The sequence below is a fragment of the Myotis daubentonii genome, chromosome 10 (assembly GCF_963259705.1).
Source record: "Myotis daubentonii chromosome 10, mMyoDau2.1, whole genome shotgun sequence".
NCBI lineage: Eukaryota > Metazoa > Chordata > Mammalia > Chiroptera > Vespertilionidae > Myotis > Myotis daubentonii.
In genome coordinates, this window is record NC_081849.1 from 25537651 (window position 1) to 26114366 (window position 576716).

The following is a 576716-nucleotide window of genomic DNA, read 5'->3' on the forward strand; positions in this document are numbered from 1 at the left end:
GAAGGGTCCAGGACAGGCTGTTCAATTATTTCCACAAGCCATTAGTCCCTCAAGTTCTGAAATTTCTGGCCCACACATGTATCTCCAAGACTGCCTTCTGCACTCAGAATGCACAACATCTCTGCTTGGCCACAAACATGTGACTTGGAGACTGGTCTCGGTGCCCTTGAAGGACAGCAAAGGGCAGCCTGCAGTCCTCGCCTCCCCTCTGGCCCAGGCTTCCCCGGACTGGGGCCAGCTCGCTTGCCTTGCCCTGAGAGGCTGCCAGGATGAGATTAGAAAATATGGCCAATGCGTTAGATGCCGAACCCGGTTCAGCTGCTGGTCCCCAGCTCTGAGCTCCTGGCAGAAACTGATGCATGGTTGTCTTTTCTGTCACTGGCTTTTTCCTCCTGTTTTATGGACTTGACTCTGGAGCTCAAAAGTCTCCAGAGACCTAACCTGAGGAAAGGAGCAAAGAGCAGCATCCAGTCATTACCAAGCAAAGTGACTCCCTCCGTGTGGGGCTAGGGCCCAGAGGTGCTCTAACGCAGTCTAAATGAGATTAACCTGGGCTGTGTGTGTGTGTGTGTGTGTGTGTGTGTGTGTGTGTGTGTGTAGGAGGGATGGTGAGAGAGAACAAAATGAGTTTCAGAGCAAAATATGCCTGGGATCCAATTCCCTGCCTGCGAGTGCTAACTCTGACCTTCTCCCCCTCAGAGCACACATGGGAGTGATGTCAGTCTAAATTCAGTCCCATGGGGGCAAGCTGGGCTTTGGGTGACGGCTGGGAGTTTTGCATATGCTTTAAGGATTTTATGCATTCCACAGTCACCTCATGGTTAGCCGTGCCGACGGAGGTGAGCAATAGCATGGGCAATCCAAAACCAATGCATGACCCTAATCATTGCCACCTGTTTTTGACTCTGCCATTGGCTCATTCTCCAGGGCTGATCTGCCTTCCTCATCGGGCTCTCCTTGGGCTAATGTTACAACGAACGTTTCTGTTCAGTGAAAAGTAAAATCAGCTTTTAAAATATTGTTGAATCCACTGCATGTGATGCAGAGACCCTAAAAATTTCAGGAGGGAAATAAAGACTAAAAGACAAAGAAGAAGGTGAGGAGGAGCCTCATCTTTGCCTTGAACTGATTTTTCTTGTAAAAGTAGTAAAGGAATAAAAAGTGGAATCAAACCTCAGTACTTAACTGATGCATGTTTTCTTCTCAGAGGAAAACTCCTTTTCTACATACAGCTGTAGAGTCCCTGACTGCAGCCTGATGCAGCTTCATTCATAAGGGTGGTGGTGATGGTGGTGGTGATAGTGATGTGATGGTGATGGTGATGTGATGGTGATGGTGGTGGTGATGGTGATGGTGATGTGATGGTGATGGTGGTGGTGATGTGATGGTGATGTGATGGTGATGTGATGGTGATGTGATGGTGATGTGATGGTGATGGTGATGTGATGGTGATGGTGATGTGATGGTGATGGTGATGTGATGGTGATGGTGATGTGATGGTGATGGTGGTGGTGATGTGATGGTGATGTGATGGTGATGTGATGGTGATGTGATGGTGATGTGATGTGATGGTGATGGTGATGTGATGGTGATGGTGATGTGATGGTGATGGTGATGTGATGGTGATGGAGATGTGATGGTGATGGTGGTGGTGATATGATGGTGATGTGATGGTGATGGTGGTGGTGATATGATGGTGGTGGTGATATGATGGTGATGTGATGGTGATGGTGATGTGATGGTGATGGAGATGTGATGGTGATGGAGATGTGATGGTGATGGTGGTGGTGATATGATGGTGATGTGATGGTGATGGTGATGTGATGTGATGGCGATGGCGATGGTGATGGTGATGGTGATGGTGGTGGTGATATGATGGTGATGTGATGGTGATGGTGATGGTGGTGGTGATGGTGATAGCTCTCACCTTTCCTTCATGGAATCTGCTGACTCTTTTTAGCTCTGGTACTTATTCCAAATCAGTATTTCTTGCCATCTATTAATTGTAATACTTAATTTGTTCAAACGGGTAACACTTGTACTAGTATGAAATTCAAAATGTGCAATCCAGTGGCAATTTGGTCTCTCACCATGTTTCCCTCCCTCCTCTCCAGACAAAGCCCCTGTCACCGCTGCAGCACCTTCTGGGTGACATTCAGGAGGCAGTCTCTTCTTGCTGCTCCTTGAGTCACCTGCTCACTTTGGTCTGAAGGAGCCCTTCTCACAGTCACTTGAGCACTGGCATTGTGGCTCATCCTGTGGTGCCTGAACAACAGTTTCAATGCCTGAGAAAAGTCACCCTCTTCTGTCTTCAAGCATCCCAGACACTGCTCCCCACTCCCCGCCAGCTGCCTCTCCATTCTTCCTCGCCTCAGTGTTCCCCAGTTCGTGTTCCAGGACTGCAGAGTCCTCTCGGGGTTTCTGCACCTCTGGTCTCACAGCCGTGTAGCATTTGACAATTTGGCCTCAGTCTCTCTGAAGAGCCTCGCTACTCCTGGACTCTGCTTCCTCTGTGCTAGCCATTCTCCTGCTCCCTCCCTGCACATTTTTCTCCTCTGCCTGCAGAGATGGCTTCCTGTCTCCATCTGGGGTCCAAGCACTTCCCCTTCCCTCTCCATCCTTCCCTCTCAGGTTTATTATACAGTCAGCTCTCAAGCCCATAACTCTGGACCCGACCCTTTCACTGAACTCCAGACTTTGTTTCCGGCTTGCCAGGCAATTCCCCCGCGATGTCCCCTGGTGAGCTGGGATCCAGGCTTGTGACTTTCCCTGCAGTCTCCTCCCTTAACCTCCAGTCCTTCTCAAAATAGTTCCATCAGTTTCCCAGTCACCCTCAACACCTCCAGACAGCTTCCTCATCCCTAAAACTTGTCAATTCTCCTTTCACATTTTCTGCCATAACCATCCTTTTATTTCAATTTATAGAGCTGCCATTTTGTGTCCAAACCTTTCAGCACCTGAATAATGTCATTAATCTCTGATTCCCCTTCAGCTCTCGATCTCTCTCCCCAATCCACCTGTCATATCATCTTCAGGATGACATCCCCAAATATGATTTTATCATGTCATTCTTCTAAAGAGTCCCCTCCCACCTTGTGTGTGTGTGTGTGTGTGTGTGTGTGTGTGTGTGTTGCTTATATAAACTGTTACAAAGCAGAAAAGATTCCATAGCTCCATACCTATCTTTGTTTTTGCTTTCAACTACTGACAGGAAATCTAATATATTCTTTTATTGAAAACTCTATTCCTGAAAGAAAACAATTTTTTTATCTTGACATCCAAGTCAACCTCAGATGGGTTCCAATTTACCTTTTCCAATGTATCTGCTATCTTCTTCTGGTTTTATTTTGGAGGCAGCTGAGTCAAACAGCTCTGGACTCATTCTGCCTAAGTTTGTGTCCTAGAATCTCCAAATACCTATTGTGTGACTTGTAGAGAAAAATTTAAAAAACTTTCCAAGCTCTAATTTGCACGCCTTTCATTAAACATGAGAATGATGCACCTAAATTATAAACGGTTCTGTGGATTAAATGAAACAATCTATGTGAAATGTCTTACAACTGCCTGGTACATAATACTGCCAAATAAACATTTTTGTTATCTCCACAAATACGAGCCTTCTATTAACAATAAACTGATCCACACACTGTCTCTTGAGTAATCCCTTGTGCATTCCTTCTTCTGAAAATCCTATCCATATTCCACTACTTCCATGAAACCTTTCCCCAATTCCAGTGGAACTATTCTGTACATACCATCATGGTGGGCACTTGTCATTGTATGTTTGTCAAAACTCAGAACTATATACAACACCAAGAGTGAATCTTGATGTAAATGAAACTAAGGACTTTAGTTAATAATACTGTATCAATAATTGGCTTATGAAGTGTAAGAAATGTACACACTAATATAAGAAGTTAATAATAGGGTGGGCAAGAGGGGGTGTATGGAAACTCTGTACCCTCAGTCACTTTTTGTGTAAACCTGAAAGTGCTCTAAAAAATAAACTCTATTAATTAAAAAAAATCTGACCAGTCTGCATGTACACGAACTCCTTCAAGGTTCATTTCTTTATCTTTAGTCTAAGGTTTGTCTGGCTTGAAGAGACACAAAGGAGATCCTATCTTCCATTACATTGTGAAATTTTCTACTTTATTTTAATGACAGAATCAGTGAGGCTAAGAACAAAGAGCATGAAATCAGAGAAGTCTGGGTCTACATCCTGGTTCCTCTTGTTACCCAGTCATCTCAGACTAGTTATGTACATTCTTTGAGCCTCTATATCCTCATCTGTGAAATGGGGATAATCATATCAATCTGTTAGGTTGTTGTGAGGATCAGAGTAAAAGACGATGCACTAAACCAGCAGCTGTCATTTCATTATTATATAGGTAAAAGCTTATTTATTCATTACCAAGAGATTTGTTTGAGGCACATGTTCTTTTTTAAAAAAATTTAAATAAATTTTATTGATTTCAGAGAGGAAGGGAGAGGGAGAGATAGATAGAAGCATCAATGATGAGAGAGAATCATTGATCAGCTGCCTTCTGTGTGTCCCCTACTGAGGATCAAGTCAACGACCTGGGCATGTGCCCTGACCAGGAATTGAACTGTGACCTCCTTATTCATAGGTCAATGCTCAACCACCGAGCCATACCAGCTGGGCGAGGCACACGTTTTTGATGAGGTTTTGTAAAAAGAAACAAAAGGTGATCACTTTCTTGACCAAAACCTGTGACCAGAATCAGAGAGATCAGACTACTTGGTGATGAGAACAGACACAAAGAATATTTCACCTTCAGCTATATTATTACTCACAACATGGAAGAAGCTCTGTACGTATTAGTTTAATCTGAAATACCCATAGCATGTTGTCTAATTCAGCAAAGACTTTCACTTAGGTCTTCATCTTGCAGACACAACACCTGGGACACATGGCCTCTAGGGTCACTGTGGTAGAGGTCAGGCCCAGAAGAGGAGTATACTACCTCCGTTCACACCCCATTGGCCAGAACTTGTTCACCTGACCTCAGCCTAATTGCAAGGGATCCTGGGAGGTAAGCCTTCCTGCTGTTTGGACAGGGAACAGCCTAGTCTCTGCAGAGCCATCTTAAAGGTTTGTGGGTTCAGAAATAATTCCTTCAATGCCATCCAATTCCGTGCTGGTGAAAATGAAACTAAGTGCTTTTGTTTGAAAGTAAAATATTGGTTATTTTAAACAGAGGTTGATTGAAAGACTGAGAAGAGAAAGGATGATCTCCCAGTAATTGAGAGAGAGAAGACCAGTTTCTTTTGTAATAAACCATTTGAAGTAGGGCTTCAACATTTTAATAATGACGAGGAAAACCACCTCATTCACACCGGCCAATCTCAACAGAAAACTATGGATAAAAATGTCAGAAATGAAACCTATCTCCACCCTCAAGTTAAAAGTAGAGAATGGTGTAACTTTGCAAAAGAACCAAGGCCCGGTGTCACTTTGAAATGTGGAACCATAGAGTAACTTCTCTCATTTACATGCCTGTACAGCACATTATACATGTAGATTCCTGGGGAGAATTTCACTAACACAACAGGATTGACAGATGACCAGATCAATTTTCATCTCCAGCCCACATGGTCCAAAGCAAATACATAAATCAACAAGAACACTGTGAGGAACAAAGTGGGCTGGAATCCTTGGGTTTTATTATCATTTTAATTACTGTTATTATGTGTTTGATTTAGCAAAGGTGGCCCAATTTAATTTGTAATATTTATGTTAATACTGTTTTGGTGCTCGATAACCATCTTGTAGCTCATTAGGTAATTTCCATAACAAATATCTATTATCAAACAAGCTTAATCACAGCTGGCTCATGGAGGGACAGAGATGACCAGAGGGAGCCTCACTGTCCCCCACCTTCTGTGCACACAGAGCCCACGGACGTGGCTGGATGCCCCAGCAGCCAAATGCAGTGCCATTCTCTCTCCTTGGGCACTGTGTCTTTATCACCTCCTCCCCTTACTGATACTAAAAGCAGAACATAGCTCCGCCACTTACCATAAACCTTTGAGCGTGGTGCCTGGCTTGTTGTAAATGTTTTAATATGTTCCCTCCCTCCTTCCTTATTGTGTCTTAGGTGAAAGGGCTCCCAGTGATCACCAAAGGGAGAAGACAGGAAAGGTTGCCCTCGCTGAGCAACCTTGTTCCATGGGCCAAGGCTCACCTGCACATGTTCCAGGATTTCCGTTACCCTCACAAGGAGCCTGAGAGAGGAAGTACATCTTCCTGGTATAAATGAAGATACAGAGGCTGAAAGAGTTTGAGTTCCTTGCCTAAGGCCTCACAGCAGGTAAGAGGTAGAGCTGGGATTAGGCCCCTGTCCACAGAGTTTCAGGTCCAGTGCTCCTTTTGCTACACTGCATCCCTTGAGAGGGGGAGGGGAACTGGATGAAAGCGGGTAAAGGGAACAGCCACACCCGCCCCTGTTGATACTGTGATTGCAGAGGGTGATGCATGCTGACACACAGCCTCCAGGAACCTGCTCATCTTTTGCACAAAACCTGGGCCCCTTGAGGGCCTCTGCCCCTCGGCTTGGAGTCCCATCTTCTCCTGCCTGGGAGCTCTGCGGGGAAGTGCGCTCGTTTGCTGGGAGTGGATGGAGCCATGCAGTGGTTGCATCAGAAGGAAGGCAGGGTGAGGGACCCCTCCTCTGGCTGCATGGCACCCCATCTCCTGTCCCTATGGGCTATACCCTGTGGAAAACGTGGGTTCCATCTTTCGGTGGGACAGGGAAGAGGGAGTGAAGGGCTCCGAAGGAGAGGGTTCTAGTGCGAGGAAGCCCTTTTTGTTCTCCATTATACTCCAGTCCTTGGCAGTGTTTGAGCTCCTGCTGCAGGAGCAGCCTTTTCTGAAGGACCTCTCACTCTAGACTTCTCGCTCGGTCTGTCCTTGCACCTGGTGCATTTTCCTCTCTGTCCTTCCTCTGTTTGTTAGAAGAGTGGGGTATATGGCATTGAGTTGAGCAACCCAGGAGGCTGGGAGACAGGAGGGGTTGGGCCTTTGCAGTCTTCTTTGTTTCCTCTGAAGTCTGTCTGGATTCTGTTGTTGAGTAACCCAAGTTCTGGGGGCTGTTAGGTGGCCACTTAGCTTTCACTCAGGTCAGGGCCCACAGACTGCACCCCTGAGCCCATCATCGCCAGAGCTCAGTAGCGTGTGTGCCTCACCCCAGGGAGCCTTCCCTATGCAGCAGCATGGAGTGGGGTGAGCTGCTGAGGTAGGAGGCAGGAGACCAGGGCACTCACCCATGTGTTAGTCACTTGATATTCACTTGCCTTCTCAGCCAACAGTCTCTTCATCTGAAGGTGCAGGGGTTGGCTAGGCTAGAGGACTCCCGAAGACCCTCCCAACCCCAAAATTCCTTGACTTTTGAACTTCTTCAAGACCTGCACCGTAACTTTTGCATTTATTGGATTTAGCCACGTGACTCTCCAAGGCTATCGCCGTGTTCTGGAAATGCAGCCTGCAGCACTTCTAAACACACATGGGCAAACGGGGACCCTATAAATTGCGATGGACATTTTAACTTGCATTGCCTTTGATTGACTTTGTTCCTTGAGTGAGGCCACTGCCCCCACTGTTGCCGCAGCCCTCGAACCTGTGTCTCTGTCCTTGTTGCCTGGTAAAAGGGTAGTCTCGCCACTTCCAGAGACCCCTGCCATCACTGATGTATCCACATCACCACACAGCCAGCTGCTGTTCACCAGCTAATCCGATCCAGTGTGATTTAATAGCCATCAAGCTCCTGCATGCAGAATTCTCTGGATTGGTCCCCAGAGTTATCACAGACTTGTACGTGGTGCCTGCCTTCAGCTGCCCCCAGGGCAGTGGCAACAGTAGTGTGTTGAAGGGACTGGGGCAAACTTACAGGTGACTCTAATTCCAGCTAGTCAGGACTCTCTTTTCTACCATTCTTAGGGGTCACACCCCCACTGGCTATGCTGGCTGTGCAAATGGGTTTGTTTGGGGACCGAGAGGATTACAGATGTGATGCCAGGACCCTCTGTCCAGAGAGTGGAGAAACCTGCTCATTGTCCTGGGGTTGGAGACACAACTCCTCTGCCTTTCCCACTGGTCACATGGAGGGAGGCTTCTGCCACGTGTATTGTATTGGGCAGAACCATGCACTGTGGCACATCTGTGTGCTGTGGGGGAACAGCTCAGGGGAAGTCCAGAGGCCATCAGACTCCTGGTTCTGCTGGCTCATCACCTTCATTAAATACTAACCCTTGGCGTAGGTGTCCTCATTGGTGTTTGGAGTGGTCAGAGGAGCTCATTTCTGCCTCTGCTGCTGTGGTTCCCTCAACTTCACCCCAGGAGCTCTCACCTTCACACGGAAGAGAAAGCCCGCCCGGCCTCCTGGGAACCCTTTGTCTGGGGTTCCCCCTGCTCCCGGGACAGCCTCCTTCCCTCCTCTTGGCGCTTGGCACTCGCTCACCTTCCCTCACACTGCATCCCAACAGCCCCTGTGTCCTCAGGGGATTGAAACCTATTTTCATACGAAGGAAAGCATCCGCCACACAATCCCATCACACCGGTAAAACCTAATTAACGTGATTTTGGAGAGGTTTTCACGACTGGATCCCCTTTTGCTTCATTAGAGTAACAGTGAGTTGACTTGCACAGGCACCGAGTCCCCCAATTAAATGCACCGCCAGGCCCCTTAGGAGCATCCTCCCGAGACGATGACTTTGGTGTGGATGGACCAATAGACACGTTCAGTGTAACTCAGACATGGTCTCACACTGAGAAATTACGTTATTTTGTAGCTTTTTATCGGGAAATTGTCTTGTGAACTGTTTCAGGCAGGGAAGCATGACGGGAAAATGGTACCTGCCAGGACCGTGAAGAATAGTGAGTGTGTATATGTGTGTCCATGCACGTGTGTGCATGTATGTGTGCATGTGTGTGTGCATATGTGTGTATGTGGGGGGTAGATAGGAGGTGGTTATTAGGGGTTCTGATGCCTGGAAGAAGGGAGGTTTGACATCAGGCCAGGCTTCTGGAAAGGCCCACGAGAAAATAGCCCTCCTCGCACCTTTTCTTTGGAGCTGGCCCCTCGGCAGCCCAAAGGGGTCCTGTGTTCTCAGCCACGGAGACTCAGCCTCCTGTGAGTGGCTCTTGGGAGGTCAGTGTCTCTGGAGACGTGATTGGCACTGTGTCACTGAGCGCAGAAACCTGGGACATGACAGTTCTTGCCCTTTAGGTTGGCAAGGAAGGCAAGGTGCTTTGAACTGCAGCTGCTGGGAGGGTGACACTCAGTGTCACCGCTGCCTCCGGGAATATTCAGGGAGCATGACAGCGGCAGAGAGACAAGTGGGCAGATGGAGCCGGTGACCAATCCAATGTCAACAGGCCCTTTTATGGCCAGGCCATGTGGATCCGGGGAAGGCAAGCCCACTGGGTCACTTGGGCCTGCACTCGCTGAGTGGATGCCCCAACCCTGGGTGGGCACAGCAGGGGCCAAGCCATTTCCCCAGGACTCTGCCCCTTGAGGAGTGTGGCTGTGCCACCTGGTGATCCGAACATGGGTGATTCTGGGCTCTTGTTGGAGTGGGACCACCTGGACAGCGAGGTGCCTGGCCCAAGGATGCGGGTCAGGAAGTCAGGAGGTGCCTCGTAAGAAGAACTGACTGGGGGCTCACGTTTGGGGACCTCTCTAGGCTCCCCCTGGACGTGGTACAGAGGTGGCCCGTAGAAAGGAGAGTCCTGGACTGGCCTGGGGAAGAGGAGGGTGTGAGGGGCAGAGGGAGCATAGGGAGTCCGCCTGAGCTTGGGACGTGGGCAAGGAAAGGTGGTGTCAGGGGTAACGGTGAGTCAGTGCCCCAGAAGCCTTCCCCTGCAGGGCTCCTCGCTCTGGAATGCCAGGACCGGCTCTTAGCTTGGGCATTGGCATTGGTCCCTTCATCCCCAGCTCAGATCCCATCTGAAACATTTGAGCCATCCAGCTGGTTTCTTAGCCTGGCCTCTGGTAGTAAGTCCCCGAGGGCAGCAGCCACGTGTGCCTGTTACACACCCAGAGCGTGGGGGCAGGTGCTGCGCATTCTGCTGGCGCCTTTCTTTTCCTTCCTGTTCAGCATCCAGGCCCCTGCTCTTTCCTGCCCCTGTTCAAAGGGGGCGGAGGGGCTAAGCTGGCGGGGGAAGGAGAAAGGGAGGAACCTCTGTCCCTGCGTGAGGTTATGTGCTCCAAGGACAGGTCCTTTCTGCTACGGCGCACAGCGTCTTTGCATACTGTTTGAATGAAGCATCCAAAGGAGAACAAGCCTCCAAATTGGGAATTTAGAGCCAGGAGGAGAGAGGAAAAGATGTTTCCCTGCTTCCCTCGGGCTGGCCCTTCCCTGCGGGTTCCGAGCCTCACAGCCACGTCCCGGGACCCTGGGGTTTCAGTCTGGTTCATGCTTCCAGGACACGTGGTCCTTGACTCTAATCACACCAGCCCATGGCGCTCCTCAGCTCGTCCCTGATGACCAGCTGGCCTCCAGTGACCTCCATTAGCCTTCTTATTAGGCCCAAACCAGAAACCCAGCCCGGGGACCCTCCCCTTTAGCAATCTCTGCGTCTGTGGCCGCAGCAAGGCAGGCCCGGGGTCTTCATATTAATGGACAGGAGGCTAATTTCAATTTGCCATGTGGGGGAGAGGAGACCCACCCATCCAGCTCTTCCTCTTCCTCCTCCCTTTCCTTGACCATGTGGCTAACATTTCCTCTTCTCCTGTCAGCTCTGCAGATTTCTGCTCTTAGTGTCCAGTCTTGCTCACCCCTGAGACACAGGTATAGGAGCTTCAAAAAAATCCTCACTTTACATCATCATCACCACCACCACTATCATCATCATCATCATCATCGCCATCATCACTTTATTCCCATGTGTGCCCCCCTGGGCTCGGCACCCAGCACAGGGCACAGTGGCAGTAGGGATGACGGATGGAAACCCCGCTGTGCAGCGGAGCCATGTGACCATCCAAGGCTGAGAGCCCTCTGCGTCCCATGCAGAGCGTCCTGCCCCGACACTGCCATCTGGATGCCTGCTCTCCCCTCTTTAATGCTGTCATCGAGGCTGGCTGATTAGTTTCCTCCACTCGGTTGCACCCCGACGATCTCTCGCTGCAAAAGCGCTCAGAGGACAGATTGCGCTGATGAGCGCATATCAGACTTGGGCCTGTTTACTTCCCTCCGCTTCCTATTTTGTGCTGGCGGGTGGTCTTACACCGCAGGCAGTGCAGACAGCCCCCTCCCGCGGCAGCTCCCTCCTGTAGAGAGCACGAGGAAAGAGACATTTCATCCCGGCGCAGATTCCGCAGAGCCCTCTCGGTTTAGTTCAGCTTCCAGCACAGAGAACCCGAGATGTGAGGCCCACAAGCCTTCGTGTCAGAGATGAGGCAAACGGGGGCCCAGGCTGGACTTACCTGAGGCCAGGTACTTTGTACGTCCGATTCCCAACCTTGAGCACAGGTGCAACCCAACAGTCCCTGGGCTATTTGGAAGATCCAAATGCTAAGGAAGCCTCCTGAAACATTTCCTACAAATTAGTGAAGGGCGTTAGAAACCCCCTGCAAGGCCCATTCAACCCAGAGAGAGCCTGTGTTCACCGGCCTCTCCTGTTCAGGATGGTTCCCCTGAACTACATCAGTCTGCAGGCGGCATCCATCCAGCATGAGGACTGATGACCCACAGAACCCTGGTCTTTAGCGGGGGGTGGGGGGGGTGGGGGGGGTGAATGGGGGGGATGGGGGGGTCAAGAAAACTCCCCACTTTCTAATTCCACACAAGGAAACATGCCCAGTATTCCTTACACTGAAGGGGGCTAGAGGTTAGTTTATTTTGAAAGTAAAATAGAATATGTTGCATGATTCCATTTATATGAAGTTCTAGAACGGACTAAGATAATTGATGGCAGAAAATAACCAGGATGATTGTTGCCTTGAGGGCTAGGAGTAATGGAATTGATGACAAAGGGGCATTAGAGAATTTTCTGGGGTGAAGGGGAAGTTCTATATGTTGATATGGACTGGGTTACAACAGATCATATTCATTTGTCAAAACTTAATAAATGTATACTTAAGATTTGTGCATTTCATTGTATATAAAGTCTACCTCAAAATAAAAGAAATCTGTAACAAACCTTGAAATCTAATTAATGGCATCTATGCTGAAGTGTTTGGGGAGATTTGTGCTGAAGTCTGCAATGCATCAAACAAAGATAAATTAGAGAAGTTATTCCATGGTTACATACACAAAATAAGATTTATAGTATCAGGTCTTATGTTTAAGTCTTTAATTCACTTTGAGTTAGTTTTTGTGAGTGGTGTAAAATAGGGTCCAATTTCATTTTTCTGCAAGTGGTTATCCAGTTTCCCACGGCCATTTGTTAAAGAGACAATCCCTTCTCCATTGAGTTTTCTTGCCTCTCTGTGCACTGTGGGTGGCTATGTAATTTGGTGCAACCACTATTAAAACAATATGGAAGTTCTTCAAAAATTAAAAATAGAACTATTATATGATTCAGCAATTCCACGTTGAGGTATATATCCAAGGAAATGAAAACAGGTTATTAAATAGATATCTCTCTTCTCATGTTCATTGCAGCATTATTTTTAATAGCCAAGATATGGGAACAGCTAAAGCATGCATCAACAAATGAATGGACAAGGAAGTTACACACACACACACACACACACACACACACACACACACACACACAATGCAATGTAATCTAGCCGTGAGAAAGAAGGAAATCCTACCATTTGTGACAACAGGCGTGGACCTCGAGGGCACAGTGCTAAGTGAAATAAGTCAGACAGAGGAAGACAAATACCTAGGATCTCACTTATATGTGAAATCTAAAAAAGCCAAACTTGTAAAAACAGAACGGTGGTTACCAGGGACTGGGAATTGGGGGAGTTGGGGGTATCTTATTTAAGGGTACAACTGGTAGATAAATAAGTCCCAGAGATCCAAGCACAGCATAGTGGTTATAGCAACAATACTGTGTGATAAGCTTTAAAGTTGCTAAGAGACTAGATCTTATTTGTTCTCACCACAAGAAAGAAATGACAATTATGTGACTTGATAGAGTGCTAATGCCACGTTGGCTATCATATCGCAACATCTAAATGTATCAAATCAACATGTTGTGCACCTTAAACTTACACACTGTTATATGTCAATGATATCTCAATAAAAATAAAGATAAGTGGTAAAATAAAAAGATAAGATGGGTTCATGGATGGCTAGATGGACAGAACTGTGATAATATAAGCCTAGTAAGATATTAATGGAAGAATTTAATTAGTGAGTTGTATGTATATTCACTGTAAAAATATGTCCCCTTGGCCTTCTGTATGACTTTTTTCATAAAATAATGTTGGGACAAAATAGGATGGGGAAATGTGAGGGAAAAGAGAAGTCCTTTTCTGACTTCTTCACTTTGTGTACCACAGCTGGAAAGGTGTTTTAATCCATCATTATCCCAGCTTCACTGGATTCATGATGGTCAGATGCCACAATTTTATGTTAGCATTTTAATGGAAGTACCAACAGTAGATTCTGAAGACAAAACTGCTGCTTCTTCATCTCATTAAGGATAAATGTATCTGCAGCCAAAATAAATCCCATGTGGCTCATTTGCTTCAACTTCCAAGTCAGAGAAATTAGGGAGATATGACAAAGCCAACACTGCAATTTGCTGGCCAATGGAGGCTCCGAAACAGGATGTTCCAGGTAGTGTTATGGGAGATCACTGAATCAAGATGAAAGAAAGGGAGGAAGGATGGAAGGAAGGAAGCAAGGGGGGAAGGGAGGAAGGGAGGAAGGGAGGGAGGAAGGAAGGGAGGGAGGAAGAAAGGGTCCCTCCTTACAAAGACGAGAAATTCATCTTTATCCCATCCTCCATAAATTGACTTTCCTAAGAAACTGGAAGCAGTGAGAGAATGTCAGTGCTCAACCAATTCAGATTCTTTCAAGGCCACTACTTTGTCCCTCTGGCTCAAAACTGACCCCCCCCCGCAAACCCCCATTTTCAGAGCAACTCCAGGAGCTAAGTAGCCAGGGAGAAGTTGTACTCTTTGCTCTTATTTTGAGTCTAGAACAACGTTTTTAATTTGAGATGCAGTTGAATATTGCACTGTAGGTTCAAAATGAATCTTGATACATAAGCCGGATACATCTTGTGAACCCTCGAGCTCAGTCCTCATGCAGAATTGCATTGAAAGATGTTGAAATAGACAGCAGACAAATGGCAATTAAAAAACTTGCATCTCCTGAAGCACATTACAGAGAATACAATCCCAGGCCCACAGCACCTCTTAAAGCTCTTCCTCTGCCCACTCTATCTCCCACCTCCCCAGATCCTACATGCTAATCCTCCTCCAATGCTCTTCAGTTATACTCCTTTTGACTTTTCTCACTCTCTCTGGCTTTCTCCCTTTTCCCCTAGTTTTAGTATATATATATATATATATATATATATATATATATATATATATATATATATATATATATATAGAGAGAGAGAGAGAGAGAGAGAGAGAGAGAGAGTATAATATGCTAATTGGCCCTAAAGATGTCCCAGTCAGGACCGTTCAACAGGCTGTGTGCGCACAGAAGCTGGTGGGCGGGGACAGGGGCTGGGATTTGCGCCACCGGGACATGAGGCTGCTGTCCCGGGCACCCCCTGCCCCCAGCAGAGGCGCTCACAGGCCAGCCACATCACCTGGCCTGGAGAGGGGCATCAGGATGGGGGCGGGGCCTCGGTGGAGAGCTCTCAGCACTCCTGCGCTAGGGTCTGAAGGCTCGGAGAGGAAGAGAGAGCAGATGGGCAGTTAGGGGGTTTAGGCTAGGAAGGGAGAGCAGACAGGCAGTTAGGGGGATCAGGCCAGGAGGGGGGTGCAAATAAGCCATTAGGGGGATCAGGCCAGGAGGGGAGAGCAGTTAGGGGGATCAGGCAGGCAGAAGAGCAGTTAGGGCTATCAGGCAGGCAGGCAGATGAGCACTTAGGAGCCAGTGGTTCTGGATTGTAAGAGGGGTCCCAGATTGGAGAGGGTGCAGGCCAAGCTGAGGGACCCCTCCCCCTGCACGAATTTCATGCACCGGGCCTCTAATATATATATAATTGACTGTTACAGATGTCCCCCATTACCCTTCCCCCCTTTGCCCCCTCCACCCAGCCCCTACCCACTCCCAGGCCTTCACCACACAATTGTCTGTGTCCAGGGGCTATGGATTTAAGCATATAGTTTCTTTGGTTTATCTCTTCCACCCTCTTCCCCCAAGATAGGTCGGTCTGTTCCATGCCTCCAGGCTTTTGGACTTATTTTGTTGGTCAATGTATTTTCTTCATTAGATTCCACAAAAAAAGTGAGATCCTGAGATATTTGTCTTTCTCTGACTGGTTTATTTCACTTAGTGTAATACTCTCCAGGTCCATCCTGGATGTCTCAAAGGGCAAGAGATCCTTCTTTTTAAAATGTTCCACAGCGTTTTTACTCTTTCATCTACTAATGGGCACGTGGGCTGTTTCCACATTATGCACATGATCCTCTCCTTTGTGCCCGAGCCCTCCTGCTTGTCCCTGCCTCCTGACTCTTTGTTTCTACCTGCCCATTCTCCTAATTCCATCAGAAGACCTGAGAATCTCGCTGGGAGCTTGGTCAGAGTTCGTGTGTGTACATGGGGTGGGATAGGGAGATAAACAGAGGCAGGTCTGGATGACCAGAGGGCTGAGGGCAAGAGAGAGATGATCAATTGAGATATCAGTACATTTTCTGCTCTACACAAACATTGCTTTTTCCAATACTTTGCATGTGCAAAACACTCATTTCTGTGGTACTCCTTCTCCCCAGCTCCTCTCTCTGCCTGCACTTGTTTTAAGGTTCGCGTATCCTAGAGTTTAGCTGGTCAGTTTCCAGGGACCTCTTTGTTCAGTGGCTGCCTGGGGCTGTGCCACCAGAACTCCTGAAGCCAAGGCAGAATGACCACCAGCTGTGGGCTCCTCTCCTCCTTTTGTTCAGAAACCCAAGTCAGGGGCACAGAAGTGGCCGTGGGAGAAAAGCATCTCTCTCCAGCAGCTGTGAGTGGGTCAGAATAAGAGTGAAAGTTACTGCAAAAAGGGGAGACTGGAGCTGCCTGCCTAGTAGTGAGCACGAGAAAAAGCCACTGATCCGAGGCTCAACATTCTTCTGATTGAGGCTAGCATTCCCTCCGGGGTCAGCATTCGGCCCCTTATAGCTGAGGACGGGAAAGGGGTAGGTGGTGGGCAATGGGCAAGGACTCCCCTTGTTCATTCTAGGAACCCAGCCATGAGTCTGAGCACCAGTTTTCAATCTTTCAGTGAGAAGACACGGCACCTTCAGCCTGGAGAGGACAAGGCACGGAGTGGGCACCATCGGAGTCCTGTGCGCGTGGTACTGGGTTCCTCGCTGGTGGTCCTCTTGGTGCCAGCCTCCAGTCACCCATGTGTGACGCAGGGCCATGTTTCTTTCCTCAGGGCAGAGGTGGCTTGTAGCTTTTGGCTGCGTCAGATAGCTTGGTGACAGAGAGGTCAAGGTCATGGCGGTGGCAAAAATCCCTCTGCCCCTGATCATGGCTAAATCAAGGTAACCCGAGTCTGTGTAGGGCAAAGCAACCTTATGTTTTGCATCAAGAAGATCATCCAAGCTGAGCAGACAGGCACTGGTGGGTTGGCAACGCCAAACCAGATGGCAAGCACCTTAGAAACTACGAACGCTTCGGGACCCACAGATGAGGCCAACTCAGATCCGGTCCATTGGCACGGTCCAGGGTTGCCACCGTTTGGGACCAGGTAGGTGAGAAAAGAGACGCGCTGACTGGGTGGGGCAGACTTGGGGTCCAATCAGAAAGGATTTCTCTTCCTCCAGAAAAAGAAGAGTTTTGAGAGAGCTTCACTGAGCAGAGGGAAGCAGAAAAGGTAAATTAGGAAGGGGAAGCTGGAAATGGCAGTAAAATCCAATTTATATGGTAATCTATGCTCCGCTAATGTGGGCACGAGCTTGGGCCGGGCCCTTTGATTTATGGGAGTTCAGAGCGCGTCCTGACAGCTCCACACCTGCCCTCCAAGGAGGCGCTGCTGTCTAGCGGGCGGCCGTGGGCAGGAGCATCGCAGGAGAGGGTCTGTGGCTGAGGGCTTCGGAGCAGAAAATCCCGGCTGCATGAGCAGGACAGGAAGTCGTGTCAAGCTGGGGAGAGGCTTGTGGGGTGCTGGGGCCTGGTTTCCATGAGTCAGCTCATCCCTGTCTCATCTTTTTTTGGGACGAGCATGGCCACTAAGAGGCCCCCCACCGCACCCCTGCCCGTGCTCTGGCCTCTCTGCTGAGTCTGTGAGTCCAGGGAGCTTGGCTGACAGTAGCTGGGTGCTCCATCCCCCAGGTCCTGGGGGTGTCCTCATTTAGGGCTTTAGGGCAGCAGAGCTCACCAGCACTACCCGAGTCTGTCCCCGCAGCCCAGGATCTCACGTGCCCATGGGAGGGCTGGGAGGGTGTGAACAAGGTTTCTTTCTCCGTCTATATCAGAGCCCTTTCATTCCAGTACCTTGTTTTCCAAACTGGGCTCTAGGGAAGCCCAGTGCCCTTTCAAGGTCCCTGCCTTGCCCTCTACCTCCCTGAGGTCAGGCCCAGGGCTGCAGCCTCCTGGCTCCCCTGCCAGGCCCAGACTCTCCCAGCCCATTTGTGGCTCAGCTGTCAGGAGCCCCCACCTGCCCCCTCTCTCCCGCCCTTTCCCCATCAGGTCCTTCCGTGCACCTCCAGGGAGGGGCTGTGCTGGGAGACCACGGAGGGGTGGGAGCAGCCAGCAGACAATGGTCTCGGAGCTTGGCGGAGCTTGGCTCTTCAATATTTATGAGCGCCGGCTCTAATGGAGGGAGGGGAGAACATTAGCAGCAATTTTCTTCTGTATTTTTTCCTGGAAGTGAGAGGGCACAAGAAGAAGAAAGGAGCAGCAATAACCGTTTATGCCACTTAGCGGAGGGCGAGTGAGAAGAAGGGGAGGGCTTGGGGGCATCAAACCACAAAGAGGGACTTGGAGGGGCATCCTCAGACACTCGCACCAGGCCTTTGTGATGCCCTCTCCTCCTGCCACCCCCTCCAGGATGGGGAGGTGCAGGGGCAGAATGGGCAAATGGGAGAGAGCAAGACTCCAGGCGGCATAATGGGGGCCAATGCAGGGAACCAGACGTCCTACTGCCTGGCCTACCCCAGCTGCTGACTCAGGACAGCTCTCGACGCCTCCAAAATGTCAAGGCAAGGGGACGTGGGTGGGCAGGGGACAGGTTCTCTGAGCTCTGGGGTGATTGCTGGTTTTCTCCGATGTGGCTCAATCACCTTCTTCTCTTCTATTTACAACTCATGCTCCCTCCACAGTACACCTCAGATCTCAGCTGCTGAGAAGCCTTTGCTATCTGCTCCATCCTGGAGTTCCTGTGGCAATGACACGCTCGCTGCCCATTTAGCAATTAATTAAGAACGGCCCTGTAGCATCTCTTTCTGCCATCATCAGAGCGTGGTTGAGTCATCTGTTTAACCCTCAGCTCCTAATGGTCTAGCTGGTTATTCTGGGAGCTCTGAAGGCCAACCCCAGGCCTCCATGGTCTAGGGCAGTGGTCGGCAAACTGCAGCTCGGCAACGGCTTTTTGGCCCCTTGAGTGTGGTTCTTCTACAAAATACCAACTTCTGTGCATGGGCCACAAAGTTTCAATCACACTGTACATGCACGCCCCCACATGGTATTTTGTGGAAGAGCCACACTCAAGGGGCCAAAGAGCCGCATGTGGCTCGCAAGCCGCGGTTTGCCGACCACGGGTCTAGGGCTGCACCTTGTGCAGGGACAGGGAAGATGGTGCATTTGGGGAGAAGGCACAGAAAATGCTGACCCCGTCTGTGGCTCAACTTCATCAAACTCTTCTCCCAGGGGGAGGCAGGGGGTCGCAGGCACACTTCCTCCACACTGAGTGGACCACTGGAAGTAGCACTGGGAGCAGGAATGCCTCCTGTGGCTGTCTCTACGGCACAGCCTTTGCTGGGAGTGTCCGGGGCTGCAGCAGGGGCAGGACTGGCCTGAATGAACCCATCTGCCCCGCACACCTCTCGCACCCTGTCCTTCACTCCCACACTCCACCGTGGTAAGGGCCAGGAGGGCTGCCTCTCCCAGAGGCCTTGTCCCCAAATGTCCCTTTGCTTTCACACGCCCAGGATTAGAAAGTTGGCTTCATTGTATAGCTCCCTTCCATCCTCCACTACTCCTTCAGACTGTTATCTTGGTTCCAGAAGGCAGAGTTAGCCTCTCAGTGCAATTGTGTGGGAAGAGATTCCAGTCTGCGCGATAATTATACTTAAAAGTAGAGAAGAAACTTTCAGATGAATCCAAGATTGCACAGTGTGCCGTGGTAAGCTCCCTGGTGCAGTGGTGAGAGGACTCCTCATGCAGGAGGAGGCCCAGGCCTGAGCCATGGGAGGACGGCTTCCATGCAGCCCCGGCCGAGGCCAGTGGGTCCCCGAGAACCAGCCGAGAGCTCGCAGGTCTGGATCCCGGCCTTGGGAGAAGGCTGTCACGCAGAGCAGTCTCCTCCTCCTTCCACTCCCGCTCTCTTGTCTTACTTCTCTCTTTTCCTAAGGCGCTGTCATTCTGTCCTGTGAGAAAACGCCCCAAGAAGCCCTGCCAGAACCCTGCTTCCAGGGCTTAGACACGTAGGGAGACAGGCTGCGGATGCTCACGCCATTGTTCCCAGAGTTCAAGCCTGTGTTTCCCAGAAACATCAAGCAGAGTAACTGCATCGCAAAGTCTGCCCGGACTACCCTGACAGGGAGAGAGGGACAGGGCCCTGCCCGCTGGGGAGGAGACTGGTAGCTGGGGACCATGAACGGGATGGAGGCCCTTCTGTGCCTCTTGGGTGTCTAGGTGCATAGGTCTTGCCTGTTAAGGACAACAAAGATTAATATCAGTTACATTACCCCAAAGTGTGGCACCTGTCAGGGACAGAGGGAGGTGCAGTCTCATCTCAGCTGGCTGGCTGGACATGGGGCTCGCCTCCTGCGCGCCCCCAGCCCCCCTCAGCCCTCCACTCCCTCATGACCTGGAGTCAGCTCATCACACTGTGCCTCCCAGACTCACACGCAGCAGAGTCATTCCTGCCTCAGGTGGATGTTCAGAGGTTGTATTTTCCTTTTGCTGAGAGGGCCTCTGCGTGCAAGCTGGCAACACCCTCCTGGTGAAAACATGAAAACCAACTGCAATAACAGAACGACCCCAAATTATCTGAGCAAGCTCCTAACAAAGACTATCTTCATGACCTTGGGGGCACGTAAGACATTTCTTACGCAGTGCACGGAAATACAAACCATGAAAGAGGAGAGCGCGACACTGATTACACTAAAGTAAGGCCTTTCGGTTTCCCATCGAAGTCAAATTTAGAAAATGAATAGATAACCCCTGGACTGGAGGAAGATAGTCACACATCAGATGAAGAATCTGATGTTTAAAGGGCAAAAGAGTCCTTTACCAAACAGGTACTTTACCAAAGAAGATACCCAGATGCCCAATGATCATATGAAAGGGTCCTCGACATCATGACTCGTCAGAGGAACGCAAGCTAAAACCACCTTGAGACACCGCCGTGCACCCAGCAGAGTGGCTCACTGGAAAAGTAGGATAAACCACGTCTTGGGAAGGTGTGCAGCGACCTGAGTCCCCAGCGTTTCTGATGGAAGTGTGCAATTTTCTCAATCACTTTGGAGAACGATCTGCCAGTGTCTACTAAAAACCCACACAGTGCCCACTCTGTGATCCAGCAGTTAGCTTATTAGAGATTCACCTGAAAGAAATAAAACACGTGTGCACAAGAAGAGCTGCCCACGCATGCTCACAGCAGCAGTGGAATACAACACAGCAGTGAGAAAGGACCAGTGGTACCAGGCCAAGCACGGATGAACCACAGACTTTGCACGGAGTGAAATCAGTCAGAAACGGAAGAGTATACACTTTGACCCCCTTTAGATGAAGTTTCATGTAAAACCAACCTATAGTGATAGAAGTAAGAATAGTAGTTACCTTGGGTGTGGGGGTGACTGTTCACTAGGAAGGAGCATGAGGAAACTTTCTGGGGAGACAGATGTGTTTTCTAGCTTGATCTGCTTGGTAGACAACTGTAAACATTCTTGGAGATGTCCTGTTAATATTAGTGCACTTTGCTATAAAAAAGCATGCCTTGATTTTTTTAAAAGGGGGAGGGGTAGAAAAATGATAAATGTCTACCTGGGCCATGCAAACAGTCGTCTCTGCTCTAGGAGAAGCGTGGAGAAAGGGGTGGGGTTATCTGGTGACTCGTAGGGCAGTGCAACAGTCAAATGCCCTCTGAGTGACCCTGTTTGTTACATCACATCCCAGGCTGGGGTCCAGGGTGCATGGAAAACCTCTCAGGGTGGGTGACCAAGTCCCAGATTCTTGGCTTTTGGGAAGCACTTCTGGGCATGGCAAGGACTCTGCAGCTGCCTCCCTCACACACATTTGCTCAGGTTCAAGGGCAGACATTTCCATGGGTTGTCAGTGTTCTCCAGGAAAGCCCCTCCTTCCACCCCGAGGTACAATCGAGTTGGACTGCGTCAGCAGGCTTGGTCAGAGATGCGTCTGGACTGGGACAGGTCCTAAGGGGTGTCCCCAACCGTCTTCTTGAGGTTCCAGGCCAGCCCTGTCCAGGTGTGGTCCGTGGCTGCAGCCTGACCGCACACGGTCTCTCTCACGATGCTACAGCATGGAAATCAATAGTAAACGTCCAGGGACCTAATGCTGTTAGGGGTACTCATGCCTGTTGGACGTGCCATTAGAAAGTTGGGGCTTGTATGTTATACATCTTTGTTTTTCTTCCACTTTTCTAATGTGTTTTCATTGCACTTTATAAAAACAATGGATGTGCCATGAATTAGGAATTTTTCCAAAGAGAAACTGGTCTTTCATCGCTGAGAGCTTGAGGCGCATTTCCTTAAATGTCCTCCAAGGACATATGGAAGAGCTCGGGTGGGTCTCTGATAAGTCAGGGGCGGCGGCTGTCTGCACTTGGCAATTTTTCGAAACACTGAGCAAAACAGCCTAATTGTAGTTTCCATAGTTACCAGCCACCACCGAGGAGAACAGGAGCAGATCTTAAAGGGAAAAGCCAAGCACAGGCAGAAGTCAGACGGGTGGGCAGGATGCTGGGCCCCGGAGGAGTCTGAGTCCCAGAGCGTGGCCTCTACTCTGCATCGCTGGAGCCAGGGACAGCGCCCTGGGGACCCAGTAACGGAACCACTGTGGCGGCTTCCTAGGAAGGACACCGAGGCAGACTGACCAGGGTCCGCGGCCCAGCTGGCAGGAAGAATCACCCTTCGGGTCCCACTCCCTGACCCGGCCCAGTGCCAGCTCCCAAAGAATCACGCTCTCTCTCCACCGTGCAACCCGCTGTCCACGGGCCTCCACCCAAAGCCACGCTGGACCTCAGGGAACGGGGGCAGGAAGGTTCTCCTACCAGCCCTGCTCCCCTTCCTGCTCAGGCCCCGGGTTAGGCCTGGAGGCAGGGCCGTCTCACTGCCATCGGCTGGGACCAGTGCTGCAGACCACCCAGCCGCCCCCATGTCCAAACATGTGCCCAGTTCTTCCTCCGTCCCTCACTCAACAACACTTCCAGGGCTCTGCTTGGGGCCAGACGCTATGCCAGAGGCTGAGGACACAGCAGAGCCCAGCCAGAGAGAGGCCTTGTCCCCACAAAGCTCACATTCCAATGGGAGAGACAGACAATGAAAGCGTAAACATAAGTGATAATGTCCGGTGATGGTACCCTCCATGGGCCTCAGGGGGGCATGCTGTTGGGCCAGGAGGGGCTGTGGTGACGGCGGGAACATTTACAGGCGGTCTTCAGCATTTGAAAAAAGGGCAAAAGCACAGCCACAGGGAGAGACCGGGTTTGGCAATGTGATTCACGGATCTGTAGCGAGCGCCACGCCAGCCAGGGCTCAGTAAATAACTTGTCCATCGGATGTGTGGAGCCAGGGAAGCCAATGCTTTGTACATCTCTCTTGACCCACATCTGGGCGCCCCTGAACTCCCAGAGAGTCCCTTCATACCCACTGGGTCTCAGGCGTGACTTGGGTTTCCACAGGCCATCTCAGGGCAGATGTGACCCTCCTTTTCCAAGGTGTGGAAGGGGTGAAGTCTGGCACCAGGAGCTTCCTGGGCCTCCAGCCGGCAGACGGCGCTGCTGCTCCTTAGCTCTGGGCGAGGCTGCTGGAAGCCAAGAGGACTGATGTTGCTTTAGGAAAATATTTGGATTCTGTGAAATAAGAAGCAGTCCCACCTCAGAATTATAGGCTCGTAAATCTCTCTGGGGGAAAAGGGCCAGGGGAATGGGGAGACTTGGGACATGAGTTTACGATCTCTCCAGAAGCCCTTGATGGAATTACAGCCTCATAACTCACCGGGCCTGCTCTTTCCTCCAGCTCTGCATCGGGGGCCCCCAGGAGGGCCAATCAGGGTGCCAGAGACGAGAGACTTGCTTGGCAGAGGTCTTAAGTGGGGCCTTTAGGGGAATACCAGCAGGGAGGTGGCAGTCAGGCTAGTTTATGGGTTGGGTGCTGGCAGCTGGGCCTCAGCATTAAGAATTCTGTGCCGTCTGTGTAAGTGAGCTCCGAGGAGCCGAGAGGGAGGCGGCCAGCCGGACTCCAGGAGGACCCCAAATCAGACGGAGGGGCTCTGTGGGGCTCCCTGGGGACATGGGGCAGGCATGCTCTGCAAGGGCACTGGTCTCTTTGGAGGAGGAGGTGTGGCACGATGGATGGTCCCTGTTGCTCCCTTGCCTGGGCCAGGTCTGCATGCGGCCCTTTTACAAAATGACCATCAGCCTCATTAGGCAACAAGCACACAGCTGGGCTTCAGAACTGGGACTGAGAGCAGACCATTTGCGGAGGGAGCTGGCACTGACGTTCCTCCAGCTGGGACGATGTGCCCGTGGGAGGAGGAGGGGATGGCTGCCAATGTGTGGCGGCCTCCATTACATCCAGGGTAAAATCAATCAATCATCAATCCATCAAGCCACAAGAAGCATGTTTTCAATGGCAAGTCAGTGGCTCATTGTTAAAAACAGCTACCTTTCTTGAGGTGTGCTTTCTATGCATCAGACTGATTACACTTCATTCTCACAATTTTCTCACAAATCATTTCGCAGATGAGAGGAGTGAGGCATAGAGATGTAAATCGACGTGTCTAAGGCTGCAGCCTACAGCTAAGGAGGATGTTGGAGATTTGAACCTGATTCCTCTGTCACTCTTTGCATCCCATCAGGAAGCCCGCCAGGGTCTCTTCCCTGTGAATGACAGTCCCTAAATGTTTTGGCTAAATTCCCATTCCAATTCTATTCTATTCCTGCTTGAGTTCACAAGTGCAACCCAGTGCCTTACTGTGCTCCTTTTCTCTGCAATGTCCTTTGCATTTCCAATGCTATGGTGATAATCAATCTATCAATGAGAGATAGGTAGGGAGAGAGAGAGAGAGAGAGAGAGAGAGAGAGAGAGAGAGGAGAGAAGTTGTTTAGCGTTCCTTGTAATATAGCACAATCAAGAATATAAGCTTTAGAATCAGAGAAACCTATGCTCACAGCTCTGTTACCTCCATCACTTACCATCTGTGGGACTGGAATTAATATTGCCTTGAGCCTCATTGTCCTCATCCATAAAATGGGTGTAGTAAAGACAACTACTGGGCAAAGCTGCTGGATCTTGAGAACTGAATGAGGTAATGTGTGTGATATAAATACATCAACTCACTTTATGAAATCCTCTCTCTGAGGAAGTCCTTTGTGGCCTGGGAGGTGACGCCCCTCTGCGTCAGGGCACTGAATCTGGTTACGGTCCTGCCCAGCACTTGTATTCTCTTCTTTATTTCCTCCAAGTATCTTATCAACACTATATTTTCTGAAGGGACCTAATGTCCCCCCCCCCCCGACTTTATTTTTATTGTTGACACGATTACAGATGTTCCTCATGCCCCTCCTTTGCCCACCTCCGCCCAGCCCACCCCACCACCACCCATTCTGGCCATCACCACACCATTGTCTGTGAAGGGACATAATGGTTTTAATTGACAGGCTACGGAGGACTAAAATCATTGAGAAAACCTTGTCTTCAGGATACGTTTGGTTTCCTTACATGATCGTGCTCGGCTACCTGATCTTGTGGTCCAGTGCTTTAGAGAAAATAATGAGCATATTTATCTTATTACTATGTATCCAGCGTTGAGTTCAGAAAAAAAAGTAATGTAAGACCTAGTCTATTACTGAATGGAGGAGACAGGACGTAAAAAAGCTGCCATTGTTAGGGAATACAATGATCACGTGCATATCGGCATTGCTTCTGTTCAGATAAAGTGCTGAGCAGTGCGTTACAGGCAATTAGAAGGTACAGCCGCTCAGAGGAAGGTGCACAGAAGAGAGAGGCAGGAGGTGCCGAAGGTTCAATAGCAACAGATCCCTCTGAGGAGTCATCTGTGAACCTGATGAGTCACAGAGCTGGTGGGCGCATCCAGTCTCGCGAACATGCCCGTCTAGGTGTTGCTGTGATGTTCTTTCCTCATCTCACATGTGTCACAACTTTCAAGGTGGAAGAAAAACTTGCTCTTCGTTGTGAATAATGGAAAGAAGGAGAAAAGGCAGCCACCATGGTTGGTGATGGAAATAATGGAGAAATGAAGAGGTGGAAGGAAATTGAGGGCTCTTACCTAGAAAACACTTTATGAAATGACTTTAATCTTGCTCTCAGAGAATCACTAAGGGTTTCATTTTTTAATTTTTATTGAATTTATTGGCGTGACATTGGTTAATACAATTATATAGGTTTCAGGTGTACAATTCTATAATACATCATCTGTTGTATTGTGTGTCCATCACCCCAAGTCAAGTCTCCTTCCATCACCACTTACCCCCCTGTACTCTCTTCTACCTCCTCTCACCCCCTTTCCCTCTGGTAACTGCCATACTGTTGTCTGTGTCTAGGAGTTTGTTTTCCTCTGCCTGATCCCTTCTTTTTTTTTTACCTAGCCCCTAATCATCCTCCCCTCTGACAGCTATTAGTCTGTTCTCTGCATCTACGAGTCTATTCTACTTTGTTTATTAGTTTATTTTGTTCATTAGATTTCACATATAAGTGAAATCATATGATATTTGTCTTTCTCTGACTGGCTTATTTCACTTAGCATAATACTCTCTGTATTGCCATCCATGCTATGGCAAAAAGTAAGATTTCCTTATTTTTTAATGGCCAAGTAGTATTCCATTGTGTAAATGTACCACATCTTTTTTTGTTGTTGTTGTTAATCCTCACTTGAGAATATTTTTCCATTGACTTTTAGAAAGAGTAGAAGGGAGTGGGAGAGACAGAATGAAAGAAACATTAAAGTGAGAGAGACCTTCAGTCCGCTAGGGGCTGACACTCTATTCACTGAGCCAAACCAGCTAGGGCACCACACAGCTTTTTTATCCATTCATTTACTGATGGGCACTTGGGCTGATCCCAAACCTTGGTGATTATAAATAACTAGAGGCCCGGTGCACAAAAATTTGTGCACTCAGGGGGAGGGGGTGTACCTCAGCCTGGCCTGTGCCCTCTCGCAATCTGGGACCCCTCGGGAGATAACAACCTGCTGGCTTAGGCCTGCTCCCGGGTGGCAGAGGGCAGGCCTAATCCCTAGGTGCAGCCCCTGGTCGGGCTCAGAGCAGGGCCGATTGGGGAATTGGGGCGCCGCCCCCTGTCATGCACAGAAGCAGGGCGGATTGGGAGGTTGCGATGCCACCCTCAGTCATGCTCAGGGTAGGGCCGATTGGGGGGTTGGGGCACCGCCCCCTGTCACACTCAAGGCAGGGTCGATGGGGAGGTTGCGGCGCCACCCCCTGTCACGCACAGAGCAGGGCCAATCAGGGGGTTGGGGCGCTGCCCCTGTCACGCACAGAGCAGGGCTGATCGGGGGTTGGGGAGTTCCCCCCTGTCATGCACAGAGCAGGGTCAATCAGGGGTTTGGGGAGCTCCCCCCTGTCATGCACAGAGCAGGGCGGATCAGGGGGTTGGGGCGCTGCCCTCTATCACCCACAGAGCAGGGCCAGTCAGGGGGTTGGGGCGCCGCCACTGTCACACTCAGGGCAGGGCGGATGGGGAGGTTATGGCTCTACCCCATCACACACAGAGCAAGGCCCGTGGGGTTGGGGGGTTGGGGCGGCGCACCCTGTCACACACAGAGCCACAGGGCGATCAGGAGGTTGGGGAGCTCCCCCCTATCAGGCACAGAGCAGGGCCAATCAGGGGATTGGGGCGCCTTCCCCTGTCAGGAACAGAGCAGGGCCAATAGGGAGGTTGTGGCCCTGCCCCCTGTCACACACAGAGCCACAGGGCGATCAGGGGGTTTGGACGCTGCCCCCTGTCATGCTGATCCTGGTGCCGGGAGACCTTGTGGCTCCGCTGATCCTGGTGCTGGGAGGCATATTACCCTTTTACTATATAGAATAGAGGCCTGGTGCATGGGTGGGGGCTGGCTGGTTTGCCCTGAAGGGTGTCCCGGATGAGGGTGGGGGGTCCCCACTGTGGTGCCTGGCCAGCCTGGATGAGGGGATGATGGCTGTTTGCAGCTGGTCACACACCCTTCAGGGTGGGGGTCCCCACTGGGGTGCCTGGCCAGTCTGGGTGAGGGGCTGAGGGCTGTTTTCAGGCTGGGACTGAAGCTCCCAACTGCTCCTTTTTTTCTTTTTTCTTTTTTTTTTTTATTCTGAGCCAGCTTTAGCTCTGAGGCTCCAGCTCTGAGGCCTCCGCTCCTGAAAGCAGGTATCTGGTTTGTTTAGGTTCTACAATCGAAACTCTGTATCAACTCCAGGTCTGAGATCCCCGCTAGCTGAAAGCTGGTTTCTGGGGTTTTGTTTAGCTTCTATTTTTGTAACTATGTTTCAAACTACCAACTCAGAGGCCTGCAGCGGCAGGCGGGGATACGTTGGAGTCTTCCATCACTGAAGCAAGCAAGCCTCATGTTAGTTTCAAGCTGCCTGGCTGCCGGCCGCCATCTTGGCTGACAGTTAATTTGCATATCGCCCTGATTAGCCAATGGGAAGGGTAACGGTCGTATGCCAATTACCATGTTTCTCTTTTATTAGATAGGATGCTGCAACAAACATAGAGGTGCATACAGGGATGGGCAAAAGTAGGTTTACAGCTGTGTGGACACGAAAAACAGAGTTTATTCTTGCATTATTATTTATTAATTATTGTATTATTTTCCATGTGAACAACAAATGTGAGCTACATTTCCCCTCCTCTGTATATTCTTTAAAATTAGTGTTTTGTGTTTCTTTAGCTACATTACCAGAAGTGAAATTCATGGGTCATAAGGCAGTTCCATTTTTAATTTTTTGTACTGTTTTCCACAGTGGCTGCACCAGTCTACACTCCCACCAATAGCTCACGAGGGTTCCCTTTTCTCCACATCCTCATCAACACTTGTTGTTTGTTGATTTATTAATGGTAGCCATTCTTCCAGGTGTGAGGTGATATCTCATTGTGGTTTTAATTTGCACTTTTCTAATGATAAGTGACACTGAGCATCTTTACACATGTCTACTGGCCACCTGTATGTCCTTGTAGGAGAAGTGTCTGTTCAGGTCCTTTGCCCATTTTTAAATTGGATTTTTTTTATGTTGAGGTGTATAAGTTATTTATAAGTTTTGGATATTAACCTCTCATAAGATGTATCATTAACAATTATGTTCTCCCACTCAGTGGGTTTTCTTTTCATATTGTTGATGGTTTCCTTTGCTGTGCAAAAACATTTTAGTTTGATGTAGTCCTGTTTGTATATTTGTTCTTTTGTTTCCCTTTCCCAAGGAGATATCTTGGCAAAAATATTGCTACAAGAGATGTCTGAGGTTTTGGTGCCTATGTTTTCTAGGATTGTTATGGTTTCAAGTCTAACATTTAAATCTTTAATCCATTTTGAGTTTATTCTTGTGTATGGTGTAACAAAATGGTCTCATTTCATTATTTTACATGTACCCATCCAATTTCCCCAACCATTTATAGACTATCTTTATCCCACTATATGTTTTTGCCTTCTTTGTCAAATATTAATTGATAATAAAGGCATGGGTTTATTTCTGGGCTCTCTGTTCTGTACCATAGATCCCTGTGTTTGTTTTTATGCTAGTACCATGCCTTTTTTATTACTATGGCTTTGTAGTATAGTTTGATATCAGGTAGCATGATTCTTCCATCTTTGTTCTTCTTTCTCAAGATTACTGTGACTATTTGGGGCATTTTGTGGTTCCATACAAATTTTGGGTATATTTGTTCTAGTTCTGTGAAATATACCATTAGTATCTTGATAGGCATTTCACTGAATCTATAGATTGCTTTGGGTAGTATGAACATTTTAATGATGTTAATTCTTCCTATCCATGAACATGATATTATGCTTCCACTTATTTGTATCTTCTTCAATTTCTTTCTTCAGTGTCTTATAATTTTCCAAGTACAGGTCTTTTAAACCTATTCCTAGGCATTTTATTATTTATTGATGCAATTGTAAAATAATTGTGTGTGTTTTTAGTTTTTTTTGTTTTGTTTTTAGTTTCCCTTTCTGATAGTTCATTATTGGTGTATAAAAATGGATATTTGTTTTGTATCCTGTTACTTTTCTAAATTCAGTTATCAGTTTTAGTAACCTTTTGGTGACATCTTTAGGTTTCTCTAGAGTATTATGTTATCTGCAAATAATGAATTTGGATGCCTTTTATTTCTTCTTGTCTGATTGCTTTGGCTAAGACTTCCAATATTATGTTGAATAAGAGTGGTGAGAGGGGACATCCCTGTCTTGATCTTGCTCTTAAGGAAAACACTTTTAGTTTTTGTCCATTGAGTTTGATGCTACCTGCAGATTTGTCATATTTGGCCTTTATTACATTAGTTACATTCCCTCTATTTCCACTTTGCTGAGAGTTTTTGTCATAAATGGGTTCTGGCTTTTATCAAATGCTTTTTCAACGTCTATTGCTGTGATCATGTGATTATTATCATTAGTTTTGTTTATTTGGTCTATCACATTTATCGATTTGTGGATATTGTACCAACACTGTATCCTTAGAATAAATCCCAATTACTAGATCGTGATGTATGATCTTGTCAATGAATTGCTAGGTTCAGTTTGCTAATATTCTGCTGAGATTTTAGCATCTATGTTCATCAGAAATATGGGCTTATTCTTTCTTTGCTGTGTCTTTATCTGGTTTTGGAATTAGGAAAGTCTAGGTTATGCTGCAGTACCAAAGAGCCCTCAGACCTCAGTGACCTAAAATGGCAAAAATTTCTTTTTCACTCATGTTACGCAACCATCAGGGTCATCTGATGCCTCTGTCTATGTCATCATTGTCCTCACTCTGTGGCCCCGGGAGGCGGAGCATTGCAGGTGGCTTACATCATAGTTCTTATATTTCATTGGCCCAAAGAAGGTGGCTTGGGTGCCTTCATTGAGGTGGGAAGCTGTAGTGCTCATACAGGGAGTGGAAACAGGTACTGTTGAATGATGACAGTCCCTATGCACAGGCCCAACCTCACACACCTGCTTTCAGCTTAGCAGATACTCCCAGCCGCCCTGCAGGCTCGGGCCAGTGTTCAAGGTGGGAGTTTTGTTAAAACAAAAGCAGGACAGGTTTAGAGAAGGTGATTGGTGCAGAGGTGACCTCCCTGCCTCCATTTTCCCTGCTGCCTCAGGAGCAACTCTCCCAAAGCAGGGAGAGGCTTTGACCTCAGTGCCTGCTCTCTTCACCTGCAAAAGAGAGCCACTAGCTGCCACTCAAGGAATTGTTTTCTAAAGATAAAATATGCATGGAGGGGGTGTGGCCTAATATGGGAAATAATGGGGGGGGTGCATGTTAGTCGCAGTGGAAAAATTAACCCCATAACCAACTTCATAGCTGATTGTTTCCTCCTAGTCCTGCTCCCTTTGCCCTCCCTCCACCTGCTTATGATTGACAGAGCACTCGCTCCGTGCTGGACACGTATGAAGCTGGACACAAATTCAACTGATATGGTCTCTGCCCTCAACAGTCTCACAGTCGAACAATAGCAAATACATATTTCAAAAGGTGTTAGGTATCTACTTTTTGGCAATGAGTAAATGAGGCATCAATTATAGACTTACCTGTGTCCCTCCCATAGTCAGCCCTAATTCCCAATGTCACTGAATTTGGAAATAGGGTCTTCAGGGAGTAATTAAGGTTAAGTGAGGTCAGAAGACTAGGGTCCTCATCTGCCAGGACTGGTGTCCTAATGAGAAGAGACAGCTGAGATCTCACACAGGCACAGAGGAGGGACCATGTGAGGACCGGAGGCAGGGAGACAGGGAGACAGGTCTCACCAGAGACTATCCTGTCATCTTGCCCTTGGACTCCCAGCCTTCAGAACATGGGAGAACACATGTGTGTAGTTCAAGCCACTCAGCTGGTATCCTGCTATGGCAGCCCAGGTGGCTAATATAGCCCGCATTCTAAGTGTGTTATTGAGGCCCCAGGTTCGATCTGCCGTTTTGTTTGTACAATATCACCCTTATGACTAATAATGATACCCCATGTATGTGTGACCCTGCATAGGTTTTTTTTTCCACTTTAGTTGTCTTAAGCTACTGTCCCCATAATCTCTTGGTTTCACCGGACAGCTAGAACTGTCTTCAGTTTATGAATAAGGAAAGACGATCACTGGGAAGTGAAGGGGTAGGTCATGGTGGCTGTGGCGATACAGCCTGAGACCACAGGTAAGGGAGTCTGAGGGTATGGCAGGGCCGTAACCACCTGCGGAATCCCAGTCTGAACTTTCACAATGAGGTCGCTGTCACCCGCAGCTGCCTCACGACGCAGGAGAGGGGGACCCATCTCCTGTTCATGAACCACACGTGCCTTGTGAGTCTGAACTATGGAAAGAAAACACAAAAAATGACTTTGTTGGTCTCAATCCATTCTGTGTGCTGGGTCAGGACCCCTAATTCCCGCTTCCCCTCGCAGGTGTCGTCTGTCCCCAGGTCTTCCCAAGGATGAAGGTGGTCTCTCATCACCCGCTGTGCTGGCGCGTCTTCCAGAGGCCGCGGAGTCCCAGTGCCTGTGCTGAGTGTGGCTCCTTCCTGGGTCGCCCCTCCTGTCGCAGAAGGGAGCTCCTGTGGAAGACGGGGTGTGCTGCGCGCAAGGCTAGGATTCAACTCCTGTGGACACTCACCACCTCACCTCCTGACCTTGCTCTCTGTGGCCCCAGAGGCCCATCGGAGTGAACACGCTCCACTTCCCTCAGGGGCTCTGCTTGGCAGGCTGGAGAAGCCCAAGGGTAGTGGTTGGGAGCCAGCAGGGAGACAGGGGAGGGGAGGACGTGCGGGAGGTTTTATCAGCAGTGGGTGTCCCCATGCACTGCCTTCCATCTCCCCACGCTCCTTTCCTACCACCCTTCTTCCTGTTTTCCCTTTTCTACTTTTCTATCTCTCCTTCCTTGGCCTGCTTTCTCCCTGATCCTTTTCTCTCCTGGCTTTCACTTTGCATAATGAGGACACTGGAATTTCATGGAGACACCCAGCTCAGCCTTCTCCATCCACTCGCCTGAGGCTCAGAGAGGCCAGTAACTGCCCAAGAGCAGCCGGCTGAGTGACAGCAGAGGTCGCAGCTCTCCTGGGCGCAGGCCTGGGCTGATGCTGCCCCTTCTGCATTTGCTTCCCTTTTCCCCGCCCGCACCATAGATGGAAGAGCCACAGATGGAAGCATGGGCAGGTAGAAGTGCTGTCTCCCTTCCTCCACCACCACCCATCCCATTCACTTTTTTCTCCCTCTCGTATTTCTACCCCAGAGACATAATTGGATTCAAGATCTCCACACTCTATCAAAATAGAGAAGGGGGACTGATGATGTCATTTACATCAGGTGTCGCTTGCCAAGAAGACTTAAAGCAGGGCTGGCAACCTGTGTCTCCCCAGAGTCAGCTCTCAGAAGGGCTGAATCTATCCTCTAATACAGTGGTTCTCAACCTTCTGGCCCTTTAAATACAGTTCCTCACATGACTCAACCATAAAATTATTTTCTTTGTTACTTCGTAACTGTAATGTTGCTACTGTGATGAATCGTCATGTAAATATCTGATATGCAGGATGGTCTTAGGCGAAGTGAAGTCTGCTGGCTGGGAACACACGGGCTCTCCCTGTCCTGAAGCACCATTGCTTCCCGACGCGTCTGCTGCATAAGTGATGACAGAGGCTTCAGTAGGAGGCTGCGCCTCCGATGGTTGAGTTTAGACAGCACCTAACTGGAGAGAGAAGGAGCCATATCTTTACAACCACCACCTTCTCCCCACCCCCTTCCAGCCAGTCACAAAAACAAATGTCCCAAATTCCAAACTGCATTTTTATTATTTTTTAATAAACTTTATTCTATATTACAAATAAGTTTTTTTTTTGTTCTGAACTGCAAAATAGGAATGCCTTATATTTACATACACAGGTATACAATTAATTATAACAAAGGTACAGGAGCTTGCCTTTACCAAGTTACAACTGGGCTCCAATTGAAATAGCATAGGTTTCCTTTTTAAAAACTTTTTTTAAAATCTTTTTTTTTTTTTTTAAATCTTACTAGGATACTCTTCTTTAAAAATCAAAACCAGAAGACCCTCATCCTCTAATAGATTCCACCCACCTATCTTTGAGGCTCATTATAACACTGTTGTCTAGAGATATGTTTTGCTTTGTTCTCAGGCTCAGTGTTCAAGGTGGGAGCTTTATGGAACCAGAAGTGGGGTGGGGCTGGAACGGGGTGCTTGGGGCAGGAGCGACCTGCCCTACCTCCTTCAGCGGCATCTCTCGGAGACTCAAAGGCTCCTGCCTGTTCCTTAAACCACCCATTCATCCTTTCCTGATCCTCCTCTTCCCTCTAGTGCTGGAGACTTAACTCTGGGTCATCTGACCAGGCAGACTCCTCTCCCCCTGCCTGGCTCACGGAGCCATTGTCTGTTGTAGTACCCTGGAGTTCCTGGTCACTATGGCAACCTGGCAGGACCCTGCTGGAAGAGAGAGGCTGGTCCCTATAAGCAAGGTGGGAGGAGGGCAGCTGCATCCAATCCTTTCTCCCCATCTCAGGGCCTGGGTTCTTGTTATCGGTCAGTGCCGCCGACCCATGACTCAGCCAGGACCTCCGGCCTCCAGGCCACCGTGCCCAGACAGGGAGTTTTGGAGGGGAGGGTTGTCCACTCTAAAACGCAAAGTCATTGGTTTCCAAATGGAAACAAGATTCTTTGAGGTAAACTAGCTTTTCTTTTTAAAGAACGGAAGGTTTGACGAGCCAACAAGCTGACGGGAACATTGGGGAAGGGAAGGAAAACACAGGAGACATGTACCGTCTTGGTCACGGGTCTGAATTGGGATGACCAGTCCTGCTTTGTAAAGCGGTCTCGGTTTCTTAGTGCCCTTTGCATTGATCTTAATATACCCTCTGTTCCGAATTCTACAAAATGTGCTTGAGTCGGAAGATCGAAGATACTAACAAAAGGAGTTCTAATGCCAGGGAAAGAGCCCCGTGGAAGATGAGCTGCGGAGACCTGCGTACTCTCCAAGAGCATGTGCCTTCCGGAGGAGGGGCCGGGCCCTCCATGACCAACCCCTCGCAGGGTCTCCCTGAAGTTGGGGGGAGCGGAGAAAAGGGCAGGATTCAGCGTCAGGGGCAGCGGAGCCAAAGCCGGACAGAGTGCAGGGGTGGAGGGGTGGGAATGTGGGGTCACGGGCCCAGGACACCTGACCCAGGCCCAGGCCCAGCTCCCTCTCTGCCGGTACAGATCGAAAGCTCTTTTTATCCATCAGGGTTTCGTTTTGTTTAGGTTTGCTTTGGAGTAGTCACTAGTCTACTCGAGGAATTTAACTGGACTCTAATTTACTTTTACAACCCCAAAGTCCTATATATTTTATGAAGTTGGATATTCTCCCTACTAAAAAATAATTTTATTGGGAAGCAAAGACTTTTAGTAAAAAAAAGAAAAAGGTCTCCCGTGAAGGTCTGAGCCTTTTCCTGCAGACATTCCTTTCCGCAGAGGGCCAGGCACCTAGCTTCTTGGGGGAGGCTTTGCCCACCTGCGGGCACCTGGAGGAGAGGTTCCCAGTGGGGCCACCTCTTCACCTTCCCCCGTGGCTCTCCTTTGCTGCACCCGTGGCGGTGATGCGGCGGGAGGCAGGGGGAAGGGGTGGCATTGCGGGCCCAGCCATCAGAGGGGCAGGGAAGCACCGAGCATCTGAGCAGCGCGGGCACCCTGGCCCTGGCATGGCCACAGCCCGGAGATGTCCTGGCACAGTTCTGTAACCACACGGGGCACCTAAAAAATAATTTTATTTTTAGCTCTCCTCACCCTCTTCGAACTGGCAGGTACAGTTTCACTTCTCCCTCCCCGCTAGTAATTTGGACTTTATATCCATACCTGTGCTCCCTCCTTAATGTCCGACACTTAAAATATATAGAGAAAAAATAAACAGCTTCAAAGCCTCCAATAAGCAGGTCACATCCAGTTTAAAGGAAATGGAGGAGCTGGGGCTCAGGGTCCTCTGTCACCTGTCCTGAGGGCTGAGAGGAGGGAGGAGGTCCTGGAGGTGGACTCTGGCCAGGAGGGAGCCCGGATCTGCCTGGGTGTGTGGGGGGTGGGGCTGGGGAGGGGTCTTCTCTGGGGACACAGTGGGGACTCTGGTACCTGGAGGCTATTTATTCACAGAAATGCTTCTCAGAGCGAGCTGGGACTCCCACGGCGGCCATGACTGGAAGGGCCAGGAGAAAATGCCATGGACCTCGGCCTGCAGAGCCCTCCCTGTGCCTCCCCTCCTCCATCCTGGGCTCTCCGGGAGGTGGGAATGTTTGTTCTTGATGAATAATGATTGACTAACCTTCCAGCTGAGCTTAAGTACTTGACTTTGCATCCTGTGAAGCCCAGAATGTGCGCCCCCCCGCCCCCAAAGTCCCTAGAAAGGAGACAGATGGGAAAAGGGCTTTCCTTTTAGGTCAAAGTAGCATCAGCAGGACCTGCCCCGGACCCAGAGTGGAGGTCATTCGGGCCTTGGTTGCTGGGGCTCTGAGGGGGTCTGGCTGGATGAGGGTGCTGACCCTCACACCACTTGGGAGGCAGCATGGGGAGGAAGATGGGCCTGAGGCAGTCAGAGGGCTGGGCTGTGAGGACGGAGTCGCCCATGAGGGGCTCAGTGGCTCTGGTACTTTAGTGGACACTGGCCTTGGGGCAGAGGCTACACGTGCAGGAGGGGCAGGAGGGACAGGAGGGACAAAGGGAGGCTCACTCAGAAGCCAGACATGCAGGGGGACATGAGCACGAGGACCTTGGCTTGGGAACGTGACTGGGGCGGGGGGGCGGGTTCTGGGACAGAACATGGACATTAACCCCCGGCTGGGAGGTGAGAGCTGGGCCTGAGGGGACAAGGTCAGAGACCTCACCGCTGGGCACAGTCCCAGACAGTCTGCCTCAAACTTTGGGATTGATTTAAAATCTCTCTCTCTCTCTCTCTCTCTCTCTCTCTCTCTCTCTCTCTCTCACACATCTCAGGCCTCACTCACCGGCCCGCATGCTCAGGGGGCGTGCCTACGGGCGTGCATGTCATTCTGGGGGCATGGATGCACCTTTGCCTGTGGGACACTCGTGTGGTCTCCAAATGTAAAACCACATTGAAAGCAGGAGGCAAGCCCTAGCTGGCTTGGCTCAGCGGATAGAGCGTCGGCCTGCATACTGAAGGGTCCCAGGTTCGATTCCAGCAAAGGGCACATGCCTAGGTTGTGGGCTTGATCCCCAGTGGGGGGCATGCAGGAGGCAGCCAATCAATGATTCTCATCATTGATGCTTCTAACTCTCTCTCCCTCTCCCTTCCTCTTTGAAATCAATAAAGAATTTTTTTTTTTTTTTTTTAAAGAAGAAGGCAAGAAAAAACATTTTCCTGAGGAAGTCACTGACACCATAGCCAACTTCACTCAATGGCACCATTTCTAGTTACCAGCAAATGCAGGGTCTCTCTTCACAAGGAGTGGACTTGTGCCCCCCACCCCCTAGAAATGATCCATCTGCAGCTTCTATGTACCCCTTTCTCTTATGTTCAGAACCCTACCAGCCCTCAGCTCATCTGGCCTCAGTTTAAAACCCTCACCTAAACTAGGCCAGTTATTTTGACTGTGTCCTCTCCTGGTAACATTTTGACCTTGGAGGTTTCCAGGGGAGGGAGGTGGGGGAGGGGTGTAAGGGGAGGGGAGGGTGGTCTTTTCTCCCCTGCTCTTTGCCCAGGACTCAAGGAATCATATAAAGGTCCCACCTTAAACAGAACCGTGACCCCGCTAGTGAACTGTGCCAGAGAGGAAAGGCGTGAGGGGACCTCCCTTCCCTAGGCCTGTGTGGGTGCGTGCGGCCCCCACGCCACCTCGGCAGCTCTCCGGCCTCCCGAGAGATGAGAATCCCAAGGGCAGTTTGGGGAAGATTTGGGGAAAGGACAGCTTCACCTTTGCTTTGAAGCCTAGCACACGTGCACCAAGAATCCGAAGGAAAGAAATGAAAAACAGACAAACAGCCAAAGGAAAGAATTTCGCCAGGCCGGGCCAGGCCAGATGGGTTGTGGCTCTGTGTGACTCTGCCCTGTCTCTCCATCCCTAAGGCCCCACGCAGCTACCAGGACTGCGGGCAGACAAAGCACCGGCAACAACCCTTCCACCAAGTCAAGTAAAACCTGCCTCGGAGAAACGAGGAGAGCGAGCAAGTCCGTCCCTTCTTCTCTCCCCTTCTTCCTGACATTTACGTTTCTCTGAGGTGTTCAAAGTTTCTCTTAAAACAAAAACGTGGGAAGAAAAGTCTGTACCGACAAAGGAACAATACCAATAATAATAACCCAGTAAAAAATAGAGGCTTCAGCAGAACCATGGTAACAGTCCTTGTTGTCTGCTTGTTCATTTTTTTCTCTATCTGTGCAAAACTTAAAAAACAAGTAAAAACACACTCATATGCACACACACACGCACACACTCACAATTGCCATTCAGCAAATCTGTGTTAAATATGTTTGTGTCTCTCTCCTCCCCCATCCTTGACATGTGCAAAAATATTTTAGCGGCCGAGCTGCCTCCTCAGCCCGCCTCCCACATGCTTCCCTCCTGGCCTGCCAGGGCGCCTGGCTTCTTGGGAGAAAAATCAAATGATTAGGGTAGAAATTCCATAATCCCATGCTTCTTCACCGGGCACTTCATTTGCCAAAACCTTTGGTTATTCCCCCCCTTGACATGCATCTTTCCCCATTCTCCTCTTCCCGTCTGTTAGGTTTCTTGTGTTTTGTCCACCATGTGTCCTCCCTGATGCCACGTGATGCCCTGCTCTGGGTCACCACTGGCTGGCCCCAGTCACGTCCAGGCCTCTGTCAGCCTGTGACCACCCTGATTTCCTATGGACAGGTGACCTCTCGTTGCACTCACCAGCACGCAGCATAGAAAGCAAGTGTTGAAATGTCCTGGAGCTGCAGGATGAACTGATGAGCAAGGGTAGAGAAGGAAAGAAACATTTCAAGATCCCCCTACACAGGACAAGAAATCCTGAGCTCTCTGCCTGCTGGGGTGCACACACGTACACACACATACACGTGCACACGCGTGAGCTCACACACATGCACACATATTCATATCCAAAGGGGTGAGCCTTCTTAAAAGCACAAGATGCTCCATAGACGCTGTTGGAAATGATGTGGTTCCTTCCCCTTTCCACGTGGGGCTCCTTTGGGTGGATGACAAGGAATGATGTCTGACGCTGCGGATGTGAAGGGAAGACTCGCACCACTGGACACCAGGGCTGCCAGGAGAGATTCTCACTGGTGGTGGGAGACTGGACCAGGTGGCCTCCAAGGTCCCTTCACGACTCCAGGTTTCCATGACTCTCATCAGAGCATCTCTCACCGTAGTCCATGCTCACCTAGGATGCATATCTACCTGGCTGGCTAAAATGATGTATCCATAGATGGAGGGACAGATGGAGAGACAGATGTCAGGGCTGAGGTCAGTTGTATGTTCCTCCTCCCATTTCTGGCCATGACCTTCAGCTTGACTTTTTGGTCCTCCCAGACCTGGCAAGCCAGGGGCTGAGCTTGGCTGGCATTTTGATTGGTCTCCATGAGGCTGTGTGTGGGTGCATTTCCTTCAGTGATGGCTGCTAAGAGATGAGGGAGGCAAGTGACTGAAGAGACAATTGAGATGCTGATGAAATAATACCCCAGGAGGTCTGGACAGTCCAGAGACAAAATTACCCATAAAGCAATGGCAGCGGATTCTGCAGGGTGACAGAGGCTAGGCTGTCTGCCCCAGCCTTCTAGAGAGTTGTCAGGAAGCGTGGTGGAGATGGAGCCATGGAGATGGCTGGAGGTAGAATCTCCTGGATGCACTCTGCATTCTATGTTGACCCTCAATGAGTGATGACCAAGGGGGATGGAGGTGCCTTCTCTAGATGAGGACCTGGCAATGGTACACCGGTGACTATGGTTGGGATTCACTTGCACTTGGAGGTGAATGGAAAACAAATTCTGCTTCCAGGGTAGATGAACTCTCCTCTTCTTGCCCTCCATATTACATTTCTGCCACTATAAGCCAGAGTAGAAGGTTAGGAGTATCCCCATGGTGGAATGTAACTGCTATTCTTTCTCTTGTCTGGCTTTCCACAGGCAGGGGAGGAAGGAGGCTTGGCAGGCAGGTCCCTATGGGCATTTGGAAGAACTCCAAGAAGACTAGAAGGGACAAGGAGGCCTCTGGATGCCAACCCAACAAGTGAGGGACAGCTCACAGAGCACCCCCCAACTCCTCAGCCCCTGCCCCCAACTCTGGTCATATGCAGGAGGTGTGGCCTTTTTTCTCACAGTTGCAAAGGGATCATACCACTGACTGACCCCTTGGGGATGGAAATGTGGGAAAGTAGAGCCACTTGATGTCTTCCCAGCGAAGATAATACTGAGCTCACTGTCTCTTCTCTAGGCCAAGGTTCGGACCGATGTGGGGCTCTCAGGAAGTGGAAGGTGAAGTAGCAGCATAGAAACGTCCTCTATCCATGGCTCCTCATCCATCTGTGGGCCCTGTTGCTGATGTGTGGGGTCAGCCGGGAAAGAGAGCCCCCTCTGGAATCTTCTGGTCCAGTCCCTCTCTTCAGGACTGGCCATCCTGGACTAGCTGAGGGTTGGCGGCTTGATTCAAGTGTATTAGCCAAGCAACTGAAAGAGAAGGGATCCAGGAAGGAGGGAGAGACAGAAAGAGGCATAGAGAGAAAGAGAGAGAGAGACAGTGTTGCACAGGGGATGCTGCTGACGCCAGTCGGAACTTGCACTTGGTAAAGATGATAATCTAGACTGAGGCACGGCTTGGTGTGTCCCTCCCTCCAGGGGGGGCCTAAAAGGACGGTTCTCAGCTGTCTAAGCTCATGAGGGTTATGACTTGTTCTAGTTTGTAGGCCAGTTTCTGCTTCCCACATTGGTCATCGTGGTCCAGAGGTCCGAGGATCTGTGGAAGGGGCGAGAACAGGGAGGTTACCATTTGTATGTATATGTTCTGTGTTCTTAGGGTGCACACAGACGGGGGGCATAGTCAGAGATGTGGGAAAACGTGTGCATGTGAAGCTGCACATGAAGCTGCTGGGTAGACAGACAGCCTAAGTAACAGGGATGGGGAGTGTGGAGGGCACTCGGATACACGTGCAATGTCTGGGCACCTGTTTGCCAATGAATACAGGATGTCAGCACACAGATCTGCACGTCTGAATAAACGGGCACATTTTACTGCCCACATAGGACAGCTGGCAGTGGGCAGAAGACACCTGGGCAAGGATGCTCCAGATACCTGCATGTTACCCCTCAGACAGCTCCAGACCCCAGCATCTCAGGGAATGTGATTTTGCAGACATTAAGAAATTCCCTGCCCAATAAAGGAAAACCTGAACTCATTGGCTTCACTTGGTCTATTAATAAACAGATACTACTAGGAGCTTAATATATCTTAAGCTTTATTGGTCATTAACACCCTAACGGATAATATCTGCCAAAACCTTTTCTGAGATCAGATGGTTGGTGGAGGAAAATGGCCGCGAGCGTTTGTGGCACGGGAAGAAAAGTGTTCGAATTTGACTCAGACTCAGGAGATGTGGGTTTGAATAAGGGGTCTGCCGGTTTCTAGCTGGGTGATCTGGGATGAAACAAACATGTAACCTCTCTGAACCCCATCTTTGTTACTCATTTCCTTGTCTGTACAATGTGGGAACTACTAGCTCCCTCTGGGCTGCTCCAGGGGAGAGGATGAAGTCAGGGAACACACATGAGCACTCATTGCAGGATGCCTGCTCCAGGAGGGGCGCACAGCACACAGGGGTGGAATCCACTGGCCTGGGGGCAGGGAGTGCAGGGAGCAGCTGGGGGGAGGGGAGGAGAGACGGGGGAGGCTCCCCGAGCTTTGGATTTCATGTATTTTTAACTGGGGAGAAAATAATAGAGTTGCCAACTTCTTACATAGCCAAGAATCACCAGTTACTGGCACCAACGTTTCGTAAGGGTGGGTGTCTTAAACCCAACAGCAGACAAGTGCATTGTAGACTAAGGAACTGCTCCTTCCGAGATGAGTCCGTTGCACTCACAGAGCACACACTCTACATCGTCCTTACTTCTGTCGTGTGGCCACAGACAGGTACCAACCTTGTCTTGGGCCAGCACTGGCCCGCAGGCTGGCGTCAGGTCCCTCCCTTCAGCTGCGCCTCGTGCTGCCCCTGCACTTGAAGTTTATAGCCTGGTTATGGAGGACACAGGCCCTGCACCCTGCTGGGGCTCCTGCCCCATCTGGGATTCCTAGACCCGCTCTGGGCGACGAGGCTGGGAGGAGGGGAGAAGCCAGGGCACAGAGAGGGTGGCCATCCTGCTGCTCAGACACAGGGAGCCTGGGCCTGAACTCCTGGTCTCAGTTGGCATGACCAAGAAAACTCCCATAAACACCTGTGCAACCAGAAAGAAGGTTGGTGTCTGCAGTGGCAGTGACCTCGGTAAGGTTTTCCAAGCAGGGAGCATAGCAAGTAAAAACAGATTCCATTCAACTCTGTTCTGCATCTATTCTATTCTCTACTGTGACACAGCATAGCATAGCATAGCATAGCATAGCATAGCATAGCATAGCATAGCATAGCATAGCATAGCATAGCATACTGTACCGCACCAGACCATGCCAGACCATGCCATACCATCTGGCCTGCCCATGGGGAAGGGGAATAGCTTGTTTAAAGAAAATTAGATCAAATAGAGAAATGGAAAAAAAATAAAGGGGAGGGAATGGCAGGGAGGAAATGGGAACAAAAGAGAGAAAAGGAAAGAAACAGCGACTTGATCTGTATATCTGAGAAGCACCAGGATTCATGCAGAAAGGACAGAATGGAATGTTTCTGGTGTCTTTGCAGGGCAGCCCAAGTCCTGGGGTAGGGTTTTCCCAGCAGAGGCAGGAGGTGCCTGGGTGGGGCTCTTGGCCCAGCAGCAGGGTGGGGCTCACCTCCTCGCTGTACTTGCTCACGTAGGAGAAGATCTCCGAGAGCGCGCTCATGGTGTTGAACTCATTCATGTGCATCCGGGACTGCTCGGCCAGGTATGCATTCATGTCCTGGTCGCTGATGGCCGGCATCTTCCCGATGTCTGAATAATACCTGCCAGGATGTGTGGGGAGGAAAGGGGTTGGAGTGGTGCACGTGGAGTGGAGGAGACAGGGACACCGCCATCACCGTCTGGGCCAGCGATGCCTGTGTGTGACCCCAGGGGACCACGGTGGGCGCTCTCCCATCTGGGCTGCTGGGTCTGCCCAGGAGAGCCCTCTGTAGCTCTGGATGTAAGAGGCACAGAGGCAGGGATGTAGGGAGTGGACAGACGCCATGAGAGGGTGCACAGGGGTAAGACCAGGAGAAAGGAGGGGCTGTTTTCTGCACTGGTTTTGCTCCCATTGAGGTCCAGTAAGTCTCTCATGTCCACCTGGCACCCCCTCCCATACACGTGAGAGGTCCCTCCACGGGCCCCACAGGCTCTTCCAAGCAGTTGCTCTGCCTTGATGTCCTCCCCTCCTGGGGTTAACCGGAAGGAGCTGGGGCTGCTTGGGGACTGAGGCTGGCAGAAGGCAATCAGTCACTGTCACTTGCAGCTGTGCACTGCTGTCAACTGGTTAATTAGATGCCAGCATTTACATTTTTAATTTCTGCAATTTGACATTTTATGCAGCAAACCCCAACTCTCCGCCAGAGGGGAGCTGTGCAGTTTCCTAATGAGCAACCGAAGGGCCCGCTGCCCCAAAGACAGCCCCGCCCACCCTCTCCCGGGCACCTTCTGCATGTGACGAGCCACATAACAGGGACCAGGTAGCTGCACAAGCAGGGGGATGAGGAGACAGAGTCCTGCACACCCAGAGGCATGCAGGACCTTTGGTGCTGGGAGGGCAAGCCCAAGCACCTACAATAGAGGGGGGTGGGGACAGTCGCCAGGGCAGGGACTGGGGGGGGGGGCAAGTGAGATCTCTGGGGACACAGTGTCAGGAGAGGCACCCACTCTCACCTGTGTAAGTGTGGGTGACAATGACAGGCCCTGGGACTTCCCAGGACCCATGGCTTGATCAGGTAAGAGTAGGGACATCTTTAGAGGCTCTGGAACAGTCTCACCTGGGCCCTAGCCCTGTATCTCTCCCACACCCTCACTGCATGGACCATGCACCCATCAGTCCTGGTCCCCGACCTCCACTGCTTCCCAGCGGTGTCCAGGATTGGGGTGATAGGCTGGCATCATGTTCAAGGGCCTGCCACGGAATGACAATTCCATTGGCCGCCAGGGCATCCCTGGGCTGGTGGGGCAGGATGGCCGCTGCTTTGAGCCACGGTCGCACTGTGATTGAGGACCTGTTGTTTGGTCTGGAAAATGAGGAAGGCAGTGGGAGGGAGATGAAATCTGTGCCCTCTGGCAAGGGACAGGCTGGTGGGGGAGTAACTCCATCCCTCTGGGACCCGCCACACAGACACAATCGCCAACTGCATGGTTGAACTGATTGCATTTTGGCAGGAGGTCTCGGCCTATGGCGTGCTGTCGAGATAGGCACCAGGACAAGCGCTTAATGAAATGGCCTTTTTCAGTGGAGCCCGGGGCTTAGGAGAGGCTGTCCTGCCCCATCTCACTGTATTTCCATCGGTCACAGGCTTATTTCAGGGCGGGATCCTCTGCTCCCTGGTCCCTCCTCATCTTCGCGAGTCTGGGCCTTAGCTCTGGGTCCTGTCTCATTCTGGCTCCTGTGCTTCGGTTCGCACCAGGGAGCCCGCTCCAGGCCAACAACCCACCCAGGACATCCTCAGATATTAAGGTTCTGGGCCACTTAATGCATCCCAGGTATAAAAGTTCCAGCTATTCATTGCTACTACTGCTGGGACACAGTAAGTGCCAATGTTCTAGTTCATAGCACAGACCCAGGGGACTCGGTGGCCCCCAGCCTGGCCCCTCCCAAGGAGATTTGTGTCCTTGTCCCCTCACGATTCCATGCTCACTGAGCAAAGCATGTTTGTCAGGTTGTGCTCTCAGGTCCTAATGGTAAGAAATGAACAAATGACCCGAGCTCCAGGCTAACACGGCCAGAGGTCCCTCCAGGCAGTTACACTCTGTCACCCTGGGCAGTCAGAGGGACTGGCCAAGATGGGAACTCAGGTCCCCCCGACAGGACGGGACAGGACTGTCAGCACAAGCAAAGACTCCTGCTGTGTCCGTTACCTGCCTGGGAACCTTCCACAGGTGGATGGATGGTTCTGTCAGGCTCTTTGCAAACAGCACGAGGGCTCCCCCTGCTGCCTTTCTTGTCCCTGGGGTAGGTGACCATGTCTCCATGGAGACAGCAGATGTCCACACTCTGTCCCTTTGCAATGGCTTGTAGCACACTGAAAGCCCAGTCCATGTCTCCCAAGGGAACATTTAGAAAGTGTGTCTGTGTGAGAAAGGGGGGGGGTGGCGGGGCAGGATTGAGAGTAGAGTGGGCAGAGGGCAGGTGTTCTGATCTTCTCATCTGAAGTCATGGGCCATGGCCCCACCTGGCCCCACCTAGCTCCACCTGGCCCCACCTGGCTCTACCTCACATACACCTCCAAGTCCGCACTGAGCAGCCCCCATGTCTCCTCTGTTGCTTGTGTGGAGGGCTCTGGATCGGACCAGTGCCTGTCTGGGGCCATATACTAGCCCACCAGTGGATCGACTACATGTCCTATTTCAGCAAGGTCTCAATCATAGCAACAAACAGCACAATGCCCTGGATGAATGTGGGGCTGGCAGAACTGTTGTCCCATTCTCATCCCTGGTGCTGCCTGGTGCTGAGTGGGCCCATCCTGCAGGGTTTGGCACCTCTGCCTTGCCGTCTCCCTACTGTCCAGCCTCACCTTCTTGACGGCACCCCTTGAACCTGATAATGACCCTGCCCTAGCATCTCTCTGCTGTGTGCACAATTGCCTCTTCCTTGGTCCTTGCTGTGCCGGTCCTTGTGCTGGGCTCTGCCGCTGAGCAGCCTTATTGATTGTGAAGAATGCAATTATGCTCCAGTAATGAACTTCAAAGAGTGTTCTTGTCAGCTGGCTGTGCAGTGAGGAAGGGCAAGGTCAGCCTGGGTCCCTGTACATGAACTTGCTCCTATGGGATTTCTGCCTGCACCTGAGTCCTTCTTCAGAGGAGATGGGTGTTTGAAAGTCCCCAGGATGGTCCTTGAGCTGGCCAGGCCCTGGCAGGTTGGCCAAAACCCACTGAGGAGGTCCAGGCCTCATCATTGGCCTTTGCCAGCTTTCTTCGCTGCATTTGCTCATACCCGGTGGATGTCTGCACCCTGTGGTCCCAATCAGTCCCTGGGGAGTTGTTCTAAAGGGAAGGGCCCCAGAGAGCTGGATCCTTCGCTGTTGGCCAGTCTGCAGGGTTTCACATTTATGGGATTCTACGGGATGGGCCTGGTGTGTAAGGGTGGGTGTCTCAGCTCTACTTTTGGGATCAAGAAGGTGATCTCCAAGCCCTGAACTCTAAGAGAAGAACTAAGTGTTGTCATTCCTTTAAACACCTCGAGGATAAAGATCAGATGTGAAAAACACTGGGGCCTGATGCTCTGATGTCCCTGGATACTTGCCTTTTAAGGTGGCTGCACACACGTCTCTCCCCTGTGAATCATTCACTGACCTCACTCCCCAAGTGCTTCTACTATGGCTTGTGGGTCTTGCCCAGTGCCTGTCCGTGTGTCCTTCAGCACAAGAGCCACAGGGAAGGATCAAGTCTAATCTCTCCCGAGTGCCCAATGCAGCCATGATGGATACCATAAATGTTTGACCCGGGGATTAATGAACAAGTTAATGAAATGCCTATACTTCACCTCCAGTATTGCTCCCAGGGTGAACTGTCACAGCTTTGCATTGTGAATGGATGGTTTCCTTAGGAGGCATATTTAAATATTTAAAATTCGTAACCTTTTCCATGCGGTGACACCTGTGATCGATGGCATTCCTGCGTGTGACACGCCCCTCGTCCACCCCGCAGTGGGCCAGCTGTGGGCCATTGAACTCATTCCCACAGGAAAGCCTGTGGTTGCAAGGGAGCGAGGCTGATGTGGCCGCGAGGACAACCTTGAAGCTCTTCCAATTTAACATGAGAGGAAATTACTACCGAACAGGAACATTTTCTGCTATTGGTGATGAAATGACAACTGATGGTGACCCACCAGGCGTGTGAGTTCTCTGTAAGATGAGTGTAGCAGCTGACTGCTGCTAGGAGCCAAGAGAGTCTTCTTTCTCTAGATGTGGCCACGGCAAAAGCCCCGATGCCTGGATGGAGGCAGCGGAGACTGGGAGTCTGCAGTGGGCCCCCAACCATCAGCACTGCAAGGCACTTGGAGGCAGAAATGGGGTGAAAGAATGCGACAGAAAACAGGTGGATGAACTTCCAGGAGATGCAAACCAGCAGAAATGTGATAGAATCAGCCAGGCTGTTCAGCCAACAGAGTGAAGAGGCCTCCTGAATCCATACGCTTTCTACCCTTTACGTACAGAGGGTGTCCAGGGAACCCCTGGTTCTTCATGGGATGGGACAGAGGCCTATCCAATGTGTGGAGGGTGTGGTGAGTTACAGAGCCTGAGTTCCATGCAGGCTGTCTGCGTGCTCACAGCAGCTGGGCAGGTGATTCAGAGGTGGGAGGACCACAGCCACAGAAGGAGGGCGTTCTACCACTGTTCTTCTGAACTGGGGGCTGCCAGTGCCCGTGGAAGGGTGAGTGGGAGACCAGGATTGCTGGGTCCTGAGTGGGTCCCTTTCAGGGAGCCAGACAAGCTCAGAGGCAGTCTCCCGGGAGCGAGAGTAGGAATGATCTGTTCATCACCAAGTTCAAGAAGCTTGGTCTCCAGGCCTGTCATATGGTTTCCTCACCCCTCCATCTTTGTACGCTCATCCCAGAATGAGAGGAGAAGGGATTTGGGACCTCAAGCAAGAGAAGAATGACTTCCTTGAGAGTGACAGTGGTTGCTAAGAAACTGGTGGGATAAGGAGTGGAAACCATCAAACCACTCCTAAAAACAACCAAATGAACCGGGTTACTCATGACCCATAGCAGCTGCATGGCACAAATCTCATTTAGCATCAAGTGAAAGGGAGCCATTAGCCTGGTGCATGCATTATTCTGATCTCTACCCAACAGGCCATGCTCCAGAGTGTCCTCTATGCAGATGTTTCACAAATGCTCCCAGCCCTTCACATCCCTGCTCCCTTCCTCCCTGCCAGTGGTCCTATCACAGAGACCTTGCAACAGTGCAGGGATAACCAAGAACCCAGCTGCTGCCTCTTTCTCTCTCTCTTTGCCAAAGAGCCGGCTGACCACAAAGGAGGGCCTGCGCCTGGCAGGTCTACTGTCAAAGAATGAGCCACTGTCTATACGTAGAGGGAGGTAAGAGCCTCTCCTGGTGACTCAGACACAATCAGATACAAGAACAAAAAAGTTAGCCAGGGCTGCATGCCCACCACATGCATGAACAGAATGGGGCAGGGAGGAGTTCAAAGAGCAGAGAGGAGAGGGAAAAGGAGTCATCCCTTTTAGGAGAACTGCTACTGACCTGGCCAGGACCCACCCCCCATGTCATTTCCTCTGCACAAGGGAGGCAATGCACAAGTATGATGTCTCAATGCCATGGTGAAGTGATACATTTTGTCTTTGGTCACCAAGTCAGGAACAATTTCTGGTCTCTTTTACTCTTTGAAAAGGCACCAAACCTGAGCTTTTTGCTCCTCTGAGAAAAGGAGAGAGGGACTCTAACGCAGGCCTGTCGTGTAGGCTGTGCAGGGTGTTCCCTGCGCAAACCACGCACCCTGGCCCGGGCCACTTGCCCCGGTAGGAAGGGCACCTCCCTTAATCCACACAGCACACCCTATTGGTTGGCAGAGGCACTGTCTAAAAGTATCATAAATAATAGGAAAGAGCTTTGGGAGTCAGCCGCGTTTGGGGATCACGTTTACGTCATCTTGAGCTGATTGCTTAGCATTCTGTATGTACATTTCTTCACCTTCATGGACACAAAATGAGGTTGTAAATCCTGACCCCATATTCCAGGGCTAGTGTCAAGATTAAGTAAGTAAAGCGTCATCTGGTTGCTTAGCTCAGGTGCTTGGCACAGGGAGCTGATGCAGCCCAGATAAACCATAAGTGTTCTTTACCGGGAGTGAGCTTTGCACCCAGACAACCCCGCTCCACAGCTTGCAGGTGGCCCTCAGTGGCAGGTGCACTGGCTGAGGCTGTGAGCAGATCGGGGCTGTGATGGCTGAGAATGCACTGCAAGGCCCAGGGCAGAAGGGCTCACGGTGAGAGAGTGCAGGGACTGGGACAGTGAGAAACTGTTTGGAGTAACAATGACATCCCATAGGATGCTGGCAGGACTGCCAGATGCACAGGGGCAGATGGCGAGAGGCCTCCAGCCTTTTTGTGGCAAGAAGCTATTCAGTCCTCGATTTATTTTTATTATTATTATTATTTTGTTTTGGGGGGGGTGGGATTCGAGCAAGGGATTATATTCCCTTCCTGGGCCTAAAAATATTTCAGCTACTAAGATCTGGGTTTTCCAGGCAGGGAAGCAGAGCGCCATGAAAATTCCTAGCCAAGTTCCTCAGTTCTTGTTCAGCCAACAATATGGGGTGCATGAGGGTGTGGGTGCTGCAACTGTGGGGTTTGGCTTTGTGAACAACCTGCTTGCAAGCCCTGCCCACTGTGGAGTGGGAGGAGAACCCCTAGACAGAGGAAGTTGCCAGCCATGGCGCCCAGCCCAGCACTCACCTCTCCACCCAGTTCTTGTAGCTGGGGATGTCCTTGGCGTAGAGCAGCTTGTTGGAGGGGGAGTCCTTGCCCAGCCGGTGCTCCGACGTGGAGCAGGAGTCCATGAAGGTCTGGGCCACCACGGAGAGGCAGGCGTCCGTGATGCTGTTCTTATGGATGTCAAATACAAACTGGGGGTTCTTGATCATGTTGACCCAAAAGCGCAGTGGCAGACTGTGTGGAGGCAAGAGGCAGACAGTCAGGGGAGAAGGGGTGCGGGCCCGTAGCTTGGCCGGAGAGCTCTCTGGAAAAAGAGAAGAGGCTGGGAACTGACATTCTTAAGGGCGGTCTCTATGCCACCAATCTACCTGCAGGGAAACTGAGGATCAGCAAGGCTAGCCATCCAGAGAGACGGTGTGGACGGGCACTGGGGAGGGAGTGATGCCAGGCGGGGCTGCAGGCTCAGCGTCCCTCACAGCACAGGCTTGGGGTTGGAGGAGCCGTGATGGGCGCTGTGCAGTGGGCTTTCTGACGCTCCATTCCAGTCTGTCCCCTTTGCCACATACAGGCGACCCTTAACAACAGCCTGGAATCTAGGCTTTGTATCTTATTCTCTGCCATCCACTGCAGGGCGTGGAAGAAGTCACACCCCTCTTCCCTGCCCAGAACATCAGCTGATTGCTACTTAGTGGAGATGCCAGGGGGAGCAGTTTAGGGGGAGCAGTTTAGGAGGAGCTAACGGGCTGCTCATCTCCAAGCTGGCCACTTAGAAAACAACACCTTCACTGCCCCTCATCCACCCCACTGTCCCCTCCCTCTCCTCTCTCTTTCTCCCAGTTGGCACCTACGGTACCCCAGGAACCGTGCTGGCAACGGGGGATGCGGTGTGAACAAGACACATCCTCTGCCCTCAAGAACCTGCATTCCGGTGGGTTCCTGGGGAAGTCAGACACGCCAGCAAGCACGTGCTCTGAGAAGTGTCCACGCTAGAACGGAAGGATGGGCGGGCCCACCGTGGGACTCAGGGAGGCGTGATCAGGGCCACCCAGAGGGACGTGTCTGGAAGTCTCCACGGAGGGGATGGCCCTTGATGGTTTGAGCTGTGAAGGTGCACAGGTGTTCCTTCGCCGGATGCGGCCTGGGAGAAGGTGTGGGGAAGTGCTGCAGGAGGGGCCTCAGCCAACCAAAGGCAAAGAGGAGAAAAACGGTGCCTGGTGGTCTGGTCACTGTCAGCCACTCTCTGTTGCTAGAAGGGTCTCATGGTCTCGGGAGAACCCTGCCCACCTGCCCCCGGGCTGTCCTCTGCTGGCTCTCGGATTCTGTGCCGCCATCTGCCACTGAGACGCAGGTCAGGGAGCAGGGGGCACCAAGCGAGGGATTGTGACTTCCCTCCCTCTACCCCACCTCTTCACCTCCTGCCACTTCCCTGATGTTTTACGGTTGTTTTGGTTGCTCTTCTCACCGTTGGTAATGGTTAGAACGTTCCTATGTGTTTGGCTTGCCTCTTAGAACTTAAACTCTTTGAATAACATTATTTCAATGCAGCGGGTACAACGTTTCTATAGATGTTGTATCTCCCAGCAGGCAGTACATACATACAACAAATGCTACGGACACAGCCAGGCCTCACATTCGAAACTGCCAGTCCATCAACAAGAATTTAAATTCCTACAAAGTACATTGCAGGGTGCAGGCAGGCAGCATTGAGTCTGACAGTGTTAAGTGGCACCCATTTCATCCTGGGGAATTCAGGTAGGACATATAGGGACAGCACAAAAAGTCATGACAGGGGTGGAAGTCGGGGGTCACAGGGGAGACCATGACAGCTGGGCTCAGAGCCCAGGTGAAGGCCTCCCGGCTGCCCAGCCAACACAGTCTCCTGTCCACATCTTTCTGTTTCCTGAAGTGCCACTGGAGGAGGACTCTGGGAGTCCATGTGTGCTGCTTGGCTGTTTCTCCCCAACACTCCCTCTCCTAAGCCAGTTGTGCTGACAGGCAAGTCAGACCAGGAAGCCAGGGCCCCACACGGAGTCTCCTGCCTAATGAAATATTAGCATATTATTAACATTAGCCGTGGCACTCATCTCTGGTTGATTGCAGTCACTCAGGCTAAATGAGCAGGAGGTTTATCTAAGAGAGAAGGTAGGGAATGTGGAGGGAGGCGGTGGGGAGAGTTGCCACTTTGTCCAGGAGTAAAGAATCAATCTCTTTTCAATCAGGGACAATTAACTCTAAGTCAATACGCAGAGCTCATAATTCCCAGGCTAACTGCTGCTTGCCTGGGTAGCAATGAGGAGGGTCAGGGCGTGGCGTTTGGTGAAGGACCCCGAACCTGGGACCGCACCCACCGCCCAGCTTTTCTCTGTGGGGACTGAGTTCTCTGGGAACCCAGCACCCAGGTCCTCGGAAGAGCTGGCTGGAAGGGGGGAACTGCCCCACCCAGGACATTGTGACATCCTGTGGTGGCTGACCCAGCAGGAAGTATGGGCTGAAACACAGTTCAGGTCTATTTCAGAAGACCTACTAATGTGCTGCAAGGGCATGTAGGGATGTTTTGAAGACACCAGCTCTCCCAGCCAGACCACGATGCCTGGACAGAGCATTTCCTGAGTTCTGAAGACGGCTGGCATTCACACAGTGACACGTGGGGACACTGGCCGAGAGGAGCAAATCTGGTGGGTGGGGACGGGTCCCTCAGAACAGCTCTGCCTACGATGGCTAAATACCTCCTCACCTAGAGGCAGGCAGGTTGGTTCATGGCCAGGCTCTGGCTGGTTGTCAGGGTCCCTGGCCGAGCCCTGTGCCACCGGAGACCAGACCAAGCGGGACTTTCAGCCTCTGCCCTATGTTGCTGCACTGCATGGGGAATCCACTCTCAGGGTCTCATTTCAGAAAGGCTGGGTGAAGCCTGTGATGGGCGATCTCTCACCGAGAATCCGTGTGGCCCAACCCTGCCTGATTCCTGTTCCCGTGGAGACTACACTATTCCTCAGGAATGGAAGTCAGGAGGCTAAGTGACATTTAGTACCACGGGCTGACTTCTGCCCTCCTCTGTGTTTTGGTTTGGGGCTCCGGGCAGAATGTCAGGGTGCCTGGCTGCGCCCTAGCGCCACGCCAGCCCAAGCAGGTGGCAGGTGCTGGCCAGCAGGCTCGTGCTGCTTTGGGAGAATGTTGTTCTGGAGAAGAACAACCTGGGACAGGAACCACTTAAAAGCTACAGGGAGGCACATCTGAACCCATAAGCCCGCTTTTTTTGCCTGTGGTGCGTAGAACTCTCAAGTAGAGACCATCATGGCCCTGTACCTTCATTAATATTTATCGAGTCCCTGCTCTGTGCAAGGCCCCAGACCCGGCGCTGAGTCCTGATGTCTGACCTTGCCGTCTCAACCTGGAACACGAACCGCTCACAAACCGAGGGGAAGATTGGTGCACGTTGAAGGAGAGAGAGACTAGAGAGGAGACACCCGAAGTGACAATTAGAGTCCTGATGTCTCAGGGCAGACAAAGTGGTGATGGGAAGGTCTCTGCCCCACAGGGAGTTTGGAAAAGGAGTTTGTGGGAAAGGCAGCCCACCGCTTCCTGAAGAGAACAGAAATACCCTTCAAAGCTTGCCGAAGAATCACTGCTGGGTACCGCCCTCTGCAACCCAGGTCCAAACAGCTGCCTACCTGTCTCTTACCTGCCTCTCAGCCCCCGGAGGGCAGGGGCCCTGGCTGATGGTCCCTGTACCCTCGGTGCCCAGCATAAATCCAGGCACACAGGAGGCGCCTGGTTGTGAGAGCCACCTGGCTGCGATATTTGGCAGGTTACATTTTGCTCACTTAGTTGGTTAAATAAATGTTTTTTAATTGACTGACTGCTAGGAAAGAAGGATGATTTGACTAGTCAGAAGTGAGCACAAAAACAGTAGGAGGGGTGGGGAGGCCCAGAGAGAGCCTGCACCGAGTCCCTGCTGGTGAAGGTGGCCGGCGACCACCATGGCCTGTGGCCGCCACCTTAGGCTCAGCCGCCCCCATCCCCACCTCCCCCCCCACCCCCCGGACTTGTCCTCTGCCCTCCCTTCGCTCACCAGTTGCTTTTCCAGGTGTGGCGGACGTGCGGGTCGTGGATGCCATGCTTATCCGCCTGCTCATCCAGGAAGTCGAACATGTACTTGATGGCCAAGGGCAGGGCGGAGCCGCGGTGCGCGGTGCTGAAGATGGTCTCAAAGAGGTCATCCACGAACTTCTGCAGCGTGCCCTGGGGAGGTGGCACGGGCTCACACAGGGCTCCCCCGGGAGCTCTCAGGGTGGCTTCTCGGCCTGCCCCCCGGGAGGCGGGGAGGACAGGGCAGAGCCGGGCCAGCTTGGGCGGAACGGGGGAAGCACATGCATTAAAGCTCCCCCACCCCCTTCCTCTGTCTCTAACCGCTTTCCATTTCCGCTGCACGTGGGGAATACGGACGCCACTGATGACTGGGCCTAACGAAGCCTTCCTCTGCCAAAACGCGCTTTGGTTGAACACCATTTGGCGTTGCTATTTGAGCACTTTTTGCAAATGCTAACGAGCAACTCCCGGGTCAGAGCAGACAAACACAATCTGCTGGTTTGGTTTGGGCATTACTCACTCCGGCGAACGATCAGCTACCCATTCAGCTCTGCACAGAGCAGGGCCCAGGCCAGCCTCCGGGCGAAAGACTAACGGCCGGCACAGACTGTCCCCAGAACCAGGCTCAGAACCGGTGCCTGGAAAGTCACTGATGGGCCCCACGTCCCATCACTACAGACTGTACGCCACCCAAAGAAGCGTCATTCTTTCAGAAGGGTGGCGGAAGAATGTGAATAGACGTGGCATGTGTGTGAGAACCGCACAGGGAAGGAAACATAACTTCGGGCGGCACGCCAACACTGATGTGTGGGTGGGGTTTGCCCGGAGCCCCGGGTGAGAAGGATTCTGAGGTTCTGTGCTGGGAAGGCGTGCTGTGCTGCCAGTGCCTGCCATGAGTAGAGGGGTCCTGGTGCAAATGCTGGGTCTTTCACAGCTCGGGCAGCTCAGGGGGCAGGCAGGGAAGGGGTGAAGACCCTTACTGTACTCACACATGCCCCGCCCCGTCTGAAGTCTAATACCTTAGTGGCCAGTAGTCGGGTGAGATAGATCTCGGACACCATCTTGCTCCCCCGGTCCCCCTCCTTCTGGTCCCCGTGCTCGTGGTTCTTCACCAGGTGCCACATCTTGACTCCACTCTCCAGGTCAGGGGTGATCATGGGCGTGCGTGAGCGGAGGCTGTCGGGACTGCCCGTGTACCGGATCATGTTCTCTGCCAACGCGATGGGCCACGCGTGTGAGGCCACTCAGCCTTCCTCACTCACAGCGCACCCGCCGCAGCCGAGGCCAACTACTACCCCGTCCTTCCTGCGGGTTTCTGCCTGTCCCCCTGCCTCGGCTTGGCCCATTCCCTGGAACTGGGGGCCTTTCCCGGCACCCCCGGGAAACCTGTGGCTACTTCACCCACTCCGCTCCGTTCCTCCTGCACTTGCATCTCGCCAGCCTGGAATTGTTCAACTTGTAAAAATATAAGCTTGTCCTCTTTTCCACTTCCCTGGTAAGAGTTCGCAAGTCATGTCTCAGGGTGCGTTCAGAGTGGCCAATTAAGTACCAGCGTAAGAGCAGGTAGCCTGTCTCCCTTAATGACTGGACCAGCCACGGAGCTGTCTCGCCAGCTGCTCACCTGCACGCTCCCCTCTGGCCTGGGCCACTTCTTCCCCCTTATTTGCTGAAATGCAAGTGTTGTGCAGAAGAGACGATGAAGGGCCTACTGTGTGTGGCACTATTCTATGTTCTATTGATTTTCCAGAATGATCCTGCCATTTTGGTAGTTTTTTCAAACCCCATTTTGCTGGTAAGAAAACCAGGTCGTGTGGTGGTCAGGCAGCTGGCCCCCAGGCACTCAGAAGGTGGCGGGACAGGGTGGCACCTGGGCTTCCAGGCCACATCCAGTGCTCCCCCCATCCCCCCACCTCAGAACCATAAACCTGGGCCTGTACCTTCCCTTAAACGCTTCATAACAGCGTGACCTTTACACAGTGTGCTGCCATGCCTCCGAGTTATAATTTGCTAATCTGCATAATAGGAGGAAATAATAATTATTTAATCCACTGGATTGTTATGAACTTGACGCACGATAATGAGTATCACACAGTGAAAGCGTCTTTCTGACTAAGATGCTGGCAAAGGTGAGAGTTCCTTCCTGCTCTAGGGGGTGAGTTCTGCTCCTGCACCCGAACCAGGAGCTCCTTCCCAGCCCGCTCTCCTCTCCTGTGGCAGCCTGCCTGACTCCCCCCAGCTCCTTCCCCCCTGCCTGACTCCCCCCAGCTACTTCCCCCCTGCCTGACTCCCCCCAGCTCCTTCCCCCCTGCCTGACTCCCCCCAGCTCCTTCCCCCCCGCCTGACTCCCCCCAGCTCCTTCCCCCCTGCCTGACTCCCCCCAGCTCCTTCCCCCCTGCCTGACTCCCCCCAGCTCCTTCCCCCCTGCCTGACTCCCCCCAGCTCCTTCCCCCCTGCCTGACTCCCCCCAGCTCCTTCCCCCCTGCCTGACTCCCCCCAGCTCCTTCCCCCCTGACTGACTCCCCCCAGCTCCTTGCCTACCTCACCAATCTGACTCCGCCCAGATCCTTGTCCCGGGGGTCCATGCCTTCCAGCAGCACTGCCAACATGACAACAGCTGCTCAGGGCACCGGACTCACCGTATTTGCTCGCCGAGGTCCTGGAGACAGTGGAGTTGTTCACTGCATTGTAGGCTGTCACCTGCTTGGACACTAGAGCCACCACAGAACCATCGGGCACCTGTGGGGAAGAGGCTCCTGAGGGCTGGGCACAGCTCTGCCTCCCCGGGGGATGGGGACACACCAGGATGAACTCAGGCTGCGCCAGAGAACTAGAGGACTTGGGAGGCTGTTGGCTTTCCTTTGATCAAAACAAGACAGATCTGGACACTGAACAGTGTTCTGTGTGGTGACTCACTCTTGGGGGGTCACTGGCAAGAGCTTCTCACTAGCACCCCCTCTCCCCTACAACACCCAGGCTTGCGGAGGGGTCCCACGTGGGGACTAGGAGATGTTTCTCTCAGGATCGCCCAGGCCCTGAGGGAAGCAGCCCATCAGTGCCTGTCCCCAAGGAGGTCAGGGTTTCCTGCTGGGGACCTCAGTTCTCCGGGGTCACTGGAAAACATGAGGTGCTGGGAGGAGGAATTAGGACTGGATGTCTAGCCTTGGGGACCTGCTATTCAAGGACTGAGAGGGCAGGAAACAGGGCCCTGCTGGCCAGCCCCTCCTCCCTTCCACAGTCCCCACACCTGGTAATGGGCCAGCGTGTTTAGTCTCTTCCAGTCGTTCTCGATTTTGGTGGTGATGTCTTCGTCCTGCAGGATCATCCGCACCCCGCTTCCTTGTCGCCACTCTGCGGAGGGAGCAGCGGCAGCTCAGAGCAGCCCTCGGGTCCCTCCCCTGGGGATCCAGAGGACCCTGTGTAGGCACCCACACAGCCTTATCGAGGGGCACCCTGAACAACAAATGCTGGCAGACACTCCCTGAGGACGGGGTGCAGACGCTCTCGGTGCAGAGGGGCCGAGTCCCAGTTCTGATTTTCATCCCTAAAACTATGTGACAGAACCAGGGATGCTGTCACCTGTCCTCCCTGCCCACCTGTTCTCTGGGAATGGCCACATCTGCAGGGAGCAGATGTTTAGTAAACCTTGGCTGAGTGAACGAGGCAGGTGGAAGCAGGTAAGAAAGCACGAAGCCAATGCAATGGCACTGTCATGCCACACGCTCGTTGGCTTGGAGCTACAGAGACCTGGGTTGCAGGTGCGGCACTGTTCACCCTGTTCCTGCGCCAGGGGTGTGTCCTGCCCTTGAAAGCTCGAAGGCGGGTCACCGTGGGCAGGGAGACTGGATGAATCAGAGCGGAGAGGCCAGCGGAGCCTGTTCTCATGCCAGAAACAGCCGCATCCCCAGAGCTGATGTGGATAACAGCATCTCGGGGATCTACCCAACACCTAATTAGTTGATGTTATAGGCACAGACTTACACCCCCACATTCTCCTCATGGGCCCCGACACCTACAACACATGGGCTGGCTGATGGATCCCACGTGGGCAACCAGGAGGCTGTTTCTCATCAACCACATCCCATCGCACACGTGGCACCCATCTCCTGGGGATGGAGACCGGAGACATGCCAGACACACAGGCTCTGGCGCATGTGCACGCACACAGCCACCCGCCCATGCATACACGCTCACACGCACACACCAGAAAGGAAAACAAGGAAAACAGCCTTTTAAAATCACTGCAACATGTGTTCCAGCCAGGAAGCCAGGAGTCTGGTTTCCAGGCAGCCACACTGCCCTCCACGCCTCCCAGATGCTGACACTTGGGAGCCGTGCGAGCCTGGGATTCACAGAGGGCAGTGAGGGCTGGAACGAGTTACCCAGTCCTCGCCTGACCCCGCCATGGATTTTCCTCTGGCCCACAGAGACACATTTCGGATCCCCTCCCTCCATTCCGCTCTGGTCAAGGCTGAGCTGTGGGCCCATGACCAGCCACATTGGTGGCACGGAGGGCGCCATTCCTTCCTGCCTTGTTCACCTGGTGTGGGCAGTGCTACAGATGGAAAAACAGGCCCAGAGAGGGGCTGCCTGCCCTCAGACAGAGCAGAGATGCTCCTGGCATCAAAGCCCCAGCCTCCTGCTCCTGGGCTCACCCGCTGCCTGGTGTAGCGCCTCAGGTGGTGTCCAACTGTCCCAGGAATGAGCACATAAGGACGCCACCTGTGTTCACCGGAGCGGGGCCCTCCTGGGCCTCCAGAGACCGCCCATCACTTAGTGCTGCTGCTGATCAGCTGGAACTGATCCTGGCGATTAGGGCCTCGGGGCAGGTAGGGGGCGAGCAACAGGAGAAATGCCCCAGGGAGGCACCTGGTCACCAGTGTTTTGCTTGCTGCTGTGCTGTTTTATTTGTGCGGGTTTTAAATTGCACGTGGCTCTGTGTGGATGTATGCATGCAGGTATTTTTGAGTGGCTGGGACAAAAGAAGAGGAATATTTCCCAGCTGGCTGGGCCGCTGACAGGCGGTTCACTCAGATCCTGGTGAAGCCCAGGACGACGACATGGTGTGCATTGTCCCAGTCACACAGTGGGGCCTGACAGACAAAGCCTCCTGGGTGTCCCTGCCAGCCTGGGGAGTGGTGCCAGGGCCATTAAGTCAGGGCTGCACGGGGTGGGGGACAGCACGGCAGATTGGGGCACAGAAGTCAGTGTTCTGCGTTTCTTGCATGGGGTCGTGAGGCAAAGCCGGGGATGAGGCTGAATGCTAAGCCCGCTGGCTGGGCCCAAGGGAGAAGGGGTCTCCTCCACTGATGGGCTGTGGGCCTTGCCGAGACCAAATGGGGCGGGACCAGCCGGAGCCAGCGTCTGGTTTAGCAGCTGCACTGGCACCCCTTCCGATGGAGCCGGGTACCTCAGTGCAATCTGGACAAGCCGCACAGCCTGAGGGACTAGCAGGGACAGCGGATTCTGGAGCCCCGGGTGGACTCCCCTGTTGCATAACCGCCCTGAGCTGAGCAGTGCACAGCGTCGGAGTGAGCCGCCTGTGTGGCTGTACCCGGCCGCCCTGGCTCTGGGTTGTGTCCACTATTATGTAAGCAAATGAAAGTCAGGCCGCCTCTCTGCCCCAAACTGAAAAGTAGGGCAGAGCGTGGCCATGTGCACCCCGAGCAGTTAAGGAGTGATGGCCTGTCCTTGGAACACAGAAATGATGCTGCTAGAGGCCACCCAGCAGGGCTGGCCCAGCACCTGGGGCAGAGCAAGTCCTGGATGCGTGTTTCTTAAAGGAATAGTGCCTGCGTGGGTGAACGGATGAGGGGGAAGAGTGTGTGAGTGTGTGATGGGGCCCTTTCCCAGGTAGGAAAAGAGGACCATGGCAGGCAGACAGTGAGCTAAGTCAGAGGTGAACAGAGAGCTACTCTGTTAGCAACCAGGGACCCAGGATGGTCTGAAGTCCTCAGAGTCACAAGAAGGCATGCCCATTCCAGAAATAAATTCTTCTAAATTATTGCCACTCATTCTTCTAATTGTGTGACTGGAGGTTAAAGAAACAGGTTGGGAAGACAGACCCGGGTCATCATCCCCAGCCGCTGCTCACTCTGCCAAGCAGTTGAGTTCCCTCCCAAGGACCCCGAGAGGGTTCCTCCTCTGGGTGGGGCACTGGACCAGGTCCTCGGGATACAAAGATAGATAAGCAGAGGCCCCAGACTCCGGCAGACGTGGCACAGCTCGGGCACTGCAGCATGGCACTGTGACTCCCACCATCACGAGTGTGGGGGGAGGGAGAGCTATAGCTGGCTGGAACCCTGGGCTGTGGCTGCGCCATGATGCTGGCAGGTAGCTGCGTCCACTCAGCTCCATACTCAGAGCTCTAGGAACCCAGGGGCACCACTGGCAGTGTAGCTTGGACACAGAACTTCCTTTTCAGCAAAGCCAAGTTGCGCTGGTGGGTGGACACAAGCTTTGCCCACTGGCTGAGGTTTGTGGGCAATGTTGTGTGGAGAACAATGAATCAAGACTCAGGTGATTGGAGGAAGAGCAGGGTCTGCAGGATCAGGGGTGGGGAGGTGGCCAGAGCTGAGTGCTGAAGGCTCAATAGCCTTTGCCTCACTTAGCATGGGGACAGCGGTTCAGATCCAAAGGTGCCATTTATGGGACACGTCTAGGGATCCGTGCATGTGGAGGCAGTGGAAGGAAGAGGCTGGCGAGGCACACACAAGAGAGGAAATGAGTTAGGAATGATCTGGCATACCATGCTAGGGTGCCTGGGATTGAACTGAGGGCCACAGAGACAGGGTGAAGGAGAAGAGGTGGGGAGCCTCGCCTAAGACAGCTGCCTTAGGGCCTGGGCTAAGGCAGTGGGGCGGGGAAGGAGTTGCAGGGGGTGTCCAGGAGATAGACCAGAGAGAATGCTTGGAGATTCGACAGGGAAGAGGAGCTGGGGCTCCATGGTGTGTCCCGGGTTTGTGAAAGGTGTCTAGGGAAAGAGAGGGGGCTGGTTCATCTGCAAGCCAACCCTGGAAGGAGACGCTGAACTGAGCACATCACTGGCCCAGCTCCGGGAGGGTCCCCCACCCACCAGCAGATGCTACCCCGAGAAGCAAACCCTCCCGGAGGTGCACACATGAACTCACTAGCTCCGACCCTCATGCCCTGTGCTTGCTGGCAGGAGCATGGTGGGTGTGTGTGCGCATACACACACACACACACACACAGATATAGGCACACACACATGGACACACAAGCACATACTTTCGTGCATGCACCTCATTTTACCCAGGCTGGGGACCCAGAAAGCTTTGCAGCAACCCTTCCTCCCCGTCCCCCCACCCCCACGCCCCCATCCCCCCAGCCAGTCCTGGTCCAGCCTTCCTACCACCATCCATCCTCAGACCCATCACAGGGAACTTTAGGAGGGCAGGCCTAGGAGGGCAAGGCAGGAGGGAGATGCCTACAGGCTGGTTAGAATTGGCGGAGTCAACCCTCATGATCCAGAGGGAGGAACTCCATAGCCAGATGCCTGTGTTCCACCCAGGCCACCCTCCTCACCTGGGGGCCACGAGAGCAGGTTCTCACCGGGAGCACCCGCCACCCTGCACAGAGCCCGCTCTCCCTCCAAAAGCAGGGTCCTGAGCAGAAATCTGGAGGAGACACGATCTCCTGCTGCACACCTGCTGGCAGGTGAGTCCAGGGAGCACGGCCAGAGCCTGAGACCCTCAACGCCTGGCCCTGGCCGCGCGGAAGCACAGGGGTGTGCATCACGGGAGAGCTGAGAGGGCCGTGACCTCAAACAAGGTCTGCAAACCTGCCCTGGGAGCGGAGGCTGTCCCATCTAAATAGGCTTTGTTAAAAAAAGTTTATTGTCTGAGCCAGTTCTAAAACATAAAATAATTGAACGATGACACGGGGTGCTTAAAAGAAGAAATTCCTAAATAGAACTGTGCCGTCAGCAGTTTGGGCTCCAGGTCTTTGCAAACTGAAAAGCGCCCGCACTGGCTAGGGTTGCTACGTGGTAAGTCCGGAGCTCAAGGAAGAAGGTTGTGCTACACCACTGGATTTAAGAGAGATGAGTTAGAGCTTAATGGATATTCTTGAATGTAGAACACAGAGGTCCGGTGTCACTTGGGCAGTGTGCTGGGTAAAAGAAGAATTTAAAAGGCAGGTGGTGGGCGGAGGAAGGAGGGAAGGTGACCCTGGTATTCACATGCATGGCACTAGGAGAAAATTGCTAGCCCCGACCTCCCTGGCAACTCCTGCCCTGCAGCCTGGTGCCCTGCTCCAGGCTCCAAACACAAAGGACAGACACTCACAATCCAATTTGTTACACTTCCACCTTGCAGGGAGAGAGGGAGGTGAACTAAAAAAGAAAAAAAAATCCCATTATCTTTATCTGTGCTTCCCATCAGGTGCAGCGGAAAATGCAAACTGGGGAGACAGCTGCTGTGAACTCTTTATATTTCACTCAGAAGATAGTGTATCTTTTTATTGCATACAGGAATTACTTATTTGAAAAAATATATCCTTTCAGCAGGACTTGAATGGCAAGACAGAGGGGGTGGCGGAGTCCCGGGGGCTATTGATAGAGCATTTGCATTAAACCTCAGGAATCTCTAGAGGTTAAGGCCCACGGAGGAGAAGGCGTGGGCTGGCATGAGTGTTCCCTCCACCTCCTTGGCCTGTGACCAGGGCCCAGGCACTGTGCCTCTCTGAGCTGCAGATTCTCCTCCTTCAAAATGGAAGCGAATGGTAACAATTATTTCCTCCAGGGAGGAGACAAAAGATTTCCAAGACTCAGAAAGAGGGCTGTCCTGCCTTCTGCTACATTGGTACCCCCATGCCGGACACAGAGGGTGCCCCAGGTAGCCTTTTATGATGCTATATGCTGGTTGAAGAGTTTAGCAGTGCAAAGGGGTACCTGTACCCGATCCCTGTGGGTGGGAAGGGACATACACCTGGTGAGAACAGCCTCAGGATAACGGAGGGGGCACCCTCGGCACTGTGCTTTGAGACCTCCCAGAGACCCATCTGTCCAGGACAGCCCCCATGCCCTGCCCTGTGATATCTTTCCTCCCCCCAATTCCAGCAGACTGAAGTGAAGGTGGGCCCCCGTATCCTTCACTCTGGCTCCCGTGATGGTTAATTTCAGTGTCAGCTCGGCTGGGCCGTGGCACCCAGCTGTGCGGTTAAACATTATTCTGGATTTCCTGTGAGGAAAATCATCATTTTTGAGATGGGATTAACATTTGGATTGGTGGACTCTGAGTAAAGTAATTGTCCTCCATAATGTGAGTGGACTCATTCAATTAGGCGAAGGCCGCAGGAGAACAAGAGATTGGCCTCCCCCCGAGCAAGAGGGAGCTCGGCCTTGAACTGCAACGCTGGCTCCTCCCAGGGTCTCCAGCCAGCTGGCCCACCTCGCAGATTCTGGACTTGCCAGCCTCCCTGCTGTAGACTGGATGTCTGTGACCCCAGAGTCCCATGTTGACATCCTAACCCCCAATGTAGTGATAGAGGGAGAGGGGCCTGTGGGAGGGGATTAGGTCATGAGGGTAAAGCTCTCATCAGTGGGACCTCAGAGGATCCCTTGCCCCTTCAGCCTTGTGAGGACCAGGGAGAAGGTGCCAACTTCCTGACCAGGCACCAAATCTGCCAGCTGCTGCTTATAAGCCACCCAGTCTGTGGGGTGTCATAGCAGCCCGAATGGACTCAGACTCCATAACCATGTGAGCCAATTCCTTAAAATCTATCTATCTATCTATCTATCTATCTATCTATCTATCTATCATCATCTATCTCTTTATCTATCTACCTATCTATACATTCCAATGCACGTCCTATCTATACACCTCTGTTTCTCTGGAGAATCCCAAGATAATTCCCCATCTGGGTTCCCAGTACCTGGGAAAGTTTGCTGAATGGGTGGGGGGAGGAGTGGGAGACCTCCAGTCTAAGGATCAAAGAATAAAAGCGTCAGGACTGAGGGGCTAGGCCAGGCCGGGAGCCACAGAGATGGGGGAGGGCAGGGGGAGGGTGTTAGGACTGGAGTTACTTGGGACAATTATCTGAGTAATTTAAAATGCCCTTGCTTCCTTCTGAGCTGGCCTGGGACAGGTGCTCTTGCCTTGCAGGGGGCTGATCTCAGGAGGGGAAGGCAGTCTTTGCCCAATGCCCTCAGCTATGGGAGGAGGAGGTCTGGGGAGAATGCAGATGGGGGACGCTTGGCTGCCTTGCCTCTGCCCAGCCCATGTGGCTGAGCCAGTCCCCTCCCTGCCTGCCTGCTATGCATTCCTTTGGCATAGATTACTTTTTTACAACAATCACACCTTACATTTGTAAATTGCTTTTAGCTTTCAAAGCACTTTCACCTACAGAATGGAAACCACTCTCCTTGCCTGCTCTCCCCCTGGGGGTCTGGAGGCTGAGTCTTTGTGCAGAAGAAGGATCTGGGTCTCTGAGGGGCCCAGCTTTCGTTATTACATGATGTGGCTGTGGCAGAAAGAGGGCCAGAGAGAGGGGGCAGCTCCAAATGCAGGATTTAACAGAAGAAAGGACTTTTTCTCAGAGGAGCACCCATCATGCGGCCGTGGCTAGCTTTCAGCATGACCATGACCTCCTTTCCAGGGGGGCTCTTCTTTGGCCCCCTCCCTTCATCTGTCCATGCTGTGGAGGCTTGTCCCCCAGGCTGGCCCTGGGTCCTCCCCCAGCACCTGCGACAGGAGGTGGCACTTTATTCTCTTGGTGCCTGAGGTGTGAGCACTGTCGTGAGCACTGGGACCCAGGAGGCCTGGCCCCCTATGAAGCAGGCAGCTTCCCCCTGCCTGAGCAGCCTCTAGCTGCAGAGGTGCAACCCTCAGGCAGGTCCTGGCTGCACGCAGGCTCGGGCTGCCCACACCCAAGGTGGCCGGCAGGAGGGCCCTGGCTGAGCTGGAGCGGCCACCTCCACTGCAGGTTTTTCCCACTGTGGCTGTGGGAAGCCGAGATCTTCCCATTAACCATCTGCTTTGCGGGGCCCGCACCCCCAGGCCTTTGAAGGAAGCAATTTTCTAAAGCTAACGGGGTGGGGAGGCGAAGTCCTGAGCAGCATCTACCAGCCATGAAGGGGTCTCTCCCCAGGAAACCAACTGGTGCAGAAGTGGTGGCCCCTGGATCTGCTTCCAGAGGGGCCCTGAGCTTGAGCCTTAACTGATGCCGAAGGACGCCGGCCCCATCCCTCCTGAGATCCAGCAGGTGTTTGAGCCACGACAGGATGGGATGCGTGTGTTCCTCCCCACCCACCTGCCCTGCGCTGGGAAGGGAGAAGCGTTTCCGTGCGGAAGCTGTCTCGGTGCGGCAGGTGGAGGCTGACACACACACCTGGCGCCCACCTGCGTGGGGAGGCCCCCATCCCCAAGTACCAGAGCACAGGGCTCTGTCAGCACCGCACGCAGGAGGGCCTCTGGGGTCCAGCACCACCTCACTGCTCCAAACTCACCCCCCAGCATGAAGTTCCCAGCAGCTCTGCGCTGGCCTCACTATGTCAGGATTACCCTCCCACCCAGGTTGCAGAGAGGGGCACTGAGAAGCCAAGGGTGGCCCCTGCCGTGGCTCCCACAGAAAAGCTAACGGAATGCTGGGTGCTACCTGAGAAACCCATCATGGAGCAGCCACTGAATTAATTGCTTGGGGATGGGGAACACAGGGTCCTCCTTGTCAGTGACCATTTTCTCTCCCACGGCTCCTGTAACAGGCCCCTTCACGTCATCCATCCATGGGATCCTCATTCCAACAGAGTCACCCGCATGTGGACCCAAATGTCCAATCTGACTCTAGGGACCAGTGCCCCAGGATACATGTGGACACACTCACCCCCTCCCCCCAACTCTTACATTTCCTTCCTTCCTTCCTTCCTTCCTTCCTTCCTTCCTTCCTTCCTCCCTCCCTCCCTCCCTCCCCTCCCCTCCCCTCCCCTCCCCTCCCCTCCCCTCCCCTCCCCTCCCCTCCCCTTCCCTTCCCTTCCCTTCCCTTCCCTTTCTTTCCCTTCCCTTCCTTCCTTCCTCCCTTCCTCCCTTCCTTCCTTCCTTCCTTCCTTCCTTCCTTCCTTCCTTCCTTCCTTCCTTCCTTCCTTCCTTCCTTCCTTCCTTCCCTCCAGAAACAACATTCACAGAGACACCTCCCAAGTGAAGGAGAGCACACGCTTGCCCAGTCTCTCTCCCCGGGCATCAGGGCTCTGGGCACCGGACCCGACACACCCTGCCAGGAGCCCAGCGAGAGGAGAGGGGTTCAGTGAAGCAGTAAGAATTGAGGCGAGTTAGCAGAACTTCCTGGTCCTGCGTCTTTAGGCACCAGCATTTGGGTGGGGCACTGCAGTGGGAAAGGGTGAGGATTTGCTGTGGGTTTTAGAAAATAGCGCAGATGCCCATGTGTCTCGGATGGCTTAGCTGACGCCAGCTTAGAGGCCAGACGGATGGATTAGCGGCCTCTGGAGGTCCTCCCAACCCTATGTTGCCACGGTTCCCCAGACACAGCACAGACACACAGAAGCCTTCCTGTCCGGGGCCAGGATCAACAAGCAGACACGCACCGTTGCCTCACTAGTATTATCCTCACACGCAGCCCTAGCAGCAGCCAACACTGACTGGGGCCGGCACTGCACTCAGAGGCTTTTCACGCATCCCAAGGCAGGTACTATTATCTCCACTTTATGGGCAAGAAGACGGAGGCACAGAAAGGTTAAGTAACTTGACCAAGGTCACACAGCTGGAACTCAGCAGCTCCAGGACTCCACGTCAGGTGTGTCTGATGCTGACCCAGGAGCCACACCGCCTCTCTCAGCACGGGTCTCTTTGGAGCCTGGGGCTCCCTGCTAGGATTTCCCAGGAAGAAAGCGTACTAAACAGGCAGGCAGTTCATAACTGGGTCTAAGTACAGCTGGCCCTACGTGGCGTGCCCTTGTTTATATAGGCTATGCGATCTATTCGTGGAACATTCAAATAAAATGTCACCCTGCTCCCCCGTAGGTGCCAGAGCTCATTTTTCTCTATTCTTTCCTCCTCCCTCCATCACTGACCCAGATCCCTCACACCTCAGGTAGTCAGCAAAAAGCACAGGCACGGAACAGAGGGAAGGGCAGAGCCTGGGGGCACAACAAAGGCAATGGCAAGACCTTGAACCACACAGACTCAGACTAAAACCTCCGCACTGCAGATAGGATACCTCCACGTCCACCCTCAGCTACTCAAAAGACCCCCCAGGCTGTCAGATGGCAGCAGACTGCAGCCCTTCTCTGCTTACTGCTCACTAAGTGGCCACGAAGGAGATACCCTGGGCCCCCAGGAGCTGTGCGTGCCTTCTCCCTGAACCCTGGCTCCACCATCGAGTAAGAGGTGCTTCCAACCACTCACAGGACAGCCCTGGGTGGGCCGCCACTCACCCAGGTCCATATCTGCAGCCTTGGGCCGGTGGGAGCAGGGCACGTTCTTAAAGATGGCATCCAGAATCTTCTCCTTGACCTGAGTGATGGTGTCACAGTTGAGGATCTTCACTGGGACCTCAGGGCTGTTGGCGTTGTCTGGGTTGACACAGCTCAGGACCTGGGGGAGGGGGAGAGAACCACATGGGGTGGGCAGCAGGAAGAGCTTGGAGGGTCCCTGCAGCATCCCGGGCCCCTGTCCTGACCAGCTCCCCCTCTGCGGGCTGGACCGGAGGGGGCTGGGGAGAGCCCGGCCCAACTGTGTCCCCACCAAGCCCTCTGTCCTTCTAGTCCTACGAGCAGCAGGAAGGCGCTGTGACTTCAGGGTCATTGCAGGAGTAGGGCTGCACACTGAACAATCTGATTTTTTTTTTCAGAGAGAACCATGTCCAAGTAGAAGGAGGCAGTGAGGGGAAATCTGCATGAGATTGGACACTAATGCATACATGCGTGCACTCTCCACACACACACACACACACACACACACACACACACACACACAACGTGCAGAGGTACCTTCTCAAGTGCACACCCAGACTCTCACCCACCGCTGACCGCCTCCCCCCCCTCCCCATCTGTGTGTGTCAGTCTGTCTTCCTTGTCCTCCCTCTCACACACACTCACACTAATGTGGATCTGGTGCCTTTCTCTCAAGTTTTCATAAGCTTTGGGTTTATGAGGGTTTGGGGCTCATAAAACATTTCAGGTTCAGGCCACCCGAGACCCCTGAAACCTTGTGTGAGGGAGAGAGGCTACCCTGGCTCAGGACCTCAACCTCTCCTTTTGGAACTAGTCAGAAAAGTGAAGGCTCTGCTTAAAGCACCAAACTGTATCTTTTCCTTTAAAAACTTCTGGGATGTTTCCAGAGGCCTTTCTTCCCTTGCTGTTTCCAGAGGCTCGCTCTGCATGGCTGAGGCTGTGGGGATCCTGGGGGACCACAGTGGAGCGGGCGCATGCTGTGGGGCACAGGGGCTGTCCAGTGGCCATGCCACTCTGGGCACCTGTACCCTCCCTCCAACCCTGCTGCCCGAGCCCCTGTGCTTCTCCTCTGAACTCTCACTGCACCCCCCACCCCAACCATTTCCCAATTGCACGTCTGGTTTGCAGACTCAGACAACGACCTTCCCCCCCTCACCCCCTCACCCCCTCACCCCCTCACCCCCTCACCCTCACTCCATGTGGTGGCAATCAGAACCCTGGCCCCTGGATGCCTGCCTTTCATTAGCAACCAGACTGCTATGAGCTCAAATAGGAACATGCTTATTCCATTAAGAAGAAGAAAAAAACCCTCCTAAATCTGTAAAACCAAAACTCTCATTCTCAAAATGTCCTAAACGGAGAACAATGGTGGAAGGAACTCTGAACCATGTGCCGCTCTGAGTGCCCTCGCCAGCCGCTCTGTCCTTTAAAAGCCTCTGGACCCTCCCTGCCCCCTCAGCGGCCAAGCACAGCCTGCTGCTCCGTGCCCTGGCCTCCCTGCTGTCCTGTGTTCCGGGCCTGCCCCGGGCAGCGATGCAGCCTGTTCTGGGCCTCCTCCGCCAAGAGACCAAGAGGAGAGGGCTCATGGGGGCCCTGGGAGAGCTCCATGGAGCTTAGGGCAGGCAGAGAAGCAGCAGTGGCCCCACTGAGGGACAGGATTCCCAGCCACCGGCCAAGCCACAGCTCCAGCCAGAAGTTTCCTTCCCACCACCACTCCCATGACCCTTGGCTAGTTTCTAAGGAAACTTCCTGGTGTGTTTTTCCTGCTGGGTGAGGGTTTTTGTTAAAATGCAGACTCTGATTCCGGAGGTCTAGGATGGGGCTTGCAATTCTGCATTGTAGCAGGCTCTTGGGTGAGCATCTAGCAGGCTACCAGGTGAGCATCTAGCAGGCTCCCAGGGGATGCAGATGGGCACTCCCAGCAGCAGGGCCCTAGTCTAAGTTCTAGTATCAATACAATTAATCACTCAGCACTGAAGAGGGGCAGCTGCTATAAAGCAATATGTCCTCAAGCCAGTCAGCAGCTGTCTCATTCTTTGTGGTTATCCCTTCTGCCAAGAACAAGGTCACCATCAGTTGGCCCAAAGCACCCTGGGCTCCCCCAGCCACTGCCGAATCCCACGACCTCCTATCTTTTTGTGACCCCTTGCTGCTGTCTAACACTTTCTTCCTTTCCGGTCCTCACCAGCCTTGGGGCTACTCCCACTTCTGTGCGTGGGAGTTTCCGTTCACTGGCCTAAAGGTGGGTATTAAGTCTCCCTGCAGCCAAATTTCTTCTCTGGGTAAAACAATTGTAATTTCTTCCCCCATTCCCCACAGAGCCTCTTCCCAGGGTTTCCACCTTCCTGGATGCTCTTCCCTGACCCCCTCCGACTTCCCCACGTGCTGTGTAAGCGAGCCTGAGCCAGCTGTGCTAACGATACCTTAACCTATGGAATAGAAGGACCCTGTGGTTTGGGCACAGGGCATTCTTACAGCTCATTGTGTTGGATGCAATATTGGGGAGCCACTGATGAGATGGGAAAGGAAGGGAGTGAAGGGGGAGAGATCCAGCAGAGATGTTTCAATAGTAGTTCCGGCTCATTAAGAAGTCTCTTCAAGTCTCTGTTTTTGGAAGGATTTTTCCCCTTTCCCATTTTAATAGGAGCCTCTAACGCTCTCCTCCAGAGCAGACCAGGCCTGCAGGAAGCAGGGGCCCTGGCCCCACACTACCTCTTTAAAGCTTAGCAACTGAGCCAATCCTGGCGAGTCTGTGGGATGCTGTTGGGCTTCCCAGGGCCTCTGAAGATGGAGTAACAGGTGCATCATGGTCACATCACTCTCAGACAGCAGGAATGGCTTCGTTCAGAGCAGCAGGGACAGTCCCCCCAGCTGGCCTCTGTGTCTGGGACTCTCCCTGGCTCGCCGACCCTCACGTCTGGCTCTGCCATGCCCAGCCTGGCCTGCCAGGTGCCCCATCCCCCCACAGTGCATGTTAAATCTTCTGTTCTCTGTCTTTCCTTCTTGGTCACCCCATGAGCATCACCCCCCAGCACTCAACATTTTTCTTATTTTCTCAGTCCCTTTCCACTTCCTGCCCCCTTCCCTACGGAAGGCCTGGTGGGAAGATCACAACTCTTTCCTAAAATGCCTGAGAGAGGGCTCCCTGGCCTGGAGGGAGCGGGCAGCCAGCGGTCAGGCTGGGTGGCAGCGAGGCAAGGTGGCAGGGAGCACTTGCCCCGGGCTCAGCGCCTCCCCCTCCTGTCCCATTCCATCCTCTGCACAATTTCGGGGCTGCATACTATTGTCATCTCTGCTTTAGTATCGTCTAGTATTATCCCCATTTTTTTTTCAGATACAGAAACACAGACTTGGAGAGATTGAGACTAAGATGAACCCAAACCACCCTGCTAGTCGGAAGCGGAGTCAGGGCTCCAAGCCGGGTCTGCCTGTTTCCAAGCCCCGGGCTCCTACAAGCTGAGCTTTGCTGTCTCCGAGGTCTCTGTCAGGAGGTGAGGTCTAACCTCCACGGAGGGCATCCCCACCTTCCCTGGACAACGCCTCCACCACTAGGCTCTCCTGGCCTCACGTTCCACAGCTCGGGGCACGTCGGATTTGACTTGAACCAGTGGGCACAGGTGGGCCTCAGAACCACGGGAAACTCTTCCCGGGTTCCGCTCCTTCGTGCCCCCACCTGCTCTCTGCATGGAGGTGTCCACTCTCCTCGCTGGGAGAATGGGTGAGAAAGAAAGCGTTCCTTCAGGGGGGTCAGTCAGACAGCAGTTGGCAGGGGCTCAGGACTCCACGGTTCAGGGCACTGGCCCGGGAGCCCACTAGACTTTGCTGGAGTGTTGCTCAGGTGTGTCTGAGCTACTGGTCCCCGATCCAGGTGCCCCGGAGTGGTGGCACAGAGGACATCTGGGGTGACCGGCACAGGGGGAGCAGCTGGCTGGCCCCTTGCAGTGAGCAAACCTGGAGAGGTGGCTTTTCAGCATTTCCCCCGTCCCCTCTGCTGGGCAGGGGCTGGGCAGACCAAAGCCCGCTGCCCCGGGCCCAGGGAAAGGCTGTGGGGCTGCTTACCAGGGTTTTGTAGTCGATCTGCTGGCGGATGAGCTTGTCCTCACTCAGGGAGTAGCGGGCCTCACCCGTGATGGCATCAATGGGCCCCTTCTCCATCTGCTGCTTGATGGCGCAGAAGAGCGAGAAGAGGGGCTCCCCGGCACACTCCTGGTGAGGAGAACAACCATGCTGGGCGGCCGCTGGACCACAGGTGAGCGGGGCCAGGCTCCCACGGCCCCTGCCTCTCCAGAGGGCTGCTGACTGCAACTCGGGTTCGCTTCTCTCCTCCTGCTCCCACCTGCTTTACTCTTGGGTTTTCCACTCCCGCCTTCAGAGGTACGGCTCCCTGGGCTCCTTTGCCCACACTGTCCTCTCCCATCTGCCCTGTCCCGCCGCCGTCCTGCAGCTCTTCTTCTCTTCCTGCCTCTCACCCCCTCTCTGGTCCTTTGCCCCATCCCCCTCCACCCGCTTTCTCTGCAGCCCCCTCTTCAGACCGAGGTCAGTCCTCAGTGCTGTGACCTCCTCAGCAAACAAGTCAGTAATTGGATATCGGGCAGCTCTTCCAAATCGCAGGCATGTCATCACTTATGTGCTGGCAAGGCAGCTGCTGTACCTGCCTGGGACCCTTCTCGGCCTCAGCCACTCTGGGGCTGGGAGAGGCAGGAGGGAGAGGAAGAGGGAAAGCAGGGAAGTGGGGGTGAATTGTTTTTAGCTGAATGGCTCCTGCAGGGACCTCTCAGAGGCTCATCTCCGCTCGCCCCGGAGAAAGCAGCCTGCGGGACCTGTCCCTTGAGCTGGGACTGGCTGCGAGGCTGTCTCCGACATGTCAGGAGCCCGTTCCCTCAGTGATGAGGGGAACTGTGTTTCTTTGGGGTACTAACAGCCAGGCCCCTGGGGGTATAGACTTGGGGGCCATGAGGGAAATGGGGCAGGCTGGGGAGGAGGCAGGTTGGTGCCCAGGCTGGTGGGGAAACGGGGGCAAGGCCAGAGATACCCCACAGCCAAGCGTACCTTGAGGAACTTGTAGAGCAGGAAGGTGAACCAATTGGTCAACATCTTCTCGGCCACTGACTCAGTCCTGTCACCCGCCACCGAGCAGGCCAGCAGGGGAAGACAAAGACAGAAGCAGCCAGTCAGACCCCAGGACTGGGGAGGCAGGGGAAGGAGTCTGCATGGGTCTTGCTGCTTAAGGTTTTTGGATCAAATCCTGAGATCCTAAAGAATACCGAGTCCACAGACTCCTAGATACCCCGTAGCGATACGACAAGCTCTGCCTGCGAGGCTGGGAGACACTGCTCTGGGCCCAGGCTCCTGGCGGGTTTTGGTGGGAACAGGTTAGCAGTGCTGGGCACTGTCTGGGATGATGAAAACATTCTCTCTGCTATCCAGTAGCCACCAGGCATATGCCTACAGGGCAGTTGAAATGCGGCCAGAGCATCTGAGGAGCTGAATTTGCATTTTATTTACCTTTAATTAATTTAGATTTTATAAGTCACATGTGGCTCGTAGGGATCACATTGGGCCTTAGAGAACTTTATAGTTCATTTGGGTGAGAAAAGAAAAACAAAAAACCTGGGAGTTTCTAATTTGGCAGACGATAGAAAGGAAGTTGGCAGGAGCAGGGGGTGCTGGCAAAAAGGCCAGATTGGACTGACCCTTTCACCTAAGCTGGACGCAGAGCTGTCAGCAGCTTGTGCCTCGCTCTTCCCAAGAGATGCCAGAATGGTCCCCTTTCAAAGGCTTCCATGCTCTTTGGAACTCCCTCTGGGAACCCTCCTGGTGTTTCATGTACAATGATAGAAAGTTCCTTCTTGAGTCTAACTTGCATCTTTCATGCCTCTACCCAAGTCCATTTATTCTTTTACGTTGGAAGTGAAGACACAGCAGCAGTGTTACTGGCCAAAGGCCACTTTTGGTTGCATCCACTTAGAGAAAACAGACTACACTCAACCTTGCACTAAGCGTGTGTGGCCAGCTCCAAAGAGAAACCAGCCCATCCAGGCATGGCTACATAGATTTGAAAGTCGCAAGGCACCTGAAGATACTAATAACTAAAATCCCAAGGCAGCTGGGCAGTTGTCGGCACACAATGAAGGTGAGAGGAGAAAAGAAGTAAGACTGTTGAAAGGAGTGGGGCAGCCAAGGGCAAGAAGAAGAAAGGCGGCGAAGGCAGGCAGAGCGGAGAGAGGGCATCTGAGAGAGAGAGAGCAGAAAACGAGAGCAGGAGACACAGGCATAGGGCAAGACCACGCCTGGAAATGTCCCCGGGAGCTCTGGCAGGCCTGGCCACGCCAGCATTATGCCGGTGGGGAGCTGCGTGGTGGAAGCAAAACAAAAATCCAAGTGATCCACTGTGCTGTTGCCAAAGCTATGTGGCTGCTCCTGCGTGTAGCAACCTTTGCAGCTGCCCAGGCCAAGGCCCACTGCATCCGAGAAAGCCTGGGATCAGCGCTCTGAAAGCCACATCTATGCACGGGACCAAGCAGGAGGTCCTGTCCTAGACCGAGAACAAGGACGGGAGGCAGCCGGTAAATGGTGGTCCAAGCGGAGGACCGGACGTGGGTCCTCTGTCTACTCTGTAGATTCTACGGGAAGGCAAAAGACACTGGAATAACAGCCTAACGGAGAAGAGGCCTTCGAGTGCATGGAAAGTGCCAATGGCAGCGTGGATAGAGTCAGAGGGTCTAACTCCTATAAGGTGGAAGCCACAGGACCTGGCTACCAATTCACATGTGACCACTGGGGTTTCAAGGGTCCAGGATGAGGCACCAGTCATGCAAGCAGTGGACCCCGGACTGTGCAGAGCCTAGAACAGGTGCCAGGAAATCCTTGCTGCGATGCATCAGGCAAGTTGCCGTTGAAGGGTTTTAATTCACACACGGGCTGGGCCACACTTCTCAAACGTTACTACGCATTCAGATCACCTCGGTGTCTCATTGGAATGCAGACTCTGCCCCACCGAGTGTGGGAAGGGACCCGGGATGCTGGCTGCATCTCCAATAGCTCTCTGGTGATATTTAATTTTATTTACTTTTAATTAATTTGGATTTAAATAGTCACGTGTGGCTCATACTGATCACAAGCAGATAGATAGCAGTGCAAGTGGCTTGGGGCTCAAACCTCCCATCTTGAGATGGTGGGGTGGGTTCCCAGAGCGGCCTTGGGGTATCTCTCCTAATTCAAGTTCTGATTTGGACAAAGCCAGGGGATGGAAAATGACCTCTAAAGATCCCACAAGAAAAGAATTCCAATAAAAAGGGGCAAAATCAGGGAAGCAAAAGGGCAGAGAGAGAATGATGGAGAGCAGATATAGGGGCAGATGAAACACAACCAGGTGAGCAGTTGGGCCGTGGCCAGTTTCATGAGGGGCAGGTTCTTTAAGGAAAGTGTGGGATGCACCCAGCCTTTGAGCAAGTAGGTCCCTGACCTTGGAGGACTTGGCTACTCCTTCCGGGAGCTCTGCCCTGGTCTCCTTGGCAGGCAAAGCCCAGGCCTGGTGGGTGGGGGTACGGACCCTCTGACCTGCGCCGCCCCGGCCACCCGCGGCCGCCTCTCACCTCCGAAGCAGCAGCTTGGGGTGGTTCTTGCTCTCCAGGTTCTTGTCGATGAGGTCGGCCAGCAGCTGCTTCAGCACGTCGGTGGCGTACTCCAGCTTGCTCTGCAGCACCGTCATGATGAGCGAGGCCACGTTGCCCCGGTCACGCATGGAGAAGCTGCGCTGAGACTCGAGCGTGCGGATGAAGGACAGCAGGAACACCTTGTTGTTGATGAGCTGGGCAAAGAGCTTCAGGCCTTTCTCCACGCGCTCCTGCCGGTAGCCCGGTACCTGCAGAGGAGGCCGGGTTCTGACTGCCACCTGTGAGGGCGAGGCTGGCAGGGCCCGGTCATGCCCCCACAGAATGGGCTGTGCACACTGCTGACCATCCCACCCCGCCACTTACCCTCTGCAGCCTGGCTAATGCTGCCACATCCCTATCTAGTGCCAGGCACTGTGCCAGGTAGCTACTTAGCCTCCGTCACAGCCCACGTGTGGGTCACTGTCTCTAGAGATGAACCAAGCAAAGCACAGAGAGAACATCACTGAATAATGGTGACACTGGGGTAGGAACCCGCATCTGCCCGTTCAGCGGCCTCAGCTCTTCCCTGATGGTGCTGTGGAGTTGAGGAGGCACCCCACACCACAGCTGCCCACCATCGCAGCCCTGGTGGGAACTCCGGGACATGGGCTGCTGTGGGTTGCACCCTGGCTGATGGTTCACAGGCCTGAGCCTTTGCTGACCTAATGCTGGCCCATCTCCAGACCCGCGGGTCCTACTGGCAGGCCAGTGGCCTCACAGCTAGGACTTTGGGTTCCACATGGGCTCTGACACCACCCCCTGGGCAAGCTCAGGCAAGTCCTTTACTTCTGCAGGGCGGGGGGGGGGGGGGGTAAGTTCATGAACCTGTAAGAATGGGAAGATTCAGCCCAACAGTCTCTCAGGCATTCCCTAACTCTAGCATCGATACCTAGCATCCTGAGACACTGCTTCATCCTGGGGAAGGGGAGGGAATAAGGTTTTATCTTCCTGCCTGCATCTTCTGTCCATTGGGAGACCCATGCAAAGGTTGAAGGGTGTACCATCCACTCAGCAAGCATGAGCCCGTGGCTGAACCAGCCAGGGAAGACGCCGCTGTGAGACGCACAAGGGTGGGCACAGCCAGATAACCGGCAGCAATAGCACAGCTCGAGGATGCACCTTGCAGATACTGGATGAAAAAAAGTCAGACCTCAAAGAGGGCAGACTGTATCATACCGTTTAGATAAAGATTTTTTAAAATAAATAAAATTAATCCATGGTGGCAGGAAAATGTTTTTTCTGGGTGTGGCTGTGATGGAAGAGGCACGAGGAATCCTTGGGGGAGGGGGGGGCGGATTCTGGCTGTGATCTGCATGGTGGCTGGACGGCTGTGCTCACTCAGGGGAACAGAGCCCTGTTCAGACCACGTGTACGTAGCTCTGTGTAAATACTCCCATTAGAACAAGATGTTTACTGAAACATAAGGCACAGCCTCTGCCCTGGAGGGGAAGCTGCCTGAGAGCACAGGGCAGGGCATCTCTCGAGGGCTGGGGTGCAGGAGGTGGGAGCTGGAGGCGCCATCCAGGCCACATTTTGAGGGCCATGTCTCACCCATGGCTCAGATGCCTCAGGTCTTTGGGAAGAATTGTCATGTATGTAGAATGACAGTGTGGCTCAGTTTCAGAGTCGGTCAGCTGGGGTCCACTCTGTTGCAGACATTTACCAGTTGTGGGGCCCCAAATAGAGCCAGTTTCTTCATCAACAAAGCTAAGGTGTCACAGCTAATGTGTCTATGGCTCTCACTCTATGCTGAGCATGGCATACTGATCCACTGACCCCACACCACACCCTATAAGAGTTGGACCGTATTGCCCTGGGCCCCATGAGGCTAAGGGACTTCCCTGAGATCCCCAGACAGAGAGGAGTGTCAGAGCCAGGCTGTGAACCGGGATGTGCGTCGGCGCCACATCCTGCCATCTCCTGGGAGCAGGGAAAGTCCTGAGGTGTGAAAAGCCTGCAGTGTCCGCCTGACACACAGTCGAGTGGCGGAGTGGCAGCAGTCTTATCCTGCTTTACCCTAGAGGTTTCAAACTGGGGCAGAGAGACAGGCACAGAAAGCCCCGGCTGCCCAAAGACCAAAAAGGTGGCAGAAGCGGAGCTGGAACATTCACACGGCTCATTGAGGGAGCCTCCTGGGTCTGGGCTCAGGGCAAGGTGCTGGCTGGAGGCAGAGACTAGTCTGAGCCAGGCCCTGCCTTTGGTCAGCCAGAAGCCCCCTTCCGTGGCGGAGCCCTGGGGGCCCACCCCTGATCCTGTGAGAAACACTCTCCTGAGGCCCAGGAGGCTGGCCAGCATCCGCCGCTCCCACCGGCCAGGCGGCTGGGAGCTCACGCGTGTTCCCAAGTCCATTGTCATGGCCCTTGCTGCGGTGCTGGTATGTGGAAGACCCTATGGGAAGGAAGTTCTCAGGAGAGATGGGAACTTGCCAGAGCTGGGGGGTGGGGAGGGGGGTGGTGCTGGCCAGGGCCCTCTGCAGTTCATCCTCTCCAACCCCTCATTCCCCACGGCCTCACCTGGCCTCCTGCCTGGCTCCCCCATCCCCCACTCATGGGCACTGACCAGGGAAGGACAGGGAGACATGGCCGCCTCACCTTGTCATCAGCCGGGGCCTATATGCACAGCGGGCAGATGTCTGTTTCCCATGGTCTCCCCCCGCTCTGTGACCGTCCCCTTGCACACCTGTGCACACACCTTACTCCTTTTGTCCATCAAACCCCTCAGAGCAGCATCTCCACAACGTGTCCTAATAATAATGGGGAATGCCATTGCTGGGTGCCCACCATGTGCCATGAGCAGTGTTGGCACCCGGAACAGCATGCACTTCTAATGATCTTGCAAGGCTGAGTGTACCCCTGCCAGCTTCTGCTAACGGCTTCTCACAGAAGCCAGTGCATTGTGCCAAGGCCAGTGGCTGCAGGTTATGCTGGGTTTCCAGCTATAAGTTTGTCAGTCTCCCAAGCCACTTCCATCCTCCCCATCTGGGGCCAGGTCTACCCTACTCTGGCTCATGACTGGACACCAGCTCCGAGTCCTCTCTGCGGCCTCCCGGGCAGGGCCTCCCAGTGGCTCAGGCTGGCCATGGAAGGCAGGGGGCCAAGGGCAGGTCGGCACTGGGGCACCTGGAGGGGAAGAAGGGCACACAGGGCTGAGCAGATGGCACTTCCGGCATGAGGACGTGCCCTGGACTTCTCACTGTGGCTGTACTGGCCTCTGGATGGCGTGGCTGGGCCCTGGGACCCGTGGAGAGCCAGTGTCTCAGTCAGCAGCCTGGGGTTTGGACTCACAGAGACTGGCTGGCCCACATGCAGGAAACCTCCGTTCCCTCTGGGCTCTATTCCCTCAGCTATAAAATGAGAATATGAGCGCACGTGTCATAATGTTTTATGGACATTAAGTAAGATAATGTATGTAAAGTGCCTGGCGCATGCGGGGCGCACTTAAATTTTATTACCTGCCCCTCCTACCTCCCTGGCTGCTCTCCCCTGATCCCTCTCCCTGGCTCCCCGGCTATCTAGCGCACTGCACCGAGTCCCTGTTTTACGACAGGGGAGATGGGAGTGAAGTGTCTCGATGAGGAGTATCCAGACAATTCCCCTTTGTAACGTTGCCACCCTGCCCCCTACCCAAATGCCACTCCGCAACAAGGCTTTCTTTATTCACCAGATGGTTCGATAATTTAGTTGAAGTCTGTGAGTATAAAACTGGGTAGTAAATTTTAATTGTAACCCAATAAGGTAGAGTTAGGAGGCAATGATAGGTTGAAAATGGTTACTGTTTGCTTTCTGTTTCTAAAGGATTGGTGTGTGACCAGTGCCTGGGCAGCCGCTTCCCCAAATGCCCGAATTCTACCCAGATGGTCCCAAAGGGACAGCCTGAAGCCAAAAGACACCGTCTTGTCCACACGCATCCACCACTCATGCCCAACCAGCAGGGCAGGTATGCCGGCGGCTGAAAAGCCTGGAAAACACTGCTTTACATTAGTCAGCGGCTTCCCTGGGAACGTTTCTATTCTCAGGAAGCCAAACAGGGAGAAACTACGCTGGTGGCAAAGAGGGGTTGGGAAGAAATAAGAAAATGACGATCCACACAAGACCTCTGGGTCTAGTGTAGGGAGCTGGGTCTCACATACCCCGGGCTAATGTGGACCAGTGGAAGTTAATTTCTGCCTGTAAGCAATTAATTCGTGAGTTTAGTGGAAATGGAAAAGTCGTATGTGCTGGATATATACCCAAAGATTGAAAGCAGGGTCTCAGAAAGATATCTGTGCACCGTGTTGCTAGGAGCATTATTTGTAACAGCCAAAAGGTGGAAGCAGACCGAGGGCCCATTGACAGAAGGTTGGATAAGCGAAATGTGGTCTATTCAATGGACTATGATTCCACCTTAAAAGGGAAAGAAATTTTGCCTCACACTACAACACAGGTGAACCCTGACAACGTTTTGCTAAGTGAATAAGCCAGTCACTAAAGGACAATTACTGTCTGGTTCCACTTGTATGAGGTGCCCAGAGTAGTGACATTCATAGACAGAGGTCAACAGCGGTGGCCGCTGAGGGAAATGGGGAGTGGTTGTCCAATGAGCACAGGGTTTCCTGGGGAAGATGCAAAGGTTCTGGAGCTGACGGTGGTGATGGTTGCACAACAGTGTGAATGTGCTTAGTGCCTCCACATTGGACACCTAAAAATGGTCGAAATTTTATGTTATGTTTATTTTACTACAATGAAAAAACAAAGCTGTGTAACCTGCTAGACTCGGAGCCCATGCCTAGCAATTAGCTATTTCGTGGGCTCCCACTCGGGGACATTGGTAAAGCTGGCTGCTCACTCCTTTGTGAGCTGAGGCTGGGATCAGAGAGTCTCCCCTCGTGAGAAAGGCAAGGGAACTCGAGAATATTTAGGCTTAAGGGGAAATGTTAAGAATCCAGACGAGGAGTAAGGCCATAGAAGGGCATGTGTGATTTATAACGGGCCCAGCCTCTCCATCCCTTTGCAGAATCCGGTAGACATTCCCTCCGGTCAGTACCTGGGAAAGTGCTCAACTCCCAAGTGATGGGCCTGTTTTATTTTATGGACAATATAAATCTCGGAACTAGTCTTATTTTCTGTTGCTGCTTCGGCCACAACCTCCCATCCATCCTAATAAGTATCCAGAGCCGTGAGGCATGACACTGATGGAGCACCTCGGGAGTCAGGTGTGCGGGCTTGCTGTCGGAGGGCCGGCTCAGACGTCTCACTGCCTGGACTCAAACCCCAGCCCGCTCGCTCCCAAAGTGCCCCGTGCCCTCAGTTTTGTCGCCTGTATTAGGAGCATGCCTACTTCAGAGGGCTCTTGGGTGGCTAAACGAATGCATGCAGGAAAAGTATTTAAAACTGGACCCGTCAGCAGTCAACTAGTAGTGATTGTTCCTTATGGTTATTATTTTGCCCTGGTTTCCTTGTTTATATTTTTCACTTTTCTCCGGTACTTATATTTATAATTTATCCCAAATCCCTTTCAGAACAAAGGGTAATATGAATATATGTATAAGCCAGATCCTATGCTAGACAGGAAGAGGGATAAAATGTTCAAACGATGGGGTCCCTGCCAGTACAAAAGAGAGTTAGGTTTTTATCGTTCACTTTCCGCTTCCCTTCCCAGTGCGTCACTTATCTTTCCACACAGATTTATTGAGCAGCAACTAAGTGGTGAAATCATCATATCATATCGCAGTTTCTTAAATAAGGGTCCATGAACTCCCAACATTTGTCTGCCAGATTTCTTATTTCTGTGAATATGTACAGTTTTTCTGAGGAGAGGGACTTGCATTCAATTCTAAAGGAATGCATGACCCCTAAGTCCCAAAGCCCTACTCCCATCTCTGCTCTGAGGTTTCCTGGCTCAGCCTCACTGCCTCCAGAGGGACCGGCGGGCGCCGACAACTGGGGGTCCTGGGCAACTTGCATCCCCTCCCTGACCTCAGCTTTCTCACCTCTGGATAGGCAGCTAGGCTTGAAGGTCATCAACACCTTTCTCTGTGCTGACACCGTGATGGGGAAGGCCTTGGGCATGGGTACGGCTTCTCACCTCGAGGTCCCGGAGGACAGGATGGTCTTCAATTCCCGGGAACAGCACCCGCATGGTGTAGGTTCTATAGTCCAGGAAGGGAATCCCGGCTCCATCCAGGTCGCTGGTCAACTCATGGATGTCTGTCTGCAGCTCAGCAAAGGCTGCCACAAGGAGAAGCCGGTGAGACTTCTGGGTGGGGCAGGCCCAAGAGTTACTCCCAACTCAGGACACTCAGAGCCCTCACTCAGGCCCCAGGGGACATGAGCAATGGGCCTCAGACGTGCAGGAAAAAGAAAAGGGGACGTTTTCATTTAAGTAGCTGAGGTGAGCTACACAGGCATGGAAGAAATGTGCAGCCCAAGGAAGCTTGTCTTGGGCCAAATTCCTTCCAAAGCATGGATGAGGGGCAGGCCATCCACAGATCTGTGCTGCTGCTGGGTCAGGAGCACCTCCCCATCTGAGGAAGAGGGCTTTGGTTTGCAAAATGTGCATGGGGCCCTAGCCAGTTTGGCTCAGTGGATAGAGTGCCGGCCTGTGGACCAAAGGGTCTTGGGTTCCATTCTGGTCAAGGGCATGTACCTCAGTTGCAGGCTCCTCCCTGGCTCAGGCCCTGGTTGGGGCTCGTGCAGGAGGCAACCAATCAATGTCTTTCTTTCACATCAATATTTCTCTCTGTTTTTCCCTCTCTCTTCCACTCCCCCTAAAAATCAATGGAAAAAGATCCTCATGTGATGATTAAAAAAATGTGCATGGGGCCAGGGACCATAGAAGCATGGTGGGTAGGGGAGAGGCGAGGAGGAATTTCTATTTCTGATTCTGTGTTTGATAGTCCTTTTAAGAGTTAAGGACAATTTCTTCTGAGTCCCAGTTCTGGGCCATGCAGGTCACTGGAACCATCAAACCATCAAATGAGGCCAGATGGGGCTCTGCCATCCTAAGATATTCCTTCTGTATAAATGCGCAGAGTGGGTTTCTGTCCTTCCTTCCACAAGTTGATGCTACTCATTGGTGAAGTATGAGCTGTGTGGGCACTGCTGTCTGTGGAGGCAGCTCAGGTCTCCAGATAGTCACGGAGCTGCAAGAGCCCTCTAGCCCAGGGCAAGGCCAGCACACAGGCTGAGGTTTTACACAGCCTCAAAGCTGTGACCGCACCCTGTCCTGGGCAGAGCCCATCTCCTGGGCCACCCTCTGCCACCTGAGGAAGTCAGAGGATGTATCCAGCCCTTCCCTGCTTTGCCTTTCTCCTTGGCACATGCATGCACACACATACATGCACACACAAATACACACGTGATCATGCATGCACACATGTGTGCACACTCCAGAATGGATTAACACATGCTAACAAAGAAGAACGGCCAGTGGATGTTGACTAAACAATATTTCTTTCTCTTTATACAAACACAAGAATAGGTGAAACTACTTGATGGACTCGAAAGAGATTCACAAGCCCTGCCCTGGAAAAGCAAGCCCTGTGTCCAGTGGGCTCTGGTGACCCCAGGAACACAACACGCTGCCCCAGGCCCTGGACCCCACTGCCTCCTGCCATGCTGACTGCAGGCCTGTGGAGCTTGAGGTTTGGGGCGTGAGGACACCAATGCTCCCTGTCTGACAGACAACGGGGATGCCACTGGGACCATGGAGAGGCTCCTGTGCTGCTCTCTTCCTGCACCTCTGCTCTGGTCACGTCGACACAGGGGGTCCTTGTCCAGCGAAGTGACTCTGAAGCAGAGCAACCCTAATGCATCCAAGCAAAACTGACAGCAATGTGTGTGCACATGTGGCTGTGAAGGGGAGTCAGTGAGCCTTTTTGGCAAGTATTGTCACCAAAGTCCCAATGAACACTCATGTATGTCCTTAGTGAAGAACATGCATGTGCACTTGTGGGAGTACATGGAAATGCACATATGAGCATGAGTGTGAGTGTGTGTGCTTGAGTGTATGGGTGAGAGTGCATGAGTGGTCATCTGAGTGCGTATGTCAGTGTGTGTGTGTTATATCAGAAGGTAAGGCCTGTGATGGGCCCAGGCCAAGCCTCTTCTGAGTGTGTGTGTAGGTGCTGGCTGTCCTGGATCACTGTCAGAAGTGTGTGTGCAGGTGATGTCCTAGCTCATTGTCAAGTCTTCAGGAAGTCACCTTCCTGGACCCAACCTGCCCTGCAAACATTCCAGAATCAGCCCTGGGCACCCCTGGAAAGTACTTCAGGCGAACCCTCCATGCTGCTCTAGTCCTCTCTCCCTGCCCACATGGGATGGCTCTCCCCTGAGCAGAGGCTAGGGCACCCCCGCAGATGCTCAGCTGGCCTCCCTGTCTGATGCCAATTCCTCCTCCTCTGGAACATTCTCAGAGAGGAACCTGGCTTCACCCTGCCCTCGGCGCCCCTCTCTGTTGGGTGCTCATCTGGTGAGGAGGAGAAGGAGGGAGCTGGCTTTTTATCAGTCTGCAGCTTCTCTTCAAGTCACCAAGTGCCTCCAACACTCAAAGCCTCACGCCTGCCACACATAAAAGAGATTCTAATCACTACTCCTAATTAGAGGAAAGAGTACATTGAGGAGAAAAAAATTAAGCAGCGTAAATATAATAAAAGGCAGTAATTAACAGTCCCACAAGGCGGGTGTGCGTTGACAGCAAAAGGATGTAGAGAAGGGATGGAGTGGACCCTCCTCCCATCAGAGAGCCCCAGGTAGAGGCCGCATTTACTCGGTGTATAAACCTACAGCAAGGAGCCACTCACCCCTCCTGGGTGACTCACAGAATGATATCCTAGGGGTGACAAGAGTCTGACTCCTTAATTTCCTTCTGAGATTTAGTGCAGCTGGATTCAGTTCATGGCGTGTGGGTAACTTTTTAAAATACAAGCTGTGAAACACTCTTCCTTCTAAGTCTCAGTTGAGCCCTGCAGCCCAACCTTCCTTCAGGAAGACAGCTGAAGCTTGCTGGAATGTGTTCCGTCAAGGCCCCCCGAGGGGGGAGCACAAAACCCACGGGCCAGGATTCTGGGCTGGAAACTGCTCTAGTGGGATTTGAAATGATCCCAGTTTGACTTGGGGAAAAGGCAGGGGCCATCTTGAGGAAGAGGGACAGGAGGCTTTAGCTTAGCTGGCCTTGCCCCGGTGGGACTGGCTAAGATATGGGATTGGTCCGGGCACAGGCTCATCGATCAGAATTCAAGTTCTGCAGGTGGACACCCAGCCCCCAGCACTGCCCACTGCTGCCCAGCCCACCGCTTATGTGAGTGCCACCCAAGTACACACGCACACACATGCATGCACATGCCCACCCAGCCTCCAGCGTGGAGCCGCAGCCACCTGGCCACTCAGTACCTTCTTTGCACTCCAGGGCCACGCGGGACTCCAGATTGTCCATTTGCATCTGCAGCCGCTTCAGTGTGAGGTCGCTTTCGCGGGACTTGCGTTTGTAGGCGATGAGCACGGCCACGATGAAGATGATGAGGAGGCCACCCGCCACGGCGATGCTGACGATGGCGGGCAAGCTGAGCGGGCTGTCCGGGGCGATGTACACCATCCCCGGAGAGTACTCCATGCCGCCGACGCGGGCCTGGGGCAGAGTGGGCGAGATGGAGCTGGGCATGGGGACAGAGCATCCTAGGGCCCAGCCCCGAGTCACCGGTGCACTGGTGACCAGGGTGGCATGAGGGAAATGGCTCTGGGGAGCAGCAGCATCTTTGGTTGTAAAAATAGCCGAGAGGGCATTTGGGGCTGGGTGAGGGGGTCTGCATAGCTAGCACGGGCACTCTAAGCGGGAAAATTCATTCTCTTATCCAGGAGACAACACGGGCATCTTCAAAGGAAACGGCACACAACTGGGATCTAAATGGTGTGACATGATGACATCAATGACTGGTTCCCGTCACTCATCCCATTGTAAGGACGGGTGACTGCGGCACAGACATGATATCAGGGACCTCCCCAGGCCAACAAGGGTCCTTTTCTGGAAGAGTCTCCTGCTCATAACGAGCGATTTAACGCATCATTTAAAGTGACCTGCATTGCTCTCATCGTGGCACCAGCCAGTATGGAAGGAATAACAGTACAGGAAAAAGAAGTCCGAAGAAAGACAGGGCGGGACTAGGGTGTGGGGAGGTTGGAGGAAAGTTGAAACCAGCCACGATCCCCTCCCAGGATGCCTCGGGGCCCAGGGTGGAGCTGGGCTGCTCACACCCCAGTCCCTATGCCCCGTCTACTTGGGACAGGCAGGGCCCGCAGCCTCACCATCACTTTGTGCCTGCCGATGAGGTTGGGCGACTCGCAGAGCAGCTGCACGTCGGACACCGTCACGGCACACGGCTTCTCCCCGACCAGCACGGTGTAGTTCAGCTTCACGTTGCCCCCAGCTACTGGGGGGATCAGGTTCTTGCCCTGGATGGAAAGGAAACCCAGTTCCCACCCCAGAGTCAGGGCCACAGCACTGCCGGCTGCCTGTCCTCCCGCCGGAGTTTCCCACCTGCCGGTGAGCTGGTGGAGTTAAGTCCACAGAAACCGTGGCCTGCACACTACCATCCCCCCTTTCTCAGTGGCACAGCAATAATCAAGGTGCTCTTTTCAGTTTATCCCAAATGCAGCCTCAGAATGCTTCTCAACCCAGAGCTGTCGTCAGTCACTACCAGTGGATTCAAATTGCCATAGCAGTTAAAATGAAAAGTCGCTATCCACGCTCCAAAGAAACCCTATGTTGTGGTTCTCAAAAGGCTGCACAGGAGGAATCACTCTGAACCTTTGACCTCCCAGCATCTGACAAAGCTCAGGAGTCCAATGGCCAGTATGGATCCGGCTGCCCTGACCAGGTCTCCATGGCCTGTAAGGGGGGTGAGCCACTCAGCACAAACTCAGAGAGAGTGTTCGCATACTCTGAGCTATAACACAGTCTGAGCGAAGGACTCCAGTCACAAAATTTGGCAGGAGCCTGAGGCTTCTGGCCTCTGTCTTGGGCAGCGGCCGCCTTTCTCCCCACCCCAACCCCCACCAGCCTCCGACCTCAGTCTACCTTCAGGATGATGGGGGTGCCAGGCTTGAGCTCCAGGATTCCCGAGGGACCAAAGGCCTCGAACACGGGATTGGGATAGTAGGTGAAATTGGTCTTGTTGAGGATGAGCAGGGACTGGACGTTGTCCAGGATGAAGCCGAACTCCTCGGGCCGCTCGGTCAGGTCCGACTGGTGGTCGGGCCCCAGAGCGAGGGCCGGAGCCTGGCAGGTCATCTCGGTGGCGTTCAGAACCTCACAGAGCTGTGGAGGAGCAGGCAGGGAGACTCAGCCACGCATCTGCACGCATTTTATCTGCACGCGTGCGGCCGCCCGCACCCACCGAGCCACCTGCAATGCTGCCATGCGGCAGGGGGTTGACACGGATAGTTATGCCTGAGTCAGAATCCTTTGCAGCCAGGAACACACAGCCTAGGCGCTCAGGGAATATGTTCTGCAGCTGGCACCTTGCTCCACGCTGCCCGTGGCGAGTATGGCAGTGACTAGGGCATCTCTAAGCTAAGGAGCAGAACTGGGGGTCAGAAGGCTGGAGGAAAATGCGTATAAAGCTCCATACACCCTAGAAGCCACTGGCCCTCCCTGCCTGCACCCCAAGGTGTGAAAATGCCCTCATCCTGCTCAGGGGCATCACACAAAATGGGTCATCAGTGTCCGGGGTGGGCCTCTCTGAGTCCTCGGGGAGCCCCACACCCTGTAGGGAGGTGACATGCTGGGTGGACAGCCCCCTTGACCCCTGCCAACCCCAGACTCACATTGATGTGCTCCTTCCCTCCGTGCTTGGCACGGATCTGGGGGTTCTGGATGAGGTTCAGGTGAGTCCCCCACACGGTGATGGGTGTGTTCCCACTGCCCGGGAAGAGAGAAGGAGGGTGTGAGCACAGGGACAGGAGCAGCAATGGCACTCAGACACGACGATGATATAGCCACTCTGGCTGCGCTTCGACATTAAAGACAACGGCAGCCAGTCGGCATGACAACGTTCATGGGGACAAGGCTGACGAGCTGGCTGCATAATAACGAGGAGGAGCTCTCGGCAGCCAAAGCAAAGACAGTGATGACCAGATGTCCGTGGCCATCCTGCGCTGAGCTCATTCGGAGCGCGGACACCCTGTGGAGGCCGGGTTTGCCACTCGGACCGAGGCCTCCGGCCTCCAGCCAGCTGCTCATCTGCAGCCCCTGCGGTCTCCTCCTCCAGCTTTCTCCAGTCTCAGAAAGTTCTTCACAGTGCCCTTGGCCTAGTGGACCAGACTGTCCCCACCAGACCCTCCAGGGCCTGAGCACAGCCTCCTTCCCAGGGCAACCATACCACCAATTTCCACTGTAGAGGCTGCAGCCGGGGAAGGCAGAGGCACAGACACTCAGGAGCCGCCTCTCAGAATGCAAAGGTGACATGCTCCGGACTCAGTCTCCCACACCTGGGTGTCCGCCGGAGGAGGAGGATGGGTGGTCAGGAGGTTCACTTTGTGCGGCTTTTCAAAGGCAGCCTGGGTGCCAGTGTCTTCCTTTGGGTGGCTAAGAAGCTGACATGGGGGAGGGAGGGGCTATCTTCTTTGGGGACAACTTACAGGAAAGGGAGGAATCACCTTTCCCACAACCAAGGGAGTATCTTCAAGAAGAATCCTACTACCTACAACGGTTGAGTAGTTATAAGCGTGGTGGGTACAGAACCCTGGACACCATTCATTTCTACCCTCTAGCCTCCGGCCCTCCTTTACTCTCCCAGTTTCTTCCTCCCTTTCTCTTGACTCCACCTGTCTCCCCAACACTCACTCACACACACGCCTGCACACACACACACACACACACACACACACACGTGTGCAGGAAAATTCCCATGAAACCCGGGGCAGTGTTTGAGCTTCTGATATCCAGCCATCTCCTGATCTTCTCAATTAACTCAAAACACATTCATCCAACGTCCCCCATCACTGCTCCTCAGTAGCCCAGGATGGAAGCAATGCAGAGGCAGGGAGTCTGCAGAGCCCACCGCAGCGTGGGCTTTAACTGCAGCCAAACCCTGGAGCCACTGGAACGTGCTCCACCCCCGTTGATGACAGCAGGAAGGATAGCACCTCTGTTTCTGCGACAGTGACAGGAGGAAGCACTGAATTAAACCAGGCTGAGAATTCCTTGGGGAGTTACAGAGTTTGTCTTAGGCACAGGGGGCTATGCCCACTTCCCCAACTCACCAGGCCCCAGGAGCAAACCCTGGAGTCGCTTTTTACAGGCTATGTCCCCTCTCCGTGCCTTATAGGCTTCATGGGCTTTAAGATCACGGCTAAAACTTATTAGGTTTGGTCCTTAGAGAGTAAACTGATGAGGACAACCAAGTCTCATATCAGAAATGCTGCCTTTCCTTGGGTGTAAGGCTGGAGGTGGCAAACTCTTTCCGTAAAGGGCCAGAGACTAAATACTGCCGGCTTCCCGGGCCATGTGGTCTGTCACAGTTCCTCAGCTCTGTTGTTGTGGTGAGAAAGCAGCTATAGACAAAACATATACAAATGAGCATGGCTGTGTTCCAATAAAACTTTATTTCAAAAGCAGATGGACAGCCAGATTTGGCTTCCATGCTGGAGTTTGCTAACTCCTGGTTTCAAGGATTGTTCTCTGGACTGAACTGGTCTCTGGCTCCTGCCTCAGCTTGTGGAGACCACATCTTCATGCCCGCCACTCCCCCCTGACCCACGGCAGACAGGGGGAGGGCCGAGGACCGAGGGCCAGGGAGGAAGAGGGAGCTGAGCCAGGCAGCATGCTGTGCATCTGCACCCCTTAATCCGCTCAGCTGCCATCAGAGGGAGGCTAAGTGACTCCTAGGGTCACTTGGCAGTAAGCAGTGGAGCTGGGCTGAGCTTACTCCTTCTGACCCAAGCCCTGTTCCATTCCCTACGTGGCCCCTGGTACAGCCATTTCCCCACTATCACCAGGGGCCTTGCTGTCGGGATGCCCTCTTGCAGAGCCTGGCAAAGCAGGCTCATGCTGCCTGCCTGAGGTTCCTTCCTGTGGTGCTAATCCCCACTCCAGGCACCACCAAGCCAAGACTGAAAGGGACCCAGGTCCTGGGGTTTCCAAAGTCCCAGGTGAGTCACGCAAGAGGTGGAGACCCTAGGAAATGATGCAACCGACCCAAGTCAGCTTGTGACTGGCTGAGCAAGAGATGGCACCGGAGGGTCTTTCTGTAGCACCATCATGCCTGGCTCCCTGGTCTAAGAAACATGTTCTGTGTGCTCCTGCGGAGCACGAGGAAAGCGTGGGGATCAAGACCGGGTCCCTGCCCTGGGGGAGTGAGTGTGCAGCAGAGGAAAGGACAAAACCAGCGGGCAACTAGAGGTCATGGGTGCTGAGACACAGGAGGCCGCAGAAGCAGAGGATGGACCTCCTCACCAAACCCTGGAGGTCGGGGTGTGCTTCCCTTCCAGAGCAGACCAAGAAGAAGCTGGGTCAGACCTTTCTCCTCCTCCCGCGCTCCTCGGCAGGACTTGAGTCACTGTCCATATTTGCCAGAAGCGAGGTTTAAGGAGTAGGACTGACACCTCCCCCTGACAGTCACTGTGAAATGGGAACATGGCCTCCAGGTGCACCACCCATCCTCAAATGAGAGGCCGTGGGCTCTTGCTGGTCAGAGCCAGGCCACCAGGTCCTGCATAGAGGTGCCCTCAGGGAAAGGAGGGAGCCAACTCCAGTTCATCAGTTCCCAAAGCAGGACTCGGTTTTCAGAACTCTCTTTGGCGTTTGAGAGTCGAGGAAGGAAAGCGAGGTTGGGCAGCGCCTACCTGACGATGCTCCACTCTGGCTCAATCCGCACGATGGTGGGGTCCTCCATGTACTGGAAGACCAGGTCCTGGTGGATCTTGGCCCTGTCCACCTGCACCGTCACTTCCATCGCCAGGACCTCCTCTGAGGATGTGGTGTTGCAGACGATGTAGGATGAAGAGCGCCTGGAGGGAGGGAAAACATGGAGCTGGGCTCCTGGGCTCCAGGAAGGGAGGTGGTCCTGGGTCAGGGCCCTCTCACCTCCAGACCCATTTGTCAGGCTCCTCAGAGGCAATGGTGAGCCCTGCCTCAGACATAAACCTCTGGGAACGACTGACAAAGACAGGCTCTCCTGAGCCCTCTTTCTGCCTAGGCCAGTGATGGCGAATCTATGACACGCGTGTCAGAGGTGACACGCGAACTCATTTTTTTGGTTGATTTTTCTTTGTTAAATGGCATTTAAATATAAATATCAAAAATGTAAATCTTTGTTTTACTATGGTTGCAAATATCAAAAAATTTCTATATGTGACACGGCACCAGAGTTAAGTTAGGGTTTTTTAAAATGCTGACATGCCGAGCTCAAAAGGTTCGCCATCACTGGCCTAGGCCTTGTCCTTGGGCCTTGCCTTTAGCCCGCCTGCCTAGCCCCACTCTTGGCGAGAATCCTGCTAAGTCACTTTAGCAAGAATCCCCCAGTCCTTGCTATCTATCTGATCAAATTTCTCATCCTTCACCCCTGAATCTGATCACCCCAGCCAGCCTTCAGCAAGAATCCTGTTATGTTGGTTTAGTAAGGATCACCCAACCCCTAATCTTTCCTCTTAGTAATTTTCCGCCTGCTGACCCTCCCCCTGCTGTTGGGTGTAAATGCCCAGCTGTCTCTGCTGTGTGGGGAGCTGAGCCCCATCTCTCTCCTCTGTTGCGACAGCTTCACACCTGCTGCAACAGCCCTCCGTGAACTGGTTTCACCAGGCCAACAAGTGTCACAGTGCGCTTTTCGTTAACATCACTCATCAAGGCCTGGCCAGGCCTGGCCGGGTCTGTCAGGGCCCTGAGCATAGCTCTGTCCTGGGAAAACCTCTCTCTGCAGAACCTCTCCCCTGCAGGGGGCCGGCCCCCTGCCACATCTCATAGAGTCCTTCACTAGACACACCTCCCGCCTCCCTGTCCCCCAGGCTGCTGGCTCATGAAAGGCAGGCCCTTCTGGGACTGGATGGTGGGACCAGGAGAGAGAAAGCCAGCTGCGTTTGGAGACACAGTGGAGCGAGCTGGGGTAGCTGCCCCTGCCAGCTCTCAGCAGTCCCCACTGGTTCTGCTGCAGCCTGTGAGAAGCTCGCCCCAGGGAAGGGACTCGAGATTCCAAATCGTGTCCTGTGGAACCCCAGGGTTCTGCCAGGGGGTGGTATGGGGCACCAAGGTGAAATGGTGGGCAACAGCACAGGGGCCTATCCAGGGGTAGGGTGGCTGGCAGGTCTCCAGACTGAGCCAAACATCCACAGCCAGGTGTGCCCAGAAAGCCCTGTCCCAAAGGGAGCGCCACTTTCCAGGGAGGTGGCGGCCGTGCCAGAGTTTAGCCTGAGGAAGCCTGCTGCCCGCTGCGCACCCCACAGTCTGCCCTGCGCTCACCTGTGGAAGAGGCACGGCTGCTTCCCGAACAGCACCACCACATTGCTGCCCGCGTTCAGGTTGGTGCCCGTGATGGTCACCTGGGTGCCTCCGGACCTGGGCCCCTGGCTGGGCTTCAGGTCTGAGAGAGTCAGCGTCTGTGTAGGAGAGGATCTGGGCTGAGACACAACTGGGACGGGCTGCGGAGGCTCTGCACAGGCCTGAGGCAGCTCCCACACCCGGGCCACCTTCTGGAATCCGTACGGAGAGCCTGCACAGTTTCTTTACACTTGTGTGGATAGGCAACGTCTGGCCCCTGGAGTTTGCATCTCTATATTAATAATAGTAATACTATTAATAATAGCTGCTATGTACTGATTTTTCTAAGTGGCAGGCTTTATAGTTTCATATCTATAAATAATTAAATATATTAAATACATATAAATAATTTGATCACTCAATCAATGCTACAAGATGTGTATTATTACCCATCTCACAGAAGAGATTCAGAGATGTTAGGGAGTTTCCAAGGTCCCACAGCTGAAAGGTGGCACAGCTGAGACATGTCTGATGATTCCAGAGCTCCAGTTCTCCACCCCTGCTCCGGTCTCCAAGCTCATTTGCTTTCAGAAGGTGATCTGCCCCTTCCACAGACCTCTCAGACTCAGCCCAAAGCGCCCAGGGCCTGAGCAATGGGATCTGAGGGCCCCAGGGAAAGGAGGGGTGTGTGTGGAGGGTGGGAGCGGGGGGGGGGGGGGGGGCAAAGACTGGTCAGTGATTGAGTCCAATTGGCAAGGGGGCTGGTGGCTGAGGATTTGGAGTTGCAGTGTGTTCTTTCATTAGCATTTTAATGGAAAAACTTTCTTCAGTCCCAGGTGAGAAGCCTGTATCTGCATTTAAATGAAGATTTCCTTCTCCCTGGGCCCCCACTCCCTGCCCTCTCAAAGAATTCTGCACCAAAACTTGAACCCACTCCACTCCCTCGGAGGAGATGGCAGGCGGCCTCCCCACAGACAGGCCTGGATCCATAACCAGAGAAGAGAAGCCTACAGCTCCGGGCCTGGAACGTGATGCCCAAGTCAAAGCTCAGGTCACACACGCAGGGACGCACGCTGACCGCTGCACTCCATGTCCGACCCAGCTCTCTGCTCACCAGTCCCTGCAGGTCCTGGGCCTGGCATCCCCACGGCATCCACCAAGCCCAGGAACACTTTATTTTGCCTCTGCCACTGGCTCAGCCGGAGAGCTGGGCAGGGGGGCAGTGACATGTGGGAAGAGTGTTCCTTTCTCTGTTCTGCCTAGATCATGCTGTTTGGCTCAGGACAAGTCACTTACCCTCTCTGATCACAGTATCAGGGAGCTGGGTCAAACAATGGTTATCTCAAAGGTGCCTGATGTTTTCTGGTTCCATAACTCTGTGTCACCTCTCACAAATGGTTTCTTTGTCCCCATTGTCTATAACAGGAGGTCCCACTGACTGTGACTGTGAGGGTTGGTGGATGCTTAGAGATATAATCAAAACCAGGGAAGTTAGGATAGATGGGATGAAGGGAGAAGAACAGGCTCCCTGGCAGTCTGTGGGTGGGGCGGGGGGGGGGGAGGGGGGACTTGGACAGGGTAGAAGTGAGTAACCCTGCTGGCTTTTGCAGGAAGGTGGGAGCAGGGAGAGAAAAGCACAGAGATGCAGATGCAGATGCCTTGTGTTTTAAAGTTGTGAGAAGCTCTTACTCATTCAAGACAGGCTCCACAGACATTTCACTGGTAGATAGACTTCCCCGGGAGTCAGTCCTACCTTACTTGCCACCTCTTCACTGGGCTCCCAAGTGGGAGGTCAGGGGAAGGGAAAAGCACTCTTTCCAGGGAGATCTCTAGAGACTGAACCTGTGACAAGGCCGCATGTATCACCAAGACTAGCCTGATTTGTGGAGGGAAACCGAGGGAGACCCGAACCTGAGCCCTGCCTTGGCCCTGGGAAGGGGCCTCCTGGCAGAATCCAGTCTCCAGAGGAGCTACGGGCTTCCTGTGGGGCCCAGGCTGTTCCACCTACAAGATGCTCTGCGGTGCCAGGGAGTATGAGGGCCATTCTGTCCCTTCCTAACTTCCTGGTGGGATTCATGGGCCCTCTGCCCCTCGTTCCCTCTCTGAACCCCAGAAGCTCTGTGGGGAGGCCCCAACTATTGGGCCCTTAAATACAAGGTAGGGTCTGGGGAGGAGACAGGTCCCTACACCATTCCTCCTCCTTGAAAGTCTTCCCCAGGGAACATGTAGCGCAGGGCAGTTCTTCAGAGACGCCCCTCAATAGAAAAGCGACACAAATGTTCAAGTCCCAGGGACCCAGTGGGCCAATGCGTTTACCTGCTGGCAGCAACTCTCCTCCCTCCTGACCGGCCTTCCTGCTCACCTCTCCTCCCCTCATCACCCCTCCTCTCCCCGTCCCTCTGCTCCCACCTTCTGGGGCATTTCCTTGTCATCCCTTATCTCAGGGACAGCCTCCCACTACTTAGGAGCCACACAGAAAACTGTTCTGCCTTATGCAGATGCTGCCTTTCCACGGGCTCTTTCCTAGGAGCCTCGTCTTAATATCCGTCATCCAGCCGCGTCCTGCTCCAGGTAGGAGCCATCAAGCAGGCAAGACTGACCCTCCCTGGGAGCAGAAGGGGCTCTGGAGTATCCACCGCAGAGATGTTATGAGAATTGAGCCCGGAAGCAGATATGAGCAGGCACATGGCGGCTACTCAATCAACACTAAGCCTAGGCCAGGGGTCCCCAGCCCAGCTGCAGCGAGTCTCCCGGGCAGCTGTGTGCCCAGCTGCAGGGTGTGATTTAACTTGGGGGCTCCAGAGCCTTTTGCTTAAAGTACCTCGGCAGCTGGCAAAGAAATCGACAGCCTGGGCTTCATCTGCAAAGACTGTCTGAGCTGCGAGAGGGGCAGGGCCCCAGCGGGCAACACTGAGGCCAGTGCAGGTGGACGCCAGGTCCCAGGGAGCAGGGCACCCGCCCAGGAGAGGGATGAGGACTGGGTCATGAGCAGGAGGAATGGGAGGCTGTGGCTTAGAGCCATGCAGGGGAGGAGACGGAGAAGGCAAGGGGGTCCAGCCGCACGAAGCCTGGAGCAGTTAGTGTTGGCTGGCCGGGCGGCCCGACCAAGGGACAGTGAGAGGCAGTGGGCACCTGGGCGCTTCATGAGGCGGGGCTGACGTACTGAAAACGGTACTCCGCCAGGGTGGGTGGAGTAGAAGGGGTTCAGACAGAGGCAAGGACTTAAGGAGGCCCTTGTGGTGGTGTGTGGAATGGGGAAGTGAGACTCCAGGACATGGTGATGGAGCGGAAGGAGAGGAAGTGGGTCACAGTCCACATTGTGGGCCTGGGTGACAGGCCTCAGGCAGAAATGGGCAAGTGGGGGTGACACCCTCTCTGAGGAGCTGATGCCTGGGTGGGCCATGGGAGGCGATGGCAGGACGTTCAGGGCAGTGGCCTTTGAGTGGTCACAGAGGTGGAGGCCTGGCTGGAGACAGGGCAGAGGCAGCCAAGGCCCAAAGGACGCAGCTGCTTAGTGAGGTAGCGCTGGTCCTGGCACCGGGAACCTCGTCACTCCAGGGGACCGCGGGGCGAGAACTGTGCTGGGCAGCCAAGCCAGTCCAGTGCTTGCTATGGCCGTGCAGCAGCGGCCTCCCTGCACCACGCTGCCAGCTCACTTCAGAGCCAGACCTCACGCCCAATGCTGGGGTGCCGGGCCATACCCCCCAATACCTGCTGAGGTTGTCTCTGCCTCCCTGTCTCAATCTCTCTCCCTTTCATTATCTCAACTCTGATGGAATAGCACATATTTCCATATATCATATATATATACTAGGGGCCCGGTGCACGAAATTCGTGCACTGGGTGTGTGGGGGGGGGAGTGTCCCTCAGCCCAGCCTGCCCCCTCTCACGTACTGGGAGCCCTCAGGCGTTGACCCCCATCACCCTCCAATCGCAGGATCGGCCCCTTGCCCAGGCCTGACGCCTCTGGCTGAGGCATCCGGCCCGGGTAGCGGGGACCCGCAGCTGCAGCGGCCCCGCGATCGTGGGCTTCGCTTTAGGCCCAGGCAAGGGACCCCTAGCTCCCGGGACTGCCAGCTTCGACCGTACCCAGCTCCCATCGCTGGCTCCACCCCTACTTCCTGCTATCACTGGCCAGGGCGGAAAAGGCACCTGATTCTCCGATCATGGCTGGGGGGCAGGGCAAAGGCGGCCCCAGGGCCGCCTTTGCCCTGCCCCGCAGCTCTTAGCTCCCCCCTGGGTTTCCGATCACTGTCAGTGGCAGGGGGCTTCTTCCTGCTTTCCCTTTCGCCTCCCTGCATTGTGCCTACATATGCAAATTAACCGCCATCTTGTTGGCAGTTAACTGCCAATCTTAGTTGGCAGTTAATTTGCATATAGCCCTGATTAGCCAATGAAAAGGGTATCGTCGTACGCCAATTACCATTTTTCTCTTTTATTAGTGTTGATATATAATATGCAACACATTTGTATACTTTCTATATGAACATATGTATATTTATCACTTGTCTCAAAGTGTGTTGGTTTTAACTTGAAATTCCCTCAAATCCTTTCAGAAGGCGGGGTTCAAACCTGAAACAAATGGGTGAAACTGCACCCCCACTAGATCATTACATGCGTGTACTTCTCCCTGAGCTTCCCTGTGTGCTTAGTGACAGCCGGCTGTTCACAACTGTACCTTGGGGTAGATGCTATTGTTATTCTGTTTTAGAAATGAAGACATCCAGGCACAGAAAGGTTAAGCAACCTGCCCAGGTTCACTCAGTAAGTGGCAAGGACAGTGCTCAAATCCCAGGAGTCCTGATGCAGGACCACACTCTCACCTTCCATGCCACACTGCCCCTCAGCAGGGGATTCTGGGGTGGGGCCAGAGCATCTTCCCTGGTGCTGCCTGGGTTTGCCCACAGAGGTCTAGACGGGCCAGTGATCATGGTAATGAGGTCTGTGGCCTGTGCTTGGCCAGACTCTGGTGGCCAGGACTCACCATGAAGCCATGAAGTAGTAGAGCTGAGAGGACCGGGCCATGAACTCGGGCCGACACACGGCCACACAGATTTCCACGAAGCCAGCGTGCTGGCTGGGCTTGGCCTCCCCCATCTCACACACGATCCTGCAGGGAGGAGAGGACAGACACCCTGAGTCACAGGACAGTCACAGGACTCCCAGCCGTGACTCCTGGCCCCATTCTCTGCAGTAGGATCTCGGGGATAAGCAGGGGAGGAGGTGAAAGACACCCCAGGTTCCTTCCTGCAGGGGCTCCTGCTGGGTCCTCAGGGATTGAGGAAACATGATCTTCAGGGGTCCCCTGGAGGCCCTCTGTAAAGTGAGGAGCCTAGGGGAGGGTTCTGACTCAACACTTAGTTCCTAATTCATGAATTATCCACTGAGTTATGAATTACTGTGAATTTTAGCCAAGTGGCTTAGTGGATAGAGCTGGCAGGACCAGGGAGGTACAGTGACTTAGCCAAGGACCCACAGCAAGCCAGACAGGAGCCATGGAGTAGACCTAAGGTTTTCAGGTCCTTGTAGGAACTCATGGCCTGCCTCACCAAGGGCTTTCTGCTCCCAGTCCCAGCCGGGGGCTTGGCAGGCCAACAGACATGCATGTTGCGGTTGGGGGGAGTCATACATTTTTCCCTTTTTATAAATTTTTATTGTTTTAATTGCAAAATTTGTTCATACCATTTGAGAATTTTGAGAATGAGATAGTACAGAAGTGTGGCAATAAAAAAGTAGTGTCCCTTTTTTCAGTCCTAACCTCTCTACAAGTTTAGTATGTATAGTCTCCCAAGCCTTTTACTAGACTTGTGTGTGTGTGTGTGTGTGTGTATATATATATATATAATTTCCATTTTACAAATGAGAAAACTGAGGCACAGCAAAGTTAGTCAACTTGTCCAACTATATATATTTGTACATATATACACACACACATACACACGTATGTATGTATATTTATGTTTGATATATGCACACACATAAACCAAAATGTTATATATACACATACAGCTATATACAAATATATATATGTGTGTGTGTGTATATATATAATGAAACATATACATGATTTAAAAAATAAAAGTGAGACCTAATTATCCACTGTTCTAACCTGTCTTTTGACTCAACAATACAGCATGGACTCCGTTCATGTCACTGTTCACACGACTCTGCCCTGGACAGCCTCACAGTGTTTTACACTGTGACTGTACCATCATCCAGTTCCCTGCTTACTAGTGAAGGTGCCCGTGTTTTCAAACATGCATGTGTGTTTCATACATGCGTGTGTGTTTTAATCTTGCATAGCCTTTCCTTTGACTTGTCTGAAGCCCTCTCTTCATTTTGCGAATGGATTGCCGTTCTGTAGGAACTGCTGAGCTGGGAGCATTAACTTTTGTCTGTAATAAGTTTTACATTCTCTTCTCCCCATTGGTCACCTCTGCTTTAATTTTGTTTATGGTGTCTTTTGCCACCCAAAAGCCTAAAGTTTAAACGTGGCTATGTGGTTCATTGCTTGTTCTTTCACTTTATAGCTCCTGGGTTCTGTGCTTCTTTTAGAAAGCACTTCTGGGTGAGAGTCCAGCAAAAATACACGCCCTTCTGTGAAGGTAACATAATCAATGCATGTTCAGTGTCAAAAATAGAAAGTACATAAAAGCACTTGCCGTACATACGCCCACCCCCCAACTGCCTCACCCAGGAATATTCACTGTCCACATGTCTGTGTACATGTTTCCAATTTGATTTTCTTTCATAAAATTAATTAGAAACTCTGCATTCTGCTTGGTAACCTGTGTTCTCCCTTAATAGACGTTGAGTGTACTCCTGGTCATGATTCTCCCACAGTATCAGACTTAATGGCTCTATAGTTGACTGTCTTATGCATATAAAAGAGTTTATTGAGTTGATTAATTTACTATTGTCAAACACACAAATGCCTCTAAATTTTTACTATTATAAATAAGGCTAAAATAAGCATTCATGCAAATAAATATTTGTGCATTCTGGTTATGAAGGGAAAGGTCCAGAAGTAATATGGCCAGGCTAAAGACTTTTGACTCACATTTCCAAACTGCTTTTCAGAAAGTTCATCCCAATCTACCCTCCTGACAAGAACGTAGGAATATGCTATTTGTCATGCTTCTCATCTGCTCTGGGCATTGGCTTTCAAACACTGTTCCTTGTTGTTTTATTTTGCATTTCATTGATTACTACCAATGTTAGACATTTTTATATGACTTTTGGATGCTCTTTGCTCATTTTTGTGATATTTGCCTTTTATTTGTAAAACCTCTTTTATTTTTATTTATAAAATCATCTCTTACCTGTAATAGGGTATAAACATATACCCAGTCTATCATTCACATTTTTATTCTGCTTACAATGGTTTTTGAGGCACAAGCTTTAAGTTTTATTACTCAAATCTTCTTATCTTTCCCTTTATAATTTTTCTTTTGCAGTTATACTTAGAACAGCTTTCTTTTCTTGAAATTAGATAAATTCTCACCTGTGTTTTCTTGTAATCCTTTCACAGTTTCATTTTTACACTTAACTTTTTAATCTGTCTGGAATTTATTTTAGATTATAAAGTGAAGTAAAGATCTGATTTTTTTCTCAGGGAGTTAACCAGCACCACTCACTGAATGATCTTTCCTTTCCTTGCAGATTTGAAATGTCACTTTTATTACATACTACATATTTATACATCAGGATTATTTTTCTGGGTGTTTATCTGATTCTACTGATCTAACTCGTACCATAATACTTCAATAGTGTGGCTTTAATATATTAAAAAAAAATTTAAATCCTCACCCGAGGATATTTTTTCCATTGATTTTTAGAGAGAGTGGAAAGAAGGGAGGGAGGAAGGGAGAGAGAGAGAGAGAGAGAGAGAGAGAGAGAGAGAGAGAGAGAGAGAGAAACACCCACATGAGAGAGACACATTGATTTGGTCTGAGGGCTGACATTCTAACCACTGAGCAAACCAACCAGGGCTTTTATAATATTTTTAATGTCAAGTTCCAAGTGGGGCATTTCAGAGTTCCCCAAATCTCACTATATGGTAGCAGCCAATTTTGTCCTAGCAAGAACTCAGAAAGTTGAAAGACTCACAAAATGATCTTCAGATAAATAAACGATGATGGACCAGGGAGGTGAGTGCTACCAAGTCTGGAACCTTCAATGATCTGATGTACTCTGAGCACCTTAGGAAGACCAGATGGAACTCAGGAGGAACTGAGGGTGGTGGTACTGATGGTTCCAGAACCACTGAATCTGGGCAGGACTCAGTAAGCAGAACCACAAAGGGCACTGACCTAGCTCAGGGAGGCCTTGCAAAGAGTCAGCAACTTATGTCCATGGGACAGGTGGCAAGGTTTCACTCTGGAGGGGCAGCAAAGATGGCATAAATAGATTCTATTGTGCTGGCAAGATTTCATGGTTGGGTTTGCTGGGCTGGAAAATTGTGTTTACTTATTTACAAGGCAATATGTGGCTTGCAAACCTCCTCTACCAGGTAGGTTAGAGGCCAGCTAGGTTGTTGAATGACCCTTTCAGTGGACCAGCAGATTTCACAAAGAGAAACTAACTATCCAAAGTACCCACAGGCCTGCCAGGGAGTGAGGAGTTTCATTTCCGTCTCCATACCGGGTAGCACAAGATTCCTGGTATGGACATGCATGGGGAGTTAGGGACAGCAGAGGGAGTTGGGGTAAGCAATTGAACTCATACTTCTCTTGCAGATTTTAACTTTGCTCTATCTCATTCCTACTCACCCCCACAGCCCAAGGAGGTAACCATCACTTCTCTCCCAGCCTTTCCCCTTTTCTACACTTCCCCCAATATGGCAGCTGGCTGGTCCAGGTGTGGGAGTCCCGCCCCAGCACCCTAGAATGTCAAGGGCATTCTCCTTTTACCTCCATAAGCTTTAAGACCCCTTCTTTTTGGCTTATCTTCCCTCCCCTCCACTACCTGTCTGTGTCTCAGGTCACGTCCACTTACTGTTCGGCAGGGATGTAGCCATCCACCAAGGGGCTGCACTCCACGCCGGCCACCTTGACGTAGGAGGCGATGTCCCGGAATTCCAGGCCCAGGTTCTCTCCTCGGATGGTGACCTTGGTGCCCCCCTCCCGGGGGCCCGTCACTGGGATTATCTGGAGGGAGGAAGCATGGTGATGTGGCAGGCACCAAGAGGAAGCCATCACCCCTTGCTGATGGGCCAAGGAATGGCTCTTCCCACCTCTGCCCGATTCCTGAGCTGTGTCCAAGTGCCCCAGGGCATCTGGATCTGGCACTGCCAGTGGCAGGAGCTCTGGCAGAGCAGTCCAGGTTTGGGTGTGGTTTCAGGAGCAGTGATCAAAGACCCTCATTCATTTTCCTATTTCATGGAAGATGGAGCCGAACGTGATCCGAAACATCACTGGGTAATTCATTGAAAATGGGGATTAAAGCATTTGGGCATTTGCTTGTGTTGGTTGCACTCTCAAGCTACATGAGTCACCCTCCTGCGAACCCGCAGCCTTCCACACTATGGGAACTAAGACCCTTCTCTAAGGTCTCTTTCCATAACCAGATATTCTCTCTTTCCTAATCCTTCTCTTGTCCCCTCCCCTCCCCCCAAATGAAATTTTAAGGCACCTTCTTTGTGTTCCTTTCATGGTAACATTTGTGCCTGATTCCCATCTTTCCATCCTCCACCCACTTCCTCTTCAGAGCCGGAGCCTCTGAGAGCAGGGACAGCATCTCCCTTCTCCTCTGGACTTTGCAGTAGCAGCATCGTTTCTTGGGTGTAATTGTACTGCAAACTCCAACTCCCAAGCGTCTTCCTGGAGTTACCAGAGCACTTGTCACAACCCCTTTACCTTCACTGTTTGACTTGGTTTCTAAGGGATATTTAATTAGACTTTCGCCTCTTACACTGGCCAAAATGTCCAGCTTTCCCTCCAAAGATGTCACCTTTGGTGTTAAAACCCATGATTGGAATGTTAAGTTCCAGCAACCAAGGGCCTGCTTTGAGGGAGGGGCTCCATCCAGTTCACATGGTCCAGTTGTGGCCTCCCGCAGTAGAAACCTTGCTGGCAGAGACATTCGTGCCAGCTTTTCTTGGCATTTGATAGACAGAGGAAGGCGCATTTCCCATTCCTGGGGCCTCGGAACATCAGCGCCTGGATCCTGGCCAATGTCAAGGGTATCACAATGGAAAAAAAGAGCTCAGATAGGCCACTTCTTAGTAGGTCCTGCTCTCTCCCCCTTTGAGGGCCCCAAGTGGGGGCTCCATCTGGGGGGACAGTGAAAGGTGGGAAAGGGAAAGGGTAACTAGGCTGGGGAGCACCCCCGGGTGGCAGCTTTGCCAGGGGGAGTTGTTCACCTACAAAAGTCAAGATACTTCCTGCTTCCTACACATGCAGGCGTGCATGTCTGTGAATGAGCGTGCACGTGAGTGTGAGGGTTTGCACATGCGTGTTCTCCTTGCATTGGAAACAATGGCTCTTTGGAGATGGAGACCCATCTCCGTGTGAGGGAGGTGGGAAGATACAGGGAAGGCAGGAAGAGGGAGTCCCTCTGCTTCCCAAATGCCTGCTCAGCCAGTCCTCAAAGTGCAGCTGGCACCTGGCAGCAGCTGCATGGCCTTCCAGCCCCGGCTTGTCATCCTGAGAAAGGAGTTTGATCTCCGGCCCGGCCCTTGGTTCCCTGGGTTCTGGGAGGGTCGATGCCAGGATGGAGCCAGTGAATAGCCTCCATCTCAGGAACATTTGCCATCTCCTCTCTGCAATTTTCTTGGTCTCAGGCCAAGAAGAAAGCCAGTCCCACCATTTTTGCCAGACACGCTGTTAGTCACACCTGCCAAGGTGGTTTCTTGTTAAGGGCTCTGGGTGGGGGGCACAGAGGGGTGGCTGGAATGTGGAGTGGGGAGGTGAAGACACAGGGCGACCTAAATGAACCCCAGGGGCAGTGACTCCCTGGGCTTAGCCATGGACAGCGATGATTTTAATGATGATGATGAACAGGAATGATGAGGAGGAAGATGGGAAGATCCCTGTAGGCTGGGCATACCATCCTTATAACTCCACTATGAGATAGATGGTCAACCAGACCCATTGCACAGGTGAGCCAGCTGAGGCACAGAGACAGTGATGAATTAGCCTTGAGCAACCCAGCAATGAGCCTACAGAGCCAAGACTCAAACCCTTGACCCCCACCCACACAGCCTCTGTCATGGATTCACTGCTTGGTGAGCCTGCTGCTGATGGAGTGTCATGGCTTTGTCACCAAGAGAGACACCTTGGGTTTTAACACCAAAGGTAACATCTTTGGAGGTGACATCTTTAGAGACAAAGGGAAGGTGGCGAGGACTTCGAGTTCTTTCTGACACAGCTTCCATGGAGACTCCAACTGGACAGTGGAGCCCCTCTCTGCTCTCGCCTTCCCTTGGCCAGGCATGGCCTCAGGCCCAGCCCCAGGCAGGACCCCTGGTCAGCGGCTTACCTCCGTGATTCGGGGGTTCGTGCACTTGCTGTTGGGGCCCGCCAGCTCCAGCCACTGGCTCTCGTGGATGGGGCAGTGCTGCCGCAGGGTGCACTGGCCCTGGACCTGGCACCAGCCGCACTCGAAGTCAGGGTCCGCCTTGAGGCACAGGCCGCAGCTCTCGCGCATGGCTCCGCACTTATAAAGGTGAACTGCAGGCAAAGGGCCAGAGTGGGCTGGGGTCAGGCTGGGAGGGTTGGGGAGTGTGGCAAGGAGTGCAGCCCCTCCCTTTGGTGATGGTTCTGGACTGGGAAGGCCAGTCTCCTTCCAGCCAGCCCTGCTCACCCCTCCTCTCCCAGGGGCCACCTGCCCATGCTGGGCCCGTGCCCAACAAGTCATAGAGCAGTGGGGATGGTGGAGAGGCTGTGGAGGGCGGGCTCAGGCCAGAGGATGGGGGACGAATGACACCTGCCCACGAGTGCAGAGTAGCTCTCCCCTTCACCCGCCACCCAGGCCACCTTGCACACCTCTGTTCTGAGCAGGGTTGTCGATGTTGAAGTGCCCGTTCCACACGACCATCAGCTCCACGGGCAGGTTGTTGATCTCCATCCCTTCGTAGGAATACTGCAAGCAGGTTGGGGAGGAAAGAAGAGAGCCGAGTCACAGGTTTCTAGAGGGGTTGAATGTTCAACTTGGGGCCCTGAGGAGCACACGGGGCTAGAAACTGGTCCTGATTGTGTGTGTGTGTGTGTGTGTGTGTGTGTGTGTGTGTGTGTGTAGCACATGCGTACAGGCATGCACATCTGTGGGTGGGCAGGGTGGGGAAGAACATGTCAGGGGACAGGGTGCAGGGCTTAGGAAGCCAGGGCAGGGGAGGGCCAGGCTGGGTGGGATACCCATGTGGAACGCAGGTCCACGGAGCAGCTTTGAGCGAGCTACTCATCCACCTTCCGCGGAGGCCTGTCCATCCTCTGGCCTTCCCCCAGGAAGTTTAACAGAGTCCCAGCCTTTGGGACTGTGGTGCTAAGAGGTGGGAGGAGTGCAGGGAGAGGTGCTGCCAGGGATGGAGGGTGGAGGGACAGTCCCCGGGCGTGCCAGCCCCCACCTGCCTTCTGAGAGCAGACACTTCTCAATCCCCAGAGGGGAGGCTGCGGAACTCAGAGCCTGCCCAGCAGCATTTCCAACCCTCCCTGGTGTTTCTCATCACCACACAGGCTGCCTCCACGGGGGCCATGGGGGCAGGGAGCTGAGCAACTTTCTGCGCAGGAGGAGCTGAGGTCTGGTGATTTGTTGGAAGGTCTGGTCCAGGGGACTTGTTTGACAGGCTCTTTTTTTAAAATATATATATATATATTTTTTATTGATTTCAGAAAGGAAGGGAGAAGGAGAGAGAGAGACACATCAATGATGAGAATCATTGATTGGATGCCTCCTACATGCCCCCTACTGAGGATCAAGCCCGCAACCCGGTCATATGCCCATGACTGGAATGGAACATGGGACCTTCAGTCTGTAGGCCAACGCTCTATCCACTGAGCCAAACCAGCTAGGGAGACAGGCTCTTTTAACTTAGAGTTAAAGTTTGGCTCTCTGGGCCATGGGGGTGTGGATGGTTACGACAGGCAGCCACCGCTCCCTCACGGAGCCAGCACAGCACCTTTACCAGCGAGGGGGCCACAGAACCTGTGGACACACCAGCTGGGGAGCCTGCCATCTGCGCCTCTGCTTCTGTAGGCAATTTGTAGAGACTTCTAAAGAAGTTAGGCTACTAACCTGAGAAATCACCCCAAATTCCTGAGTTCCAGAATGTGCTCCAATGTGAATGTGCCCAGCTGTCCTCATGCAGCAACATACAGCCTTCTCCAGGGTCTACCCGACGCTCCGAAATTTCTCACTAACTCCCTGGTGAGTATGCCCAGCCAGGAGCCACGGTCAGTGTTTCCTCACAGAGATGGTGGTTCACACCATCCACCCTCTCACAGCACCTCCCTGTGACCGAGGACACCTGGGCCGGGACCAGGGTCAGGGCTCAAGCCAGAGAACAAAGCCAAGCTCCCTGGCCCTGAAGAAACAACAGTGCGTTTTTTTTGATCAGCTCAGAATTCAGCTGCTGACTCATAAGCTCTTTGCCACACAGCTCAGTCATCAACTCCCCAGAGGTTTGTCTTTTGCGTCTGGGTCAGGCTGGGTGCTGAGTTTTCCCACAAAAGCTCTTCCACTCGGCTGGAGGTTCTCCTGGCCCACCTTCATCAGAATCATCTAGGGGCCACGGAAGGCAGGTCCCAGGGCCCCACCCAGACCTGCTGAGGGAGGCTGAGGAGATGGGAGCACTTTGGATAAGCAACTCTAGTGTTCCTGCTGGTGGAGAGATGTGGAGGGGGACAGAAGGAAAAACTCCCTTCCGGACCTCCCTTCTCATTTACCCCCCCAGTCAAGCTCCACGTCCCATCCTTCCCATCTCCCTCCTCCGTGGCCCTATGGGGGAGTGTGGTGAGGGTGGCCCAGGCTGTGGGCTAGAGGGCTCTGGCTCGGCCAGGCTCTGCCCAGGACTCCAAGAGGGAGTAACAGCTCATGGCCAGGGGCACGTTGGACAGAACCTCAGGCCCCTCTCAGGAAGGACCTGAAGTCCCTCACAGAACAAGGCAGGAAATTCTGCATGAGCCACGTGTGTGTCTGTGTTTACAACTGTGTCCATGTGGGAGAAGAGGTCAGCGCACAGAACTGTACTATCTGCCTGTTCATACACGTGTGCACACACACACACACGCGTTGCCATGATGTGGCTCTGCAGTGACCAGCTGTGGGCAAATTACCTACATCCCAGTGTCCCCATTTGTACAGTGGGCACAGTGGGACCGCACACAGTGTCTACCTCACAGCAACGCTGCGCGGGTATGAGACAGCCCTCCAGGGCCCGGAGCACAGGGCTGTCGAGTGGAATGAGCACTCTCAAGTATTACTGAGTATGGTATTTACACAATGTCACGGATGCTGTGCAAAATACATTTGTGTTCCCTGTGTTTATGTTTATGTGGAATAATAATAGCAGCTGTTTATTGAGTGTTTATGCACCAGACACTTGGTACATATGGAGGTGTATGCATACGAGGATGCTTGTATGTTCAGATGTACTTGTGTGTACACCCACATTTTTTTCCCAAAGAAAACTGAAAATACAAAAGACTTTAATGATCAAATATGCTGGGTGTTACTTTCTCTTTCTCTCCCCAGTTCCCGGGATCTTGATTATGAAATATTATAGAAATCACGAACCCTCCAACACTCCCTGGGTCTCTAGGGAAGCCACTCTCCTTCCTGGACACCCTCTCTCCCCCGGACCTGCACCCCACAGGGAGAGGGAGGCGGGCAGACAGCTGGGGAAGCCCAGACCACTGGCTCCCATCCTCTCTGCTCCCCACCTCTGTGCACTTAGCATTTATATAGCTCTCTGCAATCAGTGGGCAGTTCATCTGCACAAAGCTCAGAGCCGAGAGAAGAATATTTCAGGCTCCCAAGGGCCAAGAGGTTAAGTGTCGCAATCAAGTCTGGCTCTGCCAGTGGATGACCTTGATTGTGACCTTGGGAAAGTGTGAACTTCGTTTCTCTACCTCCTGAAGCAAAAAGGAAACCTCTGTGCAATTTGGACATGCTTTCCTCCAACCATTCTCTGGTTCTGAGTTCTGAGGTATTTTGCTGAAAAGCCAACAGCAAATCTGAACAACCTAAGAAGACCATGCATCTGTGCCCAGGACCCCAGAGGGCCCAGCAGACCAACTCCCGCCTGACACCTCTGAGGCCTGGATCTCTGGGGCAGCTTCCCCGGGGCAAGAGGCGGTTTTCTTTGTGGTCCGAAATCCCCAGCTGCCTTCCGCTGAGTCAGATGTGGGGCTCAGGCTCTCTCCCCCCAGGGGCTTGCTTATTTGGGGGAGAACCACTTGAGCCAAACCCTTGGGGCTAGTCTGCTTGGCCTCAGGATTCAGGAGGAAACAGGAGGTGTCTAAACACAACTCCAGCTGTGTTTCAGGAGGCAGCAAGGGCACAACACCTCCCCATTGGCCTCACCACCCCTGTTTAGCATGTGGTAAGTTGGGGCACCAAGAGAACACGGGAGGCCACTGTGGGTTTGTGGAATCTGGGCTGGGGCCTAGGACCTCGGCCAGCTCTGCAGCCAGCCCGCTGCCGCTGTGGCCCACTTATTCCAGAATGCCCCGTGTCCTCCCTCCAACTCTGTCTGTGAGCAGCCCTGTCCTCCCTGGGGCCCCCTGAGGGCTGCAGTGATTGGCCCAGGCCTGTCCCCAAATCGTGGGCTGGAAGCAACCTGCCTGCCCACCCAGCCCAGCATCACGCCCATGCCAGGCTTTCCTGTGTCTCTTTTCCCTTTCTGCTCTCTGAGACCTCTCTGTCACCCACCTCTGTCATCACAGACCAGGGGTTCTCTGTTAGAACCTCTCCCATCCTCTCCCATCCAGGGAGCTCACTGAGGCAATGGAACGTGACTTTCACACAACCCTCTCTGATGCAGACCAGTCTCTGCCCACAGGGTAACACCAAGGCTGGGGTATAAAGTGTTCAGTTGCTAATTTTAACTCAAACTTTGGTCAGGGGGTGTGCTAGGAGCCCAGCACTGCCATTCCTTATCACATTGGTACTGCCCACGGGGCCTGGGCCACTGCCCTAAGGAGACCCAGCCCCTATCTGTCAGGGCCGCTGGGCTTCCCTTAGGGACCTTGTTCCCAGGAGGCTCTGGTTTCACCCCCACATTCAGGGAGTTCCCTGGGACCCCCAGAGGGCTCATTCATGGAGTCAGGCCTTAGCTGGGGAAATGCTAAGGTTAATCTGAGCATAATCTGCTTCCAATTCTGGCAGAGCCGCTGGGAAATGTGCTAGTCCCCCAGGATGGACGGGGTTTTGACCCAGGGGCTTCTGGGACCAACTCAGGATGTCATCTGGGTTATGCTGGCCTATTGAACCTAGTTAGCAGAAGCTCGGGGGCCCAGCCTGTGACATCTGGGGAACTGAAGACTCATCAGAGGCCGCAGACTCTGCCCTCCCGCCTGACACCTCTGAGGCCTGGATCTCTGGGGCAGCTTCCCCGGGGCAAGAGGCGGTTTTCTTTGTGGTCCGAAATCCCCAGCTGCCTTCCGCTGAGTCAGATGTGGGGCTCAGGCTCTCTCCCCCCAGGGGCTTGCTTATTTGGGGGAGAACCACTTGAGCCAAACCCTTGGGGCTAGTCTGCTTGGCCTCAGGATTCAGGAGGAAATGGGAGGTGTCTAATATCCCCTTTGCTTGCAGGTTTAATCTGGGGCACTGCAGAAATCTGAAAGCCAGGCCGGCCGCCAGGGGAGCTGTGGTCTGGGGTTTCCGAGGTTGGGAAATCCGTGGTCAGTTCAGTCCTGTAACGCTGAGCCACCTTGGGCAAGCATGCGGGCCTCTCTGAGGGCCACTGGCCCTAAATGGCTTCCTGTAGGGAGAGTGGAGTGCTCCCCCAAAATGCTTTGCTTCGCATCAAATTCCAATCACACTCCCCATGGAAGGGATGAGGACGATGCATGCAGGCCGGGTGACACAGGAGGAGCTCCCGAATCCAAGCCCGGCCAGCCACGCACTAGCTGTAGCTGTCTGATATCCATGTCACTTACCCTCTAGGTGGGGAGGGGGCGGGGGGGGAGGTACTCCAAGGCACACGGAGCTGCAGCCCCTTCTAGGGCTGCCTGTGCATTTACTCTTGCAGTTATTAGGTTTAATTCTTAAAGAGGGTCCCCCAATTGTATAACTCTCAGCCCCACAAGCCTAGACCTGCCCCTGCTTCTGGGCCTCTAGTTGCTCTTTTGTACAGTGAAAATGTCACAAGTCTCCAAGTGTAATCCTTGTCTCTGAGCTTCTGGGTGCAGAGCCCTGATGGGGAGGCCCCGCTGGGGAGGAGGTGACGGCAGGAGTGATGCTGGGAGAGGGTTCAGTGTGTGGTGCTGAGGAATCAGGAGGTGGCTGAGCGTGGACCTGGTTTGGATTTCCTCAGGGGGTAGGATTTGTGCGGACGGGAGCAACACACCCTCCAGCAGCCCCTGTGGGTGCGTGTCTGTCTCAGAAGCCTCCTGTGCTGGGACACAGCCTCGGTGCCGGTGTGAAGGCAGTGGGGCCTGTGTGGCTCACACGAGGCACTTGGCTCAGCCCTGGCAGGAAGGCGGGGCCCAGGGTCCCCAGAGCTCCTCCACGGACATGCCAGTCGCTACCCATGAACAGTGCTCAGCAGCCCCATGGCTGGTCCAAATCGCCTCCCCTCAGCCCCTGTCTTGGGCAGAGCACGCTTCTGGCCACACAGGGCCACAGCTCTGGCAGGCACTGGTGACCTGGAGCCCAGCCCTCGCTGGGTGGTGGGCAGGGTGGGGAGAAGCTGAACAGTTTGGGGGGTGTCTGGGGAAGCCCTGCAGAGCTGAGCGGATCTGGCTCTGGACGAGACAAGGATGGGGGAGGAGGGTGGAGCCGCGGGCAGGGCTGGCACTCACAGAGGTGTTCTGGCACTGCACGCTGGAGCTGTTGAAGCGCAGGGCGGGCACCCTCTGCTCGCTGCCCTGGATGTTGAGGACACACTCGTACCCGCGCTGCCCGGACTGCGGCTGCGGCAGGTTCTTGGCCTTCAGCGTGATGGGCTTGATCACCTCCACGGGCACCAGGATCTTGTCCACTCGCAGCAGCTGGGGGCAGTCCTGGGGACAGAGAGCACGGCTCAGGCGGGAGCAGGAAGCCAAAGGTGCCAAAGGCTCCTATCTGGAGCCTCTCCAGACCTAACCCGCATGTTCGCCCCGTCCCTCCCTCCCACAAACACACCCAAAACGGTCCTGGGCACAAGTGCCCACCCCGGCCTCTGCAGGAGGGAAGGGGACTGAGAGATCCCGGTCCCGGAGCCACCATCTCGAGGCCACTTCTCCCCGAGGCTGTCCCTGCCCTCCAGGTTCCGTTTAAATGCCCTCCAGACTCTGACACCCCCGGAGGCCTCCTCAGGCACCCCTCCTATCCAGCAGACACAATGCGGCTGGCTGGGTGACCCTTTGCACGTTGGGCTGCCGAACCCTTGCTCAGTCTCAGGCTACCAAGGACCACGTGGGCAGATCAGAGTGAGGCAACGCCCTGGCTGCGGCTCTGGAACGGGAGCCTGGGCCAGAGCAGGAGGGGCCGGCAGAGCCTTCCATTCATGGGCTGAGCCTGGCATTTGGGATGTCCTGGAATGGGCCCCAAGACCCTGTAAATCCAGAACCTTCAGACATAACTCTGGGGTGCCCCGAGCCCAGGGAACACCCCTCAGAGCAGATACACGCTGACCAGATGCCAGCAATGGGCATGCTCAGCCTGGAGCCGAACTGGCCCCGAGGACCTTTGGGGATGGAGGCAGTGGATCGCTGGCCCGTGTCCCAGGGGCAGTCAGCTCTGCCCAGGGAGGGCTGGGAGAGAATGGGGTCCATAAAGCAAATGTGATGCTCTGCCCAGCTGAGAGGCGGAGGCTGGCTTGTTTCTGGGTTCTCAGAGCTGGGGGGAAGAAGTCAGTATTTCTGGCTGCATGGTATGGGCAAGAGTGAGGGTTTCTGTAAACACCAGCAAGGCTGGGCTCCCTGTGTCAGGCAAGTCCACCATTCCCTGATTCCTATTGCTGTGGCACTTTTGGGGCAAGTTGGCCATCAAAAGCGCGGCACACACATCTCAGCAGAGGCTGCTGGCCCCCACCCGGGCACCTTCCCCAGCAGAGAGGCAGAGGAGGCTGTGGGGGAGGACAGGCGGGAGGCCATCAGGCAACTTGGCAGCTGTCCTTCCTGGGTCTGAAAGCACATGTGAGCCCCTCTGTCACTGAAAGTTGGGGTGAGAAGACCTCAGGGCCTGCTGAGTGTCCGATGAGTTATGGAACCCTAAGCAGAGCCCATCCCCACTCTGAGACTCGATTTCCCTATCTGTCGACTGGAGGGAACCCAAGGACCCATTCAGCTCTAGCCAGTCCTGATGCCATGATTGGAGTGGTCTCAGCAGTCCTTCCTGATCACCCTGCAGCCTGGCTTCAGGGGACTGAGGCCCAGGGCCGTTAAACTGATTCCCCTCCCTGCCTCCAGGCTGCCCTCACCTTTATCCTGAAGAGCAGCTAGGAGAGGGGCAGACCCAGCAATCATTCTTGGGTGTGCGCCCAAAAGAGCTGAGAGTGGGGACTCTAACTGGCAACCCCATGCTCAGAGCAGCATTATCCACAATAGCCAAAAGGGGGGAGCAGCCCACCTGCCCATCAGTGGATGAGTGGGTGAACAAAATGTGATGTATAATATGATGGAATATTATTTCACCTTAAAAAGGAAGGGAATTTTAACACATGCTACAACATGGCTGAATCTTGAAAACATTATGCTAAGTGAAACAAGTCAGTCACAGTAGGACAAATACTACACAATTCCACCCATGTGAGCTCCCTAGAGTTCTTAAATTCACAGACACAGAAAGTAGAATGGTGGGTTCTGGGGCATGGGGAAATGGAGAGTTCTTGTTTAATAGGTACAGAGTTCAGTTGGGGAAGGTGAACAAGTTCTGGAGATGGATGGTGAATAACAATGTGAATGCGCCTAATGGCACTAAACTGCACCCTTAAAATTGGCTGAGATGGTAAATTTGTCATGTACATTTTACCACAATTAAAGAGAAGCAGCAGGGAGGCAGGCATTGGGGGGAGGGGGGCGGGCTGAACCAGCACCAGGCCCTGAGGCTTTGGAGTGAATGGGTCCCAGATACTTTGAGGCCCACATGTGGAGAGAGTCTTAGTAGCTCCATCCTGTGCCCCTGTCTCAACTGCCATCACCACCCGTCCCCCAGCCAGATGAGAGTGCAGGGCCTGGAAGACAGGAGCAAGTTTGTGAAAAGGATGAAGCTCAGGACTGAAACAGGGCTTGTTGGAGAATCAGGAGGGACAATCTCTTGAGCTGAGGGTCCAGGCCAGTCCTGACTCCCCTCTTCACTCTACTCCTGGGCAGCCCTCCTTCCCTAGAGCATGTGCGAGCCTGACCTTCCTCTTGCTCCATCCACATCTGCATGGGGGAGTCTTTGGCTGCATCTGGAGTCAGAGCAGGAGTGCTGGACTCGCACCTCCATGTCCCACAGCTAAATGTTGCTGCTCGTGAACGGTGTACTGAGGTTGTCTAGACCCTGACAGTCTTCAGAACCAACCTAATGGATCCCTCTACGTTGCAAAGGAGAAACCGAGGCAGGGAGAGGAAAAATAATGGCTCAGTGTCAGCAGATGTGCTGGCAGCTAACAAACTCAGATGCCGATCCACCCATCTTTCCTCCCCTTGATGAAAGAGGTCAGTTCCTACCAGTGGGCGGGAGCACCTCAGGATGGGGTGGTGGGCCAGCAAGGATCTCCCTGAGACCAGCAGGACTCGGGAGCTTGGAGGTGGCCTGGAACCTTGCCTGGGGGCGCACTGATTCTAGTCCAGGAGACAGGATGAAGCAGTAGCTCTCCCCCTGTGAGACTCTCACTGAGGCTTGTTATGAGTTCTCTAATGAGTCCTGATTGTCAGTGGCCCCATAAAGCCTTAGTTTGCATATAAAAAGGTTGGCAGCTCTGAGAGTAAGTTCATTAATAATAATTGGAGAGGCCCAGGGCTGGGCAGGGCCCATTTTCCTCTGGTGGCACTGCTGATTGACCCTGGAATCCCTCCTAATTGAAATGTAACATGGCAAGTTTTTCCTAGGCAACAGGCATGAAGGGACAGCTGCCCCTTCTACCCACTCCAGCTCCCTGATCCTGCCCTGCCTCATGCTGAGATCCCAGGACAGACCACCCCTAGGTCTAATGGGGGTTGGTTGGGGCTAGAGCTGGCTTGTCTTTGGAATTGATGGGGGTTGAGGTGACATGGAAGGGAAAGGTGACTTACAAATCGCTTATTTCTCCTGGAAATTTCAGAGAAACCCATGTTTCCCCACGTCTCCTGTCTGAAGCCCACTGTCCTGAGCTCAGGCCCACTGTCCTGAGCTCAGGTCAGCCACCCCTTGTCCTCACCTTGGAGCTTCCTTAACTAGAAAGAGCCGAGTTGGGGAATCGTGTACCTTTGAGGACAAATCTGTCTCCCTCCAGCTATTGTCAGAGTCAATCATCGCTGGCCTTAACGAGCAAGGGGATTAACCACTCCTCTTCCAAAGGGCATTGGGGGAGTCCGTGAACTGCCATATGTAAGTGGCTGGCACAGAGCGAGCGAGCAGTCAACAAGAATGTGTTCCTTCCTCATCTTTGCCCCTCAGTTCAGGCTGCACCTTGGCCCTCACCAACTCTCTTTTCCCACCGCATTTCCGAAGGCTCCATCTCCCCTGCTCCAGCCAGTGTGTTTCCCACACACACCCCATGCTCCTGCTACCCAGCTTATTCCGCCCTTCCTGGCTTCAGATCTGCAGTGGAGTGTGACCATTTCAACAGCTCCAAGGGCCCCAAACACAAGGGGGACAGGTAGGGAGGTCCCAGTTCTGTCCACTGCTCTCCTAACAGGAGATGACACCCTGAAGCTGCACGTTTTACATGCTCTGAGGCATACCTCCACCAGGCAACCATGTTTGGATTGCATGATTTTTATGGTCCCAGTTCTATTAATAACCCAATAGATGATCTAGGACAATCAGTTTTCCCATCTCTAAAATGGGGATAATGGTGCCTGCTGCATGTACTAGCTCCAAGTGTGGTTTTCAAAATACTGACCAGCTGAATGCATGCTGGAGGGGCTGGGGGCTTGTGGGGCAGGAGGGCCTCCTGGAAGTGGCTATTTACCTACCAGGAGGGAAGTATTTTAATATTATAGTAACTGGTATATTGCAACTGGTACCATGATACAGGCAGGTGTGACTCTGGTAGACAGAGTATGATGCTGTTATGATTCCAGTGAACATGGTTAACATGCTACAGGGGTATAAGGATTCAGTCCAGTGTGCATTCTGTCACCTCCACCCCCTGACACATATGTTCCCATGTGCCCTCTTGTTTCATAGCACAACACATATGATCCCCCCCCACCCCCCCGTGTTCATGATAAAGAAACTCAGGACATCAGTTACCTACTCCGTTCCCACAATGACAGTGAACAAAAGCACTTACACCTGTTCATCTGACTGTCGTCCCAGATGATAATCCAGTCCCCACCTGGAATTCCTCAAACATACTTCCCTTCTCTTTTCAAGAAAGATGTTTCTCTGAACTATCCTTTGAAAAGGCCAGCTCCCTCTCAGAGGGTGGGAAATACCTGCATTTAGCAAGATGATTTGGAGACAAATGCATGCGTGAGAACCAGATTCCCTCAGAGGCTGTTTTGCCTGTGGCTACGTTCTGCAGTTGTAAGAATGGACTGGGGTGGGGAGTGGCAGTGGCAGTGGCTTGAGGCACAAGGAAACCTTCAATGTCTTGGCTTGCAGGAGGCGGCTCTGGTGGGCTCCAGGTCACCTGCCTAGCCCCGTGCATATTGCGGTCTCCACTGCTAACTGAGAAGGAACACCAAGCCAAAGTACGAAAGCAAAAAGGATGCTTCCCAGTCTACCATGTCCAGCATGTCAATGGCTGCTTTACACGAGGTCTCATTGCATATTTAAATAATTGAACAAGGACATAAAGACTGCTGCTGAGCTGGGAGGGAAAAGGCTGCCTTCAGGGCTGGTGCTGCCTGTGGAGGGGATGGCAGGCTATGGATTTACAGCCCCCGGTGTGGTTACAAGATAGGGGCTCTAATTCTCCTAGTTGTTGTTAAAGCAGGATTGGGGGACTGTGGTGCTGTGGGGGTGGGGAGAGCTGGGCTGGGGCAGCATCTAGGGGCAGCTAAAGAATAAGCGATTTGTAGGTCACCTTTCCCTTCCATGTCACCTCAACCCCCATCAATTCCAAAGACAAGCCAGTTCTAGCCCCAACCAACCCCCAAAATTTACACTTCTCAGACACATGATGCCCAATACCAAAATGTAACGCACCATATATTCCCCAAGTTCATAACGCCATTAGCATGATCTACGATGGGCCGGTTTATGGAGAAAGCAAAGTAATAATACAGAAAGGAAATACCCATAACCTTAATGGGGGAGGGGCAGACAAGATTGATGGAAAGTGCAATTGTCTGGAGAAATGGCAACCCAGTAATGGAATACCTGGAGTGGGGGCTATGCGAGGATCAGAAGCAAGTTCTTTAGCTGGTTTGGCTGTGTTTTTCTCAAAAGAGGGTGAAGGGCATGGCAAAGTGGTTTTGTGCCTTTGGGTTGGGTCCCAGGAATGGCTCCTCTGCAAGGACTCCCCTGAGTCCTGCGGGGAGGTGAGTGCCTTTGACCGCCCTGAGCAAATGGGGCTCATCTCAGCACCAGGAGCGAGCCGTAGCCCAGGGCTTGGCATTGTTGCCTTGCCAGCTCTTCAGTCCTGGAGGGGACTAGCCCCTGGGTTCGGCAGATTTCATGATATCCGTTCTGGATAACGGATGTCCTCTCAGGGGCAGTGGGGTGGTCAGGAAGGTTGGGAGAGCCTTTCAAGCACAGCTTTGAAAATCAAATAGAATTCATTTAGCCTCTTCTGATCGTACAGCTGTTCTCTGGAGTAAACTCTGCTTGAACTTCAAGAAGAGAGGGGCTACGGGAAGCTCCTCTGAGCCCGGGCCCCGTGGGCCAGATGTGCTCTGCCTTTCTGGCAAAGACCATTCCAGCTGCAGCTCACTCTGCTTTTCAGTTTAGGCGAGAAATAACAGTAAGCGAGTCCACTGAGGACACATTTTTATCAGTGAATTTGCTTTTCCGTGGATGCTCACCTTTGCTTCCTACAGAACACTGCTATTAAGTGTGTGGGCCTGATGGGGTGTTCAGGTCAGCAGGTGGAGGGGCCTGGGAATGTCAAAGCCATTTGGGGACCAGTGACTCCTCCCATTAGGTCAGCGGTTCTCAACCTGTGGGTCGCGACCCCTTTGGTGGTCAAACGACCCTTTCACAGGGGTCACCTAAGACCATCCTGCATATCAGATATTTACATTATGATTCATAACAGTAGCAACATTACAGTTATGAAGTAGCAGTGAAAATAATTTTATGGTTGGGTCATAACATGAGGAACTGTATTTAAAGGGCCAGAAGGTTGAGAACCACTGCATTAGGTAGAGGGGAGGGCAGGGTCTGGTCATGGCTGCCCGGTGAAAGGCCATTCCATGGGCAGCAAGGAGTTTCAGCAGATACTGGGGAACAGGACTGAGAGCAGGAAGACCCTCTCATCCTCCTCAGTTCTCCTTCGCCTTCCTCTCCCTCCTCTCTTTGGTGCCCAGGATCTGGCGGCTGATCTAAAGACCCAGGGTGGTTATCACAATGCCATCATTAGTTGAAACACAATCATTCCTTTTCACTGGAATACAGTTACTATAAAGGACATATGTTACTGGTCATTCTACTTCTAATCATTGTAATTATGCTAGAATACATGCCATTAATATAATAACAACAATGATTGACCAATTGTCTGTTCCAGACCCATAACTTCACCTGAATGCACTCTTTGTTCAGAAAATAATAAAGGTAATTCAACATCCCCGGTGACAGTCAACAAAGCCTGTGTTGGAACTGGAAGATGCACAGACGAAAGCCTTCTGGGAGTTCAGGATGGGGCTGGGTAGATGAAAAGGCACCTGGCAGCATCCCCGAGGGCCAACAAAAGGACCCTGTCTGGATCCCCACACTCCAAACTTAAAAGGAAATGAACACCCAGGCACTGCCACAGGAACCACTGGACTTGGGTCTCACTTTCGTCCATGAGGGTAGTCTGCACCTGGAGGGCCTGGGGGCTGCAGGCGTGAGGCTGAGTGAGTCCCTGTTGGTAGCACTGGGAGATCTAAGCCTGCACTGGAATGCTCACCCAATAAGACCACTTTGTGGGCATGGATTTCTCTTAGATGCTTTCTAGCTAATTCCCATCTACTATTATAGATCCTGTGACCAGTGGCTCTTTGTCTAAATACAGATTTGCAGGTCTCTTATATACCTCTAAGCCTCCCACAATGACTTGCACGTGGGAAATGCTCGGGAGCTGGGTAGTGAAGGATGAATGGTGCTGCCCAGCAAGGTCTCAGAGTGCCACACTGTGCGCAAGCTCTCCCCCGGGCTGCGGAGAAGGGACACTCGTACCAGGCACTTCCACAGAATCACCTTTCAATGTGTGATTTTCTTTGTTAGCCCTTATTCTGGCTATGATTTCTTCCCAGAAAAAAAATATGGAAAACTAAACTGCAACATAAAAAAAAAATTCACCATATTTCCAAGCTTTCTTTTAAGCTTGAAGACAATAACCTCCTTCCACTGACCCAAAATGGCTAGACCAGTCAATAGTCTACAGGTATTTATTAACTTTTTTCCCTTTGGTGCATTCTCTAGGAAGATGCTGCTCCAATGACCATCATGAGGTGGTCAACGCGGGCTTCTCCTCTTATGTTCAAAATGGCCCCAGTATTGAGCTGGATAGAAGGTAGCCTGCAAGCCTGGACCAGAAGCACAGCCCTAAAATTTCCTTCTCTGAGCATAAATATCCAATAAAAAGAGGAGCCAAAGTCAATGTCATTCAATAATGTGTAAGGGAGGCATGGCCATTCTAAGTGTGCTGGAGCCTCCCGCTGCAGGGGCCTGCCAGGCTCACCATAAATGGCTCGTGTGAAATGGGAAGAGCTAAAGGTCGACCTGGTAGGTCACTCCATCTCCACCCCCCCCCCCCGCCATGGCCATGTGCCTCAGGCCTCTCCCTCTCCTGGGGGTCCTGGCACCAAGTCCTCTGAATCCCCAGCAGCCTTTGCCAGTCTCAAGTACATATGGGGCGGTGTGCCACCTGAATCCTTGAAGACTCATTCTTTTGTAGGGATCCTTGCATTGCCCTGGGAAACATGGTGGCTCTGTTTTATTCTCTCCTAGTTCTTCTTTCCTCTTTCTGAGCAGCAGATGCAAGTTCCTTTTATATATTTAAAAGAAACTTGGGACGAGAGCAGCAAATGAGAAAGAAAAAGCAGAGATTTGAAAACCTCCTTCAGAGTAATTAAATGATTAGGGGCCTTTGAAATCTGCCAGATAGCTCAAATGCCTCTGCTTTCATTTTCCTCCTGGGCCTCTCCACAGGGGAAACCTCTGCCAGGTACACCAGTCTGGAAGTAGAGAGAGGCGGAAACTCGTGTCTCTGCTCCCATCCAGTAACTTGCAGGTTTCTGACCAAAATAAGAGGTTGCTTCCTAGGCTCTCAGCGCCTGGTCCTGGTGGGTGAACCAACCCTTTGCTCCTGGCCCCACGCCCCAAGATAAAGGCCCAGGATCAAGGACACAACTCAGTTTTTTTTTTTATCAGAGTCTCATGCCAAGGGTGGGTCCGTTGGCTGTTAACCCATATCTGTCCTATTAGCTTTAGATCCATTTAGTCTTAGGTAAAGAAGAGCAGAAAATTGACACAAACATTCAATTCACACCCTGCTTAAAGCCAAGATGTACCCTCTTTCCTCCTTTTCTCTATAAAGGGACAACCTTTGCCTGGGTCTCTTTTCTGGATTAGGAATCCAGAGCAACCATTGCCAGCCACAGACAAACTCCATTGTATGTGGGGCGGGGGGGGGGGGGGGAGGGGATGGACGGGAGGGAGGGGCTTATGTCTGGGGGCTCCCACAACCCCTTCTTCTGTGTATCTATGCGTATTCTAAATCACAGCATCCTAAAGCAACCTCTCTGTTCAGAACCACGGGCCCAGTGGCAGGAGTCACACAAGCACCATCCATTCGAACAATAGCAGACTTTTGCAAAGTGTCTTTATACCTGTTATCTTTGAGGTCCTTGCTCACACACTTACATTCTAAGAAAGGTAACAGCAGAGGCACAGAGTATTTCTATTGCAGTGATGAACAGCTTTCAAGGATAAGAATAAGGATTAGGAGGGGAAAGAGACACAGCATCTTAGCCATGGAGCCCAACTCCAGCTCGTGATTCCCAAACTGGCCTGTGTGGCGGAAGCACAGAGTCCCTGCCCCACCCTGACGTTCTCCCACAGGTGGCTGGGAGACTTGGTAGTTCTAACAGCTTCGCAGGGGATGCTGGTGCCGCCGGTCTGGGGAACACAATTTGAGAACCACTGCTCTGGGTAAGGAGACCATCCTTTCATTCTCTTCTTTTCATTTTATTTCAAAATTTTTTTTTTAAAATCTCAGTTCTGCTCTGTGCAGTGCTCTGAGGAACTTGTGCACAATTTTGTTGTGTGCTTACAATCATTTCCAGGACACACACATACTCATCTCTCTGGACTTGTTCTAGAACTCACCTGGCTGGAGCGACCTGAATGCACCTTTTTCCAGAACTGAACCTTCAGACTGACCCCGAGCCCCCGGGTCCCAGCGCAGAGCTTTGCTTGTTACTGGTTTCCTAACATGGTCCCTTAAGACTAGGGGTTCTGGACAAGCGGGTGATCCTGTGGGTTTTGCCTTGGTTTTCTCTTCTTAAGGGAAGGCCTGCCTGTGTGTCCCCTGCTCACAGCAAGCAGCACTCTCCACTCTGGCTTCTGGGCCCTACCTCAGGCAGCTTCACTCGGCCTTCCTGGAAGGAGCAAGTCTTGGGGTCGTGGGTGCAGACGTGTCGGTATTTACACCAGTGGCAGCGGAATGGGCTCTCCACGCAAGACAGGCACCTGGGCACAGAAGAGGAAGAGGCACAAATCAGAGAACCTGGGTGAACCCAAAATAGAGGTCCTAAACTCTAGGGTCTAGGAAAACATTTTTAGTAGCAAGAGAACCCACCCTCACACACTGAGGAAGGGAAAATCTTACACAAACCCATCCCTTTTCTCTTCAAGTCCTCAGCCAGCCAAGCATCTCTGGCTTCCTCCCTCTCACCCACCCTGATGGAAGGAAGTTCTGAGGCTGTCCTCAGTGGAATGGAAACCCCACCTCTACCCTTCACCCCCAGGAAACAAAGGCAACTTTATAGAAGTTCCTTCCTGCTCAAAACCCCAACATGACTCCCTCTTCCAAAGGGTAAACCCCAAACGCCTTGCCTCCCTGGTGTCCAGGTCCATGACCCCACCCGTGCTGGGTGCTTCGGCCATGCCAGCTCTCTCTGTGCCATCCTTCCACCTGGAGTACCATTTCCCCTTCCTCCATGTGGCCACTCCTCCTCCTGTTTTGACCAATGGTCAGACTGGACCCTTACCCCACCAAGCCCTTTGTTTATGTCTCTGGGCAGTCCTGGCCTTGTGTTATATTTTGCTTATTCACTGTCCAGTCCATCCACTAGTCCACTAGGCATGACTGCTGGAGGGCAGGGATGGAGTCTTTGGGTCTTACTAATTTTTGGTTACCTGTCTAAAGAGCAACACATTGCTTTGCACATAGTACACGCTTTCACTCACATTGTGGACGGCATGGAAATTCACACATGATTTATTTACTACTCTGCTATCTTACAGGGGCAAAAGGGGAGTGAGGGATTAGGCTACCAAGCGGTGAAGCCATGGGAAGTCCTGAGGCAAGAGGCAGACAAAGAACCCGGTGTTGAAACACTTGTTTTTGGCTGGAAGGTCTGGCTGCCTCCTACTTAGGGCCCCAAAGAGAGCCACGCTCAGATTCAAAGGCTGCCATAATCAGATGGCTAAACCCTAAAATCCCACTTGTCCCCCAAATGTCTTTGGTTATGTGAAATAGCTTGTCCTATATGAAGAGGAAAATAGAACAGCATTTTAAAACAAGCAGGGTTTTCAAACTGTGCTCAATGGAACCCCAGGGGTTCCACAGAACTTCTTTGGGACTTTGTGAGGAAAGAGACATGTGGACTTCCTAAACAGAGGGCTTCAGGCCCCCGCCCTGCTCAACCACAGCAGCTCCTGCTTATATCTATTATGTTTATTGGGTTTCCACACCTAATTTTGGTTGGAGAAAGGTTTCTATGGTGAAAAAAAAATGACTTGTACCTTTTCCAACTCCATCATCTTAGAAAGGAAGTAATAATATAACAGCAAAACTTTGAGCAACTCCCAAAGAATGGGCCAGACAGGGTGCTGACTGCTCTCCTGGTTCCAGTTCTTCCAGCCACGGCAGCTGTTCTGTGGGCCAGGCAGGCTGAGGGGCAGGGCAGCAACCAGCACTGTCCCACCAGCAACTGCTCTCCAGGGACAGTGCCCTTGCCATGTCGGCGATTCCACATTTGAGTGACATCCCCAGAAGAACTACTACCCCCCATTCCAGAGGACACTGGGGCACAGAGTGGCTACATTTCTAGCTGGTCTGACTCCGAGCTCGAGCCTCTGCCCCCCACCTGCCCCTGGGAAGGGAGGCTTTACCCAACAGGGCAGAGCCGGGCCCCAGGCAGAGCCCCCAGCCTGAGTCCTGACCCAGCCTGAGGGCCCTGTGCAGAGCCGAGCAAAAAGTGACTCGTTGGACTACCCACCCTCCCAGACATGGGGCTTCGCTCCCTAATCAGACCCCTCCTCTCACCAGGCTTCAGGTGAGATGTGCCCCCTCCTCAACAGATGGGGGAAGTGTGTCAGGTGAGACAGATTTTTGCCAGAGAAGATGCATGGGCAAGGGGTTAGGAGCTCCCCGCCCAGCAGGGTCTCACTCTGCTCATTCTACTCTCTTTCCATGAACCCCGTGGGTACCAGAGGAGGGGCCTGTCAGCTTCTGGGGGTGAAGGAGGCCCTCCTTGCAGGGTCCCTAGATAGGAGCTCCTTGGGAATGGCGGTGGGTTCTTCTATCTCTGGATGAACCTTGACCCCAGGAACAGGGAGCTGAGTGAGGCTGGACACTTACGAATTGTGGACGCTGCAGTTGTAGAAGACAAAGCTGGTGCTGGCAAAGGTCATGCCTGTCTCCTTTGACTTGAGCTGCAACTGGACGACATGGTGGTCCCCTGTGGGGCAGAGCCAGCACAAGGTCAGGGGGAGGGCAAGGCCCTGCGTTGGGGTCACACCGACAGTTATGCACCCTGGGAAAGGGGAGCCTGCTGGACCTGAGGGGTGCTCCCTGCTCTAACTGTTCTGACTCAGCAGGCCCAGGCCCAGGACAACCCCAAGAGCAGCTACAGATGATGGTTCTGGTTTATTCCTCCTCCCACACTGTACCTCTGGCACACACTCTGCATTTGCTCTCTGTAATGTACACACACATACACACACTCACGCACACGCACACACATATACACAGACACACTCTAACAGGTATTTGAATGTGCATTCATTCACACACATGAGGTCCATGCCAGACTCATGAGTTACATACACATTGATTAGCCACCAGGAGAAATGTATCGCCTCTCACTAATGCTACCGCAAACCACGTAAAGGCTGTGTGTGTGTGTGTGTGTGTGTGTGTGTGTGTGTGTGCGCGCGCGCGCGCCTGTGCAGTTGCATCTCTGTGAAGAGAAATCCTGTCCCAATGCCCCTCCTCAGGTGGACTCAGGGCTCCACTCAGACAGGCAGCCCTGGGATCCTCAGCTGGCGCCAGGGAGGAGCTGGAGCCCATGTTTAATTCACAGCTCTGACCCCAGGCCCCCACTTCCAGCCTGGTCCTGTGCTTCCCCGAGAGCCTCATTAATCAATCAGCTCGGAACAAATGTGACAAGCCCAAATGGGAGGGCCAAGGTGGAATCAATCTGCCCAGCAGGGTCTGTCCCTCACCAGCGTTGGGCCTCTGTCCACCCCATCCCTCCCAATGCAGCTGGCCACGAACAGGCAGCTCTGGGAAGGTAGGGCAGGGTGGGGGTGCAGAGACCCAGCAGTGTGGGAAGTGGGCAGGGAGCCAGGTGCCCTCCCCCACCCCTTCCTCCACTGCCCCTCCAGGACAGCCCTCTCGTGTTCCAGTACAACCTTGAACTTGACCGAATTGCTGCCCTGACACCCACCTTCTGCAGCTGCTCTCACTGAGCATGAGCTTGACTCTTTGATGCTCACCTGGTTTCAATAGTCAATTCCAAGGGCAGTGAATGGCATCTCATCTCTCTCTTCCTGTAACATATCCACCAACCCACATCCCTTCCTCTGACCCTCCCTTGCTGAAGACTTCCTCAGCCCCTGCCTCCTGCTCCCTGCCCCCTGCCCCCTCCCATGTCTGTCCTGAGTTCTCAGCCAAGTGGGGGCGGGGGGGGGAAGCCATGACACCTAGCCTTGCCTCCAGGGACTGCTCACCATTCTCCGTGATTATCCGGGGCACCTCCTTGGCCGCCGGGGAGTAGCACTGTATCTGATTGCCTACCACCAGCCCATCCATCTCTGACAGGTCCTCAAACGTGCAGTTGACACCAGCTGACAGCTCCGGGACATTGTACGTCTCCAGGACCAGCTGTGAACAGCCCAGCAGAAGAAGAAGAGAGAGAAATGGGGAAAAGAAGGGCGTGGCATAAAGGAGGAAAGAGAGAGAGAGCCAGAGAGACCAGAGAGAAAGAAAAGAGACAAATGTAAGGCAATAGTGATAGAGAGAAGAGACCCAATTTATTACAAGACCATACAGAGAAGGTGGTGGGAGGTAAAGAGAGGGGGTAAAAGAAGCTTCATTACATGTGAATGGATCTGGCCCCAGGGATGCTTCCGGATTTGCATGGGATAAGAAAGATGGACAGACGGAGCTACCTCTGGTCAAGCTCCTCTTCCATCGTCCCAGAGTTTGGAAAAATGACAATGCCAACCACCAAGTGCCCAGTGCACTAATGCGGGAGCCATCATACCCCTGTCTCCCTCTGCATACACATCCTTCCCATCCCACAGACAAAGGTACTGTTCCCCTAACCCTCCCTCTCTCGGTCACCCTTTGGATCATGGTTGTAATCACAGTTCTCCTTGTCTTTCTGCCCATTATGCACAGAGCCTCTTCCCCAGGATCAGTATTTCTCTGCCTGCCCCCTCTTCCAGCCCCAGGGACAGCTTCTGTAATGTTTCGGTCCTGCTCTCAGACAGCATTGCTGGCCAGGTTGGGCCCAGGCCTCACGAGGGGCATTGGGCTGCGGGCCTTTCTGGTGGGGAGAGGGTTCTTCCCACATCCCTGGGTCCCGGTCTTACTGTTCTTACCAGGACATTGTACTGAGACACAGAGATGTTGCTGGGATGCACGGTCAGCCGGACACACTGCTTCATCTCAGAGGCAAACCTGTGGGGTTCTCGGGACCGCTCACAGCGCTCCTTCCGGGTGCACCTGCAGGAGAGACCAACGAGGGGCTCAGGAGAAGGTGCCTGGTCCAGGGGCTGACGTGGAGGCCAGTCATCACCAGTGGCTCCCCGGGCGCGTCCAAACTCAACATACCCAGGACTGACCCTTTTGCTTCCTTCCTCCAGCCTGTCCTCCCCATCATGCCCAAATTTGATAGAGATGGAAATTCTCATAACCAGTTGCCAAAAGCAAAGACTTGAGAGTCATCCTAACGTCCCCTCACCTCCTTCCCACTCACAGTCCCAAAGTCCCCCCTATTCCACCCCCCCACTCATCCTTGGCCTTGTCACTCTCCCCACTCTTTAGGCAAACCAGACTTGTCTGTCCACTATATAATATACTCTTTCAGACCTCCCTGTCTCTGTGCACGTCAGTTGGTCTGTCTGAGCAGCCCTCTCCCCGACTTCCCCCTGTCTAACATCTACCCACCCTTCCAGACACGGTTCAACTGTTGTGCACCTGCAACCCCCCACACCAGGCAAAGCTAAAGGCACTTTGGAGTGTCCTACCATCTAGATTTAAACTTTGTAGGTTACATGACAATGATTGGGCTGAGTGCAGCCCTCGCCTGCCAAGTGGGAGCTGCTCAAAGAGAGAAAAGGTGCCTGACTTCTTTTAGAATCCTCTGTATCCTCATGCCCAGCAGAGAGAGGTAAATGCCGGTGGGAGGGAGGGGGAGGGGAGGATCAAAGGAGCAGAGGGCACCAGTTCAAAGTGTGCTCTGGAGCCCAGCTGCTTTGGATCGGAATCCCAGCTCCACAGCCGGTGTGTGTGTTTGTGTGTGTTGGGGGGGGGGGGGGGGAGAGACCGCCACAGAGGGTCTGCTGCTATTGCTTAGTGTCCTGACTGTTCAAAGTGCACTGTGTCACAGCTGGACCCCATCCAGGGTGACCTGGATCTTACAATCTTAACTGATGGGACCTTGTGAATGATGCACATAGCAGTCATGGCCCTCCCCCAAATGCACTGGTCACATGGGGAAGGCGCTTTGGGCTCTCCGCTGGGGCAGGCCATCCTGCCTCCCAGTGGGAGTTCCCTGCAGGGCCGCATCAGGCTTCTGGGAACAGCATTTGACCCAAGCCAGGCCAGCCTTGTGGACGTGCGGCTTTGCTGAGTGGCCAGGATTTGGAAACTCTGGCCAACTGACCTTGCTATGGGGGGAGGGAAAGACGGTCCTCAGAGAGAACGGCAGGCCGGCATCCCGGGTGGCTGGTCTCCACAGTGAAAGAGAATAGACTCTGCAGAGGGAGGTGGATGTCGGGGCTATTGCAGGGCAGGAGGGCAGTGGACAAGGGGTTTAGTGGGAAATGAAACATCCAGGAATATAGAACCCAAGTGGGAAGGAGATATTGAGGAGAGAACATCTGCTTCCAAAAGCAGACAGGTGAGGTGTGGGGTAAAAGACGAGGACAGACAGGCACCTGGACACCTGAACTGCTCTCGGGGTGACTCTCAGGCACAGAGGAAAGCTTGGGTGTGAGGTGGGGGGGCTCTCCTCCAGCCTCGGACAGGGAGGAAGACATCTTGGTCTCAGTGAGAAGAAAGGCCTAACAGTGGAGAATCTGAGAGGTGAATTTAGCAAACAAAGGAGAAGTCACTGACTGGGGTGGACTAAAGAAAGAAGGAAAGACACAGGGACAAAAAGGATGGCTTAGAATAGGTGGGATGTGTACTGTGGGAGTAAAAACACAGTTCTAAATAATACAGTCCCGGTTAGAAGTCACCAGGTGCTTATTAGGCACCATGGTAAAGGGCTTTCAATCCATGTCACTTAAGTCCCTTAATGATGCTGTGAGGTAGGTAAGATTTTAGAAACACACCTTGTAGATAGAGAACCTGCAGAGAGGATGGTAAGTCACTTGTCCAAGGTCACCAGCTAATTGGAGGTCCTGTATGTGAACCCAGATGAACTGGAGTCTGCACTCTTTTTATGTTTGTTTGTTTTTTTAATCCTCACCTGAGGATATTTTTCCATTGATTTTTAGGGAGAGTGGAAAAGAGAGGGAAAGACAGAGAGAAACATCTACATGAGAGAAATACATCGATTGGTTGCCTCTTGCATAAGGCCCGATCAGGACCTGGGCCGGGGAGGAGCCTGCAACCAAGGTACTTGCCCTTGACTGGAATTGAACCCGGGACCTTTTGGTCTGTAGGCTGACGCTCTATCCATTGAGCATAACTGGCCAGGGCTGGAGTCTGCCCTCTTAACCACCATGCTTGACTTCCCCGGAGATGCTAGACTAAGAATTGATGGACAGAGCCCTTGCTGCACACTGAACCCACTTTCCCTGCCAGCTTGATGCTCCTTTCATGTGCTTTGGGCAATTGAAAGTTGCCCTTCAGCCTTCTTCTCCAGGCTGCTCGCTGTTTGCCTGCCACTAAGAAGCAGCACTTGGAATATTACTGGGACTTTTAGGTTCTCCAGAACCTTTCAGGACTTCCATCCCAAAAGCGAAAGGTCAGACATGAGCATGGTTGTCTCCATGGTACCCCCGGGCTGCTCTAGTGGACCCATGGCAACAAGGGCGTCTGCCTAAAAGTGTCGGAAGTTAATTTACCAGGCCAGCTTCTCAGGGAGGACTTCATTACCTCCAGCCATTAAGCTAATGTTATGGACTTTTCCAGGGTGTCTGCACTGACATCGCTATTAACAGTGTTATTACTCCCATTAGCGGCAGGCTAGGAGAGCTGGTACAGGCTTAAATTATTCACCGACTCCCCAACTTTGAAGTTCTTATTTCCAAGAGCAATCAGTAGGTCTGAAAAATGCCTTTGATTCAATTATGAAGAGAGGAAAAATAAGGCTGCTTTCAGGCCAAACAACACCTGGGCTGACCAAATAGAGCTCCAGACCTCTCTTTCAGAGGTACAAAGAAACCTGGCCGGGGGACCTCAAGACAAGTTCTACTGGCATGACTTGCGGCTCCCCAAGTTCACATGGCTGAATCCTGCCACGCTCCTGGGAGCCCCAAATGAATATTTATCATTTCCCCCAGATTTAGGTCTCTAGGGCAGCCACCTATAACTTACACTTTGCAACATCCCATCCTAACCTCTCGGTGCCTTGGTTTTATCATCTGTAAAATGGCGACAAAACAGTACCTACCTACGAGGGTTCTTGTAAGGCTTGAAAGATTAAGCAAGTACAGCATTGAGAACAGGGCATAGCTCATACATAAGGAGCCCACAATAAGTGTTAGTTAGTATTATTATCCCATCTCTTCTCTTTTTCTCATCCAACCCCACCAATCTTTTCCCAGACTTGGCCACGGGGCAAACCAAAGACAGAAAGACAGTGGATAGCTATAGCAGTTTCCTTCTTAATGAGGGAGAAGGAGCCCCAAAGCTCAGGAGGGAGGGAAGGGAGAGAGGGTGGGCTGGGCTGTAGATTTGCCTTCTTGCCAGCTGCCACAGGGTATCAGGAACTCAGCTCTCAGTGGAAAGACAAGTTTAGGTCAGTGCCAGGGATGCTTTGACATTTCTACTATCCCTTAGTGCCCATGATGGTGGAGGCTGTAAATGTCCAAGAGCACAGGCAATTGACCTTGGATGTGACAGGATAATGGGAAGGAGGGGATGGATTTCTTCTGAGGTCCATGGGGTCTGTCAGGGGAACGGCCTGCTGCTCTTCCAGGACCGATTTCTCATTAGCCAGGCGAGAGCGAGGACATGTGTAGAGGGTAACTCATGGTTCTTGGGGCCAGCTTAGATGTCACTTTCAACAGGACTCCCGAAATATTCCCTTCAGTTCCGCTGTGGGAGCACCCTGAAGGTCAGGGAAGATGCAGAGTAACCTATTTTCCAGGCGTGACAAAAATGTCATAAGGATGCAAAAAGTGCATGCTATCTATGACTTTGAGTTTTCAGATATTCATCCCTGCCACCACCATTGTCACCCCACCCCACACACAGACCCACAGATGACGTGCAAAAAGCAGGCCCCAAGAGGACACCGGGCCCCCAGAATTGGAGTCTGGCCCTGCCAACCTTCTCTTATCTCCCTTCCTCATTCCACTTTCTCTGCATAGTCTTTCCAGCCCCAGTTCAAAGGTGCGACAAGCCCTTGGGGACAATGGCCCTGGTCCCTCGGAGGAGCTATTATTCAAGTCAGTGGTTCCAATGAGATTATCCTCTCTAATGAAGCAGCTGCCTCCACCCTCCCCTAAGCCCGAACTTGCACTGCCGGGGAATTCCCAGCCAAGTGGAAAATTAGAAGGGCAAGGGACGGAGAAGGAAGAGGGTGAGGAGAGGGAAAGAAGTGGTGATTAAGTTCTCCAGAAATTGATTCCTAAATACAGTCATAGAGATATTAACTCCCAGTGCTGCCGACCAAGCAAGTGAATTTCAATTTGGAAACAGGGCTCTCTGTGAGTCCAGCCTGGGCCACCCCCTCACCCCATCCTCTGGCATGGGTCCACCAGTCTGGCTTACCAGAACCTGCTCCTTGCTTCTCCCCACAGGTGGCCCCTAAACCTTAGCATTTCATGTTGGTCAGGGCCTATGCAGAAAGTTGGCCATTGGTGAGTCGGTGTTTAGACTATGAGGTGTTTGAGCTTCATAGAAAAGTTAAGAGGACTTGGAACATTTACTCAAGTAGGAGATCCCAGGGCTCTTTGGTCATTGTCTCCACCTCTGGGAACCCTGATGAGGAAGGAGACCAGGTTTCCTAAGATCACCATCTTTGCTCTCCTCAGGAACTCCCACAGAAACAGGACGGGCATCTGCGCACTCAGAGGAGGCGGACCAGATAGTGAAGGGAACCTTTCTAGGCAGATGGGTGTATAGGAGGTTTCTTATATGAAGGGTGTGGACCAGGTGAGTCCCTTCAATGCCATGATTCTAGAATCCAGTGACTGATTACACGATTTCAACCTAACTATTTAGTTTGTTCCTGGATAAACCCCCAAACACGAAGACCACAATTAGATTATAATTTTCCCTCTGTCATCGGCTGCTGGCAAGTGACCTCACCACCCTTTACCTTCTCTAAAGATCCAAAGCCAGATCAGCAGATGCTGGGGTCACCTGCCTCCGGGGCCTCGTTTAATGGGTGAGGTCACTACAGCAGGAGGAGGGCACAGGCCCTCACAGGAACCAGCAGGTGCAGGAGGCCAGTGGAGGCCCAATAGAACTTATCTCTGCTTATGTAGCAACCAGGTAGCCCTGTCCCACCCCCATGGTGGACTCTGCCCTGGGTCCCAGGTTGAACAGAGTCGTGCCTTGGCTTCCTTTTAGCCACTCCTCAAATGAATGACCCATTGAACACAACCTCAGGCAGTAGTAACAGGGACCTGGAGAGGTTCTTTCTTTCTGAGAAGAGAAATTAGTTTCCAAAAGAGAAAGTGGAGTGGGGCTGCTTCTCTCTTTGTCAGTAGGTAGTGCTATTCAAACCTGTTTATTTCTACTAAGGATGAGGGGTGGTTAGGAGAGAAGAGGTAGAGAGAAGAGCAGGAGTGGAGGGACAGAGAGAGACAGAGGGCAGAGGAGCAGGAGAAAGCAAAGGCACATCATAGTTGATCCATTCTCTTCATAGTCCAGTTGGTAATAAGGAGGATGCTGTCTATTATTTGTGACGCATCCATAAACTCCTCTGACTGACTCTGATAAACTTTCACACTACACTGTATCCAACAGCCTGGAGCTCTCATGTGAGTTAAAGTCACCAGGTCCTCATGCTTCGTGCAGGGGACACTCTGCTCTGTGCAAGGTGGGCCACCCACTTGATGCCGTCCAGGATGGCATGACTGGGCAGGGAATGCGAATGCTGGCACATGACTGTGCGTATCTGCACTTGGAGCCTCATTGGTAGCCCAGCCCTTCAGGCTGTCCCCGGGGAGCCCAGTCTTTAGACTGGGAGGGACATTCAGAGCCTGCAACGATGGCAGGGCTTTCCTAGCTCCTTTGAGAAGACGGACTTTTGACTTACCATCATTGGCCATGAAAGCATGTGTTACATGTATATGGGGAGGAGGGGGAGCAGGCAGTGGTGAAGAGAGAAAAAGCAAGTTTCCTTAACCCATACTGTGTAGCTATTGAGTCACAGAGAGCAGAATCCTAATATACTAGCACCTAGTCTGGGACTCTCCTCTGGATCAGGGAAGAGTTTGCTGGGCAGGCCTGGATCCTAACAACCCCTCATGATTGTGTGGTCATTCTGCCAACAGCCTTGGAGAGGCCACTGACTTGGCAGGTTAGTGTTCAGTAGCCCTGGGACACCAGGCTCTGGGGTATGCTAAGAAGCAGCTGGGAAGGATTTGCATTTTAGAATCAGTTTGTACTTTATGAAGGGGACATTCAGCCATGGTTGTGGGATAAGCTGTTCTCCTTGCACTTCCCCAGGTGGCTGATGAGCAGCCACACGCAGGGCCACTGAAGATGGCCTAAGTGGCATGGCTGGCTGGAGTTGTCCAGGCAGAAGGCTTCATAGCTGTGAGTTTGTCCCAGACAGCCAGCCACAGCCCTTGGTTCTGGGGAGGACAGTGAGGGAGGAGGCCCTGGGATCTGACCCACAGGCTCTGCTTACACAGTCATTGAAGTCGGGGCTACCTACAGGCACTGTGATGGGCCTGCATGAACATTTTCTCCCTTAATTTTCATACCACGGCTGTACCATGGCTCTTTCATTGCCATTTTATAGTTGAGGAAACTGAACCCAGACTGGGTTTTTCCACAGACAGGTTCTTAGTTTTAACCCATCCTCTGCTCTGGGTAGCAGCACTTTTCATCCCCTCCCCTTTCCTTCTCCCACCTTCCCTTCCCCTCCCCTCCCTTCCCTTCTATTTCCTTCACTCCATGTTGGCAGAAACTACCCTATATAATAAAACCCCAATATGCAAATCGACTAAAGTATGGAACGACCGATCACTATAACATGCACTGACCACCAGGGGGCAGATGCTCAATGCAGAAGCTGCCCCATGGTGGTCAGTGGGCTCCCACAGGGGAAGCGCCACTCAGCCAGAAGCTGGGCTCACGCCTGGCGAGCACAGCAGCGGTGGCGGGAGCTTCTCCCACCTCCTTGGCAGCGCTAAGGACCCCTTGGGGGATCCCAGACTGCGAGAGGGTGCAGGCCAGGCTGAGGGACCCCTCCCCCCCCACCCAATGCACCCAATGCACAAATGTTGTGCACCAGGCTTCTTAGTATAAAGAATAAAAGGAATGAATCCTGAACAGGAACCTGTGCCAACCATCCAGGGAGGGCATTCTTCCAACAGAAGAAATCTGCAAAGAGGAAAGGTCACCAGGGGGCAAGGGAGAGACTTTATAAAAGCCGATCCTATCTTCCCCTGTTGATGTCTTGGGTTACATGAGCCTCCCAGGAGTGACGTTGAGGACCCTTCTTCAGAAAGGTAACGTCTGGGCCAATCGATGTGGCTGGGTCTGCCGTGGATCCCGTTACCTGCTGGTCTGAGATAGGCTTCTTGGCCTGGGCCTGGGAGGGGAAGATAAAGAGGGGCTGGGAACCGCCAAGCCTGGTGGTTGGAGGGAAGGTTCCAGGCCCAGGACAGGTGAAGGCAAGCTGAGCCGTTGGCTTTCCTTTACCTTCATCCAAGTCAGAACACGTAGGTTTAGGCCCAAGATCAATGCCCAGGGAATTAAGGCTCAAAATTCATGGACAAATAAATACCAACACTGTTGAAGCTATCATTGCCATTAGACACCAGTAAGCCGGAGGCACTGTGAGAACGGCCGCAGGGTGACCCTGTGTGCTGCCGGGGCTGGCAGGCCAGCTCTTGAAGACAATTGGGACAGAGTAACCGGAGGGAGGGTTTCAATTACACGAGCATTTCTTAAGCCTGTTTAGTCTGTAACCCACCTGTGCCCTTGTAGTACAAACAGCTCTTTCAGCCATGACAGCCACCTGCTAGCAGGGGCTCCGCCTTGAACTGTGCATGCTCTAGTGCTCGCCTCTATTCCTGTCACTGTCTTTCTGTCTCTGTCTCTCTCCCTCTCTTTCTCACTCCTCTTACACACACACACACACACACACACACACACACACACACACACACACCTTCTGTCTTTCCCTTCCCACAGAGTTCCCACCCTCCTATTCCTACAACCATGGGGAAAGCTGGCAAAAGTGGCAGCTGTCTTGTGACCTAAAGGAGCCCTCTTCTTTATGGTGCTCTGTGCCCTGGTTTTCCTGACAGGCATGTTCCCTGGGCTCTGCATCACTCAGCACAGGGTCTCGTCCATGACGTGGGCCTACCAAACGTGCTGATGCTAGTACAGACGGCAACCCTCTCCCCCATCCCGAGAGCCAGGGCAGAGGTGGTCTCACATAGTCCTGGTACAGAGGGGGCAGGGGCAGTGTGAGAGGCCTGTGGACAGGTCTGTGGTATGGCCACAGCACTCCCATGATGAGAAAACCCCTGCATTTTCACCACGCCCCCTTCCTAGCAAAGTGAGGTGTCCAGAGTAAGTGTCTGCAGGCTCTCTGGTCCTCCCGACCTCCTGCACCTGCTCTGCTGGCCGCAGCCTCTCTCCCCTCCTGCTCGGCCCATGTCCTCATGCACCTCTCCCACCCAGGACTGTCCAGTTGGCATCCATTTAAAATAAAAGACAGCATATCAGCAGAGGCAATGGCTTTGACCTAAACCTAAGAAGTAGGAAAGAAAGGCCCATTGGGAAGATAGGGAAGGAGCAGGAGAGAACATTCTGGAGGAAGGAAATACATATCTCTATGGGGTATGGATTACCTGAGTTTTTGCATCTGTCAAAACTTTTCAAATTGTGCACTTAGGACCCGTGCGTGGGTCACACTCTATAAATTTAAACATTATACCCTGATTGCAAGCATCCCAGAAGAGCCAGGGACCTACTCTTCCCCAGCCCTGAGGCCAGGGCTTCTCCTTGGCCATTCACTCTGCTAGGGAGGCCGGATGGATGTGCTGAGCACCACGGTGGGTGGGTGGCCTTGGCCTAGAGGTGCCGTGAGCTGCATCCTCCCAGGGGTGTGGGGCTTTAGCAGATATGTCAGCTCAGCCGCCACACCAGGGTCTTCACACAACCTGAGGCCCGAGGTCACAGAGAGCACCTAGGCCCGCAGGAGCTTTCACAAGATCCTTTATGACCTCCGTTGAGCCTCACACCACCGTCACTGTGAGACAGACGGTGCTTCCTCTCTATAAACTGTGTCTGACACAGTCGGTCCTCATCATCTGTGGATTCCGTACTTGTGAATTTGCCTACTTGCTAACATTTGTTATAATCCTCCTATCAATACTGCAGCCTTTTCAAGGTCACTCCCAAACATGAGCAGAGCAGAGGAAAATCTGAGTGGCCACCAGCAGACGCCCCCAGCAGAGGTTCAACAAAGCCACCCTGCTGCCCTCTTGTTTCAGCTCTCAGTATAAATGTCTTATTTTGTGGCCTATTTAGTGTCATGTTTTTCACATTTTTGTGCCTTTTCTTGGTGATTCTGCTATTTAAAATGGCCCCCAAGTATCATGGTGAAGTGCTGCCCAGTGGTCCTAAGTGGGAGAAGGCTGGGATGTGTCTTATGGAAAAAATAAACACTTCCATCAGGCCCAGACTATAATGCTGTTGGCTGTGACTTCAAGGTTAATGTATATTAAATAAGGTGTCTTTAAACAGAAACATACATAAAATATGGGTATGTACTGATGGGCTGACAAAAATGCTGGGACTGACCGGAGGCTCATAGGAACCTAGCTTTGTGTTTCTCCTAGGAGCGATGATGGTTCAGTATTCAGGGATTGGGTGTTCGAGGTGACTGTATAGAATACCAGGAGCCATGCGAATCGGCTATTCTTATCCAAAGCCCCATAGCATGTCTGCACAAAGCGAGGCTGCATTGCACTGATTTCTATGACAGTCCTCCCTCCAGAGTCCAGCACGACTTTCACAAAGTTGTTCCCACAGTGGCATTTGCAGGGAGAGGGGGGAGCACCCCTGCAGCAGCGCTGAGTAACAGGCATGGAAAAAGCACTGCCCAGCCTCCGCCTTCTGGGCGCCTGTGCTCCACAAGGGCTGTCCTGACGTACACCTGGATAAGGCATGCCGCCAGGTTAACGGAGGTGAGAGGAAGGCAGCAGGAGCATCTACCACCAGAGGAGGGCAGTCGGAGGCTGGGAGACTGCTGGGGAGGAAAGGATGCAATTAAAGCAGAGCCATCTGGACAAACAATGGGGGTCAACCAAGGTCATACGAGGCAGGGCCCCCAGGAGCTCTCAGTTCGTCCCCAACTGTGTCAAGATTCCTGTCCCACCCTCACCTTGCATGTCACACTCTCTACAGTTTCCAGTGTCCTTCCACCCGCATGATCTCATCAGATTCTCCTCAGACTCAGGGAGGTGGGCAGGTCAGGAATCATCATCACCAATCCACAGATGAGGAGCTGGGATGCTGCCCCAGGTGCTGCACAGCTGGGATGGGGGTGGGAGCAAGGGGATGGACTTTGGACTTGGTGGAAGATGCCCAAAGTTCCTGCCCATGGCTGTTTTCTTGAAGCCACGATGACAGCAGTCATGCTGGCTTCCCAGTGCAGGCTGATGGCCTCGTTCATGAACTGTCCCGACTTTGCCTTGTCCCCAGCCCACCTGTTTCCTATCACTTGACAGGAGGCAGGTATTATGTTAGTAAAGGGGAAGCTGAGGCCATGTAGAAAGTAGTTCCTGGTATCTCCTCCCCTCGTTCCTGTTTAAACTCAGGTCAGGGGATGGGAGGATGGACGGTGGGCAGCTCAGTGCCGTGTGGGGCTTGCCACGTCAACGGGCAGGATCAAAGCTGACACGGAGACCTGCTTTTGGGTCCCCTAGGCATAGGGCATCAGAGAGGGGCCAGCTCTTCTGATTGCCCTTGAACAGTGCCAGATGTGAGTGCCCGTGCCAGCAGCAGCTGAGCCAGCCTCGGCCAAGCAGAAGGCCAGCTGGCCTACGGTCCCGAGGAAGCAATGGGCCTGGAGCCCGGTCCCTTTCTGAGAGGCCTCACTGTGTGGGACAAAGAAAATGACCTCCCTTCTGCCTTAGGAAGTGTCATCTAGGCCAGCGGTCACCAACTTTTTGGACCTCACGGACCACCAGTGGGCCACCGGTTGGCGACCGCTGAGCTAGGCATTCTCTTGGGTTGTCAGAACTGATGTGAATTCTCAGTGCAATCCCTTCCATCCTCTGCCATGAGCCACTCTGGGCTCCACTGCTCCCGGTTACTGTAAACTCTGTGTACACTTCGGCACCAGGTTCCGATCGGCTCTGAGTTATGTGTATTCCAGTGCACGTCAGTTGTCTCCATTTTTCCCTGCCACACCACACCCGAGGGATTTCAGAGCTTCTCTTACTGGTAAAGTGCTCAAGGGCTCATTATGCCCAAGACTCACCCAGCGATGAGTGTGCCTGTGTCCTTGGAGAGGATGTGTTAGAATTTAGGGGGGTGTTTCCAACTTTCAAAGGAACTCCTGGGTGGGGGCAGGATCCTGTCCTGATATTCATAAAGTTGCAAATGGCTAAGTGCAACTAATGAAGCAGGAAGGCTAAAGTCCTTTTCCTTAGTTTATGGCACTTATGTCCAACTCACAGAGCATCAGGTTTCAAGTGCTGACTAGAAACCTGGGGTTCCAACGGCAACAGTTTGACTGGGACCCGACTCCATCAGAGTGGGGCCCACCTATCGTTGGCTTCTCCAGTCAGTGATGCCAAGGGCCTTTGGATCCCATAAGAAAGGCCTTCAATCTCCCCACATGTCTGGGTTGGCTGTCTGTCCCCTGCATCCCATACTCATTTCATGTACCAGGTTAGCCTTTGCCTCCACCGCATACCTTTGCCCTCTTCCCACTTTTACAGAATAAAATGGAATCAGCACTAAAGATGTACAAGGGCAGAGTGCCCGGCCTTGGGACAGGGCTTCACTGTGACCCCAGGCCCAGGTGCTCTGGCGGCCAGGTGAGTGCTGACGACAAAGGGAACCACACACTTGAGCTGAACCAGAAGAGCCTCAAGCACCAGAAGATTCAGGGGGTGGGTATCAAAGAATCTGCGAGGTGGATGTGAATCATTACATGGACAGGATGGATGCAGCGCATGACTGAATGGCCCCTGAGGAAAAGGCCCAATGCCTTTCCCCTGCCGTTTAGTCCTGGAATGTCAACCTAGAGTCAAGTCACAGTCAGAAATGTCCGCACCTCCATCCAGCCCTCCAGCTTCATTCCATAGCCTGACCCGTCACCATTCCCACACTGCCAGTTCTATAGGTCTTACGGGAATTTGGCAATTTAAAGTGAAATCAGAACAAAGGAAAGAAGATAAAATTCTCAAATGATACAAGGAACAAAGAATCAGCAAAGACAGGGAGAGAAGAGAGACGGAAAGGAAGGAGTGGTGACAGAGAAGATGAGGAAGAGATGAGCTGCGGGAGGGGGGCGGCGGGAGGAAGCTGCAGGCGGTACTCACGTGTTGTGGAGCACACACCAGCCGCAGTGGGGGTCACCCGAGCCAAGGCACTCACTGCAGCTCCGATACTGACCACACGACTCCACGGGCACTCTGGTGAGCTGGGACAGGACAACAAGCGAGAGAGTGGTCAAGGTTTTGCAGGACACTCAGTTGTTCCCCAGAAAGAGGCTGCAGTCTACCAGGTGTATCACCTAAAACAGTACAGGGGCATGAAGGGTCCAGAGCCCCAGAACCGAAAGGGACCTTGCGTGACCATATTTGAGCAGGTGGCCGTGTAAGTGCCCAAGGGAGATAGCCACCTGTTATTTTCTTAGAAATCTCTGGGAATCAACTGCATACAGGTCAGATTAAATTGTTATATAATATACTTATATAGTGTACATTTACATTTCCTCACCACCGAAACCCCAAAATATCTCTACAAACATCCAGTTCATCATATGTTTCTTATCAACGTCATGAACTCAAATGTTTATTCTTTCTCCAGTCTTGTATCTCTATTGCCACAAAGTATTTTGCCTTTTTCTCACACTCCTCCTTCATAATTTTTGTGGTTCCAGGGCTCTTGAACCCACCACCAAGACCTTCACTTTCTCCGTGCCTTTTTTTAAAAAGATTTTTACTGATTTCAGAGAGGAAGGGACAGGGAGAGAGAGAGATAGAAATAGCAATGATGAGAGAAAATCATTGATCGGCTGCCTCCTGCATGCCCCTACACTGAGGATAGAGCCCTCAACCTGGGCATGTGCCCTGATCAGGAATCGAACTGTGACCTCCTGGTTCATAGGTCTACGCTCAACCACTGAGCCACACCAGCTGGGCTCTCCATGCCTTTGAACAAGGTGCAATAAACTCGCTCTGTAGCTATTACCTGCCTACTCTCTTTTTCTCATAATGCTGGCCAACTGGCTCCGAGAGCTTTTCAGTTTTCACTCTGGTGCTTTTAAAGAGCAGCTGCTGCTCTTTCTCCTCTTACCCACACCTTTTCGTGATTAGAGGCTTCCTCTCCAACTCCAAAACTTTACATTCGCTTTCACCAGCCGCTCGTTACTGTAAACGTTCCAGGTGACACGGCTGCTGAGCCCAAACACCTCCATTGCCAGCGTGCTCCCCGGGATCTGCTTCCTTTCTTTGTCCTCCGATGTAGCTTTCCTGGAATCCCTTTGACACGACTCCTCAGGGCCCGATACATAGAAGGCACTTAATACCAATCCACAAGAGTAAATGGAATTTTATTTATTTATTTATTTTTATATATAGCCTTGGCCTTAATTCTCCATTTTGCCAGTTTCTTCTTTACAAAACTTTTTTTTTTTAAAAAAATCATCCTTTTCCATTTGGGATACGTTTTTATCACAATGATTTCTTGCCTAATCTTTTGGCTTAAACTAAGAGAATGTGATGTGGTCATCTTTTAAAATTTCTTTCCATGAGACAACAGGCCCTGAGCAGTATACCCCGCTGACCTGACTGCACCTCCGTGCATGCCGAGCAAATGCGGAGTCTGCGTTCTCCCTGCTGCCTTGCATAGAAGCATCTGCCTCCGCAAAATTATGTACCGCTTGGCAGGGGCGACTTGTAACTCTTGCACAGCGAACTGGCACCAGAGCCTGCCCAGGCTCGAAACTCCCTTTGGGATTTAATTAATAATGAATTCTAAATCCCACATGATCTCGTTTTCCTTTCTCCCCTAATTTTCCTTTTCCCTTTATATACCTTCTGTTTTGTTTTATTTCTCTCAAGTACACACTGAGCATTCTTAACGACCACACTGCGTTTTCACTTCTTCCAAGTTACCTTTTAGTTTCCTGTTTCCAGTTTTATTGCTTTGCCCTTGGCCTTGGGGGCCCTTTCTCCACATTCTCAGATGTCTTTTTTTGCACATTGGGGATTTTATCTTTCCTTTTATTACCACTTATGTGATCAGCATGAGCCATGCCTCGCCTCTACCTACAGACACCCTTGCCATTTGTGTAATTAATCCTGACAATCAGTTTCTTACAAATTACCCCGCTGACTCTACACACAGCCAGGAACTCACCCTCTTCCCGTTGCCCCCTTAATTTCTTCCCATACCTCTTGGAAAGGCATCTACGTGCTGGTCATAGAAGCAAATAAATAATGGTTCCCAGCCCAAAGTACCTGGACTCATAGGAATTTGTGAATGGTAATGAGGTCCACAAGCTATTTTCAATATTTCCAAAAGCCTAATGGAAATTGAATTGTTGCTGTTTTCTGTTTGTATGCAAACCCAATGATGTATGGGCTATATTAAGAATAGGAAATATATTATTACTTAATACAGTCACTTTGTTTAGTAGGCAAAAATCTTTCAAAACATGATGCCTGGAGGGGAAAAAGGTAATAAAAGGGGCCATAGATGGTGAAAGTTGGTAACATAAGTACATAATAATATTTTCATCTGTTCCAGCTGCTTGTCTAGCACTCCATTTTTTTGCCTGGTCTTAAAGAGAAAATCATGACTTGTTCAATCGAAAGCATTTTCTTGGTCTAAACTTAATTAATATCCTCCCCCGTTTCTCCCACGAACTTATTCTATAATTTGTCTTGGATGGCTGTGCCGTGGGGTTCCGGGGTGTGCGACACAAAGAGCCAGCTGCTTGGCCAACCTGACATTCTCATGCCTTTGCATTCAGCTTTCTAAAAATATCTTGCAACTGGTGTTTAATACTGTCAATATCTGAAATTGTAAAGTCCTTTCTCTCTGGATTTTGAGCAAGAGTGATTTTCGCTTGGTTGGAAAGAGTGCGAAAGCCTGCAGAGCTAGGTTCAAATTCTGGCTTCACCCTAGTCTGGCAATGAGATCCTGTTGTCTCTGAATCTCAATTTTTCTCATCTTTAAACATGGAGATAAAAATCCCCCCTTAATTCATAGAGTTTTGCGAAGCACAGGTCAGTGACCCAACAGGTATGAAGTTTTGTACCGGATCAAGCATGTTACAAGTGATTATTGCTGTTATCTGTGTCATGAATACCCATTCTGCATGACACTGCCACTTTACCTCTCTCCCACATCACAGAAGATTGCTCTGACAGTCTTCCTAGCCTCATGAATTCAGTCAGGAGTTGAGTAGGTATGGAAAAAGTTTTCTTCTTTTATATCTTGAACACATCATTTCTTCTTTGAACTGTGGTATCTGCCCCTACATTGTCCATTGCTTCATCTCTGGGATGGAACTCTGGGGTTATCCCCGCTTCCTGGACTAATTTAAGTGCTTTTATTGGCTACTGTAACAGTTAAGCATCATTCTTTGCTTTCCATCTAGGTGGACCCCTGTGCAGTTTCAATGAAACTTAACTTTCTTTAACCTTTACTTTTAGGATCTTTCTATGTTTTTGGCCATTTTTTATTACTCTGCTGAACTCTAGTGAGGTTTTTTTCATTTTTTTTAAAGCATGGATGCTAAAACTGGGGGAGCCAACAGAGTTCTGAAAGACCAAGTAGAAAGGTCACTATTATTTGAGAACTCGATGCCAGCCCCTCACCTTTCCTGGACTTTCCTGAAGAAGGCTAGGCCCAGGGAAATCTCCAAAGTCACGTTTTCATTGTTGCATTGTCTCACTCCCCACTTCACAGGCAATTCTGAAAACCAGCAGAAAACGTCCTGACACTTTTGAAAACTAGATTTTGTCCACCATCTATCTCGGTGCAGTTCTGTACCCTAATGGCTCTGGTTACTGGCCGTTGCTCCTAAGCTTCACAGGTGGCCAGGTGGCTCCCGAGCCATCTTTCTCTCTCCCCAGATACCTAGGTTCTCTACCCACACCGAACACCACGCAAAGCCTCCTCTTCTATCCCCCATCCCTGGCTCCTCTCCTGACCCTGGAACACAAACCACTCCAGATGCAGACACACACGATTAATTAAAACCACCCCACGCTGATTAAAGTCTTAAGCTACAATGCCAGGCATGCTAATTAACTGAGCGAGGGAATTCAAACCACAGGAAGAGGTGAGAAAAGAAAGTCATGGAGGGGGGCTTCTGCCTGGAGAGCGAATCAGATGGCCATGCGACTGAGCTATCCTCGTGATGGATGGTCTCAGAGACCACAAAAGACTGAGGTCTGCCCCCTGGCCATGGATCCAGGAGAAGAATTGACGAATGTGGCCGCAATAGCTGCTTCTAGGACAGGAGCCTCACCACCCCTCAGACCTTTCCTGTGGCCTACACTGTGCTGGGGAGAAGGAGGCTCCTGGGGCGGAAGGGTTAGGGGTCTGCATGTAGTCACCTCGACACTTTCTACTGGCTTTGTGCAAAAATGTATTAGATAGTATGGCACATCCTCAAAAAATTAAACATAGAATCACCATAGGACAATGGTTCTCAATCTTCTGGCCCTTTAAATACAGTTCCTCATGTTGTGACCCAACCATAAAATTATTTTCATTGCTATTTCATAACTGTAATGTTGCTACTGTTATGAATCGTAATGTAAATATCTGATATGTAGGATGGTCTTAGGCGACCCCTGTGAAAGCGTCATTAGACTGCCAAAGGGGTCGCGACCCACAGGTTGAGAACCGCTGCCATAGGATCTAGTAATTCCACCTCTCAGCTACACACCCAAAAGCATTGGAAGCAGGGACTTGAATAGATACTTGCACACCAGTGCTCACGGCAGCACAACAGCCAAAAGAGAAGCAACCCAAATGTCCACTGACAGGCGAATGGATAAGCACAATGTGGTAGATACATACAATGGAATATCTTCAGCCTTAAAAAGGAAGGACATTCTAACACAGGCTACAACATGGATAAACCTTGAGGACAGTGAGCTAAGTGAAATTAGGCTGTAACCAAAACACAAATATTGTATGATTCTACTTATATGAGGTATCTAGAGTAGTTAAATTCATGAAGATGGGAGGAATGGTTGCCAGGGGCTGGGGAAGGCAATGGGGTTAGTGTTTAATAGGCAGGGGGTTCAGTTGGGGAAGATGAAGAGTTCTGGAGACAACGGTGGTGATGGCTGCGGCACAGTGCGAACGCCACCGAGCACTGAAACATGGGTAAGATGGTAAATTTATGTTATGTAGGAATCTAAGAAGAAACTATCGGGTGGATGTGAGAACACCTATTCTCTGCTCAGCTTCCCGGGTCAAGAGGAGACGCTTTCTTTGGGTAGACTAATAAATTCATGTTTATGAAATATTCTGAGATCTTTGAGTGAAAAGATAGGCATCGTGATTCTTTTCCATTTAATCTCAAATGGACAAAAGGGTTCGGATGAATGTCTCTTATTGTGTATTGCTGTATAACCGGATCTGTCATTCTCAAGCGCTGAACCTCCATGTCCTGATTGGGAAAAATAATGTCACAGCCTTGTTCTATCCAGGACTGCTCCTCCCCTCCCACCCCTTCCAGGAGGCCCGGGGAGGAGGGGCTCAGAGTTCAGATCATGCCTGTGAGTCAGAGGGCCCCAGAGTTCGGCCAGTTTTCCTGTTACTGCGCATCCTCTGTGTTGTCATTTCTCATTCCCCAGTACGATCATGAAGCCCCTGCCTGCCCACCCCCTTCCCCACCTCTCTTTCCCCATCATTGCCTTTCTGGGAGTCACACTGATTTGCTTTATCCTTTTGCCACCAAGGTAAACTTCCTTAGTATAGCGTAGTTTCTTCTGGTTTTGAACTATTGTAAATAGAACCGTCACCTCTACCCCTCACCTGTCCAGCCCCATGACCAAGGCCATGAGTTTACAAAACAATGGCCTGGGATAGGAAGACAAGGAGAAACTGAGAATACAGCAAAGGGTCCACACAGGATTTTAACCCGGGGCCTGGGCCTTTGTATGCTTCTGCACTCTGATCAACGGGAACCCTTGGCCTGGAGGGCCTGGGGCCTGGGTGTGTCGGGGCAGCTGGAGGAATTTTCCCAGTTACCCTGAGCCCTGGACCCCACTGTCCAGTCCCTGCCCGGGTGCCATGATATTTTGAAAGATGCTTTCCTCTAGTCACAGGGTCCCACTCCGCCTGTGCCGTTAGCACTGCAAAGGGGGCCTGCTGCTCTGCTGATTACATTCAGAAATGCTCCAGAGACAGAACATACAGCTCCTGTGTGTACCTCTAATTTGTTTAAGCATTTGACATTCTGGTCAAAATGTGAGTTATTGCTCCATCTCTCCTCTTATAATTGGATGCTAATGCTACAGTGGCTACACTGAGTCTGCTGGTGGGAGTTAATTTAAATGTCCAAAGGCTTCTTAAGTACCCAATTTCCTTCAAAATTGTCAAAAAAGAAAAAAAAAAGAGACAAGACTACCCATTAAGAAACTCCATGACGCTGCTGGGGAGCTGTCTAGCTGTGCAGATGCCGCCCCGGTGCCACATCCCTCTCTGCTGTCCTATCTTCTGTCCCCGAGACAAGTCGAGTTGGGGAAAGCCATCCTTTCCCAGGATATGAACTCAGCAGTGCACGTGGATCTCGGTGTCATGGTCTCGTGGGCCCCGCAAGCCTCTCCTGGGCCTTTCTCTCATTTGATGGCCTCTGGTCACCGGTCCAGCCTTCATTTCGCTGACTTGGGGCTGCTTTCTCCCCAGGGGACTAACATGACAAATGACTTTGCAGAGCCCCTGTCTCCCCACGATGGCCTCTAAACCTCTCACTGCCCGGGCCTGGACCTGTGGTAGGTGAGCAGTGGCTCAGAACGCTGTGCTTGTTTCAAGTCACTCCCTGTGCCGGGAACACAATGATTCCCCTCCTCTTGGCTCAGAGGTGGCAGGTGTATTCGAACGTGCAGACTGGCAAGGGAGGCAGAGGCCAGGAGTCTGGTCCCAGGCGCCGGCAGATTGTAGTGCAACCCCAACTCTTCACTCCGTTAAAGTGGCCTCCTATATCCCAACCCACCACCCGCACCTGGCCTCCTGGTGCATGGAGAGGTGGCCTGCACTTCCCAGGCCCAGACCTTGGGCTTGGCCTCAGATCTTGCCTTGGTCCACAGAATGGCAGCAAGTACAAGGCTCAGGCTGGAGATATGTTTGTGCGGTTGGCCTTGTCCCCTTGTGCTTCCATCATCGCCATAAAAAGACGTCCCCCATGTAGCTGCTTCCTCTTTAGCTTGGCCCCAATGAACCCACATGGGGCAGGCCTGAGCCCAGCCCATAGCGAGCAGGTAAGCCCGGCTGGAGGAGTAGCTTGAAGCAGGACCTCACAGCCCAGCTTAGCCAGAATCAGCTGACATGCAATGACTCTCAGGTCCCTCAGTATGAGAATTCATGCTTCTTATTGTATGCTACTGAGTTTGAGGGTGGTTTGTTACACAGCTTTATTGTAGCAATAGCTAACCGATACAGGAGTGCTAGGCAGAAAGTCACACCGGGGTGCAAAGTCCTAGGAAAGGAAGAGGGAAAGACTAAATGGAGGAGGGGTAAAGGTGCAGTGTGGTAGCTTCTTTCTAACTTGAGTACCACATAGGTCCAGGTACACCTGGTTTCAAGGTGGGGAGATTGTTAAAAACTGGATCAAACATGATAGTTGACTCTTCCCAGCATCTCCCATGCTGACTAAGATCTCTTAATGCTGTGACGATGCATCTGCAGATCTCAGGGAGCCTCAGCCCCTGGGTAAAGTGCCGGAAAAGATTCTGGAAAGAGAACACAGTTTTGCAGACGTAAATAGCTGACTGGAAGCGCAGATGCTCACAGGACCCTCTGTACTGGCGTCCTGGCTGCCCAGACTGGAAATCATCTTATCTTCTTGGCAGGAATAAAAGCTCCTCCAGAATGGTTTGCCTTGAACTTTGCAATTCCTCCTGCTTGTTCCTGGCCATGGGGCAAATGCAGCAGGGGCCTCACTTGAGAACAGACTGGTGCACAGGGTCAAGGGCAGTGGCCTGGCTGTCACCATTGTCCACACATGCCTCTAGGATTCTGGGGTCAAAGTCATTGATACTCAGAACAGCAAGGGCAATAGTCCCAGAGCACGAGGTTTGGGGAGCTGGGGTCCTGAGTTCTAATCCATTCTGGGTGTCTGGGTGACTGTGAGAAAATCCTTTCCCCTCCTATGTCTCCACTGACTTATTTTCAGACAGGGGGACTCAGGCCTACTCTGCCTCAGAGAATTGGCCACAAAATACTACTAATACAAATGGCCTGGGAAGCTGTTTGCAAATGAAAAGTAGCAGATGTTGTGAAGGGCTGCAATTTGCTGCTATTAATAAGTATAAATGCCTAATAGGAAGCCAGTTTGCTCTGCAAACTCGGACAGCCAAGGAGCAAGCGTTGATGCCGGAATCATCAACATATGCTGCTTCTCATTAGCAAATGGCAGTAGCTGAGAGAGGAGCTCTCAGCATGCTGTCTGCAGAGCCTGGAGAAATCACCCCATCCTCGCTCCTCCCAGTGTGGGCTGCACCGCAATGGCACATGGTCCTTATTAGCCATGCCCCTCACCAAGCGAGAGAGCAACCCCTTTTCTATTGCACAGATGGAAAAGCCACAACCCAGAGAGGCTCCGCTTGCTCAAGGTCACACAGCAGGGTGGTGGCAAGGGTGGAAACTGAAATGAAGCTGGGGCTGCAGCCTGCCTCACAGACTCCCTGCAGGCAGCCCAGCGGGTTGAGAAACCTCTGGTCCCTGCACTGTAACCAGGTCTTTGGGTTGGAAATTTCATAGCGTTGCAGGCTGCTTACTGTAAACCAAGAAGGTCTGGCTGAGTTCGGGGCTGAGGGGTCTCTTCCTGTGGGTAAGGAGGCCCATCCCTGAGTAGGAGCCCTAAAGAGAGACTGACCGCAGGTCTCAGTGCAGCCCTCCTCCTCCAGGGAGACTTCCTGGCTCTTTCAAATGTGGCTGAGAAGAAAAAGAGAGTTTGGAATAGTTTTATCTCAGTCCAAGTGAGAAGCAGAGATTTGGGGTTGAATCCTAGGTCTGCCACTTCCTGGGTGACTGGGACAACTTAACCTCCCCCTTTTCCTAATCTGAGAATAATAGTAAGCACCTTGAAGGGCTATTTTGAAGATTGGTGGAAATAAAACCATGAGTGTGTTAGTGCAATGCCAATAACAATGCTTTGTCTTTTATTCCAGTATCGTTCTCAGATAAAATGCCCTCAGGAGGGAGAGCTGGTGTGAAGTCACCTCTCCTCATCCCACCACTCCTAGTACTCAGTTCAGGCATAGCAGGTGAACATTGATGAGCAAGGGAGTGAATGCTGGTGTGGAAGAATGAATGAATGAATGAATGAGGAATGAATGAATGAATGAATTTGGTTCCTGTTAATCTCTAACATATTCCGAGGACCTCATGGAGATAATGGATTTGGCAATCTTGGCTCTACCCTAAAACCTGTGATTATTGCCACAAGTTCGTCTTTAGGGTAAATGTGAATCTCTCTCCCTTCTCTGCGCTCTCATGCTCACATGCACATGATGGGCTTGCAGGCCTGACCTCCGGAACTGTGGCGTTGCAAGGTGAGTTTTCCAGGGCAAACTGATCAGTGCATTTGACAGAGGACACTGGCAGCCACAGCCACACCCTGCCCAGAGAGCCACCCACCAACATGCAGGCTAGAGGGTGCCTGGGATGGGAAAAGTGTTCTGGCACTCACAGAGTTAATGAGTGAAAAGGGACAGGAACCAATGTAGCTGCCAGTCCTCTTAGGTTTTAGGGAACCTTGGTCACTGCAGGGGTTTTTGTGCAAAGCCACATGGCCACCAACAATATTCTTCTGATACCCACTCCCTAGATACAGACTCCTGCTCTCTCTTGACCCAACCCTAGGGTCAGGGCTGGAGGAAGAGTTGGAGCCGCTGGGACCCACACCCCCTGGGACCCAGGCCCAGCAGGTGGGAAGGAGCCTTTGTCCTGGGGATCTAAGTGCCGCTGCTCCTTTCCAGCCATCTTTCACCAAGCTGTGCTGACAGGGACCTTGGCCCAACAGAACTGGGGCAGGGATCTGCTGGTGCTGAGTGTCCCCATCTCAGTCTGCTCAAGGCGGGCCTTTGTTCGGCAGCCAAAGAGAAGAGGGCGGGGAAGGACAGGGCTGGCACAGCGACACCTCAATCCAGGCCGGTAGCTGAGCCAAGCAAGTTCCGAGACATATGCAGGAACCCTCTGGCTCCCTGGCAGGACTATCTGTGGGAAGTGGCAGGGCAGGCCAGGTGGACCCTCACCCTCACCCAGCATCCAACCCTTCCTCCCACTTCCTCCTGTCAAGGGCACTGCTGGCTGGAGTCCCCGGAGTGGTTGTGTGCAAACGGTACACCGATGTGAATGAGTACATGGCAGCCTGAGGGTGTGTACCAGAGGTGTGAGCCTGGTGACAGGGCTGGTGTTTGCAGAAATCTATGGCCACGGGAGCATGTTTGCAAATAAACATGGCTTTCCTTGCACAGATCCCTGTCTGGGTAGGTGGCGCCTTTGGATCGCAGACAAGCATCTTCCTTCAAAAAGGAAACTGACCCTGGGAAAAATCATGGTGCTAAATGATGGAAACTGATATCCCTCAGCGGGGAGACTTTTAGGTCCCAGCAACCTAGGGCCCCTTCTCAGGAAGCCTGTGCTGCTGGCTTAGGAAGGAGGAGACACACACACCACTGCTGCCTAAAGAAGCCTAAATCCTCTTGTTCTGTCCTCACTCCTTGCTTTAAGACAGCCACCTACCTCTCCCAGACCTACATGAGCTCCCCTTTGTGGGGCCAGGGACCCAGTCTGCTCCTGGGAAGAGGAAGCGGGTCCTCTGATGGCTAAGTATCTTTGGACATAGGTCATCTTTGCCCACACAAACTAATAATGTGTCTTCCTCATTAAGAGATGCCGCCCTGGTGCTTCCCAGTAGTTCTTCAAATATTAAAGTACAACAGTTAAAATGAGAGCACTGCAAAAGGGTTTTTATGCTTTATGACTGTTGGTGGGGGGTTAGATTGGTACCACATTTTTTTTTGAGGAATAATCGGATAGTTATTACAAAACCTAAAATTATCCAGCAAGCTTCCTCCTGGAATCTTTGTTGCAGAAATCCCAGCACCTGGGGACAGGTGCACGGCTATGAACGTTCACTGTAGCTTTGTATGCGATAATGACTACTTGGAAATACCCTAAATGCCCATCTTTGGGGAACTGGTACAACTAATTGTGCTACGTCCATATTCTGACATAATGTGTGGTTGCATCATTGACATGGGAAGATAGTCATCATCCATCTTTGCATTAAAAAAAACAATTTTCAGAAAAGTACATTGACTCAATTTTTATTTTTAAAAGACAACTCTATAGCTATGTATTCATATACATTCAGACATATTTTCGTGTGAAGAACAACTTCTGGAGAGGCAATAAAACCACTAACAGTGGTCAGCTTCAAAGCGCTTGAATTTTTCTATAAAGAGGGTATGATTTAAAAAATTTTTGACTTGGGAATTAAAATAATTTTCAAAAGATGACTTAAAGTAATATTGAAAAGATGCATTAACTTTAGTTGTTTAAACCAAATTGGCTAGTCAGCCCCAACTTTAGTTTAGGGTCAAAGTGTTCATGTTTCATGATAACCATACGATTTCTAACATTTGGGAACTAGGAAGAGGGTCCATGGCTGATTGGTCTGTCCCTGTGGGTTGGCCCAAGGATGACCAGCACCTGGGAGCTGTGCCCTGGGCCACTGAGTGTTTTTTCCTTGCAAATTTAACTAGCGCATACCGGGGGCGGGTGGTGGACAGCAGGGGGTGGTACTTATTTGAGAAGGTAACTGATAGTTGAGTGACCTCACCTATCCACCTGGAAGCTTCTACAGGAAAAGCTCACCCCACCCAAAACAGACAGGATGCCCTGGGAAAAATCAGGGCATTTTAAGTGAGAAGTGAGGGCCAGGGGCGCCTCTGCTCCACGCCCCAGGGTTCAGACTCCATCGTGCAGTGGAGTTGGGTCCTCTCAGCTTCCCTGAGACCTGGCCCTCGCCTGGACCTGGCCTTCACTTGCTGAAAGATATTGGCAAGTGTCCTCTCTTCCCAGGCTGTCACTTTTCAGACATAAATGGATCTCTACTGTCCTTTCTACCTGGAAGTTTCCACCATAATTAATTATCTTAAGGCTGGAAAAGCCTCCAGAAATTTCATTCCAAGATCGTCCCCCATTGTATTCCCGTCTTGGTAACTTACTCTGTCTGAATAATAGGAAGGTTCAGGGCTGCCCCTTCCTTAGTTCTTGAAATCTTGAAAATGTTAGATGATACCAGACGGAAATGTACCTTGTTTCTAAGCAAGAAAATTGCCACAACTTGCGACCCTCAGCTATGACGCGGGCAGTGTTTGTTATCACCGCCTCTGTCTATCATTAACAGGAACAACTGTGAGGAAGGGGTGGCTGCACAGGTGCAGTGGCTGCACTGAGCTGGCCCGATGGGGTAGAAGGAGCACCGGCCTTTGAAGCCCGTCTTAGGTTCAAATCCTGGCTCAGCCACCTGTCAGATGTGTGACTTTGGGCCAGTTACTACTTAAGACTTTGAGCCTCAGTTGCCTCCTGGGCATGTGGGGATAATAAAGGTTTTACCTGCTGCCGGGTGACAGATCTGCTACATAGTCAGTGTCTGGCAATGTGCATTCTTGCTTTTCTCTAACTGGGACCACAGTACACGCAGGCACTCAGCTGTGCCTCAGGCTTCAGGTTTCCAGGTGGCAGAGCTGAGAAAGCAAGGCAGAGGCTCCCGCTCCCAACGGCCAGGAGCTGGCCCCACTGGATGTAGCCGTGGGCCGGTGGGTTCCCATTAGGAGGTTCTCTGTGGAGAGGTGCGTGCTGGTGGTGAGGCTGCGTCCTTTCCTCATTGTGTGCAGCTGGGCCATCTGAGCTGCATCAGGCTGAGGCTGGGAATAGATTTCCCCTCCGAAATGAGAAGCGGCTGCTCAGGGCTATATTTAGCTGAGGACTCAGTGAGGTCAGAAAGAATTGCCGGCCCGGAGTGGGATGGGAGGAGCACTCTGTTCCTGGCTAATGTGTGCCCATTCTCAGTGGATGGGTATGGTGTGGCCCAGGGGGAGGCCGGGAACCGCAGCCACCCTGTCTTTTTGTAACAGCGATGAACAGCCCCTATGTGAAACGTCGCTGCCTATATCAGACAAGCTCCCAGCTGGAGAACCTGGGAGAGGGCGCTGGGCGTGGAGAGCCCGCGGGGGTAGCGGGTCAGCGGGGAGCAGGCAGTGTAGCTGTTCAGATCTGGGCTTTGCGATCTGAGGGGTTGCCATTCAGATTCTAGCTCTGCCACTTAATAGCTTGGTCAGGCACTTAACATTTTCAAGCCTCCAAAAGGTTATGCAGATTAAATAATATAATACGTGTAAAACACTCAATGCGGTTCCCGGAGCATCTGCACCAAATAAATGGCAGCTATCATTAAGGTGATGACAGCCATGGCTCACTCGCCCTTCGGCTTGCGTCTCCTTCTGGAACAGATAAAGTTCCCCTAAATAAAAAGTTCAACTTTAAAGTTCAACTTTAAAGGTTTCCAGATGTGCCCTGTGATCTGTGATCGCTGAGAACTTCTGCCGCTGTTACCTTATCAGACACGCTGGGAGAGGAGTTGGAACTCCAGGGAACTTGCACGGGGACATCACGGGGTTGGGCTCTGCAGTCAGCCCTGAACTCTCCAACCAGTTTCCCGCTCCTCTCCCCTCTCTGGCTTGTCTAACAGCCTTTTCTCTGCTGTTGAAAAGCGGAGGGCAGGAAGAGGAGAAAAAAACAACAAAAACACCTGAATTATTGTTATTGCCCACAGAACCTGGGGAAGTTAGATGAAGCCAGGGAGCCATTCTAACGAGCAGATGAATGAGGTGGCGGTTATCTGTGCCCTTATAATCTATGCGGCTGGCTTCTCCCCTGACCTCGGAACAGGCATCATCCAAAGTGGGCTGTGGGGCTGGGAGAGAAATTGTGCTGGCTCCCGGCCAAGCACAAGAGGCCGTGCTGTGTGTCGGCATGTGGGTACATCAGCTGGCCCGGCACGTCTGGCAGGCCAGGGGCGGGCAGCAAGGCCCAGCATGGGGGCATTGGCACAGAGTCCGGCGGCCCCTGCTGTGACGGGGCCAGAGGAAGCAGCCTCCAGGCACCATGAAGCACAGGGCGTTTGCTGAGTTTGCAAACCTGCAGGATGCAAGACTGACGCAGCAGCAAGGAAACAGAATGTGACAATTCAGGGCAGGTAGCACGCCGTGAGCGGCATTCACTTAAAAGGCTGTTCTCCTCCATTAAGCCTACTTTGGGCTGCTGCTGTGAATGTAGCCAGATCAGAGTGTGCGGTGTGTGGGGGCCTGGCTTTGGGAGGAGGGCTCTCTTCATAAGCTCCCATGCCACCATGTGCTGAGTGCAGACCACCTCAGGGAACCTTGCAACTGCAGCAGAGAACCCGGGCAAATGCCGGAGAGGCGAGATGGGCAGAGGCGGAGTCTAGGCCAAAGGCTCCAAGCTACCTGAGTGTGGAAATCAACTGCAGAGCTTCTAGAAAGTGCTGGCGGCTAGGCAAAGTTCAGACCAACAAAATCAGAACTGCCAGAAGCTGGGCATCTGTTTTCTCAAAGCACTGTACTCCTGTCTTCATCCCCTACTGAATACCCTGGTGATGGGCAGGGGCTGTGACAACTGGCCCCGGCCGTAGGGAGCATGGGAGTTGGGTTCTAAGGATGCTGTATGTCTGTCCCCGGGTCTGAGAAATGCAGAAGGTTAGAGACTCCTGAGCACAGATGGGTGGAGTGGGAGCAACGAGAGCACTGGGTCGCGGTACTTGGCCTCACAATGTATAAAGCAAGTCCAAAGGCAGGATGCATGTGGCCTCCACAGCCTGAGGAGGCAGCGATGACAGTCTCCATTCTGCAGATGATGACACAGGTTCCAAGAGGTTTAATGACTTGCTCAAGGTCACGCAGCCTGTGAGTGGCAGAGCCGGGTCTCCATGCCCTCAGTGCACGCCCTGCGCCTGCTCTGTAGTTGGTGTGGCCTCCGTCTCCCTTGGGATCTCCTCTCACAGGGCCAAGTGGCCGTAACTCCTCCATGAGGAGCAGCAGCTGCCTGGACCAGCTCCAAACATCACGGAAATTGATGAAGGCAGAATTGGGTTGGAGAGTCCCGTTTAAATCCCTCTTTGAATTGCTCTTTGGCCAGCGTGTTTCCATGGAAGTTCTGTCTAACACATACATCCTGTGTCTCCAAATAAGGCTTCTCTCATCTGGGCCTGGCAAAACCGTCGCTCAGTGCAGTATGATGCCACCCTGGAGGGCGGGGAAGGGATGGCATGCCTGACGTTATGAGATTTTACCAATTATGGAATTGTTTCATGGGCTCCGGGGCTGGAGACTTCAGAGCTGACCTGAGTCCTGGGGCAGCTGCTCCCTGGAGCTCAGCATGAGTCCACATTATGTCCTGGAGCTCAGGGACACGGTCTGGGGACGGGGCGCAGCCTGAGCCCACAGGTTGGCTGACACATCAGAACCTGCACTCCACGCTGCTCACAGCACGCTGGGACCGGGTGTGTGGCTTGTTCTGACAGTCACTCAGTCACCCAGTCACCTGTCTGAGGCCATTTCCTGAGTGATCATCCCACTGGGCCGAGGAGTAACTCTGAACCGCAGACTGTAGATGGGGAGGCTCCATCCTGGCCTCTGTGCTGTCAGCTGGTCCAGTCAACTCAGCTTCCTAAACACAGGGCAGACCCAGCAAATCCACAGACACCTGGTGCTTCCCTGTCCGTGGCTCCTTCAAGGAATGAAGGGAATATGAACCAACACAGACCAGCATGCCACAGCCCTAAAGGGAGGGCTGGAGGCTGGGCTAAGGGTGGCAGAGGGAACATGAGGCATGGCTGACCACCCCTCAGTAGCCCCTCATTTGATCTTCCCTCCTCTTCTTCCCCCTTTTACTCTTTATGAGACATTGCTTGGCAGGATCACTCACTCATACCTCAGTCTGCATGAGCTGTCCCTGGCGGTGGCTGCTGGGAGCAGAGAGGGGGCAGGAGTGAGAGTCTTGTGTTCCCAGTGACCCCAGGAGCGAGGGACCCTGACTGACCACAACCTCTGCCTTTGGAACCAGCTTTTTCTCCTTTTCTTCCCACCCCCTCCTCCCCGTCCCCTGCGACTAGTCTCCAGGTGACCCTCACTTGTGCGTAAGTGTAGAAGTGAAGCTTAGAGTTTTTGTGACACTTGGAAAAGGCCACCGCACCCATGCAGGCCACAGTTCCGAGGAGACCCGGGGGGAGAAGAGAAAAGTAGCTAAGGAAGCGTGGCTTGGCTGCTCAAACCTAATGCAAAGAGCAGAGCACCCCATACTGGATGAGATCTTCAGGCTGCTTCGTCCAGCCTTTTGTTGGATATAAGCACTCATCTCAGCCATTTATGCAACGTGTTTGCCAGTGACACCCAATTCCAAGGGAAAACCATAAGAATTGTGCACATTGTTACATGTAATCAGAGGTGACATATGAAAGAGTTTTCTTTTTTTAAATATATTTTATTGATTTTTTATAGAGAGGAAGGGAGAGGGATAGAGAGTTAGAAACATCGATGAGAAAGAGACATTGATCAGCCGCCTCCTGCATGCCTCCCACTGGGGATGTGCCAGCAACCAAGGTACATGCCCTTGACCGGAATTGAACCTGGGACCCCTTAGTCTGCAGGCCGACGCTCTAGCCACTGAGCCAAACTGGTTAGGGCAGGTATGCAAGAGTTGGACGCAGCATTAAGCTGCTTACCTGTACTGGTGATCTAATTTGTTGCTTGTGTACCATGATAATCTGTTCCTAATTACAAAAGCAAAGGAGTGGGAGCATTCTTTACATCTCTTGGTTACTTAGCCCTCTAACGAGGCCCCTCCTCCATCCCTAGCAGACAGAACTGAGGCCTTCTGAGTGCAGGTGGGGGGCGGGACACCTGTGGGGTGAGGTGTGTTCTCCCAAGTTCTCTCTACCAGTCTGGATTCAGGTCTTCTCCCTCGGGGGGGGGGGGGGGGGGGCCGGGGGGGGCGTGGGTCCAGCTAGGCAGATAGAAACAAACTAGACCTGCACGTGGATGTTTCTAGCAGCTTTATTCATAACTGCCAACACTTGGAAGCAACCAAGATGTGCTTCTGTAGGTGAATTGATAAGTAAACTATGGTACATGAGACAATAGAACATTATTCCACGCTGAAAAGAAATGGGCGATCAAGTCATGAAAAGACATAAAGGAACCTTAAATGTATTTTACTAAGTAAAAGATGCCCATGTGAAAAGTCTACATATTCTATGATTCCAACCGTATGGCCTTCTGGAAAAGGCAAAACTATGGAGACAGTGAAAAGATCAGTGGTTGCCAGGGGTCGGGGCAAGGGAGGGATGAGTGTGTGGAGTACAGGGGATTTTTAGAGCTATGAGAACATTCTGTATGATACCATAATGGTGGTCACATGTCCTCATATATTGGCCTAATCCCCTAGAATGTATGACAAGACTGAACCCTAAATGATGGACTTTGGGTGATGGTGACGTGTCAATGTAGGTTCATCAACTATAATAAATAGATCCCTCTGGTTGGAGAGGTCAATAGTGACGTAGTCTGTGTTGGGGAGGGGAGAGCAGGGGAAATATGGGAAGCCTCTGCACGGTCTGCTTAATTTTGCTGTGAAATGAAAATTATTCAAAAAATAAAGTCTATTTAAAAAACACACACACTGAGCTAGGAAAAGAGGCAACAAACTATTCTTCTATCATTTTTCAGAGAATATGTCCCCAGTCATGTATCCTTCCTTGTTCTCTTATGCAGACAAACATGACATGCTCAAGGGGACACAGGTCGGGTCAGGGACCAGAACTGCCGCCACCAGAACCATGGGAAGCTGAAGCCCTGCACAGAGAGCCAGGGCTGGGGGAGGATTTGGACTTCTGAGACTGTGATGCTGTGATTGGCGGGACCACAAGGAAGATACGAAGTGGACTTCAACAAGGGACATGGAACTCACCTTCTGTCTGTCAACTGGGCCTTCCCTGGAGGGAGTGGTCCAGAGCAGCATGCGTGTGTGGTAATACCAGCAACATCAGCCAAGTCTTCTAGATTTGCCCATGCTTGTGTATTCCTGAATATGCAGACACACTGGTGCCATCTATAAACTATAAATGTGCTACTGCCAGGACCACAAGTTCCTGCCTGATCAGTTACACTGGGCTGGACACAGGGCGGCTCAGTGTCTCCACCATCCACTGCGGAGCCTGTCAGGCCTTTCAATGAACAGCCCAATGTAGCCTCCAGGCACTAGACTGTGAGAGGAGGGTCTAATGGGCACTATCCAGAGGACCCAAGCAGCTGCAGGTGGCCAAAAGCTGACCCTTAAGAAAACAGTCCAGATGGTGCCACGGAACACATCCTCTGGGTGGCAGCAGCCTGGCCCAGCACACAGCCCCTCGAGCAAGTGTCCTTGTGCAGTGTACTACCTGCACTACAGTCCACAGGTTCTGTGAGCGCACACACTCACGGTCCCAGGGACATAAGCGCATCTCAGGAGCCAGAAGACCCAGCTCTGCCTGACCTCCCATCTGAGGCTGGCCACGCAGTCAGCCTCCCAGGTGGCTGTTTCCTCACCTGTAAAATGAGAGGCCCCTCCTGCTTCGACAATTGCACACACATGGGAAATGGAGAGCACATTTCCTTTCCTTTCCCTAGCTTACCCCCCTTTCCCTCCTGAACTTGACCCAGTCCTTCCAGACCAGGCTAAAATTGAAAATCAATTTTAATTATAAAAATCCGTTTACTGAACCAATAAATCATCCTGGCCACGGCTCGGCTGTGGGGAGAAGGTTACACCTGGAGCGGGGCTAATAAGTCACTCTCTCCCTCTGCCTCACTGCACTGGGCTGCCCTGCCCCGGCTGCCATATTCATCTCTGTCGCTGGGCTGTGGGTTATCAACGCCCTGGGCGGATGGATGGGAGCCGAGATGCTCTGATACACATCGTGCCCGTTGTAACTTGATTTCCAGCCCAACCCTTGACAGGAAACCCTGGTGGGCTTCCCACCCCCTTCCCAGAGGTGGGGGATGATATATAATGAGGAGGGGGACTGTTCTTTGAGTTGCCGCCATGCCTGGGGTCTGAGTAAGCACAGCATTATCTGTATACCAGGTTCCCAGAGATGAGCCTCTAAAATTAACTAACTGATCAATGACTATTGCTGTTAGGATTATCCCTAATGTGCTCTAAGGAGAGGGGCACCGTCTGCTTCCCATGGCCATCCAGGGCATGAGCTCAACAACACACCTAGAGAAAGGGGAAGATTCTGCATGGAAGGGAGTCAAAGCATCAGGGGGCTGTTGGGCCCTAGAGGTCACTTGTCACCTGTGACCCCCAGCTAAGGGCAAGGGGTCCATACACCTTTGTTTGACACTGCAACTGGGAGCTAGGGCGGAGCTGGGGAGGGCAGCTAACAGACAGCCGCTGGCTCTTGGGAGGTGGGATGAGTCTCACTTCCTTCATCCAGCAGCTCATCTCAAGCCCCAGAGCTTCCTGCCAAGCCCGGCCGCGGAGATGTCGGTGCCTGCAGCCTTCACAGAAAGCTGGACATCCCACTGGAAATCTGGGCTTTCAGTCCTTGCCTCTCACACCTCTAGGCAGCAGAGATACAAAACAGGAAGTTTGCATGGAGGGCAGGCCGGTGTGGCTGGCCCGCTACCAGTGGAACAGGGGACACAAGCGGCTTTTGTAATTGGACTGCAGGACTGAGCAAGCCCAATGTGCTCCAGCCACCTAAATTCCCTGCCACCCTGGCACAGGGGCACAGGGAGTGGGTGTCCACTGCATTTTCAGCTGGCGAGGCCCGCAGCCACCCAGCACATCATCTATGTGCAGGCTGGGCTGCCCTAGTGACTACTTCCGAGCTATGTGCCTTTGGACAAGTTCCTTAATATCTCTGAGCCTCAGTTTCTTCCCTGTAAAATGGGGATCGAAGTCCCTGCCTTGTTTGTGATGAGAGCATTTCACACAAGAAGTCTCGTTTGGAATATTTTACTACTCCTCAGCATCTCTTCCTGAAGACATAAAGGGGACCACACTCAAGACATACCAAATTGGCCATCTACTTGCATTGACTTTGTGGGAGGGAAAATCAGAAGTGACACCCTAAGTGAGAATGTAGAATTGCTTATGGAGTCATGGCAGAGGCATCAGATTTAAATTTTTAAATCGGATTTGAGACTCACTGTGCCACACATCAGCTGTGTGACTTTTGAGAAGTCATTTAACCTTTCTCGTCTGTTACGTTAGATAATAATGGCAACTTCAAAGAGTGGCTGGGCAGGTTCAATGAGATATTGCGTGGAGAGGCACTTGGGAGATGGCAAGTACTAAACAGATCCTTGGTATCATTTCATTTGCTACCACTGTCCCATTAGCAAAGATAATTTAGAGTTCGCCTGTATCAAGCTTTCCAGGGAGCATAAATGATAGTAACTATTAACTTCTTGATTCAGTTCTTTCACTTCCTTCCATTAAGGCACCAGAAGAGAAATCATTTTTCTTTTTCCATCCACTCATCATCATTTTAGATATCCCGCTACACTGAGATACAAGACCGAGGAGGCAAGAACATTATAAAAAAAAGAAAGAAAGAAAATGAAAGAAGAAGCAGCTAAGCCCAGACATAGACTCCAAGCTGAAGAATAGGTTTAATGAAATTGAAAGCTCTGGTGCTTATGGCAATTGCTATTGAGGAATCCATATCACGACAGAACTGTGTCCCAGGGAGTTTGGTCTCTCTACTTTCTCTGCACCTGGTACTAAAATTGCTTCTATCTTTGGAAAGACACAGCCATAGAGCCCAGAGATGACTGTGGGGTGACTGTCCATTGTGGGGCTTGAATAGTGGCAAGAAGCAATTTGGTTCAAACCCGATCTTGTCCATGAATTTCCTGGACTTGGACCTCACTAATTTCTTCTGCAAAAGGACAACGTATGCCCTCTCTTAGGGTAGGTCTGGTTATCAGAGACACATAAAATAAGCAACACTCTCTGCTTCTGCTGTAGACAAGGGGGTTGAGTTTCTAATACCACCCAAATGCTGGCCCTACTGGGATCCCAGTGCCCCTGAGGGGCTGACACCTGCTCTTTGGGCACCTATTGGCTATAGGAAATACCTTGCCCGCCCCTGTTTCATGTCGCTAGAACAACCAGATCCCAGACATATATAAAACAGCAAGCTTTTAATCATGACTGAAAGAGCAATACATTGAGTGGGGGAAGCTGGAGGCAGGTTGGTATAGTAGAAAAAGCCCTGGAGAGACTTGAGTTTTGGGTCCCAACCAACCACTTACTAGGAACTTAACTCTGGAAGTTCTGGGTGTTGATTCTGAATTGTGGTTGGAATCAACGGAGTCCTGCCTGACGCAGCCTAGCCTTACTGGCACCAGTGTGTCTGCATATTCAGGAATACACAAGCATGGGCAAATCTAGAAGACTTGGCTGATGTTGCTGATATTACCACACACCATTCTTAAGCATCTGGATCAAATTAGATGGGTTGACTTCATACTTCTTAAAATAATAATTTGTTTAACAATTATCAAGCATTGTTGAGTCTCTATTTGAGGCTAAGTAATGTGCTATACTAGTCAGGTCAGATAAAAGAGCATCATAAAAGTTGTGATCCTGCCAGGCCACTTACAAGGACAAGACTATCCCGAGCAATCATCACACGCAGGCAGCCAAAGGGCCTGGGAAATCTACACCAAGTTTCATACCCTTGAGAGTGAAGAGCGGGTTACTCAGAGACGCACAGAAGTTCTAACTATTACATAGGAAGGGATGAGATAAGAAAAAGGAGAAAATTCATTACAAAATGAATGGTCTTGGAATGGTTCGAAGTCAAGAACACCTTGACTCCACATCGATGAGGGCTCAGCAGACCTCAAGTGTCATGACAAAGCCTTGCTCTCCCAAAGTTCCCTGGGCTGGAACCCAAACTGAATCCAGCTCCAGGGACAAAGAGATGGTTGGGGTATGTGTGTGTATGTGTGGGGGCTGACTTGTCAATTCCATCAGAGCCAATTATCACAACTATGTCCATTTTCCAAGCCTGCCAACCAGAGTCAAACACTGTGCATTTGAAATCTCCAACCTTTGAAATATTACCTGTTCCTGGAATCTTTTGATTAAACATTGTGCTAGGTAATGACTATTTTACTTCTTATTCTTTTCTAGCCCTTTCAAATTACTCATTGTTGTGTGACAGTAGAGCCCCATTTACTCTTATTAAATAAACAAGGCTACAAAACTCTTAATGAACTGAAACTCATCAAATGTTTGAAAGCAAATAGCAGTTTTAAGATTCTTTCCCTTTTCATGTATCTCTGTGTGAAACATCTCACTTTTCCATAACTAACAGGTTCAGACAGCCACAGCCGTGTGTTAGAAATCAGGTTTTGATTCTTAGCTCACCTGAAGCATCAGGAAGTAGGCTGCCCACACAGGTGCAAGAACTTTACTGCTTGGCTGGTTTCTCCAACCAGCAAGGTGCTATCCATCTTGCAAACACATTGGCTGTTTGGCTGCACCAAGGGATTCCTACCTTCCTTTGGAGGATGCCTTACGAACTTTGATGCATTTGAAAAGACATCAGTAGCGTGCAGTCTGTGGTTCTCAAGCAGACCAACTTCTCTTCAGGATAAACAGACTGGTATGCAAAGGGTTTGAACTTGTGTATGGGCCATGCTGCCTGTCAAGCAATTGTGAGCCAATGGGATGGGTATTCCGGAACCCAGGACCCCATATCCTCTGTATATTTTCTCCTTTTCCAATGCCATCCTCATCTGGAGCAGACAAGTACTGATGTTTCTACTGAGATCCTCAGCTTTGCAAAGGCTGGGAATTACTGAAATTATCACAGGGCTTGGGATCCAATGAATAGCAAAACAACCCAACTATGGAGCATCCAGAGGTAAACTCTATATTGATTCCTGCCCTACAAGTTGGAAAAATAATCAGATTATTGGGCGATGCTGCTCAAACTGCAGTCAACAGGTTACCTTGGGAAATGCTACTTGAGCATTTGGGTCCAGGTGTGTCTTTCTGGTGAAGGTGGAGGGATAATGAGCATAGCCCAAGGGAAGCACTTTCCTCTCTGGCCACCAACCACTCCCTAACCTTGGACAACCATGTGGTCTCACAGACAGATGTTTCTGGACACATCATGGTCTTTGAATGGTTCAAAGTCAAGAACACCTTGACTTCACATTGATGAATGTGGCAAAGGGCTGTGCCTGGCTCCCCAAGCCTTTACCCTAAGAGCAGCTCTGTTCTTGACTCACTGTGTCTCCCAGATGCTCACGAAATCTCCAAGATACATACCCCAAAGATCCTGGTGGAGGCTTTCCATTGGTTTAGCTGCTGTTAGGACTACCTGGCATAGTTAGGAACCACCTGGAAGCCCTTGGGAATACCACAATACACAGCATGCTGTTGTTTTATGATCAGATCTGCTCAATATTTAGTGTTCTCCCATTAAGTTGTTATAGGATATAGGGATCTTAGACCTCTAATCCACAGGATGGAGCAAATGGCTCCTGATATGTACTTAGAAATCAAATATACATGGTAGAACAAATAATGTGACACCTCACCCAAAAGAAGGCTGCTACAAAGCTTCACCATATCAGGCAAGGGAATGAACTTGTGAGGTTTCTGTCCATGTCTAAAGTCTGAATCCTGCCCATAGCCGAAGTCTGCTGCTGCCTACTTCTCAGCAGTATGCCTTTGGCTACCAAGAATTAACTCTATCTGACTCTAAAGCATAGACTACCACCCAGAACAAGAAGCTGGGCAACGGAGAATCCTGCCAGGACCAATATTGATTGGTTTGCTTGATTAGTTGGTTAACTGAATATCACTACTTTCTAATATAATTAAAACAAGATAAATACTAGGGCTTTGTCCCGTAAGCAAGTGCCATTAGTGATCATGGTGCACACCCTGATTAAAAATGCAATCGACTGGAAGGATAATTTATTAACTTTCTAGCCTCTAGTGCCACTCTGTGGTTTGTGGGGCCTTGAGATACAATGTGGCTGGCAAGGAACTCCCTCACCTTTCATGATATCCCCGGTCTCTTGGGAAAGGGATTTATTACACAAGGACATGTATGAGATGGTTTCTCCTTGCAGGTGGAGCTACTCTGTGCTTGCCACAAGCTCCTTTATAAAGTCCCAGGAAGGGATACCTATAGTGCCATGGGACCATTGTGACCATTCCCCCCTTTGCCTCACTTTCTTCAATCCCAGGTATAGTATTGGCTCCAAGCCTACAATCTGTAATCCTTTGTTTTATCCTCATCAGGTTCATCATGAGTTTGAAATATATTTGGATCATTGATCTGGTCATGAAATACTTAATGAAAAAGTACTTGAAACAAAGCAAGTGTGCCTAGTGGGAGAGGAATAGGATTTATTTACTTGTGGGGTTGAGGGGACCACTCCACAGGCTGCTAAAAGAAGTAGCTAATTGCTGCATGTTTCTTGCCTCATACACACATGAAGGTGCCAAGGAAGTACTCCACTCCCATTGGACAATTCAGACAGCAGGTGCCTCCTGGAGGGAGCAAGCTGCCAGGCTCAGTGGAGCACAGGTCTCCGCCCTCCTCTCCTGGGTGTCATCTGTTGCGTCCTCAGTCAAGTGAGGCATGTCAACTGCTGGCCTGGCTGGTGAACGTGTGGTGGTGGAATAGAGGTGCATCATATCACCCTCCCTGAGTCACCCATTGAAGTCTCAGCATGCCCAGTTATAGCAAAGGGAGTAACCCTTCATGGAGAGCTGAGGGGGTCTCGGGGAGATGCTGTTGGTAAAGCACTTGGCGTACCTCTTTCTGTTAGATAAATACAAGGTACTGTTATTTTATTGGTTTATGTTCTTAGTTTTCAGAATGTGTCTAGATGTTCTGACTGGTGGACAAACATTACAAATCAGAAAGAGCAATGCCTAAAGCAGAAGGGAACACCCCATCAGCTCTGCCTCAAACCTGGCCAGCGTTCTGATGACGGACTAGGTGTGTCTGGAAAGGCCAGTACGATCTAAAGGTGGAGGTCTGGTCCTACTGTAGAGATAACAAAAAGCTGACCCAGTGGTGTGGCTCTGACACTTTTTTTTCTGCCAAAAAGGCAGTTTGTTTCTGCCAACTGTTCCCCTTCCAAAAACATGGTCCCTTAGTTGTTTTTATTTATTTATTTATTTATTTATTTATTTTTTCTGAGAGTGGCTTCTTCTGTTGTCCTTTCCCTGAGATGCTGTCAGGTTTGGATGGACAGGGACACACGGCTGGGACATTTGATGTTTTTATGACTAGAGAGAGGAGAAAAGACTGAGGCAAATAGGGAGGGCTGCGGGGGGTTGCAGGAGCTGCCTGAGCACCTTGTGGGAAGTCATGGCTGAGCACCCCACCTTTAATGGGAATCACAAAGAAACGTGCTTGAGGGGTTGACAGTAATAATTGAGTTCACCAGCATGCTCAGAAACCCTTTGTGTTCACACTTGGGTTTTCTGAGGGCTGAACTCATCTTCCTAAATGTTTACTAGTATTTGGAGAGAAAATACTATGTGTAAAGAGTTATGTATATACAGAGAAACAAGGACATATCTCTACCTACAGTTTGGTTATTACTCTGCCATAACATAAATGCTTACTAATTCCCATACCATATATGGAGGGAGCTGCCACATGTGAATTTCTTTCATCAGTAATTGCTGTGCCTGTGACTCCTTATGTTACAGGTATCACAGGGATGGTTTACAAATAAGAACCCAGAGAGAGGGACAAATTCACAGATGCTACCTAAAAATGTCTAGAAATTATAGGCTGATTGAGGTCAGTGAGAAACAAGTTATTCAATACATCTCCTAGAGGCTAGATACAGACTTTTCCCCATGGTTCCAAAATTACTCGGCAGTTTCATTAGGGTGAAAGGCAGTGCTGCCTTGTAGGTGCAGAGAGTAGAGGCTGTCACTTAATATTTAGAGAGGGTGGCGTTTGATGGTCTGTTCCTGCTCATCAAAGAAGGTGCTCAGGTTTGTGGGATAGAGGAATTAAAGTAAAAAGGGATTTAACTGAAATATTTGACTGTGAATCTGGCTATGTCTGTATGGGCATTCAGGAAATCAGTGCTGCTGAGAAACCGGATAGCCAGGCAGGCATTTACAAAGATGGGGAGCTGTCCTCACGTTCTGGTGCTGAAACCTAGCACTACAGAATTTTATCATTTAAAGTGCCTCCACCACATGAACTAATGGTTTTTCCTGGCTCTGAGTAGAGTTACTTCTCAACCATCGATGGACAATGTTAAACTAAAGGAGTACTGGTCCAATCACTAGAGGATGGAATTTTAGGATTATAGGAAACTATTCTTTGAACCTTTTCAATGTGGCAGAAATAAGTAGTGCTCACTCATAGCTGGTTCTTTCCTTCTAGGCACATAGAAACCGGGTATTTGAGGTACAGGAAGGAAATAGGACTGTAGTTAAAAAGAGAAAAACAAAACTTGAGCTTGATTGAAAATGGAGGTACAAGAACCAGGAAGAAATAGAGGATAAAAAAATGTGGACAGAAACCCCCTGTATGTTTGAAGAGGGTAGGATTCAGAGCACAAGTGGAAGACACTTGTTACAAAGAGAGGGGACTTATGAGAGTTTGGAAAGGCTTTATTCCTCTATTATTTCTTATCTGAGTCCATGAACCATCATACAACTAATTTCTACTGGCTGAGAACTCAAGGAACCATCTTAAACGTCTTTATCTCCTTCAGCCTTCCCTACATGCTGTTATCTCTAACTCTATATAACCTCCTGAGCATCCCTTAAACCTATACCTTTGTATAGCCTTAAATCAGGTCCTTAACATCTGATGAAACTATTATAATCACCACTTTACCTTTTAGCAGCTGGGTGACCTGAGGCACATTAAAAACCTCTCAATTTCTCATCTGTAAAATGGAAATAAAAACTACTTCGTAGCAGTACTATAAAGATTAAATTAAATAAGTACCTGGCATAGTGACAGCAAACACTTCTTCTTTGCTCTCCATAACTCTGGATTTCTTTTGTTATCATTATTATTATGAGTTCACTATATTACCACCAGAGTGATCTGTTTGACACTCAAGTTTGCCACTGTCTCAACCCCGATCCCCACCAAAGAACTGCTAATGTTTATGAAGTACAATCCAAGTTTCTTTAGTATGGCACATAGGACGCAGTATGGTCTCATTCCTGCCTAACTTTTCAGCTTTCACCAATCATCGATCTTAATTTCTGTTCCAACAACATTAAACGTGTATAGCTTCCCTTAAAATATCATAATGTTTCAAAGTCTTCCTTGACTTTGCAAAGTTGTTCTTTCTGTCTAGAAGGCCCTTTTTTTACTGGTTCCCTCTGCAAACTCCTATTCATCCTTGAAACCTCCTTCTGGTTCTTCTTCATCACTCCCTTTTCCGTGCTACTTCTCTACAATGTAGTCATTTCTGCTGTCACATCCAACTTGTTGTACTGTTATTTATGTGTTTATATGATGACTTTCAATACATCATGAACTCCTTGAAGAAGGGCTGTGTTTTATTTAACTCTACAACTCTCTTGTCTAGGACAGTTTCTAGCACTGAGTGGAAACTCATCAAATGCTTGGCAAATGAATGATTGAATAAATGCATTTACCTGTGTGGAATGATTACAAAGTAATCAAGTTATATAAAAGGTAGGAGGGGGTAATATCATCTCTGCAGAGTCTAAATCCTCATGGAGCAGACAGCATCTGCTCTAAGTGATTTCTGTGTTCCTGGAGTTGTTGAAAAGAGACATTGGGACTTAAAACTAGGGGAAAATTCAATACACTAACCTTATACCTGACATTCTTTAATTCATGCCTTAGGTTTTTTAAACATAGGTGCATGAGCGCGTGTGCATGCACACACACACACACACACACACACACACGTGTCTTGTCACTTTGTGTCTAGAATCACAACATCTTAGGCTATTCCAGCCTTCAAAGTTGCACCCAGCTTTGCTGACTGAACTCACATGTGTAATTCTCATTTTATCCTCTTACCCGAGGCCTTGGTTCTGGGATATATAGAAAGCTCTACTGATGAGTAACAGAATGTACACTTAGTTTTCTGCTGGGGTATTTTCCTGCTGCCTGGTAACCCAGGTTTAGAGGCCAAGAGGAGTGGGAAGGCAGATGACTACATAGCATCAAGAAGCTGATGACTGTGGCTCTGACCAAGGACCTGGGACACCCTGGATGTGCTTCTTCTCCCCAGCCATGACTTGCCATGAGACTCTTGTATTTCCTTGTATATGAAATGGGCAGGATTCTATCACTCTAGATTACACCTAACCACAAAGGTCTAAAATATGAAGAGACAGGTTCAGGACCTTAGACCAGGGAGGGGCCTTTAGGCAGGACCGGGATACCAGGAGTCCCACCTGCAGAACCTCAAGCCACAGGAGTCCCTCATCTCCACCCCTACAGAGTGTGGGATGGGCTCTCTTTCTAATTAGGCCTGCCAAGCCAGGCTCTATGAAACTTTAGTAGCAGAGACTAAAATAAATTCAGGAAATGATTATCGTTAGAAAACAGAGTTTGTCTTTTATTCTCTGAAGAAGTGGTTGTTATATACGGTTAAAATATTTTAATTAACGAGTGATCATTTTTATGGAATCCAGTAGGCTGCCAAGGCATGTCCTCCATCTATAGATAAGTGTTCTGTGGTGGAGTTCTTCAGGTACTGATCCCACTGCTAAGGTTCCGGGAGGCTACTCCAGGGTCACAGAACCAATACTGTGTCCTCGGTGCATCTCATCAAGGGGCTCAGGATATTGGTATGTCTTCTTACTGATTGTTTTAACCTTGATCCCTTGGCTTAGGTGGTTTCTCCACTGTGAAATTACTATTTTTGCATTTGTAGTTAATAAATACTCTGGAGGAAATAGCTGGACTATGCAAATATCCTGTTTCTCCTCTAAATGTTACTAACTTTTGTATCCAATAGTGGATCTTCTCTGCAACGTATTATTGCAACATATTTTAAAGTATTTTCTGATTTCCTTCTACATTTTAAAATTTTGATTTTGTTTTTTTTTTTTTTTTTTAAAATATATTTTATTGATTTTTTACAGAGAGGAAGGGAGAGAGATAGAGAGTTAGAAACATCGATGAGAGAGAAACATCGATCAGCTGCCTCCTGCACATCTCCTACTGGGGATGTGCCCGCAACCCAGGTACATGCCCTTGACCGGAATCGAACCTGGGACCCCTCAGTCCGCAGGCTGACGCTCTATCCACTGAGCCAAACCGGTTTTGGCTGATTTTGTTTTTTTAATTTTTAAAACAACATTTCATTTTGAAATAATTGTAGATTCATGGGAAGCTGCACCGATAGTACAGAGAGGTCCCATGTACCCTTCACTCCATTTCCCCCAATGGTTACATCTTAAAAAATTGTTATATCAAAACCAGGAAATTGATGTTGTTGTAAAGTGTGTGTATAGTTCTGTTATTTTAACACACATATAGATTCATGCAAACACCACTACAATCAGGATACCGAACTATTTCATCACTGCCATATAACCCTACACTTGAACTTGGTGACTGTGTCTTCATTATACCTCAATTAAGCTGGCAAAACACAAAACACAATCCCTCTCCCGAAACTCTGCTGGGATAACACAAAGCAGTCAGTAACTATTAGCTTTCGTTATTGCTGTTTACTGATGGAGCATCTCTCTCTCTTGTACTTGAGGTGCTAGTGGACTAAGATGCCCAAGCAAAGGCCAGTCCAGGCAATAAGCAAAGGTTGGAAGGTGCCTCTCCTTTTTTTGCAGGATGCTCTGACTGTTACTATAATGGGTGAATCGGATAGAAAATTAGTCACCACCACCTGGGGCTAGCAATGCCCTCGCAGATTCCCGAATCTGTCCCCTGCACATCCCCTTTGCTCCTGACTTCTATCTTTACAGTGACACCCTTTTATTTGAATGTACCAACTGCATCCTGTTTCAAGGGCCCATGCACTTGCTGTCTCCTTCGTCTAGAATGGTCTCCTCACAGATATTCAAATAACTCAACCAGTTTGGAAATTGACTTCTATGCAGTTCTTCTATGGAGACTATCTGTAGAATATCTGGCCCACTCGCATGTCACCAATTCAGAAAGAGCTTCCTGGGCCACCTAGTCTGCACCCGCCTCACCCCATTCTTAGTTTCAGCTTCTCTCTATCATGTGACTCCGTTTTATTTCAGTGATAGCACTTATCACTGGAGGAAATCATCTTGCTTATTTATTTGCTGACTTGTTTATTGTCTGTCGCCACCCCCTCTAGAATGTCAGCTGCAAACATGTACGGGCATCATGTGCTTTGTCTACTGCTGTATCTTGCCTACTTGTCAAGTGACTGTGACCATGTAGCCCCTGATGAGTTTTCCTGCCACCTTCCTTGTCATTCTCTCTCCTCCTTTCTTCTCTTTTCTTGAACTCTCTTTATATCCCCTTCCCATTTCAACACACATCCACTAAGAAAGAAATGAAGTGTATACGATCACACTGGAGGAACCACAAGCAAATCCAGTGACTTTGCCTACTCCTTCCAGCCATTTCTGCAATGACTCCCTCCTTCCCAACCCTTTTCCTTGGTTCTCTGCCTGACCTTGAAGGGTGCTTGCAGGAGGGAAGCCTAGAAAGGAGGACTCTCATTAAATTGTTTCCAAGCTGTTTATTCATGAGCTACATCTAAACTGGTATAAAAGGTTTCCCAGGAAGTCTGCCAGCTTCTCACCATGCTCACTCTTGCCCTTCGCCCTCTTTCAATCTAGTTAGCCTTGTTATTATTATTTCTGTGGGACGGCATATATCTGTACCATTAATTCTATATATATATCTAGAGGGAAAGGGATTGAGAGGTAGGAAAGACTGATTATTTATCAAGTAAAAGACATTTCTCCTCCCTTTGGACAGCCAGGTGGATTTTCTGAACTCATTTCTGCCATGAAATGGGGCAGCCACTTCTGAAATGAGTCCTCTGTGCTGGGGTGGGTTCGCTTTTTATGGCCGGTGGGTAATAGCATTTTCTGATTTATGAATTGGCATCTGGAGGAGGTGCTGAGCCCCTGGATGGATTTATCACTGGAAGAACAGCCATATAAATAATCTTGTCACATAAAATTATTGTTCTCATTTTGACTTTTTAAAATTTCCTTCTGTGCGATGGTGGGATTTAGGAGATTTTAGAGGAAAAGCAGAAGAGGAATATGTTATTTGGCTTCTTTTCCCCGATATGACCAACATGTACAGATATCCTCCATAGAAGAATTGCACAGAAGTCAATTTCCAAACTGGTTGAGTTATTTTGGAGACCCTTGGACTTGGCTTAAAGCCAACGGCAAGGTCCTGGCCTGAGGTGTCGTGTAGGGAGTTGAATCTCATGAGTTTAGTTCAAACTCTGTAGGGATTTTTTTTTAATTGGTAAAGAGAAAGAAGGTCATTTCAGGTAGGTTTCTCCCATCTTCCCCAGATCAGTGTGAGAATTCATTTACATGCACCAAATGCATATTGAGCATCTTCACACTACAAATCGCCACATGGGTCCCCTTTGGCTGCAAAGACCAACAGTCCGGAGGGTTCGGGTGAGGATGACTCAGGGTAGAACACAGATTTGAAGCATGCACACAATTTCCTGGTGAGATGAGTTGCAGGGCATCCTGGACAGGGCAGAAGCAGAGGCCCAGGGGTGAGGACACACACCATGTGGCTGCACCAAAGACCAAAAACTATTGATTTATGCTTCATGTGTTTAAGATCCTTCTTGCCAATGAACTTGTAACCTCCCTGAGGGCAAGGATCTTGCCAGACTTCTTTTGTACCCATTCCTTTGTTCCCTGACCTTGAGGTTTAACACATAGTAGGTCAGGAGAAACAACACTATCCTATATAATAAAAGCCTAATATGCAAACTGTACCCTAGACCAGGAGTTCGACAGCTTGCTATGATGTGCACTGACCACCAGGAGCGGCATGGAACATGGCAGGCATCGGCGAAGCGAGGCTGGCAGGGGGCAGCAGTGGAGGCACTGCCAGCCCCAACGGGCCCCAATGAGCATGGGACCGTGCTAGGATGGTGGAGCAGGTAAGCGAGCGGCACCAGGCCAAGGCAGGTGCGAGCGGGGCCTGATTACCTTGCTGATCACCCCGCAGACAGTGACCAGTGGCCAGCTCTCAGGCATTGAGGGAGCCGGGCAGGGGCCCGATGACTCAGGTGAAGGGGGGTACACGGGGGGCTGGGGGCCCAGGTGCTGCCCAGGTCAGCTGGGACCTGCCCTTCCAAGCCAGATGCTTGCACTTTGATTGACAGCCAGGCCTAGGGACCGCACACATGCTCAGATTTCATGCACCGGGCCTCTAGTAGTCTATAAAAGGCCAGAGAGTTTATATGTTGGAGTTTGCAGAGGCCAGGTGACCTGTCTCAACTATGCAACTCTGCCATTGTAGTAAAAGCAGCCATAGATGATATGTAAATGAATGGGTATGGCAAGATTCCAATAAATCTTTATTTGCAAAAACAGGTTGACTACCAGGTTTGGATGGTAGTTTGCCAACTGCTCTAGCAGGTCAACAATATGTGCTTGTTGAATTAAGTTGAAAGGACACCATTTGATAACAATGGCATCTCACTTAAAAAAAAAAAAGTCAAATATAACCGGACAAAGTAAATAACTGTTAAGAGAGTTACTGTCTATGCAGAGGATTCCTGTGGCACTTATAACATACAATCTATCATGTAAGCATATTTTATAGAATGGGTCCCTTACATAAAAAGGAAACTGAATCTTTTCCAGTGTGTAAGATGTTGTACAGACACCATCCCTTTCTGTGGTACCAGCCCCTGGGGGTGGGGGGTGAGACAGGGGATCTCTCTCCTGGTTTGGAGAGGAGTGGTACCATTACTCTGGAGTGTTAACAAGACTGGATTCTTCTGGTGGGTGTGGCCTTGGGGAAGTGCCAGACCAGACTGTTGAGCTGTCTTTAACCAATGTGTCTAACCATGGGGACTTCTGCTCATTCCTCTCATTTATTTCTTTGTTTTCATGGCAGAATAAATTCCAAATTCCAGGGGTCAACTAAGAGCCTGCCAACAGCCCATGCACAACCAAAAAGAAAGCGTGGTGTCATCAGTCAATGCCAGCTAGTTAATAATGACCGGCCTCTTCGCTAATGGCCCGAGGCAGGGGTCTTCGGGCAGCAAAGGCTCTGGCAGAGAGACTGGTTTGCAAGAAGCATTTCTGCTGGCCACTTTCAAGGGCGTATCCACCCGTGCTCAGCTCTTTAAGAAGGCAGTAATTAGTTTCACTCCCTTCAGTGCACACAGTGAATGCACGAGGGCTTGGCATTTGAAGAGCCATTGAAGTCTGTTCTTCTCATCTTGATTTGCCTTAGGTTTATGCCCATAAAGAAGTATCAAGATTGCAAGGCAATTCTGGGGTTCATTCAGTTCCCACAGGGGGAAAAGAAACTTTCAAGTGTCAGGGCTCCAGGCAAGGAGAGGCCACTGCAAAAGAGAGCCAAGCATGACTCAGCTGGTGCTGTACCACATAGTATTTCTTGAAAACTGCAGGGGGTGAGCACAACCACTAAATAGGAGGCTCCAGAGAGCATGGATGTCTTGTGCATCTTTGTATGTTCCAAGCAGGGAGACCCACACATAGATTTGCAGGAATAAGGATTTCCAGTCCTATTTGTAAACTGGGGTCATCTAGGCAGTGCTTCCACTCTGGTGAGTGGAGGGATGCAATGTATGGGCCATTTACATGCTACCATTTTTAAAAATTCCCACCCAATGATATGTTTGTATTGATTTGAGAGAGAGAGAGAAACATTGGTCTGAGAGACAAACATAGATCGTTTGCCTCATGTATGCACCCTGACTGGAGATCACACACACAACCTAGGTATGTGCCCTGACTGGGAATCAAACCCACAACCTTTTGGAGTTCGGGAGGATGCTCCAACCAACTGAGCCACCCAGCCAGGGCATGTGCTACAATTTTTATTCTTTCTGCCCCTGGAGAAGCTGGAAAATGCCTAGAGGACAGTATTCCCCAGAACTTGGTCCCCTCTGGTCATGAGGAGACCTCCAACATCCCAGCGAGCTGTAAAAATATGTTTTCCATATGTGCCTTAACAAAAAAATTTGATAGGAAAGCACTGATCTGGTCCATTCATGAGAAAACTGACTCAGAAGTCCGGGTCTCACAAGTCAAGGCCTTGATTCCAGTGAGCCCTACTCTGTGACCAACCCTACCCACCACCCCACAGCTGTCACACTGAACTGTCCCAAGTAATTGTTGAAGCCAAGTTATTGAAATTGAGAAATCACTTGAATACGAACTAGTGGAGGGTCATATAATGTCATTAGAAATACTCGACATATGAGTTGGATGCTCAAAGCTAAAGTCAATTTCTTGCCAGTGTATGCAACACGGTATCCCTGAGACCAGTGGCTTTCATTTGACCATGACTCATGGCAAGAGGTGTGCTTTCCATTGCAACCCAGGCACACACACACACCGTCATGTATAGTTTCACAAATAGTACCTATCCTTACTGTGCTTGATGGACACTGTTCTATTCGACTTTATTCTTTGCCACTAAAAAAATTCTGGTCATGACCCTTTAAATTGATTTCGTGACCCTCTAAATTGATTTCTCAACCCACTAATATGTCATGACCGACAATTTGAAAAACACTGGCCTGACCCCATTCCAGCTCCCCCTCCTCCCCCAAGAATTGGGGAAATGGGATGTGAATGTGGAGAAGAATGAGATTGAGATAAACATAAGGAGGAAGGTGGGAGGAATGCCAAAAAACAGGATAAAGGGAAGAATGGGAATGAAAAGAAACAAAGGAGAAAAGATGGGAAATGGGAGACAGCCTTCCAAAAGGCTCACTCTGGACTGGCAGGTTTATGTCTGTGTGACTATTCGAAAGCTCCAGTCATTCTGGCCATTCTGACAGGAATCTTCCCTGTCAGCTTGAATGGCCATAATCATCAGGATGCTATCTTCTTGTCTGAGTGATAAGCGATTTCCTTATCTCTCAGCACCATTGCAAATTACTAGGGTTGCTCTCAGAGAAAAATTTCTGTCTGCTGCCCAGGGACCTGGGCCCCAAAAAGATTTAGAATGCATTGGGTAAATTCCCCAGAAATAAAGAAATTGACCACCCTGTCTCCTCCCACACCGATACCCCTGCACACAGTGGACTGCTGAGCTGGGTCTAAACAATAAACAACTGGGTACAAAAGAGATCGTTGTAGAAGGAAACAGGAAAGTCAAAGGCAGAGGTGGATATGAGATTACACATGAAGTAGCTGCAAATTAACATACTCCAATGGCCAGTAGGTCTCTAAAGAGTTTTGATTGCACACTCTGTAGTACATAAAATTTTTGAGCATGAACCTACAAAAAACACCTATAAATGTTTACAAATAATATATATTATTATTAATATACTTGCATTATCAAATATACATGAAATTAGGAATTAAAGAAGTGACATAAAATAGCATTATTTTATTTTATCTTACTAATGAATGATACAAAATGTTTTGCTGTGTGACTGATGTGTTAGGATTGGCTTCATTATTTTTGAAAATCTTTGTTTAGCATTTACTAATATGGGGTTCTGAGGTCTAAGGTTCAATTTATTTCAATACTTTGCTTTAATGGCTGTCTTAACGGGAAAAGACAGCTCACATAGGCACAGAGATGCAAAAAGCGCACTGCTGAGGAAACCAAGTTACTTTCTTCAGTCTCATGCACCAATTATGCAAAGATTGTGGTTGAAATTCAGCTAGTAGATTTCCATCTTCTCTGATGTCAATCAGCTATTCTTTCAACAAATCGAAAGGTACTAAATTTTTATATTTTTAAACAAATGGGTCAAAAGTCCCTGAAATTCTCCATTTGGAAGATTTTCAGGCAGGTAGAAAATTCTGTTTTCAAGTTTTTAAAAAATTTAGATGAGTTTTTAAAGTGTCACGCTTAGTCATATCAACAACAAAATCACAAAAAGATGCAAATATTTCCAAACATCCTTTTTTTTTCTTTCGAAAAGGGTCTCTCCATGCCATATTTTTTTTCTGAAAGTAGTTACTTTCTAACTCATTGTTAATGCACTGCCTTTATACTGAAGGGGCAGGAGAAGTAGGTAATTTTTCAAAGTTATCAGTAAAGTGGCATACTTTTGACAGCTGCTCATTAGAACTGAAAAGGCCAGAAAATGTGGAACATTGTGGTTCTTTTAAAGGGAAAAATGCTTAATTATGCTTCCCTAACCAGCCAACCCCTGTGCCACACAAAAAATTTTCATGGTCACTCCCATCTGATGGCAAGTGTTGTAAAGATTCTATTTAAAGGATTGCTTTCACAATATTGATAATACCTGTCATATGCAAATCACCAGTTTGTTGCACTTTACTGAAACTGAGCCAGGCAGTAAGAACCCTGTGTCCACCACTCAGAGATGTGGCCCTCCCATGCCCCTCTTTCCCGTCTGACACATGAATGGCTGACATAGCGACCAAGGCCAGGAAGCAGTATCCAGTATCAACTGTCTATTAAACATAGGTAAAGCTTAACTTTTTTAAGTAGAAAAAAATAGAAGTTCTAATAGTTTCTTCCCTTGCCCTATCTGATCATTCTTGGCATCTGCTTAAAGCAATACCCAGGTGAGACCCAGGAGGGAGACTTCGTTTCATGTCCTACTTCATGTGTGTATTGCTTGTGTCCTAAGATGCCCTCAGCTTAACGAGTGAGCATTTATCAGAAAGTTTTGTGCATTAAAGGTGGCGTCAGAGGATAAGGCCTCTTCTCTTACCCTGAGGGTAAGCAGGGTTAGTGGTGACCCTTGTCAAAGGCAGTGTCTCAAGGAAGCAACTTGGGCACAAACAGTTCACTGGAGCAGCTACGGGGCCCTCAGCTGCCTGGGAAGTGTGGCTGCTGGGGGCCACTTGGTCTGCTATCAGTTACTCTAAGTACCAGAAACCTGTCACTCTAAGGGCCTGATATGTCCTAGAGGAGATAGGAGTGAATTTATAAATGATGGAAGTAAAAATATTATAGGTGATCTTTTTAAATAAAATATAGATACCCTTCTAATAGCCCAGCATATTGAAAATAGTAAAGATGAAAGCTAAGACGTATTGAGCCCTCATTCTGCACCAGACACTTTTTAAGAATATTATATATGTTTTCCATTTTACTCACTGGACCACTCAGGCAATGGCACTAGCATACCCTTATTACTGTTGAGAAAATTGAAGGATCCAGAAGTTACATATCTTGCCCAAGGTCATATAGCTAGCAAGTCACAGAGCCAGGACTGGAAGCCAGGGCTGGTGGCTCCTCAACCACCTCCAGGTCACCCAGCAAGGAGCTGGATAGCTTTCTGCACCTGAATCCTTTCTGAGGAGGATATACCTATTTCCAACCTGTTTCTCCACTCCTTTGTGGCTTTGCACAACTTTCTTTAAGTAAATATATCCAGATAGTCTCCCCCTCAATCATCACACATTCCTTTGAAATGATCGCACCCTCTGAGTCAGTTTCAAATTCATGTCTCCATTGTCTATACATAATATTCGAAATGCACTTAAGAGACTCGGATGAGATGTAGTTCTGCCATTTGTAATTTCACCTTTTATACCTATACTAGGAGCCAAGCGCGCGATTCGAAAATCGCACGGCGCCTCCCACACTCAAGTCGCCGGTACGGCCCTGCCTCACTCCCCTGGCCCCGCAGCAGCCATGGCTGCTGCCAGTCCAGCCCTGCCTCCCTCTCCAGCCCTTGAAGCAGCCCCGGCCAGTGCTGATCAGACCCTCCCCCAGCGCAGGCACGGAGGCCCCTGCCACCCTGCCCCCGACACTGCACATGCAACCTCCTCCTGTCCAGTTACAGCATCCTGGTTAATTAGTATATTTCTCATATATATTGCATATAGGTATTACCTAGTCATTTGCATAATGGCACAAATTAACACAATTTTATTTACTTTTGAAAGTGTCTCATAGGTAGTCAACTGAGTACCCAATGTTTCCAGCCTCTCTTTCTGCAGAACTTAAGCACAAGTCCATCCTCAGGAATGTGAGCCACTTCCATTCAGATACTAGCCTCCAGGGGAGAGGGCAGGGCTGTGGGGGTCAGCTTCCATCGCCCACACCCACCCAGGTAAGAGGAGGTGGGAGCCAAGAAGGGGTTAACAGAATTGAGGATTGTCTTAGAAACATCCCTGGAGCTCCATCCTTTCAAGTTGACATCATTTTTTGCCTGAGCCCTAACTCTACCAGGATGCTGGGTTCCAGGGTTACCTCCACAGTGGACTGCTTTCTTCTCAGTGCCCTGCAAGCTGGAGTGTGTCCCCATCAACCCCACAGCGCTTCCTGACAGGCCTCCTTCTGCTTTTCTCTGCTCTGCACCACGTTTAGCCCTGTGCTGGGCACACAGTGGACACTTAATAGGCACACATGGGGGGAGGGGTGGGCTGAAAGGGGGCAGAGACCCAGCCCCTGTCCTGTTTGCCCAAGTGGTGGAGTCTCCTCGCGTGCTGTTAAGTGGAATATTGCAGGTGGTTGTCTTAAAAATGGCATTTCAAGCGCCCGGAAAGTATGGAGACGTTGGCACTGAGTGGGGAGTTGATCTGACTGCCAGGCAATTGCCGGAGACAGATGGAGACAGATGCTTAATGGGGTTCAGGATGAGAGAGCTACCAAGGCTGTTCCCTGATCACCTGCCCTTAGATTCCCTGCCTTTCTCCCATTCCACCCCCTCCCTCAGCTTCCCCTGCCCCACCTTTACACATTCCCTCTTCTTCTCTTGTTCTGGCAGAGAGAAGGGGAACAAGCCATTTCCCTTCTGCTGGGAAGTCCTGATACACGAGGAGCCAGAAGCTAAGTCAGCTGCCGGGTCTGTATCTGTGACAGACTCAAGCCTGTGGGCTGCACACAGGCGGACCAAAATCTGTCCCCCAGAGCTGAAGGAGAATTACCCCAGGGAGCCCAGCAGAGGCTTGGGAAGGAGGCCCCAGTCTCCAGGCCCTCCAGTCGCCCTGAGGGCGGTGCTAATAGGTGTGAAGGAGCACACAGCCTTAGTATTTTCTGAGGGGCTCCAAACACATGAGGGGTGCCAGGGAATCAGGGGGAGCCAGCACCCAGAGCTGAAATGGCCTTCAGCGTTTCCTGAGAGTATTAGCAAACATAATAATGATAAGGATAACTTTGAACTTGCTAAGAGCCCATACATGCCTTACCTATACTAACTTTAATCCTGAAAGTGCTGAGGGGGGTGAGGCATGAGTGGGAGGGGGGGACAATGCGGAGATGAGGACACATATGTAATACCTTCATCAATATAGAAAAAAATTATAAAAAAATAAAATTAAATAAAAGATACAACTGGTTTGTGCATAAAATAAAATAAAAAATAATAAAAAGCCCTGAAAGGTAGACTTTATCTGCCTTGCATTTCACAAATGAAGAAACTAAAATACAAACTGCTCGAGCAGCTCACCTCAGAGGCAGAGGTGGTGAGTAGAGGGCCCAGATGAAAAGACAAGTTCATGACTGTTCACGACTACCTGTGGTCTCCATCCTGCACACATTGGTGACCCCAGGCACCCCCACGGCTGTCTGAGAAATGTCGAGCCACTGCCATTTCTACCTCTCAGACAGGCTACTAAACTCCATCATGGGCAGATGTTAGACTTTCATGCCTATACGAGTGGGCACTAGAGGGGTCTGTAGGAACAGGATAGGCGGGGGTTGTCAGTAGGAACAGGATGGGGGACAGTGTCTGTAGGAACAAGATAGGAGGGGGATGTCTGTAGGAACAGCATGGGGGAGGGTGTCTGTAAGAACAGAATAGGGGTTGTCTGTAGGAACAGGATGGGGCATGCTTCTTTGCTTACTCTCTATGGGGTGGACTGGTTATATCTGGGGCTCTGTGTGCCCCAAGATGCTCTAGAATAGATGTTGTAAAGGGGCTGGAGCCAAGGAAGAACAAACCATGCAGCCTCCTTCATGAGCAGTGAGGGCAGCCTTGAGCCCTTACTGCCACCGCTGATGCACCCCATTCAGCCTGCCCCACCCCCAACAAGTCCTTTATTTTTCTTAGCTTGTTTTGGAGGCTGAGGAAAGGGGTACATAATCCCCTGCTGGGAAGACTTGGAGATAAAGGGAGACTCTTGCCCCACGAAGACCTCCATGTTCCTCACTGCAAGAGGGGCTGGAGAAGACATTGCAATAGGTGCTAAGCTGCATTCTAGCTCAGCCTTTCTCCCAACCTGCTGTGTGACTTCAGACAAGACATTGACTTCTCTGAGCTTCAGTCTGCTCATCAATCAGAGGGCAGAAAGGCCACAGAACAGAGTTGGGCCCGATAAGCCTTGGGGGCTTTTCCAGTTCTAGGGGTTTCAAGGTGCAATGGAGCATCCAGATCCTAGCACCCAAGTGTGGGAAACCGGAGCAGGAGGTCCCTCCAGTTCTGAGATGGGGATGGAGATGTCTGCCTTCATTGGGAGGGAAGGGAGAGATGGGGACACCTCCGTCATGATATACCAGAAACTTTGAGATCCACCTGAGTGGAATTGGGTGAAACACTGCAATAGCCTCTCTCTTTCTGTGAGTCTGAGGTGGCTCCATTCCCTGTCACTCACTCTCAGGCCTTTGCTTTGAGTTCCATCTCCCAGGAGCTATCAGAACAGCCAGGCTAGGGTGCCAGGAGCAAACATCCAAATGGGCTTGTCATAGTGTCAGCCATCCAAACACAAACTGGAATGTACAGCTCAGCCCCCTTCAGGGGCAGGCAGACAACAGAGAGACTGCCATGTCACCTCGGACACATCTCCAAGAGACGTGCCCAGGGACCCAGCGCCAGCAGAACCAGAATCATTCTTCCTGGGCCCATCACCTCCGGCTGCAGACACTGTCTCCAAAATTGCACCTTCCATGAGAACAATGTGGGCCAACCTCCGAGATGTCAGACTTCACACCAGCACCTCAGAATCCTCAGACCCCCCGAGAGGCAGGCTGGGATGGGGAGGATATGAGGCTGTCATACCCCTCAGCACACAGGGGACCCAGAACCATCCAGTCAGGAGTCTAAACCCCAACTGCATGAGCCTGCCCTGGACCACAGTACCACCCTCCCTTGAACTGAACTTCCCTCTGAAATTCAACATGGAAAAAATCACAGTCACAAAAGCATCCTCCCCCAATTCCCACCCACCTCTCAGGCTTCACCATCTTCTCAATTTCACAACCCCAACAAAGAGCCTAAAAAAACCACAAAGAACAGGCAAGGGGTAGGTACCCTCAAGTGGCCCCCATAGCTTCTCTGGGAAGCCTTCAGTGACCCCTCCACTTAAAATTGCAACCCTCCAGGATCCCACTGACCCCACTCCACTTCCTTGTTCCATAGCACTTGTCACCTGCTGATCGACTATGATCTTTCTAGTATGTTGACTGCTTCTTTGCCACTTCTTCTTGCTAAAATTACAGGCTCCTAAAGTCAGAGATATTTATCTGTTTCTTCATTTTTGTTTCCCCAATGCCTCTGGTAGCACTTGGCTCATAGTAGGTGCTTACTGAGTATTTGTTGAGTGAATAAATGAATCAGGCCTGGGTAATACATTATAAAGCCAGATGGCCCTCCCTCCTTCACTACTGGATTATGCTGGAAGTGAGACAGGGTATGCAGTGAATTGGCTGTAATTGATATGGGCTACAAGGACTATCAAGGAAATAGTCAGACATATTTGTGGTTTAGAGCCCAAAGATCAGCTCGATCCAACCTGGAGACTAATTTCACCTCGCAATACATTAGCTCATTGTAATACGTTAGCATTCTCAACAACACACCCCTGATGCCATGATTGGAAACAGAAAGCCCATGTAAGGACACAAATGGCCAACTATACTCTTCTGAGAAGTCTCCACTGCTTTCTCAGGAAGATCCTGAAAATTTCCCCCCTTATTGCATGCCCTACTCCTCGATTAAACGAGTCTCAATAGAAGAAGCAAATCCCACTAGGGAGGGGCTGCTCTGACTATAGAGTGGCCTTCTCTCCCTCCCACTCCGTCACTAATAAACTCTCTTTCACTTTAAACTCTATGCTGGCTCGTTTTTGAAGTCTTTCCTGTGTGAAGTCAAGAACCCACAGTGGGTCATGGACCTTCGGGTCCCTGGAACACCTGCATCAGAAAGAGCCAAGAAGATCTGCCCTGCCTTCTGACCAGCTGGTGGGCCCACCTCCAGGCCCACCTCCTCAGCCCCTGCAGGCATCTCTGTCCTGGATCACAGCTAGAACTTGAGTGCCACCAGGCACCTGGAAGCAACCCCCTGTCAATAAGAGTCAGTAAAACAAAGATCACCATGAAAGTCAGCTTTGGGCCAGACATGACTGAAAGTGTGTACCACAAGCAGACACATGTGCTCGGGCCTCTGGCTTTCAGGCAGGAGAGAGCTGGTATGTGGGATGGCAGAGGCTGAGCTGGACTGGGAATCTGCCACTTGCTCTGGGGCCTATCAAAGAAGAGCTTCCCTGTGTGTGAGGCAGTTTCTCTCCCAGGAAGGGGTGGTCACTCCAGGGCAGCTGAGGACAACCCCAGCTTGTCCACGTCAGCTCCCCGCTTATCTACTGGCTGACATTTCCTCTCACTCCCCTCCCATCGGGTTGGCAGGTTTTGATCGCAGTGTTTCAGTGCGTATACACATTCCTTTGGGAGTCCTAGAGCTGTAGTAAAGATTCACCATATACAAACACACAGACATGTGCAAAGCAAGAAAAGGGCTGATGGAGACGCACAGACAGTGACAGACACGCACACATACACACACATGCACCACACTCCATTCTCTACCTCTCTTCGTTACACGGTCCTTACTCCTTCCAGCCCTCTAATCACATGATTGGCTCCCCTGGCAACCAGCCCCCCATCTTTAGGGGCTTTCCAAAAATCACCTCATTCACACAAACTCAGTTGAGGTTGAGAAGAAGCTCCTTAAGAATAACAACACACCCATTTCACCTTTATGGCTCTGAAGGACAGGATACCAAGTATTATAACAAAAGATGTTCCCATTGCTTGTCATTTAAGAAATTCCAAAGGTTTTGGGAGCACTGTGCCAGAAATGGGGATAAAGACCAAATATATACTTCTTATATATCACAACATCACAGTTAGGTGTATTGTACTATATGACTAATGTCAGATCTATAATATTACTGTTTAAGGGATGGTTAAAGTAGATTATTTATGTTTAAATAGTCAGTTTATTTAAATAAAAATACAAAGCAAAAAATAGTTCAGGATAGGGCAAAAGTCATGGCAGTAATAAACAGACGACTGGAGTTTGGGATGGTTTCTTTATCTGAAGTGTAGTTTTTTAATTATGTAGGTTCAAACTTGGAAATTAAGAGAAGCAATAAATAATTTGTATCAGTCCCACTCTTTTCCAATTATGGTTCAATGAAGATACCGTGGATTCATTCGCTCATTTATTCATTCATCAGACATTTATCAAGGGCCTATTAGGTAAGGTTTAGGCAGACCAAGAGGATATAGGGCTGCCCTGTATAGTCTGCTAGGGGAGAAAAACAAGGAAGTCATCATCACAGTCCAGACTAGGAAGAGAGAGCATAGGGTTGTCTAACCACAGATCAGGAATCACTCATTGGAGAATGTGACAACTGGGTTAAGTTTTGAAGGACAAGGAAAAAATAGCCAAATGAGAAAGGGAAACACCTTCCAGGCAGAGCAGATATTGCTGAGCATCTACCCTTAGTCTGCAGACTCAGCTCCACAAGTGTCTGACCCGTTATGGCTGGCACCCACCCACAGCCAGAGGCTGGAATCAGTCCTGACTCCCTGGGCTTGCGGTTCCATCTCTAGTACCTTTACCAAGGTGCTCTTGCCCCGAGCTCTGCTTGGTATGTCCAGTCAGTAAAGTAGTCTGTGGGTTCTTGATCTGTTCTTCCTGGGACCAGATTTCTGCTCCCTGCCCACCTTGGCCTTGACCTGGATTTCTTCATTTCCTACCTGATAAATCACCCAGAATCTTGATGTTGCCACCTGCCTAACTCCCAACACGGCCAATGCCCAGACTCTCCTTTTGCAATATCATAAGAAGAAGAGCTTCCCCTTAGCAAGCCCATACTCTGTTCCAGGCGTGGTTCATGCTTATTACAAGCATTATATCATTTGATCTTTGGAATAAAACTATAGGATATTATTGTCACTTTCATGTGATAGTTGAGAATGCTGAGTCCTTAAGAGTTTAAGGAACTACCTGAGATCATGCTTAGTAAGTGGTGGAGCCAAGTTGCACACTCAGGTATCTGACACCAAGACCTGTGCACTTAACCATTATGCTGCCTTACCACTCCCTACAATGAATCTGAAAACCCACTGCATACCAGTGTTGGCCCAAGAGTTGAGGGCCTTGGGGCTATGATTTGGGTGGCAGGCAGCACTCCCTCTCTGAGAGGAGCAGCCCCAGAATGGATGAATGCCCTGGTCCTATCCATTCCTGCCTTCCTTCCTTCCCAATAGTCCAGAGCTCCCAGCATGCCTGACCACCCAGCCTGGATGGGTTCTAACCACTGACCACACTCTCAGGAAAGCAGAATGACCAAGGACAAGGAGCTCAAAATCCCAACTCAGTTATCAGAAGTGACGCCACATAGCTTATAGTTTCCATCTTTGGAAGACCTTCCTTGTTTTAAGTCCCAAGTTCAGAAATCCTGGCTTTCAGATCAGGCAAGAAATCCTGAAATATTCAATGCCTTATGGAGATCTTAGGCCTTTCCAAAGGATTCCTTCACCCAGGAAAGCTGCTTATCTCAGTGTCTAGGGACTTGGAGGTAGGCAGGAGTCGGGAGTGGGGGCCCCACTGGACAGCAGCAAGAAGTGAAAGCAAAGGAGCAGCCCCATACCCAGTCCTGACTCCTGGGGTAAAATGCTTCCCTCTCGGTACTATGTCAGGCCATGTCCAAGGCATGGCAGCCTCAACCCAGGCACCACAATGGGTCCCAGTGTGGCTGGATGGGGAGTCCCACACCAAGAGAAGATGTCATCGAGCTCTTGGGGCTGCTGTGGGCTGCCAAGGCATAATGCACAAGCCCTGTGGGTGGCATAATGTGGTATTTATCTCCCTCACTGTGCAGTGAGGGGACAGGAGGAACAATCCTGACTCTGTGAGCAAGGTCCTCTGGGGAGTTCAGGCCTCACTAATGAAGATGAATAAGAGGGGGGAATCTACCCTTCATGGCTGCTGCCTTTGCCACATACATATTCATGGGCTGACGGGACAGCTCCTAGGAATGACTCATCCCACACAGAGGTAACAGGGTCAGAGGTATGGCAGTGCCAATCCACACTTGGGGTGGGTGTGTCTTGTGGGCAGTGACTTAGGGCACTCCAGGAAATACTCTTAAATATATGGAATTTCCCAGGCGAAATTTGTTCCTTTGCCCGCTGTAGACATAGAGTCTCAGTATGACCTGAAGAACTTAGTTCTAGCTGAGTTCCAGAAGCAAGCCCAATACTGCTCCTTCTAACCAGTATCAACTAACAGTAATCCTTGCACCATATCATCCTGCCTGGCGTGGCCTTATGGAAGTTGCTGGAGGTCCCATGTGAGAGCTAAAGGCACACTCGGAGGCTGAGGACATGCCCTTATTTTCTGAATCTCCTTCCATCTGGTTCTTCCATGATGTTCCCTCAACTAGGATTTTTAGGAAACAAATCCTTGCCCACCATAGATGTCCAGAGTTTAGGAAGGTAACCTTGGTAGGAGAGTATACAGTGTGTAGGAAAACATGGACCAAAAACTAGGGCATCTGCACCTGGTGTCTTCAGAAAAGAGTCAATGTTGACCCAGAACTTATACACACCATCATTTTGAGGTTAGTAGGTTTGGTCTAGACTCGCAGATATTTTGATATTTGAAATGTTTTGTTCCCTGTTTCAGCGCACTCAGCCTCAGTCCTCAGGCAGCATAACCGAAAGAATACACACGGAGCCATACATCAAATCCCCTCCCTGCAACCAGCCTCCTGTAGCTTCCTGCTGAGCCACAGGCTAGTACTTAGCTGCAAGACAAATGTCTAACAGAGCTCAGAGAGCCTTACCTGCCTTTCTGACATGATGTAGAGCTGCTCGTGGTCCTTGGAGAAGGCCATATCCCGGAGCACAGGGCCCGGCTCCACCACCTGCACCGTCTCATACTGGAGGGCGTTGCCCCTGGGTCCATCCACCCGGATCTGTGGAGAGAGGGGAGGAGAGCAGAGGTGAGTTCAGATCCTGCCCTGCTCGTAGTGGAGCTTCAGCCCCGATACCCTCCGAGAGCCCGGGCAGAGGCAGTGAGCACTGTCTCCACAGTGCCCAGAGGCCAGGCCCAAAAGAGCAGGAGCGACACCGCTCACCACGGCCTCATGCTGGGAATGGCAAAAAGAGGGGACTGGGGGCCCACACCGCGCTTCACCAAGCACCGGAGTTCTTTTCTCTGGTTCCCTGTGGCTCAGGCAAGTTTTGGAGAAGAGGATGGTGCTGGCAGTGGGGAGCGGGTCTGGGATTGGGGAACAGTGGATACCTGAAGCTGCCTCAGAGCAGAGTGTCATTCTGTAACAGAAAGGCAATAAATAGTATTGGCCACATTTGCGAACAGAAAACATGTGGGTGAAACAACGTGAGCTGATTCTTAGACCTTGGTACCCAGCTATCCCTGTGGTGCCTTGGAGGGAACCAGGTGAGGGGCACCCAGAAGTTCTACACTGAGTGGGCTCGTTCTGGCCATTGAAACCAGTGGCTCATGTCTCAGATTTTGGTGTAGATGGAGGGTCCTGAAACCTCCTAGAGGTGCTATCTGTGTCCCCAGGGAAAGGGATGTGGACATTCCAGGAAAACGTGCTTCGGGCATGAGTCATCCTCAGTCTTCCGAGAACAAGAACACTTAGCAGATAGATTGTCCCTGGCCCATCCACAGGTCCTTCCTGGAACTGCTTGGACAATGTGGGGACAGCCAGGAAAGAGCTTTGCCCATACCCCCATGACGGAGGACAGGTCTAGAAAAGCTGGCTCCCACTCTAGAATCAGAATCATCACACGTCTGAGCTGATAGATTTGATAGGATCACTACCCAGTGCTGAGAGGGCCACCCACGTAAGTCAGGACTAAACACTGTCAACAATGTGAGAAGGATGAGGGGAGCACGAAGGGAAACAGGAGAGGCGAGAGCTAGGAGATCACCAAACTTGATTAGATACCATGTAAGGCTCTAAAAAAAAAAAAAAAAAACCACACAAACAAACAAACAAAAAAACACTAAAGAAAAAATTATATTCCAAATATCCCCACTACGTACTCTTATTTTTAATTTTCAGTATTTAATTTTTGACCTCTTATAAGATGAAGAACAGGAGAGCTATTCAGAGGAACTAAATTATAGCAGGGACACCACATTAATGCCAACTAACCCATCAAGTCACCTGAAAGGTGGCTGCCTTTCGTGTCTGTTGCATTCACTGAACTCTGACACCAGGGTACTTCGTGATTCACGTGTGTGATTTTAGGTTTGTCCCAGGCTCTGTTTGATTATTTGTTTTATTTTTAAGCCCTTCCTAGACAGCAGAGAGATGGTTTTTCATATAATTCCTTACTGACATAACCTGTCAATCTTATGACTTTAGTGCTGATTTGTCATGTCTTGCATGACCCCTCTGGCACCCATTCTACCCTCTCTCACCTTTGGGGTGGGATTGGACCCATTCCCTGCTTGCTGTGGGGGTCCTTGATGGTCATAAACAAGTCCATTTGATCTCACTCTCCTATCATAGTGATGGAGAGAAAGCAGGCCCAGCCAATCAGCATGTGCAATCAGAGCAAAGCGGGGACTGTGTTTCATGATGGGGTAAGAGAGGGTATCTCCTCACCCTCAACAGGGTCAGAGAAACAGGAGCCCAAAGAACTGCAGGCAGTGCTTTTGTGCTAAGGAGGGGAACTGGAACCAGGGAAGGCCAGGAGCAAAGATAGAAAAAAAAAATTTCCTGAGCCGCTGAATCAAAATAACCCCAAAGTCCTATGTCAAGACTCTCTTGTTACTCAAGATATTTCCTTATTGTTAAAGTAATAAAAAGGCTTTTTCAATATCCAAAATCCTAACTGACATACAGGTCATAGATGAGGAAAATGAGACCTAAACACCTGGCCTGGGCTGTAAAATCTGGGGAGAGAACTCTGCCTGTGAGAGCATGCTCCTCGCTGAGTTTCACAGGTCCTTCCCGGGTGCGACCTGAGGCAGGAAGCTGCAGTCACTGTCTCTGCTCTGTCCAATCCCAGTGGCTTTCGCCAGTCATTCCCGACAGTGATGCCCACATACTTGAGCTTGACAAATATTGACTCTAAAAGTGAAGAAATGCATTGATGAAGTTAAAACTCCTCTTTGCTGATTTCCCATTAAGCTCATTAAAAAACAACCACCAAAAACTAGTAAAGGAATTAAAGAGAGATCTGTTTAGCTCTGAAAATCAAAATGTCTCCAATTCCAATAACCCTCCTGCTGTTCCTGTGCCCACTCCCCCAGCCACCAGGCATCTACCTGGCCAGGTCCCGACTTAATCTGAATGAAATGGGAGCTCATGCAGCGCGAGCTGAGATTACCACCCAAGTCTGGCTGCACGGTGATGGCCTTGGCCCCCAGCCCAGCCAGGCTTCACCTCCAGCTGCGAGTCACCTCTGGAGCAGCATCAGGAGAGTGACAAGAGTGGCACTGAGCACCCTGGCTGGTCTCCAGTCCCCTCAGGTCGCTGGCAGGAGCAGGCTCCCCAAGGGAAGTTGGATTTCGTGCCTGAGCGATCGTCTTTATCATTTAGTTCCAACTCCCCTGCTCTTTAGGACGAGGTGATGTGCTGGATGTAGGTGGACATTCGAAGAAAAGCAGGGACAGAGGGATTGACTAGGGAGCGAGTCCTCACAGGCTGGCCTTCCCCAGGGGGACAGGATAGAGTTATAGTCGCTCTGCCACATTCTGTCTGTGTAGGAAATCAGTTATTGGAAGGATAGGTCTCCCTTTCCTCCCACCCCACCCCATACACTACTTATTTCAGAAAACCGAAAGAATCTCACACAAAATACAGGTAAAAAGCATTTGAAATGGGATTTGCTGAATGATGGACAATCGTAAAATTTAGGTAGGATGGGCCGGTTGCCAGTGGTTGGGCTCTTACAAAAACAACAGCAACAAGAGTGGTTAATACTCAGTAGTGCCAGGTACGATGCTAAGCATTCTACTCGCATTTACCTTCCCACTTAAATCTCATCATAATAACAGTAAGGTGATAACTTTGCATGATGACAGATGGTTATTAGACTTAGTGTGGTGAACACATCCTAAGTTATGTAAATGTAGAATCACTATATTGTACACCCGAATCTAATTTAATATTGTATACCAACTATACTTTAATTAAAAAAATCTCATAACTCCATGAGATAAACATTAATATAACCCCATTTACAGAAGAGGCACAGAGAGGGTTAATAACTTGTTCATGGTCACACAGTTATTTATCGCATGGCCTTGACCCATACCCAAGTCTGACTGATTCTAGCGTCCCGCCTTCTATGCATTTACATACTACACTATTGGTCAGATAAACCTGAATCCCTTCACGGATTAACAGTAGATAGTGTTAAATAAACATTGCCCTGGGGGTGCCGGAGGGACCTTGTCTGCTGCTGAGTTCTTCTGGGAGAGGATCATGCCTGTGAATGAAGAAGGGGCTGTTGTAAATTTTCAAAATTATGATCCCTTATATTCTGTTTTATACCTTTCAAAGCATTCCTAAATAACAGTGTTTCATCTGACGGCTGTAAAATTTTTATGATGTTGACTGCCGGCATAGTCCTTCTCATTTTACCGAGGAAGCAACCGAGACTGGGGCTGCTCTACGCCTTGCTCCAAATTCCAGGGTAAACCAATGGGCGTTCAGGACTGGAACCCAGGTCTCCTGATTCATAGCTCAGCACGTGCCTCTTAGCTATGTAGATTTTCCAAGAGCCTTTGACAAGGTTCCACATTTACAAGGTACTTAAAAATAATGAGTCTCCGTGGGACTTTGGGCAGTTTGGCCATAGAGAAAGGGCTGAGTTAGAGACAGAAAAGACACACTTCTGTGTGGAGAAGTGGGAACTGGGGGACTCCCCAAGCACTGGTGTTATGACTAGTCTTATTATCATTTCTTATAAGTGGTCTGGAGGAGGGAACGGGAAAATGTGCAGAATATTTTAAGCTCTTGGGGACAGCAAGAAGGCCAAGGCCAAGGATGGAGATGAACTGCCGCAGGAGCTGCACGGGGGTGCATAGACCCGGGACTGAGTCTCCTGGGGGCAGAGGCCATGCCTGCGCAGTCAGCACGGCAGCCCCGCTGCCTGGCACAGGACCCAAGACTTGGTTGGTGCTCATTAAGTAGTTACTGACAAGCATTGGTGAAGGTGTGGGGAAGAGGGAGTCCTCTCATACTATTGGTGAGAATATAATATGGTATGGCCACTACGAAAAACAGTATGGAGGTTCCTCAAAAATTTTTTAAAAGAGCTACTGTATGATCCAGCATTCCACTCTTTCGTATATATCCAAAGGAAGTGAAATCAATATTTCAAAGTGATACCTGTACTCTTATATCCATTGAAGCATTATTTACAAGAGCCAAGATATAGAAAAACCTAAATGTATGTCAATGGATAAAAAAGGTGATGTGTGTGTGTGTGTGTGTGTGTGTATAATTCAACTTTAAAATAGAAGAAAACTCTGCCATTTGCAACAGTAAGGATGAACCTGGAGAACACTGTGCTAACTGAAATCAGCCAGACACAGGAAGACAAATGCTGCAGAATCTCACTTAGATGTGGAATCTAAAATAATCAAACTCGAAGGCGGAGCCTGCCAATTAGTGGTGCCTCTGGAAGGCCTGAATCCTGAAGGCCCAGGTTTCACACAAATAAGGCCAAGAGGTAAATGCTACAAGGATGTTCATGGACCTCTACGCCCTCTTCCCAGGAGATCTGACTGGCTGATTGGGGTGTAGCCAGGAACTACCAGCCCAGCCCAAGGAAGCTCTGGGGAGCATGTGTATGTCCTCTGAGAACAGGGCTACCGACATGACATAGCTCCACCAACCACCAACCATGACAGTTTGGCAAATAAAATACATAGTGGATGAGATTGGACTCACTCAAAAGCTGCCTTAGAGAAAAAATCTCAAGTCACTAGGAAGATTGGGCTGAGTAAGGAAATGGGTGGTCCCAGCAGATCTGATAGACACAACATACTGGCAGGGGGAGGGAAAGTAATAGCATGAAGAGCAGGGTCAGGGGGCATTGTGGCCATCTTCACGCAGCACTGTCCTGCAGGACAAGTGTGACTGTGCTCTGGGGTCAGGTGGTGGTCCTTCATGCTTCCAATCGGGACAGTGGGACCTTCTGCTAGAAGAGCCTGGGCAACAGAAGCAAACACTGACCACAGATGTGGGCCACTATACAATACAAAAAAACAAAAACAAAAACAAAAAACCGGGTACAACTGTTTTTAATAATCTATTTCTATCTAATCCAGTGTCTGCAAATGTTAGCATTTTAACATGTACACAGCATAAGAAATTGACAATGCGATATCTTACATCCGTTTTCTCATACTAAATCTTTGAAACCTTAAGTATATGTTTTTCACACTCACAGCAAACCTCAATTTGGACCAGCCCTGCTTCAGGCACTGGACAGCCTCACATGGCCAGTGGCTACTGTGGTGGACAGTGAAGTTCTAGATTACTGGCTTGGTGACTATCATCCGAGGGGTGTTCGCAGCTGTTCTTAGTATTGTACAGAGGCCCACTCCTCTGCCCTGCCACAACACCCCGTGTCTCCTAGGACGTTCAGTTTAGAGCATAACACCCCATCGTCGGCACTTTTTTGGAGCTCGCTGGCTGTGAGCTCCCACTGGCTGTATAGTCACCATCAGTCCAAGGAAGCCATAATGCACAGTGTGTGGGCCGGGATCTGATCTAGGCTGTCACTCAGCAAGAACCCCCTGTACCCTGGATGATAGTCAAACATTAGGCAGCTGCTCTGGGAGGGGACCAGTCGGTCAGAAGAGTTGCTGCGGGATCAGGGTGGGGGTCTTTCTTAGAGGCTCCCAGCTGCACCAGGTAATACTGATGGTGTGAATGGGGGAGGGTGGGACTAGGTAGTGTGGGTTCTTGGGGCTGGGGGGACACAGCTAAGTGCCAGTCACAGGGAAGTGTTTCATTATTTAACACCTGGTGAGTTATTCACGATCGTCTAGATGTGGAAGCCGGCGAAGAACATTACCAGCTGTGGCTGAGTAAGTTGGGGAGGTCCGACACGCAGACTCCGACATGGTAAACAGTACTGTCCTGTGGGCTTGAAATTTGCTAGGACGGTGTGTTTTAAGTGTTTTCACAAGAAAAGAAATGGCAGCTGGGTGAGGTGTTAGATATGTTAATGAGCTTGATTGTGGCAATTATTTCACAGCGTCTATGTATATCAAAACATCCAGTCCTGCACCTTAAACATACACAACTGTAATTTGTCAACTGCACCTCAGTAAAGATAAGGCCACACCAGGACATACGACTGAGCATCAGTCCTGCCCATATCAGGGAGAACCTCCATCAAAGAGGTAAGCGAGCTTCACGCCATCCCCTCCATGTGGCCAACCAGGGACAGGCACACATGCCCGAGGGCACACACAGGCATCCTCCCTCCTGCCCTCCCCAGCACTGCGTCTCCAGCCTGGGAGCTTCCCAGGCAGCACAGCCCCGTCCCCACCCGCCCAGCAGCCAGCCCTGGCGCCCTGGCACGGTGAGTGCCTGCGCTGCCAGGCAGACTGCTATTAAAACATCAGCAGGGTGGCCTCCACAAAGGTCAGCCATCCGGGGAGCTCCTGGCAGCTGCGTGTTTGTTTATGGGAACATTATCTGGGCCAGGCTGTTTATTTACATCCATTGAAGGATTGAACAATAAATATCGTCTCCCAGTAGCAGGCAGATGCTTGCACTAGAGCGTTCTGGCTGCTGACTTGCTTGAAATAATTTCCCTAATGAGCAAACAGTGCTATTTATCTTTAAAGGTGCAGGCCACCCCCGGGTTCCTCCTCTCCTCGCCCCGCTCACCTCCTCCCCGAACTTCCTGGTCAAGGTCTGCACTGGCCAGGTTTCTGGGCTGGGCCCAGGTATAGGAGGTGATGACGGTGTCTCATCTAGCAATTGGGGAAAGCAGGCGACTAGAGGTGCAGGGTGGGAGAGATTAAACCTGGAGGCTATTGTCTTCTGGCGGCTCTGAATTCACCGAGACCCTCCAACCTCAAACCACCTGGTGGTGTGGGCGGCAGGAGGTTAGGCCTCTTTTAAAGAACCAGAGTTGGCAGGGTTTGTGGGGAGGCGCGCCCCACATTCGAGGGGTACCAGAGCCCAAGTTCGGCCCAAGTTCACTCAGGCAAATTTCTGAAGTGCTCAGAATGCCATGGGGCTCCTGTGCAGATACCTGCAAACCAACTCCTTTACAAGATGGGGATGGTGGAGTGGGGTGGGGGTGCAGACAAGAGGAGACAGGTGAGGTGCCCAAGGAGAAAGCGGGGGGGGGGTGAGTCCAGGCCCTGCTCCCCCTCTCAGAGCCTTGAGCACATACCTCCAACTCTCTCCTGTGTCCTGCTCGCTGTCCTGGCCTTGACCTGCCCCTTGCTGAGGCAGAGGACAGGTGAGGACCAGGCCTGCTTCTCTGCACACTAATGGGTCACAGTGTCTCTCAGGAGGGAAAAATAAAGCACCTTCGGGATCTTATCTGTGCGGTTCATTCAGTCGGCCTCAGCAGCGCGAAATGCCATAACCCTGGTCACCGTCGGTCAGCACCTTGCCACACAGGCTGATAAGCAGGTGAAGGGAGAGTGAGCACGCCAGAGTGCCAGCATCCACAGCCAGCAGGTGCTCCTTTGTTGAATGAATGAGTGAATGAACGAATGCCGAACGCCGAGCCTGAGCTGCCATCGTTGGAACAATTAGACGTACATGCGGCCACTCTGTCTCTGCCTCAACCGCTTGAACTCTCGAACTTCCCCTTCACAATTCTATGACGAAGTGATGGAGGACAGGTGATTCAATTCCTCTGGGATCAGGAGGAACCGGGAAGGGAGTGGCAGGCCAGCGGGAAGACTGTCACAAGTGTGGGTATGATGGCAACTTGCTGGTGTGGAGTGAAAACTCTCTAGGGAAAGGGGCCCCGGTATGGAAGTGTTGCCAGTTTGCAGGGCCATGGATGGGACGAGCTTCACGTTCCCCCCGACTCCCAGGGGCTCGAAATGTACATATTTCCTGCCCAGGGCAGCTCGCTCATGCCCCAGGCACTCACTGATTCAGACCCCAAGCACCTGGGAACAAAACTGCACCCATAATGTCACCTGAATTTCCCCCAGAGCTTTCCTTTCTAAAACCGTACCCACCCTCTCCTCTGGCATTTCCCATCTCCGATCCCTGCTCTGTTTTTCCTTTTCCCACATCCTCTGTCACCTTCTCAAACACCATGTAACTTATTTATTATGGTCATTGTTTACCTCCCTTGCTAGAAGGTAAACTCCGCAAGAGCAGAGATCTTTATCTCCTGTGTTCACTGATGTGCCCCACATGCTTGAACCACATAGTAGGTGCCGGATAAATAAATGAATGAATGAACGGAAATGCTCAAGCTACTCATGAACATTAATTCATCCTGATTTTACAGCGAAGGCACAGACAGTAGGGGATGCTCTAACTGGGAGATCAGCGCAGGAGAGGAGCTGGGACAGACACCCAGACACAATGGCCTTGGCGCCCTGTTTCACCATAGAGCGGACTCCACATGCCACAGCCCGCCTCCCTGCCCTGAGTCCCAGGGCTCAGCGTGTGGGCAGAGCCCCTGCTCTGTGTTCACGCTGCTGAAGCTGCCCCAGAACAGCACAACCAGGCATTTTGTTTCCATTTCCCGATTCCAGCCAGGAGAGAGAGGACGCGAAGAGTGTAAACACAAGGAATTAGACAGGCTCTGAGTGTGCAGAAATCCTGTGCCCTGTCAGCAAACACTGTCAGGACAGTGGGCTGCGCTGGGTCTCATCAGACTCCTCAAGCCGAATGACAGTCTCCCGGTTGCCACTAGGGCTTCCCTGCCATGTGCTGTCCAGACCAGATCAGAGAAACTGGGGACAGTGTCTTCCGTCCCTCTCCCACCTGCTTGAATGGTGACACAAAGACTAAAATACAATTTGAGGAAAGAAAGGTACTGAAGAGATAGAAAGGGAAGTCGATATGGTTTATATGAAGGAAGGAAGGGCCAGAAAAAGGTACAGGCCAGCCTATTTCAAACGCAAAGTGGTGCACCCCCCCGAAGAGACTTACTGGAGAGAATGCATGTGCAAGGTGTGGGTTTGAAACCTGGTGGGGCAGCCAGATTGCGGCCCTGGAGGCAGCGCTCATGTGAGCAGCCTCCACCCCAAGCCTCGATGGGCCATTTCCCATGCTCCTCTGGGCACGAAAGAGACTTCTCCCACTCCCAGAAAAGCAGGTGCCATGTGCTTTACACACATCAGCTCATCCCGGTGTTTGAGGGAACACACTCATTCATGTTACAAAAGACCAGAGTCCAGCTGGCTCCTGAGAGAGGGTGTGTGGGCAGCAGAGCAAAGGGTTAAGCAGATGGGGTGAGTCCCATCTCTGCCACTTAGGGATTGTGTGGCCTTAGAAGACCTTCCAAACTTTTCTGAGCTTCACTTTCCTCAGATGAGAAACAGAAATAACAATACTTCGTTGTTATTGGTATCATGGGAATATGATAATACCCCGAGCATTCTTAGCAGAGTGAGGGAGTAATAGTTAAGTTTCCATAAATGTGCCCAGTGATTTCCATGGAGGCAATTCAAATGAATCGATCCCTATGGTCTCTATCCAACTCCGATGAGCATGTGGCCTGAAGATTGGGCTCCCAGCACCTGACAAGGTCAGCTCAAGGCTGGAAAGAGACAAGAGGATCCCCAGCTCAGCTCTGGGCCATCTGAAATAGCCTAGAAAAGGCCATGCTGGACAGAGGGCAGGGAACAGCCTGGAAGGGTCTGTGCCACAGACACTCTACCAACCTGGACCCAGAGACCTGCATGTGGCTGCCCCGAAGCTGGGGAAACTGTCCAGGAAACCCCAAGTCTGGCTCAATTCGGGTGTAACTCAGAAAGCCAGCCACCGGAGGCAGAAAGAGGAATGCGGCTTCTCGCCTATGGTTTGGAGCCACAGCAGGGAAAGGGAGTACCACAGCCTGGCCTCGCGGAGAGGAGGGGTGTCTCTGAGGGCCCATCCAGGGCAGAAAGAAAAGCCAGGGCTGCATGACACTGAGGAGAAGCAGGATCCATTTCCACAAGACGAAGGAGTGGCCCTACATGGTACCAGGACAGCGTCTCAGACCTAGAACCAAGTCCCAGTTGTGCATGCCCCTGCCCTCCCCACATTCCCTGGGCTCCGTGTGCCCTCCTAGGAGATGGGGGGTATCTCCTCTTCTGTACCCCCACAACTGTTGGAGTCACGAATGGGTTAATGACAGAGGTGTGCCATGAGTGCCAGGAGCCGTGTGCATCAGCATTTCTCTCCTGCTGGAGTCTCGCCTCCCCTGGGGAGGCATCCGCATCTGCTGCGTGCAGCTGTACGGTAACAAGGAGAAAACCCCTGTCCAGCTGCTGCGCCCACAGAAACCAGAAGCAGAGCGAGGGCTGGAGAGGATGGACTCTGGCACGAGCTGTTACAGGATTCCAGGTGTCCTGACTGGTCGGGTCCTAACTCAAAGGATGGAAGCTTCCAGCACCGAGCCGGGCAGAGTACAGCCTCAGTAGTTACATGCTACCTGCACGAGGAAGGTAGGTCCTGTCTGCATTTTCTCCCAGGGCCAGAAGCTGCTTTCCCTCCCCCACTCCTGCACATCCCAGGTTTTAACGTCACCACGAGCTCCCACTCCTCCAGTTCCAAGTCCCAGCCTCCTTCCACCTGGGGATCAAGCCTGCCATCTCGGACCCATGTTCTCATCCTCACCCCATCATTTCCAACTTCAGACTGTCCATTGCATAGTGCCATCACCCCCTTGAGCAGGCATGCTCCCAGCCCCCCCACCCCTATCACCTCAGAACACCTCATCTTCCTCCCCTTCCCCCCAACAGCTACTGGACACCGACCACCCAAAGCAGCTGCACATATTCATCCCTCCACGTGGTCATGCCTGCCCGGCCCGTGTCCTTGAGGAGCAGAATGAGGGAGTCCTCTCTCAGGGTCCTTATCACACCATCTCCCTACCCTCTTCTCTTCCCTGCAGTTTTTTCTCTGCTTTCTTTCAGCCAACCCACACCCGCAGTCCCTCGCAGCCTGGCCAGGACACTCCTCTGAGGCTTCTCCATAACCCCTGCCCTCTCTGATCACCGCCTCCTGTGGCGCCACCTGCGGCTGCAGCAGAAGCCCTCACGGCTGGTGTGTGCTTCGGCCGGTGTGGACGGCTGCCCTTCTTGGCTCTCGGGGTTTGAGTGTGTTCGTTTCAGCCACGAGAGTGTCAGCACCTTGAAGACGGGTCTGCGGCAAAGTGCAGGAGCACAGGGTGGTGCAGCCGCCTAGCTGGCATTCTGATTCTCTCATGAATGCTTGCAAATTCAGGCAGAATTTGAAAGATGTATTCCATGTCCTCAGCTGAAATATGGGGCTGTCAGGCCCGTCAGGTGGGTTAGGAGAGGCTCTTACAGAAGTGCCTGGTATGTGGAAAGTCATACAGGCATGCGACTGTTGGTTGTGGCTAATCGATAAGGAGTTGTGCTCAGTTCGTGAGGATGCCGACAAAGACAGTGTGATGGTGGTGAGAATGTAGCAGAGCACAGCCTCCCTACCAAGGCCCCCAACAGCTTTGTGACCCCCAGAGTTGCTTAATAGCTGCTTAGTAAACGCACAAAGGAACACATGAGTTCCATCCAGAATGAAAAAAGATCAAAACGGTCCAACTTCCTAGGAGATTCTCCCAAGCTAATCTCTCTTTGTGTCCTGTTCTTAAAGGGCCACCAGCCCTCTTTCTAACACCAAGGGCCGCAGCTGCAGCGAGCCCTATGTGGTTCCCCCAGGTCAGACACTAGTCAGCGCTGCCCCATGGACCATTGCTCAGCCCCTAGGCACTGTTTGCAAATTTCTTAATAAATAAATAACCCAGGGAGCATCAGGCAAGTGTGTTTCACCTCAATATCTGCTCTCTCTGATGAGCTCTGCTCTGGGCCCTTCCCCTGCAGCTTCATCCAGCGGCTGGGTCACCAGCCCTTTTGTGGCACCATCCAAGGACAGCTGTGCCTGTGATGCTAAGAGCAGCCTGTGTTTACCTAGTGTAAAAAACACCCAAAAGTCAAGCACACGATTTATCCAACAGGGAAAAAAGTCCCCATGATGGACCATATGGTGCCCCTCTGGGAAAGCAGGGTGATCGGGGTAGTGCCCCCTGGCTTCTGGCTGGATGCCAGAGGTCAGTGCTATGCAGTGGACTTGCAAAGCCGAGACAGGCAGGGCTTCAGGTGTTGCTCGCTTGGGGTTTATAGCAGGATTTCAAAGTAGCCCCTGCTGCTGGGCTGTCTGGGGTGCTTCGGTGTGGTCCCAGGAGTAAGTATGGGATGCATGCAATGCTTTCTAAGACTAAGCTCAGCATCATTAGATGCTGGGAGTTTTCCCCACCACCTCCCAGTGTGGATTCAATGCTGCCCCGCGTGCTCCAATGGTATTTCCTGCAGGCTGTCCTATCCTTGCCAGTGTGCAGGGCCTGCCTTATTCATCTTCCCTAAGGTCACAGAGCCAGCGCGTGGAGCCCAGACTGGTGTTGAAGTTTTCTGGCTTCAAGCCCGTCCTCAGCAACAAGTGACATCAACGTCAGTGGTGTTCTCCACAGTGACCATGTTCATCAACAATTACTGGCGCTTCTTGGGCGCGTGCAGGTCAATCCATGCTATCTCACAGATCATACTTAACTCTCCCTCTTCCCGCAAGCATCTCCCGGCATCCACTGCTCACATTTTTTTTTTTTTTTTTTTACAGCAGCAGCTACTCTGAGAAAGAAACACTTGAAACTATTTCAAATGAGGACCCAGGAATTCATGAGGCCTGGGGTGAGGCATGTGAATGGTTTGCAGTCAGAGAGCCCCCTCCCTGAGACGCTGTGGGGAGCGGCTTCCCCAGCTGAGAATCTGGAGTGGAGAAGGGCGTCCCTGTCTGGGGATGACATCACCAGACAGAGCTCGGACGCACAGATGCAGAGAGTGAGGGGCCCCGGGGCCAGCAGCGGGTTTGGCTGTGATATTACAAAGGGTCTTTTGACCACTGTTCATCCCAGGCAAACCACAGAGACCTGGGTTTAAGCCGCCCCCGCCCTCAGCTGAGGGGCCTAAAGACACTCCTCAAATCAGCCTGGTGACCTTTGATCCCAGGGAGGGAGAGTCTGGAAAAGGTGGGAGGTGCCAAAGCTGAAGTGCCTTGAAGCAAAAAAAAAAAGATTTAGAAAAAAAATGAGTGCCCCCATGGAACACTCGTTCCGCCAGAAGCATGTGGAGTTAATTGCAGAAAAATGCATTTTAAAGTAAGATATTGGAAAACCATCCTCTCCGTCACCAGCCATAGTTATTACAATTATTTATACGGCATCGCCAAGGCCCGTGCGTTTCACAGCAATTAAGCTATTGATCTAGCAGCTCTGTGCACCGGGCAGAAGCCGCAGCCGCCACTCTCGCTCCCGTGGGAGCTGTCTCTCAGATGTGGAAACTGAGACCAAGGCAGAAGCAAACAAGAGCATGAGAATCCGTGGTTGGACTATTAATATTAAGAATCCATATGCTGATATAATATGCTAATGATATATTCACATAGTCATAGTAGTATGTTCATTTCTCCATTTACTCTGCCCCGATGTTATTTTCAGGGCTTCATGAGAAATTATATACTGTCGTGATGAAGTTAACGGGTTCCAGACCCATTAACATGGGCTCCAAACCTAGCTCTGCCATGAACCAGCTACTTGACCTCTGGGAAATGAGTCAACTTCTTCAACCCCTCGTGTCCTCATTCATAAAATGCAAAGGCTAACAGTGCCTAACAGGCTGATGTGAAGGATTAATATGTTGGTAGATGAAAAGCATTTATCATACCACCTAATCAGGGCTAAAGGAGAGTTTCCCGATCTTATCACAGGAGGTCTACAGAGGACATATCTCTCATAACTCATGTCCCCCGGTTACATCACTGGTAAGGAAGAGAGGCCAGTCTTGGTGTCCTGTGAGTCTCACACTGAGATCGCAGTAGAGAAAGTAACATTCATTCTGTCTTGATGGTGCTGAGGCAGGAGCTGGACCTGGACCTCCCCCTGCCTCTGGCCTCCTGGGTATGGGTGGCGATGGTGCTTGAACTCCAGCCTTCCCCTCTGCCTATCTGCTCCACCCAGGAACATACTCTCGTTTTCATTATTTTTCCTCAAGTCCAGAGTCAAGATTAAGTTCACAATGGTTACACAAAGTTTTCCTTCTGAAATGCATCTGAAGTATTGTTTAATATATTGTAAGGCTATGCTAAGAGATAAAATGTATTGCATTATGGGAGCCTGGGACCGTATGAAAATAATTCGCCTTTATAAGACTTTCTGCTACAAGAAGTTGCATGTTCCCAGAACATAATCCTTGATATTGGATGGTGTAGACAGGGAGACACTAGAAATAAAATGGCAGTAAGAACTGTGATGTTCATTTTGGCCTCCAGGCAGTGGGAATTGAGGAAAAGAATAGAGGCAGAAGGCGATGGTGCTTGAAGAATAAGTGGCCACTCGAGCTTGTCACACGTGGATGACCAAAGGAATGGCGGGATCTAGGAGCAAGTTAGGAGGGCAGCCTGGTGTGGATGAGAAGATGAAGACTGAGTCTGGGGATGTGAAGGCATGGCTAATTGACTGTGTCCAGTTGCCTTTGGAAATTCAGGACTGGTGTTTGGGTAGAAGGTCATTGCTAAGGACTTGTCTTTGGTCACTGTCACTATAGAGGTGGACTGTGAAATCCTGACACAGAAACAGTTCCCAGATCTAGAATTTAGACCACTGTGCCAGACTAACGCCCTCACCCTCTCTTAGGGTCAAATCTGGCACATGTCACAGATGCCAAAATATAGATTGGAAAATCAGTGGTGAAAGCGAGGGCCACAACATCACGTTTTTCCATTTCCCTTCACGTTGTCCCAAGCCACTGTGAGGGGCTCACTCAGTTGAGAAATGAGGACATTCTCCTATTTCCCAGCCCAGTTGCTTAAATAGGCTCCATGCCTTAACCTGAAAACTTACAAATAAATAGGCAGTCACTTTTAGGAACATGCGAAATACATGCCTATGCAGGAATCTTTTCTGCAGTCACCACCATCCTTGAATTCCAGCGTTTGAGGGACTGTACATTAAGCATCTTTTGAGATATCAATGTTCTGATGAAGAATGGAAAGCTAACCTTTAGCATGTGGTGAAATGAAAGATCTGGGCTGAAAAGGGTCCAGCAGATGAGTCTTGTCTCACTGGTTGAGCCTCCTGATCTCAGCAAAACGGCAAGTTTAGATGCTCTCTCAGGTCCCTGTTATTCAACAATACAGGCTGTGAATATTGTTAGCTCCAGTTCTTCCATTACGAGAGAGAATAGGGGTGCCCAGTGAGAGGTTCATGGGGAGGAAAACACATACCAGGATGGTTCGGGGTGGAGAAATAGGGAACATTTTTGAGGAACTAAAGATAAGTGTCATTTTGCACCACAATTTTCACAATTTTGCTTAGGGCTGGTTCAGGAATTTCTCTCCAAAGTCTATGTCATTTGAAAAATCTGACTTTATCTACCACTGCAAAAAAACAAATCTGCACTGATCTAAGACTCCAAACCCGGTGAAGGGCACTGAGCTTTGAGCATGTAGGTCAGCCCTCTCTCCTTACAGACCTTTCCCTTTGGTCTCCTTTGGTCGGCTTCATGCCAGTGCCCACCACCAGGGGTCGCTGGTTCCCTTCTGCTTTTTGGGACCTTCCAACATTTGCCCCAATCGCTGGAAGGGAAAAAGGAGGCAATGGCAGGGAGGAAGGGAAGGGTGGGGAAGCTGAGGGTTGGGAAATCTCAGGAAAGAAGAAGATTGAACAGGTCATTACTCTCCAGGCTCCAAGAGGTGGCCCACTGACTCTGGGGCCCAGATCAAAATGTTCCTACATCCCAGGTCTGTAGACTGGAGTCCATTGACCATTATTTCTTTCCTGTCCCTCAAGGTAGGCCAAGAAAAGCAGGTCTGAAACACCTCTTTGCTCCTCTTCAGCCATGTAGGGCTCTCTCATGTCAGCTTGTCGTGTTGCCCAGTGAGAGAGGCAAAAAGAAGCCAGCCACAGAATTGTCTCGCGTCACTTAATTTCCTCCTGGATTTCTAAGCAGGCAATTATTCCCTCAGCCTCCAATGGACTGCAAGCACTTTGGAGAGATTTATTGTTATTATTATTACAGGCACTGCATAAGTAAAGGTGTCAGGTAATTGAGAATAATCTTATCCTCCACCCTCCCAAGCATATTGTTTATCCAGTGGAACACTGTGTTCTTGCTCCACAGCTTCCCCTCCCCGAGTTTTTCATCTGACAATGAGGATGAACAGGTCAGAGGATCTGGGCGCAAGGGAGATATTTCTGTGACTGGGGCCTGGGAAACAGAGGACCAGAGCGGCTCTCACACTGGCCTGCCATGTGCCACTTGTGGGAGTCTCATTTCCTCCAGTTCACACCATTGATGAACATGACTTGAGCACCTACTGTGTGAAATCCCATTGCAAGAGGACTCAAAGGGAATCTTACAAAGGATTCGAAGGGAATTTGGCTGGTGCCCACCATCAAGGGTTTCTTGTCTAAAACAACAAAGATACAAAACACAACTTAGAAGGCAGTTTTGCATTTATGTTCCAATTTAATTCACAGCACGCATAGTAGGTGCACAAGAAACACTTGTGGATTTCATATGTGAGCTACAATTCTGATGAGATTAAGTTATTTTTATTCACCTTTTATGTGTAAATAAACTAAGACTCAGAGAGATTAAATGGCATGCCTAACGTCAATATAGCTAACAAATGATAGACTGAGAGTTTTCAATCAGATCTTCCGCCAACCTGCCCTGCCCCACACACCACGCTCCTCCTGAGTGAAGTACATAGAGATACCAGGCTGCGCGTGGCCATGGAAAGCCAAGAATCATTATGCTGAGGAGGGCTCTTGGCAGAATAGTGACACTATGAGCTGACTTTTAAAGGAGTAGTATTCAAACAGAAGGAGCTGCGAGGAAGAACACATCCTGGGACCAGTGGCAGGAGCAATGGCAGGGATGGAGGAGAGGCTGGCTGTGGCCAGGGCAGAGGGACATGGCGAGAGGGAGGCTGGAATGCTCTTCAAAGCACTGGGTTTTAATCTGCAGACAAAGGGAAGTGTAATCTTCTGATATAAGCTGACTTTTGTAAAAGAGAGAATCATCTTTACCCCGCTTTCCCAATGTGGAGAACCTGCTACAAGACCCATGAAGAGGAACATTTCCATCCCTTTCACGAAGGTGAGAATCTGCTTATTGTCTCCAACAACTAAGATACAAAACACTCTCCACCCCCGTGAGTGTGGCTGCTGACTTTGTGTTGGGAGGTGGATCATACTGATTCATCCACTCCTTTAAAAAAAAAATATATATATATATATATCAACACTAATAAAAGAGAAAAATGGTAATTGGCGTACGAGCTACCCTTTTCATTGGCTAATCAGGGCTATATGCAAATTAACTGCCAACTAAGATTGGCAGTTAACTGCCAACTAAGATTGGCAGTTAACTGCCAACTATGATTGGCAGTTAACTGCCAACAAGATGGCGGTTAATTTGCATATGTAGGCACAATGCAGGGAGGCGAAAGGGAAAGCGGGAAGAAGCCCCCTGCCACTGACAGTGATCGGAAACCCAGGGGGGAGCTAAGAGCTGGGGGGCAGGGCAAAGGCGGCCCTGGGGCCGCCTTTGCCCTGCCCCCCAGCCATGATCAGAGAATCAGGTGCCTTTGCCGCCCTGGCCAGTGATAGCAGGAAGTAGGGGTGGAGCCAGCGATGGGAGCTGGGCACGGTCGAAGCTGGCAGTCCCAGGAGCTAGGGGTCCCTTGCCTGGGCCTAAAGCGAAGCCCACTATCGTGGGGCCGCTGCAGCTGCGGGTCCCCGCTGCCCGGGCCGGACGCCTCAGCCAGAGGCATCCTGCAGGGGCAGGGGCAGAGCCCGTGCGATCACAGCGCCCCCCCGCTGCCACTGCAGGTCCCCGCTGCCCGGGCCGGACGCCTCAGCCAGAGGCGTCAGGCCTGGGCAAGGGGCCGATCCTGCAATTGGAGGGTGATGGGGGTCAACGCCTGAGGGCTCCCAGTATGTGAGAGGGGGCAGGCTGGGCTGAGGGACACTCCCCCCCCCCACACACACACCCAGTGCACGAATTTCGTGCACCGGGCCCCTAGTGTGTGTGTATATATATATATATATATATATATATATATATATATATATATATTTCAGAGAGGAAGGGAGAGGGAGAGAGAGATAGAAACATCCATGATGAGAGAGAATCATTGATTGGCTGTCTCCTGCACACCTCCTACTGGGGATTGAGCCCACAACCCAGGCATGTGCCCTTGACTGGATTCGAACCCAGGATCCTTCAGTCCACAGGCTGATGCTCTATCCACTGAGCCAAACCAGCCAGGGCTCATCCACTCCTTTTATAGCCAACTTCTTGTGTTTGGGTTAAGGCAGTGGTTGGCAAACTGTGGCTCAGCAAACTACGGCTCGCGAGCCACATGCGGCTCTTTGGCCCCTTGAGTGTGGCTCTTTCACAAAATACCGACTTCTGCGCATGGGCCAGGAAGTTTCAATCGCACTGTACATGCGCGCCCACACGTGGTATTTTGTGGAAGAGCCACACTCAAGGGGCCAAAGAGCCGCATGTGGCTCACGAGCCGCAGTTTGCCGACCACGGGGTTAAGGGAACAACACATTTCTTCACAACAAACTCTCTAACTAGATTTTTAAAAGCTTTGATATTCTTAATATAAATGGAATCGACCAATTTAGATTCATGGGAAATGGTGAACTTAGTAACAGCATTCTGTTTTAGCACTTCCCCGATGGGGTTGCTATGGGGTAGAGACCCCAAATTCTCACCAGCCCCCAGGCCAAGCTTTTAAACATAGATTTAACTTTGGTCTATAAAGCAGTTACTTCTCTAACCATAGCTTAGCACTTCAAACTTCAAAAAGGGTTTCGTGCCCACTATTTCAGTGCTAACTCACATCTGTGTGATGAGCCAGGTTAGTAAAGTGTCCTCAGGCACCAGCCCTTCAACAGATAAAGAATGAAAACCCACATATTACGACTAACCACATTCATGTCACCATTGTAGTTCCACCAGGTCTCTATGCTCCTGAGCCTACTGCCTTCACCATGCTGCCTTGGCGTTCACTTCCTGTTAACAATCCTGTAAGCTAGGGAGGGGATGTGACCTGGGCAGGCAGGGCCTTGTAAAGCAGAGGGAGATGAGTAAATAGAGAGCTATAACACTGCCTGTTGCTGGAGCTTAGTTATTGTATTTTGTGTTGTGTTGTGTTGTATTAGGTTGTATTGTGTTGTGTTGTGCTGTTTTGTGTTGTATGGGGTTGGATTGAGTTGGGTTGGGTTGGGTTGGGTTGGGTTGGGTTGGGTTGGGTTGGGTTGTGCTGTGTTATATTGTGTTGTGTTGTTTTGTGTTGGATTGCATCAGTAGAGCCAGATCCAAAGTTCGCCCTAACTGCGTAAGCTCTGTGGCATTCAGCGTCCATTTGCTTGTCCTTCCGACCCACAGTGGTTACACAATGACCGAGTCCTGTGCAGCAAAGGCGAAGTGGGACACCACAGCAAAGGATAACACTCACTGCCTAGATACCAGCTCCAGGGACACCCCCCCCCACACACACACACACACACACACTCCCTCCCTCAGCTGGCTCAGGTTACAGGCAGCTTCAGAAAGGGGCAGGGAAGAAAGCCAAGGGCAGGGGGTGGAAAACAAGAAAGCACCAGGCAGAGAGAAGGGGGTGGGCAGGTGGGCAGTTTGCAGGCCAGAGAGAATTCTCAGGGAGTGTGAGAATCCTGACTCCTGGGAACGCTGTGATCTGTTGATCTGTTTTCCCTGAGGACCTGAGGTAACCCGGTCAATGAAACCCAACCCTGAGTGGTTTTGACATAAGGTCATGGCCCCACATCAGGCAAGGTCATAAGTTCATTCTGCTCACAACAAGTGGGACTGCAGGTGGGTGGAGGGGGTGGGCAGGTGGGCAGGGGCAGCTCCAGGGGTTCTGGAGTCCTTCTTAGCCAGCCAGGTGACAGAGGAGCACATTCCTGCCTCCTGGGCACCAGAGAAGATCGGACTTAGGCCTAACGCCCTGGCAGGGTTCTGAAGGCAACGGCATCCATTTCCTCATGCCACAGCCCCCTCTGCTCACTAAAGGGGAAACTGAGGCAGAAAACACTGAACTTCAGACCAGCAGCCCACTTCAAGGGAAAGGTATATTAGCAGTCTCTGCCCAGGAGGGCCCCACTGAGGGAGGGTCAGTGCTCACAGCCTCTCTGCTCACACCCGCCTTCCTCCCCCCTTCCCTTGGGCCCAGCCAGGAAGCCCCAGATGCTTGCCTCCTACCGCCCCAACTCCCACTGCAGAACTAGTGTTTCCACCACTCTCACTGACTACCTCCTGCTTCTTTACTGGAAAACAGGAAGGAAGGAGGAAGAAGTCTTTTCCGAACCTCTGGTTATCATTGCAGTTTGCTTTTTCCTTCTTCTCCCCCACTCCAAGCCTCCCATCTCACCGGCCCCTGAATGGAGAAATCCAATACATCCGTGCTTGTGACCACAGGTGAGCCAACAGCTGCTGCTATGGTCTACTCTGGGCCAGAGGGGCCCTCCCTGGTGAGTGGTGTGTGCTTCCTCTCAGGCTGCTCTTAAACCAGAGTGAACTCTACATTGAATTCTGTACCTCCTCCAACAGCCGGTAGGTGGCAGAGCTGTGACAGGCTGGTGATTCCACTTGTGGCTCTTGGTCCTGCAATGCAGGTCAGGACCGGCCCAGCTGTGTGTCCACAGGCACCCCGAGGTGGCCCACATAGAGATCCAGGGCAAGACAATTTGGGGGAGAACTACCCCAGAAACTCTTCTGAAAGCCCCCTCCTCTCCCTGTCTCTTGTGTTTCTCTGTACTTCCCCTAATTTTATCTAGAAAAGAGAAGGCCCATTAACATGTATGAAGCCTTTGCAGCAATGGTTTCCAGACTTCATGGCATAAAGTCCACCTGCGGAGTTTGAGAAAATGCAGCTTCCTTGTCCTGTTCCCTCAGATTCTCACTCAGCCTGGCTGAGGTGGGGCCCCAGAGGTTGTATTTCGAATAAAGCACCAGCGTGAGTCCCATGCAGTGACCAGGGATCCTTAAATTGAGAAATACAACCACAGGTACTGTGATGAGGGCTTCTTCGTACTAAAATCTGTTCTCAGGCCTCACGTAATTTCTAATTCCCTCCACCTGTCTCCTATTCTTCAAAATATCGCCACTGCATTCCTCCACCATGAAGGTGCATCTCTGCATTCAGAGAGACCGCTCTTCTCTTCCCTCCACGATCATTTCCGGGTGCTCTAAGGTCACTGGACCTCTTGCTCCTTATGAAGGTTTTCTCAGTCTGTCTAGCAGTCATCCTAACCTTTGTTTCACTCTGTCTAAACACCTGAAAAGCCTAGCATCTTCCTCTGACTTCATGGTCAAGGGCTCAGCTGCAATGGTACAGGGCAGGCCACACCCCATCCTCCCCACTTCCAGGCCCTGCCTTCCCAGCCACCCAATTCGATCGTCCTGGCAAAGCTTTCCTCCTCTGGTGCCTCTGAGCCCGGCTCCACAGTCAAGCAACCCAAGGCTGAACCGGGGGTGAGCTTGGGAGAGGGCAACTTCCCTGAAAGTCAGCAGACGTCAGACCCACCCAATGTGGTCACGCTGGGTGTCCCTAAGGTATCACACTCCGAAGTGCCTATGGGTTAGTCTGCAGGGCTGCCCTAGCAAATGACCACAAATTGAGTGCTTAATACCACAGAGGTATTCTCCCAGACTTCTGGAGGTTCCAAGTCTGAGATCAAGGTGTTGGCAGGGCCATGCTCCCTCTGAAAGTTCAAGGGAAGAATCCTTCTTTGGTTGGTCCAGCCTCCTGTGGCTGCCGGCAATCCTCGGCACTCCCTGATTGTGGGAGCAGAGGTCCAGCCTCTGCCTCCATCTTCAGTGGCATTCTCCCTGTGTCTCTCCGCTCCTGTGTCCAAATCTCCCCCTCCTCTCTCTCACGAAGACGCCCGCCATTGGACTTACGGCCCAGCCCACTCCAGCGTGACCCGCAAGACATTCAAATAACTTGGTCACATCCTGCAAAGACAGCATTTCCAAATAAGGTCACATTCATGGGTCCTGGGGGTGAGGAATTCAGCATTTCTTTTGGGGCCATACACTTCAATGTACCACACTCCAGACTGAAAGTACTCCTCGCTCCCCTTGCCTTCTGATTGAAAGAAAGAGCAGGTTTAGGGGTTCAGTGCTTCCCCTCCCACTTCGTATGGAGAAAGGGATTTCTTTCAGTGGGCACAGTAGGAGAGGCCAGTTCACACACAGCCCCTTGTGACTTCTTGGATTAGAAGAGTTTAAAGCAAGTCAGCTTTTTGGCTTCCCTGCTTCTCAGCGTGTGGGCCCAGATCAGCAGTATCTGGGAACTGGTTAGAAATGCAAAATGTCCAGCCTCATTGCAGACCCACGGAATCAGAAACTCGAAGGGCCAGGCCAGCCATCTGTCCATAACAAGGCCTCCAGGCAATCGAGAGGCTCACTAAAGGGGAGAATGACAGCCCCAGCAGAAGGGCACGCGAAGGGGTCCCTACAGAGAGCAGCAATCAGCTACCCGACTCTATGGCTAGCTGCCCCAAATCTCCTTGTTTCTCTGTGTTCCCCTCTCGCTGTCTCTCCTCACCTGGCTGTCCCACCGCTGTCTCACACACACTTACGAGGCCCTCGCTTGCCTCCAGTTCTTTCTCTTGACAAAGAGGAGAGCTTGGCAGGGGTTGGTTAAGTTAGTTCTGATCACACACAAAATAAACTGTTATTTTCCTATCTGCCAAGCTGCTGAAGGCAAGGATGTCAAACCCAGGAACTGCGCGAACGTAAGATCTACAGCTACCCTAGAGTGTCTATGTCATAGGCAAGCTTTATTATTTTTTTTTAGGAAATCATGGTCCAATGCCCAGAGAGATACCAGTGACAACCTCTTGGATTGCTCAGTTCACGGGCTGTGACAGTCTCCGTCACATTGCCCCACCTGGGGAAAGAGCAACTCCTATCAACGGCAGACGGCGGATCACCTCTGACATCTGCTCTCCACATTCCGGACACCCTGGCAGGGCTCGCTCAAAGCAAAGCCCAGCCCCAGTGCTCACGCGCCATATGTGTTTGCTAAGTCGGCGTGCACTAGCAGACAGACCTGCAGGACGGCAGATCCACAGGCAGGGGGAAGCCCTGGGGACATGTGCTGGAGTTTGGTGAACGTTCAAGACAAGATTTTAAAGATGTTTGTGGGTTGGGGGTGGAGAGGTGCAGAAAGGGCTTTGGAGAGAGCCAAGGCGCGAGTCCTGGGGAGGCCTGTGTGCAGGTGACCAACCCAGCACTGTTACACGTCCTTGGAGAGACGGCCCAGCTGGGCATGGGGAGGCCAATGTGGGGAGCAGGGGATGTGAGAAGCCCTAGAGCTCCACTGCCAGGAGCCGGTGGCCACAAGCAGAGGCTGATATATTCGTCTCTCTATCTGACTGTGTTGATGTTTAAGCAGATTCTTACCCAGTTTCCGTGCCACTTTTCTAATCACCAAATTGGGCACCATGATAGTAGAATCACAGTCCAGGGGAAATGCAGTCACACCCAATGCAGTGAGGAAAGGGGTTTGTAAAAGAGGAGCACGCCAGAGAGATCAGGTCATCTTTGCATGCCCGCACTCTGGTCTGAGACACAATTTGCATTTCGTGTGGAAATCAGATAGACAAAGGCTTGAGTTCAAATTTCCTAAAAAGGCTGCCTTATTCATCTCCATTCTCTCAGCCGTGGGCAAACTACGGCCCGTGGGCCGGATCCGGCCCGTTTGAAATGAATAAAACTATTGAAAAAAAAAGACCGTACCCTTTTATGTAATGATGTTTACTTTGAATTTATATTAGTTCACACAAACACTCCATCCATGCTTTTGTTCCGGCCCTCCGGTCCAGTTTAAGAGCCCATTGTGGCCCTCGAGTCAAAAAGTTTGCCCACCCCTGTATATGGAGCCCTGGGATACAGGAGGCCCATTCTTTTTATCACACGGGAAGGTAGTGGCTGTGTGTCCTGGGCCACAGCACCCTCCCCAGCAAGCAATCTGATTTGATTTCAGCCTCTCTGGGCCATTCTCCAGGCTCACACATTCCCCAGGCCTGGCCATTTCAGAATTTCACTCTATCACTCTTGCTCATTTAGTTTGAAACACTCACCCATTCTTCTTAAGCACATCATATGCTACATGCATGTTGAAACTGTTGTGACTTATTTTGCTTTGGGGATCCCTGATCCACTCTTCAAATCAGCCAGAGACACCTAAGAAGAATGGGCTGTCACAAAACTGGGTTTGCAAGTCACCGTTCTGGGGTTCGACTTACTGTAAATAGGAATGTTGATGCATCACCTCTCGGGGGTCCCCTCTAGACAATGTAAGCCAAAGGGGCCTTCTGATGAGAAAGATAAGGGGGGGGTGGGGGTAATTTACATGGTGAATTCTCCTCTGGCCCCAGTGAAGAACACTGGGCGACATGGTGGAAATTCATGGAGGGAAGAGATCTGTGGAAGGAGCCTCATAACTCAGGTGGCCACTGAGCTGTGATCGTGCCAGTTCACCTTGTCCAGCTCGTCTTCCCTCCCACCCTTCTGATCTGGCTGTAAATCACCTGTATGTATACACCTCTGAGAGCCAGTAGATGATTCATGAAACCCAACAGACACATGCCATGGAGGGAACATGAAGCTGGAGGGTCGAGGAGTGGAGTGAGAGGAGGAAACCCCAATATTCTAACACTGTGGTTTGTACCCCCTCTGGGTGTACCTCCCCCGCTCCCTCAGCCCCAGCAACAACTCAGGAGCCTGAGGACCTGTCTTCTCCAAATGCCGGCTTCTTAGGGTCCGCCAGCTGCATTAAGTTGGCCAACAGAAGGCTCAGACTCTGACCCCAGCAGAAAAAAGCGAATAACCTCCTCCTCTCTCCTCTAGTTGCTTTCTTTCCCCCAGACAACCCTCTCACCTCTTCTGGCTTCTCTCCTGTCCCAACACTTCCCTCTCTTTCATCACCCCACCCCTAGATTGGGGAGTTGCCTTTGTTTACCTATGATGAAGAGGAAGAGGGGAGGTTGATGGTAGAAATAATTAATTTTTACTTGGTTCTTCTTCAGACAATGTGACAAAGGGGTGTGTTGACATGCCAGTAATAATCACCATGAGCTCATGTGGCCCATTTAGACTTTAGTTCCACAGAATGGATTGTACTGTGTCATCTCATCTAATCATCACAATGATCCGAGAAGTTAGGCATCAGTGTCCCCAAAGTTTTCAACACCGAACCCCCAACCCAGAGGCCAGAACTAGGATTCATCTGAAATCTCTCATGACAATTCTAGGCAGACCCTCCCTCCAAATCAGGTCCTGCTTTCCAGGGTGGCATTGCCCAGGGACTCCTCTGGGCCATGAGTAGATGTGCCCCTGCTCTGGCATGGACCATCTCAGACTATGACCACTCAGTCCACTCGGTTCTGCTAAAAACTCTGTGCCCAGGATTGAAACATGTGTGATCCCATGTACTGGTAAGTCATGTTGGGAAGACTGACGAGTTCTTTTTGGCCAGGTTAGTGTCTGGGTGCCTGTGGGAAAACTGTGTCCCCCTCTGCCTCAGCTCCCTCGTGTGGAAGTGAGGGCTTCATATCTCTGTGGTTCCTTCAAACATTAAGTCCTTTGATTCTACAAGAGGTGCAACTAATTCAGCCATAACTAATCACAAGGCACTGAGTGCCGGGGTCCAACCCCAGCAGGTCCAGGGGTCCCCAAAGGTGTGGACGGAGTCGGCGAAGAAGGAATGACACGGAGACAGCGTTCAGTTGATCAGCAGCCTAGCCAGGATCTCTAGCCCGGATCTCCAGCCAAGTTCTGGTCTGGATCTCCAGAGAGGTTCTGCTTCGGATCTCCAGCGAGGTTCTGTAGCCATGTTCCCTCGCTAGGTTCTCCAGCCAGGTTCTGTCCAGGCTCTCCAGTCAGGTTCAGTGTCCAGGTTCCAGTCAGGTTCTCCTGCCAATCTCTGTAGTCAGGTTCAGTCCAGGATCCCTTGCCATGTTCTCCCGCTAGGCTCTGTCTCTAGGCTCCGAGGCCAGTCCCTCTCCAGGATTCTCCGGCATGCTCTCTCCAGCGAAGTTCTTCTGTCTCTAGGCTCCGTGTAGGTTCTGTCTTCTTGATTCTGTTCTAAGTTCTGAGTGTTTCTGTCTTGTTACAACTGTATTTATACCAGTTGATTCAATCCTATCAATCTCTATTACAAAGGTTAGGGCGTTTCTTATCTCCATTCCAGGGAGAAAAGATTATGTAGTTTAAGCATGATTATTCGTAGTTAAAGGGATTAATTACCCGCCTGGCACTTAGTTGAGGGGTTTTATTCCCTCCCTAACTTCAGGGGAAAATCCCTACCTGGGGATTCAACCTTTCTCTGAGAGGTGACCTTGGTTAAAACACAGCGCCAAGAAGGTGAGTAAACATATTAAGAACCGTATGCCATATATGCCAGGTCCCTTGAAACAGCAAGGATGGACTGGCTCCCGGCAAATTCCCCCTTTTTTATTTTTTAAAAGCAAGCATTAAAAAGAAAAACCTGAAATGCTCTCTTGTATCCATTTTAAGAGTAGGATTGGCACTTTCTGCTATTACCTGAGTCCTGATCTATCACCCCAGGGAGAGCTTGCCAATCCTGCACTTTCCCGGGGTGGAAAGGCTGCAGTGGGGTTAAGGATAAGGCTCCTTGGGCCTACCTTCTCCCATGCCTCTACATTTACCTTTCTGGCACCTTTCCTTCCTCAGAAAAGCATGGACGTATTTCTTGTATAAAATGTTCTGTCTGACTGGGAGTAACCTTAATTCCTCTGCTAACAAGCATATATGTTAAAAGATCAATACGGAGTCTTTTTTCTTTAGACTCAGTATGGCACATCTTAATCTAAAGATCAATACAGAGTCTTCTTTCTTTGGACTCAGTATGGCACATCTTCTCAATCTAGGAATCAATACAGAGTCTTCTTTCTTTGGACTCAGTATGGCACATCTTCTCAATCTAAGTTCTGTACTATCCACCTTCTTACCCTACTTATCCTCTATAGGGGGGTCTGTAGCACCCTGGTGGAGTCCTATCCGTCCCGAGTGTGGGGTTCTCAATGGGGGGGGGCTTACCTAAGGGAATCCTGTTCCAGGGGTTCCCAAAGGTGTGGACGGAGTCGGCGAAGACTATCCACCCTCTTCCTACGGTGGAGTCCTATCCGTCCTGAGTGTGGGGGTTCTCAATGGGGGGGAGGGGCTTACCTAGGGGAATCCTGTTCCAGGGGTTCCCAAAGGTGTGGACAGAGTCGGCGAAGACTATCCACCTTCTTCCTACGGTGGAGTCCAATCCGTCCCCAGTGCGGGGCGCTTACTTAGGGGTCCCTGTTCGGGCGCCATATGCCGGGGTCCAGCCCCAGCAGGTCCAGGGGTCCCCAAAGGCGTGGACGGAGTCGGCGAAGAAGGAATGACACGGAGACAGCGTTCAGTTGATCAGCAGCCTAGCCAGGATCTCTAGCCCGGATCTCCAGCCAAGTTCTGGTCTGGATCTCCAGAGAGGTTCTGCTTCGGATCTCCAGCGAGGTTCTGTAGCCATGTTCCCTCGCTAGGTTCTCCAGCCAGGTTCTGTCCAGGCTCTCCAGTCAGGTTCAGTGTCCAGGTTCCAGTCAGGTTCTCCTGCCAATCTCTGTAGTCAGGTTCAGTCCAGGATCCCTTGCCATGTTCTCCCGCTAGGCTCTGTCTCTAGGCTCCGAGGCCAGTCCCTCTCCAGGATTCTCCGGCATGCTCTCTCCAGCGAAGTTCTTCTGTCTCTAGGCTCCGTGTAGGTTCTGTCTTCTTGATTCTGTTCTAAGTTCTGAGTGTTTCTGTCTTGTTACAACTGTATTTATACCAGTTGATTCAATCCTATCAATCTCTATTACAAAGGTTAGGGCGTTTCTTATCTCCATTCCAGGGAGAAAAGATTATGTAGTTTAAGCATGATTATTCGTAGTTAAAGGGATTAATTACCCGCCTGGCACTTAGTTGAGGGGTTTTATTCCCTCCCTAACTTCAGGGGAAAATCCCTACCTGGGGATTCAACCTTTCTCTGAGAGGTGACCTTGGTTAAAACACAGCGCCAAGAAGGTGAGTAAACATATTAAGAACCGTATGCCATATATGCCAGGTCCCTTGAAACAGCAAGGATGGACTGGCTCCCGGCAACTGAGGACTGAAGAGGAAGGAGCTGGGCTGTGCTGAGCCACGCAGGGACAATCAGAGACAGGAAAGTACTGGGTAACACGGGCCCTGCAGAAATTTATACCATCACAAAAACCAGGCTCCCGCCACAAAGGTAGTGAGAACTGAGGCCAAGGATGTGGACTAGTAAACCCCACACTGGGACTCTAAGATGCCCCTGAGAGGAGAGTGAAGGGAAGAATGGATGGACGGGAAGAGGAGGAGAAAGCAGAAAGGAGAGGAGGGAGAAGGGAAGAGGCAAATGTAAAAGATCGGCCAGGCTCCACACTCCTGTGAACATGTCCTAGCAGATTTGCATTTCCTGTTAACAGTCATTTCTGTTTTTGTTGATCCTGGCAGGGTTTCCATGTCAGGTAATCGCCGTTTTAGTTCATTCCCCTCCAATGACAGATTGTGGTAAGTGAAGTTGGTTGTTCATAACGCTACCATTTACCTAACAAATTTTGAGCTTGTAGTACAGCTTCATTAATATGTTTAATTTATCGTTACAATTCCTTCAGGTTAATGGTTTGAGAGTAGGCTGGAGTTTAATCTGAGCAGTTATTATAAAGTGCTTGTTTCTCGTTAAAATGTAAAATGGAGATACTCAAGATTTACTTGGGATAAACTGGCCAGAATAAATCTTTCTGCTTTGCGTTGGGAAAGGAATGCATGTGGGCTATTAAAAATGCTCAGAATTGGAGAGCCACTTCTGATAACTCTAAAGTAATTTTTCAGATTAAACTGTCTTTCCCCAGGCCTAATGGAAGAGATGCCTGAACTCAGAATTTATTCTGGAAGGATCTCTGGAGGCTGCAGGATGGTAGGGGCATCAGAAAATGAATGAGAGCTGAATTTTGCCCCAAAACATAGCACCGAAGATTCCTGAAAGGTGTCTGAGTGTTGGGTAATGGGGGACAGGAAACAGACACCAACTTATGAGTCTTTCTCGTGTCCTCAGGGAAAAGATTGAAATCGAGAACGCACGCCCTCCATAGAGAACAGGACACAGCCATCTCTTCTCCAGGTGGGGTTCTGGTGGGGTCCTCTGACAGGCAACCTGCCCCGAACACTGTTGTGGCAGCCCATACACCCGCCCCCACCCACCTTCACTTCCAGGGCCTGGCCAGCAGTGGATGCCACGGAGGCTGACTTCTCAGAGACACCACCCCTTCTTATTATCACTCCTACCCAGTCCCGCTCCTCTTCCACAGGCCTTGGTTTGAGTCACCTTGTGTGATGGTTAACTTTATGTGTTCACTTGACTGAGCCATGGGGTGCCCAGAGATTAGGTTAAGCATTATCTTGGATGTGTCTGTGAGGGTGTTCTAGATGAAATTAACATTTGAATCCGTAGACTGAGTAAAACAGATTGCCCTCCCTAAAGTGGGTGGGCCTCATGCAATCAGGTGAAGGCCTGGATAGAAGGAAAAGGCGGAGTAAGAGAGAATACTCTCTCTCTCTGCCCCACTGTCTCTGAGCTAGGGCATCAGTCCCTACCTTTAGACTTAGACTTGGGCTGAAACTAACCATGGGCTCTCCTGGGTCTCCAGCTTGCTCCCTGCAGACTGAACTTCTCAGCCTCCATAATTGTGTGAGCCAATTCCTTATAGTAAATCTGCCTGTCTATCTATCTATCTATCTATCTATCTATCTATCTATCTATCTATCTATCTACTTCTCTGGACAGGAGAACTAATAAACCTCTGAACCCAGACTGAAACCCTTGAATAATGGGTCCCAGGTATTTCTGTGACCTACATAATCTGGCCTGCTCTCTACACTCATCCACCCCCATTCTCTTTTGGCCCATTTCCCTCTTGTCCCTCTAGCCTCAGGACTGTTCTGTCCACTTAGGACAGTTTCCCAGAGAACCTTTCATGGCTGCTCCCTCACTTCTTACACTCCTCTTGCTCAGATGTCATCTCTCCTCAGAAAGGCCTTCTCTGATCTCCCACTTCTAATAACTCCCACCCTGATCTGTCTCCATTCCCTTGCCCAGTTTCATTTTTCTCTATAATGCAACCTGAGACTATAGCTGTGTATTTAGTGTCTGTGCACACCACTACTCCGTACAGTGCACTCCCTGTGGGTAGGAACCATGTCTGTCTCATTCTCCACTGTTCCTCCAGGGTCTGTGGAGAATTCAGCACAGAGTGGGCGCTCAGTAAGTTTTGTGGAAGGAATGGAATGTGAAAAAAATGGAAGAAAGAAGGAGGGAGGGAGGGAGGGATGGGAGCAGCCATGTAAGCCCAGGCCCTCAGCCCACCATCAACTTTCCAAGGATGGCCCCTGGCATCTATTCATGACTACAGCATCCACAGCTTGACATTCCTGGGGGGGAGGCTGCAATCTAGGGGTTAGAAGTGCCAAGATAGAGGTCAGTTGTGTAAATCGCAAATAATAATAATAATAATTATATATGTGTATATATATGTATAAGCTTTTACCGGAAGGTTATGATGATTAATGATCAAATTCTACTGGCCTCCTATTCCGACCCCTACCCCAAATCGAGGCCCTCTCTGTACAAATTTCACTGGTCACCCTGTGGCACACATGCAAGAACCCACACTGAGGGCTTGCTGTGCTCTAGCTCCCCAAGGCCCAGACGTGAGTGCTCTGTGCCAGCAAAGAACAATGGTACCTTGAAATGATTTGGTTATCAAATGAGACTAAATTTAAATCTTTTCAAAAAAAATTTTGGTATTAGTTAATAAATCTTTTAAAAATAATTATCAGAGCAGGTGGTTCATGTTGGTCTGCATATAAACAAAAGGCATGAAGCCAGTCCCTGATAGCAGAGAAATTTCCAGCAAGTCCTCTAGCTTATCCACCTGTTGGAGGAGGAGAAGGTCCCTGCTCTGTCTACTAGGCTCTATGAGCAGGGACACCAGCTGCGGCTGGGGACACAGGTGAGCTCACTTATCCATTTGGAAGGAAACCCACAGCCGGGCAAAGAGAACTTCTGGTCCCCACGCCAAGGAGGGGTGTGGGGGTAGATGTCTTCTCAAGGAGGCGTCTGCCCCTGCTAGTGGGGGTTGAGCTCTGCTTTCTCCTCTGCACTAGTGAGGGGTCACTGGGGTCGCGCAGGCGCTGGCTTCTCTTCCTCCTGACAGAGCCATAATTAGCAGGAGACAGAGCTTTCAAAGAGGAGTGTTTGGCTCCAGGCACATCCTCGTCAGCCTGTCAAGCAGACGCCTGTTCTCCGCGCACTATTTTGAGCCACCTTCTCAGCTGCATTTCTGATCCTCTTGGCCCATGTAACTCCCCTCCCCACCGAGCCTCCCTCATGACATGACTGGGGCTCCTAGGTTTGGGAGAGGGCTGGACAAAAGGGGCATTTTGTGCAGGATGCTTGAGGGCAGCAGCGTGGGAGTGGCGGCCTAACCCCACTCCACATCTCCCACCTCTGGCCCAGTGGGCTCTGCAGAAGAACCTGTGAGCATGGGGTCTTGACTCAGGGACAGATTATTACCAGAAGCCAAGAGGTTCAACAGAGTCCTGGCCTCTGAGAAAATAAAGGGTCCAAATTGCTTAGAGAGGATTGCTTGGCAGCCAAACCGAGATGCGGAAACAACAAGAGGGGGTGTGTTCTCCGCTTGGATCGGCCCTGCAGAGTCCCCAGGGTCTGGGGAAAGCCAGGCAGCACCCAGAAAGTCTGTGAAGCATCCAGGAGTCCCCAGCTTCCGGATCACCAGTTAGAGCAGTGGTTCTCAACCTTCTGGCCCTTTAAACACAGTTCCTCATGTTGTGACCCAACCATAAAATTATTTTCGTTGCTACTTCATAACTGTAATGTTGCTACTGTTATGAATCGTAATGTAAATATCTGATACGCAGGATGGTCTTAGGCAACCCCTGTGAAAGGGTCGTTCGGCCACCAGAGGGGTCGCAACCCACAGGTTGAGAACCGCTGAATTAAAGGATCACCCTGGAAAAGAACAGCTTCCTTCCGCTGCCCGAGGGAAGGTGTTCTCCAGAAACCTTAAAAGTCAGCTTGTAGGAGACGGCCATTATGTCCTCAGGGGAATGCCATGCACACTCTCCAGCGCTGGTTCTCCCTACCCCACCCGTGGCACACCCACCAACCAGAGCTCACTCAGGAGGCAGGTCCATAAAGAGCTGCTTACACTGCACTCCTGGCACCAGCTGGGCAAGCTGGGGGTACGAGAGTGGGCCTGAGGCTGGGGTGGGGGTGGGCTGAGGGTCAAGGGAGCAACTCATAGGGTGGGGCCCAGAGAGGGAGAGCAGGAGTCAAGGTTCCGGGTCCAGGCGTATCATTGGGCATCAGCCTCAAGCTTTCTGGGCTGACATGTGGGATAAACACAGCACTTTCATCCGCCCAGGCCTCCTGCTGCTGCAGCACCACTGTAGGACTGGGCCGTGTGCTCCTGCTTTCGGGGTAACAGAGCCCTCACCTCTGCCCCCGCTGAGGAGGAGGACTCCTGGTGACTGAGGCGGAGGGCACTCCCCTCAGCGGGGAGGGCTTTTCTGGGAGAGGGCGCCCCTCCTCTGGGGTGGTCTGTATAGGGACTCACCTTCTCTCCTGGGCCACCAGCCGCCCATTCTTAAGAGATGGTTGGCTCAGCGAGGGGAGTGGAGCACAGTCAGAACCAGGGCTCCCCGTGAACACGTGTCTGAAACCAGCTGTCAAGCTGCCGCGGGTAACAGCCATGAAAATTACTACCTGCATTGTTCCCTGGCGTGCTCATGGCAACCCGAACAGGTAGACCTTTGCAGATGAGGAGAGGGTACGTCTTTACTCAAGACCCAACCCCTGGCCTGAGACTGCTGGGTAAGATCAATTTCATTTGTCTAAGGCTGTGGTTCTCAAAGCGGGGTCCTGGGCCAGCAGCAGCGGCGTCACTCAGTTTGTTCACAGTGTAAATTTCAGGGCCCACTCCAGAGAGAATCAGAAACTCCAGGGCTGGCACCAGCAATGTGTATTGTAATAGACCCCCTTCCCTACCCCGCGCCCCCCCCCCATCCCCCTCCCCGCCCCCGTGATTCCGATGCATGCTCAACTTGGGAACTTCAGCTCAAAGGATACCTTATTGTCAGCCCATACATGATACTTCTAGGCAGAGTAGAACACCCAGCCTTCCCTCACTACAGGTAGAGTCTGTCCCTTGAATCCAGCTCCAGCGTCACCCTTTGAACTTCACCTAGTCCATGCAGCCCTCCTCCTCTTCCGGAAGGCCCTTCTCACCTGGGCCTCACTCTGCCTCTAGGCGCATTTTATGTCTTGGGTGCCTGTTTCCCTTTTCACAAGAAGATGGTGAGTGCCCCCTGTTTGCTCCCCCACAAGATCCTGCCCCAGGGTGCTCGGCCCCATGCCTGCCTGCCTGCCCTCACTACAGCCCCACACCAGCGGTCCAGTGACTGTCACACACTGCCCTGACAGAAACCAGAGAGAATCGATTAAGCACCAGCCTTAATTGTGGCAGTGTTTCCCGGGAGCCTGGAGCCAATTCCAGCTGCTTTTCCTTGTTTGCATCACGGGCCTCAGCTCCATCGGTTGTTTTTAATTACCAAAATAATAACAATTCAAAGCCCTTTGCACCAGCCATTCTCAAGGGACTGCAGGACACGGAGGGACAAGTGGCTTGGCTCCTGGCCTCTGGACGCACTCCGGAATTTTGGCAATGTAGACAGTGGTGGGATACTAGCCAGAAAGCAGGGTTCCCGAGTTCTAGTCCTGCTGCCTCTGAATCTTGACTTGGTGACTTTGACCCTGTCGCTCTGAGCCCTGTGATGAAGACTCTGTTTTCAAAATAGAGTGGATCCCGTCCTTCAACTCAGCAGATCTTTTCTGAGCTTATAGGAAGCCCGGTGCTATGCCGGGCATTGAGTTCACATAAGTATATGAGACATAACTCTTTGGGGAGGGTTCTTTGCATGGGGGATTGAGGGCTGGACTAAAACCTAGAGAGTGAAGGCAGGAGGAAGGGTAGCAGAGCACCCCCATCCCCTCCCCCCCCCCCGTCCGTCCGAGCTACTTCCTAAGGCAGGAGTGGGCATTCTGCAGATGGAAACGAGGGGGAACAGACTAGTTGAAGGAACAGCATGTGCAAAAACTAGAGGTGGCAAGGACCTGCAGTGTTTGGGTGACAGCGAGGCGTCCAGGGTGGCTGAGCAAAAGGTGCCCAAGAGGGTGGTGGAAAGAAAAAGAAGCAGGAGGGAGAGCCCTTCGCAGGGCTGGCCGCCTCCCATCAGGGCTCAATCGATTGTCTCACAGTGGAGAGGAACCATCAGAATGAAGCTTTCACGATTTTCCAGTAATCGCCACTCAGAGTGAAATATAACCCTCTCGCCAATGAATGATTCAGAGGAGACAGGAACAGAGGAAGGGCGGAAAAGCTCCTCAGGCCTTAAGAATAAACCCTGCCGCCTGCCCTGGGGCCGGGCGGAGGATTTCTCCACAGCGACCCGGAACACGTGAAAACAGAGATGTGGGTAAGCCAGGGGGCCCTACTGGGGACCCCTTCCAGGTCCAAGGTGCCCGTGTTTGGGTCTGAGGAGGCGAGGGGCCCGGTGGGAACTCTTAGGTGAATGACATGGGGGCTGGGGCTGGCTGAGCTCTGGGTCTGATCTGGGTGTGAGTTGGTTGGGCTCACAGGATGGACATGTCTGTACTCACAGCACCACTGACCCTGACAGTCATCCTGCAAAGCGACCTGGTGCACCAGGCCTCCTGACTCATCACAGAAGCAGCCAAGACACCTGTCGTACGGGGTTGCAGGGAGTGCTGAAGGTACAGTAAGACATTTTAAATAAATGGGAGGGGCAACCAGGGGCAGGGACAGAGCAAAGCCGCTCCTTTTACCGCGACCCCCAAGTCACCTTGGGCTTCGGAATTTCTGCCCGTCAGTCATTTCCCAAGGTTCAAGGCTCCACTGGTGTCAAGACAGAGTGGAGACTCGGGTGGGAAAGGGTGGGGGAGGAAGGACCATCCTGGCATTGGCAACAAGTCCTTGGCCATGTTAATGAGAAGCTTTGTTCTACATCACCTCACTGTATAATAAGAGCAGGAATTTATACAACCACAAATTAATAGCAAGGAAGAGCGATCGGGAGGCAGAGATGCAGTCCGAATGGGCTCGAATGAGAGCAGGAAGAAGATGGATATGGGGGCCTCGACTGCCCCAGTCCCTGAACCTCGCCAACAGGGCTGGCGGGGCAGAGGGGCCATAGCAACCGCCCCTCCCCATGCCTCGCCGTTGCCAAGGACAGAGTGCTTGCCTCTGCCAGGGTCATTGGGGCCTGCAGCCTCCCTCCCTGCTCGCTGTCCCTGCCCCTCCCTCTTAGAGTCACACCCCAGGAAGGTATGACATGCACTGCACTGCTGCTCGGGGACCCGGGCCACCTGTGGCTGAGTCCGGCACATGTCGCCCCCCAGCGAAGGGGAGAGCATTTCTCCCAGCTGCCTTTCCCTAGGTCCAGTGGCCATGGAGAGTTGTCAGGAGCAATTTTCTATTAGGGCCACGTGAATGGTGAATGGCTCACTCAGCCATTAAATCTAATCAAAGCAACGATAGAAGTAATAGCCTCAAGTTTACAGGACCTCTCCTCACAATCATGTGCTCATTGCTCTCAGGCTCTCCTTGCATGCCTCCCCACAGGGGTCTCAGAGCTCCAGCACCCCATCCTACCTGCCCTGGCACCATCGCTGGGGGCGGGGCCTGCAGAAGCAGGACAAGGAGCAGGGCCCCGGGAACCAGCGTGACAGTCAAGGATCCAGGAGAGTGACAGGGGCGCCTGGAGATGTGCATTCTACACCCTGTCAGCCCCAGAATTCCGGGAGACCTTGGGGAAGGCACTGGGCTTCGAGGCAGTACCTATAGCTTCTGTGTAAATACACTTAGATCATTTCTATTCCCTTCAAGCACTTACATTTATTGTATTAAGAGTAAATTATGGTCAATGAAGTGGACATTCCAAAAGCCTCCAGTGTCCCTGACTAGTCCTCTGCCTTCGTGCCCTGGGAAGGGAGTGGAAGAAAACCAGTGTGGCCCTAAGTGGTTTGGCTCGGTGGATAGAGTGTCGGCCTGCAGACTGAAGGGTCCCAGGTTCAATTCTGGTCAAGGGCATGTACCTTGGTTGCTGGCACATCCCTAGGAGGGGGTGTGCAGGAGGCAGCTGATGGATATTTCTCTCTCATCGATGTTTCTAGCTCTCTATTCTTCTCCCTTCCTCTCTGTAAAAAATCAATAAAATATATTATAAAAAAAGAAAAAGAAAACCAGTGTGTCCACCTGGCATGTAGAGAAGACATGACGACTATTACCCCCAGGCTAGGAATGGACGTTCCTGTCGCTGAAGCTGAAACTTCAGCTGATGCCAGCCTGTGACACAGCCTCTTCCATTTCCTTTCGGGGCGTGGTCTGCCATGAAACCGGAGGCCTCTTTCCTCCCACTGTCCTCTGTGACACCTGATCTTTACGGCTGGGTTTGGACATAAGAACATATCCGCTCCTGTCTTGTTTAACCGGAGTGGGGGCCTCGGCCGAGGGTGGCTGAGGAGCGGTCATTGGGGGGCTGGGGGGGGGGAGATGTGCACAGTTCTTATCTGAGGAGCTGGGGTTTTGAATTCCTCAGTTGGAGAAGGTAATTAAGGATTATTACGCAAAAGGTGGTGAGGTTTCTATAACCAAGTGAGAGAAATAGTGTCAACTGGACATCAAGGAAGGACTTGCTGGAAGTGAGGCGTGTCCAAGGCTGGACAACGGAGGTGAGGCACTTTCTCCAACTGAAATCTTCACACACCGAGTGGTTCTCATGGGTTCCAGGACCTGGGGGCAGGCGGGGGGGGGGGGGGGGATCGGAGCGAAGGGGGTGGGCCCACGCTGCCATAGCCTTTCTCTAGCTTTTCCTTGGAGACTTACAATCAGAAATGCGCTGCCACTCAGGACACGCAGCTCATAGACAACTGAAGGAAAAGTTCCATTTATGTGTGACATGCATTCTGATACTTTCCCTTTTTTAAAAATAAAATGCTAGTTACGACCCACTAAATTGCTTTCGTGACACATTAATGGGCCTCACGCCATAATTTTAAAAGTCATTGGATTCCATGATCTCAAAAGGACATTACCAGTTTCCAACTTTGTGGTTGGAAACCAGGAGGGGCAGATAGCCTCCTTGCCTACTTGTTCCGCCCCGCCCTCCCCCACTTGTTCCCCTGGGACAGCCTTCCCTGGGTGGGGGGTTGCGGGGAGGGGTCTCTAGCACCATCTTGTTACCAGGTTTCCCAGCCTGATGCTAATTAGACACGTGTGTGCGGAGCGATAATGGGCTCCCCCAGCTCCTCCCCATCCTGCACCTGCTCCCAGCCCAGAGCTGGTGCTCTCCTGGATTCTCAGCAAGGAGGAAGGACAGGGAAGCTGGGGAGGAGGGAGGGCAACACCAAGCAACTGCTGGGTAACCGAGCAAGGGTGAGTGCAGGAGGGGGGTGCAGGGTTATGGAAGGGGAAGCATCGGGGTCCCCCTGATGGTTCCTGATGTAACAGCTCCACGGTGAGAGCAGTGTGGCTGGAGCATCACCAGGCTGCCTAACTGTGCCTGGTTCTCAACTGCTATAGGGCCATGGCCACTGTGGGGTCTTCAAGGGGTGATTCTCGCAGAGGGTGGGACTGCCAAGTGGTGGGAGTCAGCTTGGGGGCTCTGGGAGAGAGGTGTCACCCCTCCAGTGAGAGAACCAGTACCGTGACCCCTTCCCAGGGGTCCTGGGGAGACATACCAGTGAGAGCTTCTAAGGCTTTGCCACCACCGCGCCTTCCTTGTCACACATGTACTGACAGCAGCACTTTGCAGGAGGGCCAGTTGTTGCCACGGCACAAACTCATTCCAACCTCAGCCCCTCTACCGTCCCTCTCACATCTACTTCAGAGAACATCCCTCTCCAGGGCCCTGTAGGACCAAATTCTTCCTTGTTTATTAGGTGCTTACTGAGAACAGCAGTGTTTGTATACATGTTTAGCTACTGTTTTTACCCTAATAAAATGCATTTAATAACTGTGATGATTTTATAACCTCTGTAACTTTTTATACTGTTTAGAATCTCTTTAATGGCGTTCTGGTGGCTCAGTAAAAAACATTAAAATGGCGAGGAGTTGAGAAGTAGAGAGCTGTGTTGTTGTTATTTTTGTTTGTTTTCTGCCCACAGAACAGTCTCAGTGATTGTCTTTAAGAAACACAAAAGGTAGATCTACTAAGACTTGTTTGTTGATGCTCTATGAGACCTTTGCTAATTTTAGATAGTGAACCTCAGATTCTGTGGCCTGATTGCAAACAACGAGAAAGTCAAGATTTACGGATCCCTCATTACATTAGGGCCAGAATCAGGTTTGGGCTTTGTGGGTTAAGCATGTCTAATGGGGGGGGGGTGTGAAGCCCTTCTCCATTCACGTGTATTGATAGATGTTGGATGAGAAGAGAAATGATCTTCCTGATATTCCTCAAACCTACCCTCAGAGACCCCACTGCCCCATGCCCGGGACATCAGTACTGAAAGGGACTATGACAGATGATTCTCATTAGAGTCTAATTTTCCAATTGTAAGGTAAACCAGATTACAAAGCACCTATGTAAAAAAAAATGCAGTACTGTCCATTGTTTTTGTTGTTCTATTTACCAGATCTTTTTATGAAACAATATATGAGCATTTATATTGATAGATTAATATTTGGGACAATTACTCTAAGGACTGTAGAGATTGGGACTGCTTCAAAATAATTTTTAAGACATTATATTCAGCATAGTTTTATTGGGAAGACCAACATGTTGCTTTTAAAGCTGTTGAAAATTCATCACCCTTGTCCCAAATCTATGGTTCAGTAACTGCAATACTTATTCCCTACGCGCAGTCTTCATGAACAGCAGCTCCGCCAGCACCCCTCCCAGTGTGACCATGAGCTTTATCAGAGGTGAGGGCCAGAGATAGATGGTGAGTATTTTGAGTCTGGAGGGAGAATACGAAATAGCATCCCCTTTTGTATAATCAGGGGGCTCAGTGATTGCTAATATCGTCCAAATCTAATTAGTCTATGAAGCTATGACTCAGAAGCCTGTGTTCTCCCGGAGGATGTCCAGTCCCTCCTCCTGCCCCCGTCTCCCCACTGCCCCACAGCACATGAGTTAATGCTCCTAAATGAGTCAGCCTTGTTCGGCTGTTTTCAAATGCTTTCATTCTGGGGCTTCCTGGGCCAAAATAGAAACTTTTTTTTTTTTTTTTTTTTGCTTTAAAGTGCAAGGCTAGCCTATATTAAATTGATGAGTTCTGACATTATCCATGAAACGAGTTTCAACTCAGGAAACAAAGATATCATTGTTGGTTCTTTCACCCAAACCATCAGAGAATGTCTGGTGTATCAGTGCACTCAAAGCTCTTCTAAGACAGGGCAGGGCAAAGAAGCTTCCAGAAAACAGGCTACCAAAGATGAGATGCTAAATCCATGGAGAAAGACAAGCTACCCCAGGCACCTACATTTGTAAGTCTTTGCCGTATCAATTCAGTCACCCTCTCTCAGGACTTTCCCCCACTCCAGGAGGGAAGCAGGGGCGGTGGTGTGTTCTACCCAGCACGTGCCACTTGGCAAGACCAGTTGGAGTTGCTGGGCTCCTGTCTGCTGAGAAGGAGGGAGCTTCTATGAGAGAGAGAAACAGCCTCCCAGCCCGGGAAGGAGTTGCCAGGCCTTGGAGGAATGATAGTGGGGCTGACATATTCTTTGTCATCTGTTTGCCCTACCATTGGTGGCAGGATCCAAGGACCCAGCTGAGAAGAATAACAAGGGAAGCCATGTTCTTATGGAAACAGCTTCTGCTCTCCAAGCATTCCAGGCCACACCGGCTCTGTTTCGGATGGGAGATGCAATTAGCTTCATTAGTGGTATAAATAAGAATGCTAATAGTTCTGCCTCATTCGGAATGACTGACGGCACATCTCCCAGGGAACTCGCTGGTGGTTTCAGTCATGTTCACACTCAAGGTGCCCAGCAGCTGACCCAGGCACCCCTAATTGTTGTCGATTTTCCAGAATAGTCTTTTCAAAGTTCTCAGATTGTATGTCCTGACTTGTGTGTGTGTGTGTGTGGGGGGGTGTCCAAAAATGATAGGCACTATCACTTGTATCCTGAATCCCTTCCTATTGGACACTCAGTCTGATCTTAAAACTCCAACTTCTCTGACTTCATCTCACCTCCAGAGATATTCGGGAACAGAAGCTGAAGAGGAAGGAGCACTTACTGAGCACCTACTATGTCCCAGGTGCTTCCTTCCCAGGAACCTCGGAGGGTGGACGTGACTCTCCCCCCACTGTACAGTGAAGGAAACTGAGGCAGAGATGAAGGAGCTCATAGCCAGCAAAGCCGGGAACAGAGCACAGAGCACAGACTGCAGAGCTGTCTTCACCAAATGTGTTGCTTTTCAGCAAAAGAGCTGAGCACCTGCTTATTTTCTCGTTGTTCACTGAACGTTCCTCTTGATTCTTTGACCAAAGGGTACACGGTGAGGGCAGCAGCCAAGCCTCTGCTGACTCATTAACTAAATCTTGTAGTTACAAAAGTTAAACGCCAATTAGAGCAGCCACTTTGCTTCGGTGTGGACTTTGTTTCTGACCACTGCTAGCTTCCTGCTCTTACTCACTCCCCTCACACCCAGGAAATAAGGGGCAAGGAGCCAACAAAAGCTGCCTCTCTCAACCCACTCTGCTGTTGTAATAACAAACCATAAAATTAACTAAATTTCACCACGGTGTAATGTGCAGCATAAAAGCGGTGGCGATGTGTCTGCAGGGCAAGGGAACATTCCATTGGAACCAGTTTCTCTTTATTGCACTGCCAACGGTTAACAATTTCTCTCCCATAAAGGCAGGGAGAACAGCCCGGGCAAAAATGGAACAGACATTTGTAAATGTACTGCAGATACCTGTACATATATGCACACCTGGGTGATGTGGAACTAAAGGCTGACATGGGCCAGGTGTGCATGTTCACACACACACACACACACACACACACACACACACACACACACACAGGTCCCCTGGCTGTGGAAGCACACAGAATTATGCACATGAATACCCAGATGCATGTGTAGAAATATACAGCTGACACAGTGCACACATACCTGTGATATACATATTCATACGAGTGCAAATAGACAGTCAACACACTTGTGCAAATAGACAGTCATATGCAAAGGGATGGGTTTCATTCTTTTTTTCAAAAAAATATTTCTATTGATTTCAGAGAGGAAAGGAGAGGAAGAAAGAGATAAAAACATCAATGAGAGTGAATCACTGATCTTTGAGGATGGAGCCTACAACCTGGGCATGTGCCCCGACTGGGAATCGAACCATAACCTCTGGGTTCATAGGTTGATGTTCAACCACTGAGCCACACCGGCGGGTCTCATTCTCTTTTTATATAAATGTCACCAGTAACCACCTTTTGGGATTCTGCAATCAACGGCACCCCAGGAGGAGCAAGTCAGACCACTGCTGAGTAACAAGGTTTAAGAGCTGGACCCCTCTCTTCCTGACACATTGCTGAGAAAAGACAGCCGATGTTGATGGCTTCAGTGGTTTTGGCAGGCTTGGCTGGATCCCAAATGACACCACCAGCGGGATCTGAGGCTGTGCTTATAACACATTTCCAGGCTGGGCAAAGGTGTCCTGCTCCCTAACAGGGCTGCTCTCGCCCTTTGGGAGAAAACGGGTGTGTGAGCACAGAAAGCCACTCAACAGCTAAATGAGTCTGTGGCTGAGAGAACCTGCCCTAGCAGAGTCCGCGGAGCCAGGCAGTTCTCCTGATTGTCTTCCCTGAGTCCTTCCTGGAGCACTTAAGTCCATTTCCTGCCCTGGTGAGAGAACAGCTGCTCATCACACTCTTGGTGTAAATACAGCGGGAATCTACGTATTCTCCTCCAAACGCGAGGTCTCTGAAATTCACCGACACGGTCATCCTCTGCCCGCCTCAGATCCCCAGCTGCATACTGTGGTGAGGGGAAGGCCTGCGGGTGGAAGGGCGCTGGAGCCTTGTAAAGAGCACCCGACTCCCAGTCAGGAGGCTGCTTCCACGCCGCCTCCGCCACCCCCAGGAACTTGGACAGACACACTTCTCTTGGCCTCTAAACGAGGCAGTGACACTTTGGCTAGTCAGTGAGGCCACCTAAACTCTAGGACCCCACGATGTTTTGAAATCAATTGGTGAAAAGCAAGTGCCAATCTCACTTTTATGGAAAACAGCATAAAAAAGAAGCAGAATACCTCTGATGCTATAAATGGTCAGAAGGAGTTCTCCCCACTGTCAGGGCAAATTTCTTAAAAATGCTGCTGGTGCAGGAATTGCTCAGATATTTACACAGTGAGTAACATCCTCCTCCTCCAAATAGCATGAGGATGTCCTACAGGCAGGCAGCCAGAGAGCCTTTGAGTCTAGCCATGGAATGCCCAATAATGCTCAGAATTCAACAAATAATTACTTAGTGGCCACATTGTAAATAATGGGGGATGGGGTGTGGTCTGGCTCTGGGGACACAACACTGAACAAGAACACGGGATCTGCCTTCAAGTATAATTATGGAGTCTGATGACCCCAACCGCCACTCCCCTCATCGGGCAATTAGCTCCCACCTTCTGGACAAGAAAATAGTCCTTTGCTTCTCTAAGACACATTTCTGAGCTCAAACAGCATCCTAAAGCGACACTTGACTGTGGGGCTGTCCACATGGCAAGTGAGGGAGGAAGGCTGGCTCACACCCTTGCTAGGGAGAGGACATGGACCACCCATCCCTGTTCTCCAGGCCAGTCCCCTTTCAGAAGATGTGATGGCGTAAGAGGGGGAACAGAGGCCACAGAGCTTTCCACGAGGAGACACGGCTTCTTCCAGATGCTGAGAAGCCGGGAAAGAGCAGGACCCCACGTGGACTCTGTTCTGGTTCAGGTGACTATTCAGCTGGTAAACACAGAGTGAGTGATGTCCTTGTCCTTTTGCAGGCCAGACAAACGGAGACCCAGTGAAAGGAAGTGATTAACACCTGGAATCGGAGAATGTTAGAGCTGGACCTAACGTCGGTGCTCCTGCTCACCCTGCACTTTGTCCGTGACAATTCTGAAGGCCAGATACGCGACTTTTCCTCCATTGCCCTATTCCCAATATGACATGCCAGTAAAAGACATGCAAAAATGTACCTCATGAAATGATCTCTCAACCTAACTTTAATACCAATTCTCAATCATATACTCCGCAGATCAATTTTCCATGTTTAACCCATGAAAAGATTTATTTTAATAAACCCACTGAGCTAGAGATTCCTTCCATTCTTCCTTTCACAAATATTTATTGTGTACATTCCATTTTGTGAAAAGTAGCAATTGTGAATGTATTTGCTTAAATATAAATAAGTAAACCTTAATAATATAACCCCCCCGGGTACAATAATTGGAATGGATTAGGCCTGAGTTTTCCATCATTTTAGGTTGGGACAAAACACTGAGACCGCCCTCCCTCCCCCTACTCTTGGTTAGATGCTCAATTACATATACTGTCTACATTCAGGATTTATTCTGATGAAACTATAGAAGATAGGATTTTTACTGGGAGCTTCCAAATGATTCTAGCCCAGGGGTGGGCAAACTTTTTGACTCGAGGGCCACAATGGGTTCTTAAACTGGACCGGAGGGCCGGAACAAAAGCATGGATGGAGTGTTTGTGTGAACTAATATAAATTCAAAGTAAACATCATTACATAAAAGGGTACGGTCTTTTTTTTTTTTTTTTTTTTTTTTAGTTTTATTCATTTCAAACGGGGCCCGCAGGCCGTAGTTTGCCCAATCTAGCCTCTAAATGAATCTTCCCTGGAAGGACCCAGCATAGACGCTGAACCTGATAATGAAGACTTTTTTTTTTTCACCAGACACTATAATGTACACACATCATATATGATGAATAATATGAACCTGGACTGGAAATACTCACTGAGCTTCCCTGCTTGGCTAAAGCAGGGAAATGATGATAGAGTGGAATTCTGGACCCTGCAGATTCCAGGGAAGTTTTCCACTCTCTAAGACTTGTCTGTGACGTCTACATTTGACCACACAGTGAGTCTGTGGCACAGCTAAGTTTGTGAACTCAGCGGGGCCCACTCAGAGTCCTTAGTGGCCTGGTTGAAGTTCAAGGGTTGAGTATCCAAGGAAAATCACACCACACACTTCTCTCACCCCTCTTCACCATATTTCTTACTCAAGTTAAAATTAGATTAAAAATGAACTCATGGATTTGTCAGAAGGGAAGTGAGGAGAAGGAGAGGCTATGATGAGGAACAAGTGTGAAAAGAGCAGTGGGCATTGTTCCTAGGCAACCAGCCTGGACCACCAAAGAGGGGTGGGGCCTCTGTGTCCTCTGTATGTAGATGAGGCTCAGATAGTCTGAGCATCAGTGGATGGGATCTCCAGGTTGTTCACCATCTGCCTCCCTGTCCCTGTCCCCACAACAGGTGAGCCATGAATTTGGTGTGCCCAAGCATAGCTCTGCTCAGTGGAGAGAAGCAGGAAAGAGGGGCTTAAAGAAGAATGCGAAGAAATAAGAGAGATGGGAAAACACAGAGAATCAAGAAATTGAAAATAATAAAGATCTCTCCATAGCATCATCCTCAAGACCAGCTTCCTGCCTAGGTTCTGCAGAACCCACAGCAGTTACGCAGACAGCAAGGTCCAGACTTGGAGGAAGTTGGAGAACTTAGCAAGACGCATGAGGACACGTCTGGCGAGGGGCAAGAAAGTGGGCTTCTGGGTGCCGTGTGTAAGTTGTTTTTGGAACACGCGGCACATTTTCTTAGCAGATTTGCTTCTTTTCCTGCACACCTTATTTTCCACATGTGGCACTTTGAAGAAAGACAGTTCATACTGGGGCGGGGGGGGGGGGGGAGGGGAGGAGAGACACTCAACCCAATGCTGAGACAATGACAGCTAACAGTTGGGAGGAGTCATGTCCTTTATCAGCACTGAATTGTAACTGAGCACAATTGGGTATTTATTTACTAGCTCTAGACAAGTTACTGGGATGGAAAGGAGACAATAGCAACATGAAGCTTTCTCCAATTAGGCCTTGGGCCCTGCAGCCTCTGACATTTCATATTTCATGTAATCTGAGGCACCAGTTGCACGGCACACTATAATTTTGTGTACTACTGAGAAAGGAAAAAATGATGGCAATTAACTATGACACATTGATTGTAAGATGCATTTAGTTGGGAGATGTTCAAATGGGAGTGAAAATGTGTCTTAGAATTGTTAAAATAAGTAAATTCTAAATCCCTTATGGTGGCATCCAAGCCCTTCACAGAATGGCTCCCCTATATTTCCAACCTCACATCCAGACCCCGCTCCATGGACGAGCACTCAACCAGACCCGATTCTCCTTGATGGCACACTCGCCCCTGCTTGGTTTGGGGCCAGGGCTGACACTGCTCCTTATTCCTGGAAGGAAGCCCGGAGGCTCCCATCTCCCCTCTCTGGCTGCACAAGTCCCCACACTCGGGTTCACCTTCATCAAGGCCCTTACCCTTCAAGCACAGTTCTGAGTATTTCAGGGATTGGTTCTCTTCCTAGGTGATGAGCTCCTTGAGGAAGATAAATCAACCACAGCTAACATGTAATGAGTATTCATGCCAGATAACGTACGTGTATACCACACACATTTCACATGCAAGTGGGTGCTATTGTTGTCTAATGAGGGAAATAAGATATAGACAGTAACTTTGCCAAATTCACACAGGCTATTGACTAAGAATATTATTTAATCAAAATGGGACTCAAGCCCAGGTCTGGGTGATGCTACTGAGCCATTTTTAATCATCCATGGCCGGAGCACCAGCATCATGCGAGGCATGAAGCGAACACTCAGTAAATGCGTGTGATGTGAATAAATCAATCCATCTTGGGTTTTTCCTTTAGCATCAATACAGCTTTGAAGAGACCCTCTAGTCTTCCTTTCTTACTATTCTCTTCCCCATCATACCAGAAAATTGACCCCTGCTGTTAGGGAATTTATGATTATAAATAAAACAAAGCCTTTAAGATATTACCGAAAACTAAAGAAAAAGGCAACTCCATACAAATAATAACATTCGATAAAGGTATGAATCATCATGCTGATAATAACAATAGAATTCATGAGCCATCATAATACGCTTAGAAAAATAAAGCTTCTGAGAACATCATGAGTAACAGACAGACTCATTTTGGCTATAACACAGCAGCTTCTGTGATTGTTGCTGCTGTTATTATAAACGAAGCTGGCTTTGGAGTATTATGCTATGGACAACTGAGAGTTTTAGTAAACCTGAAAGCACAGTCCAAAGCTAGAGCCCTGTTTCTCTGGCTCAGAGGTGTTTTGGGGTACAGATGTGAGGCCAGTGCTCCTGTTGGTCACATCACGGGGCCAGAGTGAGGTTGACAACTGACTTTTGCAAGTTGTCTTCAAGAGCCAGGAGCCTGGTGGAACCGGACTGAACCAATATGTGTTTTTCCTCAGAGGATGTTTATGAGAGGACCGAGGAGCTAGTATCTGGCAGAAGTCTCCTGGGCAAACGTAAGAGAAACAGTATTCCAAGTTCTATGCTGAAGATCCATTTGAAAGCATGAGATTACTTTCAGGTTTAGAAAAACATACTAGAAGAAGAAGAAAGCAAGCTACTTTGAAATGATAAAGAGTCGACAGGGTAAACTCTTTCGATGGGAAGTGCTTTGTTTTAAAAAATTTCATTATAGTACAATCCACATAGAAGTCGTGTCATCTAATTCTTTTTCTAAATGTACAGTTCAGCAGTGTTAAGTACATTCCCACTGTTGTGCAACCATTGGCACATCCATCCACAGAACTCTTCATCTTGCAAAACTGAAACTCTGCATCCATCGAAAAATAACTCCCTCTCCCTTCCCTTCCCAGCTTCTGGCAGCTCCCCTTCCAGTGTCTGTCTGGAAAGTCCTTTTCAAATGGCCCATTTCATAATCATTACTGCCTTGTCCTTTCAGGGAGCTTAGAATCCTGAAACTTTTGTCCTTGGAAAAGGGAAGAGACGTCCTCCCAGAGTCCTCTGGCTTAGAGAGAGCCACTGGTAAGAGGACAAGTGGGAAAGCGAGGTTTGCCTCAGAACCCGCAGTGGGTGGGTGAAGTGTGCAAGCACCACTTCTCGGCTAACAGGTTAGTTACATACACAGTTGTCACCCTCTGCCCTCACTCCCACCGGCCAGCTTGTGCCTTATCAGGATGCTACAAGTGCAGTGTGGCCTGGAGGCAGGAGAACACATCCCATGCCTCCTTGAAAGCACCTGTCCTTTCACCTGTGAGATAAGCCGCCTGGAATAACATATCTCAACAGCATGCGTCAAGGAGCTGAGGGTGCTTCAAGGCGCCAGTATTTCCCTTCGGCTCTGGTGGCGGTGGTCGTGTGCCACCTGGCGGAGCCTCCGTGTGCCCCATACAAATGACCATTTCCCGCGTGTGCCAAAAAGAGATAGAGGACTGTTCGGGTATGATCTTCTCATTTCACAAGACAGAGAGTTTAGAAGAACTCTGAGCTCTCTGGAGGGGGGTGGGGAGAGGGGGGAGAGGGGTAAGAGGAGACCCGTGCAATACAGGACCACCTTAGAGGCTCAGCTCCCATAGAGCTCAGACCACGGGCCTTGCCTACTTCATGCACTCAGAATCGTCAGCACTGGCCCCTGCAAATGAGGGCGAGCACCCAACCCCTCATCTTGTCTCTCAGTGCCCGTCTGTGGCTTTCTCCTTCCTCTACTCTTTATATTGCTCAGTTATCCACACAATTGGTTTTGTGCAGATTCCCAACAGATGTTCATGAAAACATTTTGTATTCCTACCTCTGTCTTCCAAGTGCTGTCATGTTACTTTCTATATATAATTTAAGTATGTGTCAACTTGAGAAGAATGGTAAGTTTCAGTGGAACTGGGGGATGATAACACTTCCAAAGCAGGCATCCTGCGTCTAAAATCACAGCAATACACACTATAGCAGGGACAACCCCTCCCTAAGAACAGAAATGAGGAGCACCATGGATTCCATGTGCCCTCTGGAGCATCTTACCTCAGCTTTATCACTGGAAATTTGTACATAATTAATATTCTCCCAACAGAATAGGTACCAGCAACTGCTAAATGTTGGTGAAATGAACAATGTATAAATGTGTGCATAGATATAGATCCAGATATATCTTTTATCTTTAAAATAACTCCTTTTGGGGATGGATGTAAGTGTGGAAGTAGGAAATCCCATTGATGAGCAGAGTGTTTAAATCAATTATTAACAAAACATAGGCATTAAACTCTAGACTTTAACACATTAAGACTGGTTACTTTGAATGACCAAGAGTTCTCAGAGCCCAAACAAATATATGGCATTGGTTAAATTTTCTGCGAAATCAACACTCTAAAACATCATCATTAACTTCATAAATGAACAATTCCAAAAAGTCATTTGGGTAATGGTGAACTATAATAACTTTTACATCCATGGTGCTTGTTATATGTAATTAACGTTAACATTTTGCTCTTGCTTATCTCTTGCGGGCAGGAAAGCTCAAATGACCCAGTACCTGGAACTCTCCTATAGAAAGACATGCTATATCTCATCAACAGTTAGAACAACTGCCTAGTTTGCTTATGAATAAATTAATGACTGAAGGAATGAATGAATCAAGAAGAACATCTGTGAGAACTCGTGGGGAAGGAAATGCTATAATCCATGCTTCTAACACACATGAGTGCAGGTCAGTCGGTTGCTCTGGGAACTCCACGGAGCTGTGCTCTCTAAATCTTCTGGGCCCTGCCAGCCAACCCCACTTGGGAACGGCCCTCCAATAACCATGACTACATTGTGCTCCTGGAAGGGCCCCAGGGCTCCAGTATCTCACCCCAAGAGTAACTCCTCTGGCAGCGCCAGAACAGGCCGGCCTTGCGAAAGAGCCCAGCTGGGCCAATAAATTGCACAGACAAAGATAAAGACACACATTTTCTCTGGGCTCAAAGGACTGCAGCACAGGCGCTCACATGGCCACCCCTTTCCTCCACTTTTTCTCCTCTCCCACTCTACCCCTTTCTCCTCTTTCCCCATCTGCTCCATGAGCCATAAGGCTCCTGTAATTCCTGGTCACTAGAGCTGTATATCATTCCAGAGCTGGTACAGCAGGCTGTTTGTTGGGATGACCTTGAAATGACCCTCTCTCTGGGTCTGAGTCTAGGCACTGGTTTAACCTTGTTCCCACGGCCAGCTGTGGGCTGATGAAAAGCGCTCAAGTTGAAGCCAGCCGTCCAGACACTGCTGCTTGCTACCTGCGTGACTTTGGGCAGGTTGTTTGATCTCGCTGAAGCTCGGGAAACAATGCTAACCTCATAGAATGGTTGGGAGCACCAAATGAGATCACTCGCAGCAGTTTTAATTAAACAATATTTCTATCATGCCTGTAAGGTTACAAAGTATCTTCACATCTTTGGATCACCTCGAGGGAGGCAGGGAGGCATTTTAATTCCATTTATTAGCAAAAAAAAATTAAAACCAGAATTCAGAAATATTTGGTGACTTAGTCAAGTTGGTGAGGGAGGAGGAGGATGAAAACCCAGGTAGCAGGTACCCCAGCCAGTACAGGCTCCACCCCTCTCTGTAAAGCAAGTCCCGTGAAGAGTTGTTGTGGAAAGCGGTTTCTGTGCATGCCAGGAAGGCCACAGAGCAATCCTGGAACCTAGCTTGTTTTCCCCGTTGGGCCCCTGGATTTCAATCTGTTTAATTTCGTGTACTCTCTGAAAGGACATGCCTTCCTTCATGTACCCTTTGTACCTCAGTCTCCCTCATCGGCCCACTTCCGTGGGAGCAGGTGCCTCTCGTCTACTGAAAATGTGAGGATTATGTAAGGCACTGGCTAAAGTCCTTTGAGATGCTTAGAAATCAATTCTGGATAAATTACACACACACACACACACACATGCGTGCACACACGCACAGATTTCTCTAGAAATGTGAGCCAGTCTAAGCCCCCGGAGGAAGTACCTTGCAGAGATTCAGGTAGGTATTATTGATGAGCCCTGTATTTGGGGCCTTGAATGAAAAAGTTAGGTGTTTGTTATGGTGATACCAAGAGGTGGTGAGATTTGAACAGCAGGAGGAAGATGACGTTACAAGAAGAGTCAGAGGAACAAGGAAACCAGCATCCCTCTGCTGACCTGGGAGAACACGATAAAATATAAACAACACGGACATTACCCGGATTCCATTGTTTCTCTTTTCTCTGATTGCCCCTTGGGATAATTAGCTAACACAACAAGCCAAATAAAAAACCTCTTTGCCAGCCCATTGCCCCTCCCTGGTGGATGATTTGGATTAGGTGGCATCAAAGCACTCAGAGAAGGAGGGAGAGAGGGCAAAGCCGGAGCTTTCTTTTCTAGCCCAGAAAGGTTGCTGGGAAGAGCTCAAGGGCTGATGTGGGGAGGGAAGCTGGGATGCGTCTCCATGACAACCATCCAGGCCCAAGGCCAGTTTCATCATCTGGAAACTAAGCCAGACATGAAGGGGGTAACTGCCAGGAAGTTCAGTTTCTCTTAAGCGTAGGCCTGTTTGTCCGTGTGTGTCTGCGGGTGAGTATATGTGATGGGAGGGGGGAAGGGGAACAAAAGAATCCAGAGAGGGACTAGGAAACTGACCAAATCAATGCCCGCTCAGTGAAGAGGTATTTCTGGAGAAAAGTATTTGCTGCTCCAAAAAGAGTCACCTCAGATGGACCCAGGAAGTTGGGTTGGTCACAGAAGGAGAGGCAGTGTGAGGGTCCAGTGTTGAGCCGGTCACCCAGGGTGACAGACAACGTACATTTGCAGAAGAGTCTACACACCACATCTGGGGTCTGGGAGGGAAGGCGGTGGCTGAGATCACACAGAGAGTGGCAGATCCTAGACCCCTTCCCAGACCCCAACTCTCAAGCCAGAGCTATCCTGGTCTCTGCAAGTGGCTTCACTTTATCCTTCTCCCCCTTTCCAGTCTTTCCAAACCCCCTGCGGCACTTCATTGTTACCAGATTTCCCCTGAAAAGCTCAGACACAGGTAGTTGGACACAATGACTTAGGCACCATCCGTCCGCAGTAGGGCTGCTCTGGGACAGATGTGTGAGCAAGGATCAAAGGGAAGGAGGTGGCAGTTTAATCTGCTGTGCAATTTTCCCTTCGGTTGGTGCTGGAGAAGTGATTCATGGGGGTGGGGAGGTAGGAGGTATCAGATATGCACCTGCCCATCTACCCGCCTGCACATCAGTCAACTGGAAAGTCGTGTTCAAACTCTGGCCCTGCCACTTACTAAATGTCTAACCCTGCCCAGAAAACCTCTGTGCTCAGTTTCCTAATCTTTAAGAGAGTGACATCATAGGCCTAAGATGCTGCTAGCAGCACACCTGCAGCCCTGAGGGAAGCCCCATCCAAGGACACAGCTGACAAATCCATGAATATCTGAGCTGACTGAGGGGTGAAGGAACGCCTGCCTCCCTTCTCATCCCAAACCTCTCCTCTCCTGCTCAGTTCCCCCACCTTTTCCACATCCTGAGGCATGCAGCAATGTCATGTTGGTAGCATATGTTGAGGTGAGAAGGCTAACCTCTATTTTTATAAAAACTACTGTTTGAAATTCTCTGCTATTAGATGATCCCTTATTCTGTGAGTCAACTCCTCTGTTATTTTTAGATGGCCCCTTACTCTGTAAATTAACTTTGCTTTCTAGCTACTTGAATAATAGGGAAGATAAACTTGGCTGTCTGACCTTGTCGGCTAGTCATCTGACGTAAGGTCTGGAAAAACCCTTATTTGGGAGACAAAGGGGGTGGAAAGATATAAATAAGGAAAGCTTCCTCCATGTTTTTGCTCAGAGATTTGGGATTTGGGAGACATCTCCCTCTGGGCCTGCTGGCAAATAAAGAGTGTAACTCCATTTCTCTGGGCACTGCTTGGTTTTTCTCTGGTCTTCTGTAAGCATCATTTCTTCTGTAACAGAGGTAGACTGGAGAGGTGGCTCAGAGGCAGGTAGATAGCGCCTGGAGCTCTGGGTGCCCAGGCCTCTCCGGATGGCTCCCAGGGCCACGGGATCAGTATCTAGGTGTGCCACAACCACCATGAGAGTGCAAAGCAAGCCCAGCCCAAAATATGGGGTGTGGGGTTGGAGGTGGGCTGGAGGAGCCCTCAACCCTTGGAGCCAGGGAAATTCTGGACACTTACTGGTTTAGAATTATCTGAACCAGACGCTGTGAGCTAAGGAATATGGGGTTACCCTGATGAGCTCAGGCTGATGGGAGCCCTGGGGTGTACCGTACTATGGTCACTGTACTATGGGAAGGAGGTGGAATGGTTGTGTGGAAGCTCCCATCATGCCCAAGCACAGACAGACCCGGCAGGATGACAACTGGGAGCAGCATCCCAGGTCAGAGACGATCCCTCTGTGGCCCTGAGGATATGCCTTGCCCACCACGCACTTGGGTTTGCACACCTGTAATGCAGGAGTAGCTAAGCCAAGTGCTCAATACCCAAAGATCTGGTAAGAACAATAATGGCCACAGTGAGACATCCTATTAAAAGACCAAACATTTGAACATTTGAGTTGTGTTTTTTTGAAAGATTTAAAAATAAAAGGTTATTTAGCTCTTTTCCTCCCCCTCTCTTAACAGCACCTTTCAACCCAGCAGCTGCCAAAGAAGTTATGAGCTGGGGTTATGTATAGAAACCACAGCACTCACTACCAAAGTAGAGAGGAGCAACTCCCCCACACCGTTTAGGGTGAGAAGACAGAGCAACTGGACCCAGCCAAAACAGGGGCTGGGTGTGTGTGGCTGGCGGGATGGGAGGGTGGGGTAGGGTGGAGAGGTCCCTACAACACTACGTGGGCGGCTAGGGGTCCCTCAGGGAGGGCTGCCCAGGGTGGGCACTGCCAGGAATCACAGCGCTTTTGTGATGGAAGGAACTGCCTCAGAGCATCTCATTCATGCTCCCAGATGCAGTTTATCATATTTGGGGAGGCCTTCAGGGACAGGAAATTTGATAAATTCCCATTCCAATGTTTCACGACCCTGACAGCGAAGGAGCTCTTCTTAATAACTAAGCCACAGGCTGCTTCCCACAGTTTAAATGCATTTTCCTTCTGATGTCCTTAGTGGATCTGGGCAACAGCTGGTCACCATCCTCCACATAATAACCCCTCTCAGATTGAAGATGGTTATTATGTCACTCCTCACCCCTGGCTTCTAGTTAAAGAAACTCCAATTTCTTTATCTTGGCATCAAACGCCCTTTTCCTTTGTCCCAACTCAATCCATCATCACCCTCCTTTTCTTTTTTAAATTATATTCTGTCTCTCAACCTTGCTGTAAAATTGGTGGAGCACATATAAATATCATTCCCATTGTAACAGCATAAAAATGGAGGTGCAAAGATCAGGATTGGGGGGAGGGGAGGAAATGTACTGTGTGTGGACCCCTTGAAAGCTGCTTGCTTCCCCTATGTTCTCTCAGTGGAGAAGGTATTTCACTCTGAAATTCACGTATCTACACAGTGAGATGCACATAAATTACGTTACCTGCTTAAGACTATCTGGGTAATAATCGCCATAGCAGAGGTTAGAGCACATGATTCACTGTTTATTAACTCACAGCCCAGTTTAGACCAAGAGTACATTCAATCCATTCAGGAAAATGCAAATGAAACCACAATGAGATACCAGTTGACACCTACTGGGATGGTTATAATAAAATGAAGACAATAGCCACTATTGGTGAGGATGAGGAGAAATTGGGACTGTCACACATTGCTAGTGAGAATGTAAATGATGCAGCCACTTTGGAAATCAGCCTGACAACTCCTCAGACGAATTAGCATCGATTTTACTAAATTATCCTGATTTCCACTTCTGGGTATATATCCAAGAGAAGTGCAAACATAGGTCCATGCAAAAACCTGTACACAAATGTTCATAGCAGAACTATTCATAAAAGCCCCAATGTGGAAACCACTCAAATGTTCATCAAATGAGGAATAGATAAGTAAAACGTGCTGTATTCATATAATGGAATATTATTCAGTGATAAAAATGGAGGAAGTACTGATATGTGCTACAACATGGATGAACCTTGAAAACACAGTGCTAAGTGAAAGAAGCCAGACACAAAGGACCATATAATGTATGCTTTCATTCATATGAATTCTAGACTAGGCAAATCTGTAGAGATGAACAGGAAATTATTGGTTTCCTAGGGCATGGGTTTTGGAGCAAGTGATGGCCAGCAGTTGTGGAGTTCCTTTTCAGAGTAATGAAAATGTGCCAAAACTGATTGTGCTAATAGCTGCCCAACTCTGTAATTATACTAAAATTAATTGAATTGTCCTCCTTAAATGGGTGAATTGTATGGAATATGAATTATATCTCAATACAACTATTTAAAAAAAGAGTTTACTAAATCCCTAAACTCTATTTTTTATTTTATTTATTTATTTATTTATTTATTTATTTATTTATTTATTTAAAATGTATTTTTATTGATTTCAGAGAGTAAGGGAGAGATAAAAACATCAATGATGAGAAAGAATCATTGATTGGCTGCCTCCTTCACGCCCCCTTCTGGGGATCAAGCCTGCAACCCAGGCATGCGCCCTGACTGGGAATTGAACCAGTGACCTTTTAGTGCATTGGACCACGCTCGATTACTGAGCCACACCAGCCAGGGCAAAAACTCTGCTTTTCAAATGTTTGGGAATTCCTTGCTCTCCCAAGAATTGAACCAAGAATCCATAAAACGGGGCTTTGCATCAATTTCTGAACTGTGTTCATGAGACCTGCCCATCATTATCCATCTCACATTCTCCAGTGGTGGATGTGTGAGCATGGCCATTGGCTCCACCGTCCTGGGAGGGAAGACACCAGGCCCAGGAAGAAGGGACTGATGAGGATCCTCTCATCCAAAGATGGACATCCAAGGCATAAGCCTGGAGGACTCCCACACCCATGTCCCCACTGCCAATGGAAGGCAGCAAAGCAAAACTCAGGCGCCTGTCCAGGCAGAAGTGAGTCAAGTAAAGGACCCAGGAGGTGGAGTCCCTGCCCCAGACCCGAACCACCTCCCTCAAGTAGCAGGAGCCAGGATCCTCTCGGCCAGAAGCTCTGAGGGGAAAGAAGTGCCCACCTGCCCCTCACTCTCACCTCGCTTTGCCACTGGACAGAGCTCCAGAGTAAAAGAAAGAGGAGGTAAAGAAAGAAGGGAAGAAAAGAGCATGCAGAGACCGGTTGGAAAATAGAAGGGGGCCAATTCCCTCTTATTAAGACTGTTATTAGGCTGTGAATCAAATTAAACCACAGGGCTTTCCACTTACAGAGTGCTATTTTAAGGCTTATTAGACTATATTAGGATTGGCATACATTTCCACTGACATAATATCGGTCTTTAATTGGATTTAAGGGTGAGGAGGCTGCTTTCAGCTGGAATAGGCCCTGCAAGGAGAAACTTGGTATTCTCCTCACAGCTTTCCCACTTCCCCTGTTGGCGGCCATCCGAGGGGCGCGCAGGCCTGTAACCCATTCAGATCCAGCACACAGCTGTTCCCCTCCTACCCCGCCTCCTCTTCCTCCTGTCTCTCCTGCTCCTTTGATCAACTACTGGGAGGCCCAGCAGCCCCTCTGGTGCATACGTGTGCCCAACACGGGCTGTTGGGTTTTGGTTCTCACAGCTGTGGGTGCCCCCCAGGCCGGGCAGCACACTTCAGGTGCTGTGAGTACAGTGCCAGGGAGAGAAGTGGCCTTGCCTTACTGATTCTAGGCAGCTGTGGACACCAGGCGGACCGACAGTGGGAGGTGTTGGGGTTCCTCATGGAGTGCTGATGAAGAGGGGATTTGGGGGCTGAAAGCAGTGCTGGCTTTGGCCTTCGAATCTCCTGCCCCAAATGCAACTGCTGGACTCTGGCAACTAACTCCCCCTGGCGGATCCTGGAGCGCCCCCCAGGGGCAGGTGGTAGAGTCTGATTGGGACAGATATGTGGGAGGCTTCCACACACTGGCCGGGGAGATGAACATCCACCCAGCAGGCAGTGGGTCCAGACACTCTGAACAAATGGGCTCTGCAGCAGGCCCCTCATTGTATGCTCTGCAGGCTCCGATGAGGAGTAGGCATATGATGTAGCAAGTGCCATGGTCAAGGCCATGGCTTCCGGAGTCAGGCAGACCCACCAGGCTGCGTGATCAACCCCTTCCTTCCACTCAGCCTCGTTCTGAGAATTAACTGAGGCAATGCAGGTGCATGATGAGTACAAGGCTTAATCACACTCGTGCCTTCTCCCCTTCCCTTTGCTTTAAAAATGTCAAATATTTCTACCAAAAGGCATCATAACAGCAACAGACCTCCCCAGACAAGTACTTTACAAAATAACGTTGGTAAGAGAGAGAACTTGGTAGAGAGACAAGTATGTATGAAATGCCACTTCCCAAAATATTGCTCAAACATGAAAAAAAAACCTCCCCAATTCCTTAAGATTTCCCACTAATATATGTGAACATCGCCTGCTCCCCTTGCCAAGACGATCTTGGCTTTCCTTCCATGTCTTCCATTTCAGCTCCTCTGCCGAGCCATGTGCTTGTTTATTTTTACTACACTTCTATGACGTTTCCGCTATAGCAATACGTTTGCATTATTAGTTTTACCAAATAACAGAACGTCTGGTAGCTGGCAGAGATTTATTGGCCTGCCTTGCGTGGCTCCATCCCAGAATACTTTTCATGATTACTTTCTAAGTTGTTTTTAGATCCATTCTTAAATATGTGTTTATGCTCTTATTAACTCACATTTGAGGGCTGATTGTTCTGGTATAAACTTAGCATCAGTAGGATGCTAATTGCTATTATCTTATCGTTATTTCTTAATCACAGGTTTGTGTACTTAATCCTATGCAATGGATGTATGCTGGGGAAGTTGCTTGTAAAGGTAGTATTTACAAACTGAATCTCTTTTTATATTCATTAGGAAGCTGTCTCCTACTAATACTTATTAATACACCTTAAAATATCTATCAGGGGAGTTCAGTGTCAGTGGGATATATTGAACTTCCTGAAACTGGAGGGAAACCTTCTTACAAAACAAAGAGAAACAAACATGATCTTATCTCTGCAATTAGCAGCTTCCTCTACTGTTCTTATTTGACTGAATAAGTCTATGACTGACTTGGCTCCATCTCTAAGAGGTAGAGAAAGCATGTACTCCCCATTGATCAAGGTGGGAAACTGAGGCAGAAGGGCAGGGAGCATCAGCTGGGCCCTGCAGTGGGGACCAGCCATCCTGTTCTCTGCAGGGATGGCCCTCTGAGTCTGCATTAACCAAGTCTGCTGTGCTTCTCGAGGGCTTTGCGCCTCCTGCACGCCTGTGCTCTTTCATGTCAGATCTGTTTCCCTCATGGCGCCTGAGCCTAAGGTTTTTTTTTTCCTCTTCTCTACCCCAACACATGTCCTCATTGCTCACTGACCCCCAGAGAGTTCCACATCAGTAAGAGTGGGGACCTCCTGGAATGTTCCCCAAGGGAACATCAAAGGAGCAACCATCCTGGTGGGATTGGATTAATGGCATCTGAATCATTAGAGCCAGAACTGTGCATGCCTGTGAGGATGTGGCGTGTGTGTGTGTGTGTGTGTGTGTGTGTGTGTGTGTGTGTGATCCTGCTCATGTGCACTGCTGAGCACTTACGTAGTAAGGGGTTTTAACCAGCAGTGAGCTCAAATCCACAAACATGCATTGTATCCTATGGACTCATGGTCCTCGCAATTAGGGCGAGAAGAGTTACTTGAAAGCCACTGGGGTCTAGAATCTTTCCAGGGCTTGGTTATCTGGGCTCTATGTTCACATTTCTACTGCTCTGCCACGATAGCCCTTCTTTTCCCATCAGGGAATAGAATATTCAGTTGGTGGAGAGTGGTAGGCTAGAGTCTTTAATAAAAATACCTTTGTATCAGAATGCATTGTCATCATCATCAGTTTAGCACTAACGGACAGGTTACTGACGTAGGGGCAGGCTGCTCAGTGCCTGGCTCCGTGGGCATGTTTGTTTGCACACGTATAAGTGTGTCCCTAATGCAGCCCTGCTCTGCAGATGGTTCTAAATTAATCTGGGCAAGGGAAGCTCTTGGAGAGAGATTCTTTTCCTTCAAAAAGGAAGATATTCTAGCTCCTCCCTCTGCTTAGCAACCGGCATGTGCAGATGGGGCAAAGTCAGAGAGGAGAGAACTGGTCTAACGTTTCACAAAGGCCTCCTGGAAGCAACTTGCTGACAGACCCAGGAAAACGTAGAGAAAGTGCCCAAGCTTTTTTCTCAGCAGTGGTATGGTTCTAGGGTGAATGAGTCTGAGTGGCTGTGAAATGATGATTGGTAAAAGATCAAGCAAATGCATGCCTCCCTCTACTGGACATATTTTGGGAGTTGTCCAGATTCAAGCACTTGTCCTTTGGGTAAACCCCCCTTTAAAGGAGGTCTGAGTGTGAGGCAGGACCCAATGCCCACATTTTGGAAACAGAAAGAGCCCTCTTATTTCCTTTGTCATTTAGGGCCATGGGCTGGTCAACAGAGTCTTGCTCCCAAGATTGTGGATCTCCAGCAGGCAATGTGCATGACTCGAAATTATGCAGATGACAGTGTGAATCACAGCAAGGACAGCACATCATGCAGACTGCTCTTGCTAAAAAATGGCTGTCATGATTCCCGCTGCCAGGGTGCCTCCATTCCTGCACTTTGTCCGTGCTTGATCCTTCAGCTCCCCATCAATCTGGGAGGCCCTGATAGCCTTCTCCATAAATTCTCTTTTTGAGTAAGATGACCCAAGTCAGTCTCTGTTAGTTGCAATGGAAGCATCCTAACTGATAAATCCCCAAGACAGCTGACATCAGATTTCATTAGCTGAAGGGGAGAGGCCCACTGGCTATGAGCAAGAAATACACCCAATGGCAATCTCCATTTCCCTATAATATCCAGACAAATAAGACCATCAAGTGCTCAGCACACTCTTTCATTCATTCAATTAACCTTTATCCAGCACTAACCACGCATCTGGCACTGTTCTAGGCACAAGGGATACAGCAACAAATAAGAGAAAATCTATGTTCTCATGTGGTTTATATCCTGATGGCAGAGAAGAAAAACAATCATAAAGAGGCATATAAATACCACCTCTGTCCGGTGTTTATAAGTGCTGTGAGGAAGAAACCCAGGAGAGGGGGGTAGACAAGTGCAGGAGAGGGGGTGGGGTTGCTTTATATAGTGGGGTTAAGGAAGGCTTCTATGATAGAGTGACTTTGGAGCTTGAAGGAAGGAAGGATATATGAGAGAAGATAATTCTAGGAAGAGGGAACCAAAGATGCAGACTCAGTAGTGGAATCTATGGGACATGTTGAAGAAATAGCCAGGAGGCCAAATGTGGCTGGAGACTACTGAACAAGGAAGAGAATGGTAGGAGGTGAGTTTGGAGAAAGAGCAGGAAGCCAGCAGTGAAGGACCTTGAGAGCCACTGTAAGAACCCTGGGTTTCACACTGATTAAGATGGGAAACCACTGGAAGATTTTGAGCACAGGAGTGACATGATCCCATTGATGTTTTAAAAGGTCTCTTCTGGCCCAGCCAGTGTGGCTCAGTGTTTGAGTGTGGACTTATGAACCAGGAGGTTGTAGTTCGATTCATGGTCAGGGCACATGCCTGGGCTGCGGGCTCAATCTCCAGTGTGGGGCATGCAGGAGGCAGCCGATCAATGGTTCTCTCTCATCATTGATGTTTCTATCTCTCTCTCCCTCTCCCTTTCTCTCTGAAGTCAATAAAAACATATTTTTTAAAAATTTTTTTAAAATAAAATAAAAGGTCTCCTCTGGTTGCTGTACTGAGAATGGAATCTGGGGTGGGAGAGGGGGAGAAGCAAGGGGACCAGTGAGGAGGTTATTGCAACAGTCCAGGCAAGAAACACCTGTGGCTTAGACGGAAGTGACAGCAGAAGAGATGGTGAGAAGTGGTCAGCATCTGCATGTATTTCAAAGACAGACCCAGTAGACTTTTGTAACACATTAAATGTAGAATGTGAGAGAAAGAGTGGAAAGAAGGACAGCTCCAAAGTATGGTCTAAGCAACAAGAATAGAATCGCCATTAACTTATAGGATTTTACAGAGGAATCAAGAGTTTGATGGTGGGCATATTAAGTCTGAAATCTTTATTAGACTGCCAAGTAGGAGATGTTGAGAAGGTATATGGCTATAGGAGTATGGAATTCAAGGAAACTATATGAGGTTGGAGATGTGATTTTGGAAATCACCAATGTCTAGATCAGGGGTCCTCAAACTTTTTAAACAGGGGGCCAGTTCACTGTCCCTCAGACCATTGGAGGGCCGGACTATAGTTTAAAAAAGAACTATTAACAAATTCCTATGCACACTGCACATATCTTATTTTGAAGTAATAAAACAAAATGGGAACAAATACAATATTTGCATTTGCATGTGGCCCGCGGGCTGTAGTTTGAGGACCCCTGGTCTAGATGGTGTTTGAAGACAAGGAACTAAATGAGACCCCCTAGGTAGTGGGTTAGAAAAAAGAAGAGGTCAAGGATAAGGAAAACTGGCATAGGGGTCTTAGAAGGAGCAACAAATGAAGTAGAGTGAGAGACCAGGAGAGGGAGAGGGAAGAAGAGAAAAAGAGAGAGGGGCAATGGGGAAGGGGAGAGAGGAGAGAAAGACAGACACACAGAAATAGACAGAGATCCTCTGAGGCCAAAGGAAACATATTTGAAGAAGAAGGGGATACGATCTCAGAAAAATAACTAGAAAAATAAGAGCAAACAAGCCCAAAGTTATCAGAGGGAAGGAAAAAATAAAGATTAGAGTAGAAATAAACAAAATAGAGAGTTAAAAAATAGATAAAAATAAAACCAAGAGTTGGTTTTTTAAAAAAATATCAACAAACTTGTCAAACCTTTAGCAAGACAAAGAAAAAAAGAGAGGAGACTCAAAGAAAATTAGAAGTGAAAGAGGAGAGATTACAACTGATGCCACATAAATAAAAAGGATTATGATACTACATTATAAACAATTATATGCTAACAAATTGGATAAAGAGAGGAAATGGATAAGTTCCTAGAAACATAAAACCTACCATGACTAAATCATGAAGAAACAGAAAATCTGAAGAGACCCATAACTAGTGAGGAGATTGAATCAATAATCAAAAACCTCTCAACAATGACAACCCATAGCAGATGGCTTCACTGGAGAATTCTACCAAACATTTAAAGAAGAATTAATGCCAATCCCCTCAAACCCTTCCAAAAAAAAATGAAGAGGATGAAACATTTCCAAACTCATGAGACCAGCTTTCCTCTGATACCAAAGCCAGAAAGACATTACAAGGAAACTAGGCCAATATCCCTGGATGACTATAGATGCAAAAATCCTCAACAAAATACTAGCAAACCAAATTCAACAGCATATTAAAAATATCATACACCATGAGCAAGCGGGATTTAAGCCCTGGGATGCAAGAATGATTCAACATACAAAAATCAAAATCACAAGAACAACGTATAAACATCTCATGATCATCTTAATAGATACAGAAAAAGTATTTGAAAAATTCAACACCCTATCATGATAAAAACACTCAATAAACTATGAACAGAAGGAAATTGCCTTGATATAATATGGGTCAATATACAACAAACTCATAGCTGACATCACATTCAACAGTAAAAAACTTAAAGTTTTTCTGCTAAGATTAGGAACAAGGCAAGGATGCCTACTCTAATAAGTTCCACTAAACACAGTACTAGAAGTGTTAGCTAGAGAAATTAGGCAAATAAATAAATAAAATAAAAGGCATCCAAATTAGAAAGAAAGAAGACTATCTGTTCACAGATGACTGACCTTATATGTAGAAAACCCTGAAAATTCCACAAAACATTGTTTAGAACTAACAAATTTAGCAAAGTTGCAGGATAAAAATCAACATATAAAAATAACTTGTGTTTTTTATACACTAAGAATGAACTACCTGAAAAGGAATTCAAGAAAACAATCCCACTTATAATGGCATGGAAAAGGATAAAATACCTAAGAATAAACATAACCAAGAAGGTGAAAGACTTGGAAACTACTAAAAAAGTGATGAAAGAAATTTAAAAAGACACAAGTAAATAGGAAGACATTAGTGCTCATGGATTGGAAGACTTAATATTGTTAAAATATCCATGCTACACAAAGTGATCTACAGATTCAGTGCAATCTGAATCGAAATCCCAATGGCATTTTTTTTGCAGAAGTAGAAAAAAAATCATAAAATTCACATGCAAACACAAAGGACCTTCAATAGCCAAAACAATCTTGAGAAAGAAGAACAAATCTGGAGGCATTATATTTTCTGATTTTTTTATATTACAAAAAATTACAGTAATCAAAACAGTATGGTACTGACATAAAGACAGACATACAGACCAATCAACAGAATAGACAGCCCAGAAATAACGTTTGCATATATAGTCAAATAAACTTCAACTAGGGGGCCAAGACAATTCAATGGGAAAAGGACAGTCTCTTCAACAAATGATGTTGGAAACAATGTATGTCCACATGCAAAAAATAAAATTGGGCTTATTTCTTACACCATAGCCAAAAATCAACTAAAAATGAATTAAAGACTTAAATGTAAGACCTGAAACTATAAAACTCCTAGAAGCAAACATATGGGAAAAGCTTCATAACATTAATCTTGGCAATAATTTCCTGGATATGACACCAAAGCACAGGAAACAAAAGCAAAAATAGACAAGTAGGACTACATAAAACTAAAAGCTTCTGTGCCGCAAAGGAAACAATCCACAGACTGAAAAGGTAATCTAAATTTTGATTTTAAAAAATACTTGCAAACCATATCTCTGATAAGATGCTAATATATAAGGAACTAATCCAAAATATATAAGGAACTCCTAGAACTCAATAACAAAACAAAAAAACAAAAAACCAACCTAAATAATTCCATTTAAAATGGGCAAAGTACATGACCAGACATTTCTTTAAGAAAGATGTACAAATGGCCAACAGGTATGTGAAAAAATGCTCAACATCACTAATCATCAGGGAAAGGCAAATCAAAATCACAGTGAGACAATCCCCCCATAGCTGTTAGGATGGCCATTATTAAAAACCAAAACGAACAGGTCCCTAACCCTCAAGAACCAGAACATAACCAGTGTTGGTGGGGAGATGCAGAAACTGGAACCCTTGTTGGTGAGAATGTAATATGGTGTAGCCACATGAAAAACAGAACGCAGGTCAAAAATTAAAACAGAGCTACTACATGCTTCTGTAATCCCTCTCCTGGGTGTTTATCTAAAAGAACTAAACACAATTTCTTAAGCGATATTTGCACACCTATGTTCATTGTAGCACTGCTTCACAATTTAGGTAAAAAAAACCCAAAAAACACTAAATGTCCACCAATGAATGAACAAATAAAGGAAATGTGGTCTAAATATACAGCTTTTTAAAAAGAAGGAAATCTTGTCATATGCTACAAGGGTGAACTTTAAGGATATTATACTGAGTGAAATAAAGCAATCAAAGGACAAATAATGCATGGATCCACTTACATGAGGCATCTAAAGTAGCTACACTCATAGAAGCAGGAAGTAGGATGGTGGTTGCCAAGGCTGGAGGAGGAGAGGGGAGGAGTAGCTGTTCCATGGGTATAAACTTTTCAGTCCTGCAAGAGAACCGAGTCCTAGAGACCTGCTGTACAACATGGTACATGGAATTACAATGCAGTGCCGTACATTTAGACATGTGTGAATAGAGTGGATATCATGCTATGCGTTTTTTACTACAATAATTTTTTAAAGAAGGAGGTAATCATTTAATTAAGTGGTAGAGTAGTTGCCAGGGAGACTAGGGTAAGGGCTGAGAAATGGCCACAGCACAGCAGAAGACATTGTTGTAGGACTTGAAGGGAAGAAGGAGGAGGAATTCAGGGCTAGGGAGAGTAAGAAGGGAGAGATTTTCAGATCCCTTTTACTAGTCAAGTGCACTAACAGAATCAGGATGTCCAGTTCTTAAAAGAACAGCGTAAGAAAGGGAAAACAGATCTTCTTAGATGACAGATGGGTGAGAAACCAGGGTTCCATTTTCCTTCCCAACTGTGCCTCCCATTGGCCTGTTTTCCTACCCCGGTGCTCAAGTGTGAACGCGGAAGCTCCGACGCTGCTGTTTGTATAAACGGCGAAGACAGGTTTGTAGCAATTTCATCAGCTGCATTAATAATGTCACCTATGCTTAATGATGCCAATTAGAACCATGGCAAACATCTCTGAGCAGCTTATAAACAGTGATATTAAAGATGAACTTCCTGCATTTGGTCAATGCTGTTTTTTAAGAAACAAGAGTAGAAAGGTTCATGTTTTAAATATCCCCGTATTCTCACTCCTATTTGGAACCTAGAACACCATATAAGGGCAAACCCTTGCAAGGGAGTAGCCCCATTCTTCCTTAGCATCCGTGGTTGTTTTGGTTGTTTCACAAGTCAAATCTAAGTCCACTGCTGTTGGCCACTGGGGCGGAAGTGCACCCCGCATGGGGGTCTTACAGAAGTAATCACAAGGACACAGCTGGATAATTAATCTGGCCCGGGAAATATTAGTTCCATATCTTCACCGAGCCCTGAGAAATCCAGAGGCAAGCAAAGGGGATATTCTAAAGGTCAAACGGAGCACCTACCAAAGCTCTAACCCAAACAAACAAATGGAGGCAGAATTGAATTACAGTAGAACTGTTTCTCTCTAGGCGACGCTCTCATAGGAGTGACGGTAACCAACCTGTTCTTCCTTCTAGCCCACGTTAAAGGGTCAAAAATGCTCCATGAGGGAGTCACGTTAGAAAATGAAGAAGACAGGGAAGGAAGGATTCCCAAGGGGAGGCTGTGAACCCACCCGTGTCAAGGGCTTTAACACTATAGCAGCATCCCTGCTCACGAGAGATGCGGTGTGCGAATGGGACAGACTGATAGCAGGGAAGGGATGTTTGCCAGTCAGAAGTCTCTTCCACACACAAAAGCCTGGAAACTGTACTTGTGTTCAGAGACGCTGCCACTTAAAAACAGCAGAACTCCCCAGCCCTTTTTAAGGCAGCTATAGGGAATGAGGATCTCTGCTGGGTACACAGAGGTGAAGAGAGGAGGCTGCTGGGTGAGCCAGCCCTGCTCAGCCAAGAGCACTGTGAGCGTGACTGTGCCCGCCTGAGTGCAGAGCTCTGTGCTCTGCATCTCCCTGCCCTCCCTCTCCCTCACATCCTTCTCACCTCTGCAATCCCCCTCAGTGAAGGGCTTCTTTCACCTTCTTCTGGTGCTCAGGAGTGTCTGAAAAGCTGCTGTTATCCAGGCAAAGGGAAGTAACCTCAAGCCTCTGGGTTGCCTGGCTCTTGGGGACACGAGTCAAACATTTTTGCCAACCATGCCTCCTGGAGTTGTGCAATAGGTTGGCCCTGGACCCATGTCCAGTTTGGAATCTTAAGATACCAAGACACCAAACTGCCTCTCCTCCCAGATGTTGTCTCTGACCCAGGTTGCCATGAAGAGGTGATTAAGAGGTAGAGCCTTGGACATTTCACCTCAGGCACGTGGCCGGTGCTGAATATTTCCATGAAAGAATGAAGGGCCTCACATCTCCCTCTTCATTCAATTCCTAGAAAGCTGGCCTCCTCCTCGCCTCCAACACAAACCTACTTTTCAGTCTAAGATTCCCGATGAGCAGACTCTTCAGGGGGAGTTTACTGCAGTGTTTGCAAATTGCTCTTGTGTTTTTATAGATTTCTGCATAGGCTCAGTGGTCTCAGAACTCTGCGGGCAGCTCTAATAAATAAATAACAGTGCTGGGTTGAGCCTGAGTTAAAGATTTTGTTATGCCAAAGTGAGAGAAAGGAATTACAGGGGAATCCATGCCAGAAGCCACTCCATTCAGAGGGAAGGACAATCATGTATATGTATATGTATATGTATATGTATATGTATATGTATATGTATATGTATATATGTATATATATATATATATATATATATATATATATATATATATATATATAATCCCCAGGCATAAGCATACCTCAATGGAGATGAAGATTTGTGAACAACATTCAAATTACACTGCCAATACTAACTTGTTTACTTTAGACTCCAAAACAAAGTCTTTCTGTGGCTGCATCTATGTGGCATCAAACATCTGGAAAGGAATTGAGAAGTTTATTTCATTATCCCCATATTTTGAAATATAGGAGTCCTTTTCTTTTTCCAATTCCAATTTAACCCAGATGCCTGTCATCTGTACAGAGTGTTTACGACTCAGGTTTCTCATCTGAAAACCAGGGGGCATTCAAGCTCCATTGTTTCAAGGATGCCCTTTATATTAACAAGTGATCTCGAGGCAGGACCCACACACACTGGGACGACACATCAGTATAACCTGGGAGCAGCAGGATCGCAAGGTGTAACAGCAACTGGCCAAATAATGCGGAGGAGCACGATGGTGTTTTATTAAATTCTCTGGAAGGGAAGTGCAGCAGCTTTAGGTCTGGCGACTGCAGAGGTTTCAGGCCATTGTTTATTCACCGTAGATTCATTAACACATACGTCCATTCAACAAATAGTAATTTCATACCTAAACTTTGGTAGGTGCTAGAGATAAACGGTGAAAACATACCGCCTGAACAGGCCTTTTTTTTTTTTAAGACATGGACAATGAGTAATTTTTACACATGGACAATGAGTTCTGCGTAATTGTGCATTAAATGTTTGCAGAACAATTGTGGCAAGTTCTGTGAAGAAAAGGTAAAAGGAGCTAAGACAAGGTGCATCAGGGGGCACTTTCTCACCAGCATGGTGAGGGTGGGGTTCCTCCAGGACAGAGCAGGAAGGCTAGGCCTTCAAGGGCACCGAGGAGGAGGACCCGACAAGCTAGCCCAACAAGGTAGGGCCTGGAGTAGCCAGGGTTTCAGAGGCCACATAAGCACCAGTTGGCTGTATCATGCATACAGTAAGCGTGCACTGAAGGGTTTAGGGTCATGAGGAAAAAACACTAGAATCAGGAGGCTTGGGCTCCAGACCTCGCTCTGCATCTTAACCAGCCAGGTGGCCCTGAGAAAGCCATTTGACCTCCCAGACTCAGTCTCCTTGGCTACAAAAGGATAATGTGAATAGATTCAAATTTGAGCTAGAAGGCACCAGGGAGGTCTTTTCTTTTGTTTTCTCTCTTCTTTTTTAGTCCAACTCCTTCCTAGATCAGAAGGGAAAAAAAAGCAAGGCTTCTAATACTGTCTACTCTATCTGCATCACGTGATTGTGCCATGCAAATACACTTCGTAAAATAAAGGATAATATAGACCTAAGGTATTATTATTGTTGTTTCTGATCTCCTCGGCGCTGGCCACAGGCTCACACATGTCAGTGTCCCTAAGTGTGAAGACAAGAGAGGGAAATGGAGCGAAGTCTGCACATGTATCTGCACGGGTGTGGCTGTGTGCACCTATAGCTTTACCTCGTCACCCTGACTAAGAGAAAGGAGGAAGGGAGACTGCAGTTCCATGGCATTATTTTCAGGGAGGGGGCAATCCTGGAACCAACCATACCCTCTTGGGAGCAGTGACCTAATCAAGATGTATACTTATCTGCCTTATAAACAGCAATGGGCCTCGGTGTGGCTTCAATTAATACATAGTTCTCAATGGCTATTGAGTTCTCATTTACCATGGAGTTCAGAGGCTGAAGGGTAATTACAATGTTTAACAAATATATTTCCTTTAGGGGCCTGATATTAAAAACACAACATCCCTTTCCTCATCCTACCAAATGACCTGGCTTTGAGGACCACTGCTACATACCCCAGAGTCACGAATGCCCCCTCCTCAGCTCACCTGCTGCCAGGTCAGCTGCTCAAGGTCTCCAAAAGCCAGAGAGAAATCTGGGTCAGGACCTCTAGGTGGGCCTGCCCCTCATCCATAAACAGAGGTGAAAGGTCCCGCTGTCCTTCAGGCCTTCCTAGTGAACTCTGAGAGGGCTTGAGAGAATATGCTCTGTCAATTATTTCTCCACCCCCTTCCCGACCCTCACGCCCCCCTCCCAACACCACTAGGTCCCAGGCATCCCTTTGAGACAGGTAAGACTGTGAAGACCAGGCCCTCCCTGAAAATGCGGATTGAAGATACGTACTTGCCAGATCTATGGGGCCAGAACACAATAAGGGTCCTGAATTTTCTTTTCTTTAGCAGCAGATTGGATACTCTTGACAGGCTTAGCAATGGCCTTTAGAACAAAATGATGCAACCCTCAACCAAAAATTAAAAAATATAAAAATGAGTTGATTTGGGAGGGAAAGCACAAACCACTGTAGAATTGTTACAGAGTGGCCAGTGCCTCTGTCCACACTGAAGCTTAGAATACGGCCCAGTGGTCTGTGGGGCAAGGTGGAGAGTGGCGTTGGCCTTAATCTTTGACTGGTTTTAGCATGCACAGTCCTGGAAACCCACCGTTGTCCAGCCCCTGCCCCTCTAAATCAGTCTACAGAGTACATATGGCTTGAGAAGGGGCCACACCTGCCATTGTCGCCTTTCATCCCTGGTGGCTGGCCCTGTTCTTAACCCTGCATAATTGCGCATTAAATGTTTGCAGAATGAATGCTAAATAGAGCAGAGAGAGAGTGAAATATACTGTATTACTGCAAGCTGCCTGGTAGCCTATTCCAAGTACTGACCTTAATGTGGATGGTCCTCAGTGACATCCCATTTCCCCAAGGAGTCAGCCAAAATGATCCCCACAGGGCAGGCTGCTGCTACACTCTGGATGGGAATTCCTAGGGAACCTTTCAAGGAAAACTGGGAGGAGCTGGGAGACACATAGGCATAAAGCAAAGATGACAACCATGGGGGCTGCTCACTGTCATCCAGCGACAGAAGCCAAACATGCCTGGTGTGAGCACTCACTGCTGTGACAACAGAAACCCACTTGGTGACCACTGTAGGTGCCGTGAGAGCTCATAGAAAATGATGGATGGGTTGATTTGTTCATTGGGCCTTTTATTTATTTTGCCCAGAGTGATGGATGAATTTAGTAGAGAGGGAAGGAAAGAAGGGACAATTGGGTTTGGAGAACAGTCTGTCAGCTGCAGAGTGGCTGAGCCAACATTCAGCTATTTGGTCAGAAAACAGAAAATTCTCTCCATTCCTCACTTACTCCTTTGTTGGGAGAATTCTTTTGCAACCCACATTAATAAAATACAATAGCAAAAAATGTGGAGAGTGGGGCCAAAGGAGGAAGAGTGAGTGAGGCAAGGAATTTGTTTAACGAAATCATTTATGTGCCCCCTTGAACAATTTGATTAAAGCCATAGGACCTAAATCAAAGCCACTGAAAGGGAAAATAAAAAGATGTCTGAGAACAATTTTGTTTGCTGGAATTTTCTTTCCTGTATTTTATTATGATGTGGGGGGGGGGGTAAAAAAAATTCTGTTTGGCCCTTTTTTGATCTTTCAAAGTAAAGAACATTAGAAAAGGAAAAAGAAGAGAAATTGACATCAATCGTGCTTCCTTTTTTTCTTCCCTTGCATCAATAACTCAACTGGATCTGAAGTGAGGTATGAACAGCTTTGAGCCCAGGTCACCCACAAATAAAAACCAGAAGCATGTAACAAGAGGGAGTTTAAAAGGCCACTAGGTCATCAAGGACCGTCTCTCAATCCCAGGCCTTCTCCCCTCCCCTGGTACCCACAGAAGGCATGTGACAATGAAGAGGTCTTGGCAGCATGATCAAGTCAGACCAAAATGGGAGGTGCAAGTGATTGAGTAGGCTTCAATTCATATGTTCCATCTTAAATGTTTTCTGCAGAGCCACCTGCAGGAAGGGGTACTCTCTACAAGGTAGGGCTGCTACACCAACTTGAAGAGGTTACCAAAGGCAGCAATCTTATAATAAAAGGCTAATATGCAAATTGACCAAACGTTGGAACAACCGGTCGCTATGACATGCACTGACCACCAGGGGGAAGATGCTCAATGCAGAGCTGCCCCCTGATGGTCAGTGCACTTCCACAGGGGGAGCGCCACTCAGCCAGAAGCCCTGAGCCAGGCTCATGGCTGGCGAGTATAGCAGCGGTGGTGGGAGCCTCTCCCACTTCCACAGCAGTGCTAAGCCGTCAGTTGGATCCCTCGAGGGCTTCCAGGCTGCACTTTGAGAGGGCGCAGGCCGGGCTGAGGGACCCCCCTCCCCCACCCCGCACCAGGCCTCTAGTTAAAAATAGTACTAATGGCTGGAAAAATCTATCTTTGTATGTAGACTTTGTAATTTGCATGTGTTCACATACGCTATTTCTTTTCTATTGTGGTAAATATATACAACACAAAATTGACCATTTTAACAAAATTTTAAGTATACAGTTCAGTGACACTAAGTACATCCACACTGCTGTGCAGCCATAACACCATCCATCTCCAGAACTTTTTCATCTTCCCCAATTGAAACTCTGTACCTATTAAAAAATAACTCCCCATTCCCCCTTCCCTCCAGCCCCTGGCAACCACCATTCTACTTTCTGTCTCTATGAACTTGGCTGCTCTAGGTACCTTACAACAGTGGAGTCATACAGCATTTGTGTTTGTCCGTCTGGCTTATTTCACTTAGCATAATATCATCATGATTCATTCATGTTGTGTCATGTGTCAGCATTTTCTTCATTTTTAAATGCTGTATAACATTCCATTGTTTGTATATACCATATTTTATGCATTCACCTGCTGATTGACATTGAATTGTTTACACATTTTGTCTATTATGACTAATGTTGCTGTGTACAAATATCTGTATGAGGTCCTGCTTTCAGTTCTTTGGGGTGTGTACCCAGAAGAGGAATTGCTAGATCTCCTGATGATTCTACTTTAATATTTTGAGGAACCGCCATGCTGTCACTATCTCTTTTTAAACTTCAGTTAGAGATGCCTGTTTGGAAGTCTTCATGGAGAAGCTGAAAGATCACAAAGAAATAAAGGTGGCTCCAACTCAAGTCGAAGTCGGCCAAGTACGGCCTGGGTCCAGCCAAGACTATGGGGCATCCCCCTCCCTTGCTGCTGCCCGGCTGCAGTTGACACCATCTCGGCCCCCAAAGCATCAGGACAGAGGAGCAGCATGTCGCGTCGTGTGCAGAGAGCATGTGGTTTCAGGGCCAGGACCAGAGACCTGGGATTCGAAAGAACATTCCACTCATCAGCATAACGTTTCCCTTGGTGGGGGGATGGCTCAGAGGCCCCCTGGAACACAGCCCCATCCATGGGAAGCGTGATGGGAGGGAAAAGTGGAAGGATGGGCAGCCATGGTGGGAGGAAGTCCTTAGCATTTTGGTGACGCATTTATGCACAGACCTTGTTTGGTGGAGCAAATAACAGATATGCAGCTTTCAAATAATGAGCTAAAAAAAAAATGCAGTGCCTTTCTTCGTTCCACAAGGTCCTGGCTGCTGATGCAACGAGAATACAAAGCTTTAGAGTGCTTGTCCTCTCTGTGACTGGACAGAGGCTTAATGCCAGCTCCTAGCCTATAGGAGGCCGAGCTTCCTGGACACATCGCCGCCCAGGACACCATGGCATCCGGGAATGGCCACCAGCTTGATGGGCTTTTTCTATCTCCATAAATTGTCTGGAAGACACTGGACTTAACAAGGCCCCCCGAGGGCATTGAGCCCACACTCCTGCCTACAGCAGACTGGCAAATCCATCCAAACCAGCAGGACTTTTTCTTACTACCCCATTTCCATTTCGTGGCCTTGCTCTGGGAATGTGGAGCATGAACACTTCTCTGCACTGTCTTCATAGGTTAACACTGTGGTTAAGCAGGTAGGCTCTGGGATCCGAGAAACACAGGCTGACTCCCACGGCTGACATTTACTAGCTTGTGAATTCAGAGAAATTACTATAATTACTACATTGCTTCATCCTCACCATCTTTAGAACTTGAAATAAACAAGAATGCCTGCCTTATCTCATTCAGTGATACAAGGTGCCTGGTGCATAAGAGCACATGTGAGCTATAGGGGTTACGTCTCTCCCAGCAGAGGGGTCCGTCCCTCTTGAGGAAGATGGCACCCTGTGGCGAATGTCTGACTGCCTGGATGCCCTTCCTAGCAGTGCTCCCAAGTGCTGGCGGTGGGCATTTGCAGGATGGCAATGGCTTGTCACCAAATTTGAAGGTCTAGGAATCAAACCAGCAGCTTCCTCTTATCAAAATATGCATCTGGCTCATTGAACTGCTCCATCAAGCTGAGAGAGGTCAGTAGTGAGGTAATTAAAAAACACGAGTTAATAATGGCCCCTTTGGATGCACGGGGGAAGGCCTCCTTCTGAGTGTTCCCATGCCTTGCTCCCCGTACCTTTACAGAGGCCCTTGCGGGGCTGATGGTGAGTGCTGGACTAGAAGCCAAGGAAACTGGACCCTAGACACACCTCTGTCTTAAGGAAGCCACACCCCCTTGGGTGTGTCCTCATCGCTTAAATAAACGTTAGCACAGATTCATTTCTAGAATTGTTGTAACCTAATGACGCCCTGCTTCTGGAGCAGTGACCGATGGGCAGGAACACCAGGGAAGGAAAGGGGGCCATTGACATGAGGCAAAGGGTGAAGGCAGCGCCAAGCCCAGGTCTCCTATTCCCTGGCCGTGGAGGAGGTGGGGATTCAGAGAGGGAGGACAGGTGTCAGTGAGGAGCTATTTCCTAGCCAGGTCCTCATAGAAACCTGGATCTCTCAGGCAACTGTTCAAACCCAGTTCCTCTGAGAACTTAAGAAATAAGTTCACAGAGCACATGGCAAAGAGGAAAGTTGGTGGGCCTGGCTCCTCTCCTTCATATACCCCAGCAAGGAGGTGGGCCCCTGTATCCTATTGCCCCTGGGAGCCTCTCCACCTCTCAGGGGGCCGGGCCACTCCTGAAGAAACAGTGAGAGGAGCAGAAGTTGTGACCCTGGCTCCATATGCCTGTCTGGTTACAGGGAGCTTCATGCTGAGAGAGCGGAAGAAATCTATAATCAGGGATGAACGTGGGGGGAATGGCCAGGCTGACCCCGTAAGCACGCTCACCTCGCTCACAGACCTAGACAGCATTGTTCAGTCCCTGAGGAAGGAAACCTCGGTTCTCTTCCCACTTCCAGGGCCCAGGGGCTCTGTCTTTCAGGATAACAGGCCCCGTGCCTTCTATGTCTCAGTTTTCCTACCTTAAGAAAAAGAGAGAAGGAAATCAGAAGCATCTCTTTCTCCAGCCAACTCTAAAGATAGGGGCTTTCCAGGAAATCAAGAATCGGGGTCTGGGAAGAAGATGAATGGCTAGTATTCCAGAAAAGGGAGTCCAACAAAGAGCCACTTATAACTGAAAAATTCATTGGAATAATAATCAAGACACCTTGACTAGACATGCTAGTGAGGGCTTTAAATAAGGCAAGAAAGAGAAATCTAAATTACCTAGGAATGAAACCCTGGCTAGCTGTGGCACTCTACCTGTGGCTACAGAGAAAGAGAGATGGGGGAACTCAATAACCCAGCTGGCTGTGTGCAGGGGATGGAAGTCTACAGGGAGTGGGGTGAGTGGCAAGTTTCTGGGTACCACACAGCCTCCACTGCCTAGGACCAGAGACTGCTAGAGAGGGTGGGCTGGTGGCTCTGCTACAGACAAGGAGGTGTTTCTGAACGACCCCCACACATGCCTGCCTAAGGTGTGAACCCTACTGCCCTCAAGAAGGACACACGTCCACATGGGCAGGGGACAAGGGGGCAGGGAAGGAAGGAGATACAGAAGGAAGAAGAAGAAAGATGGAGGTCTCAGGAAAAAATGATCCAGGGAGGAGGAACTGGCAAGAAAGTGGGGCCTGCTGGGGTTATATAGGGAGGGATGAAGATGGAGGAAAAGGGAAGAATAATGAGTTGGGGGAGGGGAGACAATAATGAGCCCCATCTGCAGGGAACATTGCAGATGACTCGGTCCAGAGGAGGAACCCCTCTGACTGGGACCCAGGACCACAAATGGAGGCAGCATGTCCATGGACAGTAAATGTCCACAGGAACCTGTAGAGAGAGGGAAGGAAGGGATGAGCACAGGGCATTAGCAGGCCCTGAACAGCCCCCAGAAGCCAGGCTTGTTAATGGAATTGACTTGAGTCCAGTCCTCAGGACAAACTCGCAGTGCAGGTTGTATAGGGTGTCCCAAAACTCATGCAAGATTTGAATTTGCGTAAGCATTAACAACAACAACAACAAAAATAAAAGCCTAACTTTATTTGGTTTATTGAATCAGATTCTAATATCTGTTGCCCTTTGATTTCAATTCCTTCAATTTGATAAGCATTACGAAGTACCAATTATGGCCCAGGAGCAGGGACAATGAAGACCAATGAAGACCATGGCTTTGTGTATGTGCCAGCAAAGCTGTGGAGGCTATTTACCTGATATGCTATTCCATACATAACCCTATACTGTATACTTTATGAATCAATAAAAAATTTACAATTTTTAATTATAAACCTGTGTTTTCTATCAAGATTACTTCTTGCGTGAATTTTGGGACATGCTATAGCATTAGGTGAGAAAGCTGAGGACCACAGACTGAAGAGCTGATCTGGACCCCAGCGGGGAGCAGGAGAACTGCCTTTCCTCTGGCCTGGGGCCAGAGCCTCCTCTCTTCCCACTGTGACACTTTTCTCTTGATGCTCCAGGCTCCACAGAAGACGGCGATCATAAAAGAGGAATAGCAAGGAGACTTCTATAATAACGCAGAAGACACGCACGCACAATCAGGAGGCTGGGCCAGAGAGGAGGACGTCTTGGAAATGGGCTGTACAACAGGGTGACTGAGCCAAAGTGAGCACTGCTAGCACAATCAATGGGGGTGGGGACCGGCCGCCTTCATCAAGAGCGAGGGCCAAGGAAACAAGGGAGGGAGTAAAATAGAAGCATGTTTGATGATTCTGTGCTAGTTAGTTGTGTTTGTTTTTTTTTAAGTTAGCATGCAAAAACTGATCAATTGTTAGGTCTGAGAGAAAAGAAAAGCAGCAGGAGATACAACGTTGTGAAAAAAGAACAGAGGGGAAGGGAGGTGGGGGGGGGGGGGGCGGCCAGGGGAGAAGTGGCCGCATCCACACAAGCCGGTTCCCTGCCATTCTCCCTCCTGCCAGCAGCTCTGGGCCTGTCAGGAGTCCAGAGGAGCAGCTGTGTGAGCCCAAGTCCAGCTGGCGGGGCACCCCACTAACCCGGGGACCAGAGGAGGAGCCAGGCCCTGAGCTCTCCTGTCACCCCTGCCCCTGTTCCAGGGTGGGTGCTCAGCAGCTCCCACCCTGTCACGTGGGCTCAGGTGTGGCTGTGCCCAGGTATGGATCATGCAGCCTCGCCAAGGACACCTCACTCTGCTCTGGGCACCGTGCCCACCCCAGCCAACAGTTGCAGACAGGGCCTAGGCTGAGGGGAGTTGACATGCGTGCATCTGCTGAGGAGCCCCACACAGCCTTGAAGGAGCACAGCCCAGGCCCCCAAACAGTACAGCTGCCAGAGTGACACCTGCACCGCCAGCCTCCAGCCACGTGGTGACATTGCATTCCCAGCACTGACCTTGGGCCAACATTCTGTCTGTAGAATGCGTCTGCATGCGCCTCACATTCCATTCTGAGAGTTTGCAGGGAGCTCTCAGCACCACCTGAGGGGGCTTTCCTGGCCCTCCTTTCTATCCTCCCCTCCCGCCCCCATGCCCTAATCAGATCATTCCATCTGCATCCCAGGCATCCCGCTCCTCATTTGGGTTACCTGCCTGGATCTTCCTGCCTGAGGAGCCTGGCTGCTCGGAGGGGCCCAGGGCCTCTCCCAGCCCTTTAGCGTGAGATGAGAGGGTCCCTAGTGCCTCTGCCACTTGACCAAGACAGCTCCTTTCAACTTCTGTCTTCCCCTCGGGCAAAATCAGCAGCCAAGACAGCACTAAGCTGTGTGGCCTAAGCCCTTCCTTTGATTCTCAGGCCCCCAGAGCCACCCAGGCGCCAGCAACCTGCTAAGATGCAGCACCAGACCCCTTGCTGATATCATACTCATGTTTTCCGCTTCTCAGCAAAACTGACAAGACGTGGCTTCCTGAAGCGGAGCTGAGCAGAGAGCTCTGGGCCTGGTGAGGATGGAGGAGCGCCCCTTTCTCAGCCACCGTGCCCAGGAGCCTTCCAGGGGGACAGGTCAGTCATCCCACTGGCTCTGCTAATGGAGAAGCCCTGGGTGGTGCAACACTGGCCAGAAAGAGCACCTACCCTGGTCTTGACAGAGAAAAATATTCCACCGTGGGCTCACCCGGGAAGCAAGCACCTCGTGTCTGCCCCGAAACCGTCGCTTCGAACAATGAGCTCATCAAAGACAGGAATGTTTATAGACTCTGTGGGGAAATGATCCTGACACCTCATCTGAGAGGTAGGTACGGAGAGGTGTATGTTGGAGGCGTGGCACCCAGCAGGAAAGCCCAGGAGTTGGATGCTGAAGTGTTAAGAGTCGACTTGGATGTCCTAACCCTGTGTGGGAACTAGAGTGCAGAAAACGCAGACGCATCCTGCACAAAGTGCGCTTCTGTGGGCGGATCCAGAGACTGCACATCACTCTGTATTCACAGACTCTGCCCAGCGAGGCTCCAGGGGAGCCAAGGCGGCCCCCTGGGAGCGGGGTTACTGCTGCAGCCAGGCCTCCAGGAGTCTCCATGCGCACGTGCGTAGCCTGCATGCAGCCTCTCGAATGCCCCGCCCCCTCCTGCCTTTTTCAGAATTCTTAACCTTTGCAAATAACTTTTATAAAACTGCCCATTTGTTTAAAAATTACCTGCATCTAATTAACAAAATTTGCCTTGCTTTGCCGTATTTCGCAGTGCCAACTCTCCTGGAGTGTGTGTGTGTGTGTGTGTGAGAGAGAGAGAGAGAGAGAGAGAGAGAGAGAGAGAGAGAGAGAGAGAGAAAGAGAGAGAGAGAGAGTGTAGCCTATTTCCATTCCTCTCCTATCACTAACATAAGAAAACATAAATAAATGCCTTCAGGTAGCAAGTTCACTCAGTGGAGCCGTTAGCAGATTCTTCACTTGGGTTCTGTCAACTCATTCTTAGACCTTTTCTCCCTGCCCTGCTCCAGCCACAAGTGCTATGACTGAGCCCGGGCACACTGTGTCCCAGGCACTGATGGCCCATTTTTACCCCGAGGGACCCTATGCCCCAGGCAGGTAGTGAGAGCTGGTGCCTGGTTTGTAGGCGCACCTGAATGGGTGCCGGCCACGCTGGTGGGTAGAGGACCAGGAGCGTGGAAAGGAAGTCCCAGGGGGAAAGAACAGGCGTTCGGATTAGGCTGCGAATGAATGTGCCCCTGGAGTTGGGGGTGGGGAGACAGGTTGGGAGAGAGAGAAAGGATGGTCCTTGCCTCTGTGTTATGTATACAGAAGGCACAAAGATGAGAGAAGAACAGGACATGGAAAGTTAAGACGAGGGCCACTTGAGTGGATGAGAAAATAGTTTACCCAAAACTGCCCCATGAGCCCCTTGGGGTTAGTCGTGTGAGCCTCAAAGGAAAAGTGGCCCCATCATGGTCAGCTGCCTGCTCTGTAACCTTTAGAGTCCTGCATCACTTCTGGTGGAAATTTCTCTTGCGGACCACAGATGGGAGAGCCTATTTCTGGACACGGCTGTGTGGAGGAAGCATGGGGAGCAGACAGTCCTCTTGGAGGATTTCATAAAGCCAAGGCACTGACAGGGTGATGGCAACACCAAAGTGGCAGTGACCCTGGGGGGAGCAGACCCCTCGTAGGGAGCCTCCAACTGGGGTCGGAGTGGAGGTGAGAGGTTGTCACAGCAGGTCTGAAATGAAAGAATCAACCAGGGACAGTGACACCCTTATCACAGCCTGTGATTAGGGCTTCCCTAGTCTGTCCCCCCTGACCCCTTCCCCCTCACACAAAGTCTGGGGCACACCCAGACGCTGAAGAGTGCTTGAGTCCCCATAAGTGCACAGAGAAGTGGCCCTGGGAAACTGGACTAGGAGGGCAAGTTTAACCTGGTGTGAAGACCTGCTACTGTGCATTCCAGAGCCAAAGACAACTTTTTTATGATCTCTGTCAGCACTCTCTTTAATTATGGTTGATCATTGCCTCTAGAGTGATGCCCATGTAATTGCTGCCCCAGCCTGGCTCTTACAGCTCACGGGATCCAGTGTGAACAGGCTCAGTGGAATGCGTTGGGAAAACTTACATCCACGTGACATGCCACATGGCACCACATTGGCGGCTACAGGGCCAGGTGTTGAGCAAAGGTATGTTTGCTGCCGGCAAAGAGCTTACAGTTTCCAAACCAAAAGAAAAGGAAATGAATGGTGGAGTCAGAGAAGCTAGCCTTGAGTGGTTCTGCTGTTTTGGTTTTTAAACTTTTCCAGAGCAAACTGCGTGGTATTCGGTCTCACCACACTGAACGCACACGTGGCGTGGTCTGTGCTCATTTCCTCAAGCTGTTTCTTCTTCAAGGAGGTGTGTTTGACACCTGTGTGGCTTTTCCGGTGGGATTTGTGGATGCTGGTCTCCTAAAATGGGTGAGAAAGGCTCATGGCAGACCCCTCCTCCAATGACCTGAGCTCAGCTACTCCATGCCTGACTTCGGAGGGACTAGAGCAGTGGTTCTCAACCTTCCTAATGCCACGACCCTTTAATACAGTTCCTCATGTTGTGATGACCCCCAATTTCATTGTTACAAATTGAACATAATTAAAGCATAGTGATTAATCACAAAAACAGTATGTAATTATATATGTGTTTTCCGATGGTCTTAGGCGACCCCTGTGAAAGGGTCGTTTGACCCCCAAAGGGGTCACTCAGGCTCTTCTCTGCCTTCAGCACCTCCCAGGTCGGGGGACATTACCCATCACCTCTCGTATCTGACAGACTGGAAACCAGCATGATGCACGGAAAGGATGAAGCTTTTACAATCAGACCACAAAGGCTCAAATCCCCAGAGCCTAGAACAGTGTCTGACACGCGGTCGCACTTGATAAATACCTGAGGAATGAACCTCTGGCTCTGCCACTGGCCAGCTGTATGATTTTGTGTAATTACGGTCTCGAAGCCTCAACTTGCTCACCTGTGAACAGGGAAGGTTGGAAGGCTTAAAGAAGATACTCTATGTAGCCAGCTTGGCGTGGGAGCAAGGAGGACCTAAAAAAAGGAGCATTTCTTAAACATCTACTCATGAAATCATAAACTACTCTAATGCGATGCCACTACAAAACACAAAACACTTATTGAGTACTTACCATTGCCAGGCACTTTCCTAAGGGCTGAGCATCCATTATGCCTTTAAATCTTCAAAATTCTATGTGGTTGGTAAATATTATTAATCCTCATCTCATATGGGCAAGAATTCTAAGGATTGAAAGTGGCCGGGGCCTGATGGGGCCAGACAGTGGAGGTAATGAGAAAGCCTATGGGGTGGGCGGACTGACCCTGGCTACCCGCCAGTCTTGGCTGGACTTCACTGCTGAGTTAATCCCTGGCCCCAGCAACAGGTGACCCAGCCACTGGCCAAGCTCAGACTAATGATGTCCTCCCTGAGACCTGCAGGAGAAGACCAGAGGAAGGGAGAGGAAGAGCCCCCCTTCCGCACACACTAGGACTCTCTGATTGGGCCCAGGCCGCCGAGTTCTAGAAGCACTCCGAGTGAGCTGCCGAGGCCACGGTGGCAGCTTTGGCCTGCTTGGGTCGCAAGAGACACAGATATTGCACACACCTTTCTGGCTTGTCTTATTTCCCCCCAGAAATCCAGACCACATTATTGCTCTGAAACTCAGGAGCCTTTTGAAGTCATTGTATTCAGACTATAAAACGCATACGCACGAAACCGCTGGCCTTCATTAGGGGGAGAAAAAGCTGTTGGATGATTTGGCTACTCGCTGCTTTCTGGCGTTTTCGCAGGGGTTTTAAATAACGAGGCACCCATGGAAATGAGGGGGTGGAGGAGGGGCCGTCCAGCGGCAACAAAAGAGAGAAATCTGGGAAAATGAAAAACTTTCATATGAGATAAGAAACCCTCACGGCTGTTATTGGGCTTTCTACTCCGTCAGGGAGGTCCCCTGGCTTTAATAAAATCTCATTTTCCCCTTAAACTCTTCCATGTGGCTGGGGCCCAGAGCTTAATGGGGATATAAGAGATGATTCCAACCTGAGGCTCAGGTGGCGGGCCCCCCTCACCCCCCTCCGGCCCAGCAGCTGGAACTGATTGCCGGTCCAGCAACACACCGCACATCAGAGAATAATCATGATCATTTGAAGCCGACCTGGGCCAGGCAAGGGTGGCAGCCTGGCTCCCGTGCGTTCCCGCTTTGAGGAAGAGAAGCTCGCCCTGGTCCTTATTAAGTCAGCGTGGACCCCAGGAGTGAGGGGCCCGTTCCAGCATGTGATTTATCACGGGCATCTGCATTGGAAAGTCTCCGAGCCTTTAATCTGCGCCTGATTCCTAAGGTCCCTCAGCATTGGCAAGGGTGTGCAGTGGGACCAGTGGACTGTGACGAGTTCATCTATTCGGGGGTCTCCCTCTCAGTACTGAGGGGCTCACCCATAGCCCCTAGGACCCCAAGGCAGACTCCTTTACAAGAGGAGCAGGATGTCCCAGGCGACGCTGCCTGGAGATGCCAGGCCTGAGCCAGCAGCGGCCGGAGGGGAGGCGAGCGTGAGCAGCTCATAATGGGAAGTCACTGGTGGGTAGCATTCTGCACCCGTCAGAAATCTGCAGGGGTGAACACGCCCAGAGTGGGCGACGGGACTGGTGTGGGTTCTGGGCTTTTCTTCCATTATTGCAGACGGAGTACCACTTGTTAAGCACCTGAACCCGAACCCCAACACAAACAGAGCCGCAATGACTAGTCAAAACTGTGTGAGGGGCTTGCACCAACAGAGAGCAATCATTTTCATCCAGGAGCTAGGTTAGCAATTCGAGCGGGCACACTTACTCTTAAATCCACAGAAAGGTTCCAACTTTCTCTAGGGAAGAAACACATGAGGGGGAGCGGGGAGACACCAAGGGTCAGTTATGGCCATTAACTGACAAGTTCATTTCCGCCCCGAGATGGGCTCTCTGCCTTTTCGTGGTATCAAGAGACACTCTGACAAACAGCGCGCTGAGGTGTGCGGGGGAGAGGACCCATCCCCGCCCTGGGTGTCCTGCGTGCCCTTTAGTGAGGCCTCTGGTACTGATGCCCCAGCCCCTGTGGAGGCCTGGGCAGGACTGACAGGAAGGCGCGGGGCGTGTCTGTGTAGCTCGGCTTTTCCAGGCACGTGTTGCCTGGTGCTAGCCATCCTCCCTGTCTGCTTGATCCTTGCCTCTGAGCCTTCTCCAGAGCTTCAAATCCCTCCCAGCTCCTCCCTGGCCCAGTCCGCGGAAGGATTTAGGACTCGTCACTAAACACAGAGATCTCCTTCTGAGTTCCCAAGTCTGTTTGTCCCCCTATAAAGTGGAGAATCTCCACAGGGTCAAGGAAAATTCCTGTGGATAGGATTCCCCAGCGCCCAACTCCATTCATCACAAACACTATGTGCACACTCAGTGTGTGATCCCGGGAACCCAGAGACACGTGTCAATACCCCTATAAAGAAAGACAGTCAAATAACCATAACAAATGCAAAGATGTGGGTGCATCTGTGCAAAGATAGAAATGTTGAGGGGCCCAGCAGTAACCCAGGAAACAGAGTGACTCCTTCTGGGGTGAGGAGGAAGGGAGGGACAAATCAGAGAAGGCTCCTAAGAGGAGGTGACTCCTGAGCTGAGAAGGAGTAGGGAGAATAGTCAAAAGGCTGAAAGAAATGCCGAAAACAGAAAAAGCAAAATGTGTTCAGTGAGGGGGGTGGGAAACAGCATGGCCTATTGGGGGACAAAACACACTTTAGAGTTGCTGGAGTGTAAGTCTGGAGTGTGGGAACCTTGCATGGAATTTAGAAAAGGGAAAAAAATGAACAGGAAACAAGGGGGCGGGGCAAGAAGTGATATTTTTCCTTCCAGTTCATGGGTTAGGAAAGGGTGGACCTTAGGGTTTGAGCTCTGGTTCTATGGTGTGTCCTCAGACAAATGCCAGAAACTTGCAGAGCGTCCGTGTCCTCATCTCTGAGATAGGAGTGGAACCCTGCTGTGCCTGCCTCAGTGTTGCTGTGAGGATGAGATTGAGGTCAGACTGTGGAGAGATACAGAAATGCAAAGGCATTAAGACTCATCACCACATATGCCGGCATTGGCCCAGGGATGGTTCAAAGTTTGCTGAAAAGTCCTTGGAGTTTTCAACCGACCGCGGTGTGGGGGATGGAGGAAGGCGGTCCACTCTCCGTGGCTCCAGGCAGGGGCCTGATGTGGGAGCTCTGGGTCCCCACACCCCCCCTTTCCACTCGACCCTGCTCTCCTCAAATGCCTTCCTTTAAAGGCTGTTGTTGTTTTTAAGGCCCTTCAAGCTCCGTGACTATAAACGATGGTGTTAGGTAAGGCGCTTTTGGCAAGAAGCAGCCATAAGGAAACGAAATTGCTGCTGTTAAGTCTCCACCAGTGAAGCAATTTGCTCGGTGATCACCATTTCTCAGGAGCCCCGATCCATCACGGCTGGGGCCGGAGAGCCTTCCTGCCTCCTAACGCCTCAGCCTACGGTGCAGGCAGCACCCACCGCCTCCGATCTCATCCAGCAGGCCTTACTGTGAGTTTGGTCTGGTTTGGGATCCGAAGAAATGGTCCCTGTGACTGTCCTAGAAAGGACACGGGCTGACTGTCACCGGCCCCCCCACCTGCACCTGCGTCCTTGTGCCTGCCTCTGTCGCTCCAGGTCAACCTTGGGCTCTTGGTGCAAAGCAGGGTTAATCGTCTCCCTGCCTTCAGTGGGAAGTGCCATAGGCAATGTTTGCTCGCTGAGAAGCTCATCTTGCTGCATTGCTCTCTCTTCATCAAACATAAATGTCAGCAAAAACTCCTCTCCCAGCCTCATGAATTTTGTAAAAAACAAAACACAGGGAAAAAATTCTACATAGTATTCCCCAGATGTCCTCTATGAGACAATGGAAGATCTCTCTCTCTCTCTCTCTCTCTCTCTCTCTCTCTCTCTCTCTCGGCCAGGAAAGGCTATTCGGGGAAAACTGGTGAATTTGAGATGCTTACGTTATAAAACAGCAGTCCAGCAGCTTTGTTTACTGGGACCCAGTTGGAAAAGGGCCAGGTCCAAAAATAAATAAGTTCTCTCCTCTTGTTATGATTTCCGTCCTAAAGATCACTTTTCCCAGCGGAATGCCCCCAGTTTCCTGGTTAGAGACCCTCCTAGAATGGCACCCACAGAATGTGTTTCTCTGCTAAGCAGAGCTTTTGGAGACACAGGCTGCTTCAAGCTCAAAACTTAAAAAAGGAAATGAGAGAGCTGGGTGATCATTCCTATGAAGGGAGAAAAACTGAGATGCAAGACAGGACTTCTTCCACCTGTGGTACCCACACATCTGGTTGGGGTGCCAGGGTGACCCGCAGGGGGGCCCCACTGTGTCCTTGTGGTATCCAGCACTCTCCCTCCTGGTGACCGTCGCGCCCCTCCCACCTCAGCACTTCGCTGCTTGGAGAAACCATCTGGTTTCCCCGGGCCCTGCAGTGGCCACCAGTTCAGAACCAGCAGAGGAGGGTCCGTCTCTCCTTGAAAATCACTTAGCTTCCCAGAGGCCTCTGTGAGCAGGCGGCCGGTACTGGTTAGAGTGAGAGAGACCTGCGCCAGGAGGGGAGCAGCTGAGATAGCTGGCATGGCCAGCACTGTGTCTAGCACCGTCCTGGAAGACAGGAGAGAAAAGGACCACACGCAGGCTTCAGGGCCACATGGAGGGATGCTGAGAGGGGGAGCCAAGACTGAGAGGGGCCCATTGGGCCTTTGGGGCAACCTGCCAACTTCTGCCAACACAGCCCTGCAGCCCTGAGGACTGGAAGAGAAGGCGGGAGCAACTCCTGGTGATTCCATCCTGGCTTCCCGTCCCCCCCACCACCCCAAGCTCCTGGTAGAACCATCCATTCTGTCACTAAAGTTCTCCAATTACCTTGCTTCTGCCAGCGCACCCAAGTTATTCTCGAGCCACGAGGCTACCTGCCAGGGGCACTAATTGTTCCGCTCAGCGTCTCACACTGAAGAAGTGGTTCCTCTCATGTGCCAGAGTGTTCTCAAGCCACGGAAATAGTCATCCTTCCCACTTAGCATTGGAGATGTGCTTCAGAGCCAAAAGGAGGAGAATTTAAGTCGGAGTTCCAGCTTCTTGCCACCTATGGCACCTGGCTGGCACACAGTGTGTTCTGGGTGATTATATTCCTTCAGTTATTTTTTCCATCGCCATTTATCCCCTCTATGCCCTCTTTCACTTTCACCTACCCCCTAACCTTTGCAATTACCACACTATTGTCCATGTCCATGAGTTCTCTCTCTTCTTTTCTTTTGTCTCAATCCTTCCACCCTCCACCTCCAATGCCCATCCCCCACCAGAGCTGTCTGCCTGCTCTCTATCTATGCCTCTATCTCTATTTTGCTTGGTAGTTCATTAAATTCCACATATGAGGAAACCTTTTACCCTTTGTGACAGCATGGATGGGCCTGGGGAACATTGTGCTAAGTGAAATAAGTCAGTCAGAGAAAGATGAGTGCCATATGATTTCACTCCGTGAGTTTTTGGGTTAATGTCAATCCTCTCTAATACGGAGCAGCCACTGGAGACTGGGGTGGTTTGAGGGGAGGCATGCCGAAAGGTGCACCGCGGGCTGTCCCTACTCCACTACAGTGACGTATTTCTGCAGATTTCACCCATCATTGACTACAAGAGGCCAGAGCAGTACCTTCGCAAGCTCCCCATTCTCTAGAAAATGACCACACATTCCGAGAAGCATCACGGACAGCAGCCAAGGTAAAGTAACGAACTTGAGCCAGTCATTTCCATTCTCTTAGTCTCAGCTCTCTCTTTGTAAAATGGGGCTTAAGGGGAGGGGGAGAATGATTTAGAATATTCAAACACCCCCCCCCACTCCCAATTTTCTTTGAGACACTGAACTTTAGAATTCCACTCCAGGTTTTTTCCACTCTGGCTGAAACTTACTCTCTACCTTACACCAAGATGGCAGCCAAGACAATTCTGAAATGGGTAGCTCTTGTTTAAAAGTTCTTAAATGGCCATTAGTTCTCTTGTTTGTAACAGATGTCCATAAAATGTGGTGCAGAAGTTCCCCATGGCTAGATGTTCATGTGAAGTCTGGACAGACACTCGGCTGGGTTGTTGTGTGAGGGCAAAGGTGGGTGTGTTGTGCAGGAGGGAGTATATAAGCATCGCAAAAGCAGTTAAATCAGGCAACTTTCCATCTCTCTTCTCACTCTGGGAGCCTCTGATGCAAAGGAGAGAGCTGGGACTGTTGAAGAGACCTGGCTTTTGCAAAATCACTGACAGAAGGAAGAAATGGAGGCAACATCTCAAGCTTCTAGAAGCATCTCTCTCTCCACAGCATCCGTGTCTGTCTTCTGGGTGTCACTGGACTTTGCCAATACCTCCTTGGAAGCCCTTGCTCTCTGTATCATGATCACGTACACACATCTTAGACCAGCCGTGGGCAAACTACGGCCCGCGGGCCAGATCCGGCCCATTTGAAATGAATAAAACTAAAAAAAAAAAAAAGACCGTACCCTTTTATGTAATGATGTTTACTTTGAATTTATATTAGTTCACACAAACACTCCATGCATGCTTTTGTTCCGGCCCTCCGGTCCAGTTTAAGAACCCATTGTGGCCCTCGAGTCAAAAAGTTTGCCCACCCCTGTCTTAGACTGTGGCTTCTCCAGAATAGAGGTTGTGCTCTACTCTTTGATGTGACCAGGTGACCAGAAGAAAGCCAAGAACATAATCAGCACTAACCCAGTGTTGAAGGAAAGAGTAAGTAAATAAATGGAGAAATGATCTTGCCCAAGGTCACAGACGGTCAGTGACAAAGTCAATATTAAAACCCAGGCTTCCTGAAACACAGGGTATAGCTCCTCATATTAATTCTGCAAATTTCACAAGAAATGCAAGATAGCACCGAGTAGAATGGCCTTCTTAATCTATACACTACACAAGGCCTTTGAAGTAGGAGGCAGTTATTTAATTCTTGCCTGACCTTTACCACTTGTGCACTTGATCTTGGAACCAGGCACTACCATCTCCCCTACACACACACACACACACACTGAGATAGGGCTCATCATATAATACAAAGGTGTTGACTTACCTATGGGTTGGGAATTGGCTGAGAGCTGCTGAAACTGGCCCATACGGGATTCCAGGAGAAGAAACAGCCCCACCCCCTGGGCCTTCTGGGAACCACAGACAACTTTTAATGAACTAAAATACCAAAGAAATAACCCTCCAGGCAGTTGTTATCTGTTGCCCAACTCCCCGCAGAGAGCAGCCTGTGGAATTTGCAGTGTTACCGGCAGGTCAGCGTAAAGGATGGTGCCAGGCACGTGGTAACACCCGGAGGCATATTTATCCAACACTTCTCCCAGAGGGCTTCGCTGCAACACTGCAGCCCTCTTGGCTCAACAGCCTGGGCCCTGGCAGGAGCGAGGCATGGAAAACAGATGGGTGGGTCTCAGGACCTGCCCAGAGACGTGGGGTGAGGCATGCAGGGAGCAGAGGAGGCGATGTGGCCCTGCAGCGGGAGCCTAAGCATGAAGAATTGCCAGCCTTGAAGATTTCATGGCCCTGATTTTAAGAAACCTGCCACCATGCTGAGAACCTGGGAAATAGACAGCAGTCATCTGCAGGGAGGCTGAGAAGGAGTTAGGACAGATGTAAGTTTCAGGAGAAGGCATGTGGGAGTGAGCGCTGATGGTTCTTGGCAAAATCAAGGTAGACAATGTTTTAGGGCAGCAGTTTTCAAACCTGTGAGCATCAGTATCACCTGGGCAACTTGCTAAAACCCCAATGGCTGGTCCCCGACTCCAGAGAACCCGACTCTGTAATCTGGGTCTGGAATGTGTGTATCTAGCAAATTCCCAGGTGATGCTGATGCCACTGGCCCAGCAGCCACTGCCTCGGGGGGAAATGGCATTAATATCAAATACAGTGAACTTGGTGGGGTACCAGGAAGGCCTTCCTATAACCAAGGTTAGGAAGAAGGCAGGAGATCAGGTTACCCAGGCCAGTGCGGAAGTCTCCTGAGCTGGATACTCACGTTTCCGCAGTGGATCTGAATCAGTGCTGCTTAGCTTCAGGGTAATTTTATCTGCCGTGGGTTATATTTATATTAAGTTTCAATATGAGATCAGAGAGAGTCTCCTAGGTTCCAAGCACTGTGATAGGCGTCGTTACACACAATAACACGTGCAACTGGGGGTTGGTTTTAATCCTTGTTATAGATGAGGAGACAAGCTCAGAGACCGCTGCAAAGTCTCTCAGCTGGCAAGAGGCAGAAACAGCATTCACACCTACATCTCCAGTCTCACTGTGTCTTCCATTATGTATGGGGGGGGGGGGGAAGGCTGCAGTGTGTGTGTGTGTGTGTGTGTGTGTTTTAAAAGGGTCATCTAGAATATGCTCCCATGGCCAAATAAGTTTGGAGCAAGTAAGTACAAAATACAAATGAAGTTTTCCTGCTAGACGTCTCAGGCATTTTAATATACTTAGGCGCACAACAAATCTCCAACAGGAGGCTAGATAGCATTTCCCAGTCTGACCAGAGAACCTTTCATATGAAAATAGGCATTTATGTTTCAAGTGGCATTACAGCTGTGTTGAACACAGTCTGGTAACGTCTGGCATCGATATTAATAAGGCAAAGGATTTACACCACTAGCCCCGATTCTTCTTCACACTCACACCTTTGGGGTGAAGGTGTAAATCCCAGCTGGTGTGAACCAAATCAGATGAGAACAGAGAACTTTCCACAATTGTGCACCGTTCTCCCAGAGCACTGGCCTCTAGTGGAGGGGACCCCGACATGGCCAGGTGGTCACGCCACTCTATGCCCCCCACTGCCCCCGTAGTCTGCGGCCCCTCCAGGGCAGGAGCCAGAGGGGCCTGGCTGCCACTTGGATCACCTCCCCTTGGAACCTCCCAAGGCTTCCTGGATGAGAGAGATTCCAACCAGGGCTACCAGTATTAGTTATTGCAGCTTCTCTCAATCAATTAGTCACACTTCTATTTGCTTGCTTGCTCTGAGGAAGAAAAAGCAAAATAAATCCCAGGGTGAGGAAATATGAGGGAGAAGGGGAAAGGAAGTCAGGGGTCTCTTTTCTGTACAGGATGTAAGGGTGGACCCCTAGGTGTGCTCTCTAAGGAGTCGCCTGCATTTGTCCTCTTGGACTGAGCAAATAGGTTGAAGTTCCCTTCATTCCCTGAAGCCCCAAGACATCCAAGAAGAGGAAGCAGGCAGAGAGTTAAGACCACAGCTGATCTCCGGGGACAGAACACGTCCCAGACTCTAGCAAGCGCCTTTCGCGGTTGTTTGTCTTGCTTCCCAGGCAATATTTGACCAGCTGAGCAGCGCAGCACAGAAGCGAGAACACGCTGCCGCTGGCTCCCGTCTGTTATGCAGCCTGCTCTGTGCCCAGTGAAGTGGGAGGGAGGAGGAGGGCTGCTCAAACTCACCTGGAGGGATCCCGGTGAGAACCAAACACAAGATCCCTGTGGCAGGGTCTCCCAAGCCTCCAGGATATATTCACCCTTAAGCATGCCTACTCCATTTTGGCAAAATAATCAAGATTTAAAAATTGCTATGTGTGACATTTTTGCAAATGGGAACTGCTGGAGCATCAGCTCATTAATGACAGAGAGTGTATCGGTGTGGCCTGCAATCATTGTTATTGCTTTTGGAATTATCTGCAATGATATGCTGTCCTATGTATTCAAAGACAATGCTACTAACACACCACCTAAGTGCTTATTTTCCATTGCACAATTATCACATATTGTCAGAGCTCTCAATATATTTGATAGAGTGTTTGCAGTACGTATGTGAATGTGCATATATGTGTGTATATTTATATACTACGTGTATACAGTGCAGTTATGCTCATGAACTGTTTTGTGTCTTAGTGGTATTTTGCCCCTAGATAAGAATGCAAGTTCTTTTGGGCTACAATTTTCCTTTGCACTTCTGTATCATCCTTAATTCAAAACAGGAAGCATTCTTCGTAGGAAGCCCTTCATTCTAGTTGGATTTGTCCCAGCAGTGGGCTGAGGGGGTTGGGGGGAGAGCCTCATGCTGACCCCTCTAGCCACACACCACCTCTCTGAGGCCCTCTCATGGCACGTGCGATGAGATGGCCCAGCCACCAAGCAAACCACTGAGCCACCCGGAACAGACCCATCCCCAGTGAGTTAATTGGCTGGCTGGCTGCAGACCTTTGGTTGAACACTGATATTTTGAATTCTCTCTGTTCTCAGACCTAGACGCTATCTTAAAACACTCTTTGGGATTATTTCTATTTAAGAATGTTTACTTTTCCATTATAAAAGCAATGCATTCTCCTTGGAAAAAAAAGTTTAGAAAAATGTAGATAAACAGAAAAAAACAAATCACATCTAGTGCCACTTTCCAAGCATAACTATTGTTAGCATTTTGGGTGGACGTCTTTCCAGTTTTCATTGCGTGCATTGTAAAGTTTCAATGGTATCATGCTTTTCCACTTAATGTTATCACACAAGAATCAGTTACAATACTGGCCTTCATAAAATACATTTCAAATGGCTACATGATATGCCAAATTTACCTACCCATCCCCCTATAAACGGGTAGTTAGATCTATTCCAATTTAGCGAAACAATGCTGAAATATGTATCTTAGTGATTAGCACCATTTTTTTAAATTTAGAGTTGTTTCCCATAAAAAAAATTATCGCTAGTTCAAAGGGCCTGAATCTTCTCAAGGCTCTTGCTAAATATTTACAAACTGTTTCCCAACAGTGTGTACCAGTTAGAATTCCCAGCAGCCAAGCTTCAACGCAAACAGTGCCAGTCTCACAGCGCACACGTGGGCTCATTTCTGAAGGGCTGTTTACAATGCTTCCCGACTCCTTCCAAGTCCCTGTTTACCTGTTAGTCCCTGTGCAGGCTCAGATGGCCTGTCACACGCCTCTAACCCCACATAGGGACAGTGTGGCCCAGAGCAGGTACCCCTTTCATGAAACCTCTAGTTTTGGAACTCACTTCCAGCCCCAACTTGGGAGCAGCCACCCAGACAGAGGTTCTCAAGAAGTCCCCTGCCCCATCACCTCCCACAAGCCAGGGACCCTTGGACCACCCATCACCGCACCACCGAGCATCCCACAGGAACCACTGGGGGCCAATATGAGGTTCTTAGCAAGAGGATGAATCTGCAGTATTTTCACTGCTATTCAAGTAATCAGATTACTACATCGGTCTCTAGCTTTGCATTTTGCCTGCATGCACTTTTACCACGTTTTATTTCCCAGTGAACTAGTAGAAATCATGGGAACCAAGTGTTCTCCCCTTTTCCCCCTCCTTCTGGCCTTCCTGATTGAGAATTATGGGATGGTGCTGGATACTGGTCATGCAGGAGATGCAGCCATGCCCAGTCCAGCCCAAATTTTAAGGAAAGGAGACTAAATGACACTGACTAGCTTTTCTCACGCTTCCCTCCTACTCCAGATGTGAGCAGAGCTTTTTAACACATATGATCAGCCTTAGCATGATCCGGCGCCTACTTTCTCTCTTACTACAGAGACTGGTATAGTTCTGAGCACTGAGTTAATTATTAATGCTACAGTAAGGCGGGCTTCACACACATACACACACACACACACACACACACACACACAGTGTCCAGGTGACTTTGATGGTAGAAGTGGAGAAATAAACATGAACTTGTCCTCTTATATCACGAAAGATGTAAGCAAGCTCTAGGACATAACTGTATTCCGGTGGGGGAGTCAGTTAGTTTTGCTGAAGCTCACAAGTGATGCACAGGGCAAGTTAGCTATCCCTGACCTCCAGCTGCAGGGGTGCCCACAGGGTGTCTGGGGCAGCAAAGAGAGACCGACTATCCAACCAAGCTAACTGGACAGATGCTCTCAGAAGTCTCCTTCCCCAGGGACTTGGGTGGCAGGAGATGAGCTCTAATGTCTGGCTGGGGTCACACTGAGAAGATGCTGACTCCTCTCTTTCCATTTCCCAACATCCAATGCAGACAACATGCTAAACAAACGCACACAGCTCTCCGGTGTTTCTCGGTTTATTTCAGCGAGAGAGCAGAGTAATTGCTGCCTTGGGCATTTACTTTGAGGAACCTGGGGCCCCATCTGTGGCTGGGGGTAGGGAAGAGGCTAGTACCAGGCAGCTAAACAAGGTGAATCCTTTTAGTGTCTTAACAGGCTTGGACCACGGTGCGGGAGATGTGGCCACACAGGCTTCTTCCTCTTCCCCTTCCTAGAGACAGGAGTATAGTTCACTTTCACAAAATATGCTAAGAGGCTCAATGGCAAGGGGACAGGGCTAATGAGGTCACAGTCATGGGTCCAAAGTGTGGATCAACCAAAGAGCTTTGCTTTGGTTCCCTGGCCCTGAACACCATCCCTGGCTACGGGCGCCTGTCTCAGGAAGGTGGGCATTTATCGTATACAGCAAGGGGGGCGACCAGGGGAGGTGAGCTGATCCCCATCCCTGGGAGAACAGCTCAAAAGTCCCACTGTGGGGCGTGGCTGCAGTGTTCGGACAGGTTCAAGCCTCGGACTAATGAAAGGACAGGGTTCACTCATTGCCACGTCCAAGTCCCAGCTGGAGGGCAGGGCCCTCCCAGCACAATCATAGCCAACGGCTGTGGTTGTGAGCTTGAACCTATGGTCCGAACACGTAGCCCCACATGCCTTGTGATAGAGTTCGGGTGCATGTAGTTGAGTGGGGATGAAATTCACGAGAATGCTGTAAACAACGTGATCACGCCCCTACTTTGCCTCGTGGCATCTGCTATAAAATACACTGCTTGTGGGCGCTGGTGCTGTCTCCTCATCAGGGAGCAGCGTCCCACCGAGACCAGCTTTCATTCTCTTGTCTGTCTTTTCTCAATCCTTTCACCGCCCCCACTCAGGGTCACAGAACCAGGCTGAGCTGGCATGGCACATAAGGCACCCTGGGGCTGAGTATGCCATGGCCGTGTTGGCTCTCCACATCCCACCTTATCAGGTCCCCTCTTTTATACAAAGGTGATCTCTCTCTCTCTCTCTCTCTCTCTCTCTCTCTCTCTCTCTCTCTCACACACACACACACACACACACACACACACACACACACACGTCTTCCTATAGCCAACCTAGCACCTCACTAACCAATTACACAAATTGAAAGTTAAGCAGCTTCAGGTCACCCCATGAATCACAGGCACCAATCAAAATCTACCCACTCAATTAAATCCAGCTTAGCTGAAATCATACCCTTTCGAACACCAAAGTGGCTGATTTCCAAGGGACGTACGAAGATCATTCAACACATGGTTACTCCATATCAACCCCTTTTCTCTGTGATCTTCAAGCCTAATTAACATTTAGTAAAGATGGTGAGGTGTTTCACAGATCCTCTCTAGCTGAGGGATTACCACATGCTTCAACTATATAAAAGCAACCCATGAAAAGGCACTGGTGGGGACTTGGGGGCCCATGAGCCTCCCAACATTGGACCAGGCACCAACGGTGTGGGATGGAAGAAAGAAGAAGGTGAGACGTGAACCGAGCCCTGCCCGCCCTGCCTCCCGGGGTCATCCCCAGAAGCCTTGTCCAGCATGCGTGACAGCCCGCAGTGGGCCAAGAACAACAGAGACCGCCTCTGCAGGGAGAAAGCCAGACTGTGTTTTCGTCTGTGACCACTCCTCCGGCAGTCTGGGCCCTGCCAAATGACCGCGGGTCAAGCATGGGCGGGCTCCAGCTGGCCCCGTTCCTGTTGTGACTGCACTCGGGTTCATTAACACCCAGCCCTCCCCTGTGGGCACGCAAGGCAGGAAGCCTTCCCACTGGCCTGTTTGCAGCTGGGCTTTTGCTTTCTCAGAAGTGAGGCAGGTGGTTGCCTCAGTAGAGTCAAATTCTGCTCAGGGACGAAGGGAGTGGGCTGCCCAGGCCTGCGCCCTCAGAGGCTCCCCAGCTGCCAATCTCTCTTCTTAGTTGGCATTTCCTGGCATGATCAGAGGCTAAGCTCCCCTGATACATTCAACCTTTGTGTGAAATACCCTGAATCCTGCCCGGGAAAGAAAACACTGCGCTGAGCCTGGAAAACAGGCCAGGTGAGCAAACGCGAGGACCTGGCTGGGGGGCCTCCGCAGGGACCGCATGCCACCAGGGTCAGTCCCCACAGCAGGACACTTTTTTGCATGAGCTGCAGCGTGTCAGGAGTCAGCTAATCCATTGCTTCTTACACTATCCGTGCTGAACAGCCATCCTGAAAAATTTCCAACACATTGTAAACAGATGCTTTTGTCATTTACCACCATAAACACAAATGACTAGAAAAATAAAATTAAAAAATGCAAAATGCAAATTCGTTCTGCAATGTTACAGCAATACTGATTGCTAAATAAACTTCTAAATGCTCACACTCAGTGTCTGCATCTATCCTGTTAGAGACCATTAGCAAACAGTCCACAGACCACATGTTGAGGAGCACTGGCCTAAACCTGTGCTACTCAAAGTGTGGTTCAAGGACCAAGCTCACCAGCATCACCTGCAGCATCAGCATCGTTAGAAGCTCAGGGCCTCCCCCCCCCCCCCCCCCAGAGCTATGGAATTGGAATCTGCATTTGCATATAATCTTCAGGTGATGTAAAATTAAATATTTGTGATCTATTAACAGGTGAACTTGGTCTGTCCCAGTGCACGTTTAAATCACAGAAGCATTGGAACAGACCAGGCTCGCACCTTAATGGATTACAAATGTTTTCTCCACATCTAGCCCATACCACGTCTTTGATCGCAGGGGATGTTTAATCCTGACTAAGTTGGAGAGTGGAAAGTGAGTGTAAAACTCGGTAGTGTCTTCAGGCTGAAGATTTCCTGGGTGTTGGGCAACCGGGCGAGGGTGGAGAAGAAAGGCCGAGAGGATGCAGAGCCCATCTGTGGCTGGATTACCAGGCCACCGGAGAACACTGCCCTGCTCGCTGGCTCTAAGGTGGGCCCAGGGGCCCAGAGAGTGTTACCAAGGACGAGAGGAGCCTGAGGATCTGATACTGGGAAACCTGGCGCTTCACCGGGTCAGGTAGGGAGTCCAAGGTCAGGATGTTGGAGGAGACAACCTGATTCCACAGTGGGGAGGAGGAGGGGGGAGTACTGGAGACAGCACCTGTTTATGTAGATCTTGTCTGCTTAGCTGCTTGACTGGCTGCAAGGAGTTTGATTCTTTCCCCAGGGCTCTGCGCCCTCCGCCGGAACCATGTTCCTAATCTGCTTGGCCATTACGGGCTCTCTGCGCCTGGCTCTGTCTCCAGCAGAGTGCCAGGGAGGCTGGCAGCCCAGGCGCTGCTTTCCGCACCCCCTTCTCCAGCCCAGCGTGTCTGTGCCTCTGTCTGGGGCTGCAGACCGGCTTCAATCAATTCCTGCTGAGGAGCAGCGTTAGTCCTTAATTAACACATTGAACCTGCATGTGAGGAGGACAGGAGTCACAGCCCCATTAGTCCGACATCCAGGGACGTCACGAGAGATTGGCACTGACTCACCGGAAACCCCATTTCAGTCCCTTTCTCCCTCTGTGTTTTAATCTCCGGAAACGATGCCTGTTGTAAGAAGGGAAATTCTTTTCTGGTGCAGCCATTCCTGGGCTCCCCTTTCTGATTGCTGTCCCCGCCCCCCTCTCCCCACTTTGCATCCTACCTGCACTGTTACTCTCACGTCAGTCTGAGCCTTACAGGGTCCTCTCCTCTCCCACCTAAAATCATCGATTCACAGAGTCGGGAGACCCTCAAAGCCGAGGTTCTAAGTGGCTGAGAGTCTTGCCCAAGGTTATCCAGCTTGTTTGTGCTGCTGCCCAAGATAATGAAGAGGAAATCAGTGATTTGTGAGTCAAGCACTCATATAATCCCAGTCCCCAGACACTCCACCACGGAGACAATGTTGTTACTCAATATTATGTCCTAACAGTCCACCCCAACTCTCAGTTTGGGTTCAGAAAAAAAAAATGGTCCCCTTGGTAATGTATTTCCTCTGGTCCTGACCATGTATTTCATCTACCCAACTACAGGGTCCAGCCACCCAACTCTTCGGAGAATAAGTCATGAGGAGTTTTGCCCTATTACTTCTCTAAGGGGTCTCAGAGGCCTCGGGGCCCTTGTTGGGGCCACACAGGCTTCCGGGGGGGGGGGGGGGAGCAGGACTGAGCTGACCTTGGGGTTGTGAATTCAGGACCCACTCAACCACTCAAGCCCGGGGCTTCTCAGGTCAGCTGCTTTTTCCTTCCAGTTCTGGGACATTCTAGGGAGGATCAGCCTTTAGTATTCTGTGATTCAAAGTGGGGCTTCTTTATGTCAAGGGCTAGACATGTGAGAGGAGCCTGGATCTCAGGAGCTGTGGCAAGCAGGTGATGCTGCCCCAGAGCCCTGGCAGGAGGTGACAGTGACCTCGAACAGGCCAGCGGCACAGACAGCCAGCACTAACTTTTCCTCTGGACAGAGTGAGCTCATGTGAGCCAAAGCATGATCTGTGCACTCTCACCCCCTTTCTCGTCAGCAGCACCCCACCAGCAGCGTTTCCTGAGAAATGCCCGCCCACACCCAGCATTTCACATGCTCGTGGGACTCCCTGAGAGTCCAGTTTACCCTTTGCTTCCTCACACAGGCGGGCATGAGACGGGCAAAGGCTTTCCCTTCCTCCTTCTGTGTTTTCATCTCCGAAAACGATGCCTATAGTAAAAAGGGGAAATCTTTCCTGGCAACTCAAAGGCCAATGAAAGAGGAGACCATGGAGTGGGGATGAGTCTGGAGAGGGAGCTTGAGCCATCTCTCCCAAGAGCCGCCAGTCTGAGGACGCTTCCCTTCTGCCCTGTCCTTCTCCATCTGAGCAGAGCAAAGGGAGACAGACCTTGTTTCTGCTGTCCTCCCACCCGTGGGTACCGTCCTGGGAAGGTGATTATGTCCCACTGGAGCACAGGGGAACACCAGAGGCAGAGCCCCATGCCCCACGCACAACGGACACAATAATTATTCACCACAGAAGCACGGGAATTCGTGAGAAGTGAAGGTGGGAAGGAAGAAAGGAGCCCACCAAGGGCGAAACAAAGCCAACTAGCTCTCAACTGTGAACCTGGTCTTCTTAGGCTGTAACTTGACTTCTGGTTCATCCTCTCAGACGCAGATGAAGATGTTTCTCCCAGCCTGTCCTCTGCCTCTTCCAGGGAAACCACTCCCTGGAGTTCCCAGGTCTCCAAGATCAGTCCTGATTCTCGAAGCTGGAAAGAGCCTCACCTGTCACCTGGGGAGCCAATGCCCAGAAGGCACAGGTGCCCAGAGGCCCTGGCAGCTCCTGTCTGGCCTCAGGGCCCTCCTGTGGCGAGGTGGGGAGCCAGGCACCGCCTATTGCCGCATTCCCTCTCGGCAGTTACTGTGGCAACAGCCAGCATTCAGCCTCCTCCAGACTGTCCTGAGGAGCCCTGCTGTGGAGGCTGCGTGCTCCTGCAAACCAGGGTTGTCCTGGTCACCGCACAGTTCCAGGTGCCTGGAACCAGGGTGTGGAAGCAGACACTGGCATCCTGCTGGGCCCCAGGCCGGTCAATAGACATGTGATCACTCCCAGGAAACCCTCCAGTCTCAGGACATGCCGGCCGTCTCACCTGCTGGCGGTCAGGCCCACGGAAGAACCTCTTCTTGGGTTAGCAGGGAGGCACTTCACAATGCCCTCTCCAGCCGTGCCCACCCCCCTCAGGCCACACTCTGGTCAGATAAAACTATAGCTGTTCCCCATCCAAGCTGTCCATTCACTCCTCCCTCTTGGCTCGTGCTGTTCTCTCCCTGTCCCCACTTTTTGTCTGGGAAGTTCGCCTTCTCCTCCAGGTCTAGCTCCATCTCCCCTTCTTCGTCAGCACCACTTCCCAACCCAGCCCAGCTTCCCAAGGAGACCCTCCCTTCCCCACCAGCTCCCCCAGCGGTTGGTGAACCCCTCTGTTGTAACCCTATAACAGGTAGTTTGTGTTGGACCCCCCACCACGATGCGATCCCCTCAAGGTCAGAGAAACCATTGCTTTCACCGTATTATCAGCCCAGCGCCCAAGGCTGCCTGGCGCTTAGTAGTCGATCGAATGGGTTCTAGCCTCAAGGGCCCACAGGTCAGAGTTGGTGCACTGGGCTCTGACCCAGATGTCAGACCAACATGTGGAGAGCAAGCAGTCCCACAGGTCAGTGCTGGACAGGGCTAGTTATGGCTGGAAGAAGCCCCAGTCAGCTCATCTCTCAGGTCCTAATTTTGTTAGCTAAACACTCATGCACTTATTCATTCATTCATCTGAGAAATATTTATTGAGCACCTGCCCTGTGCTGCTGTGCTAGGCACTGGGAATTCAGAGGCAAGCAAGACACAGCCCTGACCCTCTAGTAACCCCCAGACTAGGAGGAGAGATCCAAACGTGGACATGGAGGTGCTGTCCTGTCCACAGAAGAGGCACATGACTGCCCGTGGGAGCAGAGGAGCCTAGCGCCATGGGAGGTTTACAACTAGCTCAGCATGGATGGAACTAGGAGGGTGGGGGGTACCGGGACACTCACCCGTGCCAGCCTCAGTGTGTGGAGGGAAAGGCAGGGCTGGATTCGGAAGGAGGGTTAGAATCCTCAGCCAACTTATGGTGAGGCCCATTACAGATTCCGGGCACAGAGCTTTTGAGACACAGGCCACTAATTTACACCCATCCTCTTTTTTCCCCCTTCATGCTAACTGGCATCTCTGTCTGACCCTCCCCACTCCCCTGACAACCTGGGTGTCTGTCTGGCTAGCAGCCATCCAGAATGCATTTAGTTCCAAGCCCTGGCTGAGACCCAGGACGCATGGGGGGGATGGGGGAGAGTAGGGAGCAGTTTGTGGCTATGCAAAGCCTGCTCTTCCATTCAGCCCATGTGCTGGGAGAGGCTGGCTTCCCTCTGAAGTGATGCCCAGCTTGTAGGGCTGCCTCCATGCTACCCCCTTGAGACACCCAGGCCGCTTTCGGTGCAGATGGCACAAGCAGATGCCAATCCCTAGGAGGACCCTCCTCCCTAGCTAATGAGGAGAGCAGGTGAAGAGACCAGCGAAAGTGATTAGGGGTGAGAGGTGACACACACATAGACTCAGAGTTAGGAAACCTGGGTTCTAGTCCCAGCTCTGCCACTAATGAGCTGTGTGACATTCAACAAGTTGTTCCAACTCTCTGAGCCTGGGTGTCCCGGTTGTCGGAGTCGGAGAGCCTTGCTTTCAGGATGGTGTACAGGGCTTTGAAAGAAGAGAACCACATCCTCATTTCTGCTCCACCATTAAACTGCTGTGTGACATTGGGTGAATTCCCTCACCTCTCTGTGCTAAAGTTAGACATTATTTATAAGGCACGTTGCATGCAGCATGGAAGTAAGACTGAACTGGTATAAAGCAGGGCCACACTGAACCGAGGAAGTAATCATGAGGATCCATGAAGTGCTTTCCCCACTTCCCACTGCCCCTGCCCTGGGATTGTTCACCAGGAAGCAGCTGGTCCACCCACTGTGCTTTCAGTCCTCCTCTGAACTCCTGCCCTTCCTCCGCTCCTACAATCTCCCTCGGCTGAGCCAGAGTCCTCCCTGGCCATCTGTGGCTCAGAGCCGCCAGCCCAGTGAGCTACGGGTCCAGCTCTGGGAATTCTCAGCCTGCAGGGACCTGAGCCCACATCCCCTAAAATACAGCCCTGCCTTTCAGGGGGCTGGGGGCGGCTGCACAGTCGGCCAAGGTGAAACTGTGCCTATCTGCAGCCCCACAGCTAATGGGTAACAACCACAGCTACTGATAAGCAGCCACAAGGGCTATCGATCAGATAACCCAACTTTTCACTCCTGGAAATAGCAAAGGCAACACTCAGGCATTCAGGGCCAGGCTGGAGAGCAGGCCGCCACAGCAGCCCTCCAGCCTCTCAGCGAGTGCAGTTTGTCTGCCGCAAGACGCAGGGCAGTGGGCTCACAGGGGCTAGTGGCAGCACTGAGGACAGGACCAGGCTGGCTGGTGGCTGCCACGCAGAGAGGGGGGTGGAGGTGTAGGCGAGATGGATGGGAAATTTCTTCAGATTCGGAGGCCCTATGTGAAGAGGAAACAATAAAAGCCTTGGGAGAGAAGAACCCGGAGAGACGCTGAGAAATGTAGCAGTGAGCTATGGGCACGAAGTTATTTCCCAAGTACAGTGGGGCCTTGACTTATGAGTGTCCTGACTAACGAGTTTTTTGAGATATGAGCCGTCTCTCGGCCGATTTTTTGCTTTGAGTTCCAAGCTAAAATTTGGGTTATGAGCCAGCTTCAGATACCCCACCGCTAGTTGGCACAGCAAACATCACAGTGAACGCCACAACATCAGCCGAGTGTCTCACTCGTTCACTTTATGATTTGACATATGAGTAATTTGAGTTATGAGCTTCGTCACGGAACGAATTAAACTCGTAAGTCAAGCCCCCACTGTATTGCTGGCAGCCAGGCGCTTCCAAGCATAGAGCTCATATCTGGTTATGGGGCCCTGATGGGCAGCAACAGAGTGCTTTGTAATGTGGAGATCCCAGGAAATGAATGGGGATACCCCGGGGTTCCCTAGACATCCATGGCAGTTTCTAGAATAATAATAATAGCTAACGTTTATATAGCACTCACACATATTAACTCCAGTTTTCACAACAGCACTGTGAGGTAAACACTATTATTTCCCACCCTTTAGAGCAGTGGTTCTCACCTGTGGGTCGCGACCCCTTTGGTGGCAGAATGACCCTTTCACATGGGTCGCCTAAGACCATCCTGCATATCAGATATTTACATTACGATTCATAACAGTAGCAACATTACAGTTATGAAGTAGCAACGAAAATAATTTTATGGTTGGGTCACAACATGAGGAACTGTATTTAAAGGGCCAGAAGGTTGAGAACCACTGCTTTACAGATAAGAAAAGAAAGGCAACAATGGAGTCAAGTAACACACCCAAGGTCAAACAGGTGATTAGCAGCGGAACCAAACTGCACCCCAGTGTCCCCTTCCAAAGCCTGCTTGCTTCACCAGGATGCAGCCCAGCCTCTCCACCTCCACCGTCAACTGGGAGGCTGCCTTCCTCAGGGCAGGCCCTGCTTTTGTGGGAGGTGAACCTGACTGAAGACTCCCAGGCTAGCCTGGCCCACACCCACCTGGGTCCTGGGGGAAGCCAGCTTCAAGATCCAGTCCCATGCACCTGCCACTGACAGCTGGCCCCGGGGACGAGGGCTCCACAGGGACACCCAGCCTCAGTTTTAGGCTGAAACTCCCTTCCACAGCCCAGTCTTCCCCACATTTTTACAAACATTGCAAGATAAATGTGCAGGGACGGGCATGAATGGAGAGGGTTTTAAGAGACAGTGTTTAACATCAAAATCCCTCTGATGTGAGTAATTTGGATTCTGATGCATTTCTGGATTGTTTGTTGAATTATGCATCAGCCGCTTCTGGTGCCATAAAAAGCGCTACCTTCATGCGGCTGCTCTGAAATCTGCAGCAATGGAGGCAGTTGGGCTCACAGTTTGGATACCAAAATCTGTCTTTGATGAGCGTGAACCAGCAGAAAAAGGGAGAGGGGGGAGGGGAGAAGGAAGGGTGAGAGGGAGGGAGGGAAGGAGAGAGAGAGAGAAAGAAGAAATAGGAAGAACTGGGGGACTGGGGGTGAGGGGAGCTTCCCACACTCATGGAAGCTGTGCCAGGAGGGAGGGAGGATGCTCCAGACAGGTGAGCGGACCTGCATGTTCCTCATTATGGGAAAGACGAGGAAGAGACCACAGCATTCACCCTGGCAAAGGATGAAACAGCCCCCAGCCCCCAGATGCCCACTGCCCCGCCACCGAAATGTGCCGCTGTCCTCTGGGTGGGTGCTCCCTATAGGAGGGCCTTCCTGCTGTCATTATTCATTTTTCCTAAGTGTTTTCACATATGCTGCAGGCTGGTATTTTTATTTTTTAACAACAACTCATTATAGTATGCTGCTTTGGCTGAGGGCACAGAGCAGGGAGGTGATATATTTAACATCACATGGCTGCTTGCTTCGTAGCTGGGATGAAACTGGAATTCTTGACTCCCAGCCACCTTCTCTTCCATCAGTTTGGACCTCCCGTGTCACTGTGGAGGCAGCCAGCATCTGACACCCACCAGCCCAGCCTGGCCAAGTGCTGTGCCTGGCTACCTGGTCCAAAGCTGAGCTCTGCCTCTATGCAGGTGTGTCCTTGAGCAGGTTATTTAACCTTCCATGCCTCAGTTTCCTCATCTGCAAAATGGGCCTGATAACAGTTCTTACTTATTAAATGACATAATAGACATGAAGCCTTCAGCTCAATGCCAAGGCGATGGTAAGCAAGCAATCATATCACCTGCTGCTTTCATACTATTATTCTCCTGCAAAACTGTGTGGTTCAGAAGGCTGGCTCCCAGTGTCAGCCAGTGAAGACCCTGCTAAGTGTCCTGCCCTCCCTAGGGTACCGTGTCCTCACCAGGGCAGGTTCTGTTGAGTCTCCCAAACAAGGAAGCACATGCTGGGGTGGGGACAAGGGGGAGCTGGGCAGCCGCTGGGGTGTGCTGGAATCGGAGCTGCCACATGCTGGCCTGGCAGGAACCTCATCCCTGCATCGCTCCTTTTCAGAAAGCCCAGGAGCCACATCCACCTTCCTGGACTGGCCTAGTTTGGAGCCTGGACCCTAGGGACACAGGGATGCCCCCCAGCCCAATTATAAATCAATCTAGCAGCTCTCGCCAAGGCCATTGCCATAAATGGCTCTAAAAGCTCAGCCTCTTTCGGCCCACCAGGCTCAGGGCTCCAGGATTAATGAGCATCAGCTGCAGGCAGGCTGGTGGGGACAGATTTGAACCTAATGAGCAGGGTGGCCCAGCCCTAGCAGAAGCCAGGTGGGTGGGGCTGATGAGCAGGTGTCATTGTCATGCGGCCCCTTTGCTGACTGTCACTTTGAAAGGCAGGGCTGTTGTCATCAAGTGGCATCTCATTGCCCCACCCTGGGGTGCCACAGGAGACTCAAGAGACCATCCACAAGGAACAGATACTCTGGGGCCACGCCCTCTGCTCCTGTGCCAGGCTTTTCTCCGGGTCTCGAAGGTGTGGGGCTGGAGAAAGGTTCTTGGTGTGCCCCCCCTCCCCAAGCCACCGGTTGGTGCTGCATCTAAGTCCAGAAGTCTCTGCTAGAATGTTCCTCAGTCACGTCTCTGATGTAGTCAGAGTCCCCACATACATGGGCCTAGAGTTTGCCTGGAGTTCACACATCTGTAAAGATTTCAATGAGCACAAGTGTCCAGCACCATGCTGGCCACCGAAGGGACACAGCCCAGCCCCCGCTGGACTCGTATATCAGTCAAGGACACAGACCCTAGGGAGACTGATCAGAGGCATAAAATAGAACCACAACAACAGTGACCATTTATTGAGTACCTACTCTGTGCCTGGCTCTTTAAATATAGTAAATAAAAATAAAAGACACTGAGTAATAAAGGGTCAAATTATCTTAAGACAGTCAATTCAGGGGAAGCAAAAAAGGGCAAAGGTTACTTATACTGACTGAAGAGATCCAAGAAGGCTTCATAGGGGAGGCAGCGCCACGCTGGCCCGATGGGAGCTGTTCCAGAAGCAGGCACAGGCACACCCAGGCTCAGGGCGGAGCGAGGCCCCCAAAAGGCACACACTGGCACTGCAGAGGGCAGGGGCTTTGGGCCAGGGTGTTTGCTGGGCACCAGCCCCTGAAATGGTTGTTAGGGTAAAAGTTCAAGTTTGGGTTTTCTCCCTGATTAAAACTGCCTCCTCCGAACTGTGGCCTCACTGCTGCTTTTCCATTCAAAATGTGATTTTCAAGGTAAAATTTACACAGTGAAATGTACAGATCGTAAGTGTACACTCTGATGAGCTTTTAACAAATGTATTCACCTGTGTAACCAACACCCCAATCAAAACCTAGAACATTTCCATGCGACATGAAGAACAAGGAAGACGGCTTTTAAAATCTGATTGTTCCGCACTTAAACCTCCTGGGCATCTGTGAAATGGATAACATCAATGCCATCAACTTCCTGTCTTGCCCAGTTCCAGTCACCTCTCATCCCAGGAGGAAACACATAAATAAGTAAGATGAAGCCACATCTAGAGAAACAAAGGCCTGGCGAGCATCTATTTACTTGTCTCTGTGTCCCCGGAACCAAGCTCAGCATGCAGCACAGAGAGGAAGATTATATATGTGTTTTCTTTTACATCTTTTCACTTTTCAATTATTATTGACATTCAACATTATGTTATATTAGTTTCAGCTGTACAGTATAGCGGTAAGACGATTATGTAATTTACAAAATGATCACGTACATGTTTCTTGAATAAGGGAAAGAATGAATGTCCTCAGAATCAAGTCTCCCAGGAAGTAACGGGCTCCCCTCTTTCTAAGCTCCCATATGACACTGACGATTATCAACTTTTCTATCCCTAGCAGGATATAAAAGAGCATTTCCCTGTTACTTTCCAGCCTCAAAATCTACTGTGCTTTCTGCCAGCCCATCTCAGCCCTCAGATTCCAGGGTCTTGAGAAAAGCAAACTTGGGACCCAAGGATACCTACCTATCTTTCCCCTAAGCTATTCAGTAGACGACCTCTGAGATGAAATGTGACCCAGCCTGGGACACCCTCTCTCTTCCTTCCCAGCCCGCTCCCAGATGAGGGCCAGGCCACTCCTGAAAGCTTTCAGGCAAAAGGCGTCACAAGGCTTCCAGAAAAAAGAGAAGCTACAGGAAGGACCATCCATATGCATGTGGCCCGTTTCCTTCCTAGCCTAATTAGCACCGGGATGTGGCCAGAGCCAACTCCTTGCCAACACGGTTACCTTCCAAGTCCCAGGCCAGGCTCCCTGTGCACAGCCTGCTGCAGGCTGCGGGCTCATAAACAGCATAAGCCAGCATTCCGGGCAGAGCACTCCTCTCTTGCAGTATTGCACAAAGAGAAAAAAAATAATGCTGAACATTCTGTTCATGGAAGAAAAAATAGCAGCACAAAACTGTCACATTGTTTGGTCTATTTTCATTTTCATTCCTGAGCCCTGGAAATAGCTATCTGTGCAGGCAGGCCAGAGGAGGGCTCCAGCCACCTGACATGCCAGCCCAATGCGAGGTCTCCGGCTGAGGGAAAGGGGGAGAACTTTGGCTGGAGGAGGGTGAGTACAGCCGGGGGTGTCTCAGCGGGTTCGCGTGTCTATGGGACTGGCTGCACGTCTGGGGAAGAAACTCCAAGTAAGAAAGGAGATTGGGAACATCACTTGCTGGGCAGGTCAAATGCAAACTCAATGTTGCTCGCATGGTTCTCAACCTTGGTCACACTGAGATCACCTGGAGCTTTGGAAAATGATGCTGTCAAAAGGGAGATACACAAATCTATGCCTGTGATAAAATTCCATGGAGCTAAGTACATGCACACACATGCACACACACACACACGAGCACACAAAAAGCTGGTGAAATCTGAATGGGTGTTTGGTGGATTGTATCAGGGTCAACTGCCCGCGTGTGACATTGAACCACAGTTCTATAAAAACATTATCAGGGGAGAAATGGAGTGGAGGATATAAGGGACCTTGCTGTACAATTTCTCTCGGTGACATGCAAATCCACAATTATTTCAAATAGAAAGTTAAGAAATGGTGCTGCCGGGGTCAGATTCTATGATCTAGGGTGCAGCCTTGGCACTGGCGTTCCCAAACCGCTCCATGTAAACCCATGTGCGGCCAAGGCTGGGAACCCTCTTCCAGACGCAGAGGTGCTGGTAGAGTAAGTGAGACAAACACGTGAAATTGGGAAATAACCTGTACCAAATAGCTTCTGTACCAAAGGCTCAATGAATGCCCGTTGAACAAATACATGAGCTGCTAGAGTTACAGGCATTCAGAGAAAGGGCAAGGGGTAGTATGCGGGGAGCAGGATTAAACCAGGACTTGATGGAGGTGGAGCACTCAGACAGAGGAGTGGGGAAAGGACATTCCAGGCCAGAGAGACGGGCTTGGAGATGGTGCGGCCATCCTGGGAAGGAGAAGGGTTGAACTTGGTCACAGTTGAGGAGTAAGGGTGGATAAAATGGTCACTAATGAATTGTCCCTATCGCTGCCCTTGGGAAAGTGGATTTTTCAACCACCTGAACCAGCTTGTAAGTCCTTGCAAATTTCAAGAGTAATTGTCAATGAAAAGACAATTCTTCAGAAGACACCTGGCATCTCTCAGGGAGCCACAATGTGGAGAACTCGGAAAGGCTTCAGAAGATAGTGTGAATGGGTATAAAAGTGAGCCCTAACCGGTTTGGCTCAGTGGATAGAGTATCGGCCTGTGGATTGAAGGGTCCCAGGTTCGATTCCGGTCAAGGGCATCTACCATCTACCTCGGTTGCGGGAACATCCCCAGTAGGGGGTGTGCAGGAGGCAGCTGATCAATGTTTCTCTTTCATCGATGTTTCTAACCCTCTATCCCTCACCCTTCCTCTCTGTAAAAAATCAATAAAATACATTTTTTAAAAAGTGAACAGTTATCCTCATGCTCATAACCCCTTGCCTATTGGCACTTCAGCTGGTCTTAGATGATATCCCCAACCCAGCCAAGCACTAGAAAACACCGAAATGACCTGGGAAGGGCTAACATAGAAATCTCAGTGCGTACACACCAAAGCTAGTGTACGAAACTCGGAAAGTCCCTTGAGAACTCTCATTGAATCCCTCAATGTCTCTTTATTCTTATTTTACACACAGGTAAAATAATCTAGATTATCCATTTTCAAACTTACAGAAAATTAAAAAAGAAAACATTGAACAGGTGAGGCATCAGGCAGCACCAGCGACAGCAGTGACAAGTAAAAGGTGACAGACACCCCAACAGCAGGGGGAAGACAGGAATCTATATAAAGTAGCCGGCACTCAACTGAGAGAAGAAGGCCGGGGCTCCACTGTGAAGGCGGTAAAGGCTTATAAGGTGCTCCGGCCCAGGTTCTCCGAGCCCTGCAGAGCCTCTCCTTGCCTTTTCGGGGGCCTGTTCCGAATCTGCCCAGTTGCATGTACAATGGGGAGTGGCTGCTAGCCTTTCTGATTCCACAGAATGCCCTCTGCCCCAAACGCCAGTGCCCCTCCTGTAGCATGCTCTGTCCCTTGTAGCACCCACCACTGCCTACTGCCTGCCCGGCATGCAGGGCAAAGGGCAGGCTGCTCTCAAACGGCTCAGTCTGTTGAGTCAAGCGGACCAACAGGAAGGCCAGGAGAAGCGCCTCCCGCATCATGACTGCGGCACCATTGCTCTGCACCCAGTAGGTTTGGCTGTGGACTCCAGCTCCACTCGGTCAGAGCGCTGTCTGTCCTTGACCCCGTTGCTTCATTTCTTGGGCTGAGCACTCAAACCACTGACCCGCCATTCAGGTAGCTAGTGCCAAAGAGCTCGTTAATGAAACACACACCCCGTAGCTGACCCAGTGCACGCCGCCAACATGCAATAACCAGAAACCTCCTCCCTGCGAGCTGACCCTGAGCATCTCCTCCGCCAGCAGCACTGCCTTTGCTCTCTGTGTGGTCCAAAGCCAGAGAGGGCAGGCCTGCCCAGGATGAGGCCAGGCCGGCAGAGCAGCCTCCCCTCCATGCCCACCTCGCCAGGCTCAGAGTGGAGAAGAGAGAAGAGCGCTCTCTCCTGCTCAACAGCCCCCAGATCTTTGCCTTGAAGCTCAGAGGCCTGGACATGCATGCCCTCCATGTTCTCTCTCAGGGATGCAGGATCCTGTTTTCATCCGAAGGTGAAAGTTGAGAAGTCAGGCAGGGAAGAGAGGCTTTGGATGCCCCCGTGCAGGTGGGAGTAGATAAAAGCATTAGCCTAAAACCAGGCAGGCAGATCAGGGCAGGGGCCTCGGGACAGTCTCCAGCACTAATTGCTGCTAAAGATCGCTGGGCAGCCCAGGTGACACCTGGAAGTTTCTGTGGGTCCCCAGGCATAACACATAAATCATCTCCCTCTCACTTGTTACTGATCTGGCTTTCCTGCTGTGTCAGCTGCATTCTCACATCAGCCGGGGTTTAAATGGGGACTTCTGTCCCCGCCTAGTGTTTTTCCTTCTTTCTCTACAACCTTCTCCCCCACCCCTTCAGAAAGTGATGACAGAGGAATACAAACTCCAAAAGGTAAGCTTGCTGTTTCCCTCTGGGGAAGGGAGGGGGTTGCAGAGAGAGAAGGAAGAGGGTGTTTGGGCACCAGTGTGGGTGGGGCAGAGCCTGAGGGACCTGGGGGGAGAAGGTGGCCATCGGGACCCACCCACCCTGCAGACTTTTGGCTCCAGTGTCAAACTCTCCAGCAAACCCTTTTAGCTCCCAGGGCAGCAGTGAGCATGCAGCAGATATGCGGGCTTCCCTGCAGGCTGGACTCAGGGAGCCAGCGGGCGGGCGGGTCTAGCACTCAGCTAAGTGGCGTGAGGGCTCTGTAGCTGGCCAGTCATTCCCTGTGATGGGATGTGGGTCACCTCCCCTTGAAGAATTCACCTGGAGGCCCAACCCCAAGTAGCTTCGAACCCTATGTAACCCTCCAGCAGGCAGACCTGAGGTTGTACATGGGGGTCCCATCCTGCAAAAAACTCACCCTAAAATCCTTTGGAAGACTCTCTCCCTTGAGCTATGGGAGACTAGCCCCGGTGACTTCACTGCTCAACCCTGGGGGATGAGGCGCCAGCCCCCTTGGCCCTCAGCAGAGGAGGCGGCTGATGGAGAGCAGGGGCCTGCATTCACCTACTGTGTGTCTGCTGCACACCCGCGCTCACGGCCCAGCCAGGGCGGTGCCGGCAGGTGTCCTTGGATGAATGGGATGACAGAACCAGGACAGGGCACGGCCAGCGTGGCTGTGCTGCGGTTTCATCAGAGGTTGCTCAGGCCCCGTTATGCTGCCCTGGGCCGTGCACCAGGCCACAACAGGGCAGGTGTAGGGCAGTGGTTAGGAACGGGCTGCAAGCCAGGCAGCATGGTTGGGATCCTAAGGAGTGTGTGAATGAATTATTTAGCTCTCCTGTGCCTCGCTGTGTCTACTGCTAAAGCAGTGATAGCAAAAGCACCACCTCGTAGGGGTAAAGATTGAGAATGTTCATGTCCGTGCCTGAGTAGGTGCCTGGTATAGGCTATGATTACTATTCTGATTACCGCCACTGTTGTTGTTTTGTTATTACTCTCTATTATTATTCCATCTTGGCTGAGGCCAGAGGTATGGATGGGTGGAACGATGTGGCTACTGGGTCTGTGTTAGGGAGCAATGCAGAGGGAGAGCAGCTAGCGGCTGCCCTGTCACCCCAACACCACCCTCCGGCCACCCCGGTGCCGGCCTTGCTTGTTGGGATAGGACCTGACTCGGCCATTCTGTTCTGAGGGAACATCAGGGGATGGGTTGTTTCTAGGGACGATAAGAGGGGGCAGCTGGAGGTGAGTGAGTGTGTGTGTGTGTGTGTGTGTGTGTGTGTGTGTGTGTCGGGGGGGTATTACACACATTCCTCTCTGAGGGGTGTACATTTTCACCCCCAAACTCTCGAGAGCCATTTGCTAAAGTGCGAACTCTCTAGCCAGGATGAGGCCAGCACATGGGGGTGGGGGTGGGGGTGGGGGTGAGGGTGGGGGCTGGAACATGAGCTCTGCTGATTGAAAACCTGGGTTTCACACTGGCTACTGCGCTTGTTTGCCCATAACTTTACCACGTGTCAGGTTCTTTGCAAAGTGATGGGGCAGGACCAGGCTGTTTCTACAGCTCCTTCTAGTTACTAAGTTCTGGGCACACAGACCCCATTCCTGCCACATAGGACTCACCCTGAGGCTGAGCACTCACTGCTGCTTCTCTCTGCTTTTACTCCTCCTTGATTCCACTTCCTCAGTTTTGAAAACAGCCAGAGAAGCAGGGACAAGGGCAGTGGAGAGCTACCTGCCAGCCTCCGAAGGACCGGTGACAGGTATGTGTCCTCCCACAGGAGGAGGCATTAGTGTGGCAAGACTCCGGGGTCCGAGGTCCGAGCCACTCGGCAGCCAGGAGCCCGTGGGCTGAGTGGGCACATCCCAGGCCCCTCGGCCCAGCACTCGCACAGCCCCTGGGATTTGTCGCTGTCATGACACGTACGCATGAAGCATGGAACATACACGGAGAGCCTCTGATGCCTTCCCCGCAGACTCCCCATCCCACACAGAGCAGTTTTAGCTGCTCTGAGACCCACCCACGAGATCTTACTCACATCGCAAGCCTGGAGTCACACAGATCACTGAGGTGGGGGCTGGAATTCAGGTGATGTGTCCCCCAGCCCCCAGCATCCCACGAAAGCTCTCCACGAGTGGAAGTGAGAAGGGCACGTCCCCAGTCCTCCTGGGTTCACCCGCCTCACCTGTGCATTAGCAGAGAACACTGAGCATGTGCCAAGAGGAACAAGGCAGAGAGGGTGATGATCTTGAGGGGAAAACCTGAAAATGTTCCCTTTTCTAAAGATAAGAAAAACTAGCCCCAGTGAGATATCACTTCCATCAAGGCCAATTGCCCTGGCGTCCTCGTGATCCTTAGGGACCAGCGGTGGGCGGAAGGCTCTAGAAATACCACACTCACCGCCTGGACGGGTGGATCTAGAGAGGCAGATATTGACAAGCTCATTTGTTCTGTGTGGCCCCTGCCCGCCAGATCTCCTGGTGAGGAGCAGGAGCTCATTATCTCAGCTGCCTTCTCCCCGAGCCTGGCGGAAACAGCCTGACCCTTACGGGATGTCCGGGCCTGCTGCTGGGCCTCTGAATAGCAGGGCTGGGATGGACTGACACGGATCATCAGAGAAGCCAAACGAGCCACCCAGTGATTTTCATGGGAGGGTGCATGAGTCCCCTTTTCTACTGTGAGACGTGTAGTCCATTGATCCAGCGCCCTGGTGTCCTCCAGGGATAGAGATGCTTCTCACACACACACACACACACACACACACACACACACACACCCCTGGAGGCACACACACGAGCATGTGGACTGTGCAGGTCCCACATTCCAGCACACCCCCGCCCAGGGACCAATCTACTTTGTTTTCTCTTTATTCCTGGGGCTATATCGATACATCTCTCCTGGTCAGGGGATGGGGGTGCTATATTAATACATCTCTCCTGGTTGGGGGGCCAGCATCACTTTGAGGGGGTTGGTCCCAGCCAGCGGGCTACGTGGGGCCAATTCTTTGCTTTCTAGGGTAGATCCACGGCTTTATTGAATTTTCAAAAACGTTCACTGAGCTGTTTATCACATCACCTCCTCTGCTGCCTCACAGCCACACTTGAACTTAGAAAGCTGAGATTTTTCACATCACAAATGAGGACTGTCTACCACATTAGCAACGATTTAATAAGACCTCATAGCTTTCTAGTGGGAACATAAATTGAAACAATACTTTTGGAAAACAATTTAGTAATAGATAGCCAATCTTTTATCATGTTTATACCCTCTGACCTAGAAACACCACTTCTGGGACTCTAGCCAAAGGAAATCATCGGAAATACAGGGATTTAGAAAAGAAGAAAAGCACAACTTTTATGCACAAACATTTTTTATATTAGCATTATTCCTAATTTGAAAATATGAGAAAGAACTTAAATATAAAACAGTACAACAGTGGGTAAGTAAATCATGGCATGTTCACGTGATAGAATATTAGACACATGTTTAAAATTATGTTTATGAAGAGTTTACAACAAGTGGGGAAATTACTTGCATTACAAGGTTCTACTGAACAGGCCAGAAAAAAAGCCATAGATATATGATTTTATATGTATATGTATATAATCATATATGTATGTGACTTTCTCATATCCGTATTTTCATATGTGATATGTATATATTTAAATGTATATGCATATTTCATATATATATATAACCATATATATATGTATATGGTGTTCTTTCCAGCCTATTAGGTGAAAATGCACATAGGGTATCACTGTAACTAGGGAAAATAATTCAAAAAGAATTGAAAGGAAAGATGAACAATGACCGTGGGTAGCACTCTGGGTATGTATTTTCTCTTTTTACACATTTCTGTATTTTCCAAATGAAAATAATACTTTTCTTTCATTTTTTTTTAACTTGGAACAAAAAGGTACGTTATAGAGATGAAGCTCCAGTGCCCTCTCTGTAGGTGACTGTGGGGAAGTCCCCAGACCTTTCTGCTTGCCTGCCTCCCTCCCCACCCCTGCCCAACACCCCTCCCCCCACCCCCACCGCCACCTTGTCCTCATCTCTGTGTAAGGGTCGGATCACACGCTTTCTAAAGCCCATTCTGCTCTAACAGTCTTTGTCTCAAAATATCATCATCGCCCTGTGCTGGAGAATGGGATCTCAAACAGGGACCAAGAGGCGTAACCATCTCATGAGTAAAATACTATAATCATCCTAACAAGCGACTGGCTTGGAAGGGTCTCCTAGAAGACGCAGCTGTTCTTTTGCAGTCGGTGGGGAAACATGCTGACACGATGTCCTTGGGTTTGGACATCTGGAGCCAAACATCCCAATTGAGGGGGTTGCTGGCAGCTGGGCTGTGAAGCCAGGAGCAAGGCTGGGGGAGGTGGGTCCCCAGCACCGAGTCTTCATCCAGGATCCTGGCTGGAGCTGATCCCCCAGTGCCTGGGCCAGAGGCCACGACCCTCCCTGGGACAGCAGGATACATCTCATGCCCTACAACCTTCCCAGGGAGCTTTAGCCCCCAGGCACCTCCCCTTGACCAAACTCCAGAAATGTTTTATTTTGAGCACAAATGGTGTGATTGTCTCGTGTTTCTGAGTCCCATTTCCTCAGCGATGTTACCTGTCACCCCTTGAAGCCTGTCCCTCTCTTCCTAAGTTCACAGCACCTGGATGACTCATGAGGGAGAAGAAATGAGAAGCCACAGGCTGCACCAGCTTCCCACCTGGATGGCAGGTGCCCAGATCTCTCCAGTCTCTTCTAAGGAGGAACTCCACAATGGGATAACTATAGGTGATCATCTCTCTCCTCTCACCCTTGGCCATCCTCCCACAGTCCAGGGAAAACACAGCTTGCTCTTAGATGTGATATAGTCAGTGTGCACCAGGTAAGACGGATGTTAAAATAGTCAAATATTTCCACACTCGTTGGTAAGTAGCCACTGCCTTCCCAGGCCTCCCCCATTGCAATCCCAGCAGCCATCACTCTTCCCCTAGGGAAGCGGTTCTCAACCTATGGGTCGCGACCCCTTTGGGGGTCGAACGACCCTTTCACAGGGGTCGCCTAAGACCATGGGAAAACACATATATAATTACATATTGTTTTCAGTAGCAAAATTACAGTTATGAAGTAGCAACGAAAATACTTTTATGGTCGGGGGTCACCACAACATGAGGAACTGTATTAAAGGGTCGCGGCATTGGGAAGGTTGAGAACACTGGTCTAGGGCCTCTCACAAGAACCTGTCAAGAGTCCACACCTAAAGGGTTAATGCCCGGCCCACCCAGCAGGGGGCCTCCAGGATCATGGCCCAGCATCAGGCTTCCTGCCCTTAGTGATGAAATGTGTTAAGTCTGCTATCTCCTGCTCCCTCGTCCTGAATTGGGCCCATTGGGCTGAGAGAAGCTCAGACTGTAAATCCATGAGGGGAGAGTATATGCGATAACCAGGGTGGTTGAAGAGTAATAAGGACACGTTTTGGTTTGGATCAGCCAGCTCTCCCTACTGCATGGGGAAGGGGGGATGACAGGGCAGCAGCGATGCACAAACAGATGGGGAAAGGTGTGCTGTGTCCCTCTGCCTGGCGCCCCTGAGGTATTTGCAGGGCTCCCGTTTCATCCTCGGAGAGTGGGTTGCAAGTCCTGAGTGAGCCAACAGCTTTGTCACATACGCATCACAGTTCCATCCTTGGAGCTCTTCAAGCAGCTGCTGAGCAGTGAGCACATTTCCCAAACGCATCTTCAGAGGCCGAAGGAAGTGGCTCTGTTTAAGGCACCGGTTCTCAACCTGTGGGTCGCGACCCCCTTGGCGGTCGAACGACCCTTTCACAGGGGTCGCCTAAGACCATCCTGCATATCAGATATTTACATTATGATTCATAACAGTCGCAACATTACAGTTATGAAGTAGCCACGAAAATAATTTTATGGTTGGGTCACAACATGAGGAACTGTATTTAAAGGGCCAGAAGGTTGAGAACCACTGGTCTAAGGGGAGGAAGCACCACGCCAGTCACTCCATCCGCCACACACATGGCTGAGAACAGGCCCCCAGCCTAGAATCGTAGGATTGCCACCTCCATTCCAATCAGTGGAGAAGTGCTTCGGCAGCATTGCCTTTTCTTCACCATAAGTCTTTCCCTTTCTGACTGTCCATCCACCTGTCTGTCCATCCTTCATTGCAGGCTAGCATCCTTGCCAAACAGGGGCTCCACTGAGAGCCAAAACCCTCAGACCTGAGCCCCAGGAGATAGCAGCCCCGGAGCCGAAGCCCAGGCCCCAGCAGCATCGGGTAGAAAAAGTCCTGGCGCCCTGGCGGGTCTCCCAATTGCGTTTGCTGATGATCTGATCTGGCTGTCGTGGATAAAGGAACAGCGAGGGCTTTAATGCAAGGAAACGTTCAGGAGCAGAGAGAATGAAGAGGCGGGCTTGTGCGCACAGGCTTGCGCTGGCAGGCACTCTGACCTGACAGAGAAAGGGGACACTGAACTTCTAACGAAGGAGTTGCTCCACAGGTCCAAAGCCTCTCGCCTCGCCCGCCCCTCGCTGAGAGGACAGCCCAGCTCCCCTGGAGCCCAGCGATCCTCTGCACCAGCACGCTGCCCCGGGCTCTGGGAGGCAACTCCCACCCATCGGATTGTGCCTCGCCAGCCTTCATGGACCTCAGCCCTGAGATCCCTCATCAAAATCCAGTCCTGATGCTCATTTTAACAAGCCCATAACTGAGGAAGGACCTTTTATGGGCTTGGCTCCGGCCACCAAATCTGTCTCAAATGAAAACTGCTTTGAATTTACTGGCTCCAAAGGGCCCAAAGGTAAGAGGGGCTACTGCTGTCACTGTTATGATGGTGGTTCTTTTTGAAACCTGGGCCTTGTCAGTTCATCACAGGTTTTAGCTAAGCCCTGACTTCAAGCTTTGTGGCAATCTGAGCAAGAGTCACATGAGTCCAGACGCCCTGTTTATGGTCCTACCATCCTCCTTCACGCAGAGCAACAGGAGACACAAGCAAATGATGCGTCAAGGAGCAGAAAAGGAGACCCAGAAATTCTGGTATCCAACCCACTGCCCAGCATCCCTTGTTCAAATTTCATTCTTTACCTCCTTCACTTCTCATTTTCACACCACAGACCTCCCAGCTGCTCCTCTCTGATCATATATATTTTCATGCCTCGAGATGACAAATCCCACCGCTCACATCTCCGAGTGCCTTGACCACCCCAGCCATCTGCAATCTCTAGCCCCTCCCGACCTCTCCACACCCAACAAGTGGCCCCTTTCACAAGCTTTTATCCATAGGGAGTTTCCCCCAGCTCTCAGAGGTGCTCAGATCTTCCCCCACCTCACAACCCCAAGCAGAGCTTTCCCCACCTGCGCTCATGGCTCCTTGTCATCCTTTAACTCTCAGAGAGGATACGACCGCCTTCCAGTTGAAGCAGACCTCCCCCAACCTGATTATCTTCTATTTCAACACCTTATTTCTTTCAAAGCCCTTGTAACTACTGGTCATTATGTTATTGTTTTTTGTTTTGGGTCTTGTCTCCCCTTCTAGAGCCTGGCTCCATTTATGGAAGGAAAGAAGGAAGGAAGGAAGGAAGGAAGGAAGGAAGGAAGGAAGGAAGGAAGGAAGGAAGGAAGGAAGGAAGAAAAGGAGGGAGGGAGGGAGGGAGGGATTGAACAGATGGATGAAATTGCATGCCTACTGCGCACCAAACGCTCTTCCTATCTTCCTATACTGGCAGTACAACATTCAACAAGACAGATCCCCTCATGGAGCTTATCATCTAGCAGAGACCTTGCAGGAAACTGGAATTGCAGGTCTGTGCAAACATGAAGGGGCTTAGAGAGAGGCAGAAGGCAAAGACTGGCATCTCATGTGCTGAAAGCAAAGTCTGGTGTGAATATCACACAGAATCTATTAGTGTGACCAGCATAGAGGGCAATCGCTTTTTAATATAATAAGATCTTCCTTGGAGGCGATTATGAGGCCCTGATAAGGATCAGGTGACATGTTGAGGTTTTGCAGATGGATTAATTTCTGTTTACATCTGCCTGTGGCTCGGGGAGTTCTTGGTTTTCAGGGAGAAGGTGGGAGAGAGGTTCCTCTGCAGAAAGCATCTGGGACAGAATTCTTTCAGGTGTGATCTTAGAAGCCCACCACCTGCTGCTGATCTCAGGTGAGATGGGAAGAAAACTGGGAGGGACCTCCCTGTGGGGAGGACACCTGCTGAGACTTGGGTGGGGCTCTCTTCACCCTCCCTCCCAACCTCAGGGTGGCAACTATTGCTGACACAGAGGAACTAATGGCTCCAGGGAACAGAAGTCCAGGGTCTTTAGAGGCAAAGTCATCTGATAAATGAAAGAATTGCAGGGCTGATGGGTGGGGAGAGAAGGAGAGAGGGAAACAGCACAAGGAGGTATGTTTCTCTGGTCCCCAAGGCTGTTTCCAACAGTCACACTCTTGTTAGGAGATACTGTTCTTCCCTGACTCCCATGTAGAGAGGTAAACTGAGGCCTGAGCCAAGTGTAGGACAGACCGAACAGAGCCTGGCTCCTGGCTGACTGCACTATGACCCAGGGGCACACACAGCACACCCTTAGACTGCGACCTGGAGGATTCCCTGGAAAGCACTTCGGTCCCTCCCAGAGCATGAGGCTGCAGCCCACGGGTTTGCTGGCTGTGCTTTCCATCACGAGTGACTCAGGGTCATAGAGTGGGTGCCAAAGTCTCCCGGGTATCAAGGCATGAGCACAGAACCAGGACATCTCCAGTACTGGCACTATAAGCCTGGAAAGGGTCCATGGGGATGGTTTTCCCACCAGGGGGCAGGTATGGGGTGGAGGCCAGTGATTATTATGCCACCAAAGAGCTTTGCCTCTTCTCAAAGCTTTAACAGACTCACCTGTAAAGGAATCTCAACTAGAAGCCAAACAAATGGAAAATACACCAAAGCCATCTTTACAATGCAGTTACCACACATCTCTGGTTGCTTGAAGCTGTCCTGGTTTATGCGAGTGGTCTAGGTAACATATTAATAACTAGAGGCCTGATGCATGAAATTCGTGCAAGGGGCTCGGCCCCCACAGCCGGAGCCGCCACCTCTGCCTCGGCCCCCACCCGTTCTGTCCGGTCTAATTAGCATATTACACTTTTATTATTAAAGATGTCTCCGTTTACTTTCAAAACTCTTCTAGTTTGGACAATAAATTCTAGATTTTCTTGCTTGTAATCCACCTAGAAACCTTAATATATGGAATCCCTATAAAGATGATGCTATTTTGACTTACATACATTCACTCCCATTAACACATCTCACTCCCACCTCATATTGACCAACCACAAACAAAACTCTCATGACCCCATGCACAGAATATAATCATTAATCAGGCACACAAGGCAGGCACCTAGCCACAGCTATTTCTATTCTTACACTTCTGATCAGCCACCTGAACCTCCCAGTCACCACAATGTAGCTTTCTGCCTTCCAGTGTTCAGACCAACATACAACTGCACACACCTCATCATTTTGGAAAGCCCGGGGACAAGTGCACCCACTCAGACATCCATCCTAAGCCTTCAGGGATTTGAAATGCAAAGGCCCGGGTTGCTATAATGGCTGCAACCTTGTAAGGACATGAGTCCAAGTTCATTAAGAAGCTCCGTGCAGGTGAACCCTGTTGCCGTTGTGATTAATAATCATAATAGACAGTCAGCTGGAGGCCTTCCCAGCTGTGCCTCCCAGGGACCAGTTCTGGGATCCCCTCTCCATCCACCAGTGAGTAATGGTTTGGTTTATTGGAAGCTCTCTTTTCATTTTTTATGGCTTCAATTAAGTGATGGGGAGAATCCATCATGTAACCTTCTTGCTGCACTGCTAAAGACTTCCAGAGGGGAAAATATTCATCAAACCCCAAACCACCAGAGGAGAGGCTGTGGTAAACCAAGCAGGAGGCTCGGGTAGCACAGAGGTGACCAAGGTGGTAGGGAGAGAAGAAATATTCACACAAATGTTTCCTGCCTTGACAAGAGTCACACTATCTATAAAATAGCCGCTCAATTCACAACATCAGGCTGCTCTTCCCTCCTCACCTCATGTCCCCAGGAGGCATGCCACCAATGTCCTAGTCATGTGGTCTCCTGTAGTCCAACAGGTTCAAGGTGGCAACAAGAACAGAGACACCGGTGAGAGCGGTCCTCATCACGAAGGTGGCAGGATGCTCACCCAATGGGCAGTCCCTGGCATTACAATGTCCATGGAATCACGGTGCCCACCTGGAAAACTGCCCATACTTTTCATGAAACCCACAACCCCTTGTATGGATAAGAATGCAAAAGGACCCGCTTTCTCATTGTAACTACAAATTCTTCCCAACACCAATGACAGCAAATCCTCTCCCAGATCAGTTCATTAGACTCCACGGCCTCCTCTCCTTGGCCCAGCGGTGGCCCTTACCCTCTCCCTGACCTCTGCCCACGCAGCCCTGTTGGTAAGCAGAGCTGGCTCTTATTCTGCCCTTTAAATTATTCACACCCCAATCGTGGCCACTGGCATTAATTTTTCATTTGCTATTTAGACATCTGATTCCTGGGGCAGGATTGAGAAATGTCACTTGGGAGATCGAGTTGGCCAGAGGGAAGGTCCAAAGGGAGTTGGAGACTTGGAGAGCAACAGGGGCCTGCCTGGAATTAATGGGGTCATCACCCTGTTCCCCATCGCCCAGAGGAGAAGGAGCCAGAGGCAGCAGGCCCAGATGTGTCCGAAGGAATGAAATCGCAGGCCCGTCTGCTTTGTAAGAAGTGTGTGTGTGTGTGTGTGTGTGTGTGTGTGTGTGTGTGTGTGTGTGTGTGAGGGGGCTGACAGTCACTCAGCTCACATCAGGGTAGGTGTTCTTAAGAGGCTTGTATATGCTTTGGTGCAAAGCACAGAAGTATCAAGAGGACTGGTAGCTGGGCAGAGAAAATGGGAGTCAAATAAAAAGGACACCTTGAGCCCGGGGAGACAGTATTGCCTCCACATGCTAAGTAGTAATAACTTAAGGCTAGTCTTAGTGCTCAAGACTTCACTCGAATAGACAAGGAAGATGGAAATATACCTCCACTCCTTCTTCTCCAACCCCCCCCTTCTTCTCCTCCTTCTTCTCCCCCTCCTCCTCTCCCCTCTCCCCTCCTCCTTCTCCTCCTCCTCATTCTTAGATAACATTTACAAAGTGCCAGGCACTGTACTAAATGCTCTACATTCATTATCTCGGTTAATACAACAATTTTAGCAGGTAGGGCTATTAGTACTCTCATTTTACAGGGGACAAAACTGAAGCTTGCAAAGGTTAAGTCAGTTGCCCAAGGCCCCGCAACCAGTGAATGGTTATGGAAAAATTGGCTACGGATACCAAGCCCTTAACCATGATTTAAGAAGAAATAGACAAGCACAATAATGACCAAAGAGCGCTGGGAAAGGAAGAGGTTAGAGCTGCGTTGTCCAATAAGGTAGTTAAAATAAAATAAAATTTGAGATCCTGTCCCTCGTCACATTAGCCCCATTTCAAGCGCTCAATAGTCAATGCGGCTTGTGGCTGCCACAATGACCGGCGCCCATATGAATGTTGCCATGATCACTGAACGTTCTATTGGATCACTCTTAGTCAAAAGATAATGCAAAATGCTGGCAAAATGGGATTCTCTGACGGAAAAACAGCTGGAGGAAGGACTGCATCGACTTGTGAGCTGATCAGACCTAGAACGGAAAAGAAAAGGAGCAGCAAGGAAAGAAGACAGCGGAGAGCAGCAAAACCCAGATCAATCAGTTAGTGCCATTAATGAGTGAGACTTCACTCCAAGTCACAGGATTAGAAGGTCCAACCCCTTCCTATTACACATGAGGCCAGTAACCAATGGGGACGCCACTTGCCCCCGGTCATAGAGTCAGTTATGTCCAGGGCTCTTCTGCCCCACCCAGCTGTCTCCCTGAGTCCTTCCCATTGTGCTCATTTTGGATCCCTCTTGAGCTGTGTGCCCCGAGGCAATGACCACCATGATCTCACACTACTCTGACTCCTACCAGGTAAGTTTTGCTTGGGAGCAATAACTGTCACTGCCCTACTGCTGCCGCTTCCCTTCTTAGGACGGCACAAGGCTGTCCAAGGAGAAGCTGGACCTCTGTGAAGGAGCAGCCACTAAAAGGACAAATGGGAAGCTGGAGCCGGGGAAGCAGCCAAGTAGGACTCTGTTCCCACATCTGTCCCTAGGCATGGATTAGGGCACACTGTGGGGCAGTCAGTAAATACTTCTCAGGTAAACCGATGGATGTCAATAGATGGATGGTTGATTGCTTGGTTGGTTGGATGGCTGGTTTGTAGCTTAAACTGGCTGGCTGGCTGGCTGGATGAATGACACCTGTCTAAAAGCCCTTGGACCATTTTATGGACTGCTACCACATTCCCCCCCACACACCCCTACTGCTATTCATACAAGCACGGGTGCTTCTCCACAAACCACTAAAAGGGGAAAATATCTCAGAGTGTAAAACAAATTCAACTGCAATTCAGACCTAATAGTAAAGAGTGAGTGTATCCTACTAATTCTACCAGGACAGAGAAGAGCTTTAAGCTCCTAGGGAATGTTGCCAGATACCATTATGCCTGCACTAGAAATCCGCAGGCTCTCTCTTAGGCCAAGTTTATGATTACTCTCCAGAAACCCCTGCTTTCCTTCTGCCTTCAAAGATCATTACTATCTCATGTGGGAGGCCAATCCATCCTCCTGACATCTCACTCACTTGCCGACCAGGGCTGTGGGGGAGCCTTAAGGAATGAGTAATGCTTTAACTCACAAATACCTTGAGGGTAGAAATTTTATATCTGTTTCTTTTAAATCTGAATTCCCAATGTACAGAAAAATGCCTGGCATATAATAAACAACCAATACAATAAATGAATGAATAAATGAGAGGGAGAAAGGTGAATGAATCAACACTAAACCTGTTACACTGGCTCATACGCAGTCTGCTATTGCTTCATGCCTGGGAAGGCTGCTTGCATCCTGGTCCTTGGTCCCTGTTCTCTTCCCTACGGGGTCCCATGTCTACCTCCCTCAGTCCTGTGGTGACACTGGTTGCTCTGTAACTGCCTGATACTCATCCTCTAAAATCTATCTCTTTTTAGGGTTCATTTTGGTTTAATTGGACAAAATTCCCTTAACCCATTGATTATCATGTTTAAGATTTTTTTTTAGGTGATTTAGAATGAGAGGGTCTGGCACTGAGAGAATCTGAGAGATCTCCCACAGCCAAATTCCCCCGGCCACTCTGCCCTCTGGATGCCTGGTCCTCCAGGACTCCTCTGCAGCCCTGTAACCAGCACCATCTGCCTGCTGCTTTCGGTTATTTTCTTTTATTTAAGAAGGATTACGGTCCAGCTGTGGTGGCCTGGTGGATTGAGTGTGGTCCCACGAACCAAAAGGTCCTAGGTTCAATTCCCAGTTGGGGCATAGGCCTGGGTTGTGGGCTCGATCCCCAGTAGGGATGTGCAGGAGGCAGCCAATTAGTGAGTCTCTCTCATCATTGATGTTTCTCTCTCTCTCCTCCTCTCCCTTCCTCTCTGAAATCATTAAAAATATTTTTTAAAAAGGATTACGCCCTTTCTCCTGAAGTGACCTGACTCTAAGAAGGGTCCTCTTCACTGTCCATCAAGGTTCATCATCCTGCCCCCAAAGTTCTCCATCCCAGATGCCTACGCAGTCCCTTGGATTACTTTGGCATATGCACCTCAAATTCTTACAATCCCGATCTATCAATTGCTCCTGCTTTATAGGATGGTGCCATCTGTTTTCCACCATGAGGGGAGGTCAAAAGCCTCCTGGTGATCGTGCCTCCTTGGCCTTCCACGATGGACCAAGCCAGCTTACTGTTTCAGGCCTGGAATAGTCTGCTTCGAACAAACCATATCCATCGTAATGACCTTTGTTATCTGGTTGTTTGAGGCCTTTATGGAGGGTACCTATGATTAATGGCTTTGAGAATATGAAGCTTGGCTAAGCACTTGTTCACAGACTCACTGTTTGAAATTCAGACACACAGCACAGCTGGGGGAAAGGAAGAGGAAAGCAGGTAGTTCTGCTCTAATTCTGCCGCGAAGACCAAGGCAAATGCTCTCGTACAAATCAATGGTTTTCCTTCTATTGTATAAAGAAAAATTGGCAGTGATGAGCCAGGAGCGTTGCAGAGGGCAAGGAAAGAGAACAAAGAGTAAGAAAGGGAAGGAGGCGGGGAGGAAGTGAGGGAGAGGTTTGTAACGGTGTTTCCATCCCCTATAGAGGCTCCCCCTTTACTTCCCCCACGCCTGGATGTCTGTTCTTTTTTTAAAGGCTGGGGCCGGTGATTTGCTCCCATTGATCGCTAGTGATGCTTTTCAATTATATCCGTGACACTTTTGGCAATATGTTTGTAAACACAAAGCCTTCTCGGATCTTGCCTCATGTCACCTTGCACGAGAGCTGTCGCTCGCTTGTCGCTAGGTATCGACTATCAATCGAAGGGGTCAGAAAGGGAATTCCATGTCCTTGGCCTCAGGCCTTGCTTGGTTTTCTCTTTCTGCCCAAGTGTGAACATTCCTCACTCATTGCCCTCTGGGAAAACGGAAATCTCCCTCTCCAAGCAGGAGAAAATTGGCAGGAAACAGCCATACCTGGGGTCAGGCGTCAGCAATTGTTGGCAACAGTGTGCTCTTGGGGACAGAAATGTAGCAGAGAATTCTGCACCCACCAGCTTAGTTTGAGCCTGGGCTGCAGAAATAGACAACTGCACCCTCAAGCCAAGATATGCTGAGAGACATGCATGCAAATTTTATTCCAGTTCTCCGGTGGGTGAACAACCCTGAATTTCCTAGGTTCACCAAGACCGGTAGCTTTTCAACATTTTCAACCAAGACCCAAATAAGAGACATCACATCATGACTAAGTATACACACGCACATTTCATTGAAATAAGAGCTTCAGGAAAGAGGATCTTTGAGGAGGAAAATGCCTCTCAAGTGATGACTCTGATATTTTCTGTCCTTTCTATTTTTATTTTTTTTTTCATTTTTAATGCTGATCATGGTCCACTAAGTTGATTCATGACTGGCTCATGGTTTATGACCTACAGTTTGAAAAAGTACTGGACTAGACTGGGGTCAGTAAACTTTTCTGTCAAGTCCAAATAAGAAATATTTTCAGCTTTGCCGACCATAATACCCAACTCTGCTGTTCAGCAGTGCACACGGGTGTGGCTGTGTGCCAACAAAGCTTCACTGTGGACACTGCAATCAGACTTCATGTCATTTCCATGTGTCATGAAATAGTATTTGTCTTTTGATTTTTTAAAACTATTGCATAATGTTAAAACCATCCTTAGCCCCTGGGTTGGACAAAATCAGGGTGGTTCAGACTTGGCCATGAGCTGGAGCCCATACAATGTCAAACAAACTCTCTCCCAAAGGTTTGGCATCTAAGATAGGATGGGGTGTAGGGAGCTCCAACATCCCCTGTCACAGCCACCCATGAGTCAAGGTCAAACTCATGTTGATTTGTGCCTCTGTGTGAGTGTCTGAGGTCTAACATGTTTAATTAATAGGCCTGATTCCCCCACAATGGTTTCCTCAGAGATAGTATGTGTTTTCTGTGTCCTGGGTTTCTCACACTGTGTTGAAAGATCTCTGTACTTGTCTGTCTTCTCTGTGAAACTTAGATTCCAGAAGCTGCTGGTCTAGGGGAGGGGAGGGGGGCCTCTCCTCTTTCCAAACATTTCCTTGGCTCATGTGCACAATCTACTCCCCGCCCATGTGCAGGTGCTCCTCGGTACCTGCTCTCGGCCTCGGGCATCCACAGCCCCATCAGCTAACCTGACACCACCCCAGAGGACCCAGCCCAAACAAAGGCTCTTCACTTCCAAGTAGCTGAATGGGAACAAGAACACTCGCTTTTTTTAAAATATATATTTTATTGATTTTTTACAGAGAGGAAGGGAGAGGGATAGAGAGTTAGAAACATCGATGAGAGAGAAACATTGATCAGCTGCCTCCTGCACACCTCCCACTGGGGATATGCCCACAACCAAGGTACATGCCCTTGACCGGAATCGAACCTGGGACCCTTCAGTCCGCAGGCCGACGCTCTATCCACCGAGCCAAACTGGTTAGGGCAAGAACACTCACTTTTTAAAAAATTTTGGTAAAATAAATATAACATGAAATTTAGCATCTTAACCATTTTTTAAAATTTATGTTTATTGTTGAAAGTAATACAGATGTCCCCTTTTTCCACCTCCACCCTGCATCCCCCCCCCGCCCTCCCCGCCACAACCAGGTCTTCACTGCACTATTATCTGTGTCCATGGGTTATACATATATGCATACAAATGCAACCAATCTCCAGAACTCTTTTCATCTTGCAGAACTGAAACTCTATAACCATTAAACAACAACTCCCCATCCCTACCTCCTCCAAGGCCCTGGTAACCACCACTCTATTTCCTGTCTCAATGAATTCACTCTAGATATCATATAAGTGGAATCACACCGTATTTTCATAACTGGCTTATTTTACTTAGCATGATGTCCTCAAGGTTCATCCATGTGGTAGCAAGTGTCAGAATGTCCTCTCTTCTTAGAGTTGATTAAGAGAACACTACGATTTAAAGGCAAGCCCTCGATGTTTCTAGGAGGTAAAAGCCTAAATGGGCCTTTCCCTGTTTTAACCCAGGACAAAATGTAAGCAAACAGTTCACATTTCCCCCAAGCATGACTGCAGCTGGGCTTCACTGCATCTCCTTGTCGTTCTCTGTACTTAGGACATTCCCCAGTCCTGTTCTCCCTCTTCCACGCCCCCGGTGTGGTGTCAGGGAGAAGGAGCAGGCTCTGCTGAGGGCTGACATCCTGAATTTAAGTCTTAGCTGCTTCGTCAGTTTATTAGCTAGGGGCTTTGGTCAGAGCTCCATTTATAAAATGGAAATATCTATCTTATATATAACGACTGTTGTAAAAATGAAATGAAAGATGCAAGGTATCTAAAACAAAGATAGAACTTAGTGCTCAACATAATAATAATTGTTATTATTAGCACAATTAATGATTTCCAGGGTCACGGTCCGGGTCCTGATGTCTCAAATGAAACCTGGAGGTCCCCCCAGAGAACACCAGAACCTCTTTTTTTATTGTTGTTGTTAATCCTCACCTGAGGATATTTTTTCATTGATTTTTAGGGAGAGTAGAAGAGGGAGAGAAAGACAGAGAGAAACATCGAAGTGAGAGAAACACATCAATTGGTTGCCTCCTGCATGAGGCCTGACCAGGGCCCTGGCTGGAAAGGAGCCTGCATCCAAGTACGTGCCCTTGACAAGAATCGAACGCGCGACCCTTTGGTCCACAGGCTGATGCTATATCCATGGAGCCAAACAGGCTAGGGCCCAGAACCTCTTTTTGAGACACCAATTGAGCTACTACAAAAAGTACCATGGTCAGGGCCTGTGACTCAAATGTCAAATACACCACTGCTCTCCCGACCTGGGCAAGCTCTGCCCCTCAGCCCTCTCTGAGAAGCAGAACAAATAGTGCCCTAACACCTTCCCCACAATGAGGCAAAGCCTTCAAAGGGCTCTGAGCCTTCGTGGGGGAGTTGTTGTCAAATACACACCTACAGACAAACGTGAATACTTGGAGAACTAATGCAATCAGTCCTCACCATATGCTGACACTCACTGAGTGGCTGGGAAACAAGGATGAACTAGGACCCCAGTGCCCAGGGCCACGCACGGATGTGCACGTGTGTGATTCAAAGATTTTCATTTGCAACAATCTTTGGCCTTATCCAGATCAAACTGATAGCCTACCTCAGAGAGGAGGACAGGGAGAAAATTAACATATATTGGGGGATCACCCACAGTGACATTTAATCCTTCCACAGGTGGACATACATCAAAAAGCACAGAGAGGACACGTGATTTGCCCAAGGTCAAACAGCTGGTATATCATAAAGCTGAGATCAAAAACAGGTTTAGGTTTGTCTGCCTCCAAAATCTGCGAGTTTCCATGCTCCCAAGCAGCCATTCCAATAAGGACCCATCCTAATCGTCCATCAGAAACCCATTTGGAGGTGGATTCATGTTGGTTCTATCTAATGGCCTGGCTCTCGCTCCCTTTCTGTCTCCTTTATTGCTCAAGGTAATTAGCGATGTGCTTAGTCCAACGTGCAGTTGCCAATTACTGGCCACTGCGTTCACAAAGGGAAGGGAAGTAGCATTCATTGAGTGCTTTCCAAGAAACCAGCCCTGGTCCCGGAGCTCCTGGCCACACACGTGCTGAGTCCCCATAGTAACCCTGCAAAGTGGGTGTTATTACCCCATTGGACAGAGGATCCGAAAGGTTAAGAACTCTGCAAACCCCAGAAGATGGACGAATGAGGTGGCTAAGCACCTGGGGAACCCATCCTGTGGCCGGACGAGCCAGGCTTCCGAGAGGTGGGGAGCCTAAACTGGGTCAGGGAGTGGGTTCAGATTAAGAACATTTATCATCCTGCCCCTCCAGATCCTTGGGGTGGCTCAGAATTCATTGTGAGACTCCCCAGCCTCTTCCTGCGTGAACACTGGAATTATCCAAGAAGGGGTAGTAATAAGATCAAAGCTGCCCCACGAGGGCTCCACGCTCCCAGCACCCTCTGCATCTATCATCTCCTTTCTCTTTTATAACCATTCTATCCAACCTATATTTCCATTTTGCATAATATGCGCATTATTTCATTTTATTTTTCTCAACAGACCAAAGATGAAGGGGTGAAGGGATCCTCCCAAGCTTACCCAGCCAGGAAAAGTGGAGTCAGGACTGGAGCCCTGCTCCGCCCACGCCCACCCCTGCCAATCCGTCCCTTGCTGCAGACAGTGCAGGGGCACCCCTCCCATTGTACCGACAGGTAAATTGCAAGAGCAGGGAGGTGGCTGCAGAGATTCGGGGCTAGACTCCCAGTCACACTTCCATCTGATTTTCCTAGAGACAAGGATGGAGCCAAAGAGACGAGGTGAGCTGTGAGAAATCCCTGATAACACCTAATGCTGAAAAATAAAACTGCGCAATTTGTTGAACTGTTCATCACTCCCCCTTCTGTAATAGCACCAGCTTCTAAAGAATCCTACTCCTCCCTGAATGATCGATAACAAAATATCTGACAGTGACACGTCTCCCCTCCCGTTCTCCCTGCTGCAGAACGTGCTCTGCTCATCTCCGTCCTGTTCTCCATAATCGTGTTATTCGCATAGCAACGCCCGCCCGGGGATGGCAGCACTGGAGCCACCAGCTTCTGGGCTAAGGTGAAAACGTGACAGTGCTTCGGGGGAATATACCACTCACCCCAGACACCCCCATGCCAGGTGGGGCAACACCCCCCCCCCCCCCCCCCGAGAGCTGCACTGCCCCAGACCACCTCCCGAGCATGCAAGCCAGGGTCTGCCTGGGGCACCTCCTTCACTTCAGCTGTTCCAAGGAGAGCCGCCAAGCAATCAGAGGGAAGGCAGCCAGCCTCCTCTTCACCAGTGAACTCCCCAACCAAAGGGGAGGAGCCCTGACCCTCTCCTGGAGCTTCACTAGCCCCACACCTCGGAAATGCAAGGCGGTGGCATCACACACAGCTGCTGCTGGGCTGCTCAGGTTTTCTGGGGCTGCATTTTGCCCCGTCTCAGTTCGAAGAAACCCACTGCCAACTCCCAAGTCCCAAGACAGGCTGTGGTTGAAGGGGCTGAAGAAGGAGCTCAGCGGGGAAGTTGCTGACTGCCCAACTAGGCAGGATGGGGGCACCACCTCCCGAGGATGCCCAGTCAAACTGAGGTCTTTTTCCATCCCTCCACCCTGCCCTCCATGCCCCCATGGGCCCAATCCTGTGTGACTCCACCCTGCCCTCCATCCCCCCATAGGCCCAATCCTGTGTGACTCCACGCTGCCCTCCATCCCCCCATAGGCCCAATCCTGTGTGACTCCACCCTGCCCTCCATACCCCCATAGGCCCAATCCTGTGTGAGTCCACCCTGCCCTCCATCCCCCCATAGGCCCAATCCTGTGTGACTCCACGCTGCCCTCCATCCCCCCATAGGCCCAATCCTGTGTGACTCCACGCTGCCCTCCATCCCCCCATAGGCCCAATCCTGTGTGAGTCCACCCTGCCCTCCATCCCCCCATAGGCCCAATCCTGTGTGAGTCCACCCTGCCCTCCATCCCCCCATAGGCCCAATCCTGTGTGAGTCCACCCTGCCCTCCATCCCCCATAGGCCCAATCCTGTGTGAGTCCACTCTGCCCTCCATCCCCCATAGGCCCAATCCTGTGTGACTCCACCCTGCCCTCCATCCCCCATAGGCCCAATCCTGTGTGAGTCCACCCTGCCCTCCATCCCCCATAGGCCCAATCCTGTGTGAGTGCACCCTGCCCTCCATCCCCCCATAGGCCCAATCCTGTGTACCTGCTCCTTGCCCGGCAAATCAGCAGGTAGGTGGTACCCCAGGCTAGGGCGTCTTTGCCTGCGGAGTTCCTGCCCCAGGGTTCCTTGTGACCTGCCCCTGCTCCAGCGTGAGACTACACTACGGACTCTGCCCCCATTAGGTTCTGTGTGAAATTGACCATGGAAGAGAAAGCCACCCCCAAAAGGCATGTTGTGCCAGTGTGAGGTTGGGCACTTTCAGGTTCTGTGCTAGGACAGCATCCAGGCTGGGTGAGCCCTCCACACACTTTCCCCACCCACCCATCCTCCTTGGAAGCCGCTGAGAAGGTTTCTCTCAGGCCCACCCCAGGGCACACTGCACCCTTGTGGGGGACCCACTGCTGCCCATTCTACCCCAGCCACCCATCCAGACCTGCTGTGCCGCATCCCCTTCCGCATCCCCTTCCGAGGAAACTGTCTGGAACACAGAAAACCATTCTCCCGGCCCCCTCCTGGCTAAGTCCATAAAAGGGCCGGCGCCTGGCCCCTGTCCTTGGAGGCCCCCGACTGCTCGGGCTTGTCCATCTCTTCTATGTCTCCCTAGAGCCACGATAATAAAAGGGGAAAGTTTATTCTCCTCCTTCCAGAGTGCACACCAATTAGCATTTTCAAAATTACCATTGGAGAAATACACCTAATTAGCCACTTTAAAGGAAAGCTTTTTTTTGAAAAAAAGTCATAAATTTCTAACTGGCCACAGCTTGGAGACACTTTTAAAGCTAATTGTGTGTTTCTGCTACTAACAGGGGAATTGGTAAAAGTTAGAAATGGATTTTATGACCTTGGTGGGAAGGGGAGGGAAGCGGCTGGCTGACCTCGCTGGGCCAGTGAAGGGTTAATGTCTACTTACTGGAAGTGTGCGGCCTCTATCACTCCTCCCTGCTCCCCTCCCTCCATCCCCACCTCAAGTCCTGCCAGGCTCAGGAGTACCTGCCTTTAAGCTCAGTGAGAGGCAGGCCTGCAGGGGACACCCAGTGCAAGAAGGAGAGATGAAACAGGACAAAGTGAGAAGACAAAGCTAGAGAAGAAAGAGGCTCTGGAGGAAACAGAGTCAGGAGCCACCGCGGCCGGGGTCCAGAAGTCTGTTTCTCATTTGGGTTTCCCGTTAAAACGACGCCTGATGCCTCGGTGTGACTGGCGCGGGGCCCTGGGCTGCACATGTGGCTCACTCAGCCTGTTCCAAACGGGAGGCCCATGGGGCTTCTGCAGCCCTTCAGCTTCCTACAGGCTCACCCTCCTCCACGGCCTCTGCCTCCCTTGTCCCGAAACTAAGAAGACACTTTCCAAGGTGCAGGCACCAGGCTCTGAGGTACCCACTCGCCCCCTGTGATGCTCCCACAATGACACAGCAGGAGGGAGAGCTTCCAAATGGGAAGGTGGGCTCCCCCCTGAGGGGCACTCCTCCCCTGGCTGGGTTGCAGTGCAGAGGCTAAGGGGAGAGCAGAGAGGTAGTGTTGTCTTGCTGAGTCCCTGATCCCATGTGAGGTACACATGTGTGGCCACGGTCATGCTTGCCTTGCCCTACGTGTGGCCTCCTGGTGCATTGAGCAAGTAGATGCAGGTGTCTGAGTTTTAAAAATGGAAAAAGAGAGAACCAGAAATGGGAAGCCATTCGCTCCAGTAGATTTAGTACCAAATTTGTATGTCTGACTCAGTCCTTGTAAACATATTTTTCATTCATTTAAACTCGTGTTTCTGTATGTTGAAGGAGACTACTGGGAAATTACACACAGTTTGGAAACCTGCTCTGGAAAGCCCACAGCATGCATTCTCAATGGGGGCAACAGCGCCCCCAAAAGGGTGACACTTGGAAGGCAACAAATCTCAGATATTACAATGGTTTGTAACATTTCATAACATCCAATGCTCAGCCCTACCTGACAAATTCGCATACCTTTTGTTTCGGGAGAATTAAACTTTTTTTTTTCCCTAGAGGAAGAGGTGATAATGAAAAAAAGGTTGAGAAATGCTGGCTGAGGTCAGTGGCCCCAGGGTCACACTCCAGGGCCACACTGGCCAGGACTGGACCCACGCATGTTCATGGCCGTGGGATCGACCTCAGACGACTGAAGGAGAAATGGGGCAGAGAGCGGGCTCTGCACCGAAACCAATCAGCGAGCCCTGAGGCCCCAGGGCAGGCAATGAGCAGCTTTAAGGGGTAGGCGCTTCACACAGTCCTGGAGGCAGAAGCAGCCAGAGTGTGAGATGCTGCTATAGAGCTTCTTCCGACCCCTGACCCTAGACCTTAAGCCCTGAGAGAAATGGGGTACCAGGTGGATATGCCCCTGCTGAGGCAGGAACAGCATGTGGGGAGGAGAGGATTCAGGGCCTGAAAAACAGATGGTGAGCTGGGGTGCTCTGGGTGGATGACCTGGAGGACCAAGAGGAAGTGGCAAACGCTGGGTCCCCAGCATTCCACAGGCAGCCCTCATACTGAATCCAGGGGCTGGGAAAGGAGGAGAGAGATGCCCAGCAGAATGGACAGCCTGGGCTCTCCCTCTACATGCTCCAGTGACAGATCCTGAGACCCCCCTGCCCCCAACTCCACCCGCACCGGAAGCAACAGAGCTGAATCCTCCAAGCAAACCAGCCTTGCCTCAATGGGCAGCTCTGGGTCTGGCGGGAAGAGCTTGGGGGCAGACGTATTTGACTTCAAGCATGGGGTGAACATCCTTGTGAACTCAGAAAGTCAAGGTCCTCGAGGAAGGGCTCCGACTCCACTGTCTGTACCCAGTGCCTTCTCCAGTACGTCACACACTAGGTGTGTCATATATGCTGTGGCACTGAATTTCATACTTCTTTTTTTTTTATTGATTTTTTATGGAGAGGAAGGGAGAGGGATAGAGAGTTAGAAACATTGATGATAGAGAAACACTGATCAGCTGCCTCCTGCACACTCCCCACTGGGGATGTGCCCACAACCAAGGTACATGCCCTTGACCAGAATCGAACCAGGGACCCTTGAGTTCGCAGGCCGATGCTCTATCCACTGAGCCAAACCGGTTAGGGCGAATTTCATACTTCTTTCTCAAACGTTTCCTCCGAGGAAAATGGGAATGATAGTGTCCCCTACCTTGTGAAGGTTAATAATTCGTTAAGCAAAAGGCAAGGTGGGCCTCCCCACTACCCTCCACCCAGCCCCTCTAGTCTTCCCTTTCTAGGAAACTCAGTGTTTTTATTAGAAGCCATCTCATAACATTTCTGCAGAGTAGGTGAGAAGAGAAATGGGGGAGGGGAAGACATTGTCATCACAGACAGAGAAATTGAGGTGCATCTAAGGAGGACCTGAGGTGACAGAGATGACCCTGAGTGCTCCCCAAGGGCCTTGACCATACTGTCCTCTGCCTGGTCCAATGGGGGACAAAGAACTGTGCTGTCAGGGGACATATTCCTCTCAGCAGGGATGGGCCAAAAAACGCTTATTTGAGTCTCTTTCCTGGGGTTCTGGCCCAAGTAAGGTAGTCCCCTTGCTGCTTTCGCAAGGATACACTACCAGGGGCCGCAGTTCACCTGCTCAGGCCTGAGTCAGCAGGAAACCCCCTGTGCTCCCCACCACCACTTGCCCTCCCTGGCTTTCTGGGGGAGGGAGTGACAGATGGCTCAAATGTTGCAATTGTTTTTCTATCAGGAAAGCACAAACAATTCCATGCCAAGAGGGTACAGCCCTGCTCCCTGTTGCCACTGGCAGAATCCCCGGGGAGCCCTACCAACGTCACGGAGACAGCGGAGAAAGAAAACATAGCCAGGCCTATGGGGCCTGGGAGCAAGAGGGAGAGTTATTTATGAATGATTAAACCAGAGCTCCCAACACCCCAATGAGTGTTTCTTCTTACCACCCCACCTCTCAAACACAAGAGCTGTGAGGGGTGGCCCTCTTCATCCTCTCCCTGTGCCCACCCAGTGCAGACACAGCCTCCAGCAGACAGCCCGGCTCTGGCAGCCGCCGGGTCCTCATCTACCTCCCACTCCATTGCTTGCCTGCAATTGTTTCCAATCAGTTTAGGAAACAACTCCTAGAACAATTAGAAAGCATAACAAGGAAGAATTACATAATTATAGTCCGTCTAGATCTCAGGCGCTTTAAAAAAAATAAAAAAGGCTGAACTGAGTCCAAACACGATCAATGCGAGGAAAGAGATGGCATTCCTGGTGAAGAGTGAGTGTACAAGGGCCAGGAGCCCAGGGATGGGAGGAGGAAAGTAGCTCCTGTGTCCACTGCTCGCCAAGCCAGGGCCCTCACTGCTCTCCAGGCCAAAGTCTCAGAGGAAGAGTCAGAGAGGCCAAGAGCCATCCTAATGCAATGCAGACCATTCTGCAGGACAGGTAGACCAGAGAGCTGTGTCCACCTGGGAGGAGGATAAGGCCTTAGACTATGCAGCCCACACTGATGAGGAACCGAGACACGGAGAGGAAAAGGTCTTACCCCAAACCACACAGAACTCAGGACTCCAAACCCCCAGCTGGTGCTTTGACCCTTTGCGGGCCCCGTAACACAGGCCTTTGATCTCTGGGCCAGCAGCTAACTGGCCCTACACACTGGGAGAGCTGGCAAGTCCTTTATTCTAGACTGAAAAGGGTGGGTAGAGGAAGAACTTTGTCCTCTAGCACAGGGTTCCGAAGTTTATCCTGCAGAGGGCCAGAGAGTAAATATTTGGGCTTTGTGGCTATGTGGTCTCTGTTATAACTAGTCAAGGCTGCTGTTGTAGCAAGAAGGCAACCCCAGACAAGATGTAAACAAAAGAGCATGGCTGCGTTCCAGCAACATGTCATTTGTGGACACTAAAATTTGAATTTCATATCATTTTCACATGCCATGAAATATTACTCTCCTTTTGATATTTTTCCCAGCCATTAAAAAAACGTAAGAACCATTCTTGGCTTGTATAAAAGTGGGAGATGGGCCAGATGTGGCCTGTGGATTGTGGCCACTGACCCTGCTCCATCCAGCATGTTGAAGAGCTGCTGTGTTGCTCTGATTGCTCCAAACCCAGAGTGTAAACAGGATTGCATGGACTCACATGGAACTTGGAATGTCTGGGTGGTCTTTGCTGGGTCAAGTTGGCATGCTAGGCCAGGCTATCAGCAGCATGGGAAGCCCTCAGGAAAATCACCCTACAAGGCTTGCTCAAGTCATCCCCGCTATCTGTGAGCACCGGGCCCCCAGGAGCACCTGGGCAAGAAGAGGAGAGGTTTCCCCAGCCAGGCAAGCGACCCCTCCAGGGAAGAAAATGGAAGGGAGATTGTGCTTCAATGCGCCCTTCTCTACACAAGACAGAGGGTCCTCTATCATATAAGGTAATAAAGGACCAGCCTCCTGGCTTTATGTGCAGCACAACCCAACTTACCAACATGTCCTTCTACTGCCTCTCCTTCCAGCATTAGGAAGTACAAGTATCTTCATTCCTTTGAAACAAATGTATTATGTTGAACGCCTACTCTACAATTGGGCACAGGCTATCACACACATTCTGACACCAGGTCTCCACGGAGTTGGTAATTAGTACCTTGAGGGTTAGGACTTACTCCTCTTTCATCCCCAGCACCCAACTAGGGTAAATGAATTCGTGTGCAAGATGAAAATGATTAGAGGCATAAGAAAGACAGACCTTTCCTATGCAAGTTGAGAGGAGGGAGAATTGTGCCCAGCAGAGAAAAGTCAAGAAAGCTCCAATGATAGTGGAGGCAGTGGAGCTAATCTGGACAAGATGGGTGAGATTAGGGTATGTACAGTTGGGGCAGAGAGAGAGGAGAGAATAAATTCCAGCCAGAAGGAATAACAGCAAGGGCCTCAGGCATAATGGCGTCTGTAAGAACATGGGGAGTTTAGCTTGCTGACTCATGCGTGCTGCCAGAGGAATAACAATGAGTGCCATGAGCCTAGAATGAAGCTTTATGTAGATCAGGAGGACCCAGAATGTCAGGCAAAGGAGTTAAAGCTTGTGTAGGTGGTAGGAGGTGTGGAGACTTCTTAGCAGAGGTGGTTGAGTGGCAATGAGATCAGGAAAATTAATATGTCAGCAGAGTACCTGAGGACTGGAGTGAGCAAAGAATCCATTTAAAGAAACCTTGAACTAGGACAGAAGCAGACACATCTGGCCAGTTTACTGGAGGGGCAGAAGAGTGGCCTTAGATGATATAAGACTTATTAAGTGACTAGAGGCTTGGTGCACGAAATTCATGCATGGGAGGGGGGTCTTTCAGCCCAACCTGCACCCCCTCGCAATCCGGGACCCCTCAGGGGGATGACTGACTGCTGTTTAGGCCCGATCCCGGCAGTCGGACATCCCTCTCACAATCTGGGACCACTGGCTCCTAACCGCTCTGCCTGCCTGCTTGCACCTAACTACTCGCCTGCCTGCCTGATCATCCCTAACCACTCGCCTGTCTGCCTGATCATCCCTAACCACTCGCCTGCCTGCCTGATCACCCCTAACTGCCTCTGCCCCGGGCCTCTGCCTGCCATGGTGGCTGCCTCTGCCTCGGCCCCCACTGCCACTGCTTTGTCCGGAAGGTCGTTCAGCTGTCAGGTCTAATTAGCATATTATGCTTTTATTATTATAGATTGTGGTTATGAGTGTAGACCCTGGGGGTCAGATAAGCTGGACTCAAATCCAGCACCAGCACTTAGTACTGTAGATGGTCAATTCTATCAGGGACTCAGTTTCCCCACCTGTGAAATGAAGTAATAATCTCATAGGGTCATTGTGAAGTTTAGATGAGGTTATACATAGTTATACATTGTAAAGTTTAGATGAGGTTATAATGTTCAATAAACATTAGCTAATATTGTTACTTTTTACCAGAATAACTTAACCATACTAGGTAAATTCATAACTAGTAAAAATACTGTTTGCATGCTGTGATAAATACTACATGTTTCAATATATGACCAGCAGGAATATTATGTCCACGTCAGGAGTCACAATTGAGCCAGACAAGCTTCTTTGCGGCAGCAGAGAGGTAGGTAGCTGATAGCATTCTACAATCCCCACCTGCCTCCCTCCTTCCTCACCTCTAAACCCCGGATGGTGGGGCCCTTGCCACATCCTTGGGAAGCTGACATACACCCTCGCAGTCACTTCCCAGAGTCGGCTAGTGGCAGCCAGCAATCAGAACTGTAGAGCTCTACATGGGACCTTTGTCCAGAAAGTGAATATGCTCTACAGAAAACTCGCAGTCCCAACATTGTGGGAGGGAAAGAGGCAAGGAGGAAATCCTGACCCAGGAGCCAATTGCTTTCTTAGAACACAGGGTATCACAGGATTCAAGCCAAGGCCTCTGACAAGCAGGCACGTCCATACTCAAGATTGGTGACCAGCTACTCGATTGGCCTCTGACCCGCTGGAAAATGACCAGCATCAGGGCATAAAGAGCACAGGGCTTTGGATGTAGGCAGCCATGAGCTCCAATCTTGATGTCACTGTTCCCTGGCCATGAGACTCTGTAAACAAGGACAGCAGGTCAATGAGGGTACATGCAACAATGTGTGGTGAACACAGACTGTGTAGCCCAGCGCCTGGGACCTCTGGTGTAAAGGCAGAGGAGTCTGGACTTCCATGGTGTGACTGAGGTTTTATTCCACCATCTTAGATGAAGATGGGGCCCCTCTTTTCTTAGTCAATGCCTGCCTTGGACCTGGGGAGAGGAAGTGGATCTAACCAAACCCAGAACTCCCCACACTCCCCTCAGAGCCTCTGTGGTGGCTCTACCCCACCCACTCTCAGCTGGCCCCTGGTTCTCCTTCGGGGATTCTCCACATAGTCCAGTTTCTTCTCTTCCCTGGTCCAGTTGCCACCCACCCCACTCCCTACCACATCTGGATTTTCCATCTCTGCATCTGAAGGGGAAAACGTGACCTGAAGGAAGACTCACCAGCCACTCGGCATTCCCAAGGAAGCCCTCAGTCAGTCCTCTTTGCAACTCCCTTCAGACCCCATCTGACAATTGATCATGTCTCCCAAGAGCAGGAATGCCAGACAGAAGGAGTAGAAATGGGGATTTAATAAAAGAAGAAAAGAAATGTACTCTGTTCCCAGGAAACCCTCTCCACACTTCTGCATTTCCATCTGGTTGCTACTGGCAACCAGGCAATCATATTTTTCTAGTCCTAGATATAATCATCATAATCAATACAGGGTATTTATCCCACTCCTTGGTTTCAAGGAACTCAAAGCTTTTCACATCTATTATCCTGTCTTCACTCATACAGTGGCAATCCAGGGAGGGAATGTGTATGTTGGGATATGGGGTGGGGAAGGGCTGAAGTCCTGTATCTATTTAACAGATGGAAAAACTGAGGCAAGGAGTAAGTGAGGGAGGCTGTGAGGAATGGATCATGAGGAGAGAGTATTGCCTGTGGACAGTCCTCTCTACATACATTCTCTCAATTAATTCTCAACATGCTTGGGGAGTAGCCTCATTTCACTCCTCTTACAGATGAGGATTAAACGATTTGTCCAAAGTCACACAGCTAGAAATGGCATTGCTGCAATGCAAATTGGGTCTTTGGAGTTTGTTTCAGTGTTTTTCCCCCATAGTGTCTCTGCAAAGAACTATAACACACTCTTACAATCCCCATGTCTCTTCTATCAGTTGCTGTCATAGCATCATTGATGCAGATCATTCCATTAGTTGCTCTTATGTCTGTAATTTTTCTCTCGAGTTGTGCTTGATACCAGTACCAAATGGGCAACAGGGACAAAAATGACAAGATTGAAACATTTGACTGGGTTGGCAAAGTTAGGAGCTATATTTAATTTCCAGAATACTATGGATGTTCCCTCACCAGAGTAAAAATCTTGAAAAAAATAAATCAATCTTTTTGACTGTGAAAATCATTCATCACTTCCGACAACTCTGTGATGTTACCTGTGTTACTAAAGCAACTGTTTTGATGCCACCCTTCTACTATAGCAGCTGGAGTGATGCTTAGAAACATGCCTTGGGGGTCCGCGAAGTGGACATCCTGAACAGCTTCTGTCCTAAAGCCCAACAAAGGCTTTGGTCCCCACCTTGCTAGTTAGTGTTGGACACGCGACTGCCGGTGAAAGGACAACAAATAAAACACACCTGGAAGAGGAAACGTGACCACGGGCAGAACGGCTCTAACTAGGATGTTTTTCTGAGCTTCATGTGCAGAATTCATTTCCCTTTGGAGACAGCACGAACACCACTGAACAAGAGAGCTGTGGGCTGGCGTCAGAAGCTTCCTCTCTGTTCTCGGAACAGAGAATCATCTGGACACCACCCTGCCTTTTGCCATTTCCCTGACTCAGAGCGAGGCACATTTTACTGCTTGGAAGGAGAGGCCCCAAGACCTGGGTACCTACTGGGGACACCTCCGATGTCTTGAGAAATTATGGAGAGGACTCGGGCCATCCCTGCCTTACTACCGTCTCCTCTAGCATCTCCCTGAATCCTAGAACTACCATATTGGAAAGTTCCCTCCATAACCTCATTAAACTCAATTGAGTAGGCACGGGAGGAAAATCAGAAACAAATGCCCAATATGGCAGAGTCCAGGCTACGGATGCACAGAAGGAACAGATGAGAACGGAAATCTCTACAGATGATGACCACTGTCAACCAATCAACAAAGGCTTGTGAACACCTTCTAGTGTGCTTACTTGTAACTGCCCAACCTGGGCCTCTCCCCCGGCCACCTGCCCACCCCACACAACCTCGCCTGACCCCACAGACTGCCCACCTTGGGGCTCCCTCCCCTTCTGTCCCTGCATCTTCTTGGCTCCTGACATTTTCTCTCCTCTCCCCTGCTCCTTCCCCAGCTCTGTTGTTGGCATCAGCTCTGACTCTCAGCAATGGATTTCAATGCTCCCTTTTGGCCACAGTTTGCACCCAACCCCCAATGCCATGGTTTTCTGGCCACAGTGGGTATCCACATTGTCTGTCCCTGGACCCAGCCCATGTTATCCAGCTTGTTGGCATGGAGGGCAGGTGGGGGGGGGGGGCGGGGGGAGGGAGGGGGAACAGGCTGTAGGCACTGTGCAGTGTCTCTCCCAGAAATGCAGCAGAACTCAAACTAGAAGTTCAGATTTTCCAAGACATAGACTCATGTGGGGCCCTTGTCAATTCCCACTGTTCCGATTCCATCTGGCGTGGCTTCCCAACCCCAGTGACTCCTTTCCTTTGTGTAAGACCTGCTCTTTCCAAAGAGCTTGTCATCTGTTATCTCTTTTTAGCCTGATCCCATCCTTGGGACAAATGCTGTCAGATCAAAGGGCATGATCTCCATTTGGGGACACTGAGGCACATAGCCCATGAATGGTCAGAACAGCATGCTGTGCTTGGCTGGGGCGACCCTTGGTTATCTGAGAATGACCTTGACTAGTACAGGTGTAGGGGAGTGAGAGGATGAGTCTGTGCAGACAGAACATGTGAGCACACCTGCATTTCTTGCCCTGCAGGTGGTGAAAACCAAAGTCCCCCCTCTGACTTCTCACCTGGATGAGGAGCCCTAGTCTACCTCTCCCCCCATGCCCCCCACCCCGCTGCTCTTCTCTGGGGCTTCTACTAGGGAGCAGGTGAACTGAGCCCCAGCTTCCCAGCCCACCCACCCCTCCTCAGCCCCTCTCTGTGCATGAGGGGCACTGCTCAGGGCTGCAACTACTAGTATGCTTCTGGCCTGTGAACACACCAGCCTGAATCTTTGAGATTGGAGCAGGAAGTGCGCATGCCTTGCTTCAGGCTTCCTGGCCACGCAGGGCCATGTCCTCACTTAGAAGGGCAGCCGCATGGCAGAGACTGGCTGAGATCCGCAGTCCTCACTCAGTTGTGGGCCCACAAACTCCTGCCAAACGAGTAGCAATAGCCTCGGGGGGGAAACAGGGAAGGCAGGAAAATAACCAAGGTGGGGAGAGGGGAGAGATTCTGAAATCTGGACAACATCAAGAGCCGGTTTCCATGGCAACTGCTCCTTATTACAGTTGCTCAAACTGCAGCCTGTTCTAATCAGAGCTGTGGATGGAGCCTTCAGCCCAACTCCGTGTTGCCTGGGTCCTCCCCGGGCAGGAGGACCACTGACACCCCCCAATTACCTCACTCTCCTTATGAAGGGAAGAGAGGTCAGAGCTTAAAGGGTGATGTTTGTTCAGGAGGGAAAGGAAGGTGAGGGGTGCTGACAAGAGTGGAGAGTGGAAGGAAGACTCAGAGTCATGGCTGCAGCCTCACAGAAGTGCGGGAGTCGTCTGTGTATGTGTAAGGGGATGCTTAGCTTTGTGCTGATGAGCCTCTGAGCACCCAGGTGACATGTGACGGCTGCAGCCAGCATGCCGGTGGGACCACCTGCAGGCACATTGGCTGAGCCTGTACCCATCTCCCTTCCCTTTTCCAACACCTTGCAATGCTCTCTCTTTGCTCCTCTCTTGGAAAGCTCTAAGCTGGGAGGCAGAGGACAGGGTCAGTGCGCAGCAGAAAATAGGCACGGGCAGCTGCCAGCCATTGCTCCAAGGGCTGGGGGTGGAGAGAACAGTGCCCCGAGGTCCTCTAGAGTTATGCTGCAGTGAAGGGTTTATGGCTGAGGGGCTCTCCGCACAGACTCCAGACGCCTTAGCTCCCTGAAAATGATTGGTGACTTACAGGTTTTCCTGCAATCCACAGATGGGGCCTTAGAGGTGAACGACTTGTCAAAGTCACCCACAGGATCTGGTGTCAGCCTGGAGACTGTCCCCAGAAAACTGAACTCCCGTCCCTCTGCATGTTCAGAGCTGCCCCTCCCTCCTCCTGTGCCCATCTGGCAATCACCCAAACACGCTGCAAATCAGATGACATATGACACACCACACTCGGTCCTGCTCTGAAAGGAGCCCGTCTAGGGGGACGAGGGGTCTGGTTTATATTTTAAGCAGCTAGAGTGAAAAACGGGGGGCTGATGAGGTAAGGCCATGGCAATGAGCGCTGTGCAGATGTCCAGGATAATTACTTTGCCTGGCTACCCTGGAGCCGGGAGCAGGACACGGGGGAAGGTTCGCCCCATAGATTGTGAGCAATGGGGACAGAGCTGATGGCTTCAGGAATTTCAGCTCTCCACCTGCACCCAAACACAGAAGAAGGAGCCAGAGGGATGGAAAAATCGCAGTCAAAGCACAGCTACCGTCCCCCCACTTTCCAAAGCTCGGAAAGTCCCAGAGAAAAAGTCCCAGTCAAACCTCTCCTAAGTTTTCACATGGAAAATCGGGCCCCTGGATTTTAGCTGATGACCCAAGAGACAGTAGGAAACCTAAAATCAACCTAGGACAGAAGTCAGTAAAAAGGTCATTGGTTGATCTCTTACCCCCTCACCCCTTGCCTTCCCTCATAGGTTGTACAGTCTGTTCAATGCTTCTCTGTCTCTGGATCTGTTTTTGTTCATCAGTTTATGTTGTTCATTATATTCCACAAATGAGTGAGATCCTATGCTATTTATCTTTCTCTGACTGGCTTATTTTGCTTAGCATAATGCTCTCTAGCACAGACAGTAGGGGGGTGAGGGCTTGTGCTTGGGGAAGGGGGTGGCAGGGGAGAGGTCAATGGAGGGGAAGGGAATGGAGTATCATGTAATACTTTAAACAATAAAGAATTTTTTAAAATAAAAGGTCATTGAACAGGAGAGGCAGAGGAAGAGGCTAACGGATGTCTGCCACAAGCTAGGAATGACCTGTTAAAATCCCCGCCCACTCCCTCCAGCGGGGATGTGGTTCTGGGTGCTCACTTCACAGCCACCATTCCCCTCAGATGGAGACAGGTATTTGGGGGCTGGGACACTTGCACTGTTGGCCACCTGGACGCCACCACTGCAGGGATGTGTGGTGCCATCTGGCTTGGGTTTTGCCAGGCTTCCTGGCTGCAGTGTCCCTGGGTGCTCCATTTCACAAAAGTGTGGCTTGTTTAGCGATAGTGCCCATCCTGGCTTTGGACTCAACATTATAGATGCAGAAAGAATGTGCTTGGGTAATTTCCTTCCAGGCTCCCCCTTCCTTGGTTCCCTGGGTCCTCAGATGCAAAAGTCTACTAGGTGACCCCGTGGAGAAGAGAATCCAATTCAGGTGGCCCACCAACTAGCATCAGCTCTTTGTTTTGCTCTTATAAGAGACTCTCCAGAAGCACAATGGTCAGGACACAGAGCATAAAAGCCCAGGTCATTGCCAATAGCCAGAAAGCAGCTTGCTGCCTCTCCCTTCATGGTCCTGAGTCTAATCATTAAAGGGCCTGATGAAACTGACTCCCCAGGGACAGGAATTGGGCAGGGAGGGACATGAGCATAGTGTGTGCCTGTGTGCAGGCACATAGACATGCGTTCTGACCAATGAGACCGTAATAATTGGTGGCGTGTGGGTGTGCATGTGAGAGTTGGGGAGGAGGGTGTTCATGTAACTGTGTGCAATTAGATATTACAAATGGAAGAAGGGCTGCATCTGAGTCCAAAAAGCTGCCCGAATTATACCTTTGCACCCAAAAATCTGTGCCAAATTGATTCTCCAAGCTCCTCCTCTCTTCACTTTTCCCCATGCAGAGGACACAGAGACCCACACCACTCAGTGCTCACAATCTGAAAATATCAAAAAACTGAGAGGTGGTAACAGCGATGACATGGGCACACACACAGAGCCTCTCCTGTCGCCTGGTGTAGTGCCAGCAGGCGGGAGGGCCCGGGCTTAGAGAGGGCAGCCTGACTAACCACGTGGCTCACTCACAGCCGGTGGAAACCACGGTCCCACTGAGAAAGGGAGTCAAGATGAGGAGAAGGAGTGAAAAGTGGAGTTAGTAAGAGCCAAGAAGAAGCAAGGGTTCCATGGAGGGAGGGCTGTAGTGGTGGGAGCCACAGTGTGGCTGTCTCTGTGGGTGGATGACACTCATCCTCACAGAAGGAGTCAGTTCTGACCTGGGGGCCCTCCATGGGGGAGGCCATGGCTTGGAGAAGCTGGTCTTTGGTATACTCTCTGCAGGAAAGAAAGTCTCAGCAACAGTTACAGATAGGAAAGCATGTGTGTGGGTTTGTACACAACATGCCAAAGGCACCTGTATGTAACTTGACCTTGAAGGGAGACGGACTAGTTAAAACGTGACCACTCGGAGCTTTGATTTTCTCATCTGTGACATGTAGATGGTTTTAAGCAACTCTTTCAGAAGGTGACATGATCTATGGATAAAGCACTAGGCAGGCGCCTAGCATGCAGTAGGTGCTCAATAAATGTCCATTTGTTTTATTATGTCCCAGCCCCTTGTTATCTAAGGTCTGAAATGACATAGCAAAAGTAGGAGGGGCTGCATACATGACATTATTATTATTTGAAATACAGCTAGTGCTCACATCACCCAGCTAAACCTGGAACTGCTAACTTCGGAACCACATGAAGAATGTTAGCAGAGGGTGGTGATTCTAGCCTGATAACCTCAATGTCGGCCTCCTGCATATTGTAAAAGGTCACATAGTATAATGGCAAGGCAAGGGCTCTGACAGCGGGCTCTGGCAGTGGCCCTTTTCCCCCACCTGCTAGCTATTGGCCTGTCTTAGCCCAATGCCCAGCACCTATGAATAACTCAATGGATGTTTTTTTAAAAAATACAATTCCATATAGTTTTTTGGTCTAATGTGTTTTTTTTCCTCAATCTTCCTTATGACTGATGGTAAGAACATCAAAACAACAAGCTTTGTTCCAAATGAACTGGCCACTGCTGGATAGCAAGCAGAAAAACTTCAATAGGATAATGTCTACAGTTTAATATGCCATCATGCTCTGAAACAAGCGGACATATTAATTCTTCAACCAGCCCTGAGAGGCACTGGCATGCCCATTTTAAACCCTTTGTCCCAGGCAGCAAGCATTCCCCTTCATTATTACCACGCACAGTGTTCTTCCTATCGGCCAGAGCGTTACCGCCCCTGGTTCATTCAGCAGCCCTGGCATCACTCGTGAACAGCAGTTCTCATTTTATCTCTGGCCTGGGGGGAATTGAGAAGCAGAAAACTGTTTCTGCCGGATCCAGCTGCCCTGACACTTGAAGCTCCGCTGGCAGGTGCTGGAGCTTCAGACACGTGGCCCACAGATGTAACAGGCCCACCTCGCTCAGGCTCGGCAATCACGGAGGCCAGCCCTTCCCAGAGAAATCATCTCTGAGCCACTGACGATCCTCCAGGCCGTCTGCAGATAGGTGTCTCAGAATGTGTGACCGCCGTGCTTTAGAACATATGAATGTCATGCATTTAGTTATCCATGTTACACACACACACACACATATCTACACACATATATGCATACATACACATGCATATGCACAGACCCATGCATAGGCATATATCAATGCCTAACCACCATTCCTATTTACCTTAGGTGACACGTTTGCTAGGGATGTTTGTGGGAGAAGAAGGGGCATTTTCTGCTGCTTAAACAGTTTCTGGAACCTAAGCATTTGCAAAGCACTGGTTAAAGGGACAAGCCCTGAACTCAAAGGTGATCAACCCAAGTTCTGGGTAGTAATTCCTTCTGCTCTCTCCTGCCTTCCCCTAAAGTCACTAGCAGATGTTTTCACACAGTTACCTGTTTTCCTGAGGCCCTCCAGGCCCTGCTGACTGTGGTATTCCAGGGTGAGAAGCATCTGGTTCCTGACCCCAAAAAATGTCCTAACGCCAGTAGGCGGTGCTTTCTGAAGCTCGAGTGTTAAGATAATGCATTTCTGGCGAGCTAACCAGAAAACCTTACTCTGTGTGCGCGCGCGCGCACGTGTGTGTGTGTGTGTGTGTGTGTGTGTGTGTGTGTGTGTGTACGCATGTGTGGGGTTTGTGCATTGCTACCACAGAACACACGTTTATCTTTATGAAAGTCCGTGACATCCTCCCATGTCCCACGATGAAGCAACCATAAAAATTTTGAGCTTCAACCTGCAGGAAAATGCCAAGATCCCGTGTTTGAAAGGAAGCCCTGCTTTACTTTCCCCGCCGCCTCCCACAGACATATGCTGCACAGACAAACACCTGGAAGGTAGTTCGCAATTCTTTGAGGTTGCTGCCTTTCGCATGCAGCTGTCAAATCGCACCAGATCAACATGACATAGCAAATAACACTATGACACGCAACCGTCAACTTTGGAAAATACATTCTCCCCACCCCAAGCCCCGCCTGCCTTCTCCAGCACGCGCTGCTGCCTTCAAACTAACCACCCTGAAACTGCTTAAAAGGCCGTACGGGCCATCTACCCTGTGGCAGAAGGTAGCAATTCCACTGTCCAGAGGTAAGAGGTCCAACTGCATCAAAAAAACCGTCCACTCCTGGAACACAGGTTTAATACGACAACAATTCCTAGGGTGTGTGGTCATAATTCTTCCTGCTCCTTTCTCCCTTCCCCTAAAGCTGCTAGCAAATGTTTTTACAGTTTCCTTTTTTAAAGGCTCTCCAATGAACCTCTTAGAATAAATCAAATATTTCACCAGGATGGGTGATTATCAGGCACTTGTTTGTGGAAAGAGCCAACCATCCGGGAGACAGGGTCTAGCTGCTGCTGTGGGATTTTTGCCCGTAAGTAGCAAAATATTTTTAAAGATTGTATCTGACTGTCTTTGCAGCAATCCTGCTGGGCTTTGCAGGGTTTCACTTGGGCACCTGGTACACGAGGGAGTGAGAGCAGGGAAAGTTGATAAGCAGACGATACCTCTTTAGAGGCAGATGTGCTTTTTACTTTTCCAAAACATTCTGACAGCTGCTCTCACATTTTATTTCCTAAAGTCCACGGAAGGTAAGGAAGGTGAGCATCCCATTTTTATGTCTATTTCACACCTGGGGAAAATCTAAGACTTGGCGTATTAAAGGCTCCGCTTCCTCAGCTATATCTTGGGGAGAGTGGACCCAGGTTCCTTCCAGGCTAAACCACAATGTTACAGCCCAAGTTCACAGGGTGAGTTCTCACCAGGGATAGAGCTAGAACTCGGCTGGCTTCTGCCCCAGGGGCTGCGTCTCACCTGCATTGCAACGAAATGCAAATTCCAACAGTGATTTCTAAACTTGGCTTTGTTGCTGAACTTGCTATGGTATTTTGGACAAGCTGTTTCCTTTTATAGTATTTTGAAAGACTGAGCTGTAAGTGGGGCTGGGAGCTCCTCAGGCCACGGTTAATTCTTTCTAGGTTTGCACCACCCAGCACAGTGCTCAGAATAGAATGTGTTCTCTGTATGTGTTGTTCTCATTGAACCCAGGACAACAGCAGAATTCTCTCACCTCCCACGGACATCGCTGAGCTGGGAACACAGGATCAGGAGCCCAGGACACTGCCCGTGCTCCCAAGGCTGAGAACGGTGCGTGTCCGTGTGCTCCTTCCCCCAAGCGCCACCTTTTTAGGTAGTAAGGATGCTTTTGGAGTTTATTTACGCCATTTTACATTTCATATTCAACATATAAAGTATACATTATGAAACACAGATATCTATATCTATACATCTATATTCTATCAATAACAATATCTATATCTATATATATCCTGACTCTACCACATTTAGAAAAACCTATTCAGTCAAATAATGACCCTATTGCCTGCCTGCCAGTTGGGAAACCAAGGTCTCACAGAGAAGGATATGCCCAAGGCCAGCAAAGTCTGAGTGTCAGAGCAGCATGACCCCCAAGGTCGACCTGGCGGACGAGGCCAGAGGCTGGCCCGGGTAGGCTTTGAAGAGGTTCTTCAGGGCCAGGAGTACCAAGTGCCCGACCAAGTAGCATGTCACCTGTGCTCTCGGTGGAAACTGCATGCAAGTTACATTCCCAGTTTTGAGTCATGTTCGGCCTTAGTTGGGGGTAAAAGGAGGCCCCAAATCTTCCGATATTGGGGGGGTCTATCTACTCATCCTATCTGGGGAAGAGCTCCAGGCCCCAAATGGTCATACTTGGCTTTGGGGGCTGGCCTGGGAGATCCAAGGGCAAAGAGAGGACAAACCCGTATGTGGAGGGATAGAGAAAACGTGATCAGTCAGGAACAACGAGCTGGAAAGTAAGCGAGCATGTTAGTGTCACCAGCCTAGATTTCAGGGTCAGAGCCACGGAGGTCCCAGAGGACAGCAGCTGGGGAGCCTGCAGCTCGTGTGCGAAATTGACTGTGAGCAAGCAGAGAAAACCAGGGGGAAACCGGGAAAGATGGACATGAAGCACCCGCAGCACCCAGCGGATTTTCAGAAGCTGTAGCAGATGTCCCTTCCACCCTCTCTTCCTGGGAATGCCTGGAGATTTCTACTTTCCCAGAATGGGCAGCTTGCCCCACCACCTACGTTTTCTTTCTGGACTCCAAACTGCTGCTTCTCCACGGGAATCTTCCGTTCTTTTCCTTTTTTCTTTTAGATGCTGACTTTCATCCTCCCAAATGCTGTCACTCAGAGAAGTCCCCTTCTGCAAACTCATTTCCGGGATTTGGTAAGTACTTATTAAGCCCGCACTTTGCCCAGGCCCCAGGCAGGCCTGGAACACCGGCTAAGACACAAACAGCGCCAGGCCTCCTGGGGCTAACAATTTAGTGTGAAAGGCAGGTGGTCCACAAGGAACCAGGTGGCCCCAGAAGCACTGCCTCTACCTCCTGACCGCCTGTGTGGCTGCTTCTCGGCATCCCTTCGGTTACCTTGCCCAGACCTGACAGGCCTGAACGCAGGACTCACATTTGGGCCAGTGGTGCTAGCAGGGTGCTCTGGGTTGTCTGCAAACAGCGTCAGCTCTGACTGGCTGGGCCTGTGCTGTCCCAGGTGTGTGTCTGACCCCCAATCCAGGCGTCTCCATTAAGGAGACTGGCCAAAGGAGGCTGCAGTCCTGGGAACATTTCACAACCTCTGTGTCTCCCAGAGCCCAGCGCCCTCACGTTCCGTGGGACAGCAGGAAGTTTGGGCCACCTGAGAGATATCCCTCGGCCAGCGCTCGGGGCCTCTCTCTTTTTATGGCCATTTTCCTATAGCAAAACAAGTGCCATCAGCAGCAGCAGCTTTTCCACACCTCGTTCTCTTTTGGGGAGTCTGCCTGTCTCCTGGGCGGCTCTGGGTTGCGCTCTAAAGTCCAAGCCTTCAGAAGAGGCATCCCGCTGCCTGGAGGGAAAGGCAGCTGGGCAATTTCCTTCCCACAGCCCAGTGCTATTATTTCTTCCCTCTGAACAGGAAGAGAAACTGGCGGTTTCATGGCCGTGACTTCTATGCCCTTTCAGCCTGGATGTTTCTACCGTCAATTTCCAGCCACCAGTGGGCTCGTGGTCGGTCTCCCTGTGTGGGCTCCATCGATAGGAATCAAGGCTGCTGATGACGATGCCGCTGGTGAGCATGGCTGCGTCCCCCCTGGATTGCTCTGTGCGCGGCCTTCCTTTGGATACGTCCCCCTAATTAACCTTCTGTCTGTATCCTTTCTCTGGTACATGGAAAGGAAAATATTGCCATCGAAGGACTCCGCGGAGAAAATTTCCGAAGACCAACATGTGGCATCTCCAGGGCTCCCCTTCATTTTCTAAATTGGCACTTGTCTCAAATTAAACGTCTCTGGCATAGCTTCTCTTTAAACACGTGTGGTTCCATTCCAGGAAACACAATAACAGACTGACCCAATCGACAAGCAGAGAAGGACCTGTTGGATTCCTTCAATTTTTTTTTTAAATACATTTTTTGTTGATTTCAGAGAGGAAGGGAGAGGGAGAGAGAGATAGAAACATCATTGATGAGAGAAAATCATTGATTGGCTGCCTCCTGCACGCCCTACACTGGGGATCAAGCCTATAACCCGGGTACATGCCCTTACAGGGAATCAAATCATGATCTCCTGGTTCAAGGTCGATGCTCAATCATGGAGTCACACTGGCCAGACTGACTCCTTCAGTATTGTCCAGTGAATTAAAACAGGTGTCAACTGAGCCACACCCCCTCCGTGAACTCCAGGGGTTCCTTCTCTCCACGTGCCCTGCTTACAAACTGAGCCAGAGCTAAAACATTTAGGTAAACATCAGAGCATCATCTTGCTAAATTTCAGCCTTGGCTGATACCCTTTCCCAGAATCTGAAAGTTTTGTTTTGAAATTCTCTCCCACACATACTTGCCTCCTTCGAATTTGGAAATCAAACCAAACACCCTTTCAGCCTCTTAGCAATGTCTTTTTCTCAGGTGTTCTCAGGAACCAACTCCCTTCTTGACAAAGAGGACCATGTGAGCATCCTGAATGGCAGGTGACACCCGGGGAAGGGAAGTAGGTTCCGGGCACCCAAGCAGGTGGTGCACGTCTGAGTTAAGGTTTGTGTTGGTGAGAGTGGGAGGACTGTGGGGTTTGAGCGAGTCTGTCGATCACACACGTCCCCTGCCTTCCCCTCACTGAGGACTCTGCTGTCCAGCATCCTCAGAGCATCCATGTGAACCGTTTTTCCAGAAGCACAGAGGAGCCTGACAGTTGCCACTCCCGCTCCCACAGAGTGGAAACCAGCACCATTAAGGAACATTCCTTAAGTTTGGTTTCATTAACTTCCTGATCTGGTCACGAAACCACCTCACCACATCTACCCTTTGGCTTCTAGTTTAATCCCAAGCCTGCTACCTGCTCCTCCTTCTATATTATTTCTGAAGCAGAGCAGAAGAATTTTATCTGCGATAACACATCCCATACCGTCTTGATGTTCTCTCTCTGGTCTTCAGAGCCCTCTCCTCACGGCAGCTGAGTGAGCGTGCCTGCCAGGGTATCCACTCAGTCAGCCCTCACCAGCACCCCTGTGGGCCACATCCACAGAGCACACATCACAAACCCATAACACATCTAGCTGTCTGCTGCCACGGGAGATAGTAGCTATGAGACCTACCTCCATGGTGTGAATCAGCAATTATTGCAATACTAGAGGCCCAGTGCAAGAAATTCGTACACGGCTACGGTCCCTAGGGCCTGGCCTGCAATCAGGGCCATCTTCCACGGCTGTTGGCAGCTGACCCCGCGCCCCGCCACCACCCACCCCTGGCTCCCTGTTATTAACATCGGGCAATCAGAGACTGCCGGCTGGGGACAGGGACCAAGAGGTTGGCCATTCCTTCTGTACATGGGGTGTCCGGCGGGGCAGGGGCCTTGGCCTGGCACTGCCCATATCTGCTGCCACCCACCCCCAGGTCCCCGTTCCCCATTGGGCAGTCAGAGCCTGCCAGGGAAGGGACCAAGAGGTTGGCCAGCAGGCCCCGATCAGGCAATCTAGAAGTAGCTCCTACATTGAGCGTCTGCCCCCTAGTGGTCAGTACACATCATAGCGACAGGTTGTTCTATGTTTGGTTGATTTGCATATTACCCTTTTATTATATAGGATCTTATTCCATTTGGGCTGCTATAACAAAATATCACAGACTGAGTGACTTATAAACAAAAATGTATGTCCTGCCATTCTGGAGGCTGAGAAGTCTATGGTCAAGGCCCCAGCAGATTCACTGGGTGGTAAGAACCCACTGCCTGGTTCATAGATGCCTTTTCACTGTGTCCTCACCTGACAGAGAGCAAGAGGTTGCTCTGGGGTCTTTTGTTTAAGGACAGGAATTCCATTCATGAGGGCTCCACCCTCATGACCCAAGCACTCCCCAAAGGCCCCTCCTGCAAATACCATCACATTGGGAATTGGGTTTTCTGGAAAGAAAATAGCACTTTCTCACACCCAAAATGCTTTGAAAATATACCACTTTGTAAAAAGAGGGCAAATGTATGATTCACTAAATCTCACCTGTTCGAGTCCCTCACTTCACTCCAGAAGGAAAGAAAGAATGGACGATTAAAAGTTCTAGGACCTCCTCGGAGATTCTGCCAACCCCTTCCAGTGGGGTGGGGTGCTCTGGGTGGTGTGAAGGATGTCGGGAAGTTCTCCTTCCACTGGGAACGCTGCTGGGTCCCCCTGAGACTCTGCCTCCTGCTATGGTTGACATAGCCTCTCAGGCTCCCAAGGATAACGTGGTAAAATCAAGGCCAAGGCCACAATTAAAAGGCAAAAACTCACAGGTTCATTTGCCCAACCCTGAACACTAAGCGAATGTCTCCCTGATTGGTCCCACTCAGCTCTGACCTTGCTAACAAGAGCTCGCCAGCTCAGACAGAGGAAGAGAAGTCAGCGGCAGGGTGCCCAGGGTCCGGGCCAAGACGGACGGTGTGGTCATGGGTGCAACAGGTCAGACTGACTCCCCGTCTCCCTGAGCCATAAATGGACAGCATAACTCCTTACAGTTGTTCATGGTTTAATGAGACACGGCATGTAGCGCGCTCAGACCAGAGAGTACACTTCATTCTTGTCAGCAAAGGGGGAAGTAAAAACAACAAACATACCTTGAATTCAACCCCACAACAGCCTGGTAAGCTAGGCACTGTTACCATCACTTAACACGTGGAGAATCCAGACCCCGGCCTCTAACTACCTGCCCCACATGGCAGAGCTGGGAGATTTGAAAGCAGAATCAGAAAAGGGTGGGATTTGTTGATTCCATCTGAGGGGCTCAGAGAGAAAACCTGGAGAAGGCCTTAGAACAGCGGTTCTGAACCTGTGGGTCGTGACCCCTTTGGCGGTCAAACGACCCTTTCGCAGGGGTCGCCTAAGACCATCCTGAATATCAGATATTTACATGACGATTCATAACAGTAGCAACATTACAGTTATGAAGTAGCAACGAAAATAATTTTATGGTTGGGTCACAACATGAGGAACTGTATTAAAGGGCCAGAAGGTTGAGAACCACTGCCTTAAAATGTCCCGAATGGTGACAGCTGAGTCCAACTTCTCCTCCTCCCTTAGCCTTCTCTTCCTCCCTTAGCCCCAAGGGGAAAGGAAATGGACTTTATGCACCAGGCCCTATAATGGGTGTTTTGTATAAGAAAAGAAAATAATAGCTGTTTCTAAGGAGTAAGCATCAACTATCCAGGTTACATCATTTTATCCTCACAAAAAACCCTACCTGGTCCATATTCCTAATGGCTCCACTGTACAGAGAAGGAAAAGGAAAAGCAAGAAGCTGAGGTACTGGTCTGAGACCACATGAAAAATTAGGTGGCAGGTTTCGGATTCAGTCCAGGCTAGCTGGTCCCGGCGGCCTGGCCCTCGGCATGAGGCTGCAGTGGACACAGACACCTTTAAATTCCTCAGCAGGCCCCGTGCCTGGACTTTCCGTCCCTCCCTTCCTCTCTTCATCCGCCCACATCCATCACGTGCATTTTCATTAGGCATCGTTGCCTGGTGATCTGTTGATATGTTACATTAGAATTGCAAACAAATGCTCCCATTTGGCCCTCCTACCTCCCCACTTTCCTGTCCTCCTGGCGTCTGGAATTCAGCATTGATTTTTCTCGCCCTGCTCCACTGCCCGGCTGACATTTCTGGTTGATCTTCCCTTGGAGCGCTTCTGCTGGATTGCCAGCCTCCCAGTAGGGCCCAGGGTGGAAGAACGCATCACCAGGAGAAGCGACCCTGGGCCTCCTCCCCACTTACCCGCTTGCAGTGCCAGGACTCAGGGTCCCCTGGACTCGGTTCCCATTTTCTAGTTGCTGGGCGCACACTGCTCTCGATCCTGCAGGGCACTCAGCATGAGGACAGGTGGTGGGAACTGTAGGAATGGACCTTCCTGTGAAGTGGGACCAGTCCTTTGACCTTCCAAGGACTGATGTTTTCACCCAGACCGGGGTCATTTGACTTCTTGTGGGTGAGGAAGGGGATTACCTTGGAGCAAAATGGATTGGAACATAAGAGGAAAATGGGCTCAGTGAAAGGGGTGGAAAGATGACTGGGATACCATCTTATACCCAGAGGGGCCCTAATCCTTAACCCATTGGAATACTTGACATAATTAGAAGCTTTCTAAAAACGGATTTAATAATCCTCAGAGGTCAAATGAGCCAGTCTTCTGTCCAGGCCACAGAGCAAATGTCAAAAACACAGACCCTCTCTCAATGCTTCATTTCTAGCTCTGATAATTGTGTTGGATTATCAGGTATCATATAAGCTACATTTTCTTCCTTGAACTTCCCATTCCCAATGGATGCCCCCAGTGGGCGGAGCCACCATTTTGCCAATAAGACCGGGTGGTCAGTGATGACCAGCTGACAGGGCGGGCTCCAGGGTGTGCTGGAGCTGGCTGTTGACAGCTCGGATGGCTGACTGCTAAATTTTTAGGAATTTTTTAATCTGGTTAAACTTGAGCTCACCACGGTGGTAATACTGACAACACAGAAATTGGCACATATTATAAATCAGGGCTTTTTTTCCCCCTACAGAACTGGGGGTTTATTAAAGAGGTTGCCCAGTTGCATGGTCAGTTTAGGTAGAGGCAGAAAGCATAGAAAGGGTGGAGCAAGGTGGAAGAGATGAAAGACAACTCAAGAAATATGCACTCTTTAATCTCCTGGAAAGAGCCACCTCTAACAATCCTTTACCTCTCAAACCAGGCACCGCCTCATCCCCTCTGCATCTGTGTGCTCCTTCTTCCCCAAGGGACACAAATACGGGTCATGTCCTCAGACATAAAATGGGGAAAGTCGAAGAGGCAGGTGGGACTCTAGATTCTATCATTTCTCAGAAGCTAAGACCTGGCGATATGAGAACCAGCAAAGAGCTCTTGACCAGAGACTGAATTCTAGATGCACGTTTACACATAGCCCAGCCAAGTTTCTCTCCAGCTGTTCCTTGTCAAATGTTTGCTCTCCCCACTTAACTGATGAGGTCATCAGCAGAGACGGTGCCTCGACAGTGCTGAGTAAAGTACTGAAGACACTCAGCAGGCAGTTCAAAACTATTTGGTTAATTCATTGAATCGGTGGCAAACTACTGGCTTATTATCAGAGGTCAAGATTTTTAAATCCCCTTTGTCTAATGAGGTGAAAATTAGTGCCTGGCTAGACAGACAGACACTCAGTTTAGGCATAAGCTGGACCTTGTAACTTCTCTTGAGCTCATGGTATCTATGGTTCTATCTCATTATCATTTTCCCAGTCGACTTTTCCTTCTCCATCGTTGTCCAGGCTCTTGGCCTTAGAGCCATACGGTTTGAGAATGTGGTTCTTAGTAAGCTGGCTACCTGGTCCCGTCACAATGTTCAACGATGCACCTGGAATGCCCCCAAATAAGGGCCACACAAAGTTCAGGCTAAGACAACAAACTGGGTACTGCTGGGTCCATATTCAAAGTGGCTCAGAAGCTCAGAGGAGCCATCTCCCCCAAATCTCCTTCCTGATCAGGGATCTCCCCACAGCTGGTCCTCTGCAGGGAGACCAGCGCCCAGGGAGATGGGGGGACACATCTGGTCTCACAGTCCCAGCTCTGCTCCCACAGAGCGTGAGGAAATTTGTCCTTCTCTGGCTTCTGTCACACAGGACCACCTCTGCTTCTCCACCTTCCCTCACTGCTTTACCCAGAATAAGAAGCAAGGCTGCCTCAGTCCCGGATGAGCAATCAAGACTTCTGACCAGGATGCACTTGTAAGGGAAGACGCATCCTCCCCAATCTAATGGCTGACATCCAGGCTGCTCCCACCCAAAGCTTCCAGTGGGCACTCCCCCAGCGGAGGCAAGACCTCTCTGAGACGCTTCTCAAAGATTCTGGAAAATGCTCTCACCCATTGTTTTCATAGATGACTTTACAGAGTTCATACACCTCCAAAAGCTCAACTCGGGCCCCAGTTCAGTGACTCCAGATTAGGGAAACCGGATAAAAAGCCTTCTGTCACACTGTCCATTTCCTTCCTGGATACCAGCTCCTGTTTTTCATCTCGAATTCCTTCCCTCCTCGAGGAAGGAAGCGAACTGTTCCATGAGATCCGTCCATGTTACCGACCCATCCAGACTGTGTATGAGGTGAGGCTCACACAGCGAGTGACTAAGAGAGATGGGGTTGGAAATGGGAGGCTATGAGCTCTCTGGTGCTCATAGCAGCTACATAACACTGATCCGTAATGCAGCTCTTGTAGATCTTAGAAACAACCGTATCAAAACCCTGGCCTTATACTTTCTAGCTGTGAGTTCACACAGAGGTTCCAGAAGGGACAGGAGCGCTCCTCTGGGGAGCAGGTAGGTCTTCCCACAGACGGAGGCAGGACAAGTGAGCTGCTTGGTGTCTGTCCCGGGCTGACATCTGGAGGACTGATCCAGTAAATGGGTCTGACACACCAACCCCGCTGTTAATGGGGGAGCTCTAAGAGCCCATTAATTTTATTACTGTTCTATCAGCGGCAACTGATCATGTTCAATTCACCCCCCTCCCCAGCTCCTCCAATCACATGGCTGCTGAGGAGAGTTGCTCCCCCTGCAGGAAGAGTTGACTGGAGAGGCCTGAGAGGCCAGGAACTCCGCCCCTCCCCTCACTGTAGCACCCTCAGAGCCGGAGGAGCCATTTCATACTGCCACAGAGCCAATGGCCATGGGGGCAGCCATGGTGCCCCCATGAATTTGACTTGTAACCCCTGTGGCAGGGCCTCTCAGCCCTCTCCCTGAAATTCCAGAACAATCTCTGCATGTCTTTGAGTAAGGACTTTGTTCCACTCTGGCCTGGAGCCACTCTGGGCAAGCTGGAGGCTCAGGGTAAGTCCATTCCTAGACTCTTGTTTCACGGCTCAGGAAACCAGTCAGGGGCCAGATCTTTGAAAGCTCAACCATCCAAGGCTTAGAGGCCTCAGAAAATAGATGATGCAAGCCTGGAGAAAATGCCAAGGTCACATGCTCCGTGGTACCCACACACTCAAGGTACAGGTTATACAAACCCAAAGATCTCAACTGCTAACCCAGGATAGGCCCCTACTCACAAGCATGCTCCCTTTCCTTTTAAAGGGCAATTGACACCTACACCTACAGGAGACATGCAAGGATGAAAAGGGAGGTCAGGGGAGCCAGGCCAGACCCCCAGGACCAGGGTGCCCCCTCCAAAGCTGAGTCCTCCCCAGCGCTGGCCTGGAAGTCCTGCCCTGGTGAGAGTCTACCCCCAAGCCCTGTGGCTGAGGTCCTGCTTTGGGCTTCCTTTTCACTGTATCTGCCCTGAAGTTTCTGGGGTTACCACAGGGAGGGAGTGAGAGGCAGCAGCCACTGCCTTCCTGGTCAGCATCACCTCCACCAACAAGAACTGATGTGCTGAGTGGCTTAGGAGGTGTTAGGCGAGGAGAGTCTAAAAGGGCAGATAGCCCTGGCCGGTGTGCTCAGTGGTTAGAGTGTTGACCTAAGCCCGAAAGGGTCACAGGTTTGATTCCAGGTCAGGGGCACGTACCTGGGTTGTAGGTTCGATCCCCTACTTTGGTTGCCAGGGTGTGTGTGGGAAAGGCAGCCAGTCAACACATCAATTTTTTTTCTCTCTCTCTCTTTCTCTTCCCCTCCCTCCCTTCCTTCCACTGTCTCTAAAACAATCCATGGAAACAATCTTCTCTGGTGAGGACTGACTAACTAACTAACTAAATAAAAGCCAAAGGGAGCATAGCCCTCGGCCTGCAACCTAAAATTTTAAAATAATAAATAAATAAACAAACAAACAAACGGGCAGATAATTCTGGTCCTCAGAATTTCTTGGGGAAATTTGCCAACACATAAACATAAAAACAAGCATTAATCAGCACAGAAGCCTGCTCCCAAATCAAAAATTTAAAGCAGGTTCTCTTGCACTGAACTCCAGCAAGAAGAGGACTTTCATTTTTGTCGGACTCTTGTATTTTGTCATCAGCTGTGCCTGATATGTCCGGTGGGGGCAGGGTAGTGCAACAAGCAGTCAGGGACACATTCCTGCCTGTAGAGAGTTTGCTAGGAGGAGGAGGCCAGGGCTTGGCTCCTGGACTCAGCGGGACCCCAGAAGGGGAGGCCGTGCTGGGTGCTCTAAGAGAGAGCAAGCTCGTTTCCTCAGCTGCCTCGGTGGCCCAGAACGACTGGGCAGGCTCAGCACAGGCACAGAGCTGGGATGTGGGCTGTGCAAGGCTACCGTGGCAATGACCTTCTTAGAGATGAGAGCTGTTGAGCCTCCTTTTCTTAATCAAGAAAACTTCTGCTTCCCCCAGGCTCAGCCTGGGCATTCTTGCAAAGTGAGGCTCCATGCATCACGCACTGAAACATCCCATCGCCCTGCCTGCCCCTCCTTCCCCAGCGACCCCTTCCCCGTTCCACAGAGGCGTGCTGGAGGACACACAAACGACTCTTGGCCTTTTCTCTTGGACCGTCACAGCTTTATTTTTGTCTGGGGTCTGGCTTAGCTTTGGGAGTCAGAGTAAAGGCGAGAAGAAGTTTCCTCCCCTGCTTTGGCCCGGGGAACATGTCCAAAAGAACTCAAAGGCCGTTATCTGTCATCGTCCCTGCCAGCACGGCGCCCCGGCACCAGGCGTTGAGCAGAGAGGAACATCAGTCCTGCATCCAGAGATGAAAGAGGCAGGGCTAGAAGGCAAGGCTTTGCCTCCCACATCAGCCACATTCCAAGTCACTCAGGCCTTCTTGGCCCAGGAGGCTGCGGTGTGTGCATCTCCGCCTACACATGAGCAGGACTCCAAAGGCGAGGAAGGGAAGGAAGGAAGATGCTCTAACTCAGGAAAAGCAGTGGTGGCCATGTGGTGGGGGGAGTCCAAAACACACAGCACAGAGCAGGGTTCTTGTCTCACAACCCGCCCAGCAACAGTCATCAGAGGCTCACATGCCCTTGGTTGGCTGTGAGGGCCGTGCTCCAGCTCCCTGGAAGAGGACCTTCTGCCCACCCCTCCCCGCCTTTGTGGGGGAGACTCAAAGAAAGGCAGCGTTGGCATCTGCTCATGAGCAACTGTTCTGCTCCAATCCAAGCTTTCGGGCTCAAAAGGGGAAGTAGGGTGGGGAGGAGGATAGGAGCATCAGCCCAAGGGATCAGAGACTCAAGGATCAGCTGGAAGGCGGCTCGCATGGTGGTGGGGAGTGAAGGCTCTAATTACATTCCTCCATTGGCCCTGACCTTGGGTCACCACACACCAGCAATTATTTACTCTGGCAAAGTGATTAGGGAGTTGGGGCCGGGGAATTGATATGATGGGGTAGAGACACATGGGGGTAGAGACGATGAGGGTGGCGATGGAAGACACACCTTGTGCATCTGCCTCCTCCTAATTGGGCTTCAGTGAGGGAGCTCACAACAAGGCCTGCTCCTCCATCGCGGTGAGAGGTGTGGAGGCCCACATATGCAAAAGGGGAAGAAAAGCGAGAAGCAGAGAAGGATGAGGGCCAAAGAAATAGTTGCTCAGTAAGAGGTGAAAAGCATATGTAAATCAGGGAAACAATGAAGAAGTTTCAACACACCTGCCCTTCTCCAGGGAGGAGAGCAGAGAATCAGACAAGGCAGACAAGACCACAGGGAACACAGGACGGGCTGGGGTAAGGGCATATAGACCCTGAACAGACCCTAAACAAATGCTGTGTCCGTGCGCCCCCAGGGGTGGCCCCTGGGCCAGAGGCAGCAGCATTACCTGAGGCCTTTCTAGAAATGCAACCTCTCAGGACCCACCTGAGGTCTGTTGAATCAGAAACTCTGGGGTGCGGCCCAGCCATCTGTGTTTTGATTCTGATTCACACTCAAGTTTGAGAGCCACAGCTGTAGCGAAAAGAGACTCCAGTTTTTGCTTCCACCCTCTGCCCACAATAAGTTTTCCAAATTTTGTGTTCAAAGTTCCCCTTGAGGCTGGGCATTGCTGCCAATGAATATACAACTCTTTGGGCACAGAGATTCTGTCTTTGACCCCCATCAGCAGAAGTGGCATCTGAGTGTGGTTTACTCTGAAACAGCAGAGGTAGGTTTGCACCGAGCTGTCGGCAAGATCCCCGCTTGTCCTGGCTCCCTTGAGTGGACAGACAGCAGCTGTGTGCCGAGTAGCCCACTGGGTTCAGGGTGTCTGTCATCACCACACTTTCCTGTCTGCAGAAATGGGAGCAGCGTCAATGCTGCAATGGAAGTAAAGGAAGCAAGGAAGTTCTGAGCACCTGCTCCGAGCCGGGCACTGCCTGGGCATCTTGTGCACATCTCACCTCATCCTCACAGCAGTCCTTGTTGCAGATGAGAAAACGCTCCTAGAGGTGAAGTAATTTGGCCAAGGCCACTCAACTATCAAGTCTCATCCCAAAGTTCTTGTTCATGGAGCTCTGCAGTATATCTACTGAATGAAGTGCTCCTTAGAGAATTCCCCCTTATAAATAGTAAAAGGATCACCCCCAAATAAAATAACCCTCCGTTTTCTTTGCAGTTAGTTTGCAAACAACCAAACCACAAGCTGCCTCATCACCCATGTAGAAGAGGAAGCCGGGCTCTGTGAGAGGCATCCCCGGCTCCCACCCGAAGCCGCTGGGAATGGCCCTACAGAGGAGGCAGAGGGACCTGGCTATAGGCGGAACTGTTCCCTCTCAGGTTATATGTTGAAGTCCTAACCCCAGGACCCTGAAATGTGACCATATTTGCAGACAGGGTCTTTGAAAGGTGATTAAGTTAAAATAAGGTCATTAGGATGGGCCCTTATCCAATACGATTGGTGACCTTGTAAGAGGAAATGTGGACACAGACAGGGCAAAGGAAAGGCCCTGTGCAGACGCAGGGAGGAGAGAGGCCTCAGGTGGAACCAACGCTGCCAACACAAGCTTCCAGTCTGCAGAACTGGGACGATAAACTTCTGGTGTTTAAGCCACCCGGTCTATGGTACCTTGTTATGGTACTTTGTTATGTACTCCGTTCCCCCTGTGAACTGTCCACCTTCCCACATCTCTTGCAGCGCCCTGCTGGGGCTGGTTCTGGCCAGAAGGGCAGGTTCTGTGCCCTGGGCTGGAACTGGAGGCTGCAGAGATGCCACCTCCTGACCACAGAGGCCGCAGGACCTCAGGGAGACAGGCAGCTCTGACAGACACCACCGGTTGTCTGCCTTCGGGCCACCTGCCCGCCTGCCCACCTGCCTCCAGCCCCACCTGGGCTCTGTCTGCACACGCATGGCAGGTACCTGGAGCGGCAGTGTTTGCCTCCTTCCTGGCAGGTGCCCAAAGAGAGAGCAGGAAGCCCTGATGGCTGAGGAAGGGGAACTATAGAGCTGAGACAGCATGAGGATTCACAGAGAACAGCTTTACCTTCAGAACTGGAGGGGCCTCTGGCTCAGGAGGGTGCAGAGGAATGAGCGGGAGACAGAACAGCCGTGCAGCAAAGCAGACCAGGAAGAGAAGGGCGGAAGGGCCGGCTCACGGAAGAATGCGCCCATGTACACCACACACACAGCAGGGGGCTAGAGCGGGAGGGGCTGCTGACATTTATGCTTGGAGATGCAACAAATCTAAATGCATCTTCATGCATTTGGATGATGCTTCATGAAGGCAGGTTCTGTGGGTGACACGCCCTAGGGCACAGTCTACGTGCCTGTTGGGAGCTCCGCGGTATATCTACTGAATGAAAGTGCTCCTTAGAGAATTCCCCCATGGCATCCTCCACATATGCTCTTTCTGGGCTTCAACACTGTGCATGAAGCATGCAGCTGTGAAGAGTCCCACAATCACAGAAGCCTGCCAGGACAGTCACTGAGCCTGGGAAAGGGGAGGGAATGTGGCCAGAGATTCCACATCCAGCGTAGGGGTGGAATCCCATGAGCTGACTAAACACCTCCAACTCCCCAGCTCTGTCCTTCACTTCCTCTCCCCAGCTCAGGAGGCCAAGGAGGAATGTGGGGGCATGTGGAGTTGTTAGGGGAATGGACACAAGGCCAGCCTCTGCAGCCAACAGCATGGACAAGAGAGGGCTTCCCCCTCTCCCGTTCTGTCCCTGATGAGCCTGAAACCAGAGGGCAGCAGGGAGACAAAGCCCTTTGTCTCTGGTTAAAAGTCATTGAGGGTCCTGGTTTGCTTCTTCTCTGATCTCTTTGTAGGGCCCCGAGCTCTCTCTGAGCTCCTATCTCTACCAATTTCCTAGGAAGAAGCTGGAGGTACAAGCAAAGCCAAAACAACCAGAGGGGCTAATCAAGCGGGTCTGGACAGTGATGGGATTAAAGCCAGTGACAAATTTTATTAGGGAGCTCTAACCGTGCCCAGATAAGTGTGTGACGGGGAAGATAACAACTCAGCTGTGAGCTGGCTGGTCGCTGGGGAGTCCTTAACAGACTGAGCCCTGAGACGGGGCCAGGAAGAGAGGAGAGGAGGGGAGGATGGGCGGGAGTTGATGAATCAATCAGAGAGGCTGAGGATGGGGCTCCCTCTTCATTCACACCCCGGGACCACCCTCAGCTCCAGCTCCCCCTGGGAGGTCTTGGGTGGAACTGAAGTTGATCCATATGTTTCCACTGAGAAACACCATCTTACATGTCCCCCAACTCACCAATCTCCATTCATACTTCACTGGGTATATATTTCTTCAACCGCATCATTACCTTTTGGGTCATTTAAATTCATTCTGCCAACACTGGACCCTGTCTCCCATGCCACACAGACAGATGGAATCTAGAGCTTTTCTTCCGTGGGTAGTAAATTGGGTGCCTTGCACTTTTTGCTAACTTACTATTTTGAAGTATGCTGAGGTTTATAGAGCAGTTGCAAAAATAATATAGAGAGTTCTTATACATCTTTAACCTAGCTTCCCCTAATGTAAATATCTTGCACAACCATGGCATCACTCCTAAAATAAAATTTACTAAACTACAGTCTTATATCTGGATTTTACCAGTTTCCTACTAATGTCCCTGTTCTGTTCCAAGAACCAATCATTGCATTTAGGGTGTTTTGTATTTTGATTTTTTTTTCTTCCTATACATTTAAGTGTCTTTGTTACCACTGAAAGTAAATTAAATATGAAGAAACAAATATTGCCATCTATCTTTTAAATACACTTTTCTACCTCATCCATCGACCTTTACCCATGATGCACTGAGAATCACAGAGAGTACCAGAACTATTAGGCAACTTTGTGATGTAAGGCGATGATGCTTCATGAAGGCAGGTTCTGTGGATGACACGGTAAAAGGCTAGAGATGATGGTATCTCCCATGTGAGAAGCTAACTGATGGTTCCCAAACAGATCCAGCTCCCAGTTCCTGGAGCCTAAGAATATTACCTTCTATGGCAAAGCAGATTTTGCAGATGTGATTAAGGATCTTGAGAAGAGGGGACTGTCCTGGATTATCTGGGCGGATCCTAAGTGCACTTGCAAGTCCCCATAAGAGGGTGGCAATGCAGCTTTGACTACACGGAAGAGAAGGCGATGAGAAGACACAGCAGAGAGATTTAGAGATGCTACAGTGCTGGCCCTGCAGAGGGAGAAAGGGGCCATGAGCCAAAAATGCAGCTCCAGAAGCTGGAAAAGGCAAGGGCATGGACTCCCCTCTAGAGCCTGTGGAGGGACCACGGCCTTGCCCAGACCTTGGTTTGGAACCGTTTTGGACTTCTGACCTCCAGGACTGCAGGTGATTAAGTCTGTGTTGTTCTAAGCCACCAAATTTGTGGAAATTTGTTAGGGCAGCCCTAAGAAACGAATCCACCTGTCACCTAGAACAACGGGCACTGGTAAATACTTGTTGGCCTCATATTCCCAGGGTATATCTTCCTCCAAAACTCACCACAATGTGCTGCCTAAAAAGAAAAGCCTACCCCCTTTTTGCTGTTTGTGAAGGGAAATGTTAGCCAGCTTGCTACAACTAAAATGTCCTTTAGAAACATCTAGCCCACTTTGGCAGTTTCTACTAAAGCTGGTTACACTCAATGACCCTGGAATTTCACTCCTACGTGCATTTGCCATAGGATTGTATATATAAGGCCTCCAGAGGACAAACACAGAGTATTAAGAGCAACACTGTTCATAAAAGGCAAAAATTGGCAACCATTCAAATGTTCATCAACAATAAAACAGAAAAATAAATTTTAGTATAGTCACACAATACAGGGTGGGGCAAAAGTATTGTTCATATGGAAAATAATACAATAATTCATAAATAATAATACAAGAATAAATGGTGTGTCACCTACTCACCACTGTAAACCTACTTTTGCCCCACCCTATGCAACCACAGGAATGCACAAACTGCAACTACATGCAGTGATACCGACCAATCTCATAGCCAGAAAGTAAAACAACATGAATAAAACATGGGTGACCGGGGTGCTGCATGACTCCATTTCTGTGAAGTACAAACCGGAGAACCTAATCCAGCTGTGAGAACTCAGAGGGTGGCGGCCCTTGGGAGGGTGGAAGAAGGGACTCAGAGGGGAAATGGTAATGTTCTAGTTATTGGTTTGGGTACAGGTTACATGGAGAAGCTCAGCCTGGGAACACTGACCAAGGCATACACTTATATACACTTTCCTGTGTGCATATGACAGTTCAGTAAGAAGTCACCCACGATACTCAAGTTGGGAAATGATTCCTGTGCCAAGCCCACTTGGCCCCAACGCCGCCTGCAGCAGAGAGCTGGCCTGAATGCCGGGAGGGCCAAGGTCCGCCTGCTACCATCATTACATCCTGGCCACGTGCAAAGCCCTCATTTTCCCTTCAAGTCTACAATGTTGTGGAGACAGGAGCTGCAATTACAGCCCTGAAATATGCAGCTTAGTAAAGTGTAAACACATTCATCCACGCGGGTCCAGGTGAGGCCAAACCAGAGCACGCAGCCCAGCCGCACCTGCTCCTGCGGCCCAGCCCTGACGCCTTCTGACCCTTGGGGCTGCTCATCTGACAAAGACAGAACTCGGGAGACACGTGCCTCTGAGCAATTTTCTGGGATGGAACCCCTAATTTAAAAAGTGCATGAGAAACCACAGGGCAAGCACTTAAAGAAGTTCTTGTTTTTAACACCAATAAATTATTTTGGTTAGAAAAAGACTTTTTTTTTTTTTAGTTTAACCTCCTTGGCCATAATTGATCATTCAAGAGAAGCTGGGAGCAAAGGGAATGCAGCTGATGTGAAACCGAACGATATTTCCTTGCAGTACGGAGAGAAATGCCAGGAGCGAACTGGAGGGTAGTAAGTGGGCTAGAGTTTGAGTTTCTAAGACTCTTTCTGGTGCAGCACAGAAGGTGTTCTTGATGTCCCAGAGAAAAGATGGACGCGGATCTGACCCTAAGGTTTTATGTGGGCACATTCCTTTCAGGCATTTTAATTCATATTCCCACTCCCCAGACATTCAGGCTGCCAATCGGCATGTCAGAGAATCGAGGCTGTTTTAACACCAGCCCATGTGAGCAAAGACCACAGAGACCACAGGTAAACCTGGGGGTAGGGGGCCAGGTGAGGACTGATGTGAATTGGGAGGCTCCTCTGCCCTTACTATAAGGCAGTGGTTCTCAACCTTGGCTGCACATCAGATTCACCTGGGAATCTTTTTAAAATCCTGATTTCTGGGCCTCATCCTCCGGAAATTCTGTTTCATTGTTATGGGGTGGGGCCACAACATTAGTAACAAAGAAACAGAATTTCCGGAGGATGAGGCCCAGAAATCAGGATTTTAAAAAGATTCATTACTAATGTTGTGGCCCCACCCCATAACGGAGAAACAGAATTTCTGGAGGATGAGGCACAGAAATCAGGATTTTAAAAAGATTCCCAGGTCATTCTAATGTGCAGCCAAAGTTGAGAACCACTGCTATAAGGTATCCGATCCAAAGTGGAAATAATTTTTAAATTATCTGCTAATTTCAATGATCTGCATCAAATCTCCTTTCCAGAAGTGCGGAAAATTGGAGCGGCCTCAATTGCAAAAATGCCTGATTTTCAAATTCATGTTTGTACAAAGAAGTGCTCCCATACCTCTTGGTTACAACCACATTTACACACACACACACACACACACAAAACACAGTCATCCCGCTGGCCTGTGAGAACACATAGAAAAGGGTCCCCCTTTCATACAACATGTATGTCCTCTGAGAAGTGTGGCTTTTGGCAGATAGGCATTCTCACCTTCTGCTTCTGAAAGTCCAAGTGTGGGAATTACAAAATAGCCACCAATAGCAAGAAAACTTGAAGCCATGTACAATTCAGATGCAACATAAAAAGAATTTAAATCATAAATACTCCAAGCATTTTTTAAAAATAGCTACATGGAAAACACTTAGCTGCACAGCTAGCCCTCCCTTCCAGGGGTTCTATCGAGCTCTCAAATGACAGTCACAGCCTTCCCAGAGTGTCAGTGCCAAAGGACCCTGGGTGAGGTTTCACCAAGGTGGAAACTGGGTCAGGTCAGGACATCCGGAGGTGGGGCTGAGGACTGAGAAATGGCACGGGGGCTTCAGAGCAAGAAGCAGTGTTTAAACTCCAAGTGCTGTGTATGCTGTCACAGCCTCTCTGCCCCAGTTTCTCCTTCCTTTCTTTCCTGCATAAAGTTGTAAGACTGAATCCTACCCTCTGTTAATCTCACATATTACTCTCCATGAGGATAAATTTTGTTTCTCAGTGAAACACAGACACACACAGAGAGAGAAAGAGAGAGGGAAGTACTGAAAATCTAGAAACATTTCAGAACGAAGCCTACACCATTTTCCCATAGATCCACCATACCTCCCCATATAGCGCATTTGTAAGGCTGAACACACAGAAAAAATAGCAGAAAGGATATTAAAGGCCCACAAATAAAATAGTAACAATGAGGACTCACAAGACATATATTCCTATGAGATAGGTTTACTGTAAAGAAATAAAGAGAAACAAAATGTTTGCGGAAATTTCCTATTTGTTTTTCAGTGAGATTCAAGAGGACTTTTGTCTAAAAATCAAAGTGCATAGTATCTTGAACAAGGATCAGCAAACGTTCACTTTAAAAGAGCAGAGAGTAAATAATGATGGCTTTGAGGACCACAGGCTCTCTTCAGCAACCACTCTACTGGGCTTCCCACAGCAGTTGACGATAAAGGATGGACGGAACCAGATCCAGACTTCGGCCACAGTGAGTCCTCTCCATCTGATCGAGAAAGAGGACCCGGAATCAGGAAAGTCTAATGAATGGCAGATTAAAAACTTACTGAAAGTAGTAAGTGGCAAAAAAAAAAAATCACTTTCCAAAGCAGTGGTTCTCAACCTGTGGGTCGCCAACCTGTGGGTCGCGACTCCTTTGGGGGTCGAATGACCCTTTTACAGGGGTCGCCTAAGACCATCGCAAAACACATATATAATTACATATTGTTTTTGTGATTAATCACTATGCTTTAATTATGTTCAATTTGTAACAATGAAAACACATCCTGCATATCAGATATGTACATTACGATTCATAACAGTCGCAAAATTACAGTTATGAAGTAGCAACAAAAATAATTTTATGGTAGGGTCACCACAACATGAGGAACTGTATTAAAGGGTCGCGGCATTAGGAAGGTTGAGAACCACTGTTCTAAAGTATACAATTGTCTAACCTGAAACGGAAACAAACCAGTATTAAATGTAAACTGTAATTGAAAAATAAAAGAAAAGAAGAAGTAAAGATACACTTCAAAAGCTTCCCCAGAACTTGGATGGTAATGAGAAAAAACATATGAGACCTGGACAACAAAACCGGGGCTCCAACACGCGCATACAAGGAATCCTCCAAGGAGAGAACGGCACAGACAGAAACATGACTATCATAATAATAAGCCTTTTCTGAGGCTGCAGATTGAAAACGCATTATTTACATGCAATGCCTAAGAAATGAAATGAGCACGTATACACATCCTGATAAACCTCTTTGATATCTAGAGAAAGTTCTATAAACCTGCAGACAGCCAAAGGGAAAAGATAACCCACAAAGGAATCAGAATCCAATCAGCCTCGGGCCTCTCTCCTATATTCATTGCTCAGAGAAAATGGAGTAATTTCAACAACTTGGAGGGAAGAAAAAATACTCAACCATGTTGTCATTTACATGTGAGGTCAACAGAATGACACTCTCAGACATTCCAGGGCTTAAAAATTACATTACCAGCATTCCCTCCATGGAAAGGAAACTGTCTGAAAGATGAATGCTGATCTACCAAGAGACAGATCAGAATTAAGAACCCACAGGTGAAGAATTGCAATGTGACAGATCCGTGAGCAATGATGAGCTGTTACTGAGTATAATTTCAATTATAAAACAGTAGAGATGTCAAAAACAAAGTGTGAACAGAATAAATGAGTTTTAAAATTATCATGATGTAAAAATACTAAGTCCTGGGTCATATTAACAAATACTGGAAAACGGGGCAAGGGGAAGGACATAAAACCATTCTGTGTAATTCTTAACTTCAACATTTATGGGTTTAAACATGCTTCCAAAAATTTTAGGGTAACCACTATTACGTTAAAATAGATTAATACTTTCTACATCACCAGAGGGAGGAAAAGAAGAGAAACCCTGTTTATGAAGCAAAAATTAACAGGAGCTAAAAAAAAGGGGGGGGGGGGGCGAAAGTAAATTCATTAAAAAGAGAACCCGAAGCTTCAGGATAAAGGAGAAGAGTAAGGGCCTAAATACTACATTATGAAATACTAAGGCTGGCATTAAAAATCACATTTGCTATTTCATCACATATATATATATATATATATATATATATATATATATATATATATATATTACATTAATTCTACTTTGTATATATTTCAAGTACATGTTTATAGAAAAAAGGACACAGGAATCAATAACAATTTTCTGAAGGTGATTTTATTTTTATTTTCTTGTTTATTCTTTTCTATATTTTCTATAATATATAAAACCATTTTTAAAAAAGCATTATAAAAAAAATGGAAGTTGCAGGGTGCCATGAAATCAACCTGATTATCCTTCCCACTGCAGAGAAGGGGGCAGGGGGGATGTAGAAGATATTATGTGCCTTGGGCTGGGTTCAAGCAGTCAGCTGGAACCTGGATTTCCCATCTTGCCCTGCTTCCTGCATCTTCTTAGCCAGGGGTCCTCAAACTACGGCCCGCGGGCCACATGCAAATACAAATATTGTATTTGTTCCCGTTTTGTTTTTTTACTTCAAAATTAAGATATGTGCAGTGTGCATAGGAATTTGTTCATAGTTTTTTTTTTAAACTATAGTCTGGCCCTCCAACGGTCTGAGGGACAGTGAACTGGCCCTCTGTTTAAAAAGTTTGAGGCCCCCTGCTCTTAGCCCTCAGGATTCTTAGGATTCCTGAGAGAAAAATTCACCATAACAGCTTTCCTTTATAGAGTCCTTACCACGTGCTCTGGGCCATGGGCTTTAATTCTCACAACAGCCCAGAGAGGTCGATACTACCCATCCCATTTTACAGATGAAGCAACTGAGGCCAGAGAGGACGAGAAGCCTGCCGAGGTCACACAGCAGGGAAGAAAAGCTGTCAGGGTTTGAACAGCCTGTTTGTTGAATCCCCTTTCTTTTCTTTTTTTCTGGAAGTTTGGCAAAACTTGTCTGACTCCATTGCTATTGTTTTCTAATCTGTTCATTCTTCGCTCTGGCTCAGGAGGACACAACTGTGCGGGCCGCTATCTCTTACTTTCAGCTGGATGGTGAAGGCAAATGCCCCAGATTCTCTCACAAAGGCCCCGCAAGCCACGCCCCACGGGAGCTTCCTGGGCAGACACACTATCCCTCCAATCTAGTTTCAGTGGCTGAAACAGAACCAAATGCATCACAACTCCACCCACCCCCACATCCTTCCCTGAGAAACTAACCACAGAGTGGAGGCCAGCGGCCTGTCCCGTGTATGTCAGAGTTCCGGATGCTTCTCCCCACAGGCCCAGCACCAGCCAGAGAGACCTGTGCTGGCTGTCAGCCAGATGAATAAATCCCCGTCTCTCCCTAAAAGGTAGGGGAGGGGGGCAGCGCTTACCTCTGAATTGCAATGTTACTAGGACACAGTTTGCTGTAATAATACCAATTAACATTTCTCCCCCACTTGATAGTTTCTAGTACAGGATAAAAATAGCCATACACGTGGTGCTGAGCTGCAAAAAATAACAATGGGCTGTGCACTGGAAGATCCCGGCTCGAGCTCACTAGGAGGGAGAGCGAGGCAAGCCGGAATATTAGGGGAGATTCAGGAGGGCCTGCAGAGAACCCGCTAGAATTAAGGGCCTTTCTCCCCACCTGCTCCTCTTTCCACCTGAGCTGCCAGCTGTGTCGCCAGAAGGCACCTGGAAGAGTGAACGTGGCATTGGACTCGGAGCAGAGATTTGATTGTGGGGTTCCCCGCTGCCACTAACCAGCTGTGTGTCCTTGCTGGAGTCAGGTAACCTCTCTGTGCTGATTCCTCATCTGTAAAGGAAGATTCTATTCTCAGCACCTACTTCACGGGTAGGTGTGCCATTCAAGTGCGGTAATACATGCAAGGACTTTGCAAATCGTGATGTGTGATTCAAATGTGAGAGGAGGTCCCTAAGTATCTGGAGGCAGTGATGATGCGGTGACATTTGCCAACACAACCTTTATTGATTACCGAAAGGAAAATAGCCACGAGTCAGCCGCACCTTCTCAGCAAGTTGAAGATGCGCCGGTAGCACAGGTGTTCTACTCCACATGCTCAGTATACACCAGGGGCCAGCACCTATCTCAAATGAAAGTATCTTGTCCTAAAGACAAAGGTGGCCTGGCCAGAAGCCATTTGCTTCATAAACTCTGAGATACTTGGTAAAGAGAGAGGATGCCCAGTCACACTCAGAGGATTTCCTGAGGCTGGCTTCCCTTTAAGGACCGTCACTCAGGGCCAGGTGCAGTCCCGGGGCCAGGTGACAGCTGGTGGGAGGTGTAATGGTGGACAGTGGGAGGCCCCCTCTCTTTGCCTTCTCTTACACACACGCTTGCCCCCACTCCCCAGGCCTCACCCTAACAACACAGGACACACATGATTCGGGCTAGACCCCCTACAGGACGATTGTGTTGGCTGGGAGCTTCCAGTTGAGCTCTGTGGGGCTCCCTGGGGTGTCTAGGAGTCTTGGGGATCATTGGAGGACAGAGAGGGAAGCTCTGAAAACACTTCCCTCTTCACCTCCCCTACCCATCCATCCACTACAAACTGACCTGAGTTTTATCAGTTTTGCTAGACTTCCATGTAAGATTTTATTTAGATAAAAAATTTCTGCCAAAGCCGGTTTGGCTCAGTGGATAGAGCGTCGGCCTGAGGACTAAAGGGTCCCAGGTTCGATTCCGGTCAAGGGCATGTACCTGGGTTGCGGGCACATCCCCAGTAGGAGATGTGCAGGAGGCAGCTGATCGATGTTTCTCTCTCATCGACGTTTCTAACTCTCTATCTCTCTCCCTTCCTCTCTGTAAAAAATCAATAAAATATATTTTAAAAAAATTTCTCTGTCTAAAAACCTTCAAAATCAGAGGCTTGTCAGAATCATGCCTAAAGTCTGAAAGAAGAGGATTTGGTCCCCAGACTGAAGCGAAGTCACCTCTGAGCCTCTTCGCCCACCCAGATAATGACAATGTGTCCTTAGAGGAAAATGTAGACCAATAGTAGCACCATCTGAAATTTCTCCGGGTGTGTGGCTGCTGCACCTGTGGACAAGGAATTGTCCCATTCACTGAGAAAGCCCTTCCTCCTCTCTCATGGCCATGGGACTAGGGCCCTGGGACCAGGAGTGTCAGCTCAGGCTGCCTGAGCCCAAATGAGCAAAGTGCGATCACAGATTTGGGAGGGACATGGGCAGAAGGTTTGGGGGAAGGAAAGAAAGCAGAAACACCAAGAGGGGAGGAGAGGGGGCTGGAAGAGCACCCATAAGCCATCTGCTTACTCTGAAATACACACTTTTGGGAAAAGAGAAGGTTCAGGAAGCAGAGCTGCCAGTTTAGAACTAAAGGTCATCCTCTTCAAATAGTGTAGAGAGCACTTGGGTAAAAACAGTTGCTCACATGGGCCAGGGGACCTGGTCTCAACCTGGGAAACCCCGTGAGGTCAGTGAGTAAGGAACAGCTTGGCCCAGCTTCTCCCCCGGGGACATGGAGAAGCTTGAAGCCAGCAACCAGATAGGCAGGGCGGAGTCATCTATCACTGCACGGCTACCCTTAGAGCCAGGAGAATGCAAGCGAGAGAGCCTACATCAGCCCAAGGGACAAGGAAGAAGAAGGGGGTCACACCTGACATTTCTGGGAGGCTGCAGGCCTCCCACAGGCTTTGCAATGGCCACACTCTGCTCAGCCTGAGACAAGAAGGGGCTTGGGAGCCAGACTCTACAGTGGGATTCTGCCTCCATGGCCTTCATCAGGCCATCCTGGATCACCTAGTTAACCTCTCTCAGTCTTGGTTTCCTCCAGTTTCCTTGGCAATTGCAAGCATGTCTACTTGGTAGGGCAGTTCTGAGGATTGACTGAATGAATAGATGCACATCACCAGATCAGTGGCCACACTTAGCAAGCATGTGAGCCCCACTGGGGTCAGCCACACTGGCTGAGGAGCATGGGACAAGTGAGGCACCCAAGGTGCCGGGAAGATGCAATCAGCATCCAACAGCAAGCTTCTCCAGGTGTCACCCCCACTTCCATCTTTTCTTTCCCTGATCCCTCCATTTTTCTCCATTTAAATTCTGTAAACATTTTCTATGATCTCCCTTTGTGCTTTTTTCATAGATTACAGTGAAACTGTCAAGCCTATTATCAAAAAGTCTAAATAAGTATGACCATGGAGGCAGTTGCCCGTTCACGAATTCTTGGCTTTCTGAGCCGTTAGCAGGAGGCTCCTGTCGGGGACGTCACTTGTCTGGACCGTGTCTCAGCCTCTTGGAGTAACTTGCACTGTCACTACCCCTTCGCTAGCCATCATCATCGTCAGCAACTCCCCAAACAGCCCTGTCAGGTAAAACCACCCACTTCTTGTTTCACACATGCAAAAGCTGCAAGACAGGCTGAGAAGTTACTGGTGGAGAAGGGGGTTGGAATCCCATGGGCCCTGATTTTCCTGCCTGCCCACTCGTCTCCTGATTCCTCAAGTAACCAAACAAGAGAAGGAGCTCCCAGCCCCCTCGCAGGGGCCATCCCCACAGCTTGGCAGAATGGCTGGTCTTCGGGCCAAAAGAGCTGTGAGGCTCACTGGCCTGCAATGGGGAAGCCATAGGCCTGCATTATTTTTCCTGGGCTGAACCCGTCACACACTCCTGTGGCTGAGGCGACCCATTAGGCAAGAGCTCAGGGTTCTGCCTCAGGCCACCAGCCATCGTCGCTTGCTGTCCCGCGCTGCAAGGGACAGGGGAAAGACCTTGGCCTTGTTCCTGCAGCTTCGGCCAACTTGGCTCACTGGTCCTAGGCTCGAAAAACTGGTCCACTCATGGTCTGCTCTCTCCAAGGACACGTTTGCTTCACATTTTCTGGTCTTCAATAGGCAGTGGGGAAATTAACTCTTAGAGGGGGCAGAGGGGCGGCAAGGAAATTGTCCAAAATCCCAAAATGAAAAAGCAGTGAACCAGGGTCTCCTACTTTCCATCTCTTCCCAGGATGGCCCGAGAGAGCGTCCCTACAGGTGGCATGGGAGTGCATAGTTGGGGTCTCTAATACTTTCAATGATCTCGTCATTCAGGAAGCGGTGTCCAGTGGGGAAATGCGCCAGCCCTGGCTGACAGCGCCGCGGAGAAATACAGCTTCTTGCCAGTGGGATCCTTGCTAGCTCACTTTGGAATGCCAGCATCCCACCACGGCGTAGTGAAAACGTGCCAAATCCCTCAAAATTAATGAAACACCTGTCCCTCTAACGCCATCAGAGGTAATTACACGAGGCTCTCACAGGCTCATCCACACACTCACACAACAGACTGCAGCCGGCTCACTGGCTGATTCCCAGGTATCCGGGCAGTGCTCCCCCAGCTATCCTGGGGTGACCGGGCTGGAATATCCCCTCCTACTTCTTAATTCTCTGAAAAAAGCAGCAGAAAACTCTGGTCTGGTAACAAATGGGTATAAGATAAATGTGAAGTAATTATGACAAAGATAGAAAAACTTTATATTCAAACTATAATGCTCTACAAGACACACCTCCGATGTTGTCGAAAACTTGTAATTCAGATTTAGAAGAGTGTTTAAAAACTGTCCCCATTTATCACTTTGTAAATTAATGTTTATTCATGTACACCACACATATCTTACACTAATAATTTTTCCCAACAGTGTTACTGGTTTGCACACTCAATCCCAGTGACTCTGAAGGAAAAAAAAAAATTCTCATCTCAACAATCGAAGTGTCTGAGGTCAGACAGGGAAGTCCTGGCCTTCGAGTGAGAAGTGGAAGAGGCTCTCAAAAGCCGGAACAAAGCTCCCAGTGTCCCTCTCCATGCTGCCGCCCGGGACTTCTCTCCCTCTCCCTGCAGGAGGGAGAAGCAGGCGAGATGAGGAGAAAGGCAGAGGGCTGTTTTAGAATAAGTCATCCAACATGGCAAACAGGTCCTCTCAGCTTTTCCAGGAACAACCCCTCCCCCACACTCCATTTATGCTCACACTGTTGCACACACGTTTGAAGAGAAAAGGAATTACATAACACATCAGCTGTTCCTTTTCACAAGCCCGGTTGAGATCAATCCTGTAAGCACAGACGCCTGTGGGCACGTTCAGGGATTTCTCCAGGCAGTGAGAAGAAAGGCCCACTCTCTCCGAGGCTCAGAACACAGGCCAGGCAAGGCTTAGAAGTGTCCAGTGGAGGTGGGGGTGGGGATGGGGGTGGGGATGGGGGTGGAGGCGACCTAAGATGTTATTACCAAGTGTTTCTTCTCTGGAGCCTCAAACTCCCCTTGTGCCCCAGCCTCACTCTACACAAAGCTGGATATTTGGTAGGGATGCCAAATTGAGCTCTAAAATGCACACAGACAAAAAATAAATAAATAAAGTGTTTTACGGTAGCAAAGGGCCCAGCACCTAGTAGCTGCTCACTTTTTCTCATCTTCCATCCTCCCATCCCCTCCTGATGGAGCCCTGACTGATTGAGCAGTGATTTCCACCTTTGCAGAGAGCCAGCGTTTGCCTATGAGTAGGCAGGTGAACCCAACCTTATCACAGGAGGCTTTAGAAGTGGAAGCCTTCTCTAGCTGCGGTTAGCAGGTGAGCAGACTACAGAGGAAGGGTCAGAGAGAAGCAAGGTTGCTGGCTTTGAAAATGGAGAAAGGGGCCATGACCCAGGAATGTGGGCAGCCCCTGGAAACTAGAAAAGGCAAGGAAACAGACTCTCCCCTAGAACCTGCAGGAGATGGAACCCTTGATTTTAGCCCAGTGAGACCCGTGTGGGCATCTGGACCACAGAACTATCAGACAATACATTTGTGCTGTTGCTAAGTTTGCAGTGATCTGCTATAGCAGCAATAGGAAACCAATACACAGCTGACCCTGATGGGGTGTCTGTTGCCCCCTCCCTGCCTCCCTCCAGGGCTGACTTCTCTGCAGGTGCTCCTGGATGAGTCCTCTTGTCGCCTCACCTGTTGCTTCTCTGCAGCACCTGGCCCAGCCCCCTGCCAGGACAGCAGCAGCCTGTCCTCTCCTCCAGTTTCAAACGGCCCTGGTTCATTCACGGGACCCCCAAGTCTGTTTCCAGTTCCTGAGACCCTTCGAGTTCCAGGTTTGTCAGAACAACAGACCACAGATCATGGGAGTGTGATGAGGGCAGGGGCTCTTTCAGGCTCTGGTCCCCAACTTTGCTCATGTTACCAGAGGTGGGCTTGCAAAACCACTCCCATCAGTGCTTTCGATGCGAGACAACTGTCCACACATGAAAACAAAGAAGGAAGCGGGTGCCATTTCTCACCCAGTGTGGGCACACGCTCTAACCTGGTTCTTGTGCTGGCCCTTTAAGCCACCAGGATCAAGTTGAGGAAGGGGGGACAAAAGCAAATATTTAGAGCAGGGAACCTGGGAAGCTGAAAGGAGACAGGTGAGAACTATCAGAGGAGACAGAAGACCCTCTCGACAGATAGCAGTGGTGGTAGGAGCCAGGCACATTCGGGACTCACTCCCAGCCAACTACCTCCCAAGCCTGCCAGGGGCCCTGGAACCCAATTGTGGGCTGTCAGCAAAGACAAATTTAGTACCGATGATCTCATCTTGCAGAACAGCCCCAGGGCCTCAGAGCGCTCTGGGCAACATCATTTTGACAAGGTGGAAAGTGGACGTCACTGCTGGTCCCATATTGTAGGTGGAGGCACAGGGGTCCTCCTGTCAGCTCACCAGGTGCAGGTGACGGCCAGGCTGATGGGACCTTGGGCGTTGCCACCAGCTCTCCTGGGTCCCCGAGCCCCCAGGTATGGTGAGCAGGCACCTGAAGGCAAGTCTACAGACTCCAACAGGCTCAGTTTGAAATGCATGGCAAGCAGGAACCAACATTCTAATCAGGTCATGGTGCTCATGTCCCCTCGAACCCCTCCTGCTTATGCCAGGACATGACATGACTATTTCTAAATGTGTCAGCAGGCGGAAGGTGGGGGAGGGCGCAGCTCCCTGTTGTTTACTTCCAATAAGCCTGAAGCCCTGCAAAGGGGGTGGGGGTGATTTTCACTTGTCCCTTGAAGTGAGTCACTGGCAGAGAAGGTTGAGAATGTGTCACCAAGTGCAAACCCACATTCCTGCCACTGGCTCAAGCCCCCTCTCTGAGGCCCTGCAGTTGGTTTGCTGGCTTGTTTAGCTGGAGGCTTTTGCTGGTCAGGTCCCCTGTGGTTTTTCATGGTCAGATTCTTTATGCGTTGGAGCAAATAGGTCACAGTGGCTCCTCCAATGGTGCTTAGAAATCACAGGAGGGCAGTGGTGAGCGGGTCCTTGGCTGGGATGAGAACCCCTGGCTCCTGCTTTTGTAGCTCGAACCTTCCTGACGGAGGAAGGTTTAAAAATGCTAAGAAAATGGACTCGAGGCCTCTCAAATGGGAAGAAATACTTTTCCACATACCAAATAAGCATCGGTACTTCTAGAAAGTAGAACCTGCAGAAAAGAGAGGTCCATACCACACTGGGAAGGGTGACGGACAGTGATGGCGCATAAGTGTTGTCACATAAGGAAGGCCAGGCTCACATCCCAGCAGAGGGGTCAGCTCTGTCAGATTCTGTCACATTAGAGAAGATCAACTCCTGAGAACAAGGGCTGAAGTCTGGTCCCGTCCACCCTGGGAAGTGCCCAAGGGTGGAATGAGGGGCAGTCAGAGAAATAAATCAAAATGTACTGGGAATTGAGGGTGACCACCTTGGGTTGAAGAAAGAAAAGTTCTACAAAAGCCACTTAGAGCAGAACTGAGAGTATCTCTCTAAGTAAAGATGTTAGGAAAATCGGCAAAAAAGGAATTGCAATACAGGCTAGAACGAACACCAAGATGCAGGTGTTAGGGCTGCACAGCAGGACGTGGGGAGAGAGGCTGGGTCGGCCATGGGAGCAGAGAGTCCTTCGAGGGGTGGGACCCAGAGCACTGGGCCAATGTCCCGTCACACACGCACACATTCGTGCAGCTCAGGGGGGTTTGGAAAAGAAACACATGAGTTCACATTGTGAACCATTTATCCTGTAGAGGCAAAATGAGATTTTTTTTTCTGCTGTTCTTTTAATTAAATGTTAGCTCATAAATCAAAGACCTTGTTTCCAGGCTGCAGGAGGTGGCAGGAGAGAGCCCCAGCTTCTCAGAACTGAGTGCGCCCTGCCTCTGCCCCCTTCCGCACCCAGCTCATTCTCCTCAGCACCTCATGTGGTGGGACTACTTCAAGGATCTCGATGGGCTTCCTGAAGTTCTTCCAGAGAGATCTTGGGCGTGTCTGCACGCACACATGCACACGGTTAAACCCCACAAGGACTGGTTAGTACGTCTATTTGGAGCATCCAAGATGTCCCCTGGAGACCCCCACCTCTGGAGGCCTTCCAGCTCCCCGGCTGTGGTCATGTGGCTGTTTACATCCATGGAGTCTGAAGGAAATTCTTATGTGTTTACTGAGCACAGAAAGTCACATGATCCTCCCCATCTTCTTAATTTCTATTAGTGTTTCTCCTCCTAGGAAACCAAGGAATGCTCCACAGATGCGAAGCCCTTTCATAAGAGAGATGAAGTGAGCATGCATTCATATGCTTATTGCTGAAAAGGTGAAATATGTGTGAGTAAACAACTTGTCCAAAATCAGAGGTGCAGCCAGCAGCAAAGTCAAGATTTCCTGGCTGTTGGTTCCAACTAACTCTTCATGTAAATGCAGGTGTGGTTCTTAACAGTTTAGAGACACAGGCACCCAGGATAAGGACCTGGGCAGACACTTGGCTTGGAAGACTGCAGGGGTGCCTGGGTGTGGAGGAGGGAAGCAGCAGGTGGCATTCAATGGCTCCCCTTGCTCCTCACCTTCCTCTAGCTTAAGAGAATGGTTGCCATGACCACTGAGGAAGTATCTTGTTTTCCCACTTTCAAGCTGCTCCTCTCCTAAGCATCTTAAAGTGCTGTGTGCACCCACACTCACGTGCCTTCCTACTTTGGGGGAGAAATGGGGTCAAAGTAAGGGAGCCCCCTTTAAGAAAGGGAATAAAGAGAGAGTTTTATTTCAGCTCCCTATCCAGAGTCTACCCATGATGCCATGGGCCTCTCTCTCCCTATATCCCCTCACCCAACCCATCTACTCCGTCTGCTCCTGCCCTGGACAGAGAGAGTCCAGTCAAAAACAAAGGCCAAGGAAGGTGCAAAGGTCCCTTTTCCCCTGTCCCCAGACCCAAGTCCATCAAAACAAATGCAAAGCAGAGAGATTAAATTATCACTAAGCTAATTATGGGAATCACACTTAGGCTGGCTGCTGGGAAGCAAGGTCAGCAGGCAAGAGGCATTAAAATTAAAGGCAGATGCAAGAAGCACTTTAAAAAGCAACTGGGAGACTCATTACCCCCACACAGAGGAGAAAGGCACCGCTCTGGTGTTTGAGGCGCTGTCCATCTGGGCAATAGTCAGAGCATTTGACAGCTAAATAGCTCTACTCTGTCATCATCTGGAAGCCAAAGTGGGTGAGTCAGAGGTAAACTGATTAGATGGTGTGCTGCTCATCTCCCAGAGAGAACAAGAACAGGGAGGCTCAGTCCAAGAGGGCAGAGCATAGGAGGCACCAGCTCCAGGCTCGAGTGCAAAGAGAAGGGCCTGGCTCCCCAGTGTGCGAGCAAGGGTGTGCGTGGGTGTGCGTGGGCGTGAGGTGCGTACGTCTGTGTATGAGCTGAGCGTGTATGCACGTGTTGGAGGAGCACACAGTCATTCATGTGTATGTGCAGGTCTTATCTATCTGATAATAGAAGGTGAAGAGCTTGGAAAGGATTAGAAGGCCCCTTCTAGCTTATTTCCTATAGGGCAACTCCTTATGAGCGATCTAAGATTTCCAAGGCCCTCAAAATCGCTGCAGCCATAAAAAATTCATATCATTTTGCACGGTTATGGATGCTCAATGATTCCTCCTGTGTTATCAATATGATGGGAGTTTAAGACATTTGGGCCTAAAAACTGGTAGTCTACAAAAGGAGTTTGAGGGTTAAAAATCAGTGTTTTTCAAGCCAATCATCATGATCACACTGTCCCTTAAGTCATTAAATCTATAAAGAAATTGTGGAGCCAGAGCTGCCTCCGGACTTACAATCATCCTGGGTAAATTGGCCAAGATGATGTTTATGATTGGGTTATCATAAATTAAGAATACAATGCTACATAATGGCAGGAAGTAAAAGGCAAGAGCTGAGAGGGTAAATGTGGAGAGAGTAGGTACAGGACTGAGAGCACAGCCAAGAAGCTTGGGTAAGGAGATAGGTGTTTAGGAAAAAGAAGAAGTTTAGGTAGACTGGTGGGGATAGAGGCTAAAAAAGACCCAGGGCTCATAAGGAGATGGTCCCATCAGGTCCCTGCTCCAGAGGGCTTACAGAGCAGTTATGGGTTATGCCTAAGTAGAAGCAGCCATTTTCCAAATGAGTAAAGACAGGGACCCTAGATGACCTGCAACAGGAAAAATAATCAGGAACCACTACACACAGATGGGAGAGAGCATTCTAGTGAGAACCTCAAAGACAAAGAAACACCCCAAGTGTGTCCCGGGAGGCAGGTCCATGGTAAGTAGAAAAGCACAGCTTGTCTGTTTCCCCGAAAACCTCCCACCCTCCCGTGGAGGGAGGCTGGTGATGCAAGAACTGCCACGTCGGTGGGAATGCCATTGTTTCTCTCGTGGGACCCTCTTTCCAGTGATTATTTAGCCAGGGCCCTGGAAGATTCAAAATCTACAAGACCATGGCGGAAGGCTGAGCTGGAGAACCTGTGTCCTCAGTGTGGCTGGGCCATCTACATGCAGAGCTACATGAACAGGAGCCAGGTGACCACGCCCTTGCACAGCTGTGGAGCTAAGATTTACCCACAGCCTCCAGCAGAGTCCCTGAAATTATCATATAAGTGAGTCAAAGGGCAGACCTTAGATCAAATCCTGTGACCTCTGGTGAGTTACTCAATCCCTTTCCTTGTGTGTAAAATGGAGGTGGCAGTGTATACCCTGAAAGGCAATGTGAGGATAACATGAGATAATCAATGTACGGAGCACACATAAAACACCTAGAACAGCGCCTGCTCCCTTCCAGGTGCTGAAAGCACAGAGTTTCCTTCCCATCTTCTCTCTCCTGCCATCTCCACTTCCCAGGAAAAGGACCCCTTCCTGAAGAGCAAGGTGGTTCCCAACAGAGGCCCAAGTCAGGGGCATGGGTTCCCCATGGTCATGCAGAACTCTCATCAGTCATTGACTTCAAACAAGTCATAAGCCAGCCTTTCCCTAAGATGAACAGAGCACCTGCCGTTCAGTGCTCGTGGGCCTCCTGCTGAGGAGAGTTCCTCACCTGCAGGCCCTGCGGGGAAGGCACACCTTCCTATTTATCCTCTGGGTTCTCTGACCTGCCTGCACAGTCACAACCTCAGGGACCTGGAAGACGGGATTCAGTGCTGGGCCACTTTTGTCCCTGAGAAGGCTGTGCCCCTTCCCACACCACTGAAGTCAACTTGACGTTTCAGAGCATTGGCTCAGGTGCCCTCGACGGCCCATAAACAAAGCCCTCATGTACAAAGCCCTCATGTAGCGGGCAGCCTCTACCATGACCTTCAAGACCCATGCCTCCTGGTCCTCACAACCTAGTGGAAGCCCTTCCCTCCGAGTGTGGGCTGGCCCACTGGCTGTGTCCTAACAAATAGAATAGAGCAAAAGTGACGGGGTGTCACTTCTTTATTTTTGTTTTTGGCCCTGCTATTATTGGTTTATTGTTGGATTGTATACATTACCATAGGATGTGGAATAAAAGCAGCTCTAAATGATTTGTGAAGTATTTATTTGCCTCTGATTGTAGGTGGGAGTTTAGAATGTGGGTGTGGGAGATGAGCACACAGGGCTACAATAGAGTAAAATCCCATGATCGGGGTGTCACTTCTGAAGTCAGGTTTCAAAAAGACTGTGGCTTTCCTCTCGCACGCCCTCTCTCATTGTCTGCCTCTCTCTGCTGCTGTGTTGTGTGAGTGGCTGTCATGGGGAGACCCATGTAGCAAGGGACTAATGTCTCCGTGAGGGCCTGAGGTTCACCAACAGCCTCATGGATGACATTGGGAGTGGATTCTCCCCGCTTCTAGCCTTGAGCCCATAGATGACTGAATTCCCAAGGGACACCTTGACTGTAGTCAGTGAGCAAGCCAGAGCCAGAGGACCCAGCTAAGCCATGCCGGGATTCCTGACCCAAGAATCTATGACATTCTCCATGTTTGGGTTAATTTTTTACACAGCAATCCATAACTCATACACCTGTGTCCCCTGGGCTGCAATAGAAAGTATGGAGTGAATGTGGAAGACTTGAGAGAGGTGTTTTAGAAGTCACTGTGAATCCCTCTATGAGAGGCCAAAGCTACCAGAAAAAAACAGCATGATACCCCCAAGAGACAAGTGGCATGGCCACATCCACAGGAAGTCACTGGAGAACAAGTAGACCCCTAATGGGAGTTTCAACTGGTCGGCTCTGAGTCGGTCCAGCTGCCACTGCCTTCCCCATCAAAGTGGCTGCGGAGGAAGCCTCCGTGATTTAAGGGCATGACGACCTCCCTGGTCCTGTCCTCACTGAGAGCCTCTGCTGATATCAATGACAGTTCTGTTTTCCTGTGATCCAGATCCGACCAGAATGAGCCAGCAGTGGGGGGACCATCGACAGCTGGGGGCCACTTCCTCTTCTTGCCTCTGCCTCCTCCCTCTTCCTCTGGTACATCATGTCTTTCATCCTTTCCCATCTTTGTTGTCTTGGTTACATGGCCAGACTCCTGATATGCTGCTAGTTTTCATTTTAATGATATGTTCTTGTAACGCACAATATTTTACTTCAATTGCATGTGTCACTGGATAAATTCCTCCGGCGTGTCTGGCATTTCAGCATCAGCTGACTGAGTGCATTCTATGGTCTGGGGTGTTTCTGAAGCACTTTCTTCAATGTTAATGTCTTTGTATTTTAATTTATTATTCAGATCATTCTACACAAATGCGTATATATATATATATATATATATATATACACACACACAGATATGCACATGATTCAAAAAAGTGGCTGACATGTATCAGTAAATCTTGATTTGGCAAAGCTCATTTAAAACAATCTCCTTAAATCATGTGCACTCGCAGTGATAATTTAGAAAATAGACTGAAGTGATGTTTTCTGGGGATCGCAAAGTGTGTTTCAAGAGGGCCCAGGAGGAGAATTAGTCTGTGCTCCAGCGACACTTTCAGCAGCGTTGAGAGGGACGCCTCCATGCCTGCTCAGGTCAGCTCGCAGTGACCACTTGTCCCCCCAAGAGACAGGCAGGGACAGTGGGTAACCCAACAGCATAGCAGTCAAAACAGTGCCAATGGGGATACTCTGACATAAAAAGGACGGTTGAGTGAGGCCTTCATATTGTCCAAGAATGTAAGATCTGCCCAAGAGGACATGCACCAGCTTAGCTGTTCTCCACATCTACCCACAGATAATCGTGCACAAAAAGGCTTAAAACCCAGCAGAGGAAACCAAAAGAAGGCAGAGGAGGACCATGAGAAGTGGGCAGGTCGACATCAGGCTGCTCTGCCGGCCAGTCCTGGCTCCCCAGGCTTGCAGGAATGATGACAGGACAGCCATGGCTGTCCCTGCTGAGATGTGAGATCAGAGGAAGAAGGACAGCACCCCTGGAACATCTATGGTGCCCTCTGTCCCTAGCACCTCAACCTCAGCCTCCCCCTCACTGAATCCACAGGTTAAGGTCTACACAGGCTTCATACTTGCAAAACCAGGGGTGGGAAATGCAAAAACGACATGGCAAAAATGACCAAACAAAAGTGCTATTGTGGTCTTTTCCCACAGTGAAAACTGTCCAACATGGAGTCGCCCATATTCTGTTGTTTTCTTCTTGGTGTTGAACCACACCCAGACGGGCTGGCACTCTGGCTGGAAGAACTCACAGCAACAGAGCTAATTGACCAACGCCTGCACCAAGCACACTGGCCTCTGCTCTAGTCCCAGGCTCCCCGGCAGCTGGAGTCCAGCACTGTCTCTCCATGTGGTTGTGCGACCCTCCAGCCATGTGGAACTCTTTCTGCGGCAGGAATTTCTTTTCAGTTAAAATTCATTCACATTTCCAGGTGAATATTCAGGAAAAGTTTCAGATACATTAAGGAAGTTGCAAAGCAGGGGTTGCCCATCTCAGATCTAACATTGCTCTGTGACTCAAGCATCACACACACACACACACACACATATACTCCATTCCTGAGAACATATGGTCAAAATGACACAGGCCCAGGTGGGTGTCCCCTCCCCCACTCCACTTCTGTGCTTGGCCTATGGAACACAGGCAAATCAATTTCAAAGCAACCTCAAGAAAAAATAAATTAGGATGATTAAACTAATCTGTAAGACAATTCCCAATAGGAATGGCTTTCTTTTAGTTATCCTCTCCTCTGGACTCTCCATGCTGACACACACCCAATTTCTACCGAGAGAGGCTGGTATGCTGTGGTTTGCACACACACACACACACACACACACACACACACACACTGTACATATACTACCAGAAGCCGATAGCAGGGCCAGCCCAACTTCCGCTTAACCAACATCCACAGTGTGCTCAGCCCCTTGGCTGTGAACAGTTTACCTTGCAAAACACCCCGGGAAGATGCAGTCACAAAATGAAAGGAGCAATCACACCTCAAGTGGAAGTTTATGATGCTTTGGTTCACCGTGAACATTAGTCTCTCCCACTAATGTCAGGCAGTAATTTACTGCCGAACAGCAGCCATAAAATATGATCACTTAGTGGTAGGAACGCAAAAAGCAGAGAAAAAGGAAGGGGTGGGTTCCGGCCGAGATACTTAAGCAAAGAGATCCTGTCCTTCAGAGGTGACACAGACCTCACCACCCCAACTTGGGTCAAAGGTTTCCAGATTTATCCAGACAACCTAAAGCACATTGGGATGGTGTTTGCCTTAAGATTTTTAACCTGTCATTGGCATTTTAACAGTCTGTTGGTTATTTCCAAGTTCCCGGGCACCTCCTGATGACTGTAGCATTCATATGCCATGTTTCTTAACAGCACATGCCTTTAACACACACCATGGGAAAGGCTGCCAATAACAGCAGTAACACACACACATCAGAAAACATAAAAGACATCCAAATTGGCACTCTCCTCACCTCCTTTCCCCTTGCCTTATGTGATGTGTGCACTAAAGGAGTGAAATTATGGTCATTGGAGGCAAGGTTGCAAATGATGGGGACCCACAGCTTTCAAACAACACAGAAAGTCAGTAATTTTGAGGACAGCGCGTGGCTAGCTAGCTCCTGGACCCCGGAAACCCACAGCAAACTCCCTACCTCTCAGCAAACCCCCAAGTGACCTTCGCCCACCCTCCCTACCTTGAGTCCCTTGTCATATTGCAAAGAACTCTGCAAGGCCCTTGTACACACAGGAGATTATTACGGGGCTCAGAGAAGCCAGCTCTGTAATCACAGCTACAGTATGATTTCCATTCTTCTCACTTTCGGCAGCTCACAAACCTTCCTGCAGAATCCCGCAGCCCCACGGCTTTCCGTGGCTGGGCCTCTGCCCAGAGGTGACTGTGGTCCCGATAACCTCTGGGAAAAGCAAGGCAGAACGATTATGAGGAAAGGGGAGTGGTGCGCAGCGAGCAAGGGTGGTGGGAAATTCTATTGTTTAGGAAAAGTAAATAAACTGGCCAGTTTTGCTTTTTATTATTTCAAACAACAGGCTCGGCGGGCCAGCCTTCCTTTCCCAACTCGGCCTTGTCCCCGTGGGCGGGCTGCTGAGTCGGCAGCAGCAGGAGCTGGGCTCCAGCAAAACTGTTAGAGTGGCTGCCCCTCTGAGCCCTTGCAGCAGAAAGGCTGGCTGTTCTGATGGCCAGGGCTCCCCAGGAGGGCTGCTGGCTCATCACCCCCCACCTGCCCCCCATGAACCTCTGCTCTTACCTCTCAAATGTTTATGCTTCACCAGTCCCACCACTGCTCTGGAAATTAAATGTAATATCCCAGGTGGCTGAAACGGAACTGTTCTTATACAAACCCCTCCCCAAATAAAAAATGGGAAATGCCAGCCCACAGTTTATAAAGCCTGCTGGTCAGGTGTCGCCTGTCATTGCTGGTCTGGCTGACATCTGGGGACACATCAAGGCCAGGCTCTCCCACAGCCTGCCCCCTGAGGGTGGTCTCTGTGCACTTTGCTCCCCCAGGTTCCGGGGGTGTCCTCAGCACAAGGTCATGAAGATGTGCTCCACACTGACATCCCCACCAGGATACAGGCTCCCACAAGAGAGAGCCAGCCCCCATCAGCCCCAGCCCCCACTCTGACCTACATGACACACCTGCAAGCTGGCTATGCTGGGTTTATGATGCAGCCATGGCCAGAAATCATGCCCGCTCCCCATCCCCCCCCCCCGCCACCCTACCCTAAGGGAATAGAACTGCCTGTTCTGTTATGTGCACTGAACTCTCAACGTTTATTTCACTGACACTATATTCCAAGCTGCTCAGACAATAGCAAAAATAATCCTTCTACAGGGTCTGCTTGATCTTGCCAGCAAGTCAGTGATCCTCTGGCACCTGGTAGGAACTTTGGGGTATGGGAATCTTTGAGTGTCTTAGAGTAAGTTACTTCTCCATCACACTGAGATTGGGCTCAGTAGAGAAAAGAGCTACAGCACCCCAAATTGCTTTGCTTCTTTATTCTCAATACCGCTTACTCAGCCATTGAGAGGCAAAGCAGGCCAAATGTATGAATTCACCGTTTAAACGTAAATTCACTTTTCCAGCAAACCGAACTCATTGAGTCATGGTACAGAATGCAGTCGTTGGAGCAGCCAAAGGAAATGTCCTCAAAGTCCAGTGGTCTGAAGGTCGTGCACGCACCTTCTTGGTTTATTCAGAGGCTGAGTAGACACAATTCCAGGAAGTTTGGGGATCTGCCTTCCTAGACCACTGAAAGCTGGAAGCCCCAGGTGGAGGAGGAGGAAAGGCACTGGAGTCGACCAGGACTCCTGACAGCGGGCGGAAGTGAGGAGTGACAGCTCAGAGTGGAGGGAAAACCCAGAAGGCTGCAACGGACACAGGAGTTGGGCAGCGACAACACACCTACGCCTTGCAGCATCGTCTCTGAGCGTCCATGGAATTCAGCTCAATACATGAGTAATCAACAACCAAAAGGCCAATGCAGCAAGAAAACATTCATTTGTGTTTAATATGCTCTTCGCAGAAAGGCAGGGAACTACAAAATATAATTCTTAAAGCTATATAGACGATGGTTAAATTATCTGTTAATTTGACATTTGCTATGTGCTAGCTCTTGAGGGGCAATGTGAGATGCGTGAGGCTTTGCCTGCATCCTCCTTGCAGCGCACATAGTGTTTCACCAAAACTGTTTTCCCTTCAAGATATGACCCAATAACTACTGTACACTCATCCCCCAGCTCACACACACCCTGCTCCCCGCCTCTCACCTCCGCACTCTCACAGCCCAGACCCACTGCCTGTTCCACAGGGCTGTACCATTTAAAGAAAGAAATAATTGCTGAAAAGGGCTGTGACACAGTAGGATGGAAGAGTGGCACAGCCTTCTAGATGTGCAGAGAACGTCTCCCCTTGACCATCTTGAGAGAATGCCCGGAAATACAGCAACAAGAAGGTAGGGATCAAGGCTCCCTCAGATCAGGCAGTGCTGGCTTTCTCAGTCTGAATCACACATTGTCCAGCGAATCCCAACGGAAATCAAAATAAGACCAGCAGGAGCTCCACATGGTGTCACCAATATTTCCCTGGGACAAGACTGAAGTCCGATTATCAGCCAACACAAAACAGGACCTCCTGCCTACAGTCTTAGAAAGCCTTGTAGTCCAAGCAAGGAGGGCACCCTAGGGAGCCAGCTCCAACTCACTGAGGTAAGAAGCCTGAGCAGAGCTGGATGAGGGACTAGTCCTGGATGGGCAGGTGCCCCAACTCTGCTGATGGGCCAGCCTCAGCAGGTGCTCCTGAAGCCAGCTGGTCTCTGAAGAATGAGGAGGAAAGCTCGTGTCCCCAGATCACACCATTCTACTCCACCGTAAGCAATTGCAAGGTGCACCACAATATCCTACATTTCCTTGCCCCACAATTTGGCTCTTAGCCCCAATAGCAATTGCAATAGGTCCGGCACTTTCCTCCATTTCCCTGAATGGATTCCAGATGGAAATGTAAGCCAGAAGGGCTGAAGCAAGAGGAGCATGTACCTCCCTTACCTCTGGGCACCTTCCCAACCAACCAGGCCTACTATGCTCTTGTCTTAGGCACAAACCCAAGTTAAAGAGAGCACACACACCCGTTCGGATGGCCTAGTGAGGCTGGATGGGAAGAGGTGAATGCATACTCCCCCAGTGTGATTGATTCCCACAACAACTGTAGTACAAAAGCAGAGAAGAGACGAGGTGATCATGCATAACCTCAACAGCAACATATCTCCTAACTCCAACCTGCACCGCTCACCCACCAGGCCCAAGGTGGCAAAAGAGCATGAGATAACATCTGCCCCAGCGGGGACAGACTGTCTTCACAATAACTGAAATGAGTGCACCTTGTTCCTACCTTTTTCAGCTTGCCACTTTTGGTGCCCACGAAGGCCAGGGAGTGGTTCTTGTAGACATATGCGATGACAGAAGTCATACGGTCCCTGTCCTCTGTGAAGACAGGGGTGCCACGGACCATCTCGGACACGCCCAGGGGTGCATTCATATCCAGGCCACAGAAGTTATCATCAATAGTTAAGAGCTGAGAAAAAATAAAAAATAATAAATAGTTAAGAGCTGAAAATTAAAAAGGAGAAAAATTAGGAAGGAACGTCGGGGCAATTTGCAGAGGTATTGAGTCAGGGAACTATAGAGCTAGAAGAATCCAAAGCTATGGTATAAATCCCTAATTTTTACATGAAACACTCAGTCCGGAGAAACTAGATGACATGTCAGTAGTTATCTAAGTAGGGTTCAGGACAATGGCAAAAAAAACCCAAAAAACCAAAAACAAAAACACACACAAATTCTTAGAGTCTCTTTTCACCACACTCCCATGGTCTCTCCACCCCACCTGCAATCACTCCAGGCGCCATCTCAGTAGCTTAGGTTGCCTTTTGCCACCATCACATCAGAAAGCACTGGGCCAGCACCCATGAGCATGGGCTCCAGACGGCTGGGCTCAGGCATCAGAAGGATGTGGTCTCCACTTCGACACACCTGCTGTTAAAGGGTCCCCACAGCTGAGGACTCACAAGTATAGAATGGAGAATTAGGAACATCAATACATGGATGGCAAGGCTATGACAAAGACATGTACAGACCGTAGGTTCAGGAAAGGGGAAATGGGAGGAATGGAAGTTTGTGAATGAACTCAACAAGCCACTGTAGAGCCTCACGCTGCCCAATCTCAGGCTCCCCGTTTCTTTCAGAGCCCTGGCCTTGTCATCGCTACACCAGCATTTCCCAAAGTATCTTCAGTGGAACCCAAACCCCCAAAATGTTCTATCACAAAAGGGTTCCTTGGGCACATAATTTTGAGAAACAGTACATTCTAACACCATGTCAGGCATTCACAATGATTAGTTACAGGAAAAGTATGAAGTATTTTTAAGAAGAAATATGTTTGATATTCTCTAATCCTTTCCCGAACATTTTATTCCCTAAACCATGTTAGACTGGAACACCCATTAGCATTCCTCAAAGAGAATATTCCCTGGATATCCCATGGCACACACTGACCCAACTCTTGCTCCTGACTCCAGGGCAATTTCAGGACTCAGGGAACCAACAGGAAGGCTCCAGGCTGGTTTCCTTCCCAGTGTTTCAGCTGCATTCCCCCTGTTTTATTCCAGGCCTCCAGGTCCCCATGCAAGCAGAGGGTCCCAGCTGGGATCGGACTTACTGGAGAGTGTGAGGACTGACTACGGCTGGTGAGGAGGCCCCTGTGCCCCAGCAAGCAGCTTTGGTTTGGCATAGACTCCCCTGGGCGCTAGGAGCCTACGCTGGATTTTCCCCTTTTTGGGGAGAACTGTGTGGTCTTAGAAGAGTTTTTCCATATTCTGTTCTTTTCTTTTCCGCTCTATAAAGACAGAAGAAACAACCCCTGCTTTTTGATGGGCCTCCATAAAGCCTACAGAGCTCATGCCTGTAAACGTTTTTGGACTTTTCAGAAAAAGAAATAAAATAAAATACAAGGTGTCACTATTTTAAAGGCCTCAGTCCAGCCAAAGGAGAGGCATCTGGAGAACTGGGGAGCAGGCTCTTGCCAGGAGCTGTGACCGTGGCCAACTCTGAGCTGTTCAGGGCTGCGGGGCCCTCGGCTCCCTCCCAGAAGAAGGGGGACAGGCATTGTTCATCTTGGGGAAGACAACGGGCTGCATCTCAATCCTCTCTCTGCCATCTCCCCTTCTTCTTATCGTGGTGGTGGTTGGGGTGACAGTCAAACCAGGGAGGGTGAGTCTGGGCTGGCCTGGCAGGCTCTGTGCACTGAAGGCTGAGGGTGTGCTAGGAACCCTCATGGCCTTGTGTGCTCCTGTTCTTGAAGAAGACTCATCCCGCCAAAACCGGTTTGGCTCAGTGGATAGAGCGTCAGCCTGCGGACTGAAAGGTCCCAGGTTCGATTCCGGTCAAGGGCATGTACCTGGGTTGCGGGCACATCCGCAGTAGGAGATGTGCAGGAGGCGGCTGATCGATGTTTCTCTCTCATCGATGTTTCTAACTCTCTATCTCTCTCCCTTCCTCTCTGTAAAAAATCAATAAAATATATTTTAAAAAAAAAAGAAGACTCATCCCCAACTTTCTCAAGCCTAAACTGGGCAGCAGGGACCTCTGGCATCAGCAAATGTGCCTTGCCCATCAGGACCCATCTTCTAAATAGATGAAGCTGGATAACTAGTTGCCCTGCACAGGGGGAAACCGAGTCAGGGAGCAAAGCAGCCCATGTTTCCCAGTCTCCCACCACCCTTGGCACAAACATGTACCTCACTGGCCCAGGATTACATTTCTGAGTGGTTGGTTACTGAAAACCATTCTTCCCCCTGGCTGGGCAGGACACAATCAAATAAATAAACAACCACCTACAAGGAGACAGAATGCATTTGAGCACCTGCATCATTGAATCATTGGCTGCTCAGAGGCAGGAAGTCAGGGACCTGTGAGCTCCTGCTGCGGTGGCACCGGGCATGGCAAGGGGCTGGGAGAGGGATGTTTTCACCAGAAGGAAGTGAGGACAGCTCAGCCAGTCAGCCTGGCAGCCCGGGCTCTGCCGTCTTCAGTTCCTAACACCTCCCTTCGAGGCCCGCCAGGAGCCAGGCCTCAGTCTCCTCACCGATAGCAGACAGTCATCTCCTCCCAACTGCCTACCTCCAGTGTCATCACCCGGTTCTAAAGACTGCAGCTGGGGCTCCTAATGTGGGGATTGCATTCCAGGGACAATGGTGGCTTTCTCCCCAGGCTCCCCTATGCCAGGCAATAAAAAGGTGATTGGGGCCTTTGACAGGTGCGGCCCAGATCTGCATGGCTGCTGAGGTCCCTCAGCTGTGGCATGAGGTGATCTTACTGTTTCCTCAAAGCTGTGGCAGTGGGGAGGGAGTTTTAGAACTGAAGTAGTGGAAAGCACATAGGTCTCGGGTTCCACAGCAGCTCAGCAGCTTCTCAACTAGCCAGCTTGGCGTAGGCCTCTCCTGTTCTCTGATTCTCATTTCCCTTGCCTATAAAATTGCAAGACAGGACTATTGTGAGGTCTAGGTGAGATAACAGGTGTGAAGGCACCTGATAAACAGGAAAGCATGTCATCAATGCAAGCTGGTATTTCACATTAATTTTTTCAATGGAAATCCTGCCTGGAACAGGAGTCTCATGGCAGCTGGAAATGGTCCTCGTGTGCCTCCTGACTAGAGCATGGCTCTCCATGGACACAACCCGCCAGGTCTGAGCTACAGCTGCAGGAAAATGACAGCGCCGGGAGGAGAAGGCAGAGGGTCCCATGGGCCCACAAACTCAAGGAGGCCAAGGTATAGGGAGCAGAGGCCAGGACATGTGGGCCCTAGAAGGGAAGGCTAATTGGAGAAAGCTTCCACAGGTGAGGGCTGGCATGGATTCCTGAGCACCCTGGGCAAGCAGGGAGGATAGTGTCTGCTCCAGCCCTGGCTGAGCTCTCCCCTGGGCCCCATTAACAGCAAGATTAGAGCAGCGGCTAGAGGAGCCAGGAAGGGACTCACCTCGGCTATAATCAGGAGCCCAGCCTCGCCTGCAGGCCCACATCACACTCGTCCCTCCCACCACACCACAAATAGCCATGAGTGAGCTGTGGCCACTGTTATAATGACGGTTTATTAGAGAGCAACTCCATTCTTACAAAGGAAAGAAACAGGGTCTGTTTCGTGGGAATATATGTGGTACCTACTTGGGCAACCCTGTGAAGAGATATTGAAGTCTTAGGGCCACACCCTTCAGGGTCCCTCTACCCCAATCAGGAGGATACCAAATCTGCTTTCCACAAATATCCTCATGGGATACATGGGTCATAAATTAAGACTGGTGACCCACTGAATTCCAGGGTCCATGTGCACAAGGACGGTACCATGTTTTATGTATCTTTGTACCCTTGGCTTAGTTGCAAGTTCATAGTAGGTTAAAACATATGTGTTAAATGAATGGATGGATAGATGACTAAATAAAAGCCTGACTTTCACAATGGCTAACACTTTGTAATTAGAACCAAAATGCTTAGGTTTGAATCCCAGTTCTACCACTTACTGCTGTGTGACCTTGGGCAACTTATTTAAGCTCTCTGTGCCTCAGTTTCTCATGGGTAGAATGGGATAGTAATACCAGTATATACTGCTGTGAGGAGTAAATGGTTTAGTACATGTAGGACAATGTCTGGCATTTCATAAGGGCTATGGGAGTGTTCACACTTACTACTGTTTGTCATCGACAATTCAGACAACCTTGGTGAGTTGGCATCTGGGGAAATTCATTACATCTACCTCAGAGAGGTGTTATCAAGATGAAATAGCAAAGGTGGAACTTCCTACAGATCTATCAGATCAATGAGGTTGAAGGGAAGAGCAGAGGAATGGTCTAAAATCCAGAAGATTTAGCACTATTCATTAGAAATGAAAATTCTTGGGCCCCACTCAGACCTACTGGATCAGAAACACTGGGGTGGGGCTCAGAGATCTGCATCTTAACACCCTCCCAAGTGATTCTGCTGCACGCTAACATTGGAGAAGCTCTGGTCTGGTTCACCATGGAGGTGAACTGAGGTCATGAATGACAGGTGACAAGCATTCCCTCTCTGGAGTAGGACCCACTGGACCAGGATGTGGAGAGGCCCATGGCGGCTTCCCCCAGGGCATCCTTGAGGGGTAGGAGTGGAGGTGGCATGAGAGCCAGAACTGGCACTCCGAATTACAATCTAACAGCTCACCGTGCTTCCCTTGCACACAGCAGCAAAGGTTACTGTGCAATTACGTGTCGCCACATACAAATGACAGAGCAGTTACGGTTACTTTACCAATTACAGGGAAATTGCTCCCACTCTGCAGAGACTGGCACTCTGAAAAGCTCTATCATCTCCATGGAAAGGGGATTTTAAATGCTGTCAGTATCCTTTCTCCGGTAGTGGCCCATGCTCCAGGATGGAGCTACAAAGCAGCCACCTGAGAACCCCAGAAGTATCTGGTGGTCTCTGCAAAGACTCTTGGGGAAGGGCTGAAGAAGGGGGTAGACCCGGGGGACCACAGGGACATCTCCTCTGGAGCCCTCTGAATCATCTCCTAACCCTATGCCCCCCGCCCCCTGACTCACGCATAAAAACCACCATCACCCTGACACCATGCCACTGCATCCTGAAGGCCAAAGGTGATGAGGAGGCATGCACCTGACCCTGAAATCACCCCTCACCCCAGCTAGCATGGCCTCTGGGCTGGTTCCTGATGACCCCTCCCCTGCCAAGTGGAGCTGTTTTAGCCCAACCTTGGTTGTCCCACCTTTGCAGAAACCCACAGTGAGTCCTTATTACGGAAAGGTCATAAATAGGCCAGAGCTCAGTGGTCCAAACGCAGTGCTAATGAGTTAGGGGTCACCAGGTCCAGCCCCCTGTGGACCAATTAGCTCAGTTCTCGGACACAGTCTCTTCCACATCCACAGGCTGCCCCTCATACCCCAGGCATCACTATTTACAAATATCCCAAACTAATCCACAGGAGACCAACCGGGTGAGCCAGCAGGTATAGACCACGCAGCTGACTCTTCCAACCGAGAGGCAGCTGCCGGCTGCTCTGGGCCAGCAGCAGCAGTCTCTGAGCCCAGAACAGAAAATTTAAAGTTGGACCTGGTCCTCCCATTGCTCATGGGCAGCTCCTGGTCCAGCAGAGAGGAGTCCTTCCATCAGGGAGCAAGCCAGCACTCCTGCCCTCCCTGAAGGCAAAAGTAGCATCCAGCCCCATGCACAGGAGTCCTGAGCACCCCATAGCCACCCCCAAAGCTGGAAGGCCAGACCATTAGACAGGGGAAGAAGGCCTCAGAGATTAGCTCAAGCTCAGCCACTGTGGGGCCTTCCGTTAGGCCTTGTCCATCAAACTTTTGGTCTATTATGCTATTGGAACTCCTGTTTCTATTAGGGGTAACGAAGGCACTAAATGAAGTCAACACTATTTACTGTTCCTCTCTCATTAATTTGTTTAAAAACAATTAGGACAGACCTACTAAGCACTAACCATTAGGTGAGGATCCAAAAATACAGAGATGAAATATTTTAGTTTCTCCTTTTTCCTAGTCTGGGAGACAGACCTGGGCCAAGATCAGACACACATCAATAACAGACCCGGTGCTGGGTGTACAGAGGGCAGCCCCCCACCACCCCGCCTGGGGAGCAGCAGGGCTCTGTGGGCGCACTTCTGAGCTCTCTTCCCAGTATAGTACATGGCCACTCTCTCACACATTGTGTTATTTCCCAGAAGGAAAATGACTCAGGATCTTAACCCAACAGTCCATTTACAGAAGAGGAAATTGAGGCCTAGAGAGTGAAATGATGTCCCCCTCACCTGCCTGGGAGCTATCAAGTTGTGAGAAAATAGGTACCAGAACCCCAAATTTCCAGTCCAGAAGGAAAAACTGATCTTATGAAGTAGATTCCACTGGGGTTGCAAGAGGGTGGCCCCAAAGAAACCTATTCCAGCATCAGGGAAACCCATTCTCAGGATCAGAGACTGCACAGAAGAGTCAGGCCTCCACTTCTTCCCCTGCCATCCAGGGGGAGTGCTTGACCTCCGTGACCTCTGGAAGGAACTAACTCTCCCCTGCGAGGAGGCCCTCGGGGGCAATCGTGAGAGCTGGCCTGCCTCCCTCCCTTCCTGGGCCCATCTGCCCCAAGGGAAGGTGAGAGATGAAGCTTTGGAAAGAAATACAAGTTAGGAGAAAAAAGAGGAGGGAAGCCCACAAGGCACCTGTGAGGCACCTGCTGACCTGGACAAGAGAAGGTCTTTAGATTCTTCATGCTCAGCAGCCCTCAATTTCTTCCCATTAATTAATTACACTTCACACACACAGGAGCTGACCATCGCAGACCTCCGCTGGAAATGGGAAATCAGTGGGATTTCGCTCTAAACCAAGATACGGATCAGATCAGCGGTGGTAGCCATGTCTGTACACTGACTCCAGTTGTAAGCTCTGCAGAACAGGGAGATAGTGATCACCCACTTATTGGGGCCATATCTCAAACATGACTGTTGACCCCTAGGTGCTCATGAATGCAGGAGGGCTGATGCCCACAGATGGCTCTCCAGGGGAAGAGGTCAGCAGGGAGAAGCCTCAGAGAGGCAGCAACATCTTGGGGAGGAGGCTCTCATCAAAAAGCCTCTTACTTCATAAAATAGTCCCATGTGCATGAGTGCTAGTTTCTGTAGCAAAGAAAGAAATAAAATAAAACTATATGGTCCCCTAATGGCTTTACTGCTCTGCATAAACCTCCTTTTCCCTTTTATGAACCCCCATCCTCCCCAAAGGTCTGCCATGGCCCACGCTGATCCCACAGGTTGAACTCTCCTGAGAGCCGGGGCGGCCCTGTGACAGGTGCCGGTTGGCCCTGCACCGGGCTGTGAGCACAGCCACGAACGTGGAACACAGGAATGAGGCCTCCCCCACTTTGTTACTAACACATTATCTCAGGAGGATTCTACATTGCGTCTTTTTCAATGAGATTGTAGGTAAATAAATGTGTACAGAGAAAGAGAGGGGAAGCCAGCAAAGCACAGCCTCAATAGCCTAGACACACACTTCCGGAAGGGCTTCATGAAAAGTGTCTCAGGGACGGAAAACAATCCAACAAATTACACCAACGTTCCCAAGAGCACGTGCCTGGTTTCTAAGCATCACAAATATGGCTGATACCTACATACAGAAGGTCATGGTGCTTTAAGAGCTTCGTGTGTGCGTGTGTGTGTGTGTGTGTGTGTGTGTGTGTGTGTATTCTGAGGCAAACAGCCATTGAAGGAATGCATTTAACTACCCATTGAACCATGGAAGTGGTTTGCTAAAAGCAACCCTATTTACATACTCATTTTGGTAATTCTATGTGTTTTGAAACTGTTTGTGGCCCAATCCCAACAGATACCTAAGTGGCCTTTCACTCATCACAATAACAACCAATCCTTCTAACAGGAAACGAATGCCATAAGTTGAGCTGTTTACCCAGGGGAGGGGCATTCACCAAGCACACTCTCTTCAGGCCTGTCTGTGACCAACAGTGAGCTAAGGCAATTCCCCCCACCCCCCCAACCTCCCGCCCCGCTTCCCCGCCCCAGGAGCTGCTGAGCAGAGCAGTCACAAAGCAGCTCCAACTCAGGATCCCAGGGTTGATCCCATGGCCTTCTCGTCCTCATCAGCTCAGCTGCTGAGAGCCCCATATTCCCCCCTCTAATGAGCAGAGCAGGCCAAGACACCATGACCAGTGCAGTAGGCTGGCCAAGCAAGAGCATCGGGACCCAACTCCACTAGCCCAGTTCTGCAGATGGCCACCACGCTGGAACTAGTCCAGTGGCCAAGCCTGGACCATGGGCACTACCAGGGAAGGCACTGGGAAGAGCACCAAGTAAAACCCACTTAGGTGCTGCCCTTCTCCTTTGGTACGTGTCCCCAGTGGCCATCTGTCAAGGGCAAAGAAATCCCACACGGCCCATCAGCCCCACGTTCCCACTCCCCTCCCAGTCTCCAGCAGACAACCTCGGCCGCCACTAGGACTGTAATTGGAGTGGGGCATGCCACGATGATTGAGTTTGTGTGTTTTCTGGCAGGCGCTGGAAAGCACTGGCCCACTCGCCAGGCTGAATTATGGGGTAGGTCATTCCCTTGTTAGTGCGAATAAATTTTATTAGCCCCACTCTCGTCGCTGAGCATCTTCCCCTCTTGCTCCTCAGGCCCGTGTGTGAGTCTGGATAATGCTGCCTGCATGTGGGATAAATCAGCCGAACAAATCCCATTATATTTTGGAACACTGACAGAGACGCAGTAATGACACCCAGACCAGGGGAAGATGTGGCCGTTCTTCTCTCCCGCTGATCCCATTTCTTATGTGTGGACAGCACGTAGGGCCCATCCATTAGGGGGGAAATGTACATTGAGCATCTGAAGGGATAACTCCCTTCATTGTCTTTTTTCCCTCTCCACTAACTTTGTTAATGAAAAGTAGCAAGTGCCCTGTGCCCATGTCTGGTCATTCCCTTCTGTCTTGCAAAAATGAAGGGATACTAACGGCAACAGCAGGGAGAGTTTGGCCTGAAATGTGTCCTCTCCTTCAAATGCCTCCACTTGGCATCCACCACATGGAGGCAAATGGGCACATTCCAGGCCTGAGACACTGAGCATAACATCTGGGTGAGGCACAGCGCAAATATCTCTAAATCACAGTGGAGAAAAGATATAAGCATGAAATCACAACAATATTATTAAGTCCCTTTCTATCCCATGCTGTGCTTATTATAACCAAAGGAGAATATACAGACGGTGCTACGAAGCTGTTTAAGGGTCCTGCAAATAGAAGGTGCTCGGTGTCTATCATTATTTATGAATGTCTATGTATTCCTCTTTCCATAGGAGTCCCGGCACACTTTATTAAAGGGGATAGTATTGTATCACCTCCTTCTTGAAAATGACATGTGTAATTCAAAGCAAAGGGGAAGCTGCTCCCAGTCTAGTGGCATCTCAGGGGCTGGGACTGGCTCAGACCCAAGGTCCAACCTCTCAGACCAGGATCCAGGCCAAGACGCCACCCTGTGAGGATGGCTGGAATTGAAGGAAAGGTCCAGAAATGCAATTCTGGACTGTTGCTGATTGAATGAGAGGCTCAACTGCCAATTTGGGGAGAGATCGCACACTGTGTGGGGTGTTTGCACGTGCATGGGTGCAAGTGGGAGAGAGATCTCCTGTATTAGCTGCTGCGTGTGATGTGGAGGTGCGAGGGAGACTGGATCACAGACAGAGAGAGCTAGAGGGAGCCTACGAGATGAGAGGGCACAGAGTATGAGTGTAATGAGACAGTGAAACACAGCAGACAGACAGAAAGGAGAGGGTAGACAGACCCCATGAGAAACTGAGTCGGTATCCAGGCAGACAGGATGTCTGTACACACACGAGTGTTTTGTAGGTGTGCACACTTCCATGTCAGGGTTAATGAAGTAGATGTCTCGGCATTAGGACACAGCACTGCACGGCCCCACACCCTGACACGTCACTCAGTAAACCCCACACTGAGGTCTCTTGGCAGTTCTCTGTGTTAGCATTCTGCATATGGGATTCCTGGGTCTTGACACTCTCCCTGATGACCCGATGGGCTCCAGGGTGGCATCATGGGAGGACACCTCCAGCTGAGGAGGCCAACCTCAAGCCCCTTCCTCTTATTCGGCCCAGGATACCACCCAGGCTGCAGCCACCATCCTGTACCCCAAGGCACCATGCATACTTGCCTGGCATGTGACTTTCACTGCAAATCCTGATGGCCAAACAGGGAGGTGGGTGTGCTTTTCGCCTGAATACCTAGGACAGAAACCATCTCAGGGGAGAGGGGAAAGACTTGATTCTCTAAAGCGTCAGGCTGTGATAAGGTAGCCCCCAAATGCTAAACTGCAAGTCAGGAGTACAGGGGTCAGTGGGCTGTGAGGGGTAAGTGCTTGGGCTGATGTGAAAGGAGTTTGGTGGCTTGGTGATGTGTGCTCTCATAGGGACCTGAGCATGAAATAGGGCATGCATGTTTAGTGTGCCACAGTGTGTGTGTGTGTGTGTGTGCGCGCGCGCGCGTGTGTGTGTATGTGTGTGTGTGCGCGTGCGAGCATAGAAATGTAGTGGACATAGAAAGGACTGGGGCAGCAGGAGGGGGAGTTCCTGGTCTGTGACAGGACTGTGGCTGAGCAGAAAGAGAAACCTTGCTCAGAGCCATAAACAACAGGATACACCCATCTACTCAGAGCTGCCCTTCCTGCTGACAGGGAAAGAAAACACCCAAGCAGACTGGCAGAGACCAGCACCCGGAGCCTGGGGTGACTGCCTGCCCATTCCGGATGCTCACTCTCGTGGAGTTTCAGGATCCCAGGCGCCAGACGAACCTGAGTGACCGACCAGGCTGGGACGGGGGGCCAGACTGAGTCCAGGGGGATGACCTTGTCCCCTCCCAGGGCCACTGTGCCTGAGAAACAATAAATATAAGTGTCGGAGTGACAGCACCCATGAATGGGGTTCTTCTCCTTCACTGCTCCTCACTGTTGGGCATGAACTGGAGCTTGGGGATCAGCATAAAGAGCTCAGCTCCCGTGCCTCTGTGCACCTGGTGGGACTGGCTGGGCTGGCAGGCAACCTCCAAAGTCAGATAGGCACTGGGTCTCACAGTGGTTTCCCACCGGTAAGAAGGTGAGAGGCTTTTCTAGTTCTTGCAGTGTGGGGAGTCCCATAGGCACTTAATGCTCTAGTGCTCAGGGTTGCAAATGTCCTGCGATGCCCAGGCAGTGAACTGTCCACCCGGGGTGCCACCAGCCACCACTGGGAAACACCGGTGGGAAAAGCGGCCGGCTGAGAATTAGGATGGACAGCAGGTTCTCGTCTACTGGTCACATGACCGTGAGTGAAGGACGTGACTTCTCTGTTGCTCCATTTCCTCACCCGGAGAGGAAGGCTGCCGTTTCTACCATCCCGAGCACTGCTGAGAGGACTAAGGAGGTGATGAGCCCCTTTGTAAATGTCAAGCGCCATGCACACCCCTGCAGTGGGATTATCAGGCTGCCACTCTCTGCTCCCACTTACGGGGCTTGGCAGTCGTGAGGCGAAGATTCTGGGTAAGAGTTTCTGCCCCCAAAGACCTACATTTCCGGTTAGAAGGTCACTCTAAGTCAGCCGTGGGCAAACTACGGCCCGCGGGCCGGATCCGGCCCGTTTGAAATGAATAAAACTATTGAAAAAAAAGACCGTACCCTTTTATGTAATGATGTTTACTTTGAATTTATATGAGTTCACACAAACACTCCATCCATGCTTTTGTTCTGGCCCTCCGGTCCAGTTTAAGAACCCATTGTGGCCCTCGAGTCAAAAAGTTTGCCCACCCCTGCTCTAAGTGCAAGTCTTGAGGGGAAGATTAAGAAGCTGGTTTCTGCATCATCCAGCCTCATCTGCATGACAGTCACTCACTCCCAGGACCACAGTCATTGTTCCCACCACATAGACCATGACAACCTGCGTGGGTGCATCTCAGTCTTGGACTCTTGGGCTCCTAGAGATCAATATCATTTCATTATTCCTGGCATCCACCAGGTATGAGTACATGGCCAAAGGCCTAATAAATGCTTCATCCCCTCATGCATTCACCCATCCATTGGAGACTGAGGCTGGTTTTCTGTGAGGTTATCCCAGAAGGCTGGAAAAAGGTTGAGGAGGAACAGATAGCCATGCCTGGGGGACACTGGGATGTCCAGCCACGTGGCCCATGTGGTAAGCAATAACCTTGGCCCAGCCTGGCTGCCAACTCCAGGTCAGGGATGTCAGAGCTCCCAAGAAAGCTCTGGGAGCTGTCACCTTGGCCTGTTTGGGGTCCTGGCACATGACAGAAGCTATGGGCTATGTATGGGCTCCTCACCCCAAAGGTCCCCCACAGGACCAAGAAACACGGGACTGCTTCCCCAGCCTCTACACCCAACGCCCATTCAGGGATTTGCTTTGGCAGCAGGCATTGACAGTCAAAGTGACAGTCCCAGGAGGAGGCCCCGCCCTTAACTCTGAGGTGGGCTCAGCCAGCCTTCCTGATTCACCTGAAATAAAAACAGGGAACTCTCTGGGAACCTGCAGAACGAGGCTCCAGCCTCACAGTCCAAGGCTTCTCCCTCGCCTGGTCCCCAGGCTGTGGCCCACCACACAGCTCCAAGAATGCCCCATAGCATGGCAGGCCAAGCCACACAGGTATTCTCTCCCAGCTCCACCCATCATTCCTCAACATAATCAAAGGGCAGCGGAGACCTAGTGAGGGGTTGAGGGGCCCCGGGGCTTACACTGCTCCCTGCTCTGAGTTTTGGAGGCATGATTTCAGGGAAGGAGTGTGGGTCCCAGGAAATGGGAGGGATCAGAAGAGCCTGAAGGACATCCCAGGGAACTCTAACAACAGGAGCGGGAGAGGGGGGGAGTGAACCACTAATCACACCCCCTTTGCAAGCTCTGAGTTGTGACTATGATAAAACCCATAGGAGACCCTGACCCTGCAAAACACAAGTCCTAAAAGCCAACCTCGGGGGCCATCCTTCTACAGCTGACCCGCCACCGGAGGAGGCCATCTGAGATGGGTTCCATTTTGCAAGCCTCGAGGGAATCTTGGACTGGGAGACAAAGAAACTCCAGGGTCCACCTGATCCATCCCTGCCTCCAGGAAGGAGGGGAAAAGAGGAGGAACCTAACAGCTGCAGGGATGGGTGAAGGAAAGGCTGTGTTTGCCAACAGTGTGCCAACAAGGGTACCTCAGTGGGACGCTGGGGAGCCTGGCCTGGCTGGTGGCACGTGAAACATGTGTGGTCTCAGCTGAGGCCAAATGAATTGCAGCTGAGCACTCCAGAGCACAGTAACCTGAGGATCGGCCGAATCAAAAGAAACTGATACCGCGCGTTAAAAGCCGGCGTGACCTTTCAGACTGGCTGGGGAGACAGCCCGGCCCTGTGCGCAGTTTCTGGCCTCCTCCTTTCTGCTCTCGGCCCTGAACTTGCCTCTCACTTGAAAGGGCTAATTAAAGCCAAAGAAAAATCAAAAGCCTGTTATCTGGCTCCACTACTCCAGTCTTGGCATTAGCCTGTCTTACAAAGCTGTTTCCCTCTGTTCTCTCCAAGGCCACCACGGTGTGGGGACCTGCAGCTCTGCAGACATCCATGATGAACTTGACTTTTTATGTTGTGGCAAGGAGCAAGGGTGGGGCACACTCCTGCCCGTGGGCAGCCAGGCTGAGCCCTACAGCTGGTTTTACTCCCCAAAAGACAGTTTAAGCAAGTTCTTTACAAATGAACGTCTACAGAAAAAATAGCCACCCCCCCGACCTCAAAAGAACTAGTTTAGTAAGCACACGCAGCATAAACGTACCATTTTCTAACCTAGGGCACGTGTGTGTATGCTCATGAGGGTATTTATTGTATATGTGCACACACGTGTTTGTACATATGTATCCATATGGATATGTGCAAATGTGATGCTAAGAGAGGAAAGAGGATTATCCTCAAGGGTCGGCCATTCCCCCGCAAGATGTCTGACCTTGGACAATTCATTCACTCGGTTGGGCTGTGGAATGAAAGTTTAGACTACAGGATCTCTAAGATCCGTGTCCATGCCAACATTCTAATGCATCTCCCGGGAGCTATGTTTGAGTGTGTAATAAACTTATACACAGCCCAGCATCTGGACTGTCATTCACTGCCTTCATTTGGGAGCAGTCCATGGCCCCCCAGGTTCATAAGCCTGTTTTACAGACTCTCCTGAGTGGGTTAGCTACTGCCCCAAACCAGAGACTCCCAAGGATATGTCACCTGCTAGGGCTCAGCAGATACAGAAGGGTCCCCTCGATTCTCTGGCCTGGCCATGACTGTCAATTGTTGCTGCCTTCTTTGGCCCATAGAACCTCTCCCATTTCCTTTGTGACACTAGGGGTGTCCTGGATTTCAGGGCCTCCAAGGAGGAATGGCATCTTTTAGTTTCAGCCCAGGCACCTGGAAAACTCACCACTGGAAAGCAGTCTAAGCCAAAATGTTAGGGCACCAAAGGCCAAATTTTGCCGAGTTCTTCCTTTCGCCTCCCTCTCCTCTACCCACCCCAAATCCCAGTGACTAGAGACACATGCTGGGTGGAGTGGGTGCTGTGCCCTCTGAGATCAGCTTGGCAAGTGGTATGAAGGGGAACTTAACTTTTAAATAAACCCAAATGCATTTCCTAATACGGAATTCCACCGCAGTTTGACTAGACGTCAGGATCACATTGATGCAAACGCACACTTCCACCTGATGGGTGAACTTTCCTTTCCTCATTAAGATTACAGGATAGGTTTTCTCCAACTAGGTTCATAACTTTTTAATGGGACCATAAAGAAAAATGGGAAGGAGAGTGATACGGGGCACAGGTGATGTCAATAGCTGAGCCATCCAACTCAGTTGAAGAATGATTTAGAAAAACATTGGACCATTGGAAAGGTGAACAGAAGTCCAGCCACAGAAAGACAGATGCTTTTCATGTTGGGTCACAAGTGGATGAGGCTGTGTCACCAGTTTCCCCTGTGATCACCCAGCAAGGCAGCAGCCTGAAGTCCGGTCTGTCCCTCAGGCCCTCAGGCCCCAGGATGGCCTACTACACCAACTCTCCCTTCCCCCTTCCTCCAGTTCCCCCAGCACAACTGTCACTCAGAGCTCTTCCTGGCTGCCCCCTGACTTTGTAGTGAGTCTCTTGTGGAGCTGTGGGCACTAAAGATGCTTAACAAATACAGTTTTCTCAGCAAGTCCTGCCTTCCCCTTTATGTTCGCTGGACTCTCACCCTACTCTGCTCTCATTGTTCATTTTCTAAAGATGTGTCAGGGGCTGAGACCATAGCACCCCTGAAATTCCCCATCCATCCCAAATGCAGAATGACTGACACCATTGCTCCCAGTAATGGTTTTATTTGCAGTTCCCAGGAAAGTGATCCACTGGCATGGTTGGTAAGAAACTGGGCACACACCTTGTCCTACAGTACATGATAACTGGCCTTCAACCATGCCTGCTGCATGTGACATATAAGTAACATAATCCCTGCCTATCCTTAGCACTCCCTCCAATAACCAGTAGAGAAAAGTGCCCTGATAGGAAATCTACATTTTCACTCCAGCTCTGACTTTTATAAGCTCAGTTGCATAGTCACAGCAGGTTTGAGCTGGTGAGGATCTGAGTCCAGTGAGACCCAGAGATGGGATATACTTGTCCCATCTGCAAAATGGCCTGGACGATTCATACCCTCCAAGGCCATAGGCTAGGGTCCTCCCTCCACACCGCATCATCCCAGCCCCCAGGCCCTCCCTTGACTCACCGCGCTGCTGCAGGGGATGTCCTTCACCTTGAGCCAGGCCAGGTCCAGCGTGCCCTCGCCCCGGTAGCAGGACTGAAGCCTCTCCTTAATGCGGTCATTGATCTGCTTCAAGATGAAGATGCAAAGGGCCGACTCATCCAGGGATTTCATCTTCCTCTTCTGGCCCTTGGAGAAGACAGTGAAGAGGAGGTCGTCCTCTGGACGGACTCCGAGGGTCTGGGCGAGCACGGCGCCGGCTTTGGACAGGTAGGCAGCCTGAAGCAAGCGGTACTCCACGCCGCTGCGCTCACAGCCGATGGGCACCTCCACGTAGGAGTTGAAGGCGGTGTCCTCCTTGCAGAGCCTCACGAGCTTGGATGTATAAACCTGCTCCTTTGTGGTGGAGCCCGGGGGAGACACCATCTCAGGCTGAAGGGTCAAAAAGTAGACAAAGTTGCCACTGCTGAAGCCATAGACGTAGTAGATGTCGAAGTCCGGGATGACGGTGAAGGTGTCCGAAGGGATCTTAATCATCGAGGCCACAAACTCATCGTGGAAGACATACGCGAACATGCCGTCCGCTTCTGAGTTCTTAGTCAACTTCCGGCTGGAGATGGTGGGGAAATACTCTGGCTTCCCGTCCACTGCCGTGGCGATGAAGAGCTTGTCGTCCAGGTTGCTGTAGGAGACGATCACGCCAAAGACAGAGCCGCTCTCGTTGACGCCCGACAGGTAATGCTCCTTCTTGTGGAACGGCTCCCCCAGCTTGAAGAGGTCCTCCAGCCGCAGGAGCTTACAGATGCCTTGATACAGGCTCCCGCACGCAATCAGCCTGTTCTCCTTGTAGTCGATCAGGAGCATCTTGTTCACATTGTTGGTGGTGGTCAGCGGCTCATTGCACGTCTGGACGATGCGGGGCGGGTAACAATTGGGGTTGTCCTCGTCCGGCCCTGTCTGGTGGGTCACCAAGACCTTCAGGTCGCTGGAGAGCTTATAGATCCGGTTGACGGCCCCCAAGTAAATGTGCCCTGTCCTCCTGTCCACCACCAGGTGGTTGAAGCCCTCCGCTGGCTCCCCGCGAAATGTCACAAAAGACCGCTTCTGGGATGGCGGGGGTGGCTGCCGGGGCAGCAGAGTGGAGGAGCCCATCCCCACCATCAGGAGATGGGACAGCAGGCAAGTCCAGCTCCAGGGCATGGCTCTCATTTCAGACACGGGTCCTCGTGACACAGTAGCACTGGCGAAGCGTCCTCCTGGGCGGGCCAGGACTCAGGAGTGGAGGGTCCCTGTGAAGAAAAGGAAAGGTGTGATGCTGGATGACAATGACAGCGACTCAGCTTCTCCCATAGCTTGCCAGGGGGATCCCCAACGTACTCTGCTCACACCGAAACAGAGAACTGTACTGAGAGAAGCTAGAGGCCAAGGGACATGGTTACCATGGCTGTGGGACAGCCAGACCTGGTGACAACAGCCACAGGAGGGCATTTCAGTAACAATAATAGTAAAAATAATAGTGATGCTAACAATGACAATAGTGATGAAAATGATGAACGGCCATTGACTGCCGAGTGCCTGACTGTACCATAACTGTCCAGCACAGCGGTTCTCAACCCTCCTAATTCCACGACCCTTTAATACAGTTCCTCATGTTGTGGTGACCCCCAACCATAAATTATTTTCGTTGCTACTTCATAACTGTAATTTTGCGACTGTTATGAATTGTAATGTAAATATCTGATATGCAGGATGTATTTTCATTGTTACAAATGGAACATAATTAAAGCATAGTGATTAATCACAAAAACAATATGTAATTATATATGTGTTTTCCGATGGTCTTAGGCGACCCCTGTGAAAGGGTCGTTCGACCCCCAAAGGGGTCGCTGGACCCACTGGTCCAGCACCTTCCAGAGACAAATCTTAATCTGAAACTGCAAGTTAACAACTCTCAGTGCTGGGATCTTCCATCTGCCCCTCCAGACCCTCTCTCCACACTTCTCTGCACCGGAGGCTGATCTGCATGGAGGTCCACCCGCGGGCTCCTTGCCCTTGGGCCTGGCGAGGTGCCACCAGCAGGGAGCATGGGCAGAAGGCTGGAGGGAGGGGGAGAGGACAGGGAGCAGAGGTGGGCTGCATGCACTGGCTGGGACCCTTGTCCACAGGTCACACACAGTGCCCTGGTCAGCCTCTCCACCCAGACTCTCTATCTCCAGGTTCGGAGAACCACCTGCTGCCCACCCCTGTTTGGTCCTATAGGGGCCTCACAATTTCCACCCCTACCACTGTCCTGCCTCTTAAGAGCCACACTTTTGCCAAGAGCCCCGGTATTAATCTTTGTTCGAGCGAGTGAGTTTGCATGTACTGTTGCTTGCCAGGACCCTGACTCGGAGACCTCTGAGGTTAGTGGTATTGTTATTCCCACTTTATAGCTTGGGAAAGTTCTGTAACTGGCGAAGCTAAAAGTGGTAGAGGTCGATTCAAACCCGGCTGTACAAGTCCATGGCAGATTCTCATCTTCACAAGCAAACCATCTCAGGTTAGTCAGACACAGATGGGGATGTACCCTGCTTCCTGTTTGTACACAGCACAATAGTTCAAACAACACTGTCCATTGCCACCTGGCCCTCCAGGTCTGCACCTACTGCAGGGGAAGTTGCTCCTGCTTCCCCCTCCTCCTCCCCCCCCCCCCCCCACATACAACCTGCTGGATGGACGGTACATAAGCCCAAATAAAAAGCCCTTCTCACTGCGGCAGTAGCCAGGTCCGCTGGATACACTGCCCGGCTCTGAGCCTCAATGTCCTTTTAATGAGGCAAACCTTGGCCGCCTCCCACAGCGGGCCCTCCTCTGAAAGGTTCTCATGAAAGGGAGTAAACAAATGCTTTAAGAAGTGGTCAGAAGGGATATAAATAAGTAACTCCCCATTGGACAAGACAGCGGTCCATCCTACTGGTCTCGCTGATGCCTACCCGAGATGCTTTCTGCATGTGAGCCCAGAGGACAGCCTCATATTCCTCACAGTTGGAGAGAAATCAGGGCAGGAACGGCCTACATCGTATTTGGGAGGTGTCTCAGTTTGTGGAATTTGTGTTGTTCACACCCAAACATCTCAAAAACAGGTCACAGGAAGAGGTTAACTGTTGAGCAACTGAAACCCCTCCAGCAAAGAAAGAGCATGAGGTTAGATGGAAACTGAGAGAAGCAAAAAGAAGGCAGACTTGACATTGTTAGTTCAAATCCCAATGAAAACACAGGTCTTCCAAGGAAGTATCAGAGGAGGACTCTGGCAGACGGTGTACCCCACAACTGACAGCAGTCCTGCATGCCAAGGGCCTTCATTCATCCCTCTACGCGGAAAATGCTTGCTCAGGGCACCCGTGAGACATGCCAGACACCAGGGAACCCAAGGACGGCTGAGGTGGACCGGGCACCCACCGCAGGAACCAGAGTTACTCAGATGGTAAAGAGCTAAGTGGCAGAACACAGAGCGCTTTGGCAGTTTGCATGAAGAAAGTGACTTCTAATGTGGGGTGGGGGAGCATGAGAAGGCTGTAGGAGGCCTTGGGGGGCGTGGCATTGGGGCTGAGCCATGAACTTGGAGAGGACATGCAGAGCTGGAAGGGAAAGGCCGCCCTGGAAAGGGGCCATCATAGCCTATCAAACAGGATGTACACCAGGAAGGGTCTGTCTGGAGAACCCGGTTCCTGAGAATCAGAGAGAAACAGGGCTGGAAAGAGAGAGCCACGAGCTTTGTTGGGAATCCCTGCAAGGCTGAGGCTGAAGTGCATGTTATTAAGTAAAGACACTTCAAGGAAAGAGCAAAGGCCCCCAAAAAGGAGACTCCACACTCCTCTCCATTTAGACTCTGCAGAAAGAACTGAGTTTGGAGCTGAGAGCTGTGGGCTCCCTGAGGGCAGGGAGGGCCTCCCTTGCTCACTAGTGTGCCCATAGCCCCCCCCCCCCCCCATCAGAAGCTGGCACACAGTGGAAGGTCGAGGACTGGCAGAAAGAGAGGCTGGAAGCAAGGAAGAATGTCACTACCTGTGGACCATTTGCCACACCCCAGGCCCCATGCTGGCACATGGACTACCTTACCTCCTCTAGCATCACAGCTCTTCGCTGGGGTCAATGCTATTTTACCTGCTTCTCAGGTGAGGAACCTTTAGCTCTGCAAAGGCATGTGACTCACAAGTGACAGAGTTTGCATTCAAACCCAGGTTTGTATCACTGCATCTTTCTAGCAACATGCAATTCCAGAGCCCTGCATATGGAGTACTTGGAAGCCCGTTTTATTTCAGATAAATCCCCAAACACAGAAATCAGGACATCAGCCAGGAGTACCTCCCTGGCGGCTCTGTGGGTGAAAAGCAAGCCCCTGGGGCAGAACCTGGCAGGTAACACCCATCAGGTGGCCCTGCTGTTTACCTCTAAAAGCCTCAGTGACTGGAAAGCACCTGGCATACATAAGTGCTGAATAAATGATCATTATTGTTGATGAGAGTTAAATAAGAGTAAAGGGATAAGGATTATGATACCGACATGGTGCCTATGTACCATCTCAATTAGAGTTCTCAGGGGTCTGGATGGTTCATCTCAAATTGCTGCACAAATCCAAGCATCAGAGAAAAATCTAGATTTTTTTATCTGAAAGAGATATTCCAGTTTAATGATCCCCAATCCCTGATATTAGAGACAAGGAAGTTGAGATCCAGAGAAACGAATGACTTACCAGAGGTCGCATAGTGAGTTCAAGGTGGGGTGGGCTTAAGCTCAAGTCCCTGGACTCCCCATCCAGTGCTCCTCCCACTACCCACGGCCTCTCTCCTGACTTTATCTGAACCCACTTCGGCATCTGCTCCCTGGCCTTTGGAGGAGCCAGCCCTTTGGGTGCCATCTGCTCTGCTGGCTGGCAGCTCTCAGGACATCACTGCCGACAACCAAATTACAGCAGTTCCAGGAGCCCTCATTCCCGAGCTGGAGCAGGTGAAGGTCAGGGCTCAACACCAACCCTCAGGAGAGGACTTTCGTAGTCCCTATATCAGAAACTGCCAAGCACCCTAGAAAGTGTGCCTTCTGCGCCCCTCCTTACTGTACACACTCACAGACCCACAAGCCAATCAGCAATTCTCTGGTTGGTGAGAGGCGAGACGGGGAAGCCTGTAATTATGAATTTACTGAGCAGAAAGGTGCCAGGGCTCATTCTCCATCTTCTATTAGGCACTGAAATGAGACACAGTTATGCATCTCAAACACTTACCGCCCTCATCTGATGCCGAAATCACTGCGCCTGAGAGGGTGGGGGACCCGCAGAAAACAATAACGTGAGATAGGAATAAGCAGCCGCTCATTTTATACACCACGAAAGGGACTGATTAGGAAACAAACAGCAGAGGAATGGAAGAGAAGGAAATAGGCCAGGATGTGGGCTCCAGCCTGCCTCACTGGAGTCCCCACTGGGGATGACCCAGCCTGCGAGTTGTCCTCCTGCCCCAGCTCCAGGCCCCCTAGCAGAGCGGCCAGGCGCAGGCCCTAGCTGCCTGAGGCTCCTCTCTCTCACCAAAGCTGGGGCTTCCAGGGTGGTTTCCACTCCAGGACACCAATCCTCCTCAGTGGTGACCCACCCTAGGAAACCCTCAACCCTGCCCACCAGCTCTCTCTCCAGCTCCCAATTAGCTGGTTTTCAAACAAAGTCTTCGAGGTAGCATTGAGCCCAACCCTGGTTCTTAAAGACAAGCAATGGGACCGAGTCATCTCCAGATTGCCCCCAAAGGACTCACCGAATCAGGGAGCGTGGGAAAGTGGTGAGAAAGCAGCGGAGCTCAGTGGCTGTGAATCAAACCCAAACACACTCCAATTTTCCCTTCTTTGAAATCAGATTTTAATTCTGCATGATCTCAGGGAAGACGGACTCATTTTTAGAAGCTGATCATCATTTTGATTAAAGAAATTGGAGCTGTCTTTGTTTTCTGTGGCAGGTTTTGAAGAGCTCAAACTAATTTTCATGAAATAGCACCATCCTCTTGGATCCCTGATGGTAGAGAAGAAAGTGATGACAGAGTATTTTAAACTGGCAATTACCTCACAGAATTACTTTGGAGTTTACAAGGTGTTTTCATAGACATTACGGTGTTCTGATTTTATTGTTCGCGGCAGGTGTAGGCTGAAGAGGTATTCCTCAATATACTTGCTTTACAGATAAGGAAACTGAGGCATGAGCAGGCACAAGTCCTGGCTGAGGTCACACATAATCATGTGGGGGCTTTGGAAGCTCTCCAAGTCTCCCTTACTTTTCCAAAGTGCTTTCTCTGACCCGCTGGACAGAGTGCTAACCCTCAGGACATTGACTATGGAGCAATAGATCGCTGGGAAAGCATATTCTAAGATGTTTCAAAAAACCATCTCTACAACCCATGACAAATCCAGAAACCAACTGGGTGGCCACACATGCTTTTTAAATGAAATAAAATAGAAGAGAAAAATGAGAGCATGTCCTTGAAGATAAGCACAAGTTAGTGAGACTTTTGTCTCAGCCATCCGTGTATATGTACATACTGAGTGTGACATAAATGTATTTCACTCTGTGAGTCATTGTGTTGTTTAATTTTATGTGTCAACTTGGCTGAGCCATGGTGTCCAGATATGTGGTCAAACATTATTCTGAATGTCTCTGTGAGAATGTTTTGAATGAGACTAACATTTAAACTGGTGGGCATTGGTGAAGCAGACTCTGCCCTGTAATGCAAGTGAGTGGCATCAAGTCAGTTGAAGATTGAACAGAACAAAGTCCGGCCTCCCCTGAGCAAGAGGGGATTCTGCCTACAGACGGCCTTGGACTTGAACTACAACCTGAGCTCTCCTCTGAGTGTCCAGTCCACCGGCCCACCCTGCAGACTTTGGACTTGAAGCCTCCCTAATTGCATGACCCAATTCTTTAAAATCTCTCCCCCCACCCCCACCCCACCGTGTGTGTGTGTGTGTGTGTGTGTGTGTGTGTGTGTGTGAGATTTCTGCTTCTCTGAAGAAACCTGACTAATACAGTTATGATAAAAAAAATAATTTAAAAGACATTGTTAGAGATAGTGGACATCTTTTGTTTTTTTGCTACCATACATTTATCCATCCCTTCACACTCTCTCAGCCCAAAAGCTGTATTAACTCTACCCTTTCTCCATATGTGTACACCTGACCTGGGCCCACACCAATCAGGACAGAGCAGGAGTCGGGCTGGCACACTAATTGGTTCAGGCATAGGTCCCTGGACAAATCAGAATCTCTGTGAGGCAACAAGACTTCAGATGGGAATGCTAAGGAATAGTCCCAGCTCTTCCATTGGATGAAAAATACAGGCCCCATCTTGTAACCATGGGAGTGGGAGGTGGGGACAGGAGCCTGAAAAGAATGAAGCCAGCATACCTAGGAGCACAGGGCTGAGCCAGAGGACAGAGCTCACTGGGTCCCAGTCCCGGTGACGTCATATAGATGTCTAGATCATGTGCACTGAAGCCAGCTCTATGCTTATACTTTCCAGTGACATGAGCCAAATTTCCCCCATTGCATAAGCCCACGTGGATTCGGTTTTCTGACACCTGTTAATGAAAGAATCCTAACCCATAAAAATCCAGCCATCTAGCCAAAAGAGTAGTGTCTCTCACCACGCCCTCGCTAATAGATTATTGTTTCACAGGAAGAAGTAAGCAGGCCAAAGAGATCTCCAAGTCCCACTGCTCACAGAGATAAATTAGAATTTTGCAAATAGTGAGGCTTTATTCCAGGTGAGCTTTCAGTGTGTGTTTTGGGTGTGTCTACTACCTTTCATAACCAAACACAATGTTCCCCTGTCTGCCCAGAATTTGCCTTGAGCGCTGTGCTGGCAGGTCTCCTGGGATGCTCTCCATCTGTTCATGCCTCTGTGTCTTCTGCACAGGTGGCTTAACACCGCCCCCCCAGCCCCCTCATCTAGGGACTCATCCTTCAAATGCGGACGGACTCTGACCCTGGCAGAGGTCTAGGATGGCCCTACTATGTGTTAGTGAAGGAACCAGTGCCCACCAGAGTCTCACATTTTACAAACTTGGTTGCATTTGCACATTAATGCTGTCCCATAAGCTCCTGGAGGTCAGAAATTATGTATTTTTGACCACTATTCTCTCCATTCCCAAGCCAGAGCCCGATACACAGGAAGTATGTGATAAATGTTTGGGAACATATAAATAAATGGATGAATAAATCTATAAAGAAATGAACAATGAGTGAATGAATGATGAATGACTACTCCACAGTTGAGTATATGAGATGGCAGCTGGGATCACCTAGCTGAAGTACAAATTAAATCTTGGTTCTGGGCCATCTAGCTCAAACCAGGACCAAACTGCAATGCTAGCTTTACCCTGCTCTAATCCAGGCCTTATAAGTACTTCAAATATTCAATTTTGTCCGTGTAAAGCAGGGGTCCTCAAACTTTTTAAACAGGGGGCCAGTTCACTGTCCCTCAGACCGTTGAAGGGCTGGACTATAGTTTAAAAAAAAAACTAGTCGGCTGCTAAGCAACAGGCAGCGGCGGCAAAAACACCTGGTGGGCCGGTTAAATGTTTTCGGCGGGCCGCATGTGGCCTGTGGGCCGTAGTTTGAGGACCCCTGGTGTAAAGCATATCTGCAAATGCTTCACAGAAACAACATATTTCATACATGATTTACAATGACAGCAGTGGTCCACCAGCTGGAATTTCATAACGAGTCACCTTGAATCCACAAATAAGACTTCAGGAACCAGCACCCAACCAGCACAGGAAATCAGTGCAGGCCTGTTGAGGAGAAGGAGCTGGGCCTGAAGACAAAATTGCATCGAGGGAAACTTGGGCAATGCAGAGGACAGTTGCTACAAGTCAGCATGCATTCATTCATTCCACCAATTTCTGAGGTGGGTGCAAAGGGTACAGACATGCCAACTCAGAGAAGAGTTCCCTGCCCTCCAGGGACTGAGGGTCTGATCAAGGGCCCTCCACTGTGCCCACTGAGGTCATCTCTAGTCACCAAAAGCTCTGCAGAGTTCCACCTGCCAGCCCCTCCTAGAGACCAGGAACCTCGTCACTTCCCTTGTCTCCCCCACAGTGCCGCACTATAGGTAATTTCATCTCGCACAGGTGAGGCCCAGGGACAGGAAGCTCCGTATCCATCAAAAATGTGTGCATCCTCATCCATGCAGCCGTAGGTGTGACGTTGTCTGTAAGAGCTGGCCACTAGCTACAGTCTACATGTCCACACCATCCAGGTGTGACCATGTGAATAGTGAGAGAGCATCACAGTGACACTTCCACACCAAAACAGGTACGAACCTGGGTGTGTCTTCTCTACAGGTCCTTTCACCTGCTGGGTGCAGAGGATTCTGCAGCCCTGTGGGGTGGTGAGGCCTCAAGACAGAAGGGCCCACCCACCAACCAGGGACATCCACATCAGGCAAGAAGGAAGCCATTACTGGGACAAGGCTCTGAACCAGTAGATTTGTGTGTGACAGACAGTAGTCGGCACCACCCTAACTAGCATAGGCAGAAGCGCAGCCAGCATGCTGCTGTTCAGAGCCAGGACATGGTCCTGACGCTGGGTGCCTGGGGGCTGGGTCCCGGTACATCAGGCTCCCCAGAGGGAAAATCCCCATTAGGTATCAACAGCCCCCTCCTTGTTCCCGAAGCCAGACTGAAGGTCACCAAATGCAAAGAGGTGGGAGACAACCATGCTGAGATCTACTGGGCAGAGAAACCGTCATATTCCTCAGTGACCCTTCCCAAGGTTCAGACCTAGAGAGGCACTACATGTGTGCATCTGAGGATGGTGGGGGGTGACAGAGCACAGGCCACATTTCTGTTTCATCCAAGAGACACTAGGCATTCGTTGATCTAAATTAGCAAAATGGACCAGTGTCTTTTTTAGACGTACTCCAATGTGTAATTTGTAAATTTAGAATATCATTAAATAACCAGTATTTTTTCCTGTCTGCTTTTCTCATTTTAAACTCTTGTTTTCTAGCAGTAGGACCCATGAATTATCTTTTTATTTCTTTTTCAGGAGAACGATACTTACCTGTAGCATCTACAGTCCAGTTGTGCGACTGGCAGCAGTTTGAAGCCCATGATGGGCATGCAGCCCTGCCAGTTGCTTCACCTGCCACCTGACTTCCTGTCACTGTCTCAGAAACGAGTGCCACATCCATAAGAGGAAAAGTGTCTAAGGATGTGGGTGTCATAGCACAACCCATCATGACCACTAGTGGGGGAAACCAAGTCACAGCAACCGTCCTCCCCAGAGGAGGTCACAGTGCTGTCTCTGGACAATCTCACATGCAGGTGGGGGACTCAGGGGGTCAGCGTGGCCATCACCCAGCAGAAAACCAGAATGCAACCACAGCTGGGGCACCGTCTGCTCACTGTGCCTTTGCTTCTACTACTGTCTTTTGAGCACAAGAACAGTGATACTGGTGGTTGGGGGTAGGGCTGGCAAAGGGCCTAAAGGATGGGGAAGAGGGAGCCATGGGGGGCCAGACTGAGAGTCTGGGCACCACCAGGCAACCAGCCTGGTCCCTGGGAAACTCAGCACCAAGCTCAGCTACTCAGAGCTCTTAATCCTCACTTCCCAGTTTATTAACCGGGGCTGGGGAAATGTTATTACCATGGACAGAGCCTTTGGAAGCAGCCTGCAGGAGGGTGAGTCTGTGAGTAGCCCCATTCAGAGATTAGGCCTTCACTGGACCCCTGAGGTCCCCTCTGTGGTGTCCCCTCCCCCAGGCCTCCCTGTCCCTGGCCTTGAGGGCCACCCCCCAGGGTGCAGAACCACCTTTCCCTCGCCAAGTCTGCCGTTCCCAGCAGAGCTGAGCCTAGGCCTCAGCGAGCCCAGGCAGCCCACGATGGAACTCTATTATTACACCACGGCGGCCCTTTATATTCCAGGCGCTGAGCTCTGGGTAGGGGAGTCGCTAAGCAATGACTCTCTTCACTCCAAGTCTGGCTGTGAGGCTTTAAAAACACAGCACTCTCAATAGCAGCCTGGGCTGGGAGGACAGAATCATAAACTTCTTTCCAGCGTCTCACTTAAAGAAACAGGCCAGCTCTGAATTTGGGGTCAGACGCTCCCGCTAGACTTGGCATCAGTATGGTCACTCTCTCCCACCCCAGCCCTTGGCCCAGCCCATGAGGAGTGTCCTGTCCAGGAGGAGCAGCTGGCTGCCAGGCTTCGAAGGAGCCCCACTGGCTTCTGGGTGTGCAGACATGGAGGGACAGCACCGAATGGGGCAAAGGGAGCATTTGCCATTACTTTTGGTGCCCTAAGACCAAAGGGACAGCGAAGCACTTGGTCCAGCACCCACTGGGGCAGGCATGGCTCCATGCAGCCCCAGCACATGCAGGAGGCCTGGGGTGAAGTGCACTGAATAGAGGCCCCGCAGCTCTCCCAGACACCAGCTCCCACACTCCCCCATGTTGGCCTGGCATTAGTCACATGGGCATCACCCAAATAAATCCTCTCTCTCAGAAAAGTCCTCTCCTCTCCTTTCACGGTCAGAGGAGGAGGTGGGGAGGTCTTAGCTCACACCTATTGACGTGTCAACTGAAGGCATCCGTAAAAGCCTCCCCTCTCTGAGTCACTGTGGTGAGGACACTACAGGTATCAGGGATGATTACCTAAGGCCATAGTCCTAGTAAGAAGCTGCCCTTCTTTCTTCAGTTTCCCCATCTGTAAAATAGTGTTACTAAACATAGGGTGAGGAGGGAGGAGAGATGACTGAGTTTGTTTTGGGTTAAGTCTAGGAGACATGAGAGTACAGTGCTCCAGGCTCCACGGAACACAGGCCATCACTGATGTGGGGAGGGCTCCCCGGTGGCTTTGGCGGCAGAACCATGGAACGGTGATGACTCTGACCCCTTGGGGTGGTATTTACTGGAAAACAAAGGACTGGTGTTGAGGTTTCTCTTGAGACTCTGCATCTTTGCTTAAATTGGCTTCTTAGTGGCCTACAGCTATAGGTGCATTGGGAGAGCCGCCCTCAGAGAACATGGTGCTCATGTGGTGTGTGGGCTCAGTCACACTCCTGGCCCCACCTTCTCTCTCCCAATAAGGACAGCACAGCTGGCATGGGGCACACTTTGTCTGCTCGGGTGGTGGCCCATTTCACTGAGCCAGATCCTGGTAAGTTCCGGAGGTGTCTTTGCTTCTTCCAGCCTCTGGGGACCTCTACAAGTGACAGGTGACTGAAGAGTCAGCAAGAGGTGTCCACGCCCTGAAGCTTCCTCACCCACAAAAGGGCTTCACTTGCACCCCGTGATAAGGTGTTCTGGCCCATTTCATTTCCTATCCTCAGCAAAAGAAGAAATGGAAAGCCCCTTCCTTAGACTGGTGTGAAATCTCTAACAAGACTTTTCTAACTGAAAAAAATAAAAAAGGCAATAGGGTTGGAAATGATGCTAAATGCAGGGTGTTGGGGGAACCCAGCTGAGGGCCCACTGCTCTCAGATCCTGGACCTCGGTAGCTCTCTCAGTTACCCCTCTGCTGGAAATGCCTCCCCGGCTCCACCCCTACCACTGCTGTCCCCCTCAGGGTTGACCTGCTTCTCAAAGCCCAGCCACCCACCTCCCAACCCATGGAGCCTTCAAGCAAAGAAGGCAGTAACCCCAGCATACATGAGGTAGCAGGCGATTTGGGGCACATTTGGGCCAAATGGCAGCACTTCTGCTACCGAATGTCCAGTAGGAGGCTCTCTGCCCCGCCCTCTCCTTTTCCTCCATCGCCTCCCTTCCCTTCTCAATTTCAGGGCAAATCAGGAAGTAAACAGTTTCTGCCCTGCTGCTCTATATTCATGTAATTAATGCTATTTAATTCCATGATGAGCCGAAGTCCATAAAATACAAAACATATTTCAGTTGCATGCCGCATATCTTGGCAGCAATCTCCCCTGCAGCCGGAAGCCGAAAAGAGCGCTATATTCACTCCTTAAAAGAAAAAAATGCTCATAATGATGAAAACAAAGTTTTGGGGGCCAGGCACTCCTACCTGGAAATATGCAAGGAGGGAGCAGAATAGGGGGTTCTCTATCTCAAAGTTTGGAAATAATCTCCCATCACCATGACAACACAGAATTTTTAAAATACTCAGTCGCGATCACTAACGTTAGTATAATATGTCATTCCTCCTAAGGAGGTTGTTCTTGGCCCTCCTTATTCCCATGTGGGCCCCCAGTAGTGGGGACCTGTGACACCAAGTCATACTGCCTCTCCCACCTGCTGGGCAAACAAAAATGAGTCCAATGACGCAGGAGATAGGCAGTTTCTGGTAATGATTCTTACATTCCCATCTCCCAACTCCTTTGCCCCTGCCCACGCACTCCTTAGACTTCACCCTACTCCTGCATTTATGCCAACAACACACAAAGCAAGGAGCAGGAAACCATTTCACAAGTGAGGCACAGATTGAAGACCCTCAGATGCCATTCTCCAAGGCGCCCATTACTGTCCAGCAGCAACACAGCGTGGTCCTCAGTGAGTCAACCTCAGCCCCCAGCATCGATGCCAGGCCATCTTACCAGCACTCTGGATGGGATTGACTTCCCTGCAACCGGAAGCCGAATAGAGAGCTATATTCACTCCTTAAAAGAAAAAAAATGCTCATAATGATGAAAACTAAGTTTTGGGGGCCAGGCACTACTACCTAGAAATATGCAAGGAGGGAGCACAATATGAGGTTCTTTATCTCAAAGTCTGGAAATAATCTCTGTCCCACAGTACCCCTATGCCTTGGATGTGCCTCTTTCTCTCTGGGTGACAAGAATATAGAGGCAGGCATGTTACTGGAGGGCCCAGGGCAAGGCCAGGCAGAGAGAGAATTCACGTTAGATGCTAACACCCCCTTTCAGGACCTGCTCAGAAGCTGTGTCACTGAGGGCACAAGAAGGTAAGTGATAGATCCAAGGTGTAAGAGACCATCAAATCCACTGCAAACCTGAAGGTTTTTAACTAGACTGGGAAGTTCTCATACATCATCACTCACCGGACAGAAACCCAGAGTATTCCATGCAGATAGAAAGACATCTGCTAGCTCTAGCCACCTCCTCCTCTTCACAGCCTGAAATTCCACCATCAGCACCACCCCTCATTTGGGTGTAAACCTTGCCTTCTACAAACTCCTTGATATGCAATAAACACTCATGACTCCAAAAATACTTATCCATTGGTATCCAACCCATGATTATTGCCACCCAGATGGGGCCACTGAGACTCAGAGCATTTCATGAACTTGCCCAAAGCTATGTTCTTCATATGTCTACCACCCAGGTCTTCTGGAAAATCCAATACTTCCCTTGTAAATACTTCCTGAAAAGCCACCCATCAGAGTCACCACTGAAGAATGTGTATCCAATGTGGGAGGGAGAAGTCTAGAAGGCCCAATGACCAAGGCACAGTTGTTAACTACAAGGAGAGCAAGGCATCCCAGCCTATTAGAATGTAAAAACTAAACCATTTTGAACTCTGATCACCTGATAAGCCTTGATAACTTGCATGTGATAGAAAGGTCCCTTGCCTTCATCCCAAGGAGGTGGCACAAGTGGACAAGTTCTGGGGGGCCAAGGGATGGTTGGTACAAAGAACCAAGAAATAAGCAGGGAAGATGACCCAAGCCCATCCGTGCATTTGTTCAACAACACTTATTCAGCTCCTACTAACATGCCAGGAACCCATGTTGTGAGGAAACACAATGAATAACGTCTTTGATGTTAGAACTTACATTTAATGGGGGGAAGACAGACAATAAACAAGAAAAGTAGTGGCTTACAGTGTTGAGATCTTTCAAAGAGAAGGCACAGTCTTTTGATACAGCGTACCTGTGGGGACAGGGTGTTCCCAGCTGAAGTGGCCAGTGGAGGTCTCCCTGAGGTGATGCTTTTGGGGGGAATAAATGACCGGGAGGAGCCAGTCAAGCAAAAATTTGGGAAAAGAGCACCCTAGGCCAAAGGAAAAGTGAGTGCAAAACACCTGAGGAGGGAGCAGACTCGGCAAGGAAAAGGCAGAAGGCTGAGGAGCTGGAGGAAATTGAGTGAGCAGGGAAGTGTGAGCAATGAGTTCATAGAGGAAGGCAGGGGACAGATGGAGGGCATTTAAAACCCTGGGAAGGAACTTTAACTTCTTTCCAAATGGCATAGGAAGCCACAAAAAGGAGTGTGTGTTTTTGTTTGTTTTTGTTATTGTTGTTGTTTTATTTCAGAGAGAGGAAGGGAGAGAGTGGGGGGGGGGGTTTGAAACATCAGTAATGAGAGAAAATCATTGATCAGCTGCCTCCTGCATGCCCCCTACTAGGGATCGAGACCGCAACCTGGGCATGTGCCCTGACTGGAATCGAATCATGACCTCCTGGTGCATGAGTCGACATTCAACTGCTGAGTCTCACCACCTGGCCACAAAAAGGTATTAAGCAAGGGGGTGACATGGTCAGTCTGGCTGCTGGGTGGAGAAAGGTTACTGGGTGGAACAGGAGATCTGCAGGAGGTCAGTGAAGGGTGCTGGTGACCTGGATCAGATACCAGTAGTAAAAACAGAGAAGACATTGCTCCACAGGGCTTTCTGCTGACAATGGAAATGAGGAGCACAAGAGGGTAATTCGTAGTCCCTCCTCACTTTTGGCTGGAGGCCCTGGGTGGATAGTTATGCCATCGCACCAACATGGGGAAGACTGGGGAGGAGCCGGGCAGGGGAGCGAAGAAGTCAAGAGTTCCATTTGAGAGACCAAGGACAAGGTTGTCGGCAGAGCCAGCCACACGCAGATTGGCCCTAAAGGGAACCATGGAGGGAAGTGGTTTACAGAGGACCCAGCTGTGCGGTCTGCATAGAGCATCTCATTTAAATGCTCCCAAGAGGGTCCAACGCTATCCTTATTTTCTAGATGAGAAACTGATCCCAGCAACTAATCTGAAATGAGGCTAGGATCCGAGCCTCAGCCTGCAGAAAGCTCGGGGGCCATCGGGGCCTCTGCTGTGACAGTTCCTTCCTCGATGCACAGGTTGCACCAGGGAGCGAGGCTAGAAGAAGATGATGCCAACGAAAAGGTTTTACTTAGGGACCTCGCATGTTACACTTATTTTTGTGTGGGGGGGAAAGAGGAGCTATCGTATCAAAACTTCAATTTTACTAAAGGGAAATTGCAAATGCTTATGAAAGACAGGCTGAGCTGTAAACTTCCTAAGTTTCCAACCAAAATTAATAATATTAAAGGAGGGAACATGGCAGGGGGCTCAGCATTCGTCACATACTAACACAGAGCCTCTCTCACTCGGCTCTGAAGAGCAGCCTGGGCACCCAGTTGCTCAGACTCCGCAGGCCAGAGTCTGAAAGAAATTGGATTGAGACCAAAAGAACTCAGACGAAAGACAAGGTCTTTTTTTGTTACTTTTTTTAAAAAATTGTGGTAAAATGTACATAACATAGAATTTACCATTTTAACAACTTGTAAGTGTACAGCTCGTTAGCATTAAGTACATTCACTATGTTGTACAGCCATCACCGCCACCCATCTCCAGAACCTTTTCACCTTCCCAACCGAAACTCTGTGTCCATTAAACAATAACTCCCCAAACATCTCTCCCCCTGCCCCTGGCAACCACCATTCTACTCTCTGTCCCTATCAATCTGACCACTGTACTGTAGGAACCCCACATCAACGGAATCACACAGAACCTGTGCTTGTGTGTCTGGCTTATTTCACTTAGCATGTCTTCAAGGTTCACCCGTGCTATAGCATGTGAAGTAAGACCATTTTTAATAAAGAAATAGATTATCACCCCCGAAAGAAACTTCTGGGTTTTAAACCCTTGCTCACAGGTGCCATTTCATGCACACTGGTGAGAATGCGAAGAAATGACAAAATGGGGTGATGTGGACCAATGACTGTCGAAGTATACTGAGTGAAAGCACACCCCCTTAACCCTCCAGCATCTCCAGGTTCACACAGTTAGAATAACATGCCCCTGAGAAGAACTTTAATCCCTTCCAGAGCTCTGCCCTAAAGGGTTCCTTATTAAGCAAGTTTGGGAACCACCAAGTCTCCCTCCTCCAGAGCCACGAGGTACATTAGGTTATTAAAGGTCCTGAGAGGTTGTTTATGAGATGCCTTATTAACCAGGGCTTCTCAGCTGTGTCTGACTAAGGTGCCTTTTTATTGCTTATTGCTTAACGCCAATGACTATCCCCAGCACACACTTTGGGAGTTGTTGGTAGGCTGGCTTCCATTCCTCACAACGCTCTTGCATCTATGTTCTCACTGTTTCTTTTTAAATTCTATCAAGTAGATGGAGAGATTTAAGGTAATTTTGCTTTACCTATTGAAAGAAAGCTTCCAAGATTTAGGTCTAGAAGGAAAGTCTCTAGGTGAGGAGCAGCAGCTAGTGGCTGGGACTCTGACCCCCTGGAGTCCCCCTTTCTGCTAAAGGCCCACTCATGTAATACATGGTGTCCACCATCTGTATGGCCCACAGGACATCGCCTCTCAACCTCCTGGCAGAAGCCTGCACGCCTGTTACAACTCCCTTCTCCTGGCTCCTCTTAGCACAGTTGAAAGAGGGTGCAATTTTCTCTATGATTTTCTGAAATCCGACAGCAAAACAGAATAAATATAGGGAAAGGAAACACATAAAATAAGTCTATCTGAGCAAAGTATGGGTTTCTGTTTCATCCGTTCCTAGCTCATTCCCAGGCTCAAAGTCCTCACCATCCTCACATGCAAAGAGTGGTTCCACTTAAAGGCATCTTGCCCAAGTACATCTCTGCCTCCCTACCTATAACACAGGTGTTGCTGGTGCCCTACGGGGGCTGCTGTTTTATTTGGGGATAATAACTCTTCTTCCATGGCCTGTGGGGCAAGTCTATGCTGATGAAGGGGTGAATATTCATGGTGTCAGAGGTGGCACCCCAAACAGGTCCCTAGGGCTAATGACACACCTCACAGGTAGCAGTGGGGGCTCCCATCACTCTCTGGACCTCAGTCTTCATGCCTGAACACTAAGGGGTCCAGAGGATCTAGCCAGGAATCAAAACTGAGCATTCTGCATAGTGGCACAATAGGAGTTAAACCGGGACTTCATACTGATGAAGCCAAATAAACCATAACTTGGAAGCCACATTGACTTGTGATAGTAACTCTCTATTTATTTCCCTTCTAGTACTCCCAGGCTCCCAGCAAAGTCCCGTGGAAATGTCCAGCCTTTTCTCAGCTGTGTTATTAAGACATTAATGGACAGTTGTAAATCCAGACTTGGGCTGAGAGTACACGGAAGATGCAGCCCATCCTTGGGAACCAGCGTGGCTGAAGCCATGGTAACTGGCAGGAGACATCCGGGGCTCTGGGCGAGAGCCGAGGCTGCAGGACTCGGGGCCCCTCCTCAAGAGGAGGCTTTTCCTCCCCTGCCACGTCAGGGCGAGGCCAGAGTTCCCTGACTGAGAAAATCAGCCGCCACCTCCCAGGAGCCATTCTCCCAAATGTCTCCCCAGCTTCCAGACGCTTCAGGCAGAAATTCTCATCACCCTTTAGCAGAGTAGGAAATTGAGACTCAGAGGGGTTAAAAAAAAGGCTTTTCCCAAAGCCAGAAGGATTGTTCTGGGAAAGAGGTGATCGGATCTATAGCAAGTTAGGACAATATGATGTGGGGAAGTGTCAAACGGCACAGAAAAATGAATTGAAAAGAAACGAAGCAATCTCTAAGTGAACAGATGAGCAAGGCTCAGTCAGCAGTGAAAAATCAATGAGGCGCAATGCTCAGCCTGTGAAGATCAATGAGGCAACCGACCAATGACCTGTATTCCCTCCTGAATCAACACCAACCACACCACACCAAGCCCTCATTCCACCTGCAGCGAATTGCCCGGGTCCGGATTCCGCCTCCTCCCAAGGTGCTCTCCTGCCCTGAGCTGTGCAGGGGCGTCCAGCAGCCCTGGGAGGCGGCTGATGGAGTCTGCACACAGAGGCTACGGGAAGGAGCCCTGGCACAAGGAGATAAGGTGACCTTCTGAGAGTTAATTTAGCAACGATCAAGACATCCGCACGGAGGCACCGGTTATCTGCCGAAGCCACCTTAGGGGGCACGGTGTTCCCACCGCTGAGAGAGCCCACTCAGGGTGACAGAGTTTCTCCCTCCAGATGAGAATGTAACTCAAGAAGGCTGTAATCTAAGTAGCCTGAAGGAAGAGGTGTTAACCAGCGCGGGGTGGTCGGCCTGGAGTACAGAGCAAATCAGTGAGAACGACTGAATCGCATAGCAGCCAGGGGCGAGTGTGAAAGCGATGGTGGCTGCTGGGTGAGAATGTGGGTGACGGGGAACGTTCTCAGAGGAGGGCCAGCAGACTGGCATCGGGCTTCTCCATGGCTCGGCTGACAGGGTTCTCAAAACACCAGCCTCCTTCCGATCCCATGCTCCCCCAGTGAGGCCGCCAACCCTCCACTCATTCTTCCTTGCTGGTGTGCCCCAACCTTATTCAGCAGTTTACCCTCCATACGGGGCCCCACCTCAGGAGGGGTTCCATCATGATTGGAATAAGCCGGTGATTCTGAGCCCTGGTGGTTAATTGCAACTGGATTAAACCAGTCATGGCGGTTTCCTCCCCTTGCCAGTGATAAGTTTCAGAACTGCCCTGGGACTCAAACCTGGCCAGCTGGACCAAATGGGAGGCCTGCTGAGGACTTCGGGGGAAGAAACACCCTCTTCCTTACATGTCCGCCATTCCTTGTGCCATCACTGGCGAAGACTTCTCCTTTCTCCTGGCCATGAGGGGGAACATCAGCTAAGCTGCCAAGGCTGAGCAGGGAGGAGAAGGCGCCTGGGGCAGGATGATGCTGTTGAGTCACTGAAGGACCCAGTCCTGCAGCCACCAACCTGTGGTCCTCTCATGTGAGATGATCATTGACTTTCGATTCACACTGTTCTTGGGTTCTGTGACCAGCACCTGATAGCATCTCACTGAGTCCGCTTACAGATGTGCTCCTGGACACCTTCAGGGTACAGATTGCTCTCTAGATACCTTCAGGTTACAGATGTGCTCTTGTAACCTTGATACCATGATACCATGAAGGCCAAGGAGGGGTCTGGGAGAGTAACCACCATTCTTTCATTAACTGGATAGGAACAGGCTCCAGGACAATGAGTAAGGTGTCATTTTACTTTACACAGGCCCCAGGTTCCCACCCACAGAAGTTCTCATTCAAAGGATATGGAATAGACATCAGTATCCTTTAAAAAGCAATAATTATTCAAAGCAACTCCTAGAGAAGTAAAGTGAGTTAGTCCTGAGAGTCGGGACTAACCCTGGTCCATAGTAACCCCACCCCAGGAGATCCTACCTTGGAAACCATTGGCTGCCGCCTGCTGCATGCTGGTGTCACCTTGTTCAACAGCAACAAAAGGGAGTAATGGAAACACAAGCAACTTTCCAGTCCGCTCTCTGCCTTACATCTATCTGCTCAAGTCCCTTATTCACTCCATACATTTGTGTGCCTGTCTTTAAAAAAGCTATATTTTTCTTATCTATCTCCTGATGTTTTTGAGAGAATAAACTGAAATCAATATGAAAACTACAAAGTGATACATAAACCATGGGACTCTGGAAGAGAAGGCTGTGCTGGAAATCATTGCATCTTACTGTGCATCAGAGTCACCAGGGGAGCTTTTTAAAAAGCGCAGACCTCAGGATCCCGCCCACAGAAAGTTCTCTTTCGAAGGATGTGCGATAGACATTAGTATCCTTTAAAAAGCAATAATTACTCAAAACTAATTATAAAATAATTAGCAAAATGTTGCTTTTTAAAAAAAAAGCAATAATCACTGACTCCCCAAGAGGTTATTCTAATATGCAGGCAGAGGGGGATGCGCACGGCTGAGAGCCGAACCCTGCCATGTGTGGGTGAGAAAGCAAACCAGGGAGGTGGGAGGCAGAACGAAATCAGCACCCACTGACCACAGAGTCAGAGCACCCAGAGTCTGGTCTTCTGATTCCTAGCCTGGTCTCCTCCCATGATGCTTAGTGTCAACCACAGAGTATAGAGAGTTATTAGTAACAGACTAATATAGAGAGAGGAAGGAAGAATTGCAAAAGGTTGCGAGGAAGCTTTAGGGCTGATGGGTGTGTTCATTATCCTAATTATGATGGTTTTACAGGTATTTACATATGTCAAAACTCATTAAATTGTATATGTACTTTAAATATGCAGTTTTCTGTATATCAATTATACCTCAATAAAACTAATTTTTAAAATAGACTGAAAAATACAACCTATAAAATGGGAGAAAATATTTTCAAATCATAAATCCAATAAAGGTCTAATATTCAAAATATATAAAGAAGTCCTACAACTCAACAACAAACAGACTAACAACCCAGTTAAAAAGGGGATATCTGTAATACTTTCAAAAATAAATATAATTTTTTTAATGGGCAAATGACTTAATGAAACATTTTTTTCAAAGAAGATATACAAATAACCAATAACCACATGAAAAGATGTCACGAAGGAAATGGAAATTAGAGCCACAAAGAGATACCAGTTCACACCTACTAGGATGGCTATAATCAGATAAAAAGTAACAAGGGTTGTCGAGGATGTGTAGAAATTTGCACACTCAAATATTGCTGGTGAGAATGTAAAATGGTGCAGCTGCTGTGGAAACAGGTGGGTGGTTCCTCAAAGATCTAAACATAGAATTACCATACAATCTTGCAACTGCACTCCTAGGTATATACCCAAAAGAACTGAAACAGAGATTCAAACAGATATTGCCAGCATTCATTTTAGCAAATATTCAAGAGCCAAAAAGTGATTATCCACAGAGGAATGGATAACAAAATATGGTACAGCCATGCAATAGAATATTATTCAGTGATAAAAAGGAATGAAGTTTTGATATATGTTACAATTATGGATGAACCTTTAAAACATGCTAAATGAAAGAAGACAGATACAAAAAAACAAATATTGTATGATTCCACTTATATGAAATGTCTAGAAAAGGCAACTTCAGAGAGACAGAAAGTAGATGAGAGGTTACCAGGACCTAGTGGGAGGGAGGATGGGGGTTTTGCTTATGGGACAGGAGAAGATGACAAAGTTCTGCAGGTGGATGGTGGTGATGCACAACATTGAATATAATGAATGCCACTGAGTTGTACACTTGGAATGATAAACTTTGTTTTACATATTTTACCACAATAAAAAATCTTTGTAAAATAGAACCACTGCAGTCTTCTGCCATCAACTTTCACAATGACCTTCTCTATTCGTAAAGCATGTTACAAACTCATTAACAAGAAGAATGTTGATTGAGGTGTAATGCGCTATGTACTCGACATGAATTACCTCATTTATTTTTCATATCAGCCTATAAGGTAGATACTATTATGATCCTCCTTGTACAGATGAGGGAAGTGAGTCACAGAGAGAGCTAGGACCTGCCCCAGGCCACAAAGCTAGTGTATAACAAAGCAGGGGTTCTCACCTGGGAGCTTGCTAGAACTGCAAGTTCTTGGGCCCCACCCAGGACCTACAGAACCTGTGTGTAAACAAGGCCTCCAGGGAACTGGGAAGACACTGAGATTTCAGAACCGCTGTAACAGTCCAGTAGAGAGTTCAGATAAGAGCCTGAGCACTTATGTGTGATGATGAGCAGCAGTGATTTTCAAACCTGACCCTGCACCACAGAATCGCCTGGAGAGCCCACCCCAGGTTCCTGATTCAGTGGGTCCGGGGCAGGGCTCAGGAATGTGCATTCCTAGCCAGTTCCCAGGTGACACTGGTGCTGCTGGCCTGGGGAACCACGCTTTGAGAACCACTGATGTACAGACTCTCATATTTCTTAAAAACATCTCATTTTTCCCACTGGCTTAAGCAGCATTATCCCCAACTTGCAGGTACAGAAATTCAATATCAGAGATCACACACACATCCTTGAACCACAAAGGGAGTTACTGATGGACCCAGAACCTGTGCTGGTGCTTTTTTCACTACAGCACAACATCTGTACCCGGTGACCTCGATGTCTCCATACACCAACTCTGCACTCACCTACCACCTCCCTCAAAGTCAATATATGTCTTAAGACAGAAAGATGTTCTATTCATTCCAATAAACTGGGGTCAGAGTAATCTAAAAAATAACGGGTATTCATGTCAAAAAAAAAATCCAGTAAGGAGACAGAAAAAGGATGAAGCAGAAATAACTAGAGTCACAAATACGTGGATGGAGTTGGAAAGAGTTGGAATATGGACCACTTTTCCCTCGCTCTTATGAAATCAGTTGCCTCTTATCAAAATGAAAGGGCATTATCTCTTGAAAGGAAATTTTCTCACCTGCGTTGCCCAGAGCAGAAAGACTCCACTGCATTATCTCTCACCTGTTCAGCTACAGTCACCTCTTAATGCTCCACACATCTCCTGATTCTCCTCCTTCCAAGCCAGTTGTCTGCTCTGATCATGACACTCTGCTACTCAAGTCTCTTTAGTGACTCCCTATTGCCTACAGAATGAAGGACAGACTGAGCCTTACATTCAGACTCCGCCATCTGGCTTTCATCATTTCCTCTCAAGTAGAACTGCTCTCCATTGCCCATACATGTCCTGTCCTACCCTGCTTTTATGCCCTCACCAAGGTGTTCCTTTTGCTTGAGAGTCCCTTCCTCTCCCTCCTCCTTCATTCCTTAACTCTACACTTACAAATTTGACCTTGAACAAATTATTTATTCCCTTTAGGCCTCAGTTTCCTCAACCATAACATAGGGATGAGAGCAGGACCTGCCTTCTAAGTTGTGGTGAGAAATAAATGAGGCGCTCCGTGTTAAGTGGCTACCACCATCACAAACACCTCCTCTCCTCCAAACCAAAGGACTCTCTCTCCTCCCCTGGACTTCCAGAGCAAGGTGTGCAAACATCAGAGCTCCACTTCCCACTTTGCCTTTGCTATGGGGTTTATAACTGCGGCCACTTTGCTGCTAAATAAGTCTGACTGAGGTGAAGGTATGCTTCTTACTAATAGTCCAATGCACAGTACTGAGCACAGTGTAAGTGCCCAACAGGAGCTGGAAAAAGAAACGATCAGGTTCATATAACCTTAAATGGACCCTAGAGCATTGTTTGCAGTGCTTTCAGCCTCCACCAAAGGTAGCCAAAGCCTTGGGCAGGACATAAATTCAGGAATTAGGTGGGTGCAAGGCCTCCAATGTACCTTCACTTGCCCTGTGAAGCAACCACTGAGCTTTGGAGAAGAGTCTCCAGATACTCCCTGTTCAAAGAGTTCCCCCAAGTCCACAGAGGCCTCAGCCAAGTTTTCCATCCCAAAAGCATCTTCTAACAATTCAAAGATCCCTTGCACATTAGGTGTCCCATGTGCTTACTTAAAACAAAAAATCTTGGTTCCACAAGGAAATAATTTTCTTTTTCTCATTTTATACTTCCGGGCCTCTGTTCTCCTTTTGCTCTGCTAGTCTACGAAACTGCAGCCGCCCTGCCCACCTCAGGGAGTTGTGATTCAGTGCAGTCCGGAGGGCTTCTTCCGAACACAGGCTGCAGGCCCAGCATGCTCCTCACTCCCTTCCCCACCTGCCATCAGTACCTCTCCTTTCCCGCAAGGCTGCCTGCCTGGGTGCCATCACCCCATACAAACCTATCTCCTTAAACAAGACCAAGTTAACCCCTCATCTGGGGGCTCCAGAACTCTGGTTTAGGCCCACTGCCTGCAGAACCAGACCCGTATGAGGTTGTTCTAAAGGACAGAGTAAGGGGTTTTTGTTTGTCTTTTGGCAACTCACCAGGACACGGAAGCAATGAGACTCAGACATTCCTTTGATGGGGGAGGGAGATGCTGAAGGAACAAAATGGCCATTCTGTGATGACACCCATGCCCACCCTACCTGGAGGAAAAGGCCAGTAAGGGCGAAGAGGAGAGGGGAGCAGGACCTCATATTGAAATAGAAACCTGGTCAGCACAAACAAAGAAAGGACACAATACTTCTCTCTGTTTCTTGTCTGGAACAGGGATGCCCAGTGAGATCCACCAGCAATTCTGTCTCTTCCCAGACCCTAATCCAGGGCTCCCCAGGTAACCTGCCACAGGACCACCTGTCCTACTAACTCCAGCATGAGCCCTGCTCCTTGCTCTAGGAGTCCCAGTCAAGCAGGAGCACTCATCTTCCAGAGAGAGAAGCATGGCCTGGGGCTCCTCCCGTCCCCGCCCTCATACCCTAGTGCCTACATACTTCCACCTGGTGCAGAGGTGAGAGCCTGGCCTCAGGGACATGCCCGTGGACACACAGCAGCGTGTACATGAGTACAGATGCAGCGGCGGGGGGGGGGGGGGGGGCATGGAGAGAGCAAAGGGAGAAGAATTGAGTCTCCAGGGTGTGGATAGCCAGAAGTCAGCAGGTGAGGAAAATGCTGGCTTGACTGGCACAGAGGCTTTAACTTTAGTGCTCTCCAAAATAAGGAGTTATGGGGGGACAATATCAGAACTTCCACTTAAATATAATTTTATCTTGAAAGATAACAGCTCTGCCAGCATTGGGTATACAGAACTGGCACACCCATGGGTTAGTAGGTCAATGGGGTACAGCAGGTGTCTGGAAGACAGAGGAGGGCTCCCATGTTGCCGAGGGGCTGATGTGGTCCCCTCACACCTTAGTTTTCCATCAGTATTTGCAAGATACTGTCACATGTCTGTGCCAATTAAGGGGGTTTATGATTTACTGCATTATTTTGTTTTAACAATCCAGTGTTTTAAAAAGTGGGCAAGTGCCTTTAACAGATTCCTGTAAGAAGAGTATAGATAGAAAATAATATAAATAATGTAAAAAGCACTAGTCATTGATTTTTTTAAAGTGAAAATATAATCCTTCTGCTCTTAGCAAACTCTTCATCCTCCACTTTATAAGCACAGGACCAAAGAACCAGACCAGAAATCACTCCCTTCTCAAACAAAAACTTCAAAATGATTAGGAAGACTAACACTTGGATGCTATTCACCATCATTAATGATGAACTTCCCACAAGTGCTGATTTCCCGTGAGATATTGCCTAATGGAGGCAAACACATGCCCAAAACATTGCAGACCATTCCCCCACCTGGCCGAGGGCTGCCCTGGGCTGGCCGGGGCCGGGAGGAACTATGGTCTGGCTGGTGGGCATCAGCAGGAGAACAAGGGGTGAGGTCACACTCTCACGAATGTCAAAATCCAATTCTTGGTAAAGACCATCTCAGGGCTGAGACCAGCCAGCGGGCACGTTTCACAGCGATTGTGAGTGCCGAACTTGGAGAAGACCTCGCATCTGTCTTGTGACCTTGGACAAGCTCTCTCCATCTTGGCCCCTGCTGTGTAAAATGCACATGCTGCATGGGGCTTTATTGAGGACTCAGTGAGCTAACAGTGCCAATGTTTGGATCAGTGCAGGGCTCGGGCAGCTGTGACATCAGTGTTAGCCACTTTTATTGCCATCGTTCTTGTGTCACATTGCTCTCCCCGGTAAGCCCCGCCTTTCCTCTTTTTGTTCCCTAGGAGAGGTGAATCCTTATCGTTTCATCCCAATCCTGTCTGCTGGTCCAGGCCTGGGGAGCAGTTGCAGATTTCAGAGGGAAGGACTAAGCTGCCCTCTGCTCTGACCATACCCTCTGCACACACCTCAACAAGTGGAACCTGGTGTGATGGAGCAGAAAGGAGAAGCTTTCTGGAAAAGGCCTCTTTAGGGCGCCCCCACCCCCATCCTGCCTCTCCCCAGCACAGCCAGCCTTCTCCTCATAGTAAGCCTGCTCGATATAGGCTGCTCCACCGGGGCTCCAGACACCTGGAGACTAATTAGGCAGCCAGACTGTGGGCAAGTCAGCCCAGAGGACCCAACCAAGAGGCAGCTGCAGAGAGAGGCTGGAAGGCTGGAACCCAGAGCCAGCCCAAGGAGGAGAAGGCTTATAGTGATGGCTGACTTGGACTAGTCCAAGGTCCTAAATCCGAGAGGTCAGGGGAGAAAGAGATCCTCATGAGAAGAGTGTTTCATAAAAGAGGAGTATTTGTTGAGCATGAACTGCTGAGCTCCCACTCTGAGCCTCAGACTCCTCTTTCTGCAAGGGAGGGTTCCAAAGGTGACCTGACTCTGGGTCATGAGGCTGATGAGAAGGAAGGAAGGAAACAGGCAGCTGGAGAGGACCAGGAAGTCCGGAAGGGCAGGGAATGGGTGAGCAGACCTTGGGGGTGCCACCTGGAGGGGAGAGTGCATTTTCTGGATTATTCCAGGGGGCCGAAAGCGGGCCTGTAAATAGAGGTCATAGGCAGAGATTTCAATCCTCAACACGAGAGCTCTGATGGTAATTATTAATCCAGTGATAAGACTGAGTGGTCCTTTTTGGCCAGAAATGATCAAGCCAGCCTTTTTGAAAGAATCTTAACCCTTTAAGTCCACTCATTGCTCTGAATGAGGTCATTTTCAGCACCCGAAGTACTATTTCAAAAACGTCACGCTCCTTTTTAAGGGCTTTAGCTGGGATTCCCTTTCGCTGGGACAGACACCCTGAAACAGGACTGCAGGGAATCCCAGGATGAGGGTCATGTGCCTCAGCAGAGGGCAGGGGCCTCCACTCCAACACCATCTATAGCTCGTGCTGCACAGGAAAAGGGGGCGGGGGGAGGCACAGACAGAAAGAGAGTCATGAGGCCAAAGGCCCCAGAGAGAGAGGTGTCAAATCCACAATGACAGGAAAGAATGGGAGCTGGAAAAATAAAGAGAGTCTTTATCTGGATCAAGCCCTTCAAGCCAGTAGCTTCTGCTGTCAATTTCATGGGGAATTGCATGGGCAGTGGGGGCTGCGACTCACATGCTCGGCCTGGACACCAGCCCTGAATCGTTTATCAAACCAGCAGAGGGGAAAATCCCCCAGCACAGAAGCCATCCTCGGTGGGAGGCAGAACATCGTCGATCCCACCCTGACCTGGACCGGCATGCATTTCAATTCCTTCTAGAAAAGACGTCACATAGTTGTGTCCTCTCTTGGCTTCCCCTCCTGTAGCTCTCCCAGGGTGGCCACCCACACGGAGAAGGAGACAGCTGCACGAGGCTTGCACACACCACGTGGCAGCAGGAGCCGAGGCCGCACCACTGCCTTTGCTCCAGGAGCCATCCACACAGCAGCCCCACAAGAGAAGAGAGGGGTCCTGCTGCTCCCAAAGGCAGACACTCACCCTGTGAGTCTGTGTGACCAGCTCAGGTTTAAGGGCGGGGTCTTGGGCAGAGGCTGGTTTGAAGCCTGGGGCATCACCAGCTCACACGCCTTAGAAAGTACCTGCTTCTGGGCAGGGTGAGTGGAGCTGAAGTGTCCCTGCAATGAGTAAAGGGCCTTCCCTAGTTCAGACAAAGCAGGCACCAGGCTTCATCTGAGCATTAGTGTGAAAGGATTGCAGGCACGGGCTTCACCTCCTGCAGGCCTAGGCCTCAGGTCTGGTTCTGTCACTTGTTCACTGCATGAACCTGAACAAATTTCTGAATCTCCAAACATAATTTTTTTTACCTACAAAACAAAGTTAAAAATAGGATCCATCCTCCCCCCCCACCCCCCGCCACGACTATTATGAAGTGCTCAGCATAAGCTCTGGCACACAGTAAGCAATCAATAACTATGAGTGGTGGTTATGATGCTATTATTGGAAGGACCTCCTGGTGGGGAGGGGAGCTGGACCAAGCAAGCCCGGATGCTGTTGCAGCTGCCCTGCCCCCTGTTTGCCTCTCTGTGTTTCCCTTGCTTTGGTCCCAGCTGCCACCATCAGGGCCAGACACAGGGAGATGATGGTCCCCTCCTAACACCCTGGCCTGGCCTACGTGCAGGAAATAAATCCCGGTCCTTATCTGCACAGGTTGACATTGTCAGGGGAGGAGAATAAAAATCTGATAGTCATAGAAAACACAAACACTGTAGAAATAATTAAATTTCCCGAGTACAAGTCACTAACCCTATAATAACACACATCTTTTAGGATTTCCCAAGCTCCCAGCCCTTGCCTATCTTCCTGTGGCCACGGACACCCCATCACCCACCCTACCCTTCTCTCACCTACTACAAGGCTCAAAAACCTCATTAGTGCCTTCTTAGGACCCACTTCTCCATCCCAGGAGAAGAGCCTCAGCAGATTGACAGTGAAGCTACAACTCAACTGAAACTTTGTCCCCTGCCCCTGGGATTGCGCCCTGTCCAAGGCCACGCAGAACATACAAAATCCTTTGATGTGTGTGCATGGGGTTGGGGGGAGAGGGGCATACTTCCCACCTGCTTTCTTAGAGCTTACAATATATTGCAAATTCTTGAATCTTTTAAATTAGGAGACTCAAGTCTCTGCTTCTCAAAACAAGGCCCCCAGAGCAACAGTACCAAGGGTCCTGGGAACCTGTTAAAATTGGAAATCCTCAGGCCCATCCCAAACCTACTGAGTCAGAAACTGGAGGTGGGCCCCAGCTATCTGTGATTTTTACAAGCCCTCCAGGAGCTTCTACAGCATGCTGAAGTTTGAGAACCACTGGCCAAACTTATAATCCAGCTATCTGCATGACCTTGAGTCTTTGTGTCCATAAGGTGTGACTAACAACAATTTCATCATCTGTAAAATGGGAATAAAAATGAGACCTACTTCTTTGGGTGGCTGAATGCAAAGATTAGATGAGATGCTGCATATAATGTGCTCAGCGAATTGCCTACCACATTGTAGACATTCAAATATTCTCTCATATTGATCTTCCTATTGAACCTAAGAGATGGGTCCTACTACTATCACCATTCAATAGGCGAGGACCCTAAAGGCTCAGAGAGTTTCTGAAGTGCCTTGTTCAAGGTCACTCAGCTGTCAAAGATATCTTGATAGCCGCTTCCTCAGGAAGAGGCACAGGTGTCCACATGTCCTTTTCTCTCTCAGACTTGCCTAAGTTCTCAGTCTGGGCAGTCCCCTTCCATCTGGGCCTTTAGAGATAGATAGAGGCTTTGGGGGTTGACTGAGAGCTCCTGGCTGCTAGCACCCAGAGGGATGCTCACCCTGCACTGTGCACGATGGTTCTGCATAATGAAGAATTGTGCGCCAAAAATGCCAGTGGCTCTTCCATTGGGAAACATGGGCCGCCCCAGAGGTTCACAATTATCCAGAGTAGGGCACCTTGTCAGAAACATCCCAGACAATCCATCAAACAAATCACAGTAATTGCAGTGGAGGGCTGGGACGAACTGCCTATGACATTGTAGGTACTCAAATATTCACTAATATGAATCTTCCTACCAAGCCTAAGAGATGGGTCCTACTACTATCAACATTCCATAGGCGAGGACCCTAAAGGCTCAGAGAGTTTCTGAAGTGACTTGTTCATAAAAGACATTTCCTGCCACATTCCCAAGAGCTCCTATTTTGGGAGTTGTGAAGGCTAGCTTTCATTCTAGACATCTTGTTTTCTCACTTCCATATGCAATCACCTAAAGCCTCTAGCTTAACACCCCCAACCACACCTAGACAAGCTCTCCATCTCCATGACCCAGGCAAACATTTTCCAGGATTTGAGGATTCTTCCATATTCTCCAAAAGCTCACAGAGGAAGCGGGTGCCAGGTCCAGAGATAGAAAGTGGGGCGTGGCCTGCCTTAAGGACTTGGTGCTATCTATTATTTGTTACTGAGAGAGGGGAAGGAGGAGACAAAGGGAGTAGATTGTCACCACTGTTCAGAAAGTAAAAAAAATCCTGCTGTCAATATGCAAGCAGCAGATTTAATCAGTAAAATCAACATTTATTTCAAAGGATGCCCAATGGAAAGGTGCCCAGGCTGAGAGCCGCAGGGCACAGAGCGGCAGCAGCATACGTAAGCAGACACAAATCACCGTTGCCTGAAGCAGTGGCAGTGTGTGGCCCTGACGAAGTTGGCCATTTCTCCTAAGTTAACACGGCTTTTCCGAGGCACAGCCCCCTTGCTCCAGGGACTTCACCAGGCACTTTCACCAGTTAGCCCCTCCCCACAAGACATGGAGCCTGGCTGTGCTAAAATGTTCCTTCTCTCCCAAACCATTAAGCTGTCAAGCTGAGGTGGCGAGCAAATCCAGCGAGAGCCAGCGCTGGAATGCAATTATTCGTTCTGCTCTGGACTGCTCCTGCTTCAACTTTCCTGGCCCCGGGTCATATGCTGTGATCTGCGGATGCTGATGGAAGAGACAGGGCTTGATGTAGAAAATATCCAGGGAGATGATGTCTTGATAGAGATGGAGGTAACTAGTAGAGGAGGTTTGGGTTGGTTTGTGGTTTTGGTTTTTTTTCCCTCATTTTTCATTTGACATCCATGCAGGTATCATATAATGCCTTCTGGTTTCAAACCCCCCCTCCAATTCCAAAGGAAAAACAGCCTTTCCATAAACACCTGGCCCACATCAGTGGAATAGCTGTGTTACACACTTGAGTACCATTTTCGAGGACACTTTAGAGCGTCGGTCACTGCTTTCAATTTAATGTGCGAGCGGGAGTCACTCAGGCAGGCAGAGATGATACGGTGCAGGGAGGGGTTCACAGCTTCCAATGGTGCATCTGCTCAGACTTCTAACAGATCCACAGGCACTTAAGGCATCTCGAGGACAAGCCACGTGGCAAGACTCACTCAATACATGAACGGGCACCTACTCTGCATGTGCAAAGCTAGGTGGTAGGCACAGTAAGAGACGCAAAGAGAAGAGAAGGTTCCTCCCGTAGGTGGGAGTTACATACACATTACAGTTGGAAAAATGTTATAAATGCTAAAAGACAGGTAAAATGCTATAAAGTTCAGAGGAGAGCTGGGTGGCCTCATTTTTTTCTTGGGTAAAAACCTCTACTGAGTTTATGAGGATTAAATGAGATCATGTGTGATGGGTGCCAAGAACAATGCCTGGAACTAAATAAGTGTTCCATGATGGTAGCAGACATCATGGAAATAGTATTAATATTGTTGACATGAAAGTATTCTTGATCATTTTAATTCTAAACCTGGTTGAAGGTAAGAACAGGAGGATTATCCGATAAAGCTTGATAAATAATAGGTGACATTTGGACAATGAAGGAGAGGGGGATAGTATACACAGAGGTACAGATACAAGGAAATTGGGGGCTTACTTGGGAAATAAACAGTACGATGTTTCTTCAATTTTCTGCATTTCTATTATGACATATCTGGATGTAGATTTCTTTTTATTTATCCTTCATGGAGTATGTAGGCCTCCTTGAATCTGTGTATTGATATTTTTCCCTCAGTTTTAAAAAATTAACAGTCATTACTTCTTCAAATAATACTTCTTCCCCATTCTTTCTCTTTCTTTGTGGAAATCTAATTAAATCGATAAGACATTCTCATGGTATCCTCTTAACCGCTTTTCTGTATTTTTTATCCTTCATTTCAGATTATTTTGCCTTGTCCCCACTTTATTAATTATTTCTTAAACTGTGTCTAAATTATTTTATAACCCATCCATTGAATTCTTCATTTCAGTTGCTGTATTTTCAGTTCTAGAATTTCTTTTCAGTTCTTGTTTCAGATTTACTCTATCATTTTTATAGTTTCTAGTTTGCTGCCAGATTTTGTAATCTTGTCATATTTCTACCTGAAAGTAGTAAGCATAGCGAGTTAAAGCCAGTGCCTGATCCTTGCAGCACCCAGAAAACCTATTGTTGCTGCTGATTCTTGTTCATGTGGACTTGTTTCCTACCTGCCAACTTATCTTTGATTGTATACTAGACATTGTGTTCAAAGATTTGTTTGTAAGGATAATTTGATGACTAGGATGCTGTTATCTCATCCAGACAGCATTCTAATGCCTCTGCCAGGTGACTTCCTTGCAATACAGTCTAACATTGATCCCGTTTCAGGAATGGATATTGCTCTCAGCTTTTCAAACGGTTCAAAGCTGGACTTTAGACCTTGGAAGGGAGGGCTGGTTTACTTCTAATCTTAACCCAAAATGCACCCACCTTGATAGGCCCTGAACTCCAGCGTTTGTCCCCTAACCTACTGCAGCAATTCCCAAGCTTCAGTGGCCTCTTTAGAAACTAGAAGGTCTCACCCCTTGGTATCTTACCTTTCAATTTCTATTCTCTTCCAAAATTTGGCCTTATAAATATTTACCACCTTGCTAGCTTTTATATGTCTTGAAGCACACTTGTGAAAATATCTTTCCCACTTTTCAAATTGTTCACGGGGGATGGGTCCGTCTGAATTACCTACTCTTCCATTACCAAAAGTCCCGCAAACAGTGCAGGCATTCCCCAGAGCTACTGGGTTCCAGACCACCGCAGTAAAGAGAATGCCACAATAAAGTGAGTCACACACATTTTTTGGTTTCCCAGTGCATATAAAAGTTATGTGTATACTGTACTGTAATCTATTAACCATGCAACAGCAGTATGCCGTTAAAACTGTATATACTTTCATTTAAAAATATTTTATTGCTAAAAAATGCTAACCATCATCTGAGCCTTCAGCGAGTCGTAATCTTTTTGCTGGTGTTGGATCTTGCCTCAGTGTTGATAAAAACATCTGTGAAGTGTAATAAAGTGAAGCACAATAATACAGATGTGACTGCACATGATTTGACTAGAACACTGGATTTATGTTAGGGAGGAAGCAAAAGATAAAGGGAAGTACTGGTTCGTTCTAAAACATGGATAACCTTGATGACCTAGGGTAAAGAGGACATATGTCCAATAATTTATGGAGAGCCATTTTAGATTCTTAAGGAAAAGAGTGGTAACCTGAGAGTTATGGGTGAGGAAGATGAATTTGGCACTTAAGTGCTGAAGAGATTGGAGGAGGACAAGACCAAAAATCAGGAAGAAGAATTAACAGGCTTTATTATACTTGTAGAGAGTAGGCAGACATATCTGAACTAAGGTTTGGTGGTGAGACTAGGAAGATGAAGCAGTGGTAATTCTTTAACCCACAACATCCCCAGAGGAGAGATAATTTCATGAGAATAAAAAACCTGCCACTGGAATACATCCACTCATTGCACATGATCATGTAGGTGGGACAACCTCGGGGAGAGGGAGATCGCCCTACTTCGTGTTATCAGAGTTCTTTAAGTGACATTGGCTGAGAGCACACTCTTGTTTGGGGCAAGGAGAAAACTCAAGACCCTCTGCTAATAACCAGAGATTCTCAGGCATCCAGGACACAAGCCAGGGGGTTCCACAGAAAATAAAAGCACACAGAAATAGACTTAGGTGTGCAGAGGGTGAGAAGTGCACACCCCATCAACAGGCGACAGGTGAGCCTTGGGGACTCCTAGGACTAGCTATATTGGATCCATTGAGTGATGAAAGGTGCCCAGTAGGGTTAACATTCCAGGTTTCTAGGCAGAGGCTGAATCCAATGGAAATGCGAACCTTTAAACTATAACCATGACTCTCCTGGCCTAGATGTCTGCCACACACTATAGGTATTTTTCCCTATCCTCTCTTCCATTTATATGAATGAGTGTCAAAAGGTAGCTGCCCGTGAGGAAATAACTTCTGCTTTCACTGTGGGGATCTGGGAGATGAAATAAAATAAAAGTAAAATGTTACCTGAGGAAGGGCCATATAATTTCATAAATAAATTACCAAGTGTGGCATCGATCTGAGCTGAAGTTGTGCTGCAGAGGAAGGAGAGCAGTAAGCCACACTGGGAAAAGCTCACCACACATACACAACAATTTGCTCCTCCTCTTTTATTAATCATCTGCACCAAATCAATATTATCTGCAAAAGGCAGATGTCCTTTCCTCTTCCTGTCCTATCTCAGGACCCCTTAAGCCCTCCAAACCTGGAATTCAAGAATATGACGACCCCTCTCCCAGTATTTTTGGGCTCATTTGTCGATCCCAAAAAGTTCCTATTAATCCTCCCCTAAGGGCCCCACCTCCTGCCATCACTTCTTAGGTTCCCGTGGGCAGCCTATTATAACCCACTGAAAGTCAGAATGTAGGTGTGGGTGGAGGATTTGGAAACCTATTGAGGCAGAGTGAGACCTGAGCAAAAAATGTCCTAGGCAGAGACCTCAAGGGTGGGCTGTATGTGCTGATTCTCCACTGAACCCCAGTCCCTGGCACCAAACCTGGCTTATAGGAAACACTTGATAAATACTCGATAAAGACCTAGAAAAACACTGGGTCAACCCATTGCCCTGAGCTCAGGTGACACTCGATAAATACGTTGGAATGAAGGTGTTGAGAAGTGTACTAGGGTGGAGGAGGCCAAGCAAAGTCGGGACTTTTAGGGGAGTAGGGGGAGGCTTGGCTGGTTGGTTCACACCATCCACCACAAAGCCATGCAGCACCTGTGGAACCCAGCAGGAAGTGGCTGGGATGTTTCTGCTGACGGATGTCATGACTTTTCACATTCAGAGCTAAGGTTGGGGAATGGAAGGGGACTGTTAGTAACCATCAATCCTGGGAACTACATAGTGCTAAGTGACCAATCCCCTTTGATGGACCCAGCCAGCGCTAGCTAGTCCAACAGTGGCGTTAACAACTGTTCCAGATAGATAGGTGCACCCGCCTGAGCTAGATCTCTATCCGCTTTCCCTCTGTAATGCTCTAACAGCCGTGGGCAAACTCTGGCCCATTTGAAATGAATAAAACTATTGAAAAAAAAGACCGTACCCTTTTATGTAATGATGTTTACTTTGAATTTATATTAGTTCACACAAACACTCCATCCATGCTTTTGTTCCGGCCCTCCGGTCCAGTTTAAGAACCCATTGTGGCCCTCGAGTCAAAAAGTTTGCCCACCCCTGCTCTAGCACCATTAAGGCCCTGGCGTCCTTTCCCTTAGCTACAACTTCAGGAATAATACCTTGCCTACTCCCAAAGCCAACTTTCAGAATAAAAACATGGTGACACTGTAGAGGAAATATTTGAAGGTGAATATGTGGCCGAAGTCTAAATTGTCTCTAATTTCGCCCTAGCTGGTTTGGCTCAGTGTATGGAGCATCAACCTGTGGACTGAAGTGTTCTGGGTTCGATTCCAGTTAAAGGCATGTGCGCGGGTTGTGGGCTCTATCCCCAGTAGGGTGCGTGCAGGAGGCAGCCAATCAATGATCCTCTCTCATCATTGATATGTCTACCTCTCTCTCCCTCTCCCTTCCTCTCTGAAATCAATAAAAATATTTTTTTAAAATTGTCTCTAATTTCACCCATCTCCCCAGATAAAGTTGAGGATTTCCTCCAGAAGTCCCTAGCCAATGAAGGAAACAGCAAGTCTACCTTTTGCTCCCTCCTCCTTTGCTGGCTTCTGGCCCTCGATGGGCTACACTCCAGGACCCACCACCCTGAGTCTTCGGAAGTCACTCTCCGCCTCTCAGGCTGCTGGCCTCAGAGCTGGGCTTCCATTCTGAGCAGTGAGTGGGGAGTGGGTGACCGTTCTGCTTTTCCTACAAGTCTCAGAGAGGCGAGTTTTGTTCACTAAGCACAGCCACAAAGAAGGCAGCAGCCGAAGCCCATACCTAGGGGAGGGAAAACAGAACTCAGCTGTGTGTCATATCTTCTGTCACCACTTGAGACCCCTGGGCTGCAGAGAAGGAAAAAGATTGCAACCCCTGCATCTGCATCTTATCCTGAATTGACGCGATTGGCCTGGACTTCTTTGTGGAGATCACACTCACCCTCATTGGAAATTGTGCCTTGAGCTCTAGGCTGACATCTCTCAATGTGTAGTTTACTGCTGCAGAATCACACCCGTGAGATTTGAACCTTCAAGGGTGAAGGGGACCAGAAATCCAGCACTTTAACCGATCTTTACCTGAGTCCTGTGGCACTGCAGGGCTCCCAAACTTAAGAGACAACCCAGGTCCCAGGTAAGTGAGGAAATGACACAAATGAACAAAGGGGCGGGGAGGGGCATGCAGCTTTGTCACCTGGAGAGTAGGTGGCCCCTAAGAAGTAGCCTGAGCTCCCTCCAGTTGTTGCCATGTGGGGATACAGGCTGACTGTTCTCAGATTCCATATGGGAATACAGGCCCATATTTCCACAGACGTGCAAAAACCACATTTTAAGTGAAATCTCTTGATCTTTAAATGTTGGCCACAGCAAAACATTCCATGTGCTTAAATGAAACACAAATGTGATCTGGCTCATAGTTTTCCAGTTAATAGTCATGTGTGAGAACCGCTGGGCTAGGACCGATTTGAGAGTCACTAATCTGTAGGGTGTTTCTCAGCTACGCCTGGAAACACCCTCTCCTTCCTATCTTCAGACGGCCACCAGTCAACCCTCAGATGCTAAAGGAGCCAGTGGCCTCCTGGTCTGCTGGAGTACAGCTCCTGGGTTCCTCCCCGGGCGGAGGAAGACCACTATTTTCAAGACTCTTTGAGGTGATCCAGTCTCACTTTCTCATTGTCAGGCCAGGGACAGACCCACAGGGAAAACACCCTCCTGGTTCAGAGCATTCACTCCTGAGAAGGGCAGAGGCGCCTCTCTGACATCCAACAGCTATGCCAACCTCCTAGGTCCCTCCCTTGAATCCCAAAATCTATAGGAGGAACAAAACTGTCATCACTCCCAAATAGGATCACTCCCAAATTGAAAACCCATCCTTGGGAAGAGAAGAGTGAATAGTGAAAGCAACCCTGTGTATTTCCGTGAGTCTGTTCTCTCTGCAGTGACTCATAGAGACAGTCAGCGAACCTTCCAGAAGCGGTTTCCTGGTGGGGTCAGCAGAGAGCGATTGCTCCAGCGTTAGCAGGAGCCCCTGAGCGCGGTGGCCTGTGTGTTACCATTTCTCACCCAAGCAGAAAAATGAATAGGAGACAAGGAAGGAGCAGGGGGGACACCCACAGCCACAGAGGACCTCATGCTTTTCTTACTCCTCTCCTCGCATCTCCCCAGGGTCACCTTACAAGAAGGTTTGAAGAAAGACAAAGGGAAGAGAAAACAGAAACATGGATTTGCTTGAGGGGTTCTTCACCATTTATGCCCCTTAGCCAGCCCTAGCGGGTTCAACATACATCACTGCTGGGGTGTAGGATCTAAAGAGAGAAATTCAATGCAAAGGTCAAACTTAATGTCCCAGGGAAAGTAGAATCCCATGGAATCATCCGTAAGAATATCTCCAGAATGCAGTACCATCGTGCTCCAAAAGGGCCACTGCTAATTCAGGGCCAGATACTCACTCAGACTCAGGGACAGAAGTGGGTAATCGCTGATAACCCCTTGAATATTGAGGCATGTCTTTTAATGTTTTCAATTACAGTTTACTTTCAATAACACTGAGTTATTTTTAAAGATACACAGGAGAACCGAAGGGAAAGGAGACACCATCAGTGGGAATTCTGAAACACAGTCCCCTCCAGGGTACTGGAACTCTAGTAACAGTGATTCTGCTCTGGGCTTCCTAGCTGGACTGACCATCAGATCCACCTTGAAACCCACTCCAGAAGGTTCTCCATCCCCAACCCCAACTCCCAACACTCTTGGAGATTCTGAGTCCATCAGCCTGGGACAAGGCTAGGGCATCTATAATTTTTCAAAGCCTCCATAGTGGAATCCTAGGATAAGTAGGGCTTGGGAACCCTGTGTTCTACCCATGAGACTCACAAAATGAAAATATGCAAATTAAATGCCAAACTGGCCCATCTGGTTTCACTATTCAAGGAAAGGGAGCCCCAAAGTATGCCAGTTTGTTACAAGTGGCCCGAAAATACATTTATTTCTCAAATACTTCCTCTCTGGAAACAGTAAACTGAATTACAGAAGGCAAGCTTCAGTGACATTTCCCCCAATTCCAGTTCTCAAGGAGAATTTAAAGCTGAAATCCTTTCCAAAAGGAAGACACAGTAGGCCACGTTCTTCACCAGTCCTTGCTCTGGGCCAGATATTGGTGCTGAACCCTGTAAGAAGGTATCACCATCCCATTTTACAGATGAAGAAGTTGCCTCTGGAAGGTTTTAGGAACTTGTCCAACTTGGGAAGTGGTGGGATGTGAACTGAACCTAAATCGGATCCAGAGCCTTAACCTTTAAGCCTATAGCATGTTGCTTCCTTCTACCTTTCCACATCTACACCTCTGCTTAAGTTTCTAAGTCTTTGAGTGGCACTTACCAAATGCCCCCTTCATACCAACATAGGTCTTTCAGTCCCTTTAACAGGGTCCTCCTGAATGGACGCAGGCGTAGGTAAGGATGCAGTGGCTGGCAGAGGTCAAGAGGAGAGGCTGGGAGCTATTAAAGGGCTCTTCCTTATTCGCCTTGCTAGGGGCAGAGCTCTCCTGGACACCCTGGCTCATCTGTCTACCATGCAAAAGAACCAACGGACAGAAATTCTAGAATGATGGAGAAAAGAGGGAAGGAGTAAAAGCCACCAGGACCCCACAGACACCCACCAGGAGAATCAAATCAGCGCTGAAGGTAACAGGAGAGTTTGTAGCCTGGATTTGTTTTCTTTGGGCTGTTCTATATTTTAGCCTCAAGCATCAGCTTGCAAATGAGCCTGGGAGATGACAAGAAACTGGAGAGTACCTCTCTTTGTAGCCACAACTACAGATCCCAAATCACCATGACCAAATTAGGACAGAAAGCCGTCACTGACGCACACAGGGGCCCCGGATAGTCTGAGCATGAGCACATCTGATGCTGTTGAACAAAACGTGAAACCAAAGAAAACACCAGCCAAACAGAGGCCTTTGAATGGGTGGCTCCACTCCCGGGCCATGGATGGGGAGAGCTTGACGAGAGACAAAGCCTCGCTTTGGAAGGGCTCAAAAGAGTTTCTAGGAATGCCACGTCCCAAATCCGGTGGGGCTGGTGAGGGCTTTGGCGAGCCCGGTGGTTGAACAGCACTAAATGGTTGTAGCAGAAAGTGGAGTTTTAGACTCCCCTAGCCCTCCTCTTTAATCAAATTAAATCCTAATGTAAAATTAATTCAGTGTAGACTTTAATTCTGACTTCAAGGTGACTGAGAAAGGATTTTTATGATAAGCTAATGAGTCTAGAGCAATTTTAAGGGCATGGAAGGTGTTTGGGGGGGGGGGAATATTTGTTTGTTTTTTAATGTCCCATCATACCTTTGGGGGTTTTGCTTGGTGGGGAGAGGGGCGCAGACCTAGAAATAGGCAACACTGATGACAGTGAGAGAGGCTGCAGCTGAATGGACAGCACACAGTCTAGGGTCTGTCCCCACCACCCACCCCAAAACACCAATTGTAACTCATCTTTGCGCATGTTCCTGCCAAAGACCAAGACTAACTGTCCCATTGTGCTTCCCAGTAAGTGCCCAACCTATCTTTTTCCAAAGCCAGCAATGGGGCACACACGGTAATGTGTTGTTTTCCTAGTTTGCATGAGTAAAAAGAACTCCAACATCACCACACTTAAGAACACTGGACTTCCAAGAAACCTAATCTCCCCACTCACAAACTATTTATTAATGACTCACTCCCTTTGAGGTGTCTGGGGCAGAGCTGAACTGCTTAGTTCAATCACTGAAAATGGCTTTGAACTTGGCTGCACATGAGAATCACCTGGGTGAATTTTAAAACACATGATGCTTGGACCCCAACCCCAGTGACTTTGATAAAGTTGATCCATCCTATGATTTTGAAACATGGACCCAGAGATGCTGGAAAAACCTTAAAAGTGACTGGACCTCCTCCTCTCCAGTCAACCTGTCCCTGAATTCAGCAAGTGGACTCCCATGGACTCTGCTGAGTCACAAAGACAAGCCTCCACGAACTGTCAGATTTCCACTGTCCGACCCACAGTGCTTCTCCACACCAGGCAGCGGGCGCTGATAGTGCAGGCAGCTGAGCCCAGGACCGCAGGACAAAGGAGACCTGATGGCGGGGACAGCGCGCCACGACCGAGAGATGGTGGTCCAGGCCAAAAAAAGCTCACCACGGCCACCGACCCCATTGAGAGGCTCTGGCTGCAGTGGCTGGCCCGGGGCTCCGCGGGCATCAAAGGACTTGGCAGAGTGTTTCGAATCATGGATGACAATAATAACCGAACTCTTGATTTCAAAGAATTCGTGAAAGGGCTAAATGACTACGCGGTGGTCATGGAAAAGGAGGAGGCAGAGGAGCTTTTCCGGAGGTTCGATAAAGATGGAAATGGAACAATAGACTTCAAGGAGTTTCTGCTCACCTTGAGACCCCCAATGTCCAGAGCCAGAAGAGAGGTGATTATGCAAGCGTTCCGCAAGTTAAGACAAGACTGGAGACGGCGTCATAACCATTGAAGACCTCCGGTGGGTGTACAACGTGAAACACCATCCCAAGTACCAGAACGGAGACTGGTCTGAGGGACAAGTGTTCTGGAAATTTCTGGATAACTTTGATTCCCCCTATGACAAAGATGGATTGGTGACCCCCAAGGAGTTTATGAACTACTATGCAGGGGTGAGCGCATCCATCGACACCGATGTGTATTTCATCATCATGATGAGAACCGCCTGGAAGCTCTAAATGTATGAACTGGGGACTAGGGCCTTGGGTGTAGCCTCATGGCTCCAAGTGATTAAACATCAGCCCAAAACCAAAAAAAAAAAAAAAAAAGTGACTGGACATTAAACTACTCGTAAGGACAGGTTTTCTTGATTCTGGGAAGACCGTTTCTATGAACACCCCCTTTGGTATTCTGAAAAACGATGAAGTACATTGACTGCAGGAAGATGTCCTCAGCAGTCATGCATATTGCTATTTGGGTTAAGTTACTACTATATCTTTAATAATCCTTGTTTATTTGTTTGTTTGTTTGGAGAGCAGCATGGAGAGTTATTTTCAAATGCTCAGCTCATATCCATGGAGGGACATGTGAGTTATGGTTTGAATGTCAGGTAGAGAAACAGGAGAAGAAAGAACAGGTAGATGGGTCCTCACTTTACCAGGAGGGAGAGGCTGAGCTCAGAGCCAAGTGCAGCCTGGGGCACTGCCCCCGACTTTGGGAACCACACCAGTGCTGGACAACCGTGCTCTGCTCTTGTTGCCCCCTTGGTGCCTTAGGTGATAACCTACCTCTGTACCCAAGGGGGAGGTGTCCCCTGAAAAGAAGACACATTTTCTAAAGAGAAAATGAGGGCTGGATGGAATGTGGGTCTTCTTGGAGTCAGAGCACCCTACCCCATAGCATGCGGATGAGCCCTTCCTTTGAGGGCAGCATGGCCAGGAATGAGACATCTCATAAGTAAGGAGTCCAGCCACCCATTGTGTGCTACTCTCCAGTTCCCTTCATTGACCTTAACCCATCAGAAGAGTTTTATTCAGAATCATCACCTTACCCCTTTTTGGATTTAGGGGGAGTGCAACAGTGGGGAGTCAGACAGCATTTTTGGAGCTGCAGGAGGCAATTAACCTCTGACCTACTTCTGGACCCTTCCTCCCTTCACTCCCATTGACTCCAGTGCTCTTGTCATCTCTTCTTTGGACTATAGTAATAGCCCCTAACCAATTCACCCCGTCCCCCTCCACACTATCCACCATACCCCTAAGACTGTGATCTTTCTAAATAAAATTAGGTTACTTCTCTGCCCAACCCCTTTCACTACTGCCCAGATCCTACAGCACAAAAGAAGTCTGAAGTCATTTTATTTTGGCTTTCCTCTTCCTTCCTTCTTTCCTCTTCCACCTCTCCCACCTCCCTTCTCCAGGAGCATGTTGACACCTGAGTATTCTTCCATGTGTTTCTCCACACTCAGACTCAAACACAAATAGAGTCATCATGTTACACACACTCTCTCCCTCAACAATGCCTCACGGAAACCCTCCAAGTCACCTGGTTTAGCGGTGATTTAATTTTGGAATGGTTGCATATAATATTCCATGGTGTATTTGGTTTAGCCATTCCCCTATCAATGGACAATTACTTTAATCCATCCCTCTTTTTTGGCACAAAGATTGATGCCATTTGAACATCTTTGTACTTACAACCTTACATATTCGTGCTGTCATTTCCATGAGCTACATTCTCAGGAGCGGGAACTGTCTCTGTTTGATCAGATGCTGCCAGACTGCTGTGTGCCTTTTTGCCGCCTTCTTCACAGAAGCTCAATTGACTCCAGCACAATTAGTGCCACCTTCCTAAGTGACCTTAATCCTTGACAATGGTCCAATACTTAACCCCTCTTACTAAGGGAGGATATCACTGGGCCGCCAGGTATGACGTGGGAGTGAGATGAAAGATGCTGGAACTACACATTGAGCTGCCATGAACTTTGGGGGTGTGGGGAAGAAGCACAAGGTCATTGGGGAAAAAAGGGAAATGGAGGGTCTATACCCCATAATAATGGTGCCTTTGGCTAAGACTCACTCTTGTAACACTGGGGCATGAAAAATGGATAATGCTGAGTCTTCTCAAAATTCCTCTCTTTCTAAACCAACCCATCCCATAATAACATGGTTCCCCAGCAGCCAGAAGTATTCCATGTGCATCACTCTGCTTTTCTCCCGGTAACACAAAGACATCGTTAGTCCCTATCCAAGGAGGCCAACACCTGGCCAACCAAAGGGAAAACGTTCCCCCAGAAACTTCCAAAACACAAATCTACTCCCTTGAGGATCTTACGAACTTTTCTTCTACTTGCTTTAATTTTTTTTTTCATTTTATAATTTACAACTCCTTTTTGTTTTCCACCCAGTTTAGAAAATACCTGTCAGGAAAAGTCTACCTTAATCTAAGGTATGTAGCATTACCCACACTCTCTCCTCCACTGGCAGCGTCCTGCAGGCCCACTCAGCCCTGCCTTGTCCTGGGCTGGGCTGCAGCTACACTTGGCTCCACATGTAAAGAGAGGCTCTCAGTGTCCAATCCCAGTACTGCTGGGCTTGGAGACAGTGAGTGTGGGTGCATGCAGGTCCTCAAGCCAGCTCTGTAACTTCCTTCACACATTTATTCTTTCCTCTTCTCCTAACCAGATCCAGAAGTCATCCCAGAGGAGAACCAAGGAGCCCAAGGATCGGTGAAGCCACAAGATGGAAGGAACCTGGGCTCCTGAATGATGTCACAGAGCAAACTTCACCCACATACTAACCATTATTGGACTTCGATGTGTAAACCCACTGTCATTTCAGGGGTGGTTTATTGAAGAATTCGCCTACCTGGTTAAAATAGCACTTGTGAGCAACTCCAGAACAAACAGAATAAGGCTATGATAGATTAACACTGTTAATCCATGCATAGACCTTCAATATCAAAATTCCAGATAACCCTAAAGACAGAGCAGTGAGTGTGCCTCGCTTGTTTTTGTCATGACGCCAGCCATCCTCATTCACAATCAGAGCTGTCTGCGGAAGACTGTGCAGCCTGTCCCACATCCTCTCGGTTACCCTCTAGTTTCCCTGCCCAAATATCATGAAGGAAAATGCAATGTGATTCCAGGTGTCACCTTTCAAAGGGTGACTGTCAGTGAAAGTGGTTTGAGGCCCAGAAAAACCCTTGTGTCCCTTTAACATCCAAAACTAATCCTCTTCACACCAGACATCAATGTTAAATAAACAGAAATTTCCATTAACCTGCACCTCTGTACATTTATGTTTAAAAAGCGGTGTCACTCTCCTTTACATGAACATACTAATTAGTGCATTAATAAATAGCTGAATGGAATCAATGAGACATGTAATCAAGGTCTGACCAGGATTCGGGCCAGGTTGAAGGGAGTGGAGGGAAGGAGAGGGAAAGAATCCTATTAGCAGGTTCTAAGGAGGGACATGGAAAATCAATGCCCCGCATGCAACTGAGATGCAGCCAGAGCTGACAGCGCACTGAGGCTAAGTGCTTGCCCCGCCTCCCGCCCCTAGACAGGAAAGCTCCTGGTGAGAGCTAATGTGACTAGCAGGAAGGACCTTAATTGGGGCTGGAAGAGCCATTCAGAGATCACATCCAAATCAAGGCTGGCAAAGGTACCCAGAACCTCCGTGCTGGAGGTCTGACTCCCAGACCTTTACTTACAGTCAGCAAGAAGGGTTGGTTGAGTCCTCAGCAAACCTTGCTCTAAAGAAGAAGCCATGACGGGGTGATTTGTTGGAGGCTCTTTGTTGTTCTTCCTCCCCTTCAGAAATCCTGGTCCACAGAGTTGCTGGAAGTACTTCTGCTGCAGGAGACAGGCGCTGGGAGGCCAAGGGGCTGGAGCGCCAGACAGCCTGGGGATGGGCATGGGGCAGGCCCTGCTCCCCATCAGCCCCGTTTGCTGCAGCACCTCATAGGAGGAGGCTCCGGAAAGTGAAAAGGTCTGAGGTTTCCAGCTGAAGCAGTGATCTGATTACCTGCAAACTCCCACTCCTCACCTACCCCTGCATCCCCTACCCGCTGGAGCTCAGGTCAGCATGGACATGCCAATTGCATTTCCTCTATCTGGAGACACCCCTTTGAGCCCCAAAACTCTGAACCAAAGAAACCTGGGTTTCCATTTCCTTGGAGATTAATATCAGGAGTAACAACCTTCGGTTCAAAATCAATTAGGTCCCTGAACCTCTTCCCCATCACCTGCTAAGTGATACTAGCTGAAGTAAAAGTTGTGTTGAGACGAAAGAGACTAAAGAGGAAGAAATCTTGCCTTGGCTCCAGCACTGCCCACAACAAACCCCCTTAGGACGGCCCTGCCCTGCCGGGAGTCAGGGGATTGGTTTGTTAGCCCTGAATGGAATTTGGGGATTGGGTTTCTGGGGTGCTGTGGGGCACCATGCCATGAAAATGAGGTTCTTCTTAATTCTGGTTCCTGGAGAAGCCAATCGTCTGGGTGTACCACGTGAGCAGAAAACCTGCTGCTCTGAACACCTATCTCTGGCCCCCACATCCACAGCCCGATGATCTGGAAGCAGAGTCTGCAATCTAAGGTCTGTTTCTGCCAGCCCAGCTGAGGCCTGTGACAGCTGGCCCTGGGGTCAGCCCGTTTCCTGGAATGACTGAGGAGACAGATTAAAGGAAGTGTGGGGACACGGGAGAGGCACTCTCTGCCGCCCTTGAGCTATTTTCCACATTACTACTAATGGTGTTTTGCCCCAGGAGGCTCATAACATCACTGCAAGGATCTCCATGTTCCCCCAGACCTGTCCAGACCTGTCAGAAAAGCCAAAGGGTTAGGGCCATCAGCTCGGGGCAGAGCTTCCTGACAGGTCCACGAAATGAAATGCAGGAGGGGTCAGAGGAAACTGTCTGCAGACCCAATCCGAAACACACAGATCTGATGGTCAGGAACCTCCCTGTGTGGTTTGAGAGGTGCTAGAAAAGTCCCCTAGTGCCAATCAGCATCCTGACTGGAGGAGTTGGGCATGCTCTGACCACCAGGGTGCCTCAGGGCAAAGGATTCTGTTTGGATCATCGCGGACACACACACCGTGAAAACCACACAGGCCCTACCTATCTAGTTCAAGGCGATCTCCCCAGGAAACCAGGGCCTGGAACTGAGGACAGCTGGTATGGCTATTTTCATGATATCCCCTGTTGGATGCAGGTGAGAATCCAGGTATGTCAATGCCATGTGCACTGGACCCACCCCTGTGACCATGGATGGACCACTCTAGCTTTATGACTTTGCCATAGGCAAACATTAGCAGATGCCCCCTCCTGCAATGCTTGACGTAATTATCATGTAGGCTCCAGGCAATAATTACTCACTAATGGGTAGTCACTGCCTTGCTTTAAAGCCAAGAGTCTCCTACTTGTTTCCCGTAAACCAAATCTAGAGTCCTGGGTGGTAAACCTGAGAAAACCGGCGACCATCGCCACCGCCTGGCAAGAAAAACACATTATCTAAGTTATCAATGGAGGTCCTAGGAAAACAATGTATGTTTACATGTGTGCACTGGCAAAATGAATGGCTGAACTGAGTACAGATTGGATCTATAAACATGTTTGTTAAATCTAAACTCCAGGCAAATTCTGGATCTTCCAAAAATGAAGGAATCTCTACATCCGATCTTAATTTTTTTTTTTTAAAGAAGTCTTACTTAGAGGGAGGATCAAGATTGATCCAAGAGACCAGCCACCTGCTCTCCTCCTCTTCCCATTTGCTTGTAGAACCTCCAGGAGGCAGGCCCGCTGAAGCCCCATGTTACAAACAGATGTGACTATTTGTAAAACAAGAAAACTGAAGTGCTTTAATCCAACACAGAGTGGCAGGAAGCATAACTCACATGCTTTAGGTATCTGAAGAGTGGCCATAATGTTCAACAATACAATGCCTCCACTTAATGAGCATGTACTATGTGCCAAGCTGTGTGCATTATGTCACTTAATTGTCACAAGACAATTGTCACAAGAGTCCTGTCATGTATTATTTTACCTTTCTAATAATAAGGAGCCTGAACACCAGAGAAGACAGGTAACGTGCCCAATGTCACACAGCTAAGGAGCCAGGGTTTGATGGTGTCTATAACTGACTTTAAAATACTTCTGCTTCAACAGTATGGCTTAATGTATGTAAGTTACTTTTAATCTACACACAAGAATGATCAGTCAACATCTGAAGTGCTGTCATGAAAAACCGCATACTCCAGGGTTGGTGAGTTAGCTTTTAAAAGATCTACATCAGAGTTCACCCTGGGTATTTCAACTACACTATCTCAATTGGCACTCCTGGTTTTATTAAAGAGTATAAGAGATATTAGGAAAGGTTTTTCAATGCGACATTAAGCTATGTCAAAGACAGATACAGATGATTGGTTAGAAATACTGTCCAGGCACCTCTGCCTATGGGCAAAAGAATCTGGCAAGTCCAGAGCCCCCTGTGGCTCCGTTCTTGACCTAGAGCTCCCATTAAGCCCCACCCACCTGCACCAGTCTTTGGTCATTACAACATTAGGGCCATTGGGTTTTTATAATAAATGCATGTGTTAAAATTCTAACCCCCAATATGATAGTATTAGGTGTGGCCTTTGGAAGGTAATTAGATCATGAGGGTGGAGCCCTCCTGAATGGGATTATTGTGATTATAAGAAGAAAGAGAGACTTGATCTATTTATCTATCTGTGATCTATCTATGTCTCTCTCTCCCCACTTTGCCCCCCTTTTCTCTACCATGAGAGGATACAACAAGAAGATCATCATCTGTAAACCAGGAAAAGAGCCTTCAACAATAACCCAACCATGCTGGCACCCTGATCTCAAACTTCTGGTCTCCAGAACTATGAGAAATAAATGTTTGTTGTTTAAGCCACCCATCTGAACTGACTAAGACAGTCACTAAGGCAGTGCTTCCCAAACTTTCTCACTTCCCAGCATACACAGAAAATGATAATAGTTGTACTATACCCTGGGGCCAGAGAAGGCTGGCCCGGGGCTCTGCCTGCTGCTGTCCCACGTGTACACCCTCAGGGTTGAGGGGCCATGCTATCTCAACAAATCTGCAAAGCCTTTCTCTAGCACTAGTAGGGATAGAAACCCAGGTCTGCACTGAGCTTCAAGAACAGATTGTGTGACTGCTTTTGTGTCTGCTCCCTAATAAAGATTGGTAGGTATGTGGAATCAAATATGACACTTGCTTTGTTCGGAAGACTGTGGAGGAGGAAACTCTCACCTACCTGTAATCACTGGAAACTAATCGGATCATTGGGAATGGCCAGGTTGCAATGCCAGGTCTGTCTGCCTCCGAAGTCTATACTGGGTCTTCAATGTTCCATGGCTTCTGGGCCCAAAGAAGCTTAATCAATGGTAATTTGTCAAATCTACAAGGGAAGCTCTCCAGGAAATACCATGCCGAAGGGTTCTGTCCTTGGTGCTATGCAGCTTTACATTTTTACCAGTAATTTGAATGAAGACTGAAAGTCACACTTATCAAATTTGCAGATGACAAATTCTAGAATTTAGGAAGATCCAATGAGAAACTATGAGAGAAATCAGGTGGTATTACTGTAAGGCTTTCCCTATTGATGATAATGACACGTAGTTCAAAACTATCTGAGCAGGCTGGAACAGGGTCCAAACTGGACCCCAAAATGAAATTGATGTGATAAACATAAGTTTCAAAAAATATTAATGGATAAAGTACCAGATGGCAAAAGTTCATGTAAAATATACACCAGCTGAGGGTGGGAGGAGTTTAGAGACCCAACGGTTATGAACCAGCAGTGGGGTGAGGCTGCCCCTAGAGCTTAGGGGAGCCTGTGACCAACAACCCTGATATAAGATGAATTCTGACACTGGGCTTTGCTCCCCCACTTCCTGCAGACTCTGACCTTCTGCACAGATCTGTCCCAATGTCAGATATGCATGACCAGCAATGAGCTGTCAATCAATGTGGAAAGTAATTAAAAGAGAAAGAGGTCTCCATCATGTGCTACCAAAACTGGGTTGTCCCATCCCTGCAGACACCCACTAGCCAGCACAGCCCAGATGCGTGGCTCAGAGAGAAGAAGTGGAAGGAGAGTTGATAAAAACCTGAAATTTAAGATTTTCTTCAAGGAAGATAGAAAGGGGGGAGCGGGGATAAAGCAGTCAATCAACTACCCTGAGGCAACCGTTTGTGCCTTTAAATAAAAATCTCTTTATGTCCTTCAATTTCACTTTGATGTTATCATTTTTATTTTTTCCACCTTTGTGAAACCTTAGAACCTTCTGGCCAAAGACAACAGGAAGTCAGCCAAGTTTAATAGCGTTTTCATTTTGGAAAGGAAGTAACAGCAGTCCCTCCGTGCCTCACAGACAACATGGTAAGTCTGTGCTCAGGACTGAGACTCAGTAGATTCTCTAGTCACAACCCATTGCTGAGCAATGACCTAAAGAGAAGACTAATCACCCGCGCACATCCATCCCTGCGCACAGACTTTGCCATGAGGCTGCCTCCCTCTTCCATTGGATTTTCAGGAGATTCTGGATGTATGATGCCTTCTATTGTCAGACCATTCTAGCACTCCTCTTTTTAATCTCAGAAAACCAAATTTAAGGTGGGGAGAGAGAAAAGAATATCAAGCCATCCTAATAGTGGATCCTAAGGGAATTCCAACTGTGTATAAGACAGTTGCCTGCTTTCAAGAAGCTTGCCAGTGGGAATATGAGATGTAAATGCTAAAAATGCAAGTCAATAAATTGTAGGTTACAAATACATTCTTGGCAGCCTGACTTTGCAGAGAGTCTCTAAGTATACTACTGTCTTGACACAAAAATACCCGGGCCTAGCTAACATCTGGATGTGGACAAGGCTACTTGCAAAATTTGTTAGCTGGTAAAAATTTCTCCAGGCCTAAAGATTTTTAAAATTTGAAAATATAAATTGTGGAATAAAAAATGCCATTCTTTTCAAACAGTGTGTGCTGGGGAAGTGTGATTTGACATTTTCAGAAGTTACTTTTCTCTAGTTGGCCATGTGCTATTCCTCAAGCTCTTTCCTGGAGCTGTCTGAACACTCCAAACAGGGACTGTTCTAACCTGTGTCAGTGAGAACCTTTCTAACCAAATAAAAGCAAGAGAACTATTACATCTCAAATCCCAGATGCCAAGAAAACACCATTTCACTCAATAATGACAGCCATAAATATAAATACAGCCTTTAAACATATGTAGTTCGTTTACTTTCAAGTATTTGTCAAGAAGCATTTGGTCTTGCTAGAATCTGGTCCTGGAAGAAGGAATGAAGGAGAATCAAATGAGCTGTAGCACCTTCTTCATGAAATCAGGCCTGGGTTTTACCAAAGCTTGCTCTCTCCTACCACCCAGCTCGGGGGCCATCAACAGCCAAGATCTTCTGTCCAATCTGACCCCAGGCACATGGTCAGCACCTCTAGCATTTGCTCCTTCCTTGGATCTTCTCATCTGAGTATAAAACCAGAATCTCCTTTGAGGACATCTGATAACCTGCCGGTCAGTGGGAAGCCTCTACAAGGACACATAACAGGCAAGGTGATAGAAAAGCAGAGGCAACGAGGATTCCCTACCTTTGTCCCAGACTCGGAGGCAGCTTTTGAGAGCATTCAGCTCTCCACCCCCAGCGGAGAGAGCCATGATGCCCAAGCACCGCCCAGGGCAGCGGGGACTACTCTATTTTGGTTCTGACCACAGTTCATTGCGATTACGTTACTTCCTCTCTTAGGACCCCAGCCCTGCCCTTTGCCCCCTACTAAGGAAACAAGTTGCTACCAGATAAAGTGGGAAAAACTGCTGAGTTCCCTGAGACCACAAGAGTAGCTGCGTAAATATATTGGGCACTGAGTGCAGTTGATAAAATGAACAAGGGCTGGGTACACAGGCATGAGGAGGGAAGAACAGAAGCCCTGTCATCTCTGTGGTGCTCTTCAAAGCTTAGAGCTCAAAAATACCTTCCCTGCCCCTGGTCCCTCTCCACAAGAGAGCCCACACAGTACAGGCCACTTTTATTAGCAGCTCTGAGATACCCAGAAGCAATCCAGAGAACAGAGTAGGTTCATTGTTTCCCTTGAAATTGCACTGCAATTTTGCAGCTAAAGACACTCTTTGGGGCTGAATTCCCAGAGTTCCCTCATCCTAGAGGGCTGGTCTAAACTGTGCCCAGGCCCGTCAGACACCTCGCACTGTCTGAGGACCCACACCCCCGACACAGCCTGGGGGTTGATAGGGTCTGGGTAAACTTGAAGGAGTTGGGCATTTCTCTCTCCATACTCTGCTCAAACTAAATGGCCTGTTTGCTAGAGATTCCACCTATGAACACACTAATAGAGCTCAGAGCGCCTACAGGTTTTGCTATCAGACACTTCTACATCTCCTGCCATGAATAGGGGCTAATAAGTTACAGAGCTTCCCTGCAGAATGCCAAGCACTTGACACTAATAGGCTAACCCATCTATTTGTTCCCACATATTAGGAAGATCGATTATGCACTGTTTGAGTGCCTACTAGGTACTAGGCTGCTGGTATTTTAATGCAAATGCCTTCACCATAAATGTGTGAAGCAGAGGTAGGACAACAGGGACCTGGAGAGGCACCCTCACCTAATGGCATTCAAATAATACAAATGTTTCGCCAATGTTCTTCGAACCAAGCGAAGCTTATCTACTGGCGAGATCCTACATGGAGGCCTCGATTGTACAAACTGGTTCCTACACCCAGACAATCAAGACATTATATCTAAAGGGCAAGGTCAAATTTTCAATCGTCTCATGGAGTTGGAGCTCTTTTCAACAGACCATGCTACTTTGAGGGTGTGCTCATTGAAAATGGGGTACACGCGCCAAGAAATGGAACGAGCTAATACCCAGAACAAAGGTCTGGTCATTCTCCATACTGAATTCTAAATCTGCCTTTATTCCTTAATCTTGCTCCATAATCGTCTGTGTACAGTTTAACCTTCCATGGGAAAATAGCGAGGATGTCCTAAGGCAAGGTGAATGCCTGGATATTTTCAGAACAATCTCAAGCAAAATGTTCAAGACAGCATGTTTAATTCACAATATGAGCCACATGAAAAATGTAAAAATCTATATGTGGGTCTTCTCACTACTTTACTAAGCTTCTGCCAGATCCCAAAATGAGCTCCCAAGTCTACAAATGGGATCTGAAGTAAATAGCATAGTAGCATTGAGATGAAGCTGCCAGGAACACAAGAGCCAAATACCTGCTGGCCTCCTGGTCGCCTCTACCAGAAAATCCCATATGCACCTCAATTCAACATGTCCAGGAAAGACCATATTCTCCCACCACTCCACCTCAACTGAGTCTTGGTCTAGAAATCTCTAACTAAGTGAATGGTGTCACCTTCCACCAGGTGTCCAGCTTGGGCAGTACCCCTTACCCCTTCCACCTTCACTGCCCTATTTACCATCTGTCAGCTCTAACTCAAGGTTCCTCTCAAATCAGTCCCTTTCTCTCCTTTGCCATCGCCTTTAATCAGCTTTCTCCCATGTTTCCTGTACTGCTATAATGGCTTCACTCTGATTCTTTCTCCATGTGGCCCCCATAGTGATTTTTCTGTGATGCAAATCTCATCTTGTTGATTCTCTTATTTGGAGATCCCTGACACCTGCCATAGAAAGCCCTTCACTAGACACTTATTCTGGTCTTAGCTACTACCTGTATTTGCATCTAGCCCCACCTCCTACCTCTGCCTTGAGCTACTGCAACCTGGCCTTGAACTACTGCATGTTTAAATGATCTATTCACATCTGTGTTGTGGCCACACCAAGCTGCATCTCCCTAATAGAAGGAACTAGGTCTTTCATCTCACTACAACCAAACAGTTGCATAGTGCATAGCACATAGTAGGCACTTAATAAGTATTGACTAAATTTATTAATTGATTGATCAATTGATTAGTTGATTAAAGATTTTGTAACATAGCATCTACCTCTCTAACTATAATATGTAACTATATATGTATAGAGCAAAGTGAAAGATAGGCATCAAGGGAAATAACAGTCCCTTTTCTTCATCAACAGCCCCCCCTTAACCTACCACTACTACCAGAATTCAGACTCCCCATCCTACCCAGGCCTAAACCCTGCACTAACCATCCTCTCCCACAATCCCCTGCTGCCCCCTGTGCAGTCTCCTTTCTGACCCTGTGCCAGCTGCTTTCATCACTGAGAGCTCCTTGCCACACCAGCAGGAGCAGTAGAGGCATAATGGTCAGAGGCCTAAGCGTAGACTTCATCCTCTCTTTCTTGAATTTCTCTGACCTTGTGTATAGATGGAATCTTCCTTCTGAGGCTCACCTGGCCCTTTAGCATGCATGCCACATCCATCCTCCCTCCTGGGCTTCAGGTCTGGACAGCAAGGGCTTATTTTGGCTTTTAAGAAAGAAAAATCGAGGCCTAGCCCTGAGAGGGAACAGGCTGGAAGACATTCCGCAGACCTGCCTAGGATTAGCAGCTGGGTCTCCCTATCCCTGGCCAGCACATCATGCTTCTTCAATTGCTCTGCAAAGGAAAACCTCGGGATTATTTTGCAAGAGGAAAAAAATAGGCCTTGAGAAGCTGTGGCCACACTTCTGACAAGCTCCATTCAGCGGGCGCCGTAACTTACATAAGTGATTTCCTATTACACCACCATTGTCACTGCAACATGACAGTCCTGCAGCCTCCTTGCAGTGTTCTCTTTGTTGTTTTTCTGTACAGATCTCCCAGAAAGAAGAATCAAATATGGTCCGAGCAGGAAAATAAGCCACACGACCCCCACAGACCCAAATGCCTCTTCTTCATAGCTCCTCCTGAGAGGAACCAAAGAGAAAGCGATGAATAGTGCCCCCTGGGCCTGAGCCCTCTCCCACCTGCCCTGTTCCCAGAGCTCTGCTGTGTCCCTGCAAATAGGATTCCTTTTTCTTAAAAAAATGAAAGCCAACAGTTTACGAAGAAGAAATGAAGTGGCAATTTCCCAGCATGACTGGGAATCAATACAAGCCGCTGTCAGGGTTTTCCTTTCAAAGGGTGACTACTGCCCTTCTCCAAAGTCAAGAGTGACGGAGCTCCAGTGCCTGGCTTACCACTGCTTAATCATAGCAAGATATTTTTAATTTAAAACTCACTGCAGTTGGGTTAGAACTCAGCTGGGACTTGATTTACTGCTAATTCATTTCTACGATTCCTATAATTCTAAACTCAGTCACCAAACAGTTTAATGCTGATAGAATCACCAGTGCAATGCTTTATGAATGGGCACCAGGGGAATTTTGTTAGGAAGTGTGTGTTAGCAACTGTTATTCACTTTGGACAGGAACACAGTGCTTGGGCAAAGCATGGCCACGGCCCTGTAATTGGGTATGTGGGTTATCAGCCAACGTCCCAGGTGACCCAAACCCAAATACCCCTGGGGTGATACCCCACCTCCATCCAAACTCTCACGCACTCACATCATTACCTATGTAAGATGAATACGGGTTGGTGAAATGCTTTCCATGGGAAATTCCTAACTTTGCTCTCCAGGTCACTACCCAATGGTGGGTAACCATGGATTTACAGTCTAATTAGAAACCTTCAGCCTCTCTAGGGTAGCAAAGTTTCTTTCCCGAGAGAAAATTTGTTTCAACCATCCACATTTTACGGAGCTGTGTCTTAATTACTCAACCGGCTTTGTTAATTCAAAACATTTATCTTTGCCAGTTATATTGAAGCCTCTTATTCCACAAGTGTAGCTGGAAATATATATTGAGATGGTGAATGTCATTACTCACGTATTTTGCAAACATCCACCTTGATCTATTATGTGCAACCAAAAAGTGCTACTTTTGGGAAACATTTCCAGGAACCTGTCAAAGCTCCCATCACACTCCTTAAAATGATCCCTTCAGAACAGGGGTTCTCAACCTTCCCGATGCCGCGACCCTTTAATACAGTTCCTCATGTTGTGGTGACCCCCAACCAGAAAATTATTTTCGTTGCTACTTCATAACTGTAATTTTGCTACTGTTATGAATCGTAATGTAAATATCTGATATGCAGGATGTATTTTCATTGTTACAAATTGAACATAATTAAAGCATAGTGATTCATCACAAAAACAATATGTAATTATATATGTGTTTTCCGATGGACTTAGGCAATCCCTATGAAAGGGTCGTTTGACCCCCCAAAGGGGTCGCGACCCACAGGTTGAGAACCGCTGCTTTAGAAGGTACCAGAGTCCCAAAAGTCTCATCACAATCCACAGCCATTTCTGAGATCCTCAAAAGCAAATGTCTAGGAAAAGAGGAAGCCTGTCCCTCCAGAAACTGGGCCACTCAGATCCCCGTTTTAACAGTACAGTAGACTCGTTCTGTTTTCTCTCCTCCAAACTAAACTCAAACCTGAAAGCTCCGAGCTGTAGGCTAGCATCTCCCAAAAATGCTTTTTGTTGAACACCAGTTCCAGGTTTAAATACACCCACATAAAGGGATCCCATCGCCAAATAAGCTGAAAAATGGTTGGCTACGAATAAACAGGTTTGTCTATAGCAGGACTCCTAAGCCTTTCATGTGCATCTTGAATCACCAAGAGGAGGAGCATAAGGTGTAAGACTTACTTGGTGAGGGAAATGCTTTTTCCTGGGAGAGAGTGGGCTTCAGAATGCTCTGGGAAACGCAGTTTGGTTGTCCCTCCCAATCTATTGGCACCTAAACCTAGAGCGAGTCTTAGGTGAAAAGCAACAAATCAATTCCATGTGAATCAATGTGAACAGATCACTGCACTCCACCAGCCCCCCAACCACTAGCACCCAGGACACTCTAGGGTGATTGACAGGCTCAGCCGGTTCCAGCCCTGCCCCTGCTGGACAGCAGGCACCCACCACAGCAGCTGGTTCACACGTCCCCAGTCCCCAGTGTTGTCCTGTGCAGGCCATTTGTCTCCACCTTTTCCTACTCCACTCATTCATTCTATTTACTCAGCAAATACTTACTGATTGCTTCCAGTATGCTAGGCCCTAGGTTAGGCACCGAGTATATGAGAGAAGTAAGGAGGATTCCCTCTCCTCTACAGAGAGAAAGAAATCATTTCCATGCTACTGTCATCATTGCTATTGCGAGCTGCAGCTTTCTTACCATTATTTAAAAGCATGAATTAAGTTCCTGATTACACCAGAGACTGCTTCGAGCAGGGGCTGGTCCTGACCCTCGGGAGCCGAAAATCTCAGGCAGACATGCGAACGCAGACACATGTCTGGGAGTCAGAAAGTTGCTCGCATCAGTCAGCAGCTAACATTTAGGCAAGTGCATTTAGGAGAGGAAGACAGAGTCAGTATCTAATGGCGAACAGAGCGGGGAGGTGGTTACAGGCACAGTGCCGCCATCTGTCCTTTGCCCCCTTGACCCTAGAGGGGCTTCAGAGCACAAGAGTTGTAAAAAAGAAGAAAAAGGAGGAGGAGGAAGAGGAAATTACTTATGGAAAATATTTTATGCAGAAATGTCCCCTGCTGCTTCATATTTCAATGCTTATGTTTTAAAACAAGGTGAGAGGCAGAAGTCACTTGCACCTGCCCCCTCAGCCATCGCCAGCAGAAGTGTCTGCGACATTCGCACAGCACCCTGTGGAAGGCACACCTCTGGTTAATCATCCCTAAAAGCTAGGAAAGGAAAGCCTCTTGAAAGCGGACTGGAACCCATTCTGAATGTGGTTTCTGTTCAGGGTCTCAGCTGGGTAACTGTTGGTGTGGCTGCTAGTGTGGCCAGAGTCAGAAATTTGGGGGGTTGACTGCCTTATTGGTACAGCTAGCCCTGCTTTGTTATCTGACTCTGCTCTGAAAAACATGTATGGCCCGGCCAGTGTTGCTCAGTGGTTGTGCATCAACCTATGAACCAGGAGGTCACAGTTCGATTCCCTGTCAGGGCACATGCCCAGGTTTCGGGCTCAATCCCCAGTAGGGCATGTGTAGGAGGCAGCCAGTCAATGATTTTCTCTCATCATTGGTGTTTCTCTCTCTCCCTCTCCCTTCCTCTCTGAAATATATATATATTATGTATCTATATTTAGAATAACTATGTATGAAGCTCTCTATCCCAGACCCCTAATTTGTGTGCCCACTCAGATCTACCTGGCCCCACCTGACATTCACCCCGTCCCCAATTCTGGACGTCAGCTATTGCCCCACTTCCTGCCATAGTGGCCCCAGGGATGCCTCAAACTGTTCCTCCGGTCCTAAAGTTCATGAAGCCTTTCTTCCTTTGGGGCGAAGAATGGATCCTGCAGGTGTCGCACCATCAGGCCCGCGGTGGAGGGATGCCCCAGCCCATGGGCCTAATCACAGAGGCTCTAGTTTGACATAGCAGAACAACCCCAAAGTGAGGAGAAGCCCCACTTCATGGGGTGAGTGGTACCCACGGCGCTGCAGTGCACAGGAAGGATCCAGCCTCAGATGCTGGCCACGCCTGTCTTCCAGGCTGAGCTACTGAGCCTTGGCTGTGGTTCCTCGGGAAGATGTGGCTCACCTGGGAATACATTCTTTGTTTCTCTTCCTTCCTTACCTTTCCTCCCTTTTCCCTTCACTCTTGCTGCCCTGGGATTCCACCCTCAACCAAGTGTTACCATTTCAGTTTTTGCCTCAGGCTCTGCTTTCTAGGGAACCCAGGCCAAGACTGGGGAGAGGGGCCCACAGTCCAAGGGTGCAAGGCCCCAAGCTCCCCTGCAGCTTTGACCAAACAGTCCTTCTTGCATCTGTTCTGTGCATTCGAATCCCATAAGAATTTTCATTTGAATGAAGAATGCTACCTGCCTACATCGTTTTAAAAAATTTAAATCAGTGGTCCGGACTAACCCCTCTCATTTTATTAGTGGTAATCCTGAAACATAAGGTGATTTTGTTCCCAAGATTTCTTAGCTGGTAAGTGAGAGTTGGAATTATCTGCATCTATTTGTCCACAACACCAGTGCTTTTTACCCAGAGGAGCATAGCGGAGACGAGAATTGCCTAGGAACTTGAGAAACATGCACCTGGCTGGACCTCACTCCTGTCTGAGAGCCTCTCTGCTGCCTTGGAAGGTCAAGGGGCAAATACTGAGCATAGACTTGGACTTTCTGCCCATGCACAAAAATTCCACTTGAGCCCTACGGTTTGGCTCAGTGGATAGAGTGTCAGCCTGCAGGGCATGTACCTTGGTTGCGGGCACATACCCAGTAGGGAGTGTGCAGGAGGCAGCTAATCAATGTTTCTCTCTCATCGATGTTTCTAACTCTCTATCCCTCTCCCTTTTTCTCTCTAAAAATCAATAAAATATATTTTTTAAAAAACTCACTTGAAGCCGTGTATCTACATAATCACCAGAGCCCAGTTCTTTGTGTGTGCAACGTGAAAGTTCCCCTGAAATTATCTTCTTTTTTTTGGTTTTTTTTTTCCTGAATTTTTTTTTTAATATATTTTATTGATCTTTTTACAGAGAGGCAGGGAGAGAGTTAGAAAGCCAGAAATATCGATGAGAGAGAAACATCGATCAGCTGCCTCCTGCACACCCACCACTGTGGATGTGCCCGCAACCAAGGTACATGCCCTTGACCAGAATCGAACTTGGGACTTTTCAGTCTGCAGATCGACACTCTATCCACTGAGCCAAACCGGTTAGGGCTCCCCTGAATTTTTAAATTGTAGAATCCACCCCCCTTTATTCACAACCAAGAGCAGACAAATGAAAGTACTTGTCTTAGCCCAGCATTTTTCAGTAGATTCCCAGGGTCACTACACAGATATCCATCCACCTTTTGCGGTTTCACAATCCATGTTAGTGTGTTTAAAGGCTCTGAGAAGTCCTGCAAGAAGGAACCTCTTTGGCTTTGCTTTACACTCAAGGCAAACTTATTTGGCCATGGAAACTGTGTGTGTGTGTAACATCTACTCACTCCCACAGAATTCACTTTGGGAAATTCGGCTCTATTTTAGGTTCACCTTCAGGAAGCAGGTCTGCAATGAGAGGGGAAAAATGAGGTCCAGGCAGGTATGTATTTTCTCTGATTCCTAGATGACTCCAGTATGTTCCCCTGTTAAAAACCATCTCTGCAAGGTGAGCTGGCATTCCATGCAGTCTGGTTCAATTACACAAGCCGATGGCTGCTGCCCTGACATGCCCTCCCCTCCCAGTCTACTCCCTCCTCAAGGGGAGAAACAATCAGCCAACCCCACTTTGTATACTTCCCCTCCTCTTGACCTCTGGGCCAAAGCCAAGGAGTGGTTTGTTCGCCCTCTAGTCCTACGCTCCACAGTCCCACACGGGAAATCCAGCTGGGGTCCTACAAGACCAGTGCGAGGAGCATGACAGGTGAGAAATAGGCCTTGAGCGGAGACCAGGAAGCTTTGAGTAGCTCTGGCTTTCCTGCCCTGCAGTTCCAGTGACCTCTTCCTGGGCTGCCTAAGGAAGGTTCTTTGCCCGTGAGACCTCAGGAATTGACTCAGCTAGTCTGCTGTCAGCCCATCGACTGTGACGACGCTATCCTCTTAGCTAGTGATCTGCTTTGTGTGGGAGTGACAACATCCCAAAATCCAATTTGCTGTTTCGAATCCTTCGCAGAGAGGTAGGAAGACAGCCAAGCCTCACCCGCAACCCGGGGATACCGAAGGTCTCGCACACACCTGTTGGGGTACATCTGAGCGGGACTCCACACCCAACAGTGTCAGCCACTCCTGTTGCCCCAAAGGGCCGGTGATGAAATGCCAACCTCAAGTTTGGCAGAACCGTCACTCACTTTCATGTAGAGGAGAAGCCAAATAATTAAGGTCTGAAATAGAAAAGTTTTTCTTCCGGAGGAAAAAGAACCCCTGACCTCTAGAAGCTCACCTGTGGCTCTCCCCTAAAATGTTGAGGCCAGAAAGGCTGAGTCCGTGAGTACAAGACTCAGCCCCCTTTGATGAATTGGGAAACTGAGGTTTAAAGAGGACATAGATTCACCTCGGGTCACAGAGGTCATCCAGAGGAAAAGCGGGGCATTCTCAGCTTCCCCGGGCACACTCCCCTAAACCTCCCCAGGGGTAACAACATGCCCCACACAGATGCTAGGGAGGCACGCAGCACAGGGATGAGGAGGGGGTCCGTTTGTTTGTTTAAGGTTGGAGTTGGCTCCATCACCAGCAGCTGAGGGATCTCGGACAAGTTCTGACCTTCCCACATCTCCGTCTCCTCGTGGGGCAAGTGGGAGAGGAAGAGTAACTACTCCTCTGGGTTGTTATGAGGAAGCAAGGGCCAACCTGTGCAAAGCACTTACATCGGAGTAAGCGCTCCATAAATATTAGCCACCACCATCATCATTATTATTCTTTCCCATCCTGTTCCTTTCACAAGGACAAATCGTAATGTCCACAAAGCCCCTTCCCTGGGGAGCCTGATGCCAAAGGATCATAGGCCAGGGGTCAGCGGCTCCTCCAGGGGCTCAGAAAGCTCTTCTTCCAAGCTGCCCCTCACCAAGCGGGAAGCTGCCTCCTCCCTCCGCCTCCAGGCTCTGCTCGGGGAATTAGGACCCCCTGCCTGCCTTGGCTTTCCTGATCCATCTCTTACCACTTAGCTGCAGAGCCCCCTTCAGCCTCCCAGCTGACTCCACCTTCCTGCCGGGACTGGCAGGCTGCAGCCTGGGCAGAGAGGAGGGAGGAGGAAGAGTGAGTAAGCCCCCAGTAAGGGAGGCGATCTGGTCGGTTCCGGGTAGGAAGCAGCGGGGCTCCGGCTTCGGGGTGAGGTGCTGTCCCCAGGGCTGGGCGCGGACCTAGCATTGCTCAATAGAGCCTATAGGGCAATTACCCTAATTATGTGCATCCCCCAAACAGCCTTTGATTTATTAGCACAACGTCCTTTTAAAATGCCGCTCTTAAATATAAATAACACTTAATCATCCAGCTGTCGTTAAATTCATGTCATATTGATTTCTTGGAGTGCCACAAATTTGAGGGCGAATGGGCTGGCGGATGTGCGCACAAAGCCAAGAGGTGGATTAGCGAGTGGGGGGTGGGGAGGCAGGAAGGGGGTGTGGAGAAGGAGGAAGGGGGGTGCCAAGGTAGGGACAGGAGCCCCAGGGTCTGAACCAGTTTCACCTTGGTTAGCACTGGACACAAATACGAAGAGGAGAAGCGAGCCTGAAAATTAATGACATCTGTTGCACAGATGAATCACAGCCGGAATCATGGGAGGTTTCCTGTATGGCTGCCGCCCTCCACCGCCCATCAGAAAGCTACTCCAACAGGTCTCCAAGGTGGCACGATCATGTAGTGCCTTCTCTGGGTGAGGATGGGGAGAAGCTGCTAAGAAATGCCTCCTAGCTGGCTAGGAGGAGAGAGATTGGCTGCAATTTCTTTGCATGGAAGCCTGGTGAGAGCTAGGAGCTAAGAGCAGTTAATCACCCCGCCCCCTTAGCTCCCTCCCCACTTGGGGATGGCTGCCTCCCTAGAAAGCCCCACGGAATTCCCAGCAGCCCTCCTTGTGATTAACAGGATCAGGGGGCCAAGTGTAGGCAGACTCTGCCTCGCAGATTTCCCTGTCTGCAGGACGCAACAGGGATGGAGAGATGCCGAGAAGGAGAAAGGAAACAGGTTGGCGGCCTCAGGTTCCTCCGGAAATGTTTGCAGAGCGCCTGTGGGCGTCCAGGATGAAGTCCTGGGAGGACAGAGACTGAACGGAGCGAGCACCAGAGTGACAAGAAGGAACAGTTTGTGGGCAGCCCATGCCTTGTGCTCACAGCAGAGCCGCCTAGAGCCCAGCCCACCAGCAGCAAAGCTCTGCAGAAAGGAAGCATTCGCCACTGGTGGGTTTCTAGTGCAACTCCTCCCAGAGTGAGAAGACCCCGGAGAACGTAAAAGGAAGGCCACAGAGGCGCGGCAGAGAGGGAGAGTGACAATGTGACATGCTCCAGGGCTGGCTGGAGAGTCTGGGGAAAATTGGATGCTGTACACGCAGCTTTACACAGATGTTAACTAATGCCTGCTTTGTCCTAGAAACCAAACCGGTACCTAGCACCAAGTGCAGCAAGTGTGGCGATTTTTGAACCATGTTTAAAAACCGTTAGCTTATAAGCAGCATAATGACTGCTGGCTTTGCATTAAAATGATGTATCCTGAGGCTGCAACTATCTGAGAGAGGAAAGAGGGTAGAGAGGGAGCAGACATGTGGAAGAGGGACAGACATTTCAGGGAGCTCTGTACCCCATCTTTTTGCCCCTTCAAGGTCCCGTGGGGGAATGTTTACCTGGGAGCCACCCCCATTGCAGGAGCTATTTCTGTTGAAAAACATGTGCTGCTCTACACATACGTGGGACCTCCCCAACCACGCTCTCAAGGGACATGCGTGTGAAACTGCTCCAGTTCTCCCACATCCCGGAAGACAGGGGTGGGTCCCGTTGCCACCTATGGTTGGACCGCATAGAGCTAGGTTCTTAGAGAACGCGTGTGAATACACACACACACCCACCATTCTTAAAAGGAAAATACTGTTTCTTCCCCCTACTGGGTTCTCCCCATTGTGACAGCCTGGCTTTATTCCATCTACCCTTTTCAATCAATCAAAGGGCAGCTCACACAGCACACAGCCGGAATACAATCTCCCTCCCGGGGCGTCTGCTCTTCTCCTCCCCAGCCCGGCCAGAGACCTTTCCAGGGACTTGAAAGAGTTTGAAAATCGCAGAGGTGGGGGTGTGGAGAGAGCCCTTAATTTCAGCACCCGTCTTTGGGGTTTACAGAATCAACCAAAGCCAGTGGCCAGCACGGAGTTCCTCTTGTTGAAAGAGTGTTGGTTCTTTCCTCTCACGTTCTGGAAGAGTCCCAATGCAGTATTTTTTCCGCGGGTGGGCTTGTAGGACACTCTGAACATAGGATCTTGTAGAGTGGGTGCAAGCTTATTCCAGTTCTTTCCAGGTTGACCAACAAGAGACCCCAACAAGAGAAAGCTATAGAAAACGCGGGACCTTGCTCTATTTATGTTCCATTCCAAAATCATATTTTATTTGGATCTCACCTTCTTCTTTCAACAACTAAGCCCTGAATGAATTGCTCTTTGACCCCCCCGCCCCCCAGATGGAACCTGTGGAAAAGCCCTTTTGGAGCCCAACCACCGCCTACCTCCTCCAGAAAAAGTTTGAAAATGAGCAGCCTATGAAACTCCAGCCAGGGAGAAAAGGTGCAGAAAGCTTCCGGGAGCTAGAACCTGGAACCACAGGCTCCTGGAGAGGGAGTCAGGGAGGACACTGGCAGACCCAAGAACGCCTTGCCTCCTTATGGGGTGGGCACTGCTGAGGTCGTCATGAGAGGGGGCACCCTCCTCCCTTCCTTCCTGCACTGCGCTCTCCTGGAGCCTCACTCCTCGATCTTTCCCTCAGACACACACCTCGAAAGGCATGTGGCAGGTGTTAGCCAGAGAGGCAGGTGATCTTTCCAGCACCCTGCAGAGCAAGGGAGGCAGGTGAAGGGGAGACCCAAGTCCTGTGTCCTTATGCGCTGTCGCCTTGCTGCTGCCCAGCACCGAAGACAGGAGTAGGTCATACCTTCTATGGAGGATGTGAGCCAACACCCTCCCTTGGTAAGCAACACAGACACACCAAGCGGCGCTTAAGCCCGAAACCCCGGCGCATGCCTTCCCGGGGAAGCAGTGCCACGCTTCAGAAAAGCGATTGTGCTGCCTCTTACTGGGGAAACGCAGTCTGTTCCACATGCACCGCCCTACAGAACTGCAGCCCCATCCGCCTCTGTGGCCTCCTCCCCGCGCGCTGGGGCACCTCGCTCTCCAAATCTGTCTGAATACCTGGCGGCCCATATACCATTAAGATCCCGAGGTGTCCAAAGGCCACGGAGCAGAAATCACACTGAGAGGATCCCCAAGATCTCCCATCACTTCTCCGTTTTTAAAACCAGCTAGGGATGCAAGGGGCTGGGGACTGACATCTCCCTGCCCGGTGGGAGGGAGAGGCAGTCATACACAGAATTCCACCCTGAGAGTCTGGGTAACAGAAGTCTGGGTCCGGGAGCGTCAGAGAGCACACACGGGAAATACCTGCCCTGGCTGCGCGGCACCTCCGCGGGGGTCCAGGTGCGAGGCGGGCAGGTGCCTGTGCGCGGTGTGTGCCTGTGTGTATTCGTGTGTGTGCGTGCGTGCAGGGGACTGGCTCCGGAGCAGCCGAGGACTCCGGGACCGAGCCCGGCATCTCCGCCCGCGCTGTCCCGCCGCCCGCCCCCGGCTCCTTACCTGGAAGCGTCGCTTTGCCTCCTTCAGCAGGAGCGCCGCATTGACACTGCAGATGGAGCCGGTGCCGCTGCCTCTCGCCCTCCTCTGAACGTGTGCGTGTGCGCGCGTGTGGCTGCTCCTCCAGCCCCAGCCGGAACGCAAATACTCCACCGAGGCGCGGGGAACCCGGGAGGAGACGAGGAAAACGGAGGGCGAAATCAGAGTCTGCAAGGCTTGACAGCTCCTCTTTCAGCGTCCAAGGTGGGCGGAATGTCCAACAAAAAGGTCGGAAAATGTGAATCGAATTCAAGCACCCCTTTCCTCCACCCAACCCCGGAGCCTGAGCAGCAGTAGTGGCTCTGGGGGGCTGCGGTGGCGACACGGGGCTGTCCCCCTTCGTCCCCACCCCCGCAGGCTGAATGTCCTTGATGCCAAGCGGGCACGGCGGCGTCACTCCGCGCCGCCCATGCTCGCCGGGTCGGGCCGCTGCCCGGGCGCGGCGAGTGCGCTGGGGACCCGCCGGGGAGCGCTCTCGGAGCCTCTGCGCGCCTCCCTGGGCAGCGGCGGCCGCCTCCCGGCAGCCCGCGGCCGGCCGCGCCGCTGCTGCCCCCGCCCCTGCCGGTGGATTGGCCGGGCAGTGCCGAGGGGCCGGGACTGGGGGGCCGCGGGAGCCGCCGACTGCTCCCCGGGGAGGCGCGGGGCTGCGGCGGTGGCGGCAGTGGCGGCTGACGCTGCGGCGGCGGAGAGCGAGGCCCCGGGCCGAGCCGGGCCTCCCGGGCGCGCCCCCGGCCCCCCGGGCGGGCTGCTCGCAAAGTTTGCAGGGGGCAGGGAGCGGGGCCGCCGCTGGCTCGGCCGCTGCCGGAGCTCCCGGGCTGCTTGCTGCCGCCGCGGCTCGCCGCTGCTGTGCATTGAAGCCCGGCCAAGCGCTGCAAAAACTCCAGCTGCCAGGCGCTCTCTGGGTCCTCCTCTCCTCCCTCCCGCCCTCCCAGCCTCCTGCCTCCCTCCCTCGCCTCGCCTTCCCCCCTCCCCGCAGCCCGCCGCTCCCTCTCTGGCTCGCTCTGGCTGGCTGGGAGCTCGCGGCTGACATCTAGACGGACCGCGAGCGGCCGGCAGAGGGGGCAGGGGGCGACTCCCTACACTCTGCGCCTGCCGCCGCCCGCCTGGCCTGCGCTCCTGGGCACGGACGTTGGCGGACACCGGTCTGGTCCCCTTAGCCCGCACCGAGCGACCCTGCCAGTGGCGATGTGGGACATAAAGGGGTGCACACGTGGTGACACGGACCTAGGGCGCGCACTCGCAATGAGGCACACACAGGTTCGTGGCGCCGACAGTCCCAGGGACCCCGGAGTATTCAGAGCTGACACAGGTGTATGTACCTATTCCTGATCAGAGCCGGGCTCCATCGCCCCACCAAGACCCTACCCGCCTCTGTTGGCAACCCCCACCCCGCCCCAAGGTACCCAAGGACCCAAGCTTGCCTGGTAGATTAACCTAACTTATCTAGTCTTGTTTATATTTAGAGGCTGGTCTGGCTCCTCTCTTCTTGGAAACCCTGGATTCTACACCACAGCAAAAACACAATGTCAACATCAGGGCACTTTCAAAAGTCCAAAGAAAGAGGTCAGGATGGGACTGGGCAGCACAGCCTGGGAAACCTCTGTCAGGATCCTTCTAGGGTTGCGCCCCTCCTACCAGGAGAAGCCTAAGGGATTGATTCCCACTCTTATGTACCCAACCTTATGCACCCCTCTACCCCCCCACCACCACCATAGTCCCAGGACAGAGGCACCATCACTTGTGTCCCCTAAGTACCTCCTGGGATGGGCAGCAGTGAAGGAGCCACTGGTGTCTGACCTCCGACCTCTCCTCTCTCTGCTTCCACTTTCCTTTTCCCCACACCCAGCAACTTCCTGCCCACTACTGTCCCTCCCCTCAAAACATCTCAGAATCTTCCTTTAGGTGGAAATGATTGACAAGAGCATAAATTCCTACACCTTCCTGTAGTGGTTATGTTTTCACAGAAATCAGAGTTGTAAACTGGGGAGACATTAAAACGAGCTGTGAGCTGTCTGGCATTACAAGAGTGAGGTGGGCCGCACACACAGGTCAGGCAGGGCCCACCTAGATAGGGCCTCGCTGAAGCTTGGCTCGCAAGAGGTGGGTGGAGGGAAGCAGACATCTGCTGTCTGGTTAAAGGGTTTCCAGGAGACAGAGTGGAGCCCTTTTAGCCTCTGCTTCTCTGCTAAGCACTGCATGGCCCAGAGAGCAGCAAGGAGTTATCTTATTAGGTTGTGTTAATACATTGATCTGGTTCCTCTTTCTCAGAAACCCTGGATCCCAGGCTCTAGATAAAGCACACAATATCAGGTTAGTTTCGGAAGTCCAGAGAAACAACATAACAAAATAACTCAATGGGGCTGTTTCTGGGACTTACGCCGGGGATGAGGGAGCCCAGGACCAAATGTCTCACTAGGCAGGACTGACACTGGGGTGGAGACAAGCTTGGTGCCCAGGATACAGAGCTTAAGGTGACCATACTCAGGCTCCTATACGGCTGTTATGCTGATCCTGCTTTGAGGTATCTTTTCTAAAACTGCTCATGGGACCGTCACAGGCCTTTCCCAGAGGTGACAGCCCAGATCACACCATGAAAAACCCTAATGGGTTACTTAAGGGATATGGTTCAATAAAAGCAGGGAGGAGGCGGTGGGGGGCGGACCTTTCAAATGTCTGTGTGCCACTTGGCTTTCAGAGTATGCCATAAAAATGCTGCAAGGGAGGGGGTAAGTGAGCAAACAGCTCTGCTTCCATTTCTAGCATGTATTTTTAATACAGCTTGATCCCCGCCCTCCTTGAGCCTATGTGTGTACATGCATGCATGTGTGTGTATGGGTGAATATAGCTGGTGAGTCCTTTTCTCATGGATGGATGAGAAGTCAAAGACTTTTTTTTAGAGGTGGCAAATAAAATATATTTATTATTCTTTATCTCCTGCCTAGTGTGTGGTGTCATTTATTTTCATTCAGAGAAATGAATGCCATGTGGTGCCTGAAGAGTAATAACAGAGCCCAATGACAGCGAAGAAATGAGGCAAATAGCTGGCTCAACAATACGCAGGTGAGGGGCCCCAGCCAAGTCTCCTGTCATTAGTGGGGCCATATGGCCAACTGCCTTTTCCTTCCCTTCCCTTCTTCCACTTAATAACCCGGTGAAAGGGGTGCTGCAGGAGCAGTTACAAAGTCACTGTAAGTAAGAACAGGCAGGGCCACACTAGGGACACGGCGGGACCTGATTTCCCTTTAGTTATTGTTAATCATCATTTTAAAAAATCCAAGCCCCTTGGAACCTTCTCCCAAGGTTGAAGAGTGGGGTGAATGGGGTAGGATGAGTAGGAGCTGGAATTTAGACGAGCTGGGTCCTCGTCCTGTCTCCGCCATCTAGCAGTTCTGTAATTTGGGGTACTCTCTCACCTGACCCATTTACCCCTTCGAGATCTTGACATTCAAAGGAGATGCTATCTATTCATGCACTTGGAAACTCTCACGTAAGTGCGATACACACATAAGGAATTAGCATAGCTTTTCAGGACATCTTTTTTTCCCTTTATTTTTTTTTTTAAATGGCACGATACAGTGAGGGCGGGAAGGTCCTCTGTGGTCTTGGCTCTTTGCTATGAAAGGCATTGGGAAAGGCAGCCTCTTTAACAGTTCAAAGTGGGATTCGCTATTAGGTACAATCCTTCCGGCTCTCTCACCTCCCCCACCTCTGCCAGCTGGTCAGGGGCAAAGAGAGACATGGTGCTCCCTTGCTAACAGTGGGTCTGTAAGTCACCCACCAAGCCCCTGGCCCAATGGGGAAGCTGGGTAGGTCATCGCTGGCCCCATGGCCACATGAGGGAGAAGCTAACTGGCATACTGTTTTGTAAAGCCCAATTTCCAAAGAGGCTGTTTTTGTGGCAATTCGGTTGTGGTTTACTGAAGAGTTTGAGGGGGGAAATATTGGCTCATCTCTCACAGCTATATAAAAGGGCCAGATTTTATGGGAGAGAGGAGAAATCCTTAAGTTCCCCTTCACTTAGCTACCACTGTTTTATTAGTCTAGGAACAGAACTGCTATTTAAGTTGATAAAAGCCAGATTTGTTCATTAAATAAATCACCAGAGCCTGGTGGTGCTATAGAGAATTTTCCCCCCAAGAGCTGGCCCCAGGGCTGGGTTTTATACAGAGCCCTCCGCCCTGGATGAAAACAGCGCCAGTCAACAGCTTAAAAACCTAAATTGTGGCGCCACCTGCAGGAGAGCAGAAATATCAACATTATCTATCCCAATGGCAGAGACTGGGAGGGAGGAGCCCTGGGCAGAGGGCTAGATGCAAAGGCCAGGGTTGCAGGCAGAAAGGAGGGCCCCAAGTCCCCACCCATCCCTGCTCGCTGGGTGTGTCACCACATGTCCACTGCACACTCCAGGAGCCTTCAATCTGCATCCTCCTTGAAAGCTGCCATTTCGAGGTGTAACAGCTGCTCTCAAGATTCTCAGTCCATTGAAACAGGGTTCTTCTTTCTTCTGTTTCCTAAGGGGGTTAAGTAAGCCTCTGCCAGTGGTTCTCAACCTTCCTGATGCCGCAACCCTTTAATACAGTTCCTCATGTTGTGGTGACTCCCAACCACAAAATTATTTTCGTTGCTACTTCATAACTGTAATTTTGCTACTATTATGAATCGTAATGTAAATATCTGATATGCAGGCTGTATTTTCATTGTTTGCGACCCAAAGGCTGAGAACCGCTAACCCAAGGGTTGGAGAAGTGACTGCCCTTGAAGGAGAGTGAGGGAGGGGCACCACCACAGTTCCTAATTGTACCTTGAACTTGGTGGCTGGGTGTTGTTAGTAGACCTATCCAGTGTGTGCTAGCAGGCGTACGACAATATGACCCTCTAAATTTTAGCTCCCAGCCTTCTCCCCCTCGTGCAAGACTTAGCTACCACTGACAACCCCCTCCCCTATGTCAGAGACCCCCAGGGGTGGCCGTGCTCAGAACAAGTCTACCATGTTATTCTCCATGGGTCTTGTCATGGAAGTCCACAGCCCACAAGCCATTTGATAAAAGACCTTCTCTGCATTGACGCCACCCAGCCTGCCTGCAGCTCACTGTGACTTTCCAGGCCACACAGGGAGCTAGTGCCAAGCTGGGGAGGATGCCCCAACTCACACGCAGTGTGAATCTTGCTTCTTTGGGCCCTAAAGCAGCTCCCACGCTTCTCTTGGTCCTAGTCTTACTCCCAGTCCTCCCTAGACCCTTCTCCAGAAGGCTCCCTTCTCTTTCAGCGAACAAGCTTGTCTTTTCAAATGTAGGAATGAGAAGTTAGTGGGGAAGCTGAGTCCCAGCGCTGGCCAGTTGTATATCTGCTACAAGAAAATGTGAACACTTCAGTGTGACACTTCCTGGGGGCTCAATCCCTGGAGACGTGGTCCCACGGGGTGCGTTAGTTCCAGGACTAGATTCGGTCCGTGGCTCCTGTATGAAGGCTCCGTCTTGGTTTCACTTGCTGAGTAGCTTAGGGGAGTCCCTTGGCCCCTCTGACTGGGGCACAAAGAGCACCAGGGCCGCAGTTGTCGCCTTGTATTGAAGCTGGGTTTGTGCGGGTGGGTTGAACACTCTTGTCTGGGAACGTACATGCCTTTGCTGGTTGCCAGGTGGTCTGAGGGTAACCTTCTAAGTAACTGCGGTAGCAGCTTCCGAAATGGCCTGAATGATCCTCACCAATTGGCATTCATGCAATCCGCTCCCGCACTAAGCCAGGGCTGATGTGGGTGGCAGTGTGTGACTTCTGAAGCTAGGTCATCAAGGACATGGCAGCTCTGGTGTGGCCTCTTGGATCTCTGTTCTGGAAGAAGCAAGCTGTCCTGTGGGGAGGACCCTCAAGCAGCCCTGGGAGAGGGACTGAGGCTTCCCACCAACCCAGCACCAACTTGCCATCCCGTGAGTGAGCCACCTGAGAAGAGGGTCTTCCAGCCCCAGCCCGGTCTTCCACCTGAGGCCCCAGACGTCGTGGAACAGAGACAAGATGTTGTTTTTTGCCAGATATTTGGAGGTGACTTGTTAGGTAACAATGAATACTGAAGACAGTGACTCACAGAGAGGGGCTCATTCCCCTGACGTTGTCCTCATTAGCCTCTTCCTCTTATTATCTGAGCCCACGTGGCTTCAGAATAAGAACCATGGAGGGGGACATGGTTAATGCACAGTATGGGTCACACTGGGCAGGACGAGGCACCCGTACATGCCCTGCCAGGAACTCTCTTCAGAGCTGCTGCGCCAAGCCTCTTAGCGCACTCAATGGGCGAAGGGACATGAGAAAACCCTCCCGGGGGCTGGAAAGCTCAAGTCCATCTCTCACGCTCAGTTGGGTGGGGTCCGTTCCAGAGTGTCAGCCTCAGGGACACCCAGCGGTAAGGCGGGAAGCCGTGCTGGATCCTGGTCCTCTTAACAAGCTGTCTGTCCCCTCCCCTGCTTCTCACAGGGAGCCTCTTGCAGGGCAGACTGAGTGGACTCCAGTGAGCACCAGTCCCTATGATGCTAAAAATGTTCTCTGCACCTGCGCCTGACCCTCATGCTTTCAGGACAGGAGGGAGGTCACGACCTCTTCTTGTTGATGGAAGGGCCTGGAAACAGAAGCGCCGGAAGCTGATCACGCAGTCTCCCCTCCACGCAGTGTCCCGTGGGGACTTGCTCACATCACCGTGGGCTTCACGGATCTTCTCAGCCTTCGGCTGCTCCTGGAGAAAGCAGTGCCCAAGGGTCATCAGCGGGGCTGGGCAAATGCAGGGGTGGGAAGAAAGGAGGCGGGAGAAAGGAAACAATGAGGAAGAAGAGTAAGGGAAGGAGTTGCCTGTCCTAAGTCAGAGTAGAAGGAGAGCCATGCCTCGGGGATTTTCTGAGACAGTGCATAGGCCCATGGTGCCCTCTTCCCTCCCTAACATCCCCTCCAGGACTCTGTGCCTGGCCTCTCTCTCCTTCTGGCCCCATTCTCTTCCCTCTGTTTTTATTTTTTTATTTTTTTAAACATATTTTATTGATTTTTTACAGAGAGGAAGGGAGATGGATAGAGAGTTAGAAACATCAATGAGAGAGAAACATCGACCAGCTGCCTCCTGCACACCGCAACCAAGGTACATGCCCTTGACCGGAATCAAACCTGGGACCTTTCAGTCCGCGGGCCGACGCTCTATCCACTGAGCCAGACCGGATAGGGCTCTTCCCTCTGTTTTTAAAGGACGTCCTCCCAAAGCACCGCTGCTGACTACAGGCTTTGCAGATGCTCGTGTCCCTTGTGGAGTCCCCTTGAAGCCCAAGGCCACAGCGATGTGTAGCAGCCTAAGGGCTGGAGAGAGCCAGCATGCAGAACCCCCCCCCCCCCCCACACACACACACACATCTGCACTCAGCAATGCCAGGCTGGTCACTGGAAACCGGCCATGGGGAGAGTGTGTACAGCATAGGAATCAGCACACACTACAAACCAGGGCTTTTGCTTTGTGGAGAGCCAGTTGTTAACCATTTACCAGCACCTCACTGGGCAGGGCCAGCCAGGGGCCAGGGTAAGACGGGTCAGCCCAGATCAGGCCTGCTTAGCTGCTCTATTAATTGTTCATGGGCACCAGCAAACATACCAACAACATTAGTCCAGAAGAAGGGTTCCTTTCCACCCACATTCCACCGCTAGGTGATAAGAAAATATTAGTGCATCCATTGTTGGCTGTTTTTCCCAAGTCCCGCATTTAAGGAGCCTTATCTCTTATTTTTGACACTGGAATCATGGAGGAGAGTGATCTCCTGCTGGGAAACAGAGCCAAGGGGGGTTCAGGGGACATAGCTCAGGGAACCTAGGAGTCCGAAATGGAAATCTTTTAACAACTGTCGTTTACTCCTTCCACTTCAAACTTGAGATTAATACCCTGGCAACAACTCTATTTTCATTCCCTCAACGCACTGCTGTTAAAATTATGGTACACCCATATAATAGAATATGGGGCAGATCTTACACAAATGAACTAAATCTATGTAATCTATGCCCTGGAGAGAAAAAAACAACAAAAAACAACAACAAAGTGCATCATGGTGCATTTGTGTATATATTTGCATATATTTGAATATAGAGAATAGTGTGCATATCTAGATGAGCTTATATATACATAGAACATTGTGGAAGGATACATAAAAAACTTTACACCAGCCACCTCAGTGTGGGAGCCAACGTGATATATATTTCGTTGTGTTATTGTATATCCTTTGTTCCTTTCGACATTTTACCATGTGCAAGTATTACATGCTCCATTTTTTAAAGCTAGTTAAAAAGGAATAAAAAAATGCTGCTGCTAAAAGCATTTTCATCATATCACTAGTGCTCCACTCGCTCTCTCCTCTCGAATCCAGCCAACCACTCCTCCGCCCCATCTGTATCACATTCAAGCTTGCCTTTGTTCTAGTCTCCAACTATCTGCTCCATCCCGCTCCTCATTGTGGGCTGCCATGAAGGTCACACAGCCGCCTGTCTGCCGGCGTGATGGGGTAAGCATCCAGAGAATGAGCCCTCCTCTCTCACTTCCTAGACCAGCCAGCATCCTACTTGGCACTAACTGATTAGAGTGGGGGTTCCAAGGATGACCCAGCACACCCTTTTCATGCTAAAGCTTTAGACTAAGTCAAAGGCAGTATTATTCTACACTGGGGTCATTAACACCTACAAATGGTACAGGCTAAAAATATGATGATTCCAAGAAACACTTAGATATTAACGGCGAAAGCTTCATTTTGAGTTATGAATATCATTAAGAACTCTGCAGGGAGAGGTGAAGAAAGACTAGAGACAGGTAAATGCCAAACGTGTTTTGCAAAAAATGAAAATAATGTAAGTTCTGAAAAATACAAATGAGTTTGGCCCAGATATTGTCCATTGGTTCAGTAAAAAGTAGACACGTGATTATTTAGAAAATGACATGGTGATCCCTAGGAAGAGGCCTGGGATTGCAAAGGATTAACCCTGCCAGGCTGTCCTGGTTCCATAACTCAAGGTGGGGAGGCTTTTAGATCAAGGAAATGTGAGAGAATATCTGAATCACATCAAGGCTTTTGATAGACGCTTTAATAAAACCCTTGTAGAACATGGAGCAATGTGGGCTGGATGGATTAACTGACTTAATAGCTAAACCCCAGAGGTGTTCGTTAATGAATGAAAGACAACCTGGAGGAAGTTTTCTTGGAATATGTATGAGAGCTCTGTTCTCAAACTAATCCTGTTCAACAGATTTACTAATAACTTGGATAAATATGATGGAGGCATGGTCATCAAATTTATCTATGACTACAATAAACAAAAAATATTAAACATACGCGTTGACAATCCTCCTCCTTTCTAAGGAGAAAGAAACCTTTGCTTAGTATTGGGCATATTTGGTGTTGATAAGTCATTTGGTGTTGACTTGGAGCATCATGATGAGGGCTGAAAAATGTGAGAGAAGCTTAACTGACCTACATTTGAAAATGTATGGAGCTCTCCAGAAAGAAAAGGATTCAGTAATGGGAAGAAGAATGGAACAGCAGCCTGGGAGGAGAGGGGAAATGAGGAGAGCTGCCACGTAGAGGGAAGGCCGTGAGGATGGGGACCCTGGAGGGACATGAGCATCAGTCACCAAAAGAGGTTTTTAGGAAGGCTTTAAGAGTGTGTGATGCAATGCTTTCTTTTGATTCCCCCTCAAGAGACCATCAGTACATATGCAATTCTTTAGTGCTTTGAAAAGGTTGCTTTTGCGTTTCTCTTGGATATATCATCAAGTTGTGATGGATCTTAAAGCAGAAATAAGAAGCCCCTGTTTTACTGATTAAAGCTTAGCAACATGGAATATACTATCTGTATTCCAAAGTAATTTTGTGTGCTGAAATTAGGGGGAAATTTTAACAAAATGAAGTGTAATATGGGTACAACCAAGGCCCTACATATGAGTATAAAGAACAAATTTGCAACAGGATGAAGAAGATATGACCACAATTTTCTTAAAAAGTACAAGCTAAAGTTGACAATAAGCTACCAATGTGAGTCAATGGTGAGATGCTGAGAAAGTCAGTGAAAGTGCAATGTATATTAATAGAGAATGGAGTTCCAAAGAAAGGGGTGATAGTCCTCCTGCTCTACTTTGAGATAGCTAAACCATACCTGGATTAAGGCCACACACTTTAAGATTAATTTGACCACACTCAAGAGAGAGTGGCCAACCTCAAAAGGGACTTAACCCTGTTATATTTGGAGCAATCAAAGGAACTGGTGATGTCCAGCTTAGATACATTTATACTCAAGGGAATATGACAGCTTCCAATATCCTAAGAGCTGTCAGGGGGAAGAGCTGTTGCGTTAGCTCCTAAAACCTCAAGTTATCGATGTAGGGTCAATGAATAGGATTTATCTTATGTAGGGATATTTTGGCCCAGCATGGAGAATATTTTGCAAATAGAGGTCTCTGAAGACAGAATAGTTTTCCTTGGGTGATAGTGAGTTCCCCATCACTTGAGGTGTTCAGGCAGGAACTAGGCAATTCTTAGGTAAAGACTGGAGTTTAGATGCAATTGAAATGGAATTTTTGGACTGGAACTCGGATTCTTTGTCTACTGGAATCAAAGAATGAACCCACAGACAGAAAGTGGTATAGCAAAGGTGGAGAGTTATTGAAGAACAAGTACAGACTCCCATGTGAGGAGAGGGAAAGAGTCCCACAGAATGGACTCCCATGTACAGAGCGGGAAAGGGTCCCACTGAGTTCTTTTTCCCTATGGCTTATAAAGGCTGCAGATCCTGGTGCCTTGATATCCCCTCTGATTGGTCACTATTCCCTTGGACTGGTTACTATAGTAACTCCTGGACTCAAAGATTGAACCTCACTTAGGACATGTGAGGTTCTCACCCACTTCCCCCTCCTTCCTTATTGTTTTCCTATTCCCCCTGGGCTTGCTTCTTCTCCTTCGGGATGAAGGGCTTCCTTCCCTTTATTTTGTAAATATAGACCCTTTGCTGATCCCAGCTCCCTCATTCTATGGAAATATACCCGTTGCAGCCTTTCAGCTTCCCTATTCTATGGAAATGGACCTTCTGTTGCTCTGCAGCCCTGGGCTTCCTCCATGGTCCCCTTAATTTCCAAAATTTCTCAAATTCCCTAAAACCTGTCTTTTTCACCCACAAAATTCCTGTTTCACAATGACCTCTGCCATCTCTAAGGGTCTGCGGTTGTAGTTGTTTTGTTTTGCTTTGACTCAGTAAGTATTGACTGAATTGAACTGACTGCTTTGGAGGATATATCTAGGGAAGATGGGCAATGTCTCACCTAAGACGATTAGGAAGAAGAAAAGTCAGTGATGAAGTCAGAAATACCATCAAATCAAAGATTGAAGAGAAGGGAATGAGCAGACCCAGACCCAAATTAAACTCTGCCTCTTCTCTGCTCAGCAGTGCGCACCTCATTCACCAGGTCTACCATCCTTGCCCAGCGCAGGCCTGTGTGGGCAATTTTCCTTACCCTTTGCCCACTGGGTGGGCATAAAATCCAGGGCTCTGAATTGCTAAATTTCTCTGGACTTCAAACTTTTCCCCTTTTCCTTGCTTCTCTGACTCCTCAGTCTTTCTTTTTGTGTGTCCAGCTTGCTTTTGTCTTTCTTTCCACTAGGCAGCCTCTCCCTACTCCAGTGGTAACCCTTGCCATTCTTCTGTTCCTTGCACCTTAGCCTCAGAAGCTTCTATCACTACTAAGGGCCTGAAAACCAGACCAAAGAGCCTACTATCTCGGAGAGGTGACAGATAATGGGCTCCATTGTGTCATCTCAGCCCATGGACTGTAACCTGGGGGCTGGACAGGCTTTGGTCCTATATCTAACTACACTGCTGACATTCCACAAGCTCTAAGCAATGACTGCTCTTTCATCCTCCAGTTTGTCTTAAATGACTTGAACAATAGTGTCCTCACCTCTCCCTTGGGGAAGTTCCCATCAAATGCCCCTCTCTGTGCAGGAAGGAGTGTGTGTGTTTTCTGTGGGAGTTCCAAACTTTCCGTCTAAATTTCCCTCTGCCATTCGTAATTATGCCTCCTTCCATGTTACTGTCAGTATTATTGACACTCATCAGTTTCTTCTACAAATAAAACTGAAGCATCCTACCCCTTTCTTTCCAGTGATTTTATCGATGCCTTTCAGGCAAGGTCATAATTTCCCTTCTTGTTTTTGCTGCTTATCCAGGCATAAAACTATGAGAAGAGAGAATACATCTTAAGAAAGTAAGAAAGAATGAAATGATAATGATGGTAACAATGATAAAGATATCTTCCAAAGACCAAACCCAGATATCATAGAATTTCATGGGACTATAAAGGTTTGTGGGGGTTTTTTATTGTCATTGTAATTGTAGAGTGAACTATGCCAAGGGAATACTTGTGTAACACACATTAAATTAGGATCATCATTCAAAAAACATTTATGAAGTACCTGCCATATGTCACTGTGCTTTGGATGGAAGCTGTTCCAGGCATAGTCCCTTCCCTCAGGGGTTTTCAGGTGAATGGGGAACAAAACAGTAAACAAATAAGGGCAGCAATATGTTCTCTAGGCGAGTATAGGTTTCTGCCAGGTAGGGAGGTTATAAGGGAGGGAGTGTCAATTCACAAAGCAATTCTTCCTGATTTAGATCCTAATACTACACTTAAATTATAACTATTATTTTTTATTAATAGTGTTTGTGGTTAGAATGTTTTCAAAATAAGTCTCATCACAATGAGAATAATAATGTTAATATATGTTCTTCTAAGTTAGAATATCAACGTATAGAAAGTTAATGATAGTACAATGTTTATCCAGCACTTGCTTAGAATTGCTGATCGCTTTGGATTAGTATCCCCATTTCAGACACCCTGAAATGTTCTGCTGGAGAACAGAACCAGGCACTCTCATCAGTGGGTCCTTCACCTACATTCATTCATTCTTTTTTATTAAAAGGTTTTTAATGATCTTATTGGCTTTATTCAGTGATTTATAAATTGGGCAGCATCTGCTCTAACATAAAAGGGAGCTCCCTATACACTTTCTTTTACCCATGTGTTCTATTAATATATTCTGAGCTCCTACTATGTGCCATTCTAGGCGCTGGGGATAAAATGAAACTTGAGACAGACGAGGTCCCTGCTCTTGTGCAGTATGCACTGTGGATGAGGCAAGAATGAACAAGTTACATGAACAAACAAGATAATTTCAGATAGAGGTTAGTTCTATGAAGAAAATTAAAAAATGGTGTTGCCGTGGTGGAGGTACACAGGTTAGAAAAGACGACCCTGGGTTGGTAACATCTGGGCTGAGACTTGAGGGCAAGAAGGAGCCAACCAGGCAAAGATGTGGGGAGAGGAAGCAGCCAGTACACGGGCCCTGAGGTAGGACCTAGAGGAGGAATGACACTTGCTTCCAAAGAAGACAAGCTTTGGGAACCGTGAACAGGCCGGTGTGGGCAGAACCGTGCGAGGGAAAGGAACAAGCCCTTATAAACACCCAAACCCACACAGAGGAATACAATCGGGAGAGAGACAACAGAAGAGAGATAGGAAAATAATGCACTTCTTATGCCACGTGGACCAAGCCTGTTTCCATAAAAGTTATGTAGACGGAGGAGCAGAAAGAAACTGACCAAGTGATGAAATGAGGATGGAAGATGCTGATTACAATGGTAGAAATGGAGGCTGTGTAGTTAGGAAGTTTTGTCTGCAAATGAGAAAATACCTATCTTGCTGCTTAAGCAGTAAATACATTTAATAGCCTGGAGGTAGGTGGTTCCTGGTCTAGGGCAGGGACTCAGTGAGGTTATCAAAGACCCGGTCTCTGTGCCTCACCCTTAGCAAGTTGCCTTTTGCTGTTAGACTCATTTCCTCATGGTCAAAAGCAGCTCCAAGCAAACTCTCCACATAATCATGCCAGGGCCCCCATGCCCCGTCCATGGGGAATACATGCACTCAAAGCCCCTCCAGTGAATGTCTGAAATCAAAGTTGGCACCAAACCCTGTATGTACTCCATTTCTTCCGAGACAATAAATTCTCACTCAATCATCATAGATAGGTCCCTGGAAATGGCGACTTTAAGCGAAACAAAGTATAATGAAACCACTTTTACCTCAGGCTAAGTGATAGAAACAAGAGTTAAGTTCCTATGGTATATTTCTGGTCACAAAAACATGGCCAAACTTCTAAATAAAGACCCCCCACATTTCTAATATTAAACATTAAAATAAATGTGAGCTGTACCACCACAGTAACCTGGTAACTGAGCTGGCTCCTAAGTGACTAATAAGCAGGAGCATCTACTTTATGGAGATTCAGACAAAGGGATGAGACACGTTGGGTCAAAATGGTGTGAGATTTCATCACTCGCCTCAGAAGGGCCTACGATTTAAAACGTATGAATTGTTTATTTCTGGAATTTTCCATTTAATATTTTTGGACCGCGGTTCACCACAGATAACTAAAACGAGGGAAAATGAAACGGTAGATCGGGGGAACCACTGTATGTAAGACCAGAAGAGAGGAGTAGAGGTGGCAGGGGAAATCTTCTGCCGGTGAAATAGTACAGTGCTTCTGCATGCCGGGCTGGCCACACTGGGTCACACTGGGTGGAAAGTGACAATACCTACCTGTCAGGCAGGCTGTGAGGAGCAGAAACTGGCAGAGTGGGTTGTGAGCACCTAGCATACCTCCAAGACTCTCTGGGGATGCAGAGTGTACACATTATAACCTCTATGTATTTTCATTTTTCTCACTCTTTTTAAAATACATACAGTTGCGCATACATTATAATATACACAATACATTAAACAATAGTGTCTAGATAACTTACACGTAGATACATGTGCATGTGTTGGGAGTGCTCACAAAATTTACTGCTAACGGTCCAGATGTTTTTTAAAACAATTTGGAAACACCTTTCAAGGAACAAACTGCATACAAAGCACTTAGCCCAGGACTGGGCGTAGATGGAGCCCTCAACCAAGTCTGGCCCCTAGCTGCCTCTCAGATGTACTTGGGTTGCAATTCTTAATGGCAAGGTCAGGCATCTCACTGCCCCTCCCGAATCCATTCTCAAAATGCTGCATATCATGTGCTCTTTTCCCGCCTCAAATCCCTCTCCCAGAAAACAGGATTACAAGCACCGTGCAATGCGCGCAGCCCCAGGGAGCCGTTATCACGCAGCCTCCCAACCCCTGGATTTCCTTCTCTTTCCCCCTGCTGTCTAGCTTTTGAATGTTTGGAGCTGGTGGTCGCTTCCATGAAGGGTGAACAAGGGCACGGAGGAGGGGCAGCAAAGCCAGGGAGGGGCCTGGCAGCTCCTGAAGTAAAGCCCCTCCTCCCACGAAGGAGGTTAAAACTTAAATGAGATGCTGGGATTTTCTGTGCAATTCACTTCTCCCTGTGACCCCTGCCTCCCATTAGCACCTGGGTTGGGTTAGGGACACCTGCAGAGCACAGGTCTGAAGTGCTAGCTCAGACCTGGGCCCCAAAACATCCACAGAATGTCATTGTGTCATCTCTCGGGTCGCATGATGGGTCCTGATTCCTTCTAAAATTAAAATAAATGTAGTGACAACTCTCCAGGTAACTGGTAACACCCAGTGCATCTGTCTTTGCAGGTACTCAAGGCTCTTTAAGAAGATTTTTTCCTCCTCCCAGGGCAAGAGACAACGACTGAGTGGGGCACAGGTGGAGAAATAGAGTCACAGGGTTACCTAGTGGCTCAGCTAGAACACTCCCAGGAGTCCTGCCACCTGATCGAAATCACTTTTCTCATTAAAAGCACAAAGATCAAAGACTCCATATATATATATATATATATATATATATATATATATATATATATATAGCCCTTGAATATTATCCATTCCCATCGGTTATACTAACTGCGAAGGCACTGTTCACATATTTAATTTAACCTTTCCCCACCCCTCAAAGCTTTGGGGTTTGCCTTTAAAAACCCACGTTGAAGTCTCACTTTTAATGATTTGACCGCTCTCCTTTCGCTCCCTTTAAATGAGCTGCTGATAACGGAAGAAGACTTGCCTAAGAAATAAGAAATAAGCCCCCTGAACACGATAGGCCTTTACACTGCGGCTGTCCCGGCTGGAGCCCCTCTCACACGAATTGAGAGATAATGCTAATGGAATTACATTGTGACCGGATCTGCCGCAGCAAGATAAATACCAAAGCAAGGCTAAGGCACTTAATCAAAAATAAACCCCCTACTTGCCCTGAAAAACACACACACGCACAGAAACCCGAGGCCTTGGTGCGCCCCGTATATCACTGCCTGGATGCTATACTCCAAATAATTCCGTTTACAGGAGGTCCTGCATGCACACATCTGAAAGGAAATTAAATTAGTAAGAGTGGCCTGCCCAACACATGTTTACGGTGTCACAAATCACACCCTGGCAAACCTCTCAGAAGATAAACTGTCCCTGGATTCATTCAGGGAGATGATATGGAGCTTATCTGTTTTGTTTGGGCTCAATTTTAACAAGATAAAATAGTTGGGCCCTGTGGTCTGCCACCGGTGAGGCTGCTGAGCGCACAATTGACATGCAGTGTGAGCCGTTATGGAATATAGAGTGGCCTGTGACAGCTGGCTGGCGTCCCGCCCTCCCTGCTCACCCTGCCCCACCCAGGTTGGGTTAGTGGCACCTGCAGAGCACAGGTCTGAAGTCCTAGCTCAGACCTGGGCCCAAAAACATCCACAGAATGGCATTACATCGTCTCTTGGGTCGCATGATGGGTCCTGATTCCTTCTAAAATCTAAATGTAGTGACAACTCTCCAGGTAACTGGTAACACCCAGTGCATCAGTAAGAGCTTGTTTTATAGGAAGCAGAAGCAGGTTCTGCCTCTCAAACAAAAGTGGCACTTAGTGGAAGGACCTCAGGGACTCACAGGAGTGGGAAGTTCTGGGGCATGAACCAGGAGGAGGCCCAGGGGCCCCCTGCAGGAGTGATGTACCTGGTGCTGCTTCATAATACGCGGCATCACTCACTCGGGGACAAGGCCCAGGAGGATGGTCCAATGGGCTGAGTCTACGTCTTGTGTCCACCCTGGCTCACCGGAGACAGGAGGGTCTGCCCTTTTGGTTCCCAGAGTGGGAACAGTACTTTTTGCCAAGAAAGTGCTACACAATAGGGGACACCCCAAAAGGAAAATAGGTGCTAATGAATAGAGGTTGAATGATGGGCACCCCCAAACTGGCAAATGACTCTTACAGTAGGACTAAGGAACGCCTGCTTGGCTGCCCGTGTAGTCTGAGCATCAGGGAGGAAACCGTTTGCAATAACGAGAAGATATCTTGACCGTGAATCAGAGGCCTGGACCTGCGCGTGGGCGTCTGCCCCAGGCAAGTCTGTTCCAGCTGAGGCAAACCCACTTCCCTCTGCCACTGGTCCAGGTTGATTGTGTCTCCCTAAAATTCATGTACCTCATGTAACCTCCAGTATCTCAGAATGTGACTTTAATTGGAAATCGGACGTTGCAATGTAATTCGTTAACATGAGGTCATATTGGAACAAGGGAAAAAACGTGGACACACACACAGGGAAAATGCCATGGTCTCCATAATTGGAGTTATGCTGCCATAAATCAAGAAATCCCAAAAGCTAAGAGGGCGGGCTGGAATATATCTTTCTGTGGAGCCTTCAGAGGGAGCACCGCTCTGCTGACATCCTGACCCCAGACCTCCAGCCTCCAGAACTGTGAGACAATGTATTTCTGTTAAGCCATGCAATGTGCGATACTTTGTTCCGGTAGTTCTAGGAAGCTAATGCACTCATCTTTTATAAGGGGAGTGAGTTGGAGCAGATTTGTGACTTTCTGAGACCTGAACTTCAACTTCCTCAGAGTCCTAGAAGTTCTTGGCAGCGCACTTTTAAAACCATGAGGCCAGGTAATCTGCAAGGTCCTTCTACTCTCTCTAAATTATAGTAAAGGCCTTTTCGGTTTTGACAAAAGGAGAGCTCAAAATGTTAGAAAGGATGTGCCAGGGACATTTTCTTCTCTGGCCCTGTGGATAGGCTGGTCCTGTAATTGGCCCCATGCAGATCTCCATACCACACATCCACCCTACTGACGGCCACCGAGCCCTGGGAGAATGAGGCTCCTCATCCAGGGCCTGGAAAGCTGGCAGGTGCTTGGTCTAGTCCAGTGACATTTCTACTCTGACAAGTGTATCCTCGCTGGGCGTGGGGCCTGGAGACTCAGTCCCCTTCTAGACCCTGGTCATCACCTCGAGTTCCACAGTGGATCTACCAGTCAAAGGGTTCTGTGACCTGTAAGTCCCTTACCTTCCTCCATTGACCCCCAGCATCCAGGGGCTGTGTCCAATGCCTCATAGAACAATAGACACCAGTGGGAGGTGTATGTGATGTTTTTGTTTCTATCTTTACACAGAGAAAGAAGGATCAAGATGTCCCAAATATTGGGGGAGGGGGGTAGGCATGGTGCCAGGCATGGTGCCAGGCCCGATCATGTGCATGTCAGCAGCCTCTGTGTGAGATCGCTACACTGTGGACTAATTCTTTATCAGTCTAGCAGTCCCCTATGCCAGACTGACAGCTCCGTGAGAGTGGGGGCTGCTATGCTCTCAGTTTTGAGTCCTCAGATCCAGGTGGATGAACCATAGTTGTTTCAAAGTAGAGTCCAAAGAGCTACCTTGGTCCTGAAGCCCAAATCAGTATAAAATCAGGAAACAGTACATTCCCAACATCTCCATCTGTCTGTTTCCTCATGGTGCAGTTTGACTTGTCCCTCTATATGCTGCAGACAGCTGTCATCTTGATCTATCAAGGACTGAATGTGACCTGAGGTTATGAGAGTAACAGGGCTGAATGCTCCTGCTCCAGGCTCATCTGGCCCCTCTCTGCACCCGCTGTGGGCTCCAGGCCAGGCAACCCACCGGGGCCCTGCCTGGTCACTGCGCCAGGACCACCGAGAGCAGCGCGGGCCTCTCCAGACCCCGTTGCCTCTGAGCTTGAGTGAACACAGCTGGAAACACACGTGCAGTGCCACAGAAGATTACAGCGATTTACAGGTTTCTCCGTGATTTATGTCCCTTTAATAAGGGCTTTTACGCTTTAATTAAAAAGTTACAGAAGTTGTCTTTACTTCTGAAAAATGTGTTTATGGTTGACTGCCTGGGTGAATTAAGCAGCGTCAGATCCCTGGCTTGGTTCCATGCTAGACTCCTAGACTGGCTTTCAGGGTAGAGGGAAGGAGGTCAGTGAGAAATACCATTAAGAAGAGAGGCTGTGACAACTTTCATTACTTTTTGATGATCATGCAATAATTTTACATGATAAATCATCTCATTACATCTGCAAATTCGGAGGCAGAATCTAAATACCACTGTTCTAAACACACACACACACACACACACACACACACACACACACACACCAAACAAAAACAGCACGGGGACCTGGTTTAAAGGGACTCACCTCTTAGTTGAGGAAGCAAAATGAAATTTTATGTTCTGTTGCTCATCGTTTGGTTGGTTCTCAGGTCACACTCACTGTATGTGGTGTGTGTTGTGCAGGGCTTTCACCTGGGCGTGTGGACAGCCCGGAGCCAACATCAACATCTTCTGAACCTGGAGGTGGGCAGACTGGCTGACTGGCTGGGTTGGCTGCCCAGCTCTGAGGGCTCAGCTCGGGTATCAGGGCGTCTTCTTCTACTCCCTATACAGGATTGTCATCCCTTGCCTTGCATTCCCATTAGATATATTTTCAATATTCACTTTTAATTTTTTTCTATCATTCTTTGAATTCTATTATTTATGCCATGCCTATCCCCCTCATTAGTATAGGGTTGTCTCCTAAACAATCTCACCTCTCTAGCTTCCACCCAGGAAGAAGTTACTATACCATGATTTGTGTCCCCTACTTTACCATGAGCAGAATTGTTCTAAAATATCTAAATCACTTTATTCCACTTTTTAAATGAATATGTCTATCTCCTTCTACTAAATTGTAAGCTCTACTGACCATAATATGATCATTTCTTTTCTTCTATTCTACTAGACCGTAGGTTAGAGAGTTGAGTCAACCATACTCCTAGTTCACAACACATTCATTCATGCATGGTCTCTCTCCATTCACTCATTCGTTTATGCTTGCATTTACTCCCTTTATTCTCCACTCCCAAACTGGCTGCCACTCTAATGAAGTTAATGAGGTTCTTATGTTTATATGCAATTTATAAAGTACATATATTTTATGCACATGGAATTTTATTTACATAAATATATAATGTCATACGCTTCATTATATATGCGCGTGCGTGCACACACACACACACAGTAGAAATTTACTATTCCTTATAAGTTTGGTAGAATGAAACTTTAAAACTATCTGAGCCTGGCCTGGCAGGTGTGGCTCAGTTGGTGGGATGGTCATCCAGTACACCACACCAAAAGTTTGCAGGTTAGATCGCCCGTCTGGTCAGGGTGCACGTGGGAGGCAACCAACTGATGGATATATAGGGCAAAGAATCCAATGTCTGAGCTTAACTTTGGGGATTGGTAGGCAAGAGGGGAATTCAAAGGAGTTGGATGGCTTTATGCTCTTAAATGTAAGCTCGGTCCAGAGCAGCTCTGACCAGACATGTCACCAGTAAGGAGAAAAAGGAAGATGATTTTACTGAGAGCTGTCTATGTGATAGGCACTGTCTCTGTCTCTTTCTCTTCCTCTTTTTCTCTCTCTCCCTTCACTCCCCCCCCAAAAAAAGAACCCTATCTGAGCCTGAATTTTGGAGGCATAAGAAGTTACCATTCCATTTTTTTAAAATACTTGCTGGTATAATTATCTTTTCTAATTTTTTTTTATTGTACCAATTTTGGCAATTATTTTCTTTAAAATGTATCCATTACATCTATTATTATGTCTAGTATGATCCATAATGTGCTTATTATTCTGATCTCTGCTCTGTCTACAGTTATTTCTATTTCACTCCACACTTTATTTATTGCATCTTCTCTCTTATGTCTTGACCAGTGTTTTCAGAGGTCTGTTTTACAAAGAATCTTTTCTGTTTTACCAAAATCTTTTGGTTTTGTTCTTTTCCAATCTTTTAATTTCATGTTTAATTTTTTCTATTATATTTATTATTTCATTTATTCTTATTTCTTTGGGTGAACACCATACATCTTTTTTTTTTTTTTTACTATATTTTACCCTGAGCACATACCTAGTACATAGAAGCTTTTTATAAAATGTTTATTGAATAAGTGAATTGTAAACACCTTAAGATTAGATAATGTCTCTTTCATCTTCATAGTCTTCAAATAACCCACTATACCACCTAGCACATGGGAGGCCTCAGTAAATACACCCTTCCCTAAAGGAATCCCAGAGGTTATTTAATTGAGCTTCTGATGAAAAATAAAAGACATTTCTGATAGTGTGGTAGAAACCACTAGTGGCATTAGTGACTCTCCAACCTTTTCTTTTTCCGTGGCAGAACCCCTCATTTTAGCGAGGCACACACCACCTGGAATCAAGGCCACGTGAATATGTTTTGGCCAATGGGGTATAAGTGAAAATGGTGGATCCAAGCTGAGGAAAGTACTTCTGGAAAGGAGATGTGTCTTTTCTCTTCTCCTTTCTTTGTCTCAAATTTTGGAATGTTGATACAAAGGTTGGGGTTCCAGATCAGGTGGTGACCTTCTGGGTCGAAGCCCACATGACAGAGAAATGAGATAAAGTGTCTGGCTTCCTCCCACCAGGGCCATCCATGGCAGCCTTTGAGGAATGTTTTTGGACTTCTCTGTAAGAGAGAGGCCTCCTCTCTTGTTTACGACACTGTTTTCAGTTGTTTGGTGGGAAGGGGCTTCTGTCACATGTGACTGAACATATTAACTGATTACAGTAGCATTAGATTAATGACTGACTCAATGGGTACATGTTGACACTTTTCTAAAGCATGTCCTTCCTCACACAATACAGACCTAAGACAGGAGGTGTTAAAATTCCCATTTCAGCCGAAACCGGTTTGGCTCAGTGGATAGTGCGTCGGCCTGCGGACTGAAAGGTCCCAGGTTCAAGTCTGATCAAGGGCATGTATCTGGGTTGCGGGCACGTCCCCAGTGGGAGATGTGCAGGAGGCAGCTGATCGATGTTTCTCTCTCATCGATGTTTCTAACTCTCTATCTCTCTCCCTTCCTCTCTGTAAAAAATCAATAATATATTTAAAAAAAATTCCCATTTCACGCCTAGGAAAAGCAGAGAGGGAGCCCAGACCAAGCTCATCTCTCATTCTTACTCAGATTTCAATGCACTGCCCAAATTTACCTTTTCTAAACCTCTTCTAAACCAACTAGAAAAGGGCTCGTCTCAAGGGTCCTTATTATAGAACGCTCTAGTGTTTCTCAGGTGACTTCCCAATAATTTGTAGCCCCCCTGGTTGCCTGGGAAAATTTCAGGTAAACCTCGCTTTTTCAGACTCTGGTGTTTTCCTTCTCAGACTAGACTCTGTGGCTAACTAGGCAATCAGGTTAGCAGTTCTTTTCAAGAAGCTCAAACACAAAATAAAAATACAAAAGCTTTGTCCACTCTATGTAACTAATGACCTTGACTCTAAAGTAATGCTTTTCTTGATCCTCCGTGAGTTGTGATTTGGGGTCCACGCTCAGCATGACATTGCATACTTCAGAGCAAACTTCATGGATGATACCTAGATGCTATATAACTATAAAATCAAATGGCCATGCCACCTCTGTCTCATTACCAGCTTCTTTATGTCCTTATGGTCTCTTTGCTATTACCAGGGGCTTCTGGGAGTGTTCTCTCTTAAGTGGTATCATTATCAGTGACCACCATCAACATCAGCCTGGATGGACCCCAGACCCATACAGAAAAGAGATGCCGAAACCGGTTTGGCTCAGTGGATAGAGCGTCGGCCTGCGGATTGAAGGGTCCCAGGTTCGATTCCGGTCAAGGGCATGTACCTGGGTTGTGGGCACATCCCCAGTAGGAGATGTGCAGGAGGCAGCTGATCGATGTTTCTCTCTCATCGATGTTTCTAACTCTCTATCTCTCTCCCTTCCTCTCTGTAAAAAATCAATAAAAAAAAATATTTTTTTTTAAAAAAAGAAAAGAGACAGATTGTTCTAGGTCCACACAAGGGTTACAACTCCAGGACGCCAGGGTCTGGATAAATAAGGCAAAGAATCCAATGTCCGAGCTTAACTTCGACTTTGGGGATTGGCAGACATGAGAGGGGTTCAAAGGGGTTAGGATGGCTTTATGCTCTTAAATGTAATCTAGGTCCAGAGCAACCTCTGACCAGGCATCTCACCAATAAGGAGAAAAAGGAATAAGATTATTTTACTGAGAGTTATGTGCCAGGTACTGTGCCAGGCATTGTACCTGGCACCTTCACATATATCTCTCATTGAATCCCAGGTTCAGTTGAAAGGCAGTACAGTGCAATTACTAGCTATGTGATCTTGGGTGAGTAACTTGTGTCAATGAGATTCATGTAAAAGGAGTTAAAATCATTTTTACTTAATAAGGATGATATAATCAAGATATTCAACAGTGCCTATCACATAATAAGCTCTCAATGACTACTTGCTGGCTATTATCATTAATCATCACAGTAGACTTTAAAATGGGCTCTATGCTGCCCATTTTGAAGTTATGGAATATAAGACTCAGAGACTTAAAATAACCTCACAAGGTCAACTGTTAATATATAGAGGAACCAGAATTCAGTTCTGGGTTCATCCAACTCCAACCTCCGTGCTCTTTGCCCCAGTCATCTTCCAGAAAGCCAGTCCTCCCCTAGCTGATTGTTTTAGACACCATTTAGCACTGCTTATGAAGAAAGCACTTGCTCTCAGGGTCACTAACATAGTTAGTAGTTATGCCACTCAATAGAAATGGACCGTTGGCCTTTGAGGAGATGACAGCTGCTCGCAGGAACTCTCCCCACTGACTACAAAATCAACTAAGATATAGAATTGGACAGGAGTTAAACAGGAATAGAAATATTGTACGCTTTTTTTATCTGGTAAAATAGAAGGCACAGTTTAGATCCAAGACCAACAGAAGTTTCCTATTCTTTCTTTCCAAGCCCCAACTCTGGTGTTCACACACAGGGAAGATGCACACACAGGTACCCAGCCCTGGATGGTTATCACGGGCAACAAGGGCATCTGAGAGAGACCAGAGGCATGGGAATCAGTCTTGATGCAGATCCTGCCCATGCGGACACACGGACAGAGAATGTCGCACGATCACCTGTCAGCAAGAGGTAGAAAGATGCTTCCTTCTGATGATATCAGAAAGTGTTGGTACAATTCTGTGAGCCAGAAGAAACATGGAAAGAGAGAAAATCTCTCCCCTACCATAACCCCAAATTCCCAATACATATGCTCATCAACCACTTACAACCAATCCATCCATACAAAATAAAAGAAATCCCACCAGTACCCAGAAAAGAGCTGTTAGCCTCAAAATGAAAGTATTAGAAATGTTTTCCTTTTTTTCTACTCCATGTTTTTACTCTCCTCAGAGCTACTCTTCCTTCAAGTAGCTCCCACACTAACACGATTGGTAGTTTAAATGTCTCGAAGAACCAGCACAGACCACTGGGATCTGTATTCTCTCTTGAAAAAAAAAAATCAAATGGACTGTAGAGAGTTTGGTGGAATTAATTCCACTGTGGAAAGAGAGGAGCCGAACTGCTTCAGTCTCTTGGTTGATAAGGTCCCTGGAATCCCGTGCTGGGAATCACTCCCCTGTAAATCACTTCTGCCCAGCTACTCTGTGGCCCTGAGTTGCAGATAATCCGACAGTGATTGTGTCTGGTCTCTGAGCAGACGCTTCACTGACCTTCCCTAAGAGTATTTTGATACCAGCTGTGGCTGCAGGGAGAGGCGCAGGAGCCCAGCCCCAAGACATGCCAGCTCTGTGACCACCTTGAGGCCGGGATTCAGCCTTGCAGGTAAACATCCTGGGTAGAGAGGCCCCTGCTGAAAGTGTAGTCTCTGCCACAGGAGAGGCCCGCATGCCCCCGGGCCCAGCTCCTACAGCACATGGGCAGGCAGGGCCTGTTTGAAGACTTGGCAGATGGGATAGCCGACTGCCACCAAGTGCACTCAACTCCCAGCTGCGGGGCTGGCCGGAGCCTATTTATAGGTTTTCCTTGGTTTTATACTTTTTAGAATATATCATTCCAATTAGTCCATCATTGGCTACCAATTCATTCTGGTTGTGGGCAAATCACTTAATTTTGAGCTTTAGTTTCACACAGACCTCAGTTAAAACCCTGTATGAACTACCTATTGATGAGTCAATTGCATGATCACTCCAAGCCTTTGTTTCTACACCAGTATATGGGGAACACTAATGTGTATTTTGCAAGGTTGTGATGAGGATTTAAAAGGTAACATATATAGCCCTAACCGGTTTGGCTCAGTGGATAGAGTGTCGGCCTGCAGACTCAAAGGTCCCAGGTTCGATTCCGGTCAAGGGCATGTACCTTGGTTGCGGGCACATCCCCAGTGGGGAGTGTGCAGGAGGCAGCTGATCAATGTTCCTCTCTCATCGATGTTTCTAACTCTCTATCCCTCTCCCTTCCTCTCTGTAAAAAATCAATAAAATATATATATTTTAAAAAGGTAACATATATAAAGTGCACAGCAGACTATCTGATTACATTAGTTTCTGATGGGTTATCTGCCCAGCTGTGTCCATCACTGTGCACCATCCCTGCAGAGAAGTCCCCCTGTGTCTCCATCTGCATGGTCCAGGATACCGTGGTTGCCAGGATACCTGAATCTAGTACGACGCTGAGGTCCAGAGTGGAGGCACCTAACCGAAGGCAGGCCAGTATGAGTGAGTCCCTTCCCCCAAGATTCGGTATTGGACGGGGGCTGAGAGATGGGTCTCCCTCAGGACAGAGGACCCTAAACACCCATGAGCTCTGACGGAGACCATGCACTCTGCAAGCAGCTGGAGAAGCTGGTCTTCAAATGAAGAGAAGAGAGGCACATATACAGAGAGGAGGAGAGCCAAAATTCAGCCAACTTTCCAGTCCCTGCCTCTAGCTCATCTCTGCCCTTGGGCTCCATGAACTCACACCCCAATAGCCTCATCATTAAGTTCCTTTCTTGTTAAATAAAGTTAGCTTGAGCTGGTTCTTGTTACATGCAATTGATAACAATCTTAATAATCTGGTAAACTGTTGTTATTCAATAAACAGCAAACACCAACTTGTGTAAAACAAGAGAAATGGACAAATAATGCCTGATTCTTCCCTATGCTCCTGCTCTCTGACTTGAAACAATTATTTATTGGGAATCCCATGTTATTTATATCTCCTTCTGTAACAACTTAGACCCATACTTATCATTATTCAATAATTCATTCATTTGATAAACTATACAAGGGCAGGGACCATGACATGCCTCTATTTCTATGTGTAGATGGCCACTCTCTCATCCCTGCCCCTTGGCCAAGACCTTGCCCAGACCAAACTCTACTGCAGCCACTTCCTGGATCCCAGCCCACGAGGTCCTGCACTGCCCTCCTGTCCCAGCCTGGTGGTCCTTCTTTGGTTGACTCCAATCAAGGCAGTGCTCAGCAGCCCAGCCACAGCACCAACCAAGAAAAGGCGACTTTTAAAAGGCAAGCTCCCTGGTGCTCACAATAAAAATAGCTGAAGTTCGGATCCCACACTGAGCACTCCACAGGAATCATCTCATTTAATTCCCACCACAACCTCTGAGATTGGCATTGTTATTATCCATGTTTTACTGACAAAGAAGCTGAGGCACTGGGAGGGGAAGTAATTTATTCAAGGGCACGCAGCTAGGAAGTGGCAGAGCTAAATCCCAACCCATGCTGCGTCAGCCGAGGTCCACGCGCTTTATCTCTTAACCAGACGAGACTGTAGCCTTCGAACTAGGCTTAGATTAGGTAATGTGCTGCACAGATGAAGCCATGGCTGAGTGGCGGCTGAGAGAGTTCAGAGAAGGGATCCAGGATGAGCTCAGAGAGCAATAACCAGAGGGGGTTGGGGGACAAGGAACAGCTGGACTTTGGCCCTGGAGAGTGGGTAGGGGACATGGTAGATAATGGACAGTTCAAAGGCCCAGAGGTGTGACTATGCACGGAGGGCTAGTTATAAAGGCAGGTGACATCTGTAGCTTTAGCCAGTTCTGGGGACGCAGGAAACCAGGAAATAGTTGGGATTTGGTTTGTTCATTTGTAATAGGTTGGATTGTGTCCCCTAAAAAGGTATGTGCAAGTCCTGATCCCTAGTACTTGTGAGTGTGACTTCATTTGGAAATATAGGCTTTGCAGATGAAATCAAGGTAAGATGAGTCCATACTTCATTAGCGTGGGTCCTAATCAATAGGACTGGTGTCCTTACAGAGGAAATTTAGACAAGGAGACACAGGAAGAACAGCACATGAAGATGGAGCAGAGACTGGAGCGATGCAGCAGCCAGCCACGGAGCACCAAGGACTGAGGGCCACCACCTGGAGTAGGAGAGCGCCTCCTGTAGGCTCTCAGAGGGCCACGCTCTGCTGCGCCTTCATCTCACCTCTAGCTTCTAGGGCTGAGACAATGTCTATAGTATGCACCTAGTTTGTGAAGCTTTATGTCAGCCTGTGAAATAATAGAAATATAGATACATATATAAACATATAAATATACATATACATATACATATACATATACATATACATATACATGTCTCTGCCCCCAGTTCCTGGCACAGAGCTCCTAAAACTCTTGTAATTCCCTAGGTGATAAGAGTGCTAGGAGCATCTTTTGTCCTGTTATTTAGCCTTTGACCCTGGTTGCTGACACAGGACTCCTAAGTCCCTTGGAATTTCCTGGGCGATAGGGGCATCTTTTGTTCTAAAGAGGCAGCTCTCAGTGGGCTCCTGGATGGCTTCAGGATGGGTGCTGGTCACCAGGAAGACCAAGCCCTGATTAGAAGCTTGGAACTTTCCACCCCCATCCCCTGGAAGAGAAGAGAACTGAAGACTGCATTAACTATCAACCCTGCCAAAGTGATAAAGCCTCTGTGAAATCCCAAAAGGGCTTCTGGGTTGCTGAAGGTGCTGGGATTGCCTCCTCCCCATGCCTCCCTTTCTGCATCTCTCCTCCTGGCTGCTCATCTGTAGCCTTTATTATACCTTTGTAATAAACTGCTAAACATAAGTAGTGGTTCTCCGAGTTCTAGGAGCCATTCTAGCAAATTATCAAACCCAAGGAGGGGATTACAGGAACCCCAATATCTAACAGTCAGGACAGTGACAATGGGGACTTGTGTCTGAAGTGAGGGCGGTCTTGCAGGACTGAGCCCTCCACTTGTGGGATCTGATGCTCCCTTCAGATAAACAGAACCAGAGCTGAAGTGAATTGTAGGACACCCCACTGGTGTTGGAGAATTGCTCTATGTATGGAAAACCCACACCTCTGGCGTCAGAAGTGAAACTGTGGTGTGAGCCTAAACGAAAGCACGTTGAGTTTTGCTTTAGACATAGCCCTGGGAAACGAATGGTCATCATCAGAGGAACCTCCCAGAACTTGAGCAAGTCTGGGGTAAAGAGAGGGAAGTTGTATTTTAGCAAGCTCAAGCTTAAACGGTGGAAACTGCTGAGGCATCAAAAGAAAATGGGCTTTGAAGTAAAATTAGATTCAGTCCAGCCCTCGCTATGCTTTCTGCTTCACCCTGCAGACCAGGGGACAAATTCTGTCCTCACTTCCATCCACCCTTCCTCCCCCCACCTCCCAAATGGTCTGAAGGCTCTGAGCACTCGGCCCTTTCTTCTCTACCTGTTTCCCCACCTGTAGAAATGGAGATGACAGTGCAGCCTGCTCCCTGCTCAGGGCCCCTCAGTCATCCCTTCTGTCCCCCCCTCCCTTACACCACCTTTCTCCATATTACTTTCCACCTGGTGGCCGAGTGTGTGCTGATTTGCTGGTTTTTGTGTATTTCGCTTCACTAGCATCCAGCTCCCAGAGGGCAACCATGTGTTCTGTTCACTGGTACAACACCACACCCAGATTAGTCCTCAAAACGTGGCAGGGTTCCGACAAATACTTGAAGAATATGGGACTAGTGTGGAGTGAAGATTAAATGAGATAATGTATGTAGTGCATCTATTCCATTGGAAGGACTTAGTATGTGCCAATCCTGTCCCTTATTCATCCCTGAACATGTCCGACATTTCACAGAGAAATTTTATGCATATGAGAGAGGGACATGTGTTCTGTGCTTTGGATGACACATATGTAAAGTTGAAGTGATCCCACCTCATATGTCTATTTTAAAATTCTGTTCTGTTTTCCACTTATTTTAACTGGAAGATATACTTCACCTTTTTAAAAATGTCCTTCATAAATGTGTCTTTGGTGAACAATCAAAGTGGCCCAGGCCAAGGTCAAATGTTACTCTCACATCTAGCAAGGTCCCTTCTCCCTGAAATGAACGCTATCTTCCTTCCTCATCTGGTGGGCATGAGGCTCACAGCCCCCCAGTTACAGTCAGGCTTGCTGCTATGCGATACATGTGTTTTTAAGAATCACCATGAAGCACACAATTGCACAATGAAAACCACAGCACTTATGGGAAAGATGGGGTTAGAGTCATAAACCCCATACTTGAAAAAAAGAAGAAGAAGAAGACTCCCATAAAAATGGTAACTCAATTTTACACTTGTAAAATGGTTTTAAAAATTCACAAATACTACAGTAAATATGGTACTTTATCTGAAAATATCCCAATGCTTGCCTGTGGAAATTGGCTCCAGAAAGGTTGTGGCTTGTGAGTTACTGTGACCTTGTGTAAGGAAGGTGATCTGGAATCCACAGAAAGTTGTAACAAGGATGTGAATGGGCATGGCTCAAAACATGGTGAGTGAACTTAGGTAACCAGAAGTGTTTAAGGTGTGTGGTGTGCATTCTGTACATTTCTATGCTGCTTGGTTAGCCGTGTACTGTTGTTTGTGTGTGTTTTAATCCTCACCTGAGGATATGTTTATTTTCCTTTATTTCTTTTTACTGATTTGAGAGAGAGGAAGGAAGAGAGGGAGAGAGTGAATGATAGAGAAACATCAATGAGAGAGAGAAACACGGATCAGTTACCTCCTGTATGTAGCCCAACTGGGGACTGAACCTGCAAACCTGGGTATGTGCCTGACCGGGAATTGAACCTGCCACCTTTTGGTGCATGGGACAATGCTCCAACCAGCTGAGCCACACTGGCCAGGACTAGCTGTGTGCATTTTTCTGCATTCCCCCAATGTTTCTCCCAGGCTAAATCACACATAAGTAAACGTGAAATTCGTGTTATGCTCAAATTGTTCCCTACGACATCAATTGCATTGGAACAAATTTGCATTTCTGAAACAATCGCTATAGCAGAACTGACTGTCGATCCAAACTCACACAGGGAATACTCAATAGAGCTGGGCATAGTTTATGCTCAACTCTCCTGATCTGCCCGGCCATGTCTCACTTTCAGCCTGAGAGAAGACAGGGAAGGGGCAGCATCTGAGATGTGGTAAAAGTTTCATTAACCAGGAAGCAATTCAAAACCTCGTATATTTAGAATTAGTGGTCTTCAACTTTTAGAAGAAGTCAATCACAAGAAACAAGCTGATATGTGGAAGTTAGCCACGTAAAATCAAGAATGCGTCCTGGAATGAGATTTACCCGTCCCCTGAGCCTTCCGCACCTGTGGTCGCGTGTAATAAAAGTTGGCATTTGGAATGGGGACTCTGAATCGTGATCCTGAATGCTTTCTGCATCACGAATCAAGAGTAAACAGTGCTCAGTGTGCAAACAGCTTAAGGAAGGAAAACAGACCAAAGCCTTTGAAAAGGAGGTTAACAAGAATAACCAAAACAAGGATTCTTATAATCCACTTAACCAGAAAACCCATTCCAGTTCCCAGAGGTTGGCCTGTTCAGGCCCACAGGAGTTGTGCCCTCCAAGCCTATAAGACATACCACAGCTTAAAATTCTGGAGAAATTGCCTGGGTGGTTTAAATTGTCCAGGATGACGCCGCCTCTCTGCTTCCTTCCACCAACCCTTGATCGCTTCCTGCTTCACCAAGCAGGCTCGCACAGAGCAAGCAGAGCTGCCAGTGGCTACAAATCTATATTGAGCAGATGAGGAATCAAAGGAAAATGTTATAGATGGAAAGATGGGTAGTTCTGAAGTATAATAACCAGGCTTAGGGGATTGGAGTTTTATTTTCTTTTGATAGAAGAACCTTAATGGGGCCCCTCGCCAGCTGTAAGAGCCATGATAACAGTGTAATGGAAATATTCCTTGAGCCTATGGCTTCTTCCAGCCAAGAAATGCATCCTCACCATCATCACCATCATCACCATCACCATCACCATCACCATCACTATCACCATCAACCACCACCACCACCACTACCATCATCATCATCACCATCATCACCATCACCATCATCATCATCATCATCATCACCATCACCATCACCATCACCACCACCACTACTATCATCATCCTCACCATCATCACCATCACCATCACCATCACCACCACCACCACCATCATCACCACCACTACTATCATCATCCTCACCATCATCACCATCACCATCACCATCACCATCACTATCACCATCAACCACCACCACCACCACTACCATCATCATCATCACCATCATCACCATCACCACCATCACCATCATGATTATCACCATCACCATCACTATTATCACCACCAGCATCATCAATATCATTATCATCACCACCATCATTATCATCAACATCATCCCATGGATTTAACAGGCATCTATCAGACCCCATGCTGGAAACTGTAACAAACCAGTTGAGAACATGCTCTCCCTCAAAGGTATGCAGTACAAGGTAGAATGAAGAGTTCATTCATTCATTCATTCATTCATGTATCAATATACTAGAGGCCCAGTGCACGACATTCATGCACTGGAGGGGGGGCGTGGTCTCTTAACCCAGCCTGTGCCCTCTCACACTCCGGGACCCCTTGGGGGATGTCCACCTGCCTCGGAGGCGGGAGAGGCTCCCGCCACTGCTGCTGCTCTTGCGAGCTGAGAGCCTGGCTTCTGACTGAGCAATGTTCCCCCTGTGGGAGCGCACTGACCACCAGGTGTCAGCTCCTGTGTTGAGCATCTGCCCTCTGGTGGTCAGTGCACATCAGAGCGACTGGTTGTTCTGCCTTTAGGTCTACTGGCATATTCGCCTTTTATTATATAGGATTAATTCAAAGGTTCTTGGAACCCTATTCTGTATTAACCCGATAGGTACTGACAGAATGAAAAAGACATAGCACCTGCACACAGGGAACACCCAGTCCAATGGCAAAGGAGAAACAAAGGACACACATTATAATTTAAGTGCCCTATGAGAAAATTAGTTCCAGATTCTTTTTTAAAAAATTTTGTAGTCAACATTTACAGGTTTATTTTAATGCCTTCTTTTGTGTTATGCATAGTTCCATATTTCCCCAATCCTTAAGAACACCAGAATCATGTGCAGGGAGCTTGTCTATTAAATATACCAATTCCTGGGGCTTGCTCCCAGAAATTCTGGTGCTCAGGGGCTCTGCTTGGACCTGTTTACAAGAGCTTCCAGCTGAGTCTCACACAGCTGGCCTGGCTCTGGCTCTGGCTCTGGCTCTGGCTCTGGCAGGGGCATCCCGTTTGGGAAGCCGTCCTTGGTGCTACTTTGCTTAAACATTAAGTTTGGCTCCTTCACTCCATCTTGTATTACATTACTTGTGATATACGTCAGCTTCTTCCCCAGGAATGTAAGCTCCTTGATGGCAGGGTCCTCTCTCACTCATGTTTGCATCAGTGAACCAAGCTTTACATGTGTGCTCAGTGGGATGGCATTGCTTGCTGAGTGGAGTCAGGCTCTAGGGAGGTGTGCGTTGTATGCACGTGTGTGTATGAGACGTGAACCTTTGTTAAAAGCAAATCTCTGCATTTGCTGTCTCAGTGTGATTTACTGTAATGGAAGCCAGTGCAGCTTGAGCAGAGGTCTTGCCTTGAAATGGAGAGAGGTTATGGATGGGCAGAGCTGCCCAACACTTTCCTGGGAAATGCTTCAGTGCCATCCTTAGCTGATGGGACTCGTTTCATTTCTGTTAAACACCATGTAGCGGCCACTGTGATTTCTCCTGTGGAGTGGGACTAGCAGAGTACCCATTGGTCCAAGGTTCTAATTGCCCAAGAAAGCAATAGGTAATCATCCCCAGCCCCCTGTCACTCACCCCCACATCCAGTCCTCACCAAGACTGCCCAGCCTCTCTTCTCACTGTGACTTCAGTCTGTCCCTCTGTCGCTGCTTTGGTAAAGGCCCTTCCAGCTCTTGTAATAGCCAGAAACTGGCCTCTCTGCCTCCACTCTGGCCTCTTGTCTTCCTGTTGCCCCAGTGTAGCCAAACTGATCTTCCCAAAGTGCAAACCTGAAGCAGTCACTCCACTGACTCCCAACCCTCCTTGTCTCCAGGCCCAGTTCAGGGTCAGACCAGCCCTCACTCAGTGGCTCACAACCAAACACTCCTGGTGGGTCTGACACTGCCCCACTTCTGCCTCATGGCAAGTGGGACTCATCACACTTTGATGATAGCATTTTTAACATTTTATAGAAATGACTTGTTTAACTAAATATCTAACTTCCCTTCTAGACTTTGAATCCTGGAGGGCAGGGCTGTCTCCCCAGTGCCAGGTCAGGGCTGTCTCCCAATGTCAGGTCAGGGTCTGACACAGAGTAGGGGACTCAGCAATGGCTGGTGGAGGGGATGGGGAAGGACAAACTGCCCATTCGAGATTGTGCCAACGGCTCCCCTCGAAGAATGTGAGATGCTCTTGTTGTGACTGTGAGCCCGGCAGTGTAAAGCCCCACCCTTCCTTCAGGGAAGGCTGACAGAAATGTGTGCTCATGGGAGGCCTGCAGGGATGTACTGCATCAGGTGAATAGATATGATTATTATCCCTATTGTATAGGTGAGCAAACAGCGTCCTCAGGGTTCAGTTGCCCACGGCCACACTAGCTGTGGCAAGTACCAGAGCTGGGATTTGAACCCATGACTATCTGACTCCACAGTCTGAGTTCTTGCCATCTCTGGGCTGCCTCCCACTGGCAGTGGGAGGGGGAAGCCTATGGCGGATAGAGGGGCAGCTTGGATCACATTGTCGCTACATCCCGTAGGGCCTACACTCGGTGAGCACTGGTTTTCACTTCCCTTATATGGCGAAAAGAGAGAGATGCCCATTTCCCCCCCATTCCTGCAGACGAACAGACGGGTGCTAATTTGGTAAGTGCAAATTGTCTGGCTCCGGTTCCATCCACCATCTGCCCGCTTGAACTAGTGAAACCAGGGTGACTTGTAATTATGCCCAGTTCTCTTCACAAGGTCCTTCCATCCCTTCAGATGAGTTTATCCTCTTTCTATTTTAAGAAAGAGCTTCACATAGCAAGGCATTCATGGAACATGTCCAAGTACCAGAGTAGAAAGTGATATTTGAAGCCAAATCAATCACACAGACAAAGCCCTTGAACGAGACGCCGGGGCCCCGGGCTGGCCCCACTCTTCCCAGAGAATTGCTGAGCCACAGGAGACAGTCACGGCAATGTTCGGGGCCTCAGTTTCCCCTCCAGGGCACTGGCATTCGGAGCCCTCACAGGCAAAGAGAGTGGTGCTTTGCTGTCTGTGTGGCAGGCTTGCTCCTACTGCTGCTGCGGCTGGTGCTGCTGCTGTGGGCAGGTGTGTAGCGGGACCGTCCCCCACTTCTCATCCTCAGCCTCCAAAAGAAACTCTTCCAACCCCGCAGTAAAGACTCCCCTCCTCCCCAGCCTGCTAAGTATCCGAAGCTGAATTCCATCTTATTCGCACCACAGCTAGGATAGAGCTGCTTGAAGCTCCACTTCCCTGCTCTCTGTAACAGCCTCCCCCAACATCCGGCCCCCCGCCAGGTTTTAAAAACTAAAACGTGCAGAAATGATAAAAGGGTCAGAAGGCTAAGGGAAGCAATTTGCCCAGCCCAAAGCCATCATTTAACCCGGCCTCCTCATTCTAATCCAAATAAGTACTTTCCATTCTTTTACCTCGGCTGTCTCCTGCCACTTCTCCCTCCCGGAGGCTGCACATCTAGGGGACAAGGCCCCTGGCAGAGGGGTGGGCTCCCCTTCGAGTGGGGGTGGCACCTCTTGGAGAAGCAGAAGTTGGCCACCTGGGAGGTGGGTGGGCAGGAGTGTGCCTGGCCCCGTGGAGCATCCCCTGCCTGTCTTCAAGAGAAGGCGGCCGCCCTGTGCTTGCAGGCCCTCCCTCTTTGTCACCTCCTCCTGTTACTCCCCTGCCAGCCTGTCACACCTCCACCCCATTCTCCAATCCCTGAAACTGGCAAATGAGCCCGTCCCACTGTCGGCAGCCAAGTTCAATTTTTTTTAAAGTCACTCTTTGACAAAACTAAGAGAGAAAGTTGGCTGTTTCATTTGGTGGTTTTCTTTAGCAACACTGAAATGTCTAACATCTAAATGTGTGGTGCTTGCGAACTTAAATATGTCGCCTCTGGACCAGCCTTCCTCGGGAACATCTGCTCGCAGGAGCCCAGAAGTGGAGACCGCAAAGTTGCGTGGCTTATCTTTCCCCGAAGAAATGGCAAGTGTGTTTCTCCCCCTCACAGTCACAGCTACTTCTCCCCTCCGCATCAGAACCCCAGCCTGCGGCAAACGTCTTCGCGCTTCCAAATCCAGGCTCCCACACAGAACCCGAGACTTCAAGCGTGACAACATGGTGCCACCCGTGCTCAGTCCTCAGTTCTCCACTCGCTCACAGCTTCTGAACGTCTCATGTGGGGACCGGGGGCAAGGAGGCTACTGTGCAGAGCCCGCACCATGACGTCACGTACACCCAAAGGCGGGGAATTCGGTAAACAACCCGGGGTGTGATCCTGGCAGATGGGCTACATGCGAATCTCCCCATAGGTAGAGTCTGGCCGAGAACTTGAACAATTGTGAACACTGCATGTGAGGCTGGCTGACAATTTGGAGTGCAAGGGGACCAGTGCACAGGGAAGCGGAGATGCCTGTGGAGGCCCCGAGATGTAGTAGACAGAGCCATGGACTTTTCATCTCCTTGGTGACTGTGGCTCAGCAAGAAGTAGGCTCAGCCACATATTACAGGCAACCCCAAATCACAGGCTTTCCACACGGTTCGTTCTTTCATGGAAAAGATGTCGGGAGGGAGGGAGTTCAGGGGCCCCATGAGGCTAGTGGAGCTAAGGCTCCTTCTGTCTTTGTGCTCTGCCATCTTCAAGGTCACCTGAAGGCCACTTCCTGGCTTCCATCCTCAAGGTCACTGGGATGCCCAGATGGCTGTCTGAGCTCCTGCTGTCACACCACATCCCACGTACCAGGAAGGAAGAAGAACAAGAGCACAGTGGCCCCCTGACACCACTGCAAGCCAAGTCAGCTCCATTTTCACAACCATCCCCTAAGGACAAGACGTTTCTGCTGACATCTCTGCGGCCAGGACTTAGCCCTGTGGGCACACCTAAGTGTATAGGATGCTGGGAAATAGCAGCCTTTAGTCAGATGCATTGTGACATTGAAAAAAAAAATGCTCTTTTTCTACTAAGGAGAGAGGAAACACTGGATACGAGGTGGCAACTGGCAGCCTCTGCTTTCCATCTGTGGAAAGAAGTGTTGACCCTAACTATGAATATATCAAGTAACGCAACTCCAGCTCTATTGACATTTTGGGCCAATCAATTCTTTGTTATGGTGAGCTGTTCTATATAAGATGCTTTGCAGCCTCTCTGATCTCTACCCATTAGATGCCAATAGCACCACCACCACCCTCAGCACTTGTGGCAATTAACAATGTCTCCAGACAATGCCATATGTCCCCTGCCCTGGATGAGCACCACTGGTACATATCAAAAGGGCATTAAATTAGATTGTATACATAATTTTCATACAGAAAGAGCAGGGATTTTACACCTGTTCACCTTGGGGTAACACTATAAGAAGCAATGGAATTAAACTTGATGCTTTGCTGAAAGGCATCTTGAGAAACTTTGAGTCAAGTGTACTGTGTGATGCTCTCAGGGTTCCAAAGAGTAAATAGAGCACAGGGAGGAAACTGACCTACTAGTGTCTCCTCTGGCCTGTCCAAAGCTTGGAACTGCAGAGACAATGTCCTTTGGCTCATGCAACTCTCCTCCTCCCACCCTGGGTCTTCCCACACCAGATTCCCTCTGCCCGGGCCCCTCCTCTGCTCTGTGCACAGCTGACCCTCTGTTTGAATGTCATGGACTCAAATCCACCACACATCTGAGTCCAACTGCCTCCCCGCTGACTGGTTCCTCTTCTGAATTCTACTTATACAGTTCATAAGTACATACTAGTCTATTCACTTTTGTGATCACTCTCCCCATTAAGGTAGGGAACATGTCTCTTTATTCACCTGTATTAACCAGCACCTGGCACAGTAAAGTGCCATTAAAGGTTTGATGTATAAATGAATGAACTAATGAACGAATGAATGAATGAATATAATAATGGAGGTGAGAGAGAGAGTGCATGTACAGTGTGTGAGGAAGTTGGTAAGAAGGTAAAGGAGAGAATTGGAACATAGACCAGGGCAAAGGCCACACCTGAACTCACAAAAGCCAATGAGTAACAAAAGTGGTTTACTTTCACAGACTTCATATTTTCAGTCAATTATACCTAGAATAAACAAATAAATGAGATATAATCACAAAGACCTGCAATATAATATAGAAGATAAAACACACACACTAATAATTATAATAAAGGTTAAAGTGCCAAAAGTGTATTTAAAAAAGAAAAAAGAGTTAAACTGTTCTGAGGGTGTACAGGTTCTTGCTGTCTGTGGGCATGGAGCTTCAAAGGGCAGCACTGCAGGGAGGTTTTGCAGGATGGATAGGAGTTGGGTAGGTAGAAGACAGGAAGTCCCTTAGTCTTAAATTAAACTCTCTCTCCCTCTCTCTTCTGCTGTAGAATGCTGGTTTCTGTTGCATGCAACGAAGACTTAGAGGTCCTAAGAAATATAATTAGTGCAGGGCTTTACTAGTATATGCAATGTTTTTCCCCTCCTGACCTGGGGAGAAGGCACAGGGAGGATGTGGAGAGGATCAGCGTGAGAGGTGAAATGGCCAGAATTTAACAACTGAGTGGGAAGCAGGTACTGGGAAGCAGGCTGAGGGTCTGAGCCTAGATGTCTGGGAGACTGATGGTGTCCTTCGCACAGACGGGAGGGGGTGGAGGGGAAGCAAGTCTAAGGGAATATGCTGCTGCATTAGGCACTGACCCTGAGTTCCCACCTCTAAGCCCGCTGGAGACATCAGGCAGCCCATGTCTGTTGCTGAGTGGAGGACACCGGGACCGGGGCAGCTCCTGCACCGCAGGCGGTCAAGTGTACCCTAGTCTGAGCCGTCTTCTAAGGCCTCTGCATTACTGTCCTTCATCTCCTGGTCTGCTCATGGCTCAGATACAACAAATAATCATTTCCAGTGTTAACTTTCAGACCTGTCTTCCAGCACTTTCTCAAACACCTCTCCCCATGGCACCTGTCCCTTATTCCCAGTACCAATCTCCCCCTCTGTGGTCTTACCTCCCTTATTTCCTTGTCCCAAAGCTGGGAAACCCCATTTTAACCAGAGGAAGGAAGAAAAAGTTACAGTCCCTGTCCATGTCAGCTTCCTCCAATGTATGTGCGTGCGTGCGCACACACACACACACACACACACACACACACACATTTATTCCTTCTCCCCCTCTCTCTCCATCAGACAGGCTTACCCGGCAACACTCTTCCCCTAGAGTGAACCTTGCAGAGATTTTCAGCTACTCCAGGGAAAGCAAGGCAGGTCACATGTGGGTTCCCTTGTCATTTCCCCCCTTGGCTCTCCAGACTGAGGTAGCATTTAGCTCTACGTGACACCAAGCGCCACCACACTCTATGCCTTGCACCACGCTCAGTCATGAATGCATATCGTCTCTTTGCAGTCCTTCTGCAAAATACTGCAGCTGCGGTTGCATTTTCTGGCTACGGCAAGAAAGGGAAACATGTATTCAGCCTAATTCTACCCTGTCTCAGCTTCTGTTCTCTAAGGACCTAGTGGGTATTCATCCGAGCTTCTAAAAAGGGACTCATGATTGGAATTTCACAACCAAGAAAACTGAGTCACCTTGGGGTTAAGGTCTCCAGGAACTTATTTTCAAAGAGCCTTCGGCACTCAGAGGGTCTTTGGGTCCTGTTCTCTGGCTCAGTGATGATTGCCTGTCCCATCCACAAAACTTTTTTGAGCATCCACCCCCGTTACATGCATATTTATTTACTTACAAATTAGAACCAGGTACAAGTACATATGCATTATACACCATATAAATAGATAAAATCATTATAATAGATATAGTAGACATACTCAAAAAATAGATATTTTAAAAGGAGAAGATAAAGTATAAATATAACTGGAAATACCACTATGTCTTCCTACTCCCACTGGGTGATCTTGAGCACCTCCTGGGGTACACACTTGCTTTGAAAACTCACTGTGTGGTAAGCATTGCTGCCACTCACCAATATTTCCCATCCCCCTTCCCTTCCAGACATAGGGAAGGATTGTACTTCCCAGCTCTTGAGAGTAGAACTGGCTATGTGAGTTGCATGTCTGATAAAGCTCACTTCTGCTTGGAAGCCTCACAAACCATAATTCTCCATGTCCTCTCTTCTCACGCCTGGAAAAAAAGCCTGATGCCTCCTGTTGAAGTGTAGTGTCATAGATGGTCATCTTCGAACCATCATGTGGTTAAATGAGCAGACACTGCTAAGCCATGTTGCATTTGAAATTTGGGAGCTGTTTGTTACTGCAGCAAAACCTAACCTATCTTGCCTGATACTATTTGTGAAGAACCAGATGTCATCACGAACATGGGTTTGCTTCTGAGAGCTGAACTCTCCCAAAGGGCATTGCTGAGAGGGTGCTCCCTGGTAGTGACAGCCTGAATGCCACAGAGGGAGGAAGAGCAGGTAATTGAGCAAAGCATAGGGTCAAGATGTAAGAAATGGCCCAGAGTCTAAAGAGCAAACCTGGTGTCCAAAAGGCACCATCTGTGCAAACTTGCCCAGGAATTGATGGGCAGTCTCCATTCTAATCCAAAGTCCATCCCTGAACTGGGCTAAAGATCTCTAAGTCAGAGAGTGAAAAATGACTCCGTATTCCTGGTTGCTGCTTGTCCTGTGTCTTCCTAATAGAAAAACGCTCAAATACATAAATCCTTCTCCTTTAGGCTACTCTTTCAGCTCCTAAGGCAGTGGATCTCTGTCTTTAAGAAAATTTCAGGGGAATTAAATTGTAAAAGTACCTATATCACTGAAGCTACCTCTCCATTGAATCTAAAACATTGGTAGCCTATTCCCAATCCCCCCAGATTGGCTGACACGAGGACTGCTCCTGAGTTACACCATGGGATCTCAAGTGGTTAAGAAGAGGAGATTAGGAATTTGGAATTCTCTTTTAAAGCTGATATTTGGCTTTGTGTATTGGTTCAGTTGTCCTAACAGAGACTAATAATAGTAACCTATACCAGACAGAACATTTTTTCCCTTTTTTACGTAACAGTCTGTAGGTCCTGGTCTGTGGCATCTCTGATGCACAATATTGTTTCCGGTTCATTCTACCTTTCTCCTCTGCCACCTTTACCATTGAGCTTCCATTTCAGGTCTAAGATGGCTGCTCCTGTTACCACCTCCAGGCCCACTTTCCAGGCAACAGGAATAGGAGAAAGAAAGCACAGCCTTCATCTTCTGGGCATGAACCAGAAGTGGTACACTCACTTCTGCTCACATCTCATGACCAGGATTTAGTCACGTGGCTGAACTTAGCTGCAAGAAAGGCCAGGAATATAGTCTCTAGTTAAGTGGCCACTGACCAGCTAAATTTTGGACATGCTATTGTTAAAGAAAGAAGGGGAGAAGGGATATTAATGGACTGCTAGCAGCCTCTAGCTTCTTGGTGAGCTACGTGGCCTTTACCAGGAAGCTTTTCCTACTTCCTCTGCCCTGGCCCATGAGTTCCCACAGTTCCCTGCACTGCTGGTCAAGCACTCACCCTATGCACTGTAAGTGCCTACCCGCTCTTCCCCATGTCCCACAAGGTGATGCTTCATGAACTCAGAGGCTGTGCTCACTCTGGTTACCCTTCTGTCCCCAGGCTCTGGCACTTCGAAGGTGCTTAACCAATATTTATTGGCTAAGTGAACGACTAGATGATATGAGAAAGGACAGTAATTATTAACCTATGACTCGTCTCCGTCTTTCCCTCCCTACTGCCCTTTAGTTCGGCCTATGTTTGCTGCCTCTCAATCTTTGCCAGTGGCTCGGTCTATGCTTCCCTCCTCTAGGCCAAGCTCACTCCAAACAGACCAGTGCTTCGGGTTTTTATGATTCACAATTGTGACAAAGGGGGGAGGAGAGAGAAAAGAAGCAGAAGGCTAGTGTTGGGAGGACCTTTTGTGGTACCTATTGCTCTGTGAGTTTTTGAGTAACTATACTGCATGAAAATGTGGCTGGGAAAGAAGAGTGCATTTAAGAAGCATCATTATGGATGGCATTAAGAAAGGCAAGGAAAAGACAGATATTATTTGGAAATTTAAAAAATTTATTAGACTGTGTTTCCATAACCCAAACACTGCCTTGTGACTAGACAAGTTGTGGCTCAGAGGAAATGACTCACAACACCAGGAAAGTGTCAGAGAAGCGTAAATCTCAGAAAAACTTCTGAACAATTCCTGCATGCTTTGAATCCTTAGGAAAAATGAACAACCCTACAAAACAATCAAAGTACATGTCCGTGATTTTCAATTTTTTTCAGGTTGTTTCCAAGCCTATAAATCATGATGTGCTCTGTGATATGTGGCCCCATGAGATATTCATATTTTTAATTTCCACTTTATAAATCAAAGACAAAGTGTTTACTATGAGATAATTTGATTATGTCATATGTAGGAAACATAATATCACAACCAGGCATACATGTCCAAAAAGATTTGTTGTCAAATGAAACATAAAAAAAACCAAAAAACACTATTTCTGATTTTCCCTGCTAATACCCACTTGCTACTGGTCCATCTTTATTGCAGCTGTCTGTGCTGGCTGGTATAGTAGCAACACCAAAATCAAAGGAAAAGATTATGGGAGAAAAACTGAAAATGGAGAAAATTCTATGCATTCACTGAATGTTTTCTGTAAATTGGGAACTATCTCTAGGCTGTAAGCTCCACAAGGGAAGTGGTAAGGATTGTCTCATTTGTTGTGCTGTTTCAGTTCCTGGTACAGTTCTGAAATCTTCTAAAAACAAAAGAGATATATGTGACCTACTCTTTCATTTTTGTTGGGGAACCTTTTGCTCCAGTTGGAGCGTCATTTGAGAATGACTGGACAACAGCAGCACTCTGGAGCTTTTCCTGTCTAAGCTTTTCTTGTGTTGATAAACATGCAAGATTGAATGACACACTCAGTAAGCATGAGGTCACAATCCCAAGCTCTCCTGTGATTTTTGGAGGTGACCCTGGATAAGTGACCTGCTTCTGAGTAAGGTTTGTGGGAGGATTCTTGTTGTTTTGTACAAAATTTTTAAACATTAGAATAACAAGAAAATATAATAAACTAGAGACCTGTTGCACGAAGATTTGCGCAATAGGCCTTCCTTCCCCTGGCTGCCGGCACCGGTTTTCCTCTGGCACCTGGGACCCAGGGCTTGGCTTCTCCGCTCCAGCCTCAGTCCCTTACCCAGGCTTGCCATACGCCCTTTAGGGTGGGGGTCCCTGCTGGGGTGGCTGGCCAGTCTGGGTGAGGGGTTGATGGCTGTTTGCAGGCTGGCCAGGCCCCCCAGCATGGACTTTTACTCCATGGGGGTGTGGCCAGCCTGGGTAAGGGGCTGAGGGCCATTTTCAGGCTGGCCAGAGCCTATACTGGGAGGGGGGTCCAGCTGGGGTGCCTGGCCAGCCTGGGTGAGGGGCTGAGAGCCCTTTTCAGGCTGGCCATGCCCCCCAGAGACCCAGGCCCCCAGCACCTCTTTGAGCAGAGGCCAGGGCCAGCTGGAAGGTGGGTCTCCCCCAGAGCCCAGGCCCCCAGCCCCTCTTGAGCAGAGGCCAGGGAAGAAGGGAAGCTTGGCTTCCTCTGTCACCGAGGGCAACCTAAGCCTCCAGCTCCATGGCCTCCGCCATCTTTGTTGGGTTAATTTGCATACTCACCCTGATCGGCTGGTGGGCATAGCAGAGGAATGGTCAATTTGTATGTTTCCCTTTTATTAGTGTAGATAACATTTTTTTTATTTGCAAAATCCAATATACTGGGCTTTTTTGTTTTTCTTCTTATTTTAGTTACTGATTATTTTCTTTTTTATTAACATTTTTATTTATTTTTTTAAAATATATTTTTTATTGATTAAGATATTACATATGTGTCCTTGCCCCCACGTTACCCTCTACCCCCCCCCCCCCCGCTCATGCCCTCACCCCCACCCCCGTTGTCCGTGTCCATTGGTTAGGCCTATATGCCTGCATGTAAGTCCTTTGGTTGATCTTTCCCCCTTACCCCCACCCTCTCCTACCCTCCCTCCAAAGCCCAACAGTCCAATCAATGCCTCTCTGTCTCTGGATCAATCCTTGTTCATCAGTTTATGTTGTTCATTATATTCCACAAATGAGTGAGATCATGTGGTATTTATCCGCTCTCCAGTTCCATCCATGCTGTGGCAAATGGTAAGAGTTCCTTTTTCTTCTTCCTCTTCTTAAAGAATACCTTTCAGCATTTCATATAATGCTGGATTGGTGGTGATGAACACCTTTAGCTTTTTCTTATCCGTGAAGCTCTTTATCTGACCTTCTATTCTGAATGATAGCTTTGCTGGATAAAGTAATCTTGGTTGCAGGTTCTTGCTATTCATCACTTTGAATATTTCTTGCCACTCTCTTCTGGCCTGCATGGTTTCTGTTGAGAAATCAGCTGACAGTCGTATGGGTACTCCCTTGTAGGTAACTGACTGTCTTTCTCTTGCTGCTTTTAAGATTTTCTCTTTGTCTTTTGCTCTTGGCATTTTAATTATGATGTGTCTTGGTGTGGTCCTCTTTGGATTCCCTTTGTTTGGAGTTCTCTGCACTTCCTGGACTTGTAAGTCTATTTCTTTGACCATGTAGGGGAAGTTTTCTGTCATTATTTCTTCAAATAGGTTTTCAATATCTTGCCCTCTCTCTTCTTCTGGTACCCCTATAATTCTGATGTTGGTACGCTTGAAGTTGTCCCAGAGGCTCCTTACACTATCTTCATATTTTTGGAATCTCTTTTCTTTTTTCTTTTTCGGTTGGGTATTTTTTGTTTCTTTGTATTTCAAATCTTTGACTTGATTCTTGGGATCCTCTTGTCTGCTGTTGGATCCCTGTAAATTATTCTTTATTTCAGTCAGTGTATGTTTAATTTCTAGTTGGTCCTTTTTCATGTCCTCCATGGTCTCACTATACTTATTGAGGGACTCATTAAATTTATCGGCGGTTTCCATAAAATTCTTGAAAAACCTTATAAACGTGGCCTTGAACTCTATATCCAGTCGTTTGCTTTCCTCCGTTTCTGCCATTTGTGACCTGTTTCTTTGTCTCCGCATTTTGGCTGCTTCCCTGTGTTGATAGAGTGGCTTTGTGTGCTAGGTGTCCTGTAGGGCCCAGTGGCTCAGCCTCCCCAGTTACCTGAGGTGGACACTCTTGGTGCACCCCCTTGTGGGCTTTGTGCACAGTCTTGTTGTAGTTATGCCTTGGTTGTTGTAGGATCACTGGGAGGAATTAACCTCCAGGCCAATTGGCAGTGAGAATCTGCTGTGTCTGCAGTGGGAGAACTTCTGTGCTAGAGACACCCTTCTGGGGCAAGACTTGCTTCAGTGGGGCTTTGGTGCTCACTGAGACTGCACCCTGAGGGTGTCCCTTATGGATCTAAGGAGTTGTGATCTGGATGGTCCCCCTCTGACCACTGGGTACAGTGGCTCTTGGATCTAAGGAGGTGCTAATTTAGCCTCTGCCTGAGGTTACGCAGGAGGAACTACGAAGAGAACTGCAGATTCCCCTTCCTTTTTTTGGAGTTTGGAAGTGCCCTGATGATGTTCAGCTGTGTAGCAATGCAAGCCACTGTGGGGCCTTGGGCCTTCTCTTGGAAGCTCTGGGTCTATCTGGCCCGGCTGCAGTTAAGTAATTACAGGTTGCAAATGGCTGGGGCATTCATATGCAAAAGCCTCTGCCACAGCCTGGGCGGGGCAGGGTCTCAAGGAATCAAAGGGCGGAGGAAGCAGCTATGGCGGAGCCTCAGCCCTGCCCTAAGGAGTCACGAGTCCCAGTGTCCCGGCAATGGCTGCAAGCACCTCTGAGGGAAAGCCGCCCTCAAGCTCGCCCGCTGCCAGACAGTCCAGTTTCTCCCCATATGAGTTCTGGGTCCCCAGAGACTTCCCGGAACTGGATTTCAGAGCCGTCGGGAGCTTGTGTCTCCCTCGGGATTCACAAAGACAGCCTCGTCCTCAGGTGCCAGACCCTTTCTGTGTGCGCGCGCGCGAGCCCCCGTACCTCTGCACTCCACCTCCACAGCTCCTCTGGCTCTCAGTGTGCTTTTCTTTCCTTCTAGTTGTAGAATTTACACTCAGCCAGCCTTCCTGAAGTTCGGGATGATGCCCGTTTTGTGTTTTTGATGTATTTTTCAATTGTTGTGGGAGGCAACAATTTCCCGGTGTTTATCTATGCCGCCATCTTAGTTTCTCTAACATTTTTATTACATAAGTAGTACAATAATGATGTTTTATAATAATTAAAATCCAAACAGTAAAAACCAAAATCCCCTTGACTACCATCTCAAATCCAGTGCACTCCTCAAAGGTGACAACTTTTCCCTGGTTTGTATTCTTCCAGATCTTTCTGTATATTTTACATATAAACACATATGTATTGAGGCATCTATAGTTTTACCTTGCTCTTTTTTTTTTCTATAAATGGTTATACTGTGATGCCTTTTGCTCTGTGAGTTGCTTTTTTCATTTGGAATATGCCTTAAAGTCCTTATCATGTCTGTCTGTATAAACACACCTTATAGTTTTAACCACTTGTGGTATTCCACAATACTGGTATACGATAGCTCACTTACCTGGTGCCCTGCTGCTGGACATTTTGATGGTTTTTAATCTTTAGTTTATGTACACTGCTGTCAATAGGCATCTTATTTGTGCCTCACTGTATACATTTAAGAATGTTACTCTAAAAAATGATAGTAAGAAATGGAATTGCTGGGTCAAAGGGCATGACCACTTTATGAAGTTTTCATAAACGCTGACAAATAACTCTCAATGTGTTTGTACCATCTGCTCTCCCACAAGCACTGGAGGAGAAAACTGGTTTCCCTAAACTCCTGCCCTCACCATCAAACTTAAAAATGACTGCCAGCCAGATGAGTGAGAAGAGTTTCCCACTGTTGTTTCATTCTGCCCCGTGGTTTTGGAATGTTGAAGGTCAGTAATGTTGCTGCTATTTAAGACATGTTTCCACACTGCTTTATTTCTACCCCCCCCTCCCCCTCTATAATCAGGGAGACACAACCTAAGCAGCTGGTAGGGGCAGAAACTGCTACCTATCCACCAATCTCTTCTTTCAGGCACACAATTAGGCTACATTTCCCAGACTCCTTTGCAGTTAGATAAAGCCTTGTGACTGGGTTCCAGCCATGGGAACATAAGTGGAGTGATGTGTACCACTTCCTGAGGGGCCTATGAAAACCTTCCACATGCTGTCTCCCTGCTCTGGTCCCCTGCACTGGCTTGATACAAAAAGGCATGGTAAGCCTGGAAGCTGCATATTGAGAAAAGATGCCTGGGACCTTGAATAACCACTTGGGGAAGAGAAACCCACCAATGCAGAACACCTGTTTCAGATTTAATGTGAGCAAGAAACAAACTTCTATCGTGTTTGAGCTTTGGGGGTTTGCGACAGTAGCCATCAATATGCTAATACAATATAGTGAGGATTAAGTCATTGAAATGAGTGCTTTGAAAAAGTGCAAAAAGAATCAGGGAAGTTCCCTGGGCATTTAGGGATATCTCCCAGGGCAGAATACTCCACCTTGAAAACACCAAATAATTAGGAGCTCAGGGAGGACAGAAAACCCTGGAATATTCACAGCTTAGCTAGGAAAGGGATTTCATCCATTTCCTGGTCCCGCTGTGGCCTGAGAACCATCACTCACTGGGGAGACTGGGGTTTTGGTCAGTGCTCAGGCCTGGGAGACTGTTCCCTTAGAAATGTTCTGTCAGCTCTCAAGGTCAATTACTGCAGAGTCAATGCCGCAGACTTGTTTCATCCAAGGTCAAAGACAACCCAAAAGGCCATTTGCTAGTAGAATGCCCCCACAAGCTCGGGGTCAGGGGTGAAGCTGCCACACAGTTACCAGGCTACCCCTTGAGGCTGACTGCAGAGAAGACAAATTGCCTTAGGAAGGATCGTGCTAGCATTTCTTGCAAAGCATAGCAGTCCCGGCCAGGAGGCTGTGAAAGCTACTCGTGCAGCCTGTTGTCCTATGGTTACAAAAGGAAGCCAACGCACCCCTCCAGGTGCTTGTCACCCACGGAGCCCTTCCCCATTCTAGATAAGAATTGAGGTTAAAGTCTTCATACCCTGATCACATCCAATAATGATGAAAAGTAGTCTCCAGCTACCACTGGGAAGGGCAGGGAGAAACTTTGAAAGAGGCTCACCCATGAGTCAGATGTAAAAATTAGAAAAGATCAAGGAGCAGGGCTGTTCAGCTTCTTCTACCAAAGCAGCAGTTTTCAAACAATAAAATAAAGCAGGAAAAGAGAAGCAAACCTGGCTGAAGTCCCTCCAGCTTGCTCTGCCCCTCACCCATGTGAATTTCTTCCCTGGGACCTTGGGTCCCAGAACACAGTGTGAAAGCACATTTCTAAATGCCCTTCAGATGACCCACCCAACGATCTAGCAGGAAGCACCCCTAGAGTGTGCAGCTTCACACCCAGCAAACCTGAGGGTAGAGACTGATGTGTTTTGCCTGCTATATTCCCAGTGCCTGACTTAGAGACAGGCACACAGTAGGCACTTCATATCCAGGGAATGACAGAATGAAGGTTGCTTGCTCTTCACATAGCAATCAGCAACAATTATAGCATATTGTGTACAAAGCACTTCCTAGTTTACAAAGCATTTTCCCTTGTACTGTCTCATGCGATTCGGAACCCACTGTGATACAGTCAAGACACTGATTATCATCCTTTTCACAGAAACTGAATTTCAGAGGTTAGTTGACATGTTCAGGTCACACTGCTAATCAAGGGCAATGGCAGGACTGGAACCACATCTTCAGGCTTCAAGTGCCAGTGCTGTTTCTACCACCCTCAGCACTGAGGTTTTCAGGGACTCCCACCATAATGGCAGTAACCATTGGTGGCAATGGTGGTGTAACATCCATGAAGACCACAGCAATATGAAAAGCACATAAAGACTCCAGGCCCCGACCATAACACAAGCCTGCTTTAGCTCACATTGCTGCAGGCGTTATCTCTTTATACTGAGAAGGGCAATCCTTGTTCCATGAGCACAGATCTGAGACCCCACACCAAATAGTCATCCTAAATGTTCATCATGCCAGGGATCTCCAGGGCCATGAAGAGTGTAGGATGAATAGCTTGTTTCATGGACCTGGGAACCAACTCAAACTCTAAGCCCTACCTCATATGGGAAGTCACTCAGTTGATAAAGGAAGCATGAATCTGGAGACTACAATTACTGAGTCCACACAACTCACAGGTTGTCAGTTTGGTGTATAGTGACCTAAATGTTAAACACCAGTCCCCACCAGCAAATTGCTGAGGGCTACCCTATTTATACTCACCTGAACCTGCTCACTACTCTTTAAATCACCTTCACCTACATCTAAGTGAGTCCATGAGCAAGCATGAGCAGGAAGCATGCAGACAGAGGGGTCTGTGTGTGAGAGAGAACAAAGAGCCCAAGTCAGGGGACTTTCTGCTACTTCTCGTTGCCCAATTTATTCTCCTTGTATAAAATAGGTAAGATAACTCCTTCCCCTGAACTATGAATACATTTTCATTTGCAGAAAACTGAGCCCTAACCATAAAGTAGTATATTCAGCCTTCAAGATTTTCCTTCATTTGTTCCCTCCTCTAGTTACTCTTTCTATCTCAAAAGTGAGGGCTAGACTATGTGAAAGAACCTAACCTTCCTGATAGGGTGCAGGCCAATGGTTGAGGCCTCAGAGAAGCACAGGATATTGAATCAAACGTGGGAAGGACGTGGTGTTTATCTCATTGCTTTGCATCCACGAGACACATATCTGGGTTATGACCACATTGGGGGTAGGGCTTCAATGTGTGAATTGGGGGGGACACATTTAGTCTATACCAGAGGACCTCAGAGGAAACCACTCATCGCCTCAGATTCCTGGTTCATTGTTCAAACCAGTTTGCTTCTTCTTGGCTTCTTCCCAACAATATTTCAGCTCTCTTTGCACTACGTCATTTGTCACAGCCCATCGCATTCTAGCTCCCACAGTTTTGTGGACATCTTTTACCTTTTGTCATCTCCTCTCTTGTCCTTTGTCCTTTTTTTCCTAACCTTTTATGGTCATTTTAGTGGGGTTTTGCAAGGAAATAAAATAAATGCAGGTGTTGGATTTGTCAGTGTACCTGGTATTCCTTGAAATTGACATTTCTACACTGAAACTTTTGCTATGACTCTTCCCTAAGTAAAACCCTTCCATTTCTCCCCATGGCACACAGGAAGGACTTTCAGCCTCCCCACCAGGGCACCCGCAGTGGCAGAGGAGCGCTAACATGTGTACTCCCAAGTTTCTGGGATGGAGTCCAAAGAAGTCAACCACTTGCATGAAATTTCTTTGCAATCTAAAGTTTTATTTTTTTTAAATATGCAAATTTTGCCCCTATTCCATAATAGATGTTTATTTTAATATAAGAATATTATTTTAAATTATTGGCATATAAATTGCTTTCCTTTCCTTTCCTTCCCCAAGCTTCAAGTAAAATTGATGCTTGGGAAGACATCATGTTAATCTCATTGCTTTGTGCATCCATGAGACAAATACCTCAATTTAAGAGGCCCAGCCCTTATTCTTACTGTGTCTTCAACACCAAGCACAGTATTTGGCTCTTAGAAGATACTCAACAAGTGGTTAATGAATGAACTGAACTGAATGATCCTCAAGGAAGGGTATCATTTGGATAGCGGGTGTGGAGGGGGCATATGGCGTAGCAAATAGACCATTTAGCTAAGCCACGTTGTAGAGGGAGGAATGACTGCAGCCTAGTGAGTATGCTGTGGTGGTACCCCAGGCTGGGAGCTTCTCTAAATGCTCTTACATCTGATCATTTGCCCTGAGATCCCAGGGTGACTGTGTCCCTGGATGAGCCTTGTCATTGAGGTGCCTTCACTCAGAACCTCTCCCTGCCCCATGCTTTCACCTGCTGGTCACTCACCCCTCCTCATGCCTCCTGGCAAGATTACATCTATGCTGCTTGTCCAAGCCAATGCTAGAAACTTTCTTGGATATTCCTGGGGCTAGTCTTACACTGGGGGGCATGGACAGATACTTCAACTTTAAGCGATACAGGGACAGATCCCTAACACAAGCAATCTTCTACTAATCAGACTGATTTCCCTGAGTGACTGTCCTCTCACCTCTCAAAGGGCCCTGGGAGAGGTGTCACGGAGAGTCTTCAACCTCCCAGGGTGAATACATGTAATCGCAGCTACCTGTCTTCTATAGCAAGAGATATGAGAGGCCACTGCAAGGGAGGAATTCCCACTGGAATTAATACCTTTTTTTTTCAACTGCTAACCAGCTTCTAGGAAAAGGAGGCAGCTAGCAACAGTCCTTTAGGTTCTCCTTTCTGAGTCTTTTATTTTGGCCCCATAAGAACATGCACATAGCTCCAGAGCATCTTCTCACCTATTTCTCCTTCCCATCTTTTTCTTTCTGCCTCCTCCTTTCACCAAAGCCCCCAAAAGGCACAGGAATATGAGAGAGATTGGATTGATCAGCTGGGGGAAAGCATTCCAAGTCTCTTGGGTAAAATTTCTGAAATTAAAACTCTTGGTAGATAAGCAGATCCCACCGTTAACAGAAACTTTAGAAGTAATAATAATAGGGAATATATCTTAACTCACTTATTCCTCACAGCCCTACAAGGGAGATTATATAATTCCCATTTCACAGAGGAGGAGCCTGAAGCCCAGATTCACACAGCTGGTAAATGCTGGTGCTGAGTGTGAACCTAGACTGCCGGGTTCCAGATTTAGGCCTGTAGGGAAGGGAAGATATCTTTCCACTACCTGCCTTGGGATTTCAGCTGGGTCTGTGGTCTCAGATGAATGAGAGGAAAGCACACAGAGTTATTTAATGCACCAGGGCTTACGTAAGGAAGTGAAGACCAAAGATGTGGTTAACTTGAATATTTTTATACTAGGTTTGATGGAGAGTGAAGAGCCCTGGGAAGATGTGATGAACAAAGGGGTATGAGCTAAGAGTAGCAAACGGGGAGACTTAGCCAGGCCCATTTGTTAGGAATCCTCTGGGCATCCCTCCATCTTCAGCAATAAGGTTGCCCCTTTTTCTCCAGATACAGAGAGAGCACCTTTCTCACATGAGGGTCTATGACAGTGATGGCGAACCTATGACACGCGTGTCAGAGGTGACACGCGAACTCATTTTTTTGGTTGATTTTTCTTTGTTAAATGGCATTTAAATATATAAAATAAATATCAAAAATATAAGTCTTTGTTTTACTATGGTTGCAAATATCAAAAAATTTCTATATGTAACACGGCATCAGAGTTTAGTTAGGGTTTTTCAAAATGCTGACACGCTGAGCTCAAAAGGTTCGCCATCACTGCTCTATGACCTGCTTTGGGGGGGAGGCCAATGAGTCCTTCCTGCACCTGCTCTTTCCCAGATTCCTTCAGCTTGACGTGGTCACTGTGCTGGGGGCCATGCTTGTGGCGGCGTGTCCTGGGCCCTCCAGGCTCTTACCTATGACACCACCTCATGAAGTAGAAATGGAGCATCTCTCTCTACAGCTCCCAGACTCTGACTTTTCAGATGCCAGGAAATTTTCAAAAATGATTTGGGGGAGGGGAGATCAACACAGAACTGCCAACTTTATATTTTTCCAGATAAGTACATTAAAAATAAATCCTATTATCACTACCATTTCATTTTTAAATGACTTGTTAACACTGCAAAATGGGAAAAAGATAATCTCAGGAAAGAAGCATACATCTAAACAAATAAATTTAGACTTGTGAAAAATGATACATTCCCCTTTTGTTCTCCATTTTGCTAAAGACCAGTGAAAACTATTGGGGCCCTCAGTGATCCTTTCACATCATTTGAAGCCAGGGACGAGCTCACCTGATCCATTTCCCCAGGACCCAGAACCGTGTCTCTATGTCCATGTGGTATGGGGGCGGGGGGGGTGTTGAAGGGGGACACAGACCCTCAGCTTCAATCCTGTGTCTGGTTCTATTTGAGGCTCCCTCCATCCTAACTAGACTTTACACGCTCCCTTCAACCCAATTATTCCTGGGCCAAGAGCAGTCAGTGTGTAGGGGGAGGTGGGCGAGAGATGGAGAGAGAGAGAAATAAAATCAATGAAGCCAGTGTTCTGAGTGGGCTGCGAAGATCAAAGGTCTAACAATGAAATGGGGTAGTTAATTGCCCAAGACCGAGGAGGCCAAGCACAATTTGTTCACGGTGACTGAGAAACTGGTGGGGCTTGATGTTCTCATTCTTGTGTTTATTATTTCTTCCTCCGTTTGGGGCTGTCATCAACAAGTGTTCACTTAATAACTGAATCATTAACGATGAGGTTCTGGTCCTAACAATTTTACCTCCTAAATATGTTTCATGTTTCCCTCCAGCTAATTCCCTGGCTCAGGCCCTCGTCATCTCTTTGGCCAATCATGGCAAAGGTGCGTCCAGTGTCCCCACAGCCCATCTGTCTTCCTCCAGCCCAAGCTTTCCAATATGCATCCCCTGTCATTCACCTCCGCCCTTAGCGCCTCTTCATTTGTCACCAACAGAATCAAGTCAGGGCACCCAAACATGGCACACACGGCAACCCCATCTCCTGCCACCAACACACAGCAACAGTGCCTCAACACACACACACACACACACACACACACACACACACACATGCACGCACACACGCACGCATGCGCACACACACACACACCATCCTATGCTACTCCCTACCTCATGGTCAATACTCCAGGACTGCGGACCTCACTCTAGACGGCAGAGAAGTAGCTCTGGGCCTCTGCTCAGGCTGTTTTCTCCATCTGGCCTGCACTCCCCTTGTCCCACCTAATTCCCATTCACCCTTTAAGACCTCACTGAGGTCTCAGCTTCTCAAGAAACCACTCTGGGACCCGCCCTGGCTACCACCTCACACCTCGGCGAGGTCCCATGGATGTGTGTGCGCGGCTCGATCATGGTGGTCAATGAACTTCCTCTCTAGGAGCAAAGGTCATATACTTTTTGCACTTTCAATGCCCACACAGCACAGGGCACAGAACAGACTCTTTGAACCATACATTTGTAGACAAAGAGCCTGGTGAGACATGGCCCCTGCCCCAAGAACCTGTAAGTTAGCTGGAGAGGTGATACACCCCAGGTCTGAAGCATCATAAGACAAGAGTGCTGGATTCCAGATAACAAAGAGCTAGGACACATGGCGGTGTGTGTTCCCAGCAACCAAACCCCGCGAGGAGAGGTCGCTAAGAAAGTCCTCATGGAGGACTGAGGAAGAAATGAGACTTGGCTCCTTCTGACGTCTGTGCTGCACCTCGCCCCAGGCCTCCACAGGCCGACCCCAAACCCTCCACCAGCTCAGGGGGGTGTGAAACCACAGCAGCAGCAGGAGAAGTCTCCAGCCTTCCCATCTGACAGCACAGATTTTTCTGAGTGCCAGGTTATTGAACTTGAAATAGGTAAATGAATCTTGGAATGACTGTTTCTAGCAACTTTTAAAGATAGGATGTAATGTCTTTATCTGCAAGCAGCAGGGATGGGATGCAATGGTGCCAGGAGGCTGGGGGATGGCGAAGAGGGTGCCCAGCTTCTGCTAGGAGAAGCCCTCCCACCAGAACTCGGGGGGCGGGGGCAGAGCTTCAGGAGTGCCCTGGTCACTCTGTAAAGAGCTCTGACGTGTGGTGGGAGATGTGAGGAAGAAGCCACATCTCTGCAATAGGGTGGGAGAGGAGGGCCGCCTCAGGTGTAAGACCAAGGTTGGCTCGGGCATGCAGGAGAACTCCAGGTGAACTGGGGCTTTGGAGCCAGAAAGCTGGGGCTCTTCAGTGACATTCCCTATGAGCAGAGCAGAGGATCCTGGCGACAGGGCCAGGGCCGAGGAGAGAAGGGGCCTCTTGAAGTTGGTGGGGGGTGCTGAGGTGCTGACAACCTGGATCCCAGCTCCATGGGTTGGGAGAGATCCCCTTACAGCAGCGGTTCTCAACCTGTGGGTCGCGACCCCTTTGGCGGTCGAACGACCCTTTCACAGGGGTCGCCTAAGACCATCCTGCATATCAGATATTTACATTATGATTCATAACAGTAGCAACATTACAGTTATGAAGTAGCAACGAAAATAATTTTATGGTTGGGTCACAACATGAAGAACTGTATTTAAAGGGCCAGAAGGTTGAGAACCACTGCCTTAGAGTCTGATGTTCAAGGTGTAGGGCCTCGGGGAAGTGGGTTATCCAGGAATTTTTGAGCTTTAGACACCCTACCAAGGAATCACACCCCAGGGGAGATAGAACTCTACAACCGACGGCTATAGCCCTATACCTTCCCCTCCAACCCATGGTCGCCTTGTAAATGCCCAAACACCCTGGTGCACCTGGCTTCACTGTCAGGCCGTTCCCAGCCCAGGGAGGTGGGAATGATAGCTCACCTGTCAAAATCCTGCTCTGGCTGCTGCCTTCCTGAGTCCCCAAAACCGGAGAAGGTCAGCGTTCACCTCATTGCCACTTGCAGTCTTTCCCCATCACACCCCGATAAGGTGGCCTTCTTTGGGCAAAGACTTCTCAGCCTAGCAACTTCCTGTGACTTACTCTCTTCCAAAAAGGCAACTGGCTTCAGGTATTGAATCATTCACATCTCCCTTGGGGCATCTAAGCCAAGCCTCATCTTCAGTATTTGAATAAGGTTACAAAGACCACAACTGGCTGAACCCAATGGATGCAGGAGGTGGGGAGGTGGAAGAATTCTGTTCCGTCTAGCAGCCCCAACACACACCTCCTCCCTCCCAGGAAGAAACTGCCTTTGCTTTCCTGGGATTGTGTGATGCAGAAACAGGCCTTTGTGGAAATGCCCAGAATGACAGGGAAGAGTGAGAGAGAATGCAGAGATAGATGGTCATAGGAATTCATTTCCAAAGAGCCTTTTGATCATTCTCTCAGCTCTTAGCCCCCCTTGCCCTCGCCCTTCTCCCCACCTCACCCCAGCCTCTTTCTCTCGCTCTCTCCTCCCCTGCTCTCAGACCAAAGCCACAATCTGTATGCACAATCCTCTCTCCATCCCCATCCGTGGGTGTAAAAGGATGAATTACCTCCTTGATCTTGACGTGATGGCCCCTGTCCAAGCACCCTCACCTGCTGGGTACGTAATTGAAGTGCAGTTCCTGGGTCTGCAGCTGTCACGGAGGAATTGACAAAGAGACAAGAACAGAGCCCTGCACCCAGGCTCTCCTCGGCCACCTTGAGCACACAAGAATGCAATTTTCCACACTCTGCACAGGGGAAGGCCACAGGAGTCCCGAGACACGGCGTGCTCTTGAACTAGGAAGAGATGAGCACTGACATCCCAAGACCTGCTTTCCTGGTCCCTCACCCTCCGCCCCCTTTTGTTCCAGAAGATTCAGAAAGTCTGACACACCGAGGCCAGACCTGTCTTTCCAGGCTGCGACAAAGATTTGGTAGCAATAGCACTGCCCTGGCTTGTACCTCAGTTTACCACTATGTTGTAGTTATGCTGGCACCACAAATACATAAAGAAGCAAATAAATAGAAATAAAGAAAGGACTCCTCAAAGCCTTGAGGCTGGGCCTTCCCTCCTATCCCCAGTCTCTGCCTCCTTTCTCCTGAAGGCTGAGGCCTGGGGCTCCCCTCCCACCCTCTGCCCAGATCCTGGGACAGAACGCGTACAGGTGGCTTAGTCTCCCACTATAAAGTTTTCACCTTAGTCCCTACTCTTAAATTCAAATACTCCTACTAAGCAGGGGATCCCCTGGCTTCTCTCGGTCCTGGAGTCCACCTGGAGCCCCCTGGTTAGCCGGCTCTGCTGTCATCCATAGCAGCTGTACCCGAGGAACCCCCAGCCATTGAAAGAGATTGCATCTCAGTCTCCCCTACCTCTGTCCCTCTGTTGAGGGTAGATCTCACACCAGGCACAGCCTGTCCCTCCCTGCTGCCCATGTCATGAGCAGGTCACACCCATCATGACGAGTCTAGGTCTGGGGCAATTGGAGACCGAGTAAGACAATCTGGATAAAACTCATACAAAAGACAACACTGGGCATATGTGCCCATGGTTACTGAGTATCACTCCTCTCTCCTTTACCCTTGTCACCCCATAATGAGACAGGAAACAGACAAAAGGATGGTGCTAGGGATGCATTCTGAGCTAAGAGGGAACAAGAGACGCTCTGGTGTGTGTAACTGCAGTGTCTCAGCCGCGGGGACAAACGCTCATTGACATTCGGTGCAGACAGCAATGCCTCGGAGCCCGCATGCCTGACAAGCAGGACATCCCATCTTGTTCAAGTCGCCAATGATGCCTAAGGCCCTGGGAAGCCGAGTCTGTGTGTCCAGTGCCTCCTGGTTCTGGTGGGCATCCCTCTGTGTGCTCTTTGGTGTTGGTGTTGCCGGGCAGCAACCAGGCAGCAACCTGCTGCCTCCCGGGCCTTGTCAAAGCTCACACCCTGGGGTGGTGAGGTCAGAACTGAGTGCTGCCCGGGGCCCAGTGTTGGGCACCTGGTGCTGATATCCAAACTCCAATCCTGAGTGTCCAGGGTGGGCTCCCCTTCTGAAGGGGCAGGGAGGGTACCTCTGCTACTTAGGCCTTTGTGCTCATTTTCTATAGCAAAGTAGCCTGTGCCTCAGTTTCCATCCCCAGCCCAAGGTGAAGGTCAAACCTCATGCTCTTGAGTCTTTGCTTCTCTTCTTCTATTTTCCTTAAAATAACTCCAAGCCTCCCGACCTCCTCGCCATCGTAACAACATATACACTAACATCATTTACTTGTATGAGGAAAAGCAGGAACTCAGACAAAGGAAATGTTTGCCCTTTAGCCTCTCCCTCAAACACTACTGCCCCCCTACCCCAATCCTAGCCACCAAATGCCCTCCAGGTTCCCCAGCGTGAGGGGTACTGCTCTACATAACCAAAGGGGCCACTTAGGTTATGTCATGCAGAACAAAGGACTAATCTTCCCAAAAATAATATTAAAGTTTTCATCTCCAGCTAGAGAAAGATAAAAAAAACTACACGCACTTTTCAAATAACAAATTTCCTGACTTCTTCACATCAGATTGCAAAAGTCTCAGGGCCAGGGCACCAAGTTTCATGTGACATGTGTGAATTTCTAGTCCGATAAGCAGAGTTTTGGGTGGAAAGGGCCTGCAGAGGAGACCTGAGCTCCAGCCCCAGCCCTGACTCTAATGAGCTTTGGGGAAGACTTTGCTCAGTTTCTTTGTCTGTGATTTGAGAGAATATGACTACACCTCAAATGCTTGCCAAGCTCTCATAGTCTATATCGCACTGTCATTCGTGATGGGCAGTTAGGACTGACCAGAGTTGGTCCTGATACCAGCGTACACAGGAGGTCTCTCACATTCCTTCCCAGAGCAAAAACTGCTCAGCTCTTGGAGAGTACCATGAACAGGTGTCAGTGGGGCGACATATATTCATGGAGCATCTGCGGTGTGCCAGACCATGTGCTGGGAGCTGGGGAACAGTGATGACCAAAGAAAACATGGTCATCATGGAACTGACAATGGACCAAAGAAGCTATGGTGCTCAGAGATCTTTCGATCAGAAGGACAGACTTACATCAAATAAATATGTAACACTGTATTATGGACTGAATTGTGACCCCCTGCAAATTCATATTAGAGCTCTAACCCTCAATGTGACTGTGTTCAGAAATGGGGCCTTCAAAGGGGTAATTAAGATTAAATGAGGTCATAAGTATGGGGCCCTAATTTGTGTGCTTATAAGAAGAGGAAGAGAAAGTGTTCTCTCTCCATTCATACACAGAGAAAAAGCCCTGTAAAGACACAGCAAGAAGGTGACTATCTGCAAGCCAGAAAAAGAGACCTCGCCAGAAACTGAATTTTTCAGCACCCAGCTTCCAGAAACATGGGAAAATTAATTTCTGTTGTTTAGGCCACCCAGTCGTGATATATTTTTATGGCAGCCTATATATATATATACTAGAGGCCCGGTGCACAAAAATTTGTGCACTCGGGGGGGGGGGGTCCCTCAGCCCAGCCTGTGTCCTCTCGCAGTCTGGGACCCCTTGGGAGATAACGACCTGCTGGTTTAGGCCTGCTCCCAGGTGGCAGAGGGCAAGCCCAATCCCTAGGTGCAGCCCCTGGTCGGGCTCAGAGCAGGGCTGATTGGGGAGTTGGGGCGCCGCCCCCTGTCATGCACAGAGCAGGGTGATCAGGAGGTTGTGATGCCACCCTCAGTCATGCTCAGGGTAGGGCCGATTGGGGGGTTGGGCACCGTCCCCTGTCACACTCAAGCCAGGGTCGATGGGGAGGTTGCAGCGTCACCCCCTGTCACGCACAGAGCAGGGCCCATCAGGGGGTTGGGGCGCCGCCCTCTATCACCCACAGAGCAGGGCCGATCAGGGGGTTGGGGTGCCGCCACTGTCACACTCAGGGCAGGGCCGATGGGGAGGTTATGGCTCTACCCCATCACACACAGAGCAGGGCCCATGTGGGGGGGGGGGGGTTGGGGCACCGCACCCTGTCACACACAGAGCAGGGCCAATCAGGGGGTTGGGGCTCCGCACCCTGTCACACAAAGAGCTGCAGGGCGATCAGGGGGTTGGGGAGCTCCCCCCTATCAGGCACAGAGCAGGGCTGATCAGGGGGTTGGGGCACCTTCCCCTGTCACAAACAGAGCAGGGTGGATAGGGAGGTTGTGACCCCACCCCCTGTCACACACAGAGCCACAGGGCTATCAGGGGGTTTGGGCGCTGTCCCCTGTCATGCTGATCCCGGTGCCGGGAGGCCTCTTGGCTCCGCTGATCCCAGTGCTGGGAGGCATATTACCCGTTTACTATATAGGGTAGAGGCCTGGTGCACGGGTGGGTGCTGGCTGGTTTGCCCTGAAGGGTGTCCTGGATCAGGGTGGGGGTCCCCACTGGGGTGCCTGGCCAGCCTGGGTGAGGGGCTGAGGGCTGTTTGCAGCTGGTCACACACCCTTCAGTGTGGGAGTCCCCACTGGGGTGCCTGGCCAGTCTGGGTGCGGGGCTGAGGGCTGTTTTCAGGCTGGGGTGACTGAAGCTCCCAACCGCTCCTTTCTTTCTTTCTTTTTTTTTTTTTTTTATTCTGGGCCAGCTTTAGCTTTGAGGCTTGGCTCCAGCTCTTAGGCCTCCGCTGCTGAAAGTAGGTTTCTGGCCTTTGCTTACAATGTTGCGATCCTGCTGGCTGAAGCCCAGCGGACTAAAGCAGGTTTCTGGGGTTTTGTTTAGCTTCTATATTTGTTACATAGTTGCTTAGAGTTGCAGCTCAGAGGCCTGCAGTGGCAGGCGGGGAATGTTGGAGTCCTTCGTCACTGAAGCAAGCAAGCCTCATGTTAGTTTCAAGCTGCCTGGCTGCCGGCCGCCATCTTGGCTGGGAGTTAATTTGCATATTGCCCTGATTAGCCAATGGGAAGGGTAGCAGTCGTACGCTAATTACCATGTTTCTCTTTTATTAGATAGGATATGGCATCATATTTAATCAAATCTGCCAGCAGGGTTGATTTATCTGGTAAGGATCTTCTTGCTGTGTCCTCGCATAGCCTTCCCTCTATGCATACATCACTGGTGTCTCTTCCTCCTCTCAATATAAGGACACCACTTATATTGGATTAGGACCTCACCCTTATGACCTCACTTAACCTTAGTTTCCTCTTTATAGGCTCCATCTTCAAATACACCCATATTGGTGGTTAGGGCTTCAACATATAAATTTTGGAAGGATACAATTAAGTCTGTAACAGTCTGTGAAGCATTTTATTGTTACACTACAAGAACATATTGAATTAATATTACCTCTCCAATGATAAAAATTTGCTTTGCTAATATCAAATTGACAACCTGCTGTTCTGTTTCCTTGCCTTGCTGCATAAACTTTTTGTTTTAATGCCAAATCAGAGTGTGATCTTTTTGAAGATATTTTCAATATCAATTAAACCCAAAACATGTAATGTCAATAATGTGCCTTCCTCAGCTGAAGGGATGACAGTATGAGCAACCATGATCACATCTGTGCTTGCTCAGACAACGCTAACAGCATTGAGACTGCTGCACAAGCTGAAGCACTGCAAGACAGTATTAATAGTAAGGCATATCCAATTTCAGAAATGTTACATGTGGACAAAAGTATGTATGTGTTAGATGAAATGCAGTAAGACAAATTTAATTAGGACATCCATAAAAGTTCCTGTGCAGCATGAGTTTTTAATAATTCACTTCCATATGATGTATAAACAATTTGCAAAATGCAACAGAAAAGGAATTTACTCAAGATTTCAATGAAATTTTTAATGATTCATTTGTTCTCATTTCTTTCTTTAATTTTCTAGGTAGTAAACACTATGCCATCTGCAATGGTTATATCCAAATGTATCTAAAATGATGTTGGATATGTCAAAAGCCAACCTTCCTGTAATTAAATATGGTAAATTATGATTAAATCCCCTCTCTGTTTTATCTTGCCAATTGTTTATATCATACATAGAAGTGAATTTATTAAAATGCCAAACTGTGTAGACTTTAGGGCCAGCCTGTGTAGTATCAAGTGATTGATGACAGTGTGTTTTGAGGCTAAGCAGAGCTGCCTGGAGAAAGTATTTCTCAAACTGACCCGAAAGGTGAGTTTCGGTGTCATCAGGGGAGAAGTGGGTTTTCCAAGGAGAAGGAGCAGCATTGAGCGGCCTAGAGGCTGAAGAAAGCAATGAGGAGGGCTGACAGACTTGGATCTGAAGTGGAGAGGGAAGGAGAGCAGGGCAGGACTCGAGCATGGAGATCCAGGCAGAGGCCCGGTGGGTCCTGCCTTTTGGGTCACGTCTACACACACAACAGAGTGTAAGGAGGTCATTTATTGCTACATTTTTAATAATAGCAAGAGGTTAAAAATAATCTTCATGTTTTATCAGTCAGGCAGTGGTTAAATAAATCATGACGCACTCAAACAGAATTTCTCAGGAGTTGCAGAAAAAGAATGTGGAACTCTTTATTGATATATAGTGATCTTCAAGGTGGGTTAAGTACTAGATGCAAAGCAGTGAGTATAACGTCATGTAATCTGTGTTTTAAAAAAGAATAGTTGGAGAAACTAAGATGGCGGCATAGGTAAACACCGGGAAATTGCTGCCTCCCACAACAGCTTCAAAAATACAACGAAAAGACAAAATGGAAATTATCCAGAACTACAGGAAGGCTGGCTGAGTGTAAATTCTACAACTAGAAGAAAAGAGAAAAGCACACGGAGACTCAGAGGAGCTGCGGAAGTAAAGTGCAGAGGTACGGAGGCTCAAGCGTGCACGCGGAAAGGGGCTGGTACCTGAGGACACGGCTGTCTTTTTGAATCAAGAGGGTGTCACAAGCTCCCGACTGCTTTGAACTCCAGTTCCGGGAAGTCTCTGGGGACCCAGGACTCATACGGGGAGAAACTGGACTGTCTGGCAGCAGGCAGAACTCTGAACTTGAGGGCGGCTTTCCCTCAGAGGTGCTTGCAGCAATTATTGGGACACTGAGGCGCGTGGCCCCTTAGGGCAGGGCTGAGGACCAGCCATAGCAGCTTGCTCCGCCCTTTGATTCCCTGAGACCCCGCCCCACCCAGGCTGTGGCAGAGGCTTTTGCATATGAATGCCCTGGCCCTTTGCAACCTGAAAATTACCTAACAAATTGCAGCTGGGCCAGACAGACCCAGAACTTGCAAGAGAAGGCCCAAGGCCCCACAGCAGCTTGCATTGCTTCACAGCTGGGCCTCATCAGAGCACCTCCAGACTCCAAAAAAGGAAGGGGAATCTGCAGTTCTCTTCGTAGCTCCTGCTGTGTAACCTCAGGCAGAGGCTAAATTAGCACCTCCTTAGATCCAAGAGCCAGTGTACCCAGTGGTCAGAGGGGGACCATCCAGACTACAACTCCTCAGATCCATATGGGACACACTCAGGGCGCAGACTCAGTGAGCACCAAAGCCCCACTGAAGCAAGTCTTGCCCCAGAAGGGTGTCTTCAGCACAGAAGTTCTCCCACTGGAGACATAGCTGATTCTCACTGCCAATTGGCCTGGAAGTCAATTCCTCCCAGTGATCCTACAACAATCAAGGCTTAACTACAACAAGACTGTGCACAAAGCCCACAAGGGGGTGCACCAAGAGTGTCCACCTCAGGTAACTGGGGAGGCTGAGCCACTGGGCCCTACAGGACACCTAGCACACAAAACCACTCTACCAACACGGAAGCATAAAAAATGCGGAGACAAAGAAACAGGTCACAAATGACAGAAATGGAGGAAAGCAAATGACTGGATATAGAGTTCAAAACCACGTTTATAAGGTCTTTCAAGAATTTTATGGAAACCACCGATAAATTTAGTGAGACCCTGGAGGATATGATAAAAGACCAACTAGAAATTAAGTATACACTGACTGAAATAAAGAATAATATACAGAGATCCAACAGCAGACAAGAGGATCCCAAGAATCAAGTCAAAGATTTGAAATACGAAGAAACAAAAAATACCCAACTGAAAAAGAAAAAAGATTCCAAAAATATGAAGATAGTGTAAGGAGCCTCTGGGACAACTTCAAGCGTACCAACATCAGAATTATAGGGGTACCAGAAGAAGAGAGAGGGCAAGATATTGAAAACCTATTTGAAGAAATAATGACAGAAAACTTCCCCTACCTGGTCAAAGAAATAGACTTACAAGTCCAGGAAGTGCAGAGAACCCCAAACAAAAGGAACCCAAAGAGGACCACACCAAGACACATCATAATTAAAATGCCAAGAGCAAAAGACAAAGAGAAAATCTTAAAAGCAGCAAGAGAAAGACAGTCAGTTACCTACAAGGGAGTCCCCATACGACTGTCAGCTGATTTCTCAACAGAAACCATGCAAGCCAGAAGAGAGTGGCAAGAAATATTCAAAGTGATGAATAGCAAGAACCTACAACCAAGATTACTTTATCCAGCAAAGCTATCATTCAAAATTGAAGGTCAGATAAAGAGCTTCACAGATAAGAAAAAGCTAAAGGAGTTCATCACCACCAAACCAGCATTATATGAAATGCTGAAAGGTATTCTTTAAGAAGAGGAAGAAGAAAAAGGAACTCTTACCATTTGCCACAGCATGGATGGAACTGGAGAGCGGATAAATACCACAGGATCTCACTCATTTGTGGAATATAATGAACAACATAAACTGACGAACAAGGACTGATCCAGAGACGGAGAGGCATTGATTGGACTGTTGGGCCTTTGAGGGAAGGTAGGGGAGGGTGGGGGTAAGGGGGAAAGATCAACCAAAGGACTTATATGCAAGCATATAGGCCTAACCAATGGACACGGACAACGGGGGGGGGGGGGGTGAGGGCTTGAGTGGGGGGGGCAACGTGGGGGTAAGGACACATATGTAATATCTTAATCAATAAAAAATATATTTAAAAAAGAGAATAGTTGGTTTGCACCTGTTTGTAGGTGCTAGACTGTTTCTGGGAGGATCTAGAAGGAACTAGAAAAGTTGGGTACATCCAGAAAGGACACTGGGTGGCTGAGGATAGGGATGCAGGGAGAATTATAATGGTCTGCCGTTTGTAATCTTTTATATTTGAATCTTGAAAATGTAGTGCCTATTAAGGGGGTGCTGGAGGAGGAGTAAGATCAAGAAGAAGAAAGATGCTTTAAGGGTAAGGGCTGCTCGTTTGGGACTGTGGCTGTTTTTGGTAAGGTTTGTAGGCAGACAGATAATGGTGGAGGTCTCCCAGGGCCTCCAGGCCCCTTCAGGATTCTGTCTGGTTTCATTCTCCAGTCTTTTCACATGAGGATTCTCCTTGAGAAAGAGTGCAAGCCCCCCGAGGGTGGGAACCCGAATGTGTTAGTTTGAAATCCCCACAGTGCCTCCTAACACCATGGTAGTCACAGCAAAGGGTGTCTCAATTCTAGCTGCAATATTTGCTAGCTCATCTGACCCCCATAAAATGGCCTATGGAGATGGCCCCAAATCCAAATGCAGTACAAACAAGCCGAGAAACTTCCCTTCCAGTTATGGCAACCTGGTCTCAGGGTCAGAACAACATGCCCTTACTAATATTTTTCTCTGTGGTTAAAATGACTCACAGGCACCAAGAGGAAGGTCACAATTCATTATTGAGCTGTGAGATCAATTTAGTGGGAAACAATGAGCCTTCATAAACAAATAAAAATTGTTTTTAAAAAGAATAAAAATTGTTTTTTAAAAATTGAAACACATTACACATGAGTGAAGGTAAGTATCATTTTGTAAAAAAAAAATAATTTCAAATGTGTATAATATATGTCTTACTGTGGGTTATAGCCAAAGTGTTCAAACCAGTGGTCTAGAGGAATAAGTGAGTACGAGGACTTGAGCCAAGAAAAGGGTGGTTCAAACCCACCTCTACGACTTGGTGCAAATCACACAACCTCCCCTACTGGATAAAATGTAGATGGCAGCAATGCATCATGGGATTATTGCAAGGTGCTTAGCTCAATGGTCAACATTCAAAATTGCTATAACTCAAGAATGTTACTAACATCACCAAGAAATACTCCCTGCAGCTTGTCGAGCCTCCCTGGCCCACTGTCTGCCTACAGACGTGGCCATGTTCTGGGCTGAGATGAGAGCATGTGGTGGCCTGTGTTCTGTGTTCCTGGCCACCTCAGAGCACTACTGACTACCAGCTCCTCCTCAACTTCCCCCAGCAGCCACCTAGGCCCCAATTGGCTACACAGCTTTCTGCCGCTGAACCACCAGGGTGGCTGGATGACCCAAAGGCATGTCTCAGTTCAACAGAGAACATTTATTTGCTCCAATAGGACATTTGTTATCCTGGTCCCCTTTCAGCGTCCAGGCCAGGGAAGTAGATACATAATTCCTCCATGGTAGACTTAAAGAGGAAGATGATGAAGCGTAAGATGGCAGTTGATTTGTGGTTTGAAAGAATGTATGATATGCATGTCCCCATTCAAAATTAAAGGTGATGAATCAATGTCTGAGAATGAAAGGAAGTGCTTTATACTGGGGCTTTCTGTGATAAGGCTTCCTTTCTTCTGCCTCCCGGTTCCAGCCTTTGAACAATGGGGAGGGTTTTTGTTCTGAGTCACGTCTTCTGGTAAAAATCCCAAAGCTCGCCTCCCTCCCTGTCACCCTCCCCTAACCAGCTGCCTACCCTGTGTGTCCACCAGGTCACAGGCAAGGAAAGGTGGATGTAGCAGCCAGGAACTGGAGGATGCAGGGAGATCACTAGATGTTTCCTGTTGAGTAGGGCCTGCACCTGGTGCCTATGGGCCAGGGAAAACTGGAATGTCCTCTCACTTCTGCGTGGCTCAGCTTGCAGAGTTGAACATGGGCCACAAAGGTGAGCTGCCTGTTGCTAAGGATGCCCCTAAGTGTCCACACCATGACTGGGTACCAGGTCTGACACTACTTGCTTCCTTGGTTCTCATTTCTTGGTCCTGTCTCTGCAAAAATACTATGGGAGCAGAGGGGAGCATAAAAAAGAGGTTTCCCCTGTGTCCTGGTCTCCTGAGGAGGACATACTCTGGATGGAGGAAGAGCTTGGTCAGGTTGGCCTGATGGTGATGCCTTTCCATGGCTCAGCCTTAAGAGTTCATAGCTCTTCCAGGGGGCTGACAGAGGTAGATCACTGTGTTCTATGGAGCTTGTCACCCTAATGGCCTGATGACAGGAGGTGACAGAGATAGATCAGGATGATACTGTAGATTACTTCCTGGACGGCCATTATCATTAACAGCCTTAATTGGTCTATAATGTACTGTACCTCTGCAGCAAGTGCCAGAAATGAAAGTCAGGCCAACAGTTGGAAGACCAGCAGTCGAAGACCAGGGGCAAGTCCACAGTCCTCAGATCTACCCAGAATGCCTTCTGACCTTGGAAGGCAAGGCACTGACTCAAGTACAAAATTCCAACTCTCATTGCTAACTGAGCCTGTGTTTCTGGAGCCTCCCACTCTTTCCAGTCCCTGCTCTCCCCGACCTCTCTGACCAATAACTGCTGGCTCTCCTCCTTCTGCTTTCCTTGATGGCAATACCCTCCTATGTGTCATCGCTTTACAGCTTTCCCAGGCATGTTTGCACTTACTGCTTTCTTACAGAGACTCTGTGGGGCTGGTAAGGGCAGATATTCTTATCCTCACCTTATGGATAGAGAAAATTGAGACATCGAGTTATTGGATGTAAGGAAACTGGGACCAGAACCCAGGATAGGACTAGGACCTAATTTCCAATCCTAATTTCCAACCCATTTCTAATTCCACAATCAAACACACACACATTTACACACATTTGCACATACACATAGCCACACAGTCACATATACACTCACACACACACCATGACCGTCCTTCTGATCAGACTTGCTATCCGTTTCCAATAGTATTAAGTCATTCCTCATTCTTGAGATGAGTGACTCACAGACCCTTTCCCCTTATCTAATGCTCACCAGTTTTTCAGTGACATAAAATACAGAATTTGGCCACTTCCCATGGAGCCTCAGCCAAGGTCACAGGGGAATGCCTAAGCTGTTTCTCCAGCTTCCTTCTGCCTTCACACCCCCAGCAGTCACACTGCTCAGCACTCCCGATGATTCTTAATGAGGGGCCTCCTCTGTCCAACCCTTCCCCTATCTCTCCAGGGAATTAAAGCAGAATCACTAGAGCTTTCAGCCTCTGGGTTCCTCCTCCTCAATCCTGCTCATGAAAAGGGAACATGATCGGTCTACTAGTGGGCAAGAGCCTGCGCATGAAAATGGTCACCCGTGGTATCTACTTCCCCAAACCCCACAACCTCAGTCTAATCACCAGCAAACATCAGACCCAAACTGAGGGAGACTCTACTTTTTCTAAGCTCCGTGCAACAGGAGTTAGCCTCGCAAAACTCTTCTACAATGTCAAGATCATGAAAAACAAGGAAAGAATAAAAAATGTCACATAGTGGAGGAGACAACCAAATGTGACCTGGAATCCGGGGTTGGCTCCTGGCACAGCAGGGACGGCAGTGAAAGAACTGGAGAAGTCTGAAGGAAGTCTGAGGTTCAGTTCATAGTATTACACCAACGCTCATTCCCCCATTCTGTCCATGGCACTATGGGATGTAGGAGGTTAATGTCAGGGGAAATTGGGTGAAGGGTAAGTGGGAACTCTCTATACTATCTTCGCAACTTTCCTAAAACCTAAAATTATCCCACAATAAAATGTTTATTTAATAAAAGGCAGGCCCAGTCTATATGACCACAAAGCAGCATGTTACATTCTACCCTGCCTTGTGTACCTGACGGTTACATATGACAAGGGCATCATGCCTACGGCACATGCATTTGAGCCTTGCCTGGTGGTGAATTGCTCATGGAGGGGTGGAGGAGATATGCTGTAGTAATGTCTCACTGGTACTATTTATTGGGTGCAGACAGGCCAAGGCCTGAATTTGAAACAAATCAGTGCAGAACTACAGCCTTCTAACTCAATGACAAGTTAATAAATAACATGTACAGTGTATATACTAGTGAAATATGTATGTATATGCACACAGATGGCAGAAAAAGCTTTATTCTAAGATCTGTGCAATATGAGTTAGCCTAGCAATACAAATTATCATGTTGGCTTTTAATACATTGATACTTAGCATATAACCCAGTGGAGTTGTGTTTTTCTATTACAGCCATAAAAATAATTTTTGAATAAAGTTCAAGTTGCTTCTATGAAGAGAGACCTGGGGTCCCACAGACCAGCTTGAGAAAGTCTGGGGAAATCCTTGCATTGTCCAGGTGTGCCTCCTCAGCCACGGTCACTCCGCAGGTGGCAAGGAGAATCCTACTCTCCTGGCTTCCTGTCCTGGGCTCTCTGTACCACAGACAACTCAAGGACAGGCCCAGTGATGGAGGCCTGCACCGCTGGACAGCCTAGAACATGAGTCTGGAAGGGTCCAATGTGCATTTCTGAAGAGGGGATGTTGGTAGGCAGCTTCCGAAAGTCATCACAGTCAATGGGAGGATGGGGGCTGGTGGAGGGGGCAGGTTATGAGAATCCTGGTGAGTGAAATCCCACCTGTGAGAACACAGAAGACACCCCAGCCCTTCCAGGACAGGGAGCAGAGGTGCTGACAATTGAGCCCAGCTGCTCCATCAACAGGTCCTTGTTGAAGGACCAAGTTGTCGGCTGTGGTATTGTTTCCATAAGAAGAAAGGGGAAAACATCGATGGCTGGATTTCAGGGAAAATCAGAGGCCTTGGGAGAATGACCCTGGTGGTGTAAGAGGGTAATCAGAGACAAGCAAACTGGGGGGAAACCACACTCCAAATTCTATAGAAAATTGAATAATTCCTTGATAAATATTCCAATCGATCCAAGAGAACCCTCTATAAGAGATAGGCGTGATATAATAAACACAGGCATTTAAAATTCACATCCAGCCCTGGCTGTTGTGGCTCGGTTGGTTGAGTGTCATCCTGTGCACCAAAAGGTTGCAATTCCCTGTCAGGGCACATGCCTGGGTTGTGGGCTCAATCTCCAGTAGGGGGCGTGCAGGAGGCAGCTGATGGATGTCTTGCTCTCACGTTGATGTTTCTCTCTCTCCCTCTCCTTTCCTCTCTCTCTAAAACTCAATAAAAAAAATCTTTTTTTAAAAAAAATCCACAGCCAACTATGCTTAAATTATTCTTCTCCTATGGTCCCAAATCCCTCCTGGCAAACAAGTCAGCAATGCCTCTGAGCTTCCTGCTGTGAGTATGCAGCCAAACAAAGACACAGACCAACAGACAGGGACTGATGGAGGCAGCACGTGGACATTTAAAGATCCCTGTGCCTGGGGAGCGGTGCTGGTACTTTGCTGCTTTTTAGCTGAGTGGTCTGAGTTTTCTTCACAGTCTCCAAATACCTATTTCCTCTCTTCCTCTCTCTCTCTCTCTCTCTCTCTCTCTCTCTCTCTCTAAGGTAACTTAGACTGAAAGAAACTTGAATTTAATAGATTTTTCTTTTCTTTTGTTTTAATGGATTTTTAGAGAGAGAGAAAGGGAGAGGGAGAAAGAGAGAAACATCGATGTGAGAGCTGAGCATCCGTTGGCTGCTTCCTGCCGGATATTGAGTGCAACCCCGGCATGTGCCCTGACTGGGGATCAAACCAGCAATTTTTGGTAGTACACAGGCTAATGCCCAACCTGCTGAGCCACACTGGCCAGGGCTGTTTCATCTTTTGAAGAAGGTCTTCACTTCTCAATTCTAAGCCATGACACATCACTTCCTTGTTTAAAACCCTCCAGTGGCTACCCATTCAATTAGCATAAAATTGAATAAAATCTTATTAAAATAAAATCCAAATTCCTGATGATGGCCTGCAAGTCCCCCTAGGATCGGGCTACTCTCCATCTTTTTAACCTTATCTTATATGGCTTCCTCCCTCTATTCATTCTCCAGTCTCATCAGTATTCTCCATGTCCCCAAAATAGCACCTCTCACCAGGAGGTCCAGGATGACAACTCGACCCCCACCTCACCCCACCGCATATTCCCATGGCCACTCCTTCCTGCCATTCCTTCCTCCTCAGAGAAACCTTCCCTGAGCACCATACAGCTTTCATCCCTAGTTAGCATTATCCATATCGAATATTATCTTATGTATGTTCTTATTCGCTTATTGCCTGTCTTCCCCGATTAGAATGTCAGCAACTTGTCTGTCTGATACAGGGCCCTGTCAGTGCCTAGAACAGTGCCTGTCATATACTAGGTGCTCAATTAAGTAAAAAGCTTCCCTCACCCAATGTGTCTCTGACCCCGGATTTTTCTACATCAGAGATGTTCCCTGAATGTATCTTAGAGTTTGTCTGCAAAGAAGCAGTGGCTTTGATGAAAAAGCACTTTGCAGAGAGGATCTCAGGTGGAGGTTTTCAGCCTCATTTTCTCCTCCTAATGCGTGACGGCACAACACGGTGGTCTGCGGGCCATCCTGAGACCATGCTGCTTCCCTCCCGGGACTTGCACACCCAGTGCATCTGGTTTACCAGCCAGACACGATATCTTTCCTGTCCTTGGTAAGCTCTGACATTCATGTCAGATGGTTCTTCTGTCTCAGGAATTCGGGGCTTAGAAGGTATTGAAAGTATAGCCCAATGCTAAACTTTCCTATGTTTAATAGGGGACCTCAGCCTCACAGGCATATGTTTTTGACTTAGTCTATGCAGTGCAGCATTTATAAGCAAGCTTCACCCACAAACTGTCCAAGTTTAAGTCACTGGTATTGATGATCTGGGGCATTGGCACCACCATCTTTCCTCGGACTATTAAGGATGAGAGAAAGGCACTCCTTAAGAATAAGAATAAAGTACAGAGACTTGCCTTGCCATATCTCAAGATTGATAATGCAGACCCATATCCTTGATAAAGAAAGGGCATTTCAGGCTGCTGGGGAAAGGATGAATGTACAATAAATGGTGCCAAGACAAAGACTATCCAAGGCAAGGAGGGAAGGAGGGAAATATATGAATTCCTACTCTCATTTCCCTTAAAAATCAATTCCGGGTAGATTGAAGAGCAATGCCAACTCTGTTGTTGGAACCCTACATTAATACAATCATTTTGGAAAGCATTATAGAAACATCTCGAAAGTTAAAACTGCACCCACCACCAGCAAGTGATTGTCTCCTGGATATACATCCTAGAGAAATTCTTGCACGTGTGTACCAGTTAAGAGTACAAGATGTCCACAATCACAACAGTATGATCAAAAGCTTGAGACAACCCAAACGTCCACTGCCAAGAGAGTGACACAAGCAAGGCTACACTGTGCCTGCCCTGGGGATTCTTCGCTGAGCAAGACAAGCATGGTCCTTGCCCTTGTTCTAGATGTGAGCCTGGCAGCTAATCTGAGATGGCTCCATTGCCTCCCACACCAAGCTAATGCCTCTGAGGAGAGGCAGTGAGCAAGGGGTGGGGGCCTATCTCGGGAGGGGCTTTAAAACAATCTCCTCTGGGGTCTACAATCTGCCTCCCAAGCACATATTAGTTTGTAATGAGGCTTTCAATGGCCACCAGGCTGTCCTTCAAAGTAATTAAAGCCCGAGGGCCTTTGTGTACAGCTGGCTGATGTCATCTGCTTGGAAGGCAGCAGTTTGGAATTGGATGCTGGTGCGATGGCTGAAATGTGAATGTAAATGGCCTGGAGCTGTGTTTTTTACAAGCAGTGGTGTGTGTCCCAGGCCTTCGCCTTCTCAATTACCTGGTGAGTCTAAGCTGCTCTCCCCTGAACCCCTGGTTCCCATCGATGCATCAGCCTCCGGTCACTGCTTGCCTGCCACTCCCTGTAGGAGTCTGATGACAGCTAGATGGTCATCAGAGGGAGGCGATGGCCGACGGCCTCACTCTACCCGAGCTGCTGCTGTCAACCTGCCTGGACACGGTCAGAACTGTCCGTCCATTGTGTGAGGAGAGGGGGTCCAGCTGGCCAAAAACGGCAACCCCTTCTTCTGCTAGGGGTCTCACTTTTCTTCCTCACTGAGTCCCAAAATGTCCAGGGGCAGACTAGAGAAGCTTACTCGTGTTTTCATCATTCTAGTCTCTGGGTAAATTCCCACTCACCAAGAGCAAAAAGGAACTGCTCTAAGCGCCACCTTCAGATGCAGAAATTAGTTATGAATCAGACCGACTCGGAGAAGCTGGTCAGGGCCTGTGGGGAAGGATGCGGGGATCGTTAGTATGGCTGGAAGCCCAAACTTTGCTCTGGGGAGAGGGCTTGAAAGGGGTGGCAAGTGACCCCAGGAGAGGTAAACCAGGTGTGAAGGCCCAGAGTGCTGTCCCACAGAACTTCCAGTGACAATGGAAATGTCCCATATCTTTACTGCCCAACATGGTAGCCAAGAGCCCCATGGTCTCTTGAGCACTTGAAATGTAGCTGGTGTGACCAAAATACTGAATTTCACATTTTACTGGAATTGCAATTAAATTTGTAGAGCCACATATAGCCAGTGGCTATGTATTAATATATTAGTTAGGAAAGCTCTAGAAAAAAAACCACTTAACCAAACTAAGCAAAAAGAAAATAAAAGATGAAGGCTGTGGGAGGGATTCACCACGAGCACTGGGGTCTGCCCACAGGTCTGAGCCAAGTTCAGGGACATTGAGTGAGTGGAGCTTTGCGGGCTGTGAGAACGGCTGTTTCTACCTGAAGCCAGGAAAACACCCATATCCACCTCCAAAAAATAATCTTCTGGGACCAAAGAGAGAGAAATTTAAAGATAGATGTAAAGAAAGCATCACTGGGTTGTTTATAATAACCAAAGCATTGGAAATAACATCAGTTTGGATGAATAAAGATTGGTGTAAACATACAATGGAATCTTGTACAAACATAAAAAAATCATGATTTTTAAAATGTTTAATAATGTAAGTGAAAAGGCAGAACATAAAAAAAAACTATATATGCTTCATGCTCAAAATGTTAGGAAGGAAATGTATAGATACTTGCATAGAAAAAGCTTAAGGCAAAATACAGTAAAATGTCACAGGGAGGCATTTCTGGGAGCTGAAAGGATGAGTACTTTTACTTCCTTTTTATAATGTTTGTATTTTTCCAAATTTTCTATAGTGGCTATTAGTTTATGCCAAAAAAAAAGTCTTTCTCAAAGCATGCAGTAAAGTGCTTATAATAATGTGTAAAATGCACTTATGGATAAGCAAAGAAAAAGGCAACATATACAATCTAGTAGTACATGAAGCTCTACCAAAGCTATAGAAACCCTGTGCAGAGAAGAGATCGGACTGGTTGTTCTCTGATGAAATTGTGCTTTTTTTCCATTTTTTTCTAAAATGGGGGGAGGGGTCTAATCGTTCTAGGTAGAACTCAAACCCCGAACATTAAAATAAGCATTTCAGGCCCTTCCAGCCAACCCTGGGTAGACTTGAGTGACATCCCCTCCCACATCCTCTGGGGGACTCTCTGGGCAGGGTCTAGTCCAGCCATGGGCAAACCACGGTCCACGGGCCGGATCTGGCCCGTTTGAAATGAATAAAACTAAAAAAAAAAAGACCATACCCTTTTATGTAATGATGTTTACTTTGAATTTATATTAGTTCACACAAACACGCCATCCATGCTTTTGTTCCGGCCCTCTGGTCCAGTTTAAGAACCCATTGTGGCCCTCGAGTCAAAAAGTTTGCCCACCCCTGGTCTAGTCCAATGACCTCAGCGGCCTCACAGCTGATGGCCATCCACTCACCCTTAGAGGGTAACCCTTTCTCCTCTGACCCCTCCCCCTCCATCACCATCATTGAAGGAGATCAATAACTATGAAAAGCAATTGCTTTTCTTCTCCCCTCCCCATCTTCTGTTTCTGTCTGACAGAATGATTCTGTCTGACATGCTTAACGGGAATCACACCAGAAAGGAAGTGGCTGGGATGCTTCACCCTCTCGCTCCCCCGCACCCCTCCCTCTGCACTTTCTGCGATTTTGAGATTGGCCGCAGTGCTGTTTATCACCTTGGCCTTCGCCGATGCTATGGACTCTCTGGCTTACTCCTGTGCGTGTCCCTTGCCAGGCTCCCTGTGTCTGCTGCTTCACCCCTGCAAAGATCCCAACACCAGCATCCCTTCCACAGCCAGCGAGGCTCAGGCACCACCCTGTCCTGGAGGACAGGAAGCTGGAGCAGCTGGCTCCCCGGCCTCCATGTTGCATCCCAGAGCCTCCAGAAAGAATTCTTGGAGAGATTCACATCTCAGTGAGGAGCCTCCTTCCCTTTATCGCGGAACAGAGCAGCTCAGAGCTTTAAATGCCTGACTTTGGTGGGAGCCCACGGGAACCTGCTTCTACACAGCAGCCAGAGCCGTGTCATTGGCAGGTTGACCTTGCACTATCCTGACCCAGGAAGTCCATCATCCAATGTGATTTGCAATTTTATTAAGGCATGAATTTGAATTGTTTGTGGTATATGGTTGCTATGGCCAAGCATAATTGAAATTAAACAAAACATTGAATACAACCAAGAAATACTCATTTGGAAGGGAAACTGAGGCAGCAAGCAATGAAAGTACTGGTCCGACAGGCCCTTGAAGAGTCTGATTTCAGCCTCGCAGAGGAGCACTCAGTGTGGTTGAAACAGAAGCTGATCTGAATTTATAAACTGTCATAGTTTCTTTTTTTATACACTCAGATTTTTTTTATTAACTTCCTTAATGAACAGTAACATGCTGACATAGCAGGAAAGTAAGGAAAATCCTTAGAGACCAAAATGACAAGAAAGCAGCAATGCATAGCAGGAGATGGAGTTTGAAGTTCACTGTCGCCTTTTGTCCAGGGGATCCTGGTGGCTCAGAGCAGAGGTCTGCAAACTGCCTCGTGAGCTTCCAGGGGACACTTCGCTTTCCGTGGATGTGAGCGCCAGCGGCCGCTCTAAGCAAATCAATTTCCACCTCAACTTCCACCTGCATGTTTTCCTAAAATTCATCTGCTTGCGAATGTTCCTGAGGTCGAAGTTCCCAGCAGCTTTGCCATTTCTAGTTTTCCCTCCTGCCCTTTCCTGATATAATTCTCCCACGTTTCAAAAAAAAAGAATGTTTAAAAGTCAAAATTTTAACCCACCTGAATTTCATTGCATTACATTTTGTCAAGTATGTACACAAAACTTCCTTCCTTCCTCCTGCCTCCTTCCCCCTCCCTTCTTCCTTCCCTCTTGCCTTCCTCTCCTCTTTCCTTCATTATTTCTCATGGACCTGTTCATGTGCTAGGCACTGGGAGAATAAAAATAAATAATACACAAACTACCTTTCTCTTCTTATTCAAAATACTCTTAGAAGCTAAGCCTCAGCATGGAGAGCAGCAAACAGTTTTTATTCTGCTGCATCCCTTGACCCCTCTCCTGCTCCCCTCATGGACCTCCAGTAATTAAATGAGCTCAATGCCTTGGCGTTTCTATTGATAAAAAAGGAACAGTAGTAAAATAGAAAGTCCTTATTTTTTCCCTCACAACCTTGAAGAGAACCATCTTCATTTGTCTATAGTGCGATGGGTTGCATCCCTCTAGGAACTCATAGAAAACAAAGTGTTATTATTTAAACATGCCAGTGAAAGAATATATAAACATTCAGAAGATGCCATTCTATTTTGTATATGAATGCTTTGGTAAATCTACCCTAGAGGTTGTGTTACAATGGGATCTCATTTTAAAGTAAGAGGAACCCATTATTCTCATTTAACATAATAGAGAATTCAGGTATATATGTGATTTTTGTTTTCTCTAAGCCATAATTTGAAAAAAAAAAAAAAAGAGCTTTCCATAAGGATTCCAAAAAAAAAAAAATGTTGCTTATTTTTCCTAGAACTTCCCCTGTCTAATAATTACTGTATTACTCAAAGCATGAGTTATACCAAGGATGTATAGATTATTTTTGAGTTGCAGCATGCTATAGAAGAAAGAGTATTAGGATGGAAGTCCTGAGACCTAGGTTCTAATGGCAGAATTGCTATTTACAACTCCTGCGTCTCTTCTAGTGAAGGTTCTTTTGGTTGCCAGCAACAGAAATAAACTCTAAATGATCTTTATTTTTAGGAAGAATCCATTGGGGCCTCCTCCTTGTACTCCAGCCATTCCCAGAAAACAGGGGCATGAATAGGGCTGGGACCACGCCCAGAGGCCTCTGCCAGGGTCTTTGGGCAAGTGACCCAACCCATGAGCCTCAGTTTCTTCTATAAAGTAGAAGTTGGACTCTATTATTCTTAAGATCGCTTCTTCTTCTCCATTCTATAGTTGATAGTGGTGGTTCCTAGCACTTCTAGAAAATAATAATGGGAATCTTTAAACTCTTTTCAACACTTCCAAAAATGTAACAGAAATTGTTTGTTGAAGATAAGTCTGCCTAGGCACACTAAAAATAAATGAATAAATAAATTAAAAACAAACATATTGCAATTTATGCCCTAGAATTATTTCAACACAGTGGTCATATACAGATGGACAGCAATGGTCATATACATATGCAGAGCTCTGATTGGCAGTTAATTTTGATTAATGTAAGATAGGGAAATAATCACTCTTTAATCAATGTAACTTGATTTTTTTAAATGTCTTGTGGCTCTGGCCAGGTAGCTCAGTTGGTTGCCGCTGCTCCAAAGGTTTCCTTAAACCAGTGTTCGACAACCTTTCAGACCTCATGGACTACCAGTGATCTGCGGACCAACGGTTTTCAACTGCTGGTTTAGAGCATAGCCCTGATACACCAAGGCTGTAGGTTCAATCTCTGGTCAGGGCACATATAAGAAGGAGCAACCCATAAATGTATCAGAAGCGTTAGCAGCCTTAATTTATGTGGTAAGAGGAAACAATTTATTTGTGGAAGTTGGAATAAATTTTCTCACCCACATCTACAGACACTTCCAAGAGAACTCTGGAAAATGAGGAACTTGTGGCTTTCCTGCTCGGCCTCCAGTACAAAAGCCCGTACACATTTATCCCTCGGTGTCAGTTTCCAAAGTGAGCAAAACGAAATTTGAAATTCAATGGGACATTTGAAAGAAGAACTGTGTTTCATCTCAGAAAAGCTGTCAGAAGTGCAGTTTCCCCCCACTTTTAAGGAACTCAGAAGGAGAACTTAAAACCTATGAGGTTTGTATCTACTTTCTCTCCATGTGGACATTAACAATTAAAACACATTAAAATAATAGGCAACCATAATATATGCTTATGTCTTAAACATTCTGGGTTAATTTTGGCTTAGAAAATTACCCCTTCATTTGAGAAACAAAACCAACAGAAAAGAAGTTGAACTCTGCATAGCGCCAAGTGGGATGTCAGGTGACCCGGCTTCTAGTTAGTCCTACTCCTCCTGTAACCAGTTTCGGGTCCATGGATCCATCGCCTCTCCCTCTGAGCTTTAGTTTCCTCCTCTGTAGACTGAGAAGCACAATATGAGGCTAATTCTTTCTAGCTCTCATTTTCTGTGTTACTAAAACAGCACATATTGTTCAAGCTCCTTCTATGTGGCAGGCGTTCTCTGGGTGACTAATATGTATTATGTCCTTTAATTCCCAACAGCAGCATACCTTTTTCCAGTTTTGTAAGAGAGGAAACTGATACTGAGAAGTCAAAGTTGGGAGGAAGAGTCAGAGGTCTGTGTCCAGATCGGCACTTTCAGCTTTACCCGCTCAGGTAATGAAAGTTACCCACTTCCCCTTCCTCCAATTTCTTCAACAAAATCTCAGCAGATGCTTTCATGTGCAATGCTTTTCATCTTTCCCTTGACATCACCTCTAATCACCTAAGTTACTTGTCTCTAAATTTCCTGCAATTTGTCTTCATCTTTCTGGAATTGAAGAGAGGATAGCAATCTGTCTTCCAGGTGCAGTTTCCTCGGGCCCCTAACAAGGAGGTAAACTTCTTTCAGGAAATTCTCTAAGGCAGAGCCTCAGGTCTTTCGGGTGGTGCTGTGCTGGAAGGTTAAAAACCACAGAGCTCAAAGATAGCCGGAGCCCCAGTTGGGGAATAGTTGACTAACAAATAAAGGGGTTGGGAAATTGAAATTAGGCCAAAAGGTTAAGGAAACTGGAAGTTGCTCACCTAAATAATAAAACTGATAAATATTGGAAGACCATTCTCCATGGACCCTCACATTTTTGCACATCTTGCAAGCAGGGTGTAAACTAGCCTTTGTTCCAGACCACTTTTCTTTTTTCTTTTCTTTCAAACCACTTTTCAAGAATGTTTGTGCTGCAAATAGCCTTGGAAGATAGAGATAGAGTCTCACTCCAGAGCAAAGTGCAGGCATGTTTACTGCCTATTATAAAAGACTAGAGGCCCAATGCATGAAACTCATGCAAGGGGCTTGGCCCTCGCAACCCTGGCTTCGTCTGGAAGGTCATCCGGACAGTTGGCCGGAAGGATATCCAGACGGTCGTTCTGCTATTTGGTCTAATTAGCATATTAGCTCTTTATTATATAGGATTTGGGCACCCTAAGTCAGGGTTCCTCTCCTATTATGGAACTCACTGTGTACACAGGTGTCATCTGGCCATCTTCATTCCCATTCTGTAGGAATTGGGGCTCAGGGGACCAAGACACAAGACACAAATGTGTTGACAATGTGGCTACTATTTTGTTATGAGTAATAAAGTCTTTCATCTCTGATCCAGAAATCTCATGTCTTCTGCCAACTTAAAATAATAACAGGCTAACTTAATAGGCTACAAGTAGAGTAAAACCTCAAACCCTCCACAATTCCTGACATTAATAGACTTGAGAACAAGTTTCCATGAAAAGAATTGACCTCTATCTTCAAAGAGAGGTCAACAAACTTTATTTTCCCCTTTGTGAGGACCCAAGAGTATTCTCTTAAATTGTAGAAAAGAATATGTCGACCCAGATTTTTAGGTAAATATTTAAGCTAATATTTGTATGGTTTACCTAGGGCAATTTTGGACTCCCCCAGAAGATCTTAAAGAATAGTCTAGATACCTATCCATGTGATTATATATGTCAGATCTGAATACCCCTGAATGCAAAGGCACAGGCAGGCACCATCATGGCCTTTGTCATGCTAGTAATGGCTTACAAAGCAACTCTGTCCATGTACACACCCTGAGCCTGGTTCTTTTTCCAAATGAAATATCCACAACATGTGGAGCTTTCTCTGGGGATTTCGCGTTGGTCAACCCTAGAGCAAAATTTCCACGATTCCCATGACTCGGATAGAACCCAGACCCAGTTTTCAGAACCCAGTCCTGAAACAAGCCTTTTTAAGAAATGGGTCCTTCCAATTGTGGCTTTAAGCTTGCCTAAGGGAGCTGCTGGTGAACTCAGAAGCATGCCAGGATAGGAAGGTGGCTTTTATCCTCTTCACTCTATTCTCCTCTCTTCTGCCCTCCCTATAATGTCCTCCTTGGAGATGACTTGAGGAATGACTAGACAAGGAATTGGGAAGTCCTAATATCTCATTTTTCCCAAGAGTCAACACATAATGAAGATGATAATGATAGCATGGAGGCCTGAGCATCGTGGAAGAATATGCTCACTTCCTTACTAAACACAGAGCTTCCAATTACCAAAACTTACACACATCCTTTGTGATGAAAAAGAACTCAAAGTATTTCACATAAAATTTCCTACACATGTCCACACCATTAGCACTACTTTACCTGTGTATGGGACTTTTCCTCTTTTAAAGCACTGTTATCTCATTTGAATCAAACAAAACCCTATTGTCATGCCAAATATCATTAAACCCATCTTACAGGTGAAGCAATTGGAGCTGATAGAGTGACAAGTGTTGCTCGACGTCCCAAGGCACTTATGTGCAGAGCTGAAACTGCCTGACTCCAGATCCGGGATCCTTTCTGCTACGCCATGCAGAAAGAGGATGCAGCCACAGTAGGGGAGGGGGTGGGGTGTTGTTCCCATTTTACAGAAAGACAAGCATCAAGTGACTTGTCAAAGGTCACACGTTGTCTGAATTGCAGTAGAACCAGATCTAGATACAAGGTCTGCAGAATCTGTGGCCCAGCTCTTTCCCAGGGATTACTCGAGCTTGCCGGATGGGTGGCAACTCTTTTTAAACCAAAAACCATCTTTGCGAGGCTGAGCATGACAGCTGGTCAGTGTGTGCCCCAAGTTTGGATGCCAGAGAATTTGACCTTGAAATCAAGCATCCGGGATACAAACCCAGTATTCTTTCTATCATTGGCCACACCTACTCTGGAAAGCCCTCCTTTCATGACGCTTATATGGGGAACTAGTTTCTGAAAACCCATACTTCCACTAGCCCCCTCTGCTCTCTCCTTAAGAAAAAAGAAAATTAGGTATGATGAAAATTTGCCTATCCCTCGACTCTAGACAGAAAACTTGAGAGAACAGTAACCCCTCTTTAAAGTATCCTGCTCAGCCCTCAGAACTGCATGGACTGTTAGAAGTAGAGGCTGACTACCCACATTTGTAAGGTCTTGCAGAGACATTGGAAAGAATCAAGAGGAAATCATTCATATTCAAAAGAAATAACAGGCAATGAAGTCCAGCTGAGGAGAGTTGAGTAAAGGAAATTCTCCTGGCTCTTAAGTTAGATGATTCTGTGATATTGGAATTGGGATAATTTGGCCTGAAGAATGAAAGACCAAGGAAAGCAAAATAAGACGTTCATAACTGACTTCAAGGTTAAAAAGCTGTAGACAGAGACAACCAAGGGAATACAAGTCAAAAAGAAATAGTCCTCTGTTATATGAGAAAGATTCAGATCAGACATCCTTGAAAGCTTTCAGACAATAGGAACAGTAAGACAAGAGGTCAAGAGAGAACACAGGGCAGGAAATCAGTTGCCTTGACCTGGGGCTTCCTTTCAGCCCAAGGTGGAGCTTGGTCCTATGAGAACAATGGTGATGGTAAGAGGAGGAAATTATTAATATTTTGGGGTCATCATGCAGTTGACTCTGCAGTCCTGTTCAAATGACCACTCTAGGACCATGTCTCCCCCTGACCAAGCTCTTCCAGCTCCTCCCTGGGAGAGATAAGATGATGGTCATTAGAGTGTCTCCTCCTTTATTCCAACTTCCCCTTCTTTGCTGGAGGGGAGCACAGGTTTAGATCTCCTTCCATCATGGACTCATTAAGTCATATATTTAATGAGGGTGAGCAGTTTGGACCAATAGGATCTTGGGTATCAGCAGAAGATTCTGGCACCTGGATTGGCCTGTTCCTGCATGAAGGGGGAGATTATGTGCTGGGGAGCTGGAGGGCAAGATAAAGGGTGGGGAACAGAGAAAACTGGCACCAGAGTCTCCTATTCTTTTCCTTTTTTCTCTCCCTCTCCCCCTGTTCAGTGTCCACTCTAATGAAAATAAGCCTGCACAGCTTCTTCTGCAGCCCAAGAATTCGTTCAGAGCAATTTGGAGCCAATTGAATGAACAGGAATAAACGGGCAGATATTGCAGCGTATGGCTGGCTGCTCCAAGGCCCCAGGTAGTGATTAGAAGCCCACGGTTCTTTTTATGCCCACAGCAAGCAGACGGGTAAAATTTGGTCCAGTTAAGAACTCTAAACAGGAGGTACGGTGGTGAAGAATAGGACGGGCAATTATACTCAGGGTTACTACCTGGGCGGACCTGAGAAATAATTAAGTGATTGAGTAAAAGATTGAAACAGTGGGGGGCAGTGATTGCTTTGTTAGGCCCATGGATGTACAGGGATGAAGTGTCCTCGTGGGAGGGAAAACCGATTGCTACCCGTGGTAGACCTTGTCTGCTCTTGGACTCTGTCCCAACAGTGATTCACTCTCCCTGAGCAGCAGGGAAAACAAGAGTCACACACACAAGCTTCCCTGAAATGGCAGTCTCTCTCTGACCCCCTTCCTCTGCCACATTGCTGGCAAGCAGACAGTGACACTGAGGGCCTGCCTGAGTGGTATGTGTGTCCTCCCCCATAGAAAGAATGGGTTTCCTTGGTCTCTCCACGATCATTCACCAGCTCTTGCTCATGGTCAAGGACACAGATTCCCCAAATGACTGTTCAGTATTGTGTGAACATCTGTGGCTTTGGAATAGAGGCTTCCTCTAGGCCCTTAGGGGAATGGAGTTCATGACCTTGAACTCAGAACCAGAGAAACTGTTGAGCTATAGGGTTGACCTTCACTGAGCATCTGCACTCAGTGAAGCATTTAGGAAAAGACTGGCTGGATCACTACAGAGAAGGAGGCCATCTTAGGAGCACACCCTGCCTCCCTGGGCATTTTGCTCCCCACCACTATTCTGAAAATGAAAACAAAGGTAGTGTTTTCTCTAAAATCCCCACCACACACATACTTTTTTCTACTTTGTAGTAGCAGCACTGAAGGTAAATGAATACGATATGGCCCCTGCTCTCAAGAAATGGACGCCTTACGGTGGAGATAGATATGTGAACATCGTGCTGGAGAAAGTATGGGACAGTACATGAAAAAAGAAGAGGGGCACCTAGGGCAGCCACGGGACCAGGAGGGGCATCTTTATGTCACGTGAGCTGAGCCTTAAAGGACAAGGGCTAGGAATTAGCCAAGAAGAGAGCAGGACCACATTGGTTGTTCCAGGCAGAGAACACAGCATAAGCAAAAGCATGGAGGTGGAAACTTGTGTGGCTCACTTGGAGAATTACCCTGGATCCAGCATTATTAAAGCATGGGTACAGTGCAGATAAATGTACAAGATGAAGTCAGCAGTTCCCATGTACCATGTTGGAAAACACAGACCTTATCCAACCCAAAATGATGCCACCGAAGGTTCTCAACTCTGCTTGAGGGGTCAGGGTGTAGCCAGTTTTAAATTTTAGGAGCACGGATTTGAGGGAGGAAACTGTGACAGAGTCCAGTTCCCATGAGATAAGGTGGAGGTCTGACCTGGGGCAGCTGACTGTAGGGTGGAGAGGAGGGGAAGATCTGGGAAATCCTCAGGAGGGGAGGTTGTGCTTGATTAACTGCAAGTCACGACCAAGTCACAAAAGCATGGCTACCTGATTTCTGGCCTGGATGATACTGGGTGGGTTTGACTGGAAGGAAGAAAAGACTTAGAGAAAAGGGAGTGGGTTCCGTTTGACTATGTAGAGCTCGGCGACAGCTTGATGGGTCTCCTAGTGAAGGAATTTCCAGCTCTGGCCCTGCAGCTGGACCACTCGGGGAAGGCACTTGCCTCTCTGGGCTTCAGTTTCTCTCACTGTAAACTAGAGTACTCACTTCCCTCGACTCACCTTCTGGAAATAGACTGTGAAGGCCAAATGTGAAAATGTATTTCAGGGGCTTTGGAAATAAAGCTGCTACATAAATATAAGGGATTTAAACAGTCTCTGCGTGGGGCGATCTAAGATTTTCTAGAGTTGCAAAATGATTGCAAATGATGGACTCACTGGGTGGTAGGTCTGCTCTTTGTAACTTTTAAAACATCGACATGTGCGATTTGCTTGCTTTTCACTCTTTACCCCTTTGATTCCACGGAGAAGCAGGGAAGTGTGTGTACAAAGGGCCCTCAGAGGCCGTATGGTCCGGTGCCCTCACTTCACAGATGGGACAAGATGGCCAGAGAGGAGGACATTCATTGGAAGAGCACAGGTAGTTAGTAGCAAAGCTCTGATCAGCATACAGGTGATCTAACCTCCCCTGGTGTCCTCTGGAGCCACTGGCAGGGTCAATATCCTCTGTAACCCTATAGCCAAGGCCTCCCACCTCAGCCCACTGGGCTGTATGTTTTCGTAGGGGAAGAAAGAACCACTGGTTAATGGTTGCAAAGCCCTCTGAAGCTCTAAAGAGTTAGATAATCTACACAAGGCTCATATATTGAGTCTCTCCCTGTTCATTTCAAGCCCAGAACATTGTCTAGATTTAAATAATGCACGGCCGAGTATGGATGGATCAGTAGCTGACATCAGCAGGGCAGAGACATGGAACTGTGAATAAATTAGCGCACAGGGGCCAGAGTGGGGTCAAGGGAACAGGAAGCTCAGAGGACAAGATAAAGAGCCTTCAGGTTTGAGGGGCCGGCAGTGTGGGGACAGGAAGGTGAGGCTGACCTGGGACTGGGCAGAGCCCACAGCCCTCCACAGTGGGTACCAGAACAGGATGGCCAGAGGGTACCCAGGGACCGGTGTACCCAAGACCCTTAGTCCTCCTGGCTTGGACCCCAGAGTGAGGGTGTGGATCCTGCAGTCCCCTAGGTGAACCCCCATGCACACAGGCATTCCCGAAGACTGAGCAATGAAACCCAGCTCCTGGGAGATGATTCCCCCAAAGGTGACTGCAGGGTGACATCAGTGTGGGAGGCAATATGTACCATAGGGGCCTCCTGCAGGTCCACATGCACACTCATATTTTAAAGGACCTGAGAAGTCCTGCTGTAGACAAACCTGATTAACTTGGTTTGTACTGCTTCCCAAAGCTACCTGACCTGAGAACCCCATCCTCACAAAGCTCCTCTTGGAAGACACACCTGGGGACCACGCCCTGGCACACCCCCTCTGTCTTCAGATGGCTTCCCCTCCAAAATGACCCCATGTTTGCCTCTGAGTTCAGGGGCTCCAGGAGCCTTAATTAGGACTTAATTTGTTTCCACCTGTTTTGTCAAAAACATAGGTCACCCCAATAGCCCAAAGAGAAAAGTCTAGTCTTCTCATGAGGAATCTGACCAAAATTCAGTTTAATTGAGTGCAGCAAGTACCTTCTGAAGACTAACTCAACACTATAGTGGACACAAGACAATTACACAAGCAGTCCCTGACTTGACCATAACCAGGGGTAGCAAAGCTCCAAACCAGAACTGGTAGCTCCCATGCCAAGGTGATATTCAAATAGGTGCTAAAATTGGGAGTCAAAGCAGTTCATTCTGGGGATGCTCAGAGGAGAGAGAGAGAAGTCAGGAAGCCTTCTTACAGAGGGCCAGAGGCAAGGTTTGAAGAGGCAAAGGAGAAAGGATGACAATTTGGGTGGGGATGGGGAAACTGGATGGCTCAGTATGGGTTCCATGTGGGTGGTCAGGGGAGGTGGAAAGATGAGCCCACAAGAGCGCTGCTGTGCACAGGCCTGTGACGGTTTCTACAAGATCTTGGACCTGCTGATGACTGAAGAGGTGGTAAAGGCCCCTTGCCTCGGGAACTAATCCATTCCTTTGGGTTATGCCCCAAAGAAAGACCCAACTACATATGGACAAGGAACAGACCTCCCTCTGGCTCCTGGTAGGTTCTGATTCTAAGGCAGGTCTGGAAGGGAAATTCCTCAATTGGAAGCAATCATAACACATTTGTAGGAGAAGATAGAGTGACCCCGTATCCAGAACACCCCTGCACACCAAATGGCTCTCAAAATCCGCCCCGGAGGGTTTTATTAACAAGTAACACCACCTTCAAGGCCCAGTTTCTTCCTCACAGAGCATTCTCCCAGTGCGGGCCTGGGCGTTGTCACAGAGGGTACCAGCTGCTGCCACATGAAGGCATTTCAAATGTAACTTGACCACAAGCCCCGCTGACCCCTCCTCACCTGTCCAGCCAGGAGATCTCATGGATTTCTCCACCTTCCCCAGAGGGTGGGGGACGGGGCGCAGTTCCCGGACCCCGGGCTGTCACTCATCTCCCATGTCTCACAACTGAACAAGGGCTCTCTCATTAGCTGGCTCCTCCCTCTCCATAGGCCTTTATTTACAGTAACTATGGAGTCAGCTTTCTGACAAGAAGGAAGAGAGCAATTAGAGGCTTTTGTCTCTGCTGGGCAGCCTGGCTGACATCATCCTCCACTCGCTCCCATGCTGGGCTCATGGTTAACCCCCTTCTTTCCCCGCTGCCTGCTGGTCAGCAAGTTGAGCCAGGGACACACAGAGGAGCAGGGTAATGAGTTGCAGCCCCCATGTCCACAGAGGTCAGGGCCCAGGGATATTGTGAGAGGGGGGAAGTACGCCTGAGAACCCAATCTACAAAGAGAACTGGACATCGCTGAGGTCACTGGGCAGCTCGCTACCCCTCCTCTGCCAGGCCTGGCTCCATGGTCATGACCTCCCTGGGATTCTAGCACAGTGGAGAAGACTATGGGACCAGGGCCAGTAGCCATGCCACTCTCTGCTGCCCCATTCCCATGCTGAACACACCCAGCCCAGTCCCAGTCCCAGACCCAGCTTAGTGCTGAGAAAACAGAAAGCAATATGGAAAACACAATGGACATTGGCTGTTCCCATGGCACCAAAATCATCACCAGATCTTAGAAGATGTCATGAATTCTCCAAGCCTCTATGGAGTATCTACTGTGTTCGAGGCACTGACGACCCAGCAGGGTATAAGATAGAACCTGCCCCTGTCCTCATGGAGCCTCCAGTATATCCAGGCAGGCTGACCCTGAACCAGCCCATGGGAGTTCTCCGTGCTCCCATGAAGAGGTCAGAAGGCCAGGAGAGGCTCTACTAGGGGCACCTAACACAGTGTGGAGCATCAGAGACAGCTTCCTACAGAAAGTGATGTTCTGGCTGAAGTCAGGAAGATGGGCAGAAGTTAGTATGGAAGATGAGGCCAGAGACAAAGACAAAGGCTCACCACCCACCCTGCTTCCCCTGTCCTTCCTACCTCACAGGGACCCATGGAGAGGCTCCTTGTGGGCATCCCAGGCTGTCATCCAGCTCCTACTAAGACACTCCCAGTGAAGGAAGTACACTGGGGTCCACTTAGGTCCAGCTGCAGCTGGCAGAACCTTCTTCCCTATGTTACTGTGAAATCTGGGTCACGGTGGAGAATGGAAAGAATGTAGGACTCTGAGTCAGACAGATGGGATTTAGATCCTATCTTAGCCACTTGCAAGCATATGAGATCATTCAAAAATGTTACATTAACCTCTCTAAGCTTTTGTTTCCTCATCAAATAGTGTCTCTCTCATAGAGCTGTTGAGAGGATTAAATTAAAGAGTGAGTGTACAGGTCCTAACTCAGAACTCAACAAACACCAGACATTTTTCTTAGCCATTGGCTCGCTCTCGCTCTCTCTCTCTCTCTCTCTCTCTCTCTCTCCCTTTCTCTGAAAAGTATAGCATTTATTCAACACTCAAATGTGTAGAACAACCCTGCATATTTTTGAAGCTTCTCTAAATCCCAGCATTCCTAGTTCACTGGACTATTCCCCATATCACATGGTTTCTAAGCCCTTTACCACCCAGTTGCATATAGGAAGTGAAGGAAGAAGCTGTCAAAGCCACTTAGCACAGAGCTCAGGATAATTATGTCCCTAAATGTCAGCTGCATGAGGGCAGGGCTTGTCTGTCTTGTTCACTGCTCTATGCCCAGCACCAGCACAAATGACCAGCATACACTACACACTCAGTATACACTTGCAGAGAGAATGACTAAAGTCTGGGCATGATGCGTCCATTAATGCAGCCTCAATGTTCTTCATTTTTAAAGACTGTGCCATGTTCTTGACTCATCAGACTGACAACAAAAACTCCAGGACTTCAACATGAGCCGCTGTTGCATTGAGCCTCCCTCATCCTGTCCTCAGTCAGTTTTTTAACTTAAGGCAAAACTTTGATTTGTCCCTCCCATCTCTTATTTTATTAGTTTCAGTCCATTGTTCTGGCCTGCCCAGACCTTTTTTGAATATTCACTCTGTCATCCAACATATTAGCTCCCTCATCTATCCTTGTTCCGTCTCTCAATTTGTTAAGCATGCCTGCTATGTCACCATGTATCTGAAGATAAAATGTCAAAAAGGACAGGCACACTGTATGGTTATTTAGGGAAATGGATAAGCCTCCTGTGACCCAGCACTGGGGATGTCCTGGCTGACATCGGTTTATTAACCAACACATCTTGGAGGTCACTGTTCAACCACTGAGGAAGCCACCCTTCAGCCCATATCTTTATTTTGTCCACAATGACACTGTGAGAGGCACTGTCAAATCCATGGCCCAAATAAAACCTTGCTATATAATAACTATACTGTATGGGGAGTCTACCATGTGCCAAGCCTACTGCATGCTATCTCACTTACCCCTCACAACAACACCAGAAGGCAGCTGTCGTGCAGGGAAGGATAGTGGCTAAGCAAGCTGGCCTGCCTGACTCTTCCCCTGCTGGCCAGGCCATCTGGGAAAGTGTATATTAGAGTAGATTATCTGATACAATGAAAATCTCAGTAGTTTAATGTGAAATCTCAGTAGTTTAACACCATAAAGTTTTATTTTTTGCTCAAGTCACGAATTCATGATGCTCTTTCACGAGCTGGTTTGGGGACTCAAGCGTCTGACATCTAGTGGTTTCTTCTTGGAGACTTTTGCCAAGTCTTCTCCATTCAGCCAATCAAAGCACAAAGAGAGGGTGGAGAAGTCCAAGGCAGGTGCAGTTCTGACATATCACTGTGCCCACATTCTATTGGATAAAACTAGTCACACGACCAATTGCAATGTGCAGGAGGCTGGGAAATGTAGAGAAGTGTGTTGCATTTGGCAAACACTCTGTCCCATTCACACATCTATGACATGATAATATTCCCTGCCTCATAATTTCTGTATTAGTCAAGCTTCTCCAGAGACACAGAACCAATAGGAGAGAAATAGATAAACAGATACAGATATAGATACATAGATAATAAATATGTAGATATACATAGAGGGAGATACTTTAAGAAATTGCTAACATGATTGTGGTGGCTGGCAAGTCTGAAATCTTCAGGGTAGGCTGCAGGCTGGAAATTCTGGCAGGAGCTGATATCGCAGATTTGAGTTTAAGAGCAGTCTGAAGGCAGAATCCCTTCCTCTTTGGGCACCTCCATCTTTTCTTTTAAGTCTTTCAACTGATTTGATAAGGCCCACCCATATTATGAAGGGTAATCGGCTTTACTCACCATCTACTGATTTAAATGCACTCTCACCTAAGCAATACCATCACAGTGACATCTAGACTGGGTTTTGACAAAAACAACTGAGCACCATAGCCTAGCCAAGTTTATACATAAAATTAACCACCATAATGTCATTGTGAGGATTAAATGAGCTATGCTGAAAAAGTGCACATCACTTCAATTTGACCAGTTCCTGAAACATCTATATATACACTGAGTGGCCAGATTATTATGACCACCTGATGTTTGCAGGCAAATTAGATATAATTTTACACTGAAGTTGCTAGAGGGCCAGACCATTATAAACGTCTGAATAGCACAACATACCTAAGTATCATTGCTGATCAAGGTCATCCTATCATGTTGATGGTGTATCCCAACATGTTGATGGCTTCTTCCAACAAGACAATGGGCCATGCCACGGTGCTGGTATTGTGCAGGAGTGGTTTCAAGAACAGGAGGGAGACTTTGCCTTGCTTAGGTGGCCCCCACAATCACCAGATCTCAATCCAATTGAGCATTTGTGGGATGAAGTTAAAAGAGCCATCAGGCAGCTGGTTTCACAACCACCAAATCTCACAGAACTGGAAAGTGCTATTCATCAGGCATGGTGTCAGATTCCTCGCATCACCTTTCAACATCTCGTGGAGTCAATGCCAAGTAGAATCGCCACCATACTGAAGGCAAAAGGTGGCCCAATGAAGTACTGATGGGGTGGTCATAACAATCTGGTCACTCAGTGTATATAAAGCCAGCTACCATAACTCCATAACTGGAACAACCAGAGACCAGAACACCACAGCCCCTCGCCCAGGCTAGCCCACCCCCTAGGGAGCAGTTAGGGGCACCCCAGGCAATGCGATAGGGTGCGAGTTTGATGGGGGAAAGTCAAATAGGGGGAAGGTCTTAAGGGTCTGTGGGGTAGGGGAAGTCTGCCAGGAGTAGGTTTTGAGTGTGCTGGGGAAGGAAGAGGAAGATCCGATTGGAAAACAGCTCAGCACAGTACCTTTCTCCTTGCGAACCAGGACGGTGGCAGCAGTGGACTGAATGGGCGGTTGTTTCATGAGTTCACTTGGGACCGACATGTTCATGGCAGCAGCAATACTCCCGAAACTTCACTGATTCCAGAGAGTAAACAGCTATCAAAGTCAAAACAGAAAAATCCTCTCCAACTAGAGGCCCTGGACGATGCAACGCCACTGAAGAAAACACCACTTAAGGAGAAGCTAGAAAAACCGGAAGTATGCGACCAGAGGATTGTGGGATTGTGGAGGATGCCTGGGCGCCTGCCGCTAGTTACAGTGATGGCGAACCCATGACACGCGTGTCAGAGGTGACACGTGAACTCATTTTTTTGGTTGATTTTTCTTTGTTAAATGGCATTTAAATATATAAAATAAGTATCAAAAATATAAGTCTTTGTTTTACTATGGTTGCAAATATAAAAAAATTTCTATATGTGACACGGCACCAGAGTTAAGTTAGGGTTTTTCAAAATGCTGACACGCCCAGCGTGAGCCTGTTATTGCACATGTGCACAGTCCTATAGTCCTATAGTCCTCAGTTTCGCAGTATTTGGACATGACTTCTGGCGGGAAATTATTTCGATTGAGGTTTGCTGTTCCCTTGCGGTAAGGAAGATCAGAATTAAAGGTTTTGTTTGTTAACTTGCTTTAAAGCGGAGGAAAATGGGATAGTGATGAATAAGAAACTTTGGAGATAGTCAGGAGCAGTTTGTCCAGTGGTTCTCAACCTTCTGGCCCTTTAAATACAGTTCCTCATGTTGTGATCCAACCATAAAATTATTTTCGTTGCTACTTCATAACTGTAATGTTGCTGCTGTTATGAATCGTCATGTAAATATCTGCTATGCAGGATGGTCTTAGGCGACCCCTGTGAAAGGGTCGTTCTACCACCAAAGGGGTCGCGACCCACAGGTTGAGAACCGCTGGTCCAGACTGTTGAGAGTTCAGAATTAGAGTTTAATTGGGATAGAAATCCTGCTATAGCACCTGATGCCTGAAATCTGAGCACTCTACTTTTAGGTTTGCCAGTTCAAATTTTTGGAGGCTGCCTATTAAAACATTCCTGGTTGGGGAGCACTTCTGACACCAGATGGTCACCATGAAGTTCAACCCCTTTGTGACCTCGGACTGCAGCAAAAACCACAAATGCCACTTCAATGCCCCCTTGCACATGTGCCACAAGATCACGTTTTCCCCACTCTCCAAGGAGCTGCAGCAGAAGTACAATATCTGCTTCATGCCCATCCGCAAGGACAATGAGGTCCAGGTGGTTCGAAGACACGACAACGGTCAGCAAGTCAGCAAGGTAGTACAGGTGTACAGGAAGAGACATGTCATCTACATCGAGCAGGCGCAGCATGAGAACACTAACAGCACAGCTGTCCACATGGGCGTTCACCCCAGCACGGCGGTCACCACCAGGCTAAAGCTGGACAAAGACCAGAAAAAAATTCTTGAACACAAAGCCAAATCTCGACAAGTTGGAAAAGAGAAAGGCAAATATAAGGAAGAACTTACTGAGAAAATACAGGAGTAAATGTACCCTGTTGTGTAACCACGGTGTAGCTGTAGGTTTCTAGCCTGGTATGTATTCCTTTAAAATTGTTCAAGATGTCTCTGGAATATTTTGTTTACTTCCTGGTTTGTTATTGATATGTGGCTCTGTATATCTATTGTTGCTGTTCGGATTAGTTTTATGAATAAAAAATGGAAATGTTTCTTAATTCAAAAAAAATAAAAAATAAAATAAAACATTCCTGGTTGAAAAATGTTTGTATAGAAGCCCATAAGTATTAAGTATTTGCTGTGTTTACCATGCTTAGCTCTCTGTAAGGAATAGGGAATAATGTTAAATGCCTCATGTTCTCAAGAATCTTGAATTTTAAAATAAAAATAAAGAAGGAATATAAATATTAAAAGTAAAGAAAAAGAAGCTTGAATTTTAGGGGCGTAATCAGGCAGGCAGGCGAGTGGTTAGGGGTGATCAAGCAGGCAGGCAGAGTGGTTAGGAGCCAGCGGTCCTGGATTGCGAGAGGGTGCAGGCCGGGCTGAGCAGCCCCCTCCCACCCGTGCAGGAATTTCGTGCACCGGGCCTCTAGTAATAAATAATCAGTAAACACCTGTGATTGTCACTATCCAAATTTACAGGTGAGAACATTAGAACTCAAACAAATAAACTGCACAAGACCACTGCTTCCAGACTCCAGAGCCCACTTGTCCCCATGGCTTCTTGGGACACTTAGTTATGAGCAGCTGAAGCTTCCAGGCAGAAGTGGGGACAGAGGGTGAATCTGGGGTACAAGCTAGTTAGAGGCAGGACGCATATAGACAGAGTGCCCAACACATGAGCACGTCATGTGCTCATAAATAACTGCAAACTCTAAGTGCAGATGTAACACCAAAGTTAGAGCTGGGTCCCCCTTGGAGGAGATGCCTGGAGCAATGATTTTCTATGCTGTGGACACATTACCTCCATGCTCACCAGCGTCCATCTAGGTCAGTGCCATCTACCCCAGAAGATTCTCAGGGCCAAGGCTATGCCTACTCACAAAGATCCAATCTGCCATGTGTGGGAGGCTGTCCTTGGAGCCACTGGCCAAGAGTCAGCTGGTCAGAGGAAAGCTGAGCCTGAAACCCCAGATTCAGTTCCCAGGCTGGTCACAATACAAGCCTGCAGAAAGGCTCACCAGTGGCCTGTAAAAGCATGTGGGCGATCACACCATGCAGGACCCAGTGAGGGAGTGTGACTGGTGCTACATAAACCTTCTCTACAAGGGAGCAAACAAACCCCGTCTTGGGCCAGCAAGCCAGAAGCCCAGAAAGCAGAGAACTGTGATGGGAGTTTGAGGCTGACGCTGTCCCCTGCGTCCTGCTGTTCCATGCCCTGTGGAGCTCTTATCTGAGCTGAGCCGTTCTCACCATCTCTGTGTGACTGAGCAGAGCCCTGCACTACAGATGGAAAGTGCTGAATTTTGGTCATGACGCCATCAGTCACCCTGGGGAAATGCCTGGCCTGTCTTGAGCCCCAGTTTTTCCCTCTGCAAAGTGGATCAAATTTGCATTTGTCCAGCCAGCTGCATACTACCCACTCTCACTATGTCTTTGAGAGCACATTGAAAACAATAAAACACTATACAAATGTTCAGCACTATCATCAGCATTACTACTTGTAGGAAAGAGACTCCAGCCAGCCCTGCTCCGATAGGCCTCTCTCCCCACCCATCCCAGCTGGAACATACCTTGGCAGGGATGCTCACAGACACAGGTTCCACGGCATTGACTTCTCGTGGCCGAATGAAAGGAATTTGAGGAACAAGTCTTCAATTTACATATGCTGTGGTATGCAAATGATGCCCCCACCCACCCGCCAAAAATGTCTACTTGCTCACCACCAGAACCTGTGAATGTGGTACCTTACATGGCAAAAGGGACTTTGCAGGTGTGATTCAAGTTAAAGGCCTTGAGGTGGAGAGAATATTCTAGATTACCCTGGTGGACCTGAGCTAACCAGTCCAGTCTGTACAAGTGGAGAGCTCTCTCTGGCTGTGGTCAGAACAGCATGTGGCTCTAGTCAGTGGTTCTCAACCTTGGCTGCACATTAGAATCACCTGGGAATCTTTTTAAAATCCTGATTTCTGGTCCTCATCTTCCGGAAATTCTGTTTCTTTGTTATGGCATGGGGCCACAACATTAGTAATAAAGAAACAGAATTTCCGGAGGATGAGGCCCAGAAATCAGGATTTTAAAAAGATTCCCAGGTGATTCTAATGTGCAGCCAAGGCTGAGAACCACTGCTCTAGGTAGAATAAAGGTCAGAGAGATGAGCTGATGTTGGCTTTGAAATGGAGGAAGGGGCCCAAGAGTCAAGCAAGCAGCCGGAAATGGCAAAAAGACCCCCCCAGAGCCTCCGGAAAGGAACGCAGCGCCGCTGACACCTGCAGCTTAGCCCCGTGAGACCCATGCCAGGCGCGTGACTTAAGAAGCATAAGATAATGCATTTGTGCCACTTAAGTCGCTGTGTGTGCAGCAATTTGTTCCAGCAGCAATCAGGAACTAGTCAGTACACAGGCGCAGAAGAGGGAAGAAGCAGCTCAGGTGCCTGGAGGAAAGGTAGAGGAGGGCATAGAAAACAACAGGCCCAAATGCCTAGCAGACTCTGCTATCCCCCTCCTTTCTAAAGTATTATTTTTTAAATATATTTTTATTTATTTCAGAGAGGAAAGGAGAGATAAAAACATCAATGATGGGAGAGAATAATTGACCCACTGTCTCCTGCACACCCCCACTTGGGATTGAGCCACAACCCAGGCATGTGCCCTGACCGGCGATGGAACTGTGACCTCCTGGTTCATAGGTTGACATTCAACCAGTGAGCCATGCCTACTGGGGGCCCCCTCCTTTCTGTAAGTAATCACCATTCCGGGGGGTGTGGGGGGAAGAGAGTGATGGGAATGTCGCTTCCAGATCAGAATTAGAATTTGTATCCACATCTGGGCTGGACCTACCTCCGTGATCTCAATGTGTCTCTGGGTTTTCTTGTGTAAAATAACAAGGAGACTATGAATGCCTTTCCTACCACCATCCCTGTTCTAGGAACGGAGGACACTCCCTCTTTGCCTCCTCCTTCCTTCCTCCCTCCCTCCAGCCAGCGTCCACCCAGGGACTGTGCCCAGCGCCTCCTTCCCACCCAGCCTGAGCCAGCAGCCATGCTTCTCAGCTCTTAGTCATCTTGCAGCGATGAACGATGAACGCCATCATTAAGATCCTTTCATTATCAGCGGCTTGCACGCAGCTGATGTTGATTTGATAGAATCCAATTTAGCATCCCACTCTGGGCTCTGCTCCATAAGCATTTGGGTTGAGCATGTACAGGCAGTTTGATGCTGTCTTGATGGCCTTTTAAGCGGCTGAGAGAATTGCTGGCGTGGCAATTCGGTGGCAGGCAGGCCCCTGATGGGTGCGGCTGGAGGGATGGGGGAAGGAGCAGGAGACAAGGCACTCTTCAGCCTGTGACTGGACGAGGCAGCTAAGTGCTTGGGAATCATACATGTAAAGTGAAGAGAGAAGAAACAAATCCACCAGGGTGTCTGAGGGGCTCCGCCCGGTGAGATTTCGCCCAGGGCCGCCTTCTGATGGGCACAGCGCTGCTCTCAAAGTCAGTCAAAATAACCTGCCACCAGGCTGTACACCTGAAACTAATGCAAAATCAGATGAAATGTAAACTGTCATTTAAAAATGTATTTTTTAAATACTTGTCACCTTGCACTGGTGAAGGCACGTCACCATTCACAAAATGCTTTCTACGTTATCCCAGTCTTATGCTGAGCTCCCAACAAATCGTCAGGCTAACTCTTGAGGGTGTTATTATCCCTGTTTGCAAATGGAAAACCAAGGCTCAGCTGCAGGTGCCTGAGGTGGGAGCAGAGGTGCCGGACTCAAGATGCAGCGGTAATTATTGAAAAAGTATAGGAGTGGGTGTCTGCTTCCTTCACTCCATTTTCTGGTCCCCCAGTGACTCACTGCACCTCACCTCTGCCTTTGAACACAAAGGGGAGTGTTTGCCCATTTCCTCCCTTAGGGGTGACCAGGGAGGAATGGGATCACATGCTGCCAGGTCCTTGCAGAATGGATGGAGTTCCTGGAGCGCAGCGTGTGTTGGCAAAAGCTTAACGCTGGCTCTCCAAATAAAAGAGTCCTGTTTTGTTGCCTTTTCCCACTTACCTGTTGTCCATACTCCCACCACACCTATTTCAGCTGCCAATGAGATGTCACCAATACAGACATGGGTAGGGGTTTCCTTGATGGGCTCTGCCAGTGTGAGTAGGTTCAAGCTCATCAGTGCTAACAGGTCAGAAGCTATTCTGACCTTGTGCCCATTTTACAACCGAACAAACTGAGGCCCAGAGTAGGTTTGCCCCAACAATGGGCCCCGGAATGTCAAAGATGCTCTGCCACCCTCACGGGGAAAGATATGCTGACTCCAGCCGAGGCCAGAGTCTGGACAAGGCAGACAGGCAGCCCCAGCCTCTTCCCTGCCCACAGCCCACAGCCCACAGCCCACAGCCCACAGCCCACATGCTACATTTAATGTGCACCTTTTCCTGGGAAGAGTGAGCAGAGGGGTGTCTGACCAGGCCAGGGCTAGCAGCTCCGGGGGGTGGGGGGTGGGGAGAGGGGGAGGGAAGGAGGAAGGGAGCTCTTTCCAGTGCAATCCAATGTCAGTCCAGGAGGCTGAATGGCCTGGGAAGTGTTCCCTTTCCCCTCCCACCTGCCTCTTTTCTCCCTCCTCCATCAGAGGCCTCCGCAGATCACTGCCTGGTGAGCTCCCTCCTGGTGCTTGGTGTGTGCGCAGCAGAGCCTGCCTCCCTTCTCCTCTGATGGTGAGCTGGGCTTTTCAGCCTGAGGCCACAGTGGCCTTGAGGGGATACAGCCGAAGCCCCGTGGCCCTAATCACATGCGTGGCCCACCTCTGATTTCAGTCACAGCCACACTGGCGAGTTTGGGGTGACTCACACTTACACCACAACAACAGCGTCCTCCCACAGGGGCCTCTGTCTGCCCCAGGCCCTTCTCTGTCACTAGGGATTTGGCTTGCAAGCAAGGAGCAGCCAGCAGCACAGGGGAGTTTTGTCCCTGCGTCAACTCTCAGCCAATGGGAACAGGAGCTGGCGGGAAGTGCTCCAGCCTCCCAGACAACTGTGGGTTTCTCTAAGCTGGCTGGTCTTCCCTCTCTCTGAGACTCCTCCTGCCTCCTGGGAGCATCTCCCTGCACCCAGCTCCTTGTCTCCGGCACCGCTTTCAGATATAAACACAAACCCGCGGAGGTGGGACCATTATTATCCCCACTGCACAGGTGAGGAAACTAAGGCTGCATCTGCCTGGCTTGGGCTAGAGTCAGCCCTCAGCCTGCCCCCGAGGATGTGGTTCTCAGGGATGCAGCCACCGCCCCCCTGCATGGAGATGGCTGGGTCCGGGCTGTCCTGCTGAGAGCTGGAGTATCATTGGGCTGAAGGAGAGGCACCTGGGCCATGGTGACCCCCAGGGCAGCGGTCCCTGTACATCCTTGAACCACTCTCTTTGAGAAGAAAACCTCTCAACATTTGACCTCATTTTTGTTTTGCTTGGGTTAATACATAATATTACATTTTAGATATATTATTATACACACATACATGTATATACTATATATGTAAATATATGTATGTGTTTAAATATACATTAACAAACATATAGATGTATTATGTATGTGTGTGGATACATATTCAAAAGATTGGAGAGAAATTCACCAAAATGTTCACATAGTTATTCTGGGAGAGTGGCAGATGATTTTTCCCATTTTGTGTGTGCTTTTCTGTCTTGTCTAATTTTTCCCACAGTGAAATATTATTGTGGAAAGAGGCAAAAGCATTACTTTTGCAAAAAGAGAAATCAAGCCTCTTTGGAGGAAATCATTGTTAACTTAAAACACTGCCGGCGAGAAGGCAGGGCCCGAGGAGGCATGAGAGCCCCACTGGGGCAGCGCTCGGTCACTTGCTGGGAAACCCACTCAGTGCGGGGAGGAGGGCGGAGACGACAGAGGGGGAAGTGGAAGAAAGGAAGCTTTAACAGTGAGATGAGGCATTTTTCCGTGGGACACATGGTGCACTGGGTTGGGAAGGGAGCTTGGAGATGAGTGGGGACCCGCTAACTGCCCACACCTGTTGTGTGACAAGATGATATGAGGACACAGAGGCCTCAGATTGGAATGAGATGCCAGTAAGAGGCTCTGGAGGGAGGGGCAACACCTCAGCCTCCCGTACAACAGCAAACACATTACACACCTTTCATCCCTGGCCCACTTGATGGAGGGGGATTGCCATTCGCCTTGGAGTATTGAGAAAGTGTTTGTCCCAAGTCGACCAATTCTCTTTGTTCGTTAATTCCACAAGTCTGAACTGAGCACCCGGGTTCCATTCTGTAAGCTCCATGAGATCGGGGACCATGACAGCCTGACTGATCCCTGCCCCCACCAGTTGCTAGCACAGGGACCGGCAGGCGTCCAACAGATGGACCGAATGACTGAGCAAATCCAACCACCATCCCTCCTTGGAGGGACAGAAAGAAAGTCAGTAGATCTGATGTTTCAGCAACCCGCCTCATGACCTTTGGGAGGTCAGTTATTTACCTTGTGATTCAATTTCCCAAAAATCAGAAGAGCTTACCCTAAAGGAAAATCCACAGATGAAGTAACACATCATCTGTTAGAAACTTTGGGTTCCTTAGGATAAAGAACTGGCATAAATGGAGGGCATACATCATCCTGTCTTCAAATCCTATGTAGCCACAGGAAGTCCAAAGGAGTCAGCCCTGGGGCTCTCCCGGGACTGCTGGGACTACAGCGGGAGAACTGGGGGCGGGACGATGCTCTCGCTGGGTGTGGATCTTTCTGCTTCTCTTCAATGACCTCTCCTCTGGGATCTTGCCGTCTTAATGGAGGCTACATTAGCTAATCTAGTGATTCAATTAGTTCTAAATGCTCCCGGCCTGAGAAGGATGGATGGCAAGGTGGGGGTTTGCTGACTTCTCTTTGCCGGAAAGGGTTTCCCAAGACAATGGGGCTGCAATTTGAATTCCCAAGTCTCCCACTTCCCTCGCCATTCAAGAGCCCAGGGTCATCAACCCAAGTGAGATCATGCATGTGAAAGCACTTTGTACACTATTTTTATCCTCAATTCCTTGTGGGGGTGTGTGTTGGGTGGAAGGTCCACTATGCTCTCCCCAGCTACCTGTCCCAGAGGTAAGGGGGCTGCCCTAGGACAGAGGGACCAGAAGTCGTCAAGGGCAGGCAGGCAGGCCCCAGGCTTAACCCTGAGGAATTCCAAGCTGGTGGTTTTCCTGACTTTGCAGAATGGGAATGATATTTAGATCCCCTGCAGCAAAGACCCATTCCTTCCCTGGTGGTAGTGCCACTCAATTCTGGGCAACTATTCAGATGGAAAACCCCACCCCTCTCTCATGAGAACACAGTCACAGACTGCCCTACCACCTTCCACTTCCCCCAGTGGCCTCATCTCCCCAGAGGCCTGACTTTGAGGGCAAAGACCATTTATTAGGTGTCAGTTCCTAGGAAGACAAGCTTAGTCCCTGTCAAGAAGGGACAGAAATGAGGGATGTGGGAGAAGGGAGGACAGCAAACAAGAGGACAAAAGGACACAGAGGCGAGTCTCTACCATTTGGGGCCCCTTTCTCTCCGGAGGAAGATATGCTTTTTCTAAATTCCAGGAATTGGTACTTAACTCACTTCCCAGAAGCTGCTGGAATTGGGAGAAATCACTTTACCTCAATTCCTCCTTCATGAAATGGGGGTGTTAGATGGGAATAGTGATTTCAACTTTGGCTGAATCACCTGGAAAACTTTAAAAAGCTTCATGCCCCAACTGCATACACAATGATTCTAGTCTAATTGATCTGGGTGTGCAGTCTAATCAATTATTTTCATGTCTCTAGGCCAGTGATAGCGAACCTTTTGAGCTCAGCGTGCCAGCATTTTGAAAAACCCTAACTTAACTCTGGTGCCGTGTCACATATAGAAATTTTTTGATATTTGCAGCCATAGTAAAACAAAGATTTATATTTTTGATATTTATTTTATATATTTAAATGCCATTTAACAAAGAAAAATCAACCAAAAAAGTGAGTTTGCGTGTCACCTCTGACATGCGTGTCATAGGTTCCCCATCACTGGGCAGTAGTGATCTGGTTTAACCAGTTCTCAAAGTAAAAAAGCTCTGATTTGCAGCATTTGCCAATTTCCATGGTGTAAATATTCTCACTGTGATCTATTTCAGGCTACCAACAGTGTTACACAGCTCCCAGGGATTCTAAGTTGCAGCTAAAGTAAGAAACCCCTGCAGTTGCCTCATTCGACACCTTAGGAAGAGGCATTGCTTGGGACCAGGGAGCTCCAAGTCCCCAAAGCAGACACTGAGAGATCCCCACCTACCCCACCTTTCTCCACTGGCCCTAGAGACCATCCTCTCACCTCATTCTCACCACCAAAAGCACCCTGCGGTGGTTTGTGGAGCTAAAGGGCCAAGAGGGAAGGGAAGTCCCAGTGGCTTCCAAATGCTGTCAGGGCCCCTTCCAGGAAGAAAGCTCTCTGTTGCTCACTTCCCTTCTTTGCCATGAGGAAAATGTTGTCAAGACTGAAAGCAGCCAGATAGACATCTAAGACAGTGGCTCTCAACCTTCCTAATGCCGCGACCGTTTAAATACAGTTCCTCATGTTGTGGTGACCCCCAGCCATAAAATTATTTTCGTTGCTACTTCATAACTGTCATTTTGCTACTGTTATGAATCGTCATGTAAATATCTGATATGCAGGCTGTATTTTCATTGTTACGAATTGAACATAATTAAAGCATAGTGATTAATCACAAAGACAATATATAATGATATATGTGTTTTCCAATGGTCTTAGGCGAACCCCGTGAAAGGGTTGCGACCCATCGGTTGAGAACCGCTAATCTAAGAGGTCAATTTTTAGCACATTATCTACTATCACTGACAGTAAGACCAAGTACTGTTTCCGCAGAAGGCACTCAGAACCCTTGCTGGAGGCAGGGTGGGAGGAGGAGGGGGAGGGAAAGGGGCCCCAGGAAGGAGGAAGACATCGCCTGGCAGCGGTGGGTCTTGGGTGTTTTAGTTAGGGCCGTGTCTAAGCCACCCTTCTTCCTTTCCTCTGAGGAAGACGCATCTTGTAGTCAATAAAATTCAACAGCCTTTGTTAAACATTCAGTAATTCAGCTCGAGGCCAATCATTTTGAGAATTTGGTTTTTTAAGTGGAAAATACTGTCCTTTAAGGCACTTAACTAATAGCATGGTCAAGACTCATGGAAGAAGAAAGCTTGGGAACTCTAAGTCATGTGTAACTAGCGAGTGTAAACTAGCATGACAGCTGGGTACTGTTTCTATTTTGAGTGTTGGTAGAATTCAGAGTACATTTTATAAATGTATTTCCAAAAGGGTGTATAAGAGGCTGAGATCCAGAAAAGGACAAAGGCCAGCACAGGCTCAAACTGGAAGTCCTCATGGTGGGGAGACTTGACACTATACAGCCCGATGGGTAATGGCAAGCCCAGGTCTGTTGGACCACTGGAGAGTAAGAGAACTCAGTTATCTCAGGCAAACAAATGGCACATGGTCTTGGTTTACCCATCATGGAGACTCCTCAAGCCATGATCAATGGGTAGCCTACATCCACTTAGAACAGCGGTTCTTAACCTGTGGGTCATGACCCCTTTGGTGGTCAAACGACCCTTTCACAGGGGTCCCCTAAGACCATCCTGCATATCAGATATTTACATTACGATTCATAACAGTAGCAACATTACAGTTATGAAGTAGCAACGAAAATAATTTTATGGTTGGGTCACAACATGAAGAACTGTATTTAAAGGGCCAGAAGGTTGAGAGCCACTGACTTAGAAGAAGGAGTCTTCTTCTAATTGGCTCAAAGTACCCAATTGGCCAGCAAGAACCCCAAGATGAATCCATCCTGCCAACACCATAGGTCCAGGCTTTGCCTCACCAAAGCACAATGACATCTTAGGCCCGAGTTCCAGTCCCTGCTCTGTAATGAACAAGCTGAGGGAGCTCGGGCAAGGTGCTCTACTGCTGAGACTTAGGATGCTCGAAAGGGGGTGTGGGGCTGGAGAAGCACACACTTGGATCATAAATCAAAGAATCAATAAGCACTCAGCCCTTGGGTCTTGGTCATTGCTGCATTGGTCTTCTCTTAGGTTTAAGTCAATATTTTACATCCCCTCAGCCCACACAGACCTGGTGGTGGTTAGGTGCCTGGGGGAGTCCCCAGGACATACAGAGACTCTCTGTGTAGGTAGTTAGGAGTTGGCTATTTTCCCCTGGGTTAAAATAGAGTAAATATTTGACATCAGCCCACTCCCCTGAGCCATAGAAGCAACTAATAATATTAAAGCTATAAGGGAGCTTAGATGTAATCATCTCATCTCATTTCACAGATGACTAAACCAAGACTAAAGAAGTAAAATGGTCACACCTCTTCCTAGAGGTGGACCTTCACCTTGGTGAGACAGGGCATGACACAGGCAGTTGCCACCATTCACAAGTCCAGGCACCGTGCCTGAAATGGTATGACAGGGGGAGAAAAGGCTGAAATATAGAAGAAATATAGAAATAGATATTAATGCTGATCCAAGTCTGTGGCAGGTTGGGGGTGGGGAGAGGAAAACAGATTTTAGAATTAGGAGAGGGACAGATCAGTCAAGGGTGAAAAAAGAGAATTGTGGATGAAAGACACATGGGCCACAGAACCATGAAATAAGTGAGGTGTGACACCAGCCTTCCTGGGGCTGCACTTTGCAGGGCAGCCTGAACCTGCCTGTTGCTGGCGGGGGAGGGGAGGGGAGGCTGGCCGTGAGCTGGCGGCAGTGTGGCCGGCACACCACAGAGGGCTTCTGGAAGGGCTGGGGCTCCTGGAGATTCGGGGTTAAACTCAGATGGTGCCTGAGCCAGAGTCTCCCAGCAGCCAGGATGGGACAGTGCCTGCCCTTCTTCATCCTCTGCTGAACCTCTTTCAGCCACGCCCCCTTTCCTTCTGTGGACATAGCTCTTGCCTCCTCAAGTCCTGGATTCCAGTGCCAGATCAAGAACCTAGTGCAAATCTGCCTCTTCCACACGCCTGTTCTATTCCCACACAGGGATGTATGCTCAGTATCCAGGCTTGAGGTCCAAATTGCCTTGGAAGGAGGCAAAAAGAAGCAGGGAGAAAAGCCTCAGAGGCCATAACCAGCGTCACCTCTGACACCCCACGGGCATGGACCCAGAGTGCTAGCGGGCTGCTGCTGCCCTCCTGGCAGCCTAAGTTGCCCCTGCCCTGTGGCTTCTGCTGAGCTGCCCTGCTCACCCCCCTCTAGAGGGCCCACATCAGTGTCAGAGGCACCAACAGGCCTGAGGTGAGGGAAAGAGCATCTATAAAGAAGGCTCTAAGTGTCCTCCCTCTACTCTGCAGTTTAATCCCTGGGCGACCTTGACCAGGGACTTAACCTCCTCCAGCCTCACTTTCTCCATCAGTTCAACGAGGATTACAACATAGGCCTCTTAGATTTATTCTGAATGTTTCTGTATTCTTAATACATAGAGCTTAGTGTTATGTCCCTCCTCTCTCCTTCCAAAGGAATGCAATGGAGGGTGCCTGGTGTTTCTCTAAAATATGGGATCTCGCCATGGCTGGTGTGGCTGAGTAGGTTGGGCATCGTCTGGTCCACCAAAAAGTTGCTGGTTTGATTCTTAGGGCACATGCCAGGGTTGCGGGCTTGATCCCCAGAGGGGGGTGTGCAGGAGGAAGCCAATGGATCTCTCTCTCTCTCTCTCTCTCTCTCTCTCTCTCTCTCTCTCCCTCTCTCCCCCCCCCCCCTCTACAAAAATAAGTCAATAAAAAATTCTTTAAAAAATAAAATAGGAAACCTCCATACTGGCCATGCTGATTCACAGAGGGGCTTCTTACTTAGAAAAGTTTTCTCCTAATTACCCCATCACTCCTGCCCCCCTCATCACCACCACTAAATGGGATAATTGGGGATCTGTACAGCAAGATGCTGGCTCAGCAGAGGCCCATATATAAAAATTATTCTTGATGGTGTCAGTGGAGTTTGTGGTGTCTGAGCCAAAATGAAATATGAAGATTGGGCGGTAGAGGATGACTGGGTGACACCGGGAGCTGTGATTGAACGCAGCCCAGAGCTATGTGCGATACTTACTGAAGCATGAAGATGAGGTCAGGTGCTGACGGGTTATTCCTCCTCAGGCCTTCCAGATATTGTCTCCAGTGTCACATTATTCCGCCCTTTTCTCGGTCCATTCCCTCACCCTCAGGGACTAAAGCGAGGTTGATGCTTTCCAAGGAAAAAGGATCTCCTTATAGCTCTTGGTCCTGGTCTGATGGATTCACCCGAGTGAGGGCACATTGAAAGGGTAGAGGACAGGGTTTAGGATGGGAGAAGGGAGAATCTGGGCCCCCCTGCCTGTTCCCTGTGTGGCTCTGGGACGAAGGCAGGCCACCCACCATTCCTGGGCCTCAGTTTCCCCATCTACAAAATAGAAATATGGCCCCTCGCTCCATTGAAGTCCTAGGAATTATCAGGTAAATGGTTCTCTCAAGTCAGCTAATGGAGCAAAAGTTTATTGAGACACCTGGAATAAACTAGTCAGTCTCGCAATGATTAATTTGGCAACTCTGAAAAGAGAGACCATAAAGGCAGGGGCGGGGGCCTAGGAGGGTTTTGGAGAGGGGGCCTCTTTTTCCCCCGGGGACTGTCGGGATGTTAACATAAATGGGACTGCTCGCCCTGCCCAGCGACAGAGCAGAGGTGAAGGCCATTAATTTTGGAGGTTTTGTTTGCTCAAAACCAAGAAGCCCTTGGCTTAATGAAGAACTCTTAATAGGTGTTGTTTTTCCTAAATTATCATATTAACCACAGGTAATTAACAAGCGTATCCTTAATGCTGCAGGATACTGACAAGCCCACTGAACGCATCTCGCTGCCTATAAATCATCCAGCCATCCTCAAGGCAGCTGCTTAATTACTCCTGCATTTGGGAGGAACAATATTGAGGCTTTCTCTAAATTTGGTTGCCAATGAAAATAAAGTCAGCAACATTTCAGCTCTTGATCGTCATCGTTTCATCTTCAGATGCTGCATCCGGGTCCATTTATATTGGTGAGAACTGGAAACAACCCAAGTGTCCAGCCAGAGGGCACTCGCTTGGCCACACAAAAGGATGGGAATCCATTTACTGGGCTGTCACACCGCTACCTCAATGGCAAAACTGCAACTATGTCAGTACATGGAAAACACGCATCTGAATTACGTTTAGTGGGAAAGCAGCATAAACTGCTATGTACCCACTGATTACAACTATATACAAAGGTATATAATTATTGATAAGCAATAAACGAGAATTGAGAGGAATATGAAGTATGGTTAATGCTTGTTTTCTATTCTAAGGTGGATTAACTTCGTTTCTTAAAGCAAAATAAAACACTGCTAGCTATAGTTGGCCCAAGCTGTTCCGACGGACTCTGGCCAGTACTTCTCAGATTTCTGTAATCTAGGAAAAAAGCAGCTCAGCCTCATTCATCCTATCCCCACCCCCCAGTTTGGGCCCCCATCTCTGAAATATGCTGGGTCTGTACAGCATCCAGCATCCCTGCTGTCTGGATGGTGTTCTGAGGGTGGAAATCAGACGAATGTGTGTGTTTCATGCATGTTATTCGCGGAATCATAGGACTCCAGGCAGGGAGAAACCTGATTCTCAGCAGCTACATCTACTCTCTCTTTTGCCAGAAATCTTACTATGAGCTCCGCTGCGAGTGTGAAATGCCTGGCTCTTAAGCCCAGCAGAGAGCTCAGCCCCAGGTCTGCTGTGGTGGCACAGAGAAATAGGGAGCGAGCAGGAAGAAGGGTGCCCTCGCCCCGCATACCACAAGCAGGTCCTGTGCCCTCACCCCACATACCACAAGCTGGGACTGGGCCATGGAAGAGGGCGAGGAAGACTGTTCCACACCTGAATCTGGCGGAGCAATTCCTTCTCAGGGTTCACAGGAACTGAATTTGCCCTTTGAAACTACCATTCACTGGGACTTGCTTTTTTTTTGTTTTGTTTTGTTTTAAGCAAAGTTTTTCTCCCCCCACGCCTCCCAAGGGTAGGAGAGAGGGGCTTTTGAAAGAAGGCAGCTGGGGCAAAATGAGCACCTGGGGTGGGGGCGGTGGGGGTCCTGGAAACCACACTTCGGTTTAAAATCTGGCTGCTCATGCAGAGGGCCAGCTAACTCACCAGCTGACCCTCTTTCTCCAATCCCAGTGTGACCACATGGCTCTCTGGGCCAGGGCACTGCAATGGGCAAGGGGAAGAGTAAGAGATGTAGAACCCAAAGCCTCGGCCGGCCCAGGAGTCCCAAGCTGTGGTCTCCTCCCTGCAGCCCTTCATTTAAAAGGAGGAAGCATGATCTCAGTCGTATGTGGAATCTAATGAACAAAATTAACTGGTGAACAAAATAGATCCAGCAACACGGAAGCATGAAACAGACTGACGAATCTCGGAGGGAAAGGAGGGAAGGGGAGGAGATTAACCAAAGAACTTATATGCAGATATGCATAACCCACGGACACAGACAATAGTGCGGTAGGCCTGGGGGTGGGCAGGTGCAGGGTGGAGGGGGTCAATGGGGGGAAAAGATGGACTGCTTGCAGTCCATCTGCTATAATACTTTCAACAATAAAGATTTTTTTTTTTTTTAATAAAGGAAGAAGCCACTCACCAACCCGGCCAGGCTGGAAATGGCGTTATCAGCCGGGACTGATGCTTGGTGTATCTCAGAAACACGTGGCCCTCTGCGGGGCAGATGGAGATCCCCTCTCCCCCACCCCTGTGCTCCAGAGAGGTCCCCATCTCGCTCCCACTCACATCTGCTTGCAGTCCATTATCTCATTGGCTGGAACTATTGCTGGCCGCCTCCCACTGCTACTGTAGAAATGTTATTTCTGGTTCTCATTAACATATTTAAGCAGAGCTGCGGATGAGTCCTGAAGCGACCTGAATCGCTATGTCCTATTCACCGTGTCCCTCACGGTGCCTGCAGGAAGGATTTAGACCCGAGCACCGTGATGAGCTCCTTCCACCAGCAGTGGCCATGGTGCAGCTACAGGGAGGGAGGCTCAGCCGTGATCGGCACAGGGCCCCGTGAGAAGAGGAGATGGCGGGCAAGCAGGTCAGCAGCATGAGTAGGAGCGGAGTGTGACCTGAGGCCATGCACATAAAGCCACACTCACTGCGCCTGTGTGATATGGAACATGTTACAGGTGACGAAACAGAGGCCAGAGAAGTCAAATAACGTTTCCAAGGTCACACCGCTGGTAGGTAGAGAAGCCCGGGGGTGCAGCCAGGCGGCCTCCAGGCCCCGCTCTCACAGGCGATGCATTCTGCCATGCTGACAACCGTTACAGGAAGGAGTAAAGGGAATGCAGGCTTCACAGTATGAAACAGTGAACCTCCCCTCCACATGGAAGCTCGGAAATGACTCTCTAGTACCTTCTGCTCTGGTTCTGCGTCCAGGACACAAGCTTCTGAGCTCCCATTCGGCTCTCTGAAAGGACCTACTTACTGAGGAAGATGAGCCTGGAGAATATCACCTGGCCGGTTCTGCACCAGGACCATGTATCCACTTCACTTCCCGGTTGGCAATGCAGCCTCCTGGCTTTTCAGGGGCATGAAACCTGTGCCCACTTCTGACCACTTGGCAGGACCAGGTAACCCATCAGGCATCTGCCCACCAGAACGAACACCAGAGACTGTCCTGAGGTGCAGGTGGGCATGCAGCCACGGGTGGTCCATTATGTAGCTCATGGAGGGAGAGATGGGGTGAGTCCGCACTGTGCTTGGGAAAAGGGTCCGGAGGAGGCAGAAGCTCAAATTCGGTTCCTCCCAGAAGCACCTGCTTTGGCCTTTTCTTACCTGCCTGCTTGTCTCCAACTTAACCTACATCTTCCCTCAAACCTCCACCAGAAGTGTATCCCACAGCACCCCAGGCCTCATCTTCAGCCAGAAAATCACCAGACCTCTCCTTCCCACCTTCCCAATAGTTCCCCACACCCACCCCCACCCCAAGGAGCCATGCAAAGAAAGCTGATGTGGGCAATATGAAGGATGATGCATGTCTGTGGTCACTCCACAAATAAAAAAAATAAGTTGTGTGCAAGAGCGAGTGAAAGAGCAGAGAAAATAAAAATAAACCATGTTCAGCATAATGGGATCCCATTTGTGTAAAATTTCTAATTACACGTGTATATATGCCCAGAGGGAGGCAGGCCTGGAAAGTTGGTTGCAGGGTGAGGGGTAGGAGACTTCAGAGTGATTTTCCTTTCTTTTTATAATTCTCTGTATCATTTGAATGCTTTGTAATGAACATATATCACCTCTCTAAACAGAAAATATATAAAAAGCCATAAATTTAAACTAAACTTCCCTTTCTTGACAAAGCCTTCTCAGATTAACAATTTGCAGGAGAATAACTTGCAAAGATTGCTGGGAAATTGTGGGAGGGGAGTGTAAGAGAAACCATCTCATTGAGGCCGGTTCTCTTACGCTCCCCTGGCACTTTATGGCACTTTATGCTCTTGGAAACCCAAGGGGCTCAAGGCCAGTTCAGGAGAGAACTGCCTCTCTCTGGGCCAGCCTCCACTTCCCCAGGTGCCTCTTGGGCTGGCCTTAGTCAGAGCAGTCAGATCAGATTGCAGACTTTCTTCAGACTGCTCACTTATCTAAGGAGGAATAAAACATATGTGTGTTTTCTAGAATTTTGTACGTTTTAATTAAGAGAATAGTTTATATTTTAATTAGCTTGTTCTCCCTCTGAGCAGCCTCAGGAATTCTCCTAGGCCCTGCTCCCCGGATCAGCTTGGCCGGGGAAATCTTAGTCTGTCCCTGCCATGACATTCCTCTTCACCAAGGCTGAGCCTGGCCGAGCTCTGAGCTCCTGTCTCTCTTCTGCGGGCCTGTGTCTCTGAACTGGACTCCTTGGAAGGTACATCTTTGTATCCCTTTATCTACTGGTCACTTCAGATTTTCTCACTCCGAAACCCTCCTCTGTGGTTCCTCTTCGTTCCACTCAACTTCCAAAAGGACATAACAACCAGAAATGTCTTCAATGACAAGTAATAGACAACCTGACTTAAAGTGGTTTAAACAAACAGAGTTTTGTTTTTCTCAAACAATAAAAAGCCTGAAGAGAGGTAGCTGAGGACATTGACTCAGCAACTTAACAATGTCAGAGCAAGTGGTCTCTCTAACTCTATTGATCACGCTTTCATTGGCCCAAAGTGGCTGCCCCAGCTCCCGACATCACATCTAGAGTCAAGGCAAGAAGATGGAAAATTGGCGATGTTCAATCATGCCTCCCCTTTTATTAGGAAATCAAAAGCTTTCCCAGAACACGCAGAGAAAACTTTCACTTACGTCTTATTGGCCAGATTAGACCATATGGCCATTGCTAGCTGCAAAGGAGACTGAGAAAGCAAATATTTAGCTTTTTCAGACTCTAAAGTAGCATGTTAGTTGGCTCCTCCATCACAGGTGCCAAACCCTTTGCCTTGAGAAGCTGTACAGACAGAGTAACAATAGCAAACCATGCCTGTGCACTTATTCTGCGCCAGGCTCTTTGCTAAGTACTTTCCTACATCCACTGTCTCGGGTAATCCTCCTCACAGCCCAGGATGCAGGTGTGAGTAGTATCTCCATTTATAGATGAGAAACCTGTGACTTACAAAGGCTAGAGAGCTAGCCCAAGGTCACCAGTCTGTAATCGTGGGAGTTGGGATGTAAATCCCTCTTAGCCCTCTTAGCCAGGGGTCAGCAAACTCTAAGGGCCGGATAATAAATATTTTGGGGTCTGTGGGCCATACAGTCCATGTCGCCACTACTCAACTCTGCTATTAGATTGCCAAAGCAGCCACAGCCAGTAGGTAGACAAACCAATTGTGTCCCAATAAAACTTTATTTATGGACACTAAAATTTGAATTTGGTATCATTTTCACCTGCTACCAAGTATTATTCTTCTTTTGATTTTTTTCTGACTATTTAAACATGAAAAAACTATGCTTAGCTCAAAGGGCTGTACAAAAACAGGCCTCGAGTCAGAGTTGGCCCATGGGGCCTTAGCTTGCCAAGTCCCGCATGTAAACATGTAAACATGTTGGATTCCAAGCGTACAGAAGTTTTAATGCACGTGTTCACCCGGCCCCCTGCTTGCCTCACACTACTGCTTTGGCTTGAACGTTTCTATTCTGTTGTCTTCAGCTCCTGCAACCCTGTCCCTGGATTCATGAGGACTACAAACAGAGGTCACCCCACCACAGATCACTGGAGCCTCAGAAATGCCTGGGTTATGGGTGCTGCCGCCCAGGTGACTGTTATCACGAAAGAACTGATATTGCTGGAAACCCAGGCCAGTCAGACTTAGGGCAAGCTGCAGAGCAATCACGGGGCAGTGGGTTTTGTCTAGTTTTAGAACTGGGGGTGACTTACACTCCACAAGCTCTCAGCAAAGGAGGAAAGTAGGAATGAAAGCCTAGGTTGCTTTCCTTCGCTAGTCCAAGTAATGTTAGGCTTCTTATTTAAGTGGCTGCAAAGGGATGTAGGAGAGAGGGGAGCAGTGTGGCATTGCATCCAGTCACTCTATGTCAGTGGCTCTCAACCTTAGCTGCACATTAGAATCACCTGGGAATCTTTTTTAAATCCTGATTTCTGGGCTGCATCCTCCGGAAATTCTGTTTCTTTGTTATGGGGTGGGGCCACAACATTAGTAACAAAGAAACAATTTCTGGAGGATGAGGCCCAGGAATCAGGATTTTAAAAAGATTCCCAGGTGATTCTAATGTGTAGCCAAGGTTGAGAACCACTGCTCTAAGTCCTCCTTCCTCTCAGATACCATCACCCACTGTGCACAGCCCGCCTAAATCACCCTCACAAAAGGCACCGGGATTCTCTCGGGTATTTCCAATTAACCCTCCAAAAGAGGAGCGTTGGTTCACAAACCCTGCTGCTGCTTTAAATGGCTTAGCCAACGCTTCCCTTCCCTCTGTGGTACTTCTACCAATGACAGCGATGGGCTGGAGATCTCCACAAGGTTCCCCTGGCCAGGAACACGAGCTGGGAACGGTTTCCTAGCAGTGGGTGCCTCCTCCTTTCCCACCCCAAAGAGCCTGGCGTGCAATTCCCTAGAGGCTATTAACGAAGAATCCTTCCGGACACCAGTTAAAGGGCAGCAAAGCCCACTACAGTGAGGTGATGTGCACGGGGACCACTGCAATGGGGTTGTAGTTGGGGAGAGAGTGGCCTCAAGTCCCGATACCACGAGGAAAAGTGGAAACGTGTAGCCAGGGAGCAAGGTGGGGTCAGTGGATGGAAAATTACTGAGAGGAAGCCTTAGGGATAAGGGGGGATTCTAGCTAAACCGACCTAACAGGACTCTTGCTGAAGGCAGGTTGGGGGGACCAGACATTGCCTGGCATGGGTGGTGGAAGATGAGGAACCAGATGAGACTGTAGGATGATCAGACGGGGGGTAGAAGGGCAATCTAGTTAAACGAAATTAATAGGATTCTTGCTAAAATTGGACAAGTCGGAGACCAGCACAGTGCCCAAAGTCAGGGCCTAGTTGAGAGGAGATTTCAGAACAGCCTGACCAAAGTTTGTTCAAGGAGAGAACCTTGGTCCAGTGATTCCCCAAACGGTGTGTGGGTTAATTTAATGCTGCCTGGTGGTCGGTGAACATTGTAAGCTGCCCTGGTATTCTAGTGCCTTGTGTGGCCTCCTCTGTGCAAACGCTGGTGATCTGGCCTGTGATGCAGGGTCACTGTGAGGGATCAGTGAGATTGTGTCTGAGACAACACCTGACATAGCACAGAGCATGTGCACACCTACGGGACAGGCCTCCCTCCCCTAAATCTGTGATGTGCAATGGAGAGAATTCTGAGACTCTGTGTCTGATACCCCTTCCCCGGCTCCCTGTCCCCAGCCACGAGGGGGACTGGATGAGAGTGCGGACCAACCAGTGTCACCAGACTCTCAAGGACATAAGCGGTCAGTGAGGGTGAGGGCCCCCGGACGGGCATGTCAGCTTTGCCCAGGGAAGGCGGTGGCTTTGGCCAAGGCTCTGGGGGTGCCGGTTAACTGGTCCTCAGCTCATCATCACCTCCAACCTGCTTCACCCGAAAGGGCAGGTGTGTGCGGGCGGAGAGAACAGACTCCGTGGCCCGGGCTCCCTTGAGGAAGGTGCTGCTCTCGGGCTGTTCTGGTTCCTGGCTTGTGGGCAGCACAGCTATGAATGGGAGGCAAATGGCAACAGGAGGGTTGAAGAGGGCAAACCAAGGAATCTATCACTTCCTCTGGCAGACAGAACTCTGAGGTTGAGGAAGAACATTAACCACCAAGCGCCTGTCTGAGGTTTCAACCCGTCCAGCAACCTCTCCCCACATTCTCAGGGGCTGAGCAGTCGTAAAGCCAGGACAGAAGCACCCTTGTCCTTGAGGGGCCCGGCCCAGCTCTGTGGCTCTGAAGAGCAGCTCTAGGAGGGAATTCCTAAAAAGGGCTGCATCCTCCCAGCCTCAGAGAAAGAAAAAAAAAAAGAAAGAAAAGAGCAGAACAGACTCAGCTTGATGCCTAGACGCTTTGGTTTCATTGCTCATTCATCCCAGCAAGCAGCGGGCGGGTGGGGCTGTCTGCACAGCCAAGGTGCCTGGTTTCCCATTTCCCTGTGGTCTGTGGGACTTGCTCATTCTTCAGGGCAATCAGATTCCTTCTCCCCAAGGACACAGACTCACAGCAAGCCAGGGCACAGGCCAAGAGGGCGGAACTCTTGTCTCCATTCTCCCCAAAGACCTCGGGCTGTGGATACTGGTCTTTGAAGGGAGTTTCCAGCCTCCACATTTAACCCCTCAGCACCCAGCTCTGGCCTCCCACGGGCTTTCCAACACAGCTTTCTGCCAAGTGATGGGGGCGAGGTGCTAAAGCCTCTTTAAAAGCAGCCAGGTGTGTGCTTGTGTGACTGGGTGTGTGTGGGTGCGCACACCTGTGTGATGAGATGGGTAGGAACAAGCTAGACTAGGTATTTATCTCTCTCTTGAGGGTTAAAATGACTAGGTGTTTACCACTCCCTGAAAGCACGTCTCCACAAACATTAGCAGAAGTCTGAAAGGAGTGTAGGAGGTTGCTAGGGGTTGTGATTTGTCCCCCTAATTCGTATGTTAAAGTTGTCACCACCCGGAGCCTCATCATGACCTTATTTGGAATTGGGCTGTTGCAGAGGTAATTAGTCAAAATGATGTCATCCAACATGACTGGTGTCCTCATCAAAAAGAGGGCCGTGTGACACGACAGGGACATGCACGGAGGGGAGAGATGCAGAGACAGAGAACACCACCACCTACAAGCCAAGGCATGTCTGGGCCACCAGCAGCTGGGAGAGAGGCCCGGAAGCCACCCTTCCCTGGTGCCTTCAGAGGACCATGGCCCTGCAGAAGCCTGGGTTTGAACCTCTGGCCTCCAGAGCCAAGACAGTATGTCCCCGGTGTTCTAAGCGATGCCGTTTATGGTACTTGGTTATGGCAGCCCTAAGAAGCTCGTGCAGAGGTCAGTAAATAAAAAACACCTGCAGGCAATACGAAAGGGTGTCATGCCCTCGCCTAGGCAGCCCTGGGGCAGGGGGTGAGGTTTCTTAGCCTCGGGCTCGAGTGTTAAAGTCATTTTCATGATATAAACCCAGGAGACCCTTGGCATTCAAGGGCTTAGCATTCATGGTTTTGACTATTCATGACGGCTCCCATAATTTATGACACATGATGTGCAGCCATTAGTCATCTTGCCAGGGCGCAAACTTGAATCATGCCCTCTGAGCCTGGTGCACGAACAGGGCACGTGGCTGGTGGCTTTGGTCTCCATTTGTCATCCACAGGCAGGAACCCAGGGGAGGTGAGAAAGCCTGTGCTTCTTTGTGGGAACCTGGAGCTGAAACGCCAGGCAGCCCCTCACGTGGGGGAGGAAAGGGAAGAGGCTTAACCACCTGATGGTCTCGGCCAGAGAGCAGCTTCACAGATGACCTGAGTCCCATTTTTATAGAGTCACCATGGGTCTGAAGGAGGCCCTAGATTTTTCAAGTAAACTTTACTACCTGAGAGGGTAGGAATTATACAACTTAGTGTCGTTTGCAAATTTGGTAATTCACTAAGCTGTGAGGCCAAATTCTTTAAGAATGTCAGTGGTCTATTATATAACAAGATTTGAGTCTATTTTCCAAACCTCCTGTTTTCTTTGGGTCCCAGGTTTTCTGCAGACTACAATTGCTGCTATATCCTTACACCTCCAGCAGAGGAAAGGTCACTGGTGTGGTGAAATTTGGAGAAATTCTGAGAAGAGCCTTGACCTAACTCATCCATCCTTCAGAGCCTTTTCCCAGCCATAGCATACACCTGAGGCCAGAGATTCTGCCATGACAGACTATTCCTTTGGATAAAGGCATTGCCTCAACTTAGAAAGCACCCATAGTTGGGACAGGGCAACATGAAATGACTGATAGTCATGTACTCCTCAGTGTCAGTGGGCTTAGCAGAGTCTTTACAAGGAGCCTGATCACAGTTGTGAAGAGGGAAAGTGGGAGGAATGCAGGGCCTGGCATCCTGGCAGGAGGATGCTGGAGTCTTCTGGCCCTCGCTAAGGTCGGCCATGGCGGAACCTCATGCACAAGGATCCAGTGGATGAAGGCTTGGGTGCAGACTGAAAGTGTCTGATCCTCTGTCTATGAAACTGATGTGGTACAGAGAACACCAAAAGGGGTCCCTCCAATGCAGTGGTTCTCAACCTTCCTAATGCCGCGACCCTTTAATACAGTTCCTCATGTTGTGGTGACCCCCAACCATAACAATATTTTCGTTGCTACTTCATAACTGTAATTTTGCTACTGTTATGAATCGTCATGTAAATATCTGATATGCAGGATGTATTTTCATTGTTACAAATTGAACATAATTAAAGCATAGTGATTAATCACAAAAACAATGTGTAATTATATATTCAATATGTGTTTTCCAATGGTCTTAGGTGACCCCTGTGAAAGGGTTGTTCGACCCCCAAAGTGGTCGCAATCCACAGGTTGAGAACCGCTGCTCCAATGGCATCCAATCTTTAAAGCTGTGAGTTTGTTTTTCTTTTCTTTTCAAATAAACTCTCACCACCACATGAATTAGCTGTGAGGTAATCATCCATTGTGGAGAAAAATACTTAACATTAGATACTAGTATCTCTAAGTGTTAACTTCTAGGATAATGCTCATGTTAATGAGTCTCTAGAGCTCTTACTTTGATGTCCCTCAGTTCCCTCCTGGCTTTCCTTCCTTTAGAGCTCCATTCTTCCCTACCATGTCTCCAGAGCTTTTTAGGGTAACTCTGAAAACAACGAAGCAATGTCAGTAAGGGCCATTGCCCTGTTCGGTTAACAGGTAACCACATCACCCTTTCCCATGATAGCTACCAACACCAGCTTTGAAACATGCTTCAGTCTGTAAAAATAAGATAGATTAAGCTCAACACAAACAGACAGCAAGGGTGCACAGGGAGAGCAGTGTCACCGAGCCTGCTGCTATAGCACAACCACTGAGCCAGGACACCCTCAACTTTCCGGTGGTTTTGTCTGTATTTTCAAAGAGGCTTTTCTTCATCACACATTTGTGGTTGATTGCAGAACATACCCCATTTTCCAGAATCACCACCAAAACTCTTTAGACTCATCCTATGACATGGAACTCTTCGTATTATAGCAGCTGACATTGGCCAAGTACCTAACTGTGGAGCAGGTAGTAGGCTAAGGAGGTAGGTACCATTATTATCTAACTTTACAGCAGAGAAAACAAGCTGGAAGAGGATAGGACTGGTGGTAAGAGATAGAGCTGTGATAGAATGCAGTCCTAATTTTGGTACCAAATGCAACATCTATGGCAACCACTAAGGAGACCATTTCAAAGGAACAGAGCTGGAGTTTGAGGGGGACAGAGAGTCAAACATGATTGTGTGGTGAAGATGTGTGGTGAAGATGGGTGAAGATGTGTAATACCTTGAAAGCTGAGTTCAGGTGTCTTGTGGACCAAAATCAGTGTTAACATGGATTTTCTGGAACAAGAGAGAGATGACAATTCTGTTACCGAGGAGGATATGTTGAATAGTAGCCTGTGCACAGAGCTGGAGAAGTTCTCTTTACCTTCCAGGACTCAGGAGAAGACACCTTCCCATGCTCTTTGGGGCTACGTTAATTAGTTCTTGAGTAAAGGCGGCTCTCCCCACAGACTGCAATCAACGTGTTTTAAGAGTGACAGCCCTGCACGCCACCACCTCATCCCCCAGCCCCTTTCCCTGGCATGGCATATAGAGATGTCCCAAATTCCACATGATAGATTCTCCCTGCTTTAAGGAAGACACATTGAGTCTGACGAGCATCCTTTAGTCTCACTCCTTAAGCGCTGAAGATCTTGGCTACTACATCCTTCCCACGCCTTTCCCTAACAGCAGCTCATTTCCACTGCAGCCCCCGAGGGGTCCCAGGAGAGAGGCTTGATAGTGTACGTGAGTGCTGCAACTCCATCAACTAATATTAATGGAACTGCCCATCCTCCTCTGTCAGAAATCTTCACACACACTCACAACTCTCTCTCTCTCTCTCTCTCTCTCTCTCTCTCTCTCTCACACACACACACACACACACACACACACATACACACACATCTGTATACCCCATCCCAGAGGGACCATCCATTTTCCCTATAATGCCTCTCCCACTGTGAGTGGTGATGGGCAATAAAGATGATGTAATAATAATTTTATCGGATCAATATATCATTTAGAAAATAAAAGCTCTCCCCATGGTAGGGTGATGACCAAAAGGGGAAATGCCTGTGTCTGGTCAGTAATTTATGTCTGTCGTGTAGAATGGAGACCTCCAGTTCAATGCCCTTGAGTCTCTGTGCTGTACAGTAGCCCTGTCTTCAGCAATGCCCGTAAAGCATCCCTCTGAAGGGCTCTCCCCTGAGCGGGAAGCAGTCCTCCCCCAGGGCTGAGAGCTCGGTCGCTCGGTCAGAGGACAGCAGCTTGGCCTGGGCTCTGTTCTCTGTGCAGTGGATGGTGCGGTCAGCCCCGCTAGTCCAACGTTTACCAGGACACTTTGCCCTCCACAGCAAGTGAGTATTGGGAACCCCACTTTGCAGATGGGGAAGCAGGGGCGCAGAGGGTAAATCCTTTCCTCCAGCCTTAAGGGCAGAAGTCTTCACCTTCAACTGTAATAAACACATCTGTGCCTCCCTTCAGCTTCGTGGGTGGGATCTGAACAGGAGAACATGAGCAGGGAAATGTGTCACTTCATGATGACAGCTGCATCCAAGTCAGGAGGATGGAGCAGCTGGCCTCCCTGTCCCTTTCCAAAGCCCTTTCAGATCCTGCTGTCCCAGCCTGACCGGTGGCCTGCCCAGCCTCCAGCCGTCTTCTCCATGACCTGAAATCATGTCCCATCAGTGACGGGTTCTTTGGAGCTGGCCACCAGGGACCCTTAAACACCTGTGCCCTATGCCCCGGGCTGAGTGTGTTCTTTGCTTTGGTTCAAACCAGCTCCCTGCATAATAAAGCTAGACCGCTGCGGGCGGGCGGGGGCGGAGTAAAGGGCATTTTGCAGTGAAACATTTGATCAATCAGTGGCAACTGGAAAAAAAAACAGAAAGAAAAAATGAGAGAAGGAAGAAAACCATTATTTAATGTGTGTTGAGTACTACATTAGACCATTAAAATACAGAGGCAAAAACCCCAAAGGAAATTAATCTTGTTGAAGTGGTATTGACCATAAAATAGAGGCTGTCTGTCTTTTATACTATATGTGGTATCGCCACTCCGTCCCTAAATGGGCTGGAGTAGTTTTCGCCATGGTGGGGAGCGGCTGTAACTAAAACTGCTGCCCTCTACGGCAGGTGTTCCCTTGGGCATTCATTCATCTGTCCATTCAGTCACTCAAGTTTTGGGGGGAGGGACCACATGTTATATGTCCTCAACACCAAATCTTATAACTGAGAGAGAAACTTATCATTTGAATTATTTGGGGGCACCTTTTATCTTAGTACATAGCACAAATTGACTTTTTAACGACAATAATTTTTGAGCACGTACTATGTGCTCGGCACTCTCAGAGTACGAGGGGTTCTAGGGTAAATAAAACAGAGTCCTTGCACCCCAGGGACCTGACTAATGTCCGGACCCAGAACACAGGCTTGAATTCATCACCTTGGCCCCACTGACCCCAGCTGACACAACTCTTCCCGAACAAAAATGGTTGGGATTGTTTGGTGGGTTTGCTTTGGGTTCTGTTGTGAAAGGGTGCTCGAGCTCAAAAGGCCAGAGGGCCACTCAGATAAAAATGGCAAACCCGGACTCTGTCTTTGCAGGTCACATACCCCTCCTGCAACACCAAATCCAAGCACATTCTCAACTCGCACCTCGGATGACTCCAAGTCTCCGCCATCGGCAGGACTTCCTCAAGGCTAGTGGGAGATATACACAAATGGGAAGCTTGGTTGCTTTCAAAGCCCTCCCCCCAGGTCCCTAACAAAGAACTCCCTCCACCGGAAGACACAGGGTGCAAGGTGGGAGCACGGGCGGATGTTTGAGATGAATAGCTCAGGCCTATGAAACACGGACCTTACATCTCCAATCATCCAAAATGTGTGGTAGCTCCAATATTTGTTTGCTTTGCTAGCCTCAGTAGCCACTACCATGCCTGTCACACAGTAGAAACTCAATGAATGGTTGTTTTTACAGCTTAACTTTTTCTCCAAGTGACGTGCACATGCTACCAAATCAGAGTTTGCAGGAGTGCTCATTTGTGTAAAGAGGGCACGGAGACAGATGCAGCTAGTGCCAGGTGGTGGAAATATGACAGGGACTACTGAGGGACTGTTTACAATCCAAGCAGCAGCAGAACCCGGTCCCCTGGGCTCCCAGCATGCCCCAGGGGGTGGCGGAAGCCTGGCCTGGCTGGAACAGAGTGTGTGTGGTGGGGAGGGATGAGCCCCAGGGCCATTGTCATTAATTGCTCTTCAAGCTTCGGATGACCTGGCCCTCCAATTATCCCCATCTCCCTTCCTAGAAGCGATTTCTAAAACCAATCCATTTTCAGTGATTCGGGCGCTTATTACCTTTTTTTAATGCTATCAAACTTTAATAAGAGCATTTATAGCATCAATTAAATAATGACCGTTAAACTAAAAAGAGTTAAATCAAAAATCACTTTAACTGGGAAAACACAGGCAAATGCCTGGCTGTGGTCTGCTGCTGTGAAATTTGAATTGAACCTGCATGAGACCCCAGATCCCCGAGCCCCCACAGCCTAACCCTCCACTCTCCTGGGGGATAGGATAACCCCGGGAGCCCGATACTTTCGGGCCAGGCAGGGCTGCAAGGGGAGGAGCAGGGGCGAAAGGGCCCTTAGGCAAAGGCGGAAACTTAAACTCCGCGTTAGCCAACATTGGTCATCAGCGTTTTCTTTTCTTCGCTCTTGGGGCTTTCTCTCTGGCCACAGAGCCACTGTCCAACCTCCTTGAGCATTTTTCTCATAGAAGAGAACCCGATTTTGCTAGAAGGAAGTGGTTCTTCCCCAGTCTTGTCTTCGGCCACCTTCTGTGCTGATTGTTCTTTTGTGTTGTGTAGTTCGTGTTTCTATGCACCTCAGAGCATTTCTTCTCCGTTCCTAAGCAGCCCAGCTCCTTTTCAAGTGATCTCCTCTGAATTAGCATCGCACGTTCTTGATTTAGCGGAAGCTTCTGAGTCTCACTTTCAGGATGGAATTTTCAGACTGCAAAGCTGCTTGCTCCGTTTGGAGATGTTCTTTGTCCTGGGAGCTCTTCCTTCATTTGATTTTCTTCACACAATTTTTGGATAATGTTTGTTTTTCTCTGAGTCTTTCATTTATTTTCTAAATATATGTTTATTGGTTTCAGACAGGAAGGGAGAGGGAGAGAGAGAGACATCAATAATGAGAATCGTTGATCAGCTGCCTCCTTCACTCCCCCCCCCCCCACCCCACTGGGGATCGGACCTACAACCTGGGCATGTGCCCTGACCAGGAATTGAACCGTGACTTCCTGGTTAATAGGTTGACACTCAATCACTGAGCAACATCAGCTGGGCTCTCCAAGTCTTTTAAAGGGCACGTTTAAATGAACAGATCATGATTTTCTTCAAATCCACCTCTGAGATCTCTATCTTCTGCTCACTCTTTTTCTCTCATTCCAAGTTGCCGCCATTCTGTGTTCTCTGCAGAAAGCGGAGGAACCTGTGATCTTCACCAGGGACTCCGCCAGAGATGTGACGGGCTCTCCTTCTCATCCCTGATCGCCTTCATTCGTGCCTTGGCCATTTCAAGCATTTTTTTCTGATCCGTGAGTTCCCTCACTCTTCGCTTCCCTCCTTGGTTTCTTGGCACACAGTTCTAGCCTTTCTGTAAGATTGGAGTTTTCATTCCAATCAGCCTGATTTTCTTCTGAAGGTGTTCTCCATTGTCCTGAGATGCATTCAAAGGGCTCTTTTGTTTTGGTCCCTGGGGATTGGCGGTTTTTTTCGAGTGACCCTGTCCATTTGCATTTTGATTCTCCTACCCATCCTTGCAGTTTAAAAAAAAGACTTTAGAGGGCTAGTTTTTTCTGTCCTTTTCCAAGAAAGTGAAGGCCTGTTCTGATTTTTTATTGATTTTTAGAGAGAGAAAGGAAGGGAGAGAGAGGGGGGGGGGAAAAAACCCACATCAATTGGCTGCTTCCTACATGCCCCCTACTGGGGATCAAGCCCACATCCTGGCAGGGGCCCCGACTGGGAATAAAACCAGCAGCCTCTTGGTTTATGGGAGGACGTCCAACTGAGCCACCCCGGCCAGGGCTATTCTGGTTTGCATTAAGTGCTGCCAAACACAGCTTCTGTAATTGCAAAGACTGACCACACCGCAGGCGACAGAGGGCTGCACAGGCTTGTGCCTTTAGCCCAATCTTCATACGACTCTCAATCTCACCTTGCAGCAAACCCTTTGGCTAGCTCTTTTTCCCTCCTTAAAGTGTGCCCGCTTTTTACAATAAAAACCACCACTGCAGTGCATACCAGGATCTCCCAGGGAAACCCACAGAGACCAGGGCCCGTGTCAAGCACACAGGTGTCACCAGCAGAATACCGCCCAGCGGTTCTAGGACTGGCTGGGAAGACATTTCTGTGGTGCTGAGCAGGCCCTATGGCTCCAAAGAGCACCACAGCTCTACCTCTGATGCCAGTACCTGTAGGCCACACTGGCTGCACGGAACCCTGTGGAATGTTCCATCTCTATATGAACACCTGCCTGGCAACCAGCACAGACCATCAGTTGAGCTGGAAAAAGCAGGGCCAGCCAGCTCTATAAAGTAAGGCTCCCTACCTTTGCTCTGCTGGGTACATAAACAGAAAGTGATATTGCTTATCCAGTGGATTTGGGAGGCAGGAAGGGCTGATTGGCCAGAGGCCAGCCTAGAGCACGGTCTTTCTAGGCCCCACCTGACCCAACAGCAAACCCAGAGAATCCAAGCCGTGCCCTCCTCTAAGTAGCACTTATCACTCCACTTCTTGGGTTACCGACTCTCTCAAACCGCCCTCCTTTAAGACCTAACCCAATGTTTGTGGTTTCATCTTTTATAGATACAGTTGGTCACTTTCATAACATGAAATAATATACAAAGCATGCCTCCATGTATGTTTCCATCAATTTGTCAGTATTTTTATTCTCCTACCTTTCCTTCTTCAACCTACTCTCAGATAAATGTTCACATTAAATTGCAAACGTTACCATTTACATTCTGCAACCACAGCCCCTTCTTCTAAGCTTCACAGGTTGACGCTAAATGTTTTTGTTAAACAGTGTTTACACTCACATTACCACATACATATTGTTCCCCGCCCTAACAAGTAGGCTACTGTACTAATTCCTTCGCTACAAGTCAAAGGTTACAACCCCTAGGCCACTCAAAGAAGAATGGTCTCAGCATAGAGTTCAACCAATTCCTTTCCGTATATTACAGCAATTGCTTAAAACTTCATGATACATTTTTCTTATTATTGGGATAATGACTTTTGGGTAAAGCTTCTTGTTTTTGTAGGAGTTTCCAAATACATTATTTCTGTTCTATAATAATGCGCATTGTTTAGGGCAGTGGTTCTCAACCTTCTGGCCCTTTAAATACAGTTCCTCATGTGGTGACCCAACCATAAAATTATTTTCGTTGCTACTTCATAACTGTAACGTTGCTACTGTTATGAATCGTAATGTAAATATCTGATATGCAGGATGGTCTTAGGCGACCTCTGTGAAAGGGTCGTTCGACCGCCAAAGGGGTCGCGACCCACAGGTTGAGAACCGCTGGTTTAGGGCTTTTCATCCTTTCAAGGATATGACCTACAAGATGTTGCCTTTTTCCTCAGACCCTCTCCCCGGCACAGCGCTCTGTTCTGCTCCAGTCTGGACTGAGTGTTCTCTAGGCTGGTTATCCTTGCTTCCTGGTTACTTGTCTGGGATCCTTGTATCTTTGCTCCTTGATTGGGTAGCTCTCCTGTCTCCGTTCTCTTCCTTTGTTTATGTCCTCATGCTGCTGGGATACATCCTCAGGTAACTTCCTACGAAAGGGTACATGGAAACTAAATGTCCTTATTTTGCCCTGCTATTTAATTGACAATTGGGCTGGGTAAAAAAAAAAAATTAAGTTAGGTCTTATTCTCTCAGAAACTTGAAGGCATTATTGCATTGTCTTCTGGTATGGAGGCTATAGGTGAAAAATCAGCTGCTGGTTTGAATTTAGCTCCTTGGAGTTGCTCATTCAATCTCTCTGGGAGATTTTAGGATCTCCCTGTTATCCTTGGTCTAGAATTTTGCAGAACAGTATCTAGGTGTTAGGTTGTTTTCAATTATTTTGTTGGACACTCTGAGCCCTTTAAAATTAAGGTCTTTATTCAGCCCTGAAATTTTTTATTCTACTATTTCTTTGCTAATTTCCATTTTATGTATTCTCCCTTTCTGCGATTCTTTTTTCTTTTATGTTTGACCTCAAGATGAGTTCTCATGTCTCTTACTTTTCCTCTAATATTTCTCTTCTCTTTATATTTCTGTTCTACATTCTAAGCAATTCACTTGACTTTATAGTTCAAGCTTGTTTTGAATATTTTTGTTTTGGAAATCAAAATTTTTCAAATCCCTATGAACTGTCACTTATTCTCCTTCTGTTCCTGTGTTATTACTTATTTTATGGGTGTAACATACTCGTGAATCTGCATGTATAAATTATAAGATCCTTTTCAGAATTACTTCAATGTCCACTATTTATTAGTCTATTTATTATGGTCTGTCTCTTTTGGGTTTTGGCTCTACTCTAATTCTTGTGATCTTTCCATCGTTTAAAGCAGGGGTCCTCAAACTTTTTAAACAGGGGGCCAGTTCACTGTCCCTCAGACCGTTGGAGGGCCGGATTATAGTTTAAAAAAAAAACTATGAACAAATTCCTATGCACACTGCACATATCTTATTTTGAAGTAAAAAAACAAAACGGGAACAAATACAATATTTGTATTTGCATGTGGCCCGTGGGCCGTAGTTTGAGGACCCCTGGTTAAAAGGGACTGGGCAGCTGAGGTGGGATTTTGTCTGCATTACGCTGATTCTCAAGGCATCTATTTTTCACCAGGTCTGTACCCTAGAACTCGGCCAGGAGCTCACCGTGGGGTGTGAAAGGTTGCGGGGTGCACGCTGGCTGGCAGTCTGGCATTAGGGTGAGTGGGTAAGGAGCCAATTGGCAGTCCAGCTATGGGTTTCCCGAATGCCAGGATGTGGGTTCTATTCTGGAACACCAAAATCTGCACTAGATGCCTTAGCCTTCTCCGGAGACTGGTTTAAATTTAGAGGCACACCTTTTTTACTTTGTCTTGTAGCAGACACCAGGTTACCTGCAACAAAGTATGGCAGGTGTGTCCCACCAACCCAGCCATCTCCCTTCTACGAGCTCCATTCTTGTTCCCGCCTCGCACTGTACCTGCTAACTCTGAGCTCAGAGCCTTTTTTCTTTGTTTGTTTCTAACAGGCATTGTTTCCCACCTTCATTGCAACCCTCTTATATTCCAGGTTATGCTTTTTCTGACTGCTGCACGCATCACAAATCCCATCCATTCGTCTTCCAGAAACATGTAAAGCTCTCTTGCCTTTGGGCAATCTCCCTCCCCAGAGTCTTTGCCATGACAGATATCGCTTACAGTTTTATTCCAGTGAAACCTAAGTGACAAAGATAAAAGCATGTGTTCAAACCGCCATCTTGCACCAGAATCTCTCATTAGAAATTTGCTCAAATTCTACTTTAGATTAGAACTATGATTGCTGTTGTCCTATGAGCCAAACGTTGTGTGTTTGACTCTAATAGGCAGCCGGTATAAGAAGTGTTTGACTAAAGATTACATTTTGTTATTAAAAAGTTGCAAAAGGAAATTCAAGGTGGACTTGGGAAGAATGTTCCCAAAAGTTCAAGGGCGGGAAGGCCAGGGTTGGCAGCTTCTGGCATCTGCCCCGACCGCAGCTGCGGCAGCGCACGAGGTTTGGAGGCCACTCCGGCTCCTGCAGTGGCTGTCAGTCAAGAGCAAGAGGCCACGCACAGGGCTCTGATCCTGGGCACCTCAGCAGCAACCTTTCCCTGCGTCAGCTCAGCTGCCAAACTTCGTGCACACCTGCTTCCCGGGGCAGGGCCAGGCGGGGCTGGCCAGCTCAGAAGGAAGGTCGGAAGCAAGGTCGGATCTCTGGACTGCTTGATGGGCTGGTGCATGACTGATCTCTGAGTAGTGGGAGGCACGGAGCTTTTCTAGAGCTTTCTTTAGGACTCGAGTTTCCAAAAGCAGAAACCAATTGAGGTAGCTTAAGCAAAAAAAAAAAAAAAAAAAAAAAAAAAGATGCTTTTATCACAAGGGTTTGAAAGTAACCAATGAAACCCAGGAGTCTTAGAAAGGGCACGGAACTGAGGGTTCAGAGGCCATTGCGATTTGCCCTCCTCCTCATCTCCCATCTCCAGGCCTCTCCGCTTCCTCTTTCTCTCTGTCTGCAGACTGCTTTCTCTTCTCGTCAGTCTACATGGCAGAAGGTGGCCATGTCACAGACAGGCAGTTCACATACCCTGGCCCAGCCGTTCCCAGAGACGGCCTTTCCCTCAGACCACACTTCCGCTGTAACGGCCAGAGACTCTGCAGCTCTGTGGGCCATGGAGTCCGTGGTGAGACTACTCAGCTCACCCATAGCCACATGGAAGCTGCCCAGGCTCTAGGTTATGAATGGACGCATGGGCTGTGTTCCAATAAGATGGTATTTACAAAAGCAGTGGACAGGATTTGGCTAGTTTGTTGATCTCTGCCTTTGATACAATCCCAGATTTCTGCAAGGACCGGAATGGTTCAGCGTGGGTCCATAGCAGATTGTTAGTCAGTGACCAGCCAGCCAGAGAAACAGAGCAGAGGCATGGCTGCTGGGCAGAGGGGCTCACAGTTCCCAGAGAAGAGAGTGTGAGGGGACACCCCTCTAAGGGTCCCTGGCATCACCTCTCCTTCCAGCAGCCATTAACTGGGAAGACTAGTCCTTGCATCGTCTGACTTCAAGGAGCTGAGCAGCCAAACGGTCCTTGCAGCCTCTTGAGATCCTCAGCAAACAAGTCCCGTCTAGAATGAGGCATTTCAAAATTTTCCCATAATAAAAAAGGAAATGAAAAAAGGATGTGAGGCAATTAGCCCGATAAACAACCTAAAGCTCTACAACTCGAAAAGCTTACGCAAATCTTTTATTGTTTCTCAAATGGACATTTAGGGAAATTATTTTGCATTTAAACCCAAGGCTCTGAAGTGGAACAAGAGTAATTTTGAGCTGAGTTGGCCTAGAGATTCCACTGCCTCCGTCTCCCACCCCCCGGGCTGGAGCGTGTGCAGTGGCGTGGTTGAGGGTTGACTTATGTGCCTGTGTCCTCACCTCCCGTGGCGGCCCTGTGGCTTATGAGCATGTTATAAACACTCCGTGGTTGGTGGCTGCTGGTGGGAATGCAAAGTGGGGCAGCTGCTGTGGAAAGCGGGATGGCTGTTCCTCAAGAAATTAAAGGCAGAATGACCATAGGATCCAGCGATTGCACATGTGGGTGTACACCCAGCCCTGAAAGCAGGTCTCGGAGAGACATGTGTGCACCCATGTTCACAGCAGCGTTACTCACAGTAGCCAAACAGTGGACGCAACCCCAGGGCCCACCAGCCAATAAACAGATAAACACTATGTGGTGTACACTTAACAGGAAATATTGTTTAGCCTTAAAAAGAAGGGAAATCCCAATGTATGCCGCCACAGGGGTGAATCTTGAAGACGCGATGCTAAGCAATAAACATAACATATTTACAGCATGTCTTGCAAATTATATCAACATAACCTATTGATAGCATGTCTTGTCGTGAGCAGGCAGTACTGTGTGATTCCACTTACGTTACCTAGAGCCGTCGGATCACAGAGGCAGAGGGCCGAGTGGAGGTTCCCAGGGACTGGAGGGGTGGGAGCTGTCATCTCACGAGTGTGAAGTCCCAGGTCTGCGAGGGGAAGAGTTCTGGGGATTGGCTGTGCAACAGCTGGAATGTCCCTAACATGACCGCTCTGTACACTTGCCGATGGTGACGTCGGTAAACTTAATGTCGTGTCTATTTTACTATAATTAAAAAAAAAAAAGACTCTGGTGGGACAGGCCTGGGCCTCCACAAACCCCACCAGGTCAAGGCTGCGCACAGATGAGAGCCGCTGTCCCCAGAGGCCTCCCTGGGAATGCGCTCAGCCTCCGTATTCTGTGTGGCCATTACAATAAGAGTTTGGGGTGTTGTTGTTTTTCTGTCGACAGAAACCAGAGAGCAGGTGTTTAGAAGCACCCTGCTGCTCGCTCTGCTGTGCACCGTTCTGAGGGCTTCTCCCCTGAAGGGAACCTGGAAGCCACAGGGATTGTGGGGTGACTGGAGTGCCCAGCGAGATGGGGGAGAGGGGGACTGCCACCCCATGGCTGTCCTCAGGACAGTGGTCTCACAGATGACCAGACACCTTGTGACCCCCTGCAGGAGCAGAGCACCCTCCCCCCCTCCACCATCCTCTCCCTGGACCTGCTCTGAGGGAGGAAGGTGAGGGAGACGTCCTCGGGGCTCTTCTGTCCCTGTGAGTTATAGGCCCTGTGCTGGGGCTGCCCCACCCTTTCTCTTTGTTCTGATGGCTGGAGATAGGTTTGTCCTTTCAGCTTTGACTTCCAGGGGTAAAATTCTTAAAAAGGAACCATCTTTAACTCTGGCCAAATCCCCGACCTACCAACGCCCAGGGGCTGATGGCCAGGACTGCCGTCCCTGCTGCCACATGGCTGATACCCACCAAGGTGGGTCAGAAACCATAACCGTGGGAGGAAAGGATGGTGTTGCTAACCCTTCCCCAGAGCCTCCGTGGAAGCTGGGACGAACAGAGTCTCTCTGCCAGAGGCCAGCTTCTGTGGTTAAGGGTTTGAGAAATGCAGCGTGATTATAATTTCCTACAAGGGTTTTCCTTCTGGCAGCCTGGTCGCAGCATTTAACCTCTCTGACCTCTAGTCTCCTCTCCTGTCAAATGGAGAAGATACTACCAACCATATACATGGAAAGACTTTGCAAATTGCAAGCCATGCTATAAATATGTTTATTCACCTCCTACACCAGTTTAAACATTTCTAGAATAAATAAAGTTGACACAAAGTTATGAACTTGATTTCAATGGAAGAAACAGCCCAAGGTAGACAGTGCAAGGGATGAAGAAAGAACTGAGTCACCCCAGGTGGGCAGACAGCAGAAGTGGGCTGAGTGACAATGAACAACAGCTACCCATGTTCACTGCAGCATTAT

The 576716-nt window shown here is 49.3% G+C and overlaps 2 protein-coding genes and 1 pseudogene across 3 annotated transcripts; 2 read left to right on the forward strand and 1 right to left on the reverse strand.

Moving 5' to 3' along the window:
• Window positions 1-33448: 33448 nt before the first annotated feature.
• PLXNA4 (plexin A4) lies at window positions 33449-450028 on the reverse strand. Of its 2 annotated transcripts, XM_059711811.1 has the most exons (32): window positions 449149-450023; window positions 384680-385944; window positions 368696-368878; window positions 182211-182342; window positions 136037-136137; window positions 123488-123611; window positions 122612-122765; window positions 121239-121338; window positions 119008-119122; window positions 108967-109167; window positions 102991-103087; window positions 102485-102675; window positions 100001-100152; window positions 95996-96113; window positions 90986-91122; window positions 89377-89541; window positions 86359-86452; window positions 85610-85849; window positions 84838-84984; window positions 83929-84163; window positions 80624-80766; window positions 74501-74769; window positions 71955-72021; window positions 70965-71111; window positions 66888-67047; window positions 56730-56833; window positions 56122-56221; window positions 54505-54695; window positions 53469-53638; window positions 49421-49633; window positions 42623-42773; window positions 33449-40603 (listed from the first exon to the last, which is right to left on the reverse strand). In XM_059711811.1, exons 2-32 carry the CDS (start codon window positions 385862-385864, stop codon window positions 40508-40510), a joined length of 5682 nt encoding a protein of 1893 aa, XP_059567794.1. In that variant the 5' UTR covers window positions 385865-385944; window positions 449149-450023; the 3' UTR covers window positions 33449-40507. The 2 variants fall into 2 exon arrangements, with proteins under 2 accessions (XP_059567794.1, XP_059567795.1); XM_059711812.1 differs by lacking the exons at window positions 33449-40603; window positions 42623-42773; window positions 49421-49633; ... (24 more) ...; window positions 136037-136137; window positions 182211-182342 and adding an exon at window positions 354544-354935 and having other exon boundaries at window positions 449149-450028.
• On the forward strand, window positions 425486-426112 carry LOC132211427 (calcyphosin-like protein; annotated as a pseudogene).
• A 90230-nt stretch (window positions 450029-540258) lies between the features above and the next one.
• Window positions 540259-540872, forward strand: LOC132211428 (ribosomal protein uL24-like). Its single transcript, XM_059656111.1, has one exon. It carries the CDS (start codon window positions 540259-540261, stop codon window positions 540694-540696), a length of 438 nt encoding a protein of 145 aa, XP_059512094.1. The 3' UTR covers window positions 540697-540872.
• Window positions 540873-576716: the final 35844 nt, after the last annotated feature.

Excerpts from the sequence above, each read along its gene's own strand:
- PLXNA4 (XM_059711811.1), bottom strand. The coding sequence starts at position 385,864 with ATGAGAGCCATGCCCTGGAGCTGGACTTGCCTGCTGTCCCATCTCCTG. Across the intron at positions 102,676-102,990 it reads CAACCCTGCTCAGAACAGAG|TTCACCTTTATAAGTGCGGA; the intron begins GTGTGCAAGGTG and ends CTTTGCCTGCAG. Across the intron at positions 85,850-86,358 it reads GAGGGAAGGAGCACATCAAT|CTCTGTGAGGTTCTGAACGC; the intron begins GTGAGTCTGGGG and ends GCTCCTCCACAG.
- LOC132211428 (XM_059656111.1), top strand. The coding sequence starts at position 540,259 with ATGAAGTTCAACCCCTTTGTGACCTCGGACTGCAGCAAAAACCACAAA.